Source organism: Pipistrellus kuhlii, unplaced genomic scaffold (genome assembly GCF_014108245.1).
Source record: "Pipistrellus kuhlii isolate mPipKuh1 unplaced genomic scaffold, mPipKuh1.p scaffold_m20_p_6, whole genome shotgun sequence".
NCBI classification, from domain to species: domain Eukaryota; kingdom Metazoa; phylum Chordata; class Mammalia; order Chiroptera; family Vespertilionidae; genus Pipistrellus; species Pipistrellus kuhlii.
The window spans coordinates 15,331,586-15,785,915 of NW_023425562.1; the positions used below are offsets into that span (position 1 = coordinate 15,331,586).

The 454,330-nt window shown below is 46.4% G+C and overlaps 3 protein-coding genes and 1 long non-coding RNA gene across 12 annotated transcripts; 2 read left to right on the forward strand and 2 right to left on the reverse strand.

Moving 5' to 3' along the window:
* Window positions 1–5,694: 5,694 nt before the first annotated feature.
* Window positions 5,695–63,597, reverse strand: SMAD2 (SMAD family member 2). 7 transcript variants are annotated; one of them, XM_036417629.2, is made up of 12 exons: window positions 63,316–63,597; window positions 62,879–62,962; window positions 37,327–37,615; window positions 28,708–28,797; window positions 27,516–27,709; window positions 26,527–26,661; window positions 22,169–22,243; window positions 15,426–15,479; window positions 13,794–14,006; window positions 10,608–10,745; window positions 10,284–10,428; window positions 5,695–6,424 (listed from the first exon to the last, which is right to left on the reverse strand). In XM_036417629.2, the coding sequence occupies exons 3-12, from the start codon at window positions 37,560–37,562 to the stop codon at window positions 6,301–6,303; spliced, it is 1,404 nt and encodes a 467-aa protein (XP_036273522.1). In that variant the 5' UTR covers window positions 37,563–37,615; window positions 62,879–62,962; window positions 63,316–63,597; the 3' UTR covers window positions 5,695–6,300. The 7 variants fall into 7 exon arrangements, with proteins under 7 accessions (XP_036273522.1, XP_036273523.1, XP_036273524.1 ...); XM_036417630.2 differs by lacking the exon at window positions 63,316–63,597 and adding an exon at window positions 63,261–63,279; XM_036417631.2 differs by lacking the exon at window positions 62,879–62,962.
* Window positions 63,598–63,756: 159 nt separating this feature from the next.
* On the forward strand, window positions 63,757–67,241 carry LOC123651557. Its single transcript, XR_006740350.1, has 2 exons — window positions 63,757–64,183; window positions 64,929–67,241. It is a non-coding gene; the product is annotated as an uncharacterized LOC123651557 (long non-coding RNA).
* Window positions 67,242–105,294: 38,053 nt separating this feature from the next.
* On the forward strand, window positions 105,295–105,717 carry LOC118707855 (CCHC-type zinc finger nucleic acid binding protein-like). The gene has a single exon (XM_036418699.1). The coding sequence runs from the start codon at window positions 105,295–105,297 to the stop codon at window positions 105,715–105,717; it is 423 nt and encodes a 140-aa protein (XP_036274592.1).
* Window positions 105,718–122,936: 17,219 nt separating this feature from the next.
* ZBTB7C (zinc finger and BTB domain containing 7C) lies at window positions 122,937–383,144 on the reverse strand. 3 transcript variants are annotated; one of them, XM_036418693.2, is made up of 5 exons: window positions 382,946–383,144; window positions 317,709–317,934; window positions 239,325–239,386; window positions 130,436–131,662; window positions 122,937–124,011 (listed from the first exon to the last, which is right to left on the reverse strand). In XM_036418693.2, exons 4-5 carry the CDS (start codon window positions 131,644–131,646, stop codon window positions 123,360–123,362), a joined length of 1,863 nt encoding a protein of 620 aa, XP_036274586.1. In that variant the 5' UTR covers window positions 131,647–131,662; window positions 239,325–239,386; window positions 317,709–317,934; window positions 382,946–383,144; the 3' UTR covers window positions 122,937–123,359. The 3 variants fall into 3 exon arrangements, with proteins under 3 accessions (XP_036274586.1, XP_036274587.1, XP_036274585.1); XM_036418694.2 differs by having other exon boundaries at window positions 317,664–317,934; XM_036418692.2 differs by lacking the exons at window positions 239,325–239,386; window positions 317,709–317,934; window positions 382,946–383,144 and adding an exon at window positions 202,685–203,094.
* Between the last annotated feature and the right edge of the window lie 71,186 nt (window positions 383,145–454,330).

Sequence of the window (454,330 nt, forward strand, 5' to 3'; positions counted from 1 at the left end):
GGTAAGAAAATCAGGTCTGCAATCTTCCAGGTCCCCTTAAATACCGGAGAACTCAATGTGGTAGTGGTACTTCCCATGGTATCTTAAGCAACTATTTTATACCAAAGGGAAAATAATTAAAGGCAGGAGGTGGGGAGCCACCATCTAATATTTTTTAAAAAGTTAACTCTAAATTAGTACCTCCCAGAGACCAGTGAATGTACAATAATTTAATTATGGGATATATAGCAGAGCTTTATTTGATGTTAATGAATTCGTTATGATTCTTAATTGTCACTATACCTAAAAAACGGTATACTAACTGAACCATCAAATTAGGACTTTGGCAGAATAAAAATAATTACTCTGATGGTCTGTCCATGAAAGGAAAATGTCTGCAAGCAAATTAAGAACTTTTTAGTAAAGCAAGAGAAGCATTCAATATTTTAAAAATATATGCAGATAAATGATCCTTACATTAAGGTTTTTGAGTGTACATGTATGTATACATAAATCCATACACACACATTATATAGTTTATTTCCTACTAAAAAGATTTAAGGCAGTTATTCTATATATAAAGTTAGCTATAATATCCAAGATAAAACAGTTATTACTCAAGGAATTATGTGAACACGTTAGACAAGTTATAAAGGCCATCTAGATCTAGTATAGTTCCCATTTCCTGGCTGAGGCTACAAACACAGGAATTCCACACCCAGAGATCATTTGTCCCACAATCCCCATACATAAAGCAGTCTGAACAGTCAAAATATCCATGAGAAGCTTGAAAAGGAAGATATGAAAGGAACTCAATAATAATATTCTGCCTGCCTTTAGAGACCACACACTATCGTCATTACTCTTGATAGTGCTAAATGTGACAATCCAATGTGCTCCAAGGTGGAAACAGGGCCAATATTGTAGGAAAAACATGGCCTGCGCTGCCAGAAAAGTTCATAAACCTAAACATAAGTTAAAATAGAACCCGATGACATGCCATTTGCTAGTCACAAAGACATTAAACTAGATAATTTCTCGCATCAAGTGATGGGCCAATTTGAACATCAACCTTCACAAAGAAATTAGGACCCTGGGTATGAATAGCACCATCCTTTTTGGTCTTTTGTAAAAGTCAAAGGAGAGAAACATTCTGATGCACGCTGATAAAACATAACTCGCAATAATCAGAGCAATCAGCAAAACCATTAGGGACATATCTCAAGAGAAGGGGAGCAAGAATAAAAGTTAGCTGATAACTATAAAGGATTTAGCAAAGTAAAAGCTCATGGCAGAATGAAAATGGGCAATAATTTGTTATGTCTAGACATCAATGCCTTAGATCAGAGTAAAATTAAAAAAAAAAAAAAGATAGAGTGTTTCTATGTCCACAGACTACTAAGTTATCAAAGAGATACAGGGCGTGGTGTGGGGGTGGTAATGGAGTGGGGCAAACTGTGAAACTGGAATGTTTGGTTATGAAAGCAACTGCACATGAGACAAGTTTTAAGTAAAGATTGTCTTGTTTACTTTATATCCCACCATCAACCAATGAATGTTCAAAGTAATTAGTTATTTTTTAAAAAGAAGGAATATCCTAAAAGGATATTTGGACAGTTTTTGGAAGAGGTAGAGAAACCAACTGGATATATACTCTTGTTTGAGTTCAACTGGCAAGATATTAGACTGATTGTACAGTATTTCATCTTCAAAGTTTTAGTCTTGATGAAACTGACAATAAAGGTTCAAATCAAGTAAAATTACAATAATATTAACAACAAAAGAGAAAATCTGACAATGTTTAAAAGACCAATGAATCAAGCAAAATTGGATATAGTTTAAGGTTAAAAAAAACAAAAACAAAAAAAACACCCAAACACCCCAGGCATTCACAACTTGCAAATATAAACTTAGAATATAGAATAAGAGTAAGAATACAGAATAAGACTATTTAGCTTTCAAGAAAAACTAGGCAGATTTTCTTCTTGCCAAGTGACAGGTCCCAAGAGAGAAAGTAACTCCCACAAGACTAAGCTAAACACAGCTTGACGATCAGGACCAAATCCTAGTTATCTTTTTATTACTCAATTAGAGGCCCAGTGCACAAAATTTGTGCACGGTTTTGGGGAGTGGTCCCTCAGTCCAGTACTGCACCCTCTCCAATCCAGGACCTCGTAAGGGATGTCTGACTTCCAATTTATGCCCGATCCCACAGATACATCCCTCTCGCAATCTGGAACTGCTGGCTTCTAACCTCACCTGCCTGATCGCCCTCCTAACTGCCTCTGCTTACCAGCCTGATCACCCCCTAACTGCTTCTCCTTGCTGGTCTGTTCACCCTCTAACTGGTCCACTGCTGGCCTGGTTGCTCCCTAACTGCTCCCTTGCTTCGGCCCCCGCTACTGTGGCTTTGTCAGAAAGGACATCTGGAAGGATGACTGAAAGATGTCTGGTCTAATTAGCATATTACCCTTTTATTAGATGCCTATCACAGTGTCTAGGTAAAGAATAGGCATCATTAAATGTTTACTGAATAAATGTATACCATAATGTAAAACTAGCATAATTAGTTCAAACCTAATCAGGAAAGTTCCTTAAAGTGGGATGAGAAAAGAACACAGAATTATTCCAAAATGTGGGCTGATATCCAGTTTTCTCTAATTTTAAACAGCACAAGCTTTTCAAACGATTTTTTAAGCAATTAAACTTTTTAACAAATCTCTCTTGAACTCTAATATAAAATTGAAATGAAACTGCCACTGGTTAGACCAAAATCAGCGGGCATATCACCAGCCCTAAGGTCTCTCTATGGACTCAAATCCACTATGAAAACCACCATTCACTTAAATGTGACAGACAGCATGGTCCTTCAATTCTCACTTTGAGTTGAAGAAATTACTAGCACTGTGAAGTTCTAAATAATGTTGCTAATTTAAAAAAAGACAAAATTCAACAAAGAAGAGATTTCACATGAAGAATGAAAGCTGTCTCTATAAAGGGAGGGAAAAAAGAAAGGGTCCTTGTTAAGAGGCCACTGTAGACAATACAGAATGCAAAAACAGCATCCCATTAAAAAGCAAATACGGGCCGAAACCGGTTTGGCTCAAAGGATAGAGCGTTGGCTTGGGGACTGAAGGGACCCGGGTTCGATTCCAGTCAAGGGCATGTACCTTGGTTGCGGGCATATCCCCAGTGGGGGGTGTGCAAGAGGCAGCTGATCGATGACTCTCTCATCAATGTTTCTAGCTCTCTATCTCTCTCCCTTCCTCTCTGTACAAAAACAATAAAATATATTAAAAAAAAAAAAAAAGCAAATACGGGAAAAAGCTGGGGGTTGGTATTATTACTTGGGCATTGCAGATGCTCTTTGGTTAAAATATTCTAAGAAATTTGAATTGTGAATAGCCCAAGAAACTGCTGTATATTTGGGGGCCACATGAAATATGAAGAAGAAAAGCAGATAAACAAATGCTTTTTGGGTTCAATATCTTGAAGAAAAAAAAAACTTTAGGGAGGTACGGTATTGCTTAAAAACATTTGTACAGCTAATGTACATGGGATAATTTTGCCTTTCTGTTAACTATAGTTGTCCCCCCCTTATCTGCTGATTTGCTTTCTGTAGTTTCAGTTACTCCTGACCAATCATGGTCTGGAAAATCCCAGAAATAAATAATTTATAAGTAAAAAACAAACATGACCAAGACCATTAAATATATTCACAAAAATGTAGTCACCACCATAAAGCCAACTGCTCGACAGATATAACTGCTCAATACAACAGGTGCCTCCTAAGAGCTGAGTCCCAGCTTCTGGTGGCACAGAATTCCATTGCAACTGGAGCTGAGCTCCATATTGGCATGCTGTGATTGGCACTGCTTCACTTAACATATCAATGCAAGAGAGACTGCCAAGACCTTCCACCAGTTTTCAAGTTATTCTCTGTCCCCAGAACTGCTCCCAAGTTTCAACAAACACCTGCAAAGGGCAGAGACTCCCCTGTTATCTCCAGCAGATCTGCAGTGGTAATAAGTGGGACATTTACACAAATCAAAAGATGTCCTGTAGAAGTAGTAATTAGTGAGCAGCAAGAAGTCTGGAAACAAGCAGCCAGACACCACAATGGTGAAAACTTACCCAAGGCTTATTTAAAGAAGGGTTGTTAAATGGTATGACAAATGATGAACTTTAGAGTAAGGGCTTGACGAAGAAAAAATATTACTGAGAATGATACAGTCTATCACAAAATAAGGCCACCTTCAACTATGATAAACTGTAGAACCATTCTGATCCTCAAGTTCGGATCTGCTGTAGAGGTGTTCATATAAAGCATTCATAACTAATGAGTTTCCTCTAAAATGAGCCTTTGCATATCATGCCATTTTCTTTGCCAGTAATGCCCATTTGCTCCTTTCTCACACCAAATGTTGGTGCAAGCAACACTTCCTTAGAGAAGCCTTCCCTCTGTAATACTCTATCACCCTATTTATTTCCTTCACATACAAAAAAACTGATAAAGGGCTATAGTGTTCAACTTTACCCAAAAGCTAAGTAAGTTCCTGGCACATTTAACAGGTGAGGAATAAATATTTGTTGATTAAGTAAAAATTTACTACATGTTTACAAGAATACATGCATGTACACACAAATATTTGAAAATGAGGAATACTTAACAGAAAACAACCAAATGCTGAAAGTACTGAAAATGACACCTGTAGAAACAGGTGACTGTGATTTCAAAAAACAAGTACTTAAGATATTTATCCTAAAAATATAAAAATTTACTAGAAGGGGACTAGGAGTGGTTATTTTTCATTTCTACTGAGATGCAAACAAGTAATGTTTAAACAGCAATAACTTCACATTAGACCTAAGAGTTACTTGCTGCAGAATGAACTACCCACAAAGCTTCTGCTCCTCTTACTGCAGAGCATAAAGTGTGGTCAATTCTAGTAATAAACGTATATTCAGTTTTAGTTAGGAACAGCTCAGACTGTAGGTGATTATAAGCTTAAAAAGTTGCTGAACTGCTTCTTCCCAAATTTTTAAAATTCTACATTAATAATTATGTAAAATAAGTGATTTTATAAATTGAATACAACATATTTTAAAAACAGATGGCCCTTACCTGCTAACCACACCTCAGCATCACTTTTCTAGGTATTCTGCAGGTGCAATTACATTTACAAAAGGTCCATTCATAAAATAATCTGGTAACTAAATCAAGTGAAACTCAAATCAAGGAGCACTAGGTCTGCTGTTGAAACATTTAAAATACCTTTTTTTTTTTTTTAAAAAGTGTTTACATCTATAGATTGGCTTTAAAATAAAAAAGGATAAATGGAATAATTGTAGCATATCTCTGAAAATAATTAAACTGCCACCTATGTATATTTTTATGAGGTGTAAGGATAAATTAATAGACTGCTAGGTCACACAAGTCAAGTATTACCTGTTGAAATGTGTAAGACAAAGCAACTTACTCCATATGCATTCTTACTGTACACCAGAAGCAACTGGTGCTGGCACTATCAGTGCAACCATTACTGGCGATGGATGGCATGCTATTCTGTTTTTGTACCAGAACAAAAGTAGGAATGGAGAAGAGGTTTGAAAAGATTTTCTGCAAGGCTTTGTTATAGAAATTTAGCAGTAAACAAACCAACCAACCAACAAGAACAAATGTTTAAGACCCACTGAACGCATTAAGGTCAAGGATTTCAAAAATTAATCCACTTTTCTTCCCCCAAGAGTTTATTTTTGGTAAAAGGCAGAAAATTAGTTTTTCTATAAGGGAAATCTGCTTCTAAATGATACTTTGAAAATCTTGATATATATTATATATTAAAAAAGACACACAAAAATAACGGAAAGGTGGGAATAACAGATTAGGTACTGTAACTTTATAAAAGCTTGCCTAAATCAAAAAGCAGCACACACATACCTAATTTATGCAAACTAAAAATGTATATAAACAGCACAATATTGTGATACTGGATCATGATACATTACCTGTACACATAACTACTACAGTTATTAATAAGCCTTTGGGACACTCAATTTTATGCCCAACAAGACATCAGTAAGTCTTTAAAATCTTCTCTTCCTTCTTTATGGAAAGGTATTTCTAGACACTAATTTTCCCATCTAATATTCGAATATAGGAAACGGATTCCACAAGGTGCTTTAATTGATGAGACCTCAAGTGCTGTTTTCTTTGTTGAATTTTTGGATACAAACAGTCCATGGGGACCACACACAAATACTATGACAGAAGAGTTGTTACAGTAAGTCTTTTGATGGGACTGGATTGGTGATGGAACTTTATGACATGCTTGAGCAACGCACTGAAGGGGATCCCATCTGAGTTAATACTTTGTCCAACCACTGTAGAGGTCCATTCAGATGAAGTTCAATCCAGCAAGGAGTGCTTGTTACCGTCTGCCTTCTGTTTAAGAGAATACAAGCAAATAATTATGAAGTTAAGAGAACATGACTAGTATGTTTAGTTACATGCAATAAGATTTTAGATAAAGTAAAAAGTGGTATATACTGAAACCTAAATTCTTTTGAATAAATTTGGGTATCTAATTATTTAATCCTCAAAGTCTAACAAAATATTCTCAATGACATTTTTCTTTTAAAATGATTTATAAAAAACATTCTTTTCCCCTTAAATTAAAATTAGTAGGGTGACCTTATTATTTACCATCCAAAATGGGACACCTTTAGGAGGGAATTTAGTCACTATTAATAATCATGCCAGGGCAAGAGACGTAAACCAGGACTGTCCCATGCTAACAGGAATATATAGTTACCCTACTTATTTAACAACTACAGGATAGGAGATATTCAAATACCATATGAAGTCTAAATTGAATAAGGTTAAAGTATACCAAAACATAATTCTGACCCAAGCTCATCATAAAATGTTAAGAGTTATACTAGTTCTACTTTCCTGGACAGAGCAATGCTATCCCTTTTAGCAACATCATGCAGACTCTTAATAAGAAACATCCTTACTACTTCAACAAAAAGAGCTATTGTCTGGGAATCATAAATTGTTCAATAACATCCTGTCATTTCTATGTACTGATTTCAGTTGTTTTATTTAATATGTCAGTAAATCTGCTTGCTTCTTTGTGACAGCCCTACAAACATGAGAAAAGGCTATTATCAACATTTCACCTCCAAGCAACACATGCTCAATATATTAAGACTGTATTTAAAGGGATGTGGTTTTTTGTAGCAGAGGGTCTCAGTGCCCTATTATGCCCTTCAGCATTTTCAGTGTTTTCCAGACTAGCGGGTCGCCATCTTTTGGACCTCACAGACCACTACTGGTCCATGGACCACCGGATGGTGACCACTGCTCTAGACATCTTCCAACTGCAAGTGTCTGCACTTATCTGCCTGAGAACTTCTTGGCTCTGTCCACATGTGCAGCAGACTAGAAGTGCCAGAAAATTAATATTCCCAGGAGCAGCCTTCAAGCAATGACAAAGGAATTGGCATTTAAATGTTGTTTCCTTTCCCTCTGGGTGGGATAATTCTGAATGTTCTTTACCATTTTCCAAAGTTTCCCTCAGGGAATAAACTAGTGACCCACCCGCTATAGTAGATGGGTTAATAATGATACTGGCTGCCTTCCCTCCCCTACCTCACTTCCAACTTCCTCCTTCCTTACCAGTGTTTCCTCCATTTCCTGAACAAACACTTTGCACTTGAATCCTTGTCTCAGTGTCTGAGACAAATACTAAGACATTCCTAAAATATGACACACAAAACACAATATTTCAAATCTGATTTGAATAGACTCATTGCCTTGTTTTTTTAAAAATTATTATTATTTTATAGATTTCAGAGAGGAAGGGAAAGGGAGAGATGATAGGAACATCATTGATCGGTTACCTCATGCATGCCCCCTACTGGGGACCCAACCCTTGACTGAAATGGAACCTGGGACCTTTCAGTCTACAGACTTATGCTCTATCCACTGAGACAAACCCTCATTGCCTTGTTCTGATTTAGATACTATGTCTACTAATATAATATCTATAAAGCTTAAAATTGCACAAGCACACTTTACAAACTGCCATGAGATATAGGCAAGACTGACCCTTTCTCATCTTCCCTTTCATTCTTTTTGTTTTGTTTTTCACACAGTTTCTATTGCCTTTCATCTCTCCATTGGATCATACTTTGGCAGCCATATTGCCAAAATCTTTTAATTTTGATTTTGCTATGTGCTGAAGTTTGGATTTTTGCTGAAGTTTGTTTTTTTCCCAGTTTGTTTTCAATCTGATCATTTCATTACTATATTAGTTTAACCTTTAGAGCAAAAAATCCTTAATCTAGGTCACTTAAGGGTAGAAAAAGTTTAAGAATACTGTCACTATATCTATTTGGGCACAAAATTGCACTTGAGGCATTATTCATCCCTCTATCTGTTTAGTTACTCCAGTACTGGTTCACTTATTTCTCAATAAAATATGAATTCCTTACACATCTATATTTCCGTTTTACTGTATTCCTGACTTTATGCTGGAAATTGAGCTGGCATTAAAGAAATGAAAAAACTGTTTTTAGAAGTCCAACTTAGAAGTACAAACTACCTCCTCAGTTCCAAAGTCATTAAAGATAAGATTCCTGGTAACTACCCACAGTTCACAGATACATAGGTATTTTGATTTATAAATTTTAAGAAAGCTTCTTAATTATCCAAGTATCATAGATGTACCTAACTCTACACCCATAAAGCCATACTGTATATTATTGATTCTCATAATTATAGGTTTTAAATGACCTCTAGGTTATAGAATGGCAGTCCACAGTAAATGAAGGGCAGTATCTCTCCCAATTAAAACTGCTTTTAGTGGGAGACCTATAATCTATTTTTCTAATCTATTCATATTTAATTCAACTGATTTCTACCATGTTCTGCAATATTCTAATCACTTGAAAGGGAAAAAAAGATCTGACCTGAAAACATCATATCAAATAGCACTATTAGAATCTAATTTTAATATCAACTCAGATCAATTCAAGTCCAAAGGAAAAAAAGGAATTCGGCATTTCTTAGATGTATCACATGCCAAAAGGGAAATAGTTAAAGCAGAGAACTACAGCAAAGTCACAAAATGAATTATTCTAATATAACTAGGACAAAATAGTGGGAAGTCTTCATTCTAGGATATAAATATACAGCACAGAATATATTTTTGTGGAAGTATACAACCAACAGACCTCAAATCTAACCACCTCACACAACTTAAGATCAGAAATCAAGTCCAAATAAAATGAAATAAATTCTGAAGAAGGGCCCAAACTGCGGAATTCTATTGCTATACTATATGAACATCTTCTTAAGTAGACATTCAAAGAGTAAGCAAATGATGTGGAGAAAGGTCAAGTATTTTATTTATAATTCCATCCTTTAATATGCTGAGAAAGTTTTCCTTTTCTTTGATGTGGAATCCAATCTATTGTAATCTATCTTACCCCTTGATGACAAATGTGCTTTTGTAAAACTCAATTACGTAACTGGTACCACTATGTTTAAAGAAGTTAAGAGTCAAGGAGAACTTCTGTCAAGTACTGTCTCTACCACTTACAATGTGTCCTTGGGCAAATGATCAAATCTCTTGTAAGCCTATTTCCAAATAAATCTGAACCATTTTTTTATTTACAAAGACTGCAACCTCATAAAGAAAAGATAGTAACAGAAATTCTTAGCAATGTTGAAAGACATGAGAAACTACATTTAAAACAAGCACAGTGCCTGACACCTAATAAGTACCTCCTTCTATTACTGAATCAAGTTCCAACTCTTAACTTTATATTTAAGTGGTCTCAACTTATTTGTCCAGACTTCTTCTTCTGTATTTTCTATACACTCCAGGCAAACTGAACTGCTATTTTATTGCCAGAAGCACCATCTGCCACACCCTCATAGCTATGACTACTAAAATACTGTACATCTCTTAGAATGTACATGATCTCCATCATCTCTACCAAAAACCTTCACTGAACTCCAGTGAAAACACACCTCCTTCTATGAACTGACATCATGTATTATGTTACAGTGAATGTCTATACATGTTTCAATCCTATCTTTTATAATGCCAGCAACAGAAATTCACTATATTTTGAATCTAGAAGGCCTCAACTTTCTTTTATTTCACATAAAGATCTACTGACTCCATAACCTCAATGAAAACAGATACATGTGAACTCCGGACTGTGCAAAGAATGCAGGAAAAAAAAGAAGTATGTGGAAACTTAACAACTGAATATGCATTTCATACCTGTATTCTGCTCCCCACCCTTTCACAAAACTCATTCTTATGGTGCACATTCTAGTTAGCTGATACACGGCTTCAAAACCCTGATTCACAGACTGAGCCAGAAGAGCAGCAAATTCTTGGTTGTTGAAGATCTTCAGATTACAGCCTATGATGGAAAAAAAAAAAGTAAAATAATAATAATAATTGTGTAAAAAGAGTACCATTGTAAGAAAATAGTTTTCAAAGGGCTACACATATTAGAATACAAGCATGCAAATCATCTTCTGATTCCTAAAATTAACAGCAGCCAGAAAAGAAGTTTTATTTACGTTGTTGTATCCATACCTGGTGGAATTTTACACACTGTTGCAGGGTGCCAGCCGTATCTCTGATTACAATTGGGGCTCTGCACAAAGATTGCACTATCACTTAGGCACTCAGCAAAAACTTCCCCACCTATGTAATATAAGCGCACTCCTCTTCCTAAAACAAAATACATATGGGATTAGTTTTATAATATTTACTATTTCAGCATGACTTTGCAAGAGTTTTCTGGAGGAATACTAAAATGATATAAGGTACTTAGATGACATTTTCCATAGTTATGCTTAACATGCTACAGGCGTGGCCGGCAAACTGCGGCTCATGAGCCACATGTGGCTCTTTGGCCCCTTGAGTGTGGCTCTTCCATAAAATACCACGGCCTGGGCGAGTCTATTTTGAAGAAGTGGTATTAGAAGAAGTTTAAGTTTAAAAAATTTGGCTCTCAAAAGAAATTTCAATCGTTATACTGTTGATATTTGGCTCTGTTGACTTAATGAGTTTGCCGACCACTGTGCTACAGTATATTTTCCCAAATATTTCTCAACAATTGCTTTATTGATTTGCAAAAATAATACATGCCTATCAAAACTATTTAAACAATGTAGAAAAGTACAGATAGTAGTATAAAAAATTTATACCAATTATGTATTTTAAAATTAAGTAAAAGAAATTGAGTTAATTTTGAAGGAATGAATTAATGTTTGGAGAAATATACCTTCATTATAATACACAGTATTTCTTTAAAGAGCCCACTAAAGTTAAGGGAAAAAAAGGTAATAAAAATGGTCAAGCCCTGGCTGGTGTGGCTTAGTTGGTGGAGCATTGTCCTGTACACACCAAATCACTGGTTCGGTCCCTTGTCGGGGTGCATACGGGAGGACACCAATCAATGTTTCTCTCTCACCTCAATGTTTCTCTCTTCCTCTCTCTAAAATAAAAAAAATAAAAAAATGAAAAATTATCTACAGTTTTTTGGTGGGCCTGACTTAATCAGGCGATACCCTTAAGAGATTGGGCTGTTCCTGGTGAAAATGATTCAAAGTTTGAGAGACGGTCAACCCAAGGGACTTTCCAGTGGGGACTATGAATGCAGGTCAACTGGCAAGGCAGCCACTAACTGTCAGTCTGCAGGAAATGAGGACATTGGTACTGTAAGTTCAAGGAAGTGAACGCTGCAACAATCATGTGGTTGGACAAGGACCTCAAGCTCTAGACTGGAAGGCAGTTTAGATGACACTTTGATTCCTCTTGTGGACCTTGACTAGACTCCTAAGCCAAACCTGGAGTTCTAACCCATGGAAACTGTGAGATGATAAATTTGTGTTATTTCAGGCTGGTCAGTGTATGGTAGTATGTCATACAATTAAAAAAACACACAAAATTCCCTCACAAAGCTAATAAAAGAACCAACAAACCAGACTTAATATATATATAGGTACAAAATCTGGTGCCATGTTCTCTTATAACTAGAGAATATGTGTTTAAAAATAACAATTTACTTGACCATCAGGAAAACATTAAGTCTAAAAAGTATAAAGATATTTTCAGGCTATATTCTCTGGTCAAAGACACCTAATAAACTAGAAATCTAAAGTTAAAAAAAGAAAATTTTAAAGTAGGGTGGATATGCAGAGGTCTTCCTCATCTATAAGATACCTTGGTATCCTAACAAGATATGCAAAATTTTAAAAATCAAGCAAGATTTGAGGAATTCCACATGAAGCCAAATAAGAGACCTCTTAAATCCCTAATACTCTACAGTATCACACTCACTCTTTAGTGATCAGGATCAGTTATCATATGAGGTAACTGGTCATTAAATGGAAACAGAAGAAAACAATTGTTAACCTGTTAAGCGGGGAGTTCCCTTTTTAATTACACAACGTACAACGGGAGCATACTCTTTCACTAGGACGTGTCAGTACGTCACACTCAGTGGACATAATTTCATATTATTATTTTTTATTTATACTTAATTAAAATAAATGAAATATATATTTTTTCATTTATTAATATATAAAGCACAAAGGAAAATACAAAATTACAAACAAATAGAAAATACCAACAAAAAAATGGAAACATCGAATTAAAAAATTATAAATTTTACAAACAATTATAAAGATTACAAAAAATATATACCATCTCTCTCAGGGCGCAACATATACTTCCAGGATGTATTCATACGTCCTACCCGTTCCCGATATTGTTTACGTTTGACGTATTTATACATCCCGCTCGGTTAACAGGTTTTAAAAGAATTTACTTTAAGGTAATAAGAATTATGGTCAGTTATATCAGTGGTGTTCAAACATTATTTTTACATCAGTAAAAAGGAAATATTGAAGAACCCCAAAGAGTTTTACATCTATTGAAACTTACCATACTAGACATTAAAACTAAGATTTAAAAATGTATTCACTTAAAATAAAAGAACCCTCAACATATTAACATAAATAACATGTTTATTAAAAAAAGTAACCTCCCAAAGTAAAATATACATATATTTTATATATGTTCTCAGAGTAGCAATGTATTTTTGCAAATCTCTTTAATGTCTAATTTAACAGAAGAGCCCTGGATTATCTTTAATGTACATTTAATCTCTTGCAAGCTCATATGCCATCTAGCCTCTGAATACTTCACTGTGTGTGAGATATGGCAGTGGAAAAGGCAAAGAGCATCTTAGTACCATTAAGGAAAATAGTTTTGACCTCACAAACTTGCTAAAAGGTTGTTGGGACTACCACATTTTGAAATACTTTGTGGATTATTTTTGAGCTTCAGAAATAATAGTTGTTATTTTACGTATCTTGTTTCAGATTAAAAGTGAGATTTAACACATGAATTCACTGAAGGGAGAAACTAGGAAATGTAAATGAACTGAAAAAAAAATTCATCATTTGTTAAAAAAATATGAACATGATAATTTTATGATTGGTAGAGACTCAGCAAAGTAAAGTTATTTTAACACTTGTTCACTGAAGGACTTCCCAGTATCAAATATGCCAAATAAAGAGAAGTCAAAGAGTTTGCAGATGGCAGGATCACCAGGATCTATTAAAAGCAGTGAAGCTGTGCACTTAAACTGACAGAGACAAGGCAGGCTTTTTTGCACACAATCGTTTGATGTGGTAAACCACATAATGCTCACATTATGAGTATATGATATTGGTTTTTCACATAGGGGGGGGAAAAACAAAAACATACCTATATGTCTTCGTGTCATTTCAACTGTAGCATTTCGATTGACGTTGGAGAGTAGGCCTAAGCAGAATCTCTCTGAATTTGATGGATCTGTGAAGCCGTCTACAGTGAGTGAGGGCTGTGATGCATGGAAGGTTTCTCCAACCCTCTGGTTTAATTCATAATAGGCTATTGAACACCAAAACGCAGGCTCTGAGTATGTAACTGGCTGCAAGTCTAGGGCGGAGGAAACCAAACCCATAAGAGTAAGAAATGTTGTGTGAACAATTCAAGCCAAGAATATATTGAATATTATCACCTTTACATGCTCTATGCCAGCCTATTCTGGCAACAGCTTAGGAAGTAGACCTAACTTCTACGTCACAAACTCCAGACTCTACAGAACAAACCAGATTTTCAATTTCCCCCATCTCATTAAGTCATCCAATCTTCAAACCTCTTTTTTTAGATACTGAGGCATCATCTGTTCTCCTAGTACAGTGGTCAGCAAACTGCAGCTTGCGAGCCACATGCGGTTCGTGAGCAGCAGTTTGCCGCTCTGTTGACTAATGAGTTTGCCAACCATTGCCTTAGGGAAAAACACTTAAAAAACATTTTAATAATGTACTAATGTCTTTAACCTGAAGTCAAAACTTCTGGGTAAGGGTAATGCCTTATACAGTGGTTGGCAAACTCATTAGTCAACAGAGTGGCAAACCACAGTTTGCTGATCACTGTCCTAGTAGTTTTACATTAGTTCCTGTTCAATATAAAACCATCCTAGATAAATAAATAAAACATTTGCATAATAAAGCCAATTTTTGGTAGAATTAAGTGGAATAAAGCTGGAGCAAGAATGAATAATCTATGGCCACAAGAAGGAAAATGTCAAAATAATACAACACAAAATGACATACTTTTGATATTTTGATACCCTAATTACAATATAAAGCACCCTCCTACACATACAAAAAAAAAAACCAAAAAGTTAATAAATACAAAGAATGTGCTAGTAGAAACAGAACATGGAATCAAAAGAATCTATATATTGCATGGGAAAACTAGGATCACATGAATTTAAGTTCTATAATTTTGATTAAAAACCATCACAAGGAGTATCATTTTAAAAATGACCATTTTTGTAGAATAAATTTCAAATGTATCAAATGAAGAGAAATTGTGAAATAGCAAGATAAAATAAAGTCCAAAAATAAACTACAGAATATTTATATGCACACACGTACACACATGTGCGCGCACACACATATACACATTAGCTCTCACATACACATAGCCCCCAAACCACGTATTTGTTTTATGTGTACATATATTTACCTCTTATATTAATAATTGCTATTACAGTACATATCATAAAATAACATTCCCACAAATATCTAATCATGTCATAAAATTTACTGTGACTAAAAATATTGTTTCCATGAATAAACAGATAATTAATTTCTTACATGTGCGAGTAGAAAAGCGATTTAATAATATTGAGGCACATTACCAGTATCATTTTTAAAAAGCATTAATTTGAATAATTACTCGATTATTTATTGGGTTCCCTTTCTCATATATAAAATAATGACCAGAGAAAACATTTAAGTAAGTGATGCAGTATAAAATAGTGGAAGGAAAACATTTTCAACTTACCCAAACTATGATTAACAGGGGAAAGAGTAGTAGGAGATAGTTCTGCTGGGGATCCTGAAATAAAAGAAATTAATTTAAAAACAGATATGAAAGTATTTCCAGAACTTCTGACCAAGTAATAATACAGGTTATAATTAAGCGTCACAAATAATACATAATTTACATCGCAAGCATTATAAATATACAGCCACTTGGTCCTAGTCAGGTAGCTAGGCTGGTTAAAAGTATTGTCCTGATAGGCTAAGCTTATTGGTTTGATCTCTGGTCAGGATACATACAGGAATCAACCTATGAATTCATAAATAAGTGGAACAACAAATCAATGTTTCTTTCTCTGAAAATCAATAAATATAAATTTAAAAAGTATACAGCTGCTTTATATGAGTGTAATTTTGGAGGCTTCAATATATAAAAGGTAAAAAAGGTGTAAAACAGTCCTGGCTTTTAGTCACAGAGTTTCCCTTCCCAAAGGCATCCAGTGTATTTTCCCAGAAATAATCAAATGAACCAAATAAGCAAATATATTGTTCTGTGCTCCCTGTTTTTTATATACAAACTAGATCTGGTGCATGAAATTCATGCACAGGTGGGTCCATCAGCCTGGCCTGCACCCTCTCCAATCCGGGATCCCTCTTGCAATCAGGAACCACTGGCTAACCACTCACCTGTCAGCCTGATGGCCCTAACTGCCTAACCGCTTTCCCCTCCTGGCCTGATCCCCCTAACTGCCTATCTGCTCTCTCCCTTCTTCACCATGCCCTTCGGACCTGTGGCGCAGGAAGGCTGAGAGCTCTCCACCATGGCCCCGCCCCTATCCTGATTGGCCATTACATGATGACATCCCAGACAATTTGCATATATGTATCTCCATTATTAGTATAGATTTCCTTTCTGTGAATGGTCTGTTCTTTTCCTTTGTTCTTTTCTCTATTATGGTTCTAATCACTTTTCTTATAGATCTATAAATGGCTCTTTATGTATTAGGCATCTTAGCCCTATGAGTTACAAATATTTGTTTTATGACTCTTCATCCTAATTCTGATTAAGCAGTACTTAAAAAAAACTTTTACATGATATAATTTATCAGGCACTTTGAGATGTATCACACTTCGGTAAAATAGTGGTGACAATGGATATTCTTGTTTTACTCTTAACTTTAAGAGAATACTTCTAGTATTTTTCCCATTAAGCATAATGCTGGCTTTGATGATGAGAGATAACAATGCATATTTAGGATTTTTGCATAAATACTCCCAAGCAATACTGGTCTGCAGATTTATACTGTGAGTACAATGTTATGCTACTTCATAATTATAATCTAGAAGCTGTATGCCTTTCTTATGCTCTGAACAGTTTAAAGAACATTTTAATAACATTCCTTAATAGTTTCATAGAGATCCACTGTCAAATTGTTTGCAGTTAAACATTATCTAGGGTTTATTCTAAGACATTTCTCTATTTCTTCTATGACGGTTGATAGCTCTATTTTTTGGAGTAAGTTTGGTATTATATTTTCTTAGAAAATTACTCATGTCTTCCAGTTTTAGGTAAGCAAGCTAACTCTAATCAAGCACATATGGGGAGAGGGCACAGATTACAAAATAAAAAAAAGAAGGTAGAACTATAGACACAGAAGAAAAAAAGCAAAATAACAAAACAAAACAAAAAACAAGACCACTCAATACCATGCAACTAATTTAAATAACACTTGTTAAATAGTTACAATAATTATAAATTTTGTCTTTTGATCATTCTTTTCTATATCTTTTGGGAAAGTTGTATTAAAAAAACATGACCTACAGCTCCCAAGCTTCACATATATAGCAATGGCATCTATGTATATAACATAAGACAGGTCAGACCTCCTTGTGTACCTCCCCTCCCCACACTATTATAACCATAACACAAAATTCCAGGCACCACAAGAGAAAGGATAACCCCAATAAAACAGATGAATAAAAAGTAGAGAACAGATGATAATTAATTTTTAGAAGCAAACAGTCTTCCATAACAAAATTAAGTTCTTAGGTTCTTTTTTTGTTCCTCATTTTGAAAAATCTGTTGGCATGTACCAACAGGTACAACTAAGAAAGGTCAAAATATATTTAGAACAATAAAGTAAAACTCACTGCTGTTTCCTGAAGCTGTTATAAAATAAACAAAGCCACTATCAGACATGGAGGAAACTGCCCAATTTTTAACTTTTTAAATACTTATCAGAAATGACCAGTAGTTAGTTTACAGTTCATTAATTTAAACTAATAGTTCAGTCAGATGTGATAAAAGAATTTAGGAATTACAAAAATAAAGGTTCATTATAATCATACACACACACACACACACACACACACACACACACACACACACACACATAAAGCTTTTAAAAGTTAAATTAAAGTAACAATTTATTAGCTAACAAGTTTTTTTAAACATTTTTACAAACACAGGTTAATTAACAATTAACCTACTAGTTATTCATATATACACATTGTTACTAAGGTCTGGAACTTCCTATTATGAGAAATAAAAAATATCCAATTTCACTGGTTTGCATCACCGGACTCTGTTACTTTTATTTTATTTTTTATTTTTTGGAATCCTTTGTTGAGTTATAGTTGATTAACTTGTTAAAGTTTCAGGGGGAGAGGCTAATGGAATCTCTCATGCCGCCATTCCTCTGATGTCACTTATAATAGGTTCTGTTACTTTTAGCTAAAACGTCTACAGAAATGCTTGTGCATGTATCATTGCATGCCAGTTCTATGTTACTCTCTAGTATTACCTTATTCACAATACCCACCATCCAATCAAAAACAACAACATAATAATGCAAAGTAGAAAAAAACTGATCCAGAAGCAGACCTACATATAAACCAGATAATGAAACTATCCGATTAAGAGTTTAAATGAATCCCTCACCAGTGTGGCTTATTGGATAGATCACTGACCTGCACACTGAAGGGTTGAGGGCTCCATCCTGACCCTGGCTGGAGCTTGTGTGGGAGGCAACCAATCAATATTTCTCTCTGTCTCCCCCCCTCCCTTCCACTTTCTAAAAATCAATGGAGTAAATATTCTCAGGTGAAGATTAACAAAAATAAAAGTTTAAATGAAAATTGTAAAACTGGAAAATAAGATGATTGAAAATGAATTCACTATCTTGATTTAACAGCAGACCATAAGTTAGACCCACATATATATTATCACTTGATTTTCACTCAAGAACCCAAGGTAAATCAACAGGAAAAGAATCTCCAATGAATGGTACCAACACAACTAGACAAATGTCTATGCAAAGGAATGAAGAGTAGAAATGCGTGCAGTACATTAAGTTTTAGGCAACCCTGCTAGTGGTTTTCTGATGGTTTTAGGCAACCCACAGGTTGAGAACTGCAATTATAGAGCCTAAGACCATCGGAAAACATAGATACTATTTACATTAGGATTCATTAAAAATTAGTTATGAAGTAGCAACAAAAATAATTTTATGTTTGGGGGGTGACCACAACATGAGGAACTGTATTAAAGTGTTACGGCATTAGGAAGGTTGAGAACCACTGCTATATAATAAAAGGGTAATATGCAAATCGACTGAATGGCGGAATCAAAGATTACTATGACATGCACCACTGACCACCAGGGGGCAGATGATCATTGAAGAAGCTGCCCTCTGGTGGTTAGTGCACTCCCACAGGGGGAGCACCGCTCAGCCAGAAGCCAGGCTCAGCTCAGTGCTCAGAAGCAGTGGCAGTGGCCACAACCGCAGCAGTGCTAAAGATGTTATGGAGCGGGCCTAAGCCAGCAGTCAGACATCCCGAGGGCTTCTGGTCTGCAAGAGGGTGTGGGCCAGGTTGAGGAACCGATTTTTGTGCACTGGGCCGCAAGTATTATATATAGAGCTCTATATCATCCACTATTTCAGGCATGCATTGGGGGTCTTGCAACATATTCCTTGCAGATTTGGAATGACTAGTGTATATTCATCTTATTTTTCATGTAACATTTCTTCTATATTATAAAATACGCATTTCTTACTCCCGTTGGAATCCTTGTGACCTTTTGTGTCTGGCTTCTTTCAATTAATGCTTTCAAGATTCATCCATGTTGTACCATGGATCAGTACTTCATTCCTTTATATGGTTGACCAATATTCCAATGTATGGATTTAATTTATCCATTCATTATTTGATGGATAATTGGGTTGCTTCCACTTTTACATGAATACTTGGTTACAAGTATACCATGGATGTGCACAAAATTATTTTTTAATTTTCTTGGGTATATATCTAGGAGCTTGCTGGTTATATTGTCCTATCTAATAAAAGAGTAATATGCAAATTGACCATCACCCCAACATACAAGATGGCTGCCCCTATATGGTCCAAGGCAAATGCCCTCATGTGGACACAAGATGGCCACCACAAGATGGCTGGCAGGAAAGGGTAGTGGTGGGTGATCAAGCTAGCAGGGAAGGGCAGTTGGGAGGGACTAGGCCTGCAAGGGAGGATATTTGGGGGGGACCAGGCCTGAAGAGAAGGGAAGTTGGGGAGGGACCAACCCAGCAGGGAAGGGAAGTTGGGGGGAACCAGGCCAGCAGGAACGGGCAGTTAGGGGCAACCAGGCCTGCAGGGGAGGGAAGTTGGGGAGAACCAGGCTACAGGGGAGGGCAGTTGGGGGGAACCAGGTCAGCAGGAGCGGGCAGTTAGGGGCAACCAGGCCTGCAGGGGAGGCCAGTTGGGGGCAACCAGACCAGCAGGGGAAGGCAGTTAGGGGCGACCAGGCTGGCAAGAGAGGGCAGTTAGGGGTTACCAGAACAGCAGGGGAGGAGAGTTAGGGACAACCAGGCTTGTAGGCAAGGACAGTTAGGGATGACCAGGCTGGCAGGGGAGCAGTTAGGTGTTGATCAGGCTGGCAGAAGAGTAGTTAGGGGGTGATCAGGTTGGCAGGCAGAAGTGATTAGAGGCAATCAGGCAGTTAGATAGGCGAGTGGATGGGAGCCAGCAGTCCTGGATACTGAGAGGGATGTCTGACTGCCTGTTTAGGCCTGATCGAATAGGGCCTAAACAGGCAGTTAGACATCTCTCAAGGGGTCCCAGATTGGAGAGGGTGCAGGCTGGGCTGAGCGATACACAACCCCATACATGAATTTCATGCACTGGGCCTCTAGTTATTCTATAATTTATTTTTTGAGGAAGAGCGAATTTTTCCAAAGCAACTGAACCATTTTATATTTCCACCAGAACCATATGAAGACTCCAACTTCTTCATATCCCCATCAACACTTGTTGTTATCCTTCTCTTTTTATTATGACCACTAGAGGCCCAGTGCACAGATTCGTGCATAGGTGGGATCCCTCAGCCTGGCCTGCAGGTATTGGGCCAAAAACAGCTCTCCAACATCCCCTGAGTGGTCCTGGATTGCGACAGGGTGGCATACCCCGGAATTGGGCTCTCTCCTCTCTGGTTCCAGATGCATCACCCAAGAACCACAGCTGCCAAGTCACCATAGCTCATAGCTACCGGCCAGTTGGCAGGTTGCTTAGCCTTTGAAGTGGTATGACACTGGATTTGATTTGCATTTCCCTGCTGGCTATCATGGCATTCACTTTTAAATGTAGAGCAGCAGTTGACCATCATGGGGCACAAATAGGAACAAGGTTGATTCAGGAACACAATTTTTCGATATATAGGTGTGTTAGAAAGATACATTTGGAAAGCCAAATATCATTTCCAGAAAGACATTTACATTAAAATATATAACGTTATTTCCAATAATCATTAGATTATCTATCTTTCTTGGCTATCTACTACTATGAACACCTGTAAGTATGATTAACTATAGTAGAAGCTTTCTTACATGAAAGTCTAAATAATGGAAGGATTTAAACAACAGAATTATTGTAAAAGCCTGCCCACCCCAACTTCCCCCCACTGCCAATGTTAATTCATTTAAAAACAACTTAGATTATCATAACTGCATAATGCTTTACTATAAACTGTAGAAATTTGTCAGGTGGTAATTTTAATGTGTCCAATCCTTAAGATACTGACAAGTTGAAATGGATAAAAATGGACAATTACAATGACATCTATTTCACTGGCAACCTATTAGTTCTGGTGGATTATACATTATTACATAACTGTTTTAAAGCTTTGAGGTATGTAATATTTATTACATATTGAAACTTTTTCTCCATTGTGTTTGGAGTTGATAGCTAAGTTAATTAGAAAGTAATTTCATTAAGTGAGGTACAAGAAACTTTTTGTATCTTGTAACAAAAACAGTCTACTATAATTGAGAACTCACTCTTATGTTAAAAGAGCACTGAAAAGAGGAGTCCCATCCCTTCAAATTCTTCTGAAAATCTGTAATTGGGCTAATTATGAGCTTTCATCACAAAGACATATAATCACAGGGTAACTAAAACTTTCAACAGAAACACAGAATATTTACAAAGAGAAATAAATGACTGTTCTCAAATTCTTATTTACTCTAACAAGAAAAAAATTTACCAATTTTTCTGCTGAGCAGCATATGTTAATTTTTCATGGACAACAGGACCCTGTGATAGCTCAAATATAATTAAATCAAGATAAACGTTTTTTTGTTTTGTTCTGTTTTGTTTTTTGTGTCCCAACTTCTCTAACTTTAAGAGTTATGAAAAACTCATGTGAGTTTCAAATGAGGCAAAAATGGTTATCTAACTGCTAAAGAATTTTGAAAGATAAATGTATTTTTTTACCTGTATCCATACTTTGGTTCAACTGTTGATCACTTGTTTCTCCATCTTCACTGATATATCCAGGAGGTGGTGTTTCTACAGAAATTTAGAACAAATCAAGTAGAGTTACAATTTAATCTCACCTTTTTTCCTAGCTACCAAAGATAACCCAACAAATTGCTCTGATTAACAAACATAAATGTTATATAACATCATTATAAAAAGCAATATTGGATACTAAGAGCTTAGGATTCAGGCTCTGGTCCAAACCTTGTAGGCAAACCTTTAAAGCCTACTTGAAATACAATCGAGCTGCTTGGGCATATTTTCTTAACTATTATTTACATATCTGGCTCATTCTCCTATGTATATTTTCTGGGGCAAGAGCCAAAAATATAACTTCAAAGATACCTCAGTTCTGGATCAGTATACTTCAAAGATATTAGTACCTACAATGTGTTTTGCTTTTTTTTTTTTTTTTTAACTAATCGCCACCATGGATGAGTATCTAAATGATTAAAGGAACTCTCCCACCCCCCGCTTCCCTCTTGGCCTCACCACACACACACACACACACACACACACACACACACACACACAATTTAAAATTACAGAGTAATACAGAGTTACATCTTCCACTAAGTTTTATAGGGCAAAATATGGTAATATACTTCAGGACTGGACTAGCTTGAATTCTACCAAAAAGTGTATTTCTCCAAAGATTTCTAAGCAGTAATTCCTAAATATTAAAGCAGAAAATTAAATTCAAATACAGATTACTGCACAAAATGGAGGCAAAATTCCCCCTGAAAATAAGATTCCAGTGTGCTGTTTCCAATATGTTTACTCAGGAGGCGTATGAATACCTGAATGGGCTTCATGTAAAATAAAAACATTTATACCATTTTACCAATTATAATTTCGAATGAAAAGTTTAAATGATTATCAATGGTTTAATATATACATTGCTAGAAATTTTAAGCAATTCAAATAATGCAGATACATACTCAAAAAGAATTCTGTAATTACACAAGGAAGAGAAAGAGGGCTAATGGTTTTCTTCATTAATTTTTTTAAAAATATATATTTGTATTATTTCAGAGAGGGAGAGGGAGAGATAGAATCATCAATGATGAGAGAGAATCATTGATTGGCTGCCTCCTGCACACCCCCTACTGGGGATGTGCCCGCAACCAAGGTATATGCCCTTGAATGGAATCGAACCTGGGACCCTTCAGTTCACAGGCTGACTCTCTATCCACTGAGCCAAACCGGCTAGGGCTCTTCATTAACCTTTTCAATCTCCCTTCAATAAGCTAACTATAAATTTTAACTTCTTAATATCAAACTCTTAAGTTTGATACCCCAAAATATTTAATACTGAAATTCTAAGAATAAAATACCTTCATATGTTCAAACAACAAAGAACATGAGAGAGTAATACATAACCACTAGAGGCCTGGTGTAAGAAATTTGTGCACGGGGTGGGGTGGGGGTGACCCTTAGCCCAGCCTGCACCCTCTCCAATCTGGAACCCCTAGAGCACATGTGTCAAACACAAGGCCCGCGGGCCAAATCCGTCCCGCCAGGCCTTGCAATGTGGCCCGCACCGCGCTGTCATCACTGCACTCCGCTGCGTTTCCATCACAATGACAGTTTATGACTGTTCAGTAAACCATTCGGCCCGCGATTTAGGCTGGATTTTAGATTTTGGCCCCTTCTCTGATTGAGTTCGACACCCCTACCCTAGAGAGATGTTAAACTGCCTAGTTAGGTTTAAATGGGCAGTCGGACATCTCTCTCACAATCCAGGACTGCTAGCTCCCAACTGCTCGCCTGCCTGCCTTCCAGCCTGATCACCCTCTCACTACAACCATGCCAGCCTGACTGATGTCTAACTGCTCCCCTGCCAGCCCATTTGCCCCCAACTTACCTCCTCTGCTGGCCTGGCCACTCCTGAGTGCCCTCCCCTACAGGGTTGATCGCCTTCAACTGCCTTCTCTTGCAGGCTTGGTGCCAAACAACTGCCCTCCCCTGCTGGCCATCCTGTGTCCACATGGAGGCAGGGTCTTTGACCATATGGGAGCAACCATCTTGTGTGTTGGAGTGATGGCCAATCTGCATATTACTCTTTTACTAGATAGGATAGAGGCCTGGTGCACAGGTGGGGGCCAATTGGTTTGCCCTGAAGGGTGACCTGGATCAGGGTGGGGGCTCCCTTGGGCTGTGGGGTGGCCTGGGCAAGGAGCCTGTGGTGATTTGCAGGCTGGCCACGGCCCCTGGCAACCCAAGCAGAGGCCCTGGTATCTGGAATTTATTTACCTTCTACAATTGAAACTTTGCAGCCTGGAGTAGAGCCAAGCCCCCTGCTCACTCACACCATTTGTTTGGTTTTATGTATCTTGTATAAATGAAACTTTGTAGCCTTGAGTGGAGTCCTAGGCCAGCCAGGGCAGGTGGAAAGCTTTGCTTCCTCAGTTGCTGGGAGAAACCCTATCCTGCTCTCTCCAGCTCCATGGCTGTTGCCATTTTTCTTGGGATTTATCTTCTATAATTGAAATTTTATATCCTTGAGTGGGAGGCCTAGACCCGCCAGGGTGTGTGGAAAGCTTGGCTTCCTCTATTGAAACTCAAGCCTCTCAACTGCCCTCTGTGGCTGCAGCCATCTTGGTTGGGGTTAATATGCATACTCGCTCTGATTGGTTGGTGGGTGTGGCTTGAGCAGAGGGATGGTTAATTTGCATATTACTCTTTTATAAGGTAGGATTATGCACGATTTCAAAGATTAAAAGTGACAAAATTAAACAGAGCTAAGCTTTGCCAGTCTAACTGCCTATGTTTCAAATTCTAAGTAGAAATACTTTATCCTAGTTTACTTTTCTCCATTTTTTTTTTTGTAAAATAATAATAGTCATTAGCATTTTGGAGAAAATATTAAAATTTCTTTAGAAGTGGAATAAAAAGTAAACATTAGGTTTTGCTATCAATCAGAGCTGGGTAAACTGCACTGTCTAAAAAAACACCAATAGGTACATTTGATGTACCACTTTGTAAAATACCCATATCTAAACAAATAAAGAAAACACAAGTCCAAACATCTCCACAAAAGTCACTAAACATTTTAAATAACATCCTTCCAAATAATGATTGGGTACATGGTCTTGTATGACTGTATGCTTACTGGTACCTCAGTTTCCTAATTTTGCTAAGTCCCACTTCAAAGACTTAAAATGGCTCCCCCTCTCCTCATGCCACACACTTAACTCTAGTTTCTAAATTCTTTCTAGAAAATGCCATTTTAGCCCTACTTTCCCCCTTATCCTAGGCCTCATACTGCATTCCACTCTATCACACTACTTCCTAACTTAAAAAGTTTGTTTCCTAGCAACCAAAGAGCAGTCTTAAACTCCTCTTTTGGAATAAAATAGTAATCAAAGAAATGCACCTTTAAACAATCAGAAGATACTTTCTAACTTGAAAATTAACTTTTTGGAAAAATACTATATTTTAAAAATTGTCTTCAATGAAAAGGCATTATCTTCATGATGAGACACATTAAAAAAATGTTTTATGGGCTTAAAACTCTAAATTCCTTACATATTTTCAGTTGTATAAAAATAAGAATGGGATAGAGGAATATTGCAAAAAGAGAAAAAGATTAACACCAAAAAATCCAATGTCTAGCTTAATTTTCATCCTAGTATACCTTTAGTTTCTGCTAAAAGGGGGAAGGGCAGAAAGTAAGAAAATGTTAGTTTTTCTCCTAAAAAACAGTGAAAAGTAAAGGGTAGGTAGCTACCGTATCATGGAATATGTTGTTAGATCTCATAATACAATAATTAAAGCAGAAGTTACTGAGGTCCAGATTAAAAAGAACTAAAATAGAAGTGTTCTGATTTTCAGTACAACATAGGTGTGCTGTCTATAGAACTAAAATAATGTATCTCCCACAGAAATGTTGTATCTCTCTTAAACATTATCTATGAAAGTAATTATTTGGTTAATTTTTAATTACATTTGTTTCAGGAATATTTTTTCCTGTATCATTTATTTTGCTTACATTCTATATCTCTCTTAGCTTCAATAACTACTAAGATAAACTTACTAAGATCTTTTCTTTTCTGCTTCTCAGAGTACTTTGATTAAAGCCACTGCAAAAGAAAATGAAATATAAAGTAAAACTTTTCTCCACACAAAAATGTTTAATGTACTAGAGGTTTATACATTTCACAAAAATAATCACCCAACAGACCATATTTTTCTATTTAAAATCCAAAGGAATTTTTTAAAAAGTTAAACCACAGTTTACTAAAACTTGAATGTTTATAAACAAAATTTGTATCTATCCCAATTTTTAGAAGACTCAGAAAGCAAAATACCTGGAATGTAATTACTCTGTGGTTCAATTCCCGCTGGGAAATTAGTGTTTTCTGGAATGGAGTGGGTATAATCATCCAGAGGCGGTAGTTCTGTTAGGATCTCAGTGTGCCGTGGTACTAACACAGGAGGCAAAACTAAAAAGTAAAAACGATCCAAGTTAATGGCAAGGAGCAAGGGGTAGGAAACAGGACCTTTATTAAGTTTTCACACAAAAAAGAAGTAGCCTGCTTAATTTTTAAAATTTAGGGTCTACCCATTTGGTATTATACAAGTTATTAAATTGACAAATCTGATTATGATTTTAACTTACCAAGTGGTTCACAATAATTTCCAAGATCCAATTTATCTTGTACTTTTTGGTACAAGGTGATACTGGTAATATTTATTACCATGAAAGTTCAAAAATCCCCATTAGAAAGGTTGCAAAAAGATTTGTAAAATCAAATTTAGGGTATTTTCTAAAAATGCAGCTATAGTCTTAAAATGTTTCAAGTACACAGCTAAGTAAAGGTAAAGTCTTTCTATGAGTTTTACTAAATTGCTTAGATAGGAATTAAAATACTTAAAAAACAAAACAAAACAAAAAACAAAACAAAAAAACAAAACAAAAAAAAAACTCAGAGAGCAAAATGACTGAAAACAGTTAATGCACCAGACAGGGAAACAGATTCATCAGCTTATTTCTAAGCAGACTGGAATTTCCTATATATGTACTTTGATGTGAACTAATATGCTATTCCAAGAAACTATCTTTACCACTAAGTTATATTTTCGATAAAATATTCTTTTAATTGTATTTTTAATGACCACCAAATAATATATTGAATTTAAAGTAATTTAGAATTTTACACCAAAATTTTCCTGAGTCAACTAGAAATAATGAACACCTAATATACTTAACTTCAAGCATTTAATTAATTAATTTATTTATTTATTTATTGTCATTCTTACACATTTAATTTATTTTAAAAAAATCTACTTTTCCTACCTGGTGTCTCAACTCTCTGGTAGTGGTAAGGGTTTACACATACTTCATCCTTTTTAAGATTAAAAGCATATTCGCAGTTTTCAATTGCTTTGAGTTCATGATGACTATGAAGATCCGGCCAGCGCCATAATCGGCAATATATAACATGTGGCAGTCCTTTCCTATGAGATACCTGAAGACGACCATCAAGAGACCTATTGGGAAGCAAGGGGAAAAGAAAGGTGGGAGCTTAAGAAAACAGAAATACTCAATTGGACCAAATTAGTACAATAAAAGCATAAAGAAAAAAAATGACAGACATTCAGTTAGTTTTAGTGAATACAAGGAAGAAAAATGTACTATTTTATGGATCTGATATAAAAGAAAGCAGCAGCTCTAGCAGATGTTTCTTAAAACATGTTTACACAAATGAGTTAAGTGTAAGTGAATGGATAACCATTTGGGAAAACTAGATTTTTAATAGTATTATATAGTTACATTTGAAAAACTTTGTCAACTTTTATCTTTAATAAATCAAACTTATTTAGAGATTCTTTTAGGGGCATTAATTCTGTAGGTGACTGAATTATCAAAAAAGGAACTACTATGAAGAATGGTAAATACCAACAATGATATAAAACTTACTCAAACTAATGTAACTCATTACCCAATTGTGAGTGTGTTGAGGTATTATTTTTATAGCTCACACATAAATGCAGATGATGATGAGTATGATGAGATGAAATGAACAAATATCAATAAGTTTAAAAAGAGAATGAGGTGATTTAAATAAAGATAACATAAAAAAAACAAGTTAGCCTTGTGTTGTGTTCAGTAATCAAAGTTTATTTATTAGTATACAGATGAGATTAGTATACAAGAAATGTAGCAAACCTGGTTATGTATCTATTTAAAAATTAGGCCAACAACAGATCTCAAACTGAAATGAGAATATAGTTATATCAAAATTCCTATTCTTTAGGGGATTCAATAATTTAAAGATTCAAAATTAGAATTTCATTGATCAAAACTTCAGCTGAAACATTTAATAATACTTTTAATATCGGCAAGCAGGTATTTTAAATGCTATGCCTTATTTTATATTAAGGTAACATCCTAGGCAAAATTATATTAAGCAACCCACTTAATAGGTCTTACAAATACCCCCCCGCCCACAAGATTGCTAGGATTTGACAGAGGGCAGAATATTCACCTGGTTTGTTCAGAGAAGCTGTAAAGGCCTGTTGTATCCCACTGATCTATCGTATTTGGTGTACTCAGTCCCCAAATTTCAGAGCAAGTGCTGTGCATAAATTGAAAAACAAAAAATTGATGTGAACATGGAAGCATGGTTATTCAAAATACCATGATGTAAAACATGAAAAATGTACAGAATACTTCCTTCACTGAGAAAATATACATTGCTTCATGTTTTCACAGGCATTTAATACAGGTTTCTATATTTTCTATATGAAGGAAGCCAATAAAATGGAACATGTGACTCCAGATAAGTTATGATTATGTTTTTAAAATGTGAACACCAATGCTCTCTAGCTTAATGAAATCATATCTATAATGTCTTTTTCAATTTCCTCTACTCACAACAAAAGATCTAATACCTATGTCATTAGCCTTACTAACAGTGCTTCATTTTATAATCCAGTTTTTAAAAAAACTTATCTAAACACAATTGTCAACTCATATTTTAAATATAGAAATTCCAATTAAATCAGAGATATCTACAGTTAAGATTTTCAAGTTATTTGAAATACTTATATATTCACTTTTACAGAAATTATTTATCTTTTATCACACCAAAGGACAAGGAAGTAGATTTAGAAATCATTCTAATGTAGCATACCATCTTAAAAGTTTTAAGAAATTTCTATAAGAACTAAAGATACGTGAAAGCACCAAATTCTTAAAAGATAGTATGAATATGAAAAATTTGCTGTATCTAGTTTTGTTGTTGTTTTTATTAGTATGCCTGAAATCCACAGAGCAAAAAAACTCAAAAATTTTCTCCCACATTCCTTTTCAGAACCTGGGCAGTCTAGAGATAATTTCCCCCGTTTCCCCTATTAGTACTGCATTTCACATTAACTTCTCATCCATGGGAGAAGGGAAGAAGAGGAGCTTAAAAGCTGTCTAGAATGAACTTCTGACCGCAAGGTGTCTCAGATCCTAAGTTTTACTTTAAAAAATTAGAGTTCATAAAGGTAATTAAATTCTAGATGTACACACTACTAATGAACACTTCAAAGGCACTAGTGAGAAGTGCTGTCTTCCTGTGGCAGCACACATCCATCACGTGGGATGCTGGGTCTCTTGCATAACACCACTGGGAGGCAGAAACATCTCATGCCATACTTTGGGGCTACAGTAACTGTAATTCTAGACAGTTTAAGAAAATGCATTTTCGGACATTCTCCATCACCTTGAGATATTTTAAAGATACTCTGGGTTTTTAGGCTGCAGACATCTATCTTTCATTTCCCAAGCTGCAAAAGTCAGAAAAAGCCCAAAACCTGAAAGATAATTTAGACCTCTTCTCCCTCCTCTACCCCCAAATACGTACTGACTAAAAACCCACAAAATCAATGGTTCTTTTAAGATAGCTGTCAAATAGCTACTGGGACAATATAGTACTATGTAGTTTAAATTACAATAAAAGCAACTGAAGTCTATAAAGTCTTATGAATCTGAATTTAAACCTCGAAAGGAACAGGATACAATGTACTCTTCTTTCTTGGACAATAATTCAAGAAAGAAAATTAATAAAAGATCAGACTAAGGGGCTATTCTGCTCATATGAAGATCAGGCTGAACATTTCATTCCAATAAATCTGGGAATGACACAAGAACAAGAATCTAAAAAGGGCATGAAGAGCTAAAGTTGTGCTTTATTCAAGCTTCATTAAAAACATGCAATTAGTTCAGAGTCAGATAAACCCAAATCCCAACTTTAACTCTGATACTTTCCAATTGCCATCATAGGGTATTAAGCCTCAATTCCATCCACCTTTATATTTCTCTCACAAAATTGGAAGGTTTACTTAAAAATAAATTTACTTCTAGTTAGTAAAATTTTTGCTTGGCTATATAGGAAAAATTTTTTTAAATGAATTAATTTATAATAAAATATACAAAGCACCTAGAAATAATATAACTATAAATGTGTCAAAACTACAAGTAACATTTTATTTTTTTAATTTATTTTTAAAATACATTTTATTGATTTTTTACAGAGAGGAAGGAAGAGGGATAGAGAGCTAGAAACGCCAATGAGAGAGAAACATCGACTAGCTGCCTCTTGCACATCCCCTACTGGGGATGTGCCTGCAACCAAGGTACATGCCCTTGACTGGAATCGAACCCGGGACCCTTCAGTCAGCAGGCTAAGGCTCTATCCACTGAGCCAAACCGGTTTCGGCACAAGTAACATTTTAATTATCAAAGAACACAAAAGTAAACTGAACAAAGAAAAATACATCTTCCTACAAAAACAATACCATCAAATATATAAATTCTGCCCACTTTATATATTTGATGGAATCTAAATTAAATTTTAATAAATGTTTAACCCAGACAAAATTACTTGAAAAATAAAATCTATATATATAAAAGCCTAAGTGACCATTAGAACCAGATGATCGGCTAGTAACTATGATACCCAGACAAAATTACTTGAAAAATAAAATCTATATATATAAAAGCCTAAGTGACCATTAGAACCAGATGATCGGCTAGTATATATATATATATCATATATATATAGATACAGAGAGGAAGGAAGAGGGATAGAGAGCTAGAAACGCCAATGAGAGAGAAACAACGACTATGAGGACCAGGGGACAGAAGCTCAATGCAGGAGCTGCCTCCTGGTGGTCAGTGCAGTCCTACAGCCAACCTCATGCAGCCCCCCCCCCACCCCCACCCCTAGCTGGCCGACCCCAATTGCCAACCAGGCCGAGAAATCCCACACATGCACGAATTTGTGCATCAGGCCTCTGGTAACAAAATAAATAAGAATGACCAGGAAAACTCAGACAAAGAAGAGTACCAAATTCTGAAATGCATTAAATTCTCAATAATGAAAACATTATGCAATTAGCAAAAAAAGAATACACAAGTAAAACAGAAAAGAAGTTCTGCCTGTAGAGTAGCCTTGTTCTCCCTGCTGTGTTGAGGTGGGTCACTTGGTGGTTGGAGTATCGGTGCTCAGGAGCCACTCAGGGATGGGTTTGTATCCCAGCACCCTAATTACCAGGCTGACCTCAAGCAAGATATTTTGCCTCTCTAAACCTCAGCTTTGCTGCCTGTAAAGTAGAAATAATTGTCCTACTGAGAAGGGTTGTTTTGAGATGCTAGAACATAATTTCTTAAAGGCAGATTATCCCCTATCAACTCTGCAATTTTCTTGCTTACATAGACTGAATTTAAAAAAAAAAAAATTCTGGGGAAGAAAAGTTGAAAGTTATTAAAATTATCAGAACTCTAATACGCCAAAGAAGTCTGCATGGCCTATAGTGTATTAATTGATAATGGATTAACCAGATGGCTTAGTAAACCTGGTAGTAAACCTGGCAGAAATCTGTACAGAATTTCCCTAATATCACTTTTACAGTATCAGTAAAATTAACATATTAAAGCTTTTTTTAACTAATAAACAGACTTAAAAATTGAAGTTAAAACTTTAAACAGAGTGTACAATTTACCAACTATTGAGATATAACATGCATGGTATTTTACACACACGTCTACATTAACATTTTGCACTTTGTTAATTGACATTCTTTTTGTATTAAGAACATGTACTTGTTATCAGGATATGAAAGAGAAGAACTAAGTTAAAGCGAGTAACACTGGCTTTGAAGGCTCATACCATAGAGTCATATAAACCGTTAAAAAGGTTTCCCTGTTCCTGCCATATCTGCATGATTTAATTCAATCTTATTAATTTACTAGAAGCTCGATGCATGAAGATTCATGCCAGAATGGGCCTTTCTTTCCCTGGCTGCCTGCACTGCCTTCGCTGGGGCCTAAGCTGCCTTTTGGCCTTCCCACTCTGCTCAGAGGCCCAAGAGGCTGGGAGTGGTACAGAACACCTGCATCATCACCATAGTGACGACGAAAGCATCCAGCCCTGCCCCCGACCACTCGGCGACAGTGTATGCAAATTAACCTGTCGTCTTTGTTGCATTCATTTACATACTCACTTCTGACTGGCTGGTGGGTGCCGTGAAGGTAGGGTCAATTAGCATGTTACTCTTTTAATAGGTAGATTACTTTTCATGACCTTCTAGCCTAAAGAATACATTTCTTCTACAAATCAAAAGGAGCAAGAATCTAGGTTGTCAGTGTGGAAGGATTATAAAGCATGCTGAACATGGAGTAAAAATAAAGAGTTAATAAATTAACAGAATGGTATACACAAAAGAAACTTTTCATTTGAGTCTTTAAATCAGCTATTCATTACTGATGTATTCGTGAAATATGGACATCTACAAAGTAATTTGTAATGAATCATTCATAATTATTTCTATTTACAACAAAACAGTACTTTCATTTTAGAGATGACTGAATAATTCAGAACTCAAGAGCTGATCACGATAATAAAAGGAAGTCTCTATAATTACATGTCCTATATCTATGTTTGTACTTCCTCACCATTGTACAGCTGAAGGATAGGGAATGGAAAACAAGAATATGCCTACATTCACGAAACCGGTTTGGCTCAATGGATAAGAGCGTCGATCTGTGGACTGAAAGGTCTCGGGTTCGATTCCGGTCAAGGGCATGTACCTTGGTTGCGGGCACATCCCCAGTAGGGGGTGTGCAAGAGGCAGCTGATCGATGATTCTCTCTCATCGATGTTTCTAACTCTCTATCCCTCTCTCTTCCTCTCTGTAAAAAATCAATAAAATATATATATTTTTTAAAATGTGCCTACATTCAGATGTTTTTTTGTTTGTTTGTTTGTTTGTTTGTTTTTTACCTTCCATCACTAAGAAAGCAGCTTTGGGTACAACCCTGTCCTTAACAAATTAGCAAAAGATACAAGTAAACAATTAAATTTTCATTGGCTATAGGAAACTTACCTCAAACTTTCCAACACTTATTTTAAGCATTTGTTATGTACCTGGAACCAAAGTGCTTTACATGTATTATGTGATTCATATTCACATCAACCCTACAGTGAATTAACATGACTGTTATATTCAAATAAAGAAATAAAATAAACAGTCACAGAACTATTGAGATAAGACCCAGGATTTATATGTGGCTGGCTTAAGAGCCTACATTTTTCAAGGTATACTTCTGCAAAATGATGGCTTAAATTTTAAATTTGTATAGGAGTATGTAATGACTATTATTTTATTATCCTTGATACTCTGACATTTGGGATTAAGAGAGATTGCTCCTTTTAGGAGTAATTTCTAGAGATAGATAACTCTTCTTTGATAAGTTTTGAGATGTTATCTTGAAATATTTTATTAACAACTTACTTGCAATTTTAAGTAAATAAACTTACATTAAATCCATTTGCCATCACATTTTAAATAATTTTGTTTAAACTATGGTTTGGATTTATCCATACAGACCTTTTTTCACACCATTTCCTACCCTTTTCAGTCTACAATTATCTTTAAAGACATTTAATAGTTAAGAAATCGCCGGGACCGGTTTAGCTCAAGCCGGGACCGGTTTAGCTCAATGGATAGAGCGTCGGCTTGGGGACTGAAGGGACCCGGGTTCGATTCCGGTCAAGGGCATGTACCTTGGTTGCTGGCATATCCCCGGTAGGGGGTGTGCAAGAGGCAACTGATCGATGACTCTCTCTCATCGATGTTTCTAACTCTCTGTCTCTCTCCCTTCCTCTCTGTACAAAAATCAATAAAATATATTAAAAAAAAAAAAAAAAAAAAAAAGAAATCACTAATCATCTAACATAATATAACTAACATACCATTTGAAAACAAAGCAAACTTTATAAAATATATGGGATCACACCATAGTGTAAGAAGCTTAAATTTTTTGAAAGACACAAGCAATATTAACAAATCTACATTTCTACAATATAAAAGTAACACAAAGTTAGACAAGCAAGTTTCTAAGCTTCAAGGAACTTTTGATGGTAAAACACAAGATAATGTAAAGGACAACCACTACTTTGCTTTCATAGAGTTAAGGGTAGAAAAAGACCTTAAATGAAGTAACCCTAGAATATGAAGTCTCCAAAAGACTACAAAAAGGAGAATAAAAAGTAAGGAAGAGAGATCTGACTCAGTTAACCTCCAGTTTAAATACCCATGTCTGTAAATTTTAATCAGTAGGTTGCTACCTACTATGCTTTCTTAAAGGATAGGATTGCATACCCTTACTCTTAGGCTCTGCTCTGTCAATTATCTCACAGCAAAGGCAATTTGAGCCTTAGATGAAGCTGGGCAAAAATATGACTACATACCTCTGGATTACATCACTTTGATGAGGGAGACAACATACTCTAACTGCCTCCCTTCTTGACAGTCTCACAACCATTTTCCTCACTGCAGCCAGATGCTATACTTAAAATTAATTTGATTTATGAGTCTTCTTTACCTAAGACTCTTCAACGAATCCACCCCCAATTATATTCAGGTACAGCGTAAACTCCTCAGGCCAGTGTAGTTTCTTGTAAACACATACATAAACTCACTCCTGTCATGTCCCACTCCCACTTCACACTCCCAGGAAACAAGGTAACTTAGAACCCTTCACCAGCCCTTCCCTACCACCACACTCTCAATACCACAGTGCTACTCTGGATGAATTGGGATTTTTCTAACTAAATTCCTCCCTTATATCCATCAAAATTCAATCCAGGTACCAATCTTCCTCCAGAAGGAAACTTTCCACAAGACACAAAGTAGGCAAAGTTCTCCTCCTTTGGACATAGCTCCCTGAGCAAACATCTTTCATAACACCTACTGCACCTTACAAAATTTATCTTTTTTTATATTTTTAAAGTTTGTCTCCCTTAACAGAAAGTGGCTCAAATGTAGAAATTGTATTTTAACTCCAAGAGCCTATCATATATGTAGTGGCTAATTGAAAAATGTTTACTGAATTGAAATGCTGGGGTGCTACACAATGAAAACTTAACAGTCATAGCTTGACTTATTCTTAGCCAATTCATTAGCAAGTCCTATCAGCTGTAATTCCAAAACACATGCCAAATTCATTCACTTCACATATGCTCAGCCACCGCCAGTCCAGCCTGCCGAATCTCATTTAGGTTACCATAATAGCCTCCCGATTTCTCTGCTTCCAGACCCACCATTCATTTTAAAACATACACACACTCACACCACAATCCCCATCACCACCATGACCCCAGCAGTCTGTAAAAGTGAAATGTAAGAAATTCTCTAAAAGCTGGATTTAAATTTTAGAAATCCATTAAAATCCTTATATGCTTTCTACTAAGTTCATACTAAAATTCAAACTATCACAGTGCCTACAATGCTCTATATGATATGACACCTTCTAAGTTTTGTACTCATTCTGTATTACTCCAACTCTACAGAGCTTTATTCCAATAATTTTTCATCTCAGAGTCTTTACACCTAGAAGACTCAATTCTCAGCTAGCTTGGTACTTCTCAAAGTTTAGGTTAAAAAATCACAAGCCAATCCAAAGTGGCTTTTTTTATCCCTCAATCATTATCTTTTTTGCAATCATTACCAAATTATATTTTCCACTTGTTAGTTTTATACATCAATCCTTCGTGAGGGCAGGAACTTGGTGTTTTGTTCCTCACTGTATCCCCATGTGCCTAGGAACAGTACCTTGCACACATCAGGTACTCATAAGCGTTTGTAAAACAAAAGAATAAAACAAGAAAAATGACTCTTAAGATATATATGAAACAGGTAAAATAAATGAATAAATAATCTACCAAACAAGAAGGAAACAGTCTACTATTAGTATTTGCAAGTAGACAGGTGGAGTGCTACTGGATCTATTATCAACAAGCACCCAGAGTGTATTTCCAAAAGCTCTTTGAAAACATGTCAAGTGGAATGGTTTCATGTGCTATACCCATATGCCAGCCCATGTGCATGACACGACAAACAATCCTTTTATGAAGACACTCCCAAAAAGCCCTGTAACGTACATAAAAAGGAATGACTCACTTAAAAAATATCTACTACGTTATTTAAAAAACAAACAGTATTTCTCACAGTGGTACTTAACGATAAATTATTAAATTTACATTAAAACTTGACCTCTTAAGTAAAATACAAGAGGTAGGTCTTTAAGACATGTCTAGCATCTAAGAAGCTGCCTTACATATTGTACTTTTTTGGAAGAAACACTACAACTCAAACAAAATAATACATACAATTCAACACAATAGTAGTAGCCTCTTTCAACTCCTCACTGAGTGAAGTTTTAACCAAGAGGGAGAAATCTGTCTAGCAGTATTGCACTAGAGATAGAAAAGCACTGAATCTTTACCCAAATGTCATTCAATCACAGAAATTAGATAAAACCCATGGAAGCATTTAGGCAACAAAGTCAAAAGAAGACAGTGAAGATAAAACTTAACATATTGGAAGAATTTTATTTTGCTTGATTAAACTTCACTGCTCAAGAAAATTACTTATAAAATAAGTCTAAAGAGTACATCAAAATTAATACAACAAGCTAAAAATAGTTGTCCTATTTTAATAATTACTATTTACAGGTGACTTGAGAGTAACAAAATTTTAATAATTCTTCAGATTCCTTCAAGCAATTTTCAACAGGATGACGACCATCAAATTTCTGATCTGATAACACTTACCTTGGTATGGTGACACATTTAGTATTACAATTTTGAGTGGTGATAGCTTTCTCAAGCTCATCTAATCGTCCTGTTTTCTTTAGCTTCTTCACCAAACTTTTAACTGCTTTCTCACACCACTTTTCTTCCTGTCCATTCTGCTCTCCTCCACCTGCTCCTCCGGATCCACCAGCTGATTTCTTCCATCCCAGCAGTCTTTTCACAACTGGTGGAGTGAATGGCAAGATGGACGACATGTTCTTACTAAAGGCAGCAATCTACACGAAGGAAATATCCTCTTTTATCTAACCTAGAAAAGATATGGAAGTAATTAGTTCAACATGATATCAAATTACAAAATGAAACAGAAATTCAAATTACTACTTTCACAACAGATTTTTCAGAAGTTCTCTTCTTCACCCATTAAAATATCTTAATTAATTTAAACAAATTATGGAAATAAACCCTTTTCAAGAAAAACAATGTTGTAAGTGGGTATATATAATAATTTTAGAAGTAATATATTTATCAATACTAGACCAGTTAATCACTATTAATACTATATTAACTTTTAATAGTGTCAATAATTAAAATACTTTCACCAAAAGAAAAACTTTTTCTCACTTTTTAGAACTTCAATCTAATTCTCAAAACATTCACAAAAATATTTTTTTAAATTTTACAAGCTCACTCTCCCCAAATTCTGAACTTTTGTAACTGATTTGATATCATGAAACAAACTCTAAAGTTATAAGAAGGGGAAAGTGTAAAATATGTAACAAGAATCCTATATAACATGCAAATTGTCCAAATGGCAGAACGACCGGTTGCTATGATGAGCACTGACCACAAGGGGGCAGATGCTCAAAGCAGGAGCTGCCCCCTTGTGGTCAGTATGCTCCCACAGGGGGCATGCCCGCTCAGCCAGAAGCTGGACTCACAGCTAGTGAGCATAGTGGCAGTGGTGGGAGCCTCTCCTGCCTCTGCAGCAGCACTAAGGATCCCTCAAGGGATGTTGGCCTGCTGGCTTAGGCCCACTCCCTGCCAAGGGATCCTGGACTGTGTGAGGGTGCAGGCCAGGCTGAGAGACCCCCCCACCCCATCCCCAGTGCACAAATGTCATGCACTGGGACTCTAGTTAAGAAATAAAGGAAGACACAGTGTGTTGAGAAAAGGTTTGGGACCTGGCTTGTGTGGTCCAGTGGTTGAGCATCAACCTATGAAGTAGGAGGTCATGGTTTCATTCCCAGTCAGGGCACATGCCCTGGGTTGCAGGCTTGATCTCCAGTAGAGGTTGTGCAGGAGGCAGCTGATCAATGATTCTCTATCAGCTGATCATTGATGCTTCTATCTCTCCCTCTTTGGTTCACTTTTACATCCCTTGAGGAGATTTTTAATTAAGCTTCTTTTAAAAAATATATTTTCATTTTTAAGTAATGTGCATAGTGAGTATAATCAAACATAGCTATTCTTCTCACACCAAGATATAATTTTTTAAAATCTTAAAACTTTTATTTAACCTTGCTATTTATAACTCAGTACAGTAGTCTCCGTAACCACCCCTTCCTAACCCCTCAAGACCCCATCTGCAGTTTCACTTTGCAAGATTTCAGTTACCCAGTCAACAGCAATCCAAAATTATTAGATGCATGATTCCAGAAATAATTCATAAGTTTTAGGTTGCATACCATTCTCAGTAGCATGAGGAAATCTAGCACTGTCCCACTCTATCCCACCCAGGATGTAAATCATCCCTATCTCAAGAATATCCATGATGAATACTGTCCCCAGCCCCTGGTCTCTTAACAGCCATCTTGGTTATTAGATCAATTATCAGAAAGAGAGAAAGAGAAAGACAAACTGCATTCATGTAAATTTTATTATAACAGTTATAATTGTTCTATTTAATTACTTATTATTGTTAATCTCTTACTATGTCTAATTTATAAACTTTACCATAAATATGTATTATAGGGGGAAATAGTACACACACACATACACACACACTCTATAGGCCCGATGCACAAAATTTGTGCCAAGGGGCTCAAGCTTTGTCTGGAAGGTCATTCTGCTGTTTGGTCTAATTAGCATATCAGCTCTTTATTATATAGGATGGGGGGGGAGGGAAGAGAGAGAGGGAGAGAGGGGGGAGAGAGAGAGGGAGAGACAGTGGGAGAGAGAGAGAGAGAGAGAGGGGGGGGGAGAGATATCAGTTCTACCTGTCGTATCAGGCATCCACTGGGGGTGGGTGGGTGGGTGGGAATCTTTGAATGTGTTCCCAATGGATTAGGGGTGATTACTGTCTATCTCTTCTCTCTTTCTGATAACTGATCTAATAACTGAGATAGCTGTTAAGTAACCAGGGAGTGGGGACAGTATTCATTACTGTAATAGACTTATATAATGGTTTACTTTGAAATATCAAATTTAGGTAATATCTGTTCATTTTTCAGTGGAAAATGAGGATTTACACTACAACACTCACATTCTTCCAACCTTTAAGATAATTAACGCCCAATTGTAGTTCTGATGAGATTAGTAGTAAACTATTACTTAATTGTTTTTCCCTTTGTGTACAACTCTTTTTCCCTTTGAGTTCATTTCCTCTGTTTTTTATTGCTTGGTTTTCTATGTACCTACAAATTATTCCCATACTCTTCACAAGACCCTCAATTAAATTTTAATGCTGATGACTTTAATCTCAAAATAAGAGATAAGAAAGATCATTGACCGCTTGAGGACAGAACTGAAAAGTTAAGATGAAAATATTGAGAAACCTAGTTCTGAGAACTATTATAGAAAATCAACTAGACTGAAATAACAAATTTACCAGATACTTACCAAACTACACATTAAAAAAATATTCCATGATGCCCTAGCTGGTTTGGCTCAGTGGATAGAACGTCAGCCTGCAGACCAAAGGGTGTCCGGTTTGATCCCAGTCAAGGGCTCGTACCTTGGTTACAGGCTCCTCGGGCCCTGGCCCTGGTCAGAGGCAACCAATTCATGTGCTTTCTCTCACATTGATGTTTCGCTCTGTCTTTCTCTCTCCCTAATAAATCAATGGAAAAATATCCTCAGGTGAGGATTAACAAAACAAAGCAAAACAAAACAAAACAAAAATATCCATGAGAGGAGTTCTATTCCTAATCAGTTTATAGAAAATCACAATAGACCATCACTTTCACCCTAATAATCAAAACAGGTCATGTAAGCTACAAAATCATAGTTTTTCTGAACCCATCAGAGAGATAAGGATGCATAGTAACCTAAGTGGAATTAACTGATAGAAGAGAGGCTCACAGATGGTGTCTTTTCCTGATGGAGGGGCTAAGGAGGAATAATTCCACCATAAGAGAAACCAGCCTACCTTTAATAAATCTTAACATATAGGCTGACAAGACATATCAGAATTCCACAAAGCAAATCACTCATTCCCACAGGTCTTCACCAAAGTGCTTGAAAAAATTACCAAGATTGGGGGACAGAGCTGGAAAGCTGAGAGATAGCCTAAGAAACTTACAGTCTTCCTCAAATGCAATAAATCTGTCCTCTGATGGGGGAAGAAGGGTGGGATGGGCAAAAGTGAAAAAGAAAAAAAATTATTCCAAAACTCTCCAAACATTAAGCTGCCAAGGGTTGAGGTTAGACAGGAGAGTTGAGAGAACTATTTCCACCCAGAAACTCTGTACATTATTACCAAACAGGTAGGTCTGCTGAGAGAAAACCTTGGAAGGTAGAGAGGTTCTCACAATAGACACAAAAAAGCCTGGGGCAGGGCTGAGCACAAAGTACTCCAGAATGACCAAAGAACAGACAGGCTATAAAGCAGAGAAAATGCCCAAAGGTCCCACAGCTGATGGCTCAGATATAATGCACAAAGAAATAACTGAAATTACAATCAGACAACAAATCTTGCAGAAAGTGAAAAGTCCTAATCCTGCTCTCAAAGTACTTAAAAGAAATCGAAGTGAAATTGCAACAAAGCCCAGAATTAACTCCACTATTCATCCTACTGACTTAGCCCCACTATCAGACTATCTTAAGAAACTAGAGGCCCAGTGCATGAAATTCGTGCACTGGTGCAATCCCTAGGCCTGGCCGGTGATTGAAATGCAAGCATCTGGTGTGGAAGGGCAGGTCTCAGCTGACCTCTGGGCCCTTGGCAGCAGCTGGGCCCCTGCGCCCCTGCACCCCCACTGTCTCCTCCACCTGAGCCACAGCGCCCAAGTCCCCATACGAAGATGTGGTGATCACGACCAGTTGCTGCGGGTCAGAGCACAGAGTGGGCCTCTGGGCCACCCAGCAGCACTGCATGGAAGCTGGGCAGGCAATGCGCACTCTCCTGGCCAGCCTCGCAGACCAGCTCCTGGACCAACCCATGGGGAGCCTGACCAGCCCTTGCAATCCTGGCAGCTGTTGGCCTGGCTCATCTGGAAGATGCCGCACGGTGAGGGGTGGGCTCTTTGCAGCTGCCAGGCACCTGAGGGCGGGGGCTTCCCCAGTGTGCAAGCCCTGGCATCCCAGAGGGAGGGTACCAGGAGTGTGAGCAAGCTTGGTGGACACCCACATTCTCACCACACCTCTGTCCTGTCACCCCCACCCCCGGTGAGAGGTCGCAGTGTGTCACCAACACCCGTCACGTTCCATGCCTCCCCCTGGTGGTCAGCACACATCATAGTGAGTGGTCCAACTCCTGATGGAACAACCGCCTAAGGGGACAATTTGCATATTAGGCTTTTATTATATAGAATGATGGCCCATTTCTTGGAAGCAAATAATGCTTACTTCAATCTGTACTATTTTCTTACAAACATTCCACACTCAATCAATTACAAGACAGAATAGCAAACCTCAGCCAAAAGATGAAATTATATGAGAATACAATTATAAAACTCACAAAACTCAACATTTTATCAAATGTAAATTACAATTTTGAAAAAGTTTCAGGACAAATACCTTAAAAAGTACCACTATAAGTTAAATGGATTTCTTTAATAATTTCTCAAACCTTCAAAATGCCAATGCATACTGTAAATTTCAGAAGAGAGGAGGTTGCAGTTGACTAAAGATGGAAGCCTAAAGGAGTCTGCCCACAACTTGCAGGTAGCATCTGCAGACATATTTACACAAATGTTGGGAAACAGGACCTAAGGAGCTATGGGAAATATTTAAAATTATTTGACGTTATCTAATCACAAACTTTATATAGGACACTGGTGGGAAGGCTGCTGTACTAAAACTATACATTTTCTTAAAAAAGAATTTAAGTATAATTCTCAAAAAATGACTTTGAATTCTCAGGGGACCACAATTACAATTTGACAGCAGCACTGTTGTCTAATGGTAGACTAGAATGGACATAAATAAGCACCATAGCATATAAAACTACAACTTGACAAAATAAAGCAAACTACAAAGTTCCATTAAATACATGTAATAATCCACCAAAGTAAACACGACTACCAAGCAGCAAAAGGTATACTTGACAACCTTTGGTATCTGCTAAATTCCTGCTCTGTCACAAATCATACTGTGTAAGGAGCAAGCCAGCTATATAAACCTCAATACCATGTGACACAGTCTTATCCAAGCACAGAGAACAAGCTGATAAATTCAACCTTTGGAAGGGAGAGGTATCGCAAAAGTGACACCAGAGCAAGTCTTAAGAGAGAAAAAAATACACCAGGCAGAAAGTTAATTTTTGGGGGACAAGGAAATGTTTTGAATATCCTATATAATAAAAGGCTAATATGCAAATCAACCAAACAGGGGAATGACTCGATGCAGGAGCTGCCCCCTGGTGGTGAGTGTGCTCCCACTGTGGGAGCACTGCTCAACCAGAAGCTGGGCTCACAGCTGGCGAGTGCAGCGTCAGTGGCAGGAGCCTCTCTCACTTCCACAGCAGTGCTAAGGACCCGTTGGGGGATGTCCGCCTGCCAGGGATATTCTGCTGGGGAGTGGGCCTAAGCTGGCAGGTAGTCATCACCCAAGGGGTCCTGGACTGCAGGAGGGCAAAGACTGGGCTGAGGGACCTCCCCACTTCAGTGCACGAATGTCATGCACCGGGCCTCTAGTGGAATATAAGAAAGTAATGTGTAGGAGATAGGGGAGAGGAAAGCTAGTCAGATGAAAAAGCTGAATACAGAAGTTAGAGCTAATGATAGGACTATTCATTATTTTAGAGAAAATTCACACTGTTACTGAGCAACTGGATATGAGCAGTTTAGGGAAAAGGAGAACACAAAGCTAACTGTTGCTAACTAATGTAACTGAGCATGTAATTGTTCACTAATCACTATTTGGAACACAGAAAGAAAAGCAAACCTGAAGGATACAGTTACAAGGTCAGTATTATACATGCTTTGATATAAGCGTTTATGTTCATCACATGGCCAGAAAGCGTAAGCTCAGAAGAGAGGGTGGTCAGCGCACAAATAAGAGTGTGTGCCCAAGCAAGGCAGAGATAATCAGTCCTGCAGAAAAGCAGAGCATCCAGTCTCTAAGCTGGGTTTAGAACAACTCTCTGGGTCTTGTTGCAGGCCCACCCCAATGTTATCCTTAGAAAACTCTGAAGGATCATCCCTATTCCTTGTGAAAAACTGATTATGACAAGTACAATATAAGGATCATTTTATTTAAAAGTGTCGATATGTTTGACTTAATGTATTCATGAGAATTTAGCCTAAGAAAATGATTAAAAATCAAACTTATGTATAAACAGCAAAAATGAAAGGGATTTCCAGTGTTAGACTCTTGAGTTTACAGGTTCTCTGTTACACTTTTGTTAGGAGAATGTTTCTTAAGAGTTGAGATATATTCTTGGGGATCTAATTTTTCTATAAAACCTTTTAAGTTATTTTTCTTTATGGAAATAAAAACAAGAAAAGTTTAAGGCTATTCAGGATCATTTGAATGGCTTCATGACCTAGTACTGCCACATGATTTCAGTGTCCCAAGCCTTAGAGAACAGCAGTTATAACCACTTTGGAACTATGTGAGCATTTAAGTTAGCAGCCTTAAGTTATGTCTTAGTAACCATGGCTGCTTGACATCTGGCTAATTATCTCAGAAGAATTTTTAAATTATGCAATAAAATAATATTTTTCAGTAATGCTGATAATGCTTTTTTATCAATTGAGCATTTTAAATATCTAGGATATTTAGCCAATAGTTTTGTAATACAAACATATTGAATTAAGCTTTTATAAGGAATCAATGTCAATATGTTCTACGATGAAGACAAAATGAAATAAAAGAAAACTAAATTTATAATCAAGTTGTTGATACGTGAACAAATCATTTACAGACTCTATAGATTTCCTTCACTGGTGTGGCAGCAAGCTCTATACTGAAGTTAGAATTTTTTTTCAACATCTGCAAAAATTGAAAAATAAGTTCAGATGCTAATTCTGTTCCTAATTCCAGCTCTAAGTGATACTTAGGTAATTCAAGTTTCAATAGAATAGGAAGACTATAGCTAAGTAAGAAAGCTTATCAAGTGATACCTTAGTAAAATTGGGATTATAAGATTACTCACTGGAAAGTTTCAGTTAAGTAAGAGGTCTGATTTTCCTGAACTAGCAGATAAAGCATTCAAGTTATTAATAATTGTTTAAGTTTTGCAATTAGCATTCTCTATGTTTTATTAAACTATAGTTCATATTCTTTGCAAAGTCATCAACTATTCTTTCCTTTATTTACTGTTTTTATTCTGATACTAGTGGCCCATTGCCCGTATTCATGCACATTGAAAGGAAATTAATTAGAAGAAATAACATGATACAACAACAAAGACATGATATAAAAACCGGTAAATTGATTAAACTTATTCTAATATTTCTCTGTAGACCACGAAAGAGTAAAAAAACACTTTCAGAGTGCTTGACTGATTTCCCTTGTGATGAAGTATTTACAACTTTAACATTACACGGTCTTCGAACTCGAGAGAAAACATCATATAACTGATCATGTCCAAAAATGGGTTCAGGAAGGAATATTCCTACTCTGTCTAGACTGGCACCAGCGAGAGCTTTATATGTATCACGCATGTGCGAATCAACATTTATTTTTAAATTGCCAGAGTATGTCATATATACAGCCGATAGGTTGGTTGGTCGGATGGTCATACAGTCATATAGCCTTTTATAAATATTTAGCTAAACCTAGCACTGTATATGTATTTCAAAAAAATCTCTAAATCTTTGGAATATTTTACTGTCTTTTAGAACACAATTTTATATTTTAACCACGGTATTTCTCTTACGATATAACTGCTTCTTTTCAAAGAAACCCCTTTCTGCACCCAAATACAGTAGAAAATATATACTGAATGCTAACTACGACACAGTCTGAGAGTCAGGTAAGCATTAACTCATTTAATTCTAATTAGAATCCAATGGAATAGGTACCATATATAATAATGAAAGTGTAGTATGCTAATTAGCCTCAACATCCTTCTGAATGACCTTTTGGACAAAGCCAGGGCTGCGAGGGAAGCCCGGGTCCTGGGTGCCTGCCAGCAACCAGAGGGAAGCCCAGGTCCTGGGTACCAGAGGGAAGCTGATGCCAGCAGCTGGGAGAAGAAAGGCCTACTCTTGCATGAATTTCATGCATCAGGCCTCTAGTTAATTATAAATGAGGAATCTGAGGCATGAAAAAGTACCCTGATGTTATAAAGATATAGAGGCCTGGTGCACAAAATTCGTGCACGGGTAGTCTCTTTAGGCCTGGCCAGTGATCAGGGCCGATCAGGTTCCCCACCTCCCGGCCTCCCTTCCTCTTCCTTCCCTCACTCCCTCAGTACCCAACTGCCCCTGCTGATCACACACCATGTTCCGCACTGCCCCCTGGTGGTCAGTGCACGTCATAGCGAGCGATGGAACTCCTCCTGGTCGAACTCCCAAGGGGACAATTTGCTTATTAGCCTTGTATTATATAGGATTCCCCCCATGTATTCTCAGACATTTTAGTTTTGCTTTTCACATCTAGATTTCCAACATATCAGGAATTTGTTTTTATTTAAGGGGTGAAACAGCAATCTAAACATCTGTAAAGACAGACTAATTTATCAGCACTTAAGTAATTTATCTTTTCTTTAATAATTCATAATACCACTCCTATCACACATCAAATCCCTATAAAATAAATTTATGTTCGGGGGCTTTATAGTCTGTTCATTTCTGTTCTTGTTCATAACTTCAATATCACAGAATTTTATTGCTTCTCAAGAATGTTGATATCTGCAGAGTAGATATCATTACTTCTCAAATTTATGTTGGTTATTTTAAGGTTAACTTTTCAAATCCCACCAAACTTAGAGTTTTTAAAAAATATATTTGTATTGATTTGAGATAGTGACTTTAATGTGCTCAAGTTTATCAATTTAAATTTGAGCACATCAATTTAAAATCTTATATGATGTATACACATGTAGCTTCTTTAAAAATCTTCCATATGCTGTCATCTTTCAAAAGTTATAAAGTCTAAAGTTCTCTTTCACATCTGCAATTTATTTTTGTGTGTGGTGCAAGGCAGGTACCTTCTCCTCCCCAGCAAAAATAATACAACTGAATCTTCTCCCCTACTGATTACAATGCTATTTGTTTTTCTGAGCTCTTCCCCCCTCCCCCCAATTAGTCTATATCTGAGGCAAATACTGTGGCTCACCTACTAAAGCTACAGAATATGTCTTTGTACCGGATAAAGTAAATTCTCTTTTACCTGCTGGGATTTTAATTGGAATGACACCAAATTTACAAATTTACAGTAAAAGAAAACTGATAGATTTATGGTAATGTGCCTTCTAGTCATAAACACAATTATATATTTTATAATTTGAATTATACATGTCTTATTTTCTCCACTCAGGTCCCACATGTTTTTTTTTTATTTCTTCCTAGGGATTTTGTAGTTTGTGCTGTCATTTTAAATGGTGGGATTTTTTTTATTTTATTTAAATTTTGTTTGTCGCTGATATAGACATGCTTTGGTTTTTACATCTTAACTTTTTGAATCAACTTCATTGATGCCTAACTTATCTATGTAATTTAAGCTACCATTACAACAGAACAACCAGAACGACCAGTTGTTATGATGTGCACTGACCACCAGGGGGCAGAAGCTCAACACAGGGAGCGCCACTCAGCCAGAAACTGGGCTCATGGTTGGCAAGTGCAGCGGCGATGGCATGAGCCTTTCTCACTTCTGTGGTACCACTAAGGAGCAGCGAGCCAAGCAGTAAGGAGCGGAGCGGAGCAAGGGGTCCCGGACATCCTCCAATGGGTCCCAGACTGCGAGAGGGCACAGGTCAGGCTGAGGGACACGCACACCCCCAGTGCATAAATTTCGTGGACCAGGCCTCTAGTATATAACGAAATGCACAGATGTTATATACCGGTAATTCAATGAGTACTAAAAAATGTATACCTCCATATATCCATCATCCCAATCAAAGCATAGACTAATTCCATTATCTTATAAAGTTTCCTTGTGTCCCTTATAGTCAATCTGCTTTCCTTACCCCAGGCAATTATTGATCTGACATTTATCAAGGTAATTTTACCTGTTCTAGAAATTCATATAATTGAATATTATATGTACTCTTCTGTGCCCCCCCTTTTTATTTTTAGTTTCTAAGAATTTTTGTCAAAAACGTACTGCATTTTATCATATCTTTTTCCCTTTGCCCAGCTAGGGTTTTCACTTGGGTTTTGCTTTTTGGTTTTTTACTTAACTTTATTTTGGTGGTGCTATGAATTTAAGTTTTTAAATTATAATCTAGTCAAGATTTTTATATGTTTTTTTTTTTTCTTTCCCCTTTGGTGTGTTAATGTGATGAACTTCATTTACAGGTTTTCTAACATTTAATCATCTTTACATTCTTGAGGTAACCCTTATTAGTCATATTTTTTTATAACAAATACTAACATTTTATCTAAAACTTCCACACACACACACACACACACACGATTTTAAAGAATTAGAAGGTTCAGTTAGCAAGCATGCAACAATTACAGAATATGTATTCTTTTCAAGTACTCATGAAATTTTATAAAAATTGTTGATGTACTTAGACCTCAAAGCAATTGTTAACAAATTCCTAAGAATTTATATCTTATAAATCACATCCTTGGATTTTATTGCAATTCAGTTAGAAATATAACAGGAGGATAGCAACAGCTCCCAAATCTGAAGTTGTATATTTCTGAATTTATGAGATGAGGAACAACTCATAAAAATTAAGAAGTGCTTAGAAAAGAATGCTGAAAATACTACCTGTCAAAACTAGATACAGCAAAAATCCCATTTGGGAAACTTTAGATAGAATTTTAAATGTTTATTAGTGAAGAACTAAGTAAAAATTAATGAACTAAGTGTACAATGTAATGAATTAGAAAGAGAAAGGTAATTAAGTTGAGAAACAATGGAAAAAATATAATTGGAGCAACTAAACCAAGGCTGCCAAGTTGAAAAACTTTGCCAAGATTGGTGGAGGAAAAGATTATAGATGTATTAGAAATAAAGAAGGGTATGACTACAGCAAATAGATTTTGAAACTAAGAACAGCAAGTTTTTTTTTAATCTTTAACTTAAAAGAGGAAAAGACAATTTCTAGTAAAATAAGCTATCAGGATTGGCTTAAGAAGAAGAAACTTAACTAGATTGTAATTTAAAATCTTAAATTCATTAGAAATCTACCTATACAAAAAAAAAAGTAAAAATCCAAACCCAGATGAAAACTTCAAATGGCCAAATTCTATAAAACATGAGGAGTAAGTAATTCCAATCATAATACAAAATGTTATAGAAAAAAACCGCAAAAAATCATTTTGCAAGTCAATTGTAATCTTGATACCTCCAATGGGATAGGTATTATGAGAAGGGGAAATGTATAGTCCACATCTCAGATGGCAATAAAAATTTTAGATAATGAAGATAGCGAACCTAAGGTCTCTAAGAAGCAAAGATGGTGATGAAGAATATTAAAAGGGATACACCAACATCAGCAGGATCACATTCCTTCAATAAAGGAAAGCAACTGGTTTTCTGATAATCAGAAGCAATCAGAGCAAAATATAAAAATCTCATCCTGGGAATGTCCATGTCCAAGACGATTAAATGATATGTTCTGAAATTGGTATATGGGGTGGGAGTCAAGTTCAAAGGAACAGTTTCCTTTTTAAAGAATGCTGTAAGACTATCTTTGGAGCCTCCCTTTTCTTTTTTAAAGATTGAGTGGTACACTAATAAATGAGTTTGAAATGTGACATAAATTATGTTTAATATACAGATTTTAAAACATTTGCTAATTTTGTAGCTTCATGTGATTAGTATCCAAAGGTTACAGATAATTAAATCAAAAATAATTAAAAACAAAACAAAACAAAACAAAAAACTTTTGCCGAAACCGGTTTGGCTCAGTGGATAGATCGTCGGTCTGCGGACTGAAAGGTCCCAGGTTTGATTCCAGTCAAGGGCATGTTACATTGGTTGCGGGCACATCCCCTGTAGGGGGTGTGCAAGAGGCAGCTGGTCGATGTTTCTCTCTCATCAACGTTTCTAGCTCTCTATCTCTCTCCCTTCCTCTCTGTAAAATATTAATAAGATATATTTTTAAAAATAAAAATAAAAAATAAAATAAAAAATAAAAAAATTTTAAGTTTTTACTCTCCCTTACCAGCAAGTTCATTTTGAATTTATATATTAGGCTTATGGAGATATTTATTCTCTACCAACTCATTTTGTGTTTTCTAATTCCTATGCATTTTTCTTTATTTTTTTCTCCTTTCCCACCTCTACTAAAATTATCAAATTTTCTTCATTTACACCCCTTCATCCCCACTGACTTGGGAGTTACACATTCTGTTATCCTTAAGACATTTTTCATGAGAAACTTTAATCAGTAGTTACTGATAGTAGCCTATTTTAAAAAGCCATAATAAAGGAATTTAAAAAGACAATCTCACAAGGATGGGGGGAAAGAACAAGGAGGAAACAAGCAAAATTTTGATAACTGGAAAATGGATGGATGAGTACTAACTATGAACTTCTAAGAGAGACTATGAATTCTAGGCTAACTGTAGGTAAATGTCCTGTTTTATAGGACAGAATCCTCAAAAGGTTAAGTAACAGCTCCAGTCATAGCAGGAACTGAGGGGAAGGAGATAAAATAGGCAGGATTGGGTGAGAGATACTTGAGAGGCATTTAGATCCTTAGATGGGTAACTGCCTCTCTCCAGAGAACTAAATATTTATTCTTGGCAGAGGGTGAAACACTCTCCCTAGACTAGAAGATGGCCTGAGTACCATTAGGAGAAGCGAGGAGTAATGAAAATGAGCATACTGCATGCTAAAAGTACACTCTTCAACCCTTCTCCTGGGTTCTGGCTCCCAAAAATACTAGCAGCCAGACCTTTACCTATTTAGTCATACTGAGACTCCTCTCTGGGGTACCTGACCAACCCCAAAAGGGAAAATGTACACATACTAATATTGAGAGTTTACCAACAAACAGCCCACTCAGATCACTCTCCAGTGAAACTGAAAGGAGACAAAGCTTCACCCACATGCTTCATTTCCCATCAGCTTGCTAGAATAGACCCTTACCTTCTTAACCTAGTACAACTTTACCTGAGAGAAAAATGCGAAAACAGAAAAATGCAACTACAAGAAATTTGAGACTATCCAGAGGAAAAAACATAGTGTAAAAATCGTCAATATACAGAGAGAAATAAGAGAAGATATAGCCTCACTGAAGCAAGAGCAGCATCCTGTTGTACAAAGGGAACATTGATTAAAAGAGCTCTTAAATAGCTTGACAGGAGTGGGGATGGGGAAAGGGACCAACATGAGGGTTGGAAGATAAAATAAGAGGAAATCTCTAAGAAAGTAAATAAAAAACAAAGATGAAAATTAATATAGAAAAGTGAAGAAAACTGAAGGACCAACTCAGGAGGTTCAATGTCCAAACAGAACTTTCCAGAAAGACATCAGAGATAATGGAAGGCAGAGGAGAGGAGGGTTTATCAAAGAAATCAAGAAATATCCCTGGAACTGAAAGATAGGAATTTCCAGATTGAAAGGACCCATCAAGACCCCAGGACAATGGATGAAAACACACCAAAATCAAGACCAATGGCTGTGAAACCTCAGAATGCTGAAGACAAAGGGCCTAAAATCTCCAGGGGGGAAAAACCAAGTCATATGGAAAATAATCAGAATACCTTTGGTTTTTCAACAGTAACACTGTAAGTGAAGTCAACAGACCAATGCCTTCATAACTCCAGGAAAAAAAAATTATTTACAACCCAGAATTCTATTTCCTAGGGTAAATTGAAGGTATTATTTCTGAACGTTCAACATAACCAAATATTTACCCCACATACACAAGAAAAGTCCTGAAGAGTATTTCATCAAAAGGAGAGAGCACAAAACAAGAGTATGAGATTTATTAACAAAGGAGAGAAGTGAAGAGGGATCCAGATTGACTGCTGTGTACTAAGAGTAGAGAGGCAACCAATGGAAATTAGAGCAGGTTCAAAAACATGAAGCCAAGAGTAATGCTGGGTTTCTCCCTGAAGTTAACATATAATACATCTTAAAAGACAATGGGGAAAAAAAAAAAAAAAAAAAAGGACAATGGAGTATGACTTTCACTAATGAGTCCAACAATTATCATGGTAAATGGTTTTATTATCCTATATAATAAAAGCCTAATATGCTAAGTCTCTGATCATGTGGTCAGCCGTTCAACCAATCAAAGCACAATATGCTAAGACCACTCAACCACTTACTATGATGTGCACTGACCACTAGGGGACAGATGCTCCAACCAGTAGGTTAGCTGCTGCTGGGGTCTGGCTAATCAGGACTGAGTGAGATGGGCTGGACATGCCCTGGAGCCCTCCTCATGGTCCCTCCCTGGCCAGCCAACCTCCCACATCTCTCCCTGGCTCTGACTGTGCACTGGTGGGGTCCCTTGGCCTGGCCTGTGCCCTCTTGTAATCCAGGACCCCTCAGGGGATGTTGGAGAGCAGGTTTAAGCCAGATCCTGCAGGCCAGGCTGAGGAACCCCACTGGTGCACAAATTAGTGCACCAGGCCTCTAGTAAAATAAAGAATAGCCTGGTACCTCTCTCTCCTATTAAAAAAAAAAAATTTTTTTTTCATTTGTTTCATAGGAAGGGAGAAATAAACATCAACGATGAGAAAGAATCATTGGCAGCCCCCTGCACGCCCCACTGGGGATCAAGCCGGCAACCCGAGCATGTGCCCTGACCAGGAATCGAATAGTGACCTCCTGGTTCACAGGTTGACATTCTATCACCCAGTCATGCCGACACTCTATCACCCAGCCATGCCAGCCAGGCTAGTCCCTCTCCTTTAACAACATCCTAACAAGAGATTTCTGATCCCCAGATTGCAATGCAAAAGGGAATCCTGATTAGAAGAATTCCCAAATATTAATACACATTTATATATGTATGAATGTATTTCTTTAGACCACATGTGTCAAACACAAGGCCCGCGGGCCAAATCCGTCCCGCCAGGCCTTGCAATGTGGCCCGCACCGCGCTGTCATCACTGCACTCCGCTGCGTTTCCATCACAATGACTGTTTATGACAGTTCAGTAAACCATTCGGCCCGCGATTTAGGCTGGATTTTAGATTTTGGCCCCTTCTCTGATTGAGTTCGACACCCCTACTTTAGACCAATGCTGTCCAATGGAAGTAGGATGCAAACCACATATATAATTATAAATTTTCTATTAGCCACATTTTAAAAGTAGAATAAGAAAATAGGTAAAATTGTTTTAATAATGTTATTAATTCATCCCAATATGCCAAAATTATCATTTTAATGTCAAATCAGTATTAAAGATGGAAATAATTTACATTCTATTTTATAGACTAAGTATTATACTTGCAGCCTATCTTGATTTGAACTAGCTACATTTCAAGTGTTCAATAGTCACATTTGTCTAGTGGCCAGATAGCAGTAATAGTGATTACATTCTAGAAAGTATATTAGGTAGAAGGATGCAGACGATCTGAAGGAGACTTTTCATTATTTGTTCCTTTTGAACTTTGTACTATATGCATTTATTACCTATTTTTAAAAATGAATACATTCCCTAAGTAAGTATAAAAGTGTAAATGTCCTACTTCTAGAAATCTATGTATGTGTATAATGACGAATAAATAGTTATTTGCTGCAGCACTATTTTTAATACCACAAGACTGGAAATACTAACCTAAGTGTCCATCAATAGAAGACTGATGAAATAGTAGTATACTATAGACACTCACACAAAAGGATACTGTGCAATCAAAAGAAAAAGTAAAAAGTATGAACATAAAATAATTTACAAGATGCATTATTAAGTAACATACATATATGGCCACTTGTACTAAAAGCTAACATATGGAGAAAGTTTGCTCAGACATGCATAAAATCTCTGGAATAATTCATAAAAACCTAGTAATGCTACTTGTGTTTGAAATGGCAATTGAATGGCAAGCGGCAGGCTGACACACTGACTGACACACACACACACACACACACACACACACAATCTCTTTTGGACCTTTTACAATACTATTGTATGTATGCAAATTGTCCTCTCAACCAGGAGTTCGACCAGGGGACAGGGCCAGCCAGCCAACCGCCTGAGGCACCTCCCCATTTTTGGACCCACCCTCAATTGGCCCCCTCAACCCGATTAAAGGTGGGGCCAGACAGCCAACTGCCCATGGCCCCTCCCCTGGCCAGCCCTGCCCCAATTGGCCCTGATTGAGTGGGCTGGCCGGACCCCACCCATGCACGAATTCATGCACTGGGCCTCTAGTAATACATACTTGTAAAAAACAAAAACAAAATACCCACTCTTTATACTTAGCTGGTATTTTGCTTTTTATTGACCCTGCTTGATGTTTAAAGTTCATCTATTAATATAAAGATTAGCATTTTTCTAGTTTCTCCAAAGAGTTTGAGGCTTTTTTCCCCAGCAGAGGCCATAGATGTTTCAATGACATCAGAACAGTTTTTACATAAACATATAATTTTAGCATACAGTTCTTAGAGTTTTGTCTCCCTTCCCCGAATGGCATTACAACCCCATCCCCTGCTACTGAATTCTTTATCTAGTAATTTCCCTAAGACTACCTTTTCCTGAACACTGACTTTTCTAAGTTTATTATTCTTAGGGACTTTTCTTTCCCTCTCTAGATCAGACATATATAAAAGAAAACAAGTCTAACATTTTATCCAACATTTATAGCTGAAGAGCCTTATCTGTGTCTGTTCTAGTATGCCTATGTGATTTTAAGAAATCTAGAGAATAGTCAATAATGGCATAGACTGAAGAAAGTATTATGATAACTGAGAAAAGGCTGCTAAACTTGGCAGTTCAGAATTCACTGATGACTTCCGAAAGGAAAAAAAAAAAAACTACACAAAGTCCAAGTCTAGAAAAAAAAGGAAGTGATTAAGTATAGAAAGCAAATGTAATTTCAAATATAAAATACCCCCAAAATACCTATATGAATTTTTACTTTAAGAGGAAAATCAAGTTAGATACTGCAACATAAAACACTTGAAATGTGATGGTTCTGCCTTCACAAAGAACACCGCAAGTACCACCAGAAATAGTATAAAATCATTATTAGATTTTTGGCAATCCATAAGCATGTTATCATACAAGGTAGAGAAAAAAGATTACTTATGATCTGAATTTTTACAAGTTTTTTTCATCAAAGAAATCATTACAATAGAAAGGATTAAAAAATAAAAATACATTAAAAGCCATTTTAAAAAAAAAATAGATTTTTCCATTTTCACTATTAACTATACTTTTTCCAAAGTTATAAGTTAGTAAAGAAACACACTGCCAATTGGAAATCTAAGTTGACCCTGTGGAGAACAATGGCTAATGTGTCTTTTAAACAAAAGCAAATAGAAAAATTAATGTGTTCAAGAAACTAGAAACACCCATCAGAAAGGATATATGCACCCCTATGTTCATAATGGCACTATTCACCATAGCTAAGATTTGGAAACAGCCTAAATGCCCATCAGCAGATGAGTGGATTAGAAAACTATGGTACATTTATACAATGGAATATTACGCTGCTATAAAAAAGAATTCTTACTATTTGCAGCAGCAATTCTTACTATTTGGATGGAATTGGAGAGCATTGTACTAAGTGAAATAAGCCAGGCAATGAAAGAAAAATACCACATGATCTCACTCATTTATGGAAAATAAAAAACATTTTAACTTGATGAACAAAAAGATAGATGCAGAGGCAGTAAAGTATCGAACAGACTGTCAAATTACAGCAGGAAGGCTGAGGAGTATTGGGGGAGGGGGAAGGGAGAAGAGATCAACAGAAGGAATTGTATGCATGCAGATAAGCACAGCCAATGGACGCAAGACACTGGTGGGATGGGATGTGAGCATGCGACAGGGAGGTAGGAGAGGTTGGGGAAGGTCAATGGGGGAAAAAGGAGATATATGTACTACTATTTGTAATACTTTAAAATTAAAATTAAATAATAAATAAATAAATAATCATGTGTTCAATTTTGTGAGCTGCTAAATCTAATGTTAGAGCTTGAATTTAATCCTAAAATTGGTCTTGGTTCAGTGAACGCCATATTATATAGGCACTGCCAGGGAAGAAAACTACCGTATTTTTCGGACCATAAGACGCACTGGACCATAAGACGCACCAGTTTTTAGAGAAGGGAAATGAAGAAAAAAAGATTCTGAAACAAATAGTGTCCTAAAATATTTTATGTGCATTAAAACCCAACATCACAGTCATAAACACATGTAATCAACCCTGTAAAGTAAACAGCAGCATTTAGAACCATTTTAGAGCCGGGCAAGCACACAGAGACCACACAGAGCTGGGCAAGTAAAAAAACTTTTTTTTTAAAAGTATATGTGTAGGCTATATTTGGACCATAAGACGCAGGGACTTTTCCCCCCCACTTCTGGGGGGAAAAAAGTGCGTCTTATGGTCCGAAAAATACGGTACCTGTTTTTTAGTTGCGTTATATTCCTTTTACCTTTCATGAATCTAGAGTTCTATAATCATCTTGTAAACATAAATTTACATACTAATTTATCATTCCCAAATTATAAAAAGTCATCCATCAGACTACACAGGCCCAGACTCAAATTGCACGAATATTCAGTACTCCAACTGACCTTCAAATTCCTAAGTCTGTCTTGACCCTCTGCTTAACAACAATTTAGATCCAGGTCAAGTGTATACAGCTCTCAAAGTGTAAAAGTGCAATCAAAACAAAGTCTAAAAGCACTGTCCAAAAGAACCTTCTATTAGATTAAAATTACAGTTAAATTAACATTCATTTCCTCAGTCACAGTTGCCTTATTCCAAGTGCTAAATAGCCACATTTGGCCAATGGCTACCACATTGGACAGTGCAGGTACATAGCAAACATTTTCCCTTAAGATCTATTATTCCTCAGTGGAGTTTCCAACAGGTAAGAATGACAGGAAAACTAAGCAGGCAGGGTTTCAGCACCCATCTATTCCCCTTACATTTTGAAATTCTGCATGTATGTTTGCTGTTTTAATGAGCCTGACAGATGCTGTTGTGTGCATAAGTGTGTGTGTGCTCTAAGTTTGAAAATTAGTGATATAGAGCAGAAATGGTCAATATGCAAACCTCAGACCAAAGCTGGAGCCCCCTCATATTTAAACAATTTATAAAGAAAATTTTAACTAGCTAGTTTACATGAACTATCTAACTACCTGTCTATGAAGTAAACTTGGGGGAATGAGGAGGGGAAACTTGGTCTAAACTTGGAAAATTTGCATTCACTGCCACAGATAAAGCATCTTCAGTAAAAAAAAAAGAAAAAAAAAAGTTTCCACAGTTCATTCAAATCAAAGGAGAAAGAAAGCTCATTGGCCAAGTTTCCACTACACCAGTGGTCAGCAAACCGTGGCTCTCGAGCCACAGTTTGCCGCTCTGTTGACTACTGAGTTTGCCGACTACTCACTACACCATTTATCAAGAGTTCACTCTGTGAACTTTGCAAATCAGATTCCCCATTTCACATTTTGTAATGAAGGATGCAATTAAGGAGCATTTGCTAGTATTTCCTTAATATTTACAATACCTTAACTATTTTCTGTAAAATTTTTGGAAGAAGCTTAAGCAGCATATGAGAATGTAATTTAAACAAAGGCAAATTACAAGATCACAGATTTACTATACTACTACCTCAGGTCAAGTCTTTAATTAAAATCTAGAACTTCTAGTGGCTCCTCCAAAATTATTCATTCCTGAGTACTTTGAACATGAAACTATACCCTCCACCCTAAAAGGGAAGATAGTAGAGGTAGGACACTGCACATTGTTAAAGAAAATATAGCTTTTCAAGTGCAAACTGGACGTGTACTGAACGGATTGCAACTAAAGTCTACACTCACTTTCCATTGCTCTAGTCTTGAGGCCAAAGTATTCCATATTTTGAAAAATTTCAGAACTATCTGGAAAAATTAGTAACAATTTCATAGTAAAATCGCACATTTTAGTAAGAATGAAATCATTAGGATTTCTGTTCTCTTAGAAGTATAAAGCTAAAAATTTAATTTACTGGACATATGTCCTATTAGTGTGGCTCAGTTACATCTGAAAAGAACCTAATGAGCTAAAGGAGAACCACTCATGCTCTAGTATAGGGGTGTCGAACTCAATCAGAGAAGGGTCAAAATCTAAAATCCAGCCTAAATCGCGGGCCGAATGGTTTACTGAACAGTCATAAACTGTCATTGTGATGGAAACGCAGCGGAGTGCAGTGATGACAGCGCGGTGCGGGCCACATTGCAAGGCCTGGCGGGACGGAATTGGCCCGAGGGCCTTGTGTTTGACACATGTGCTCTAGTAAGACAAGTATTGTAGTTAAGTCACAGAATTACCCTAATCATTCTGGCTATCTCACCAAGCCAGGGGCAGTGTCTAAATCCACCTGGCTTGGCAAAATTATATTCTCCATACATGAAATTACTGAAATTTAAGCTGAAAGCTATTCATGAGATATATATATTCAGAATCAGCATTGAAATATATCCTAACTGAATACATCACAATTATACCAATCTACAGGAAGGATCAAATTAATGAAAGGCAAGCAATAAGCCTCAAACTGGGCAGTTTTAAAACAAAAAAGATGGATTACTTTTGTACTACTAGCTAAAAAACAAAACAAAATCCTGTTGTTTATTTTTTTTAAAGAAAGTCAAGGCTATATATTATAAACATTACCAATTAATATTTGGTGGAGTAGATTGTTTACAAAGTAACTCTGAGATAGAAAGGAGGATCAAAAAATATTATCAAAGCTAATACTGAGAAGTCACATGTAAGAGGAAAGAAGCCCTTAACAGACAGACTATCCTAGCTACTGTCCACGTTAGTTTGGTCCTGGAAATCTCTAGCACACTATTTCAAAGCCTGAATGAAAAGTTTTACATGACATCCTTATAGATGACAAAAAGAATGGCTTACTCTGAAGAAAGGTTTGGTATGGGGTGCTAAGCCATTTAAATCACATTTCTTTACTACTAGCTTAGCATGAAAGGCTTTTTATTAGCCTGTAACATGGCATACTGAATGGCAAACCAAATGAAAAACACTACAAGTACTCTGCTTGCAAGTACTGTGGTTTTTCCATGAAATAGTCATTCAATATAGTTCAGTGCTTTACCCCTTTAAGAAGAACTGTTAATCATCCTGAATGACTAGAGTATATTATGTAGATTACTGCACTCTCATAAAGAGTTCCCCAAACATGACTTAAGCTAATTGATGAACATGCATTACTACACTTTCAGGTCTGGTCCTGCACTGAATGGTCCCAGACATGCTAGATAGGCTTTGAATATTTGTTTTTGTGTCTTGTAGATTAAGTCTACCGTCTTTACCAGGTTGTTATCTGTTTGTTTGTTTTTTTTCAGTGGGTAACAGTGGGTAACAGTTCCCCATCCTCCCACCCCCGCTCCCACCACACTTTCCTTAACCTTCCCCATTACTCACAATCTACTTTCTAATCTATTGTGGATTTAGAAGCCAGATAGCTTTCCTTGCTAGAAATATCGGAAATAAATGCCAATAGGTTCTGATTAAGGGTCTCAATGGCTCTCCCGTGACTAAAGCTTTAATATATATGGACTTGGACAATTTGAATACCCCAGGTCTTCTTTGCTTAGTTTCTTACTCTCAAGTGGATTTTATAATAGGTCAAAGATAAGAACATAGGCAAATCATTTGGATTAGAAAGAAAACTGAAAACCATAACTAAAACAGAACAAAAGATGATTTGGGAGGACCCTTATGTCTGAGGCAATGTTCTAGGTACTTTCATCATGATCATTTAACCCTTATAATAATCATAAGAGGTAGCTGTTACCTCCATTTTCAGTTAGAAAACCAAGGCTCCGGAATTAATTTGCCTCAGACAGTAACTGAGAAACCAATTACTAGCTTAGCTATCTCTCTCCAAAACCCATGGCCTTCCCACTACATGATACTGCAGCCCAATTCTTATTTTTGGATTAGCTAATTGTCTCTATACTTTAATTCTGATGCTTTTATTGGAACCAGACTCATTCAAGTTTGCTTTCCCTAACCAGTTCCTATAACTAAAGAACAAACAAATGAATAAACAAAGGCCAAATTAAGCTTAACTCTACAAGTGTTCATCTGCTCAGAAACAAATATGTTTGTAAAAGACGGCCATTATCTTCAATTTGTACGGTGTGTGCAAATATGGTAATGTTTCCACCCCCCCATACACTGACAGTTCTCAGTGACAATGAGTTAACACTTGACATCTTCTTTAATGCTGTCCTCTACATTACACAAAGCACTGCAAGCATATTTAGAAATTGTCTCAGTAATGCGTTACATGTTCCCTCAATTTGCAATAACATGATTTTCTTACTCTAAACACTGGAGGACAGGCAAAGAGATATGAGGAACTTCTTTTCTAATTTTACAAAGGAACAGGGATAATATACTAGTTCCCTGTTAGGTATTTTACAGCCTAGTTCAGGGCCTGGCACACATCAAAGACTATTTGTTTAATAAATGCATAACGGCACTCTTCTGAATGGGGTTTTGAAATCATCTTCTTTCACATTTTCTGACATACCCTTACAATACTTAGTGGAAAACATCTGTCCTCTTACAGAAACTAAGAGCTTAAAAATGGCTCTTCTACTTACATCAAAGACAAGAAATCTAAGATATACATGCTCCCTCTGGACTATAAAAATGACTCTTGTCCCAAGAATATGAATAAACCTCCATCTGCCAAACTGCATACAGTTTTTAGATGCATTATAAATACACCTGTATAGCAAAGCTGCTAAAAACACAGTCTTTGCAGTCCTAAAATATAAAACCAGAAGAATCAAAACCAAACAAAAAAAAGCATTCAGACCTTTATAAAAAGACACAACTGAAAATATTTGCAAAATGTAAAAACTCAACAGGTCTATATGATCAGCAGGTTATGCAGCTAAACTGAGTGGTTTTCATCCCCAATGTAAAGTAGTAAGATTATAGCAATATAATTCTAATATTTACAAAATGAAAATAAAAAGGGGATCTTTTGCCATCTTTCGGTAGAAAAACCTTTGTTTCTATTAAAAAGATTTCTGCTGAAATATAAAACATCCCCAAATTCCTAGTTGAGTGTTAAAACACATACCAAGCCTGACAAACCACGAACAACAGGAAATTACCCTGCACAGTTTCTTACAAGACTATTATTTTATGAATTTACAGACTGTGTAAAGATCTGACCACTTATGAATAGGTACATGTAAGTTACAAGCTTGAAAAAGCAAACTTTTCTGAACATCTACAATGTTAATTCACTTTAGAAGGTATAGTTATAAAGTATAAAAACAGAGCTCTAAGAGCAATTTCTTACTAAAACAAGCTTGGAAATTTGATGTTTCCAATCACATTACATTAATTAAAACTGGCCAATGAACAACTTTAAAGTCAATTAATTGTAATATTAAGGGTGTAAGTGGTACTCACCTTAAAATGTCCACAAGACTCTAACTATTCTTAATTGCCAACAATAACTAATTTTACGGCAAAAACCAAGAAACTTTAAAATCAGTGTTACTTTCTGAATTGAATAAAAATGTTTGCTAAATGATCTTTTGGTGGAGGAAAGTATATAGATATCCTGGATGGTTTTCTTAAAGCAAATAAGAAATTCCTCACACTGTGGTACACTTATGAAATCCATTTCATATTATTTCTCCGATTTCTGTGTTATATTTGCTTATTTATTTATTCACACTAAAACTCCTCAAACTTCATTTAACTAACTGATTAACTCTTCAATGTGAGAGAAACACTTTTTAAGGTGGGTCAAAGCTAGAACAAGTGTATCTGCAGAGTAATAGCCAATTTATTATCTTATTAGGCTCCAATAAAACACCCTTGCAATCCGTGGTACACGTTCAATTCATATGGAATCAGAAGAGAGGAAATGAAAAGGATCTAGGAATATAGAATCATTTAGAATTCTGAAAAGAATTCAAATTTCAAGGACCATTTTTTAAAAAGATGGAATTGGAAGTTTGCGTGATCATTTCCTTATTAACCATTACCTTTCATGTGCCATTTAACACACCAGAATTTAAAATATTCCCAACATAACATGCAAGACATGACAGAAGGAAAATGCTACTTCCAATGTCGTTTACCTGGAGTTGGCTGTTTCAAAGGTTTAGATGACCACAAACCCGTAGTTATTTAGCTAAAAGGGTCAAGAGGAAGGAATAACAAAACCAACCTAGGAGAGCTGTTTTTCCTTTGTTTAGGATCAAAAGGAAACCATTAACCACCTAAGGATTAAGTAAGTAAAAGACACCAAGACCCAACCCAAGGACAGGATCCCCCCCAGGAAGAGAACAAAACAACTCAAGTTGCATATTTTCAAACCAAGTTTGAAATCCGTGAAATCCTTTAGCATGCTTCCTAAAGGCGTGCGAGAAAACCCAACAGGCTCCACACACGGGAACTTTCACAAGTGAGGGGAGAAGGGCCGCCTGCCCGTTCGGGCGAGAGGACCCTGGGCACTTCGGAACCCCAAGACAGAGAATGGCCAACAAAGGTTACGGGACCAGAAAGCAAGTGGGAGCAAAGTGCCGCCCGCTCCGAACGCGGCTCCCCCGCGAGTCCTAACCCAGAGCTGTCTCTCCGGCTTTGAAAATCAGGACCACGAACTAATCAACTGTTCGCCACGGAGGAGAAGGGCCTCCGCGGACCCCGAGCCGTGTAGGGCCGGCCGGCGGGCAGCTCCGGGCGCCGACCCCTTCCTTCCCTTTGGCCGGCCCAGCCCCGCGTCCCCGCACCCCGAGGGCCGGGCGCCCCGCCGCCTCGACCTGGCCACACCTCAGCCCCAGCCCCCGGGGCGGCGAGGCGACGCGGAGCCTCCAGGACCCGAGCCCGACACAAACACAGCCCTAGCCCCAGGGGCCCGCCGGGCTCCGCCGCCTTACCTGGACCGAGGCTCCGGGTCCCGCCCCGTCGGAGCCGGGGGTCCGGGACCTTTTGTTCCTTCCTCTTCCGAACGGGATGAGGGGCTGAGAGGGGAGAGGGGAATGGGAGATTGGAGGCGGAACTGAAAACACTCTTGCAGCAGCCGCCCGGCCTCCCGCCCCGCCTCCCCAGCTAGTGCCCGGCCCGCGGCCCCGGCGCGAGGGGAGGGAGGGAGGGGACGCGGGCCCGGACGCCGCCCGCGAGAGAGAAGGAGGGGGTGGGGACGCGCGTCCCGCCGCCGCCGCCCCTCCTCCCCTCAGGCGCGCGCCCGCATCCTTCCAACCCCGGGGCCGCCCGGGCGACCGAGCCCTCCCCGCCGCGCCCGCCCGCCCGCCAGCCCACCTCCGCTTCCGCCCCGCGCCCTCCGCCGCCGGCCGCAGAGGCGCGGCGCACCCACCTCCGGGAGGCTCGCTCGGAGCTCGCGGGCTGCTGGCTGGGAGCTGTTCCTCCGCCGCCGCGGCCGCGCGGTAGACCCGCCTCCCACCCCAGGCCGCGAGCCCCGCCGATTCGCCGACGCAGCCCCGGGGCTGGCACCCTGCCGCCTGCTGATTGGCGCCCCCGGCCGCCCGTTAGGGCGCGAGGCACGCCGGCCGCTCGCAGCCCTCGGTGCGCACGGAAGACGGGACGAGCTGAGGAGGGAAGGCAGGAGGCCGAGCTCCGGAGCAGCAGGGCCGGGGCGCGAGCGGAGCTTCGAGAGTCCCGGCCACTACCTCCCCGCCTCCTTCTCCCCCCGCCCCCCTGTCCTCCCACCCCGGCCCGCCCTGCCCTCTCGGCCCGACCGGCGGCGCGCGCGACCAATCAGCGCGCGAGGTGGCCGGGGTGTGAGCCGCGCGTCGGGAGCCTCGAATCGGAAGGGAGACGACGCTCCCTGATTGGTCCCGCCTCCCCCGTAGAGCGTGAGGCGAGGCGGGGCCCGGCAGGCGGCGGCAGCGGGCGAGGTGGGGTGGGACGCCCCCGGTTTCGGTTGATTTCGTCTCCCGGGAGCTCCCAGGAGAGGCTGTGGGAAGGGACGGAGGGGAAGGAAGCACGTATCTGCCGCGGTGGGGGAATCAGCCCCGGGATCGCCCGTCCGTCCCTCTGCCTCGGCCTTGGCTCCCCTTCTCGGTCTCTCCACCGCCATTGGGTGGGGCCTGCGAGGGCCGCCGCTGGGCCCACCTTTCCTAATCAAGCTGGGAAGGGGCAAGTGCGCATCCCCTAGGAAGCACCGAGCCCGCCTGGAGGACAGGACGAGCCAGGGGCCGGAGGATGGTTCCGCCGGAGCCGCGGTACTGAATCCACTCCGGGCGCGCCCATAGCGAAGGAGCGGGCGAGTGGGCGGGGCCCCCGTGGAGATGAATGGGGGCGGGGTCCTATATGTAAATAAGCCCCTAAGGAGGGGGTCATCCCTCACAAGGGGTCTTAGGGCCAGGGTGAGGGATGCCAGGTTTAACTGGAATCTTGGTTCTCTCTTCAGTAAAAAAAAAAAAAAAAAAAAAAAAAATGCAGCTAACCAATGCATGCTGTGGACGACCCTTGTGAAGTCTGGAAAAATAAGCCCGATGCCCCTTAATTGCCGGATTCTCTTTCTCTCCATTTCTCCGCTGTGGAGGTGATGTGGGTAAGCCCCCAGCCCTAAGTACTAGAGAGCTGCTTGCTGACCAAAACTGGTGGGGGCATACCTGCATTCCGGTAACTTCGCTTTCACCCTAGGGACACCCAAATCTCTGCTGAAATATTGAACCCAACTAATTTAACCACATCAAGTATTTATTAAGCACTTAGTGCGTTGGGCAGGGAGCACCACAGAACTAAAGTAAAAAAGAAAGTTAGGTCTCACACAGGTAGTTGGTGGCAGAGACAAGGCAGTTTTCTTGGCTCCCAGTAAAGCGCTCCATTTCATGTGCTCCTTCATGAATTTCCTGTGGCGACTTAAGCAGGAGAGAGGCGCTGACCATGTAAATCAGTATACAAGAAGTCCCAAATGACCATTCCAAACAGTAAGAGTACTTGAAGTGTATGCTTTCTTTTCAGCTAGGAAGGCTTCTCCAAGGAAGGTGTCTTGTGGGGTGATAATTTGGCCATTCCCTGAGTCTTACAGGTTTTCTAGATGTCCTTTCAAAATCTTCATGTCCACCATCTCCCTCCTCGAACATAGAAGAACTCTTCTCACCGAAAAGTTGGAGATAGGCAAATTGTAGTTTTTAGTTCTACTCTGTTCCAAATCTGATCTTCGGCAAGTGGAGCTCACCTGCAATGATAGCTATTCAAATGTAGTTGTGTGGTGATGAAAGAAAATAGTAAATATCACAGGGCTTTGGAGTTCAAAGAAAATTAATAATTGTTAACATTTCTTCCCTTCGGTTGCCTTCATGTATTTATGCTAAGATAAACTTAGCAGAAATTCCTCAAAAGTTGACCTCCATTTTTTGGGCGTTTTCTTCCATTGTCAGCTTAGAGGCAGCTCTACTCACCTACTTTTTAAAACAGCTTGTGAAAGAGACCCAGGAAGCCAACTGATGGAACTGATCCATCTCCTAAGCCTCTGCTTCCATATCCCAGAGCCACCAGGGAGGATGGTCTAGGCCAGGGCAAAAACTCTTCAATTTAGAAGTAGGAAGGCTGTTTCTGGTTTTTGGTCCTTCCTGATGATCCAAGCCAACCATTTTAATATGACATGGCCTATTAAAAGCTACCCTGGGCCTGGCAGACATGGCTCAGTGGTTGATTGTCAATTGAGGAGGTCACATTTCAGTTCCGGACAGGACACATGCCAGGTTGCAGGTTTGATCCTCAGTAGGGGGTGTGCAGGAAGCAGCTGATTAATGATTCTCATCGTTGATGTTTTCCTCTTCCTTCCTCTGAAATCAATAAAAACTAAAAAAAAAATAAAGCTACTCTGGGTCACACAAATATTTTCTCCTATGTGACCAGGGTATACATTTATTTGAGTGTTCATTTAGGTGATGGGGGATGCCTGAGCTGGCTGGGATTCCAGAAGAATCTGCTATGGGAGTTAGGGTACAATTAAAGAGTACAGTAATTCAGTAGATGATATGCTTGAAGTTTAAGACCATCTTCCCAAAGTGTCAGACTTTTGAGTCCCTAACTTCCATTCTGGAATCCTTTTAGGATCTGTGAGATTGAAGAAATGGGAGGAGGGCAGTCTGGCTACCAATGCAGTGCCCATAGGTTTTGAAATGGGAACATGCCTACTCTCCCCTCTGCTAGAAATGTGTCTAAACCAAAATGGGTCAAGACAGAAACTGAAGGCAGATGGAGAAGGATTGCCGTGGCAACAATCAACTGGGAATCCCTTAGGGTACTTCAAGACCTATCATCAGTAGATTCCTATTGCATAAATTATATTAAGTGAGTCTTATTTTTATGTGAATGAACACTAAATTAACCCTTCATTACTCATGACACTGCAAAATCAATGAAATTAAAATCAATTCAGAATCAATTTAAATGTAGTTAAATGTACTAGGAAGACATAAGAAAATGGTAATGGTGGTTGCTTCTGGAATGAGAACTTGGAAGTCGTGAGTGGAAAACTTAAATTTCATCATTATTTCTTCTGTAGTTTGAATTTTTAAAAATATCCATGTGTTGATTTTTCAAAAGATACAACTCATAATCCATCTCTCTGACGAGATCTGGAAAGCCTTTCCTGGATGATATACATATGACTTTGCTTTGATTAACCTTGACGTGTTAGTTTAGTCTTGAGAAGGTTTTTAGCTTTCTCATGTATGTATGTTTTGTCTCCCCATTTAGATTGTACATTCCTGAGGGATAAGGAAAGCATCTCATTCCCAGTTGTCTTCCCACACCCTTACCAAAAGACTAAGTATTATAATTGAAGTGAAATACAGCATTTGTATAGCATTCTGTGTGTATCGTAGGTCCATAAGCATTCACAGCTTTGCCCCATCCTTTCAGTTTGTAGTTGATCTCAGTACAGCCATTGAGCATCTCTTCAACATCTGATCTCTGTATTTGCTTATCCTGGTAGAGCTAAGTTGCATTGAGCATTGCTACATCTTGAGGAAACATCCAGTTATTTGCAACTGAAAGGACACTGATTACATGAAATAACCTAAGAAAAATTGTAAAGAACAAAACTTGTGGGGTTACTTTTGTTGTAAATAATGGTAGAAAAGACTCAATACCAGCTGGATTTTTATCTCAATACAATGAAATTTTATGTTTTAAAAGAATTTGTATTAAAGGTGTGTACATCTGCCTACACATATATACACATACACATTCTTTATTCACATGCTAGCTTTTGTTAAAAATGAAAATTAACATCTGATGGAGACAAGAATAAAGCATATACAAGAAAAAAGGATCCAACAAGTATTTATCGGTATCTGTTATCTTTTTAATCATAAAAGCAATGGTTGATTATGATGGAAATTACTATTCTATGCTAAAATGACTCAAGAAAACAAATCATTAATTATGGAGAGGGCACAGGAGATCAGCCGGCCCCCCCGCCCCTGTTTGGGCCAGTTGGCTGGCTGCAGTGCGCATCATAATGACCTGTAGTTCCAGTCACTTGGCTTTTATGTATATACAAGGGGCCAGTGCATGAATTTATGTATCTTGAGAGGAACTGTGGGCCCAGAGGCTGCAGTGGGCACATGGGTGGGTCTTGGCCCATCCTCTGCATCCCATCCTGGCCCCGCCTGTTGTGAGCCCCGGTCCCCTAAAACCTTAACCCAAGAGAAGAGCCCCTCTTCCACTGCCACTGCTCCCATGTGCTGTTGGTGCCAGCCCCGCTCACATCCACTGATGGCACAGAGCAGTTGGGGCCAGCACAGCAGCAGGTATGAGTGGGGACAGTGCCGTCAGTGGGTGCAAGCTGTGGCTGCTGCCCCAATCACCCCTCAGGAGCAGGGGGAGATGGAGAAGTCCTGAGGGGCAATCAGGGCTGGCACCTGCTGGTAGCAACAAGTGATCAGGACTGTTGCAGGTACAAGCAGCAGCTTCAGTGCTGGCTACATGTGTGAGCGGGGCTGGCGCTGGCAGCAGGTGTGAGCGCCGGCACAGGAGCAAAGAATTTTCAGTAACCACCAGAGGCTTGCCTCTATGACAGAGACTGGTGCCCAGCCTTGGTCTGGTGCCTCCACTCACCTGCTCCACCATCCCACTGCAGCCATTGCCTGCCATGTTCCATGCATATCCCCCTGGTGGTCAGTGCACATTATAGCGACCAGTTGTTTGGTTGTTTGCCATTAGGTCTATTTGCATATTAGGCTTTTATTATATAGGATAGATTGTCTGTGTGTGACAATATTGATTGAGCCAGACTGCTGGTAGGCAGGATAAGTGTGTGAAGGTATAATACTCTTGGGAAATTTCAAGCTTATTAGCATAATTGTTCTAATGAATACTGAAGACGTTATTGAACATAACTGACTAGAGTAGACAATAGATGCATAATCAGTGTCCTGATGATTGAGTTAATGAGCCCCAAATGTTTGTACTGTTATGAAAAAGACATTTTGCTGAGGGAGACTAACTATTGTGATACCTGATGATTGACCAAAATATAATTAATGGTGGGAGAAAGCCAATTATTACTGGGTCCTAAAGACTTCGGTGCTGTATTTCAAGGGGTAAATTACATAGCTACATAGAGGTTTCATTTCAGCTCTTCCTTGCCTTCATACAATTACGGACCTTGATCAATACCTTTATTTTGGAGCTAAAACAACCAAAGACTAGGCTTCTCCAAAGTTCTATGGCCAATTAGTGTCAAGGATTATTCACAGAGCGGCCATCTTTTCTGCTCTGGCACTGCTCACTAACTCTTCACCTGTGTCTGCTCTGCACCCTCATCCTTTCTCTATTCTCTTCAATCTCCCTATTCTCATTATTTTCTATGCATATTTCATGACCAACTTCTTTACAGTCAAATTAGGGATACATTTCCTACCTGCACCTAAACCCCAATGCATACAACATGTCTATTTCCAGGTTCATCCTCCCAGTGACATTTTGTGAAAGACCTGATCCTCCTTCCAGAGAAGTCTTTTTCTTCCACCTATTTTTTGTCTCCTTGACTAACCAGTCTAAATTAGCATCCCCACACATATATACTAGTCCCACTATCATATCATATATTGTTCTTTAATATTGTTGTCACTATCTGTAATTATGCTCATTTATTTCTGTGCTGACTTATTTTTTTTCCACTCCCTATGAATGTAGGCTCAACAAGAGCAGGAAACATGTCTATCTTCTTCACCATAGCATCCCTAATTCAAGTATATATGGAGGTGCTCAATAAGTAGTTTTAAATGGATGGATAATTTTTACTTAAGTTCACTCAAACTCATCTTCTATTTGTCTGTGTGGGTGTGTCTTAGCACAGATCCCTAGAAAACAGCCTCATGTAAGGATTAAGGGCCGAGGCTTTACTTAGGAGCTATTATCCCAAAGCAGCAACATTAAGGGAGGAAAAGGTAAGAAAAAATGGGGAGCAATGCATGGTGATGCATTACTGTGATAACCATTGCTAATGATAAGCCTTGTAGATTAACAGCCAGTCTTTTAACAGGTGCAATCTCTTGGCCATACAGAACATCTTCATACAGACAATATGGAATGAATAGTCATGCTTTGGAACAATCCAAGGAAGGGAGGAACTTTATGTCCCCTGTTTCCTGTTAGTCAAAGATTGTCCCACAGGAAGCTAACTTCCCACACTGCCCAGTTGTGTTATCCATATGCTTTGATAGCCACTCAGAAAGCCAAGTGCCCTGCCCTAGAGTCTAGGAGTGATGGGAGGAGTCTGTGAGTATGTGGCTGGGCGGCCTTGGACAACCAAACCACGAGGGACTTAACTAAGTCACGCATGGTGGCAACGGAAACAGAGCAAAATGCCAAAAGTTCCAGAAATGCTAAAGCCCAGTAAATCTGAGAAGACTCATAAACTAAGCCTAATATAGAGTAACTAGAAGACTGATACATGAAATTCATTCACGGATGTGTTTGTGTGTGTGTCCCTCAGCCCAGCCTGCACCCTCTCCAATTTGAGACCCAGTGAGGGATGTCTGACTGCCCGTTTAGGCCTGATCTCACCACCGGGATCGGGCATAAATGGGGAGACGGACATCGCTCTCACAATCCAGGACTGCTGGCTTCCAACCAATTGCTTGCCTGATTGCCCCTAACCTAAGATAACCAGATGTCCCGCTTTTGGCAGGACAGTCCCGATTTTGAACAATTTGTCTTGTGTCCCGCGGAGTTTAAAAAATAAAATAAAATAAAATAAAAAGTCCCGATTTGTGGAAAGTTTCTTTTAAATCTTTTGGACTTTTTTTTAAAACGCCATAGGATGCGGGACAAATTGTTAAAAATAGGGACTATCCCGCCAAAAGTGGGATGTCTGGTCACCTTACACTAACCACCTCTGCCTGCCAGCCTGATCACCCCCTAACCACTCTCCTGCCAGCCTAACTGCTCCCCTGTCAGCCCAATTGCTCCCAACTGCTCTCCCTTGCTGACCTGGTCACCCCTAACTGCCTTTTTCTGCTGGCCTGGTCACCCCTAACGGTCCTCCCTGCCGGCTTGGATATGCACCCCCCTCCAACTGCTCTCCCCTGCAAGTCTGTTCCCCCCAATGCCTTCCTCTACTGGTTTGATTTCCCATAACTATCCTCCCCTGCATGCCTGGTTCCACTCAACTGCCCTCCGTTGCAGGCCTGGTCCCTCCCAACTGCCCTTCCCTGCTGGCCTGATTACCCACAACTGCCCTCCCCTGCCAGCCATCTATGGTCGTCATCTTGTGTCCACATGAGGGTGACCATCTTTGACCACATGGGGGTGGCCATCTTGTGTGTTGGAGTGATGGTCAATTTGCATATAGCCTATTTATTATATAGAATTATTACCACAGCAAAGGTAGGACCAGGTCTGTACTCCTATAATAATTGTTAATTAAATTTTTGTTGAATGAATGATTGCATGCATAAATGGCATAATCATCTACTGACTTAAGCTGAAAATTTGGAGTTATCCATGATCTTTCTTCCTTAATTTCTATATATTAAAATGAGGACAAAATGCTTTTTGTCTCTAACTTCATAATGTATAATACATCTCAGATCCAATGTCTCCTCTCCAAGCTCACTGTCTTCACTCAGACCTTTGTCATCTTTCATTGGGATTATTGTCATAGCTATCGATACTTAACTGGTCTTCATGTTTCCAGCCTTTCTCCCCTCCCATCCATTCTCCTTGCTGCCAGGATTTCTTTAATGCCATATTTTATAATTGCAAATCTGATGTCATTATCTTGATTAAATTGATATTTTCTTCCTTTAGTTTTTTTTTTTCAGGATCTTTAGCATGCCTAAAAGATCCTTCATGAGCTGCCCTAGATAGTCTCTTTAGCTTTATACCTCACCACTCCCTATGTTACTCCTTGGCCCACAGCCATACTGAACTCCTGGCAGTTTGTCCAATACACCATGCTCTCTCATTTCTCAGTGGCTAGGCTGTGCTCTTGGTTCTGCCTGGAATGCATTTGTGCCTGATTAACCTCTATTCATGTAGCCCCATTCATCTATTCATCCATCCATCCACCCAACCACTTACCCACCCATCCAGTATTCTTTGTAATAGCTAGGATTCTTAGTTGCAAGCAACAGAAGAAGTTGACATTGCTGTCTTAAGAAGAAAGGAATTTGTTGAAAAGATATTGAGAGGCTGACACAATTGCTGGGAAGGCTGCAAAATTAGGTTCCGACAATAAGAAAAAACAAGGAAGTCTGGGCAGCAGCTAGGATCACAGCCAACATCACAATATAGCATGCTGAGGGAGGTGGCCATTTCTGTACCTCAATTTATACTTCCAATTCAATGGCACTGGACACTGGCACCACCCATCACTGGCATTACCAGCCTTATTGCTCATGGAAACCAGATGTCACTGCAGTACCTTTTATTGCCACCAGAATGGATTCTCCACCAAACCTCCTTTATATTACCAGAGTTCCCTCTTTGAAGCTGGGCAAATCCCTTAGGTTTACCAAGTTTGGCATGTTAGATTTTTTGTTTGTTTGTTTTTTCAGCAGTTGCATGCAGGGCTGGGAAGATATGGGCTGATATTTTGGGCTTCTATAATGTAATTGGGATCTGCTTCTCACCAGCAATCATTAGATTATCCCAAGCAAGAGGTACTCCATAGCAATACCAGTTATTGGCTTTTTATGACAAGCACTTGCAACTTCCCATCCAACTTTCTGTTGGCCTGTGTTCCAGACAGGCCAGAAGTGCTGGGATGTCAGTACTTTCAGGAATAAACTCCAGCCAATGCAGGAAGGGTTACCCCAGTTTCTTGGCCTCAGAGAAGGGAATAAATCTGAGGTGTTTTACACATCTGCTCAGTAAATGCTCTTTATTCACTTCCTTCCCTCCCCTTCCCTTTCTGACTTTCTTACACTCCTTCCAACACTTCCTGGGATCACCTCTCAAACTACTGGCACTCAAATTCTGGTCTCAGGATCAGCTTCTGAACAGAACAATGATGAACCATAGTTTTTAACCAGATGAAAAGAGAATTAAGAACATTATTGTGGGGAGAGAGGAAAGAAAGTGTTGATAAAATAATAAAAAATGATATGATCAATGGGTTGGAAGACCTAGTAAAGTCTAAGAATGCTGCAGTCAGGTTACCAGAAGTAGTGATTGGAGAGTGGGACACTTAACATTGGGATTATGCAGTTGTTAAAGGTAAAGTTTAGGGTATAATCCTGGGAGTGTAAGTGATTTGGTAGAGTGAAAGGTAAGTTCACTGCAGGTGAGGGATCAAGGATCTGAGAGGCCAAGATCAAGAGAAAATCGCCTATAGAAAAGTGGTTATCTTATCTTCACTTTCTACTGCTCCTATAGGGTTATTCTGAAGATTTAATGTTATAATCCACTCAAAGCTTCTAATACCTTTCTTGATACATAATAAGTGCTTAATAAACATCAATGGAGGTTCATAGTGGTCATAAGAATCCAACAACACCAGTCAGTCCTCCCTTAGGTGTGTTACAGCTTGATCCATGGAAGAAGTACTCTTTCCTCTGGTTATGAGGCTAAAACTGCCTGTGGCCACCTACACTGCCCCACAGAGAGAAAGAAGGAATTAGTGTAACATAAGAGGGAAGAGAAATATGATGGAGAGGATCCTGGCAGTGTCTGATTTCTAGAAGTCAGTTGTTTCTATAGCCAGAGCTACCCTGCCTTCTCTGTAATTATTTAGTTGGTTTCATGAGACAATAAAAATTTTGTAAAAACTTTAATTTTGTTTTGTTGAAGCTAGTTGGAGTTGAGTTCTTATCTTTTGTACAACAATAAGAACAATACGATAAATAATAAGGGAAGTGACCTCTTGCTTTGTGGTGGTCAAAGTGATCTAATGCAAGGTTCTTACATGGGGATCTTTTAGAGCCACAGAGAGGAGGAAGAATTGTGAGCATTATTTGATCAAGCTTCCTTCCTGGCGGGCTCTCTCTGGAGCACCCCTCAGGCCTTTCTTTCCTCTCCGGTGACCATCTTTACTTTTTTCTCCTAATTTCTTTTTTTTTTTAATATATATTTTATTGATTTTTTTTACAGAGAGGAAGGGAGAGGGATAAAGAGTTAGAAACATTGATGAGAGAGAAACTTTGATCAGCTGCCTTCTGCACACCCCCTACTGGGGATGTGCCTGCAACCAAGGTACATGCCCTTGACTGGAATTGAACCTGGGACCCTTCAGTCCGCAGGCTGACACTCTATCCACTGAGCCAAACCAGTTTCAGCTTTTCTCCTAATTTCTAAGGGCTCCAGTGAGACTTGTAATGAAGGGAGCAGTAGGCAGCGGCAGCTCATCCCAGTTTAGCCCCCTGAACCTGTCTCCAAGGCCCCGACTTCTCTGACTTTTCAGTGAGCTGGCAGCAGCCCCACCTTGGCTCGCTTCTTTCCTATAACATTTCTAGGGAGACAAAGCTGAGCACCACCGAGGCTCTCTCCCACTGCTTCTTCTGTCTGAAACCCTTCCTTGTTTCACTGTCCCCAACTTTAATAAACATGCTCTGAAAGAAAAAAGAAAAAAGACTTAGACCTGTGTTTGTCTCAAATCTGCCATATGCTAGCTGAGTGGGCATTATGGCTTAGGTTCCATTGGGAAATTAATGTTGTAACAGAATTGTTGAAGGCATCATTTATCTCACTTCTCAGTGCCCCACTATGATGCACATAGGACCAATTTATCTTATAACTTGTTGTCAGAGAAATACTTCTCAAAAAACTGGCAAGGGTTTTCTTTGTAGAAAGAGAGAACTAGGTAACCTATTGCACTTATTCACTTTGGCTATCCTGGAATCTCAGGGCTGAAGATGCAGCCTAAAATGTGGGCTCTTATCATGTGTGAATATGTGAATTTTATATTTTCCTTCTAATTTTAATATTCTATTCTAATTGATATTCTCTCTTAAAACTAATTTTATTTTACAATTTTAAGTATTATAGAAAAATTCTTGAACTCATTTATGGAATAAAGTATAAATAAACTAGTTGCCTGGTGCATGAAATTTGTGCATGGTGGTGGTGGGGGGAGTAGTAGGGGGAAGAGGGGAGTTCCCTCAGCCCAGCCTGCACCCTCTCCAATTGGTGACCCCTTGAGGGATGTCCAACTGCTGATTTAGCCCCGATCCTGCTCACTTGCCTGCTTGCCTGATCATCCCTAACTGCATTTGCCTGCCTGCCTGATTGACCCTAACCTTTCTGCCTGGCTGTCTGCCTGATTGCCCCTAACTGCCCTCCCCTGCTGGCCTGATCTTGTCCTCAACTGCCCTCTCTTGCTGGCCTGGTAACCCCCAACTGCCCTCCTCTGCCAGACTGATCTCATCCCCAATGGTTCTCCCCTGCCTGCCTGATCACTTCTAACTGCTTTCTCTGCCAGCCTGATCTCTTCTAACTGCCTCTGCCTCCAGAAGAAAGTCAGACGTCCAGAAGATAGCTGGTTGACCCGGTATAATTAGCATATTACCCTTTTATTAGTATAGATAGATTATATAGGATAGGATTGCTTAAATGGTGGGAAGGAGCCTTTTTCAGCAGAAAGAAATGCTCTTGGCAGACAAAAATACATAATCCCTATATTTAGACCAATAGCTAGCCATATGCGCTATACTGCCAAACCGGTCATTAAAAAATTGTACCACTTTTTTACACCTTACACCAAACAGCTGATGCCCTTAAAACCCCTCCTCAGTGCCACCTTAGATTCTGCCTTCACAGTTCACCCATATTAGGTTCTGATTGGTGGGTTTCTTTTTAAAAAGAATATATATATATAATATATATTATATATTTTTATATTTTTATATAAATTATATATATATATATATTTCTTTATTAATTTCAGAGAGGAAGGGAGGAGAGATATAGAAACATCAATGATGAGAGAGAATCATTGATCAGCTGACTCCTGCACACCCCCTATTGGGGATCAAATCCAAAACCCAAGCATGTGCCCTTGGCCTGGGACCCTTCAGTCCAAAGGCTGCTGCTCTATCCACTGAGTCAAGCTGGCTAGGGCTGATTGGTCGGTTTCTATGCTAGTCAGCGCCAAAAGCTCCACCTCCTAGGCAGCCATTGGCTCCTCACAATTCACCCAGATTTGGTTCTGATTGGTCAGTTTCTATGCCAGTCAGCATCTCCAGGCCTATCTCTGGGTCTGATCAGAGGGGCAGGTCTGATCAGCAGCAGCCCCAGGCTGCTGGCGAGTGAGCAGAACTGCTGACCTCTGAGAGAGAGAGAGAGAGAGAGAGAGAGAGAGAGAGAGAGAGAGAGAGAGAAGCTCAGCTTCTTGCCTCTCTCCCTCTCCCCCGGGGTCTTGCCAGCAGCCTGGGGCAGCTGCTGATCAGCCCTGCCTCTCTCTCCAAGAGGTCAGCAGTTCAATCCACTCGCCAGTCCCTGCCCACTCGAGCCTGCTGCGCACACAGCCTGGCGTTCAGTCATCCCTTAGGTCATTTCGACATTACAGATCCTGGCGCGCGCGCGCTCTCTCTCTCTCTCTCTCTCTCTCTCTCTCTCTCTCTCTCTCTCTCTCTCTCTCTCTCTCTATATATATATATATATATATATATATATATATATATATATTCACACTAGTGTTCAATCTGTTGAATACCCCTTCACCTCTTCACCTCTTTACTGTGAAATGATGGAGTTAAAATTTCCAGTGGAGATAGCAAATTCTGAAGCATCTCTTTTACTCCAAAGTATAGCAATAATAGATAACTATAAAAAAAATAAAACTAAAATAACACTACCAGTTCAAAACAAGATAAAAATCTCCATGACCCAGAAAGAACACAGAAACGCCAAGGAGTAAATAGAGCTGAAGCCAGGGCATGCTGGGCCTCTGGTCTAGAGGCAGCAGTGGTGGCTAGGTGTCCAGCTTCCCCAGAGTCATGTGCTGCACATGACAGTATGGAAGCCAAGATTACATTCCTGATCATCTAGGGAAGCTGAAAAAGAAAGCTCTTGTTGACTAATGTGTGTGCTTACAGCTTTTACAAAGGCAGGAGGGAAATCTAGGAAGGTAGGAGACAGAAACACAGTCCCATGACTAGAAACTGAAATAAGCTGCCCAATGACTGAATCTGAAACATCCTCCTATCATTATAGGATCAGAACTCCAATCGCATATATAAGGCATATAAGGCATATATATATATATATATTAGATTTATTATTCAGTTTCTCTGTATTATTATTAGATGTATTATTTCAGTTTCATATATATGTTATAATAATACATCTAATAAGAATTCCAAAATTAAAGAATAGAGAGAAACAACAATTGAAGAGGTGGCAGCTGAAAAAAACATATAAGACCCAGACTGAAATATTGGAATGAGGGTGGGGAAAACTAATAAGAAACAAGAAACAATCATAAATCTAATAAATAAAGAAGAGACAACTCTCCTCCAAGAGAGTTAAAAAACTAAAATTATACAAGGCATATGAAGAAATCTAAGGTTAAGAAAGGTCACAGTGAAAATCAGTAATTAAAATACAAATTTGCTGGTATTGCTAAAACTATGCAAAGTAATTTTGAATGTCAACTATAATTGAAAAATAAAACTTAAAAATTGTCCCTAAAAATATAAAATGAAATACAAATTTTCTCCATTAGAGTTAAATTTTAGATGTAATTCTGAAAAAAAAGAGACCTAAATATATGTATATTACATGCTAAAATCACACTCATAAAATGAAAGACAAATAAAAAAAAGCAAACAGGCAGATATAAGAATTTCTATATATGACAAAATTGATTTTAAAAATTTGAAATAAAAATATAGATTTTGAAATTTAAAAAATGAGGCCACTGGATACTATTAAAGAACAAAGGAGTTGATTAAATGATAGTATCACAATTCGGTTAGAATGCAGCATAAAACACATAAAAAGTTTTCATGAATAGTTATAAAACATAGAGAATAAACTAAGAAACTGAATAATACGTCTAATAAGAATTCCAAAATAAAAGAATAGAGAGAAACAACAATTGAAGAGGTGGCAGCTGAAAAATGGACAGAATTTAGGGATGATAATGTCCTTGGCTTAACATATTAAGTAGCAGGTAATAAAATAAAACTAAATCCATACTAGATAATTTACAGAGAGTTTACCACATGCAAATGCTCACTAAAAAGAATGCTTTAACTGTTTAATTTTGCTTATGCAAGATCAAATAAGGAAGTAAGAAATGAAGAGAAAGATGTTCTATACTCAGAAGAACCATCTAATAAATTAATTGATGTATTCTTTTAAAAATAGGTTTGTATTGATTTTTAGAGTGAGAGGAAGGGGGAGGGAGGGAGAAATAGAAACATTGATGAGAGAGAAAGAAACATCAGTTGATTGGCTGCCTCCTGCCTCCCCCTACTGGGGACTGTGATTAAACCAGTGGCCTCCTGGTACATAGGACAATGCTCAATCCACTGACCCACACCAGCCAGGCTGATGTATTCTTTTAACAAATAGTATTTGTGCTGGCTCTGGGAACATATGGAGCTTCAGTCCTTGCCCTATTAGAGTTTAAATTTAGCAAAGAAGAGTAGAAGCAAGAAATTTTTTTCAAAGAAAATGTGCAGTAGCCTCACAAAACTGCTCTCAATAGTTATATAGTGGACAATTAATATTTTTTCTGCCCATCAGACAAATATCCCTTTCTTTAGGGAACTGTACCTCCCTTTTCTAGAAACTGTTCCTCTTCCACTTATAAGGATCCTATAGGGGCTGCCATGTTCTTAGAAGATCTCAACACTATGGCCATAGTTGACTGGTCCAGGAGTGAGCATGTGACCCAACACATGCTAATCAGAACCCTGCCCAGAATCACTACAAGCCCATATGGCATCTCTGTGGAAATTAGAAAAGGTGCCCCTTCCTAGACACTTCATGCCTATCTGTGCAGATATTGTTGAGATCTATAATATTTGTGGTCTGAATGGTAGCCTTCAAACAGTAGAATTTTTGCACCTCAAACCAAAAATATATGACAGGCAGTGTCTCTCCCGTAGTAGAGTTAACAATTAGGAATTGGGGACAGGCATCCACTCTGACACATGGAGAAGTCTGGTCCCAAGTGAGACGGAATGAACCAATGTGTGGAAAGAAGCCAAAATGCAGAACAGAGGGAGGCGGTTCTGGTCATACTTGGGGCCATGATTCCAATTGTTCTTGGAGGCCATACGGCCTCCCTGGCTCTCTCACTGTTTGGATGTTCAACTCTTTCCTTTTTCCCCACAAGCCCAAACATTCCTCTGTTTTGCTTATGCAAGACCAAATAAGATTTTTTTGTTACTTGCAACTAATGCAGCTGTGAATTTAATTTCACTAATTTCCACATCCCTCAATTTTAAAAGCAAATGGGGGAGAACACATTAGCTTTAATCTCCACTTGATCAAGTGTGATTTTTTTTTTACACAAAGGGAAACGGCTCTATTTCTATCTATTCCAGCCTAGTAAGTAGTTTTTCATTCTATGTCCATGACTAAAAGGAAAATTATATGTTGGCTGCCCGCTCTAATTGTTTGTAATCACTGAAATTTGCAGTCCTATCCTGTGGTGTGTGTTCTGAGACCTCTCCTTATGGGGCATTCTTTCAGTGTGTTTTGTTGGCAATAGCTGTAGCAATTAGAAAATTGGAAAATGTATAAAATTCAGAGGGATATCAATTTTGGCATTTCTTCCCTTTAGTCAATGTTGTAATAAGTGTGTAGGGCCCTAGAAAAAATTAAATGGAACCATGGGCTTTACAACGGACATACGGAGCTTATCTTATTCCAAGAATCACTTGCTATTTCCATTGGTGAATCTGAATCAGGATCAGGATCCAGTGAGTCTCCTCCTGGAGGGAGAGAGAAGGAGCACTGAGTTAGTTTAGAGGCCAGTACCTTCTTCCCAAGAGCATGACTCTTATGCTTCTCTTTGTCAGACTTCCAATTATAGTTCTAGTCAAACATGTAGAGCAGGAAGACAGAAAGTTATTTGTATACATGCATATACACACTTGATCAAATGCAGCTACAAAGTCACAAGATCGACGTTAAAACAAACATAACAGAAAGGAGGCCCAACCTTTTGCTTATCTTCAACATGTTTCTAAGTGCATTTTCTTTTTGGAAATAAAAGGAGTCATTTGGAATCAGATTCTCTGGCAAATAAGGTGGGTAATAGAGCTGCAGCTTGCAATTTGGGGTCCGAAGAGAAGTATTATTAAGTTACCAGACTGGTTTCTATGTGGCTCAAAAGCTTGGTTTCCAAAACCAATTTCCAAAGTAAATCAGAAAGAATTTTCCAGCAATGGAAGCATCCTTAGGATAATTACAGTCTTCTAAAGAGATTACTCAGGAGGAAACCAGTCATTGGATTGTAAGAGGTTGTATATGCTTGTCATTTAAAAAGTTAAGTAATGAAAAGCACAAATTAATACATCCATATCAAACATAGCAATATAAATGTTTTTGTTTCTAGAATATTCACCAAATGACTCTGGAAAAATCAGCAACTTAGAAGTAGTCAAGCTTAGGCTTCACTTTACATTATATCCTAAAATAAGTTAATATGTTAAAGGGGAAAATAAAATATATTAAAAAGGAAAAATAAAATAATAAAAACCTCAGTGATTTAAAAATATGAAATATAAGTAAACATTTTAAATGGTCTTGGGACAGATTTTCTAAACATAATATCATGAAAGAAATAGAAATGCAAGAATTATATATCTGTTTCCATAAAACATTTTATAAGACCAAAAAACATATTATAGGAAAATAATATATTAATTAAAAAGAGTTAGCATTATTATATACAGAACAATTATAAAGCAATAAAAATATTATATATATGACATGTTTTTAAAAATGTTCAATCTTACTAGTCGTCAGAAAAAAAATTGCACAATAAAATTATGTAACTCAAGTAATATTTCTAAGTATATTAATGTGGTGGTTTGCTTAATGGTTCTATGCATTTAACTTTAATCGGCCTATGAAATCCATCTGTGTTGGGTAAAGGAGAATGAGGTGTGTGTGTGGGGTGAGGACAGAGGAAAGGAGAGGCAGTTCTTAATGTGTTTACTTGAAGTTTGTACTGTAAAAAAAAAAAAAAGAGTTAACCATTGGTTTTTGGTATCCAAAATTGGGTTTCATAGCATGAAAAAAGTCCTGAGAGACAGACTTTGTCAAGACAAACAGGATTTTCAAATTCCTGAGGCTCCTGGTTAACCAGATTAGGGGCTAATCCAGGAGGGCTCAGGGCATGTGGCTCCTTCCACTGTGCAAGAAACTTCACTTCCGACAGTGGTGACTGAATGCAGAGGCTGGTTGACTTAGAGACAAGGAGGACATGGCACAGAGATCCTCAGGGGGCAGAACACAGAAGAAAGACTGATTTTTCCTCTCCATTTTGGCCAGGTAGGCATTTAAATATCCAAGTAAGTTTTGGGAAGCCCAAGGGCATTGGGGCCAGCAGCTCACTTCCTGGAAGTAACGTAAGAGAAACCCTACCTGTGGCTTCTTCAAGGGCAGAGCGAGGCTGAGGCTGGTCGGACATGAGTTAAGACAAATGGTGAGCTCCTGGTTCTCCCTGCTTGCAGTCAGGGAAGGATCCCCCTGGAGCCAGATGCCTGTAGGGAATGCAATAGTGCTGAGAGGGTCAGGGTACCAGCAGAAGCAAGTGCAGCTGAGCCAATGGCTGGGCTCAAAGACCTTGGCAATGAGGCACATGATCCAAAGAGGTGCCCTTCAGTAGTAGTAACCAGGTTTAGGTATCAGATTGCTCCAGTCCCCAAGCAGCTCTGATGCCTTATGGGGAATTACTCTCTGAGAAGTCTGAGTTTGTAAATTAAAAGTACATGTATAGCCTAGTCCAGTGGTCGGCAAACCGCAGCTTGTGAGCCACATGTGGCTCTTTGGCCCCTTAAGTGTGGCTCTTCCACAAAATACCAGGGCCTGGGCGAGTCTATTTTGAAGAAGTGGCTTTAGAAGAAGTTTACCTTTAAAAAATTTGGCTCTCAAAAGAAATTTCTATCTTTGTACTATTGATATTTGGCTCTGTTGACTAACAAGTTTGCTGACCACTGGCCTAGTCAATGTGGCTCAGTGGTTGAGCATCCACCCATGAACCAAGAGGTCACCGGTTCGATTCCAGTTAGGGTGAATGTCCGGGTTGAGGGCTCGATCCCCAGTAGGAGGTGTGCAGGAGACAGCCAATCAATGTTTCTATCTCTCTGTCCTCCTTTTCTCTCTCTCTCTAAAATCAATAAAAACATATTTTTAAAAGTAGATGTTTAACCAGAGAACATGGGGATACTATTCATTGGCAAGTCTTAAGATTTCTACTATCTGGGTGAGGTGCTTGTGGGAAATATCAGAGCATTTAAAAGTTTTTAGTGCACAGTGAAACTCCTATTTCTTAACACAGCTAAGTATAACTGGAATAATTTGCAACCCTACTATCATGGTACCTTTCTTTTTTCTTTCTCTGTCTTTCATGAATTTTATATTTTGTATTACATATTTCTGTAGTTTTAAATTTTTTTTATAAAAAGCATGATTGCATTTGAAATAAAATATTTCTATAAAAGCACACATTATCATTGAAATAAAAATACAATACACAATTTTAAAATATGTTTACATATTAAACAAGATCAGAAAAGAATCTAGGGTGGTGTTTCAGTTAAAATTAGTCTCTGTAAAGTTAAGTATACAATAAAAATTCAAAGGTTAACAAAATCCATCTCCTTAATTTAGTCACACCTTACCCATGTGCGTATCTTTCTTTTTATAGTGAAACCGCGCCATCTCCTGCACTGATTTTCAATCATCTGAATGGTGGAAGTCCCACCCAGCCTTGCCTAATTAAGCATATGCTTACTGGGATTAGCGCCGGAGAAGAGATTTACCGCCTAACGAGGCTTGCTGGGCTCCCAGCACCATCTGTGCAGTGAGCTGTGCCTCAAGCCACGCAGGACAGAGAGCTGGTGATTCATTGGAGCCTGGTAAAGGGCCTGCCAAGCTCGGGCAGAACACAGAACATGGCAGTTCTCTCAAAGCTTAGCCCACCTTGGCTGTGCTTTCCTTTTAGTCTCTCTGATCTCCCAGGACCCTAGGTTTCTGTTGCTCTGAAGTAGTTTTCCCACCCACACCCCGATTCCCACAGAATGAATTAGATAATGAATTGTGAGCTTGTTACTCCCCCAGGAGCCCAAGAGGAACGAAGTGTCTTGCCCAAGGTCATACCACCAGCTGGTGGCAAAATGGAAACCCCACCCAGGTGCCAGAATGCCCATCCAGGAATACAGGAATTAGAGTTCCCAAACCAAGCGAATGCCACTTGTTTACTTATTAACAGTCATGAGACCCTTTTTCATTTTTATGATCCATTTGAGGGCAGCTCAAGTTCAAACTAATCTAGTTCTGCGTTGAATTTGCCACAGATGATTTCTAAACTTGGGCAAGGTTGGCATTCATTTAAATATGGGCATTCATCTCCCCAGGACTCCTGGAGGCTGCCCTCCTCACACCCCCTTGTACCTGGGTTTCTCACTAAGGCAGCTAAGGTTTATTTTATTATTGTTGTTGTTGTTGTTGTTGTTGTTGTTGTTTTGATAGGTAACGTAGCACATTGCATAGAAGTAAAATAAATATATAAATAGTAATTTATTCCATACATTCAGTCATTCAGTTTTTCTTAGATATAACTGCTATTATCAGATTTTTTTGTCTCTTTCCAGAGTTATTTGTGAATATATAGAGGCCAGGTGCCATGGCACCTCCAGTCTTATCTTCAGACTGGCCTTCTCCAGGACTTCCTGCTGCTCAGCAGCACCGAGGTGTTCACGCCCCTGCCATCCTTGCTGCCATGTTGTTGAAAGAGGTACACTCAGACCAGGATGGGGCCCCACAGTGTGGAGTTGGGGGAGGCTGGGAGCTCCGGACAATGTGCACGGAGTTATGTCTAGGGATGAAGGATACTACTTGCTCACCTTTTTCACGTATTTCTCTGCTCTCTTTGAAAACACCCAGAACAAGTGTTATCCCACGAGTTTAGTGGCTCTATGTTCTGAGCCAAAAAGTAGGTGCATCAGCCACCAGGCAAATGCTTGCCTGCTCTGCGGAGAAGGCCATCCCTTGTCCACTATGCAGAAAGGAGCAGGCACAAGCACGGGTGGCCACCTCCGGCCGCCGTCAGGGGTTGTGTTGCTTCTGGGACTTGAAGCTACGATATCAATCTGGAAAGGATTGAAGTGATTATTGTCCATGTTTGTCTTTGATTTATAAGAGTATCAGTAATGCAGCCCCGAATTTGAGGATGAGGCTATCACTCCTTGAAAGTGAAAATGGTGCTAATCAACTCAAGGTTAGTCTGTGGGAGTCTCACCACCTAGCTCTCGGTGGCTTCTGAAGGAGCTGCTGAGAAGACAGAAACACAGCTATACTAGGCCTCCCCAGGTGACCCAGGACATCTGCATGCTCAGATCACAGCATGACGGAAGCCCTAGTTCCAGCAGCCCTCACGGGCTCTGCACAACTGAAGAAAGATGTGGGGACCAGAGCAGAGAGAGCTGCACACAGCCCAGGTGCAGAGGATTCACCTGCCCCACCGCTCCCCAGAAAGCACCCTAATCGAAGCATTACCGTCCAGGGCTCATCAAGCAATCTTCTGCCTATAAAGCTGGTTTTCCAGTTACCTGGACACCAGGCCAAGGAGGCCAAGAAAAGCACATAATTCTCAGCGTGTTAATCTGAGGAAAGGCACATTTCCCACCATTAGTCAATAGGCACACGGCTCTCTAGGTCCAACTTTATTAATCACAAGAGTGAGAGACTGTTCCGGAGCATCTGGCCAACCACAGAAAACTGGAAACAAGCAGTTGCTGTGGCATAACCAAGACAAGACCGGCTGGTGAAATGCTGTCTGGGCACTGCTAAGACTCTCTTTACATGAGGACCCGTTCCTAAGCTCCGAGATAACTCTTTGGCACCTGACTCCCATTCTTTCTTCTCACCCTGCCATTACCCCAGTCACTTTGAACATTCATGTCAACAGCCTGACAAATGTGTTGACTTCTGCCTCTTCAATTCCCTGGGCCTGTTCTCCGCTGCGCACAAGCTGCCCTGCCAGCCTCCCATCCACTCACAGCTCTGCTCTGCCACGCTTGTCCTTAGAATGCCCTTTCTACAACTGCTGGCAATGGCCTTCTTTGATTCCCTTGGCCACTAAGACACTATAGTTTTCTGGTTCTCCTTCCAGCTATCTGATCATTTCTTTCCTCTCCATGGCTTTGTAACCCACTGTATCATTTGGGAATTGCATTTAGCTCCACATAATAGTAACCCTACTACAGTGGCTTAACTAAACAAACATCGTTTTTTATTGCCATCACAAGAAGTGCAGAGGTGAACGGGCCAGGGCTGGTGCAGCAGCTCCCAAAAGAAACTATCAGGAACCGTGAACATTTTCTTTAAAAAAAACCCCCAAAAACGGGGGTATATATACACCCTGTTTCCCCAAAAATAAGACAGTGTCTTATATTAATTTTTGCTCCCAAAGATGCGCTAGGTCTTATTTTCAGGAAATGTCTTATTTTTCCATGAAGAAGAATATGGTACACATTTATTGTTAAATAAAAATAAAGGAAATTTATTACCTGTATATGGTACGGTAGTATGGTAGTTGTCAACACAAATCAGACAAACTGTGAATCCTACAGTATTAAGAATTTACTCATTTATTCAATGACAATCTTGTCATCATCTTCTGGAACATCATCATAACAATCCAATTTCTGAATTTCCTGGTGAATTTCTTGTGACTCCATTTCTTTCGGAATCAGTGGACCAAATCTCTCATGTTTAGCAATAGCCCTATCTTTAAATGAGTACTTCTTATCAAGGTAGCCTGCTCTCAGTGCATTTGCAATGCAACTGCCAGTGATTTTCTCCCATGAATTCTTCACCCAAGTCACAACTTCTTGCAGTTAAGGTTTCACAAAGTTTCCATACTGATTTCTCTCCATTCTATTTTCAATGTAGTCATTCATTTCCATGTGCAAATTGTCTTTGAATGGCTTGTTTATTGCAATATCAAGAGTCTGGAGATAGGCCTTATTTTTGGGGGGATGCCTTGTATTTGACTCAGAAGGAAACCTGTAAGTAGGTCTTATTTTTGGAGGATGTTTTATTTTCGGGGAAACATGGTTTCATATATATATATATATATGAAACCATGTTTCCCTGAAAATGTATATATATTGATTTCAGAGAGGAAGGGAGAGGGAGAGAGAGAGATAGTGATGAGAGAATCGTGGATTGGCTGCCTCCTGCACGCCCCTTACTGGGGATCAAGCCCATAACCAGGGCATATGCCCTGATGGAATCAAACTGTGACCTCCTGGTTCATAGGTTGATGCTCAACCACTGAGCCACACTGGCAGGGTACAGACTTTTGACTTTATTAGACTGTCCCCCACCCCCACCCCCCCATAAAAAATGTTCAAGTTTTCTAAGTGGACAAACTTATCAAACATTTTCTTTGTTACTTGTGCTTTTCACATCATGCTTAGAAAGGCCTTTCTTATTGCAAGATTATAAAAATAATTCATTCCCATTTTCCTCTAGTAAGCTTCTTTTTCCTTTCTTTCTCTTTAACATTTTAATCTTTGAATGACTACTAGGGCAGAAAATCAGGTTTATTTTCTCCTAAACCAGGAAGTGGCTATCTGCATAAGTCATATTTTTCCTGCCAAGTTGAACAACGATTGCATGTCCAGGGGTCCCCAATACCACCCTTGAATTCAATAACTCATTAGAAGGATTCGGAACTCACTGAGAGCCGCTACACTGACCGTTACAGTTTGTGAAAGTGGAAGATCACAGTCAGCCATGGGAAGAGGTGCATGGGGCAGAGTCCAGGCACAGACCTTCCAGTTGTCTCTTCCCAGTGACGTGGGGGCAGTGCCCCTTTTCCTAGTAACGATGTGTGATTCTGCACACAGAGTACTGCCCACAGGACAGGGCACCCAAGCCCCAATGTCCAGAGCTCTTACTAGGGCTCTATCGCACAGGCATGGCTGGCTGGCCATGTGCCTGCTCTCCGTCTCCAGCCTCCAAGGTCTCACTGATACCCTGTTACTCCCATCCCACCCCCATCCCCAATCACATTGTTAGACTATCTGGAGTGACTCAAGGGCCTGGACAAACAAAAACATTCCTATGAGGCATGACATTCCAAGGGCTTTAGAGATTACATCCCAGAAGTTGTGGGCAAAGACCAGACCTCTCTTTGGGAAAGATTAAAGTCTTTGCTACAGAATCCTATGAACGTTCTGACGTACATTCCTAAATCTGTACCTGTTCTGAGTTAGAGGAAAAAGGTGTCAGACCTTGGTGCTCTCCTTTTTTTGGGCTTGGCTTTCATCACATGCAGCTGATGGAACTCCTGGCATCCAGAGCTGTGCTTGCATCTCAGAGGTGCTTTGCAAATATTTGTTGAACGAATGAAACAGGAATGAATAAATGAATATTTTTCATCCGTCTTTTGAGATTGTGTTTGTTCCCTAGTCATTTTGTGCTTGAGTTTTTTTCCTTGGTTCTTCCAGGTGGGTTTCAGAGAGAGTGGTGATGTAAATGTGTATGATGCCATCCCTCTGCCAGGGAATCCTCTCATTTTACAAAGGAGGAAGCTGGTCTCCAGAAAGGCTGAGTCCCCTGTCCACTGGGGAGGGACAGCGATGAGGTCAAAACACAGGTTTCACAAACTTTTAAAACTTTTCTTAGCTAAGCGCTTTAGATCCTCTTTACCTTTTCAAGATGACAACAAAACTCTTTCCTTTGAAGAGTGTTACTAAGCAGTGAAAGTTCCTCCTTTGCAATCATCTTCAGCTGCCCAGCCAGCTCCATGATGATGCTGTTATGAGTCAGGAGTTCATCAGGGAGGGACTAGAATACCATTACTAAAGACATGGATAACGGTCCTACCTTTGCACAGCTGGGAATTCACTGTGTTTGCATTTATTTTGAAGACTGATTGTCCAGCTACATCTTTCAGATGTTTTGTAGTATTGTGGTTTAAAAAGACAAGTTCACACACAAGGATGCTTGGGACCTGGGCCAGTAGCCAAGTTCTTAGCAAGGAGTATGTTCCTCAAAAGTACTTTGGAAAGGCAGGGTTTGACCTGATAGTTAAGACTATAATGAAAAGATAGTAACAACAAGGCCAGGAGCCCAGAAGAGAAAGTGTTAAAATCATGTTTCTTTTGTGGGAGCAGCCTGAGGATGCCTGAGGTTTCTGCCATGTTGTTGACCCAGTGTAACTGCAAGGTTAACATGTACTGAGCATTTACCATATGCCAAGAGGATTTCCAGGAGCATTATAGCTATTGAACCCTTTATTTCCCGCAGGAACCTAGGAGGTGCTGTTTTCATCATCTGGGCTGGGGAAACTGAGACACAGAGAGGTTGTGACATGCCCATGTTCACCCAGCTGGTAAGTGGTTCTGGGATCCAATGCCATCAGATTAGCTTGAATGTGCTCGAGTTCCCAGGTGCCATCTTGCCAACTCAGCTCCTGGATGCCTGGCAGCCAGACCTCACCCTTCCTGCAGGAGCTGGATAGCATCTCCTCTGATTACCTGATCAACACCAAAGGAAAGACCCCAAGATACCGGCATGATGGTCCCATGAGGAAAAGGCCAAACACACTAAGATGAAGTTTACAGTTGACAAGTTCATCTATAGCCCAGAGCTTCTGTAAGATTCTTTGTGCCCTGGACCGAAACATGGTTTTTATCCATGGCCATGTCCCCAGCACCTGGGAAGGTGCCTGCCCCATAGTAAGTGCTCAAAAAAAAAAAAAATCCTTTGACTAGGTAAGTGAAGGCACCCAGAAGAAAGGCTGGAATACAAGTTAGTAACTAGAAGTAACGTTTGGGGAGTCCCTGGAGAGGCTATTGTTGCCCCCCAATCAGTGACTCTCATGAGCAGCAGGAAGAGGAATGCAAAGCCCCCACCTTCACTCCAAGGGCCCCAAGTAAAGAGTCAATTCTCTCTGAAGGACAGGTTAGCTAAACACTAAAGCTCAATACCTAAATGTTTCCTGTCTAGGAAAATAAAGTTATATGTGCCTTTGCTTTGTAATAATGTACAAATAGAAAAATGCTGGAAAATACATATGAAATGATTACAATAGGAGAATTAAAGTTTTTTTTTGCCTTTGTACTTGTCTATATTTTTAAAGTTTGCATTGCTTTTGTATTTAGAGAAACATATATTTTATTTTTTTAAAATAGCTTTATATGGCAACATTACTATCCAAGTTAATATACACAACAATATTGGTGAATAACTAATACATGTTATTCAGTACTCTCACAAACTCAAGAAAGTCAAGGAGACTCAAGGCGCTTTGCTCTCCCAACTTGAGAGAAGTGGAGGTTTATTGGGGGCATCCTGAATAGCTAAAGAAGTGTGATTCTGAGAGATGTGCCAATTAAATTTAACAAGTGTAACTCATTCACCAGGGGATGCAGATGTTATAAATGATGGGTTAAGAAGCTGAGCCCAGCCTTGGTCGATGTGGCTCAGTCGGTTGAGCATTGTCCCATGCTCCCAAAGGTTGCTGGTTTGATTACTGGTCAGAGCACATGCCCAGGTTTCAGGCTCCATACCCAATTAGGTCTGCAAGGGCCAGCTAATCAGTGTTTCTCTCTCTCATATGGATGTTTCTCTCTTTCTCTTTCTCTCAAAATCAATAAAAACCTAGTAAAAAATAAAATTAAAACGGAGCCTGTTTTTAATGGTGGGATGGGGGGACTGCACTGGGAGCAGGGCTTAGGCATCGAGGAGAGAACAGAACATCTGAGCCATGTGGCTTGAGACATGTCATTAAATGGCTGCTTTGTGCACCCCACTCTGTAGCAGGTCCTGGGAAAGATTAGGGAAGCAAAAGAACAGCTTATCATCTAATTAGAAATGCAAAGCTTCGAACTTATAAAACCATTAAAGACAAAGGCCAGACTGGATTGTTTCTAATTGGTGCTAAACAGTGAGGTCCAGTTGAGGACTCTAACAGTGAGTGGAAGTCAAATAGGCTAGAAACAAGCAAGGATTGAGGATTGAGGATTGGAATGAGATTAGACACTTTGGTATCTGTATGATTTTATATCTAACCTCCTGGTAAGGAAGTCCCATGAGATAAGTGGAAGGGCTGGAAAGATGCAGGAGATTGTAAGGTGAGCAGACAGTGGTGCTGAGGGCCCTTCTCCCAGGAAAACTTGACAGACAGGAAAGATCTGTAAGGTCTAGGAACTCAGGCGCAAAGGACTGAGAAGGGGAAGGAGGGGAAAACCGGAGTTTTTAGGAGATTGGATGTGACCAAAATGGTCCATGATAAGGATGTAAGACTGGAAGCTGCTGCAAAGTCTGGGAGCCATGGACCCCGTTAGGGTGCTGGCAGGGTGCACATGCTCCTCAGTGCCCTCCTGTCTCCAGACTGGCCATCGCCTAAACCTGACTCAACAGAAAAAGTGTGGGAGTGGGACCAGCATTGTTTTCCCCTGACGCCAAAGTAATACCTGGTCATGAGCTAATGTAGCAAATACAGAAAGAATCAAAGGAGGAAGTAAAAAACACCTGTACTCATCCTCAGATAAAGTTGCCAGGTTTACTTTAGAAAGAAAGGAAGGAAGGAAGGAAGGAATAAAGGAAGGAAGGAGGGAAGAAAGGAAGAGAGGAAAGAAGGAAGGAAGGAAGGAAGGAAGGAAGGAAGGAAGGAAGGAAGGAAGGAAGGAAGGAAATTCAACATTTGTGCTATCTATGCACTAAAAAATTATTTGCAGTTTACCTGTATTTTCATTGGGCACCTGTATGTTACCTGGTAACCTTATCTTCAGAAGTGACCATATGGTTGGCTTCACTTGCCATCTCCCTACCCATTTCTGAAGCCCCTCAGCCTTGGCACTCTTCCTGGACTACATGGGACTCTGTGCTTTGAACCAAATTTACCTGAACCCCCATGAAGTTCTGGGCTTCCCAATGCAACTGTTTCTCCCAGAAGTGCCAGCTCACATGTCCTCCCCAGGGTCAGCGGCAGTGACTCCCACCCTCCAGAAGGGGGTTTTGTCCTGGGCCCACCCCTCTGCAGGCATCGAGAGCAGGTCTCTATTCCCAGGGCACCGGATGCCAGCCAGGTCCACACCAGCACCCTGAAAGAAGCCAGGTGCCGGGCCCAGGGCGCTCCTACGGGGCTACACTGTTATCCAGCGAGTGCTCAGTTTGGCTCTCCATTCGGCCACTTTCAACATGACCAGCCCCACACGGCCAACGTCACAGGGACACAAAAGGGAATCAGACCAATCCTGAGTTTGCCTTCAGCCTATGCCCACTCCCTCCAATCCTCCAGTTGGGTCTGTGGGCCTGGGCACCTGCTGCTCCATCATTAGGAATACCTTCCTTCTCTCCCTTCCCCCTCCAGGCTCTCACAGATCTCCTTTACCTCAGGCCAAAGGTCATCCTTCAGAAGCCCAGGGCCCTCCTTGTCACCCCCACACCCAGCGCCCCCTTCTCCCACCTCAGATATTCAGGGCCCTCAAAACTCTCTCTCTTTTGTTTTTTTCAAAACTATCTTTTTTTCTATCTCAGGAAAGGAGCTGTCAAGGGTAATGAGCAGTTCCAGTGGGGGTTGGGGGCAGGGACTAAAGGAGAGGAGATAAGGTGGGGTTATTTTCTCCCCTCTCTTTCCTTTTAGAGGAAGCCAGGTCTATTTATTTTCCTTTTATCTGAGAGTATTTTGGGCGCCCCAATTCCTAGACACACTTCTGCCTCCAGCCTCTCTGTACTTTGCATATCACCACAGGCTTTTGCATCTCCCAGATATTGAACAAAGTGTTTCGGTCTTCCTTGCTTCTTTTTTTTTTTAAATGAATGGCTGTGCTCCAGGGAAATTTATTTCAGCAGATTATTTCCTGTTTCCAACTTTAGAAAACAGGGCTGTGAAGCCCTGTTGAAAACCAAGTTAATCGATATGGTCAGAAAAGAAAACAAGGCCACCCCGGGCAGTTACGGAAGCGATCCCTGTCAATTGTGCATTCAAGATATTGACACATGCAAGTGCTTAGTAAACCAGAAGCCGCTTTCCCACTGCATTAAGCGGTCCTTGCTGAAGTAATTACCTTATTTCACAGGAACGTACTATTAACCCCAATCCCAAATTCAATTCTGTAGACGCTGGGCATTTGATTAACGGTAATCCTAACTGTAATCCTTTAATCCACCTTAATCTGCACCCCGTTCACCTCATTTGACTACTGAAATGGAAAGGCCATCAGGCTGAGGCTCATTGGCCAATTCTAAGAGGCACCTCAGCCTTCCCCGGGAGAAGGGGTTCATGGCAGAGAAGGGAGCACCAAGCACCCCCAATGTTGAATTCATTTGCTCCGGATGCATTTAAAAGTTAGCACCACCAACAAAAGAAAACTAACAGTAAACCAAAGAGTGAACAGTTTAGTACAAATAAGAATTTTTCTCTACCTCTCCCTTTGTTTTTTTATTTTTTAAATGTTAAAATGACATACCTACTCTTTGTTTTTAAAAGAACCCTCAAGCCCAGCTGGCATGGCTCAGTGATTGAGTGTCAACCCATGAACCAGGAGGTCATGATTCAATTCCTGGTCAGGGCACATGCCTGGGTTGCAGGCTCAATCCCCAGTATGGGGCATGCAGGAGGCAGCTGATCCATAATTCTCTCTCTCCCTTGCTCCCTGAAATAAATAAAAATATACTTAAAAAAAATAAAGAACCCTCAAATCACATAGATACATAAGAAGTAAAAATTAACATATTTTTTCTATTGAAAAAAAAAAAAACACCCACACAAACAAACACAAAAGAAACCACTTTTAAAGCTTACAGGTAACCTGAGACCTCTGGTTTTCAAACCCCAGTGGACACCCTAATGCTCAGAAGTACCAACTGGGAAGTAGGACATAGGGGTTGGAGCCCCTTAGAGGAAGGTTGTGAGATCCTCCCTCCCCCCAACTGGTGGGCAGAGTTATGACATTACTGGCATCTGGCACAGAGACATCCCCAAGACATTGAACCACCAATCAGCGTGTGCTGAAGTGCCCTGAGCCCACTCCTTCCTGTCCCACCCTGGGTCGAACCCTTTCCTGTTCCTCCCCTCAAAAGGCTCCCCCCAACGTGCTGCTCTCTCTGTCTCCGTCTGTGGAGGCAGCCCGACTAGGTCCTTTCTCCTCTCCCCACTCCTTTAATTCTGATTTCTCTACCTCCGTAATGAGTCCTGCTCATTACTGAGGGATAAAACTTACTTTAATATATCTTGGTGGTCAGTTTCCTGCACCTCAAACCTGACAAAGGTGAGCAGTGTCCCCGACATTCCTTAATTGATTTGTTGCTATTTCCAAGTAGAAATAAATCATAGGGTGTTTGAGGACATCTGGAGGAGGCAAAGGTGAGGAGAGCCGCAGCTGCTATTATTCAAGGCCAAAGCCAAAGGAGTTCTTTGATAAATACAAATTGTAGAGCCCTATCAGCTCCAGCACCCTGCTCCCGCCCCACCTGCAGGGCCCTTCCTACAAAATTCTGTGTCCTGAGTGGGAACCCCAGGGCCAGAGACTACATTCTTGTCTTGCCCCCAACTTCCTAAGCCCCCTGCCTCCTGGCCAAGGACTCAGTACAGGTTATTGCACTTTTTGGTCCTCAGCTTTGCTGGATCAAATAGAGAAGATAAATATTTTATATTCCTGAAGGCAGGGGGCTTATGCAAAGAATGCATTCCAGGTGGCCAGCATTACATTTGCCCTTAAACAGAAGAAAGGGAGCAGGCATCAGAATACAGAGGAGATACAGAATGAGCCCCTCTAAGGCCCATTCCTAGAGGGATCTGACGATAGTGGTCCTCGCTGTGAAAAGCCTCACGGCCCCATCATTACAGGAGGGGGTCCCAGGCCCTCACAGTCCATTTCCACAGCCAGACCTCCCCACCACCCTCAGGCTGTGAGTGAGCTTCATTTAGTTTCTCCCACATTACCCGATATCTTACACCTCCATCTGGAGCTGGTCAGCCTGGTGGCATGTGGCTGCCTATCTGGGTGCTAACAACAGGCTGGAGTCTGGCGGCCTGGTGCAGCCAGGGCCAGGATTCCAGAGCCTGCACACCCAGCTCACAACATCTGCTCTGGCTTTTCCATCCAGCCTGGGCTCCTCTCTTCTGTTATCTATCTGGGCCCTGAAGACCTTTGTGTCTGAGGTCCCTGACCATTCTACCCATGCCAGGCACATGGACCAACCTTAACACCCACACCTGCTGAAATGAGAACAGGCCTCTCCCCAAGGGGCACACTAAGCCTCTCACCCCTTGGTCTTCAGCCTCGGAAGCCAGAAGAGCAAGGTGGATGGATGGACAATGACGAAGGTCTTCCTAAAACTCTAGGCCTGGAGCAGGAGCCTGTGCTTGGGCCCCCAGCTCCCCAGTATCTGTCTCCCTCTCTCCCCCACTCCTTTTCCTCCTCCTACCCTCTCCCATCCCCCTCCTGTCCTCCTCTGCCGCCCCCCCACCACCCACCCCTCTCAGCAGAATCCAGACAGCACACCACCATTAACCCCCAGACTGACCTTCCATCACTGCACCAGGGCTGGGTCAGGCTGCACTTCCATTAGTGCCTCCTCTCCATCTTGGTCCTGCATGACAGGAGCCGAGAGCCCGCCGCAGGAGCTGTCACTGGCCAGTTGAAGCCTTGGCCTTTACAGCCTTTGCTCCAGGTTTCCTTTTCTTTCCTCCGGGCCATTGCCTGACTCCTCTTCCTATTTCCCCAATTCCTACAGTTACCTGAGGGCTAGGGAGGGTCACTCAAGTGGCTCTGAGCGTGGTGCCAGCTCAGAGACTACCCACCTCACTCCTCTTGGAAGGCAGCAGCCCGTGGCCATGGCAGAGGGTGGGTTCCGTGCGTGGAGCCCACACAGCTCTGCTGTGAGGAGGGTCAAGCATTACAACCACAGGTGTGTGTTTCTCAGACTCGAACAGGCATCAGAAACACCGAGAGGGCTGTGAAACCCCGAGGCCTGGGCCCCACCTGCAGTCTGAGGCCAGAGAATTAGCTTGTCTAACAAGTTCCCAAGTCAGGCTGATGATGCTGGCCCAGGGAACACTAGCATTGTCCTTCAGAGAAACTCAAGGCTGAGAGTCTTCTTCAGGAAACCCTGCTGCCTCCGCACCCACAAGGAGGAGAGGGCTTCCCTGCAGAGAGGTGAGGGTCCTTGGCACCTGCTGATTAACCTGTGAGAGAGAATCTAGGCTCTCCTGCCTCAATATCCCTTCCCTCTTCCTCTCACTTTTTCTGTCTCGCCTGCCCCATTTCCCATCTCTCTCCTCCCTGGCTTTGTGTCTCTGTCTCTGGGCTTCTACACACACACACACACACACACACACACACACACACACACACACACACTTCCCAGCAAAGAGTTGGCATCAGATCTGTAGAGTGAACGCGTAGCCATCTGGAGACGCTGGGCCGCCTGACTGACATATGCTAAAATACAGGCGGTGGGAAGACTCTGGGCAAAGAGACCAATTTGTTAATTTAATTGAGTCACAAACAACCAGGAAGCCAAGCAGGTTTTATGAAACCTATTAGGTGTTCTCAGAATTAGCCCAGAGAGGGGCCTGGAGGAGGCTGCGCCCTGTGGGCCCGCCCCCGCTGCAGGGGTCAGGCAGGTGGGCCTGGAGCGGGTGCTGCTCCCTGCTGTGTGTGGAGGGGCGGGGGGACGCTGTGGAGGGGCTTGTCAGGGCGAGTGAACGCCATTAGTGACCCCTTAGCCCTTTGCTGGGCTGGTGCACCACTACCGCCCGTTCACTGGAGGCCTGCCTCTGATCTAGGAGCCTCGCTCCTCTTCCTGCTCAGGAGCAACCCACAGCCGATGACTGATGGATCTGGGGTACAAAACCTGACTCTCACAGTGTTTATCTGAAACTGAGGGGTCTCTGGGACAAAGAACTCTCATTGCTAAAATTAAGACAGCTCCAGGCAAATCAGCGCCCCCTCCCACCCCCACCCCTAAACCTTACCCCTATCAGGCTGAGAACAGACTTCAGCAAAAACTATGTCCTTTGCTAAGGTCCTTTGGACAGGTTCTGCTCCTCTCCCTACTGAGAGCACTCCCCCAATCAATCATGTGTGCTAAATCCTTGCCCCAGGCTCTGCTTCCAGTGAACCCAGCCTAAGACATCCATCTCCCAACCTGATTGCCACCGATAACACACTACACTGGTTAAGCAAGCATCGGCGCTTCTAACAGTTCTGATAAGGAATGATAAAGGACAATAATAATAACATATTGACTGATTTTTCAGGGGTCTCTTGGTGTCACTTTGATATCTCCTAATTCTTGCTAGTTATCAAAGAATTTGTGTCTTAGTTGCATAGAAAGCAGAGGGCTTGAGGCCAGGAACAACTCATCTTCTCTGCCTTTATGTGAGGTACTTACTGCACAGTCAACACTGTTCTGAGCTCTGTGAGGGAAAGAGAAACAAGAGAGATACAGCCCTTGCCCTCTGGTGCAGCTGTGCTGATAAGAGTGTCACACACCACCTTTGAGAAGGGCCACATGACCATAAGCAAGTCCTTACTTTCTCCAGGTTGCCTCTCCTTGCCTGAAATGCAGAGAAAACATGTTGTGTGCTGGAGTTTGCTGAGGTGGTGAGTCTAGAGGAGATTTGGGGGTGCCTACCTGGCTTCCCTGCAGAGGGGTGCACCTGGGCCCTGAATGGGAGAAGGGTTAGGGCAGGGGACAAGGAGAGAGCACAGACATCCCAGGAGACCATAGTCTAAGGGAGGGAGAAGCGGATGTATTTGGAAGTCTGGGGGGGGGGGGGTATTATCCTGGGGGGAAGGTTTGCATAGAAAGGAGGGGTTGAGGTCTGGGGACCTTGGCTCAGCCCTGAGGAGAAAGTGCCCTGTTCTAAGGGCAAAAAATGAGAATTGGTTCCAACAAACTGGTCCTTCTGGGGAAACAGACTGGGCCACACCTTCTCTGATGGCTGAGTGTCACCTGCTCCTCTGAAGACTGTGGTTCCTGAGGGAGATCTGGTCTGTCACACAGGGAGTTGGGGCTTAGGCAGGCCTAGTCTCCTAGTCCCCTCCTCCAAGACAACCATAGACAGGATACAAAACACTGGCAAAGACAGGAGATGCTCTGCCCTTCCTCCTCCTTCTGGACAACCCTCTGGTCTCTCATGCCCTCAGACCTGCATTACTGCTGACTCTAGTGTCTCTGCTCCCCCACCCCTCCCGGACTTGCTGCAGATGACTTCCCGAAACACCACTTCCAGCATGTCTCTCTCCATCCAGAGGACATTAGTCTCCCCACTGCCCTTGGGATTCCCTTTCAAAGCCTCAATGCTCCAACCGCCTTTCTCTTCTCCTCTCCTCCCCCCTCCAGTTCAGCTTCTTATCTGCAGGCCCTACCTTAATCAAGCAGCTGCGTCTCAAGCCACTTCATGGAACTTTGCTTTGAATCTTTGTTCAAATTTCTCTTTCTTGCTTTTTTTTTCTAGCCCCACCCATTCTTCTCAGAGCCTCCAGAATGTCTCTTCTTATGAGGTCTAACCACTTTGGCTCACCTGCCCTACATTTCTACAGCCTGAATCCTCCATGAAGATGGCCACCAGGTGCTTTCATTCCCACAGGATCGCTGCTCCTCCCTCCAAAGCGGGAGTCTACTTGTCCTCCTTTAGCAACCCAGCTCGCCTTGTGACTGGCTTTGACCAATGGAACTCAGTCGAAGCAATTCTGACCTTTAGAGACCAGGCACTTCCCTTTCAGAGACGAGTCGTATAGCCTTAGGGACCAGGCAAAGAAGTCTAACTGCCCTGCAAGAGAAAAGAGGCCACATGGAGAGAGAAAGTGGGACCTTGGGGACCCAGCCAATCCAGCTGTAGTCAGTTGGGTAAAGCTGCCCCAACTGATGCCATGCAGAGCAGAGAGCTTCTACCCTGAGCGCCCTGACCAAATCGCAGCCACAAGCAAATGCATGGTTGTTGCTGACCAGTAGAAAGTGCTCATTAGGACCAGGATTCGTCTTATGTACCTTTGCACATATTACCTCATGGAGAGGGTGCCATGACTATCCCCACCCCATGGGAATGAAATGATTTGCCAAGGCCCACAACGTGGACGTGATGCAATTGGGTCATCCCCCAAGCCTGCTGAGCTCACCAGACGCCTGATGATTGCTTACTCGTTATATGAGCTGTGTGACCACAAGCAAGTACTTAACTTCTCCAGGCTTCCCTCTCCTTGACTGTGAAATGCAGAGAAAAATATGAAACCGGTTGGGAATGATGGCTTATGAAGATTAAATGAGGCAGCTCATACATGGGCTGGGCAGTGAGCAATTGCTCATGAAATACTGGTTCCCTTTCCCCTGGTGTGATGTAGAAACAACCTCCCCGTCTCCTCCCAACAAACACTGTTGAAATCCTGAAACCTCAACTCTTAACTTATAAATAATAGTGCCAGGCTAACCCATAAAACTGGCTTAGGCCATGATGCACCTGAAACTCTGTACATATTTATTAGAAAAAAAGATAATAATAGAAAATAAAATCGGCAATTGAATAAACAAAGAGAGTAAGAAGGGGATTTTTCTTTATCTTAATAATAGCATAGGGTTCCAAGGGGTGGGACAATGGGCAAGGGCCATGCTAGCCTTGACCTCAAGCTTGAGGAAACCTCAAACACTGCAGATTTGGGACAAATGTTGCTGGCTGTTCAGAAGCAGGGAGGGGAACTGGTCACAATGTGAACACGTGACTTGAGCCTCTATGCTCTGCTTCCTTCTGCCCGTCACAGAGAGGCTGGCAGGGTTTGTGCTGAAGAGCCTCTACCATTTATTGAGGTCATGAGTGGTTTCCGTATACCTGCTTCTGCTCAAGTGGATGCCACTCTCAGAGAACCCCAAAGGTGTTCCTTACCCAGGCTGAGTACTCACCCAGACTGGGCCTGGTGTATAAAAATTACGGTTTAAAGTCACATGATCTACAGCACAACTGCCCTGGTTGCTAACTGGCCTCTTCACCATAATTTATTAGGGTTTGTGCTTGTTCATTTGCAGCTTACATCACAACAATTTTTAAAGTAAAAACTCCTTTCTCTAATTTTTTATATATATATTTTTTAGATTTAAACCTGGCTCATGTCAGCAGAAGTATTTCACATCCAGTGGACCCATTAGTTAATAGATTAGTGTTTATCTTCTTTTTTGTTGGATTTATACCAGTTTTCAGATGCATTCATAACCTTTCAACCTCACAATTTTAGTGTCTACTGAAAAAGTGATCATGGCCCAGTTACACATCACATTTTCTGAATTTAGATTGTGTTTTTCATGCAGGAAGTTTATTAACAGTAGAACCCTATATCATAAAAGACTAATATGCAAATGACCAAATGGTGGAACCACCGGTCGCTATGATGTGCACTGACCACTAGGGGGCAGACACTCAATGCAGGAACTGTCCCCTGGTGATCAGTGTGCTCCTACAGGGGGAGTGCTGCTCAGCCAGAAGCTGGGCTCAAGGCTGGCAAATGCAGCAGCAGTGGCAGGAACCTCTCCCACCTCTGCAGCAGTGCTAAGGATACCCAAAGAGTCCTGGACTGCAAGAGGGAGCAGGCTGGGCTGAGGGAACACTGTCTCCCCGCTCCCACAGTACATGAATGATGTGCACCGGGCCTCTAGTGACTATATAAAGTGTGATTGATTCACATGACAGAATAGTATGAGACAATAAAAAATGAACAGAGTGAAGCTGCACTCGACAACATAGATGAATCTCACAACATAATGTTGAATCAAAGCACCATGTCTGGTAATGATTTAGTGATGCACTACTGGGTGAGAAAATGGATAGCAACCTGAAAAAGGGATTATTATGAGGGTCACAGGATGGACTTGGGAGCTCTGGGGCAATATACCTTTTCCAGAGAAACAGAACCAATAGGATGTGCATATACATAGAAAGAGATTTTTTATAAGGAACTGGCTCATATGGTTATGGAGGCTGACAAGTCCAAAATCTGCAGGATGGGCTGGAGGCTGAAGACCCTGAGGAGCCCATGTTTCTGTTTGAGTCCGAAGGTATTCTACCGTAGAACCAGGAAGAGCCAACGGTGCAGATGAAGTTCAAAGGCAGCATGCTGGAGCATTTGCTCTTGCTGGGGGAGATCAGTCTTTTTGTTCTAGTCAGGACTTCAGCTCGTTGAGCGAGACCCATCCACATTAAGGAGAGCAATCTGCTTTACTGAAGGCCATATTTTTAAAAACCCCTCACAGAAACACCTAGAACAATGTTTGACAGACATTAGTCAAATCGACACAAAATTAACTATCACAGTGGGTGTCACATGCCACCTAATTAACTCCTCATGCAGCCTCAAGAGTTGCTTATTTCTAACCCCGCTTTGTACAGAGCACTTGAGTACCTTGCCCAAGGCTGCACAGCTGGTAAGCAGCAGAGGCAAGAGTTAGACTGCAGTCAATGTGACACTACCAAATACTAATGGTAAGCAAGTCTTTTTATTTTTTTTTCCCCCCATGAAAACCAAGCTAAGGAAAGTGAAAATATTTATAGGCAACATATTTTCATCCCAAAGGAAAATAACTTGAATCTCATGGGGAAAATGTATTTCAAAGCACAATGATCCAACTTATTGATGGGAAATTGCCTCTGCGTTTTAGCGGATAGAATGTCCCGTCTGGGCATGTGTAGGAGGAAGCAGGGTCCTCGCATCTCACACTGCCGGAAGAAGTGGGCTGTGTGTTGTGCATCCCTGCGCTCTGGCACATACCAGAAAGGAGACCCAGGATAAGCAGGCTTAATTTTAGGTGGAAGAGAATGCCACTGATAGGCTAGGCTAGGGGAAACTTCAGGAGCCCAGGACTCCAGCGCTGATGACTCTGGCTTCCTAATCATGTCTAATCGCACTTCAAAGCTTCAGACGTGCCCTTCCCTGGAGGTAGAGCATTAGGAGCACAGCACTTAACTTTATCAACTTTGACCTGCATGCTTTTTGGAGGTTACGAATGCAATGAACTAAGAAAGAGCAAGAAGAAGTGGGAGGGGAAATGTGGAGGAGGGAGGATGGAGAGAGTGAGTAAAGAAGGGAGAGAGCCCTAACCGGTTTGGCTCAGTGGATAGAGCACTGGCCTGCAGACTCAAGGGTCCCAGGTTTGATTTGGTCAAGGGCATGTACCTTGGTTGTGGGCACATACCCAGTAGGGGTTGTGCAGAAGGCTGTGGGAGTGAGAAGCTGGTTACAAATATCTGATTTTTGAAAAAGAGAGTGTGATGAATTTAATGGGTCCAAAGAGTGATGAAAATGAGAGGGCAGGATGAAGGGATTAAGACTGACAAGGGTATGCATAGTTCTGCTGCAGAAGAAGGAAAGATGGTGCCCATGGAGATGGGGCCTGGCAGTTCGGGGACCAGAGGAGAGTGAAGGTGTGGTCAGTGGGACTGGTGGGGGTGGTCTTGGTGAAGTGACCAGGGCACTGTGCAGCCATCCTGATGTGCATATGGCTTGTTATCTTCTTTACAAGTTGTATGCCAAGAGCACGGCCGTTAGCATGGGCTCCAAAAAAACTTTGCAATTGAACTTAAAATAATGTTACAGTGGGGAAGAGCAGAAACAGAGAGGCCTGGGAATCAGACTGTGGGTGAAATCATGGTGCTCCCCTCACTGACTGTGACCTTGCAGTCATTTACCTCTCAGGTCTCTGTTTTCTGCCACTTGTACCAGGCATGTGTAAGACTAGGGTTGTTGTGAACATTAGGAAAAATGGAGACTCCATATGTGTCCAAACAGGCCCTACCCCAATGATAGTCCCCAGAGCTAAGCCTAGAGCAAATGATCAAGAAATAATATGGCTCTAGCCAGTTTAGCTCAGTGGAGAGAGTGCCGGCCTGCAGATATTATTATATACACGTGCCAGTTCGTTTTCCTCCACACAAGGGACTTTGGCAGGTCTTCCAAGTTAGTAAGTCCCATGGGTCTTCTTATTCTTGCCCATCTGTCCAATTCATGGCCATTAGCCCAGTCCCAGCTGCTGTCCTCTGGGTCCTGGGCCCATGAAGACACAGGTGGTCTCGTCCTCTTGGAACTAGTTTCCTTGCCTTGGTGCGGTGACTCTGGTGTTTCACTAGCAGAAAGGATGCCCGTTGCAAGCATTATTGACACTAAAGTGCTGAGATGTGGAGGTAATTTTCTTTTTCAACATAAGTGGTAGCACACTATCTCAAAAGTAATGCCTCTCTCCCATACCCTGTGCTGAATTTTTCCTTGAGTCATGGTGAGCAGAACCAGTGGGCTGAAACACACAAGTCCCACCCATGTGGCCTGGTCATCCATGCACACCATCTGAGAACACGCTGAGCCTTTGTGAGCTCTGGCCTCTCTGCCATCAGGTGGATGGAAAGCAGGGATCTCTGAGAAACAGCCGTGAGGGGGTGATGCTGTGGTCTTGGGTTGGGTCTGGGTGGCAGTTTGGGGGTGGCTGCCTGCTTCATGTCCTGGGTCTGCCAAGCCAGTCATTCACAGTCACAGGGCACAACTCCAGTTGCTGGCTGCTCTCGGTGTTCTGCTTGTGACAAGTCATTCAAGCCAGGCTCTGTTCCTGCTCCCTGACACCTCGTGTTAATATTAATTGCAGCCAAAGCAAATTAGAAGAGCAAATTTGCTGCTCTTCCTGAAATATGCTGTGCATAATGGAGCCAAATGTAAGCAACTTGATTTGTATAATATGTAATTATTTATGCCACTGCTCTCTTCTGTGAGTGCGGGTAAGGAGATGCCTGCCTTTGCAATGAGAGGTGATGGTCAAACAGCTAGGAGGTGATGCCCGGAGACTTAGGGATCCCAAGACAATCAATGTGCTCTCTTGGGCAGCACATGGCCCAAGACGACCCAGCAGTGCCTAAACTTTGGAGAGGAGGAGGAAAAAAATGTCTCTGTCCTGATTGGCCAGGGGCTGCCCATTCAGAGCACTGGTTGAATCCAGTGACCAATCAAATCTAGAGCCTTGGTACCAACATCCCATCTGCCCTGTGGAGGTCAGATCAAGGCCAGAATTATCTGTCTTGTTCTCACAGACCCTCAATGGCTCCCTACGGCAAGAGACTAGCATTGACAGGGACCCTTTGTCCTCACCGCTACTTGAAATATACAAAAGGCTGTGTCTGGGGAGCTGGGGCTGCCAAAGTTTGCTTGGGAGGCCTCGAATGAAAACGTATGCCACTTCTTGGTGGCAATTTTGTGCAGAGGATGACAAAGCATTTATTTAATAAAACAGCAAAGCACGAAGAAAAAGAAGAGGTGGAGAATGAGTAAACTTCTCTTAGTGTAACGAAATCTGAGCATTGCTAGACTTCTTTCTGTACCACTTTAATTTCGACGTGTGTGTTGGAGTAGGCCGAGGCAGACAATCTTTTCAGGATCTAGGGCTCTAATGGTTGTTGACATCTTCTTCCCCATGGAAAAGTGGAGAATGGGAGGGGGTGGGGTCCTTGTGGTTTGTGTAATAATGTTATTCTCTGGTGGACAGGGGTAAGTTTAGGATTTCTGTGTTTGGCAAAGCCAGATCTAGAGAGGGGTAGCCCTGAGCCTGGCCTTCTCACCTGTGGGTTTGCATAGTCCTTCCTAGGGCCTAGGGATGTCCTGCCCAATGTACACTTTAGCGTGTGCCAGAATCACCTGCAGGACTTGTTAAAACACTGATTGCAGGACCCACCTAGAGTGTCCGGGAAAGCCCTGATGGTGGCTTTTGCCATTTCTGTAGTGTAAATACTCTTGTCATGGTCAGGTCCAGGTTACTGACAGGATGCCACTGGGCACGGGGGAAAGATGTGCACAGACAGCTCTTTCAGCATCTCAGACAGGATGGGTTACTGGTGGGGGGTGGCCTGAGCCTGGGCAGTCTGATGGAATGACTCAGCCCCCACACTCCACCATCACCACCACCACCACCATCAGGCAGGATTCCCCAGGCCTCCCAGGAGAAGAATGAGGAGCAGAAAGTAAGAGGGGAGCGTGGCCAGAAGGAAACCACGGCTTGTTCCTAGAGGAGAGAGGAAACGTACTCCCTGCCTGCCCTTCTCTTGCCTGGTGACCCTCTGGGACACAAAGATGTAGTGAATATGTTTTGTTTTTTAAGTTATGGGTGTATATATAAAGATTTTCTCCTGCTTCATAAAGTTAACATTTTAAAAACGTATAGAACCAGAAACTAGGCATCGTGTATTATTCCACTATTGACATTTTGGCATGCATGCTTACTTTGTTATGTTTTAATATATATATTGTATATATATATATTTTATGGATTTAGCCTGCATGTACTGTTTTGGAACCCAAGTTTTTCACTTAATTCAGGATCATGAGCATTTTCTCATGTCGCTAAATGTTCTATCACATGATTTGTAATGGACGTGCCCTAATTAATTTTGCAATCCCCTGTTCTTGGAAACTGGCTTCTTGCCTAACATTTTTCAATTACATGGATGCTTCAGTGAACAGCCTCATATCTAAATGTTGTCTTTCTTGTGATTATTGCTTGGCCCTCAGCTTCCTCATAGAAAACACTGGCTCATCCAAAGGTATGTGCTCTTTAAATTGTTTGATTCATTTGTCCAGTTGCCTTCCATAGAGGTGATATCTACTTGTACTCCCATCAGGGGCATTGAAAAGTGTCTGTGTCATCAATATTGGGTTTTACAAGATTTTTGAAACTCTGAAATGTGTGTGTGTGGGGGGGGGGGAGAGCACAGTGGAAGAATCACATCATGAGAAATGGACTAGCACCCATGCACAGGACAGGCAATCAAAGCAGGAATCACCCACTTAAGCATTAAAGTCCCATGCCATATTTAAATATTTGGCTGCCCAAGAGATGATAAAAATGGCAGTTGTTACAATCAGCTCTGCCTTCTACAACCCATGTGCCTGGACAGAAGCAAGGAGAGCGTGAGGGGCCTGCGACTCCCCAGGCAGAACCTTCTCTCCCCTTAGAAGAGTGACATTTGGTTCTCCGCCATTCCTGAAAGGAACTAGAACGGACAGTAGCAGGAAGTGAGGGAGAGAGAGGACGCACTATGAACAAGCCAGCGAAGACCAGCCAGGAGACATGAATCAGAAGTGATCCAATAACCAGCCCGGAGTGCAGAGCATCTGGCTCTCCCAGGGATTTCACCGTCATTTGCTTCAAGCCGCTAATCTTTCCTGAGAGGTCCCCTCCCTGCAAGCCGTCTGGAAGGAATGAATACAGGGATGGTTGTGGCCGAGCGGTTGCTCCTGAAGTGTTTTCTGCATGGGTGTGCATACACGCTGCCATGCCTGGTGGATTAAAGATTTATGGTGTGGCTGGTACACAGAAGTGCAGACTTTTCGACAGTATTCAGTCCACCTGTCACTTCACAGCTGAGGAAGCTGAGGCTCAGAGAGGTGATACGATTTCTTCTGAATTTACACATCAAAAGAATGGCTCGGCTGGGACTACAGCTCAAGTCTCCACCTGTTAGTCCGATACCATTCTCACCAACGCGTGACCATTTGGTTACTCTAGTATTTTCTAAATGTGCTTACTGGAGAGTGATAGAAAGAATTAATATGGGGTGTGCAGACCAGCGTGTGGCCCAGGCAAGGACCCTCCTGAAAATAAACAGCCGCTGCCTGGTGAGCCGCTCACCTTGGCCTGTCTCTCGTCCTCCGGCGCCGCGGGCCTGCCCTGATGCGGGAAGATCTAAACTGCAGCCATGAGCAGCAATGAGTGCTTCAAGTGTGGACGATCTGGCCACTGGGCACGCGAATGCCCTACTGGTGGAGGCCGTGGTCGTGGAATGAGGAGCCGTGGCAGAGGTGGTTTTACCTCGGATGGAGGTTTCCAGTTTGTTTCCTCATCTCTCCCAGACATCTGTTATCGCTGTGGTGAGTCTGGTCACCTTGCCAAGGATTGTGATCTTCAGGAGACTGAAGCCTGCTATAACTGCGGTAGAGGTGGCCACATTGCCAAGGACTGCAAGGAGCCCAAGAGAGAGCGAGAGCAATGCTGCTACAACTGTGGCAAACCAGGCCATCTGACTCGTGACTGTGACCATGCAGATGAGCAGAAGTGCTATTCTTGTGGAGAATTTGGACATATTCAAGAATTAATATGGGTAGCAAGACTAAACAAGTAAGGTACACAATTTCACTAATTATTTTCCCCAAAGGAGATATGTGTCCCCCAAAATGTATACGCATGTTAACAGCTGATAGCTGTAGATTCTATTACATTTTGAAAATGAGATGTATTTTAATAAACACTGCTTTCAAAGCGTAGACTACATACATTTTTTTTTTGTATGTTATCTGCCTGGCTGGGTGAATGACAAAGCCTCATTTCCTCATCTGTAGTATGGAGTTAATAATAGTCCTTAGCTCACAGGTTATAGTAAGAGAGCAGAGAGCATGGCACATGGCATGTAACAGATATTAGCTATTGATGATGATGATGAGATGACAGAGCCAGTTGCTTCCTGGTCTAAGTTGAAGCAGAGAGGTATTTTGTAGGGGCCATTCTTTATACACGAAAATCTAAAGTTGCAAAGGCATCAATTATCTTGGGAGAAAGTGTACAGTAAGATCTTTTGCGGCCGGATCAGTGCAGCTATTCTAATATGTCTTAACATGCTAGTTGGTGGCTGGCGAGGAGGTAAATTTACAAGGGAGTCACAGTTATCAGGCAGGAGGACAGAGGAGATTGCTCATCGGCCCATCACCTGGGCCCAGTGGCTGTGGGGAAAGTTGGGGCCTGAAGGCTGTCCTGACCAGCTCCTCTGGCCGAGACGGTGCTGTGGAAGCAGTGGGTGAGCAGGGAGTGAGCAGCAGGAGGGCAGCGTTGGCACAGAGCCCTGGGTGTGGGTTCTGTGGTCCTAACAGAGCTGCTTACTGTTAGTAACACTATTAGCTTGGATACTGTTGTTACAACACTGGCCAAGCATCTGCGGGGCTGTGCCCCACCCTGGGCGGCCCGGAAGTAGCCAGAAACCTCAGTGGAGCACACGTGGCTCTTCTCTCTGCCTGGTATTTGCATCCCGGCTGAGTCCTTGGAACAAGGGAGCCCTGGGCAATTCTGGGTGCAGAGAAAGGTATCTGGAGGAACGTGCTAAGTTTCCTGTGACTATAGGCAATCATTTTTCATTTAATTATTTTAAAACAAAAAAGGAAATGTCCTTACTTGTATCTAAACCTGGTCACACATCCATGAAACATATTTGCAAATTCATGCAGAGCAATCCAACTAAAGTCCTCAATGGTTCTGAATTATATTTACACAATTTTTAAACTTTTGATAACTTATTGAGGTGAAATTCACATAATATAAAATTAACTATTTTATTTTTAAGTATGTTTTTATTGATTTTAGTGAGAGAGGAAAGGGAAGGAGAAGGAGAGAGAAACATCAAGGGCTGCCTCCTGCACGCCCCACTCTGGGAATTGAGTCTGCAACCTGGGTATGTGCCCTGAGTAGGAATCGAACCAGCGACTCCTCAGTGCATGGGACAACGCTCAATCAACTGAGCCACACCGGCCAGGACAAAATGAACTATTTTAGAGTGAGTAGTTCAGTGGCACTGAGTACATTCACAGTATTGTGCCAACACCACCTCCAGATAGTTCCAAAACATTTCCATCACTCCAGAATAAAACCCCATGCCCATTAAGCAGTTTCTCCTTATGTCACACTCCCCCCAGCACCCTGGCCATCAGTCCTGTCTCTGTGGATTTATTTACCCTGGATATTTCATATAAATGGGATTGAGGAGTTTGTTTGCTTTTTTGGTAAAGGAAACCCAGAAATGAGGCAATAGCAGAGAGAGATATGGGACCACATAACTAAAAGCTAAGCCCATGCCCTTTCCATTCTCTGATTTAAAGTTGAAATCTCTGCGCGTTTCAGAATGGTTTGCAGAAACCTCTGCAAAAATGATTGTTTAAAGATCCCCACCTTTAGTGAATAATAACAACAAAACATTTACTGGGCCCTTTGTATACCAGACCCTGTATTAAATGCTTATCTCTGTGAATATTCACCGAAACTTTCCAGGTGGTTACATTTAATAGATGGGAAGACTGAGGGTCAGAGAGGTCACGTGCACAGGGTTGCACAGCTGGCAGCGATCAAGTTAAATATGAAGTAAGTGTGACCGACTCTTAAAATTCTGCCTTTCCAAAGAGTGTTTTTGAATGTTACCTTTTTTATTTCTGTGTTCACTGTACTCCTCCACCAACCGCTGGGATTTTTTTGCCTTTCCCCCAAGGCTTTCCTGCGCTTCCCACCTCACCCACAGAGATGAGCCTCTGTTTTGGGAGATCATGCATCCCTTGCTGAGAGTCTAATACGACCTGACCTCAGGGCCACAGCATCATCGGGAAAAGGCAGATTTGGGAAAGGCCTCAGATATGCACCTCTCCCCCACCCCCACCGGCACCCCCCACCCCAGACCACGTGCTACAAACTGTTCCAGGCCTGGGGGTTCCTGAGAGGTGCCTCAGGGAACCACCTTAGGGAAAGGGTCAGGAAGGGAAAGGCCAGGCCGGTTGGGTCCCGGGCCCCCTGCCTCACTTCACCAAGATACCCTGCTTTTGTCTGCATATGCGATTTCATTGGGAAAAAGGCATTAAATGATCAAAGAAAAAAAGAAACTACTCTATTTCCACCTCCCACTTTTAGAGCTAAGAAAACCCCACGTTATACACCTCAAAATTTTTCCTCCCTTCCTTCCCTACAATAGAGTTTTGTCAAATGGTCCCCAAACTTGAGACCTTGTTCCCACTCTTCTTATAGCTGGCTCTGAGTGCCCATGCCACTAAATTCTCGTCAATTGAATTGGGGAACCCCCGCCTGAGACTGGCAGAGGCCAGACGGCAGAGGCCAGGAGGGGCAGCCCTTGGGTCCCTGAGCCACTCACCTTCAACTTTCCTGGGAGAAGGATAAATGTGTAGCATCGTAATGGTGGACCCTGTCATAGCAGCTCACTCTATAGCCTCACTACTACTTCTAGGCAGAAAATGAATTGTGTGTCTTTTGTAAAATATATTTATCTGCAGCTGATAGCTGTAGATTCTACATACTTACTTGAATAGTTTTGTGTCTGTTGCTCTTCCCAACCATCTCTTCCTCTTTTGAAAGTGGACAATACCTGGGTCAGGGTCACATAGGGTGCTATGCCCTATTCATCTAACTAATGCAAATATGCATAATTGAGTCCAAAAATCTGGAAACACAGAGGTCGGTGAACTACAGGGCTTTCTTTGGGCAGTGAAGTACTGCATTTAAACCTTCCTCCTGTCATCTGCTGGCTGTGCCACTCCGAGTAGCTGTGTATGCTCTCTCAGCCTCAGGAGTGTCATTTGTTAGAACAGGGAGAATAGTTCCTTGAAACCTCAAGTTTAATGGGCCAGACCAGTGGTCTGCAAACTCATTAGTCAACAGAGCCAAATATCAACAGTACGATTGAAATTTCTTTTGAGAGCCGAAAACCGACTTCTGCGCATGGGCCACGAAGTTTCAATCACACTGTACATGCGCACCCGCGTGTGGTATTTTGTGGAAGAGCCACATTCAAGGAGCCAAAGATCCACATGTGGCTTGAGAGCTGCAGTTTGCCGAACACTGGGCTAGACCAATGGTCACACACATGTTGGTGCCCTTTCCTAACAGCCACACTTGGGGACCAATTGCTGCTTCTGCCAGGAATCTCTGCTTACTGGCTTAGGAGACAAAGGTAACAATAATAACCACTCTTTTCCGAACACTTCCTATGTGCCAGGCATGATGCATGACCTTATTTATTGGCTCACCATAGCCCTATGAGGAAGACACTGCTAATGCTATTCCCATTTCCCCCCCAAAGAAACCAAGGCTCAGAGAGGGGAAGCAACTTGTCCAAGGTCATTCCATCCAATCCAGGATTGAACGCAATACTAGTGGTTTGTCACCTGGATGTGTAAGTCTAGTGTGTGTGTGTGTGTGTGTGTGTGTGTGTGTGTGTGTGACAGTGGTGGTGTGAGACCCCTAAACCTAGGAAAGTGACAAAGAGGGAGCAGCAGCTGGAAGGTGCCCATGGGCATCCCAAGGCTGGGGGGCCTGCCGAGCAGCTGGTCATGGCTCCTTTGACCTTCAAGCCCGTTCTCTTGTCCTCTCCAGGGCTGAGCGCCCTCTGACTCCCTGCTCCCATGTCCAGCCTCCCAGCCTCCCAGGTGACATCCCCAGCTCACCTGTGGACTTCCTGTCCGTTTCTAGCCACACCACTCTCTCTGGCCCCTGCTCAGTGCCCCGGCCTGCTCCTGTGGCCTGCGGCCTGTGGGCTGGGAAGGGGCGGCCTGGGAAGGGGCTTGCGGATGGCGGTGGCATTCCAACGGGGCTGAGATCACCGTGCCCGGGAAAATGGGCTGCCAGGGGAGGTCAGCCTGCGTCACTCCAGGGCCTTGTTGGCAGATCATAAAAGCTGGAAATGTCTGATGAAGTCACTGTACCCAGGCTCTGGGGGCTGGACCCCAAGGTCCCTCGGTGGCTGACATCCTGCCACCTCCCTTCAGAGAGCAGAGCAAGCAGGCCCCGCCTGGGAGGCAGCTTTTCTGGATCTGACCTTCCCTTCACTTCCCCCACCTCCTGGCCCCCCAGGAGGGAGGACAGAACCCCACCTTCTTGTTGTGCAGCTGCAGCTCCCCAAGGTTCTGCCAGTGGCCTGAGCCTCTGCCCATGCGGGGGTTCCTCCTCCCTCCCTTAGCCATGGCCCAAGCAGCTGCTCTGCTGAGACGGTGTGTGTGTGTGTGTGTGTGTGTGTGTGTGTGTGTGTGTGGTGGGGGAGGGGGGTAAGGGAGGGCGAAAGCAATAACTAAAGTAGTTAATGCTGGTGGGAGAAGCGCCTGCCATGGAAGATTGGGAGAGACCCAGACTCTAGAACTGTGTGGCTCACTAGAAGGGCCTGCCACCCCTCTCTTTGGGTCTCAGTTTTCCCAACTGAAAAGTGAGTGCATTGGCCTAGAACCGGGATCTTACTCTGCAGAGAGTGTTAGAGGCAGAACCGGGAGAAGGCAAGTCCCAGGGCAGCGGCTGACGCCTTTCCTCAGATGCTATCCTGGTTCCCAGCAAGGTTGGGCCCTCACAGGCTGCCCCACCTAGCAACCTCTGTGTGCCGAAGGTCTCCAGGAAATGACACAGAGGCCCCTGGAGTGGCGCCCAGACGCCCATGCAGCCTGAACCCCAGGGCTCCCGGGCCCAGGCGCTGGGACCGAGATGGCACCAGCGTGCTTCTCAGAAGACTCCCTGGTGCAGACTGAGTGCCTTTGACCTTGGCCCTGGCAAGAGGAGAAATGGGACAGAGTCCACCCACTTCCATCCTCCTCCTGTAGCATTGTGGTGTGGCCAATGGAGTCTGGGAATGTTCCATCCGGGCAAGAGATGGCTGGGCAGAGGCCCAGCACATAGTAGGTGGCCTTCTTCCGCTCACTCTGCTAAGGCTCCGTCTGCAAAGGTGTTCTCTCGGCTGCTGCCCCCAGCTCAGCTGGAGCTAAAAGAGTGGAAACTGAAGTCATAGACGTATGAAAGGCCGGTGCAGTCATCAGCCTGCTCACTGATATTTCAAAGAATGCAAAAGAGAAGAGAGAGGGGGGGGGAGGGAGGGAGGGAGGGAGGGAGAGAGGGAGAGAGAGAGAGAGAGAGAGAGAGAGAGAGAGAGAGAGGAGGAGAGAGGAGGGAGGGAGGGAGGGAGGGAGGGAGAGAGAGAGAGAGAGAGAGAAAGGAAGGAGGAAAGGATATTACCAGGTTTTCAGTGTCTTTGTGAACCGTATGCACATGAGCCCTGGGTGGGGGACACTCCCACGTGCCTCTCTGCGCCTCCACTAACTTCTGTCCAAGCCCAGGCCTGAGAGGGTGGGGGGCGCGGGGGGCTGCGTCTGCGGCCATCTACCCAGCATGGCTCTGCGGGACCTCCTAAGCCACCAGGAGCTCCCATTCCCAGGCAACGCGCCCTTCCCTCTCTCGTCCTCAAACTCTGCCCGCTGACCAGAGCTGGGGTTGGCGCTTCAGGGGGGCAGGGGGGCAGGGGGCAGGAGGGCGGAAGACGGGGGGGATCTCTCCCAGGGGGTGAGGCATCACAGCTCTGTCTCCCCTCCCTATTTGCTCTCCTGAGAGTAATCTTCAGCAGCCATGTCTAGAATCGTGGTTTCTTTTATTTGGGGCGTCAGCCCGCCCAGGGGTACCCGCGCCTGGACCCGGGGCCTGAGAGCCCGAGATCCCTAGCTCGTTCAGCCTGGGATTCCACCCTCAGGAGGGGCCCACGCTCCGGCCCCGCCCTCGCCGCCGTGGGCTTTGTTCCCGAGCCACGCAGATGCGCGCGAAGGCCACACGGGGGCGCAGCAGGGCTGGGGCTGGGCTGGGCTGGCGGGGCTGGGCTCCTTCCCAAGTTCTTTCTCCCTGTCCCCTCCCCTCCTCTGCTGCCCTGGTCCAGCGCCCCGCCTTGGCCGCCTGGGCACTGAGCGCGCGGGGGCTGCTCCTGGAGGCGGGAGAGGAGGTAGGGGTTGGAGGGGATGGCGAGGAGGGGCGTCGCAGAGGGATATCTCCCGTTTAGAGCCTCCGCTTTAGATAGAGCAGACTCCTCCCAGGGATGTGCCTGGAACCCCAGTCCTGGTGCCTGCTCCGCTCCAGGGTCAGGGCGATGTTGATGATGGAGCATTCGCAGACTCCATCAGCCACGGCAGGAGGTTCCAGGCGGAGTGGTGAGCGCGGACCACTGTTCTATTCCCAGTCAGGGCTTATGCCCTGGTTGTGGGCTAGATCCCCCGTGTGGGGCGTGCAGGAGGCAGCCGATCAATGATGTTTCTCTCTCCCCCTCTCCCTCTCTGAAATCAATAAAAATGTATTTTTTTAAAAAATTTCCCCAGATTTTATACATGATGCCAGTGGAAGGCTAGGTCCAAGATATCCTGGTTGGCCGTTGGTGGAAGTGGAAGCTTAGCCCCATTTTCATTTGAGTGATCCCACATAGGTCAGAGGCTGGGATCCTACAGGGGCAGCTTTCCCACGCAACTCACATAAGGAAAGATCCCTGCTGAATTCTTGCTGGAAAGCAAGTCATGCATCTTGCTTTTTGTAGCCACTGAAGGGCACGTACCACGCAGCACATTGATGGGCTGCTTTCTCGTCCCTTCACCTGGGAGTGACTGGGTGACCTCACCACACCTTGCCTCTGTCCCTGGGCCCTGCCACCACAGCATGCTTTTTGCCAGATCCTGCTCTTCTGGACCTAATTCCCAGGGCGGCTGGAGGATCTCCCACCTGCCAGCTGCTATGAGGGCCAGTCGGAGAGCCCAGGGAGAATCTCAGAAAACCAGGGCCTGGGATAGATTTCAAAATACTTGCAATGCAGACGTTTTGGCCACTAATATGATAAGTCTGTGGATTTTCTATAGAATAATATGCATGGTTCGTGGACACACTTTTTAGCACTAAGAATTCTGTACAGGGACTGGTGGAAGAGTGGTCCTGAGAGAAGACACGGGGCCGGGGTCCCCACTGGGGATCCCACATCCCTGCAGGCATTGCCCTGCCATTGCCCTGACACACTTCTCCACAGGGCTGTCTCCACAGCGCCCCCGGGGGCTGCTGGGAACTTGGCCTCCCTGCAGAAATCAAGCTACAGCATTGACTGGGGTCATAAAAATGTGATTTATCTTCAGACAAAACTTGGAACCAGGTGCAGATATCTATTTAGGCTCCTGCAAGTGTTCACCTCAAAAGGAACCTTCCTCAGACTCCACTCCCACCGTCCCTCCTCTCCCCCACCTTCCATAGCAGTCACCCCAGATGTCCACCGTCATGGCTAAGACATAGCCACACAGAGAACAAAGGGAAGACGCAGTGTGAATGGAAAGAAAAGGAGCTTGTTCTGACCCTTTGGGTGAGGCACAACCCACGCAAAGGAGCTTTTTACAGATACAGTTACACACGCAACTCTAAGCCACCATGTTGATGACAAAGGAACATGTGTGTGTGTGCGTCTGTGCCTGCATGTCAGCACAGATGCATGGATATGTGGGAAAATAAGATTTAGCAAATGTCCCTCTTAGGAGCGATGAAAGCAGGAGCCCGTCTGTGTGCTGTTTGGTAATTTGACTTGAACGGCATCTCCAGTGGGTGTTTTTGGCCCCAGAGTGGAGTCATCCTCAGTAATATTTACATCAGACAACCTGAAGTTATGCACATCCTGCGTCACAGGCAGCTTCCGTTCTGGAGAGAGATGAGATGGCCCTTTCTGTGTGAGAGCAGAAAGAAGTCTTGGGGATCGTCTCCTCCTCCCCCTCATTTTCCAGGCGAGAAAAATACAGATTTAGGGTTGAGGTCGCTTTCTCCTGGTTGCACAGAGAGTCAGTGACAGAGCAAGGCTTGAGAACCAGCCTTCTAATTGCTGGTAATGCCACCAGTCTATCCTGGGCAGTGGGAATGAAGGATTAAAAATGACAAATGATTACGGAAACGTACCCAAATCCCCAAATCATAAAGAAGTGGCTTTGAAACACAAATGCTCAAAACCCATGATTGGCCCCTGCTATTGGCACCTGAAGCCACAGGGATGCTTCTTTCTCACATGAACATGTGAGAGTAATGGAGTGTGACCATGGCTCTCAGGCCACATGCCCTGACTGAGCTTGACCTCTGTCACTTTTGGGGGACCCGGCATTCAGTCACTCTCCAGTTCGGAGAGCCTCCTTCAGTGAGCATTAAAGCGAGCGGAAGCCAAGAGGGCCTCTTAGCAGCTAAAGTTGGGGGACCTGTGCTGTCACCTTGGCCACATGGGTGCTCCCGCCTGGGACTTTGCATCTGGAGGCGGTGACGCTCACGTGGGGCCACATTCATGGAGCGGCAGCTTCTCACGCCGGTAGTGTTGGTGGTGACCTTCTGTCCCTTTTGCTTCCTCCCTGTTTTCTGATGCTCCCAACTTCCCGTCAGCCCTTGAGCAGCAATATCCTTCCAATAAATCCGCTTCCTCCTTCCCTGCCAGTCTCCTCTGGCTCGTACACAAGAACCTTGACAGCTACATTCAAAGGAGAATGAATGGCCTGCCCGAGTCCCCAGACACAGTACTCTTGTTAGCTCTCTGTTATGTATGTCTCACTATAAAGATTAAAGAGGCACTCGTCTTTGATGTCCAAATAAAATCAAGTTGGAGGTTATAATTAATTTTCACCGGGGCCTATAGCCCTGCCCCAGGGAAGGGAATTTTAAAGGTCAGAATGTCTCCAATCCAGCTGGTCACCCTGTGGAGCCTGCAGAAACGTGTGTAAGGCACCAACACCCCTTCTGCCATTTGTCTCCATTCACGGAGTGACCAATGCTGGGACACAGGACTGCTCATACAATTGAAAAGACCTGCCTTTGGGCAGGGGAATGTTTAGTGCAGCTCCAAGTGGCATGCAAAAGGGGCTTAAGCCCGTCTCCACTCTGTCATTTCCATCGGGATTCAGGCTGGTCTGTGGGGATACTGTTAGTATTCTAGGAACTCAGCTAGAGGGGCCTCTTTTTCATCAGGGAACAGCGTAAGATTGGAGTTCCCCACAGGGAGAGAACAAAATGCTAAGAAGAGGGCACTGTCCACCTTACCCTTTTCCTGCCTTTCTCCTCTCTGCTGACCCCCAGAGGAGCCAGAAACAATAGCTGGTTGGTGTTTGAGGAGTGAAATGCAACTGTTGTAGACGAAATGCTTGTGTCTCTCCCCCACCCCCCCGCCCCACCCCAAATGTGTATGTTGAAACCCGACCCCCATGTGATGGTATTAGGAGGTAGAGCTCTTGAGAGGTAATTAGGGTTAGGTGAGGTCATGAGGGTGGGGTCCTCCTGAATGGAATTAGTGCCCTTGCAAGAGTCATGAGAGAACTCGCTTCTTCATGCCTTCTGCTATTGAGGACACAGCAGGAAGGTAGTCATCTGCACACCATAAGAGGGCTCTCACCAGAACTGGGCTACGCTGGCGTCATGATCTTGGACTTCCCACCTCCAGAACTGTGAGAAACAAATTTCTGTTGTTAATAAGCCATTCAGTCTGTGGTACTTTGTTATAGCAGCTGAACAGATGAATAGAGTCCCTGTTCCTGTCCCCACTGCTCCAGGGCCTGCATGAAGGACCTTGGGAAGGGAATGCAGTGATGGGTGAGAGGGAAGTTTTAATGTTGGATTGGGCTGGGCTGTTTAGATGACTGGAAATGAGACTTTTCTTTTACTGAACATGCCCAGAAAATGTATGGGTTCTTCTGGAAATGGAGAGTCAGAGAAGGAAGACCCAGCAGAGTTGGGTGAAGGGAAGTGATGGGAGAAAATGACACCTTCTTGCTGGCACTCCGTGTCTGGCTCCTTCAACAAAGAGCAGGCAACTTCAAGTGAAGTCAGTGCAATTGCAGTGTCAACCCCCCAATATTCCCACCACCTGCTGGACTTTTACACCCCCTGCCCTTCTTTTATAGAACTTATGGGACCACCACAGCTTTCCCTATAGCTTTCCCTACATGAGCTAGAATACAGATAGAAGTCTACGTGTCATGTCTAAATATTTAAACCCAGCCTGGCCAGTGTGACTCAGTGGTTGAGCATTGACCTATGAACTAGGAAGTCATGGTTCAATTCCAAGTCAGGGCACATATCAAGGTTGCAAGCTTGATCCCCAGTGTGGGTCATGTAGGAAACATCATTCCATTCCTCTCTGAAATCAGTAAAAATATAATTTAAAAAAATAAATATTTAAATACAGAAATCCAGCTATCAAGCTGTTAAATAAACTCTGTTCTATTCTCTATCTTGACAAGCACAGAGACCTGGAAAGCCAGATCACAGTTAGACCCTCAGATCCTTGGGGTTCTGGTGGGGCAGAGCCCATCTGCTGGCTGGCAGCCCCCCAGCCTCTCCTCTTCCTGCCCCTTGCTCTGTAAGGGAGACTGAGGTTGAGAGGTCTTGCATGTGAACACTGAATCCACATGGCCAAGCACTCTCCATCCTCCCCACGAACAGGCCCCCCCTCGCTCCACCCTACCTCCCTCCTCCTGCGCTGGCTACCCCTCAGTGTAGGCAGAGGAATGCCAGCAATAACCTGCCCTCAGGAAGAAACACCTGGGAGAGGTCCATGGAGGTGCTGGGAACAGGGAATAGAGGGTCCCAAGTACCCTGCCCATGCTCTGTCCATAATGGGCACAGGCTCCTGGCTCCTCGGATTCCATGCCCCACGGGGAGCCCTGTAAGGCATGGGGCCAGAGCAGGAGCCTGGCTGCCAGGCCAAAAAAAAGGCAGTGCTGATGATTCTTCCCATCTTCCCAAGCCTAATCCTTAGGATCCTATTGTGATTCCTTTTCCTCAACATGCAGCGCAGGCACCACTGCCCACGGCTGTCAGCCCAGGGAGGTCCCTGCTGGGGAGCCCAGGGAGGTTGGGCTGTAATTGGGCAGCATCTGGAGAGGAGGCCCCAGCCACCTGTAATCAAAGTTCTGCCGTTGAGTGGGTCTCCCTGGGTGCCTTCAAACAGCTTCACAGGCCAGCAAACTCTGAGAAACCATCAGCTCCACATTCTGATTTAAAAAGAGGATGTCCGTGTCACTTCCTCCTCCAGCTTTCCCACAGGAACTGGCAATTGATTAACCACCATCATCAGATTATCCAAGAGAACAACTCGGATAATCACTGGGATTAGTAAGGAGTGCCTCTCCTCCTCCGCCCCTCCCCTTTTTCCTTTTCCCACTTCTCCTCCTCCTCCTTCCTTTTCTATTTGAAGAATAAAAGGTGAGAGAACATAAATAAGCACCACTGTTCTCAATGTTACTGATGGATCGCAGAAGAAAGAAGACGGACTTTGACTGAGGAGGCACTAGGTGGCAGGCAGGGCTGGTGTTTCCTGTGCCCCCTGTACCCCACCAGAGACCCTTTAAGCAGATGCTATCACCTCTTTCTTTTTACAAACAGAGAAACAGGCTGAGGGAGGATGCTGAGGAACACCAGTACGCACTGGACAGGAGCCCCGGGCCAGTCTGCAGGAGTCCCCAGGGTGAGGGCTGGGTCTGAATGCAGACTGAAGGGAGTCTCTGAGTCCTCCCCAGCCACCTGGAACTCTGTCTGGAGGAGAAAATAAGGTAGAAGCCAGAAGCTTACTTTCTCAGTCAATCTGCAATCAAGATACATGGCTTTCCCAATCAGATGCACCAGCACCAAGCAATGCAAGTCCAGACACGGGGAATCTGTTTTTCTGGAGAGAAGAGTGGAGTCCCAGGGTCCCGGGCAGGCCTCGTGTTAGTGGGGTGAGAGTGGGGTCTGCGCCCGGCAGCAGCAGCAGCAATCACATCTCTGTAGGAGCAGCCTGATGCTGCTGTGTGGGGCTCTCCCTGCTTCCTGGCTTCCAGGCCATGGACTTTGTGCAAAATTAGACCAGGGAACCCCTTCTAGACACATTACTGCCATCTGCTGGCAAGTTGCTATGACATATAAATCTAATGAATATTGTAAAAAAAACGTACAAATCAGTGTAGGGTGTGAAGGGCACTCCTCACCGGTGGCACTGTATGCAACCTGCACAGCTGATCTGGTGGCCCTGCAGGCCTGGCTCTTTGGCCCTGGTGGGAATTCTGTGAGAGACTTAGTTCCCTTTAATAAATGCCTTTGCTACTCTAGCTGCTTAGAGTGTTCTGGCGTTTGATGAAACTCTGACTGATGCAAACAGGGCCATGCATCTATGGTGTGCGCTACCTACGGCTAAGTCCAAATCCTCCGAGAAGGCACTTAGGCTACTCGGAGGGTTTGTGCTTGTTAGTTTTCAGAGGAACACCCGAAAGGGGTCTGATTCACTCCCTCTTCCTTCCTTAATTCCAGAAAATGATTTGTTTATTCACTTGCTTCTGTTGTCAGGGCCAGAGTTTGTGGTTAAATAGAGGAACCACAGGGGTGAAAGTGAGAGTGTGCGTTAAAAATATTCCAGCGGGGAGACCCGTGGGGAAAACGCCTTTGCTGGGTCTTGTCCATGCACTGCCACGTCTCCTATGGTTACGAGGAGGATGACATCAGCCTGGGTATCATTTGTCTGATGATTGTGTGTGTGCACGTGTGTGCATGTGTGTGCGCCTGTCTGATTGCAGGTAAAGTGACCAGTTTTCAGGCTTTCCAGGGTTGTCCGGATTTGCGATGTCTTGTCCTTATTTCTGAGGCCGTTTCTGGACCCATATTTTTTGGCTTAGGCCACGTGGGTGCTACCAACCAAGGTCACACAAACAGAGAAACAGGCTTAGTGAACACTTCTGCCCAGGATGTAGCAAGGAGGAAAAATGCGTGGGGCCTCCCCAGGGAATCCTCTTCCCATCAATCCCTGGGAATGCATATTTGGCTCAGTCCTCGGCACTGCAACCCTGAAAGGAGGGAAGGAGGCTATAGGCCTCCTGCATCCGGGGTGCAGGGTGGGGAGAGGTGAGGGAGCAGGAGGCCCCAGCTGGCTGGTGACTGCCCACTGGTCTGATTTCAAGGCCAGCTGTCCAAACAGCCACCCTACGTGCTGCTTGAGGTCTGACATTGCTTGGCTCAGGGTGTTTCTTTCCAGCCTGAAGGAGGCACAGGGGCTGCTGAGGTCAGGAGGGGGAGCCCGTGAGTCACCCTGGGTGGCTCTTGTCAGGGACAGAGGGGAGGGCAGAGTGGGGAGGGCACCTACATCCGGAAGGGCAGCTGCGGCAGGAAGAGGCACATGGAGGAGAGGGTTCACTGGGGGGTTGGGAGGTGGGGCCGCTGGATAGTAACATGCTTGACTTCAGAATCGGACCCAGGTCCCCGGAGGGCCTCTGTGTGCAGGTAGCTTTTCCCTCCTGCAGGGCCTCCTCCCTGGCTGCTCCTGGAAAGGACGGACTCTGCAGCAGAGGCGCCTGTGGTGGACAAGGCCTCCCTGCCCCACCTCTCTCTTTCTCTTAGAAGCCCACCTCCCCCAGCTTTCAGAAGGGAGGGTGCCCTCGGGGGACAGCCAGTGGTGCTCACAGGACCTCTGGGAGGAAGGGCTGGCAGGGTCCCAGGAGAGCAGGAATGGGTGGGAGAAAATGTTCGTTGGGATGTGGCCCTGCCTGCTCCTCTGGAAGGGCAAGTCCTGGGTCAGAGCCAAAACCTGAGACTTCAGAGGACTCTTCACCACGCAAAGGTTACTTAGGGCTCTTTCAGTCCCCAGGCCTTCCTCCCTCCCACCCCCGTGCCCCCAATGGGCTGGTTCCCTCTGCTGAGGGGTGTTTGGGTAGAGAACTTGGAGAAACACTGATGTACTCAACCTCCTCTTTATTAGAGGAGAGGGAGTGAAGACCAGAGTAGAGAAGTAGTTAACCTGAGGACGCACAGCTCAGAGGAGTCTGAATTTGAAACCCAGGCTCGTCCTTCCCTTTGTACCAAGAAACATTGCACGTGGTGAGCAAACTCATTAGTCAACAGAACCTCAGTGTGCCGACCACGGCACTAGATTTACAGGAGAGTTTACATGGCAAGAAACGGGAGTGGAACCAAAAATGGGCTCTGGGCTGGCTTTGGTTATCTGGAAAATGCAGTTCAAAGAACAGTTTCATTCAGAATCTGTGCTTTGGGTTCTGAGTAGAGCTGATCCCATTCGAAGACAGAGTGCATTTCCTTACCTCTTCCTGAATCCAGCAGTCCCTGTTTGGGGAAAAGGCTCAGGTGAGAAGTCCAACTCCAGTGCTGGGGAACGAGAAAAAGGAAGCCCAGGTAGCAGGGCCACCCGCAGACCCCCCAGACACCACACCAAGGAGCCAGCAGGGCTGGTTGTGTAAAAATGGTCAGCAACACTTGGATGTTCCCTTGCTCACACACCACAGGCTGTATCTGAACATTAGTGTGTGTGCACACACACACACATACACACACACACACACACACACACATGCGCACGTGCGCACGCACCTCACACTCAGGTTCCCAGATGTGCAAAAGCTTATGTTCAAACAGTGGCTCGCACAGCTGAAATGCAGGAGACCATTAAAGAACTGAGTGCTGCCGAAACCGGTTTGGCTCAATGGATAGAGCATCGGCCTGCAGCCTGAAAGGTCCCAGGTTCGATTCCGGTCAAGGGCATGTACCTTAGTTGTGGGCACATCCCCTGTAGGGGGTGTGCAAGAGGCAGCTGATCGATGATTCTCTCTCATCGATGTTTCTAACTCTCTATCCCTCTCTCTTCCTCTCTGTAAAAAATCAATAAAATATATTTTAAAGAACTGAGTGCTGGGCTCCCCATCAGTCAACCACCCGCTGACAATCAGCATGAGAACTGGCAGGGGGCGTCCACATTACCCAGGGCCTTGAGCAGGTGTAGCTCTCTTTCCCTCAAAACACTGTCCTTCAAACAGTTAAGTAAGGGCCAAAAGTTCTGCTGTTCTGTAAAGGCGTCTTTGACATTATTGCAAGCTTATGACAGCCAGTCGTCAAAACCTTAACCCACGAATGTCTACAGATTGGCTGGTTGCTGTCACCTTTCAATAGAAATTAATCAAGTCAATGAATACTGTTTAATAAATAGGCCAGAAAAGTAGCTGAGAATTTTCTCGGCAGGATGCGGCGTGCGACCAAAGTTACTGAGGATTGTCCCTTGAATCACTAAGGCAAACTTTGTTGAGTGTCATTTTACATAAAGCAATCACATAAACAAAAAAAAGTTATAAATAGAAAAAAATCCAAAAGTTCTCCCATAGATAGACAGGGAAATCGGAACATCCCAAAAAAATAAAAATAAAAGGGAAACAAAACAAAATGACCCCCTGCCCCACAACCCATTTGCTTCAAGTCCTCCTTGAATGTACAGTACTCAGCATCTTTGGATATTTTACAATGTACAGCTCCAAACTGCAGCCAAGAGAAAACAAAAAGAACTAACCAGTCATCTGAAAAAAATGGAGTTTATAAGAAGGCATTACCTTTACAAAATAAAAACACAAGCCCGATACCACTGGATTCCAATTGGTTCATTTCCCCTTGTTTTCTTTTAAAGTTTGGGTCAGCCCCAACCCCCTGGCTTGGGGGGACAAGGGCATGTCGGCAAGTGTCTGGAATGGAGACAGGAGTCTCAGAGGCGCTGTCCAGGCAGTGATGTGTGAAGATAAGAGGGTGTCTGGAGCAATCCCCTCTGGGCGGAATGGCATCTGAGAGTGTGAGGCGTCAGGGGTGTCTTCTGGGGCGCTGGGGGCGTGACAGAGTCCGTGGTCTTCTCTGGCCTTTTTGTTTGTTGTGTTTGCAGGAAGAAGCCAAGGCGAGAAGAGTCACGTCTCAGGGTGGGGGTGGGGAGGGGCACGGCTCTGGGCTTGGGAGCAACAGCCTGGGCAATCCGTGCCGGTGAATGCTCCTCCTTTCCTGGCTACTGGGAGACAAAAGCAGACTCAGCAAGGAAAGGGATGGAAGGCAGGAGAGGGGAGAGATCAGGAAGGCACTGGGCCAGCAGAGCTGTCTTCCTTCTCAGGACCTGCTACAAAAACTCGAGAACCAGGGAGCGTGTGTGGACAGCCTAGCTCACAGAGCCCCTCAGACCCATGTCAGAGCCAAGGCTCAGCCTTCCTGCCCTGAGGGGAGCCACATACCCCAGCTCCATCCCAGGAGGGAAGGGTAGAGGGTGTTCAAAAGCAGCCAAGAGAAACCCACAACCTGAAAAGCAGATAAACGAGGGGAACCAGGAGTTTGGTCTATTTCCAGGGGTCAAAGTAAGAGGCAGGCGGTTGACTGGTGTTAAGACAGGGTCCCCATCCCTTCATTGTTGACCTCAGGAGTCCCAAGAGACTCCCTATAGCAAGCATATCAAACACAAAGGCTAACACAGGCCAAATAAATGAGGCATGTGGCCCTTGGGCTGCGAGTTTGACACGCTTGCCCTACGGAGTGCATGGAGGAGAGGTAAATGCAAAAGTCATCGCAGACATGCAGAGCAGTCTGCCCAGAGAACAGGGGAATGTGTGGACTTCCCCAAAGCTGCCTGTGAGCTGTGGACAATCCCCACCCCGCTCTCTCTCTCTGTCACCGGTATCTAGTGTGGCCACATGTCTCACCTGTGCTAATACAGAAGTGGGCATGATACAACTAAATCCCACATTCCAGCCATTTTCATCCGCTGCTACCCTCACAAGAATGGTTTTGGAGGTACAGGCATGTACAAGTGGGTGGTGGTGGGAGAGGAAAAACCAAATCACCAGCCCCCTTTGCTAGTAGTGTGAAACTGGGGTACAGGAAGCTGACCCGTTCAAGGTCACGGACGGTGAGGAAAAATGGGCCTGGACTCCAGGAGCCTCGCTCCTGACTCCAGGAGGCCTCCCTACCAATGGGACATTTGCCATAAGGATCCCAGGGCCTCTGGAGATGGAAAAATGACCCATCGGGTTAGTGTCAGCAGGGACTCTGCTTTAGGCTGTGGGGCTCAACCAGAGGTGTGTGCCCAGGCCCCTCCCCTCATCTCTGCTGCATCCGGCCTGCCTCTGGCCCAGCCTCCTCATTGCAGGCACAGCTGGGAGCACCCAGCATGGGGCCTCCTCCGAAGTGGGGACCCTGTGAGTCCTGTGTGAGAGCCAGACAGTCAGGGAGAGGCTGGCCCTGCTGAGGGGAGATGCCCATCTCAGACACAAGCAAAAGGAAGGCAGCTGCCTCAGGAGGCCTGGAAAATAGCATTGCTGCTGACATAGATGTATATATCTATTTTTTTCTTTGTGATTTTGGAGTAAGTTCCGATCCGTTGGATGGGGCAGGCGGGCCCGCTGGGAGAGAGGACAGGGCAGCTGCACCGGGGCCAACAGGACCAGCCTAGTTGTTGGCTTCAGACATGGAGGCCACGTGGTTGAGGCCAGCGAGCGCAGGGAGGCCGGCCAGGCCCGCGGCCCAGGGGTCGGGCAGCGGGAAGTAGGGCCTGGAGGCGGCCACGTTCTCGGCCAGCGCGAAGGCCAGCAGGCCGCCCGCGTTCCTCTCGGCCTCCAGCTGGGCGCGCCCGAACAGCTTCATCTGCGTCTCCTCGAACTGCCGCTCGAGCTCCTGCAGGCTCAGCGCGCCCTTGGGCGCCGCCAGGAAGTGCTTGGTGGGGCTGGGGCCCGGCAGGCACATGGCGGCCCCGCCCAGGTGGGCACCCACCTCGCCCAGCGCCGGGGGCATCACGAAGGCCGCCTTCTCCGGGGCCGGGCCTCCGGGCCCGAACAGCAGGCTGGCGGCCCTCCAGGCGGCGGGCTTGCGGCCCCGCCGAGGCCGGGCCATGCGGCAGCTCTGGCGCTTGATGTGGCGGTGCAGGTGGTCAGAGCGCGTGAAGCTCTTGTAGCAGAACTCGCACTGGTAGGGCCGCACGCCCGTGTGGATGCGCATGTGATTCTTGAGGTCGTAGTTGTGCACGAACTTGGCGTTGCAGTGGATGCACAGGTAGGGCCGCTCCCCTGTGTGCTTCCGCATGTGGATCTTGAGCTTGTCCTGCCTGCAATGCAGAGCGGGAGTTAGTCCCTGCCGCAGAGAATGCCGGGAGCCACTCCTAACCCACACCCCCCAGACCCCCTCCTCCAGAACCTGCTTATATTGCCCTGGTCTCAAACCCTAGGAATGGCACTACTGCCCCACTCCAAACAGGGGTGGCTGTCACCTGGCTCAGAGGGCTGGAGAAAGAGCAGGGTCCTGAACCACCTCCCCCACTCAGAGCCCCTCCTGCTGCTGAGCTCTGAGCGATGAAGCTCCCAGTCTATCAGGGCCGCTTTACAGACAGGAGAAGAGGCCTGCTGGCGACACACATCCCCACAAGTCAGCAGTCTGTCCTCAGTCCTCCCGTGGGGCAGTGACCTCTGAAACTGGGTTGCACCTTAATCTCATGCCCACTTCCCTCCAGTGTGTCATGTGCTTTGGCCCAGAGCCCTGGGGCCCATCCCAGCCAGCGGCAGAGCTCCATCTGTCCTCAGGGCTGACCTGGGAGGCTATAGAAGCAGGCACACCTCGTTCAAGTCTCCCGCGTGGTGTTTTCTTATCCCAAGCCTGGGCTCTGCTCTTTGTCTGCAGACAATTCCAGGGTTTACAAAAGAGCCAGGTGCAACAAGAATGCAGCCTAATCCACAGCAAAGCTCCTGAGGGTTTAAGTGGGATTATTCGGAGGTACAGAATGGTGTGGGGTGGGGCTCACACTGGGGCTTGGGAGCCCCTGCTCCAGCTGCAGACCTACCACTGACATGCTGGGGGACCTTAGGCACGTTACCTGACCTCTCTGCGCAGGGCTGAACCTCGGCCCAGATGTGAATGTCTACTGGCCCCGGGCTGAGGAAGAGAATGTGGGTTTGTGTTGTCCTACATTCAACACACCTCCTGGTGGTCTTGAGAGGACAGCTGACATCCTAGGTTTTTTTCCTCAAGACTGAACCTACATGAACCAGCTCAAGGAGTGGTTCAGCCTGGCTGTGGTGGAGTCAGCGGGGCTGCAAGGACTCCCTCAGGACCATTCTGAAGCCTTCCCTGGCCAGACCCGAAGGCCAAGCAGCCCTGTGCCCAGTCTCCCACCTCCACACTGCAGGCCTGTCTTGGGTGGAACATCTGCCTGTAATTTTTGGCCCAGTTTTGAAGTTGGAGCAGATGTGGAGCTCAGGTGTCTGCCCTAAAATGGCCAGATTTAAATAAACCACCTTTAACACAACTCCATGACAGCAGGAGCAGAGGGCCTGGTCTCCTGGGGCCCCCTGGCCACTAGAGGTCTCACTGGCTCTCATTTTCCGATTGGTTCCTCAGGGATTGGGCAGGACATTCTTGTGTACACTGGCAGGGACCAGGGAAGGGGACCGGGGGAGGGCAGACCTGCCCCTTCCACCTGTGCTGGCAGGAAGTCTGGAGGGCACCTGGGAAATGGATGTGGGGGTGGGGAGTGGGATGGGCAGAGAGGAGGAAGTGAACTGGCTGGTGTCCTCCTCACAGCAGACCCTCCTCTCTTCCACATCCCCTGTCCCTCCCACAACCACCGGCTGCCCCCAGGCTGCGTAGTACCAAGCTGTGACATCCTCCCCCCAGCATGCTGTAACCCTTGTTTCCTCCAGATGATTGGATGTTTGAGCAGTAAGAAGCCTTAGAGAGCATCTGAGCCAGAGGGTCTCAAACTTGATATTGTATCAGAACCATTACCAGGGCTCTATGAAACGGTGCTGGGCCCCACCCCCAGAAATCTTATTCAGTAGGTCTGGGATGGAGAGGACAGCGAATTTGCATTTCTAACAAGCTGATCAATGCAGCCACTGCTGCTGAAGCTAGTGAGTCCATGGACCACTTTAAGAACCAGGGGCCTAGGCTCATTCTTCACGCTGCAGGCGGGCAAACTGAGGCCCAGGGAGGAGGACAGTCACCGAGGTCATCCAGAGGTTAATGGCAGAGCTGGGACTAGAATCAGGCCTGTTGGCTGCCAGCCCAGGCCTCTTTCCTCACCACTGTAGGAAGTTCAGTGGGGTGCACAGTGCACTTGAACTCTGAGAGCAAAGCTACACAGCCCTGAGGGTTATGTCTTGGGACCCCACCCATTCCCCCAGGCCCTGATGGAAACCCGTGTTAGGCTGTCTGACTCCTGAATTCAGCTTAGAGTCATCAGGGGGCTTTAAATATAGCACCTCATTCAAGCCTCACCACGGAGACAGCATGGTTTCTTTTCAAAAACACTATTGCACATAATTTGTAGTATTGACCCTGGGGGTCACCCTTAAATAATAGACAATGCAAAGGGTAAATCTTCTAATAGCAAGGGCCTACTATACATAACCACAGCTTCTCCCAGGCTTTTCGTTCCGGGCATCTAAAATAAATCACATTTCAATGGCAATTGAAAAGGTGTAAGAAGTACCAAGAAGGTGATTATATCTTCCTTTCATAGAGCACCTGCTATGGGCAGGTGAATATACCATTTCAATGGCCCTGGAGAGCTGTTATTCAGAGGCAGGTTACGGTGTAGGGCTGGGTTCCCTGTTTGGAGCCTTGGAGCCCCTGCTGCAGCCGCAGACCCACCACTAGCTTTAGGCATGCAGAGAGACAGTGCCTCTCATCTTCCCGAGCTCATCTGCTCCCTTTTCTGCAAGGCCCGTGCTAGGGGCCGGGTCTGGCAGAACCCTGTGGTCCTGACCTTCGGTCCTGCTTCCAGACTTTCTGGGAATAGCGGGACTCCTAATGAAGAGGCTCTGGGGGAGCCTTGATCCAGACTTCTCTCTCCTAAGGTGGAGCCAATGGGGTCTATTGTAGTAGAAGCCGTCTCTCTCTTAAAAAAAACAAAAAAAACCCAAAAAAAAACCCTTTTTTTTAAATTGATTTCAGAGAGAGAAACACAGATAGAAAAGAAACATCAGTGGGAGAATCACTGATCAGCTGCCTTCTGCAAACCCCCCACTGGGGATCGAGCCTGAGGCTTGTGCCCTGACCAGGAGTAGAACTGCAACCTCCTGGTTCACGGATCAACGCTCAATCACTGAGCCACACCAGCCTGGTGAAGCCATCTCTTTTTAAGGAAGAAAATGGTGACATTGGACAACTCCTGGAGAGTATAAACACAGACTCAGGCACAGGCGGAGGGACTTATAGTGGGAACCAGAGCTGAGTGGGGTCAGCAAAGAGCCACAGAAACAAACACAGTCTGGTTGAAGTCCCTGCTCAGGGCTCCAGGGGAGTCTCATTTATGGAGCAACCGGTGTTGGGACAACTGGTGGTTCTGGCTGAAATCTGGAGCTGATTCAGAGGTGAGGGCTCCGACTCCAAGGAATAGGCAGCAGTGGTGGGAAGGCCTTTGTCCCTGTTCTTGGAGAAGTGGACAATGGAAGGTGCAGGCAGGCTTTAGGGACAGAAGGGTTCTGTCAGGAGGATCCCCAGACCCCTCCACCCTGTTGTGGCTTCTGAAGTCAGGAGGAATGACTGTTCTCATGGGGTGTGGACATTCTGGGCATTGGCATCTGAGGCCATAGCTTGGAGCCTGTGACACAGGGTCACCTTGCAGAGAGAGGGTGGGCCCCTCCAACATCCCCCAAGACAGATGGATGGGTCAGAATTTAGGAGAAAGGAAGGAGGCCTGGCCAGAGAGAAGCTCAGTTGAGATTCAGAAAGGGAAACTGTCCAAGAGGAGGGTTGAAGGCAGCAGGTCTGGTTCCCTTGGCCTCTGGGGGCCAAGTTCCAGGGAGTAGCTTGGCCTTGCAAGGGAGCCTGGGAACTCTGAGTCAAAGAGGCAACAGCTGTTGCTTTAAATGGCTGCTAAAGAGCCCTCAGCTGGGGAGGAGGGAAGGGGGAGGTGTTACAAATGGTGGCTGCAGGAAGTTAGCCACAAAGAAGGTCCCTAGAGTAGGGCTGCAGGGGGATTTGGCTGTAGACAGTTACAGGAAGCCCTGACCTGGGCAGGCCAGCATTGGCATTCTCCACAGACCAAAAAGAATTTGTGCAGCGCAGCTCTGGGGAGGTGGCAGGAGGGAAACAAGGAAGCAGTGACTGAAGAATGTGCCAAGGAGGGGATTGGGAGGTGCTCCCCAGGGACAGCACAGCCCACAGGGAGAAGTACAGCTCCTTTGCTGGAGCTGGGGAGAACCTCCAGCCTCCCAGGACTGCGGGCCAGAGCTTTCTGATCTTCCTCAGGCCCCTCAGAGCCCAGTGGGAACCCTGAGGGGGGCTTGAGGGGAGGTGCTGATGGAGGCTGGAATGCAGCCTTCTGAGGAGGGGAGGGCAGGGCAGATGGCTGGATGGCCAGGAGGACACAGGCCATCTGACCTGGAGGATGGGGAGGCAGCAGGCCGAGGCCACGCTAAGTGATCACCAGGAATGTGCTGGGAGGAAGGGTCCTGGAATGCAGCCCTCCTGTGCAACCCAGCATCGCTGCCCACTGGGAGGCCTACTCAGAGAACCTTCTGTGTCAGGAGGGAGAGGAGTCTGTCTGCAGCAACTGACCACGTTTAAAACTCTCCCGAGGGAAGGCAAGGGCCACAGAATGGTGGTCTTCACAGACCACAGCTGCATGTGAGAAAGGCCTGGAGGGGAGGAACAGAGAGGGAATAAAGGTGGAGACTTGGGGGGCTGGGCAGGCTCATGGTGCTGTACCCTGACACATGCATCCCCTGGAAGCTGTGGACCTGGGTCCCTCCTGCCGGGAGAGGTGTCTCCGTGGCAGCCATCTGCACAGGGGACAGGCGTGAAAGTTAGGGAGCTGGACCCTGGGCGGCTAGAGGGGAAGCTCCGGGCCACTCCAGGGCTGACTGTCTTTGATCTGGCCTGGGAAGAGTATCAATGCTTTGAAGTCACTCCCTTGGGCTAGGCTGGAGCAGGAGATGAGTGAGCTGTGCTGAACTCAGATGATATTCTGGTTGGTCCCCCTTCTGCTATCCTAGGCCTTTGTCAGCCTCATTCAGGTGTTCTAGCCAGGCCTGTGGGGCTCAGTGAATTCAGGAGGCGGTGGAGTGGGAGAGGGAAGCATCACCTAAGGCAGCATTGGAGTGGCAGGGCCAGCAATGAAAGACACCTGAGGACAGGTGAATCCCAAAAAGGGAATCTGAGGTCCAGGTCCAGATTCTCTCTTCGCTGTTAGCTCAAAGGGTCTGGGAGAAGTTCTGTTTGGGGATTCCCTCACAGAAGCAGCTGTGTGAGGACCCAAGGCCAGAAGTAGTCACCGAATGAGCCCACTGAGCTATTTTGGCAATGCTAGTGTCACCTGAACATGTATTTCTGATGCCCTTCTCTGAAAACCTCTGATAGAGTTCCAAGCCACCCAAAAAAGTAAGTAGGTCTCGTTACTTCATAGAACTTATGTTCCCCGAAAAACATGGCCCTTATTCAATATTTGACATAATTCAAAAAATTTCACTTTATCCTCAAAGGCCAAAGCTTTGGGCCCATCGAAGAAGAAAATCAGAAGAACAAGCCCCCAGCAATTCCCACGGAGACATTTCCCAGACACCAGCTGACGGCAGCACCGTTGGCAGACATGTGGGTCTCTCAGGGTGCGCTCATTGACAGACAGTGGCCGTGTGGGGAAAGGACCTCATCGAGAAGGTCAGGGTCACAGGGCAGACATCCACCAGACGCTGTCTACATCCGACACACTGAAACGACCAAGCCCTGATGCAAGGCCACCACCGGAACTGTACCCACTGAGGACATGGCTGGGAAGATGAGCCTCACAGCACCAACACAACACACCAGGCCTATCAATACCCAGCAGTGGACAAACTGACCCCCACATCCCACCCATCAATTTTGGCTACAAAACTTGAGAGTTCTCTGTAGCCACCCAGCCATAGATTTTGCTGTCATAGGAGTAAGTCCTGGCTCTGCTATTTCCTAGCTGCACTTATGAGTGGCCAACCGGGAGACCGAGTGCTCATCTATAAACAAAGGCCATATGGCACTTCCCCATCTCCCCAGGGCAGGGCTGGGGTGAGAGGGTATAGAATACACTTAGGTCAGTCCTGGCATGTTGAACATGCTCCAAGTCAAATCAAAGGGCTGCATTCTACTCCTCAACTTTTTCAATTGGCTTCTGTGGATCTACACTGGGGAGAGAGGGAGGCTGAGAGAGCAAGGTACTGAGGCTCCTCACTGCTGCCTTACCCAGAACGGCTTTGCTCTGATCTGTTTTATATGTTTGCCTTCCACCTAATACTGTATTTAAGGAAATATCTATTTTTAAAGAAAACAGTTTCCCTTTTAAAAAGAGCTTGAAAATCACAGCACTAAGTAGTGCCTAGCGCGCCTTCTAGCAATGAATTTGATGTGCATCTAGGATCCAGTTGGACTTCCCCTGCACTGGGTGTCTCGCTCCATCCCTGCCCCATCTGCACACACCCATTCATCCCCTCTCTGCTGTCATTACCGCAGCCTCCGGCCCTCTCCCAGCTGGGCCCCCACCCGGGGGACGCCATGCGCACCTGGTGAAGCGGACCTCGCAGATGTTGCACATGTATGGCTTCTCCCCGGTGTGGGTCCGCATGTGCCGCGGCAGCTTCCCGGCCCCCATGATGACTTTGTGGCAGATGGGGCACTGCTGAGAGGCCTTGGGCTTCAGCTTGCGCTCCTCCACCAGGGGCCAGGGCGGGAAGAGCCCTCCGAGGTGGGTGGCACTCAGGAAGTTGAGATAGGCACCATAGTCATTTTCTGCCTTGATGGAGCCCAGCGGCCCCCCGGGAAGGTCCGGGAACATGTCCTTGAAGAAGTCATTCGGGAAGGGCGGGGGCGGGGGTGGGGGCAGCTCCTCCTTCTCCTCTTCTTTGATCTTCCGGTTCTTGATGACCAGGTCCAGGGGCCCACTGTCCATGGGCTGCTCGGGCAGTTGGGCAAAGGCACCAAAGTCCCCTGGCCAGAGGTGCGGGAAGAAGTCTGGGGCAAAGGGAGATAAGGAGGGTCTCCTGTCGGGGATGTTGGCTTTGGGGTACAGGTTCTCCCTCAGCAGAGATTCAATGGAGAAGTCCCGGATAACGCCCAGATGGCCAGGGCTGCTGGCCTGGAAGGAGTCCGGGAAGTCCCTGGGTGTGTCTGCATAGGCCTTCTCTGTGAGATGGTCCGCCTTGGAAGGGCTTTGGTGGCAGTTGATGTCCTGGGGGTCGGGCAAGTTTTCTTGATCAGCGAAATCCTCCGTATCATCATCCTCTTCCTCATCCTCTTCCTCCTCCTCCTCCTCCTCATCCTCCTCATCATCGTCATCCTCGTCGTCGTCGTCATCCTCCTTGTCGTCCTCCTCCCCGCCGTCCCCGCCTGGCTCCATGATCTCCAGGCACACGTTCACGATGCACTGGATCTCCAGCATCCGGGCGGCGTTGAGGATGTGCTTGACGTTGGAGGCGGTGATGGTGAGCGTGGAGGTGTAGGCGAACTCGAGGATGGCGGCCAGAGCCTCTGGCTGGACAAAGTCGATCTCGTAGACATAGGGCTGGCTGGCTAAGGTGCCAGCTGTGAAGAGCTTTTTGAAGTACTTGCTGCAGGCTGCCAGGACGGAGCGATGGGTGCGGTACTCCTGCTCCTGCACCACCAGCAGAACGTCGCAGAGCAGGCCATCGTGCCGCTGCTCGTTCAGGCTACACAGAACCTCGCTGCTGTGGTTGGGGAAGGGAATGCCGATGAGCTCGTCAATGCCATTGGCCATGGTCTCAGCCAGAGCCCTGCAGACGGACACAGAGAGGGAGACAGGGTTAAAGGACTCGGTCCCAGGAGGGGACACCCAGCTCTGGGATGCTGGGCCAGGGAGGCGAGGCTGGTGGCCCTAACCACCTTGCCTTTGCTTAAGTCCAGCCCTCATCCCTCTTGGCTTTTCTAAATCCCACCTCCAGTGCAGAGCCACTCGTAGGTGGGGGCTTTTCATGTCCCATGGGGTCTTTTCCCGTGGAGTTGACCTCTATGGGACAGTATGCTGTTTGGCAAAGGCTTGTAAGCTTCTCATGGGCATGATTTCACTGAAGTCAACTTTGTTCATGTGCAATGGTGAGACACCAGGACGGACAGCCACCTGACACTCAGCTGCTACTGTGAGCTACGTCTACTACTTCCTCACACAGTATCTGCGGGTTGAGGGCCAAGGGGGAATGTTCTCTCATGACTCAGTACTGCTGGAAAATGCTCTGACTCCTGTAATGGACTAACATTTGGCTACTGGCTTCTGTTATGGGCTTAGTTGTGTCCCTCACCAAATCCATAGGCTGAAGTCTTAACCTCCAATATCTCAGAATGTGGCTGTGTCCTGAGGTAGGACCTTCAAAGAGGTGATGAAGGTTAAAAGGAGGTCACCTGAGTTGGCCCTAATCTATTATAGCTGGTGTCCTCATAAAAGGAGATGAGGACACAGACACAGAGGGAGACCCTGTGAAGACACAAAATGAGAAGGTAGCCATCTGCAAGGAAAGAGGCCTCAGAAGAAACCAGCCCTGCTGACACCTTGCCCTTGGATTTCCAGCCTCCAGAACTGTGACACAACTGTGAGAAAGGTATAGCAAGGCTCACCGAAGAGGCGTGAGCTATCACTACACACTTGTCAGAATGGCTAAAATAACGGAATGCTAACACCAAATGCTGGTAAGAGTGTGGAGAAACTGGATCACTCATACATTGCTGGTAAGAGTATGAGTGGTACAGCCATTCTGTGATCAACTCAGCAGTTTCTTTAAAAACTAAATATATGTTGAGGAAATTACACCCTTTCCTCATGAAGCTTCCAAATGGGTAGCAGAGTCCTGACCCTCAGAGGGATCATCCCCTCTGAAGACTGTTTGTGAATAAAATTCCCCTTGTACATGTGAGTGAAAAGCCCAAATCAGTAAAATCTCAGGAAATTAGAGCCATTTTCTTGCTCGCTAAGGGCTTATTCTTTTAGAAATAAAAATGTTCTTAAATGTTATTTTAGGAGGAAATTCCCACAATTCTTTAAGCTCCCCCCACCCCTCCACCTTCTTACATGGAGGACTTGAATCCGTTGGACCATGTATTGGTGGTCGGGGTCTCAGCCAAGCTCCCTGAGGGATGGAGACTGCTGTCCCTTTGCCTAAATGTCCTATCTCTGTGCTTTTGTAGCTATGTTGGTTCGAGCCTGGGAATCAGGGCCCATGGCTCTGAGACTTTGGGAGGCTGCTCAGCTCTCTGGGCTCCTGTGGCCTCATCTTGTCATTGGGTGGTCATGGAAAATCTAATGACCAGCATGCCATGACCATGAGAAGTTAGAAGGGCAAAGTGGCCCTGGATGAGGAAAGAGCAACAGGCCGGGGTGACCTTGGACTCCAGGCTGCTCTGCCCAGCAGCTGCTTCTCTCAGTGACCTGGTTTCAGCCTTTGTCCCATTCCTGGAGGAGGTGATGTAGTTGTGTAGCTGGGCAGTTTTTCCAGGCAGGAGGTGAGGGCTGACGCTTGCTGTTTCATTGTCTCTTTGGGAAGATGTTTTCCCTGCCCTTCACTTTGGGAGCTTCCCTGATGACCCCAAGATTCCCATGCCCTGGAGGACCCAGACAGCAGTGTCCCAAAGGGGTGGCCATATCCCACCCCCTCCTTCCCTCTTTCCCACCCAGGTCCTCCTTCCTTCCCCTCCCACTGCTTAAGCCAGGGCAGTTCTGTCTCCAAGAATAACATGCTCACGAAAGAGAATCCCCCACACACACCAAAACAAAACAAAACAAAACAAAGACTCAACAGCCAGGAGAGGCTTAGAGCAAAAGACGGTCTTTGATACAAAGGGGATAGAAAAAGGTATAAAGACAGATCAGAAACAAAGAAGGAGGAGGGAAAGAGGGGAAGAGATGCTTGGAAATGGAGGAAGGAGATTCTAGGGGAAGAATGAAGGCAGGTGGAACCTTTGCAGGTGTGATTCCGGTGGTCCGGAGGCCTGCCACAGCCTCTCAAGGGCCTCTGCTCACAGTGGAAGGTTCTAGAGCCCAGAATGTCCAAGCAACCCTGTCTGGCAAAGGCAGCACTTCCCATGTCTGACCTTGGCTTATTCAGCTGTAAAATGAGAACTTTGTTGGCTCGGGTGACTTCCCTGCATTCCCTCTCTCCCTGTTAAGAGAAGGGATCTTGCCCTTAGTTTACCACTTACAGACAGACGGGGGTGCTTCTATGAGCAGAACAGAGAAGTGATGGGGGTGGGGAGATTGGCAGGGGCCGGAGGACCTCCCACCACAGAAATGCACCATCAGAATCTGGCTCCAGAAGCCCTCCGCTACCAATTTCTTGAGTGTGATTTGAGTTTTCTTATTTGTGTCCAATTCTAATAACCAGATGAAGTAAGCTAGCCAGCCAGCATTTATAAGACTAATCAATACTAGCTATCATTTATTGAGCACCTGCTCCATGTCAGGCATCGCACCTCTACTCTTTCCTCAACCAACACAATTCTGAAAGGTACACATTTGTATTATCACCTCCAACTCAGGGATAAAGAAAAGGTGTGGAAAGGTAAGTGGCTTGCCCAATGCCACAGGGTCTGAGCCAGGCTTTGAGCCCAGCTGTATTTGGTGCCAAAGTTCACACCCATTTCCTTTTACCACACTGCCCTCTACAGGGCAGGGGCATTTGAACTCTTTCCAATGCCCCAAATTTTGTCTCTTCAGAGATTTGATCAGAGCCAGGTGTGAGGATGAGTTGAGATTCACACATGCCAGGGGCTTGGGGGGCTCAGTGCTGAGTGTAAATGGGAGGTATGAACGGAAAGGCACTGGGCCCCTGTGGGCCGGGCCTGTCAGAGTTGTGAAGGATAGAGCAGATTCTATTGGGTAGAGGGGGTGTGCCTCACCTGGATCCTGAGTGGGATTGCACCAGAAGCTGCTCCCAGCCAGCACGTGCTGAGGTTGGCTGATGGTCATCTGACAACCCACGGCCCACGCTGAGGGGTGGAGGGTGAGGGCCTTGCTCTCAGGCAGCCTGTGTCCACATCTGACACCCACACTGATGGCCTCTGGGGAGTAGTATTTCCATCCTTGAGCTCAGTTTCCTCCTCTGCACAATGGAGATGATAATAGTGTCGACCTCACAGAGTTGCTGTATGGGTCCAACGAGCTAAAGCCTCCTGATCCATAGTAGGTGATCAACCAATGCTAGCACTTCTGAAGTCCAGGACGTACATAGACTCTTGCCAGTTCCCCTGAGCAGGGCAGCCATACCCCTTGGCCCCAGAATGCCCTGAAGCCTCATAATAGGTGTTTTGGCAGAGAGAGGTAGGACCATCCTGGGAAGCAATATGCCTTCCGCATGGTTTTGCAGATCCAAATACTTACCAGTAAGCACCTCACCCAACCAAAGACTCAGAGAACAGCCCTTACACGTCCCAGGCCACTCTGGCATGTGTGAGTCCTATTTGCTAAGGTTCATTCACATCTCCTGTCTCATGCACTTGTATGGGGCAGGTGATGCTAGTATCAACTTTATCCCCACTTTACAGATGAGACAAGGGAGGAACCTGTGCTCAAGGTCACACGGCCAATCAGTGTCAGAGGTAGGACTAGAAGTAGGGTGTTTTGATGCCAAGCCTGGCCCTCAGCCAGGTACAGGCTTGTCTGGTAAATAGGGGCCCCATGTTCTAGGATTGGTTTTACCAGGAATGTGAGGCACAGGGGCATAGGCAAAGTGCCCTCAGTTTGCCTATCTGGAAAATGGGGAATCCATTGCTTGGATCTCACTTGCTCTGGGCAGCGTCTATTTCTTATATGCCTGTGCCATCCCCAGGATGCCATGAAGTATGAATATGGTAGACCCTGAATGAATGAGATCAGTTCAAATGCCGAGAAGAGATAGCCTGGACATCACAAAAGGTGGAGGGGTGGTCCCAATCCTCTTCCTTGGAACAGAGCCCTGTCATTCATAAGGCACTTCTATTCATTTACCTTATCCTTTTTACGATCCCCATTGGGTGGGGATCCGAGAGGCAACTTGATTTCTTGATTTAGTACTTGATTTCTGAGTCCCATCTCTTTCCTGTCCTCTGTGGCTGCCTGGTGGTGTGACTTCTGAGATAATTCTATTGCGCTGATCCACAAGTCCAGCGCCTTCCTAAGTCTTGCTCAGCTCAGCAAATCTGCCAAATCCCAGGGCAGGCTGGCCCCAGCTGGCAGGCTCCCACTGCCCCGGGAGTGGTCCCCCTATCTCCAGCCTCCAACTCCTCCACTGCCCCAGCCTGCCCAGGGCTTAGAGCTGGGTGGTTTCTGTGAAATGAGCTATGAGCGTCCCTTCTCACCAGATGTTCCCTTACAGCTGGAATGCAGGCCCTCCCTGATTCAGAGCCACCTGGCAGAATGGATGGCTGCGGTGACAGTGGGGGTGCCTCACAGGGGCCGAGAAGGATGTGGTTCTCTTCCAGGCATGGAATGAGGTGGGAGCGGCTACCTGCACCCTCTGAGCAGGTCCACACTTCCTGTGGTCTGTGTAGGCGCCGAAACCTGGGAGGCGGGGTGGCAAGAGAGAGGGCGGGGAGGCCTGGTCCAAGCTGCTGGAGCTCTGCGGCTGCCCCACCCTGCCCTTGGCAGCTCCCCTGAGCAGGGCAGCCACACCCCTTACCCCCAGAATGCCCTGGAGCCTCGTGGGCAAGGAGGCTGGGCAGGGCCACTTCCACTTCTAGGCTCTTCCCCATCTGCCAGAGCGCCCTAGGCAGAGCGCCCACAGCTGAGCACAGCCGGCTCCACCTGCTCTGCCACCCTGCCAGGACATGCCCAAGCCCACAGTCCCAGCTTGCCTCGGGCCCAGGCTTTAGAGTTGGTTAGTTTCTGTGAAATGAGCTCTGAGCTTCCCTTCTCCACCAGATGTTCCCTTACAGTTGGAATGCAGGCCCTCTTTGATACTCACAATTGTGTCCCCCCAGTGCCTACTCCCCTGCCCACAGAACAAGACTTGAGGCCCAGTGCAGAGGCCAGGCCTGGCAGGCAGGCACACGTGGGATCTCTCCCTTGTCCCAGAAAGATTTTTTTCTGTTCCCATATCTGGGGGTCTGAGTGTTTTCTCCTGTGACCAGACACGCACGCCCCTGCCTCATTGTCTTCTGCTGAAGCCCCTGAGTTAGCAATGCCACCGCCCTGTTGAGCTTTAGATTCAGAACAACCTGTTCATATCTCCTTTCTCCATACAGGATCCATGTATAAGAAATGTATTTTTTCCCAGGAACCATGAGTACAGAAAGAATTTGTGGGCCCACTTTTCTGAGGAGAAACCTAAACTCACTGGTGAGTTGACTTACCCAAAGTCACAGCACTAGGCCAGTGACAGAGACCAGACTGTACGGATGCCATGCTGCATCCCTTGCGGACCCTCCCTCACCATCTTCCCCACCTCCCCTTCCCTCAGTGCTGCTTTGGTGTGGTTTTATCAGTACAAGGTCTAGGGAGGGGGGACAGAAGCCAGGGTGATCTTCTCTCCCCCTCGATTCTTACTAGGATGAAACACACTTGGGACAGACTGGAGAGATACCTAGAGACGGGCAAGGAAGAGTGAGGGGCAGCTCCTCACTTGGGCTTTGGTGATGGGGGTGGGGGTGTGAGTGTCTGAGCTGCTTAGTTACCCCCTGGAGGAACCCATGACTCTTCACAGCAGCTGCCCACCAGGACCCCTTGCCCAAGCGCTGGCTTGGAGACTTTACTTATCAAAGCACTTCCATCTCCTCGATGGCAGGTGAGGCCAGTGTTGTACCCATGTTACAGGTAAGGAAATACAAGGTAAGTGAGGTTAAGATCACAAAGAAATGTGGTTAAACAACTCCTGGACCACCTGCATGTCCCCTGACACTGTTTATTTCTCTCCGACCCTGAGCGGTGACCTTGCAGAAAAGATAGCGCGAATCACTAAGGGGCCGAGTGGTCTCGTGAGGGAGCTGGAGGGGCTCAGAGCCAGCAGAGCAGGCGAGGGGAGTGGGATGGCCTGGGGGAGTCTGGGCCAGACAAATTGAGTGGTGCCCCTTCCAACAATTGTTCTTTAATTATTTAGTCATCCTTTATCTATTAGAGAGTGAGGCAGGGGTGAGGGGGAAGACTTGCTTCCTCTTAGGAAAAAGTGCACACCTTTTTATGTTCAAAATAAAGGATTTACTACTCATGTTTATTAGAGGCCATTTCCCGAGCCAGAAAACTCCCCGGGAAGCTTATTAAACCTTATTAAGCCACTGAAAATGTAGATAATAAAATAAATCATTCATCCCCCCCATCAGCAGCACCAGGCCCATGTGACTGCCTTTCAGCATCCACTGCCTCTGGCTGCCTTTCCAGAAGGTGTCCCAGCTGCTCTGCTGTCCTCCCCAGTCACACCCTCATGGGGGGTGGGGGGTGGGGGGGTGGGGGAAGGAAGGCCGGGGACACACCGGATCCCCCGGGAGCCCCATTCTCTTTAGCGTTTTGCCCCAAGGCTCCAGCTCCTGTGGATGAGTCAGGAGAGCTTAGATTTTGCTAGTTACTAGGGTATGCTTGGGTTAGGTGGCTTTTGGACTTTCCTGGGGTTATTTTCGTGTCTCACCACAGCTGCACAGCGCCAGCCTCTGAGGCACTCTGCATGCGGGCCACCCTCGCATTCTGGCAAAGGGCACTGTGTGTGGAAAGTAAGGCACAGAAGTGTGAGCTTAGCATGGCGGGAACAATGAACAGCGGAGATGCTGGGCTCCAAGGCAGGGGCTCAGTGAGTTCAGAAAGGCAAGTGAGTCCAAGAGGGAGGGGAGTGGGGAGGTCAGAGAAGGTTCTGGATGGGAGAGGAATTGACAGCTACCAGCAACTGGCGGCCCTGGAGAAGGCAGAGGAGGGTGGCTGGAAACCAGCTAGAAGATCTCGCCTTTAGACCCTGAAGCTGCTGCTTATTACTCTCAGCCGTGCCTCTGCCCTTCCCTGGCCCCAGACCTCTGGGGAGGGAACCGAGTGTAGGGCTCCTGTGGGGGAGGGGCTGTGGGAGGAAGGAGGGCAGAGTCAAACTCCAAGGCCTCTCCAGGTGGAAGATGTCCTGGTCATGCCTCGAAGAACATATCTGCCTCCCTGCCGCTGGCCACTGCAGTGTGGAAACAGGCCCAGTTGGCCCGCCCCGAGCATCTGTGTTTTCCGAAGGAAGTGAAACCTCAGATTTGCCTTCGAACTTGCCCCTTTCTTCTAAGCAGACGCCATCCACCACGAGAGCCGCCTGGCATCCAGCTGGGAAGAACAAACTGGAAGCTTGCAATTTTCAGGCTTAATTGTATATAATATTATAATATAACTTTTATTGCGCCGAGAAAGTCCAAGCATTTCCTTTTCCTATTTATACTCGAGCCCAGTCCCTCCTCCGCTACAATTTCCCACTTTGCCTGCTGCAGAAGCCCAGGGCCAGACACTGCCAGGGCAGTTAGAATGTGAGTGGGAACTCAGTTAACAAATGCTATTGATCACTCACCAAGTGCTTGACTGGGGCTTCCTGCTGTGTGGGGTTTAAACAAGACCCCAAACCTGCTTTGGAGGGGTCTGGCTTCCCTGAGAGGCGAGACTCACCCACAGCATATGCAGTAAGTCTTCACCTACACTCATCGATGTCCGACAAAAACAATCTTGCCACAGGCTAATTGATATAAACACGAGTTAAGTTCCCACAGCATCTCATCGATGTTGTAGTGAAACAACAGTGAGCGAATTGATGTTATTTGAGGACCTGCTGTGTTAGAAAGAAATTGGAACCAAGCCCTAGCCAATATGGCTCAGTGATAGAGCATCAGCCTGTGGATTAAGGGTCCTGGGTTCCATTCCCATCAAGGGCACATACTCTGTTTTCGGACTCAATCCCCAAGAGGGGGCATGCAAGACACAGCCAATCAATGATTCTCTCTCATCACTGATGTTTCTATCTCTCTTTCCCTCTCAGAAATCAATACACACACACACACACACACACACACACACACACACACACACACACACTGAGTGGCCAGATTATTATGCGTTCAGAGATCATAATAATCTGGCCACTCAGTGTGTGTGTGTGTGTGTGTGTGTGTGTGTGTGTGTGTTTGTATTAGAGGCCCAGTGCATGAATTCATGCATGGGTGGGGTCCAGCCAGCCTGGCCAGGGGGAGGGGACATAGGAAGTTGGCCAGCCTGCCTGCTGGTTGAACTCCTGGTCGAGGGGATAATTTGCATATTAGTCTTTTATTATATAGGATATAAACTGAGTGGTCAGATTATTGTGTTCAGTAAGTTACAGGTGGGTGTCTTGGCAGGACCCAACATCAGACCACCGTGATGGAGACTGCATGATGGTATGCAGCAAGGGTCCCCTTCAGAGCATAGCCCAGGAGCCCCGCCCCCCTCATGTTGTTTCCCTGGTCACTGCAGAACCTGCCTTCCCTCTGCCACATTTGCCCCCAGCCCAGAAGCCCAGCAAAAGGACTGGACTCTCTCAGCCTCTGGGAGGGCGCCTTACCTGTCAGCACCTTACAGAGCAACTACCCACTTCTTCCCACTCACGAAGAGTTTTGGTCTCCAGACTATCATAACTTATGGTGGAAATACCCTTAAGACACAAGAACCCACTCTCAGCTCTCAGCCCAAAGAGGCCAGGAAGATCCACTGAAGAGCTGGAATGGGCACCGTGATTTTTGCAAACCTAGGAAAGCTGGTTCCTCTTTGAAATCCTAAGATAAAAGATGTTGAATAAGAAATATAAGGTCAGAAAGTTAGAAAAGAGTTGGCAAAACACAGCATTATTTGCTGAAGATATGATTGGACACTTTCCTATACAAACAACAGCCAAGTTCAGAAATAGGTTAGAGGACCCCATTTACTTGGCACCGAGAACAGATACAACACCTAGGAATAAGCTCCTAAGAAATGTGTAAGGTCCATTCAAAGAAAGTATAAAAATATGAGTGAAGCACCTCTAAAAAGACTTAAATAGAAAGCATGCCCTACTCTTGGAGAGGGAGCCACACAATATTGTAAATAAGTCCATTTTACCTAAATAGTTCAATAAATGCAATAGGATCCCAATAAAAATATCAATGAGAATTTCTATTGAAATTAGATAAGCTGACTCTAAAGTTCACATAGAAAAAAAAATTAGCATTTAAGACTAGTCAAGAGATTTTTGAAACAGATGAGTAATGGGAGTAGGGGGTAGTAGTCTTACTAAATATAAAAATACATTATAAAGCCATAAAAAGAAAATATCTCATACTGGATTATGAACAGAGAAACAGATCAATAGAAAGTCATAGATGGTCTGTAAATAGACTCACATACATTCATATATAGGAGAATTTAGCATAAAATAAAGGTGGAATTCCAATGTTTATTTTAAGACAGATTTAAAACAAACAAACAAACAAACAAAAAAAACACACATGAGATTGGGACAACTGGCCAGTCATGTAGGAAACAAAACAAATAAAACCCTGGATCTCTTCCTCATTCCTTACACCAAAATAAGTGACAACTAGAACAAAGATTTAAAAGTTAAAGAAAGCAGAATCATGAAAAGGAAATATTGAAGAATTATTTCATAATCTCAAAGGTGATATGACTTTTTAAGTAAGACAGAAAATCCAAAAGCCACAAGAGATGAATAAATTTGATTAAATAATGACAAACATTTGTGTAATTTCCTAACAAAATCAAGTCACAAATAACTGGGAAAAATATTTGTATAATGTATGATGAAGGGCTACTTTTCTTTATAGAATTTATATTAAATCAGGAAAAGACCTATAGTTTGCCAAAAAAAAATTGGTGAAAAAAAAAAAACATGAAAAAAATAAACAAGGGAGATCACAGAAAAATAAACACAAATAGCTTTTTAAAAAATGAAAAATGCTCAACATCACTCAGCATGAAAGACATAAAAATTGAATACATAAAATTTTAGTTTTCTTTCATCAGATGGGCAAAATTAAAAAAATCTGAGGATTCAGATTTTTCATTACATTTATCATTACAGTTTTATTACCACATGAACCCAATTTATATAAAAAGATTGTCCCTGCACAATAATTCTAAAGCAAAGACTGGAAGCAAACTGTGTTCACCAATGGGAGGCTCTCTAGATACATCATGGAGTCCTATGTAGCCTTTAAAAAGCACAAGGCAATCTGTATATGGATGTGCAGAGAAGTATCTCTAAGATTCAACTGGAAAGCAAGCAGAAGATTGCAACCTCATGGGAAACTCTGAGCTAAAACTCTCTAGCTAAGCTGCTTCTGAATTGCCGACAATAAAAAACCATGAGTATAATAAATGTTTATTGTTGTTTAAAGCTGCTAAAGTTTTGGGGCCTTTTTGTTACACAGCAACGACGTACTCTTAACTCCTTTAGGAGTAGGTTCTTACCCCTTGGCCCTTGCCCATTTATTGTCTCACCTAACTTTTCCATGTGTGTAATCTTGTCTCTCCCCCCCAAACAAACAAACAAACAAACAAACAACAAGTGTGGTTTCTAATTCCCCTGTATCTCTCATCATGCCTAGTGGAAGGCTGGGAACAGAGGGAGAGATTCCCAGTGATGTTCAAGCTTACTGTTTTATGAAGAGATGCAACTGTACAAGGTTTGCAACTGTACAAGGCTTCCTGATTGACTGGTACCCTCATTAAGTATCAAACACCGCATAGGCAAACTACTTGCAAACCTACTTGCAAACCTACAACTTAACACCACCTAACACCTACAACTCGCCTTCACAGCAGAGCATTCACATGTGAGCATTCCCACTGTCCCACAGTGAGTCAGGCTCGTCGCCCAGCTCCGGGGAAGGAGGGAGAGGAGGGGAGGGCCTGGAAAGGGCTCTCGCTTCCTACTTATTACACTGAAAGCTACTCATGATTTATTTGTTTGCTCCCCACCCTTTCCAAAATTATTTCTTTCAAAGCCAGAGTGACGTCCCCTCTCTTTCGGTATTCCTGACACTCATTTGGAAATAGATGGCATGCTTAAACCCAAAGAACAATGTAGGACTTTAAGAATCATTTTTAAAAAATGCTGTAAAGGGAGCTGCTGCTCCTGCTTTTAAAACAGCCCCTGTCCCAGGCTCTCATGGAGCCTGCCTGCCCGGTCCCCAGAGACATCTCAAATCCGCCCAGGCTATTTTCCTTTAAGGCAGCCGGGTGGGAGGGCATGATCCTTTCTCCACTCTCCTCCTCCTCCCATCTCTTTCCCAGGCCTGCAGTCTGATTTTTCAAGACTAATCAGAAAAAGTGGAAGGGAGGAGGCGGCCTTTTTGTAGATTGGTGTCTAAACAGAGGCAGCCCCACTGTTTTTCTGGCCGGGTGGGTGGAGGTGACCAAGGAGACAATTATGCGCAGCCCATCCTCTCCCACAAGACCCATTTAACCAGGGTGTAATAAAGCCCCGGCGCATCCACCCTCTGATTTGGGTCAGATGAGATGAATTTTTAGCTTTTCTGGGGAGTCTGTGCCAGTGGGGGAAGCAGAGGGGTGAAGGAACAAACACATAGGCTCCAGGTCCCTGGAAGAAAGGAAAAGCAGGGAGCAGACTGAGCGGGCACTTGGAAAGTTAGCCCTTGGCTTCCTTCCACCGTCTCTTTGTTTCCATGTTAGACGTCAGGTCCAACACCTTGGCGGAGATCACGGGTCTCCCTCTCCCTTGCTCCCGACATCAGTCCACTGTTTCTGCATCACTTGGAGCTCTTGGCCTCTTTCATCAGAGGTGCCCTCACCTTCCCATCCTGAGCCCCTATCTCCCTCCAATAGTCCTAAACACTCATTGAGCCCCTTAAGCAGTTGGAGATCAAGGTCAGGGATATTCAGACTCATAAAACCTACATCATTAGGATGCTGAACAAATACTTTTGCACACATACAATATGGCTAGCTTTCACACATGTGCAGGTTAGATGGTGATGGATCCAACATGGATGTACACAACAACATTACTGAATCATACAAGAGGAATACAGCAAAGCAGACATCCATGAAATTTTTCAGATTTAAAAAGGATCCTCATCTTCCAAAGGATGGAGCCCACAGGATCAGAATGTAAGTAGTTCCTTGATGGTAAGAATGGTTTGCTTCTCCATGTTCTCCACGGGATGGAGCACGGAGCATGGAGCTTCACACCAACAGGTATTTGACATGTGTTTGCTGAGTGACTCATTGAGCAAATGTGGGCTTGGTTACTTGAAATGATCAGTGTCACCTTGACTTTCTCAAGGAGGAAGTAACATGGGAGCATAAGTAGTAATGAATGGCAAAGCCCTTGGCAAGTAGCTAATGCTCACCCTTTAGTAATGCAAGGCCTTATAGATAGCCAAGGAGAACAAAATGTGACACCAGAAAACTCTCAGGAGTTAAATCTCCCAACGAAAAATGGGACAATCTTGTTTCTTCTGAGTAAGCAACTTATGAACTGAGAGAAAAAGGATTTCCTCCGACAACCTTTGTCCCAATACTGCTTTGCAACAACCGGAGTAGTTTTTATTTCATGCACCATTTTGTAAGCACCTACTAAGTGCCAGGTATTGAGTGGACTCGTTTACAGATAGTTCCTCATTTAATCCTCACAATCACCCTGTGAGCTGGTTACTTCAACCCCCATTTCCTATGAGGAGATGGAACCAGGAGTGGTCCAGTCCCATGTCCAGGATGAGCAGTGAGTCAATGGTGTGTTTCATTACGGAAGCTCCATTTGAAAGGATCCAAAGGCCAGAAACTGGGATGATGGTACAAAGAGCTGGGAATGCTGTCTGCCAACACCTGTAGAAGGCTTATAGGATATTATGACCAAACAGAACCTTTTGAGGCCCAGGGAGGGAGAAAGACTGTCCACCGAAACATGGCAGCAAATACAGCATGAGCTCTTAGCCATGGCCCTAGTGCTTGATCTAGCACAGGGAACCTCAATGGCAGACTCAGAGCTCTCCACTGTGGGTGAGGTGCAGACCCAGGCAACAGCAGGTGGGGAGAAGTCTGTGATGGCCCACCAGTACCCCAGAGAGGAATATATCACACCATTCTCCCCCAAAGCTACCCTCCCTCCTTCCACCACCCAAAGCCAAGAGGTGGGACCACCACGTCTTGGTTTTCCTAGGACTTTCCTGGTTTGGGCACTGAAAGCAAGGCATTTTCAGAATCCCATTGGCCCCAGGCAGAGTGGGATAGCTGGTTACCTAGACTATCTCCTCCTAAACCCCAGACTCTTCTGTCTAACCTCCCCCCATGCTACCCCCTGCCTCAGCTGCCCTCATGATCACGGGGCCGGGCTCCATTAGACACAGCAGGGCTTTGGACCCCAGCCCACACCCTTGGGGTACTGCCCTGCCCCAGTCAATTCTAGGGAAAGAATGTCTGTTGTCACCAATGATTGCTCAACCCTGGCACCTTTCTGCTTTACCTGTGAGGGGGCAGCCCTCTGCCTCAGGCTCCCAGAGGGATATGGGACAGGGAGGGGCAGAAGTGGGGGAGAAAGATGTGATGACAAAAGAAGGAGCGCAGGGAAGTTGATGAAACAGACAGGGAGCTGAGGTAGGGAAGAGGCGGGTGTGGAGGAAGAGAGAAAGAAGGAGAGATGGTGATATGGTCATCTAAGTAAGGAACCACCAATCGCCATGGCAGCTGTGGTCCAGATCTCAAGGAATACCCACGGGATAGAGACACATTTAGACATGAGGCGATGGAACTACCTGGTTTCATGTCCCCATTTTATAAAATTTGAGAATACTGAGCCTGTGGGACTGGAAGGTAAAACCCTCCGAAGTAGAAGCCATGTCAAAACACATTTTGCACCCAAACCAGCACATTTATAGTATGTTGTATGTGGCAGCCTCTTCAATGTTCATTAGTAAGGATGGAGACAATAGCGATAGTTATCTCTGGCAATCCGGTCTTCTTAAGCAGGTCTTTCCTAGTCACTGTCAACACATGGCTGGATAATTATCTTGGAAATTTGAGCAATATGACCATTATGGATGAGACGGTGGCCCAATACATTAGAAAACAGAGCAGGGCTGGCTGCACATGTGGGCAGCTGCCAGATGGGGTAATGGGAGGGCACCTCACTGAGTCCTACCCACCCCAACGCACATTTCTTCTACCAGCCAGAGAGGATGCCATCCAGCTTGTTGTGCCCACCCTGAGAATTCCTACCAGGAGAGGTTATAACCAGGAACTCTGCTGGTGGGGACCCTCCAAGGCCATTTCCCTCTGCATCCAAATTTTCAAGGATTTTTATTAGCCTGAGAGTAGTAGGCATAAGAGCATCAGGTCAGTTGTTTGCCTCTTTGGAAGAGCCAGGGAGTCTTCCCTGAGGACCTTGGGCCTCCTGTCGACACCACCAGCCATGTGATGTGTGGGAAGGAGAGGACAGTGATAGGAGCCGGGAGAGAAAGGGGCCTGGAACAGGGGGAGGCCTCTCCAGGGGCAGGGAATGAAAGCAGGAGGAGCTAGAGAAAAACAGCAGGGCGCAGCTTGAGAAGCAAAGCCCACAGTGGACCTCTGGTAACACTGACTCCCTGGGGCAGGGGTCATCATTAAGCATTCTCTCTTTGGAGGTCTCCTGGCTGATCCAGGGGAGAGGATCCTATAGTCAAAGATTTCAACTGCCAAGGAGAGGCCCCACTATGAACACCATGGTGGGAAGCAGAATCCTACCTCCCACTAAACATCCCTGGCAGAGAGCTCACGGGCCCAGGCCCAGTCGGTTGGGCATGGCTGCCAGAACTTTGGATCTTAAGCCAGCAGCAGCAGTTCATGTCTCTTATTTGCAACTATGAACTTCAAATGACATGACTATGTTTGAGATATCTGAATACTGGAGCTCTGTTAGAGATTCACATTGGCTATCACACACACACACACACACACACACACACACACACACACACACCCTTTGAGAAAGCCACAGCACCTTTCTAACTTTGTTTAACTCTTAGTTCCCTAACCTTGCTTAATCTTTCTATTTTGCCTACACCTTTCAATATCTGCAGCACTGGTGTGACAAGGACCCTGAATGGAACACTGGTATGGAGCTGTGCTTCCCAAACCTTTCCAGTCATGGAATCCACAGAGCAATGCCAAGGTCATGACACACAGGAGTAGGAGACTGCTGGCTGCTCGACTGATAGGAGGACTCAGAGGGTCACTTTCTGAGATGGAGCAAATCAAAGCAATTGGTTGGAGATCTTTGAGACTGAGGAGACAGAGCCCTCTGGGATGGGAGCCTAGAGGCCTGCCTCTGGGCCTGGCTCTGGCTCCAACCTGCCTCCCCGAGGTCACAGGGAACTGTGGCCTGGCCTGGGTGTCTGTGCTCTCGGCTGAGCCTTTTCCACCGCACTGCTCCCTGTCCAGAGCTCTTGGAGATGTGGTCTTATCTGAGGAAGCCTGTTTTCTGTCACCACATGAAAAGGGCAAGGTGGGCAGCCCATCTTCTGAGCTACTGTCTCAGGGTCAGGGCTTGCCAGCTCTTTCCTCTGCCCTTCCCTCTCCCTGCAACTGTACCTGGATCCAGCCTCACCAGGCAGCCCATGGAAGTTTCTTGTGTCAGGCAGCCATGTCTCCAGCATGCAGTGTCTTCTCCATCTGCCAGCCAGGTATCATCTCCCAGCCAGCTGAACTCGTAGCTTCCTTAGCTTCCTTACATTTTCTGATGTCCCACAATCACTGAAGGGCATTCCTGGGACCTGGCCTAGAGCCCAGCCATGATTTTCGGCCCTGGAGTTCTCTGCCCACAGCCTGCTTCATCCAGACTCTGGACCACATCTGGCCAACATCACATGCTTATTTCATAGGGTCCACTCACCCCATTGATGTGGGTGCTGCCAAGCCCTTTGGGGGCAGAGGTGAGGGCGACATGCTCCCCACAAGAATAACAATTGTAACTTTGATTTAAAGCAAAAGCCATGGTTAATACTAAACAAGAGGTGATCACCTCTGTGAGGCCATCTCTGTGGATGATGGCATTAAGTGTGCAAACTCAAACATAAAGGAAGCAGCCACAAAATGATAGATACCAGTGGGACCTGGATATAAATGCAGGGAGTCAGCAACCACTGTGAGGCCTCCCAACTCTCCCCTCTACTTAGAGGCAGAGTCCATTTACAGCTTCCCCCTTCCCTGTTCCCAAGACCCTGCAGAGTGAGGTTGCTGGCTGGAGAGAGAGGCAGGACTTGATCACGTGATCATGGAAAGGCACTTTTCTTTGAGCCATCACTATGTTGCCATTTGGAACAGAGAAAGGAGGCTTGGGTTTAAGGGCCAGCTCTCTTCCCTGCCAAAATGCATGACTTGGGAATGGTGGTTAGCCTCCCCGAGTCAGAGCTTCCCTCTGTAAACAAAGTACTTGGACTTTACCTACGGTCTCTTCATGGTTTTAGGATGTACAAGCCTATGACAAGAAAATCAGCAGGGGAGGAACTAAGTATGGGGTCCTGGAGAAGTTGTTCTACTTCTCTCGGTCTCAATTCTTACTTATAAAATGAATGATGGTTAATTTTATGTAACAACCTGGGTAGACTATGATATGACTTCTAGGTATTTAGTTTAGCATTAATATAAATGTATCTGTAAAGGTATTTTTTAGATGAGGTTAACATTTACATCTGTAAACTTTGAGTAAAGCAAATTATACTACCTGATATAGGTGGGCTTCATCCAATCAGTTGAAAGTTCTAAGAGAGAAAAGACTGAGATCTCCAGAGGGAGCAGAGAATTTTGACTCATGGCTGCCTTTGGATTCAAACTGCAATATCAGCTTTACCTTGGATCTCCAGCCTGCTAGTCTACCTGCCAATTTTGCTTTTGCACTTGCCAGCCCTCACAATCATTAGGGCCAATTCCTTAAAATAAATCTCTCTCTATGTACACACACACACACACACACACACACACACACACACACACACCCTATTGGTACTCTTCTCTGGAGAACCTTGACTAATGCAAAGTATTTAGATGAAGGAGAGTCCTTGGTATTAATCCATAAGTCCTCGGTATGAAGCCCACCTATATCAGGAAGTATAATTTGCTTTATTACATATCAGAATCACTGAAGGAGCTGTTAAAACCACCTGTGTCTAGACCCTGACCCAGACTTCCATCAGCATTTTAAACTCCCCAGAGCCTCCACTATGCAGCTAAGGCTGAGAACCATTGTTGAGTCACTTTGGAAATTATTTAAAAAAAAGCATATTCCCCAGACTCCACTCAGGACCTACAAATCAGCCCTTCTGGGGTGGCTCCTGTCATCTTCAAATTTAACCACCTCCCCAGCACATGGGTCAGATGCTCTCTAAGCATCTGGACATGTGGTGCCTCTCAGGGCCCTCTTCGCTTTGACAACTGACCATTCTATGGTCCGAGTTCCAGGACTGGAACACCTGGCCCCTCCCAAGTGAAGGCCAAGGACATCATAGAGGAAGAAGCCAACAGGGCACCATGATTTGAAAAGGAGACAAATTCTGTATCTTTCCCTCCCTCACCAACGGCACATGTCACCCACCAGGAAGGTCACCTGCACCCCTGCGGGCACACACAGCATCCTACTCACCTCTGTATCCCCAGCTCCAGTGCAGGCACAGCACAGAAAGGTGCTCAGACATTTGTGTTGCTTCACTGAATAAATGAGCACATTGTCTCACCACCAATGGCTCATCCCTGCCCAGGTGTTTCTGTGGGAGGCATGCCTCTCCCCTTTCCCAATTCCCTGCAGTCATCTGAAAAGGCCTGTCTCTTCCTTGTTGTCTCAGCTCATAACCATTCTCCAGGGTCCAGCTTATACCCCTTCCCTTCAGAAGATCTTCCCTGACTCTTCTCTCTCCCACCACTGTATCTGACGGGATTCACAGGCAGGCCTGAGAGCTGCCACCCAGTACTCTGCCAGTTTTGTCCATTGCCCTTCTCTTGGTTGTCCCCTGATCCTAAGCAGTTTGAGGACAGGCCACCCTCCAGGGTCTGCCCAGGGCTGGCCCACAACAGGCAGCTGTGAGAACTCATGGCACATGCCAAAGAAATCCCTACTTTGTGGTCCACAAGGAAGCGAGTGGGTCACTCTAACCTCTCCCACCATCGCACCCTCTGAGGTACCTCTGTTACCAGGAACAAGGCTGTACACACATTATCTCAGGCCCTGTTCCTTCAAATCCAGGCCTATACTCCACAGCAGTGTTTCCCAAACTTCTCTCATGATGAGAATCACCTGCTGGTGTTGTTAAAAATACAGATTCCCAAATCCCAACTAAGAAGTGCTAAACTAGAATTTTTGGGAACATATAGGTAAAATTGTATACTTAACTAGTGCTCTAAGCACTAAATCTAATATGTAATACTTTAAACAATTTTACCTATATGTTCCCAAAAATTCTAGTTTAGCACTTAGTTGGGATTCGGGAATCTGTATTTTAACAACTCCACCAGGTGATTCTCATCATGAGAAGTTTGGGAAACACTGCCCTACAGCATAGCAGCATTGCTTAAGACCATTGGAAAACATAGATATTTACATTATGATTCATTACGGTAGCAAAATTATAGTTAAGAAGTAGCAACAAAAATAATTTTATGGCTGGGGGTCACTACAACATGAGGAACTGCATTAAAGGGTCGTGGCATTAAAAAGGTTGAGAACCACTGCTCTAGACTATAGGACCTCCCCATTACTCTGTAAGCAAAGCAGAAAAAGGATGCGGATTGTCCCTGAGAAAGGCAGGAATGCAGGGAAGGATTTGAGCCACTGTGGGAGATTAGAAAGAAGATCTGATCAAGGCAAGAGAATCCATGGTTGGGAAATCCTTCAGGGTAGGGAGGAGAGGGAAGTGACATGTCAGGCACTCTTCTAAGCCCTTGATGCTTGTTCCTTGGATGAAGGTCCTGGAATCACTACCCCATTTCATAGGTGAGGCAACTGAGGCTCATGGAGATGAATCAACCTACCCAAGGCATCTGCGTTCCTGTGTTACCCAAACCCAGGGCTGTATGACTTCAAAGGGGCACCCAGTGAATGTCAAGGAGGCAGATGGGAACTCATGCCTTCACCCACTCAACAAATAAGGCTTAATAGGTACGATGTGCCAGCTACCACCAGGCAGAGAGAAGTTAACACAAGTCTACAATGAGTTTCCAGTCTAGTGAATGAGGATGAAATACTTTTAGTCCCTGGAGTTCTGGAAGGTAACAAGTAGGCTTGCGGGCCTGGTTCCAGAATTATTCTCACCAGGACCTTGCACATGAACCTCTGGCTACAGAAAAACACCTGGTCTCTAGCTGTGAAAACCAAGAAGACACTCTCAAGAGATGGTGTCATCTGAGAAAAGAATTAGTGTTATCTTACTGGTTAAAGTCCAGAAGTAGCAGGAGGAAGGAGGGAGAAGGCTGCCCCGCTATCCCAGTGGGTGCCAGTTAAGAGCTCTGGCAGAGCTGGAAAAGGCCTGTCTCATCTCAGTGTGGGGGCCAAACCTCCCACCACACAACATTCTCCTGGAGAAGAGAAACCCCTATCCTGAACCAGCACCCAGAGGTCAGAGATCCCCTCTGAGTTATACTTTGCATTCATACATCCCATTTCTCCATTAAAAGTCTGCACCCAGCTAGAAGCCCAGAACACCCAAAGGGGGACAGGTACCTGTGTATTTTAGGAGGATGGGGTGCAAACATGCCAACATGATAGCTTTGGGACAGGAAGAGTCTAGAGACCCAGAACCCCTCCCACCATCCACCCTACTCTCTTTCCTGATGTTTCTGTGCGATCTTTTCTTTATCTTCCTCTGTGCCTAGGTCCCTCCCTTCCCAGCCTAGTGCACTCCAAATTCCCATCACATTACACATTGAGATTTCTGGTTCAGAAAATGTGCACATATCATTTTGTGTTGTAGCCAATTTCCCCCAGCAGGGTCATGTCATCTTTTATGTTTGCAGCACAGAGGCTGGTGCATAGCAGGTTCTTAATACATGCATGAAAAAAGAATGAAAACTTCACAGGAGTGGTAGATTTTTCAGATATTTCAAATGCAATAAAACACACTTTACACAAAAACATGCCATGAACTATTTAGCAGGTCCAGAGAGCACAGCAGCTTAACTGGGGTCCTCGTTATGAACACAAATGATGACTTTAGATTCTCTGAAAAACTCCTCCTTATGTGTACTTTTGAGTAAAGAATCATGGATGACTCAACAACAACAACAACAACAACAACAATACCCACAAACCACCCAATTCAAAAAATGGGCAAAGGACTTGAATGGACATTTCTCTAGATCAAATGACCAACATGAAAAGATACTCAATATTTTGCTCAGTATCACTAATTATTAGGAAAATACAAATCAAAACCACAATTAGATTTAGATACTACCTTCTACCCATTAGGATGGCTACTATCAATAAAAAAACAAAACTAACAGAAAATAATGAGTGCTGGTGAGGATGTGGAGAAATTGGAACTCTTGTGCGTTGCCAATTGGAATGTAATATGCTACAGCCACTATAGAAAATAGTACAGTGCTCCCTAAAAAATTAAATAGAGAATTGTCATATGATTCAGCAACCCTACTTCTGGGTATGTAGTCAAAAGAATTGAAAGCAAGAACTCAACAGATATTTGTTCATATTCACAACAGCCTAAAGATGAACACAAAAAAAACCCCACCAACAAATAAGTTGAGAAATGAAATGATATATCGATACAATGGAATATTATTCAACCTCAAAGCGAATGAAATTATTTCAAAACATTATGCTAAGCGAAATGAGCCAGTGACAAAAGGGCAGATATTGTATTAGTCCACGTGTATGAGGTACTAGAATAGTCCAGTTCAGAGACAGAAGGTAGGATGATTGCCAGGGTAAGGGGAGAGGAATAGTGGGCAATCTTGTTTAATGGGCATAGAGTTCAGTTTGGGATGATGAAGCAATTCTGGAGATGAACCTCATGATGGTTGCACAACAATTCAACGTACGTAAGCCGTTGAATTACACACCTAAGTGGTGAAATGTATGTTATCCATATTTTACAACGAATGAATGAATGAATGAAGCATGGATCCCCCTTGGAGGGGCCTGAGGAAGGCACTAGATTTCTGGATCAGATAGCCATACTCTCTAGTGCCAGTGGTGTGAGATCGGGTGACACTTCTCTGAATTTCAAGTCACTCATCTGTAAAATGGAGTAAGAAGACTCAAAACAAGAGGGGAATACCCATGTTACAAAACAGATCCCAGGAAGGAGTGAGATGGTAGATATAAGGCTATAACCCAGGGCCAGGAGCAGTGAACTCTCCCCGACCTGCCCCTTCCTCCCTTCTCCCCACACAGGGCCCGGCAACTGTCTCAGGTGACCAGGCTTACAACCCACTCCAGCTCACCTTTCTCAGCAAGTTGCAACCTTCCCATGTCCCAGTCCCCAAGGGCAGCGCCAGCTTCCCAGGACCCGGTGGGCAGAGGCAGGGGCCAGTGGGCAAAGCTACCAGTACCTCCCCAGGGTGCTTGCAACAAGCAAATAAGCCCGAACTGAAATGGGAAAGGTAGAATTGCACTCTGTGGGAAGTGTGTGGCGGATGTATTTTTAGGATGGGAGCAGGAGGGAGGTATTTTTAGGATGGGGTACTCTTACCACGACTCCTCAAATCCCACTTCACCCGTAATCACCTCCTCTGTGGGCCAGGGAGGAGAGGGGGCACCCACGAGCTTCATTGGATGGGTGAGGCAGCTGGCACCTCTGCAGAGGAGGAAGCCACCCTATGCTTTGTCCAGGAGCTGGGGCCCCAGGTGTCTGACCCTTCCCAGTGCCCTTCTGGCCTCCCTTCCCGAGCCGCCTCCCTTTTGAGAGTGGAGCCTGGGGTTCCCTCCCCTCTGCGCGGCCACATCCCCATGCTCCCTTTGGGATGACCCAAAAGGGAAGTTTATAAGAGGAAAAGGAATGAAAAGGATCCTATTTAACAGCACATACTGGGCGAGGGAACTTCCTGACAGGAAACGCTGTGGAAACCGGGCCCCATTTGGCCATGGAAAACTGGTTTGGCTCAGAACTAGCCAGAGTGGACAGGCGACCTCGGGCAGCTGTATGTCTCAATTAAACCGGACTTGTCAGAGTTCACTTTTCTTTCTTGTCCCCTCGAAGCAAACAGACACTATAATAATCTGCACACCACAGGGGGAGAAAGGTACCTTTTTTTTTTAATCCAGGGGAAAAAAACACCCACCCTAATTTAGGTCGCAGAGACATAAAGGCCTACTGGTTCGGAGGCAAATCAACTGCAGATGTAGGCAGCTGAGCAGAGCCAGGCTGAGCAGGGCGGCTGCCACCAGCCACCAGCTTGAGTCACCGGGTGGAGGGTGGAGAAGGAGGGCGGTGGAGGGGAGGGGTGGCTCTCTTTATTCTGGGGCTGGGGAGTGGGGTGCAGGAAACAATGGAACAGAGGCGTCCTTGGGGCAGGGACAGACACACTGCTGCAGGCAGGTACCGACAGGCTCCCAGCAGACAGCTCTTGTGGGCCAAAGAATTCAAACAGGCCATGAATCTGAGCGGAGACAAGACCTCTCCTCCCCTCCCACCAACAAGACCTGGCAATTCCCTTTTGCAGGGCTAAGTCTGACTGTGGCTGGCCAGCCGGTCCCGTCCCGTTCCCCCACCCTCTCCTGTGAAGAGCCAGGCCCTCCTGCTGCTGGTGTGAGTGGTTCAGTCCCTGCCCAGGACGTGTGCTCAGCGCCCCAGTCCTGGGTTGTGTGCTATCCCCTCTCCTCAGTTCTGCCTTTTCTCTCTCCACCCTACTATAAACTCCTGCCCTGCCTCGCAGGCCCCCAGCTGGGCCTACTGTAGAGGCCTGGTGACACTGCAGGCTGGCTAGGACATGTGCTCTCGGGAACAGGGATCTCCCTGTCTTGGTGGCTGTGTAGCCCTCCAGCAGCAGGCCTGGCACAAAGTAGGAGCTCAGCAAGTGTCTGTCAGATGGATGGATGAGTACCACTGAGCACCATGGCCTCCCCTCTCCCCCGCCCCCCCTCTTAGAGCATAGCGGCTTAGAACGTTCCTACATCCCTGTGTGGAGAACCACACACGGAAACTGCCTAGTGGCATGTTTCTTGTATAAGGAGGAGGGTTTCCATGATATCCTCAGGTCAGTCAGAGAGGGAACTCGGTCCGGGACAGAGTGACCCAGTTTCCCCAACCCCCACAAACCTTCCCGTAATAGAAAGAAGAGAAGAGTAAGAGCCTACTCTCCAAGATGCTCTGTGTGACCCAACACAGAATCAAAGCCTGGGAGAGACAGAGGGGAAATAGCAGGGTCAAGGTCAGATATTGTATTAGTCCACGTGTATGAATTGAAACTTACGTCTCCTGCTGTCCAAAGCCTTTCCCATTGAGTGATGTTTTTGTGATGGGTCGCAGATTTATTATCATACTGGCATTTACTTTTTTTTCCTAATCCTCAAATTTTCCTTGACCCTTTGACCCCGTGGAGTTAATTTAATCACATCTTGGCCAGCATCAAAATAGGTCATCTATCAAAGGGCCCACAGCAGAGGGAGGTGGCACAGGGTACAAGAAGAGACGAAAAAGGGGTGTTTTACAATTTCCCAGTGCACAGGCCTCTCCGTTGTGAACTTCCTCAAGCATTGCTTCTCCCAGCCCACAGCATGCGGGCATCATCACTGCAGAACTTGTATGTGAGTGTCATCAGCGTGCGTGCCGCCAGAGATCCCACTGCTAAACAGCCACTCAGTGGACCTTCAGTTTCTACCTCACCTTTCCCTCCCTGCCCACCTGCCCACCTGTTCTATGGGGGACGAGGGGCACAAGAGGGACCCTTTGCTTTTAGTCGTAGCTCCTTGCATTCTTGCCTGGGGTGGGGTGACGATGTGGGACAGCTTCTAACCCCATGCCCTGAGACAGCAGCAGGAAGCAAGATGGAAATGGCCAGAGAGGAGGCACTGCCTGAAGCTCCAGGGGCCTCGCTTGGTCCCTGGAATTCCAGGAAGCCCAGAGCAGCCCTTCTTCCCCTGCTGTGGGCTTGGCTGAGGTCATGGGCTCAATGATGATTGCATAATCTGAGCTGATTTATTTCACCTCCTGCCTCCCCACTCCCAGAATGGGATCTGAGGGCTTCACCTGCAGTTTCCGGGAGAGCAAGAAGCCCAGGCTTGCCAAAACCGGTTTGGCTTAGTGGATAGAGCATCGGCCTGCGGACTGAAAGGTCCCAGGTTTGATTCCGGTCAAGGGCATGTACCTTGGTTTTGAGCACATCCCCAGTAGGGGGTATGCAGGAGGCAGCTGATCGATGATTCTCTCACATCATCGATGTTTCTAACTCTCTCTCCTCTCCCTTCCTCTCTGTAAAAAAAAAAAAAAAAAAAAATCAATAAAAATATTTAAAAAAAGAAGCCTAGGCCTGCTTCCAGTGGGGGCGGGGCAGACTGAACACATAATCCATCTACATGCACCTAAGACAGTGCAGTGCCTGGCACCAGACCTAGGTGCTAAGGGAATGTTTGCTCCGTTGTCCTCCCTCCCTTAACTCCTTCCTCCCCAGGGCAGGTTCAGGCAAATTGGATAAATACCAGCTAAGCCCCGTCTGTGCAGCCAATGGCCCTGGTAGGTGCTGCAACAATGAAAAGCAAACGGCCTCCTCGGGGAGGGTGGGCACTGGTCCTCTCCAAAGAAGCCACAGAGTTTCTCTTCTCAGCTAGGGTGGATTCCTTGAAATGTATTAACTACGAAAGCTGCAATTATGGTTCTTCCTGATGCAAATATTCAAGAAGGGGAATAGAAACCTCACCTGCAAGGAAAATGAGACTTCAGGGGGCCAGCTCTCAAGCCCAAGCCAGCTAACCAGCCACACGTCTGGTGAGGCTTCATATGACCTCTGCCTGCATATTGTGACTGGCCCCACAAACACAGCGCAGCTGTCAAGACCCACACCGAACAAGTCCGAAGCAGCCTGCGAAAAGAGGCAGTTCTGTAGCAGTTGTAAAGGCTGTGACTTTGCTCCTTCTAAGGGATTTTTTCCCAGGCCCTCCTCTCATTCTCTTCTCTCAATCCCCGTCCTCACATTTCAGCAGACTGACTCCAGTTCAACAGGTGTCCAGCATCAAGCTCAGGTCAGACTTTCCCTGAGCCATCCACCACAGAAATCTCAGGCCACATATGGCCACGGAGTACAGGAAATTCAGCTTGACAAAAGAAGGTGAGCTGTGAGGGTCAAGTACACACCGGATTTTGAAGACAGTACAAAAAATTTTGTTAATTTTTTGCTTTACATAATAAAATGACAATTTGAAATATATCGAATTAACTAAAATACATCACTAAGATTAATGTCATCTACTTCTCATTCTCTTTTAAAAATATATTTTAAAATGATATTACTTTTAGAGAGAGAGGAAGGGAGGGGAGAGGAAAACATCTATCGGCTAGCTGCCTCCTGCATGCCCCCTACTGGGGATCGGGCCTGTAACCAGGGCATGTGCCCTGACCTGGAATCCAGTGGGGGACCTCTAGGTCAGTGTTTCCCAACCTTCTCTCATGATGAGAATCACCTGGTGGAGTTGTTAAAACACAGATTCCTGAATCCCAACTAAGAAGTGCTAAACTAGAATTTTTGAGAACATATAGGTAAAATTGCATACCTAACTTAGTGCTCTGTATATAAAATCTGTCTTAGAGCACTAGTTAAGTATACAATTTTACCTATATGTTCTCAAAAATTCTAGTTTAGCACTTCTTAGTTGGGATTCAGGAATCTGTGTTTTAACAACTCCACCAGGTGATTCTCATCATGAGAGAAGGTTGGGAAACACTGCTCTAGGTGCACAAGACGCCAATCAATCAGCTGAGCCACACCGGCCAGGGCTTTCTTTCTTTTTTTTAAAAATGTGATCATGAGGAAAATTTTGAAGTGAATACCAGGTGTACAGGTTAATAATGCAGATTTTTTTCAATAGATTGAGTTACACATACATTGATATATATTCGATTTGATATGTATGCTATTTTGTTGTATTAACAACAAGCTTTAAAACTTCATATGTCAAATTTGCTGAATGTGTTAACATCATAGATATTTTTACGCTTAAAAATGTTGGATTTCATGAAAAAAAAAAGGGGGGGGGGGTGGTTCTCAACACCTCTTGGTTCCTAGCAAGCATGTTCCTTATCTGCAGGGACCCAAGATGGAACAGAGCTGTCACTCAAGCCCTTAGCAGACACCCAGCAATCTCAGAGAAATGGCTGAGAAGGGAGATGGGCAAACAGTCTCAGCTCTTCACCTTCTTCCCAGAATGTTTGCTTGTGTGGAAGTATTGGTATGGGGAGTTGTATTCTGTGACTAGATATATGGAAAGGAAGAAAAGGTAAAAGTAAATTGCATACTCTTGGTCCTTTCCATGTGCTGGGCATGGGTTTTATTTTATTTTTATCAACTATAATTTTATTGATTTCAGAGAACACGGGAGAGGGAGAGAGAGAGAAAAACATCAATGATGAGAGAGAATCATTGATGGACTGCCTCCTGCATGTCCCACACTAGGGATTGAGCCCATAACCTGGACATGTACCCTGACTGGGAATGGAACTATGACACTCAACCAATGAACTGGGCTGGGCTGGGCATGGGCTTTATATAATCTCAGTCCTCACCATAACCCTGTTGGGTGAGTGTGGGCCCATTTTATAGATGGGAAAACTGAAGCTCAGAGGATTCAATGACTCCCAGGGCCCTAGTGCAGGCTGCTTCTGACTTTCTCCTACAGAAATTGCTTGGGCGTTGGGGGCAAATGAAGCCTGGCCTAGAAATCAGGCCACATGTCCCAGAGTCAAATTTCAGATGTTGGGTGACCTTGGACAAAGGGCTTTCCCTCCCTGTACCTCATTTTTCTTAAAATGAAAATGTAGGCACTGGTATATAAGACCAATCTTTACTATAACCCACTATACCATTTTCATGACTAGGATGTTAAACAAAAGAAAAGCTTGCACATATATCACTTTAACTACATATGATTCATGCTGGTATTTTCTATTCTATTATACTAGAGGCCCAGTGCACAAAATTCATGCATGGGTAGGATCCCTAGACCTGGCCAGCAATCAGGGCCAATTGGGGCCTTCTGGCTGCCAGCAGGGGCCTTCCTTTGCTCCACGCCACCCCCTGGTGGTCAGCGTACATCATGGTGAGCAAGTGAACTCCTGGTCTCCTAGTCGAACTCTCCAGGGGACAATTTGCATATTAGGCTTTTATATCTATAGATGTATATACATTTGCATATTAGGCTTTTATATCTAGATAAAACCCACTAGATTGATCAAATGACCCATAATAAATTGCCACCTCCAGTTTGAAAAACACTGCTCTAAAGAGTCTCTCCAGAACTAACATCCCGACGAGCTATGACTGATGCCAAACAAAATCTGTAAGCACCTTGGTCTTAGACCAGCGTTTGGCCCTTCTTAACATTTCTCTGCCCTGCCCATTGAGCACCCACCCCCCACCCCCGCCCACCCCTTCTGGCACAGACAGCCAAGGGCTCACTGAAATTCTGCACAAAATACTGCCTCGAACCCATCAGCAGATCCCCGTTTTTTTAGGCCGTTTGCAGGGACACGGAAATCTCTCTATTATAAAGAAATGTGTCTCTGTAATAAGAGTTTGTTGTTATGGGGCTTTACGGCCCCATCTGGCAGCAAAGTACATTTCAGAGCCCCCAAAAAGATGAAATTGAAGAAGTTCTCCTGACTGGAAATGGTGCCAGTCTAAGGAAACCCCTTTGTGCTTCCTGATTATCAGGTAATAAAGAGCCTTATTTTAGCAACCCCTGTCAGGATCTTACATTTCCTCCTAGTTTATCCCTGGAGAAGGAAACTCCTCCAAACACGCCTTCATCCACATGGTGAATGGGGAATCGTGTTGGCCAGGACAGACCCACAGACATGGCTGAGATGTCTCTCTGAGTTATTGCAGGGACAGCCTCAACCCCTCCCTGCCAAGCGTCTAAGGAAGGTCTCCACTCCCTAGTGTTCTGGAAGCTTCTTTGGGCATGACACCTCCTGAACACTCACGTTCTTTGTCCATTACTCCCAGGTGAACAAACCACTGTGCTAAAATGCAGCTTTGGGGGCAAGAAATGGGCACATGCCCAGCCTCAGAGCAGTTGAGAAGGGTAGAGAAGGGTGTAGGGGCAGGCAAGAGCTTTCTGAGGCTCAGCTTTAAGAATGCAGAGACCAGGGCTGGCAGCCTGGAGCAGAGGTCACGGGGTAAACAGGGAATGAGGTGTCCTCCCCACGCTGGCGTTTTAGTGACCCTCCACCTATTGCCCTGTGCTTTACCTCACACCTTTATTTCCCTTGTTGCATTGGGAGTGGTTCTGTCTTTGGCCTTGGGTTAACTCCTAGGAGTGGTTGCATTGCAGATGGCTCCTGGCTGGCCTGCCTCCCTCACTGCTCCTGTGCCCCTCAGGCTGACTCCGGTGGGAACACCACTGCAGCACTTCACTACGGTGCCCCTCATATGCCTGGACACAAAGGATGGGAGCCATGATGGTCTGCTTAACACAATCCCCACCCCAGGTGTCCCAGACTCAGACCCAGCATGGTTAAATTAGGCTTCCCGAATACTCTCAGCTGTGCTGAGCCCTCCCACATGCTTCTTGGGCTGCTTATGTGCATCAGGACCTGAAAAGTATGTATTGGCAGCACCTGGCAGGGCACAGGCAGAAATGGTGGCTGCTGCAGTGGTTGGCAAACTGCAGCTCATGAGCCACATGTGGCTCTTTGGCCCCTTGAGTGTGGCTCTTCCACAAAATACCACAGGCAGGCACGCACGTACAATGCAATCGAAACTTTGTGGCCCATGCACAGAAGTCGTTTTCGGCTCTCAAAAGGAATTTCAATCATTGTACTGTTGATATTTGGCTCCATTGACTAATGAGTTTGCTGACCACTGGTGTGAAGTATTATATCTGGGGGCCAGAAAGTGCCTCTATCACCCTAACCCCTTTCCTACTGGCCTCCAACCTCCCTGGCAGGCTGATGCCAGATTCAACAATCACACCTTCCTTCCTTTGGGGCAAGCCCAACCTAGACTTTAGCCCATATTAAAATGCCCATCCCTGGGAGTGCTGTCTTTAAAACCTTATCAGTCATTCACATCTTAGAATGAATGAGTTCATTCAAATCAACTCAGCTGAACTCCAGAGTGTACCTTGTGGCTGAGTCTCAAAGGGGGTCACAAAAGCTGGTTTCAGGGGTGCTACCTCCTGACCCTCACCCCCTGCTCCTAGGAGCAATACAGGACCCAGGACCAATGATTGACAGAACCCAAAGGATACATTTTCCCAGATTTTTCTTATTTCTTAATGAGTTTTTTGCCTTCTTTTCCTGATTTTTAAATTATTGAAAGCTACCATTCACTTTTCAAAAAGCCCCAAAGCAGCAGATTTACATAAATATGTCAATAAATGAATGTGTAATCAGCACCAGCCCTAACACCCTCCTCAACAAGGTTTTACTTTGAACATCTATCTACCTTTCATCAAATGAAACTTTGGTAATGCACAGGCCACGGTCTAACAGGGTGAGAAAACCCATGCCCAGGAAAATAACCAAGGTCTCCATAGCCTGCCGTTACCGTACCTTGGGCTCCATCAAGTGACGACAGTCTTAAATTGGCCCTACAGGAGCTCAAAGGAGGGACTCATTGCTCTGAGGCTGGGCTGTCAGAGAAATAGGGCCTTGAAGGATGAACAACATTTAGAGATAGGTAAGTTTTAGGCAGAGAGGGGCCTGGGCAGATGACCTAACAAAAACCTCAAAGGATCCAAAGCAAAATCTGTATAAACAAAGGAACAAATAAATGAATACACATGTGTATAGTGTATTAAGTGGTTCCATCTTGGTTGGTGGGATGGATTGATAGAAACTGCGGATGTGAACTTGGCAATGGATAGGAGGTCAAGTTATGGAGTTTCTTCAATGCCAGTCTAAGGAATATGACCTTAATTTTATCGGCAATGGGGAACCACTGAAGCTATTGGGGTGCAAGAGTAACGGTTTGAAAACACAATTCACCTGGTGGTACTGTGACTTAAACCTCCTGGTTTACTAATCAGAGAGGGAAGAAAAGTGCTCAAAAAGACTTAAGTCCTAAACCCATCATTTCCATTAATTAGAAACATCTGGGTTGCTGGTAGTCAACTTTTGTCCTAAAGCTAAATACTTGTTTTCCACCCTTGGAAGCTTTTAAAAAAAATGCTTCCATCCAACTACTCCAGCCTAATGAATCAGACTCTCTGGGGTAGAGCCAGGCCTGGGTAGAGTTCAGAAGCTCACCAGGTACATGGAGTGGGCAGAGATCTGCCATCTCAAAAGGGCTGAGATAGGCCACCCCTAACTCTGGAAGGTAAGCGCTCCTCTCGTCCCAGGACTGTCAGGATGGTCTGATGATTGAGAACTGGGTGCAGGCAGAAGGAGCTCGGCCAGTAGCCCATCCGTGAGGTGGGAAACCCCAGCCCTTCCCCACCTTGGCCAAGACTGGCACTCGGGAAGGTTTACATGGGTGGGACGCAGGCATGGGAAGTGACAGGAAAACACCCACGTCCAGAGACAGCATGCGCTTTTTCCTATGAGCCCCCGGATTTTCTCAGGTCATAAAAGGGGAAGGCCAGGCGGCATATACACGTGTGTCTGTGTGCTGACGTAGGGAGCACAAGTGCCCAGGACAGAGGCGAGGAAATGTGCTCCACAGCCTGAACTCTACCAGCTGGCTGTCTGGCGACCGGGAACCGCTTTCTTTGTTCTGTTTGGCTATCCAGCCTAGTCCTGCGGCTTGAATTGCTATCAAAGGGAGTTCTTGCCATGGAACCAAAAAGTCATTTGCAATGACACCTACGGAGTTCTAGGTGCCGTTTTGCACTTTTCTGAACAATTATCATCCACTGAACTGGTCTTATAGACAAACAAGGCGAAAGAATGAACCAAGTTCTCTCTCAGTTACTGCCCCCAGGTGAACTGAGCATGCTCAGTGCAGAACACCAAAAAAGAAAGAGCCCTGGTCGGTGTGGCTCTGTTTGTTGAATGTCATCTTACGGAAGAGTCTCAGGTTTGATTCGCTGTCAGGGCAGATGCACCCCAATTGGTTGATCCCCAATTGGGGTGTATGGAAGAAGCAACTGATCGATGTTTCTCTCTCTCTCCTCCCTTCATCTCTCTAAGACATATTTAAAGAAGAAGAAGAAGAAGAAGAAGAAGAAGAAGAAGAAGAAGAAGAAGAAGAAGAAGAAGAAGAAGAAGAAGAAGAAGAAGAAGAAGAAGAAGAAGAAGGGAGCAGAGGATGGAAGATGAGCACTAGGGGAAGTGAGGGGAGTGGAGAGAGGCTGGGATTATGAATGCTCAGCATGATGAGGCTTGTCTTTCGAGTCTTTGCTCTCTTTGGTCCCCTCCCAAAGCCATTGCTTCCAGAAAGGTTGGCCAACCAGGCCACTTGCAAGCAGGCTGAATCTTCCTGCTCCCCAACCCAGGCCAGACAGATATGCCCTCACCGCTCTGCTATCTGAATCAGGCCCACCCACCTTCTCAGCCCATCAGCTTCCCTGTAGGTGCCATGGTGGGGTACCTGGAGGGAGCAGGAGCCAGAGGGGACACGGGTATAACAGCAGTGCCACCGTATTTAGAGAGGAGTTGGGGAGAGGAAAAGATTCCCATCGAGAAGCCAGGGAGAAGGGAGAACCTTCCTTCTGCCCCGAGCTGGGGTCTCTCATTGACCAAATCTAGCCAGAAACTCACTGGCAAGGGACCCCTGGCCATGCAGCCAGTGGGCCAGCACCAGAATGCAGAGCAGAGCAGAGAAGAAATAATTGCATGTGAGGGCAAACAGGCTCAGGCCTGGCCCAGAGCTCCTGAAACTCATTCTCCAGTGAATGGCTCAGGGAGTGGAAGCTAAGATGCTTATAAAGGCTGATCATGGACAAGTGAATATTTGGAGCCAGAGCAGAAAAAGGTTTGTCCTCCTGGTGCCCTGTGATGATGCTACCTACGTAACTGGCTAGTCTGAGGCTGTCCTTAAGGGCAGCTGCGAGGAAAAAACAGGGGCAGAGATGTAAACATAGGTGCTCACAGGCAGGAGGTGACAAAGAGCCCAGGGGAAATCAGAATCTTCACTAGGAGACAATGCCCAATGCATCACAGCCTTTTCATATTTAAGGCTTTTAAAGCTTTTTAAAAGGGACTTTTGCCCTAGCTGGTTTGGCTCAGAGCATCGGCCTGTGGACTAAAGGGTCCCAGGTTCAATTCCAGTCAAGGGCACATACCTTGGTTTCAGGCTCTTCTCTAGCCCGGGCCCTGGTCAGGGCGCATGCAGGAGGCAACCAATCAATGTGCTTCTCTCACATCGATGTTTCTCTCTGTCTTTCCCTTTCTTGTCCACTCTCTCTAAAAATCAATGGGAAAATATCCTTGGGCGAGGATTAACAACCCAAAAAAATAAAATAAAAGGGGCTTTTAAAGGTTTTTTAAAAAGGCTTGTAAAGTTTAATAGACTTCTTGTTGATTATAACCAAAATCCAAAGGATGACTAACTTAAAAGGCCATGCACTCTGTTTTGTCCATCTGCTGTACCGCAGTCAGATGCTCTGGACCCAGTGTGAGCACGGGTGCCTGGATAATGATGCTCTCATCGCTGGGCCCTCTCATTTCCTCCCACCTTTTCAGTTCATAGGCAGCCAGTTTGGTGACTACCAAGACTACGCAACTAAGGTCTGGGGCAGAGGCAGGTCACAGCTGTAGTATTTATCTAGCATTTCAGAGACTTTGCTGCTGGCAGCCCTCAGTTATGTGTCTTTGGGCAAGTCACCCCACCTCTCTGGGCCTCAGGGTCCTTGTCTATAAAATGATGGAACTGTACTGACATAACACATCCCAGGGTCACCCTTCTGACATTAGTTTTAATCACATAGCATTTAAATGGAGGTGAAGAAGAAAGGGATATTAGGAAAAAGGGAGCGTGAGATCAGACAGACCTTGGAAAAAGTTTTTTTTTTAAAAATCCCTTAGATAAGATTCCTCCCCTTCTCCCATCAAATGCTTTTCCCCCTAAAAGCAGAATTCTACAAAATAAATCCTAGTTAATTGAGAGTTCTGGTTACTTGGGGTGCAGTTAATCATGGTGTTACTGCATTTTCAATTGCAGTGAGTTACACAGTGGTTTGCATATGCAGTTACTTCTTAAGTGACTCCTGTTCCCTGACCTCATATCTGTTTTATTAAAATTGAACACTTAGAAACGAAGGCGAGAGCGTGGAGCAGAATGGTTCCACCTGGACACAGCTCTGGGGAGGCGCCGCCAAGGTGATGGAAAGCGGCGTCCGGCAATGCCCACACATTAGCTGCCCCGCCCGAGAGGCAGTCATTGCATGACAACTGCACTTCACCGTATTTTTCAACTTGGTGAGGCATTTCTAGGTTATATTCTTCTCACTCTGGGGCAGGTAAATTTGGTCCAAAAAATCTCCCTCATTCCCCTCATTTCCCTTTGTTTGGCTAGGCAGTGTAACAGATGATGTCAATATTCTCAAATTCTGTGCATTCTTGGGTCTGGAGAAAAATAAATCCTAAATTCCCATGGCCATTCTTAGACAGTTCCGTGGCAAGCAGTGGTGTTGTCATTTTACCTAAAGGCAAACAGAGGTCTGCAAAAGCAAAGCCATGTATAGACCTGCACTCTCATTCAGGCCAGAGGTCTACTGGTAAATGAAGAGGGCAGAGTAAGCTGGGAGGATCCCAGGGCAGAGTCATCCAGTGGGGATCTCAGGAACTGATGACTGGGTGAAGGAATGAATGAATGAATGACTCAGTCTCACCAAGGTGTCCTCCTCAGCCCACAGCTGAGGGACAGATGTCTGTCATCTACCCATGCTTCCCTCTGAGTAGCCAGATGAGGAAAAGCCCATGGCCTGCAAGCTGACAAACAGCTGGATACCTCTTCTGCAGAACCCAGCAGCACATCGAAAGCCATATTTCAATCAAGGCGATCACCCAATCTCTTCTGAAAGTGGCACTTCCTATGGAAACTCGGTCACTGTCCCACACCACCTGCAGCTCTGCCTTTACTGGGGGCTCAGGCCCCTCGTCCCATGAATGCACTCCTACTCCTCCGATAGAAGATCCTTTTCATTCAGGCAGGTACACAGTTACATTCTTCTAGTAGGAAAGATGAAAAGGAGGTGGCAAATGTGAACATCTGATTGGAAAACCAAAAAAAAAAAAAAAAAAAAAAAAAAAAACAGAAAAGAAAAAGAAAGAAAAGAAAGGAACCATTTTGGTTTTTAAAGAGAATGTGTGAGAGCAAGCAAGAGAGAAAGAGAGGGAGAAAACTGAATCACAACCTGATCCCTTAAGAGCAGGCCACATGCTGAGCTGTTACTTTATGGAAGCTCCAAAATGCTAAGTTCTCAGAAAATAGAGCTTCTGGTGACACCACGGGGCCACAGATTGCTTTCTGGGTTCTGGCATGACTTCAACCTTATTTTTTTTTTTCCCCTTAAAAAAAAATAATTATCAGGCCCTGGCAAGTGTGGCTCAGTTTGTTGGGTGTCTTCCCATGAACAGAAAGGTAGCTGATTCCATTCCCAGTCAGGGCACATGCCCAGGTTGTGGCCTCACTATCTGGGGAGGGTTGGTGGGGGGAGAGGGAGCATGCAGGAGGCAGCTGATAGATGTTTTGCTCCCACATTGATGTTTCTCTCTCTCTCTCTCTTTCTCTTTAACTAAAAATTAATAATAATTGAAATATCTAAAAATAAATTAATAAAATAATTATCAGGTTGTGACAATGTTTGACAAGGAGATGGCAGAAAGGGAGGTCAGGGGGCTGGCTGGGTATCAAGTTGGTTGTGGTGCTGAGGGTACCCCTTCAACTGTCAGGGGTAGGGGTGAGTGGGGAAGGGAGAATTGATAAGATGCTTTCATCTGAGGTCAAAAGTCTGAATCTCAACATGATTAAAAAGCTTATAAATAGACGTTGTCCCATCTTGTGTGAGTTTTAGAAGAATGGGTGAAGAGGGAGTAAGGAGGTAGGGAGAACCGATTCAACTCAATGATCCTGCCCTTCCAGGATCTGCCTTTTGGAAATTATCAGAGTTTGTGAGGTATCTAAGTCACTTTCTCCTATTGGACTGCAAGTTCCTAAAGGAAAGTCTAAGTTTTACTTATTTCTGTATCCCTGTCACCATCATCGCCATTATTGCTACAACCATTATCATTGTGACCATTACGAAGGTGTGGTCAGCAAATACACAGAATAAATAGAAAGGAGCCTCCTTCTTAAGTGTCTGCCCAGATGACCCCCTTCTTCCTGAAAACTGGCTCTTCTCTCACCTCACAGGGTTCCCCAGGTTATTAAGGACCCAACTCACTCACCATAGTTGATTGGATCAAAAGTAGATAAATGACTTAAGATAGACTATTCAAGACTTTCTCTACATGTTGTCATATAAATATAGATAATGTATGACCATCTTCTGTCATATGCAAGAAAATATAGCATATGGCCCCAGAAAGATAGATAAATATTGAAAAAACTAGAGATCTGGTCCATGAAAATTCATGACCTGGAGTGGGGGTATCCCTCAGCCAGGCCTGCCCCCTCTCACAATCCAGGAACCCTCAGAAGATGTCCTACTGACCTCCCTCTGAGGGAGGTGACCAGGCTGATCAGGGGAAGGCACCGCCCCCATCGCCCCATCCCTGCTGCCGCTGCTGGCCGCCATAGCTGCCTGCCCTTGGCTCTGGTAGTCTCTGTGGTTTTGTCTGGAAGGACATCCAGCTGTCTGGTCTAATTAGCAATATTATGCTTTTATTATTATTATTATTATTTTTTTTTTCCAAATCTCCCACTTTTTTTTTTTTTTTTTTTTTTTTTTTAGTTTTTATTGTTCATATTATTACAAATGTTCCTCCCCCCCCACCACCATTGCTCTCCTCCACCAGGTTCCCACCCCACCCTCTGCCCTTTTCCCTCTCCCCATTGTCCTCATCCATAGGTGCACAGTTTATGTTCAGTCTCTTCCCACGCCCCCCTCTCCCCTTTTCCCCAAGAACAAACAGTTCACTCCCCTTCCATACCTCTGATTCTATTATATTCAACAGTTAATATTGTTCATCAGATTTTTTAAATTTCCTTGGTTTTTAGATTCACTTGTTGATAGTTACATATTTGTTGTTCATAATTTTTATCTTTGTTTACTTTCTCTTCTGAAAGAACCCCCTTCAGCAATTCATATAATTCTGGTTTGGCGGTGATGAACTCCTTTAGCTTTTTTTTATTAGTGAAGCTCTTTATCTGGCCTTCGATCCTGAGTGATAGCTTTGCTGGGTAGATTATTTTTGGCTGTAGGTTTTTGCTATTCATCACCCCGACTATTTCTTGCCATTCCCTTCTGGCCTGCATGGTTTCTGTTGAGAAGTCAGCTGACAATCGTATAGGTGCTCCTTTGTAGGTTACTACCTTCTTTGCTCTTGCTTCTTTTAATATTCTCTCTTTGTCTTTTGCTCTTGGAATTTTAATAATGATGTGTCTCGGTGTGGTCCTCTTTGGATTCCTTTTGTTTGGAGTTCTGTGTGCTTCCTGGACTTGCAAGTCTAATTCTTTCACCAGGTGGGGGAAGTTTTCTGTCACTATTTCTTTCAGTATGTTTTCGATATCTTGCTCTCTCTCATCTTCTGGGACCCCCATAATTCTGATGTTGGTTCGCTTGAAGTTGTCCCAGAGGTTTCTTACATTATCTTCAATTTTCTGGATTCTCTTGCCTTCTAGCTTCTGTGGAGGAGTGTCTTCTGGCTCTATATGTTCCAAATCTTTGACTTGATTCTTGCGATCTTCCCTTCTGTTTTTAGGACTCTGTAAAATATTTTTTATTTCAGACAATGTATTCTTTATTTCTTGTTGATCCCTTATCATTTCTTGTTGACTCCTTATTAATTCTAGTTGATCTCTTTTCATATCCTCATAGGCCTTGTCCATCTTTTCTAGGAAATTCTTGAAAAACCTTATAAGCGTAGATTTGAACTCTATATCCAGACGCTTTTTGTCCTCCATTTCTTTTGTTTGTGATCTATTTTGTTGTTGCATTTCGCAGTTACAGATGGGACGGGATTTCAGGGTGGAGCCTGCAGCTTTGGCTTCCGTCAGCCCCGCCCTATGCGGGTCCTTCAGTGCTCGCTGCCGGCGCCTCTGAGAGAAAGGTGCCCTTGATTTTCGCCTGCTGCCAAACAGTCTATGCTCTCCCCCAATGAGCCCGGTATTGGGGTTCAGTTCAATTGGAAGTGGAGTTGGAGGTGGCGTTCAGAGCAGTCTGGAGCCCCAGTCTCCTTCCCGTCAGGGCAATCCCGCGGCACAGCCGACTGTCCCTTCTCTGCGCGCAGTGTGCGCGCCTCCGGGACTTCCTTTCGCCACTTCCCCGGGGTTCCGCCTTACAGCCCGGCTCCCTATGGCTGAGCCTGAGTCCCCGGGGTCTGGCCTGGAACTGGGGTTCAGAGCAGTCAGGGGCCCAGCACAGTCGGAGTTTTATCTCCTTTCCGCTAGGGAATGCCCGCCAGGCACTCGGCCTCCCTCCTCTCCGGCTCTGTCCTCTCTGCGCGCCGCGTCTCCGTACCTTGGGCTTTTCCAGCTCCTCCACGCCTCCTTCTGGTTTTCTCCTTGCTTCTCGCTGTAGAATTTCCAGTCAGTCAACCTTCCTGTAGTTCTGGGCAATGTCCGTTTTATATTTTAGTTGTAATTTATTGAAATTGTTGTGTGCGGCTGCGGCTAGGTGTTCACCTGGGCGCAGCCATCTTGGATCTCTATGCTTTTATTATTATAGGTAATTGTTTTCCAATGGCTGTCCTGGTTTCAGTCTTTCATGAAATCTGGCTGTAGTGTTTTTTCTGCTTTTAAGACCCATGACATATCCTTGTAATCTTATAATAAACAGCATTTTCAGCTTATATTCATTTTAGTTAATTTTCTTTACTTGCAATAAAAAATGTCCTAATTAATAAAGGGTTATCACCCTGCTCCTTTCAGCAGGCATCACTAATCAATCACAGCAGTCTTCCTGGTAAACCTCAGAATCCTTCATCTGACAATCATCACCAGGTAAGCCAAGTTCATAGATAAGATAAAAATCTACTGGTAAAAACAAACCCTACAAACTATTGGCTAGCCCGAAGTCTATGAGAGGAAGTGATTCATTCTACAGGGACTTCTGAGCATGAACTTGAACACTGGTTTTACCAGGCAGAGGTGAACAGGATACACTTCAGGTGCGAGGGATGATAAGGGCTTCACTGTGGGTGAGCCACTGTGTGGTGGGTAAATCCAATGCACAGTGTCATGTCTTCCTAATCACATATCAGTATGCTGTCTCTGGGTCTCAGAATACTGTTTTGTCACTGTTGTTTAGGATGCTCTAGAAAGAGCTGCTTAGAAAAGAGATACTAACCAAAGCCAAAGCTGGCCTCAGCCAGGGCCAGGATACTGTTCTCCCACTGCTTCCCCGATGCTTGTGAGACCTGAAGAAGCTCGGCTTTGTCCCCAGTGAACTCTCTGGTGAATCTTGAACTACCCCTCCATGTGGATTCTGATTCCTACTCTCTGTTGTCCATGTGTTGGAAGAAAAGATTCCATACCTACTTCCAGGGTGGACTTTATGACCCGGCATGAGCCAATCAATGGTTCCATACTCTGGCTACAGGGAATGGTTCAGGAATGAGCCCAGCCAAACAGGCTAATCCTAAGTCTTGGTCTTTAACAATCTGCAAGAGATCTTCTCTTTTTCTACTGGACTGGGACAGGGAAGGCTATCCCTATCTTGCCACTTGAGGATAAGGTCAATCTATGGGGAAGAAGCCAGGAGACAAAGGTACCCGCACCCTGTGTGGTTGGGCCTGGGTGCAGGGGTGTGGGAATCTACACCTAGCCCAGATCAAATTCTGGCTCACTTTAGCCAGCTTGAATTGGGTCTTCTCTCATTTGCATAAAAGTTCTATTACCCTCTGCCTCAGTTACCTCATCAATAAAATGGGATTAACAATAGCTATCCTTCACATTCCTGCTGTCAGGAATGACTGAGTGCCTAGAAATGCTTTATTAATTACCAAGCAGGTCCTAGCGGCAAATGATAACACCACTCTGATAAGTGGTTTTAGGAAGGTTTTGAAGTATATCGTCTCATCTTTCACACAAGTGATCCCAGCACGCTTGGCACAGAATCAATACTTAAATAATAATGATCAAGTGTTGAAAGCTGTTGAAAGAACACACCTCAATGTCTTGCCTCTAAGCCTATGGGCTTCCCAATCTCTGTACAAGGTGAAGCCAGCCCAAGGAGGTCCCATCCTGTGGATGGCATGTAAGTGGACTTCCACTCTCACTCTCACTTTAAACTTTGTGACCACCCAGCACGCCCTGTGCCCCATACACACCTTTCAAAAACACCCAGGCCTACCTGACTACCAGGAGACTGACAGATCCAGCTAAGGGACTAGGCAAGTTTGAGAATTAAGTGCGATTCCTGAAAATGAGCTGGCAGGGTGCAGCCCCCACCAATCGCACTGCTGGCGGGGGTTGGGGAGGTTGTCAGGTAGTTCCAGCTGGTTCTGAGTGGGTCCCTCTATAAGAAGCCTGGTCATCACCCCCGCCTGGTGGCTCAGTTGGTTGGAGCATCATCCCATACACCAAAAGGTGGCAGATTCCATTCTTGGTCAGGGCACGTACCTAGGTTTCAGGTTCAATCCCTAGTGGAATGCATATGGGAGGCAACCAATCCAGGATTCACATCAATGTTTGTTTCTCCCCCCCACCTCTCGCCCCCCAATTCCCGTTGCTCTCTAAGATCAATAAATGTATCCTCGAGTGAGGATTTTAAAAAGCAGCAGCAGCAGCAGCAGCTTGGCTATCACCCTCCAATCTCTGGCAGCCGGTCCCTCCCACCAGGACAAGCACAAGGGCTCTGTTAATGGCCTCAGTTGTCCAAATATCATTCATCACTTCAGACAGGCCTAATAAAAGGCTAAAGGTGCCCCCTTCCCTACTTTCCTCTGAACACAATTATGCGTCTCCTCTCAGCCACTGCGGGTCGCCTTCTCGAGTTCCTCCTCCGAAGCCCACGCCCAGAGCCACTGGTGGGATGGGGCACTCGCCCCCTCCCCCCCCCCTCCCCCAATTCTCTGGAGACAGCCAGCTATTAGCTGTGCTTCCCCTCGCTCCCATCAGCAACCCCTCATTCTAGACATTCCGTTTGGGGGAGTTGGGCGCCCTCTCCTAGGCTTTTCCCATCAAACGCTCCCTTTTACTTTTCCTCTGTCGTCAGCACATTAGGATGGCAAATAATTTTCTTGGAGGCAGTGCGATTCTACAGTTCAGCCTGCATGCTTGACAATTAACTAAATAAACTGCTTGGGGTCACTTGGAGTAACAATTCACAGACTTCCCTGCGACAGGCAAAAGTTGAACCCCTCTGAGTGTGGGGCCTCCCCAGGGGGCTGGGAGGAGGCTGGTTCTGTGGGAGGGAAATTCTAGGCATCTTATTATTCACCCTCTCCCTTCCCTCTCTCTTTCTGACCTTAAGAGTACTCTTAACCTTCCTCCTCCAGCTTGCTAATGGGGAAATAAATCTTGGGAGAGTATCTTAAATTCTTTTTTATCACAGACTGTATCACCGAGATAATAAGACCAGCCTTCAGAGTAACCATTAAGCCACAGAAGGTGTGGTCATCATTTATGATTTTTTAGCCTTAATTGCTAGACAGACACTTTAAGTGGGAAGTCTGTCTAATGAGCCCAGTCATTAAAACATCAAAAACTGTTATCTGGGGTTTCTATTTTAGTTAGACATTACATTATTTTAATAAGGGGGCCGCATTTCTTGTCACAGGGTTTGGTAATGGAGGCTGAAGCAACCCCCTGGGGGCTGGGGGAGGGAAAGGGGAGGCAGGCCCGCCTTTGGAAAACAAGGTTGCAAATCAAGCCCGAGACCTGGAAGGGGGATGCAGAGGAGCAAGTGTGGGAACCTGAGTGGGAGCAGGGCCCTATCCATGGGACAGTGGGGGACTGGAAGGGCCATCCTAGTCTGGGGCAGGTCGTGGGGTGGTCTGGCCTTATTATTCATCACTCAGGAGCTTGCTGACCTGTTGCCACCCCTCTGTGCCCAGGTCCCTGGATTCTTTCATGCTGCCCGGGAAGGAGGCAGCCTGCAGGCCCAGCCCAGCTCCTGCCTCCCCAGACTCTGTCCATCAGCAGAGCCCCATTCCCCCTCCCCCATCTCAGGCCTCCATGGGTTGCACATTGGCCCTTCTCACACTGAATGCTCAAGATTCTGACAATCACTGCCGGCTCCATGTTACTGCTCTGGACCAGTAGGGTTCAGTAGAAACATAATGTGAGCCACATGCATAATTTTAAATTTTCTAGTAGCAACATTTAAAAAAAATAAAAATAAACAGGTAGATTTAATTGTAATAACAACATATTTTTTATTTAAACCAGTCTATCCAAAATATTATCATTTCAATGTGTAATCAGTATTTGTAAAATGGTTAGTGAGCTACTTCACATTCTTTTTTCATAGCGATCTTACACAGAAGGCGCAGCTCAACTTGGACTAGCCACAGTGCAAGTGCTCCATGGCCACATGTGGATAGAGGCGACTGATCTGGACAGAACAGGTATATGCTTTGGTTTTCCAAGTAGCTAACTGTTACTGAGCACTTATGCTATGCCTGGCACTCTTCTAATCAATTTGCATGTATTAATCCACTTTTCACAACAACTTCACCCAGCAGATACTATTATTATACCCATTTTACAGGTGAGGAAACTGAGGCAGAGAGGTTATGTATCTTGTTCTAAGTCTCAGAGCTTGTGAGTGCTACCCCCAAATGGGGCACATTTGTAGCTATGGGCTCAACACATGGCAGCTATGGGCTCAGCATAATTCATCTGAGCCCTAGAAGACTTGGTAAAGGTGCTAACCATCCCAAGGCATCAGGGCACAGCTGGTTCGCTGATCTGGGACTAATATCCTGATCATGAAGGTCCCAGGTGACACCAGCTGCCTGCCCGGAGGCCTGTGTCTAAACCAGGAGCTCCTCCTCAGATAGGGAATTTGCCAACAGGTAGTCTTTACTTACTTTGGAGGGGAAAAAGCAAGAGGGGAACTAGGAAAAGATAGCCTTTAAAAAACAACTTCTTGCGAAACTGGTGTGGCTCAGTGGATAGAGCCTCTGCCTGCAGACTGAAAGGTCACAGGTTCAATTCCAGTTAAGGGCATGTACCTTGGTTGCAGGCACATTCCCAGTAGGGGCTGTGCAAGAGCCAGCTGATCGATGTCTCTCATCGATGTTTCTCTTTATCCCTCTCTTGCTTCCTCTCTGTGAAAAATCAATAAAATATATTTTAAAAAAACTTCTTAAAAACACTTCTGACACTGAAGCATCGAAAAACATCCTAAAACTCACTGCCAAGCAGTAAGAGAGCAAAAGATAGCAGTAAACTATTTCCCCAGCTACTATTTTTTTTAAAATATATATTTTATTGACTTTTTACAGAGAGGAAGGGAGATGGAGAGGGATAGTTAGAAACATCGATGAAAGAGAAATATCGATCAGCTGCCTCCTGCACAACCCCTATGGGGGATGTGCCCACAACCAAGGTACGTGCCCTTGACCGGAATTGAACCTGGGACCCTTTAGTCGGTGGGCCGAGGCTCTATCCACTGAGCCAAACCAGTTAGGGCTCCCTGGCTACTATTACCTCAACATCAAAACGATACACATTCACTGTAGAGGCACCACATACTCCAGTCCAGTAGATCCCAGTAAACGCTGGCTGAAAGAATTACTAACCTAATCTGCTCAGAGGAAGTAGACAGTGCTTGATAGAAGCAGTAACCCATGGTAACGACTTTACCCCAACACAACGAAGAATGGTTACCAAAACCAGGAAAATAGGCTAGAGCAACCCAAGCAGACAGGCTTGCATGCAAGGAGAGCAAGGTCTCTGGTGGAGGAGGAAGGCAGGAGGGAAGAAAATGGGACTCATGGCTACACTGTGTATCTCACATGGTCAATCATCCTCACTAGATTGGCCCAAAGACAGATAAAAAGGGGGTAAGTGGGGGAGGAACACCAGCCTTTCAAATAGGTGGGCATAATTCTGAGCCATGCTATTTGGCTTTAAATTTTATCACAATCAATCCAACTGATTCAAGTTATAAAGAAGGGAGGCAGGAAAGGCAAATGTAAGACAGGAAAACCCTGGTGGTAGGTATATACAGTAGAAGAAAATGCTGAGGGTCTATGGCTCACGGACCAGCCTAAGACTTCCAAAGGTCAGACAAGCACATTCCTAGAAAGAGATGAGAGGTCAGGTCCAATCCCACCAGGAAACAACAAAGATATCACAGCAAATAGGATTACGGAGCTGAGAGAAGAGAAGGCTGGCTTTAGTGACGGCCTGCTGGGATGCAAAGGATTCTGACCTAGAGCAACAGGCAGGGCCCAGGGGAGAGAGCCCCCACAAACCAGTTTGAATCCAGCTCAAGCAACTCTCTTGCTTGGTGGTCTTGGGCGATGTCTTTACCTTCCAGAGCCTTGCTTACTTTTTTGTAAAACAGGGATAATGACAGCCGCCTTGGCAAGTTGTAGAAATTGGTAAAAACAAACAAACAAACAAACAAACAAACAAACAAACAAAAAAACCTTAAAGTAGAGCTATCCTATGGCCAAGCAATTCAATTCCTGGGTATTTACACAAAAGAAATGAAAACATTTGTCCACCTAAAATCCTGTACATGAATATTCATAGCAGCCTTTTATTATTCATAAAAGCCCAAAAGTGGAAGCACCCAAATGCCCATCAACTGCTGACTGGGTAACGAGATGTGGTAGGTCCATACAGTGGAATATTATTTGGCAAAACAAAGGAACCAAGTCCTGACAGCTGCTACCACATGCACAGGCCCTGAAAACACCATGCTAAGTGAGCAGAGCCAGTCACAGAGGAACATGTATTGTAGGGTCCCATTTTTGTAAAAAAAAAAATTGGCAAATGTGTAGAGACAGAAAGTAGTGGTTGCAAAAGGCTGAAGGGGAATGAGCATTGAGTGCTAATAGATACGGGGTTTCTTCTTAAGGTGATGAATATATTCTAAAAAATAACGGTGGTGATAGTGATGACTACACAACTATGTGACTAAATTGAAACTTTTGAATTGTACAATTTTAAGGGGTGAATTGCATAGGATATGAATTATAATTTTAAAAAGACATAACTATGTATAAAATCCAGCCAGTGGCTGCCATATAAAAAGCATATAGAAGGTACCTGGCCGCTGTTGGTTGTAACAGACGATCCTTTCTCCTTATTTGTTGGGAGGATGTGAGAGAAGAAGCGACCTGGGGACCTAAATGCCCTCCTAAGCCGGTCTCCCAACAGGTAGCAGCTTCCGGTTTCCCTGGGTGGCCCGTTCCCAAGTGGGACGTGAAGGAGCCCAGAGAACAAAGAGTCAGCCCAGCAGGGCGTGGTACCTTGTGCAATGCCAGGGCACACCTGCAGTGCCTCCCAGACCCTGGGCAGGCCAGCCCTGCAGCCACAGGCGGCTGCTGGGTGTGGGGCTTATATAAGAGGAGCCCACGCCCAGCCGTCTCAGGAGAATTTGGCCTTGACAGCTGCTAAAGCCACACTCCCCTTGTGCTTGCCTTGGCTGGTGACACATTCATAAATGTCTTGGCAGCTCTGCAGGAGATGTGTTTCAACAGGGTGGCTCACAGGCAAAGGGCTAAACCAGGTCCAAAGTGTTTGCAAAGGCTGTAGGCACCCATCCTTTTCATTTCTGTCCCCTCCTCAGAAGAGAAGTCCTCCCTTCCGGCCCCAATTCTGCTGACCTGGGAAGAGTCTGGAATGGAACTTAGGATATGGGCAAGTGTGGCTCCCATGCCCATGGCAGACCTTCCATAGCAAAGTGACCGCAGGCCATGGGGGGTGGGGCTGAGTGCCCCTCTCTGTCACCCTGCCCGCGGAGCCTGATACACTGATTGAACTGAAGCAGACTCCCGCCTTCTCTGCAAAGCCAGGAGCTTGGCGAAGAACCTTAATGCTTCTCAGCAGGGGCACCGCTGCCCTCAGGTCAACAATGTTGGGGCCTTGCAGGAGGACACTTGGTATCTGTGGTCCTGGCTCTCTTATTACCAGTAGTGCCCCCAGTGGTTCAGCCCCAAATAAGCCTCCTACCTCCTTTCCAAATGCCCTGAGGAGCTACTGTTCCAGGCCTGGTGGTAGGAACTAGTGTTTTGGTCAGTTCCAATGGGTCCTCCAGCCCTGACCAGTGGTGTGATGATTGAAAAACAACCAGTTTTCCAGAAAAAAGGCTCCCATGATGCCGATTTTAAGGATGGCTGCACTGAACAACTAGCTGGGTTGTGGGCTCAGTTCCCAGTAGGGGGGTGCAGGTGGCCTGCCAATCCATAATTCTCTCCTCTCTCATCATTGTTGTTTCTATCTCTCTCTCCCTGCCTCTCTGAAACCAATAAAGAATATATTTTTAAAAAGGAAAACGAAGAGTATTTCACTGAACAGCAATGCTGCTGAGTTAATGCCAGGTGAGCACAATACCAGAAGCTGCTCACACTCCACCCAGGCTTGGTAGCCGGCTCTGCCCCCAGACTGTAAGGAGCTAAAGGATCTGACTCCTCCCTCCTAGCCTTTCCCTGGCCACAGCAGCTTCTTCATTTCTGAAAGTGGCTACAAAAGGAAGGAGGCAATACTTAAACCAAAGAATCCCAGACCTGGGCATGAGCTGACCAGGCGGCCCTGTAAGACCAACACAGCAGACAGGGCAGCAGGCACAAGAAACAAGAGGTGTGAACCCTGTTGCAATGTGGAGGGCTAGGGAAGGAGGAGAAGATGGTGCAAGCAAGAAACTCAGAGGGGAGAAAGGGAGGATGGTTGCGTGGGAAGAGATCATCCAAAGCACTTGTATGCATATATACACAACTCTTGGACACGGAATATAGGATGGTAAAGACCTGGGGCAGGGTAGAAAGGGAGGAATAAGGGAAAGGAGGCTGTACTACTTTCAACAACAAAGAAAAAAGAACCCTTAAGGAAAAATGTATTGAGACTTGTCCCAGGATGGGGCAGGGGAGTTTACAGAGGGGCAGGAAGTCCCTGGGGGTGGTGTGTGTGTGGGGAGGAGATGGAGAGGGCCATGGGTTTGTTCGCTATCCTGACAGTAGTGTTGCTTTCACCTGCAAACCTACCAAACTGTGTATTCTTTAAACACAGGCAATCGATTATGTGTCGATTATACCTCCCTAAAGCTGCAAAGCATCCTCCAGGCACGCTGGGAAACTGGACTTGAGTATTTGGCTGGATCCAGGGCCCCAGGAGCTTGGAGCAAACTGGTCCTGGCCTTAGGAAGAAGCAGGAAAAGGGGATCTGGGGGAGGGAGGGAGATGAGGTGGGATGGTGAGTCTTGTCTTGCTGCCCATCTCCAAACTGCCTGGATTGCAGGGGCCTCTGAGGGGTGAAGGGAGGAGGAGAGGAAATGGTTATATAAGCAGGCTCAGCAAGCTTCAGGCTGCCCAGAATTGTGGAGTGAGGATGAAGGTGATATAATTGGAATCAGAACCTTTGCTGAACCAGGAAACAAGAGAAGATTTAAATACCAGGATGCAAAGTTTACCAAAGGGATAGGATAGAGGGAGGGAAGAGGGAGGGGAGGAGAGAATGGGGGGAGGGAGCTATGCAGAGAAGGGTGGAGACAGGGTCAGGACTGAGGAGGAAGGGGGAGGGAAGGCTGAGGTGGAGGGGTGGTTGAAGGCTGGGGAGGAGGGGAGGAGGGTTTGGATCAGGGAAAGGGGTGGGGAAGGGCAGAGCAGGAGGGAAGCAGGAAGAGGAGGAGGAAGAGGGAGGGAGGAGGCAGGAAAGGCGCTGACACAGCAGGGCCAGGAGAAGTTCACACAGTGGGCTCCTGAGGAGATGCCTGCAGGTCACCAACACCTTCCAGGCAGCCAGGACGGAGCGGGGAGGTGTTTCTGGAAATAAGCCCAGCTTGGGTGGAGGCTGGAGAGAACCCTGGGCCTTGGCCTGGCCTGCAGTGTTTGAGGAGGCTGTCCCAGAACTGCACTGACAGGGACCCTGCCTGGACAGCCCTCCCTGACACTCAGGGGGATGCTTTTCAGATGAGGACTGAGTCTAGGGCAGACCCCCCACCCCACCTCCAGGGGAGCTTGGCTCTGGTGTCCCATGCAGTGAAGGGCACGCTGCCAGGAGCCCTGTGCTACCCCGAGAGGCCTGCAGAACTGGGTGGTAAAGCGGATTTCCTTGGCCCCCATCGTCTTGTGCTCTCAACAGGAGTCTGGAGGCTCCCGGGGTTTGATTTTATACCTAGACAAATGTCACTCTTCCTCCTCCCCTCAGGAAATAAAACCTCCCCTCCCCCCAAATATTTGTCAGAATTCAATATTGACAAATAATGACATTCCACCATCAGAAACTCACCCCTTGGAGTGCATCTGAGGCTAGGAGACTGAATGAAGTAAGTTACTTGCTCATGGTCACAGGTGTCTGACTCCACAGCCCGGGGCCCTTTACAGCTGAGGGGAGCAGAGGGGTGTCCTTAGGGTGAAGCACCCAGAAACCACAGCAGCAGGCTGATGGGGAGGGAGTGTGAGGCCCAGGGGCTGGGATTTCTCATGCAGGGGAAGCCTAGAGCAGGGAAGTGGGAAATAAGAAGTGAACAGAGGAACCTTGCAGGAGAGAGATTTCTGGACAAGGAGGCTCGCCTGGCAGAGCAGGTCTCAGGGGGCAAGGCACACATAAGGAGGTGCCGCACAGACCTCCCGGCTCAGTTAGTCTACGGATCCCCTCTTATAGTCCAGGAAACTGAAGCTCCGAGGGAAGGCCTTGGCCTTTGTGGGTCTGGGGCAAAGGGGCCAGGCCACAGGTTCCCGACGGGCTGCCCCAGCACTGTCTTCTGTGTCAGGGCTCAGCACTCCCAAGTCAGAGGACCTGGGACGAGGGCAGGAATGTGAGCGGGAAGGTCAGCAGCACCAAAACGAGGGAGTGCCCTGGAGAGATGCCAGCATGACCCCCAGGCTGATGCTGGTAAGCCGAGGCCCTGAGTTTTGCTCGTGCCCTCAGGGGGTTTATGAGGGCAAAGCTGCCTGGTTCAGAGATCATCAGGCAGGGCCTTCCTGGGCTTGGCCAGGGCCGCCCTCCCCTTTGTCCTGCTCCGTGTCCTGTTCCACCTTTTCTGTTCTCACTGAGGCTGAACTTGCTCCCTGCCACGGGTCAGGAAATGACTAGAGTTGTTAAATGTCCCTGAAATGCTGTGTAAAAAATGGGGTGAGGGGAGTCGTGGGTGGAGGTGGGAGGGACAGTGAGCTATAGCTAAACAAAATCCTGGCAGGAGATATTCCTCAGAAGGTTCTGGAATGGGAAAAGCTTGGAGGGAAAGACCACACTGTTCCCAGTATGGGTGGGGGGAGGAAGAGTGGTCCCAGCAGGACCCAGGCTGGAGGTGGCAGTCAGAATGGACGGCCAGGGGAGAAAGTAAGAGACCAAGGACATGCCAAAGCCTGCAGCCCCTGAGCAGAGGGGCCCCAGCCAGCCAGCCCTGCCCACCCCTAGTTTCCCAATCCTGACCACCTGCAGAGCTCCTTCCCTCCCTAGAATCAGAGACATCCACAAGTTACTTCCGCCATTAACAATGATGCTTATGCCCGAATGGTGTTGCTCAGTGGCTGAGCATCAACCCATGCATAAGGGTCTCTGGTTTAATTCCCAGTTGGGACACATTCCCAGGTTGTGGGTTCATCCCTAATAGGGGATGTGCAGGAAGCAGCTAATTAATGTTTCTCTCTCATTGATGTTTCTATTTCTCTCCCTCTCCCTTCCTCTCTCTAAAATCAATACAAATATATATTTTTAAAAAGTATGCTTGTGAACAGTTTATAACTAGAAAATGCTCACGAAGATGAGTGAAAAAGCAGGATGCAAAATTATAAACCGTATAATCACTGTGTTGCAATACACCCACCCACACATACACACACACACACACACACACACACACACACACACCATGCATGGAAAGGGAGGAAGAGGGATCCAGCCAAATGATGAATGAGGCACGGCCTGGGATGAGAGATGTGCTACTGCTATGTCGAGGAGTAGGAGAAGGAATGTAGCTGTATATTTTCTAGATGCTCTGTACTGAGCATGCATTACTGCTATAATGGACACAAATGCATGTTATTTATGGGAAGGAGGAAATATACTAATTTTTTTTTTTAAAAAAGAGGCACCTTTGTGCAGATAGTAACTCACCTGCAAGCAACTACCCTGTCCACACTTGTCTACCTTACCCCCAGATTCAGGGAATCTGGTTGCGTCCTATTCCCCAGATGCAGTGCTGAAGGGGCATAGTCCACTCAGCCCAAAGGGAACTAAAGGCTGGAGGGATGGCCCCATTTCCCAGAGTAGAAGATTGAGGCACAGAGAGGTAAAGCTACTTAACCACAGGCCCATGGGATATGGTTAATAGGAGAGACCATGGATCCTTAATATAAACTTCATTTACTGCAATAAAGCACCACCACCACCACTACCATCATCATCATCATCATCCATGGGCACAATACTATTGTCCCACTTTTTGAGCCTCTTACAGTCCTTGGGGCCCCTCACAGTCCCCTACCACACTGATGGGAGGGTCTTCGCCTTGTGACCTCCTCGATCACATAGTATCTGCTGTCCACACCCTGTCTGCCCTGTCCACTCACCTGGTTTGAAGAGCGGAGCTTGAAAAGCCCTTGGTTGCTGGCACCTCCCTGCAGCCTGCAGTGTGTTTCTAAGAGGCATGCTCTTTAGGGAGCTAATTACCCAATTAGTGCATCTAGAGGAAGGCTTAAGTTATGAGGCTGATAATAATGCAAAAACCCATGAAACCATTGTGCTAGGCAGCTCCTTGCTGTCAGGCTTGTTGTCTACGTCAAATCATTAATTACGGTTTTTAATCACTCCTTTTCCTGTCAGAACCCCTGAGGTTTCATTCTCCTCACCGTTTGGCCTTCCTAGACTACAGGGCTCTGAATGTCTTTCTTCTCCAGGGCAACGGGGAGAATGGCTCCATCTAGCCAAGCAGCCTTCCCTTCTGCTCAGACCCCAGAGCCTCTGCAGCGATCAGCCAGGCTGCAGAGGCCTGGCCACTGTGCCAGCGGCCGCTGTCCTGTGGAGGGCGTGCTTGGACAGGAGGACCCAAGGAGGGGGTCCAGGTTGGGGGTGTGGGAGAGTGCCTAGGTGGGAGAAGGGGGCGCTGTGCGGCACAGCTGTTAGCAATCTGACGGGCTGTCAGGTAGAAGATAAAGAGTCTTATTCTGTTGCTCCATGGACAGAAGGATCCATGAATACATTGTGTGGGGGTTTGATTGGGTTTCCTAGAATGACTTTCTGACAATCAGAGCTATGCCAAGGATGGCGTAAGCTGCCTGGGGGTACACCAGCCTCTGATTGCTGGTTCCCCAACCTTTGAGGTACAAAAAGACTCCCCCTGTTTTGTGCCGCTTTCCCCCCCTAACCTGATGGTAGGTATCTTGGTCTGTCTGCTACCCTCACTCCCACCTGAGGCTAAGACTGTGCCTAACTCATACCTGTGTCCCCAGCCCCGCTCCCAGCTCCCAGGACAGGTGTTCAATGAACATGGGTGGCTTTGAGTCAGAACAGAAAACAAGCCCAGATTCAACAAATCATAAATCTCTTTGTATCTCAACACAGATACAAAATGGAATATTCAGATTGGGGAAATATCAGTGGGGATTTATTTCTCATGCTTTAATTTTTCCCCCCTAAGGAGTAAGACTTCACATAATATTTGTGAATTTAACAACGAATTTAAAAATTAAAAACATGGGGGGCCATAGGGGGAGAAAAGAGGAACTTCTGTAATAATATCAACAATAGAGATTTAAAAATTAAAAATGCAACATGAAACTTTAAAAGAGTCATTAGATGGCTCCTTCCCCCTCCCTGCCCACCCCTATTTCCTAAATACTTGGTAATCCAAGGTGAGCCACTACCCAGGTCTGTTCTGGTCCTGTCGCAGTTGTCCATGAGAGGAGGGGGAGAGGCCTGGGGATGATGGGCCAGCAGGAAAGGGACACAGGGAGGCCTGTCCCATTGAACCTTAGAAGTGACAGATGATAAAGTGGCTTCGGAGGCAGCTTAGCCACAGCCGTGGCCCTCAACCTTCTTATGAATGGGTCCTATGCCCAGCCATTTTTAAAGACAAACTTTGTCAACACAGAAAAAAATACAGAGAGAGAGGAAGAGAGAGAAAGGATAAAAGCCAGTCATAAAAAAAAAAAAAAAAAAAAAAAAAAAAGAGGGGAAACACAAATGCACAATTTTTTTGGTAGGCAAGTTAGCAATTTGGGACCCTGAAAAGATTATGTCCACTTCTTGTTTATACTAATAGTTAAATGGGTATGATGGTTTTATTACCTACTATTAATCTCAGTATTGTTGTTGCCATGGAAGAAATTTTAAAATGTCCAAAGAAAATATTAAATGAAAAAGGTTGAATAAAGTATAAGCATTTCTATAATAATAAAAGCTTAATATGCTAATTAGACCAAACAGCCAAACAACTTCCAGACGTCCTTCCAGATGACCTTCCGGACGAAGCCAGGGCTGAGAGGGCCGAGCCCCTGGCAAGAATTTTGTGCACCGAGCCTCTAGTACATTTATATAATGATATGATTTGTAACCATTAAAATAATACAAATAAATATTTCACTGGCATGGAAATAAGCTCTGCTGTGCTGTACAGAAAGATCCCAATTTGCTTAATAAAATATATGTTTATAGAAAAATATCTGAAGTATAGCAGTCATACTCAGTAGGAGGATTATAATAGTTTAATTTTCATTTTCTTATTTCCTTCCTTCCTTTTAAAAACTGGACATGTGTTACTTTTATACTTAAAAAAAGATTTAAAATTATTTATGGTGTTTCCAGGAAAAGAAGATTGTTGTACCTGGTTGAGAAAATGAGTCTGCTAAGTGTGTGTGTGCGCAGAAATCCCTTATTTATGTGTGTTGGAAACACTAAGAGAAAAAGTGAGGAAAATACGATATTTAATACTGTTTTAAGAATTACATTCCAAAGTAATGGGACTAGGGCTGTTTTGCCCTTCTACTTGTTTCAATTTTTCTTTATAAAATGAGTATTCCAGAGAAAAAAGCTTTGCACTTAATCATTGTGTGGCCTCATAAATGCCGACATGGGTTCACTGCTTCAGGGAGAGGGAAGCTGGGGTATCCATGCAGGCACACTTGCCTGTGCGTGGGGAGCATCTGACTGAGTGTGCATCATGGGAAAATCTGCCAGCACAAAACCTGCCTGCAATGAACCGATAGGGTAATACTTTTTGAGGATTCCTTGAAGGTGTCCTTCCTCAGGACTTAAGCATGACAGTGATATAAGGGAAAAGGCCCTACACCTGCTGCCCAGTAGAGTTATCTGTGACACTAGTTAGCTGCCCTACTGCCCTACACACACACACACACACACACACACACACACACACACACACAATACTCAAAATACATATATATGTGAGTACACACACACAAACACACACACACACAAACACACACACACACACTTGTTTATTAGTTGATCTATTACTATTGGACACCTGGGTTATTTCTACCTTTGGCTACTAGAAATAGTGTGCTATCAACTTTTGTATACAAGTATCTGTTTGAGTCCCTGTTTTCAATTCTTTTGGGTATAACCCTAGGAGCAGAATTGCTAGGTCAGATGGTAATTCTACATTTAACTTTTTTAGGAGCCAGAAAATTTGTAGAGTCCTATAGAAGTGACAAGAGCATCAGAAAAGCAAGGGAATTACCGGCCCACAATCCAGGATAATAATTATTATTTCTGGGAGAAAGGGAGGGGATGCCATGGAAGAAAGAGACCAAGGAGCTTTAATAGTCTTGGCCATGTTCTATTTCTTAAGCAGAGAGGTGGGTTCACGGGAGTTTATTTTATTATTCATATACGATAGGTACTCTGTCCCTTGACTTTCCCTACCACAGGACCTACCTACATTTCCGGCTGCATCCTGCCTCTCCCCTACACATACCACCTAATCTGAGGATATTTGAGCCTGCCAGTACCATGTGTTTCCTTCTGTTATTCCTCATCTGTTGCTGTGAAATCCTTTAAGGCCTGTCCAAGTGACACCTCCTCCAGTAAGCCTTCCTGGGGAATCCCGCCAGAAGCTGATATCTGAATAGAGAAGGCGCAGGGCCGACATCACCGAGTCCCTCTCATTCTCTTCCAGTCATGTTGTGAAGTAGGTCTGAACTGCCCACAAGGGTGGTATATTCCTCAAAGGAGGGGCCTCTACTCTCTGAATCTTCTGTGCCTCCCATGGCATAAGCATACCCTTGGGCACCTGAGGAAAAGCCGTGGCCTGAGAAAGAACTTTCTGAAGGTCCACATTGATGCAACTGGTCTGGGAACATGTCAGAGCCATGAATCTAGCCAGCTGCCTCCCTTTGCTCCAACGACCCTACAGCCATAAAATATGTAGGTATATTTTCAAGAAAAACAGGCTACTCCAGAACAAACCGGTCCCTCCATGGACAAAGCAAGTTTTCAGCTCTTTATAGACCATGAATTGTTCCTTAGACTATCTGAAATGTGGATGCTTCAAAAGCAGAGAAAGCATCTTGGAGGCAGGGCTGACCAGAACCCACAGCAGAGGTCAGTAGATGGAGGGTAATGGCAGGGATGGGTGAATGATGAGCTAATAGGCGAGAGAAAGAGAAAGGCCTCCCAGTCTCAGATGGCTCAGAGGGTCACTGAACCTTCCTGTTTCTCAGTGTCTACTACATTGAGAGGCAGTCTGCCGGGGAGGTGAAGAGCACAGGTGTTAGAGGGAGATTTATGGGTTCAAATCCTAGCCCAGCCTCTCTCCTGCTGTGTGACTATATGCAAGTGACTCGACCCTTCTGGCCTCATTTTCTCATCTATACAACAGAAATAATAAATAGCCCCTCACAGGGTGGTTGTGAAGGTTCAACAAGTTGCCACAAGTGAAGCACTTAACACAGTGCCTGAGCCATGATATGCCTGGAGTTGGAGGTTGCTCAACAAAATAACTCACTCATTTCACCTTATGAAACATTGATCTGTGGACGGAGCCCTTATGATGTCTAATGCACTATCGCAGAGGAACAGATTTTTAGTAAAATGTAACTAACTGCTCTCCAAGAAGGCACTACCGATTTTTGTCTCTTCCAGAAGACATGGGTGGAAATATCTATTTCACTGCATCTTTGTTGGTTAGCCTAAGTTTTTTAAAAATAAAGTTTTGTGAACTTGATGAGTTAAAAAAGAAAAAGGCGGTATCTTGGAGCTATAAATTGAGCTTTCACTAGTAATGAGGCTCAACATTTCCTCCTTTGCAAATTGTCGACTTGTCATATATAATCTACATTTGTAAACTTTTTGGCCATATGTGCTAAAAATACATACACATGTGTTCAAAAGTTTAATAATAAAGAGCTCATTGGGACATATGAATCATTAATATGAATAATGAAATATTTGGCCTTTGCCTAGTCATTCCTTTTCTAGCATTTTAGCCTAAGAAAATAACCAGATTTTTTGAGCCAGGATGTTCATTGTAGTGCTACGTTTGTTAGAGGAAAATTGGGAACTACCCAAATATATAGCTATTATGATACATTAATATGATTTAATAGTACAAAGCCATTCAAATGAGATGTTCCATGAATGATTAGGAAATGTTCACAGCTAAAATGCTAAGTGAAAAAGGCAGCATAATGTCCAGCATCATCTCAATTTAGGTAAAGTAAAAAATAGATATATACATATGCTTTTTACAAAGTTGCAAGAAAATATACTGAGATATTAATAGTATTAATTGGAGTTACTTATGAGTGGTGGAATTACTGATATTTTAATCTCCTTTGTAACTTGTCTGATTTTCCAAAACTTCTCTAACAAATGTATTATTTTATAACTAAAAAGAGAGATTTACTTTTATCAAGTCAGTCTCTCAAAATCCAGTGCCCATCAAGCTTCCCTTGGAAACTTGTCAAAACACAGATGTCCAGGTCCCACCACAGAGTTTCTGACAGTAGGTCTGAGGTGGGGCCTGACATTCTGCATTTCTGATGAGCTCCTAGATGCTGTTGCTGATCTAAGGAACACACTTTGAGAACCATGCGCAATAGCAAAGGGTATCTTTCTCCCATTGCTTTTTTCCATCTCAGTTAAGGAATTGAAGAGCACTGATGCCCGGTCTCCTCAATCTTTGAAGGCTGATTAATTGTTTCTACCAGGGGAGCAAGGAGCCAGGCATCACCACAAGCCCAACATGTAGAACATCCTATTCTCACTGCCAGCCACACACATCGGAAGACCTACATTCCAAGCATTCCTTCCCTGAAATCACTGGGCACCTCCCATTTAAAAAAATATGTTTTTATTGATTTTTTTTTAGATAGAAGGAAGGGAGAGTGAGAGTGATAGAAACATTAATGAGAGAGAAACAACCATTGGCTACCCCCTGCATGCCCCCTACTGGGGATTGAGCCCTCAACCTGAGCATATACCCTGACTTGGAATCAAATGGGCAACCTCTAAGTGTACAGGTTGATGCTGAATACACTGAGCCACACTGGCTGGTCTGGGCATCTTCCTTTCCTTCTCATTTTCAACCAAATGAACTCTGGAGAATGTCGTCATCTCTCATTAATCTTTAGTGCCTGTATTTTATATTAACTTTCACTGTGACAGGCGGTTCAGTAGATCCTGAGATGCAACATTTCCACCAGGTCATTCCAGCCCAACCATAAAATCCTGGTGGGCCCAGGCACTGGGTATAGGCCCATCACAGGTGCCCAGTAAATGTGTATTGGTTGATTGAGGTGCTCCTGTGCTCTGGAGACTGCCATAGGCTGGGAGGACAGGGTGGAGAGGATTGGCTGGGCCCTACCCTTATGAGGCTCACATTCTAGTGGGGAGACATTCAATGTCACAAAAACAGAAATAATGATTTCATTGATGGGGATGAGCACTCTGAAGAATGTAAAACAGAGGAATAGACTGTGGCTGGGGAGATACTCCTTTAGATGGGGTCTGCAGTGTGATGGTCCTAGGTGAGGACACAGAGACAGCATCTCACTGTCCCTCAGGCTAGTGTCCCATGTACATGGCCAGGGATTTCGGTTCAGTAGATCCTGAGGTGCAACATTTCCACCAGGTTCCCAGGCAGGGTCTGTGCTGACCCAGGACCACCCTCTGAGCAAGACCTCAGGCCACAGTCAGGAGTGAAGAATTCAACCTGATTACAATAGGGAGCCGCTGAGAGGCTAAGATTGGAGAGTGACAGTTCCTATTTATGTTTTAAAAATGCAATTCTTGGGGGGAAGAATGTGTGGGAGGCTCAAGAGCAGAAGCAGAGAGGCAGGAGTTGGGTGGGAGCCCAGGGCGCTAGACCACTGGAGGCGGAGGGAGAGGGGTGCATACATGGTCAGGTCCAGTAGAGGGGTATATATGTAGTCAGGTCCAGGAGAAGGGTGCATGGAACCAAGGCTGGGGGACAAGCTGAGGGACTAAACACTGGGAAGGTGAGGGGGAGGAGGAAGAGTGGAAGCAAAGGAGATTGAAGCTGCCACCCAGTATAATCCCAAGCAAAGGGCAGGTCGGGGCTGAGCCCCACGCTCCCATCAACCGTCCCCTGGGGACTGAGGTAAGGCTCTCTTGGCAGCACACACACAGTCTGAGTCCCAGGCCTTCTGACTGGCCGGCAGGGGCGGCTAGGGAAGCGCATCCTCAGTGTTCGCACCAGCTCAGAAAGGAGGGAGCACGGCTGCAGGTGGCAGATGGCTTTGGGAGTCCAGGAGAGCAAGTGGGCACCTCTGGGTTCTGCCAGGATTCTGGGCTGGCTTGGCTGTGCTAGAGTCCCAAGGCTCTGCTTCCCATGCCGCTCCTACACACCCCACAGAGCCATGCCCAGGACAGCCCTCCCTGGGAGCCCAGATCCAGGGGAATGCAATCCATTCCCCTGGATCTGGCAGATGGGTGGGGCAGGGAGAGACATGAGCCGATGATAAATCATTGCACAAGCTCCCAGGCCTCCATGTGTCTGTAGCTTCACAATCAGCCTATACCCTTCGCTGTCACCAGAGCCTTCCCCTTTTCAGCCACACCAGCTGCTCCTGCTGTGTACCCTGAACCTTCTAGGACCCTCTACTAATGCTCTGTCCCTCCCCTTTCCTTTATAAGATAGGCTTCATGCTCACTTAATTTATATAGAATCACAGTATTAAAGGGCAACTTGAAAATGCACACTAGAATCCTCTGCCTCCCTCACCCCCACTCACACTCAATGTACCTGTTTCCGTTTCTTAGTTCCCTTTGAGCTGTCATTTCATGCATTCCCATTTATACAAATGGGATTCTGGGCTTAGCTGTGTGCAGAACTAATGGGCAGTAATTCCCATGGAAGCTTGGGATTGTATGAAAGAGCTGTACTTGCAGGGTTGGGATAGGCAGGAAAGACAGGGAGACTGATGTGTGAGCCCCCACCTGGAGAGTCAGGGCATACAGGAGAGGCTCAGGACCGGGGCCAAAAGGGGTGCAGAAAGAGGAAGAGGGCTGTTCTGGGTACACCGTGGCTCGGGGTCCTGAGGGATGCGGGTGACCCCCGGAAGGTGGTGTTCTCACCATGCAGTGGCAGAGGTTGGAGGATTGAAGCTGAGCTGACCTGTGCCTTGCGCCCAGGGAGATGCTGAGGTCCCTGGTGACTTCCAGCAGGAGCGGGAGGTTTGTTGCACATACGGGGGGAGGTGCCAGGGTCCTGTAGCCAGGAGAGCTGAGCTTGGAAACTGGGATCTGTGTGACTGACAGCGATGCCAGCGCAGCCCAGGGGAGGCACAGTGTGTGGGCAGCGTGATTTTTGTTCTGTTTCTTCTGATGGTGCTTCATAAATCCACTTCCACGCTGATGTGCAATGCCTGCATTTGTCCTCTCTATGGTCTACACTATGACAATGGATATTAACATCATCCTATTTTTGGCTACACTGATTGTTACTAATTGTTCTCTCTTGTGAAGATGTGGTGGTTGTCTCCTCTTTATTTTATAGGCACATAGCTGCTGGAGCAGGGTGTGTGTGTAGTGGGGGAGCACATGTGGTTACAGACAATTTCACTGAGAGGGCCCAGAGCAGCAGAGGGGAGGCCGGTGGAGGCTGTGGAGGCTGGGAGCACGGCAATTGGGCTGACTTCATATGTTACAACAAACTCTGGTCAAGTTTCTGAAAGGGCAGCAAAGTGCAAGGGTGGATCCCAAGTGAGAACAGAGAACCAGCCCCTTTGGGCTGTGGGGACGAGATGTTTCCCTGGGGTGTGTGTGTTGGGGGGGAGATTCCATGGTGGGGAGTTCTCACAGCCCAAGATTCCCATTCAGCTGTACATACAGTCCACCCCATGAAGATGGAAAACTGCCCACACCTTGTGCCCCCATGGCACTGTGCTAGCATCATTGAAGGTGCTCAGTGAATGAATGAGTGAATAAATGAGTGAATGAATGAGCAGATGAGGTGAGAGCAGCTTATGTAACTCAGTCTTATCGCAGCTCCCAAGAAAGTTGTAACAGTCCCTCCTGGGCCCTGACTCCCTGCAGAAGGAAGGGGTGTGGCTCCATGGCTGGGGGAGCCTGTCCCTGGGAACCTGTCTAGAGGGGCTAACACCCTGAGTTGTAACATCTCTCTGCTAGCAGCTGTGGCCTTGGTGATTGGTCCCCATGCTCAGAGACCCCCAGCAAGCCTGCTGCCTGTGGCTGTGCCTGAGCATAGATCACTGACCGCTGTATGATTACCTATTATGTGCTCAGCTCCATTCTAGGGACAGGGGGACAGAGAGAGCAGTGTAGGCTATACTTCCTATCTATAGGGAGTTTACAAACTAATGAGAAAGGTGAGCCATATACAGGCCACGGAGGACGCATTACACCACCACCACATCCCAAAGGAACAAATGACAATTAAAGGGGCCCCGTCTGCCTAGAGAGTTGGGGAGACAGTACCCAGCCTGCGATACCCAGCTTGTGGGGTTAATGTGACAACTGAAATGCTGCCTCACTGATGGCTTTGCCTTAATTGGCATTTTTCCTGGCCGGCTGAGCCCTGCAGGAAAGAAACCACCTCAGCGTCCCCGGGCTACATCACCATGTCCATCAGGGACCCCGGAGCTGAGCATCACACAGAAAACACGGCAGAAACAACTCTTCATGCTCATCAACAAGCAATATAAATGTTCGTGTTTTACAAATTAATAAAACCTTACGTAGTGATGCCTAGGTGGACTGCATTTCAAGGATGCATCTTGCAGCATTTATTTCTATAGTCATCATTCTTCTGGCACTTAGAATCTAAACTACAGAATTAACCCTGAATATTACTGTAGAGATTATATTCTAGCTCCTTCTTTTGCCAAGCCTGAGGGCTCTGGGCAGTGATTAGCTGGCGGTGTAGTGTAAGGATGCTAGTTAGGAGTGCCCTGGGGATTCAACTTCTGCAGGAGGTGGAGGGAGGGAGCGGGAAGGGCAGAGGAGCATCGGATGAGGCAGCCCCAGACAGTGTCAGCCAACCCCTTCCTTCTACCCCCCTCCCCACTCCCGGGACCTCCGGAGCTGACATGGCCCCCTCAGGTTTGCCCTATGCCTTTATACAGCCCCTGATGCCTCAGGCAGTCTTAGAATGTGAGCACCTCTACATGGGCATGAGTTTGGACCAGGTAAGTCTGCAGATCAGGGTATCCTTAAAGGGACTGCTGACCACACTCCCAGGACTGGGGCCACCAGACCTTATTGAAGGGAGACCAGTAAGAATAGCAGTGGCCAGTGCTGGGACAAACAGGAGGAAATCTAGAGCCACAGTGCATTCTAAGAATGCGTGGCACAGAGAATCCTTTCCCAGTGCACATTGGGCAAGTGATCGGAGAGGGCTGTGCCAAGAGCAGAGCAGTTGGGGGTGCCAATGCCGGCCAAGAGAGCACCTCGAGTGGCAGTGTGTGCTCCAGAGAGCTTTGCAAACTTGGCCAGGGCCACTGTTGGGTGGTACATCATTTTTATACCGTTTGATCTCCTAAAGGATATCCATTAAAAGTTTACATACTGATGCTTTCTATTTCCTTTTTTACCTCTCATGCTGATTTCCCCTCTTCCCCCATTAGTACCTGCTCCGATTTGATACTTACTGTGAATATGATAATTCTACCTACACTAGCACCGATAAATGGACTTAATCTAAGAGCAGGCCAGGATTTTGCCAAAGACGGGTCATTGGCAATGAATACCTGGATCTTTAATCTACCCTGCACACCCTGGTGCGCCACCCCCCTCTGTCCCAATCAGAGCAGGGCTCAGCACCCAGCCTGCTCCATGTGACCACAGCGGCTCTTGAATCTGGTCATCTGAACCAGTTATGGATTTATGCCTCCATTGCTTTCCACAAGACACTGAGCTTATTTCTCAAATTCAGTTGCCCGCAGGGGAAATCCTGGCCATATAGATGCCCCCTCCAGCTCCGTGTCCCAGGGGACACCTGTCTGGAATGGGCTGTTGTGATGCATCACAGTCTGTGCTGTCCAAATGGTGGAGGCCAACACTTACAGGCTGGACAGAGAGAGGGGTTCTCTAATTCAGTCTTCACAACAACCCTGTGAAGTCTCATCCACATTTTATAAAAGCAGCACAGAGAGGTTAAATATCTGCTGAAGGCCACAGAGCCTGGGACATGCACCGGCCCTGATTCCGGAGCCTTTGTGTTAAGAGGCTGTGCCATGCAGTCCCAGCTCAGAGCATATCCGAGCCCTCCTCTGCCCCTCGTCCTCTGCCCTGACTCTGAGTATAATAGCAACACCTTCCAGACCACATATGTGAGTGTATCACTCAAGGCTATAGAATCTTGCTTCATTCTCCAAGTCTGGTCTTAACCGGATAAATGGTGTGGACTTTTGGACGGTAGGGACCGGAGAGCTGGGTCTGAGGGGCTGAACACAGGAGGGTCTGCCTTGTACTTGCTGATGAGGCATCACCTGCAGGGAGGGCCCTTGGGCCGATGTTTCTGGTCCCAGGGTCCCAGCCATCCTCTCCTGGCTCCCCCAAGGAGGCTCACTGAGCCTGGCCTTTCATCCCAGCATGGGCCCCGGTTGGCTGAGGTTCAGCCCTCTCTTTGGCCTGGCTCTGCTGAGGGTTCACACCATGTTATTGAAAAGGCTTCCAAGAACTGGAGGCCAGGTTCACTCAGAGGGTGCACCGCGGGAGAGGGAAGAGGGGGAGGAATGGGGGGAGAGAGTGCCCCTCAGCAGGGTTCCCTGATAAGGTGAGGCTGGAGGAGGCAGTGGAACTGAGGACCCACATGGGGTGTGCATGAAGGCTGGCCAGGGGTGGTGCCCAGCCCAGGGGCCCACAGCCCCAAGACCCAAGTCTTCTGAAGCACCCTGAAGCTCCAAGTCTGCATTAGTTTCCCAATCCCCAACATCTACTTCCAGTCTGTTATTCAGCCCAGCATGTGCTTTCAAAGCCCCTGGTTCTTCTCCAGTGTACCCCAACTGACTCCTCACCCTGGCACCCGCATTCTGCTCATTGGCCTTCCACTCAATTCACTCCCGCAGCACCTTGGCCAATTCAGTACCCAGGCCTCACAAGAAGGTAACATTATGCTCCATCAAAGAGTCTCTAGGGGGTTCCCATCCCCCCACGAACTGCCCAGGTTGATTTACTTTGCTTGTTCCTCACCCTGAAGTCCCACCGTTAGAAATGTGTGCCACAGGCCTCCTCTTTCAAAGACAGGCACCCCACGAAGGGGGCAACACGGCCGTCAATGTCTTACACACCCCAATGTGAACTACTGTAAAGAGTTGGCTTTCTCTTTATAACTAGGTCGGATCATCAGAAAGAGAGGATAAAGCAAGAGCTCTGAAGGGATGCTAAGAACTGGGGGGGTGAGTGGGTGATTTGGGAACACAGAAGGATTTCTAGATGGGCATGTGGATTTGAGCAGTAAAAGAACAGCATGAAAATGCCAGGGGGGAAAGTTTATTGTAAATGTCTGTTCTGCTGCCCTCTGAAAAAAAAAAAAAAAAAAAAAAAAAAGAGAGAGAGGGATGAAAAACCGAGGTTAAAGACACACTCAGGGTCGCTCATAACTCCCCAGTGTCTCCTGTTAGAACCCCGAAGCTTACACATTGAACATTCTTAGAGTGGAGCCTTCACTGAGGGGACACACACACACACACACACACTCCAAGAGAAAATACAGCAATGCCCAGAAATCTCCAGCAAGTCTGTTCCCTTCCCAACTGCCAACCAAGGAGGCCTCACTGATCAGTGGGAGGCGGCAGATCAAGTCTGTTTCCTTTCATCGCAACTCCTGCCTTCTAGAATTTCTCCTCCTCTGCAGGTCCAGACCACAGAGGCATTAATCCCTATTCAAATGCATCTTCAAGGTTCTTCCTTCATTAAAAAAAATTTTTTTTTCCTCAAAACATCCCAAAGCAGCGTCACTCATGTGATCGGTGTGCATTCACCAGAGCTCCGGGCCTCACCTGGCCCCTCTTGTTGGAAGGCAGAAATGCAACCCTTCCTTCCCTCCTCCACCTGCCCCCTCCCACCAACAGCTTTAATAAACAGTGATCATTTCAGCCCTCAGAGCACAGCTGTCCTGTGAGTTGTCCAGTCAGGTTATGGGGTGGGAGCCAAGGGCTGGAGCACAGAGCTCAGATCTCTGAATAAACCGGCCCTCCCTCCTGCCAGCCTGTTCCCTAGCAGGTGGGAGTTGAGGAGAAGGGTACAGCTCTGAGACTAGGGATGACAGAAGCATTTTTTGAGCAGCCTGCTGAGGGTCGAGCCCCAGTGGGAGAGGGCGGGGGAGCAGAGCTTGCAGACGTGGGTGGAGGTGGAGTGGCTCTCCCCATCTGCCATGAATTTGGGCCTCACCCAAACCCCCTTCATTCAAATCAACAAGCCCTGAAATTGCACCTCCAGGCATTAGCCTCGGGCTGGCTGCCTCTCTGGTTAAGATGTTCTGGCACATTATTCCAGGATAGAAATGGAATGTGAGTCAATTTGTCATTTATAGGATGTATTTGGGAAATATTGGTAAAATGGATAAATAAAAGAATAAATAAATAAAAGAAAGGAAGGAAGGAAGAAAGGAAGGAAGGAAGACTCTGGGCTACTATTAGAAATAGATGAAAAGGCCCTAACCAGTTTGGCTCAATGGATAGAGCATCGGCCTGTGAACTCAAGAGTCCTAGGTTCAGTTCTGATCAAGGGCATGTACCTTGATTGCGGGCACATATGCAGTAGGGAGTGTGCAGGAGGCAGCTGATTGATGTTTCCCTCTCATCGATGTTTCTAACTCTCTATCCCTCCCCCTTCCTCTCTATAACAAATCAATAAAATATACATATATTTTTAAAAAGAAATAGGAGAAAAGGAGGAAAGCTCTGAGAGTTCTGAGGGCAATGGGTTGCATGCCACAAGGGGGTTGGGAGAAGAAAGGGGTGCAAGTCCAATTCCAACACAACACATCACCAGTGCACCTGGCCAGCCAGGGCACCTAGGCCCTGCCCTCAAAGAGCAGGACTCCATTATCAGTAACTGCCATGTGTGTGGTTCCTGCTAAGTCCGCCTCCAAAAAGTCAGGACAATTGTCCTTGGAGAATGTGACACTCAGTTCACATTGGAGTTCATAGATGAACTCCAGACACCGTCTACTCAAGGGTGCTCTGATTTCTTCCCCCAGCAGCAAGAGCCCCCTTATGCAAATAAAATTTTGTAAGAAAACAGACCCACACAGACCTGCTCTGCTCGAATCAGCTCGGGGATCCCTTTGGAGAAAATCAACCTGACCCAACGCCTCATCTTGAGTAAGGAAAATGGAGGCCCAGAGAGGTCAACCTGTGCTCTCAGACTTCCTCATAACCTCCACTGGTGCCCGCTCCCCTCCTCCGCTGACAGTCTACTTCAGTACTTCTGGAGTGGGGCCTGAACACCTGTTAGCTTATTAAAGGGTTTCATAGGTGGTTATGACCTATAGCCAGGTTTGGGAATTACTGGATGAAGTACTAGGTGAAGAGTACATGAGTAGCTTAGCCTGATGTCAGCTGCTCATGGAGTCCTACAGGCCAAATTCTATGACAAAGGTTTCCAAGAAGTTGTTGGGACTGTTTTCTGGTACTGAGGTTTGCTGATATTGAACATGAGGCCACAGAATGGCCACAGGACTCCAGCATGATCTGGTGAAAGGGTAGTTCTTTTTAATCTGTCACAGTCTCTCGAGCGAGGTGAGTCTCCCTGTACCGCTTGGCTCATATGTACCTCTGCTAAGAGTGTTACCCGAGTCAGTCCACAGCTATAACAATGGGATAAAATTATTTCACTCTGAAGCTGAAGTATCAGTGTAACGTGGAACCCCCAGCTGCACCAAGCAATTCAGGGTAAATGAATGGATCTTGCCTGCAGCTCAAGGCCCCAACAAGAAAGGGACCAGATGGCCTTGCATGGACCGGCTGCTACCTGGCTACGATGTCAGGGCTCCCCAACAGCTTTCTTTGTGCTTCCAAAGGAGTGATTTAAGGGAATAATAAGGTTAGAATTGCGTTCAAGTCTCCACTTAAAGTCCCAAACATTGAACAGCATGTCTAAGAATATCACCTTCATTCCCCTTTAGGTCAATCTCTTTCCTTCCTGGGCCCTGGCTTTTCAGCAGCAGCTGCATCTGGATAGAGTGGGGCTGAGGGAGAGGCCCCACAGCCAGACCTCTGGAGCATTTGCACATTCCTCAGGAAAACAGAACGAAAGCCGCAAGGCCGCTCTACACGGTGTAATCGGCCTTGTCCCATAGAAACCGGGGAAAACTTGGTGAGAGCTCTGGGACCTGCAGGGGAAACACCAAAGGCAAGGCAAGCTGTGATGCTTGTGATGGAGCTGATCCCAGAAAATGTCTTGGTGTTGCTTCTGTGAGCATCTAAACCCTTTGAAAATGGGATGGTGATAATGAAAAGGTGATTATTATCAACAAATGTTGGAGAAGATGTGGAGGAGCTAGAATCCCCACACCCTGCTGATGGGAATGTGCAATGGTGCAGCCTCGGTGAAAACCAGTCTGACCGTTCCCCAAAGGCTAGAACAGAATCACCGTACTGACCCAGCAAGTCCACTTTTAGGAACACATCCAAGAGAAATGCTAACCTACGCCCACACAAACACTTGCACACCAATGGTCCTATCAGTATTTTCTACAAAAGCCAAACATGGAAACAACCCAAACACCTCTCCACTGAAATATAAAAGGTGGCATAGCCATACAGGAATACTGTTCAGATATCGAAAGAACTGAAGCACTGACATATGCTACAAAGTGGATGAACTTTGAAAACATGCGAAGTGAAAGAAGTCAGTCATTATGGACCACACACTATATGACTCTATTGATGTGAAATATCCAGAATAGGGAGATCTGCATAGAAACAGAAAGTGGATTATTGATGACCTAGGACTGGCGATTTGGGGTGCAATGAGGAGTGACTGCATATGGGTATGGGGTTCTTTCTGGTGTGATAGAAATAGTCCAAAATTGATTGTCATAATGGTTGCACAACTTGTATATGAACTAAATACCATTGAATTATACACTTTAAATGGGTGAATTGTATGATATGTAAATTACGTCTCAATAAAACTTCTCTTGAAAAAAAAAAAAAAAACTTAGAAAAGGTCCTGTTATTTAGGTTCTGCTTAACAGAAGCAACCATAGGGCTCAAGGAAGGTAGTTGTCAACAGGAACTGGAGTCAAGATCACATCTTCAGTGGCCTTTTCCAGTGACTTCACAAAGACCCATGGGCCAACCTGTTATCTCCAGAAATGATTTAACAGAACTGTCAGCCAGAATCCACAGCTCAAAAAACAAGAGCCTGGGTGTGTGTGTGCATCTATGCGCGCACAGGCAAGGCAGAATTTTCCATAAGGTCAAGTTCATTTCTGTGCTGTCATTTGGGAGGGTCATGTGTACATTTGTTTCTGGTTTGTATCCAATTTGAAAAAGCCGACTCAGATCGGTGTTCTATTATTAGGCATTTCCCGAGTTCGGCGTCTCAGTGTTGTCCCACTCAGTCTGCTCAGGAGACGGACTGACTTCTTGACTCATGCAGAACAACCTGCCCCAGTTCCTGCCCAAGGAGGGGCCGGCTTCAGTGTGCCAGCTTCCCTATTCTGCATCCCATGCGCCCGAGCCAGGCCACTGCTGGGGAAGATCTCCTGTCCCAAGGAGAAGCTTCCTTCTCACTGGATGGCCTCCTACAAGGTGGAGGGGCTCAGGGGGGACAGAGAGAGAAGGAGGCCCACTCTGGCTGGTTCTCTTCCAAGAAAAGCCCAGATGGAGGGACCTTCCAGATGGAAAGAAAGGAAGACTGAGAGAAGAGAGCATGCATTCCTCTTTTTTTCTAAACAGAGGGAAAGTTAAATTATGCTGCAGTTTTGCTCCACTGGAGATAAACTCTCCCTTCAAAGGAATGACCCAGCTCACCTCATCATGGTACCTCGGGGTCTATCAGGATTCAAATTTATTAAGCAATGACATAAAGAATGCATTGTATAAAGGGCCTGTTTCATCACCCCATCCCCCAAGCTTTTTTTTTTTTGCTAAGTCATGAGAAGTCCAGGTAGTTAAAAACCAAAAATAAAAACTAACAAGTGTGCATACTCAGTCACAGATGGGAAAAAAAAAATATTCGTGGAAGTTGCTATGAGGCGGGCGGCTCCAGAAAGGAAAAACACAATCTCTGACTAATATGAAGGAGACTCCAAATTGCTCTTGGCAATGATCTCTCATCCCCAGATTCTCCTCCCTCTATGCATCTCCGCAGTTCCCAGCCACAAAAAAACAAACCCAACAGCCCTCTCTCCCTGGCTCAGCCTGGAGGCTGCATGGCTGAGCAAGGCCTGAGCGCACAATATCCCCACACAACGCGCGCAACACCTGTGTCCCTGCTGTGACCACCTGGCCACTGGGGTGAGTTAGGGGGAGGGCGGGTTGCGCCGCTCCTATCAGGCTGCTCATCATCTCAATATCTCAATAGTGGGAGAAAAGTGCCTTTATTTGGGCACCATAACATCAACATGACATGCAATGTGATCTTGTGATTTTTGTTTTGTGTGTGTGTGTGTGTGTGTGTGTGTGTGTGTGTGTGTATTTTTTTTTTTATTTTATTTATTTATTTATTTATTTTAGAAAGAAGGAGGAAAACTGTTCTTCCCGAAGGAGCTGGTATCAATTCTGAAGAAGGAAGGCCCTAGAGCATCACTCAGCTGGGTTTCACTTGAAGGCAAGTTTTATCAGTGCGCCTTCCACCAAAGTGAGAGCTAATTTTGGAGGTAGTTATCTTACACCTATTATACCACTCGAGATGGAAGGAAAGTTAGCAGGCCAAATGTCCTGGAATATTTATGGCTGTTCAGTCTCAGAAATCCCTCCGAGACCACTTTATTAGGACAGATATGCCGGGTCAGCTGAAAGGGAGATGGACAGGAGCTTTGGGAAATGGCAATGTAAGTGGGGGATACTGTATAAGCCAATGGAGCATAGTTTTTTCAGATGAGTCCTATAATGTGCTGGCTGGCTGGCATGAGCTGCTTTGAGAACTGTGGATGGTCAAGAGACCTGGGTTCTAGAACTGACTTCACTACTAGGTCTTGTGGACATGGACAAGCTTCGCCTATGCTAGGATGAGGGTCCCAGAGCTGCAGCCCCAGGCCTGTAAGTGCGTCAAGTCTCATGGCTGCTGAGGAACGCAGCTGGTGCATTAGCAGGGTGATGGTGGGGGTGTGGATGGGGGTGGAGAGGAGAGTCTCCACCCAGTTGGCATTGGAGGCTGCATAGGGATGCACCCAAACTAAAGGCCCATCTTGGACCCCACAATCATAAACCAATCATCTGAAGAACAGGGGCTCTCACAGCTTCATGGACACCATGTGTACCTCACAGTGTCCCCTGGAACTGGGGATGAGTCCTCCCGACTATAGCATGGGGATAGTTCATCCTTCCAACTGCCCACCCTCCTCTTCACCTAGGCCCTGCTGCTTCTCCTTCCTACCATTGAAGGAAATGCTATTACTATTACTATCCTCATTCACAGGGGCCAGGGACCAGGTCAGTCTTTTTACCGATGTATGCTCAGCCGTTAGCATGGTGTTTGGAACCACACATTAGACAATGCAACCACTGCCTAATATATGATTGATTAATTGAATGGAAAGAGATGGAGGTTCAAAAGGTTAATATTCTGGTAACAATTACATACTATTTTTAAAGGAGATTTTTACTGAATTTTAGAGAGAGAAGAAGGAAGAGGGAGAGAAACATCAATGTGAGAGTGAAAGATTGATTAGTTGTCTCCTGCACAACCCCCACCAGGGATAAAGCTTGAAGCCCAGGCATGTGGCCTGACTGGGAATTTAACCAGCAACCCGCTGGTACCTGGGACAATGCCTAACCAACTGAGCCACATCAGCCAGGGCCATACATACTATTTTGTATTGTGCTATAATTACACCAGATTCTTGTCTCCCCAACTAAAGTGTAAGATTCTAAAAGATTGTGGTACAATGGGTAGCTTTGATTCCCGGCTCTATCACTAGCTGGGCAGCTTACTTAACTTACCCTTTGGGCCTCAATTTCCCATCTGCAAAGTGGGTCTAATGATTTATATCTTAAAGGTTATGCGGGTTAGAGGTGATAATGTGTGCCAAGCCCAGGGTCTGTCTGGCACAGGGTAGGTGGCACCTGCACGTCCCACTCCCATCCTCCCTGCCTGTCTCCTCTGGCTTATGTCAGCCCTGACACAGCAGGCTAAGCCTTGAGTTCCGTGACACAAGCTGGTGGCCTCAGGGCCCGTGAGGCACAGGTGTCCCATGGTTCTGTGTAAGGAGCACTGATCTTGCCTGGCGCCTCCTCATTTCCTCGTCTATAAATTGGGGTGATGAGGACACTGGGGAATGCCCTTGCACGGTCCTCAGTGTGGTAGCTGGGGGGAGCTTGGGAAAGTACCAGACACCACACTCTGAGAAACGGAGCACAGGCTGGCTGACCCCAGCCTGACTCCGGGGAGAGTAGGTTTCTTTCCCCTTTCAGTCCAGGCTGGGCCTTAAGGGGACAGGTTGGCACCCTGGTTACTTTGCTTTCCTGATGATCTAGCCAAAGGAGGTTCCTGAACCCTTTTAATCCCCAGGACTTAACTGGGTGAAGGAGTAGAGCTGAAACTTGAACCTGGCAGGGCTTGGCCCTCCCTCCCCTCCCTTATACAAAATCTTCTTTTGAATCTGGGAAAGACTGCCTGATTGTTTCAACCACCTCCTTTACATTTTCAAACTTTTACATTTGGAAGGATTGGAAAGGGTAGGACACTGGTGGGCCAATGAATCTCGGGAATGAGGCTGCCTCTGGTGCAGAGTCCAGGACCAGGGGTTAAAGAAAGAGGCAGCGTCCCATCAGCCCCTGCCTCCTGCCTGCCTACGGCCAGGACAACATCCTCTTCTCACCTCCCCACCTCCTCACTGATTTAAGACTACTGCCCCAGGACCTGATGCCCTAAGCCGGGATGCCAGGGGGTTCCAGCTCTTTCCAGAGCCCTTCCCAGGCCAGCCCCGCGGCCGCTGCGCCCAGTGGCAGGGAACCAGGTGCTCCCGATCGCGACGCGGGAATGGGGGAGCACGGAACTGGAACCGGTCCCTGTCCCCCACCCATCACTTCTCCCTCAGGCGGCCCTGGAGTCCAGAGACCCCAACTTCACTGGATTGCCTAGAGGGTGTTGGCACCGCCCACCCGAAGCCGGTTGGAGCGCAATGAGGGGTCCCCCATCCACCTAGCTCAGCCTGAGATTCAAACCCATGGCGCCGCGGGACTCCCTCAGGCTCCCTAGAGAGACTTCTGCCAATCCTCCTCCTCCTCCTCTTCCTCCTCCTCCTCCTCCTCCTCCTCCTCCTCCTCCTCCTCCTCCTCCTCCTCCTCCTCCTCAGTTTCTGCCCCTATCCGGATCTCCACTGGAGCCAGAAGTCCCCATGGCTTCTGCACACCCCGCTCCCTGGCCCCTCTAACCCCCAAGTTTTGCATCTGACTCTGGGGAGCGGGGGCTAAGCTTTTTCTGAGGGGAGAGGATTTAAACTAACAATGTATTCGCACCATTACCTTCCGGGGTGCCACTCGCACTCGCACCCACAAAGCCTGCCCGAGAGGCCACGGGCAACCAGAAAGCAGCAGAGTTGCTTCGCGCCGCGCCGAGTTCAGACTCTTTCTCGCTTTGCATTTCGCTGGGAGGTCCGCCCCGCACGCCCCCCATCAGCTCCAGGGCTCAGCCCCAGATCCCCAGCACTCCCGGCTCCAGCTCGGGCGGGCGCGGATTTGAATTTCTCGCAGACCCTGCCCAGCGAGCGCCAGAGGCGGCCACCACCCCGCCCGAGGGTCCCCGCTGTGGGGAGCTGAGTGCCCGCAGCTGCGCCGGCCTGAGGTGGGGGCGCAGCCGCGGGGCGCCCGCGGTCTCTCCGGGACTCACACAGGGCTTTCTCCCCACCCCCATTCCCCGGCTTGGCCGCCTGGGTCCCCGGAGCCCCATCACAGCCCTCTCCCCGCCGAAGCCGCCCGAGACCCACCTGGCTGCCCCCGGGGGACGCGGCGCTAGCGGCCGGGCCGAGTGCAGAGCGCGCCCTGGTCCCTGGCTGGGATCCGCGGCGCTGCTGGGGCGCCTGCTGCAGCCGGCAGAGGCTGTCATTGATTCGCGCTGGGCGAGTTAAGCCATCCCAGGAGTGGTTTTGAGAAAGCACTCCCACCCCTCCCTCCAACCAGAAGTATTTGGCAAGCAGCCCCTTTCGTCCACCTGTACTGTGAGCGCAGGAGAAGGACCGATTCGCCAGCCGCGCTTAAGCCTCACTTTACAACACGCAGATTAAGCTCCTTCCAAAAGGTAAAGCCGAGAAGAAAGCTCGGATGGTGGCAGATCTCCCCTCCCCAAGCCACCCCTTTTCTTCTCCGTTTATTTCTTTATTTTTCTCTGCTATTTCACAAAGTGCCTCACCACTTATCTCAAATCAGGGGCGGCTTTGTATTATTATTGTTTTATTCAATTCTGCGTGCCTTTTATTTTTAGAGGCAATTTTATTTCCATTTGCCTGAAATCTGAGCCCAATAAAATTACTAGAATTATGTTTTCTCCTTAAAGGGTCGTGAGTATAACTTAACCAATTCAAACACCATACAGAAAGCATCAAGTGGCAACTTAGAAAGAGACACGCAGGAGGGAAGCACAGACCTGCAGCCTCTCCACCAGGGCTGCCCAGCGGGGCTTGGCCCAGGGGAAGAACTGGGGCCCGAGGTGCTGGGGGGGGGGGGGGGGGGGGATTGGATGTGCTTCTCCCAGCAAACACACAAATCATACAGGTTCTCCTCTGCTTTGTCTTGGGTCTAAGACTGACTCAGAAATGCCAACCAGAGACCCAACAGTTGGTTTTGGAGGTGGGCTGACTGCCAATCACAGAGAGGTGTGGCTGGAGCACCCTCTCCCTGGCTGTTCCTTAAAACCCCTACTGCCAGAGGGAGGCTCCAGCGGCTGTCAGTTCCCTTTCCAGGAGCTGACCTTATCTGGGGGGATCCACCGTGAACACCTTGGTACCTAGGCGGAGTTCCTTCTTGGTGCCCAGCTGCCTTGTGTGCCAGAGAATCAGCACAAAGGAAAGCGAGGCCTGGCCCTCTGTGGCCTCTGCCACTCTTCGAAGCACAGACCATGAACTTAAAGCACTCTAAACGCCAAAGGTAAAGCCCAAAGGTCCATGGAAGCCAAGAACTGGGCTCTAATTTGCAGAACCCCAAGACTAAAATATCTCCTCTAACAGGTGCCCCTGACTTCCCTTCCCTTCACCCCCCCCCCCCCCCCCCCCCGCCTAAAATCTCAGTGTTAGTGATTCATTCTATTGTAGGGCACACCCTGCTCAGAGCCTGTGCCAGGCTGGCAAAGTTACTTCAGTAAGGCAGGAAGGGTCTCTCTGTGATTCTCAAACTGTCTATACCCATGGGCCAGATGCAATGGGGGCAGGGGGGGAGACATCCACAAGAGGCCAGACCCTCCTTGCTATGGTGGGAGACCTATGAATGGCATCATGAGGGGACAGAGGCTTGGAGTCAGAGAGGGTGGGAAAGGGCTGCTAAATCAGGGAACTGGGCACTGAAGGTCAGAAGGGGAGGCACTTAATCAGAACAGGTGGACAGTTTCCAAAATCGGATGACTCCATAGCTTTTTATCAAAACCCACGTACTCCCGGAACACCCAAGACAAAGAATGAAAAGTCAAGTCCCTTTGTTCAGAGTCACTTATTAAATGTCCAATCAAGGGTAACTCCACACTCCGCTCCCAGACCAGGTAGATAAAGGCGCCAACACATGACCGGATGGAATCAGTACCAACCCAGAAGAGTTTGTTGTGTTTGCCTCAATGGCCTGGGTGGAGTGGGTGGGGCGGGTACAGTGGGGTGCCACTCTCGGAGCCTCCTGTTTTGTGGGGAGATAAAGCACAGTGGGCTGGTCAGTGTAGGGCTGCCCTGTGAGGGATCCATTAAGGACCAGGGCACTCATTCTGCAGAGCAGACAAGGAGCCCAGAGCAGTCCTGAAAACAGGGTTCACCCGGAGAGGGCTCCATGGGGTGGAGTGAGCAGGCCAGGAAGCTTGTGCTGCTGGAATTAGAAGGGCATGTCAGGAGGGGGAGGAAAAGCTGGAGGAGGGGGCAGTTGGCTTGGTTTAGACAGCTCTCCCAGTGGATAAAGTATCAGGCTGGGTCTGCAGGGTGAAACCAGTTTATGGAAACAGCTTTGGGCTGAAAGGACAGAGTGCAGGGCAAGGCTTGCTGAAGAGGGAGGGTTGGAGCACCTCTTTCAAACCCAGTTGGAGCTGGCTGTGTGCAGAGGGGATGGTGGGGGAGGGAGGCTGCAGGGAGGGGCTGGGGGAGAGTTGCAGGGCCCAGCCCAGCCTGCCCCAGGCGGCCCCTCCTAGTGGGGCTCCAGCCTCTGGACCTGAAGGAGTTTCTGAGTAGGCCAGTGGGTGGTGCCAAGGCTGAGGATTCTGCTGCCAAGAGCCTGGGGAGAGCTGGCCCCTGTCCAGCCCACTGGCTGGGTCCTACAGTGGACAGTGAATGTCATTCCTCCCTCCCCTTTAATCACCGAGTGTGTATGCCCTGTTGGGACACACCCTTCCGAATGGCTCTGGGCAAAAAAGTGGGGAGCCCTGCCCACCACCCCTTCAGCCTCACCTCCCTGCTCTCAGCCCCAAGCCAGCTGCATCCTGGGAATAGGACCATAAAGGAGACACTCTCAAAGCCACCCACAGAAGGGGCTCTGGGCAGGCCAGACTCTAGATCTGCTATTGTGCATTTCCTTTTGGGACGTGGTCCCTTCCGAGGCCCTCTTTGGCCTCCTCCCTCTTACTCACTCTCCCCTGCTCACCCCTCCTTCCCGCCCCACCCCCCTCCCGGGTCAGGTCAGCCTGAGCACTGGGAAACAGGCTGGCTTCAAGTGCCTGGCTTTTCACATCTGTCTCCAAACCCACAACTCACTCTTGTTCCAGGGAGGATGAAAGCTCCCACTGCAACCGCCAAACCTGGCTCAGAAGCTGAACAGAAGCTCAGTGAGCAAATCTGCTCCGGTCTTCACCTGGAATCTTAGGGCACCTGGGCGTCCGCTGCGAGCCAGGCACACAGATGACTTCTGGAGGAGCCCACGCACACACCCAGAGGTCTAGATGTGTCTGTATCAGGGGTGGGTGCAGAGATGATCCTTGCAACCTAGAAATAGTCGTAACTAATATCTACTAAGGATCTACCCCTCACCTACTCTTGGCAACTACCCTGTGAGGTAGATTCTCTTCTCTCCCCTTTTTGTCTGTTGAGGAAACAGACTCAGAGAGGTCTTATCACTTGTTCAAGGTCGCACAGCTCGATGAATCAGAAACATGAAGATGACACCTGGGTCTTTACTTTGCTGATGTGTGCCTCAGTTTCTCCACCTGCTAAACAGGCAGGGTGCTGACCCTTACTGACCCGAGAGGCTATTATTAGCCGGGAGGAGGCTGAGATGGGGGTTGGACTTTGGTAAAGGGCTCCAGCAAGTGTTCCCTAGAGAATGCACACAGGACTGGGCTTGAGTGTTTCTCAAGCCAGAAACTCAAAGTCACCCTTGCTACCTCCCTCTCCTTCCCACCCAACACCCCGCCCCGCCAATCCATCCATCTGTAAGACTATCTCCAAAATAGATCTCCCAGCTGCCCTCTTCCTGCCACCTCCTCCACCATGTCCTAGGCCCAGCTGGCACCCCCTTTCGCCTCAGCTTCTGCAGGGGCCTCATAACTGCTCCCCCTGTCCCATTCCTGTCCTGCTCCTCAGCCCAGAGCCACATGGCTGCCCAAAGAATCGCCTTACGATGTTCATTTGGTTGTGTCACAGGCACTTCAAATGCAACCTAAACTGTCCTGCTTCCCTCTGCACACTCACCCCTAATCCCACTTCAACCTCCAGTCACTGGCAGCCATTCCTGAGCTCCTTTTCCTTCCTGTTGTGAGACTTCACATGTGTGAATTCATCGACCTGACATGCTTTCCCCCTACATCAAGTCCTGCAGAAATGCTACTTCCTCCAAGAGGCCTTCCTTGCCCACCACAGATAAATTAGGGAGCGTCTCCCTATGCCATTATCTGGTTCAGACCCCCATGCAACTTGCACCCCTTTATTTAGCTACATGCTTAATTTGAATTATTTCTGACATCCCTCCCCCCTAGAATGGAGGCTGCTTGTGAGCAGGGACCTTGTATATCTTTTGCACAGTGTGTACATGGTATATAGTAGGCCCCTGACAAATATGTGCAGGACAAAGGTTTGCTGAGAGAACCCCAGGTCCAGGAGATAGGACAAATGGAGCTAGTCTTGACTCTGTGTCCTTGGGGATGTCCCATGCCCTCGAGATCCTCAGCTTTACCCTCTGTAAACAGGGTCAAGGGGTGAGATGACCAAGAGCCCCATCATGTCTGATGCTCTGCAGTCAGGTAGGCCTTCGCTCTCTGAGAACTTGCAGGGCCACTCCACAAGCAGGAAGAGAATCCTGGCTGTAATGCACTTGAGATGGCTTTGGGAAGGCTTCACTGTTGTTGCCCTGGTGACTTGTTAGAAAAATCAGCTTGTGAGAACTGAGGCTTTCTCGGGGCTATAACCAGCCCACAGCACCTGCTGCCACACCAGTGTGGGGACCGAGCCTTGTCCAGAGAAAGTTTCCAGCTTGAATAACACTCCAGCCCTTGTCTGAGCACAAGACCAAGTCAGGGCTGATTCCACTTGGGGATGTCCACCCAATAGCCAGGTTCCCCCAACCCACCAGGTCTGAGCGTTCAACCTTTAATGATGTCAACTTCTGTTCACACAGTGCCTTTGTGGCATTCTAAACCTGTTATCCTAGTTGACCTGCATGGCAACCTGAGAAGGACCAAGGACCAAGAAAGGATTTCCCAGCCGCACTCTCTGTCCCCCCCCCCCCCAACTCCCCACTTTACAGATGAGGAAACTAAGACCCAGATTAAATAGTGAGTGAGTGGCAGAATGGAGACCTTCGAAATTAAGGATGAAAAACTCTAGTGAGATTAATTCTTTCAAAAATTTTAATATATGTATATATAATTTTAAGATAATATTAATATATATAAAATATATATGAAAAAATATATGAAACTCTTCCATATTAAAGGAAATTTGTGAGACAGGCTAATAGTTGTAGCATCATAACAATTCAGGGCAGTTGGTTTCAGCCTCTCTCTCTCTCTCTCTCTCTCTCTCTCTCTCTCTCTCTCTCTCTCTCTCTCTCTCTTTTTGGAGTGAACAGTCCACACTGCATTGAGCATGGTTTTTGTCTGACAACCAAACTTTGAGAGAAAATTCAGCCACTGGAACAAGAGGAAGAGGTGGCACTTGGGCACACCAGCCTCTTCCTTTCTCCCCACCCGATTCCCCGCTTCCAAGCCCTCGCCACTCTGAAGTCTTCTGTGTGTACTATTGTCACGGGGTCTTGACTGCAATCCTGAGGCTATTACGTTGGTCCACAGATCAGACTTCACGGAAATGCATTAAAATGCAGATCTGGAATAACAACTCATTGCTGTTCAGCATGGACAGCAGAGGAGCTACAAATGGAGTCTGAGCAAGGTGCTAACAGACCTTCATACAGTGGCAAAGGTTACCCAGTCCTGTTACCCAGTGCTCCACACATGGCTGCCACTGTGCTTTAGGGGCAGGCCCAGTCATCCAGAACCCAACCCACTGGCAGTTTGCCAAATGCCTTGACCAAACTCCTCCATTCCTTCAGGAGGAGATCCAGAGAAGCCGAGTGCTGGGACTGGCTGGCCTCTGACTACCGTCCTGTGGGAGCTGGAGGGTGAGGCCCAGAGGGGAGGCCCTGAGACTGGAGCCGCCTCCCCCTCTCAGGAGCAGGGAGACCAGCCAGAGCTTGTCCTGACCTCGGAGGGTGGTGCTGGCGGAGCAGAGGTGCATGGATTGTTCTCTGTGGGGGAAGTGAGGGGAAAGTACCCGCCTGATTGGGGTGCGGGAAGGACTCCGAGCAGGGCTGGCTGCACAATAGACAGGGTGAGAGAACAGGGTCCCAGCCTCTGCTCACAGTCCCAGGGCCCTGCGGCTGCCAGGGCCTCACCCTCCTCCCAGATTATATTGGGTGGCGCAGTCAGGCTCCCACAGTGGGAGGAGGAAGGGTGCTAAGAGCTTCAGCTAGACCTAGCTGGGGCTCTGGGTGACTGGGCCCGTCACCACCAGAGCAGGCTGGGAGCCTGAGAGAAGGAGCCAGCTCAGCCAGGACCTGGCCCAGGGGTGGGGCACCGGCTGGGAAGGAGGTGTGACTACAAGCCAGAGGAAGCACTTCTATCCTCCCTTTCTTCCCTCTGTACTGCTCTTCCCTCCATAGGTCTGTACTGATTGCCTTTCTGTGTCCCCAGCCCTCCACTGCTCTAGGCTTTAGCTATAATGTGGTAAACACAAAAGCATCTCCTGGCCCCCAAGGAAGTGAGCTCTTGCAGGGGAAAGATAATAAACAGATGAAATCAGCTGCATGAGGCCGAGTTACTGACCCACACAGAGTAAGCACATGGGGTTGAGGGTGGCACATGACTTGCCCAAGGTCACACTGCCACAGGATGCTGTCTACCCGACTCCTTGGCCAGTGTGCACAGAGCTGTCCCTCTTCCTTAGCATAATCACCGGATTTACCTGGAAAGCAAGGGGAGAACTTAAATCTGTGCTTCTACAGAAACTTTTTAAGGGGACATTTATGCACAGCCAACAAATAAGCAAAAACAAAACAAGCCCCCCAAACAATAACTAAGAACCTCAATCTACACAAACAACGAGCTCACCTAATATTAAATGGCACTCGCATGACGAACCTTGTGTGTCTAGGTCACCCAGAGAGCTGAGGTCCAGTCTCTCCTCGCTGCATATTCTGGCCTTGACCCAAGTTCCTTCTGGTAAATATTTAAATATTGAGAAAGTTGGCCTGTCCCTCCAGAGTCCCTGCAAATGTGTGAGGGCCCCATTACCCAATCAAGTTATTGGGATCTTTGGGGCATAACAAATACTTCCTGAGTGCCCAGTCATCCCCTCACTGGCATGTGACACCCCTCCCCAGCTCGGTGATGGTGATGGGGAAGACAAGGAATGGGCTGTGTGTGTGTGTAGGCGTGCTCACGTGGGTGTCCTGGTGAGGAGGACTGGCGAGGGGAAGGCTTGCAGATGGGTGGGGGGCTGTCTGCCAGCTGGGGAGGGCTGTGCACAGTGGATTCTCTGTTGGAGAAAGCAGCATGTAGGGCCCTGCCACCCTCTAGAAAAGTGTCTGCTCGAACTGACCCTTTGTGTTCCATCAGAAGTTGGCCTCTGGCCTCATCGATGGCGCTGGTCCTCATACCATTGCCAGGGGCACTAATGTGGCTGGGCCAGCCCACAGCCCTTCCCCAGGGCCAGACAAACCAGCCAGACTGGAGAGTCAGCACAGTGACCTTGACCATATTGTGAGGGTGGCAGGGATTTTTCTCATTGAAGTTCAAAGCCAGGCGTGTAGGGTGGACGGGGAAACAGGGCAGAATGGAACAATCATAATGGAGATTAAAACAAGGGACTTGGCCTCCTTTAAGGACCACATCAAAGAAAAGACTCACAGTCAACCCCCCGGACAGGAAAATAATTGTAATTATCAGAGCCGCAAGTGTAGTGCTAAGAGCCTCACATGCATGATTTTCTATAATCCTCAACGTCCCACAAAGTCAGTACGTATTCTTCCCCTTTTACAGAGGGCAGCTCAGAGCCAGGACTTGAACTCAGGTCGCACTGACCACCTCAAACAGTCTGTTTTAATCCTCCAACAGCACAAGGTGACCTCCAACAAAGTAGGAGAGACCAGAGTGAGACAGAAGGCTGCACATTTGGGCTGACCCCCTGCAATGCTCAGGAGTCCATGTTACTATAGCGCTGCCAGGATTCCCACCCCTCATCTTAAACATAAGGACCGTCAGCTGGACTGCTGGTTGACCTGTGACCTGTCCAAGGTTACATGCTTAGTCAATGCCAGAGAAGAGCCATGAACCGGGGATTTTGATTCCGCTGGCCAGGGGGTTTTGCTGCTGCTGGCTTCCCAACCTCCACCAGGCAGGAGGGAAGAACTACGCCCAGTGCATCATTCTCTCTCTGTCCTGTCCTCCCTGCCAGCTCTGACTTCAGCCATGCTTTCATTGTTTTTCTGCTCTAAAACCCGACCTCTCCTCTTTCTGCTCAAATTCACATTCTCTATGGACCCGATTCTGACCACTCAGAAGGTGTCATTACTACTTGAACTGTGGGTTAACTGTAGGTAAATGTGTGGAGAAGCCGTGGGGCAAAGACATGACAGCCAATGGTAGGGGCCAAGGCCAGTCAGACTGGCCAGAGTAGGGGGTGCCCCAAGAGTAAAGATACACTGAAGGTGGCTGGGGCCCGGCATGCCAGATGAGGGAGTTCATATATATAAGGGCCGGTCAACGCATGCCTAACCAGCCATCTGCAGCTGACTTCGCATTGTTTCCATAGAGAAGCTTGGCTCTGGCTTCAACAGGGTCCCTAACAGTGTCTCAGAGGACCCTTAAACCGCAGCTAAATCAGATGTAAAGTTGAATGAATGCAGGAGCGTGTTTCAGTTTATTTGGAGAGGCAGCCATGTGTTCATCAGATTTTCAAAAATGTTTCTGACCGACCTCCTCATCACCCCCCACCAGGAGTTCAAAAAATAAAATTCAGATGAAAGGTAGAAGTCAACTAGAAATATAAATTGTTTATCATGTCAGAAATATATATATTACCCATAGTAAAGACAGAATAAATAATTATATGTGGTCCTTCTCAGACAGAGGATGGATGGATAGATAGATAAATAGATAGATAGATCAAATCTAACTTTAGCAAACATAGAGAATCATTATTTGTGTCACCTAAGTTTTGTTCTTTTCCGCTGCGTGACAAGGAGCCAACGGAGCTGGGAGGAGATGGCAAGCCTTGTGCCGAGCTGCTCAGAGTCTCTGCCCTCCAAGGACGATTGGAGGCAAAGATAAAGCCTCGGTGGAGAAGTGACAAGTCAGTTAGTGGGAAGAAAGGATTTGGTTTCACAACTTTCCTACAGCCACTTCTTCAGTAAAATGGGATGCACTTGAAAGTAATCCCAGGGAGCTCTTCCCAAGCACCTAGTGGGTGTCATGCTAAGCACTTTACAAGTATTGGCTTGTTCACTCCTCAGCAGCCCTGGTGCGCTGGGCAGTACTATTCCTCCCGTTTATAGAAGAGGAAATGGGGGCCCAGGGACGAAGTCACTGAACTGGTGACTTCACATGTAAGTGGAATAGCAGGCACTGAAGCCAGGTGGACTGGATCCTGCAGCCTTTGAGGGCAGTCACATTGTGTGGTCAGCAATCAACTTCATCCTGGTCTCCCACAAAAGGGCTAGATCCTGCATATCGTAACCTTACTGTTCTCTTTGCTTTAAAAGGGATTGTTTAGTGAATATACTTAAAATTATTCCAACTTATTATCTATATTTGTAAAAAAAAATAGTAATAGTAGTAGTTATGGTAATAACCTCCCATTTATTAAGCATCTGAGTCAGACAATATACAAAAGGCTTTGCAGACATTTAAAAAATGCCATCCAGCCCAAACCGGTTTGGCTCAGTGGATAGAGCGTCAATTTGCAGACTGAAAGGTCCCAGGTTAGATTCCGGTCAAGGGCATGTACATTGGTTGCTGGCACATCCCCGGTGGGGGGTGTGCAGGAGGCAGGTGGTCGATGTTTCTCTCTCATTGATGTTTCTAACTTTCTATCCCTCTCACTTCCTCTCTGTAAAAAATCAATAAAATATATTTTTAAAAAATGCCATCCATACAAGCTTTCCAGGTGCCAGTGTGTCCATTTTACAGACAGAGGTACTGAGATCCAAAGAGGTTTGGATAGCCTGCCTGAGGTCAGGTAGTGAGTGGAGGGGGCTGGACTATAACCACACCCTTTCTGCTTCTCTGCCTGGCCGGATGATGCAGGGCACAGAGGTGCAAGGGGCTGAATTCCCGATGTTTGGGGCATGGAAAAGGCCCCGGGAGCTCACTGCCATGGTCAACAGGAGAGAAAGGAAGGAAAGAGGGAAAGAGAGGAAAAAGGTCAGTGGGAAGGGGAGAGAGAGAGGGCGAAAGGAGACAGAGAGGGAGGGAGGAAGTATGAGCATAGCATGTACGTACTGTGTGTCAGGCAGCACAAGATGTTAAAAATGACCCAAGTCTAGAGCAGTAGAAAGTGGGCACTGGCACTGGCCACAGCGCTGTGACTCAGTGCACCCGAGTCACTTGCTCCAGATCTAGCAGAGGCATGACCCCTGTCTCTTTGGAATTTATAATTGTTGAGGCCAAAGCCTCAAATGTTCTTATGAGGTTCAGGTGCAAGTGGAACAGGAGCTTTGAATAAAAATTGGTGGCCCTTTGAACTCCTCTTCTGTATCAGGTTTTAACCTTGACTTTGGAAGTTGTAGGGCCTGGGAGGCATGCAAGGCAAGAGGCAGGAGGGCCAGCAGCCCCTGATGGGGCAAGGAAGATGGGATGGACAGATAGCATCTGTGGCTCAATGTCATGGCTGGGAAAACAGAAGGGAGGCACTACGCAAGTTTTGTCAAGCCCAGAGGCCAAAGCTGCATGCAGAGCCCCAGAGGCCTTTGGAGCAGAGAAGGCAGTCCATGTTTCAAGTAAGCAAACAGGGCTCAGGCTGTGTCCATGCAGATGTGTGACCCTCTCACCCGGGCTCCCAACAAGCAGCATGACCAGGGGTCAGAGGCCCATCTGAGCAGCCAGGAGGTCAGTTGAGGCAGCACACAGTTGGGTGGATCCCAGGCCCTGGTGGGGTGAGGGGAGCCCCTCAGGAATGACCAGTGAGCCCATAGGGACACAAGGCAAGGGAGATGCTCCCTACAGGATGGGCAGAGCTTCACACTCAGAGTCTTGGTCTGTCCTCCAGGGCAGGATGAGGAGCCTGGCCGGGGAGAGCGGCACCTCCTGAGACTGGGTCTAATGACTGTCCCGGGAGCCAGCAACCCCACAGCTGCTCTCTTCCCAGGTGTCTCCACATCCACCCTATTTGGTTCTTAGAGGGCTCCCTCCCTGACTCTACAGTCCTCTTGGATCTAGTTATCCCTTTCATTTCCGAAAATAAAACTTTTGTGTTTCTTGATCTCGAAAGTAATAGACAGGCATTAAAGAAAACATTACGTGTTGTTGGTTCTATGATGAAGGCAGCTCTTTTGTCCTGCTTTCCTCACTGGCCACTGTGCTCAGCATTTTTCCATAATGAACTCCTCCTCCTCCCTGCCACTGTCCATCCCTCAACTGGGCACTTTTCCCACCACCTCATTGCAAGTCTGACCTGTCAGTGCCTCTGGCTGGCATCTGTGTACTCACTCAGATTAAGCAAGATACCCTCTGAGCCATATTGTCACTTCTAAATGCTCAAATTCTGGCCTCTTTATGTAAATTGCTTAAATAGTTTTAAAAAGTTTGCATAACAGAAACCCAGAGAAACCTCACCAGACAGTGCCAACCATCAGCCATGGCTGCCTCTCAGAGCCAGCAAGACAGGAGAGAGAACAGATACAAAGCTGCGTCTTCATTGGCTGTTCTCTACCCTGTGTTCTCACTGGTTCCATAGGGGGTCATGCAGGTGTGAAACTAGAAAACCTAGAATGTTAAAATTGTGTGGAAAACAAGAGTAAATAGACCCCCTAAGTGACACCAGCCGCAGGGAATGTGCGTGAGAGCCTGTGTCCTGTGACTTCTTTTTGTGGTTCAAGAGTGTCTTTTTCTCTCAGGTTCTTAGCTATGTCCCAGAGAGGGAGCAGGCAAACAGAGGGGGCTCCCCTATACCTCTACTATTCTCTTACTATGTTACATGGGCTTTATTTCTTTGAAATGTTAAATGACTCCCTTCCCGATGCCTTGACATGTGTGTAGTGTGATCATCTTGGATGCTCTGGATCCAGGGTTGGCTCCTCTGCCCAGGCAGAACCACTGGTTCGGAGCAGGCAGTGCTGTCCTGGGAAAACCAGACCTTTGGAACTCGCTTTATCTCAATAAGCTGTAGGACTCTAACAGGGATGGAAACAGAAGGATATCCAGACGTCACAGCCCCTACAGACCTACACCCTCACTTTCCCCTGAGGAAACAGGGTGTGTGCGAGGTTACAAAGGAAGCTATTGGCCAACCTGCAAGTCTCTCCTCCATAGGAGACCTTCTGAAATGATTAACAGCAACATCCTGTGGTGGAATGTGTGCATTGATAGCCCATCTTGTTCCAGAAGGATCTGAACAACCTTATGAAGCTGCCTACAATGCAAGACAGACATTCATAAATAAATAAATAAATAAATAAGAAAGAAAAAGGAGGCAAGGGAAAAGTAAGAGGGAAGACAGAGTCAGGCTCAAGGTCAGCACCCAAAATGGACACTGGCAAGAGCTCTGTGCTTAATCCCGAATGGCTACAGATTTGTAGCAAGGTGCCCAGCAGTCAAGCATATGGGGAAATACACTAGCCCCCTGGGGCTCTGCTTTCTTATTCTCTAGGACTTGCTACTTCCCTCTCCAGACATCAGTTTTCCAATCTGTCAAATGGAGAAATCTTGCCTTGCAGAATCTTTGTGATCAAGTTAAATACTGTATGTAAAAGAACGCACTCCAAAAGTACAGGGCACAAAAAGGTTTATCATTTGATCACCTCACTGTCTATTTGTCATGAATGAGACACTTCATTTCCCATTGGCTGCGGTGGCCACCAGGTTTACATCGGTCAGAGTGAATTCGCTATGCATTCTTAAGAACATCAAACGCTGTCCAAACACTGGGTGAGAAGAAGCCTGGCAACATTTTATGAGCCCCAATCATGCCCATTTCCATCACCCCTTTCCCTGTTTCCTTGCTTCAATGGGGAAAGTTAAGGGACTTAGGAGCAGCAGGAAGTAAAAGATTCTAGTGTAAAGTATAAGAAATTTCTATCCTCTACTGTGAAATGATGTTGGATAATGGAGAAGAGAGAGCAGGGCTGGGGAAGGGGAGAGGGGACCCTTTGGGGTTCTTGCTAGCTTTGGGGGCCTCGGCTGGCTTCCCCTCTGTGGCTTTTGTTGTACTCACCAAGAAGGGCTTTCCAATAAACAAGGGTATTCACAGAAAAAAGGAATAATAACCACAATAATAGAAATATCATTTGAATAACATCTAGACAATATGTTTGGTTTGGGGTCGAACATGGAAAGGTCTCTATGGGCAAAGGGTGTCCAGCATTCTCCTCCCTGGTCCCACTCTCCAAAGAGATGTGGGGGTGATGAGTAAGCAGTGGGATGGATCAATCCCAGCTGGGAAATGGGTAGATAGGAACCAGCCCTTCTGTCTGTAGAACCCTTCCCATTTCTCAGAGTTACTCTATGAGGGGTTAATGTAGGGTCATATTATCATCCCCATTTTATAGATGAGGAAACTGACACTGGCTTGGTTCAAGTAGTTGTCAAAATGACAAGAATCTGGTTGTCCCAGCAGAAAGGCAGCCAGAATCAGGGCTGTGAGCATGGCCAGATCCTGCATCCAGCTCTGCCCTCACTCGCTGCGTGACCTTAGACAAGTCTTTAGCTTGGTCTACACATATACCTATTTTATAAAGTGCTCAGAAAAGTCCCCAACACATAATAAAGCGCCACACAAACATGATAAAAACATAACTCCCCAGCTCAAAGCCCTCCTCTGTGGCTCCAAACCAAACCCGAACAACGGCAGGACCCGAGCCCGTATGCTCCATCTTGTGAGTGAAAGTCTAATCCCACTCAGTGTCTGCCAAGGCGTCACTGGGGGTGGAGAGAGGGTCTAGAGCCTCACTGAGGTGGGGAGAGGGCAGCTGGCAACCTCTCCCAGTGCCCTGGGGACAGTGCCACTTCCTGTCCCTTCTAGGACTTTGCCAAAGAAGAACACACAGGCTGGACAGACCAGTGCCAAGCAGGAACAAGATGGTATCTGAGCCGGATGAGCTGACGAATTCGGTATGTTCAGGTTCCCACCAAATACCAGCTCCCAGCTCTGGCCTCCTCCTCCTGCCCCTCCTCTTTGCTTTGGTGAATCTGTTTCAGTTGCTGCCAAGGGCACTCATCAGAAATGACATTGGGGAAGGCTGCAAAAGTGTCGGGCAAACAAGTCCTGGCTGGCTTTCTCATAACGCTGGCCCTAACAGGCTACGGGATGACCTTGGGACAGAACCATGTTTCCCCAAACCCAGGGGCCCATGCACTTCAGAGCAGGGTCCGAAGTGGGAGGCAGGCGTCCTGCTCCTAGCCCGGCTCTGCAGCGAAGGGGCTGCGTGTCTTTGGGCAAGTGCTCCTGGCACTCCAGATCCTCACTGCTCGCATCAGCTTCACGAAGGTCTTGGGAGGTGAAGAGAAGGTAATGAACTTGAAAGGCCCCTTTCAACTCTCTCATCTGTGAGTCTGGAGGACATGTTCTGGAGCCAGAGCTGCAGAATTCCGAATGGCTGTTGGTGGACCTGCCTTCTCCTGGCTCCAGGGCCCTCTTATGCAAGACTCTCCTGGTTTACAGTATGGACTTGGCAGTGAGGAGAGGTGTTTGTTCATTCAACAAACACATGGACTAAGTGTCTCCATGTCCCTTGTGCTTCCTGCTGGGAAGAGAAGAGGGAGGACTCTAAAGGCAGAGGACGGCAAGGAGAGGCCAAGGGGAAGATGTCCACCTTACCTCCTGGGTATCAGAATGCTGGATGGAGGAAGCAGCAGACCAGGAACCCCTGTAGACTTGGGCACAACCCTTCTCTCTCCTGGACCAGTCTCCTCTTCTGAAAAATGCCCAGATTAGACTTGCTGACCTCTCCCACCCTCAGTTCCTGTATTTCATTCGTTATCTGATGTTTCTTATGCACCAAGCATTGGGTCATGCAGAGAGATTCAAACCCACTTCTTCCTTCAAGGAGTTTAACCTATGCCTTTACCATCCCTTAACTAATTAATTCACTTATTGAGCACTGACTATATTCTAAGCACAACCATATCAGAAGCATCTGGAGGGATAGGGGCCATGGCCATGGTCTGTCCTTTTTTTTTTTTTTTTTTTTAATGTCCTATCTCTCTTGTCCTAACACATACAATAGCTGCACATGTGGTGTTTAAGGGCATGAACTTAGTGCCAGATTGTGCTGGTGTGAATCCTGGCAGTCTTCCAACTAGCAGCCTCACTTGTTTTGTCTGTGAAATGGGAAGAAGAATAATTCCAACCTAAGGGGGGGGGGTTCTCATGAGGATTCAAAAAAATGATGCTTATAGAATACTTGGCACAGAGCCTGGCACACAGAAAATGAAGATGAATGGAGCTGACCTGCTTCTGGTCAAAATGTGTCATCACAAGAAAGTCTCATGCACACGCCTTCCTTCCTGCTCTAAATCATGTGTGCACTGTTAACTTACTCATCAGGCTCTGTGTTCACAGACAGTGCGAAGGTGGCCTTACTACAGCCAAGCTCCACTATCCCAAATTCCAAATCCGTAAGAGCCACGTTCATGAGCTTCTACTATAACCGGAAACGCTATTTTAATCATTCACTGCAGCCTATTTCCTCTCCTAATACTTTAATAGAACTGATAATAGGAGCCTGATTGACTTGAATCTCTCCCAGTTTTGCTCTTCCAGCCCCAGGAGCCATAGCAGTGCTCGTGAACACCCCAGGTCCAGCAGGCAGGACCCAGAGCCCTGGGCAGCCTGGAGCCAGCAATAGGGACCTCCGTCCGGGAGGTTCTGGTCTCCTAACATAATGGCTGGCAGGGCCCAAGGATGACAAGACCTGCAGGAACAGACATGCCTCCACCTTTTGCAACCTGCTCTGATACTGGCTGAGGACAATGAATGGAAGAATCCCAGCATTAATCACTCTGACCTGAAGTTGCCAATTTGGCTCAGACCTACCTCCAGACCCACAGTCTCCTTGGGTACAATGTAAGGCTTGAAGTGACCAAAGCTGATTCCAGGCTCCAAATGATGGTTTCTGCTGGCCAGAGGAACATTCCACTCGTACACTCAGTGGGAAGGGACTAGATTCCCAAGCCTGTGTGGGTCAGGTGGAGGGGGGAAGGTCTTTCACTTCTCCCAAATGGTATATTTCTCCAGTTTTCCCACTGAGGACTGTTCATCTGATCAATATTTATTGAGCATCTCCTCTGTGCCATTCAGGTGCTAAGCGAGGTCCTAACACAGAGCTACCCTAAAAAGTATAGCTTCCTGGAAAGGGAACGAGGAGGTGGGCACTCTCACAAGTTGTGTGGCCTGGGCAGGCCACTTCCCTCTCGGGTCTCCAAGCCCTCAGTCCATGGACTGATGAAACCCATGGTCCAGTTCTGTTAAAGATCCCTGTTTGACATCAGCCCTGATGGCTAGAGAGTGGCCATCTTGATCCAAGAGCTCCAAGCAACCATGAAGTTCCCCATTCCACAGGGAGGGCTTCTGATTCACAACCTGGAAGTGTAGGAAGTCTAGGGGATGAAGTGGAAGTTGAATTGGCCACAGGAAGAGAGACACACACAGGGCAGGGCACCCGAGGGCCTAAGGGCACTGTGTGGCCTTCTTGAGGTGATCTGAGGGCCCTGAAAGGTCTCCCCTGCCCCAAATACCTCCTCCCCGCCAATCTCAGGTCCTGTCTTTGGAATTCCACATTTGAGAGCAACTCCCTGGGAGGTGAGGAGTGTGTGGGTGGGTAGTTGTGGGGGTGGGGTGGGGGCTGATTCCATTTCAGGAATCTCTGTGCAAAATGCAGACCCAGGAGAAGGATGAGGTTCTTACCCAGCTAAGGTTGCCTGGGTCTTCCATCCCGGCCAGTAGGGGCCTGACGGCCTGTGGATTGGCCCCAAAGACTAGAGGAGGGAGGTAGGTACCCTGAAAGGCCCCTGAAGGACTTTTTTGGGGGTGGGAGGGCCCCTGGAGCTCATTCACTAAGCTCCTTCACTAAGCCCCAGATGGCTGGGAAAGGGAGGGGGGCGGAGGGTGGGAGCAGGGACAGAGAAAGGGAGGGCAGCACTGGATTTAAATTCCCCAGGAGGGGCGGGAGTGGGAGAGGAGAGGGCAAGGCCTTGGTGCCTCCCTTTGGCTAACCTAAGCTTTGGAGGAGCCAACACAAAGAGGGGAGGGAAGAGGAGGGGAGGCAAGTCAGGAGAGAGGGTGGGGCCGGAATGGGGAGGGGGGACTGTAAAACCAACGGGGCGGATTCACACAAATTCCCAAGGGTGGTGAGGGTAGAGGGTGCTGGGCAGCACCCCAGTTTGCTGGGCTACGCCCCTGGAGTTGCCTGGCCGGTTCAGACTGGTTCACCCACCTCTCTCTCCTGCCAGCCCCCTGGCCTGATTCCTGAGAAAGCAGCCTGGGGAACGTGATGTAACCACAGCCTCTCCACCAGGGCTACAGCGCGGCCCCCTACCCCCGTGCCCCCTCCCGAGCCTCCCTGAGGGAGCCAGGGTCCAGGTTCCCTCCCTCTTTCTCTTTCCCACTCCCTGTCCTTCTCAGCCCCTCTGGGCCCCAGCCTGTTTCTCTGGCCGCTCCTTCGTGCTTTCTCACTGCCCCAGCCTGACCTCCTCACTCGCTGCCTCCCCTGCAGGAGGGCGGTGAAGCCCAGGGAACTGCATTGGCCCAGAGAGGGGATGGCAGTGGGGAGGGGCCTGAGGGCCAAGAGGGGAGAATGCAGAACTGGACCCCCACCCTTGTTGTCCCATCCCCCTCACCAGCAGGCAAGGCTCCACGCCAGGGCGCAGGGTGGGCCAGGCAGGCAGCCAGCCAAGCTGCAGCTATCAGCTGGGTGGAGGGCAGTGCCAGCTACAGGCATCCCTGAAGCGCAAACACCACCCCCACCACCCCCAGGCCTCCTTCCCTGATAGCAGCACCTTCTACCTTGGACCCAGAGCCAGGAAGAGCCAAAGGCAGGGACCCCAATTCACTTTGAGATCTTGTTCCAACAGGAGGCTAGGGGCTGGGCCTCACTATCGGGGCAGGAGGGATATTTTCTGGGTGACCCCAGGCAGGCCACTTCTCTATGCCTCAGTAGTTGCATCTGTAAAATGGAGGTAATAAAGAACCCACCTCATGGCGTGTTGTAAATTTTGTTACCTGGCACATTGCTTAATATTAATTATGTTGCTTATTATTTGTATTAATTACATAATATACCATTACTTACACAATTAATTATATATAATCTAAATAATAAATAATAACATGTTATCTAAATTAACATCTTAATAATTTATGTAATATTAATATATCCATTACAATTAATTCATATACATTACATCGATTATTTTCTCTGGGGTTCATGTGCTGTTTGGCAAGTACAGTATAATCTGCCATTGAAGATCTGTGAAGCACCTGCTGTGGACAAGGGAGGCCACTTAGTGTGGAGCAAGAACCTTGTGAGTTTGAATCCCAGCCCCGTCCCTTAGTAGCTGTGCAACCCTGAGAAAATGACCTCTCCTTTCTGAGTCAGAGTCCCCCCAACAGTAAGACAGTGGCAGTAGCACCCACTTTGCAGAGCCAGTGCAGGCCTAAGCGAGACAGCAGCAGGAGAGTGGCCAGGGCAGTTCTCGGCACATCACAGGGGCCTCTCTGCGAATGGGAGGCCTGGACAAAGCGAAGAGTGTGGGGATGGAGAGGGCAGACCCCCTTTCTGCTCAGGGGACTCTGGGGAGATAAGCCGTCTGTGAAAAAAACCCTCACTACCTCAGGGGGATCGAAGCGCAGTTCCCAATGCCAGCCGGGGGAGGGACCTGCCCTTGGCACCCACAGGAATGAATAAACTGGAAGGGCGGTTCTCAGGCATCAGTGGGGTTGTTTCTGAATTGGCACCCCGCCCTAACCCTCTCCCATCAGGATCAAGGGGGCAGCCACCGAGCTTGAGAGGAGATGTGGGTGCTTCTGAATGAGTGAAGGAGGCCCCAACGTTGGTTCAGCCATCGCTCTCCCATCCTGACAGGAGGAAAAGGAGTGAAAGGGCAGTTGGGAAATGAGGCCTGAGTAAAATCACCGCCCTCTAAGGGCTAAATGTAGCCACTGTCCAAGGCTCTGACTCTGGACGGGGTTCTCTCACCTGTAAAATATCAGGGTGGGTGGGATGCTTTCTAGGTCCCCTGAGCTGCACGCCTCCATCTAGTTGAAAGCAGCACTTGCTCTGATCTGTAGGAATGTGGGGGAGAAGCCACTCCTCCTAGGAAGTGCAGGGCTCACTCCCACCAACCATCCCATGAACTGGCCGGAGCCCTCTTTAGGGAAGGAGGCGGGGCTGCACCCTGGATGGGCTTTTCCAGGCAGACCAGCTGTCCCCAGACTTACGGCTCTTTGCACTGGAAGGAGCCTTGCAAGCAGGCGTCCAAGCCCCTCACTTATAGACGAGGAACAACAGTCCAGCGAAGTGAAGGGACTCATCCAAGTTCATGTCTCTTCAGGGGCCTACCTCAGGCTTGCTTAATCCACTGTAACATGTTGCCTCCAAGTAATTTCCTTAGCAACAACCCCAACCAAAGACCCCAGTAAGCTGTTTGAACCTCTCTGAGTTCCTTTCATGAAAGCAAAATGGAAAGCACGCTTCCCTACCAGGTGAGAAAGAGCTTCCGGGAAGTGAGAGAGCCGTACAAATAGCCCTGGCAGCCTCCAAAAACACTGCAGGGGTGGCCAGTGGGATGGCAGGCAGCAGCGGCCCCTGCCAGGCCAGGGGGATTTGCTGTTGTGATCAGCCGGAAGGCTCCCTGCAGCGAGTCCAAGGACACGGAGCTTGAGGACTAATATGCATTTTTATTCTGCAGTAATTTTCATACCGAGTTCAAGAGGCACCAGCTCCAAGTACATAAAACCAAATCAAATTAAATTAATTGATTTTATTGAAACCTGCTGCCGTTGTGTTCCAGCCCACAGCCAGGGGCACGACCCTCGTGAAAGAGCGAAGGGGCTTTTGAAATAATTAAATTAATCACATCCTGGGTTATGCACAGGGGTTTGCTCCTGTGCTCCCTACAGGCGTGTTCCCGCTCATAGCTGCAGGCAACACAACCGTTCTGGGGCAACCACCGTCCACGCTCTTTTGGCAAACACACTCATGTACACACATACACACGTGTACGTGCACATACTCAGCAGCTAGAACTTTCCTCTCTTGTTCTCCCTGCCCGCCTCCTCCCCCTCTTCTGACTCCTCCAATGAGGGTACTCATGCCCTTGGATGATGCATTTCCTTGTTGGCTCTTCTTTCCTGAGAGACCAGCTTGAATCCCTAAGCAAAGGACAGGCCCCTTGACTACAGAGAATGGGCCTTGACCTTCTCTGGATCTCTCAGGAAGCTCAGCACAGAGCTCTGCGCACGGAAGGATCTCCAGACACTTATTAGGCACCTGCTATGTGTTGGGCATTATTCAAATGACTTTACATGTATTAACGCATTAGGGCCTCACCCCGAACTGGAATTGTTGTTGCCCTTATGTTACAGGTGAGTAAACAGCACCCAGCAGGTAAAGGGAGCAGAGCCATATTGCTTCTCAGTGAATGCGAAACCCAGACCTTGCTGCTGATCAAGTGATGGCGTCAACCTATTTGAACATGTTCCTGCAAACAAGTAAGGTCACAAAGTCCCAGCGTCCCCGCTGGATACTCGCCACCCTTCAATGCATAGAGGAGGACATTTTAGACCAGCCAGGGGAAGGTTCCTGTACAAGGTCACACAGCAATTCAGAGGAGAGAGCACCCTGTCTCCTGACGGCTTGCAGCTCCGAAGCTCTTCCCAGAGCAAAGAGTTACAATCATTCCAGTTACTCACATATCGGGAGCTAACACACCAGTTAGGCTGCTTTTTAGAGAAGGCGAGGAGTGTCCAGAGGTGGGCATGTCGCCCTGTGGAGTTGCCCGCTTTCCGTGGCCTTGTGTATATTCAGGGAGCAAACTAGGGCAGAGTTAGGGGGCACCTCCAGACGATAGCCTCATCAGGGTGCCCGTCCTTGCTTTAACCTGCCAGGACACCTTAGGAGACGTAACTGCCCCTCTATCCCCATGGCACAGTGAGCTGTCCACGCCCTGCCTCCAGCCCTCTCCCTGCACTTATACCCCTGCTACTGCTCTCCAGATTAACCTCAAACCAGAGCCCTGGGCCCCAGCCAACACGAATCCCCTCCCTAACTCTGTGAACCTGAGCTGCTAAATAATAGTTAGGAATCTGAGTATCCTGACCAGGTAGGCTATTTTTCACAGTTTATTGCTCTGTGCCAGGTCCACATGTGGCACTCCATCTTACCTTCACAATACCTCGTTTTCCAGGTGAGGAAACTGAGGGAAAGGGAAGTGAGACACTTGCCCAAGGACACAACGCTGATACCTGATGGTACCTGGATTCAAAGCCAGGTCAATGGCATACCGGTCAGGCACACTTGCAAAACACATTTCCCCATGTTTTTGGACTGTTTGCCTCTTTATCTGAAAATATATATACATATATATATATATATTTAAAATACATATTTTATTGATTTTTTACAGAGAGGAAGGGAGAAAGATAGAGAGTTAGAAACATCAATGAGAGGGAAACATCAATCAGCTGCCTCCTGCACACTCCATACTGGGTATATGCCTGCAACTAAGGTACATGCCCTTGACCAGGATCCAATCTGGGACTCTTGAGTATGCAGGCTGATGCTCTATCCACTGAGCCAAACCAATTAGGGCTGAGAATATATTTTTTAATTGTGGTAAAATACCACATAAAAGTTTCTATTTGAACATCTGAGTGTGCAATTCAGTGGCATTAATCACATTCACAATGTTGTACAACCATCGTTACTATTTCAAAAATGTGTTCATCAATCCAAATAAAAACTCTGTAACCATTAAGTAATAATTTCCCAAATCCCTGCCTCCAGGCCCTGGTAACCTCCATAAATGTGTCTACCCTAGCTATCTACACTAATAAAAGAGAAACATGCAAATTCACCGTACTTCTGCTATGCCCACAAGCCAGGTCCACCACCCAATCAGGACCAAGTATGCAAATTAACCCAACCCAGCAGCAGCCACGGAGCTGGAGCAAGCGGGAAGCTTGGGTTGTCCTAGCCCTGGCCTCTGCTCAAGGCTACAAAGTTTCAATTATAGAAGACAAATAAATCCCAGATACTTGCTTCCAGCTGGCCCTGGCCTCCACTCAAGAAGGTGCTGAAAAAAAGAAAAGAAAAAAGGAAGGGCTGGGAGCTTGGGTTGCTGAGGGGTGATCAGGCCAGGATTGGACAGCAGTTGTGGGTGATCAGGCTGGTGGGGGATGGAGCTGTTGGGGGTAAGCAGACCAGCAAGGGGGTGGCATATGGGGGTGATCAGGACAGCAGGGAGAAAGTTTGGAGTGAGCAGGCCAGCAGTGGGTACTTGGGGGCAAGCAGGCCAGTGGGGAGAGAAGGTGGAGGCAAGCATGCCAGCAGCAGGGGCAAGCAGGCCAGCAGGCAGAGTGGTTAGGGGCAATCAGGCAGGTAGACAGGCAGGTGAGCCACTGGAGCCAGCAATCCCAGATTGGGAGAGGGATGTCCGACTGCCAGTTTAGGCCTGATCCCTGTAAGCCCACAGTAGGATATCCTTTGAGGGGTCCCAGATTGGAGAGGGTGCAGGCCGGGCTGAGGAACACCCCCCCATCCCCTGTGCATGAATTTCATGCACTGGGCCACTAGTCTATATATATAAAGGTGTAGTATGCAAATTGACCGAATAGTGGAATGACCAGTCAGCTATGATGTGCATTGACAACCAGCAGGGGGACACTCAACACAGGAGCTGCCCCAGCTCGCAGGCCTCAATTGCCCTCTCAGGGCCTACCAGCCAACCTTTTGGTTCCACTCCAGCCGGCAGGCTCTGCTTGCCTGATCGGGAACTGAGTAGTTGCAGAGGCATGTGGTGCCAGGCCCCAATCACCCCACTGGTCGCTCTACACACAGTGGGAGAAGATCAGCCCTGATCACAGGCCAGGCCTAGGGTCCCCATCTGTGTACGAATTTTGTGCACTAGGCCTCTAGGTTCAGATAAGTGGAATCTTACATTTGTCCTTTGTCTGCAGAGCCAATTCTCTTTAATAAGCCAGACTCTTCTACTTTCCAGGCCCACAGTTTCTTACCTGTCAAAGGACACAGCATCCCTGACCAGCCTCCTTCACAGAGGTATGGAGACGTCAGCTCCAGCATGGGGGCCCAGGGCTGTCATCAGAGAGGGCCAGGTGCTGGAGGCTCAGCATCCCTGGCTACTCAAGGCAGAAGGGCCTTGCTCAGCCCTTAGCATTTCCAAGGGGATCAATGACACAGCATATTAGGGGGAAGAAACGCAAAGTCCCTAACAGAGAGAGGTGGCAAGAAGGGACTTCAATGTCTCTGGGGCATGGACACTGCATTGTCAGGGGGGTCCAGGGCAGGCCTTGGATGAGCCATATGGAGTAGTACTGCACCCAGGAGGAGAAACAGGGTGGCCCCTAGCCTCACTGGTTCTGTCTTCCTGATTCTGGACCTATAGACTCTTCAGTCTCTCCCCACTATCTGCCCCTCCCTGATTCCCAACCGGAAACCTGCTTTCTACCCTGAGGCACCTGCCCTTTTGTGTTTTGCCCCAGCTCCTCCAGGGAGCCTTCCCTCCTCTGAAGGTTCTTCTCCAGCCCCACTGGGTCCTTTTCAATCCAGTTCGCAGTTCGTGGAGTGGGCCCTGAGTTTCAGGAGCATGCACAACAGAAGGGTTCTTCCGTATCTGGGTCCCGGTGCTGCCATCTGCTAGCTGACCTGGAACACGCGGAGCCTCAGAGGCTTCATCTGTAACTCAACCCTGAGAACCGTGTAGTATGGGATGCCACGAGGACCAGAAGGCAGGCGCGTCTGTGACTCGCACACTGCGGTGTGTGGCGGATACTACTCAAAGACACAGGATGCTACATGGCAGATCTTTCTGGTGCTCAATTTTATTCAACTTTTTTTGGGGAAATGCATTCTGTTTATATTTAAAAAATGAGATGATTATGGAAAGGGATGAAAAACAGACCATGATTTTAAAAGACAAAACAGGCAACTTCTGGGGCATTTCTGCTTCCTGGGAGCCACGTTAGCGATTCTCCTGGAGCCGTGCATCTTCAGCTTTGTCCAGAGGGGAATTCTGACGCAAGCTGCCGAGGACATGGGAGGTCAAGTGCCTGGCACTCTCTACCAGAGTGTGGTGTCTCCCTGAGTTGTCTCAGGGGAGAGAGTTGAAAGCCACGGCACTGCCTGGCCCTTTGCAGTTGACACAGCCTCTGTTGGTGCTGTCTCTGGATCTCCCCTGGGAGAGGCAGAGCATTGGGCTGGGAAGCAGGGAAGGGGGAAGACTCCTGTCTCTTCTCCACCAGCCCAAGTGGGATGTGTGTCCTTGAACTCAGCACTTAACCTCTCCCAACCTGGTTCCTTCCCTACGAAAGGACATGTCCTACCAACGGCTTTCTGGCAGGGCTCTGTGCAGAGGACAGAGCATGTGGGTGGAAACAGCAGGTTAAGGAAGCCTCCGCATGCCCCTCACTGCTGCCCACCGCAGCTCGGGAGGCAGGTGGGGCAGGTCAGGCATTGCATGAACAGCAATCGAAGTCCCAAGTATAAGGCATTGTTCCCACAGCTCTGTGAGGCACATGGGGCAGGGGCCATGCTATATGCTCTAGACATGAGGACCAGGAGGCCAAGGCACTGAGCTGAGCCAGGACTCCTTCTCTGACTCCCAGTGACGCTCCACCCATTTCACCATGTTCCTTTTGGTAGTCAGCGCTGCCCAAGAGTAAGTGAGGGGCCAAGATTCTAGGATGCTCGCTGGCTCTCAGATAGGGAGGGGCTGCTCAGCGCTCTGGTTTCATATTTGCTCTTTTTAAAAAACATATATTTTTATTGATTTCAGAGAGGAAGGGAGAAGGAGAGATCAATGATGAGAGAAAATCATTGATCGGCCGCCTCCTGCACGCCCCCTACTGGGGATCGAAACTGCAACCCGGGCATGTGCCTTTGACCGGAATCAAACCTGGGACCCTTCAGTCCACAGGCCAACGCTCTATCCCCTGAGCCAAGCCAGCCAGGACCACATTTGCTCTTTTTGCTTACTGCACCTCACCTGTTGTTTCTTTTATGCACAGTCTTATCTAGAACACAGTACCCAGTAGATGCTCGATAAATGCTAGTACTTGGTGATGGTTTTGCTGAAGTGGCCCTGGAAGCTGCTGTCCACATGCAAACAAACCGCTTAGGACTCAGCCAATGAAGCTACGGATACTTATTGGGCACCTGCATACTGAGCAAGGAGGTGGCTTCTTCCTGAATGGGGAGGGGGAAGCTTTTGATGTGGTATCCTGCTCCCCAAACCCCAGCCCTGGTCTCTTCAGGGGGTTCCTCAGCAGTAAGCCCAGGGCCTATCCCACCCCACCCTGTTCAGCCCAGCCTGTCTCTGCCAGCTGAACCCCATCCCACCTTCCACCTAAGCTGCCTGTGCCCGCTTTCTGCACAGTGGCCATCCGAGGGCAGCCCTGTTTCCGGTCCCTCCTTGGCCAAAGGCAAAGTCCAGACCCTTCCTCCACCCTCACAGGCCTCCCGCCCACTCCTGAATCTCCACTTTGAAAACTTTCCATGGACGAGCCATTTCCAAGCCACAGCCGCACACCCACCCTCGCTTCCCCTCCCAGTCGGCTGCTCCTCCCACGGCCTCAGCCTACCCATTTCCTCTGCCCTTTTCACCCTTGGCACCAGAACCAGCTATTCTGAGCCTTCAGTCCAGCTCCTTCCCCTTGCCAGCTGCTCCCTTACTAGAGTCTCAATTTCTTTCCTCTTTTCTTTGGAATTGACCACTACTTAGTCCTGTTCCACCCACCCTCCATCCCCAAAAAAAATGCACCTTGAAAGTATGTGGCTCTGTGATTTGTGGACTTTAAAGGTTTGCATTACTTATTGGGTGTGAAGTACAGCCAGGGCACTACTAGGGTCCATCCAAGAAGCATTGCAAAGTAATCCTTCTCCCCCTCACCAGAAGCAATGAATCAGTGAGGATGAGCCCCCACAGGATTAATAGTGCTTTCCTGGTTACCCATGCTTCCCACTTCTTTTCTCACACAGCAGTCACTGGATTTCAAGGTTCCTTTGAGAAGATGCTGGGGCAATTACTGCAGATCTTATAAAATGACACTGTATGGTATGTTTGAAAAGATAATTTTCTGCATTCGGCTCTGTGTAAAGTTTCCCATAAAAGCAGCAACAGTCAGATAGAGGTGCCGCCCACATAACACAGTCCTAGTGGATTTTCAGATTCCTTTTAGAATGTGGGAAGGAGAGCAGGGAGGGGGCAGGGCTACTAACAGGGAAAAAAATGTCCCCTGGCCTTGATTTGGCCTCGGTGACCAAGTAAACACACTGAGAATTCAATGGTCAGTGTTCCCTTCACCGAGCTTTCCAGCTGGGCCTTCCCTGTGGGGGCAAAGGGCAGAGTCTGGCACAGAAGCTGGGGTGCTCTGTGAGGCATCCAGGGTGATGGCAGGGCTATTCAACAGCCGTCCTGGGCCCCCTGGTCAGAGATTCTCTGCAAAGAAACCCTCGGAAATATTTGCTCGCTGCCGGTCAATCTCCTGGGATCTCTGCTTTCAGATCCTGCAACTCTGGCAACATTTGGGGTTTTTTTTGGTTTTTTTACAAATATGTCGTCAATTTGCAGGTTTTCCTAAACATGACACAAACCCCATGAGATAAAATAAAAATAGCGATGGATTTGATTAAAAGATAAAAAAAGTTTTATATGCCCAAGTTACCATGTTAATCCACCTTAAAAGTCAACAGACTGGGAGAAAATAGCTGTGTTTTATGTAATAGACATAGGCTAAATCTATCATATACAAAGAGCTCCTGTAAATCAATAAGGAAAAACACGAAGGATAAAAGTCCACTAAAATTATGTAAACTGCTCATTCTCACTAATTAAGTTTCATGTTGCCAGGAAAGTCCCACTTGACACCTGCTTTCCCTTGTAATTATAATAACGTCCTGCCTGTGCCTGTGGGCCTCTGGCTTGCAGCACTCCGTCTGGGCTGGCTCTGAAGGCAGGACCAAGCAGATGTCCTGGCTTCTTCCCCAGCCTGGCCGACACCTCGGTTTCCCCAGAGGAGGAAAGGGGCCTGTTCTGGCCATCTCCCACCCTGGAGAGCGATGGGTGTGGCACACCAGGCGCAATAGGAGATCAGGAACCAGCCCTCTGTGAGTCCCCTCTCCCTCCCAGCTCGCACTTCCCCCACCCAGGCCAGACCCTCTACTCTGTGAGGAATTTCCCACAAATTCTCCACCACCAAACGCTGGGAGCTGATCTCGGCAGCTGTACGGTGGGAAGGACCTGGAAACCCCACTGTTCCTATGATGGGAATGAGGGTAACGCCTTGAGGGAGGGATGCTGTTTCCATCACCCCAGTCCCAGCCTCAGCACGACCCGGGCAGAGTGGGCTCTCCACATCGGTGTGCAGAACTGACTGGAGTCTTAGCTTGTTGTTCTCTGGCTGCCACGCAGCTGGACACTCTTAGGCACACAGTGTCCATGAATGAATGGACTTGTGCCACCTGAGTATTAGGCTCTGTGCTGGACATGCTGCCTACTTATCTGATGCCACAGCCCTGCAAGGCAAATATGACCATCCCATTTAATGGATGAGGAAATAGAGGTCAGACAGGTTAAGTGTCCAGCCAGAGCTCAAGCTTGGTCCTTCCTGTCTCTAAAGACTGTGGTCCCTCTATTTGCATTGCAGCAGCTCGGTCATCACACATGGGCTGTGCTCAGCATTTGGGGGATTCAAAGCTGAATGAAAAGTAGCCCCAGCTCTCAGGTCGTTCAGACTGAAAGGGCAGACAGTTTCATTCACAACTACCCCTTAAATTACACGATGCAGGTCATGGGGTGGCCACTTACACCAAGCCGGCAGAGCAGGGGGTCAGGAGGGGAGGTAGGGCTGGTGCCCTCTGAGACTCTGCTCCAGGATCATTCAGTTCTCACAGTGAGTGCTTCAGGCTGCAGGGGATGGGCGGGCGGGGAGGCCCTGCTGGTGCGAGAGGCAGGAGTGGGGAGCCACATAGGCATTCTCAGGCCACCCTCCTCAAATGTGGTCTGGGAGAGTCAGCCGATTCCTGGCCTCAATCAGCTAAGCTGGGAACAGAGGCAGATACATGGGATCTGAAGGACGAGCTTGGCCACATGGCTGCAGATTTATTATTTTCCCCACAAACTTGATTGACTTGGCACACAGGCCACAAGGAATGCCTTCACCTGCCCTCTGCTGAGAACAGGAGGGAAATGACAGGTCTGGGGTCCTTCAGTGGTCCCTCCCTCAGGGGTGTGGCCTGGGGTGGAGATGGTCAAGTGGGGCTGCTGCTCTCTCTCCATCCTGTCTCCTGCCACATTCTAGGCATTTGCTTCTTCTCCTTCCCAGTGAGCATGTTTAGGGAGGAGACATTGGCAAGGCTGTTGGAAGGTCTGGGGAGAGGCACACAATCACGTGTGCTTTCCAGGGCTGGGGTGGGGGGTGAGAGAACCAGCATCCATATCGCTCCTAAAAGGACTCAGGGGAGCACAAACATTAACCCACTGTGAATCACTAACACCCTGGGAACACTTCCTGGGCCTCAGTTTCCATTTCTGTAAAATGGACACCTCAATGCTGCCTTCCAGCCCCAACTTTCTTATGGTCTTGCACAATGCCTCCTTCTCACTGCAGGGCAGGGAAACGGATACTCTACCTCAAATCTTGTTTGTTACAATTTTCTACTCCTGCATCATGACTCCACCTGATTACGGAAATCAGCAAATCCCTTCAAAATTCAGGAAACTAATGCTCATTGAGCTTCCACTCCATGCCAGGGGGTAATTTCCGTGTTGTGTGAACACTTAAACAAAACGTGTATATGAATAATTAAAAGAGAACACAAATGATAAGGGGAATAAGGTAAAACTTGAACCACAGATGAGTCTAGGATATGAGGGTATTTGTATTGTTTTTATTTTTGCAGCTTTTCTGCAATTTGAAGATTTTTTCCAAATAAAACAGTTTGAAATGTATATGGCAACCTATGAGTGAACGATGCTCCCCTCTCTGCAGGGCAAGCTCTCATCGGCCAGGGGACAGATCCACAATCAATCGGGGATTCAATGTGGCCTTGAACAAGTGACATTCATCTCTGTACCCACCATAGGGGCTGTGGGACAATTAAAACTGATTATGCTAGAAAGTGCTTAGCTCAGGCCAGGCCATGGAAAGGGCTGGATCACCACGCGTTGTAACTTCACTGGCCTTGCTACTCATCAGCATAAGCCCTGAAGGAGGAGGGTGCAGAGCTGAGAGCTGCCCACAGTGCCAAGAGCCACAGGGGTATTGCAGCTGGAGGGTGCAAGCGAAGGGAAAGGACGTAGAAGGTGAGGAAAAGTGTAGGTCAAGGCCAAGAGCCTGGGGCTAGCCTCTGGTGGATGAACTCAGGGCCCTGTACTCTTGGCCCTGACCTACATTTTTCTTCAGCTACCAAGTCCTTTCCCCACAGCTCGCACCCTCCTGCAAGGCCCCCTCCTGCACTCCCTTGGCACCTTGCTGGAGCTACTCCAGTCCCTGCCTTCACCTCCTCCTGGTGAGGGATTGGATGTGGCATTTCAGTATGGATTCACTGTGGCCCCGTCTCCCCTCCCCCAGGGGAACCTGCCGGGACAGCATTGTTTTAGTAAAAACTGTGATCCCTGGAAAGTAGATTGAAGAGGGGGCACTTGGAGACGCTGAAATAGGCCCTAATGTCAAGTCCGCCCAGATGAGACTACTAGGCCTTCCCTTCACCTCTGGTCTGTCATTTGGGCAAGAGGCATGTGCCATTGTTTCCAATTGTCCCTCCAGCCCTCTCTCCACCCTGTGTCCTGGAGGCTGACCCCTTGGGCTCTTGGGCTCCTTGCCCTCTACCCTCCCTTCGGTCAGCTCAGCAGTGGGGCCCCAGGAGAGGGAGGGAGAGAGGGGAGGTTGAGTGACTATGCCTGGGCTTCTTGTCTTCAGGGATGCCTCAGGTCACAACCCAGGTAGGCTGGCCCCCTCCACAGCACCCTCACTATTTCTGCTTTCAGCTCCCTGTCTCAGTGTCCCTTCAGCCCCAGGGGTGTCACCACACTCAGTGCTAGGGATCCTGCCCTGGATCCGGTGGCTGCCTTATACCCTGCACTGGCCTTTGGATCCAATTCTGTTCAAATCATCCACTTTGCATGGGTACGTGTTTTCTGCCAGGGCCCGGCCTGGAGCAGACACCTGTGGAGGAAGGCTGTGCCTGGCCACCTGGCCCGGTGAGGCCGGTGTTACCAGGCTCAGGGAGGAGACCCACCGCGAAGCCATTCACGCTCAAAACAAAAGCTAGGGCTGAAGGGCCGCTGCTCCTGAGCCTCCTCCTGGGCTCACTGCTTCCTGTCCCAACTTCCTTTCATCTTTTCCTACTTTTCCTATTACTGTGTTTTTCTGAAGCCGCTGTTAACCGAGAAGCATTACAGGAAGGGAATTAAAAGGGAGAAAAGTGGATGCAGGAAGGCCTTTCTCTTTTTGGTTTAAACCTTTTGTTATCCACTCTTTAGGAATCAATTCAGCTCGAGGGACACGTGGCAGGATACATTCTTCAATATTAGTGCCCAGAGACTCGGGCTCTTTATTATTCATCCAACTGAAAGCAGAGTAGTCTGGCAACCTCTCGGAGGCATTGTCCTGCTTCAAAGTGAAGAGGAAGCCTGTCAGGGACAGAGAAACCCTGACTTGCTGTGTCTGAAATACATATGGCCCATGTGTCAGGGCCCAGCAGGCAAGGCTGCCTCTTCCTTGGCCCCAACCTGCAGTAGACCCCCTACCCCACGGAGCCCAGAGTGGCCTCGGCTGGGTGGGAAGGCCTCTCCTGGTCCCAGGAGTGCGGTCTCCCATCTGCAGAGCCAGAACTGATTCAGAAGGGGGCCCGGGGCCTGATGGCTCAGGGACCCTGAGGCTTAAGCATCAAGAGCACTCTGCATGCCTTTCTGGACCCCCATGCCGCCTTCACCTCTGGAAGGAACCGCACAGTCTGGCTCTCAGCACTCTCTAGCCACCCAGAGGTGTCACTGCAGTGTTTCTAATGGGACCCCAAGGAAGGCTTCTGAGCTCAGTGGAGGCTCGCTGTCCTGGAGGACCATGGGGAGGTTGGAGGAGGGTGGTGAGGACCTGGAGCACCCAGCTGGTAAGAGCAGATAAGCAGGTCTGGCTCTGCTGGCCCAGGTTGTTAAGTCAATGAATGCATGTCCTTCAGGGGGCCTTCCTGCTCAGCAGGAAACCAGGGACACAAGGCCCAGTGTGGGGCTGCAGAAGGCCAGGGAAGGCAGATGCCTGGGGGCTGAGTGGACCAAAGAGGGCTTCCAGGAGAAGCTGGAATTTAACTGAGGATTAGGAAGTAGAAAGGAGAGAGGGGAGGGATGGGCAAGGAGGACTGTGAGTGAAAAGCTCCAAGGCCCAGGTGGGAGGGAGGTGTGGGTGTGGGTGTGGGTGTGGCAGGAAGTGGTCAGAGGTAAGGCTGGAAGGACCCTGACTGTAAGCAAAGGTATTTCTTCTTTCTTTTTCCTTTTGCTTCCTTGAGTAATCCTAAATCCATTGTTAATCTCCCACACCTATCTTGTTGATACATGTCTATTTCCCTGCACACCTGTCCACATTTCTGATGGAAATGTATTAGAAAATCCCTCCCTTTGGCTGGTGATTACCATGGTAATGAGGCATGCTCACTGACGGACCAGGTCTTTGCTTGAGAACAAGGTTCTGAAGCACAGGCTTTCGTCTCACGTATGTGGTGCCTGGGAGAGAGGAGAGTGTGAGGGACGGTTTCCTTCTCTGGGGAAGGCTTGACAGACAGCAGAGCCCAAGGACCCAGAAGGATTCTACGGGAAGCTGGGGTGGGCCAGGTAAATGGGACAAGTTCTGCACACCTTGCTGCTCTCCAGTGCTCATCCAGCTGGGCAGAGCTCTGCAGGATGCCGTGGGAAGGAGGATCTGAGCCTCCAGGTGCCCAAGGTCAGGAACCTTGGCTAAAATATTATTCTACCCTCCTCCTCTACCGAAGAGACCACCTCTATGCCTCCTGAAACATTACAAAGATGCTATTAGAATTGTTTCTGCCTCTCACAGGATTATAGCTGAAGCTCAAGGAAAAGCCCAATGTGCTGTAATATTTCATTTAGCCTGGATGCAGTCTATTTTGTTTTCAAATGCTCCAACCAGACCGTCTGGCTTCCAATCCCAGCTCCACCACTTACTTGCTGTGTGACCTAGGGCAACTTACTTAGCCCCTCTGTTCCTTCACACTTATAAAAGGCGGACTATATGTGTTTGTAATGTGTAGTATTGTTGTGAGGATTACGTGATTTAATACATGCAAAATGGTTAGAACACGCCCGTCACAGAGTAGGCACTTAAACATTTCCAGAATGAAGGAGAGCCTCCTCCCACGGTGGACAGGGGGGACCGAGGGTACAGCCAGCATCCTAGACTTTGCATAAACAACACCTCACCTCTTTCTCCTAACACCCCCATTTACCCTCTCTGAACAATGAGGAGACTGAGCCCTGAAAACCAAAGCTGCATGGTGGAAATGGAAGGCCTGGGCTGGAATCCAGACCCCCCGCCTCCCTGTCCTCCACTCTTTCTGTTTCCTTCCCAAAGATATTGGTTTGTTGGCCTCTGGATGTCCTGTTCTCCACCCCAAACCAGCATCTTGTCTGCCTTCTCAAGCCCAGTCATGCCCTTACTCTGACGGAGTCCTGGGAAGCTCAGGCCGAGAGGCCCAGGGGCCCAGGTTCCAGGGCATTCACAGCCTGAAAGGACATGAACATCTACTGCTCTCATCACTCCTGCAATTGCCCATCTGTGGGAAGCTAATTAAAAACAATCACCGTAATAATGGCTGCTTTTATTGCTTGCACTGTTCTAGGCTCTCCACTAACTTCCCCTTTGAATATAATATTTGTCATGAATGAAATCGTGCTCTGTGGCACCAAACAGCGTGTAATCCAAATCGGGCCGCGAGCTGTGGGCTCTGCCATAGAAGTCCCACCCCACCAGAGGCAGCTGACAGGCCATTACTCTGTGTCCTGCACACTCTGGGCGGCGATAAGAAAATGCCACCAATTTGATGCTTTATCTGGTTGCAGGTTGAGGCAAGATATTATTTCAATCAAGATAATGATTCTATTTCTCGGGCGGAAATGAGATTTTTTTTTTTTTCCTCATTGCCTCGTGGGGGTGCCAGCAACATCTGTCTTGGGTTTGAACAGGTCAAACCAAAGTTAGAGGATTTTCTTGCAACCTGAGAGAGAGCATCAACATGAAGAAGAACTGGAAGCAAGGGGCTCGCTTGCAAGAGAAAAACATACATGCCAGGCCTATGTGGTTCTACAGTCAGTTCTATGTGGACATGTCTAGGCATTAGACAAAACCTGTGGAAGCAAAACTTGGAAGATAAGCACACAGGCTGAGCCCTGTCCAGATTTCAAGGGAGGCGAATGGCCATCAAGGCAATAACAACAAGGAGCTGCACAGACCAGACTCTCAGAGCCTCCTAAGCCTGCCTGTCACGTGGGGTAAATTTCCTGCGTGACTCAGCTGACAGATGACCCAGCCACTCTCTCAACTCCTGACACCTCCGACTCTCCTCTGGACACCTCCTAGGACAGGGAGCTGGCCAACCAAGGAGCCTGTCTATCACGGCCCCGCCCCTGTGAGGAGAAAGCACCTCCCAGTTACAGTCCAGTCGCTCCATTAAAGGGAACCACAGTGAACAGTCACGCGGTCTGACACTGCGGATCTAAACACGCTTTGGGAACAGCATGCATTTCGGTAAGTCCCGGACAATATGCAGATGGCAGGACTGCAGTGATTTGGATGAAGAGTGAATTCAGGGAGGTTTTAAATTATTTTAAATGTTTGGAAATTTCAAGGGCTGCACCACAGCATCTCAAACTCTTCGTATGTGATTTGTGGTAATGAGGAAATAATAATTGGCCATTCTGATATCAATTATTTACATAGGGATTCTAAGGAGTTTGGAAATGCTTGCCAAGTTTTCGTGGGTTTTGAACATTCCAAGGAGAGCTGACTCAGGGTGTTGCTCTCTCTCCAAACAAAAGACCCATTTCAGCTCCATCCCTTTGGAATAGCCCCGCTGCTCTGACTCTTGGGGACCTATTCTGCACCAGAATCACCAAGCCACACCTTTTTGTTGGGGTGCATAAACCATCACTGGAAAGTAACACGAAATCCCAGAAACATTGGGAAGAAGGCTTTGTACAGTATACTTTCTGTATTTTTTAATGTAGAGCCATGGGGCTTTATTAAGAATAAAATTAGTTAAAAGGCACACAGTGTTTCAGTGAAAACAGACTCTGACACCACTGATTTCTATTTGAACACCCACACTCTTTAAGATACAAACGTATTAGAAGGAAGATTACTGCCAGGTCAGGTAAAAACTCACAGCAGGGGCGCTCCGCAGGGGCAAATGCAACAGATGCCCTACTCAGATCCCCTCTACTTGCTGGGCGCCCGCTCCCCAGCGACTTTCACCTGGGATGTACTCGGACCCCTTCTCATGGTCAAGAGGATGCCTCGAGGTTGCGTCAGCAGCACCACTCTGGGTCTCGATGGTTAATGAGGGCCTAGGTGAGGCCTGTCCCTTGCCTCCAGTACAGACATCTGCAGTGCAAGTCACCTGGATCAAGCCAAGGAGACGCCTGTGCTGTCCCATCATTGTTCAGCCATTCCTTCCATTTCCTGCTTTCCTCTCTCTGACAAGAGTTCCCTAGACCTCACCTAGATGCATCCAGTGCACCTGAACCTTTGTCTCAGGCTCTGTTTCCAGAGAACCTAACCTAACTCAGTCACCAATGGCTCCAAATGGAGCCCCCTTGTGTCTTCCCAGAGGGTTGTCCCTGGTGACAGGAGCACACACGATACTCCTTCTTCATGGGCAGAGCCATAATCACTTTCCTGCCCAGCCAAAGACCACCAGGCCGACACCATGTATCCATGAAAGCCAGTGCAGCAAAACGGGGACCATCAGAACAGAGAGTTCCCCAACCAGACCCCTGTACTCTTCCTCCCCAGAAGGAGGAGCAGGAGGCGGGGCAGACCCAGAAGGTACCTAGTACCTGCCGAAGCAAGTCAGCTCCACCACTCACTAGCTGAACGAACTTGAACCAAACGTTTAACCATGCGGAGCCTCAGTTTCCTCATCTGCACAATGGCATGCCTGATGGAGCCTCTGAGGCCCGTGAGGTGATGTCGAGCGTGCTGCCATTGGCGACTCAGCGTAAATACTGGTGGTTGTTCTTGACATTTGGAAGCTCCCTTGGTTGCTTGGAACAAATAATTAATTAACCTCTGCTAAACGAATACAGCCCAGCGGCCCCTCATTCTGGGCATAGTCTCACAGAGCTCCCTGTGGGAGGAGCAGCTCTGGGGATAAGCAAGTGGACGCTGGGAGACCTGTCCTGGTGACTGTCCATCTGGCACTCAGGGTGTGTCTCCATCATTGATGTCATGGTGTCTGGAGGCCCTAGGCTGCAGCTGTAAGGGGAGGGCTGTGTGTGTGTGTATGTGAAAGAGAGAGAGAAATATAGGGAGGATCCCCAATGTGAATTTCCTATAATCTAGTGTATATAGAGATATCAAATACAACCTTGAATTTGGGGGAGGTGAAAAACCCATTTGTGGCACAAGTCACAAACTGGCAGAAACTTAATTTTATTTGCAGAAACGAGGGAGATTTGATTCCAGCCTGACTCTTTGCACACGGACCATTTCTGAAGCCATTCAAAGCCCTTTACCACCTGGCCCTGCCCAACCTCGCCAGCTCCCCATCAGACCCATGTCTGTGAAAGCCTCGTTCAAGGCCATTGGTCTCCCCACCCGGTGCCTCTGCCCTGCTCCTCCTTCCTCCACCAGCCCGCTCGAGTCCCTCTTTCCCCAGGAAGTCTTCCCAACTTCTCTTTGTCACCAGCATTTCTGCCTGAGCCACGGGAGCCACAGCGGGACGGACTGCCCATTCATACAGTTTTCGATGGTCTCATTAAAGCTGTCTTCTCTCCCTACACTGGACGGACAGCAGCTCCATCCCAGGGCCCCGGCTGCTGCCTCTCTTATATTTCAGAGGCTCCAGCCAGTGCCAGATATTCTCAGCTTAAGGAAAGGTTTGGGTCATAGTTTACCACACTGTTAAAGGGTATATCTGAGAATTTACTATTCTGAATGGGGTCCGCCTAGCACCAAACTTAGAATTGTGCAAACTGTTTGTGGCACATCTTCCTCATCCCGGAGGAGCCCTCCTCTCCCTGTGCGAGCGACCACAAGGGAGGACACTCTTTTAGGAGCCATGGGAGCGCTCTCAACTTAGAGGGCAGAGCTGGGTTCAAACCATGTGCCTTCCACTCAAAGCCTATAGTCCCGGTCCAGCCCCACCCAGCCAGAGGCACCTTCCAGAAGAAGAGCCGAAAGCCAATTCCGTCAGGCCACGCTCCCTTCCCCAAACAGGGAAACCCGCCCACTCTGCAGGAATACTGTCAAACCACAGACCTAAAAAAGCAAAATTTATACTCACAAGCAACGATGCCTTTGTCTTAAATTTCAGGCCAGTAGTTTCTCTGCAAACCTGCTCATTTCCTGCAAAGAGAAGAAATGGATGGAGAAGTATATTAGCATCTGCTCTGAGCATCCTTCGGCAGTTTCCTGGCTGACCTCCGGCTCTGCGCCTTCCCTGCATTCTCACTCCCAGCAGCACACTCCCCTCCCAGGAACACCCTGTGCTAGTTGGGTGGGTGCCCTTGGCTCCCCGCAGAATCCCACCCCTGCCAGGCCGTGGGCTCCATCCATGCCGCCTCCCTCCCCCTCCCCGGCGCCATGCCAGTCTCAGATTGACCACTGCCTCCAATTCCCTGAAGGCACTGGGCTTCTTCCCACTCTGGAGTGAGGCCTCCTCTGCTGTAGCATGGGGTTGCCTAGCAACCCTGCTGCCAGCACAGAAGGCCCTCCTAAATTGGACCTCACAGCACAGGGCATCTCCTTGTACAGCTGCCTGAATCTTAACAATCTGGTTCTGAATAATAACACAATGGTAATTGCATGCATGGGCCCCAAACTACATTTAAATAATGTTCAAGAGCTGACACAAACCAACAAAGGCCAGAGAACGCATTGCGAGGGTCGGCTCTCAGGCCAGGCAGGACGTTCCGTGCGGGCGGAGCTGACACCACAGACTTGAGTTAATGACAATGCCAACCTCCACCGTGAATCCTCCTGCCTTCTGCCTGAGTGTGTCACCACTTTAATGTGTTTTAAGTGACTTGGGGGTCTGCAGAGGCAATTAATGCCCAGAGGTAGTGATGCTTCAAGAAAGGATGTCCTTTAGTCCTTCTTTTGCAGGGAGTGGGCCGGGAGGGCGGAAGGATACAGAACAAGGAGGGAGAACAGTGCATGAGCGATTTCCCTTGGCTTTTATAACTACAACCAAATACATTTCAGAAGGTGGGAGAAAGAACTTACCAAGAGAGAGAACCTAACACTTGCTACCGTAGTGGGGGACAAAATCAACATGATGGATGTGTTTCAGGACAAGACGTGAAGGCGAGGAGGCCTTGACACTGGCCAAGGCACAGACTGAGCAGCTTAGCGGGGCGTGGGAAGGCCATGCGGGCCGGAGTCCGGCCTTCACACTGCGTCCCTGGCGGAGGGTAATGACTCCGCTCAAGGCAGACAAGACTGCGCACGTGGGCAGCGGCCAGCTGGCAGCCTGTGTCTCGGGGAGCGATAGCAGCGAGGGCAAGCGATCGGCCCTGACCATTTGAAAGCCTAAAGCACATTTTTTGGAAAAGCTCAAAATGCTCCTGTAAGGGACTTAAACAGATACTTGCACACCCACGTTCATAGCAGCATCATTCACAGTCAGCAGGAGATGGATGTAACACAAGTGCCCATCAACGGATGGATGCGTAAACAAAATGTGCCTTATACCGACAATGGAATGCTATTCAGCCTTAAAAAGGAAGGAAATTCTGACAAATGCGACAGCATTGATGAATCTGGAGAGCATTATGAGAAGTGAAATAACTCAGATACAAACAGACAAATACTATATGATTTCACTCATATGAGGTCCCTAAGCAGTCAAATTCATAGAGACAGAAAGTAGAATAGAGGCTACCAGATGCTGGGGGAGGAGTGAGGAATGGGAAGTTAGGGCTTGATCGGTACAGAGCTTCAGTCTGGGAAGATGACAACGTTCTAGAGAGGATCGTGGCGAGGACTGTGCAACAATATGACTGTACTCAATCCCACTAAATTGTACACTTAAATATAGCTAATGACCTAAATTGTTTGCTCTGTGCATATTTTACAATTTTAAAATCCCCCTTCAATAGCAGCACAACCTACAAAGCATTTCTCTACAAGACTTCCTTCCATGTCCATCAAACTGGCCTGTTCTCAAGTTGGCCTGTACCGTCCACAGCTCTGACAGGGAGACGGACACCAGGCCTCAAGGACACACTGGAGAGGAGGGCGCTGGGCCAGAGAGAGAGACCGTGGCTGGCAAGCACAGCGCTGGTGTAGCACAGTCGCAGGCAGAGGTGCGAAGGCTGAGAAACAGAATTCTCTTCTGCTCATCTCTACCATCGCCCTCAGAATGTGGCCTCCTAACACCCCAACAGTCCCATTCACTATGTCCTCTGCCTGCCTCCTTCCCCAGGCACGTGGGCTGCAATGGCACCCCCATTGTTACCCATGGCTCACTCTGTGCTCCCTGCCTAACAAGCCCTTTCCGGTGTCCCCCACCTGATCTAATACTACTCTTTTTCTTTTTTAAAAGAAAATATTTTTATTGATTTCAGAGAGGAAGAGAGAGGGAGAGAAACAGCAATGATGAGAAATAATCACTGATCAACTGCGTCCTGCACGCCCCACACTGAACACTGAGCCCACAACCCCGGCAGGTGCCTTGACTGGGAATCGAACATCGACTTCCCGGTTCATAGATCGATGCTCAACCACTTAGCCATACCGGCCGGGTAACCCTACTCTTTCTTGTGGACCTCCATCAAGTTCCCTCTTCTATCAAGCCTTCTAGAGACCTCCCTCTTCTGCTTTCTCTGAGAGCCCTCAACAAAAAGCCGGGACCCTTGCTTAGGTCCTCATGTCTGGAAGTGACCCCTCTCCCAAGAAACCTTTAGCAGGACCCTGGTCAGGGATTGTCACTAAATTTTTCATCTACCACAATCCCTCTCTCAAGGCTGAGCTCTCCGTATGCTGCTCAAGGCTGCTGGAGGTGGCCCTTTCTCAGGGAACCTGACCACAGCTCTCCTGCTGCGGGGGTGGAAGGGAGCACAGCCGTGCTGGCCGCAGAGCCCTGCAGCTAAGCTCTCCAGATGGGCACACATTCCTGCCAGTTCTTTAGAGGTGTAACGCAATGTGTGCAATAAACAATCAAGCATTTACAGATTTTATTAATTTGGAAAGGTCATTAGAGCTAACAGCTTCTCCGAGTGAGAGCGAATGAATAGCATAGATTATTTTTTTCAGGGTCCTTATTCTTTTCTTGGAATGTTTTTTTAAGCCTTAAAAAATAGTGTAACAAGTAAAAAAAAAAAAAAAAGAATAAAAATGGGGGGTGGGGGTGGGATTCAGGCTTTCGAGACAGGAAAAGCTGGACGGGAGCTCTGGGTGAGCCTCTTCCCCTCTCTGAGCCTTAGACTTCTCTGCAAATGGAGGGTGTGGACGCCAGGGACTCTTCCAACTTAAACAAAAATAAAATCATGATTCGAGGTGAGAATGTCAAGTTAGCAACCTTCCAGGCTAACAGTTACTCTCCTATCCTCCTCCATCCTCCCAGGTGTTGGGCCCACTTCCCCTCCAGAGAAGTAAGGTGTGAGTTCTTAACCCCTTCAGCCCAGCAAAGAGCCCTAGTGATTGTAGGTGCCTCTCCAGACCCCGACAGGGGCTCTCAAACCCAACAATCAGGCTGCCTTGCTCTCATTAGATCATTAAGGAACAGTCTGGACTAATAACTTGTTTTCTCGAATCTCCAGGAAAGACTAGGAATGAGCCAAAGGGCATCATCTAAGACCCTGTTTCCCCAGCCCCTGGCTCTGGGACTAGTCCATGCTGTCTGTCAAGGCCTGGACTTCTGTGGGCAGACAGCTACCCATGCCCCACCCCTACCCCCACAGGAGAGAAGGAAGCAACCTCTATGGACTGCAGTGCTCCGGCCACAGCCGCTGTGGTGGGGAGAGACAGTCCTGGCCCAGACTGTGCAGGCCAACTCTCCTTCTGTCTATCCTCACCCTCCTTCTCTCTGCCCTGAGGGTACACAGGCACTGGGAATCTGTCTGCAAATGTGTGCCCAGCAAATGTGTGCCCAGCTCCCACCTCTGGAATCAAAGCTGTATGACTCACAACACTAATATTAACATTAGCAGTAATATTAGTTAATATTAACTGGTATTAGTGTGATGTTCTATGACTTTAAAAAAGCACAGCTGCTCCTGGACTTACAGTTACATCTGATAAATGTACAGTAAGTTGAAAATATCATTAGTTGAAAATGCATTTAAAGCTACACTTCCCCTGCCTGCCCTCATAGCTTGCTGCCCTGCCCCCTCCTGTAGCTCTCCACCACCCACTTGTAGTTTGCTGCCCCACCCTCCTGCAGATCCATGATCTGGTCATTATGCTGTTGCTCTTTACACCTCAGGCATAAAGGAATATTTAGCATATTCCTCTCTTATTATGACATTATGACATTCAGGAGAAGACAAAACTAGTGGTTCCCAGGAGGAAGAGAGGATGGATGAATAGGTGTGCAGAGAGAAACAGTAGGGTCATAAAAGCACTCTTTATGATGCTGTGATGGTGGATACATGTCACTATACACTTGTCAAAACCCATAGACTGTACAACAACAAGAGCAAACCCTACTGTAAACGAGTGGCGATGGCGTTATCAATATTAGTTCTTCCACGGTAACAAATGTACCACACTAATGCAAGATATTAATAAGCAGGGGAAACTGTGGAGGGGGGAGAAGAGACGAATTGGGGTAAGAATTCTTTGTACTTAATGCTCATTTTCCCCCTATAAATCTAAAACTGCTCTGTAAAATAAAGTCTATTAATTAAACACACACACACACACACACACACACACAAAAAAAAAAACAACAAAAAAAAAAACAAAAAAAACAAAAAAAAAACAACCACCCTAATCTGGGCTCCACTGGATGTGGGGGCCCATGGAGGAGAGGCTGGAGACAAGCCTGAGCCTCCCAAGTGGAAGTATTATACAACCCTGTCAGGCCAACATGTTAGAGACATGGGAAAGCAAGTGGGCAGGCCAGCAGGGCCTCCATCGGTGACACAGAAAGGACCTGCATCCCACCAACCAGGAGAGCCCTGGCTGCTGGGCAATGGCTCAGCCTTCACTTCTCCTCCCCGAGCACAGGCCTGGGCCAGGCTCACCCAGAGAGGGTGTCAAAAAGAGGCTCAACTCGCTGCCTGCAAGCCAGACTACACCAGCCTCTTCCTGTCCATGCCCCACCTCCAATCCACATAGAGTAGGTGCCCACAACCACTTACTGAATCAAACAGAGACTGTGCCTGCCTGCCACTCTCCCCAGTAAGGGAAAGAGCCGATTGTAAGCCTCCCTGAACCCTCAGCAGAGGATTTGCTAAACAGAACGAACAGCAGAATTCAGGTGAGAGTGGCATGGTGGGAGAGACCTGAATTTGGTCACAGGATCACTGTCCAGAGCCCTGAGAGTGTGTCTCTGAGGGGGCACATCTGACACACACTGGCCTGCTCGGCCCTGAGCCCCACTCAATAGGATGAATTTATCCCTGTTCTGGCCGGGATGGACTGCGAAGCCAGGGTGCCCTGAAATGGGGGGACAAGTGTGTGAAGTCATTGCCAAGCAACCCACGGGGACAGCAAGGAGGCCAGTGTTGAATGAAGGCTGTGGGCCCCAAAGCCCCACGTGGAGGTGCTTGGGGGAAACCCAGGAAGTGTTTATAGAGGTGACCTGGGGTCCAGCCCATCCCACGGAGCCCAGCAGGGTACTGGCCAGAGAGACAGACAGATGACAGCGAAAGACAGAGAGAAGGGAAGTGTGTTTTGTGTGTTGCTGTGGAAGAGCGTCTTTTAGGCAACCGAGTCCTCTCTCCTTCAGCCCTTGCTCTGGGGGTAACGGCCCTTAGAAGTCCCAATCTCTGAGACCTTGGCCTGGAATCTTAAAAGAGCTCTGAGAAGGAGGGAGGCTGAGCCAGGAGCCAAAGCCAACAGTTAGAGCCTGGGCCTGAGAGGGGGATGGGGTGGGGGGAGAAGAGCCTCCAAGGAACAAAAGCCTAATCTCCCCGTGGGGCCCAGGCCTGCTGCTCAGTCACGCACTCTTATTTTTTCTGGCCTCAGTGAATGTCCCAGGGGCTGGGCAAATTGGAGGGAGAGTTGTCAGCGGGAATGGCCTGGAGCAGCTGGGAGAGAGCATAGCTGGTCAGACCTCTGCCCCCGTGGCCCCTGCTCTGACTTCTGCGGGGGACACGGAGAAGTTGGCGGTAGGAGGAGAGGGAGCAGGAAAGGGCAGGCTGCCCGCTGAGGGTCCTCCCTCTGCACCTGACTGGTGAAGCTGGGATGGATGGTTAACTCTGAGTCAGAGTATGGGTGGGCGCAGGGGAATGACACAGAATATTCACTAACATAATACTGACTAATTCCTTCTGGGGAAAATGAAGATGCCTAGGTCTGTAATGCAAAGAACAGAAAGAAGCGTGAGGACACCTCCTGTCTGCTGGTCATGGGGAAGGTGTCTCAGCAGCAGCAGGCTGAGGGCAGGTGGGTGTCTCCTGGGTTTAAGGAGATGGTTCTCTGTCCCCCATCCCCGTGGCTGATGGTGTAGAGGAGGCCTGTGCCATGGAACTACCTCGGTGGTACTCCCAGTCGGCCGGCCTGGTTCTGTGGCGGAGTGGGGCTAGGATGCCAAGGCCGCCCGTGGGCAAGTGCTGGGAGAGTAAACCAGAGGGCAGTCTGTCCTTGTAGGGACCATCAGGCAGGTGATGGCCTCTGGGACTCCACGCAGCAAACAGGGAGGCAGGCCTGGTCTGTCTTCCGTGACCACAGGAGCCTGGCTCTGTGGGTTTTGCCCCTTACCTATTTCCTGGTGCCTGAGTCCTATGACTCACACTTGCTACCTAAACCTGCTTCCCAGAATGTTCTATCTCCACCTGGTGTCCAATGTGACAGGAGTACGTAACGCCAGGTCTTCTTCCAGAGAAAAGGCCTTTCCACCTCCTTCTCAGGTTTTAAAAGGAAATGGTGATCTGGGAAAGAGATGAACTTACTTGTGATTTTTGAACTTCCCTGTTTACTCTAAATCACAACAATGACTAATCGGACAGTGACATCCCATGACAAGTAAGGAACAGGCAGAGTGGACAGTGCAATGGATCGAGGGAAAGGGGACACAGGGGATGGCCACCCTTACACCCAAAGGGGAGCCCCTGGGAGAGGGCTGCCCCCACAGTTGTCCCCTCCAGCTCCCACCCCCACCTTCCTGGACTACTCCCTCCCAACACGGAGCCCTGGCAAGGAAGCCATACATTTTGTTGTCTCAACTGGGACACTTCTGAGAGGGAATGGGGACACTACTAATAGTTACCTGGGACACAGGCAGAAAGTGGCTATTCCAGGCCAAGCAGGTACGTCACCTCAGCAGTGTCCCTCAACCTTTGGGGCTTGGGAAAACCCAGATTGAGCTCTTTTCTGGGAATTCCATGGCATGACACCCAGCTTCCTCTCAGGAAGAGCCATCACGCCTCTCTAAGTCCCATGGAAGCACTACATGCATCCGTGTGACATACAAGAACTTTCTTCTCTGGCCTGCCCGCCTCCAAGATTCCCCACCTCAGATACCACCTCCTGCAAGAAGTCTGCTCAGATACCCCCTATCTCTCAGCATATTGTGTCTCAGTGTCTTATTTCCTCTTACTTGTGGCCACCTTCTCCACCGGTTTATCATCTCTGGAGGGCAGGTACCATCATGTGTCCTTCTTCTCTGGACCTCACTGTCCCTCCTCTCCTCCCACCTCCCACCCCAGTACCTAGCTTATAGGAAGCCTCTGATTTAGAGTTGCTGGACAGAACCGAGTTGAACGGACTCCTGTGATTTCTCCTGTAGGGACCCAGGGCTCTAGAAGGTGTCCTTAGCCTTCTGGGAGTTCATTGGTTCTCTCACATGAGCTTGTAAATCACCTTTAGGGCAAATACTCCCGAATTTCTATGTCCATTGCAGGGAAAATGGAGGGATTTATGCAATCACACTGCATGGTGATTATTGGGTGGAGGTGTCTGAGATAAACCCAGGAAGGGCTCAACAAGAACTCTATTTTCATAGTTGGGAGAGGCATGACTTGGTCAGTGTATCTGGGTGAGAACCTCCACTCACTACCTAAAATCTCCCTCTATCTTAAGATAACAAGGTCATCAAAATGAAGTATAGGAAGGTGGTACACGCAGTAGGCTCAGGATACAATCAGGGAGGGTTCCTGGAGGCAGCAGACAGCAAGCAGAGTTGTGAAGGTTGGGGAGAGTATAGAGAATAGGGGCAAAGGGAAGTCTAAAAAGAGACTTGGAGCAAAGACACAGAGGCAGGAGTGAGTTCAGCATAATGAGGGCGGTGAACTACCAGGTCTGGCTGGAACAGAGGGTGTGTGCAAAGAAAAGCACAACATGCCACTACGAGGGCAGATAAAGAACTCCAAGTGGCCTCCACCTCTGAGCTTAAGTCTGAGGCAGCAGTGGAATCACCACTGGAATGGCCTGTCGGGAGAATTGAGAGAGCGGAGGCTGGATAGCAGCTTCTTGCTCAGGCTCCCAGGGAAACATCTGTGAGGGAGCAGAGGGACTGGCCAGGCTGGAGGCATTCCCAAGTTTCTTCCTGCTTCCCCTTCGCTGCTCCCGATTCTGCCACCTCTGGGGAACCCAGTCAACTGAGCACCTGTGGTCCAAAAAGGCACTCTCACCCATTACAATGTCTAAATTGTTCTCGTACATTCATTCGCCAAACCTTGGATGCAAAGCCAACGTCTTCAACTTTGTATCCCCTGGTTGGAACTGTTGCTGTGGTCTTTATTGCATCATACTCCTATGGCACTAACCTACCATTTCCAATGACAGGTTATTTAAAAAGTGGGATAATAAATATACATATAAAATAATCGAGTGCAAAGTCTCCTTTGCTTTTTTTTGGGCCTTTCCCTTACTTTTTATAGCTGTTTCACCCACGCAGAACCTAACAGCATTCTTAAAACAATGCCCGGTCTTTTCTGAGCTTTTCCTAGGCTTCAACTTAGTTTTTATTGAAACAACTCCCTCTCCCTCCTTCTTTATTTATTTATTTTTTGCAGTGGTATTTAATTGATTTGTATAATACTTAATTAAATTGCATAATTACAATAGCAACTTCCACTGGCATAAACAGGGTTGGGAACTAAGCCAGCTGCCTCTAGGAAAGCATTCAGCTCAGCTGCTGGGAGCAGACGCGGCCTGGCTGTTTTGGACAGCTACCTTCCTGCCCCAAGTGTTCCCCCAGCTGCGGGCATCCATCAGAGGGACTGAGAGAGCTGGTGGGTTTGGCAGGATAGTGAACTGCAGTGTAGAAAGGGCTCTAGTGCTTCCCTTTTCGGGAGCCAGGGTGAGGTTATTCTCCAGGGATAAAGGCCCTGACGCTGCCCTGCCCCCACCAGGTCCTCACCTGGTTCTGCTTCCTCCCACCTCCAACCCATGGTGAGTGGGGCCCTAGGCCTCCAGATGCCTTCCGCCTCTTCCCCTCCTACTTCCAAGGCTCCCACCCACTGCAGCTGTCTAGGAAGGATTTGGCAAACCAACCCCACAGCTTTAGTGACAAGCAGTAGCCAAATGTACCACCCTCCCAGAGATGATGGGAAATTCTCCCAGAAAGAAGTTTCTAATGATGTCATGTCAGGCATCTGTAATCAGTTGGCTGGGGAGAGATTTGGAGTCAGGGGAGCATCCAGGAGTTGTCCCTCAATCACACTGTCTTCCGGAGGCAGAAATTTTTGACCATATCCAACTCCAGAGTCCCAGTGGTGCCCAGCTCCCCTGAGAAGATGGGGCTATGGACTCACCTCTGCTTTCTTCTTTGTTTCCCAAACCCCTTATATGGTAGCATGGGATGTCTCCCCTCTTTTAACGTCCCTTATCAAAGTCGTTTTCTCTATATGCAGTCTTCCCTATGTCATGGGCCACACAGAGCATGTTCCCATTTAACTCAAATGCCATCAAACCAACCGACCAACCGATCAATCGTCAGTATGAGCAGCACCGACAATTCACAGGAAAGCCCTCCCCAGAGGAACACATTTGCTGTGGACATGGCTGTGTTGAACCACCTGTCATTCTTTCCCTCTTTCTTTTGGGAAGAGCACCCTAATTTCCTCCCTGGTCACGACCTGCCCCAACAGCCAATGTGTTTCAGGGGTGGGTCACAACGGGCTTAAGTTGGTCAGCTCAGCTCAGCCCCCTGGCCATGGTGATTGGAACAAATTTCACCTCAACAGATGCAAGGAGATGTTTGCTGGGACCTCTGGGGGAGAAGCTCCGTCAGTGGAGTGGTTGATGGCACACACTAAGCCTGGAGCTATGCAACCGTGTTGTTACTATTGCCGAGTTCAGAGGGCAGCACTGAGCTGCAGCACAATGAGCTGGAGACTCATCAAGCTACTGAACATCATCGGGCTTCTAAACTCTTCATTTACCTCGGCCAATAAATTCCCTTTAGTGGTTTTTAATTGATTAACTTCAAGGAAATTAAACTAATACAAAGACATGGCCTGAAAAATCAAAAGGAATAAAAGCCAAACCATGAAAAATACCAGTCCTCGCTCCAGCCCTTCCCACACGGAGTTCCACTTATTGTAGTTACTCCTTAAGTTCTTTACCTCTATGTTTCTAACACACTGTATTAGTTAGCTAGGGCTGCCGTAAGCTAGGAGGCTTAGACAACATGAATTTACTTCTCACAGCCCTAGAGGCTGAGAAGTCCAAGGTCGAGGTTCCATTTGGTCTCTGGTGATTGCCTGCTTCCCGGCTTGCAGACAACCACCTTCTCACGTTTGTTCACATGGTGAAGAGACAGTGAGCTTGCTGGTGTCTCTTCTCATAAGGACAACAATCCTACTGAATCAGGGTTGTACCCATAGGCCCCATTTAGCCTTAATTGCTTCCTTATACAGACACACTGGAGGTCAGGGATCCAACCTATAAATTTGGGGGGGGGGGGTGAGAAACACAATTCAGTTCATAGCACAAGCTACTATTTCTAGACTCCCACTTTTGGGTATTATCTGTTAGAGCCCTGTAATGGAAAACAAGTTTCTATCTCTTATGCCCCAAACTCCACCTTCTCTAAACCCACACTTCTGCTTCCTGTGTCTTCCCAATGCAATGATCCCACCATTTTTGGTTAAATCAATTGTCTGTGTTCCCAGCATTGTGACTGTGCAGCTGTTGGTCATCGATGAACCACATTATATTTCCTTTCTTGCATAATTTATTTTCTCCAGTGTTAAAAATGGCTTCATAGGCACCTAACACTTATTTACACGCAAATGCACTCCCACACATTTCAGTGCAGTAGCAATCTGCACTGAAATGTGTTAGTTCCTTTTTCAGTAGTCATTCCATCCAGAGTCCCCTGTCCTCTGGCTCATCTGGATCTGAGCCTGCAGCACAGCTGTCACCTGGGACTTCATACATGAGGTCCCTTGTGTCCCAGAACCCAAGCTGCATTGGTTCCATTGATGCTGTAACAAACCACACATACGAAGTGGTTTAAAAGAACACGTTTATTATCTTCTGATTCTGGAGGTCAGACGTCTGAAATAGGTCTCACTGGGCTGAAGTCAAGGTGTGGGCAGGTGGCATTCATTCTGAAGACCCCAGGAGAGAAGAGGGTCTGTTTCCTTGCCTTGTCCAGCATCTCGAGGTGCCCACAATCTTTGGCTCCTGGCTCCTTCTCTCCATCTCCAAGCAAGTGACCTCAGCTCTCTTCCACTAGATGGGTCATCATCCATCCACAGCCTTCCTGGACTCCACAGATTTGTGATCAGCTTTCTTATGTTCTCCTCATCCTTGCAGAGTTAGGCTTTGTCATTTTCTCAATGCCATGAGTGAGGGGTGACTAGGAAGGGGGCAGAGATAAATGGATGTGGCCAACTCACCATGTGTAATGAGAAAACCTCTCTTTGATTTTTGGACTGTTCTAGGTGGGGTTCCAGTCCCAAGAGGCAGATGGTATCCTGCTTCACACACAGCTGCATCATAGGCACCCTCCACAGCTCAGAGCACATGCGTCACACTGCCCCTGCTGGGCAGCCCGTGCCCATCCCAGGCCACACAGGGCCCAACACAGAGGCAGAACCTGCCAACAGCAGCACGGGTCAGCGCACCTGTGCGGGTGAATTCTACTCTCCTCACAAGTAAACTGCCCGGCACCTCAGATCTCACTGAAGTCGCTGAAGGCATTGTTACTTACTCAATTTTGGAAAATGAATCCTTGCCCCTGCTCTTTAGAGATTCAGACTCTGAACACCAGGCATGCTGAAAAGGAAATTCACTTACTTTTAAATGTGTTGTTTTTGTCTTTTAAACAATAACAATGACAATAAAGGAACTTTCCACCCTATCAACAGCCATGCCCAAGTTCCCGGGAAGCGTGGTCACAGCCTGGGATCAAAACCCAGGGCACAGGCGACCACCGAAGGGGTTCTGTTGTTCCCTAACACACTGGATCGAACCTCATCTGTTGTCCATTCCTATGATGACATCACCTCTGGCTCTGTGCAGGCCATGGTCCTCACTCGGGCAACTTTGTGATGGAGCCCCAGTGACTCACGCCTTTGGTTTCCTGCTGCTTCCTCCTTCCCCTGGACCCTGCCCCTCCTTCCACCTGCACTCCAGGTGTCCAGCCTTCCTCCTGCCTCTTCCCTCCATCTTTTCCAGAGCCACTCCTTTGTCTTGGCCTCAGGCACCTCTTTGTTTTTAAAATGTGTTTTGAAATATTCCCGGCATACAAAAAGGCTCAGACCTCATATAATAAACACCTGTGTTCTCACCACCTGGCTGCGTAAATAAAAGGCAGCTTTTCTAATCCCGGGCCCACATCCCTCTCTGACACCACAACTCCTAGCAGCCTTTGTTCCATTTCTTCCCTGGAAAGAGCCCAGGTCACAGCATAAACCCAAGGCCCAGCTAGCTGTCACCTGGACTTCCTGCATTAATTTTGTCTCTGCCATTCATGGCTGCGCATAGCTCCCAGCTTCCAGCCTGCCATCTCCCTCTGTGATTCCCGGTCCCAAATGGGAGAGACTTGCTTGGGGTCCTGCCTAGAAGTCACACCTGGGTGATACCGCCAGGGCTGGACCACATGGCCCCTATATGCATCAGGGCAGGAGCTGGAGAGGAGGTGACAGAAGGGTACTCTGCTTCCCAAGGCCTCACAGTCTTTGGGGACCATGGGCACTTGCACAGAAGCAGCCAAAGCAGAGCTAGGAGGACCTGGAGGATGCACCTGTGCAGTGAGAATGGAGGCTGATGAGAAGGGTTGGAGCCTGAGCTCAAGGGGTGGGTGGGATTGAGGGAAACCCAGAAGGACAAACTGAGATCTCCCAGGTGAAAGACGGTGTATCAACAGAGGCAGGATGGGGAGAGGAAGCAGGGTAGGAGAGCCCAGCCAGGCTGGAGAGGACAGAGGTGAGGGAGGCAAGAAGAGCAGGCTGGGCAGGGTCTTGGGTGGCAGTGGCCAATGGAGTGGGCGTTGATGCTAGGAAAGCGAGGGCCCCCGCCTCTGCCAGGTCTGCTCTTGTTCTCAGACACTGGCTGTGTGTGTGTGAAGAAGACCTTTGTCATTGCTTTCCCACCCGCCCACCACACCTGGCCCCTCTGCCCACTGCCTGTGGGAGGACATGGAAGGGCAGCTCAGACACTGACCACACTGTTGATGCTGGCACGGCCTGGGCAGAGGCGGAAGATGTCTGCGGGATAGGTGCTCACCTGCAGTCCACTCCTGGAGACAAAGGGTCAGCCAGGAGTCTCTCACAGTACTGGGTACCTATAGCCCTGGGGGCACCTCTGCAGGTATTTCCAGACCGGAGTTCACCACCGCCTCCCACCTGTACTCCTGGCCCTGTTTCCCACACAGCCCTGCCACTGGTCCATAGCCACCGCCCCTCCCCTCGCTCCACCATCGGGGCTGAGAATTCCTGTGGTCCAGCACTGAGCTCCACCACCTCCCCCATTGCACCATCTTGTAAGTCATTCCCCCAAATGAGCTGTGTCTTTCTCATTTTTATAGCCCCAGCATCCAGCCGCAGGAGAGGCTCCATGAAGGTCAATGCAGGAAGAGCCACCCCCAAGTGACCTGTGCTTTGCAGGGCTTAAAGGAGGGGAGTCTCTGAGGAGGCATGTCTCCTCCCTCCACAATTTGTCTGGCGATTCTTCAGTGACAGCTGTAGACCCTCCCCAACCATTCTCTTGGGTCTCTGAGCCTGTACCAGGTGTCCCAACCTGGGAACCCTAGTATAATGCCCCCCTCAGACTCTGGACAGAGGGGAGCCCTCACCTTGTGGCCTCACCCATTCTCTCTGAGGTGCTCACCCTCTTCTGCATCCTTCTCATCCCTGACTTACATCTAGGCTCCCTAATAGGCCAGAGTCTCCAGGGGGGGAGGGTGTCTTTGAAAAGACAGTAGTCACACTGGAACACTGGCCCCTCCTCTCCACCCACGCAACTCCAGGCCCAAGCTCTTGCTCAGGGCCCACCTTCAGGAACCTTCCAGATGCCCCAGCCACATTGATGTTTCCAGCTAGGTATGCATTGTTCTCACTGTCTGCCCGTCTGGCCTCTTATTAGGAATGTTCCCTCTGGACTATTTCTAAGGGACAACCTCAGAGCTGAATGGCACTGTAAAGAACAATGAACTCTTCCAGACACCCCACACCCCTGCCACCATAACTTCACTGGGAGCAGGGCCATGCAGAGTGGGAGGGCACATATTGGTGGCTCTGATCCGTTGGTCCTGTCTTTGGTTCTGGGAGCCCTCCTATTCATGTAGGTTAGTCCTTGCCTCCTTATCCACCACATGATCCTGGAAGATGGGGACCGTGCTGCACACACACCCTGCTGGAGCCCTACTGAGGACCAAGCAAAGGGCTGCCCCCGAGCAGGGCCTTGGCGAATATTTGGTGAGTGGTTGTGTCATGTGTTCCAAGGTCTCAGTCTCACACACCCACTCCTCGGTGTCTGTGCCACCTTCCCTTGACAACACAGCTCAGCCCCCACCGTAGGCCCCCAGAAACCCAGCCGAGATCCCTCGAGGGGAAGGAAAGGGTATGTAATAAATTCTATCTCCTTTGGGCCCATGGGTGATTTTCATTTGGTGTCTGCCTGACTTCTCTGAGCCATTACAGAGGTAAATAGTCATTTTACTGTGACAAGGGAAGAGGGGGTTGGGGGGAGGGGAGAAAGAAGAGATATCTTAGCTGGCATTGAGCACATGGAGCCTCCCCACCCAGATAAGAGAGAGGTGGCTTTGCATCCCATTTCTCTCCTGCCAGCTCCTCCCCACCCACTAAATGTAGAACCTGTGGCCAACCCCAGGAGGGCTTTGTCAGCACTTCCTTTCATCCTAGCCTGGTCTGGCAGCCCCTGGCAACGAGGGCTCATCCACCCCCTTCCCAAACTCCTGGAGGCAGAATGGCTTAGGTGTGGCACTTCCTTATTTGCTGCCCCTTTCCCCGCTTAGACTGTGATTTATTGATATTTGTTTGCTTTGAGCAAGCTCACAATCTGGTTTTATTCCCCCACCCAGCCCAGTCGCTTATATTAGGGTGGCTCTGGAAGTCTGTTATTTGGATTTGCTCTCCATCTGTCCCACGTTCAGTGTTGCTGTACTCCATGCTCTACTGTTTAAAAATAAAGTCAAAAAAGTAACAACCAAATAGATGACAGCCTGGCAAAAACAGCAGCTGTTGCCCATAAGGCAAAATAGAACATATTCCCCTGGATATATTTATATGGAGATGGGTATTACAGAACGAGAGGGAGAAGAACGGGTTCCCATTGGATGCGGCATCATTTAACTCTCTGATGCCAACAAGGTGATGGATGATCCGTGCTGGCACCTGGGACTCAGCCCTCAGGCTCAGACTGTGACTATGCAGAGGCTAATGTGTTGGAAGAGGCAGCTGGTGTCTGGGAACCTGGGTGAGATGAGTATTTGCATTCTGACTCCAGGTATAAGGTGGATCCAAATCAAGTCCAGTCCAGAGGCTGGAGCGGACATAACAATGAATTTCACAGGAATTTTCTGCCCTTGACAAACTTAGAATTTAGTTGAGTTACTATGATGCAGAGTTACCATAAGCTAACAATAAAACTCATTTAAAAATTCAAGTCAGGAGAATCCAAGATGGCTGCCAAGGTAAACACCTAGCCGCAGCTGCACACAATAATTTCAATAAAATACAACTAAAATATAAAACGGACCTTACCCAGAACTACAGGAAAGTCGACTGACTGGAAATTCTACAACGAGAAGCAAGGAGAAAACCAGAAGGAAACGTGGAGGAGCTGTAAAAGCCTAAGGTACGTGGTGCGCGGAGAGAAGGGAGGCTGAGTGCCTGGCTGGCATTCCCTAGCGGGAAGGAGATAAAAGCTCCGACTGTGCTGGGCCCCAGTTCCGACTGCTCTGAACCCCAGTTCTAGGCCAGACCCCGGGGACCCAGGCTCATCCACAGGGAGCTGGGCTGTAAGGCGGAACCCTGGGGGAGCCACAAAAGGAGGTCCCGGAGGCTCGCACATTGCGTGCAGAGAAGGGATGGTTGGCTGTGCTGCGGAATTGCCCTGGCGGGAAGGAGACAGGGGCTGACTGCTCTGAATGCCACCTCCAACTCCACTTCCAACTGAACTGAACCCCAGTTCCGGGCTCATTGGGGGAGAGCTTAGACTGTTTGGTAGCGGGTGAAAATCGAGGGCACCTTTCCCTCAGAGGCACTTGCAGCGAGTACTGAAGGACCCTGAGACGCAGGAGCCACATAGGGCGGGGCTGACGGAAGCCAAGGCTGTAGGCTCCACCCTGAAACCCTGCCCCATCTGTAGCTGCGAAATGCGACAACAAAACAGATCACAAATGAAAGAAATGGAGGACAAAAAGCGACTGGATATAGAGTTCAAATCTACGCTTATAAGGTTTTTCAAGAATTTCCTAGAAAATATCGATAAGACCTATGAAAATATGAAAAGGGATCAACTAGAATTAATAAGGAATAAATAAGAAATGATAAGGGATCAACAAGAAATAAAGAATACATTGTCTGAAATAAAAAATATTATACGGAGTCCTAAAAACAGAATGGAAGATCGCAAGAATCAAGTCAAAGATTTGGAACATAAAGAGCCAGAAGACACTCCTCCACAGAAGCTAGAAGGCAAGAAATCCAGAAAATTGAAGACAATGTAAGAAACCTCTGGGACAACTTCAAGCGAACCAACATCAGAATTATGGGGGTCCCAGAAGATGAGAGAGAGCAAGATATCGAAAACATACTGAAAGAAATAGTGACAGAAAACTTCCCCCAGCTGGTGAAAGAATTAGACTTACAAGTCCAGGAAGCGCACAGAACTCCAAACAAAAGGAATCCAAAGAGGACCACACCAAGACAAATCATAATTAAAATTCCAAGAGCAAAAGACAAAGAGAGAATATTAAAAACAGCAAGAGCAAAGCAGGTAATTACCTATAAAGGAGCACCTATACGATTGCCAGCTGATTTCTCAACAGAAACCATGCAGGCCAGATGGGAATGGCAAGGAATATTCAAGGTGATAAATAGTAAGAACCTACAGCCAAAGATAATCTATCCAGCAAAGCTATCACTCAGAATTGAAGGTCAGATAAAGAGCTTCACTAATAAAAAAAAAAGCTAAAGGAGTTCATCACCACCAAACCAGAATTATATGAATTGCTGAAGGGGGTTCTTTCAAAAGAGAAAGTAAATAAAGATAAAAATTATGAACAACAAATACGTAACTATCAACAAGTGAATCTAAAAACCAAGGAAATTAAAAAAAAAATCTGATGAACAATATTAACTGTTGAATATAATAGAATCAGAGGTATGGAAGGGGAGTGAAATGATGATTCTTGGGGGAAAAAATGACGATGTGGGAAGAGACTGAACATAAACTGTGCACCTATGGATGAGGACAATGGGGAGTGGGGAAAGGGCAGAGGGTGAGGTGGGAACCTGGTGGAGGAGAGCAATGGTGTGTGTGTGGGGGGGAAGGAACATTTGTAATAATATGAACAATAAAAATTTATTTAAAAAAAATTCAAGTCATATGACACCAAAAGCACAAGAGACAAAAGACGAAATAGATTAGACTTCATGAGAATTAATTTTTTTATTTAATGGACATCATCAAGAAAGTGAAAAGATGTCTACAGAATGGGAGAACAACTTGCAAATCATATATCTTACACCTAATAGAATGTATAAAAGCCTCTCAGAACTCAAAAACAAAAGACAATCCAATTTTAAAGACATGGTCAAGGGATCTGAACAGACATTTCTCCAAAGACGGTCTACAAATGGCCAATAGGCACATGAAAAGATGCTCAATATCATTACCTACTAGAAGTGTGCACATCATACCCACACCGAGTTACCACTTCACAGCTGTTAGGACGGCTAGAATCAAGAAGTCAGCCAATAGCAAATGTTGGCAAGGGTGTGGAAGCACTGGAACCCTCATATACTGCTAGTAGAAATGTAAAATAGTGCAGCCCCTTTGGAAAAGTCAGGCAGTTCCTTAAAAGGGTAAATGCAGTTATCATTGGATGCAGCAATTCTACTCCTAGGTGTGCATCCAAAAGAAATGAAAACATATGTCCACACATAAATTTATACATGAAAATTCATAGCAGCATTATTCAAAATAGCCAAATGTGGAAACAAATGTCCATCGACAGATGAATGGATAAATAAATTGTGGCATATTCCTACAGTGAAATATTATCCAGCCATAAAAAGGAATGACATTCTGATACATGTTATAACACGAATGGACCTTAAAAACCTACCAAGTGAAAGCAGCCATCACACAAGACTACATATTATTTCATTTATATGAAATGCCCAGAATAGAAAAATCTATAGAGACATTAATTGGTTGCCAGGGACTGAAGAAGGGGAAGATGGGGAATGACTGCTAATGGGTAAGGAATTCTTTTTTGGGGTGATGGAAACATTATGGAACTGGTGGTGCTGGCTTCATGACTATTATTAAAAACCATTGAATTGTATGCTTTAAGTGGATAAATTGCATGACATATATTTTATTTCAATTAAGCTGTTTTTTAAAAAAAATCCATAAAATGTATATGGAAAGGCAAAAGACTCAGGATAGCCAACTGGGTGCACTGAGGTGGAGAGAGGCTCGGCAAAGGACGGTGATGACGCAGAGAGGCTGCTGTCCCACAGTGGAAGGGATTCAGGTGCTGCAGCTGTCCCAGGCCTGCCTCCGGCCCTGACCCTGTCATCCATGGGCCTGGTTTAAAATCAGCATCTGAACAGCAGGGTTCCAGGGTGGTCCACTGGCGCTGGCAGCATCCGTTTCAGCTGGCCCTGTGGAAGTATGTTCTCAACACTCACTCCAGGCCTGGGAGGTCAGGGTTACAGCCCATCCCCTGAAGCATCCCAAATGTTTTGCAGAAAATCAGTGCTCCCAAAGCGGAACCTCAAAAGCAATGCAAGACACAGCCCAGAGCATGCCAGAGGCCCTGGCTGACCACTCCCTGTCTTCCCGTGGACGCTGTCTCTGTCCCTCCCACCCCCACTTCCCCACACACCATTTCTCCATACCTCTCCTGTAATAAGAGCTGCCCAGGGCAGAGGACCCAGCACAGGAGCAGGTCCAGGGAAAGTCTTCAGAGAAGGCTTTCAGAGAAGGAACTGTGTGAATAATAGGTGGAAGCTAGGGGGTCACCTGGCCCAGCCTCTCACCACACAGGATAGACAGGTGCCTGGAAAATTGCCTCTGCTGGTAGCAAACCTGTATTGTTTATTGCTGTCGTTGTTGCTTGAACTAAAAGCACATTTTCCCTTTATTCCCTTAAAGCAGTTGTGTCTCTGAGTCCCACACCTGCTCCCCTCTGTCTGAGACCTTCCCTTTCAGCTCAAGGGAAAGGTCACGTGGCTCTAGCCAACAGGCCCCACCTAACAGCCTTCTGTGCTCATTCTTGCCATGGCAGCTCCCGTACCCCAGCCCAGTGCACACCTGATCCATTGCCCTTAGCCCTCTAGCTGCGGGGGCTGCCTGGCAGGGACTCAGGCTATGCATTCAAGGGTGCTGCTGGGTGCTGAGAGGGAAGGCCTCTGTCATAGCAGCTCTCAGCAAAGGCATGCAGGGGCCCTCCTTGCTCTCCCCCCCCCACTGTATGCAGGGCCTTACCCCCTTCCTACGGTTAACAGAAACTGGCCTGCTAATTCCACCTTTATAATAATAGTCTCTGCCATGAGGCCCTTCCTATCTGTAGTCTCACTGGACCCTCAAGTTTGGGATGTGGCTGGGAGCTGGGTTCATTCCTATCATCTCCATTTTATAGATGCAGCAGCAAGAGCTGGAGGTGAGCCATCTGCCGCTGGCAGGTGTCCTTATTCTGAGACCAAATCTCTCCTCCTGCAATGGACACACTGCTGGCTCCTGACCTCACTGCCCTGACCTCAGCCTCCGAGCCAAGCCGGGCCTCAGCTGGCTGGAGAAGTGGTAATAATAACGATGACAACAGCAACACCAGCATCTAATGAGCACTGTCATGGGTAGAGCCCTGGTCCCAGCACTGGCTTGTAGTAACTCACTGATTCTTGCCACTCCCCATCACTATCTCCACGTTCCAGAATGCACCATGTAAGTGCCTTCCCAGGTCACACAGCCTGTACATGGTGGGGAGAGGATTCAGGCCCAGGCGGCAGATTCAGAGCTCCGTGCACCAGCCCACACTAAGGAACCGATACCTGTGGGCTTGCACAGTCTATTCCCATGCTACTCTGTACATACTCTGTACATACTCTGTGACTGATACGGGGTCATTACCAGAATTTATAAGCAGCCCCCTGCTCCTGGGCATGAGAACCTTCTCCTTCAGTGTTATCACCCCACAAAGCCTTGCAAGCGACCAGCTCTGATGCCCTTGTGCCCTGTGCTCTGCACCCAAAGGTACCTCAGAGGAGTAGCTAGAAACCTGAGGAGGGCAGTTGGAGGAGGCAGGGGAGCTGGAACTCCGAGGTCCGGGGGGCCCTGCCCCTGGGCTGCATGCGTTGCACTACGAGATAGCAGGCCCAAGCCAGGCACTGTGCCAGCAGCACTAATAAAAGCCAAGCCAACCAACCCCGAAGAGTAGACTAATCGTCAACACCCCCCTCCCCCAGCCCAATAACTAATCTGGGCCGGGAAGAGCTGCACGGCTTCCTTAGGGAAGCCCTGGAAGGTGGTTTGACTCTGGGGTTTGCAGAAGAGATAGGTGAGCTGCAGGGCCTGGTCAGCCTGAGACCCAGTAGTGTGAGGGATCAGCAAAGGCAGGGGTGTTAGAACAGAGGTGAAGGAGCCAACCCACACACCCCTTCTTCTAATCACCATCATTGACATTTCCTATAACCTCGAGGGCTCCAGCCCAGACTCCCTGGCTCTCACACAGCCAGGAGCAGGCAGTGCCTGCTTCACAGAGATAAACAATTAACAAGCCTTTGCAGGGAAGGGTTCCATAGTCTCTATTAATCAGGCAGCTACTTCTATTCTATACATATTTGAAATGTTTCCAACAGAATATAGGTTGGCCGTGTGACTTACTTTGACCAACAGCATGCAACAAAAGTAACTTGTGTAACTTCTGAAACTTGGGCTCAAGAGGTCTTACAGCTTCTTTTCTCTTCCTCTCAGGATGTTGTCACTGTCACATGAAGACACGTAAGCTAGCCCCCTCCCCACAAGGGTGAGAGATACACTAAAAGAGAATCCCAGCCATCTCGGACCATTCTACCTGAGCCCAGACATGTGAATGGGCTCAACCAACACCACATAGAACCCAGTCCAAACTGTGAACAACAGAATGGTAAACACATAAACGATTATGTTTTAAGCCACAGGGACTGTTTGTTACACAGCAGTAGATCACTGATATAGGTCAATCCTGGAAACATCTCCAATGTATCTTCTAGGTTCCTCCATCCCAGGCTACTATGCAATGACAGCTCCAAATAGCTGCCCTCTCCTTCCATCGTGGTCAGCACTTTCTCTCAATGTTGTAGGCCTTCACACAGACACACCAACCAAATGGTGTGTTGTTAGAGAGCTGGGGATTCCCATCTCAGTCAGAGGTTTTCAAACAAGGGTAGGGCTGGAAGGGAGGAACTGTGGAGGCATCACTGAGGGCCAGGGAATTTAAATTGTATGCTCATGGTTATTCTCCCCACCTGGACTGGAAGCACCTATGGGTAAGGTATGCCTGGCACATACCTTAGCATCCTCCAGGTGCCACCTGGAGCCTCACCCACAGTGGGTGGACAGTTTACGTTCCCCCACAGAGTGACTATCCTCATCCAGGTAGTTAACACCCCACGCTGCACCCCTAAAATACAGCAACTGCCTACCTCCTTCTGCCTTCAGCTACAGAAGAGCCACCCTCAGAGGAGTCCTGGCAAGGCTGTCTGGGCCAGGAGGGGCCGGATGAGAATTTGGGAACTGAAGGGTCACGGTATTCTGTGTAGATCAGAGAAGAGAGCGATGCAGGTGTGTCTGACAGGGTGGGCTCCCACTGCTGGCTGACATGTTGCAGAGCTCAGCAGTTCAGAGAGCACTTTCGCCAACGTCCTCCCATTGCATTTTGGTTCTACCTTCTAGCAAGACACCCATACATGTCTGAGAGTTTGAGAGTGAGCCAGGTTGGTCCTTCCCTTCCTTTTGGCTGGCTCTCGAGCCATGAAGGGGAGGAAAAGAGGCATGGTGTTCCTTGTTTGTGATGGCCTCCACCTAACACTGGGAATTATCATCAGAGCTGATGGGTCTGTCTGCTCCTGGCGCTCCTGGCCACAGGTGCTTCCAATGAGCTTAATGGTACCAACAATTGTTTACATGGTTGTTTGGTATTGGTATGAAGACCATTATTATGGCCTGCAGCCAATAACGAATAGGGACTATGCAGAGTCGTGCTGCTTCTTTCAGACCCTAAGTAGGAGTTGTTTTACTAAACCCTGCTTTACCATAGGAATTTTTATTGGACTAGTCTTTGCTTTCTAGTAACTAAAGAAAAAAAATACAAAAATTAGGAAAAGAAAAAAAATTTTTTTAAATTACAAAGCTGCCTGGAAGATATTACAGTATTTGCGGGCATGGCAGGGAGAAGGGTCCCCTTCCCTCTGCTTCTCCTTTGTCTCAGATTGAGGAGTCAGAATAAAATATCTGGATGAGGGGGGGCACTTAAGGACACAACTCCTTAGTCCATACAAAAGCCTGATTCAGGCAGCTTGCTCTTGACAAGGGAGGGTGGGCTCTGTGAGATGCTGCAATGAGGCACTAGGAGAAAGAGCCTGGGTACCACAGAGAGAGCTCAGGGCTAAGCGAATGCTGGGGTGATGCTCCAAGGACCCAGCAAGTGCTCCCAGTACCTCAGGAAGGAAGAGGTTGCAAGGAAACAACATTAGATTGTAGGGAAGTGCTCTCCACAGTGTGGCTCCTCAGCCAGGGAAACAGCACTGGCAGAAAGTAGGGCTTTGGGCCTGGCTGGCGTGCCTCAGTGGTTGAGCATCGACCCATGAAAAAAGCAGTCACTGATCCGATCCCCTGCCAGGGCACATGCCAGGATGCAGGCTCAATCCCTAGTAGGGGGCTTGCAGGCAGCCTATCAGTGATGTTTCTCTCCCATCGATGTTTCTTCCTCTCTCTCTAAAGACCCAGAAAAACAGCTTTATAGGAAAGAAAAGAAAAGAAAAGAAAAGAAAGGGAAAGGGAAAGGGAAAGGGAAAGGGAAAGGGAAAGGGAAAGGGAAAGGGAAAGGGAAAGGGAAAGGAAAGGAAAGGAAAGGAAAGGAAAGGAAAGGAAAGGAAAGGAAAGAAAAGAAAGTGGGGCCTTGGTCAATAATGAGCAACGACAATCATAGTAACCAACAGGCACTTCACTTACCTCCTTGCACTTCACTTGTGTGGGCTTCAGTCTTCTCATTGTACCTGGGATGAATGGGCTATCTTTCCATGGCCAATTGCTGGTTCTGATCATGAGTAACTGTGTTAGGGGTCAGCCCTTGGGGTCAATCCCTTCCCTAGCCTAGCCATCTTCCTGGCACCCTTTCTTGCCCTGGGAGAGGGTCATGGGACTGCTGGGCTGGCTGCTAAAGGGTGGGGTGGAGTCTCTTCCCTTCCTTCACCCCACTTCCTCCTCCCTGGGGAATCTCTATCCTGTCCCACCCCACCCACTGGCCTCACGGTCCTGCCAAGGGTGGAGGTTGCAGCAGGAAGAGCAGAAGCAGCCCTGGGACATCATGGTGGCTGCCCCCTCCCCACCACACCACTGCCTTGGTGGCCAGGAGTCAGGAAGCTCTGAGCAGAAGTAAAAGCAAAGATGGAGGTGGTCGTCCAGCTTAGAGGGCATTCATACACACTCACACAGACAGGCACCCCCCACACATATATGCACACACTCTGAACCACACATGCCTACATTCACACACACATACACACCCACATATACACATGCACACACACATAAATATCCACAGTCATACATACGCACACCCACTCACACACCCACAGTCATACATATGTATACACACCCACTCACTCACACATGCATACATTTACACACATAGACATATATACCCACATATATATTAGTACACGCACACACACATACACACACACACACCAGCATACTTTCACACAGATATACATAACCACACATGCATATGCACACACTCACAAACATGTCTTTCCCTTTCCTTTATGCCCCACCCCCACAAAAGGAATACATCTGGCTCTCTGGTGGCAACTGCAGCACTTCGAACCATCTGGAAAGACAGGCAGGGAAGGGCTGTGCCAGGGGGAGGGTGAAGACAGCCAGGTCAGAGGCGGGGCGGAGAGAAAGCAAGGCAGCTGTCAGATTCCAATCCAAAAAGTCCGTTCAGCCTCCTCAAACCTGCCCCCCAAAGGCCACACACAGCACCCCCATGTCCACCTGGGAAGCTCACCCCAACTCCAGCCTGCTTCCTGTGTCTGCTCATGCACCCTCCTGCCTGCTTCTGCCACCAGCACCCACTCTGGTGACATCTAAAACAGCCACGCAGAGTCCAATTTTAGCTCCAATCTTCCCTGGTTATGGTTGTGTGATTTCTAATTATTTTATTCCTAAGATTTACCTTGATGGATAGTCATACATTTTCCAATTTATTGTACAGAATCTTGTAAAGTGTCCTTAAAAAAAAAAAAAAAAAAACCCGCATGGATTAGACCCTGTTGTTAATTTTCCAGCTGTAAGGAGAAATCTGCAGATAATCACCCGCCCTAGAAGCTCTGATTCAACCCCCATTTCCTTTAATACCAATAAAATGGACAGTTCATTTATAAGAAGTTCCCTAAAAGAGGGTATTGAAAAACATTATATTTCTTTTAAAGTTGTTAAAAGGCATAAATCCATTACTCAGATAGAGATCGCTTAATAATTTAATGCCTTTGGCTTGGCATTGTTCCCGGAATATTTTCACTTTATCTGTCTTTATTTTCAGGTTGGAACAAATTGAGGAATAATCAGTGCGGGTGGCGGGAACTGCCTCCCAGTCCACGGGAAGGAGCGAAGAAGACGCCCTGGGTCAGCAGCCTCCAGAGACCAGCGGTCCAGGGGACAGCACTGCGCAGGCGCTCAGGGCATGTCCAGAGGACCCAGCTTCCTTCCCTTTGGACCTTCTTGTCATAGGGAATGTGTCCTACACATGGCCAGGGAGGCGACCACCCCATCCTCCCCGCTCCCTCCCATGGCCCAGCCAAGCAAGTAGCGGGAGAGCCCACAGACAGAGTCTTTTTGCAAAGGGGATTTTCTGCATTTTCTAAATAGAATCACTTACATGATGTATTAACCCGACCTCATAATTAAAATCATTAATGTTTCTTTGTGCAGATTAGCAATAAAGAGGAACGAAGTGCAGGAATCAAGATTCCTTACAGGCTCATCAAACACCTCTGCCCTGAATAAGGCTTGGAAGCCCCACTCTGCACAGCCCCAGCCCCCAAGAGGCGCTGTGGATAACCCCCTAACTCCCCTCCTCCCCCGCCCCCCTCATGAGCCTCCCCTTCCTTCAGACCCTCAGTGCCTGGGCTCAGCAGTGTGTGGGAATGTTTGCCAGGGAAGCAGGACCAAGGGAGCAGGGTCCAAGTGGTTTGGGAAACAGCCCTGGAATGAACAGAAGGGTGGTTGAGCTTAAACCTCTGCTCTCCTGCTGAATCCCCACGTATTCCTTCCTTTCTCTGATCCTCAGTTTCCCTTTTAAAGTAAAGTCAGTGAACAAAAATTATGTTTCTGGTCTTTTTCCAGTTCCCAGTGCCGTGACCAGTGTGCTGCCCCTGTGAGGAGAACAGATATTTGGCCACGATTGGTATTCAGGACAAGTTTGTTGAAGAGACTTGAAGGTAACATGCCAGACCAGTGAAAGGATGGGCGAGAGGGCAGATGGGACATCATCACATCCAATGCAGGGACATGAACGTCAATGGGTGGAGCTTAGCAGCTAGTGATGCTCTAAGAGGAAGGGGTAGTCCCAGGCCAGCAGCATGGAGCCCTCACCCTGGCCACTAGAAGTTGCCCATTTCTACAGGCCCTGCCCATGGAGTGACCTCATCTGGACTAGGGGCTTGGAGGCTGCTTCAGGAAGGATGAGCAGGGAGACCTGACATGCAGGAGGACCAATAAAAGGAGGCTCATGGTCCAGCCTGATAATGTAGGAATTTGATGATCTTTGTTGACTAAATAGATGTATGAACCTCAGGGAAATAAACTGACAGCTCAGGAAGTCAACAAAGACACAACATAAAACCCACTCCAGCCTCAGGATACAGAGATTTTCTGGCTCCTCCATGTCAACTTCAGTCATCAGGGACATGAAATATAAACCATACCATATATATATATATATATATATATATATATATATATATATATCAAAATGGCAAAAATTAAAAGATCTGACAATACACAGTGTTGGCAAAAAAGTGGAGCAATAGAGAATGTAATTTGGTATATAGTCTTTGCCTGCTTATGGAAATATAATTTGATATAAAGGTTTTATGGGGGGAAAAACACAATTTGGCATTATCTAGTAAAAAGGAAGCTAGGTATACTCTAAGTTAGACAATTCCACTCCTGGCTATATACACTATAGCAATGGGCATCACGTGGTTATGTGCCAAGAAGACTTACAGCAGTTTGTATTTGCCCCAAACTGGAAATAATAAATAATCCAATCAAGAATAGAAGCCATATAAAAAAGTTACTGTGCGTCCTTATATATTCATAAATGATATACAATAATGAAAATGAGCTAAAATTATACACAACCAAATGGATTGTCCAAGAAAGCTAATGTTGACTAAAAACCAAGACTTAAAAGAAAGCATACATAATGATTCCATTTTCCCCAGGCAAATCTAACTGATAAAGATGAAAGCACAGCTGGCAAAAGAAAAGCAAGGAAATTATTACTAGAAAAATTAAGGCTAATAGTTACCTTTCAGGGGACAGAAGGAGTTTCTATGGGTATTTAATTCAGTAGTTACTGAGATGTTTGCATTATAGATATATGCTAACCTGTATGTACAAATCTTATGCACTTTTCTATGTTTAAGAATAAAAAATTAAAATAAAATAAAAAGATGGAGGAATGGAGGCAGGGAGTGTCTCCAGCACCCCTTTTCATGAAGCTCCTGGAGGATGTTTGTCATCAAAACAAGAGAGCAACCCAAGATAGCAGATACTAAGTCCAGAAAACAGGCATTCGGAACAGGAGAGAGAGAGAGGAAGGGAGTCCTTAAAATGATGATGGAAGATGATTCCATGCTGACAGCTATGCAGCAGAGAGCCGCTAGACAAGAATGGAGCAGGTCAGAAGTCTGCAAAGAGATTTCCACAGGAGATGAACTTGACAGATTGCTTGATGTATTTGAAAGGATTGGGAAGGTGTTTACCTAATTAAGGGAACAATCTGGGGCTGAATTAATGGTAAACTCACAGAAAACTAACCAAATCCAAAGATAATTATCAATTCCAGGGAAAACTAAAAGTTGTGTCAGAAAGGAACCATAATTATCTTACATTGCCCAGGTAGTATGGTTACCACTGTATGAACAGCCATGATGCTGGGCATTACAACCAGAGTACATGACTACAATAATGTAAACAGTACATATTGATCTAGCTGCAGTTATGCTATAAGGTTGGGGACACAGGAAATCTGTGCTATGGTGTGGTCTAGGGCAGCAGTCAGCAAACCAAGGCTCACGAGCCACATGTGGCTCTTTGGCCCCTTGAGTGTGGCTCTTCCACAAAATACCAAGTGCGGGCATGCATGTACAGTGTGATTGAAACTTCATGGCCCATGCACAGAAGTCAGTTTTGGGCTCTCAAAAGAAATTTCAATCGTTGTACTGTTGATATTTGTCTCTGTTGACTAATGAGCTTACCAACCACTGGTCTAGGGTAAAGGGAGCTAAATTGTCATCTTCCATAGTCATAGATGGAGGGCACCAGGCTTCCCTGACTATCAGCACAGATAGTACAGTCATAAAAGAATAGAAATATATTCAATACATCAAAATTATACCATGACGAGTAGCGTTACCCCAGGGCAACAAGCAAGAATTGCTTCATACAAGAGTTCTATTCATATGCTACATCATATCAAGATGTTAAATAGGAAAAGTATATTACAATTATAATGTATACTTATAAGATATTTTATAGAATTCAACAATCATTTATAATAAAACTTTAAGACCTAGAATAAAAAGAATTTCTGTTGGTAACACAGAGCGTCCATATTTATACTATAGTAGTAATAATTCCTCAGATTTCAGAACATATAAAAATGCCTGCTGATATCATTGTTATTGAAATAATTAATAAATATGTAATTATTTAGCATTATCTTGAAAGTTTTTGTCAAAAAAGAAATAAGGACAGTGTAAGAGAAATAAATATTTTAAAAGGAGAAAAATATTGCTTGTGTATGATGTGATTATACACCTAGAAAATTAAATCAGCCAAAATGATTCAGATGTAAAAATATCTAGTGATTCTGCTAAGATGTAACAGGTTTCATCACTCTCCTATTCTCTCAACTTCAATAGTGTCCCATCTCATTGAGATTAAATCCAGTGTTTTTACCAGGAGCCCATATTACCTGGTGACAACCTAATTTCCCCCCATTTTCTACCTTGTCTGCTCCTCTCAAACCCATGGCTTCCTTACTTCCTCAATATGCTGGGTATGTCCCCATCTCAGGACCTTCGCACTTGCTGTTTCTTCTGCCATCGCATTCAGGCCTCTGCTCAAATGATGCCCATTGACGGTCACTATCTCAGATGTCATTCTGTGAATGGTCTTCCCCAAGCGCTAAATGAGACTAATTATTCTTTATTCTTTCTTTGTAAGATTTATTGCCACCTGGCATGTTAGTTACATATTTGCTTATTGTTGCTCTTCTCACTAGAATGTAAGCTCCAAGAAAACAGGAATTTTATATCCTTGGAGCCTAGAAGGATATCTGGCCCATAAAAGGCATTAGATAGCTCTGTGTCGAATAAATGATTAAATGGAAGGCATATAAAATACTCCAAAGATCTGTAGAGGAATCACGTTCTCTCCTTTGTCAAAATGAGATCAACCATTCCTATATATAACAATATAGAGCTTCTCTATAATGAAAATTAAAATAAGAGGACAACAAACTAGGATAAATATTTGAACCAACAGGACAAAATGATTAATACTTATAACCTATAGAGAACCCATTTAAATTTATACAGAAAGCACCAAGACCATAATAGATAAAAACAACAGATAATTCACAGATAATTCAATACACTATAAATGAACACATAAAGAAATACAATAGTAATCTTCAGTAGTAAACAAAGAAATGTAAATTAAAGCAAATTGGGGTAGCATTTTATCTCTCAAATTTGCATATATGTATATATTTTTTGCTAACTGCTTCTGAAGTTGAGATGAAATTAGTAGATACATCCCAGAGTGGTGACACTGTATTAAACAATATTTTTGTAAAACAATTCAGCCATATAGAGAAAAGGCCACATGGATGCCTGTGTCCTTTGCCAGTAATTCCTCTATTAGGAATTATTCCCATGAAAATTCAACAGCAGCAAAAAGCTATTTACAAGAAGATGCTCAGTGTTATCTATAAAAGCTCCAACAGAAACATAAATGGCCAACATTAAGGGGAATGGTTTAATAAATTATAGTACCTCCGCACAATGGAATATTATGTGGCCATTAAAATGATAATTATGCAGAAACATGAAAAATGTTTATGATCCACTGGTCATTGAAAACAAGCAGAATACAAAACAGTCGGTATGTACCATGACCAAAACACCCAGCATGTATATGCATTTATAAGATAATATGAACCAATAATATACTGGTTGGATTGAGGTTAGTGGAATTTTACAGTGAGTTATAAAAAATATTATTTTTCAAATGTTCTCTTTAAATTTCTACCCAGAAGCTCCTGAGATTTCTAACAAGTTAGATTCTGTGCCTGACATAAATGGCACCAACTACCAATTTGTCCGCATTCCTATAAACCTTTACTGCCTTTACTGTATTTACACTACAATAGTAGGACCCCTGTTACCACCACGTTCAGCACTCCCTCTGCTATGGCACTTGTAGCAAAGATGCAGAAAGATGTCAAACAAACCAATAAACAAAACAACACTCGGGCTATATCAAAAGTGACCCTCATAACCGCTCAAGCAGCCTGTTCATGGCCAGCTGGGCTAACATGGCTTTGCCTTGGCCGGAAACTTTGCTTGTATCTCTGAAGCTTCTAGGTGGAAGGAGCTCTCCATTCTGCCCAAGCCAGAAAACATGGTCTGAAAACACAGCTGGGGGTTAAGTCAATCACCTCTACAGCCAAAGGTACAAACCCAAGAGGATTTCCCAGGCCATCATGCATTGGAGGCAGAGTAGCCCAGACCCTCTGCACCCCTACTGACCAACCTGTTTTGATGGCATAAGAAGGGGTGCCGATCTGTCTGCCCAGAATGCTTTCCTCCCTATCATCCACCTGGAGAATGGATTCCCCAGCCTTCGTTATAGCAACTCCCTGACCTTTCCACCAGTTCCTTAAACTCTGGGCCTCCTACGTAAAATGGGGATAGCGAAAGCTACCTCATAGTGCTATGGAAGAATTAAATGAGTTAACATCTTCCAAGCCATATACTAAACACCCACTCACACAATGCTAGTTACCACTGTAACCATGGTCCCTGGGGGGAATTCACCTTCCCTCCACTTTATTCCATACACATTCCTAATAAAGAAACAGCGCCCCAAACTTGGTAAGGGACAAAACTTTTTGCATGATGTAATCCCCAACCTCCTTCTGGGAAGAAATTAGCATTGATAAAATGCTTAAGCAATTTTCTGATAAACTTTAATGAGATTAAGACCTCTTCTGGGAAGCCAGTTACCCACCCACTCAGTGGACTGTCAGTCAGAATCTAATGATCTGGAAACAATCCTTTTTCTTGTACCCAGTCTAACAGTGATAACCTAATCATTCTGTTTCCCTATAAAATTTTTCTTTGGGACAATCTTGACGGCTTAAGCCTCATTACTTGTGACCTGTTTGAACTAAAACCTTGATACATATTTAAAAGTAGAATGTCTGAAAAAAATGTTTAAGAAGCCTATTTATAGTACATAAAAACAGTTAATAGCATTTATTTGTATTCTTTTCTAATTTTCATACTAGAGTAAGGACTGTGGGAGGCAGGAACCATACTTGTTTTTACCCATATGTTTATTGAGAACTCAATACTGTAACTAATACATTAAAAAAATAGTCAATAACTGTTTGTTAAGATAATAAATTATTAGAAAACAAATAAAGTCTTTAAAAACAAATGAAAAAAGCACTTACCTAGGAGAATGGAGGCACAATTATAAGACACTACTGACTATGGAGTCAACCATAGGTTCAAAATTCGTTTTTAGCTGCGAGGCTTGGGAAAAGTGTCTCCACCTTCCTGAGCATCCATTTCTTCATCACACTACAGGATAACCACACATTGTAGAGGTGTCATGAGTTGGGACAACTTGTGTAGACAGTGTAATACCATGTCAGATACATTTGAACCTCAAAACATTTTATTTTCCTCTCTAGCCACTGGGACTCCCTACATGACACTGGGAAAGTCACTCCCTCTCTCTAGGCCTCAGTTTCCTTATCCATAAGTGAGAATTAAAAAGTCCCCCACAGGTCAGGGATATAGTGAGGAAAAAATAAGAGAATGGATATAAAAATGCTTTCCAAAGTAAGTAAAGCTCATGGTAGACATTTGTTTCCAGCCAAGATGGAGACACAGAAAGCAGACTTACTTACCCTCCTGCCTGAAAAAGCCAAATTACTGGGGAAAATGCATAAAAGAATAGTTTTAAGACACTGGGCATCCAGCACTGAAGGACAGTGATACCTGAAAGATGAGAAAAAGTTGATGTGAGCCTACAATTGCCCCAATTACAGCCGTGAGAGTGACCAGACCACAGAACAGGAAGGTGGAATTGAGGCAGGGCTTGGTGTTCTCCCCAAGCTGAGGAGACAGAGCTGAGAGTCCAGGGAGACAAAAGCAGTTGAAGTTCATAGGACAGAGTGCCAGGTAGAAGAGTTGCAAAGAGAGAGAACCCAGAGAGCTGCAAGTATTCATCAGAGTTCTGGCCAATGCACACATGTGACAAAACACATCCAAAGCCAGGGAAAGAACCACCAGAAGGACTCCAGCGAACAGTATCTGGCACTCACATGGGACAGAAATAGTGCTGCTCCCACAGACCAGGCTGGGAAACCTCACAACTCACAGGGCATTGGTTAGAGCTGTGGTCAGCAGACTGCAGCTCGGGAGCCACATGCGGCCCTTTGGCCTCTTGAGTGTGGCTCTTCCACAAAATACCATGGCCTGCATGAGTCTATTTTGAAGAAGTGGCGATAGAAGAAGGTTAAGTTTAAAAAATTTGGCTCTCAAAAGAAATTTCAATCGTTGTACTATTGATATTTGGCTCTGTTGACTAATGAGTTTGCTGACCACTAGGTTAGAGTACTCAGAAAGGTCTTAACACTGGACTATACACAAATCCGGTCCCAAATCTGAAATGTAAGATACAATAGCATCAAACTATTCCCAACAATTTAATTGAGTCCCAAATATAATTTAAGAATATTAAAAGGAATACAAAAATATCCAGCACATAACAAGATAAGATTCATAAGTTTTATATCCAATCAAAAATTACCAGGTATAAAAAGAAGCAGGAAAATATGACCCATAATAAGGAGGAAAAAGGCAATCAACCCAAACAGACACAGAACTAATACGGAAGTTAGAATTAGCAAAGTATAAGTAGTAAAAGTATACAGTTTTTAACTGTATTTCATATGCTCACAAAGGATGTCTGACTGTCAGCTTAGGCCTGATTTCCTAATAATTTGTTCATTATTTTCATTACTTATCAAATTGGAGTGGGCCTAAGCCAGCAGGTGGACATTCCCCGAAGGATCCTGGACTATGAGAGGATACAGGCCGGGCTGAGGGATCCCCATCTCCCTGAGTGCATGAATTTTCATGCACTGGGCCTTTAGTGGAGTTTATAATTATGTAAAAGTAAAATGTCTGCTAACACTAGCATAAAGACCAGGAGGCCTTTTGGGAAGAAATGGAGGGAGAGAAATGAAGAAGAAATGGAAATGTACTATTGTAAGGTTCCTATACTATACATGAAGTGACACAATATCATTTGAAGATAGATGTGAGGTTAAATATTTATATTATGAGCCTGAGGGCAACCATTAAAATGACAAAGCAAAGAGTTATAGATAAATAAGTTAACAAAGGAGATTAAAAAAAAGAATCATGAAAAGTAGTCCAAAGAAAAGCAGGAAGAATAAAATAAGAGATGGGCTAAATAGAAAACAAATAGAAAGATGATAGATTTTAATTTAACCATCAATAATTACATTGAACATAAGTGCTCTATGTACTATAATTAAAAGGCAGAGATTGGATTAAAAAGACAGTTATATGCTACCTACACAAACTTTAAATATAAAGAAATAAATAGATAAAAACAAAAAGATAAAGAAAGGTATACTATGCTAATACTAATTAAAGGAAAGCATAGTAGCTATAGATATGTGAACATCAAATAAGCACATGAAAAGATAACCAATATCATTCATTAAAAAGGAAATAGAAATTTAAAAAAATATTGATTGATTTTAGAGAGAAAGAGGAAGAGGGAGAGAAAGACTAAGATACATACATACATACATACATAGAAAAATCAATTTGTTGTTCCACTTATTTATGCATTAATTATATGATTCTTGTATGTGTCCTGGCCAGGGATTGAACCCACAATCTTGGTGTGTTTCGACAACGCTCTAACCAACTAAACTACCCAGCCAAGAGAAATACAAATTAAAACCACAATCAAATAGCACTACACAACAATTAGAATGATTAGAATTAAGAAAACAGAGCATACCAAGTATTGGGGAGTATGTGGGATGACTAGAGTGCTCAGAGTTCTGCTGGAGGGAGTGGTCAATGGTACAACCTTTTTGGAAAACAGCTTGGCAGTTACCTAACGAGTTAAAGTTACCCATCAGGTAATTCAGTCACTCTACTCTCTGCCTCCAGGAGAAATGAAAACCTCTGCACACGAAGATTCATACCTGGATGTTTGCAGCAATGTCATTTGTATTAGCCAAGTGTCCATCAGGTGAGTGGATAAACACCCATAATCTGTCCATTCCATGGAATACTACTCAGCAATAAAAACGAAGGAATTATTAATACTCGCCACAACATGGATTAAGCTAAAGTAATTGTGTTGAGTGAAAGAAGCCAGATAAAAAAGAGTAAGTACACACTGTGTGATTCTATTTATCTAATATTCTAGAACACATGTGTCAAACACAAGGCCCGCGGGCCAAATCCGTCCCGCCAGGCCTTGCAATGTGGCCCGCACCGCGCTGTCATCACTGCACTCCGCTGCGTTTCCATCACAATGACAGTTTATGACTGTTCAGTAAATCATTCGGCCCGTGATTTAGGCTGGATTTTAGATTTTGGCCCCTTCTCTGATTGAGTTCGACACCCCTATTCTAGAAGATGCAAATAACATGCAGTGACAGAAAGCAAATCTGTCATACAGCATCCCCTGCTCCCCAGGGACAGGAAGGAGTGAGAGCGGATGATTACAAAGGGGCGGGAGGTGAAGGACTTGTTCATTATTTTCATTACGAAGATGATGTCACAGTTGTATATATGTCAAAACTTATCAAATTGTACACTTGAACAAGTACAACTTATTACATTTCAATTATACAGCAGTGAAGCTGCTATAAACAATGTGCACTCGGTGGGGAGTGGCTATTATCTGCTGCTACTGGGTATCCAGCAGAAAGGGGTCAAGCCAGACCCCAGCGGCCACCATGCAGGAGCCAGTCGGAGCCTCCTGCTGGTCATGGAGACAGCCCACGCCTCCCACTGACTGTCTCTGTGACTCATGTCTGCGTGGGAGAACTGCAGTCAAGTTTTCAAGCCGGTAAAACCAAAGCGAGAAACACAGTGAAGGCCAAAGGAGCTGAAGGACCTTATCGGGAAGGTGTTTTGATGGACTCACCCCTCCCCTGTCACCCACTTCCTCCTCGCTGATAGCACAGACGCCTATTGTAGGCCTGGACGTCTGGCCTCCCTGCCCACTCAGAGAATCTCTGCCTTCTTCCCAGCTGAGAACTGTCCTCCACAAAAACAGAACTGTGATAAAGGAGCTAGCATGGCCTCGTACCAGCTTTTAATGGGCAAATTTGTATGAACAGGGGCAAAATGAAGGACAGCAAGTAAAACACTGAATTAAAAGCCACTTAAATTAAGAATTCAATAGCATCCACTTAACTAATAAATAGTACTCCTCTTTGCCATTGATCGGGCCAGAATTGTAATGAAGAGTTCCAGGGGCAACAGCGGAATGTCTTAATTCATGGTATAAACGTCACCAACTCTTGGGTTCCTGAGATTGAATGCGTCGGAGAAGAGCGGAATAGAGAGCCCGCAGGAATTAATTCTTGAAACATCCCTGTGGGGTCAGCATTATTACACCCTGCTTCTAGGTGGATTTAATATCTGGAGTGCTGGGCAGGGCGCCGTGTGCCCAGGGGAGCCTCTGTAATCATTATTAAGTGATGATGGGGGAGAGAGACTGGAGTTGGAACTCACCCTGGATCGGCTGTCTTATTTATTTCCAAGTTAAGAGACTGAACAAATGCAGTGTTGTTATTATCATGGTGATGATTATTGCTGTAGTGTGTAATAACAGCCCGGAGCTGCCAGAACTATGTGGGGAAGACGGCACTAAGTCACAGGCTTCTGAGAGCTGTTTTCTCTGAGGGCCGTGTTTTGTAAAATAAGAGCTCACTGGAAAGATGCCTCCCACCCTAGACTGCCCCCCCCTCCCCCAAGGCTCCTCTCCTTGGAGTCAGGCCCTTCATCACAGTGTGTCTTCTCATCATGGGCTCCAGGCAGACAGAGACCCCGAGCTCTGCCGGTCACTTTTTCTTGGAAAGTAGGTGTCAGGGAGCTTCAGCTTGGACTCTGAAGGCCTCCCAACTCCCCCCCCTCTAGGTAGGGATGAGGTCATCATGAAAAGACATCTATTTCCTGCACCAAATGGGAGAGGGCGTTCTGGACAAAATGCCTTGGACAGGTGCCATCTCGGCTTCAGTGAATGGGGACAGAGCAGAAGGGCCAGCAGGAGTGAAGGTGACTTTGATGGCATATCTGGGCACAGGGCTGGGATTCCTAACCCTGGGAAGTCCCATGAGCATGTGAAAGAACAGGAAGATGGAAAAGAACCTGAGATATCCTTGTCCCCATTTTACAACAATGCTCTCCGTTTAGAGCTGAGGAAATCAAGCTCAGGAGGATAACATGACCAGCTCAAGGCTGTACCACTCGATGTGGGCCCTGGTTCCTGTCTCATGGTCCATTCTGTAGCAGCATTCAGATGACCATTTGGGTTGTTCAGCAGGTTAGAGAAGCTGAAGGATGAGACACCTGAGAGGTGGCCCATAAATCAAGCAACAGGTATGTCTTGGACACTAACTGAATCTCTACCTTATGGACAGGCCCTGTGGGAACTTCGGGGAAAAGACTTATTGACCTGCCCTCGGAGAACTTACTCTCTCCCAAGGAGGCGAGGCCGACCCATAAGAAACCCTCTGTGAGAAATGTCAGTCAGTATATAAAATCAAGCATCATTTGAATGGCAGGGCATGTGAAAACGCCAAGAAAATGGAACCAGTAGAGTGGTCTTATGGGCCCACTTCATAAATAAATATCCCTCCAAATAACCACCACACACAAAAACATTTCTCAGCCTCCCTTTTTTCTTGGACATACCCTACGGATGGTACCTATTAACACGCAACCACCAGCATAGCATAAGCACGCACTAGAAGATGCAAGGTCGCGCTCACTCATGCCACTATCTTTTATTTCTAGTGATGTGGGGCCAGACGGGGGGAGTTTCAGGCTGCACCAAGCCCAAGCCCACAGAGCACATCCTGGACCACTCACAAAGCCTAAGAGCAGCCAATATCTGCTGGCGTAGAACCTACTAGCCCACAGCTTCCACGGGTCCCACTGGAGAGCCATCTACCTTGGCAGTCTCTATCTTCCCAGGCCTCCTGCAACACTGCTGTCACTTCATGCTCCACCACTGGAGAGCCTTCTGAGCTGCCTCACGAATCACCTCCACCTGGCCTGGCCCCCTGGAAGAAGTGGCCCCAGCATCCATGGGAGGCCTGTGCCTGGGGCCTGACTTGATTCCTTACAGTACCACAAACACCAGAGCTTGGAGGGTGATTTCCCCTCGCCCAGAACGCCCTTCTTGCCTCTCCATCTGGCTAACACTGACACATTCTTCGGGACTGTCCTCCACACCTGGACTGCTATAGCTCACACGGCCCTCTCTGTCCTCTGGGTCTCCAGTACCCTTGCAAGTGGCATCATGGGAGTGGCCAGGCAGTGACATGCTCACGCATCCTCTCCCTTATGATCCCTGCACCCCAAGGGGAGCCTCACGCTGTGGTCATCTCGTACCTGCCCAGCCAGTCTCCAGAATGAAGGCTTAGGGGACTGGAACAGACTCAGAGGCGACCTAGCTATCCCTTTCTTTTTTTCAGCTGAAGGAACCAAGGAGCTTCAAAAACAAATGTAATGTGTGCATGCAGCTGAGCTCTAAGGCAGCTTTAAAACGACTACCCACCCTCCTGTGGCCCCATCCACCTACTGCAGCAGAGCGCTGAGGGGTGAGTAGTGTTAGGGTGGTGGTTGGCTGGCTGCACTCTAGGCTCTAGGGTACCTTATGTGGTCAGTCCATGGGGCCCTTGGGTGACAATTAAGCTGCTATAGGAGCAAAGGACATAGACAATACACAGGAAGACATACAAATAATAAACCAACATGTGGAATAAATCAGCAATCAACGATATTCAAATTAACCACTCAAGCCCCCTCAAATGCAAAGTAAGGCCATCATGTACCATTTTATACTTATAAATTAGCACAAAAAATGGAACCAACATCTCAAATGTTGGTAGGATGGTGGGGAAATGAGAACATTCATAAACGACTAAGGACGTTAAGACCTGATGCAACATTTGGGAGAGAATATTTAGCAAAACATATCAAGACCCATCTCGATATTCGTGCCCTGTGACCTAGTAATCCCACTGCTGGGATTCATCCTGGAGGTCTGCACAGCCTCTCTGCCGCTGCTGCTGAATCAGCACAGCTCCAGGCCGCCGATTGTTAATGTCTCCAGTGTGTGGGTGACATCTCTCTAGTCAATTAATGAGCCCATCTTTGTAAGATATAACATTAGCCAGCCTGGCTCACATCAATTACAGTCAAAGGCTGGGCCGGTAATCATGGGTGGATCCGACTGAGCTGCTCATTGTTTAAAAAGACCACAGAATCAAATCACCTTTATAAATAAAACTGGGATAAATCAGAGAGAAACAAAGGAAGGAGCACTCGCCGCATGGTGCTTCACACAGCTGGCTGTGTCACAGCACATCCTCACACTCCCAGCCAGGCTCGCCTCTCTCCCCAGGCACAGCTGGATGAAGGACCTTCTGGGCTCTTCCGAGTGGCTGGGCTCCGCTGTCAGGCACCATCCTGGTTTCGCAGAGGTGGGGAAATAGCTTTTCCATGTGCTGGAAAGTGGTGGTGCTTCGGAAAAGCTGGCTGCAGGGGTTGGGATTAGGGAAGCTGGGGAGGGCTACCACAAGTCACCATGGCAACAGTCTCCCTGGCATCACCCTCCCTAACCCGGCCAGCCCCCACCAACTGGTCTGCTCTCACAGGGACTGTGACTAACTGCTTCTCCATGTGGCAGACACTCCCCACAGGCTTGTGCCTGTGAGCCAGAGAGAGGACGGCCTGTACTCCTGTACCTTCACAGGGGCCTTCGCAGGCACGTTGCCACCTTTGTCTCAATCCAGCCCCACAGGTGGGAGGGTGGTGGAAGGACAGGGGCTGCAGGGGAGAAAGGGGAAGACAGAAAGCAGGAGCTGTCTGGGGAGTTCACAGGTGAGTGAGACCCACCTATCTGGGCAGACAGTGGGAGGAGATGGGTCAGAGGAGGGATGTGTTCTACTCCTGGTGGTGCCACACCCTGGGCATCTCACTTCACCTCTCTGGTTATGGGGAAAATGGAGGGCTGGACAAAAGCCAGAGATCCTGTTTTCAGATTAAGCTGTGTAGTGCAAAAATAAAAATGGGAGTTCCAACATAAGGTAGCCAGGATTGCGGTAGTTACATTACAAACCATGCCTTATCTACTCTCTGTCCACTATAAACCATCCAGTATCACTATTATTTTCTAAAAGAGAAGATGCTTTAATTCACTCCAAATAGAAAGGGCATAATCTCAAAATAAAGAATAAACCTTTATTTGGATATAGATAGCATCGCAGGTGTATCTCAGAGATACTGTGGGTTCCTTGGAATGAAGTGAGAATCGCGGTAAATCAACTGAGCAGCATTATGGTGAGAATATTAACCTAATCTTTTGCTGGTGGAGGGTCTTGCCTTCAATTTGTAAAAGCATGCAACATCTGTGAAGCGTAATAAGGAGGGTGCAATAAAACGAGGTATGACTGGATAGCATTATTTTTCTCACTTCACTTCAGCCTGGTGAAGACTTAAGTGACAACTCGTAGAAACCCGAGGGCATGTGTTTGGGAACCTCTAAAGGGTCAGCGATCCTGCAGAAAGTAGCAGAGTGGACATTGCCATCCCAGGAATGAAGCTGAATTCAGGGTGAGCTCTCCATTGACACCGAGACCTGGATCTCCCTGGGGCGGTGCAGGACCCAGCAGTGTAAAATGGTATCCTTTTGCCTTATTTTGTTTTTCTAAAGTAGGAGCAACTTTCCCCGTGAACAGACAAAAACCTCAGTTTCTCCTTTTCCTCTGCAGCTTTTCCCAGCTAGCCTCTCTCCTAAGCAGAGGAATGTTTGCTGGCCAGCATACATGTTTTAAAAGGTTCTTGGTCCCAAGTGCAGCCCCGCCTGCAACTCATCTTTGTTGTTGGAGCGTACCGAGTTCATTCTTTCCCAGCTTCATTGCCCAACCAGCTGAGTTATGGCCTTAACAAGGGCACTAACACAGCCTGGATGTTGGGAAGTGTGGTTACAGTCCATCCATGATCCCACACAGTCAAGACTTGCCCTGCATCTTATTATAGAAATCAGACTGATAGCCCTTTGAAGACCTCCAACCCTTTGCTCATCACTAAACCTTTGAAGACCCCCAGCTCTCACATATCACTAGCCCTTTGAAGACTCCCCTGCCCCCCCCCCAGCCTTTGCATGCCCGCAGGCCTTTGCAAATACCCTGTATTACCTGTAAACTGCCTATTTTGCATACCCTTTTGCCTACTTCCCCATGTAATCTTTGTCCTTCTACCCTATATAAGCAGCTGTTTATGGGGAGGGGAAGAGCAGATTTTTGTGGATGAGCTGCTGCTCTCCCATATTGCTGGCAGCATTGAAATATACACTCATATGATTCAACCCTGTCTCTGCTTAATTGGCTCAAGTAGTGACAGGTAGCACGAGCGCATTGATTGTCTGGTTACACTAGCACAGTAGCAAAATTGTACTTTGCTTTATTCACCATTTTAAAGAAACTTCATCATAATAGCAATGCTGCACTGACTTAGTTTACATGATTTTAGTATGAGTTACTTTCCTTTTGAAAAATAAGGCACCTACAAATTAGATCAATGCACCTATAAAATATTCCTTTCAGAATATCGGTTATTTTAAGCTGTTTTTTTTTTGTTTGTTTTTTTTTAATGAAAGACTCAGGGAAACCTTTCACGTTCCTCCTAATTGCCTAAAAGAATTTAGATGGAGGACCTGCTCTGGGAAGGGAGATATCATTATAGATAGCTATAGTTTTACATGAACAAGTGCGCTTGATCTACGGTAAGTCTTCCCTGTGCCCTATTGTTAAAGATGGCCCAGGGAGCATTCATTTACCAAACATTTGCTCTTCCATCTCCACAAGAAATGCTTTCCCGCTCAGGCATATAAGCTCTAAGTGCCTGATTTGTTCTCTGGGTCTCATAGTCTTATGGACCCTTCATATGTACATCCTATCTAATACAAAAGAAATATGCAAATTTACTGTGCTTCCATTAGGACCACAAGCCACACCCACCAGCCAATCAGGAGCAAGTATGCAAATTAACCCAACAAATATGGCAGCAGCCACAGAGCTGAGAGAGCAGGAGGCTTGGGTTTCCCCTGGTGTTGGAAGAAGCCAAGCTTTCTGCCCATCCTGTCCTGCCTGGGCTTCTGCTCAAGGCTACAAAGTTTCAATTATAGAAGATAAATAAATCCCAGATACTAGGGTACTAGGGCCTCTGCTTGGGTCACGGGGGGGGGGGGGGGGGATACACGGATGAAGACCCTCGCTCAGGCTACACCATGCCCCAAGGGAACCCCACCCTGATCTGGGACACCTTCAGGGCAAACCAGCTGGCCCCCACCCATGCACCAGGCCTCTATCTTATCTAATAAAAGAGTAATATGCAAATTGACCATCACTCCAAAACACAAGATGGCTTCCCCCATGTGGTCATAAATGGCTGCCTCCATGTGGACACAAAATGGCCACCACAAGATGATGGGAGGGACTAGGCCTGCAAGGGAGAGCAGTTGTGGGCAATCAAGCCTGCAGGGGAGGGCAGTTAGGGGTAACCAGGCCAGCAGAAGAGAGAAGTTGAGGGTGAACAGGCCTGTAGGGAAGGACAGTTGAGGGGGACCCAGGCATGCAGGGGAGAACAATTGGTGGGACCAGACCTTTGGGGGAAGGAAGTTGTGGGGACCAGGCCTGCAGGGGAGGGCAGTTAGAGGTGATCATACCTTGAGGTGTCCCAGATTGAAGAGGGTACAGGCTGGACTAAGGGACACCCCCTACCTCATGCACAAATTTCATGCACTGGGCCTCTAGTATGTTATAAATCTGGTCATTTTCTCCTGTTAACCTGTCTCATGTCAATTTGATTATTAGTCCAGTCAGAAGAACTTAAAAGGATAGGAGGAAATTTCATTTTCCTTGCCCCTACACCCAGTTTCATTTTTCCCTTGTGTTATAATTAGCTTTATAGAATAGATAGTTTTTAGTTTTACATGTAGATGTATAGATATAAAAAGATATAGATGAGATATAGATAGATATAGATATAGATATACATAGTGCTAGAGATAGATATAATTAGATATAGAGATAAAGATATAAACATCAATACATATATGAATATATACAAATAAATAAATCAGGCCCATGATGAAGGAAAGAGTAAAGGAGGGGTTTCAATGATAACCATGATATTTTATTTCTAAAAAAAAGAAAACAAAGGATCCAAGTTAAATATGGCAGAAATGTTAATGCATATTAATTATGGCTCATGAAATATGAATAATAGTTATGCAATTTCCCTGTACATTAATACATGTTTAAAATCTTTCCTAACTTTTAAATTTCCATGAAAATATTACCTGCTAGAAATATGTCAAAATGTTAAGAATGATTTTCTCAGAGTAGTGAAAATGTGAGTGATTTTCTTCTTCTTTCTATTTTTCTGTATTTTCCTCCTTATGATAAGCAGGTGTTGTTTTGCTAAGAAGGGAGAACATTTGACGTATCAAAAAAGGGAACACTCCACTCTGTGGCTGCCATCTAAGAAACTCACTGTAACCTGAATACAATGATCATTTCTGTGAACTTCATGGCGTGTTGTTCTTCACATGCCACTTCCACCCATATGTTTCATAAGTGTGTGAAGCAGATAGGCGAAGTGTGCTGATAAATTGTCTGTTCTGGTTACACATGGTTATTAGGGATGGAGCTAGGTTCAAGGACAAGTATTTTAGGATTCTTAACCTCATGCTTTTTCAGCTGCACCAAACTACCTCTCAACAAACCAAACAGCCCTTAATATAAATGTATACAGCTGCTCCCATGTATTGGCTTTATGGTGTATCTGTTAAATCAGGTACTTTGAACTTGAACCCTAGTTTCTCACATAAACAGCATTATGATAGCAAGTTAGTTCAAAGGTTCCCGGAAGTCACCATTTCCACCCTGACCTCTCTTGGAAGAGTTGCAACCAGCTGTTGGTTTGGGTCATCTCCATCAGTATGACTCATCAGGCATTGCAAACTCCACACTGGCAAAACCAAGCTGTATACATTTCACCCAAACCCTTCCCTGTTTTTCTTACTTTCATAAGTGCCACCTTGGCCCACGGTAGCTCAATCCAGAAACTTTTCGGAGCTATCCATGACTTGCCCCTCTTCCTTTCCAGCTCCCATCCATCCATCTCATCACTATTGACATCCAACCCATCACCAAATTCTGCTGAGTGTGTCTCTAGAGTATATCTTAGTTTCACCCACTTGTACCCATGCTCCTGGCACTGATCAAATCCAGGCCACCATCCCCTCTCCCCAGAACTCTAGCTTACAACCTTTGGACCCTTGGCCAGAAAGAAAAGTCTAGTCCCTAGACAAGGGTCGGTCCTGGCTCTCATGTTAGGAATGTTTATTAAATCAATGAGCATCTAATCTTGTGCTGGCTGAGGAGCTATTTGCAAAAAGTGTCCTCACTACCTGCTGTCCTCTCACCTCCCCCCTCCCTCACCACACACATGCTCCACCCCACATGGTCCCTGGTTCTTGTCACAGAGACATACTCTCGGGGCTTACTCTTGTCATCTTCAACTTGAAGCCAAATTTATTTTTCCTAATTACAAGACATACTTACTGCCAGAAAAGAGTCACGAGTGAGCAAAAAAACAATGACAATTAATGGAAAGGCCCAATCTTTAGCTATGAAAATATAATTGGTTAATTAATTAACAGATCATCAAAACAGCCCCAGCTGAACTGGTAAAGTGCTTACATAAACAAACCCTGCAAAAATAGATATGAAGGCTAATGGCTGATGCCAAGATAGTTTTCTTAAACCTATGGTCCCCTAGAAGGTGTCAGACTACTTCCTAATCAATGTGGTTTCCCTCCGTAGAGGCTGGGGTTGGTGCACTGTTCTGCATAGTCATGCGTGCAGTAGGAAACTTCGAGCACTGAGGGACCTCAGAGATCATCCATTCCCCTGAGTTCCCTGCACGCAGGACACAGCCCAGCTCTCCAAGCCCAGTGCCCAGCACAATGTCTGACCCAGGAAGCGATGCAAGGAGTCAAATCCAAATCTCTGATTAAAGAGAAAAGTTGAAGCCCTTGCCTAAGATTTCCGGGTTCACTTCAGAGAGAGCTGAGGTCACCCCACGCAGATCTCCTGACCCTCAGTCCACACTATGCTGTGCATTCAAAGGAGGAAAAAGGTTTCAAACTTCCTCTGCCTGCATGCGATGTGCTTTTCCAGCGTTAGGTGTCCCAGAAAGCACTGCTCAGCCCTGTCTTTCAACGCACGGATAAACGGCGGGAGCAGTGCAGAAGTGCACTCTGGGAGAGCCTGCGCTTGTTTTCCTTGGCACATAAAGATGCCACATTTAAAATCAATGAAAAAACAGAAGCCTTTGACATTCCAATCATCTGCTGAGCAGCATTATGGTGAGAACATTAAGCAACGGGGACCAACAAACCATAGGCTTGTCTCCTCTCCTAGAAGGCTAATCTGATTCTGGAAAATTGCTTTTTGAACATCTTATGCATGGAATCCTGGAAATGGGTTCAGGATATGGACCCAGAAGGAGAGAAGGGTGGGCTTTGAGGTGCTGGAAGAGGACAAGGCAGATGACAAAAACAGTGGCGACCACGATGATGTGCAGGATCACCAGGACAATAACAAACCTCAGGTTTTATGATCCAAAGTCACTCCCAGAATTCTCCTATTGTAAAAATCCTCCCCTTACCTTGTGAAAAACAACGCCTCCCATTCCCACTCTCACTTGTTTTCCAGCTGCGAAAATGGCCCTAGCCGGACTGCAGGTGTGTTCCTAAGTTTACTCCAACATGTTCTGTCCCAAATAAGAGTGCAAAATAAATGGCTGTTCTGCATAGATTTTGAGAATTCGCAGCTATCCCAAGGAAGGCTAGACCTCCTCCTAAGCTGTGTAACAGTTCGAGGTACAAGTTAGCGGCTGCATAATTAAGGACAACACGGGCTGGTGGGGACACACCTGAACGTGGGAGAGGGGCATGTAGGTTCGGCCCTGCTTCACAGCAGCTTTGGAGCTTCCTGCAACAGAAGGCAGAAGGCATTCCAACCTTAGAGACAGACACATTAGGGTGATAACGAACAATGCAGTTCTAGCACTCGCAATTTGGAACCCCCAAAATAGCACAGCAGCTTTTTTAAAAAAACCAACCTCCTTTCTGCCAGGGAGCAGTGTCCTCTCTTTCTGGACATGGGGGCAGAGGAACAGGATTGGATGGGTAAGGAATACCATAGGCCAGTGGTCGGCAAACTCATTGTCAACAGAGCCAAGTGTCAACAGTACAACGATTGACATTTCTTTTGAGAGCCAAATTTTTTAAACTTAAACTTATTCTAACACCACTTTTTCAAAATAGACTCGCACATTCACATAATGAAATGTAATATGAGAAGCGTCAACGATACGACTACACAAAACAATATGGATGAATCCTCACACATGTAGTGAGTGAAATCAGGCTGACACGGAGTAACCAAACAGGATTCCATTATTTATTTATTTATTTATTTATTTATTTATTTATTTATACATGATTCCATTTAGATAAAGTTCAAACGTGGTCAAGACTGAGCTATGATGTTAAAAGGACAGTGGTTACCCTTAGGGACATGACCATGACTGGAAAGTGCCTTCTTGGACACTGATCACACTCCATGTCATGATCTAGATGCTGATTCATGAGTATATTCACTCTGTGAGCCAAACACTAACAATGTCTGCATTTTTCTATGGCTGTAACACTGCAATAAAAAATTTTATATTAAAGCACGAAAAAAGGAAAAAGGACTACTGATGAAGGGTGCACAGAAATGGATATTTTCTCACATTAGGGATGTAATTAGTATAGCTTTAAGATAGGGAATCCGGCAATATTTATCAAAACCTTTGAAAATTTCATATCCTTTGACCTAGTAATTCCAGCTCTAAAAATTTGTCTTCAGGAAATAATGAGAGTATGGTACTTGCCATTGGATCATTTGTTAGAGGGAAATTTTGGAAATAACCTAAATAAATGTAGGGCATGTGTATACTTATTGTGTGGCCACTAAAATACATTTTGTTAAAATATTTAAAACAATGTATCACATGAGAAAAGAGTGATTTATAAATGAATAAATGCAAATAGCCATGCAGAAATTAATAAATGAATTCATCAGCCATTAAACATGTTGTACTGAAATAAATACATGTTCAGGCAATGGGGAGAGTAACAAACATGGCTTAGGGCATGCTCTAAGTACTTCAGTGTAGTCGGACTTGAAATTGAATGTGAACTATTCTCAGCTGATGAAATCGGAAGAACAACTAATCTGAAGTCATATTACATGATCCTGGTCTCAGCTCTACCATTTACTGTTTGTTTTTGTTTTGTTTTTTTTTCAGCACCTTGGGAGGTGAGCAGCTTCTCTTTATCATTTTTTTACCTGTAAAATGAATAAAATAAGGGCTTTCCTGATTACTTCACCCTGATGTCATTGGCTGCACAGAGAACTCTACTGAGTGTGCCCTGAAGATGCTGGCCAAATATCATGATCAGGTGACCCTTCCTGTCTTGATTGAAAGGGCACACACGCATCCAGTTCTATTAAGAAACATCACTAGATCCCCCAAGCCTTCCTCCTGCCTCAAGGTTACTCCACGCTCCCTGAACTTGCTCTCAGTGCCAACATCCATAGTAGAGTGACTAGTAATTAAAGGCAGAGGGAAGTTCTGTTATTGAATTCTACGTGCATTGCATGGTGATAGAGAAGGTGGTCTGAGTGATGTTGGTTCTTTGACATTTTTTGAGATCTCCTTAGTGGCCTTGTCCAAGCTCAGTTTCTATAACACGTGCCTGAAAAGTAGGCATAGTTTCCATTTATAGAGTGTAGGGTTATAAATATATCCATTGGCTGATGCTTGCTGCTTGTCTTATTTGAACCTTTTATAGCTTTACAACTTTGTATCTCCTTGATGCACCTGTTTCTGCAAGGCGTGCTAAAAATCTCATAAAAATTGTGGATTTTTCCCTTTCTTCTTTCCATTTTTCAATCTCTGCTTCTCTTATTTTGAGGCTATGTTATTAGGCACATAAAGATTCATGATTATTATATGTCCTAGTGGACTGTCCCTTTCATCATTAAGCAATAATCTACTTTCTCAATTTATACTTTTCTCCTTATTTTCTACATTGCAATTAACATTGCACTACCAGATTACACTTTTGGTATCTGCATGTTATACATATTCTCTTCCAATCTTTGGTTTTCAATATTCTTGTGTCATTAAATTGTATCTGTATCTTATAAATATTAATAGTATACACCTGGATTTTGTCCTTTTTAAAAAATTCTCTTTTTTTTAATGCAAGAGGTTTTTGTTTTTGTTTTTTTAAATAATTTATCTGTTTGTGGTATGATAAGCTTGAGGTTCCATTTCTCAAACTTTTTTCTTTTTTTTCTTTTTTTTAGTTTCTGTTTGCTTTTCAGTCCTACTCCTTGAAAGATGGCAAATTTTTTTGTGGATTCCTTGGACTGATGAGTGGGTGTTCATGGTTCTCATTTTACAGATGAAACTACCCTTCATGACTCCTGGAATTAGGCCATTAGTTTCCTAATTACTAGGACCTGAGCTCCCCTCTCCTTGATGGATTTAGAACCTCAGTTTGTATTCATTTTACTCTCTATTAGGTGTCTATACCTATGAGTCTTGACTTTAGCTCCCTCTAAAAAAACACACACAAAAAAAACAACAAAAATTACACTTGTAAATTTTAAAACACTGATCAAAGTAAAAATTGTATTAGAAAAATTGAAATACTTAGAACTGAATGATAATGAAAATACTATCTATCAAGCTTGAAGGATGAAGATAAAGCAATATGTAGAGGAAAATTTATAGCCTTAAATTCTGATACTATAAAGAGAACTTATTTAATAATGAACTAAATTAGAAAAAATAAACAAAATAAAACCAAAATAAAAAGAAACATAAAAAGAAGGAATTAACAAAATATAAAATAAAGGTACAATAGAGAAAATTAGCAAAACAAATAGATGTCTCTTTAAAAAAAAAACTAGCCTCTGGTGAAAATGATTAAGAGAGAGGGCGGAGAAGAAAATCAAGTAATATTAAGAAAGAAAGAGGAGACTAATTTTAGAATCTATAATTATTTTAAAAGAAAATAAGAAAATAATGTAAAGAACTTTAGGCCAATATATTTGAAAATTTAAGTAAAATATAGGGCTATTTCCTAGAAGATTATAATGGATTTACAAAAATGGTTTTTAAAACAGTAGAAAACCTGATGAATCTTATAACCAGTAAATATATTGAGTAATTTTAAAAATCTTCCCACAAAAAGAACAAGAGGCACAGATGGTTTTATAGGCTAGTTCCCTCTGACATACACTGAGTAAACAATTTCATCTATATAGTCCTCTTAGAGCATAAAAAAAGCAGGCCTATGTTGTAAGACTAATAAAACCTTTAGACCAGGAAAGTGTGAAAAAGAAAAAAATTACCAGGCCAATCTCATTCATGAGTAAAACGGAAAAATAACTGATAAACTAAATACAGAAATATATTTTTTAAATATATTATGTATCATTATCAATGTGAATTTTTTTCAAGGAATTGAAAATAATAGCCTAACATTAGAAAATCTGCTAGTGTAATTCACCATAGTAATGGATTAAAGGAAACTAATCATATAATCATCTCAGAAAGGGGAAGAGAGCATGTTGAGAAAATACAGTGGTTAAGATAGATTAACCTAACAATGAAACCTAGCAATAGAATGGAGCTTGCTTAACATGATAAAGGTCATCTAACATACTGCAACCATGACATATGGAGAGCGTTCTCTTTAATATGGGAAACTACACAAGACTGCCCATCATCTCCGCTTCTGTTCAATGCACACCTGGGCATCCCTAGCCAGCCCATTTAGGCAAGAAAAAGAAATGAAGAGTATCCAAATTGGAAAAGAAGTAAAGAAACTATCATTATTTAAATATGACATAACCTTCCATAGAGATGTAAAAAGAAATATATATATATATATAGCAATGTATTGTAATAAATAAGAATAGGAAGGTTGCTAGTTTTATGATCAATATATACATCTATTATATTATTATAAACCTAAAACAATTTTAAAATAGATACAATTTGGTCTTAGAAAGAATTAACATCTATTGAAATAAGAAAAGGGGAAACTGCTGACGGAACTTCAAGGACCAATCAGGGCTATTTGATACCACCTGCCATCCAACACAGTACCCGACATTGACGAGGATAGCTGGGAATATCCACACACTATTACTGGGGGTGTAAATAGGTTTTAAAAAACACAGGGGAGCAACTAGGTGACATAAAAATAAATAAATAAAGACCCGTGTCTCCAATTACTCAGCAAACTCACTTCTAGATATGTTCTTCATTTCTAGTCTCACACTTATGCACCTGGAGACAAAGTCCAGGATATTCATCACAGTGTTGCAACAGTGAAAGAAATAGATGCAACCTAAATGCCTATCAGAAAGAGAATGGTTTGATCATCTGAGAAATATTATGCAACAATGGAAAGGAATGAGGCAGGCCTATATGTATTGACATGGAAAGGCATTCTGTTAAACCAAAAATACCAAGCACATCTGGAAGGCAGGCCATATTGCCCCATTCGGAGGAAAATGAGGAATAGAGAGGTTAAGTCACTTGTCCAAGGTAATCTATATTCTAAAAGGTCTGTGGCCCTAATGAGTGCAGTGGGGCGGAGGGCGGGTGGGTTGGTGGGGCAGTGTGATTTTGCACGCTGGGCTTCTAGTACTACTAATAAGGATAGAGGAAAGTTTGGGACTGGGCCTGTCTGACTCCTAGCTTTTCACTATGAGCCCCTGCCTCTCTAGCCTCCAAGTTGCCCGGATCTACTAAAGCACCCCGAAAGAGAAATACCTGTATGTAGGCACCTGCCTCCCAGAGGGGCCCAGGTTCACCCCAGAATTGGCCACAGAGGACTCTGCTTTGTTCTTCTGCCCCTTCTCCTGCACCTGACCTTGGAGAGGCCAGAAACAGCAGCAGAGAGAAAAGGTGCCACTGTGCCCCGTGCTCCTCTGCAGATTCCAAACCTGGGGGTGAGGTGGGTAGAGAAAGAGCTGGAGCTGGAAATGGGGAGAGAGACTGAGATTTGGGTTTTAAACTGGACTGGACTTACAATTCCTAAAAATGAAGCCATTCCTTAATACCTGGGTGTGAACAGGAAAGCTAGGGGATCCACCCAAGATCTGATACAGGGACTGGATACAGCCCAGGAAGTGGTATGAAATACACAGGGAGGTGAGAAAAAGAAAGCTCTCGTGATTCTGCCCATAGCACAATGCACCAAAACCATCGGCGACTACAATGACTCTTAACTATTTTTGGGTTCCTCACCCAGGGGCAGGCACTGTGCCGGCACATCACCCAGCTGTAACTGGCCTTGCTGTGTCCACCCTCAATAGAGGGCCATTTCTCTGAGGGCAAGACCCGTGTCTTGCTCAGTATTAAAGCTTTGCTGTTAGTGTGTTACCTATAGACCCTCAATAAAGGTCTGATTCTGGAATGCTCCAACCCATGAATCACCATTTGGCATTTATTATTATTCACCTCATCTCCCACCTCACCTCTCTCTCTTTCTGAGACCACTTCAATCTGGTGGAAATACGAACAAACTTCAGAGCAGCCCCCAAATAACAAGGAGGGGAATCAGAATCAGGAGGAGAAAAAAATTAGTCTAAATATTCAATATATATTAATTGTCACCAAAACCTGTTTGGCTCAGTGGATAGAGTGTCAGCCTGCAGACTGAAAGGTTCCAGGTTCAATTCCGGTCAAAGGTTCCAGGTTCAATACCTTGGTTGTGGGCACATCCCCAGAAGGAAGTGCGCAGGAGGCAGCTGATCGATGTTTCTCTCTCTATCCCTCTCCCTTCCTCTCTGTAAAAAAAAATCAATAAAATATATATTTTTAAAAAAGAAAATGTGTGAATTGTCAAAGGAGGAGAGGGTAGAATCAGAACAAAAAATTGTAGCAAAGGAGCTGCCACCTTCTCCCTAGGAGGTGCAGGCCCCAAGGCTTCGCACCATCAGTCATCTGGTGCAGAACGCTGCGAAGATATACCAACGTTAAGTCCCCTGAGGACAATGAAATGAAACAAACTGGGGATCCAGGCCCATGGGGGTGGCGCTTTCTCGGCCAAGTGCTGGGGCCTGGGCTGGGCCTGCTGCGGGCAGCCGCTGCAAAAGTCATTAGGAAGGACGAGGAGCTTACATCCCCAGAGGAGAACGAGCAGTTGGCTCCAGTGTTCCCATGTGCTGCCCCCTGGGACCCAGGGAGAAGACAGCAGAGACTAAGACACCAGAAGGTGAGTCTGCACATTCCAGCCCAGAATCCTGAATTAATCACCTGCAGGAGGCAGAGTGGGCAGATGGGAGGGAGTTACAGGGAAGGAGTCAAGGCAGCTGCTAAATTTAACCTGGTCTCCAAAGCAGGACTTAATTAAATTAATCCTGCACACCCCCTTCCACCCTCCAGGCCCCGTTCCCAGGTGGGATTTTTCTGTTTCTAGCTTGGCTCACATTATAACACGGGCCTCCAAACGCTGATCCCCTTGACAGGTGCCCCAGGCCAGCTCTTCTGGTGCTGGGGCTTGAAGGAAGCACAATTCCCAGCTGTCCTGGCTGCTTCCGCAGAGCAGAGTGCCGGAAGCAAGGCCATTTGCAAGGCCAGGCCAACCCCGCACCAGGGCCCCCTCCACCTCTCCAGCAAGGCAGGACCCTCACATCGGGGCGAGCATTCTGTGGCCTGCCTGGGCTGGCCCTTCCCTGGTCATTGTCTGTCCCTGCACAGTGGCCTCAGCCCCTCCAGCACCTGCTGACCTGTGAGCAGCCCCTTGGGTATGGCCGGGAAGGTGACTACTGTTCCTGGAGTCTGCTGAGTGAGCTATTTCAGTTTCCAATTTTTCAACTCAGACCCTTCCCTTCAGAATCTGTACTTTCCCCTGCACGCACCACTCTGCCATTCACCATTGTCCTTTTCATTCATAAAACTTATGCAGCTGAATAGGAATGAGGAGACCCAGGGTGGAGCATGAAAGTCTGCATCACTCTAACCTTCATTTGTTCCGCCCGCTTCCTCCTGTACCACGCAGAAGCCCAGGTCTCAAATTCCACTCTCCTTCTGATCACCTGCAAGCTTGGTTAACACAGAGCGCTGGCCTGGCTCCAGCATCTCCACCTCAGCAGGTCCAGGGTGGGGTGGAGAATTTGCATCCTCATAGGCTCCCAGGTGATGCAGACGATGCAGGCACAGGGACCACACTTGGGAAGCAGCTGCTCTGGATGATGGCTGTCACCCGGGTTTATCCTTGGCAATTGTGTTGGACTTGCTGAGCAGCATTTTGTGGGGACAGAAGTAGGACCAGATTCCTGGTGGCCCATGAGCTCCAGCTCAGGGTTCCTTCCAGGAGGCTTCCTCCATGCAAGTGAGCAGGGTGAGGTCTATGGGGGCAGGGAGCTGGGTGCTTCTCTGTTCTCTGGCAGCCCATAGGGCTGTGGCTTCCTGGGACCTCAACCCAAGAAGACTTGCCTGAGTCAGCTGCTCTCAGAGGTCAAATTCAACTCAACAAACCATCAAGAGCTCCTTCTAGGCACCTGGCCCAATTTGGGACTCATGTGGTTTAGAGACCTAAAGCAGCCCTGAATCCCAGAGAGCTTAAAGGCTAGATGGCAGGCCTGAGACAGATCCAGAGCAAAAGCGCTGGCCCCTCTGACCACTCCTCTTCCAACTGTCAGCAGCTGAGTGGGTGGGTGGGGCGAGGCGGTGGGAAGGGGTTCTTTTCTGAGTGCCTGAGAAATCCCAGGAAGGAGTATTGTGTTGGGCCAATAGGGACACAGCCTGGGATCAGGTGTTAAACCTGCCCTCCCACCACCACCACATATGCCCTTCTCCATGGGCACCCAACAGTCAGAGCCCAGAAAGGAAGCATGTCTGGGCCCGTGGGTCCCCTTGAAGGAGAGAACCTGTCACCTGGACCGTACCCACACTCTCCATTCCTGCCTTCCTTGTCCCCCTTCCCACTCAGGCTGGAAGGCATCCAGAAAGCCCAGCAGGTGGAGCAGACCCAGGCTGCTGGGGGCAGGAGGGATGAGGGTCCCCTGCTCCCTGTCCAGCGGGCAGCCTCCACCTCTGGCAGCCTTTCTGTGCCCTCAGAAAGCTGCTCCCCGAGGGGCTCCTCACGGGGGGAGCCTTGATGGCCGCTGCTAAACTTTTACTACCGAGTGTCCAGGATGAGCTTCGACATTTCATTAATCTCTTCCCTCTTTTTTTTTCTTTTAAACTTTCTCCATTTGGGTTCCAGAGAGAAACTCCCTGATCCACTCGCTCTGTGTAGCCTCCTTCCTTTCCTACCTGCCCCTCCTCCCGGAGGAATTCCTTCCTGGGCTACGACGACATGCTCAGTGGTTTTGGATGCTGTCCGTTTGGAATCCGGCAGCATTCACAGCGATTTCCCTGTTCCCATAACAAATGGGATGCTATTAGAGGGGGGCTTGGCATAGTACAGCACCAGGCAATGGCAAGATGCTTTAAACCTCACAGACTCCCAAATAGCACTGTCCCCTTCCCTCAGAAGTCACTGCCAGTGGCATACATTATGGCGAAAAATCAATGCTTGCAAATACCTCTGCAGGAAGGCAGAACCATTAACTTTATGAATTCTCCTTCTGGTTACACACTCGTTAGGAGGATAAAATATTGCTCCGATTGGGCCAGGCTCCTGGATGCTTCGGATGAACTCCTTTATGGAAACATGTGCCTCAATTCTGGTATGATCTGTGTCACACAATAAATGCCTAGGTAGCTGCAAAATGCAAGCTCCATCTCTTTTCTTTAGTCACTAAGTGTTGTAAGATCAAAGAAAGAGCTCTGAGTTGACTGCCTTGTTAGTCTTGTTTTCTTAAATATGTTTCTTATTGATTTCAGAGAGAGGAGGGGAGAGAGAGAGAGAGAGAAACATCAATGATGAGAATCATCCATCAGCTGCCTCCTGCACACCCCCTACTGGGGATCGAGCCTACAATCAAGGAATGTGCCCTGATTGGGAATTGAACCGCAACCTCCTGGCTCATGGGTCCACACTCAAATACTAAGCACACTAGCCAGGCATGCCTTATTTGTCTTGCTCTAGCCTGGGGCTGGGACTGCCCTGCCCATCCTTCTCCCCACAGAGGGCCCTCATGGGTGGACATGGCTATGGTGCTAATGTGGCAGGCTGGGCTCAGAAGGCAGCCCAGGGCTCTCCACCTGGCTGCTTAAGGACCTCTTATCTTTCCAGTCACCTCCCACTGGAAATCCAACCCACTGGGGCTCTGCCGAGTGTGCCTGAGTATCCACACTTCCCCTCCTGCCGATGGCCCAAACTCATTAGTCAACAGAGCCAAATATCAACAGTACAATGGGTGAGCATGTACAGTGCTATTAAAACTTCAAGGCCCATGCGCGGAAGTTGGTTTTAGGCTCTAAAAAGAAATTTCAATCATTGATATTTGGCTCTGTTGACTAAGGAGTTTGCTGACCACTGCCCTATGGGAACACTAAGCAGGAAGGCCCCCAGAAGGATGCGGGGCAGATGGAGTGGACGAGATGAGGAGGGTTGGAAGTGACAAGTAACATCCAGAAAGGAATGGGTGAAGGAAAAATGTTAGGTAGAGGTGGTCACCCCAGTTCCTTTCAAACCTCAGGATTAGGTTGTAGTTGCTCTGTCCATGAGACAGGCTGTTAAGAAGTAGGGATGGGCAGAGCTAGGCGAGGCTGAACACCGAGGGGACAAGGCAGGACTGCCAGGCAAGAACGAGTGGGTCAGGAGCCCACAGGACAGCTCTGCCTCAAAGCCAGGGCTCTCCGGGGCTGAGGACATATCTCAGAGAGGGCACGAGGGAAGCATAGCCTGGACCTGGCTTTTATAAAATTTTCAGAAAATAAGCATCTCATTATTTGACCATCCGCGCCAAATGTTCTCAGAGGATGCAGTAACGCTACCTACTTGTCATGTGAGAGGACTGCCAATTATTAATCTGTCATCAGGTACCCGGGCTCCTATGACAGTGAGGAAGGGGGAGGGACAGGGATGTTGAGACAGAAAAGAACTCAAAGGACAAGACAGCTGACCCAAGACCCCAAAGAGGGCTATTTGTGCAGAAAGGGGGCCAGCATGGAAAGCAGTGAAAATGGAGGCTTGGGAGGTGGGGGTTGAGGAGTGGGTACAGACTGTGCTCAATCTCACAAAGAACTCTGGAGCGATGAGCTCGGGGGAACGGAACTGTCCACCTGCACTCAGTGAGCCGGGTCCCGGGAATATGTGAGCAGAAGCTGGGAGGCCAGCTCTCTCGGAAACCGGGAAAGTGACTGCCCGGTGGAAGGGGGATGAGGAGAAGCCTTGGATGTGTTCTCCTGGGTCTGAGATTACACTGACTTCTCATGGCGAGGCTCCATTCCTGACTTCGGTCTCTGCTGGCTCAGAAGAGCCGCAGCTGGGTGGTAAGGGCAGGTGCTTGTGCACCCCACTTAGAGGAAGGCACAGCAACCTGCCTGGAGACCAGCCGGCACCTGATGGCTAGGCCTCAAGGGAGGAAAGGCTGCATTCTTCAGCAGACACGTGCAAACCAGCTCTTACCCATCTGGGGAAGATGGCTCCCCTGCCATGACCTGTGGGGAAGCCGGCCTCCAGCCCAGATTTCTGAGAATCCTCAGGTGCATGCATTTCTCTGTGCTGCCTCCACCCTGGCATCTGGCTTTGGCAGAAATGCCCTCCCATCCCCCTGAAGGGAGGATGCTCCTTTAGCTCTGTCCTGTGGGCTCCCATACACAAGGCCCCGCCCGCTCCTTGGTCTTCTTTGCGCCCCCAGCCTTGGGCACACAGGCTGGCTGAGGAGGAGGGACCCTGGGAAATCAGGATTCGGGAGGAAAAGGGGCCCTCTGGAGTTTTAAGCTGAAAAGCAGACATCTCCTGTTCTTTGACATCCCCTTGGCCATTTCCACTAACTCAATCCCAGTCTCCAAACACGATCCTACCTCTCTCCCCCACACCTGATTTTTACCCCAATTCCCACTCGGATTTACACAGAGTTCTTCCCTACATACACATTGTGGGGTGTTTTTTCTTTTAATCTTTCTACACATGCCCTCAAGGCCTCATCTCTCACCCCAATGACCTATCAAGGTAGTTCTTCAATGAAAGCAGTTCTTTCCCTGGGAGAGCACTAGCGCCAGCAGATGAAATAATAGCGTTTCTCCTCGTTGCATGTTCGATAACAGAACTGGCCAAGTCCGGCCAGATCGATGTCTGCTCTCTATCTGGTGAGCGAGCATGGATTGGCAGGATGTGAACTGTGAATGTCTGAATCTGAACTCGAATGTCTCAAGTGGATTCACACAACATTCCTCTGCAACACCCGTTCCCCTCAAAACCACACTCCACAGCTGACCCCCCATTAACTGCCGGCGAAGTCCCAGGAGAGCTCTGGACCTGGCAGGTGTCTGCGAGCCGTTTATTTGCAGTTCTGTTCTTGGGATGTGATCTGCTGCTCCATCCTCTGACCTGGGTCGGCAGGGTGACCTCCTTTTGCAAGCTCAGAGCTCACAATCCAAGCATAGCATCTGGGTTTGGGAAGGTTCTAGTCCCATTAGTGCTCATGGGCGTGAGGAATGACACAAGCAGGGGAGAATGAAAGCAGCACTGGGATTGTGGTTCAGCAAGTGTAGGTCAGGCCAAAGCTTCCAGCTTCCTTCCCTCTTTCCCCCTCTCCCCCCTCCCATGCCTTTTCTATCACAGGGAGCGCTTTCACGTGTACCTGGGCAACAGGACCGATTTGCTACACCGTGGAGCACGTATCTGTGAATTTCTTGGCTTCTGTGTATTTTACTCCTCAGTGATATCACTGTTCCTGTCCTGCCTCCTGGCCTGCTCGTCCATCAGACTGGAGGAGCAGGGGAAGATAGGTCAGCCCTATCTCTTTCTCAGGGTTGACCCTGTGAAAATACAAAGCACGCAGCAACAGGTGACGCTTTGAGTTCATCTCAGCATGAAAAACGAGGCGGTGGAAGATCCCAGAGCAAGGTTCTGAAGAAGACTGGGGACAGAGCCCAGGGTGCCCAGCAGGAGGGGGTGACTCCTGGGCCGTGGGTCCAGGCTCAGCTCCACATCCACTCTGCTCTGTGAACTTGGGCTAACTCGCCCCTCAAGGCCTCCGTATCCTTTTCTCAAGGTGACATCAACAATAAACCCATCTTACTCCTTGCAGAGTGGAGGTTCTCTTGAAGGAGAAACGGTTCTGTGAAAATACGAGTAGCAAGACGGCTGGCTCTATGGCAGGTACTGTTCTCAGCCTTCAAGTGCTCGAACTCATGCCATCCTTCCCAGAGGCAGAAGGCGGGAGCTATGACCACTCCTGTTTTGCTGATGAAGATCGTGGGGCAACCAGCTGGAGGCAGCTGGTAGGTGAGTGGCAGAGGCAGGAATGAGCCAGGGCAGGTTGGCTCTAGAACTTGCTTCTTGGCCATCATACTCCGCGGGCACACAGCATGCTGGGCCTGCGAGCACCCCCGCACGGGCTGGGCTGCCTGCTCCCGATGTTCTCATCTGTGCACGAGGGGTGCAGTGTGGCTCGGCCTCATCCTTATTCTCTGAGAGCAAGGTAACTGTCCAGATCCACTTTAAGACGGCAGGTGGGAAGGGATCCTCCACTCCGGTGTGGGACAGGCCATTGTTGTTAAAAAGCAGCCTTGGTAGATTTGACCCTGGCTCAGGGACTTCATTTAATCCGGTCTGAGACAAGGCTGGGTTTCCTTCTGGCGCTCTCTGGGCCTGACACTGCGGGGAAGGGGGGCGAGGATGAGGTGCCCAGAGCCTTTGTTACCTTTAATTAGGTGTGCGCGCTCATTGATTGATTGATTGATTTTCTTCCCTGAGCTGCTGCAGAGGACAGCGCCCCTGCTCCCCGGGCGTGCGGGGCCTGCCACGAGAATTATAACGAGCGCTAAACAGGCGCAGCATGCCACCCCGGGCCCGAGAGACCGCCACCAGCTCCCTGTCAAACCTCAAATTGATTCTGAAATTGCTTTGAGGACGGAAAGTGGTGAACAATTTGAAACCCGTGTAATTATCTGAGTGGCTGTTGCTGGGTGACCCGCCATCATCGCCTGAGCCCGTGGAAGGGGCCAGAGGTAAAGTTCCCAAATGAAACTGTCAGAGCTGGCAGGGCCCAGCCAGCGGCCCTGCAGGACTGATGGCCCAGAACACCCGACCTTGAGGCCCGGAGTGGGGCTGCTCTGCCAACGAAGTAACAGGGGTAGCCTTGCAAACACCACCCCGGCTGTGGCTTCAGAAACAGACTATTCAATCAGCTGGTGCCATCGGTAGGGCACTTGCCATGTGCCCACCACTGAGAGACACGGTGGGCACATGAAGAGGTGGTACCCCTTCTGTGTGCTCGGTAACCCGAGTGGAAAAAACATTAACAAGGGGAAAACATTAAATAATAATACGTTGGCCCTAACAGGGTTGGTGCAGTGGATAGAGCGTCAGCCTGCGAACTGAAGGGTCCCAGATTTGATTCCGGTCAAGGGCATGTACCTTGGTTGCAGGCACATCCCCAGTGGGGAGTGTGCAGGAGGCAGCTGATTGATGTTTCCCTCCCATCGATGTTTCTAACTCTCTCTCCCTCTCCCTTCCTCTCTGTAAAAAATCAATAAAAGATATTTTAAAAAATAATACGTTGTAATAATAATAAAAGTAATAATACGTTGTTCATTGTAAAACAGGATATGGCAATGCCCACTGAGTGGTAACACTCTATGCTAACTGTAGCAAGACTGATGTGGCATGTAGGCCAGTGGCTACCTGCCCTCCATTCGTGTGCTCAGAGCCTCTGAAGGGTTTGGTGCTGACACAGGATCTGAGGCTCAGAAAGCTGAGGTCCCTGGCCCAGGCCCCCTCAGCCCCACCGGTGGCATGCGCATGAGTGACGAATGCCCAGGAATCACGAGGAAGGCCAAGCCTCATGACTCACAGCTTCCGCTCACCAGCCTTTGTGGAAGAGACACTCAGAAACACATCCTGGAAAGAAGAAATCAGAGCCCAGCTCTCGGTGTCACCATGGTTGCAACCCAAGGTTTTTATCACTTGAAATGCCTGTTAGTTCCACACAGAAATTCAAAAGGGAACACTGTCCCTATGCTGGCAACATTTCAAAATCACATTTGAGCAAGAAATTTGTCTCAAGACAGTCGCTCAGACGTCTCCTTTAATGGGGATGCAGACAGGCAGCCCCTGCCAGGAATCCCCTTCCTCAGCCTGTCCTGGGTCCAAACCCTCCATAGTCTCCTCCCCAAAACCCTACCATGGGGGCCAGTCATGCTATTGCTCAGCCCAGGCCACAGTTAGGGAGGACAAGCAAAGACCCTATTCACCCTCTCTCTCAGTAAAATCCAAGGTGGGGCAAAAGCAGGTTTACAGTTGTGAGTACACAAAACACAGTTTATTCTTATATTATTGTTTATTAATTACTGTATTATTTTCCATACAAACAACTGCACTCCTACTTTTGCCCTACCCTGTGTACACAACATAAAATGTAGCATGTAACTGTAGTTACGTATTCAGTTGAGTGGCATTAAGTACAGTCATGCTCTTGTGCAATCACCACTCCATCCATGTCCAGTTAGCACAATGACTGGGAAGGAGTGAATACTTGCTGAATGACCCAGGGTTCAGGTGCCTGGCAGTGGTCTGGCTCTGACACAGAATCCCAGTCAGCTGCCAAACCTCGGTGTGGCGATCTTGCCATCACATACCGGCTCTGTCTCCTCTCCCCATTAGCAGCTATTCAGCTCTAGCTCAGCCACTGTCCCCAAGCCGAGAGGAGTGGGCACAGCCCTCCCTAGAATGATGCCAACTTTTATGATGTTCACTGAAAAAGAGAACAAAAAAGCAGGCTCTTTAGATCACCGCATTCAAAACCAACAAAAACTAGCCCCAGAGGAAACCTAGGTGGGGCACCTTAGACAGACACGCACGGCTGCACCGGGATTTGGGGCGTACAGGATCACATGTACGCCAGCAGGCCGGGAACAGGCCTGGCCAGAGATGATTCGCCAGCTCTCTGCCACCTTCTTACCACCTCCGCTCCGCCCTTCCACTCCACCCTCCGGAGGAATCTCATGCCTGGCCCAAGAAACAAATGAGGGGCTTTACTGTCCCTGTAATTGCTCCAAATCCCATTAATTACACGATAAGCCTCCCACAATAGGCCCGAGGCCTGCCTCGGCACAGCTGGACTTGGGGCCAGTTTGCAGCCTCCAGGGCCTCAGTGTCCACCCTGTCCAGTGAGGGGCTGATCAAGGCTAAGCCCCCTCCAGGCACCGAATTCTCTGGTTCTGAGCTTGAAAGGCCAGGGGCCTCCCCATAGGCCCCAAAGCACAAGACAGCTAATTACTTCTCACTCACACTGTCTCCATAAAATGTCAAAACACTGGCAGGTCAGAATCACGGTCCTTTCTTTCCCAGCTGAAAAGGATCTGCCCAGGCGGGGGGCGAGTGAGGGCAGGGGACAAAATAGACTGCCAAGTCCCAGGCTCAGGCTGGGTCCCATCCACCTAGAACCACCTATTATCATGGTATCGGCTGCCATTAGGCCTGCTAACCAATTCACAATGCCGGCCAAAAACACACCACCGTTAAGTACTGGCCCCTTCCTCACTAAGAACGGGTGTCCCTATGTGTGCAAATAGCTGTCCTGGAGGCCATGCAGGCACTGCTTCTTGGTACATTGTTTTTATGTAGCAGGGATACCTACAATTACTCCTTTTAAAAAGGAATTATGCCCATCACCCCTGCCAATCTCTCCCTTTCCTACGCAGGAGTTTTTGTTTACTGGTTTTGCATAACGTAGGAGGTACCCATTGGATACCAACAATGTATGCACATCACAATGCAAAGGCATACACACACCAGGTTACTATGTACAAACAAGGGCTCTCTGGTTGAGCTGGTTCTGACCAGTGCACCGCCCCCCCTCTCCTCCAGTCCCTCCACTCCAAGAGAAGGCAGGAGGTCTGGAGTTAGGCCAGCTTCTTAGCACCAACCTTCCCCAGTTATTGTTCCTCAAGAGAGGTTCTACTGGCCTTTAGGGCAGGACAATTCCCTGTGGTGCCTGTGCCCAGCACTCAGCCATTAATTGCCAGTTTTCTCGCCAACTCCAGCAGTCTTGTGACCACCAACCCCTTCCTCCCGGTCCCCTCCCCCATGTTTCCACACACCTTCTAGGGCCAGCCCACCCCATGCCTGCGCAGAGCCCCTCTGCCTCAGTTTCTTGATGGGCACTCCAATTCTCTCCCAGCCTGGGGCTGCCTGCACCCTGGCCATGAGGCTGGGCCCTCTGGGTCAGAGTCACCAAGTTGCTGTCTGTGACAAGATTTGGTGTGTGTTTTTTAAACTACTGAACCATTATAGGCCAACACTTTTGTGAAAGGCCCCACAAATGAATTAACAGAAAGCCAATCAAGTGCTTGAATGCCGTGGCAATGTCAAACTTCAATAAAAGTTTCTAAATGTTTATTCTTAATATCTGTACTTCATTTCTATCACTGACTGGTAAGAGTAACCAGCGGACCACACTGAGTATTGCTATTCATTCTAGGCCAGTGGTTCCCCAGTTATGGCCTCCATACCAGCAGCTTGGGGCATCACTTGGAACCTTAAGGGAAATGCCAATTCACGAGTCAGCCTCGGACCTTGAGGATCTGTCATTCAGGTGAGGCCCAGAAATCTGTGTTTGAAACAAGCCCCTCACATGATCCTGATGCCTGCTCCAGTGTGTGAACCAAAGCCGTAAGCAGCCCCTTCTCTCAGAGTCAGCTGGGCTGGGACCCCAGAAGCCCCGAGGGGGTCAAGTCTGTCAGTCACTTTCCTCTCCCCATTTGCCATGGAAGGAGAAGTGCCCTCTCAGTCTGGGCCATGGGCCTGTTCAGATGAGAAAGGGAGAAAAAAGTTATAAAATAAAGATCATTGGAGCCACACACTGCCAGGAAAATATTCTTTAATTAGGGCCAGACTCTTGGAGATCACCAAGGGAGGCTTGCGGGAGACCACTAGTCTCCATTAGCATTTTCCCAAGGGCTACATCCAGGTTATGAAATAGGAGGGCTATGCATAATTTGCATATAATTTACATATGCCTACTTGGACTGCACTCTCTTCTCTAGCAATTTTCAACAGAATTACAATCTTTTCTTAGAAAACCACTGCTGCCCTAAGGGTTGTCACTAATCATTTTTCCCACTTTCTGCCCCTCACCCTCCCTCTCTGACAACTCCACAACCCTAACTAAAAAGTGTAAAAAAAGGGAGAGAAGCAGAGACATGGGGCAGTGGCTACTGATGGAATGTGGCAGCCAGGGCTGTTCTTGGTGATCTGAGCGTCCCACTCAGGAAGAGATGCTGGATTTAGGAAACTCACAGACCTGTAGACTCAATGCCTTAAGAGGGAGGGCATCACATTTTCATGTTGCCAACATCTACAGTATCACAACAGGTAGCATATATGATTATCAGAATTATTGAAAGATTGTGAATTTCAGGATACAGGGCAACCCTTTTAAGGGAGATAATGTTAGCCTTATGAAAAACTCTCTGCATTATGTTTATTTTTCTTATTTCTTCCTAGACCAGGATGCAGCCTGGGTTGAGGAAACTCACCCTGAGCTTAATTGGTCCTTTTCCTTTTCTGGAGGATTCTGTCTCCTCCCCACCCCGCCCCCCACTTAAGTGCATTCACACTAGCAATAGGCTCTGCCCACTTCCACAATGCCACACATGTACCCAGATGGAAGGCTTCTAGGCTCACAGGTGCTTAGGGTACACTGAGGCTGGGTAAAAACACCAGTAGAGTCCCAGCTGTTTGTCTTCTGCTCTCTGTAGCTCCCTATTGATACCAGCCAGCGGAACATGTCACAGCTCGCACTTGCCTCCAGATTGGTCTAGGTCAGTGGTCGGCAAACCATGGCTCTCAAGCCACATGTGGCTCTTTGGCCCCTTGAGTGTGGCTTGGCGTTAGAACCACTTCTTCAAAATAGACTCGCCCAAGCCGAAAACCGATTTCTGCACATGGGCCACGAAGTTTCAATCTCACTGTACATGCGCACCCACATGTGGAATTTTGTGGAAGAGCCACACTCAAGAGGCCAAAGAGACGCAGGTGGCTCGTGAGCCGTGATTTACCCACCACTGGTCTAGGTCCACCTGCTTCATACCTGGCCTTGCCCTCATCCCGCCAAGTGAAGCTTCTGGCCTCCTCCACCCCCTCTGTTTTCTGGTGTCTGGCTTCCTATAGGGGCTCCTCTTCCTTCCCCAGTGCTTAGTAAGGCAACTCCCAACCAGCCCCTCCCAGACCAGCTCTGCACCAGGTCTGGGCAAATGCTGGCATGGTGGACAGGCCATTCTGCACATGGAATGGTAAAATCCATGGCCCTATCCTCCCCATGGCCGAACCTGACTCACTCAAACCCAGTACTGGGTTTGGGACCACAGCTACCAAAATGTTTATTTATTTGCTTGACCTTGGCCCCTCTGGGTATGCCCCCTGGAACAGGGGCAACTGTTCTTGGAACATATCTGTTGTTTGCTCAGTCCCGTGCTCAGCCCTCTGGTTCCCCATCACTTCTATTTATTCCTAATGTAAATAGAGTTTCACCCCTAAACAGATGCTCCTAGTGGCCAAGGGTCCCTGCCAGGGTCAGCCCTTGCTGTAAGCTCAGCTTAGCTGCATGAGCCCCTGCAGTCAGCTTGGCCCTGTAGTAGAGGGAAGTAAGCTCTGCCCTGAGCAGGCCTCTTCCTTCCACAGGCCAAGGGCATAGGCCCCAGCCGGCTCCCCTCCCGGGAGCCACGCCCACGGCACAGACTGTAAATATAGGTTCTGAGCCTCCAGCCCTGTGAGTACCACGCCAGGCTGACCTTTTATTTTAATAGAGAAAAGATGGACAGAGAAAGACAGGGTCAGACAGACAGATCTTGGCAAGCATCAGGAAGTAAGGCCTATTTCTCCTATTGTAAACTTTCTGTCAATTAACTAGTATTTGTGAGCAATTCCCAAGTGTGTGTGTGTGTGTGTGTGTGTGTGTGTGTGTTGAATCTCATTTGTAACCAAAAGTCATTCAGTGGGATTCCTAAGGGGCTGTGGTGATGTCTGTGAATGAGCCCATTCATTCAGTCATTCATTCAGAGAGACAGGGGCAGGGGCAAGGACTCCAGAGGCACACAATGCAAGTTCAGTTCCTGCCTCTGTTTCCTGAGTCATTCAGGTGAGTGACCTTAGGCCAGTTGCTCCCCTCTTGAGTGTCAGTTTTCCCATGTGCTCAGTGGGGCTAATAAGGCACTCTGCCCAGAGGAAGTGGTTAATAGATGTTGGCTGTTTTTAGGAGCCTGGCACTGTGGGGGCATTAATAATGTTAAATATTCAGTCCACCAATATGTTTTGTCACCAAAAGCAATGAGCCCCAGTCCATGCAACAATGTAGGTGGATCTTAACAAAACAACATCAAGCAAAAAGGACTCCAAAGATTATACACAGCACAAGGCTGTATATGAGACTAAAAATAGCTACAGGAAAATATGCTTTTTAGGAATACATATGGATCCAATAAAACTAGATAAAGGAAACGAAGAGAGAATAGGAGAGGCAGCATGGTGGTCTGAGGCAGGATCTTATGTTTGGATGTAGGATTGGTCGAATCTTTGCTTTGTTATGGGTGATGAGCTCTTGGGTGCTTATTACATTAATAAAAATAACTACATAATTAAATAAAAGCAGACTGTGCCTGGACCCATGGAGAGAATGCTGGGAGCCAAAGACTGTTATTAAACCAGTCCTAAGCACCAATAGTCACTGGGAAACAGAAACAAATGCACTGGGCAGCCATTGCAGGCTAGACACTGTCCCAGGCTCTGCATCTACATCAGGGAAGGTAATAGAATAAAAACCCCACCTTCTTGGAGCTCGCAGGCTAGTATGGAGACAGACAGAAAACAAACACACAGAGTCAGCATGTGAGGGCCGTGGGGAGAAGGAAGATCCGGGGGACAGGAAGCAGGCGGTCTGGGAAGGCCTCACTGGAAAAGTGACATTTGAGCAAAGGGCCAAAGAAGAGGAAGGAGGGCGCTTGCAGAGTGCTGGGGCCGAGCTGCGGGGCAAACACCCTGAAGCGAGAGCCCCTGGAGATCAAGAGGCGGCCAGTGCAGCTGCAGGGGAGTGAGTCGGGAAAGGTGGGTCAGGAGGGACAGTGGGGCCTTGCAGGCCACTCTGAGGACTTTGGCTTTTACTCAGGAGCCACTGGAAGGTTCTGAGCAAAGGAGGAAACTATCTGACATGTTTGAAAGGCTGCTACCCTGAGAATAGATGGTAGGGCAGAGGTGGAGACTGGGACAACAGTCAGGAGGCTGTTGTAATAGCCCAGGTGAGAGAAGGGGCCGCTGGCACCAGAGAGATAATGGCGAGAAGAAGACAAGTGCCCAAACCCAGATAGAATTATGACCCATGACCCTGCTGCTGCTCTCTTGGGACTCCCCGGCCGGCAGCAAAGTCCAGACACATGTGCAAATAACCACAAAACAAAACCTACCATAAACTCTACAGCAGTTCTGAGCCCCAACAGGAGAGCACCCAGCCAGGCGCAGGGAGTGCTGGCCACCTCGGCCTGCTCCTCAGACCCTGGCTGGGCAGCGTCCACCTCGGGGTCCTCCAGCTCTTCCCTAAACCCTCCTGCAGCCAGCCTGGCCAGAAATGCTGGTCACCTGTGCGGTCAGACAGGCTGCATTCCTTCCCCACCCAGAGTTTACCTGTCCCCTGACTGCCCCCCCTCAAACCTCAGCAAGGTTCCCCAGTGTCCTCATTAGAGGCCTCAACGGTGGCTCAACTGTTGGAGAGCCCAGGGAAGCTTTAAACCAGTGGTTCTCAATCTCCGCTGGAAATCCCCTGAAGAAATTGAAAGATGACTGGTGCCGGAGTGCCACCCCAGAGACTGCCTACTGGCCTGGGCACTGGGATCTTCTTATAGCTTGCAGTTAGGGCTGAAAGCCAGTGCTCCAGTGGCCTGGTCTCTTATAGCTTCCCCGCCCCCATCCCTTGCAGGAGCTCCATGCCCACAAGGCTTTCCCTTGCCACTTGCCCTCCCAGGCAACATCCTGGCTGCTGTATCTCCCCTGAGGCGAGGGGCCTTGGCAGAACCTGGCCAGCCCTGAGAGGAGCTGAGAGTGCCCACGCAGGCGGGGGCTGGGCAGGGCAGAGTGGGCGCCCACCTAACGCCCACCGTGGGCTGGGACTCGGGGGCTTTCTGCAGGGCTGCCCCACAGGCCTGGAGAGCGGATCGGTCCCAGGACCACCCGCTTCCAGGGGCCCTGAGGCTGCTTCTGAGGCCAGAAAAGCCCTGCGGCTCAGATGCATTTAATCAAGGTCAGGCTGGCTCTGCTCCCCAGCTCCTCCCATCTTCCTCCTCCAGGACTAAGACCGGAGTGCATTTTTATTAGGCTTTTCCTAGGTGAAAATGGTGCGGGCTGGGGGTGGGGAAACTGGATGAAGTGTGATTTACACTCACCCTGAGTCCTCACACCTCCCAAGGGCAGCCTGGACCGGAACCGGCAGCCTTTGCACACAGCCGCTGGCAGGTGGGTAGGATGCACAGACTGCACCCCACCAGCCAGAAGTCACATCTCTGCGTGAGTGCCCCACATCCCAAGTGAGCCCAAGGCCCTTTGGAAGAACGACTAGGGGAAGATGGATGCTGGTGTCGGTAAGGTTCCGGCAAAGACACCACTCAGGAAATGACCCACATTCTCCAAGCCCATGTATACTGGTCAGGCTGCCCCAATCCTCGTTCTCTTTGCTCCAAACGGCTACTTTGACTCTCAACCACTCCTAAGTTCCATCCCCAGGCTCCCATCCCTGCTCAGCCCCAAATGAGAAAGGCCATTCCCCCTGGACAAAGGCTGATAGTCCCCTCCTCCTGCCTTTCAGAGAGGGTACCCTTCACCAGGTCAGCTGCTGGTGGCCTTAGCGGGATTTCTCAACAGAGACACTGCTGACATTTGGGGCCTTTTCATTGTGGGGGGCTGGCCTGTGCATTATAGGATGTTTTGCAGCATCCCTAGCTTCTACCCACTAAATGCTAGTAGTGGCAGCTTCCCCAACCTGTCTCCAGACATGTCCTTCACAGGAGGGTCAGGTGTGGGGTCAAGGGTAGGAGTTCCTCGCTGGCACTTTGCATTTTAGACAATGTTGCATTGAATAACTTGTTGATCTAGTAACTGATTCATTGATAAACAATGCACAGACCTCTTTCCTAGGGGGACGCTCACCATGAGGCCTCCATCCCTGACTCAGGACACACCCTGGACAGGGAGAGACAGACAGACCACAGAGAAGGCCCATGTGCAGGCGGCCAAGCCCAGGCACCGAGTCCACCTAATGAAAATTTAAATTATTATTACTATTACCTTATCAGCTCTGACAAGATCACAGTCAAAGGTGGGGCCGCCGCAGCCTGTAATACAATATAAATGGGCTCTCGGGTGGCAGTTGGCTGTTGCATTGATTCTTATTCACTCAGAAGCTAAATCACGGTGCTAATGTAAAACATGTGTGAAATATCCCTTTTTCATGCACTAGCAATGAAAGGACTTCACAAATCTCCAGCCAAATGTAAGTACTTATGAGTAATGGGAGTCTGCACATGGGCATCGTTTTATCACCACCTACCAGCCAGCTCAGCGAAGCTTTGGGTTCAGGTTAAGAAAGCACCCCAGCCACCGGGAGGTGCAGAAACACCAGCACAAGGTCCCTCCTTGAGAAAGTGACACCTGATTGCAACCCAGGACCTGAGGATTTAAAAGTGTGTTTAACACCGTGCGTTTGCACCTGGAACCACTGAATGTCGGGATGAAGCCGGAGGCCTGGTGGACAGAGTGGATGGTGGTGCTATTCACAGGGCGAGGGGTCCAGGTGTGGGGCCACTCAGCTTGCCTGTGTGAGGGATGAGGGGAGCGACCTGAGCAGGGTGGCCAGCTCCTCAGGGCAGATCTCACTAGTCCAGGGCACATGGCTTCTCTCCCTGTGTCAGGCCCACAGCCAGCCTCGCTAGACATTCCACATCTCCAGGTTCAGGGTTCCTAAGTCTTCGGTGAAACCAGAGGAGGAAATGGGAATGGAGACTATTTCTAACAGTCCAGGAAGGCAAAGGATAGCACATCCTGGCAGGCATTTTGGTGACTATGGGATGCTAAGGGGTTAGCCCCAAATCACTGTTACCCCAACTCCTGACAGTATGTGATTCCAGGAGCAACCAAACTGCCAGTGCCATGTTCACCTTCTCAGACTCCGGCCCATCCAGCACACTCTGACTCACAGATCCAGATCCAGCCACCCACCCCACTGCAGCCTTCCTCACTCAGCCCCAGCTTGGCCCAGGCGCCTTCAGGTTTTTTTTTTTGGGGGGGGGGGGGCGGCGGCGGGCGGGAGGGACACACACACACACACACACACACACACACACACACGCAGTGTTGCTCAGCTACAGTACTTGCAAGAGAAGAATCTGGAGAGGCAAAGGCAGCACCCTCAGCGAAGGATAGCAGCTTTGTATGTAAACGAAACACGCTCCCCTCCAGGCCTCTCTGCGACCTGCTCCTGGAGTAGGAGGGGCAGCCAACCATCAGATCAATGGGAATGAACTGCTAGCACCCAGACATTTGTCGAGGAGGTGAAATTAATTCTAGCCTATTAATAAGGTATACCCATGTTATAAAAACTTACAGCAGGGTGTATGAGCAATTTAAAAAAAAAACAAAACTATTAAGTAAAAGCGAGCTGCAGAACATAATATGTAGCTTAATCCCACTTCTGTGAAATAGAGATATCCCTTCCACCTCCAAGGCCGCAATACAGATACAAACGGTGATAGGGATGTTGATAGGGGTGAGCTCCGAAGAGGGAGGAGGAATATCACAATGTCCAACACTTTCTCCATTAAATAGTTCCATGTTGTTCGAATGGTTTCTTATACAAAACAATTATCACTTTTGTAATCTGCACACAGATCTCTCTCATCACTGCATACCAGGCTTGGCCTGTATGACGAGTCAGAGACTCAGAGAGAGAAGTCGACTCCCAACTCCGTGCCATCAGCAGAGGGGACCTAAAGCCCAAGGGCAGGCGGCCTTCCCGCAGGGCGCCACAGCATGCCCGTGGCAAAGCGGGGCTGGCCATGCCTACCTCCAGCTCAGCCCTGGGCTCTCTCCCCTGTGCTCTGTGGCCTGGAGATTAAATATGTGTATATGTGTGGAGGGTTCTCTAGGTAGCTGGGAGGGGAAATGTTGGCCATAACGCAAAAATAGATTTGGCCCTCCAGAACCTGGCAGCGAGGTCCATGCCACCACCATTGACTGATGGAAGATTCCAGACAAGTGTTGGAGCCAGAACTTAACACCAGGGCTCCCGGAGCCCAAAGCTGAGGTCTGAGGTAGTTGTGAAAGTTCACTGTGGGGCCAACTTTGTGCCAGGCACTGGATGAGTCCTTTGTCAAAATAACAATCCTAACAATCTAGGATGAAGTCTAGCTTTCTGAGCCTTCACATGTGCCAGGAGAGGGCTGAGATCTGCCCGTGCAGGACTTTTGTGGACAGGCATGTGTCCGGCTTGTCTCTGAGTCCTCACGTGGCACAGAGCTGGGTCTCCTGTTGACGTGAAGCACCCACCCCAGTCCTGTCCTTTCGTAGGCCCCTCCTTTCATTCCTGCGGTGTCAACTAAAAGTCAGGGTGAGCTCTTGGATAACAAGTGGCCTGGACTGCTGCTCACATCCTGAATGACCATGCACACCTTGCAGGGGCAGTCAGAGCCCCCCACCCAGCTCTCTACATCCAAGAACCCACATCGGCTCCCAGCAGCGCCTCAAACTCTTTCACCTTGACCTAAGCAGCTGCTGCCCACCTTTTCCAAGATTTCCACTCAGGTTGTCCTCTCTCACTGCCTTCAGGCACGATTTGATGATGATAAACATTTTCACATAAAGGCTTGGGTGTCTCTGAGTCATAATTCATTGCTTTGTTTCTGTGGTTTATATATTAAAAAAAAAAAAAAAAAAAAAAAAAAAAGCTTAAAAGAGGGGGCAGGAGTGAGTGAGTGGATGGGGTGAGTAATCCCAGCCTCTCTCAGCTCTGGTGGGAAGATGAAAACGAGGGGTGGAGACAGAGAGGGGGAGAGGCGGGGAGGGCTGGGCAAGGAGAGCCTCGATCCCAGTTCCGGATAGGGAGGACTTGGGCTCCCACATCAGATAAGACTGTAATCCAAACAAGGTTTATGTGCTCAGCTGCAGACTGTGGGAGCATGGAGGTGGGAGAAGGGAAGCGTTCCAGCTGAGTGATCCATAATCAACAAAGGCATGGTCTGTCCAAATCCTCCCCAGGCCTCAAGGACCAGGGCAAGCACACCTCCTCCAGGTGGCCTGCCAGGACCACCACCCCAGCTAAGAGCTACCCTCTTTCCTCTGAACCTGATCTTGTCCTTTATCCCTAGGGCTGATGGATGGCTTTGCTAGTCCCTGTCACTGCTTATTCTTCTCACTTCCCAGTTCCCAAGGGCTGAGAACTTGTTTTTACCATCTCTGTATCTTCTGCACATGTGACCACCCACAACCATCTGCACTTTGGACAATGTTAGACTACACCTGTGTGCTGACCCATGGCTCCCAAGTCAGCATCATGGACAGAGTTTCAGAAAATGGCACCACGAAATAATCACACCACGTAACCTGAGCCTTCATACTGTATGAAGCCCTTTCATAATCGTGTCATGTAGGTGGCAGGTCATATGAAGCTCATTTTACAGTTGAGAAAACTGAGGCTCAAAAGCTGCAGTGATTGCCCACTGACCATTGAGTACACAGAAACAGCTCTAAGTGCCAGGTGTCTGCCTAGGTCCACATTTTCTGGGGAGAGGCTGGAGGTGTTTCTCTCCTTCAAAGCACATGACACATGATTCAGGGGACACTGCATTGCTGCAGCTCACCGCCATCCAATATGTGCAGTGGGTCATAGCATAACCGAAGCTCTGAAGGAACCTTTGGCGTTTTGTTCAACACAACCTCCTCCAAACTTCCCTTTCCTGGACCTTTTGCATGAGACCTTTTGCATGGGGAATTTCTCCTGCCCCAGAATGACTTGCTTGCCCAAGGGGTGAACCGCGCTCCCAGGAGAACTGTATGTCACAGACGGAGAAAGGCTTCGGCTAGGAAACAAAGCTCTAATGGTGAAATGTCAGGGCTCGGCCAGCTCGTACGAACATTTCTTATTACTATTCTTTTTTACTTGTTATTATTGAACGTTGGAAATATACAAAAATAGTAGAGCACCATAAATCCCTGCAGAGCCATCACCAATCAACAAATTAACTTCAACAATATCCAACAGTCTGTATTTTGCTTCTCCTGCCCTCTTTTTTCTGAAATACTTTAAAGAAAATCCGAGATAGTGTATCATGTCCTCTGCAAATACTTCAGGAGTAACACGGCAACAATATTACATATTCTAAAAACATTAACAATAATTCCTCAATGAGGAACGCCCAGCCTCCTTGATCCTCTCACGTATGCCCTTCTACAGCAGCGAGGCTTGAATCAGGACTCACACCAGCCCCACAGAGTACTCTTAAAAGGCTCTTAAAAGTCTGTTAATCTAGCTCCCTCCTCCCTTCCCTCTGTACTTCCCCCTCACCATCCTGTCAGAGAAGTTTGGAGCTGCTCTTGGTCTGGATTTGGGGATGACCCCCGGGGTGGTGTTTCACATGTTCCTGCAGTCCCTGCACAAAGTGGTAGTTACAGTAGATCTACAGGCTTGGACACGTGTAGGCTCAGCTTTATGGCAAGAAAACATCATGAGTGTTTGTGTGTCTTTCCTAGTATGTTCCCCCTAGCTGTCCAACTGTAGCAAAGCTAATATTGACTTTGGATGGAGGGGCACATCCTTTTCGAGCAACCAGGTTCTATCACATTCTATAATAGAATCTGGTCCTAGATTCATCTCTAACCCAGGGTTTTCCCATTTTCCATGATTTTATGGAAGGGTCCCCTCTTACCATTGAGCTCCAAAATTCCACCACCTGTCCTTTCTTAGGCTGTCTCTAGGTGACCCTTTACCTTTCCTCTTTTTTTCCTTTGAGGAAAGAACATTTTTCAATGGACAGACAAGCTAGGGAGCCTGCGTTCCCTTCAGGTCAGAGCCCACCAGTGAGTGACGCCAGGGGCTTGGAGGTCCCAGGGTGCCAGCCTGTGGATTTCCCCACCTACCCCTCAGAAGAGTCAGAATCTCAAGGAGAACAAGAACACATAGTTCAACACCATAAATATGCATCCAAAAGTTTTAAAAACCAAATTACACAAATCAAGCTTATTCTGAGAGGTTCATCTGCCAGGGGTCTCTAGTGCTCCAATCAGCATAATTAAATAGTACGATCGCTCTGGCATTGATTGTGGTTTTCACGTGTTGTTGTTGTTGTTTTTTTACCATCCAAGGACCATGTCAGCGGTATAATTTTAAGCTAATAAGAACCCCCAAATTAGAAACGAATTAAAGAGATGGAAAATACAAATGTATTTGTTTTTAGTTGGGCACTATTTTTATCAGGGGAATCATGAAAAATTAAAATGGTTAACTAGTCATATGAAGGTTGTCAGTCAAGGGCAATGTGGCTTTCTGTCTTTCCCTGCTGCAGGATTTTAAGTTTTGATAGATCAGAGGCCGTGCTCCGAGGGCCCCCAGGAAGCAATAAAGAGACTCAGAGCAGAATTACGCTGTGTAGGCTTGGCACAGAAAGGGCGTTGCCATGTAATACTCTCAAATCTTTGGAGATTAAGATTCATAACACCTCTTTCTTTTCAAATAAATGCACTAAATGCACGCAGACCCAGCAGCAGGATGAAATCATCGCAATACTTCTCATGCCCATTTCATAGACGGGCACCTGAAGGCCTGGGCAGGGTGAGAGTTCTGCCTGGGGGCACAGTGCAAGCTTAGAAGGAGCCAGAATCACATCTCTATCTAAATGCGCTTGGCCTTTTAAATTCTGCACACACACACACACACACACACACACCCCACACACACACACACACACACCCCCCGCCGCTGTTTTCCAAACAACACTTCATAAATTGATTTTTTTAAATAGATGCTCTCCTAATGACACTGGTTGATAGGACTCTTTTAGGATTTGTAACCGCCTTGAGTGCTCCGGCCCCAGGAATCAGGAGCCAGCTGCTCCAGCATGAGGACCCCCAGCCTAGAGAACAGCAGCACAGGGACCCACAGGCCAGGACGGTGAGCATCCAAGGACCCCTGACCCAGCCACACTCCATGTCATATTGGCCCAACCTTAAAGACACCATGTCGGCCCCGGAGCTTGCAGAACTCCCATTCATTCTATAGATTCTGTACTGGTTCCAATGCAGCTGACATTCACATCAGCATCACCTCACCGACCTGTACCTCCTTCCCCCGCTCCCTCCACACCAGGCCCCAAGGACGGGGTATGTGCCTGCACACACTCGCTTCAAACCTCCTTCCCTATGGCGGAACCGTCACCAAGCCCAGGCCGGGACAGAGAGGAAGACTCATGGAACTCCCGCAGGTGGCTGCCACACTCCCCTCGGGCACAGAAGCATGAACTAGGAATCTTCCCGATAATCTGGGTGGATTCCAAACTCAGATGTCAAGAAAACATTCTGCTGCCATGACACAGGTCCTCCCCGTCTCCCAGAGGAGAACAGGAGACCGGCTAATTCCGAGGTGGCCCCCCAGGGGTGGGGTGGGGGCAACCAGAGAGAGCACCAGCCCAGTCTGCAGTGAGGACAGGGCTGGTGGGCCAGCCCGCCCGCCATGTGACACTGAGTGCAAAGGCGTCTGGAGAATCAGCCCAGCTCCCGGCCCAGAAAACAGCCTCAGGTAGGGAATTAAGAGTCTCAATAACATTTCATAACTTTACAAAGGACTTTCACATACCCCATCTCACTTGAGTCTCAGAAAGACCCCAGAAGGCAGAAATTACGTAATTCATTCTTCAGAGTGGACTAGGCATAGGAGAACTTCATTTTGTGGGTGCCGACCCTGAGCCCGTGTGAATAAACACACATAGCAATTACTTTCTGCTGCTGTTGGGGGCCAGTGGCTGGAGCAGCTGTCATTCACAGAATAATACAAAAATGTACTCCTGCGCCTCCAAAAAGAGCAGCCATATTCTGTGACAAAGGGCTCCCTGACCCTAAGGGGGGATTACCTGCATTATTATGACGAGGCAAAGAAAGGGGGCAGCCAAGGGAAGGAGGGGACTTCACTACAGAAGAAAGAAGATCCGAGGATATGCAGTTTTCAGGGTAGGAACCCTGAGCTGGGTCCCAAGATACAATAGGTAATAAGCCTGGAGTGGCTGACAACCCCCACTCCACCTTAAGGTGCGAGCTTGGGGGGTGGGGGGACAGCATTCCCTCTGGCAGATCTGACACAGGGACACAAGCTGCCTGCAGGGCTTGGCTCCTCCAGAGGACCAGGTCTGGATAAGGAGGGGTCGCAGGCAGTTGCCACTAGCATGGGCCAAGGTCCAAGTCTCACCCCTCCCCATCTGTCCCAACCCAAACAGCCCCACGTCCTCAAACAGCAAAAGGATGGAGACAGAGCAACAGACATACCTGCAAGGAAGTTTACCAAATTTAGCCTGTGGTGGAACTCAAATGGGTTTTCATTGGATTTAGAAAAATAAAAAGGCACAGAGCATTTAGTCATTATTTGATTTAGTTCCAGATTGTTACCCAACAAGACAGAAACAACTAGTCCCACTTTGAATGGAGCTCCTGAGGCCCAGAGAGTTTCAGAAACCACCTGCGGTCAGCGCCAGGACCAGAACAGGTGGCCTCTCTCTGAGCCCGGCAGGTGAGACGCAGCCAGGGCTGGTTCCAGAGAACACTTCACCATCTAGAACAAGTAAGTCAATGCCTCTGTCATCATTCAAGCCCGTTTCCCCAGGGATTCACTCCAGCGGTGTCAGAAGAAGAGGACATAATAGTAAATCCTGTTGCTTAGCTCAGGGTTCACCCAGCTTCTGGATCCCCCCTGGCAAGATATTCCAGATTCTCCTCTAGATCGGAGCTATCCAGGACAGCAGCCACGAGAACAAGGAACTACTGAGCCCTTGGTACTTGGCTGGTCTAAACTGAGATGGACACTCAGCGTCCAATACCCTCTGGACCTCAGAGAAGAATGTACACGATCGCTCACGATTTGTGTATTAATTACAGGTTGCAAGGGTAGTCCTTGGACCAGGTTGCGTTAAATGAATCACATTATTATAAGGCATTTCACTTGCTGTGTTTACATTTTTAAGGTGTCTTCTAGAAAATTAAAAATTACATGTGGCTCCTGCTCAGCCCCTCCTGAGCAGCCCTGTTCCAAGTGCCAGGTCCCTGCTGGGTCTTACTCACTCCCCCTGCCCCACTCCTAAGAACAGCGCTGCAAGCCGGGGAGGCAAGCCTCCCAAACATTCCGACAATTCGTCTCTTCTGGACTCTTCTGGTAATTCCTGGACTCAGCCCTCTCACCCACACTCAGTGCCCATGAAGAGCCTCTGGCCCAGCAACTGCCAGGGGACTCGTGTGTGAAGTGCAGGCACCAGTTCTGAGTGTTCAGAACCACCTGAAACCACCCTGTCCACGGCCGGGGGGAGACTCATAAGCTGATGTCCATGCCCAGATCTCATACCCTGTTAGCCACCGATGGCAGGGAACTAGGATGCGTTTCTCCCAGCCTTCTTTGCTCCCACCTCCTCCAAAGCAGGTAAACTAAATGTATCAATCGCTTGTGAGGGCACCGCTGCTGTGCCAAGTGTTTTTGCATGTTTTATTTTATTTTATTCTCTCACCCAGCCTGGGAGTAAGAATAGTCTTGTAAAGATAGAAGCTCGAGGCTCTCAGAGTCTTGGATCTGTCTCCATTCCTATGCTTTTTTCTCTGCCCCATAGATACCCCTCCCCATGGGCAGACATGTGCAGACATGGGGATCCTTGCTTTTCTGGTACCTAGCCCAGTTCCCAGTGCATAACAGGTACTTGGTAAATATTGGTAAACTAGGTTAAGACCCTTCTGATAGACCAAATCCTATGCTCTTGTATGTTGCCCCTTACCTTCCTGGCCTCGTGCATGATGAAGTGCTCACTCTCCCACCTGCAGGGCTGGGCCTTTCCTGCCTCCCCGTAACCTCCATCACCTCCCACCATGCAGCCCCACAGGGTCAGCCCTGCTCAGATCCCCAGTCAAGTCTGAGATGCAAAGACCACCTGCCCCACTGAGAGGAGGGGGTCTTGGAATGGCTCAGGGTCAGTACACATGGTCTGGGGTACCCAGGGACACAGTTATCCCAGGCTCCTGTGGAGCTGCCAGCTCCGTCGCTAAGCCCCTTGAGGCATAACAAGCCCCTGACTATCCTTGCTGGGTCCCTGGAACTCGATTCCCTGTCCATTTCCTCATGTGAATGGGAGCCAAGTCCTGAGCCTGCCTGGTGCCTGTAGCTGATCTGTTTCCTAGAGCTGGGCTCAGATTTCTGGATTCCTTCTTCCTCTAATCTTTCTGTCTGATTTAGAACAAGGCCACCCAGAAGTCTTAATACTCTGCCCCTCCCCACTCCTTGCCTCGACCCTGTGGACCCTGACACTGGCCTGTGCTAGAATGGAATTTGCTGCACCCCCTTGGGCCTCGTGCCCCAGGTCATTGGCTCTCTCCCCCTGCCCTGGTCAATTTCCCAAGGCCCCAAGCTATTTTTACTCCCACCCCAGCCTGCCATTTTCCTGGTGGAAGTTGCCAGAGTAGTGCACTGTAAAACACACAGTGAGGACCAGAGAACCAATGGGACAGAGGTAATCTTTGGGATATTCAATCCCAGTGTCCCCTCTCCTTCCACCCTCAGGCCCTGCCTTCTAGGCTCTGGGGACCTGCTCAATGCTTCCTGTCTGAGCCACCTCCTCACTGTGTCTGTCAGCTCCTCCCAGGCTCTCCAGACCCCTACTCATGACCTCCCCCAGGCACCCCGAACATTGGCTCCTTGCCCTGGCATCCTTGGAGGAATGTAGGGAGCCATAAAGTCCTCCTATCTTTTTTTTTTTTTTTTTTTTTTAAACAAGAAATACCTACCCATCGCTTCACCCTGTCATTTGAAAAATCTGAACCAATCGGCGGGCTTCCCACCCAGGGAGTCCCCCGGTCCACCCCTCAGTTATCACCAAGGCATGAAAGAACTGTGCCTATAGCCGCCTCTGCTCCCTGATTCTTTGCCACCAATTCCCTGGTTCCCAGGGAAGCTGACGGGGAGTAATGACTTCTTGATTTGTTATCCCGAGTTCTCCAAACAAGAGGTGTTACATACATCACGGCATCAGGCCTTCCCATTAGGCACAGGAAGCGAACCCACCTGATGCTAAATCTTCCGGGGCCTGGCTTCAGCAAGCTCACGGGGCAGAAACTAATAACTGGGAAGCATCCATCTATCATCTTATCAGGCCTTACTAGGTTTGTTTGCATAGTTATCTTCCCCAGGGTTGACGTTTTATGTCTCCTGCAGGCTGATGTATTCTCCTACCTGTCATATCATTCAGAAGGAATAGATGAGCCGCAGGTTCATTACCTGTCATTACACCGTGTGCATGTCGCCAGGGGCCGAAGCATCCATTCTTCTTGTCTCCCAGCTGGTGCAGCCTCCCGACTTAGAGGCTCCGGGTCCAACGGGCTGTGGGCTCCACGCTCTCCTCAGGCCCTGGGAGGGATCCACGCCATCCCTTACTGCTTTGCTGGTGGGCCTACTCCTCAGGGATGATGAGGCCTCCTGAGCACTCAGCTGCCTCAGAGGGGACCTGAGGAAGAACAGAGGTCTCTGTTACCAGGGCCAAAAACCCAAGTCCAAGTTTTAACTGTCTAGAACTTTCCAGCAATCTTCTCGTTGCTCTTTATTATTAGGTCTTGTAATTCCTGGTGACTATTGTGAATTCTACATCAGCCAGGGTCTTTCTTCACTGCCAATGTCCCACCCACCAACACTATCCCCAAACCTCAGCCTGCATGCGTACACACACACACACACACACGCACACACACACACACACACACCTGTATTTCTGTCTTCTTACCTTGCATATTTCTTATCTTCCTAAAAGACCCACCGTTAGTTACTCATCCTAACCACCAGTCAGAGTTTGGCTCATAACCACCAACAGAACCTCACTGCCCAGGAAAGCGGGAGGACTGGGGTGCTCCCCTCCACCAATGAGACCACAAAGAACAAGAACATGTTTACCAGGGACCATCCTCAACTCTCGTAGCCCCGATCCCTGGGACAAGGCTTCCGGTGTGCTGTGGTTTGGGGGCTCCAGAAGGCCACTGACTTGAGGCTGATGGAAACCCTCATTCCATAGACCTTCATGTAGAGTGAGAGACAAGAGGCAGGTGCAGACCTCCCTGGGTGAGGGACACAGACACTGGACACTGAGTGACCACAGTTCACAACCAGGACTGTGGCTCACACTATGGGGTGGTGGGGGTGGGTGGTAAGGGGCTCCAGCTAGAAGTAGCCCTGCCCTGGTGTCGAAGTCTGCTCAGCCCTATACCTCTGACCAGGCAGCTAGGGAGTGAGGAGGGCTCCTGTTGCCCGGATGGCTGTGACCCTGAGCTCCACCCAAATCTCAGGCTCTTAACCTTAACCCTAACCCTGCTGAGAAGGGGCTATAGCAGGTGGACAGCTCTGCCTGGGCACCCAGCACTGCAGGTGAAAGGAAGTGCCATGAGCAGGGGTGGGGTGGGGTGGGGTAGGAAGGAAGGAAGGCACATGAAGTCCCATGGATTTTGTACACATGAAGATGGCAATGTCTTCCAACAGCTGTAATGGTTTATACCCTTCAAGCTGTGTTTGCATTCATTGGAATGTAAAGGGGTGTTTTAAAGATGAGAAAACAGAAGCACAGAGAGGTTAAGAATCTCGCTGAAGGTCACACAGTAAGTTAGCGAAAGAGTCAAGATTTGAATTCTTGATTCCCAATTACCCTTCTTTCCAGCAAGCTCCACGTTCCTAGGGTGATTTTATGTCACCTCTGGGGTGTGGCTGGCCAACAGGAGTGGAAAGGGGTGAGCAGAAACAGGCCTGGCCTGCTATGGGGGGATGGGGAGAAGAGCACAGGCATGCCTTTGGTTTCTCCCCTGACAGGAGCATCTAGGAGAAGAAAGCACAGAGAGAGCAAGTGATAAATAGGGAAGACAGGGCTGTGGAGGCTCCAGGCCTCCAGGAGCAGCCCAGGCAGAGGAAGCTGGTAGTGACAAATAGTCAAGCTTCGGGCCTGTGCTGACCTTGAGCCCCTGGGTGGCCTGGCTCCCAGTGGCTCTGGTTCCTGAGGCATTTCTGGGCAAGGCAGCACTGAGGGTTAGAAGGCCCTTTGAAAGAACAAAGAAATTATTACTATTACCTTCAAAAAGCACTTTTATGTACCAATGCTCTTTTGTATATATGATTTATATCTAAATAATAAAGATGGAGGGCGGGGAAAGGACCATGCAGTCCCACCGTATGAAGAAAGATCTCGGCTGCTCCCCACAGTGGGATTCTCTGCTGGATTCCAAAGCAGCTCTGCTCCTACTGACACAGAGGAAGTCACAACCTAGGAAATTCCTACCAGCAATGGAAGGCAGTGTCTCCCCACTGCCCACCTCCAGCCAGCAGAGGACCAGACCTCAGCACATCAGGCCACAGGAAGATGGGAAAGGCCGCTCCTGGTGTCAGCGCTCTGTGTCCGGGAGGGGGTGGGGAGGCTTGTACAGCCTTGCAGCTCTTAGTGGGCCCTACTATGTGCACTGGGTGCTTTGCGGGAGGGAGACCATGCTGCACCTTTCCACAGACCCTGCTAGCTACAGGCTCAGCTCCTGAAGCAGCTCCAGAGCACCTCGGTTTTTGCTGGGGGTGGGGGGGGTGAGTACCGGAGCCCTGGAGCCCTCCTGCAAGGTGGGGCTGAAACATATTCACAGCAGATGGTGCTGTCGCCCTCACTCCAGGATTCTCATTCCTAATTATCTGTGCTGTCAGCAAAACAATTAACCCTCGAAGAAAAATTGCACCGTCCACTCCCAACCACATGAAAAGGCAATTTTTTTTTTCAAGGACGAGGGACCCTGAGGGCAGCGGCAGAGGGAAAGTAGGGCAGCCTTGGGTTGGGTTCTGGATCTCACTCTCCCTGGGTGATTTAGCCATCCTCTAACCTCCAAGGTCTGCCACAGGCATCGCACCGCAGCCCCTCCCGCCTCCGAGCCTGCATTTCCTTCTCCATTAAAGGAGGGTGTGACTCTGATCACTGGGTCCCTTCAGTCCCACAAGCCCAGTCCTTTTCCTTCAAATTCAAGTTCCTTTGGAGCAGAGACTGAATTCCCATTTGTTCCTTCCTTCATTCACTCGCTTATTCATCTATTCATTCACCCATTCAGTCAGTCAGTCAATCAATCACTTCTCCATCCATCCATCCATCCATCCATCCATCCATCCACCCATCCTGTTATTGTGTATTAATCATGTTTCTCTCAGGAGGTACAAAGAAAGTATTTATGCACCCCTTCCTGAACCACTACTTGAGCTTTCTTCCTCTGAGATGTGGGGAGAGGAGGGAAGGAGGGGGCAGAGAGGTGGGGGCTGCCGGGGCTTGAGGACTTGATGCTGGCTCTGCGTAAGGCTTAAGAGGGCTGCATTTGGATTCTCTCTGAAGATTCGGCTGCAGAAGGCAGCCTCCATACAGAGAGCTGAATTTGATAAACAAGCCCCTCCGGTCCCCGGAGCAGGCCAGCAGAGGGGTGGAGAAGTGCGATATAAGGAGAGCTGAAAGCTCCTATCAGCCCCCGTGGGCGAGTGACAGCACAGGGCTGCACCTCGAAGGTCCTCACTAACTACGGAGGCCTGAGTGAATGTAAGGGCTCAGGCGTGACTATTACCCAGGAGTCTTCTGCTTACGGCTGGGAACATTTGGTCTCATCCATCTGTCGTCATGCACTGCCATGGAAAAGAAGGCAGGGTGAGCAAGGAATGGTAGAACCTTCTTGGTCAGAGCCTTCACGATGATGTCACCATGGGCAACATTTCGCAGGTGCCACTGGGAGAAGTTAAAGGGCTGGTGGCTCACAGACAGGGAGAGGTGGACAAAGACCCTGACACAGGAGGCCCCACATCCAGGTCGCACCCTGTCCCACTTCACACCACCTCCCAGATGGCCCCTGAAAGGACAGGAAAGTCCAGAACAGGGCACTGTTGTCCCTCTCCCCCCACCAGCCTCCTACTCAGTCAGGGACTGCACTTTAGACACCGAGGGAAGCAACATATAGGGACTGGGGTGGGCAGGCAGTTGGGAGCACTCTCCACCACCATTCTGACCAGTTCAAGCCATGGGGCATCTTTCTTGCCTCCCCCTGCCACCTGTCTGGCTACCAGCACTGGCCACAGCCAGTATCCGGAGCACAGGCTCAGATGCCAGTGCCTTGGTATAAAAGGAGTGTGTTTATATTCAAAGTGGGCTGCTGCCCACTCAGAATCTGCCCACTCGAAGGCAGCACATGTGACCGCACCCCCTGCCCAGAGCCCAAGCAGGACAGATACCAACCTCTGGCTGGAGACATTTCTAAATATGAGTCTGGCCTAGAGAGTCAGGTTCCCAGGCCTCCTCTGCCTGGGATACCCAGCCAGGATTTCTGAGGCTGCAGGAGAGTGAGAGTGAGGGCTGGGGGCAGGCGGGATCAGAAGGCAGCCAGCTGAGACAGCCATCAGACCAGGATACAATGCCTGAACCCCTCCCTGGCCTCCCAGCCTCATTAGGGAAGAGAAAGGATTACCCTGTACCCAGAAAGTCTAATAAATTTCCCCAAACCCTTGGCAGGGTGGACAGGAAAGCCACTGCCTTCTCAAATGTGCATGGATTAAAAATATACAAATGGAATATTTTTTCTTCCCCTCTCCTCAACCCCCTGAAGCCTGGGATGCTTGTTAAAAATAGCCTTGCTGTGGCATGGATCCTGCAAGACCCAACGCTGGCAGGAAAATTAAGGAGACATTGAAGACAGCGCTAAGTGGTTGCCCCCGGGGTGTGGGCTGGGGAGGGCCCGGAGGAGGGCAGGGTTTTCAAGTGTTTCCGGACATACTTGCACACTGCTTGGAGCTTTAACAAGCAGACATGATTTTTACTTGTTTTTTTTTTTTTTTTAGTATGAAACAAAGGTTCATCTATTGCATCCTCCAGCCTAAACTTAAGCCTGAACTTGCACTGACCTAGCAACCCAGCATTGCCCGATGCTGGCTGGCCTGGCCGGGCAACAGATAAAAAATATGGCCCAGAGTTAGGAAAGGAGCACTGAGTCAGGAAAGGAGCACTGAGTCCAGAGTCTCAGATCTGTAACTAGCTGGCTGTGTGGCTTCAGACAAGTCACTTGAGTTCTCTGGGCTTCCATCTCGTTGCCTTCTTTTAAATGCAGGAGTTGGATTAAATGCTAAACCAAAAAACTTCTGACATCCTAGCATTATACAGATGTAAGGGTTGAGAGAAAACATCTGAGACTTGCCCCGTGTTTATCCTTAATGGGCAAGGGGAACGTGTCCAGAAAGACGGAGAGAAATATTGATGTGAGAGAAACAGGGCCTGGGGCAAGGAGGAGCCTGCCACCAAGGAACCCTTTACCAGAATTGAACTCGGGACCCTTTGGTCCACAAGCCAACACTCTATCCACTGAGCCAAATCGGCTAGGGCCAGAGGTAGGGTTTTAAAGCAGGAGGTACGTAGGAAGAAGAGAAGCTGTTTTGAGGGCAGAGGCCAACTCCATACCTTGCTGATGGAGTTTGCAAGGTAGAAAGCACCTCACTCGGTACCCAAAATGCCCTGAGTTCAAATCCTGACTCCAGCTGTTAGTAACAACGTGAACTTAAGAGTTTATCCCTGGTAAAATTGACTTCCTCATTTATAACTGGAGTAAGAATGCTCACATTCAAAGGCTACTATAAATATTCTATGTAATAAAATTTAAAAAGTACCCGGCTTATTGTAGGAGCTTAACATCATTTTATTCTTTTCTTCCTGCTGTCGGTTCCCTACACTGGACTACAGGGTGGTTAAGAGTGTGGGCTCTGGGCTCAGGTTTGTATGCCAGCTCCACCCTATTCCCTGTGACATTGGGCAAGCAACTGAATGTCTATGCCTCAGTTTCTTCATCTACACAGTGGACATGCTTCCCCAGCCCACATTCCTGCCCCTGCTAGCCTGCTGGGCCCTCAGTTTTCAATCCTGCATCTTCCATGGATTTGACTTGCAGACCTGGCTTCACAAGCCTCTCCCTTTCCACGACCTCTCTGAGGATCCTGACCCTATTCGCCCTGCCCCCTCCCCATTTGGTCTTCACTCAGCAGTTGTTCACCTGGCCAGGAGTGTCCATTCTATCCTGGGGCCATGGGGAAGGTGTTTTTCAGGTCAGTGCTTTTCAAGCTTTAATGTGCTTATGGTACAGCCGGCATGGCTCAGTGGTTGAGTGTTGACCTATGAACCAGGAGGTCACAATTCGATTCTCAGTCGGGACACATGCCCAGGCTGTGGGCTCGATCCCCAGTGTGGAAGAAGTAGCTGATTTATGATTCTCTTTCATCATTGATGTTTTTATCTCTCTCTCCCTCTCCTTTCTTCTCTGAAATCAACTAAATTATATATATATATTAAAACTTACTTATGAATCACCTGGGAATCTTGTCCAAATACAGATGTAGATTCTGATTGAGTAGGTCCCACATGGGGTCTAAGATTCTGCACCCCTAACAAGCTCCCAGGGGTTGCCTATGCCATTGGTCTGGGACCACCCTTTGATTAGCAAGGCTATAGAGCAGAGGAAATCCTGGCGTGTGTGTGTGTGTGTGTGTGTGTGTGTGTGTGTGTGTGTGTGTGTTTTGGGGAAGGGGGGTAGGACAGGGACAGGGACAAAGCTGACCAAATCATAAGGAGTAGAATTTTTACATCGATGGCATGATGGAGACCAAGCGTGGGTTCAAGAGACACTGAAGAGGCGAAGAGGGGGAATGTCTTTGAAAAGATGTGATATTACCCAACCAATACAAATAAACGCACCTTTAAGAAAGCTGGTGGAGGGCTACGTCTCAGGGCCACCAAGGCCGTGTTACAGTAAGGTAACCCCCCGTATAATTACTTATTTGTCATTTCCTAGATGTCCTTAAAGACGTTTTGTCATTTTTGTAATTTAAAATGTGTCTTCTGTACATTCTCAGATGCCCACTTCCCCCAACGTGTCCGTTATTCTCTGATGCGGAGGTTTGGTACATTTCGAGCGCAAACTGCCGTAGTGACAAGGCCTGGAAAATGGTGCCTTAAGCCTTCTCAGTCAAACCCAAAAATAAAGCAACCCAGATTCTGTTTTCGCTCGAAGCCAAGGGTCCAGTGCTTTGGAAGTCTGGCGCTATCACCTGTCACTATAGCAACAAGGAGACCCTGGTAACCCTGAGCTTGCGGTTATTAAGAGTGGAAATGGGAAGTCTGTGGTAGATGTTCAGTAAGAAGCTGCTGCAGGTTTGCTCGGGCCGGGCTGGGGTTAGAGCCTTCTGCCTCTCTTGCAGGAAATAGAAAGCAAGAAGCCGATCCAGGAGCTGGCTCCCACAAGAGTACAAGGGGTGCTGGTCATTTTCTTCTTTATTTCCCATTTCCGGGCTGCAAGCTGCCTTTCAAACCAGTTCCTGGCATGCCTGAAGGTGGGCTGTTCTAGAATAGGTGTCAAAGCTTCTGTCCAGGGGGTGGATGCCTGGGGTTCACTTCTGTATCATAGGCTCACACCCTGTCCAACTCCCTGCCCCAGACCGCCCTGTGCACCTCAGGACAGCTCTCTTGGCTCACCAGCACCACCCACCCATTCACTGGACCCCGTCCCATTCTGCATAGTAGGGGTGTCGAACTCAATCAGAGAAGGGGCCAAAATCTAAAATCCAGCCTAAATCGCGGGCCGAATGGTTTACTGAACAGTCATAAACTGTCATTGTGATGGAAACGCAGTGGAGTGCAGTGATGACAGCGCGGTGCGGGCCACATTGCAAGGCCTGGCGGGATTTGGCCCGCGGGCCTTGTGTTTGACACATGTGCTGCATAGTGTCCCTGCAGCTTGTCCTTGGGCAGATGTCTCAGGCCCCCAATCTCCCATCCATCCCTTGGCTCTGACCTTTAGGAGGCCAGAGGGGGTCCCAGCCCCAGGCTAGCTGCTCATGCCCGAGATACCAGGTCTGAACCCACCCCCGAGTCCATTTTGCACGCTAGTGAATCAAGTTCAAAGCCCCAATCTGCCACCATCTGGCTCTAGAACTTTGGGCAAAGCATGTCAGACCTCTGAGCCTCGATTGCATCATCTATAGAGAGCTTTCAGTGGGTCCACAGAATCTCATGGTCTCTTCCAAACTCTATGATGCTGTCAGGAACAAGCCTTTATCTAGCCGTACACGTGAGTTATTTCACTAATGAAGATTTTCTAGGTGACTGAAATGGTCCTCCCAGCAACAAAATGTGTTTTGTTTCAACCCTTCTGCACAACATATTTGTTTAATGTTCATATACTTCTCTTCTTCTTGGGGCAAAGAATATAAAACCTAAAATGTATTTGTGTGTATCTCTCCCTAGGTTTTTTGTTCTTTTTTCTTTCTTTCTTTCTTTTTTTTTTGTCATTTCTTTTTCATTTTTTTTTGTCATTTCTTTTTCATTTTTATGTGTACATATCTCTCCCTAGCTTTGTTATACACACACGCACACACACACCAGTTCAAAAACACCGTCCCAGCCTTGCTCCTAGCAAGGCTGAGGTGCTAAGCATCACGCAACTTGTCTTGGCAGTCCTCTGGCATCTCTGCCAGGCTCTGCTGTGTGGGCGATTGGTCCTGCCACTCAGGTCTCTCTTCTCTTCCATCTGCCCCTTTCCACAGCAAGGCGCCCGGAGTGTGCCTAGTGGGGTGTGCCTGCCCATAGAAGCTCCCCTGCTTGTGCGACTCAGAATACTCCCAGGCCAGGTGATCCTGGGACTCTGAGCAGGGTCAGCGGAAGGAGTGTCTGTCCCTAGGAATGAGGAGCACGGTTTTGTCCATGCTCAGAGGTTCGTCTCCCTCCCTTGGACAGCTCTGTGCTGGGTGAGAGAGGCCACAGCAGGCAGACCTCCAGATGAGCAGAGTCTCTGCCTTGAGTCCTCAGAGAAACGGGAACTTATTTCTGCCTCACTGGCTGTGCAGTTAAGAGACCGTGAGAGCTGCTGGCATTACCACATGGGGCGGACTGGAGGTGAGCTCAGATGTAGAATTTAACCCCCACTCCATATACTCCTGCTGTCAAAAAGGAGTGCTCTGCAACCTGATCCCAAGTTTCACTATGCCCTTGCTTGCTCCTTCCCCTAAGACTGTGGTCGGCAAACTGTCGCTCACAAGCCACATGCGGCTCTTTGGCCCCATTGAGCGTGGCTCTTCCACAAAATACCACGGCCTGGGCAAGTCTATTTTGAAGAAGTGGTGTTAGAAGAAGTTTAAGTTTAAAAAACTTGGCTCTCAAAAGAAATTTCAATCGTTGTGCTGTTGATATTTGGCCCTTTTGACTAATGAGTTTGCCAACCACTGTCCTAAGAGGTGCTCCAATTCCCAAATCCAGTGCTCTTCCCCCTGTTCTCCCAAGGAAGCCCCCAGAGGCACCAGGCCTGGTGCAGGCACCCGGCAGAGCAATGCATGTCCCCACACGGCAGCTCAGAGCCTCCACCCGCTGCCTCTGCCCCTCCACCCCAGGTGGGAGCCAGCAGCCACCAACAAGCTCCTCCTGTCCCCTCTGCACACTGAGCTTCTGGGGGCCTCTTCTCCCACCTGACCCAATCACTTCTGCTTTATCGCCAACCCCCACGTCCTTGGAAACACGTGAACTCCCTGTTCCATGCGTGGTGGGGCCCACGGCTTCGCCAGTTCTCTGCAGGGCGCCAGCAGGAGCCTGGAGGCTGTGGTCAGTAAGGAGAACCTTAGGGTTTGCACGTGCGGAGGGGGCCGTTCTGAAAGGAGGGCTTTCTGACAAGGCCAGGCTGCCAACTCCAGGAGGGGGAGCTTCCAAGGATGAAACAGGAAAGGCACTTTGAGACCAAGGTGGGAGATGGTTTGCAAAATGCTGAAGTCGGCAAGAAAAAGGGCAGGAAATGGGGCAGAGGAGGCCTGGCAGACACGTGGGAGGCTGCTGAGGAGAGAGGTGAGTGATGGATCCATAGCCAGGGGCTGTGGAGGCCGGGAGGGCACGCGATGTGACCGTGGGTTTAGCAATCGTGCTTGACAAACCGACTGGACCCAAGATCCCACCCAGAGGGCATCCAGAAAGGGGCTCTGCAAACCCACATCCCTGCTGTGTCTGGCAGCAAAGAAATGCGCCAAGAGAGTAGCATGAACCTTGCAAAAGCATAACAGCCAAGAGCCAGGCCTTTCCCACAGATCAGTCCATCGGTCATCACAGCCACCCCTGCCCTGAGCTGGTGCCTGTTTCTGCTTTGGGTCCATTTTACCAGAAGCAGGGTTTTTAACCATCAGAGCTGATGTCACCACCAGGGCCAGACCAGAATGCAAGCTCGGGTTCAGAATTCAACCCCATCTCTGCACATCCCTGCCATCATCCCAGCTCTGGGTCCAGTTCCCACTTTCACAGATGAGCAAACTGAGGCTCAGGAAGGGTAAGCACCGAGATCATCCAGCTCATAAATGAGGAACGTGGACTCAAACCCGGCCACCTGACTCCCAGGAATGCCCCTGGACCACCACGCTTCCCTGCAGCCCTATGCTCCTTTTCTGGGGCAAGAACAGTGGCTGCGGCTGCTTTGTTCCAGGGGGCCCTGCTGGCTCCACGGCTCCTGCCGAGGCAGAGCTGATGCCGGCAGATTACTCCCTCAGGTAGGGCCAGTGTCCAAGAGTTACACAGCACATACACATGTCACCTGGCTGTGCACGCTGCCACCGCTGCTGACACACACAGTGCATTTGGCTCAGAGGACACGGGAAGCTGAGGGTGGGAGGGCAGCGCAGAGCTGACAGGAAGCAGGAAGGGGCAGCTGAGGCCGATGAGCAGACAGTAGGACTTGAGAAGCACCTCTTAGCAGCTTGGTGGCTCCTTCTAACCAAAGAGTGGCAGCATCCCGGCCATACTTGACAGGGGAGAGAGGACTAACAGAGGAATTCATTTCCCCTTCATCTCCTATATAGAATGGCCACGGAGAAAGAAGATGGCAGATGAGACAAGGATATGCTTTCTCTTCACCTCGGGCTCAAAGACCAAGTCTCCATCTTTTGTTTGTTTCTTCCTAATGCCCACCTGGCACCGCCCAGTGCAAACTACAGGAGCTGCATAGGTGCTTGCACGCAGCAGGGTTCAGCCGAGTCTCTATTACATTAGTTCTGTCGAGATGATGGCTGGACAACAAATAATACAAAAGACCATTCGGGAAGGAGGGAGTGTGTGGTCTTATGAGGAGAGCAAGGGGCAAGCACACCTCCCAAAGCAGAAACCGGAGTCACACGCCCTGGAGTGGTGCTGAAATGAAAGGTGCCCATGTGGAGTGCTTCAGGAGGAAAGCTTAGGGCAGAACCCTGCTTCTCAACAGGCGGGGGGTTCCTCAGCCGTGAGGGCATCCAAGGCTGACTGAACACAAGCCGAGAATGAGGGAAAGTCCAGTTCGTTGGGGCCCAAGATGGCAAAGGACCTAAACAGGCCACACCCAACAGGCGATGGGGTAAGGGGCAGAGGATCACAGTGCATGCACCCTGGAAACCAGGCGAGGAGAGATACTGCACAGCTTGCTATGAAGCCAGCCTAGGACAGGGGCCATGGGATTGGGGAGGGGGGTGGTCTCTGCACATCACACAGTGCCTGGCCATACTGGCTTCCCAAAAGTCCTTCAGGAAAGTAAGCGGGTTTCACAGCATTTACTCTGCGCTGCACAGCCCTGCAGTGACACTCGGGGTGTTTCCTCTGTGCCTGTGCTGTGAGCTCCCCTCTAACTGAACCGTGAGCTTCTTCCAAAAACCGTTTTCTCTATTGTTCGGCATGTTAGTTTCTATGACCGCTGTAACGAATCACCTCAAACTTGGTGCCTTAAACCAAACACCAGTTTATTATCTCAGTGTTCTTTTGGTTCTAAGTCCAATATAGGTGCCGGCCAGGACACTGCCAGGGAGAATCCATCCCTCACCTTTTCAAGCGTTGAGGTCGCCTGCATTCCTTGGCTTGTGGATCCTTCCCTCCCACTTCGAAGCCAACAACACAGCATCTCTCTGGCTGTTCTCTCCCCCTCTCAAAGCCTTAATCACATCTGCAAAGCCCCTTGTAAAGAAACATATTTACAGGTTCTGGGGATTAGGGCATAGGCGTCTTCAGGGGGACATTACTCTGCTACCACAAATAGGAAATCTAGTCACACTGTTCAAAATTCAAATGACACAAAAGGGTATAGAATCAAGACTTTCCCTCCCATCTCTGTCTCTGTCTCTCTCACCCACCCTCCAGTTCCCCTCCCTGTACATATGTCTTTGTGTTTCTCTCCTAGAAGACTTTATATTTATATAAATAAAGAGCAACATGTGTTTTTTCCCTCGTTTTACACAAGTGGTACCATGCCATAACACGGTGATGTACTTGCTTTTATCAGGATACCTTAAGATCATCCCAGATCAGTATTATAAAAGCATCCTTGGTTTTTTATATGACTGTGTACTATTCTACTATATGACTACACTATATTTGGTTAATCTAGTCTCCCACTAATAAACATTTGTTGTTTCAAATATTTACTCTTTCAAACATCACTGCAATGAACAACTTTATTCATATGTCCTTTCCTATGAGTACCAGAATCTGTAAGATAAATTCATAGAAGCACACTCCCAAGTCAAAGAATTTGTGCATTAAAATTTCACAGCCACTGTTGAATCCCCCCCCCTTCCCCCCCAGAGTTAAATGAACTCACATACACCCTTTCTCCTCCAACCCTGGACAGGAGTGACACGGACGCTCGCATTGGCAGGGAAGCCGTGGATCACATTTCCCCTGTGTCCCCTATGGTAATCAATCCAGGGACAGATTCAAGAAGCTCTTGAGAGTCACCACTGCTCACAATCCCCTGGACTCCTGTTGCTGATGGAGGCAGGGACTGGAAAGGAGGATGAAGGCAGCAGCCAGCAAAGGAGGTGCCCAAGTTCAAAAACTTGTGCATCTCAACCAGCAAAACCACTCCTCCCACATGGTCATCCCTCAGGGTTGGGAACCAACGGGTTTCCCCAGCGGGGAGAGCATATTACCACTGACCAAAGGGGGCCCCTCAGCGCTGACCTGCTCCGAAAGGAGATTACAAGTGATTTTGTGTTTCCAAAGACCCAGCTGCACCTGTGCTAAGAAAGAACCGTGTTCTTACTCTTAATCCTTTCCTGGTGGAAATGTTGCCTCAAACTGAATGAACCTTTTATGTGTGGAAGTCAATCGCGATCTAAAGAGTAAGTTGGTTCACTTATTCTGAAAGACATGAAACCTTGATCAGCAGTTGTGGGGCCTGGGGAGCCCAAAAAGTGCCCATTCCCCCCCCCCCCCCCCAGTGTGGCCTGGACCGCCTCAGCAACAGAGCAAACTCAGGCTGGGCCCAGGACCCAGAATACTAGCCACTGGGAGATTTTGTTCTTGCAAACATGGAGGAGGCTGGGAGAACCGACCAGCCTGCTTAAGGCTCCGAGAGTGAGCCTGCCCAGCCCCCATTCTCATTCTATTTGACCTTCTATGTTCAGCTCCAAGGTCCCCTCTTCCAGGAAGCCATAAGCCAGGATTCGGTAGGTGCCTCTCATGTTTCTAGAGCATCTTTGACCCTGAAATGTGACCTGTCCAATCCACCTGACTTGGCATCTCCTGAACTGTGAGCCTTCTGAGGGCACAATACTTGATGCCCACTAAGTGTTCAATAAATGCTTTATAAGGGAATGAACTGAGTCCCAGAAGCAGTCAGAATGGCCACCTGCCCTAACGGTGCCATCCCCCAATCTAGGCAAATGTTCGTAGCCTTACTGGGCACCAACCACTGTGTTAGGCCCTGGGGGCATCAAAGAAATTCCAATGGAGTTTCTTGTCCTAAAATTCTGCCATGATCCTCAAGACCCATTGGTTGAGCCATTGGTGGCAGCATTACCTCCATTGTTCCCAAGAGAAGTCACACTGTCATGCTGTGGTCCTCTTTAGCAGTTCAGCCCGTGAGGGTTAGATCTAGGCCCAGAGTACTGCCAGGGAGAGGAGCAGACATCAGTGAGCATCCCATGGACAGTCTGGGAGCATCAGGAACCAAGAGATGAACAGGTGCATCGGAGGCTATCAGAGTACGAGCTGGATTTTATTATTATTATTATTATTATTATTATTTTAATATATTTTATTGATTTTGTACAGAGAGGAAGGGAGAGATAGAGAGTTAGAAACATCGATGAGAGAGAGTCATCGATCAGCTGCCTCTTGCACACCCCCTACTAGGGATGTGCCCGCAACCAAGGTACATGCTCTTGACTGGAATCGAACCCAGGACTCTTCAGTCCCCAAGCCGACACTCTATCCGTTGAGCCAAACCGGTTTCGGCATGAGCTGAATTTTAGAGGAGAACAGTAGCGACCAAAGTTAAAACAGATGTGATATATAAACAGGTGAGCAAAGTAATGCTGGGCTCAGAGGTGAGCCAAAAAGCTGTTCTCACTGTGTCGGAGGGCCAGGCCCAGGCTTACCTCACCCCTGGCTCTCAGGGGAGCCTGGACAAGCCATCAGCCTTAGACAGCTTATACCACAGTCATATTATCAACTGCTATACATCAAGTAAAAGATTAGATGAGAAAGTTCTCTGGAACCCTGGAAGCAATATAGAAACAGAAGCTGTTATAATAACAATTTGTTTTTTTTTTTCCATGTGTTGCAGTCTGCCTAAAGCTTCCGATCCAGTACCTCCTGGTCCTCAAAGCAACACTAGGAGACAGATAAGAATAGTCAGACCCAATTTACAGATGTAAATACTGAGGTGCAGCTAGTTCCAGTGCAAAATCGCACCAATATCAAGGGGCTGAGCTGAGAGCAGTATCCAGTCTTCTAAACTCCAAATAAAGTGTTCTGTGTACCACCACAAGATGCCCCAGCGTTGCTTAATACCACAGCCTCTGTCTTTGCCAGAAGCCCTCCTCCCCTTCATTCCTGCCACTTTCCCCAAATCTATTGTCTGTTGAATGAGCTTTCCCAGGCTCTTTGTCACCAGCAGTGTTGGGGGCGATGGGGGGGGCGGAGGAGTATGTGGGAAGAACATCTTTATCCAGCTGCAGGCTGGGGATCAGCCTCTGATCCACTGTGGGACTGTGAGACAGTCCCTGCCCCCCGTTTCCTCTAATTTAGGTATCTTGGATGATAAAAACCACGTAATGACCCTAATCTAGGTGGCTTTAGGAAAATGCACTCAGGGCATGTCTCAAAGGACCTTGGTCACTACACAGAGAGCAGAGCAGAGCTACCTTCACTGGGAGGTGCCTACCAGGGGCCATCACATCACTGTGGCATGTTTTCTCATCTCTCTCATAGCGGCATCAGAGCAGTGTTAGTCTAGATGAGGAGCAGATGCTTGCATGGCCTGCCCACAGCCGTCATACAGCCTGGAAGTGGTGGGGCCCCGAGGGCCATGCCTGCATTTTCCATGGCAGCATGGGGCAGAGACCTGAGACAGGGGCAGTGTCAGGCCTCTAATCACCACCACCCCCCCCCCCCCCCCCAAAAAAAAGCTTTGTCTCCACTCCAAGCCACCTCCTGGGCCTTCCATCTTTTCCCCTTTCAGTAAATTATGTGAAACAAAAGACATTGAAGTGGGAGCAGAAGTCAGCCTCCAGTTTCTCATTCTATACGAGTAAAAGCATCATCTCGAGGTGAGATTGCCTGGGAATACACCTATGAAATTCACACCTGTGGGCAAAACTCCCTCCATCTACAGGACCTATGTAAACAGGTGTGGTAGGCTGACATGACCATTCTCAACATGAACACAATTAATGGCTTAGCTCATTAGAGTTTTCCTGTTGGAACTTTATGTTCTCACGTACAGACCATCTGATATGGAAAACCTTGACTTGGAAACAGGAAAATAAGGAGGTGATTAATCACCTGGCAAAAGAACTCATCTGGTATCTCCTTGTCAACGCATCATCCCCAAATAAAATTAGAACAGAGTTTCCCTTCCTCCTCCGTTTGCGCAGCATATGTATCCAATGGGCTCGCAACATGACTGGAGAGATGTGGTTATTTCCTGCTTCCTGATGGCAAATCTAGCACCAATTCCAGCCTTTGGAGCCTGTTAAGCAGGAGAGGAGAAGGCTGGGATGTCAGGGTCTGAAACATAGCAATATACTCCCCTCAATGTTCTAAAGAAAGGAAGGAAGAGAAGGAATGGGGACAAAGAAACAGGGCTGAGCTATTATGAGCCAGCCAAGCACACTGATGCCTTCCTATGCCAAAGGCACCCAGGCTCCCTGGCCTAACCCACCCCAAGAACAACCTTGCTGGGCAGGTCTCAGAGGGCTTTTCCTACCGACACCCACTCTGTCTTTTACTCCACTGACAGGGAGCTATGGTATTCCACCTCTGCCACACCTGGTCTTTCCTCCTCTGCCTCCAGGTTCATCAAAGTTTCCTGGCCTTGGTGCCCTGCCCATTGGTCCTTGGAGAGGACTGGCATGTAAAGCTCCTCTGAAGTGGCCTATCATGGCATGCCAAGGTTAGTGACTTTCTTCTTGGGCATTTCCGGTTCATAACACAAGCTCCTTGGAGAGGGTAATGTTTAGAACAAAAGGATGTAATCTCTAGTAGTGACATTTCAAGGGCTGTGGGAGAGAATCAGGGTGGTGAGAGGGGAAGGGAACAACAGAGAAGTCTCATGGAGCCTTGAAATCGTGTCACAAACAGGCTGTGAGCTACTACTGAAAATCTGTTTTTCAAACCTTAAAAGAGTTGATTTCCAGATGTCTGCTTTGGGCAGCCAAACTGTTGTTGATTTGTTCCCAGTTCACTATGTAATAAAGTCTGAACTCCTCACCCAAGCATGTCAGGCCTTGGATGGGCCACCCCCTATAAAGCCTTCTCTCCCTCCTGTCCCTGCTAGGAGCGCCACAGGGCGCTGGCTTCCACACTATGCCCCTGCCTACCCTGGGCTTTCTGCTCTGACCCCTGCACACGGCCCAGCCCAGGGTCCTCTCACTCTCCAGAGCTACTGCACTGCACAACTCCAGGGGGCGCCTCGCTCATCGCAGGCCAGGTGCATGCAGTGCATGGTGCGGTAACCCTAGGAGACAGGTAAAGAATAAGAATGAATTTCCCGGGACAGCCTCCCAGCAACTTGACGTCATCACGTCAAGGCGGAACATGAAGCTCGGAGAGGGCAGCTGCCAGCCGTTCTCCAAAGGAAGCAAAACTTGTTCCATAACCTCTCCCAGGTCCTGCAAACTCGGTAGGTCAGTCATCCTGCAACCAACAGCATTAACAACGTCCCTGTCTCCCTTTCCAGTGACCTGCCCCAGCACGGTAGGTGCTGTTCTGACAGAGCTGGGCCCCTCCAAACCCCCCCACCTTTAACAGCCTGTCCAGGCCAAACCCCCAACATCCCAGCTCCTGGGGCAAAACTGGGGTGGGGAGAGGAGGCCAGACAAGACATAAAGGACCATGTGACCTGCCCTGCCCCAGACAAACTGAATCAGACTCTCTATGAGGGACCTGGTGGTCGAGTCTCCCTGGTCATTCTCATCATCAGGCCACTAAAAGACACCCAACCAGCCCACTCTCCTTATCTAAACTGAGGCCTCAGGGCAGCAACTTGGCATTCCCAGACCAGCCCAGCCACAACCAACCGCTCCACCCTCTCAGTCCCCACAGTACCTAAATTTTTAACACACAGCACCCTACATCATATCTCTCAACACTGCCTGCTCAGTTCTTCCTCCTGTATTGACCTGCAAGGGTCTAGTGGCAGGGCCAGGCCTCAGTCATGAGCCCCCACTCCTCTGCCATGGTACTGTGCTCAGTTCTGGGCACAGGGGAGCTTCAATAATCCCACCCCCACCCCATAGCCCACATTCTTCATTAGCATATGTGTTGAGATGAACCTACAAATTATCAATTTGAAATGCACAGGAAAATGTATGAGTGGGGCGGGGAGGGGACATACATTCTGATGGAAGCAAACAGCCACTGCAGGACAAGTAAAGAAGGTGGAGAGGGAGGCCAGCGATGGGGGAGAAGCTGGATGGAGGGTGGGAGGGGCCAAAGGACAAACTACCTTCTCCTTAATCCTGCTCAGAGCAAAGCCTGGAAGAACACAGCTGGGAAATGAGACACAGAGCTCACACTCTCTTACCTCTGGTTCTCAAGAGCCCTAACACGGACTCATAAGAAAAGGTGACAATAAAACAGAGACAATGAAAAGCTCCAAGGAGAACACAAGCCTGCTCAGTCTCTGTCTCACAGGGCCCAGGGAATCCTCACAGGGCACACGTGGTGCACAGACAGGGGGCACGAATGGTGCAGGGCACAGGACTGGCTTCGCCATGGGACAGGTGACTGCGGAGATGAGGAGCCTGTAGTGGGCTCTAGGACATTCTCGCTGGCATTCAAATCTTGCCACAGAAGTGTATTTCAAGCTCATGGTACATTCCCACTGACACTCCAACCTTTTCATTTTCATGTTTGTCTTACACAAATAGCACATCATCGGCATTTTTTACACAGCACAATTTCCATGCCAGTCAGAATAGGCTAGGTAGGATACAGCAACAACAACCAACCACTGTGGACTGTGCCTATTGCAGTCTCTCAGGGCTTCAGGCCTAGGCAGTAGCCACCCTCTCCAATATTGCAGACTATCCTACCAGCTCGAGAGGCCCTCCCACTGGTGATTAAATTCTCCAACTAGAAGTGAATGACACTCACAACCTACTAACCAGACTCATCTTACAGCCCTACCCCACAAGGACTACAGGGAGGACAGGCCTGCCAAGAGCCAGCAGACAGAGAGATGATGACCATAGGACCCACAAATGCACACACACAGCTACCAGAGCTGGTACAGATATTCTCCCCATAGAGCTTCATCTCCTCTTCCCTGGCGAGGAACCAACGTTCTCTCCTATTTGTCTTTTTCATCCAAGATGAAGGAGAGCTTTCAGAGCAGGTTTAGAAAGAGAAAACCATGATATGGTTTTCAAAGATGATGTCAGGGGACATTACTACAATATATAACTGTACAGTCTTACAATATACAACAACATTCAATATGAATTGAAACTGCACGGGTCCAATTACACACAATTTTTCCTGATCTGAGGATATTTTTTTCCATTGATTTCTAGAGAGACAGGAAGTGGAAGAGTGGTGACACTTTGTAACTCCAACAAGCTATTCCTTCCCTTCTGCCGACAGAGAGAAGATAGAAGAGGACTTGGAAAGGAATCCATGGGTTGTTCAAATAGGAACACGAAACCATCTGTGTTGAAGTCGAAGACAGACAATGTAGTCACAGAGGAGGGAAAAGGAGAGGCCAAAGACCAGAGACCACTGCCCTCCTATGGGGACTTACCATGAGAGACATTAGATCTAGGAAAAAGAATCCAGAAAAGCAGACAGGACATTGGAGCATCTCCCTGGCTCAGGGCTGCAGTATTCTGGCTTCTTCCACGGGCCCAGCCACAGCATCCTAGGATGTGCATATCTCCAGAATTTTTAATGAATGGGACCTTCATGGAGGAAGTTCCTAGCTGTTTGCCAAGATCAGAACATGGCAGAGTCTGGAAAAATCAATACTCTTGCCAGCTGTGAGTTAGCAAAAGATCCCATGGGAAAGTAACTGCTTTCCATGGATTGTAATACATGAACAATATGGAGGTAAATGGACCTTTTCTTGAACATCCAGAAGTCACTATGCCTTGGTAGGACAGTGTGTCATGAAGGGTATGGTCCATAGGACACATACTGAAGAGACCCAGATAAATAAGGAGAGAGCAGCTGGCAGCCATGGGTCACTGGTGGCATCTGTGAGGGGTTAGGTGGAAAGAAAAGGGAGGTCTCCACCTGAGTTATATGTCTAAGAGACCTGATTACAAGGCAAAAGGGGAAGGATGGAGATAGAGGGGGTCCCAATGGTCACAGGTGTGTTTCAATTTTACTGAGGGAGAGAGACACATGTGTCTATCCTGAGGAAAGGAATTAGTGGAGGACATTGGAATTTAAAGATTGAGGTGAGGGAAGGGGGACTGGTCAGTGCTGCCAGGAGTGGATGAGGTCTGGAATGCACATGGTGGTATAAACCTGGGCAAGAGCCCAGGAATTTGGGACATCTGGTCTCCCTGTGTCAGCCACATATCCTAAGGGATGGTGTCCAGAGAGTCACAGTTGATGAATACAGAACACGCTGTTTTTATGCAATATTTTCATCTGTGTAGATGTCTTGGTTTCTCAAAAGGTTTTCATGAATGATCTCACTTGTTCTTCACAATGATTCTGTGAAATAGGCACTAACACTCCCATGAGATAGATGAGGAAGCTTCCCCCGGCTCACCATGCAAGTAGGTGATGGAGACAACCTTCTTTGCATCCAGGCTGCCAGGCTCCAAGTCCCTCCCTCAGTCTCAACTCTCAGATTCTAGAGGGGATTCATGTTAACTCACTCATTCAGTCTTCCAATAAACATGAAAATCTGAAGTACTCCTTTAGTTTTATTTAACCTTGCAATATACACCCAGCATCAGGTTTAAAACATAACATGGCATCTAATACACATGCTTAAATTTTTTTTCTAGGTTCATATGCTGCCCATGAGCTTCAATGAACTTTCTCTCAGTAGGTCTCAACCTAAGGCACACTGGAATCCCATGGGGACCCTTTAAAAAAAACGCCAAGCCCAGCCCAGCTGGTGTGGTTCAGTGGTTCTGCATCAACCTATGAACCAAGAGGTTCTATCCCCGGTCAGGGCTCATTCCTAGGTTATGGGATCAATCCCCAGTAGGGGCATGCAGGAAGCAACCAATCAAGGATTCTCTCATCGGTGTTTCTATCTCTCTATCCCTCTCCCTTCCTCTCTCCCTTAATAAAAACAATGTTTTGAAAAAAAATAAATACCAAGCCCAGGCTGCACCCAGGACCATGAAATCAGAATGTCTGGGGTGGGGGCATCAGAGGCATCCAAGGAAGCCACACAGATAGGGCTCAGAGCCCTAATGTGGAGGAAAAGACAACCCAGGAGGGCTCCTGGGACAGGGAGGACCCACACTGCCTAGATTCAGTAAGTGTGGCCAAACACACAAGCCCACTACCCGTACGTCAGGAGGAACCAGGGGGGAATTGCCTCCTAGCATGTAGTCCCAACACCTTCCCAATGCTCTGCCACAGCAAAGGCAGGTTTGGGTATTTCTCCCCTTTTGCAGATGTGGTCACTGATGCTTGAAGACATGAAACCCCTGCCCCAACGTTGGTCATCTTTATGGGACAAAGACAACCCAACTGCTGAGGAACCCCAGGAACACAACTGACCCTGACCCCACCCTGCTGCCCAGGCCTTCCCATACGTGGGCTTCTCTCCTCTTCAAGGTGGGACCCTGTTTCGGGAGCTCACCTCTGCCAACAATCACAAGGTACTCCTTGAGGGCCACCCGGCTCTCCCAACACTCTCACAACCCACACATTTCACACCTCACAGGGGAAGCCTTGTCACCTGCATCACCGTGTCACCTTGACACCCTCTACCCAAAGCAAGAAACATGGGTAAGTTATCAGGCAACTCCACCCCCTCCTCCCAACTCCCTCCTGTAAAATCAGCCTTCTGGCTCTAAGAATGATGCAGACTCCATGCCTCCTGCTCTATACCAGGGCCCCTCTCTCCTCTCTCAAGAGACAAGGCGCCCCACAGTCCATGGGCACTGACAATGACACCACTGCACTACCCAGCATCTACTCAGAGGGCCACTGCCAGTTCGGAAGCTCTAATATACACTGAAGTGGGAAAATCAAGAGGGAAACTGGTTGAAACTAACTGGAGTGCATTCCAGCTGATGGACAAATGATTTCATCTATCTTTACCTCAGTCTCCTCGTCAACATAATGGGGACACACTAATACAAATACTGCCTTAGAGGGGAGTGTGAGACTGAACAAGTAAATCCATGCAAAGCACTCAGAACGAGCCTGAAAGGCGTTTGAGCTCCGAAAGGCTGGCTGTTACTGATGCTGTGCTTTCTATGCATCCTTGATGCTCAGGGAAGGGGACCCTGTGGCCTAGAGCTGTTGCGAGACATTTCCATGGCAGGCTGGGCTTGGAAGAAGTAATAAAATTGTGAAGAGAGGGTATCATTCAAGAGGAAGACAGAACATGAGGCTCCCCAAAGTCAGAAATTGTACTTTTATTTATTGTTGTGAGGTATGAGGCCCACCACCTCCTGATCCCCTCCCCTCTTCTCACCCCTCCCTCCCCCTGGAAGTCCTGTCGCTGCTGCAAGAAGATGGGCTTCCTCATTAAAGAAAACACCCCACAGGAACCCAAACCAAACAACTGCAGGCACAGGGGTTCAGGGGACCTTTGGCTCCATCTCCAAGGCAATAGAAAAGAGCTCAAAACAGATTAAAATGGGAGATGAAGTTTGAAGCCAGGAACGAGAGAAAATGAATCCTGTGACTGAGCAGCCAATATCATTATTTCATTATTTGGTTAGAAAATTAAAATGTGCAGGAAATGTCAGATGCTTCCTCAAGATGGAAGGAGCTTGGGACAGCATGGCCATGAGGGGCATATTCTTTTGAACATGAAAAAAAATAGCTTCACTCCTGACTGGGTTTTCATCAGGAAAACACCCCTGGTAGGGCAGCTTGCCCTTCCATCTGTGTGAGGTTTTTTTAAGACACACATTCTACCTGGGCAATTACCCACCTCCCCCAAAGCATATCCGCCTTTTTAAAGAACTCCTCCCTCACTGCCCTCACAAAACAAAAGCCTCTCAGGTGAAGGTGTTCTCTCCACCTCTCCCTCAAGCATAGCTCAGCCCCAAGCCAAAGCCTCTATAAAGCCCCCCAGCTGCTCCCTGCAGCCTCTCCCATTTCCCCTGCCCAGGTTCATCCTTCTCCTCTGGGCAATTACCACTCACTGCCCATGCCTTTGTGGGTCCCATGGCCCCATCTCCATCATTCCCTCATTTGCTGTTATTTAGTAAAACGTCTTAGCTATCAAAGTGCAGTCTCTGCAGGATGCTGGGGTCACAAAGATGTACAGGGCCCAGGCGCTGCCTGCAGAGAGCGGACAGTCTAAAATAAAGAAGACAAGTACGCAGCGAGCATTGGAGAGGCACAGGATGGGGCAGCCGAAATGGCTGTTAACCCTTACGGAAGGGAGAGAGCAGCCAAATCTTCCCAAAGGAAGCAGCATCTGGGCCTGAGCTCCAGGGGCAAATTGGCTTTGATTTTGCAGAGAAGAGTGAGGGAATTTCAGATGGAGCACAGAATTAAGCAGAGGCCGTGGCTAGAAACTGTAACCCCGATCGACCCAAGGGAAGTGAAGAGACAAGTTTGACTGGCATGAGAAGGCCACGTCAGAGTGAGAGAGAACACTAATGAAGAAGGCTGAGGTCAGAGGGATGGGGCTCTGTATTTTAATATTTTAAATAAAACATTAAGTGGTTCAAATTCCAAAGGTACAAAAGGTTATATAGTAAAAGCCACCTTCTCATCCCTCCCCCAGCTACGCTGTTTCCCATCTCAAAGGCAACCAAAGTTAGCTGTGTCCTTTATATATCCTTACAGAGGTATTTTATGCATATACAAGTAAAGATATACCTCTCTTACCTTTCATGTACAAGTGCTACCATACAGTATACATCGTTCTACCTTTTTCCGTTTTATTATATACACTGTAGTAAACCAGCAGTTCTCAAAATGGAGTATACATTAGAACCACCAGACCAGCTTGCTAAAATACAGCCTGCTGGGCCCCACTCCAGCCTCTGATTCAGTAAGTGGGGCCTGAAAACATACATTTCCAACAAGTTCCCAGGTGATACTGATGCTGCTGGCCCAGGAACCACACTTTGAGAACCACGTGTGTAGACTATGACGGTATAAAAAGCTGCCTCATTCACTTTCGTGTCTGTGTAGTACTCCATCATTTGGATATATGGCCATGTTGTTAATCGACCCCTCCTTTTAAGTTGTTTTCAGTCGTTTGCTCTGTCAACCAGTTGTGCAGTGACTACACTTGTGCATTCATTATTACACCGAGGTGAAGATAGAGTTCGACACAGAGTCTGGGTCAAAGGTTTTGTGCACGGACAATTTTGACGGACACCGCCAGGCAGCTCTCGGAGGGAGCCTTTAATGCTACTATAAGGAATTTTTAATTTTAATGAATGCAGGCTTTGGGGCAGAAGAAGACTAGTGAGGTCAGAGATATGCTTTAGGAAAATTAATCTGGCTCCATGGCAAAGCATGAACTACAGTGGAGAGACCTGAGGGAAAGCACCCACTGTAGTAGACAGATTCTAAGGGCACCCATGAGCCCTGCCTCCGGGTGAGCTCATCTTTGAGTAGGTCCCTTGCTTGGAGTGTGGGTGGGACCTGTGACTGCTAACCAGTACAGTGTGACAAAGAATATCAGCCCTGTGATCACGTTGCTTTATGTAAGACTGTCTTGCTAGTAAACTAGCACTCAAGGCTCTTTCTCCCTCTCTGGATCCGAAGAAGGGAGCTGCCATGAATCCCACTGAATGCTGCCAACAATCACATGGAAAGGGAAGTAGATCCTTCCACAGATGGGCCTCTAATGAAGAGCTCACCCCTGGGTGACACCTTGACTGCAACCTCATGAGAGGTCCCTAAGGCAAGGACCTGGTTACCGTGTTGGGACTCCTGGCCGTCAGAAACAACTCTGTGAGACAACAAATGTGAGTTGGGTTAAACAACTATGGTGATGGAAATAATTTGGGCAGAAAGAGCTAAAAGGAACATTTAGGAGGATGTTCAAAACATAGGCCATAATTCTGAAGTGAACAGTTGTCAAGGTATAGTCTCAATCCTTCTTCATGAGATCAAACCACAGAGTGGTCCAAGGTAAGAAGGAGCAAGACCCTATTCCTTATCCCAGTCTACAAGTGGTCCTCCCCTTACAGATGGCTCTGAGATGACCTCAACACAGCCTCCCCAAGCCACCAATAGCCATCTGCAATTTGCTTCCAAGGCAAATAAGCACTCACACAGAGAAGATCCACAATTGCCATTTCAAACCACTAGGGACAAGACAGACTTTTCAACTAATTGTGTTGTGACAACTCAGGAATCTGAAAAAAATAAATTGGGGTCACATGTACCAAGGACCTAAACAAAAATTGAAACTAAAAAGAGCTAGAAGAAAAATGTGGGAGAATGTTTGCAATAATCTTAAACCAGGAAGGACTTGTCCAAGCATGACCCAAATCCAAATGTCACTTTTATAAAAGGCTACATCTGAGTTCAAAAAAATTTAAATATCTAACACTAAAAAATAAAGCCAAATGTTAAACGTAAAAAAGGAAAAATATTTTCAACATGTATGGTAGACAAAGGGCTAATTTCCTCATTACTTATTAGAAATAATGTGCATGTGCAAGTCTGTAAGAAATGCCAACAATCCAATAGAGAAATGTACAATAAAGATAAAATTAAATTGTCAGTTCACAAAGCAGGAAACACAAATGCATTTTACACATTTGAAATGATGCTCAGTCTCACACAATGCAGGAAATGCAAATTAAAACTAATGAGACCCAGTTTTCATATATCAGGTTGGTGGATATTTTTAATACATACAGAGTTGCTGAACCAGTGTATAACCATTCTCATCCATGGCTGGTAGAAATATAAATTGGTTCCACTATAATGTGTGGGAAGAGAATAGAGAGTCTGTCTATCTGTCTGTCTATCTATCATCTGTCTATCTAAGCACTTGTAAAAGTGCCTCCTCTGGTTAAGAAACCACGTGACAGTTGCCAGGGCACAGGAGTGGAAATATTTTTTTTACTGTATCCCTTTTGCACTGTTTAAATTTTCCCCCAGTACATGGACTCATTCTCAACAATTCTAAATAGTAATAAAGAAAAATTTAGGGAAAAAAAAGTAGAGAGAAGTTCTACTTCTGAGAAGATAGATGTACTCTTCCCTATGCCTTCCTCTAATACAACTAAAACCCCTGGACATTATACATAAAACATACATAAGAAGAATCTGAAAGATAAAAGGAAAGCAATTGGCTAGGGATCTTGAGGCCTGAGGAATAACAGGATGGTCACGATTCCTAGGTTTTCTTTTGGCTTCATATATCCCAGATTAGGGACTGAAGAAGCTGGCAACTTGGAAATATCAACAGGCGCGCGCGCACGCACACACACACACACACACACACACACACAAAAGCTCCAACAAAGCCTACTTCTTCTAGTCAAAAGATTAAGAAAGGGGCAGCCTAGCCAAACTGGTTTGGCTCAGTGGATAGAGCATCGGCCTGTGGACTAAAAGGTTGCGGGCACATCCCCAGTAGCGGGTGTGCTAGAGGCAGTTGATCGATGATTCTCTCTTATCAATGTTTCTAACTTTCTATCCCTCTCTCTTCCTTTCTGTAAAAAATCAATAAAATATATATTTTTTAAAAAAAAGAAAAGAAAAGAAAAGAAAAGAAAAGAAAAGAAAAGAAAGGGGCAGCCTAGAAAGACAAAACGTCTAAACAATAACTGCTCTAATCCTTCCAGGTACCACAGAAAAAAATGTGGCCCCACCCTAATCCATGCCAGCAAAAGCCAAGTGTGGAGCCTTGACTCCCACTCCCACCCAGCAGTAAGGAGGAAGCCTTGCCCTCCCTGCTGGAGTGTATCAGTGGAAGCCTGAGGGACAGTTGGGATTATTACCATGGCTCAGTAGTAATGAGACCACATAATGTCAGTGGGAGTCGCATGGGGAATAGGAACTGGCATTCCAACCCCTCCTAGCCAGAGGGTATGTATAGAGGCCCAGTAGGAAACCTGGACTTCAACCCCCACTTGGCAGTAATGAGGCAGACCAATCTTCCCATTGGAACATTTTTTTTTTTAAGCCAACTAAACCAGAACATTTAAGTAAAATCCAGAGTCTCCAAAAATGTCCAGGTTTCAATAAAAAATCATTTATCATACCAAGAACCAGAAAGATTTGAACTTTCAAATTTGGACCTAAATCATCAGTACAACATCCCCGAGGGCTCCCAGACTACAAGTGGGCACATGCCAGGCTGAGGGACACACACACCCCAATGCACGAATTTCATGCACTAGGCCTCTAGTATAATACTAAAGCGTCAAGCCACAAAGAAATAACACTCCTGCCGAAACCAGTTTGGCTCAGTGGATAGAGCGTCAGCCTGTGGACTGAAAGGTCCCAGGTTGATTCCGGTCAAGGGCATGTACCTTGGTTGCAGGCACATCCCCGGTGGGGGGGGTGCAGGAGGCAGCTGGTTGATGTTTCTCTCTCATCGACGTTTCTAGCTCTCTATCTCTCTCCCTTCCTCTCTGTAAAAAATCAATAAAATATTTTTTTTAAAGAAAAAAAGAAATAGCACTCCTAAGTGTGCGTGCACCAATAATAGAGATACAATAATGTGGAGCAGAAATGATAGAACTAGAGAGAAATAGAGAATCCCACCATTACATCTGCACACGTCAACACTCCTCTCTCAACAATTCATGAGACAACTAGACAATCAGTAAGGATATTGAAAAACACAAGAACATCGTCTATCAACAGAATCTAATAAACATTTATAGAATACTCCATCCATCAGCACAATGTACAATCTTCTTAAGTGCCTACAGAACATATACCAAGATAGACTATATTCTGGGCCATAAAACAAACCTCAATTAATTGAAAAGAAATTATACAGAGTGTGTTCCCTGACCTCAATGGAATCAAACTAGAAATCAGTAACAGCAAGATAACAGGAAAACCTCTAAATACTCAGAAACTTCTAAAGAATCCATGAGTCAAAGAGGAATCCAGATGTCCTCCAATGGGTGAATGGTTAAACAGGCTGTGGTTCATCCACACTATGGAATACTATGACTCAGAAATAAAAAGGAACCAACTATTGATACATGTATCAACCTGGATGAATCTTCAGAGAAGTATGCGGAGTGAAAAAATCCAGTCCCCAAAGGTTATGTACATACTGTATGGTTCGATTTACATAACATTCTTGAAATGATGAAATGAGAGCAATGAAGAACAGATGAGTGGTTTCAGGGGTTAGGCAGGGAATGAGGGCAGAAGAGAAGTGGGGTGGGCATAAAAGGGCAGCAGGAGGGATCCTGTGGTGATGGAAATGTTCTGCATCGTGACTGTATGAACATCAGCATCCTGCTGGTGATATGGTGATGTACTATAATTTTGCAGGATATTGCCATTGGGGAAAACTAGGTTAAGAGCACAAGGAATTCCTCTGTATTATTATTTTTTCAACTGCATGAGAATCTCCAATTATCTCAAAATAAAAAATTTAAGTTTTTAAAAAGTAGAGAATCCCTCCCAGAAGATGTTATCAAGGTAACAATGCAAATCACCACCAATGCCCAAACACACACACACACACACACACACACACACCATCTATCAAGTGCCTTCAGCTATCACCATATATTTGCACCGATTATTTAATCTGCTGTGACTTTCTCCCGCTCTTTGGAAAAACCCGATGCAGTCTCACATGAGGTCAGAAAAAAAAATCTCTGAGGCCTTTCCTTTGCCCTCCTGAGGCAGTTCCATGGTTCGGCACAGGAGCAAGCATCAAATCCATGAAAGAAAATCAGAACCTACTAGGGAGGGAAAAGCAGCAAGTAGCAAAATGATGCAAGTTGCATTTTAGAGAGGCATGGGCCCCCTGAAAATAAATGTTAAAGGGGAGGAGGGGTTTATGGTACATGGTTCCTTGCATGTCACCCGCTTTTCTGAACAGTCCATAGCCCCCACCTATTTCTCATAGAGGTGCATTTCACAAAGAGGTGAGAGAAGGAAGAGGCCCATACTGGATACCATAACCCCCAGTTTCTACAGCCCCGGGAACAATCAGTGAATCCTGTAGATCCCCAATACACCTTCTGAAAACTGGACCCTTAGGATATTCAGTTCCCACCCTGTGGGCTGCAAATATCAGAGCTTAGAGGTCATCTCATTTAAAACCCCCAGGCTCACCCAACAGAAGAGGAAGCTGAGGCCCAGAGCAACAGGATGGATTTCCAAGATCACGCAGACAGATAGGAGCCAAGTTTACACCCCAAGTCGGGTTTCCCCCGCCCCGCTGCCAGCTTTGCGACTCTTGTCCCTTATATTGGCGCTGGGCAGGGCGCCATTATTACCAGTGGAAGATGGCAATGGGAGCAGAGCCAGTCGCGGAATTAAATGAGTACAGAGATGCAGAAGTTAATGAGCAAAGCTTCCTCTAAAAATACCTGGCAGTCCTGATCTGGCAGCTTTCATTATCCCTGGGAAATACAAACAGGTGGCAATGAGGGTTAGGAGCACCAGAGAGATGTTACTACTTTGGAAGGTAGGCGATGGAATGCCACTGCTTTCCAGGTTGCTGCCCTCCTATCCCCCTTCTTCCTCCAAGCCACTTCATTCACAACTATAGCTCACTTCCCAAGGGCTCTTCACTCCACACCTGAGATGTGCCCTCTATCTGGAACACCCTCACCTCTCCCCACTCCCACGCCTCTCTCTCTCTGCTTAGCAAACTCACACTCAATTTTTAAGCCTCAGCTCACACATCCCCAACCGTAACTTTCCCTTGATGCGCTTGGGGGCAACTTCTTCCTGATTGTCTACACTCCAAGAGAGCCCTTGCTCACACTGCATCTCAGCTTTGTGTTTCACGTTCTTATGTTGCCCACTGGACTGTGTAAACCCTACAAGAATAAGGGGAGTGTTTTCCTCATCTTCATCTTCCGCACCCCCCAGATCTTCCCTCGGTATCCAGTTCCCTGGAGACCTTCAGATGATGTCCAATGACCACACACATAGAGCCCACTTGAAAGTCTTTCTGGGGAAGGTCCCCTCTTCTTGAAGGAAAAATTCAACCAAACTTCAGGAATGCTTCACAAAAAGCGGAGGCTTGAAGTAAGGAACAAAGCAACCCATAATTACACTGGGCTCTGGAAAGGGCTCTATCCTAAAAACCAACAAACTAGTTCAGGCTGGCGCAGTCCCCTGTTGGCTCAAGATCTCGGAACAGGGCAGTCCCTTGGGAAGCATCTTAGTCTCTCCCAGCACTAAGTCACATGACCCTGAGCATGACAAGGCTGTCATCCTACCTGCTCATCTGTGACCGGTCCCTTTCTTTTCCAGTAGCCTCCACTCAGAGTTTGTGGTCCATTTCCACTGAACCCCTGACCTTTTAACTAAAACCTGACCAGGTGTTCACCAACAAGGTATTATCCTTCCTCGGACATTCCACTTTAATAGGAGACCACTGAAGACTCATTGGGCTGGTGCTCACGAGTGAATTTCTAGGCATGAGGCGGGTAGTGGGACAGACATCTGGCCAGTGGTGAGGGTTCTTTAGAGACAAGCCTTTCCTGCAGCGCCCTCCCAACCCACCCATCACATGGCAGAGGCAAGAGCTGTGAGAATGGTTAGACCAGTGTTTGGCAAACTCATTAGTCAACAGAGCCAAATATCAACAGTACGATTGAAATTTCTTTTGAGAGCCAGATTCTTTAAACTTAAACTTCTTCTAATGCCACTTCTTCAAAATAGACTCGCCCAGGCCATTGTGTTTTGTGGAAGAGCCACACTCAAGGAGCTAAAGAGCCGCATGTGGCTCAAGAGCTGCCGTTTGCCGACCACTGGGCTAGACCCTGGCAGATGGCAGGGAGGCTCCTGGCCTGGAAGAGAGTTAATGTCGGTGGAATATACTGAGGGTGGGGCGCAAGCTCCTTACTCCTCATTCCATGGTTTCTTTTATCTGGTATTTCTGGGCAAGACAATGAGCAAACAGACTGGAAAGTTACAGGCCAGCTTTGCCGATCCCTGCCAAAAATGCAGCAAAGGAAGCTGGAGGGAGACTCAAGCCTCTCTTTAATTTCCTCTTCTGTTTGGCTTCGCATGCGCGCCATCTGCCCTTGGGCTCTAACTCCAAACAAGTGCTGCTTCCCATCCCAGATGTGTGGGAAACCCCTCACCCACCCGAGTCCGTCCTGATTGATGTGCTGGCCACATTTGGTAAGGCTCTGGCCCTTCCTTGAACAGCAAGAACTCTTAGGAGCATGAGATCAAGCAGGAAGTCTAGTTCCCAGGCCAACCTGGAAGGCAGTGTGTGGGTCTCTCCCTCCAGGCCAGAGTCAGGACCCAACCAGAAGCAAAACTGGGACAGTGGTAGATGGAAGAGGGCCTCCAAGTTCCCTGCTTCCCCAAGAGAGGAGTGCCCGCAGAATGCCAGCATGACCTCTCCAGCACCCCATCCCTGCCAAGCATGAGCTACATGCGTGTACGTGCACATGTACAACAAATGCAGGCAAGTGCAGAAGAGGGAAAAAGGGAGATCAAGATGGAAATCCTATCTCCGGGTATGTTATTTAACCACACTGAACCTCAATTTCCTTTACAGACTGGGGAAGATTTGCAGGGTTGTGGTGAAGACTAAATAAGACGGGGCTTTTCTGCTATGGGACTTGCCCTCCATAAGTGTTAATTCCTCCCCAGATCCCGGTAACTAGGTGTCATTAAAATGACAGCTCTGCCATCAACTAGCCCTGTGACCTGAGGCAAGTCCCTTACTCTCTTGGGCTTTCTCGAAGCTTCCTAACCTTGAAGAGTGCTGTGGTGTACATCCGAGCCACCAGGAGGGTTTGTAAAACACAGGTGACTGGGCCACTCCCCAGAGTGTTCTATGGAGCTGAACCGGAGACTTTGCATTTCTGATAATTCCCAGGTTATGTGGATGCTGCTGGTCCCTAGACCACTCTTGAGAAGCTCTGAAGTAGAGGCAGTTCCAGCGGTTTAATAAGTACGTGAAACTAATCCACATCAGGTTGTTAGTGACTGGTACTTGTTTAATGTGTTCTTCTTAGGGCTACTTGCATTTTAAATGGAATAATGTCTTGACCCAAAGAAACCTTCTGCTTCTAAATTGGGTGTCAAAGAGCCCTAGCATCGATAGCTAAGCAGATCGGGAGGGAAAGGCTTTTGGGTCCCTCCATTCACAGTATGCAGGGGTGACCTCAAAGGCAGATGGTTTGCAAAATGCTAGCCTCCCAAGTGACTCCATTGCACGTGGTTACTCGGTTAATTACCATTTGAGGGCATGACATCTGAGGCTGAGGACTGGCCCTTGGTTGCCTAAAATCAGCCCAAGGCCAGGCCCCATTGCTGAAGCAGGGCTGTCAGTCAACTGACATTCTGGGTCCCCCCACCTATGCCTGGGGAGACTGGCAGAGCCAAGGGCCTGTAGCCCCAGAGGCTGTCACTCTACATATCTACAGTTTGGGGTGTAAAATCCCTCTCAGCTTCACTCCCTGCCTTTAAGACACTATAAGACCTGTCCAGCCAGGTGGCTGAGCTCTGTAAAGGCTGCTGTCATTCCGCCAATGCTCTGGGCCTGCCTCAGGGAAGAGAGCTGCCCAGTGCATCAATTACAGAATAATGACTCCCTCCTCCCTGACTTCCCACCCCACCCCCACCCAGCATGGCCCGGCCTTTGGTGCCCAGGAACATGAAGAGGAGAGAGACTCTTATGTAGCAACACCTCCCAACCCCACAGAGTTCTCAATATTTCCAACTGCAAACTCAGGCACGTGAACGTGGATGAAGTCTTAAGGAAAAGGTTAATGGCTCATAGAAACAATGAAGGGAATGAAAGCTAGACTGAGATCAAGTCCTTAGGGACCAAGCCTGCAACACCGCCCCCTCTCCTTCCACACACACTCCAACCCAGCAAGTAGGTCACAGTGGGTGGGGGAAGGATGCTTCCAGGCAAGCCCCCCTCCCACCAAAGCCTCATCCCACAAAATGCCTGGCTTTGCTCTTGTTCACACTACCAGCGTTTAGTAAGTCTATTGAAGGCTGAGCATTGGTGCAGGTGAGCATCTAAAGAGCACAAGAGGTGCCCCCCAAAGCTCCTGCTCTAAGAGGTCAAGATAGCTGTACATATTACCATCAATAAATGCAGTGCAAAAAATAAGTGAAAAGACTGTCCATGAGCTCAGGAGAAGATGGCTGATGCTTCTTGGGGAGGAGGGATGGAAGAGAGGATGAGAGGACAAAATAAAGCAGCACAGAGGCTGATATCTGAATTAGTCCTAAGGAATGAATAGGAGAAAGCATGTTGGGAGTAACACTCAAAATCTTTAGTAACCGCTAAGGCCCAAGCCCAGCCTAGTCAGAACAGATGCTCGACTGGCTGTCAGCCTTACCAGGTAACTATGGCCAGTAAGACATACGCATCTGATGGGGGAAGAAATAGAATATTGAGACCAGCTATAATTGTAAGAAATATTAATCATATTCTGTTAACTGTGATTGTTTTGTTCTGATTTAAAAAGGCACAGTCTAACCTGGCTGGGAGTTGCATGTGGGACCTGGGAGCTCACCTGGAAATGCTGATTATCCTGAAAAGATTAACAACCTTGTTGCAGAAATCAGAATCACCAACCTTTTGAAGACCTCTCCTGGTCCCCAGCCCTTTGCATATCACTAGGCCTTTGAATACCCCCAGCCTTTGCATGCCTAGAGGCCTTTGCAAATTTCCAACCTATATTACCTGTAAACTGCCCGTTTGACATTCCCTTTTGCCTACTTCCCATGTAATTTTTTAAAATTTATTTTAAATTTTTTTTTTTATTAATTTCAGAGAGGAAGGGAGAGAGAAAGAAAGAGAAACATAAATGATGAGAGAGATTCATTCATTAGCTGCCTCCTGCATGCCCCCTACTGGGGATCAACCCAGGCTTGTGCCCTTGACCTGAGTCGACCTGGGACTCTTCAGTCTGCAGGCTGATACTCTATCCACTGAGCCAAACCAGTTAGGGCCCCATGTAATCTTTGTCCTTCTACCCAATATAAGCAGCTGCTTATGGGAGGGGCAGAACAGATTTTTGTGGATGAGCTGCTGCTCTCCCATACTGCTGGCAGCATTGGGATAAATGTTCATATATGATTCACCCCATCTCTGCTTAATTGGCTCAAGTAGTGACAGGCAGCACAGCCCCACTGATTGTCCAGTTACACATCTACTTCTCCCTTCCCAAGCCCTACCAGATGACAGTTTTAAAAAATTAAGTATAAGTATACAAGGATGAGAAAAATTGGAGGGGAGACAAATGTAACAGAATTTTAGAAGCTGGAAATCAGAAGGACAATTGGTAAATGGTTTGGGCATCCTCCCCCACTGCACCTCCCCCACCCCCAAAAAAAAAAAAAAAAAAAAAAAAAAAAGAATTATAAGTTAGCAATGGAGGAAGTGAAAACCAAAGCCAACCCAATTTATCGATATATGGCAAAACACTCTTTAACAGTTTAGAAATTGGTGGTACCAATCCTCTTGAAAGCAAGAGAAAAGGGAAGAGAGATAAAATAAGGAAGGATGGCTGGCAATCTGTTTAGGAAGCAGGTTCTTTCCCTCACTAGTATCTGCCCCTTGCCCAAGAAGATGGAGGTTTATTCTCTGAAATAGAGGCTTTCTGGTCTGGGAGATACTAGGCAGAACGGAGAACAGACCTACCATGCTGAAGTCAGGGGAATGAAAGCATTCATTTGCATTCTGGCTAGTGGGCACTCAGAGCATCAATCCTCAGGACCCCTCCAGCAAGAGCCAGGATGAGCCTTCTCTGTGGACCCCAACCTAACTAAGGAGAAAGACTTCACAACACTTAAGACTCACAAGGAAGAGGCCCAGCCAGCTGATCCTCCAGGGAAGCTCATGGTCATCAAATCCCATCTGCACTGAGATTCTTAAATGTGTAAACAAGAATAACCAGACAACTGAAGAAAGCATCAAAATTGAACAACAAACACCAAAACAAACGAATTGGAAGAAACAGAGACTGTGTGAAAAACAAGAAAAGTTGAAAACCTTACATGATTAATTTCTTCAGACACAACATTACAATCATAAAAGAGGATGTTATCAAAAGGGACATTAGAGAACAAAAAAGAGAATTCTTATAAATTAGAAAATAACAAATAAAATATCATCAGAGGATTGGAAGGTAAAGTTGAGAAAACCTCCCAGAGAATAAAGCAGAAAGAAAAGAGATGGAAAACTAGAGATTCAGTCCAGAAGGTCTAATAGTCAAATAAGAGTCTTAGAAAGAGGGAACAGAGTGGGGAAACATAAATAAGAAAAGTAAATTATCTATAAAACCAAGAAAGTGTCATGAAAACCCAGAGTTTACAGATTGAAAAGGCCTGCCAAGTGGGCCCTTAGATAAAAATATGAGCACCACTGATAAAAATAGATCCACTCAAGGTAAAGCACATCATTATGACATCTCAGAAGAACAAAACATGTTCATGGATTGGAAGACTCAATATTAAGATGTCAGTTCTTACCAACTTTATGTACAGATTCAACACAATGTCACTCAAAATTCTGGAAAACTATTTTATAAATATTGACAAACTGATCCTAAAGTTTATATTAAAAAAAAAAAAAAATAAGCAAAAGACCCAGAATAACCCCAAAGCAATTCAGAAGAATAAAAGTGAAGGAATCACACTATCCAATTTCCAAACTTACCCAAAGGCTACAGTAATCAAGACAGGCTGGCATTAGTGTAAACACAGACACATAGATCGATATAACAAAACAGAAAGCTCAGAAATAGACCCACACACATGTAGTCTATTGATCTTTGGCACAGGAACAAAGACAACTTAATGAAGAATGGATAATCTTATAAACAAACGATGCTGCAACTATTAGATAGACATAGACATAGACATAGACAGAGATAGAGATAGAGATAGAGATAGAGATAGAGATAGAGATAGAGATACATCTTTATATAGTATATAGTATATAGTATATAGTATATAGTATATAGTATATTACATATATAATATATAATATATAATTCAGCTAGACACAGACTTTGCATCTTAAAATTCAAAATGGACTATAGACTTAAATGCAAAATGTGACTCCATAAAACTTCTTGATGAAAACATAGTAAATAATCTTCATGAACTTGAATTTGCTAATGAGTTTTCAAATACAACCCCAGCCAGGCTGGTGTAGCTCAGAGACATTAGGGAAAAACTAAGGAAATATGAATAGAGGATGGAATTTAATAAATGATAATATATCCATATTGGTTAATTTATTGTGACAAATGTATCATACTAATATAAAAATTTCAAAATAGGGACAACTAATTGTTGGGTATATCAGAACTCTCTGTACAGATAGAAAAGAAGATGGCAGTATAGGTAAATGCCTGTATGCATCACCTCCCACAAACACATCAAAATTACAACTAAAATACTAAATAACCATAATCCAGAACCACTGGAAAGCTGGTTGAATGGAAGTCTTACAGCTAGAAAAGTAAAGAAGAATGCACACTGAGACTGGTAGGAGGTACAGAGGTGCAGAATGGGCTGGTCCAGCACTCACGTGGGCAGCTTTTTTAATCAGGAAGGAGATCATCTCTGTGGAGACTGCCCAGAGGAGTAAGGAGTCCCAGTCCCACACCAGACTCCCATCCCAGGGTCCAAGAGCTGGGGGAAAAAGTCCCTATGGGTAGTGAGAACTATGGGCTGTAAATACCAGTACAGATTGGGGCTCAGAGACACAGAGGCTGCTGGAGACCCACCTGTTCCTCTTAAAAGGCTGACACTACAAACTGAACTTACAAAGTCCCACTTCATCTGAGCTCCAGCAACAGGGAAAGGCTCCATGGAACACAGACACATGAGGAACTGGACTGTCTGGCATCTGGGCAGGAACTCGGGAGTGGCTTTCTCCCAGACAGAAGTGCTCACAGGGATCATGCTGGGACCTACCAGGTCATAGGGCTAACTGGCAGCTATTTCTGTTTGCTCCGCCCTGGTGATTCCCTAAGACCCCACCTCATCAAATTTATAACCCCACTAAAGCTGTGTGCAGCAGCTTTTGCAAATGAATGGTGTGTCCTTGCTCAGGCTAAAATATCTCAAACAAGCTGCAGCTGCGTTAGGGTGTCCCAAACCTATCAATAAAAGGTCCAAGACCTGGCACCAGCACCAGCCTGCCTTGCTTCATATCTTGGCCTTGTCTGTGCACTTCCAAACCCAATAAACAGAGGAGAAATCTGCGATCTCTGTAGCTCCTGCTGTGTGGCCCTAGCAGTAGCTGACCTTGCACCTCCCTGGAGACCCAACAGCCAGTGTACAGTGGTCAGTGTCAGACCATACAACTCTACACATCTATAAGCAATACACTCCAGGTGCAGACTCAGTGATCACCAAAGCCCTGTTGAAGCAAGTCCTGCTCCACAGGGCTGTCCCTTGCATAGCAGCTCTCCCACTATAGTTGCTGTTGGTCTTCACAGCCAATTGGCCTGGAGGTCAATTCTTCCCAGTGACACCAACAGCAATCAAATCTCAACTACAACAACACTGTGTTCACAGTCCACAAAGGGGTGCATCTAGAGTACCCAGCTCAGGTGACTGGTGAAGCTTAGCCACTGGGCCTTATAGAACACCTACTACACAAGGAGACATAACAGCTCTACCCAATACATAGAAACAAACACAGGGAAGCCTCCAAAATGCAGAGACAAAGAAACATGTCACAAGTGAAAGAAATGAAAGAAATCGAACTATTGGATATAGAGTTCAAAACCACGGTTATAAGGTTACTCAAGAATCTTCTAGAAACCTCTAAAAAGTAGAAAAGGATCAGTCAGAAATTAAGAAGTCTTTATACTATCTTAATGATAATTCTGTCATCTAAACCTGTTCTAAAATTTAAAGTTTATTTTTAAACACTCATACAAGCATCCAGTGTGGAGGAGAGGAGGAGGAAATAGGCCATGTAGAGAATCAGGTATCAGAATAGTTTCAGACTTCTCAATAATAACAGTGAAATCTAAAAGATAATGAGAGTACCTTCAAAATTCCAAAGAAAAATGATTTTCAAACTAGAATTCTATACCCAGTAAAACTGCCAATCAAGTGTGATAGAATAAATATGCTTGCAACCATACAGTTTCAAATAATTTCTGTTTCATGCACCTCCTTCTTAGAAAGCTACTAGAGGATGTGATCCACCAGAACAGGGGTGTAAACCAAGAAATAGGAAGCAATAGAAAATGTGAAATAAAAGGTCCAACACAGTAGAGAATCAAAGGCAATTTCAAGACACTGGTGAAAGGTGACTCCAAAATTATAGCTATGCACCAAGCATGGAGGTCAATCAGTCCAGAGAGGAAGCATGTTGCAGATACAAAGAGATATTTCTGAGTGAACGAAAATCTGAACATTTTGAGAAGAGATACAGACAATGGTAGGAATTTGGGTATTAAATTAGAAATAAGAAACTGGAATCATAAGCAAGTGAAAAATAACAAAATGACCAACTCTAGGGAAAACAAAGAGTGATTCAAAAAAGGAAAAACATTGTAGAGATACTAGATGGTTCACCTGGAAAGAGCATGTACATAGTCATAGCAAGGTAAATACTAAATATTTATCTCACAAAAATGATGCCATAAATATATTGGGAGGATAAAGGGGATGATGTGTCAGTCAGATTTTGCTAAATTGTATTGCAGTAACAAAAGAAATCTCAATGGCTTACAAGAATAAGAGTTCTCATGTAATATTGCAGCACAATTGTGGTCCACTCTGGCTACACCACATGTCTCCTTTATTCTAGGATCTATGCTAAAGGATCCTACCCTCTTTGGGACATGTCCAGTTTCTTGGCAGAGGAAAAAGAGTAACCACCCAGGCATGCAGACTCTAAAGCTTCTGATCAAAGAAGGCATACATTACTCCCACACACATTCCATTGACCAAGGTAATCACATGGCTAAGCTCAATGTCAATTATATTATTCCTCCCAAAGGGTAGCTTATCACATGATCAATTAAATCAGCATATTATCCATTTACAGGAAAGGTATGATTCCACTGAAAACATAATGCAACTGATGAATATATATATTATAGTGCAGAGTAGAGGGTAGGTGCAGCAACAGAGAGCTAGATTTTCATCTTCCACTGGTAGAAAGCCAATAGAAGTGGCCTAGAACTGAAAAATCAAGAAGTAGCCATTTCTGCATGCTATTTAGAAACTTGAACATAACTATATAATTCAGGAGGAAGAACTAAAAATAGTTGCCTCTAGAGAGGAGAAAATGGGGTGGGAGAGTAGGAAACTATTATTTTTTAAAAAAATATATTTGTATAACCATTTAGTAAAAATAAAAAGATGATAAATAACAATGAGGCAAGCAGCTCTTAACTGCTAAACTTCACTGTGCTGCAGTTACTTTTCAGCCTGTTTGTGATGGTAAAAGAGTATATAAATCTCTTTACTTTCAAACAAAGAAACTGAAATTGTTGACAGCTACTATTATATTAACGCCCCTTCAAAACCCACCACCTAGTGTCAGACATCCTTAGGAATGACACTTCTTCCTACATAAGTGAGACCTAAATATCCTTTACTTTCTTTCAGTCAACTCTGTATTATCTAAGCCACAAAGAAGGGTAATAATAAAGAAACCCATACCGGAATATAACTCAGAAGTCACATGCATGACTTGAGAATGCATCCTTGTTATTGCTGTGCAGAACATTTGCCCTACTAAGTATGCATAGCTTCAGCTAACCTTTTTTTTTTTTTTTTTTTTTTTTTTTTTTTTTTTTTTTTTTTTTTTTTTGCCTAAACATGGATTAGGTTATAGGAGAAACCATACTAAAAGCCTTCAGAATAACAGAGCTTGGAAATAAAAATTTGCCTAAAATGATAAAACATGAGCAACTACCCAGAATTAGCCTTCTTCCCCTCTCCCCCTATACTCTCGTTATATCCTGCATCTTGAAAGATATGAGTAGGAGGCAAATTAAACACTGTGATCACTGTTTTATAGGAACTCAAATTTGGCCCAATATTTTTTTAGCTAGGCAAGATATGAACTTTCATTTACAGACATTACATCACAATTGGTTTCTATAACATAATCAAGATTGGATATAAGAGCATTTTGGTCTCAAAAGACCATGAGTCAATTGTTAGCTTGTCAGGCCTCATACTCACCCAGCTATGGACTGAAGTCAATATAGAATTTACCTTCATTAATAACTCCAAAACAAAAACTTGTATAGAAAACTAATTCAATTATAATCTTTTTAAAACCTAGATGGCTCTGGCCGACATGACTCAGTTGATTGGGCATCACCCTCCCATGCACTGAGAGGTTGTTGGTTTGATTCCTGGTGGGGCACATGCCCATTTTGTGGGTTCAATGCCAGGTGAGGGGTTGTGGGGGGCATTGGGGGACTTGCAGGAGGCAGCCCATCGATGTTGCACTCTCACATTGATGTTTCTCTCTTCTCCCTTTCTCTTTAAAAGTCAATCAACTATTTTTAAAAATTAAAACCAACAAGAAGAGAACACTATATTGCATTTCTTTTATACTTTTTAATGTTTGAATTGTATAAAAATTTTAAATATGTATATTAGTTTTTAAGCACCAAAAAGGGGTAGGGGATAAGAAAGGCATACAAGAGTTTAGCGTGTTGTAAAAACAGCAAAAAGGTGAGTATCTACAGAGTTGCGAGGTCTGGGTGAGGCTGGGCATTCTGGGAGCCAGGCTTGCAAAGGTCTCATGCTGGGATGCAGGGGCTGGACATTAGGAAGATAATCCTGGGGGCTGAATAATCTTAGACGTCAGAACTAGCAGGAAGGGGGAATCTGTTAGTGTCTTCAGTCCTTTTGCACTCTCTCTTTTTAAATCACAAGAGCCTGAACTAGAGCAGTAAAAATGGAAGTAAAGCCAATGGGGTGACACCAAAAGATACTGGGATAATAAAAGCAACAAGATTTGGGGACTGCTTTAAAGAGAGAGGATGAGGAAAGAAGAATAGAAATAGAAAACAAGGCTTGATACGGGTTAGCTTGGGGTTTAGCCCCACCCCAGGGTAAGTTCACCCAGAGCCTCAGACCTAGTGGGAGGCACCTTCTCATTGTCTCAGTCTGAAGAGGTGGCTTGGCCAGCTCAGGCTTAAGACAAATTGCCTGCACTGGGAGCAGTTAGACTGCCCCCAAGTTCCCTCCATGCTGGAACTGGGTTAAAAACATCATGGGTGAGGCTTGCTCCTGCTCCCTGTCCCCACACCCCTCGGAAGAGAAGCATGGAGAATGGAGGGTGTGGTCAGGAAGCTGGGAAAATCATGATGCTCACATCCTAGCTGCCATATCAAATGCACCCACACCCTACACCCAATGGGACTGCTACAAGATCGCAAAGTTGAGGTGAGCTGCAGTGAACCTAACATTATATTTTGTAGACATTTTATTTGCTGTTTGCTATCTTTCAAGTTGTAGTCAATATTTTTCTTTTCAGGTCTCAAGTATTTTGGTAAGCCTTTGAGACATCCATAGTCCCTACTCATACCCACAATGCCCTGCAGTGTATGGCAGATAGGAAGCCACTGACAACCTCTGCTGAGGCTGATGGGAGTTGCTGAATTAGAGCACCCTCACTGAGCAGCTAAGCCTGGCCCCTGGTTTGGCAGAGTCCAGTAATTACAGATCCCATCTTGGGGAATGGCCAGAAAGCATGGATGGTCCCGTACAAAGTCACCCCAATTCCAAAAGCTTGCACTATTATAAAGGGGGTAACATGACCTACATAGACAGACCTGCCCAGAAAGCACTCACCACTTGGAGTGGAAGGTAAAAGGGCAGAGATGGATGGCCTTACAGAAGCAACTGAAGCATACAAAAAGTCCCCATAACATCTTCCAGCTAGCAGTTCAGAGACACACAGGAAACCCTCGATATTTGCAGTCGTGATTTGTGGTTTGAAACGTGCACAGCACTGCCTACTCCTCGCTCCTCACCAGCCCACACAGTTACTCTGCAGGCAGCCCATGTGGCAGACACACGGCCCATGTGTCTCTCAGCGGCCTTTCAGCTGCCCTGATTCCATGACCAAGAGATTCTCTCCCTGCCCCCTGAAAATGTATTCTTTTTTAACCCCTTATAGTTGAATCACAGTATCATACAGTGCTTGAACCAGAAGGCAATGATCTTAGAGACCTAACCGCCACTTGCTTTTGACTCTCCACACGTTATTTCTCTTATTGCAGTCCCCAACTCGTGTGATTAAAAAGGTGGGGAGTGTCTCCTGGTCAACACACTATAGACTCAACTCTGATTAAGCAGGCTTCCTCATCTGCCCCCAGGGCAATCGGGGCTGGTATGCTAGGTCAAGAAACCCTGCCCTCCCGTCCCCCCCAACCCCACCCGCACCAATAGCAAGAATCTTCTAGGCTAGATGTTGCAAGGTGGGAAGAAGAGATGGAAGGAAGAGCAAAGCTGAGAGTCCACTGGGGTAGAACATGCATGAACCCAACATCCAGGTGAACCTGGATTCTGAGCCCGTTTCTCCCACCCCTTTGACAACTCCTGACCCTTACCAGTGGGTGTGAACAGAGAGCATTGGTGCATCCCCACTTTGGTGCATCCCCAGTCTAAGCTACAGAGGCTGGTTGTATCCATAGTCCTATATTTCCAAAACCACAAATCAAAGCTTTTCTGGAAAATTAAGGTCACAGACTAGCAGAAAATATACAAAAGAACCTTGAACGCAAGGTGATGGGATGCAGCCTGTGTACAGATACGCTGGAAGAATGAAAGTTGTACCCTGAATAAATCCACATCGCCCAGGCTCTGCAAGGACTCTTGTTGAAGATGTAGAGTCCAGCCACCAAAAATAATTGAAGAAAGATTCCACCCTGTCTTGCCTCATCTCAAAGTCTGTCATCAGAACCCACAGAAACACTCCTCAAGGTGCCCTCTCTCTCCTCCCCAGACCACCACACCTCTCTGGAGCCTCTCCTTTGCCAAATCTTCTAAGCCTTCCCGATGCCCAATGTGCAGCTTCTCCATTCTCTCTCTCCTTTCTCAGCCCACAGTGCTGTGGGAGCAATTTGTTCCAGTGGGGTGATTCAGGAAGTCTTCTTAGAGTGGGCGGCATGTATGGTAAATTTTTAAAGACGAATTGGATTTTAATAGAGAAGTAAAGGACATCCTGTGTGGATGAAATATAATGAGCCAACCCAGGACAGGGCATAAAATGTCCTATCATTTTTAGGACAGCAAAGGAGGTAGGGTCAGCATATGCAAAAACACAAAGATGAGAGACTGAAGAGCCTGTTCAAGAGTGCTTTTGGAATCCTAACCACTGAGCAGTAGTTGGAGCATCGACCCATCTATCAGAGGTTTGTGGGTTCTATTCCCAGTTAAGGGCACATACCTGGGTTGCAGGTTCGATCTCCAGCCCTGGTTGAGGCACATGTGGGAGGCAACCAATCAATGAGTCTCTCTTACGTTCATATTTCTCTCTCTCTCTCTCCCTCACTCACTCTCTCTCTCTCTCTCTCTCTCTCTCTCTCTCTCTCTCTCTCTCTCTCTCCCCCCCCTCTTTCTCCCCCGTCCCTTCCACTCTCTCTGAAAATCAATGAAAAAAAATTTCCTCTGGTGAGGATTAACAAAAAATAAAAGAGAGAGAGAGTGAGTGGATTTGGAGATCAAAACTCTGGACTCCTAGGAGATTTTTGGTAGAAAAGTAAGGTGTACCAAACAGCATTCCAGGAAGACCCACTGGGAGAATTAGAGAGGAAGGAACCAGTAAAGAATATATTGCATCCACCATCAGCCAGCCTCCATTTTAACAGATGCTCAAAATGAACGGGGTTTTCTTTCTAATGGGCAGGTGTAGTGGAGATGAATGAAATCTTGGTCACCTGAAATCCATAGGGAACTGTCAGGTCTGAAGGCAGCATCACTTATGGCCAGCTGCCTCCTCCAACAAATCTCTTCCCTGTTTTGTAAGTTGCAAAAACAGATGAGTCTGACCTCCGTGTCTCTGCCTCTATCTCCCCTCAAGCCAGAGAAGGAAGCAGTGAGATGGGCTGGAAAAGAGAGGGCCTACTGCCCTATTTCCAGGACACAAATAAGTAGGGAACTTGGTCAGAAGTGGCAAACCCGCAGATACAGGAATAAATAGGACCATTTGGAAGGGAGAAAGAAAGCATGGTTTTCATCCTGAATACTGGTCGAATTAGCCATGCGCCCCTGTTTTATAAAACTGCTGCTTCCTTCCCATTGAAATCCCAAACACACTTCAAAACCCACCTCCACCACAAAGTCGCCCTCATTATCCCGCTCTTCCTGCTGTCCCTCCCTGAACACTACAATACCCAACAGTGTGCCACCGAATTCTGAGGCCATCCTGTATCTTTTTCGTTTTGTTTTCATGGACATGCATGTCTTCTCCACAATGAGGGAATATATTCTTTAAGGTCAGGTATTGTGTTGTGTACTGTCACATAGACTTTCCCACGCACCTAATAGTATGCTGGGCATAGAGAGAGAATGGAATACACTGTTGCTGAGTAACTGACTTTTTAAAGCGTTTGTAAAACATAGCAGTGCTCGTATCACTTTCTTTTCTATAATGGGAGATCCATGAGAGAAGCTGGCTTTAGCAAACTGGTTTAAAAATATCTTATTTCCTTTAGACAGGCAAGTACTAATATGTTAGAAGCTGGAGCTGTAAAAGAAACATTTGGGCAACTTAGCTCCTCTCCCATGGAAGTGATTGGTGTAACTGACCTACAACAAGTGGAGCTAAAAGGATTGGTTAGAAGGGCACATCGGTACCTAAAAACTATGTCCTCCTAGAGTTCAGACATTGTGCTCTCTCATCTTATTTACAAGATTGATTTGGCTTCCCCCTGCCTCTGGTCTTTATTTGGACCAACTAACACTTCATCCCAACCCTGTCTGAGTCATCACACTTTCTAAATCATTGCCCTGCAGTCTGGATTGATGTGGAGGCTTTAGGCTGGGAATAGCAGGTAACTTTGTATGCTACAAAATCCAATTTGTCATTTATTCCTGGAATGATGCTCTGTGCCCTTTCACTGTGTGTGTGTGTGTGTGTGTGTGTGTGTGTGTGTGGTGGGCCTGCCTGTGGGTCCTGTGAGCACTTGAGGGCCTGTACCACCTCTATAGACTGGTGGTAGAAGAGCAGTAGGCCTCGGAGACAAATAGAAAGATGTGGATCCAGCTCCTAATTCTACAACTTCTCAGCGATGTGATCCTGAGCCAGGCTTGGTTTTCTTGCCTCTAAAGCTATAGTGTCGAACTCAATCAGAGAAGGGGCCAAAATCTAAAATCCAGCCTAAATCGCGGGCCGAATGGTTTACTGAACAGTCATAAACTGTCATTGTGATGGAAACGCAGCGGAGTGCAGTGATGACAGCGCGGTGCGGGTCACATTGCAAGGCCTGGCGGGACGGATTTGGCCCGCGGGCCTTGTGTTTGACACATGTGCTCTAAAGGGTTTTTTCCTGGCTCAGGGAAAACATCAGTAAATAGTAGTGAGTGTCAGTAGTGCCCCTGGGTATTCTCGTGAGCTGACTCCAAGTCTTACCTCCATCGAGGCCACCCCAGGTCCAAACCAGAGCCTTGAGAGGCCTGCATGCATTCACATGCAATGAGGTTCTCTCCTGATAAAAATCAAAGAACTGAGTCCATACTGAAAAGGAGAGAGCCCAGAGGAAAAGCAAGCAACCATGCTTCTTATACATGATTAAATTTGCAGAGCCCAGCACAGTGCCTGACACACAGAGGGCACTTGATATACCTTTGTGACTGGATGATTAAATGAATGAATTCTCTATTCATCTATTGCAAGTTTCTCTAGACCCCTTTCTCCACATCAGGAAATGCTCTATGCTTAATGAGCTGAAGTTAGACAATTTCCAACCAAAAAACATTTCTAATTTATTTAAAGATCCCATCACTGATATTAGATGAAACTATGGACCTCCACAGGAAGAGACAAGGGCTGGACTGGAACCTCCTTAAAGGAGAGTCTACTGGATTGTCCAAAGACATTAGTGCTCTTTTCTATATTAATTAAAATCCATAATTTTTCTAACTACAAAAGTAATATAAATTCAAACTAGAGAAATGGGTAAACACATAGAGACTAAAACAAACAAAAAAAGTTTCTCTAAAATATTTTAATGTTCATAATTTCAGATTTTTTCCCCACACAGATACATTTTTTTTATCAAAATAGAACCATATCAAAAAATTGGGTTCCTTTTAGCAATTTATGTTGATCATTTTTCCAAAGTATTACCTATTCTCCACAAAATTTGTTTTTTCTTAATCTGGAAAAACAGATTAGTGTTTGTTTTTTTTGTTGTTGTTTTGTTTTAACACACATATAATAAAAGTAACGATGTGCTAAAAAAAAATTCAAACAGTAACAAAGAGTAATAAATAAAATGCAAAGTAAAAGCTCCTTTCACTATCATGCCCAGTCTCAGTCCCAAGAGGCAACATTTAGAGACCACTTTTTAATAACTGCTGATGATTGTTTAACAATTGTAGTCACACACTAATTTGAAAAGACATATACATCTCTGTATTCATTGTACCGTCATTTACAATAGTAAATATATGATATGATACACACACACACACACAATGGAATATTATATAGCAACAAAAAAAGAATGAAGTCTTGCCATTTGCAACAACACGAATGGACCTGGAGGGTATTATTTTAAATGAAATAAATCATTACACAGAGAGACAAATAACTTACAATAGAATTTTAAGGGGAAAAAAAACAAACAGATTCATAAATACAAAGAACAAACTGATGATTGCCAGAGGGGAATGGGGTGGGAATGGATGAAAAAGTGAGAAGGAATAAGAGGTAAACTTCCAGTTATAAAATAAATAAGTCATGGCAATGTAATGTACAGCCCAGGGGATATAGTCAGTAATATCACAATAACCTTGTATGATGACAGGTGGTTACTAGACTTACCTTGGTGACCCCATTGTAAGGTGTATAAATGTCGAATCACTATGTTGTGCACCTAAAACTAATATAATACTGTATGTCAACTATATTGTAATTTTAAAAAGTTATAATCCGAGCATATCACCCACCTGCTTAAAACCTCCTACAGCTTCATCTTCATAGTTGATGCCAGCCTCATCCAGCACTGCCCTTTCTGAGCCTCCACTTCTCCACTGACAGAATGAGATCCATACCCTACCATAGCCAGTTGGGGCCAGTCCTCCCAGGCCCTGAATCTGCCATCCACCCACCTATCTCCCAAAGAGACTGCCTCTTTTTGTCTATATTCTCATTGATTTCAGAGAGTAAGGGAGAGTACAGAAAAGATAGAAACATCAATGATGAGAGAGAACCATTGATCTGCTGCCTCCTGCAACCCACACTGGGGATCGAGCCTGCAACCCAGATATATGCCCTCACCTGGAATCGAACAGTGACCTCTTGGTTCATAGGTCGATGTTCAACCACTGAGCCATGCCAGTTGGGGGAGACTGCCTCTTAATCTCTCTGGATTTTGTTGTTCTGTTTTGTTTTTTGAAGCACTTGTAATTAAGTTTTATTAGAAATGCATGGAAATATTTTCGGCTTAAAATGTTATAATGCAGAGGATGTCAAATTTATTAGATTTTTAATATGCAATTCAGTCAACTGTATATTTGACAAAATCTTAAAATTCTTTGTTAAATTATGTTTGGTATAAACCAGATATGATTTAACAAATTATTGGGTCGGCAAGTAAGTAATTGCGGATTTTTAAAAGAAAATCAAAGACAATTTTTTCATGGAACTAAATAACTTTATTCTGTAATGTATTGCCCATTTTGATCAATGACCTTTTGCCATCTTTCAGGCAGCATCATAATCCCACGTTCAAAAAACTTCTGGTTTTTATTAGCAAAAAACTGAATCAGGTACGATTTGACATCATCATCATTATTGAAATTTTTACCATTCAAGGAGTTTTGTAAAGATCGAAACAAAAAGTAATCAGATGGTGCAAGGTCAGGACTATATGGTGGATGTGGCAAAACATCCCAACCAAGCTCCATTAATTTTTGCCGAGTGACCAAAGATGTGTGTGGCCTTGCATTGTCATGATGGAATACAACACCTTTTCGATTTGTCAATTCGGGCCGCTTTTCTTCAACTGCATTGTTTAATTTCATTAGTTGTTCAATGTAGACATCAGAATTGATCGTTCGGTTGGGTGGTAAGAGTTCAAAGTAGACAATTCCTTTGTAATCCCACCAAACTTATAACAAAACCTTCTTTTGATGAATATCAGCTTTTGATGTTGTTTGAGTTGGTTCACCTGGCCTGCTCCACGATCTTTTCCGCTTGATATTGTTGTAAACAACCCATTTTTCATCGCCAGTTATCAGTCGTTTTAAAAATGGATCATTTTCATTACGTTTCTTTAGCAAATCGCAGCTGCTAATGCGTTGCGTTAACTGTGATTCTTTCAGTTCGTGAGGAACCCATGTATCGAGTTTTTGAACATAGCCAAGTTGTTTTAAGTGATTTTCAATGCATGTATGTGATACATGAAGCTTCTCTGCAATCTCACGTGTTGTACTGTGACAGTCCGAATTGATTATTGCTTTGATTAGGGCGTCATCAACTTCAACTGGACAACCAGAGCGTTTTTCATCTTTGAGTGAAAAATCACCAGAACGAAATTTGGCAAACCAATTTTGACACTGCCGTTCTTTTAAGGCTTCGTCACCATAAACAGCACATAACTTTTTATGAGCTTGCGATGCGTTTTTCCCTTTGTGGAAATAAAAAATCAAAATATGACGAAAATGTTCCTTTTGATTTTCCATTTTTCAACGAACGCCAAACGAAAACTACAAAACAGATCAAAAAACTTTTTTTACTGATTAACAGCTGAATAGCCAACTATCAAATAACAAAATGTGTTTTACATTTTTACTACGTCTGCAAACCTAAAAATTCAACTGAAGCCATATATGTGTGAAACCCGCAATTACTTACTTGCCGACCCAATACCATCTTCCCCAAAACAACGCATAATCAGTGATCTGACCTTCAACTGCTATGGATCGGCCATGGCTTAGCACAGCCCTCACTCCTTCTACAGCTGTAATCCTCCTACTTGAGAGTTCATCGGACTCTCCAGATAGGTTCCTAAAACTACAGATTTTCTGGTGCAGGTGGTCTCCATGGGGCAGGGCCCAATAATTTGCATTTCTCACAAGTTCCCAGTTACGGTAGGTGCTGATGTCGTCCAGGACCCCATTCAGAGACTCACTGCTCTAACACACGCCAGTCTTCTTGGCTCATTTTGTTCCTACAGGCTCAAGCATTCAACTGTCCCAGCTGTAACTGCCACTGTTTTACTGTCACGACACGGCTCCTCTGTCCAGGGTCTCTGTCTCCCTACCTCTCTCCGTCTGGCTCTCAGCACAAGAAGCGCTTGGCTTTCTGCCCCATTAGTTGGCTTTCTGCTCCACACCAGCTGGCAAAGGCTGAAAGGAAAGGCCAAGTCAGCCTCCCAGCAGGGTGCAGCCCTGTGATGGGCCCTCAGATCAGAGGGAAGGACTGTTCCCCTCTCAAAGCATAAGATCTTCCCTTTTCACCACACATGGGGTGTCTAAGAAGGACTTCCATCTTCATACAATTGGTTTCTTCACTGACTTTTTTCTAAAGCTTTGACTTCTTCAAGATGAAATACTCTTTTTTATCCCAATATAGATTTTTTTGTGAACTTTCTTTTAATAGACATAACACACACACACACACACACACACACACACACACACACACACGTCAACAGAATGCAACCAGGATTTAAAATAGTGGTTTGTGCACAGAGCCCAAGTGTGTTTCTCTGTGTGGTCTAACTTCTTGGTTGGAGTTTAGATCATGAGAATTGCTTAAAAATCAGACCTGGACAGTTCAATGTCCTCACTGAGGATACTTTAAAATAGCAAGGTAGCTCTGGAACTGGCACACAGAACCCTATGAAGAGACAATTGGTCTTTGGTGAGCTCCACATAGCCATTTTGCCCACTCCTCCCACACTCACTTAGGCCATTCCGACAGGGCAGAGCCACCCACTGGACTGTCCCAGCTGATGACCAGGAGTGTCCCTGGATCACTTACTTGAGCCCCAGGGACGGTATTCAGTGTTCTGTATCTAGGGGAAGTGGCCCGGATGATCTCAGAAATCCGCTTCAGCACAGCCTGTTAGTGAGAAGCGGAAATGGTTTGGACCAAACGTGCTAATGAATATGCTTTTGATGTGACAGTACCTTGGCATTTATGAACTGTTAGTGACCAGGGAGGAACTGTTATTGTCCAAGCGCTAAAGAGCCCCACCTGCCCAGGGGGAACCCAAGTGAATCAGGAGGGCCCTGACCTGGGTACTCCTTCCTCACCTCACAGGCCTGCTCCGACCACCACTCCTCCTGCCCACACAGCTCCCTTCTGCAGGGAAAGTGAAATGAGAGAATATACCTGCAAAGGCCTGGGACCAAAGGGTTCCTTTCCCTTTGCCCCACCTCCTTCTGCCTCACATCCTCCTCCTTTTCCCTTGCTACATATAGATATTGATTCATTTACTATTTGTTGTTTAAAACTTAGTCATTGAATTATAACCCTACAGGGTGACTTCTAGTGCATGTAAATTATGCCTCAATAAAGTTGTTTAATTTTTTTTAAAGCCCTAGCTGGTTTGGCTCAGTGGATAGAGCATGCGGACTAAAGGGTCCCAGATTTCATTCCAGTCAAAGGCACATGCCCTGGCTATGGGCTCCAGTCCCAGTAGGGGGCGTGCAAGAGGTAGCCAATCAATGATTCTCTCTCATCATTGATGTTTTTATCTCTCTCTCCCTCTCCCTTCTTCTCTGAATTCAATAAAAATATTTTAATATTTTTATGAAAGAATTTTTTTAATATAAAGATTGCATCCAATTCTCCTGCAGTTAAGCTCTAAATCAAAATTAAAGGAAGTTTTTGCCAAGATACCTTTGAGATCACACACACACACACATACACACACACACAAAGTACAACTAAATCTAATACCCCCTTAATGAAAACAAGCTTAGAGACAAGAGACAATTCTAAGTGTCCTGGGGTCAGAGGTCACCTCAAGCACCTGAGTCATGCAGTTGCCCCTCCAGCAGCTGCAAATGCTGTTCCTTTGCCTTCAAGGAGCCAGGACCCTCCCAGACACCCTGAAGGGCATGTGCTTCCCAATCTTCAGGGAGCCCTTTGCATTTACTTTCTGATTGAATATCAAAAGAGCAACGCACAGGATGAAGAAGCCACTCAAACCCCTTCCTAGCCCTGGCCGGTTCCATGGCCCAGGGACCCCCAAGGTAGCCATCAACTGCAGTTGATTCCTAGAGGATTTCCCTACATTCATGGCATTCGAAGACTTCTATGCTTCAGCCATTCCATTCTCCCTACACTGAAAGGGGTAGAAGAGACTTCAACTGGGCATCCTATTTTTCTGAACTTAAAAAACAACAACAAAACTCCAGATGACTGTTTTTAAAATTCAGATGCCTTATACCTGCAAGATCTTAAAAAAATCTAAGTTTCTTTTCTCCTGCTGCTCCATCTTGTGTGGTCAAATCAAGCACAGCCAATGGCAAGTTCTCTAATGATTGATGAGAGGTGGGGTGTGGGTGGCTGAATTTTCTGGTGATGTTACCAGAAATTGCAAGAGCAATTTCTGAAGAGCTCTCTGCCTTGTGGGAGCTGAGGTAACCCAGAGGCAGATGACTAACGCTGGAGGTGGGGACAAGGGGTGGGAAGTGAGGGACCCAAACCCGGGGAAGAGTAGATGCAGTGGGTCCATTTACTTTGACAAATCTTTTCTTTTTAATCATCTGTAATGAGACCATCTACATTGTGCCATATGCATGATTTATTTTCAAAGGAATGACGTTTGGAGAATAGGCAGCACAAATCAGCTCCCAGCTATTAACTCTGCTTACGAATAGGGTAAAGCCAGAAGTAGGGGTGTGTGTGTGTGTGTGTGTGTGTGTGTGTGTGTAAATTATAGGGCTGGTACATTAGCAGGGGCAAAAATTAGCCCCAGATTCTACTACTTGGAGATTTAGAACCTCCAAGTACAGTGACTACATTTTTCTGCAGAAATCTTTACAGCTATTTGAAATTATGAACCCATAATATGCAAATGCACGGGGCTAAGAAATACACATTCTTGGCAGAGACTGAAGATGTTATAATGTGTGCTGTAAATGGCGCTGCGTGTATGTATAAGATCAGCACGCACATACTAACTGGTCGATTATCCCCTCTAAAACCACACATAAATTCTCCTGAAAGGAATTGGAATTTCACACGCATCCAAAGAATGAACAGACTCTTAATGCGCTGTGTGTGTGTGAAGGATGCAGTGTTAAAAACAACAACAGAATGGGTCACTAGGCTAAGAGTGCTTTCTGATGCTCAAGCGTGACCACAGAGGAACTGGGCCGATAGTTTCCTTTCGAACAGGATCATTATAATATCAGTAATAGTCGATCATATGGAATTCTGGTCTCTGCGACAGTCACTATGCTGAGCGCTTTGCACCCAGATCCTACTTTCCTACTTACAGAAGGAAGAAAGGGGGGAGGGAAAATGGGAGGGAGGGAGGAAGGGAGGGAGGGAGAGAGAGAGAGAGAGAGAGAGAGAGAGAGAGAGAGAGAGAGAGAGAGAGAGAGAGAGAGAGAGAGAGAGAGAGAGAGAGAGAGAGATTGAAATTCAAATGGCTACTTTCCCAGGGAATGCAAGGTTGACTGCAGTGAAAAAGTTAGTTTGTCCGAGAGGCAGGCAGCGAGGGGAACTAGGTCACTCAGGTATCCAGTGGCTGGGCAGAGTCCTGGTACAATGATGTACCCTTTGTGGTCAGGCTACTTTAGACCTGCAGCCCAAATCTGAGGAATAGACATTCCTGAGTAAAGAGCACAGAATTAAGGAGCCACAGTCCAGAATCTGAGAAGAGGTAATGAAATTCTGAAAATAGAATGTTGCTGAGTCAGGTCTCCACAAATGCAGGGTCTTGGAAATTGTAAGGAAGGAAAAGAAAAGCCTTTAGTTAAACAATGGCTTTTAATGACTTCTGCAAATAGGTGAGGCTCCGCAAGGTGGCTCAATCTGGAGCATCAGAATCTGTCACGAGGAATATCTGGCAAAGCAATGAAGAAAGAACAGAGTGTGGTTTTGTTTTCTATAATGTGAGCAGAAATATCATTTAGCAAATAATTCACTTTTTAGTGGTTTGTCTCTCTCCACCCCCACCTCCCTCACAAAGCAGTTTAGGCAAAAACATCCAGGGCTCCAGGTAGACAAAAGCAAGCACACACACACCTTTCATCTTTCCCAAAGGCCGGCAGGGACAGCCACTGGAATTTCACCCTCTGCTTTCTCATCTGTACCACCAGGCTGGTGAGCTCAATTTCTGAGTCGCTGGAAGCTGGCTGAAAACTGAGTTAGGAGATGATTTGCAAAATGGGCACAGACATACTTCACATCAGAACTAAACCAAAAGTAGGAGGCACTTTCTTTCCCCCCAGGGTTCATTCTATATTCTGCAAGGGTCAAGGCAAGAGGCCTGAGAGGGACATAAACTCAAGTGAGATTCTGATCTACTAGTATTCACGAAGGCCCAGATTCCCAAGGGCTACAAACAGACAAATAACAGGTGGGCTTTTCTGTTCAAGTGGCTTGTATTTATTTGTAAGTTTGTAAGAGGACAGAGAAACCCTGAGATTACAAAGATGGATATGAATTCCCTTATGCAAACTCAGGCCTTGGAGTGGCGTCCTTGGGCCTGTTGGGCACATCTCCCAGCCTAACCATGGTACAGGGTTTACTGAGCTCTCCAACCCTTTTCTCTGTTCCTGTCCACGCACCACCCCGGACAACACATATGACTTGGCCCACACCATACAGAGGGTGGTATAATGAAGGAAGAATTCTCACTCTTGACCATGAACCATGAGATCATGAGCAAGTCAGGTGGCTCTCATAGAAGTTGAAATATAGAACCATCCAGAAGGAGGATTAGGAGGGCCGGAGGGGGGGGGGGGGGGGTGGAAAGAAGAGGAGGAAGGGGGAGGATGAAGAGGGCAAAGAGGGTCAAATACATGGTGATGGAAGGACTAGATACAATAGAGTATACTGATGTTGTATTACAAAGTTGAACACCTGAAATGTATATAGTAATGTTATTAACCAATGTTACTCCAATAAATTTAATTTTTAAAGGAACAAAGATGAATGCACACCTCTGAGACATCTTAATATCTGATTTTAGTGCCGTGATAATCCTTTGTGCTGGTAGTTGCATTTTTACGACAATGCTTTAAGTGGCTCCAAAAGCAATTTCCTAAAATGCCACAGGAAAGAGATATGGGGCAATGAATAAAAATCACCCCAGTTTGCTTGTGACTAAAATACATAGTTTTAATCATTGGTATCAAGTGGTTTAGCTCTTTCTAAATTCTTACTGTTTAAGGCTAACATCGACAAGATGACATCCTCTGAAACACACCAGAACTGAGCTAACCCAGACACACCAGAAGGGAACTGGATAGAGGGGATGAATATTTGCTGCAATTGATTCTCCAGTCCATTCCCCCTTAACCCAATGTGTTTCCTCTTGCTCCCACATGAGCCTTTATGCTCAGGGGATACTGCTTCCTGAACATGACAAGTGGGTCCCCTCTCCCCAAATGATCTCCAGGAACCTCGCTGTCCAATCAGATGAGGTGGAGACTATGGGCCCTGGAATCTAGGCCCTGCCTCCTCATGACAACCGTGTCTCCTTAAGCAAATTAACCTAAACATTCCAAGCCTCAGTTCTTCATCAGTTCACTTTCCTGTGGCCCTCTGTGGAAGGGAAAGCATGGGGTGGGGGTGGGGGACAGAGGCAGCAGGGAAAGTGCAGAGAGGGGGTGGTGGTAAGAGGTGGATGTGGCGGGAGGGAAGCCCACCGGAAGCCCTGTTCTTGCAGGAATCTTCCTGCAATGGCCCTAGTATATATAGAAAAGGCTAATATGCTAAGTGTCCTCCCAACCATTTGACCAGTTGCTATGATGCACATTGACACTAGGGGGCAGACATTCAATGCAAGAGCTTTCGTGACACACTGGTCATTTACAATGCTGTGAGCATTAGTGGGTACATCACACCGAGAAGGGCCTGCCATGTAGCAGTTGCTGAACTGCTGTCAGTATTCCTCCCATGAGCTCTTCCTGAGGTTCGCCTGCAGTCCCCCATCATGCTAACTTTGGGCACACAACCTCTCTTTTCTTCTTACAGCCCTATATTACATCCCCCAGAACTTTGGTATAAGGCTGGTGTATGTGTTATAAGCATCATCTTCTTCCCAACCAGACTTGCAGATCCCTGAGGTCAAGACCATGACTCGGGCTTCCTCTGATCACCTGCAGAACTTGGCTCAGCACTGCAATCACGGTGGGAGCTCTACACATCTTGTGCCCTCTGTGGGATGCCCTCCCTGCACACACACAAAAGCAGCAACGATTCTTTGTGACTGTTGTTTCTAGGGTCCATCTGCAACTCTTCAGCAGCTGTGGCTTGTTGCCTACAAACACGCTGATGATGGTCCACACTCAGCCTGTGACTGCTGTAGGACAGCATTCTGAGCTCCAATAGGGCAGGCTGCCAGGGCAGGGGCCAGTAATTCTAAGAAGGTCTCTCCTCCCTCCCCCGCCGCCCCGATTCAGGAGTGGAACACGGATGTGCATACACAGGGAAGCTCAGGAATATCTAGTTCAGGCAGCTCAAGGGGGCCTCTTCAACACCCGTAGGGTTGATTTCTCCCCACCAACTACAACCCCTTTGTCCACAGGGCTGCTCACCCATCACTGCCAATTTGCTGAGAAGCGATTGGCCCAAGGGAGAGCTTTGTTCTCCAGAGGAAAGTCAGCCCATTTCTCTGGTATAAAGAGAAGCTTTAAGGCCCTCAAGGTCAGCAGGACACACCGAGGACCTGCAGAGTCTGCCTGACTGAGCCTGGGTCCCAGACCCTGCCCTTTGGAGGACCTTGCAGATAGGCAGTGACTGAGAGGGGGAGCTGAGAGGGCTCAAGGCCATGGTGTTGCAAGCTATGGTCAACCTTGATACTCACACATGCCAGTCAACCTAGAGCGCCCTCCCGACAACCTACACCCCACCCCCAAGTCAAAGGACCAACACTTCCTCTGCGATGTTTATGTTCTTTCATCAAAGCTGCCCCTACTGCTATTGTAACTGTTCTCTTCTCCTACAAAAGTCACCCTCCCGCCCCCACTCCGTGCCCAGAATGTGAGCACCATCCTGCATGTCCTTTCTTCTTGTTCTCCCCATCTCCCACCACCTAGCCCAATGCCCAGGGCCCAGCACAAAGTAGCAACTCAAGAAACACTGGTTTAATAAATGAATGTCAACTATATGATTCATTTTCCAGAGAGTTCAATGCAAAAATTGTTTCTCCTACTATTAATCCTTAAACAATTAAGTAATTTTATTCTTTGAAGCATCTTGCAAGCAAAAAAAAAAAAAAAAAAAAAATCAGCAAGCTTAGTAGAATGCTATCAATTTGCCTGTATTAAAAAAAAAACCTCAAGGACTGCTTTCATCATTAAATAAATAAATAAATAAATAAATAAATAACTGAATAAAAACCAAGGGTGTTGTTTAAACAAATGACTGGAAACAATCAAAATATCCCTCTATAAGGGGCTGCTTAGATACGTCAAGGTATAGCCATACGATAGAATCGATGCAGCCAACACAAATAAGCAAAAAGGAATGATATTCCTTATTGTCAGATAGTCAAGTAAATCCAAGGTATATATTTGTGGCAGAAAATGTAATATGTACTATATGCTTCCATGTGGATAAAAAAATTAACAATATACATGCACATGTATGTTTGCATACATACATTCCTGCACATGGATCCAATATCTTTAAACTGAAGGGACCAGGCACAGTGGTCACCTGGGGGGGGGGGGGGGGGACTAAGAGATGGGGTGACAGAAAGTTGTTTCACTGTGAATACCCTTTTGTACCTTTTGAATTTTAAACCATGTAAGTATTGACCTATTCAGGAAAAATTAAATTAAAAATTCAAAGCAAACAATGTGTGGCAAAGTAATAAAAATCTAGTTTCAGAAAACAGAAAAAGAAATCCTCCTTCAAAAAATGGTTCAAGGCAGCAGGCTGAGTCATCTGTTAACTGTGTAGGAGACGAACAGCAAGGAGGTCCCCTACACAGCCGAGAGGACAGTGCAGCAGCACTGTGGGCCCTGGTTTCAGCTCCTGGCTCCTCGCTGCTGTCCTGGGGGATGTTAGCGAGTGGTGGGGCCTCTCTGACCCTCAGTCTCTTCATTCATGAATAGAAGTGTTTGGACCAGCTTTGGAGCTCGCAGGCTCTTTCCTGTATGAAGATGACAGTCCTCGGCCCGTGGTTGAGTGCCAACCTATGAACCAGGGGTCATGGTTCGAATCCCCGTTGCAGGCTTGAACCCCAAGGTGGGTCATGCAGGAGTCATCCGATCAATGGTTCTCTCTCATCATTGATGCTTCTATCTCTCTCTCCCTCTCCCTTCCTCTCTGAAATCAATAATATGTATATATATTTTAAAGTGACAGTCTTTAGGTAGACACAGCTAGTTCCTTTGTGACAATCTAATTTAAAAAGAAGACACTCCTTGAAAAGGAGTGTTTCCTTCCTTCCCCCTTCCCCAGAAGTCTGTGGCAAGAAGATAAAAAGCCTCAAATCCCTCCTCACCAGAGCGCAATAAAACCAGAGCCTCTGACTTCAGAGCTTAAAATACATTGGCGGACACACCCTTCCCTCCAAACACACCTGCTGCTTCTCCCTCCCTCTCCCCACATCCTCTCTGGACAGGCCAAGTGCCCATTGATGACAGGGCTGAAATATTTCCTTTTTGGTTCTAATATTTCCTGAGAGCTCCTCCCCTCTCTTGTGGCTTCCACTAAGAGCCATCTGGGATGACCCAGGAACAAGCGGAAGTTCCAGGATTTAAAAACAATGAAATATGTCACTTTTTAAAAATAATAGTTAATATCTGCCTCCCTCACTCCCCAAATGTACTCTTCAGTAAAGGCAACTCCACAGGGTGACGGGTACCGTCCGTTCTTAGAGAAGCATGCACGTCTCTCGAAATTGTACTGACAGAACTTTCTAAAGAGCAGCTTCCACACATGGGGCCCAGCAGTCCCCTCTGCTGCCCTAACTTTCTCTCCAGCCCCACCTCCACTCACTCCAAACTTAGGAAGTGGCTGGATTCGGTTTCCACGTCTTTAACTCGGGAATTGGCGAATATCAGAGCCAGAATAGCTCTCAGAGATGATCCAGCCTCATCTTGCAGACAGGAAACTGAGGCCCATAAAAGTGGGAATCACCTCTCATTGGGCAAGGACAAATCCGGTTTCTACAGCCCTTTTCTTCTTCCCGTCTTATCCTTGGTGATCTCTCCCCTTTCTCTCCCCAGACCAGGAATAGAAATTCACAAAACACAGGAATGGCAGTGGCTTGCCGGGAGGGACCCCTCATTGCCAGTATCTGTGCTGGGTGCTTTGTGTATAATAATATCCATGCATCTCATTTTCCCAACCACCCTGTGAAGTTGGCGTTCACCATTTTCTAGATGACGAAACTGGAGCTTAAAGAGGTTGAGTAACATGCCCAAAGTGACCCCAAAAAAGTGGCCATGCCATAGGAATCAAGTCTGATCAGCTCCCAAACACGTGTTCTTCCACATCCCTTAATTGTTTGATGCCTCAGTTTCCTAATCTGCAGAATTGGGATATTATCTGCCTGGAAGCAGAGTGGGGCCCTGTGATCCCGAAGAGCCCATCTTCCCCAGGACTGGGTTCTGGAATCCTAGAAGCTATTGTTTGAAGGGTCTTGGTCTCTTGCCATTTCCTGGCTGGGCTGCACCCATTCCTGCTAAGCTGGCAACCTGTTTTTTCTCTTTAACCCCAAGGCTTCCCATGGCCCACTCCTCCTGCCTGCGTAGCCTCTAATGCCTATATCAAGACCCCACCAAAATTTCACCTCCACCAAAAACCATTAAACTGTTCAGTCAGAGAACTGCTTTCCATGCTGCCCCCTTCCAGCTCTGCTTCCCAGAATGTGATGATCTGTCCCTTCACCCCCAGAACCCCATGCCCCCTCCCCAGCCAAATGCAATCCCAAAAGAGGCCTTCACATCAGAGGGGTCAATCAGGGTCTCACCTCCCATGGGAAGGAGTCTGTATTTCATTCATCAGCATCAGGCATTCTTTTAAACCCTGGACACGGAAGTGACAGCCACTGAGTCCCTGGTCTCCTGAAGGAGCCAAGGCTGTCCCCAAACAGTGACGCGCTAAACATGAATCCATATCTCTGGGGAATCTCCTGCTGCTCTTGTGTGTGGGTCAAGAAATAATTAATTAATGGGCCGTAGGGTTTTGTTTTTTAGTAACGGTCAAAGTATGATACATTGTTTGAAGGAACACTACACATCCATTAAAATATGCTTCTAAAGAACGTTATTATGTCACTGGTAAGTGTGACAGAATGCTCAGGGAGGGGACCGCTTGCGGTACCATATACCCATGATGGAGAGGTGAGAAGTGAGAAGTACAATGCTGAGCACATCCTGATGTGCTGGGGGTGAGGAGGGCTGTTTTCTTAATTCAAACTACAGAAGGTAAGGCTGGCTGAAATCTCGGCTGGTGAGATGTGGAAAACACATTCTCTTCCAAATATCAATGATTCATGGTAAGAATGTCTCAGACTCCCAAGAGAAAAAAAAACAAAAAAAAACCCTTTTTGTTTATTATTAAAAGATGGTACAGGTTTTTAAAGTTTTAGAAAATGATGTGTAGTCCTAATTATAGTTACATGTGTGTATATGCACGTGTATACATGTGTTGGTGGATAAGGAAGGGGAAAAAAGACTGAAAGGAAGTACACCAAAATTAGGATGTTGCAGCTATTTTGTTTTGTTTTGTTTTTTTTTTTTTTTGTTTTAATTTTACACCTTTCCATATTTTCCAAATTTTCTATCATGACTCTGATTGCTTTTACAATAATAAAAAAAAAAGCAGTAAACTGAATGCTAATAGTTTTTTAATTTCCTCATGAATCTGTTTTTACAGGCACCATTTCAGTGGGGTTTGGAAATCAGCAGGGTGTGAAACACAAATGAAATTCCCCATTCCTGCAGGGCTGAGTGTGCCCCTTGGCCCCGGAGAGAAACCCTCCCTGCATCCATGCTGGCAGCCAGCTGTCCACAGCTGTGCTGAGGAGGCTGCGAATGAATGGAGCTGGTGGAAAAACACAACATTCCTGACTCTCCAAGGATGGCATTCTGCTTGGAACTCTTGCCCACCAAAGAAGTAAATAAACAGAGAGAGAGAGAGACTGAGCAAACACACTAGGGAAACTAGTCCTAGAGGTGGGTCAGCTGCCAGAGCTCCCAGCTCCTAATATCACACCTGAAAGAAGCCCCCTCTGCCCAAGCCGCCAGTCTTGTTGAATCTGGTCCAAGGCAGCTTGCCCGGCTCTCCTGGGCTATACCTCTTGAATGCCACCTTCCCTCCCTGCCACATATCGGAGTATGTATGAACAGGCTTTGTTCCTGCCTCTAGCCTGAAGAAATCTGAGAATAGGGTCCCTGGCTGACTCATTTTCATCCCCCCCCCTCCCAGCACTCATTGGCATATTCACTCGCCAACTATTTCCTTGGGCAGTGCTGCATGCCAGGCACTGTTCTAGATATACTCATGGAGTGTACATTCTAGTGGAAGACACAGTCATAAACACAAACAGCATCAAGGCTTTCCCCCAGATGGAGTTGGGTGCCACAAAGAGTATACTGCAGGTTCCAGTGGAGACTCAGAAGACAAGGAGGAGCCAGCAGGGAAGAGCTGAGGGAAGGGAAGTCCACACACGGACAAACAAAGGGACATACATGAGCTTGGTGTGTTTAAAGAACAAAAGGATCTGGGTGGGTGGGAGCACAGGAGTGTAAGGGGGTCAGAGAGGCAGGCAGGGGCCAGTCCCAGAGTGTCCACAGGAGGGCACACAAAGGAGTGGCCTACCTGCCTTCCTACAGGAAACTCGCTCTGCCTGCTCTGTGAGGCTGGACTGTACAGTGGCAGACAGCCCACAGAGAAGAATGCCATCCCTGCCCGCTGGATCGATGGCCGAGTGTTCCCTGCATCTCTAGTGGTGTGGAGTGGCCAATCAGCTTGTCCCAGGGCTCTCAAAACACCTATGGAATCCCACCTCTTCTCATCCACAATCCGCTTCTATGTCCTTGCCCTCCAGACACCCTCTTCCCAGTGCCAAGGAGTGCAGCTGATGGCAACGATGAAACAAACCTGACTGCTATCCACCCACCCACCTGTTCTCTGCCCTGGGCACTTATTCAACAAACATTTTCCATGTCCCCGCCTTGTGCTGGGTGCTGAGGGTGTGGCCATGAGCAACACACAAGCCCTGCCCTTAAAAGCGCCTGCAGGCAAAGCCTGTGCCAGGCTCAGCAGGAGCTGCCCAGCGCCCACCTCTCCATGAAGGACTGTCTGCTGAAATCTTCTCTCCCTGGTAGGACCTGCTGTGAGCTTCTGAAATGGTTCTGACCAGTGGATGAATTCACTCCAAGGAGCTAAGAGAGAGACAAGCTCAGTGCCTTGCCTGCTTCCTCTGCCCATTCCCTCCACTGACCCAGGGAGAAACTATGCCCAGTCTCAACTGGAGGGGTGGGAGGTGCTATTTATTCAAAGACAAAGGAGGACTTTGGTGTTGGTCTGAAATGTGGGGGGAGAGGGGAGGGGCCCACAGGGACTAGTCTGGGGCAGGTGTGGGGAAGGAGGGAAAGAGCTCTGGGTGCAGGCCTCAAACCTCAACCAGCACCCACAGAAGTGCCATCCCGCATCAGAGAAACTTCCCAACATGTCGCTTTCCTCCTGCCTAAAAATCATTGTTGGCATTATTCAGAGCAGCGATAAGCCCCCCTTTGCAGGTTCTTAAGTTCTGCTCTGTGAGATTTCTGGGGTGTCCCTCGCTATGTGCAAATGGGGGGCGGGAGGGGTCAGTGCCTGAGAAAAGTGCACACACTAGCACTAGGAAATCCTCGAATCCTAAGTCCACCAGAGCAGCGGAGGTTCCAGGAGCCCTGCAGGCCCCTCCCCACCGGTCACCCCAGTACCCTCCATGCATTTGGATGGCAGGTTTTTCTCAGTGAGGCACAGCACCCTGGGGAGAAATCAGCACCAAGGATGGACCCAGACCCTTGAGTGGCTTCTTCCCCAGAGGGGAGGAGGGGTTATAAATAGCCTGCACTCCTTCAGCCCTACACAGGCACAGATCCCACACCCCCGCCCCAGCCTCAGCCAGCTGGTCCCTCCTCGCCCAAGTTCCCACAGCCTGCAGTGAGAGGGAGGAGAACTACTCACCCTCAGCAGGGGGGGAGGGGCGAGGAACAAAGTTCTTCAGGCCCCCATGGGAGTGACTGGCCTCCCATGGAGTGTAACTGCAAGCCCCCCACCCATCTATATCCTCTTGTACTGCAGCGCTGAAAGGGGCGATATTTTCAGGAGGAAGCCCTCTTACGCCCTGGTCTATCCGGACACCCCAAGCTGCATTGAACTGAATGACATTATAGAAATCATACACTCTTCCTCTCCCTGCCTCAGTTTCCCCATCTGTAAGATGGGCAAATAGCTGAACTGTGAACCACGGAGGAAAGTGGCATGCATCGGAAGTGAAAGGCACTGTCGAAAGGTCACATGGGCTATCTGTATGACACCAGGTCATGGTTTCTCTTATGGGAACTACAGGGACACTGATTCTTAGCTGCTCATGAAAGCAGAATTACACTCAAGCGACACTGCATGCCTTGGATTCTTGATACTACATGTCCTTGAAAGCAGGAAAACATACAAAATATCCTCTCTCACAAGTCATTTCTGACTAACACAGACTGACACACATCGCTCCCCAACTTTTTTTTTAAATTTAATATGACATTATAGACTGAAGAATACGCATTGCCCTCGAATCAACAATCCCTCTGCTTATTATTCAAATCTTTCCCACCTCTACATCCTAGTAGAAACGTATGGTTAAGATTCAAGTGGCCAACTCCCAGGTCTTTTTCATTAAGACACTTTGTTTGGCTCAATAAAATACAGCATGAAAAAAAAAAACATTTGCTGAAAACCCACTCATTGATGTCTTAATAGCTGTGTCAAATACTCATAACAACATGTATTCCAAAACTCTCAGATAATTGCTCATCTTTCTCATTTGGTATCCACAACAGCACGGCATTTGTGTCCAAGTATAATTGATGCAGAATTTGGGCTCTCTTTCAAAAATATCTGTAAAACCTAATTACCAGGAAAACAGAGTTCTGGCATGCTACGGAAAGTGGGTGCTTCAGAATGAGACGAGCTGCAAAGCCATCTTGGCCAATCAAGCTGCATTCTGTTACAAAAGGAGTGTGAGGACGTTGGGGTGAGGAAGGAGCAGGAAAAGTTGGGATAGTGTCTAACTGGAATCTGCAGTGACAGTCAGTCCTGATTTTTTTTTTTAAGTCAAGGGCAGAAAACTAGAAATACACCCCATTTGCTGGCACCCATGGTCATAGAAAGTACCAGATAACAGGCCCTTGATGAGTCTGGGAGAGGGGGTGGCATTTCTGACCTCAGGCCCTTGGGCCTTGGTGAGGGGGCTCTTCCCACCCTGACTGGGAGGCTGGTGTCAATTCCAGCCTCCTGGGCCTCCTGGGCCTCTAACACTGTGACGGGTTGCTTTCCTTCTTTGGGCCTGGAGTTTGCTCACCTGTAAAATGAGCTCTCCTGATTCCTAGGCTCTCTTTTAGCTTCAAAACTCTGTGGCCCTGCCAAAACTGGTGTGGCTCAGTGGATAGAGCATCGGCCTGTAGACTGAAGGGTCCTAGGTTCGATTCCGGTCAAGGGCATATACCTTGGTTGCGGGCACATCCCCAGTGGGGGGTGTGCAGGAGACAGCTGATCGATGATTCTCTCTCATCGATAATTCTAGCTCTCTTTCCCTCTCCCTTCCTCTCTGTAAAAAAAAAAAAAAAAAAAAAAAATCAATAAAATATATATTTTTTAAAAAAAACCTGTGGCTTAAAGAAAGGACACTTCTGCTCAGGTACTTGTAGGGCTGGGTGGGGGGAACAGGGAGAGGGAGCAGGACCAGCCAGAATGAGAGGCTGTTTCCAGCTCTCAGGAGTTCCGTGCCAACTTGCAACAACTGGGTATCAGACCCACTTCGGAGAAAATGATTTCTTTCAGCCTAGGACGGACCTACCGGGGTGGCTGTAACCTCCCTACCCTGGATTCGTCAGCGCGGCCACAGAGGAACGGGGCCAAACCACGGGACTTCTCTGAACCTCTCTCTCGGGGCTGACCACAGCATATCTTCCTCTTCTAGGGGTCTTCCCTTCCTTCCCCCCTCCCTCTTCTTTCCGTCCCCGGTGCCCCCAGAAAACCCAGCCCCAGCCTTGTGAATTGTCTGGCGAAGCTCCGCGGGCAGGCAGCACACACCACCTCTCACAGGCTCCCCTCCGCCCTGGCCCCTCGCCGCCCAGGCTTGGGTACCATCCTATGAGGCTGTGAGAGATGCCGCCGCTCAGCTTTCCTTGGGCTCCTCCCGGCCCCTTCCGAATGAAATCAGACAGCCAACCCCAATAACAAAGCAGCACAGCGGCCAGAGACGATTCGCTTTCAAAAGAGCAGGAGGATGCGCACGCCCCGAGATAGGACGCTGGCGCGGTCCCTAGGAAGAGACCCCGTGCCATCCTGAACTGAGCGGACCACGGTCTGGCCTCGGCTCCTCTTTCCCCGACATGCAGGAGCCATGTGCGTGCGCCCATTTCCCGCAACTTCCCAACTGGACAGCGGCCTGGGTCTTAGGGCCCCACTAAGGCGTCACCTCTGGGCCAGACCTCCAGGAAGCCCCTGAGCCACCACATCCTGGGATGCGGGATCCCAGACTGCCTGCTCCTTTCCTCATCTTGAAGATAAGACAACATGAGGTGCGGGTGCCCGAGTCTCAGGAAACCGTCCCTCTCCAAAAACGCTCCCGCGCCTTCCGGACAGATGTGCGATAAAACTTTCAGCAGAAACCACCTGTGGCTGCCTTCGGGCCCGCCCGGCCCGGCCCAGGAGGCGCCGCCCCGCCGGGGCCGCCCGCGCTGCAGAAGTTCCCTTCCAGCCCCGCGCGCCACTTCGCTCCGGGCCGCGGTGCCAGCCAGGAGGCGCGCCGGCTAGCTCTCCGCTGGCTCTCCCCCTCCTCCCGCTCTCCTTCCTCCCGCCTCCTCCCGTGGCATGGCTGCCACACGGAGTTCCCCCTGAATAGCCACCGCAGCCCCCCGCCTCCGGCCCGGCGCGCCGGGGCGCCCCTGCCCCCGCCGGTGCCCCGGGCGCGCCATCAGCCGGCCTCCTAGCAACAGCTCCAGGCATCGCTCTCCGGCCTCGGCGGCGCACAGCTACCTCTCTGGAGCCCCGCGACCCCCGACCCGCCTCGGCAGCCAAGGTGCGAGGGAGACGGCAGCCCTCACAGCCGGTGCCCGAGCCCTGCGCGCGGAGCCAACTCACCTCTGCGCGCCGCCAGGGCCACCGCGCGCCGCCCGCACTGGGCGCCGGGCCGCGGTCCTCGCGTCCTCCCTCGCCGCCGCCGCGGTCCGTCCGGGTGCGCGGGGGAGCAGCGCGGCCGCGGCTGTCAGAGTCTCGTGGCGGGGCCGCGCCGGCGGGTGTGGGACCGAGCGGCTCCCGGCAGCTCCTCCCTCCCCGCGCCGCGCCCCTGCCCTCCCGGGCCCCGCCCCCGCCGCCGCTGTCAGCCCCGCGCCCCGCGCCCGGCGTCCCCGCGGCCCGCGCCACCCGCTCGGGGGGCGCACGGGGCTCAAGGGCCCGGATGTCTGTGGTCGCCGCTCCCTCGCGCCCGCCCCTTCCCCTGCGCTCCCTCCTCGCCCGCCACACATGCACTTGCTGCGGCTCCACCTCGCGGGCTCCGTTTAATTTCTGTTTTGACAGTGGCCGGCGGTGGGCGGCGCTGCGGGGGGCTCCCCAGGCTCGCGGGGGCGGCGGGCGGCCGGCTGGACGCGGCGCGGGGGCGGGCGGAGTAGGGGCCAGGCAGAGCCACCCACCGCTCAGGGCTCCGCGTCTTTTTTCTTTCTTTCTTTTTTTCTCTTTGCCTCCTCCAGGATTTAAAGGGACAGCCCTGGCCCAAGCGAGGGCCCAGGCGAGGGGCCAGGCGGCCTCCGTTTCTCTGGTCTCCAGACGCCCTCTGCGGCCCGGCCGGACCCGCCGGCACCCGGAGCGCCGGCTCCAAACCGCCGGGTATTTTTAGGTTCACACCCGGCCCGGGGCAGCCAGCGGAGAAGCCGAGGGCGCACGGCTATTTTTACAGGGTCTGATTGGGAGAGGACCTAAAACAACCCAGCAACTGCTCTTCCACGCGAAAGTAGGAAGCAAGAAGTAGGGGGGAGAAGTTTCCCAAATGCCATCGCAATTCCAGCGAGCCCAGAGAGATCCCTTTCCGCCGCAAGAAACCGCTGGCTTGCGGCACTCTAGGGCGCCCAGATTCCTGCGGGCAACCCCGCCTTAGAGGTCACTCGGACGCAGGGTCCCCCCCCCCCAACTTCGCGGGTGGGAGTCCCCCGCACCCCGCACCTGCGCCCGGACCTCGGGTGCACCCCTGGGCAGCCCCGAAGGCGGCCTTCCGAAGCATCCAATCCCTCAGCCACGCAGCCAAGGGGCGGGCCCTGCGAGGGTTTGGCTCCGCCCCTCATCGTCAAGCCAGATCCCCGGACCCTTTAGGCTGGAAAGTCTGGGTGGGAGGACAGTGTAAAAGGCGCTTCCAAGGGAAGAGGAGGATTCTTTAGGCTTTGAGGGTGGGGGGGAGAGAGGGGGAGTTATCAAGGGCGAGACAATGCTAGGGAGACGTTCTGGCCACCAGCGGGTGAGGGCACTCAGGAGCTGGTTTATCCTTCCACCTGTGCGCTCCCAGACACAAACACAGGGGAACTTTTGCCCTTCTTAGCAGGACAACTGTACCTGGCTGTCAGCGAAGCTCTCCGGGCCCCTCCCTCAGACACAGGAAATGTGCAGTCCTCAAACTCCTACAGGGCCTGCCCCCACCTGAGCAGAGAGATGCCCAGGATAGTGAAGAAATCGAATCCCTCCTTCCTGGTCCCATACTGGCTACAGACTAATAAAAACGCAGTGGGGCTGCTGATGTCCGAGGCGTGTCTTTTAATTTGAGATAGTCGATGGCCTCCTTTACAACATTCATTAAAAGAAATACGTTGACATTTTGCTTGGCACTTCTTCCCAAGGTTGCTCAGAGGGGATGTATGCATTTTTTAATCATCTCATTCATTCGTGTAATAATTGCACCCTTACAAGGCACCCTCTACCGGGAGTGGTGAAGACCAGGAAAATCACTCGGAATGGGATGTGCAACACAAAGCCAGACAGGGGCATCTGAAGCAAAGGGCTGAGTGAGTAGTGTTTTATTTGCCAGAGAGGCCTGGCTTTTCCTAGTAAATAAATGTCAGCCCTTCAACTGAACAGCTACCTATCCAACCCATTCAAAAGAGCGTGAAAGTCTAGAGAAATCTGTCCTGGAAACTCAGAGGTCTTCAGATTCAGGATGTCATGTCTTCCAAGTTGCTAGGGCTTCCCATGGCAAAATCATATCCTTGCTCTTAGCAGCCCTGGAAGCCGTTGCCCTCCAAATTAGGTTGTCTGTCTCCCTGCTAAATTAGGTTGTCTGTCTCATTTCCTTTCATTCACGGGTCTTCGGTCATTTGGAGTACTGCTGACCCTGTCCATGTGGTCACGCTCCTAAGCCAGAGCACGGGGTGTGCTTAAGGAGTTCTTGGAGGACCCCAGCCCTGGAATAACAAGACACTGCAGACAACGAGGAATGCAGCTCTGGGGTGAGAAAAGAGGGATGTGGCTTCTAAATTATTGTAAAAATGCCTTTAGGGCAGAAAGGTTCTCCTTCCTTCTCTAGGTACAGTTGGCTCAGAGCAGATGTCTCATAGCTGTATGTCACTGAATGCCTTTTCATGTTGTGAGCTGGAAGGGGAGTGTCCCATGTTCCAGACAGCGAGCTTTAGGGCTTTAGATCCTAATTGCCACAGGCATCACTTTTATACATTTAAGAGCAATTAGAAGGAGAACGGTCTGCATCGTTAATATTTTAATGACAGTAGCTGATATACTGCATGTATCATGTTTGCTCAGTTCTTCTCCCCTCTCCCCCCACAGGACTTCAAACTTCTTGCCTATCCTTTAGTGTTCTAAGTGCCTGACATATGCTTAGCACCTAGTAGGTGCTCATTAAAAGATTAATCAACGAAATGAACAAAACGTCACTTTAGGATGGAGGAGTCAGTGGTAACACATGAGGACAAAGGCCTCGTGAATTTTGTTAAGACGTGTTTGCAGTTGGCTTGTTTGTATGGAGGTGCCACTACACGGAACCCGACTTACAGTGGTTAAACCTCATTTTTTTAGTTTAAAATCGTGTGAAAGTGATAAGCATTCAGTAGAAATCTTACTTTGAATTTGTATCTTTTCCTAGGCTAGTGACATGTGGTGCGATACTTCCCTGTGATGCTGAACAGAAGCAGAGAGGTTATTTTGCCCAACTGTAGCCTAATGTATTCCTGAGCATGTTCTAGGTAGGTTAGGTTAAGCTATGATGTTCGGTAGGTGTCTTAAATGCATTTTCAACTGATAATGATAATTCCATTGTAAGTCAAGGAACATCTATAAAAACTTTTTTTGCCACAAATAATGAGATTTTTCTGGCTCCTGCCAGAGTCTACTCCTTACTAGTATCAGCCACATAAATTAGAAAAGTATATCATTCATCTCTTCGGTGCCTCGGTTTCCAAATAGATATAAAAGAGGCAACAATGGGACCTTTACTACTCCATAGGCTTCTAGGGTCACCAGATAAGAAAAGGTGTGGGCAAGTGTTACATTCATGAAGGGGTTAATGTGTAAAACTGTAAATTGCTAATTGTTGACAGAAATTATCACACAATTGGATTCAAACATTTACCTATGACCCAAGGGTGGTGAGAGGCTGACCCAAGAAAAGGGAAGAGAAAGGAATTAACATTTACAGAGTTCCTTCTGGAATTGGAACTTATGGCAGGCGTTGTTCTGAGTTCCATGTGGCAACTGTGTGCAATATGTTTTGTAAAGGTCATTTTGTGGATGCGATATCCAGGATGTAGCAGTGGCAGTGACCAAGGTCCCGCACCTGGGAAGTACAGAGGCTGCCTGGGGACCCATCCTGTGGTGCTGCCTCTAGAGGAGAAAGAATGAAGAGGCTCTGAGAAAATCAAGGCTGAGAAGCTTGTCAAGAAAACGGTCTACGTCCACGTTACCACAGGGCAGGTTGGGTGAGGTGCTGATTCAGCTGAAAGCAACTGGCTGGGAAAGGTGGCATTTGTCACGGTCCTTGAAGCTTAGATAAGGTTTTCTCTCTTTTTAAAAAAGTTCTTCTTTGAAATGATTTCAGATTGTTATAGAAGTTACAAAGATCGTATAAAGAACTCCCATATACCTTCCCACAGATTCCCCAAATGCAGCAGTTCCCCTGGGCGCTTTGTCCTGCTGTCTCTCTTCGTAGACATTGTTTGTTCCTAAATGTTTGATAGTAAACTGAAGGCGTGGTGCACCTTTACTGAAGAAATTATTCAGTGTTTGTAACAAGGACATTCTCTTCCATAGTCATTAAAATCGGGAAATTGCCATCAATGCTGTTATCCAATCTAACCCATATTTAGATTTTTCCAATTGTCTCACTAATGGAAAAACTAAAAAAATAAATTCTGCTCAAGATCCAATCCCAAGATTGCACATTGCATTTATGTGCCATACCTTTTGCGAAGGTATTTTTATTATTAAAAAGAAATTTCTATCAATTTCCATTTCTTATTTTAAATGGCTATACTGATACGGTCCTTATGGGATAACGAAGATTCTCTTCTTGACCAAACTTCAGACCAGCTCCTCGGAGCCCTCTTTTTTGGTTAGCCTGGCCCTTGGACCCTGCCTGTCCAATTGTAGCAAGAATCCTGCTATTATATGTCCGTTTATTGAGAAACTCCCCACTCCCTGATATCTGATCAAATTCCTCATCTCCCACCCTTGTTATCCTTGTTAGCTTGCCTTTAGCAAGAATCCTTTTAGGTCAATTTAGCAAAAATCCACGTACCCCTGGTGTCTCCTCTTAGTAATTTCTATCCACATACCCCCCCCATACTTCATCGACTATAAATCCTCACTTCTCCTTGTTGATCTCTCTCCTCCATCGCAATCCCACTTTTGCAATAGGCTTCAAGTCTTCCTTGACATTTTTTAAAATGTCACAGTAATTTTTTCTTTAGCAGGGCCAAAGAAAACAGAAAAAAAAAAAATTAAACTGTCTGTAATAACCCACCAAACATAACCAGTGTTGAGTCTTGATTTTTAAACGTGCATGTGTAATTCAAGTACACAACCACCAGGCTTCCCAGGGGCCAGCTTCCCCCAGAAAATATGGAGGATATGAAAGTTCTACTTTTAGTTTTGCCGGAAGTTCTTCCTCAGTGTCTAGTGTGCCTCCCGCTGCTCCCAGCTGGACCACAGTCAACCTCACCCTTCAGGTCTTGACCCCAAACTCCAGTTACCATCTCCCTTGAGAGGGTGCTGCATCTTCCCATTAGCTCCAGGGAAAAGCTGGTGGGGGCAGGCCAGGCTCCTCAGACCTACTTGTTGTTTCGTTTGCCACATCAGGGCCTGCAAAGGCTCTCCTGGATAATAAAGGATGGCAATAACTCAAGGGAATTAAAAGGTAAGTCTGGACAACTTGAAGCTGTGCACAAAATAGGACTTCCCCATATTCCAGCAGAGAGCAACCGGGTGTCAACCCTACATAATGGGTCTCTTGAGGGTGTATCCCATTGCTAACCTGGTCCCCCAGCCTTCAGGAGTCCTTGCCCCATACTTTGTCCATCTACCCTTTGATGTGATTCTCCACAGGAGAACCAATCCCTAACCCCTTTCTGCCTCGAAGCATACATCTCCCAAGCCTCTGTCAGTGAAGTCATCTAAAGTAATATTCTGGATTCATCAAGTGGTCACCAACAGGGCTGTTCAATGATGGCCATTGGCACCTCAAGTATGGCTGAACAGCTGAGCAAGTCAGGGCAGGCGAGGTCCCCAGATAAGCCCCGCCTCCTTGGAGATCCCCAGCAGTCTGTGCTGTTGCAGAGCCTATGCATTCTTCCTGCTGCTCAGGGTGTAATTGTTGAATTAAGTGTACACACATGCACACTTCTCCCACACACCTTCCAGAGATAATTCTCGATGATTCAGTCTACATCTATGAGGATTAAAAAATCAGCTTGCTAGTTACTTCAGAATTTGCAAAATGCCATAGTATTGCTTGCTTTCCTTCATTCCCCCTCTCCCTGAATTTATATTATCTCCTTGCCCTCCCCAACCCACCATCCCTATGCCCACCCACCTCCTACCCCCAACACACACACATACTGCACTGCCACTATGCCCTTAGCTAGCCAAGCACCAGGTCAGAGCAGTGCATTTACCTAGGGTGTAATTAAATCGAGAGCCCTTCCCTCCTCAGAGTCTGTGTGGAAGGAGAGGACTGCTTTTATTCAGAATGTGCAGGGCACATTCTGAGAGCTTGTCTACATAAACAATTGAATTTCAAATGCATTACAAAATCCATGGCCATGTGAAGAATAGTGACTTAAAGGTGAAGATATAGAATAGCAGGTAGAGAAGAGGTTTTTACACATTTATTTATTGTTTCATCAGTGCACATAAAGATCCTTCAGAATGTCCAGGCACCATCTCTTCCTATCCAAGTCCCAAAACCATCTTTCATTTTCTTGGTTGTTAACTACTGTCAAATGCACCCTTCTTAGTTGAATTTCCCATCTTGAGAAAAGGTAGCAACACCATTATTACTCACAAAGCCAGTGGGAAAGGGTTCTTGAACCCAATTCTAACATGTGTATGGAGGGAACTACACCAACAAGAAATTTGTGGACTCCAGGTGCATGTGCAAGAATTCAACTCAATTCTGACACTGTCTACCCAAAGACAGCATCAGATTCCACAGGCTAAGGGTTCAGCCCTATAAGACCACACTACAGTTGCCAATCACAAGCCCAGAGAACTACTTGGGCTTTCAAAGGACTGGCTATAAATCAGAGGTTCCCACAACTGCCTCCTCCGATTCCATTAAATTGCAGAATGACTCACTGGGTTACCGATGTAATTCAAAGGACAGGAATCCACAGCCAGATAAACGGGTACACATGGAGAAGTCTGGAAAGAAGGGCTTTTGTCCTTCTGGAGCCTGGGGCCCCACATGGCACACCTGGGAGTGATCTGGTTCCCCAATGGGAAAGATCTTGGAAAAATGACCAGCCAAGAGTTCTCTTGGGTTTCTATGGAGGCTTCAGTATGTAGTCATGATTGATCAAGTCATTGGCCATTGGTGATTGAATTCAGACTTCGCAAAATGCCATAGTATTGCTTCATTTCCTTGGAAGTGGGTACTTGAAACCAAAAGTTGTAAACCTCTAATCTTAAGGTGGGTTCTTCTGGCAACCAGCCCTTATCCTTGGGTGGTGTCCAAAGTTCCCTTTATTAATATAACAAAAGACACTTTTATCTTTGTCAACACTTAAGAAATTTCAAGGGTTTGGGGAGCCATGAGCCCAGAACTGTGGATGAAGAACTATTATCGTATGAGTCACAATATCATGGCTCTTCAGAACCTATTTGTATTTGAAACAATAAGCTCTTGTTATCTCTGCAGTGCCTTACTACCATTGGTTCACGATGTTGCATCATGCATCCCACAGTTGACGAACAGTGCCTCTCAAAAGTTGTAACTGTGCTTCGCAGATGGGGAGCACAAATCTTAAGTCTTACCCAGAAAATGCAGGAAAACATGAACAAGCCTTCATTTCCAGATCATGTTCAATTTACCGCATGGAATGATAGAGTGTAAACATAAAACAGCGCCACCCATGTCTTCTCTGACATTCTGTGGGTGGTCATCGCTGCATTCCTAGGGTGTGATCTCTTTCAGTGCTGACCAAATCCCTGTATACTGGTTTGCATAGTGTCCCCTTAAATTCATGTCCTACTGAAACCTGTGAATGTGGCCTTATTTGAAAATAGGAATTTTACAAATGTAATCAAGGTAAGATAAGGTCTTATTAGATTAAGGTGGGTCCTAAATTCAATCAGTGGTGTCCTTATAAAAGATGGAAATTTGGGGACACAGAGGATAACAACATGAGAAGATGGAAACAGATTGTAATGATTAATCTATAAGCCAAGGAACACCACAGATTGCTGGTAACGCAGAAGCATTATATAGATGGAGCTATTCTGTTCTTCACAGCTCTTCTCCATCTATTTTCTTAAGTAGTTGGTTGAAGAAGTTTTCCTTCCTTCATTGTACAGATGGAGAAACTGAGGTTCGGCAAGTTATAGTTTGCCCAAGAAAGACAGGAGAGCTGGGTCCCTCGCAGCCAAAGCTAAGTAGAAATATAGGTGGCAGGCTCTGGGGCTCTGCTTTTTTCTCTTTGAACATGGCAATCTCACCTCATCTGCGTGCATGGAGTGGATGTGAGGGACATGCATGCATGTGTTTGTGTGTGTGTGTGTGTGTGTGTGTGTGTGTCCGTTCCACCAGCACGTGGATGAGGAGGGTAGCACATGGATTTCCCTCTCAGAAAGTGGTGATGGGGCACCAATGCTCCCTGCATGGCTTCCTCTTTCCAGATAAACAATCATATGACACAACGTCTGAAAGCCCAGATTTCCTGTCTCCATTGGTCCAGTGCCTTGCCGGCTGCAAGCCTAAAGCCAATAGAGCTATCTCCAGCCCTCCACTCCCCTCCACCCTCAGTCTTCAGCTCCAGGACTCAGAGAACACCATGAGCTCACCGCGCCTGGCCTGCTTGGCACCAGCTACATAAAGAGGTTGGACATTCTTCTGCCAAAGAAAACCCAGGGCTGGGCCAATGACCTGGACTTCCTCCAACAGGTTGGCTCAGCCTCACTATCCACCTCAAGGCTCCATCCCTTCCAGGACTCTGCTACTCCCATCTGAGTCCTGATCTGAGGGACCCTAAATAGGGTCCACTCTTATTAAAAAAAAAAAAAAAAAAGTCATGTTTCGCAGGCACTGTTATCTTTTCACCAAGTTACTAATAAGCAACAGTACAGGAAGTGAATAGGAAGCTGGCAAATTCTAACCTACTTAATCCTCTGAGGTCCATTTCTTTTGTATCCACTCCATGATTTCTTACCAAATTCCATCAAAAAGTGCCAGACAACTGCTTCTCTGTGCTCCCATGGCAAACGGGTGCCTAGGAAGCAAATAGGTTCCGTCTTTTGTACCAGGTCTGATTGATGGGTAGCAATTGTCTGGTCTGGTTGCTCTGTCTAGAAGGATGCTGAGACCATATTAGAACACAATGAGAAGATTACCATCACCAGTTAGGAAAGGCAGCTGCAGTGAGTCCTTGCTAGGCACCATGTGGCTATGCCTGTTCACCCGGACTGCCACACTGCACTACCCTCCAGTATTGTGACTGCCCCCATCACCATATGAGTAATTTGGTGACAGGGCTCCAGTCATCAAGTCTCATCTTTGGCTCATCTTTGTATCTCCAGTACCTTGTATAGTGCCTGGCACTTAGTAGGTGCTCAAGAAATATTTTGCTGAATGAATGATTGGTTAAAAGACTCTATCAGTCTTCCCATAGAGTAGAAAAGCAGATGTACCCACCCTGGCTTTAGACAAATGGGAATTATGCAACGTCAACACTTGCTTTGGCCTTCAGAGGGACCACTTCTTCTCTGGGCACTCATAGTCTCTCCGGTAATCTTATTCTTGATGACATGGGGTCTGGTAATGTATTTTAATCATTTCATTTATGTGTCTCCAACTTGTCTCCACATTCTCAACTTGAAGTTAGGGATAGGAACTCCTACTTTAACCCACACTGTGCCCAGCATGTTGGCACACGGACGCACTTAGTAATTCTTAGTTAAATGAAAGAATGTGTCTTCTGTCTCCTCACCTGCCATCTACTCTTCTATTTTGTCAACACTGTTGGCTTAATACCTGGTCGTAAATGTATTGCCATATAACATAAATGCACTTAATTTCCTCTTACCAAGCAGCAATGATTTTAATTGAATTTAAAAATATTATCTGAAACATAGAATGTTAACTTGGAATACACCATATAGTTTAAAACATGTGTGTTAAAGGTGAAGAAACTGAAACCCTAATAGTAGAGTTGCTATCTCTTCTCTCCACCTTTTTCATCCATTCATTCAACAATGATTTTTGAGTTAACATTTAATAAAAAATTTATTATAGATAATTTTTGGAAAAACGCAAACTATACTTCTTAATGTTTTGATATCTAGTTAGCATTTCTGTTAGATTTTAGAGAAAACCAATTCTAAATATAGGTCGGATGAGCGAGGCCACCCACAAGTTCACTGTACTTCAAATTCCTCCCCAAGCTATACACAGCCCTCCAACAAGAATTTACCAAGACCTCACCGATATCTTAACCAAGTTGTGCAAAAGAAATAGGAGACACAGTCCATGCTTGCCAAAACCTTATCTCCGCAATTATCTAGAGCTTAACCATTTTCTTTAGGCCATCAAAGCTTCAATAGAATCTTACTTATGTGGCATGCCACTGAGCAGGTTTTCTAGAAATTTAAAGCTTAACCCTCTAGCCATCCGAACTTAAAATACATGCATATTATTATACACATCAGAAAAAAAAACTTTCTAAGACTTATTACATACACTTTTTTAAAACAGAAAATGTTCACTATAACTGCACCTGCTCTTAAGGATGCCTTGGCCCATTCCTGGACATTCCTGGGCTCAGATATGAAGCCCTGATCAACTCAGGGGCCACATAGGTTTGGGGGGCTCATTCACAGTGAATGGGCCTGAAAGCCATGGATTTTTAGTTCTTCTGTATAATTGTGGAAGTCTTCTGCTCTATGCTGACCACACGGATGGGCAGGAGAGAGGAGCTATGCTTGAACACCCATGTCCTGTGCTCTTTGCTGCCCCATTCCCATATGGTGGGGGCTACGTGACTTCCTTGCCTTGTCTTCCCTTTGAGGTTGTCCTCCCTTCGCATCGTGGCCTGCAGGGATCCTGTGCTCACATTCCATGTCCACACAGCTGTGACTGAGGGAGCAGATACTGACAGCCCGAGATGCTACTCTTCCCATTCAAACCAGAGAACTTGCTTTAAATGCAGAAAGATGGCAATGGCACTTCAATGACCAAGGAATCTATCATACCTTTTTTAAAAACTCATTTTATTTCCCTGTATTAACCAACCACTTACACTAAAAATGATGATATAAGGAGAAAGGAAAAGAATGGGCAATCCAACTTCCTTTTCCTTTAAGCCCTTCCTCACTTACCTGTCGGTGAACTGAAGGTAGAAGTTGGAGTGTATGTCAAGTGAAATGAAGATAGTTGACTTCATTTCACCCAGGGTGTCCTCTGTTGTGGAAAAAATAAAATACTTGTAAATATATGAGCTAGGAAATACAAACTACGTAATTCTGGCTATTCTTCATATGAGTTCATGGCTTTTACATTTGCTAACTTGGCTTATCCACAATAGCCAAAAGGTAGAAATAACTTAGGTGCCCATTGGTGGATGAATGAGGCACCCAGAGTTGGGAAATTCTGGAAAGTGGAGTGGTGGCTGCTACTCTCATGGGTACATAATCTTATTTCTACAAGATGGATAGAGTTCAAGGGGATGAGGGGGTGGGGGGTGGTTATAGAACAATTGCATATACTTAATGCCCCTAAACTGTACTCTTCAAAATAGCTAAAATGGTAAGTGTTATGTACTAGTATATTTTATCACAATAAAAAACACTAAATACATAACTGGCACAATAGAAAGATGAATGTCAAAATGCATGCTAATAATTTAATGTTTAAATTTTTACTTATATGAATTTAAATAGCAATTAAAAAATACATTGAGAGAGACTGCAGAGGGAAGAAAAAGGCTCTGCATTTCAGTACCTCAACTGCATTTTCCCTGCATTTTCATTTTCCACTGGGTCCTGCGAATTCTGTAACTGGTCCCTTCCTCACCTCCATGCATATCTTCTCAGTTCCTGTGCTCTGGTTCCTTCCACAGCATCCACATTCACCACTCATAATGCACATTCACTCCTTTGGCTTCATTCTCTTCCTTCCTTGTTCTCCCTCCCTCCTGCCCTTCCCTTTCATAACCAAGAGCAAGAGAGTCACTTTCTCATCTCTCCACTTATTTTCCTTGACAAATTTCACCTCCTTTCTCAACCTTCTTCCTTCAGCTGAGATTTAGGCCCACAGCATTCTTCCTTATTCTGTACTCATTCCACCCCATCTAAATCCACCCACTGCCATCTGGGGCCCTAGATTTTGCACTGGACCCCACTCTGTATGTGTAATGGGGTCAGCAGTGGAGATAGAAGGAGATGCTTTAGAGAAATGATTTGGCATGGACTCAACAGGTTTTAGTGATTACAGAAGGACGAAGAGGAAGATTTTAAGAAAGACCCCTCCCCATTCTTAATACACAAATAGAGAAGGGTTAGTTTGTTTAAAGGAAGCATGGAAAAGTGGGGAAGAAATGAGTTTATTTTGGGACTTATTTTGATTTATTGTGGAAACATCCAGAAAGCATTGGGAAATTAGGTCAGGAACCAGGAAAGAAGTCTTAGAGAAAGAAATAGATTTGTGAGCCGTAAGCATATGGAAGGAATTTGAAGTCATGGGAGCAAAAGAGAACAGCCAGGACAGGATATGGTGGTTGGAAGAGGGACCCGGATGCTCCAGGGACAGAAAGTGAGATTCAGAGGGAAGCGTGAGCCTTGAATTTGGTCACTAGAAAGTCACCAAGTCCCTCAGCGCTGCACTGTCCAATCCAATAGCCTCTAACCCGCCTCAATAAATGTTTGTTGACAGTGAGGTGTGGACACAGAACAGTGTGACCCAGTCTAGGGTGACACTTCCTACCACACTCACATTGTGGCATCTTGAAAGCTGTGCCAGTTTTGTGACTGTTTTTATTTTCATTTATTTAATCATTTTAAAGGTAAATGCTCAAGATCAGCCAACCAGGCACTCGTTCCCCTGGGATTTGGGTAATAAAGAGGTTGTCTTTCCGAGTCCTCTTATTCTAAAATCCACACAGATCCCTAATTTACTTGAGACACATCAATGTTAGATTCTTGGAGCAGAAGCTGTCTGCAACCCACCTGCATGCCCCAGACACAGCATTCCACTCCCCATCATGAAGTCCCCCTGCAAGCACCTCCCACTTTCCACCGGAGGGCTTGCTCTTAGTCCCAGTGCCAAGGAGGCAACACCCCAGGAGTGGTGCTGGAGGCCAGGAGTTGGCAGGTCAGTGTCCTGTTTAATACAGCCTCCAGGGAGAAGGGAGGGGAACCTGTACAGCTGATGCTATCTGTCACTGTTGCCTGGTGGCCTGAGCCTCGCATGCCATCAGGGGCAGCCTGCCCATGGCACAGCGTTGGTTGGCCGCCTTCTCTGCCCTTCTCTCTGCCTCTCCCCTCACAGCGCTTCCTGAGAACACCGCACAGTCAGAGGCAGGGAAAGCTTTGTCTTGGAATCAGCTTCAGACAGAACCCAGACCAAGACAACGACATTATTCCTTTCTTTGAAACATCCTTTCTGAAATTGCTACAAGTGGGGTTTTTAAAAACCATTTGTATTATGGATGACAGTGCATCTACAATGCACAGATTATGCATTTACAGGTCAGTAATGATCACAAAGTGAGCGTCCACATATCCACCACCCAAGTCAAGCTGTAAAGCACTGCCAGTGCCCAGAAAGCCCTCTCCTGCTCCCCCTCCCTACACCTTCCCTTCCCTACACCTCCCCCCTCCCTGCACATCCCCCTCTCTGAACATCCCCCTCCCTGCACATCCCCCTTCCTACACATCCCCCTCCCTGCACATCCCTTCCCTGCATATCCCCCTTCCTACACACCCCCCTCCCTGCACATCCCCCTCCCTACACACCCCCCTCCCTACACATCCCCCTCCCTGCACATCCCCCTCCCTACACACACCCCTCCCTACACACACTCCTCCCTGCACATCCCCCTCCCTACACACCCTCCTCCCTACACATCCCCCTCCCTGCACATCCCCCTTCCTGCACATCCCCCTCCCTACACATCCCCCTCCCTACACATCCCCCTCCCTGTACTTCCCCCTCCCTACACATCCTCCTCCCTGCACATCCCCCTCCCTACACATCCCCCTCCCTACACATCCCCCTTCCTACACATCCCCCTCCCTGTACTTCCCCCTCCCTGTACTTCCCCCTCCCTACACATCCCCCTCCCTGCACATCCCCTTCTCTACACATCCCCCTCCCTGCACATCCCCTTCTCTATACATCCCCCTCCCTGCACATCCCCTCTCTATACCTACCTCCTCTCTGAACATCCTCTTCCCTGCATACCCCCTTTCCTGCACACCCCCCTCCCTGCACATCCCCCTCCCTACACATTTCCCCTCCCTACACATCCCTCTTCCTGCACAACCCCTCCCCTGCACATCCCCCTCCCTACAAATCCCCTCCCTGCACATCCCCCTTCCCTAGCCCTATCCTGACTTCTAACACCTCAGAGAACTTTACTGGCCTTGAACTTTACATAAATGCACTCATTCAATATCTATTCCTTAGGTCTGACTTCTACCACTCCACATCCTGTGTGTGAGACTCCTCCATGATGCGCAGAGGCCACAGTTCACAGTGCTGCATCACTCTTGCTGCATGGCTGGACCCCAGTGCACGTACCTGCCCTGTGGTGGATGGTCGCCACTACAAAGATGCCACCACGAGCATCCTTGCTTGGGCACATGCACACAGTCCAGCTGGCGATCTTCACTGGAGTGGACGCATTGTGAGTGCAGGGGCACTGTGACAGCAAGTAGGAGAAAGGCTTTTCTTAAACCAGGGAAGCCTCTCTGGGGGCTCATCATATGCTCCCTGCAGCCCCTGCCCCGCTGTGTGAAGCTGGGACCTGTCTCCTTAGACAAATTCCACGCCTTCCTCCTGGGCCCGCTGTGGTGGGAGGAACAGGGAAGAAGCAAGGCCCACAGAGTCCAGGGAAACTCCAGTTCTAGTGCCTGCATGGGGCGTCGTGGAAGTCCCTTCACCTCTGCACACTCACATGCTCTCTCATTGCCAACCATGCCATGGCATGGACACATGGGCCCTGTGGGCAGACCACCTGAGTATAGGATCCTGACTCCCTCACTTACCAGCTGTGGGACCTTGGGCAAATGGCTCAGCATCTCTATTTCCTCAACTGCAACATGGGGGAAATGAAGAGCCTACCTCACAGCGTTGTTGAGGATGTAACATGGGTGAAGGTGAGCAGACCAATGCCTCCCATAGATGAACAGCTCAGTAAGTGTGGGCTATCACAGGTTGTAGGACTCGCACGCAATACCGGGTGTGGAAAAACTTTGAGAGGTACAAAGGCAGAGAGAGGCAGGCACATGGCTACCTTCCTAGGGCTCCCAACCCCTTATTGTGTCTCATTTCTTGGCCTGTTTAATGCCTTTCTTTAAGAGATACCCAAAGCCAAGTGTGAGATGAAGGAAGTACTCAACGTTTTCTTAAAGGTTGGCATGGTGGCCATGCAGCAGCATTCAGACTGGGCTCTGAACGTTTCCTCTCTCTGAGACATCATCACCCTCCATTTGAACGAGAAGATCTCGGGTTCCTTTCTGAGCCCCCTGCTTACTAGCGCCATGATCTTGGCCTCGTGGCTTGGTTTTCTCACATGTGAAATGGGATCAGGTGACATTGTCAGATTCAAAAGGGAAGTGCTTTATAAACTGGCAACTGCCCTATACGCATGAACACACATGACTTTTGGAGGATAAGAAAGGTCTGGGAAGCTGTGAGGATGGGGATCGGATCCTGGCTTTAAGACAACCTGCTCTCCCCCGGCGTTCCCTCCCAGCACCAGGCTCATACCTGGAGCACACTGGACGCTCAGCCAAATGCTTGCGTAGATGAATGGGGCTGGGGGGGTGAGGGGAGAGAAGAAAGGGTATTTATAACCTTTGTGGGTTTCCAGCCCTAAGGGCCCCTCTGCCTCTCAGCAGTGTGTGGGCTCCCAGGAGTCTGCCAAACACATCACCGTGAAATCACAGGGCCACCGGGAAGGCAGCATGGGGTGGGGTCAGCGAGAATGTACTAATTTCCTAAATTGCACTGTGCTATCATGCACACGCCCATGGGTGGCAGTGCGGGAGCAGAGGGAAGGGAAGGGGAAGCAGACAATTTCATGCGAGTGAAATTGCAGGTCCTGCCAGATGGCTCACAGGCCTGGGGCTAGCCCTGGGCAAAACTGTGCAGTTGGAAAGTTTGCTTTCACTCCCTCCATTTCATCATTTTCTCCAACACACTCCCTCAAGACACACACACACACACACACACACACACACACACACACACACTATCCAGCCCTGCACCCTGTTCTCTGACATGTTCCACTCTTCCTTCTGGTAGCCCATCCGCCTGCCCCAGCGGGAAGCCAGGACATGAACCTTGTCCTACTCCCTGCCCCATGGACCCTCATGTCCCACCAACATCCCCTGATCCATGTCCAACAGCTCCATTGCTGATCTGTCCTCCCTTATCATGTCAACACTAATTAGCTCCTTCCCAGTAACAGTTTTATCTCCTCCTGGTACCCTCGCCAGCGGTGCCCAGATCTGCCTCCGAGGGAGAGGGCATGTTCTGAGAAGGTGGGGCTCTGTCTGGTCCTCTTTGCAGCCCACTCAGAGCCCAGCAGTGTCAGGGCCAAGAAACCCGAGTTCTAGACCAACAGTGGGGAAGAGCAAGAAGCGACAGTGCGATTAAATGCTACAACTCTCCAAAGGATCAGGAAAGGGTGGGCCCAGTCAGTTATCTTTGGAGATTAAAGGGGGAAATGGAGCCAAAATAAATAGTTGAAACTCTGCATAAGACACAAGTTTTCAGACTCCCTCCCCACTCTGCGCAGCCAGCTGACTGCCTGCCCTTTGGAAGAAGCCTGCAAGTGTATCCTCTGGAGAGGATCAGGCAGGAGGTTTCCCCAGGTGGTTGAGGGTGGGAGTCTCCTACTAAAGCCGGAGCATTAGCAGGTGTGTGTGCACCCGAGTCGGAAACTCAGAGCTCTCTCCAGGATCCCTGGGGGCCAGGCATTCACCCTCAAGGCAGAGAACAATCTGACCAACCCAAGAAACAACACATAAAGATACTGATATTGATCATCTCCGGACAATTTCTGCTCACATACAAAGAGCTCCAAATCAGTTGTTTTGTTTTGGGTTTTGTCCCCTGGAGGACACCAAGATCTCCTGATGCATGAGGAAACCACAACATGAAACATAGAGGCCTGGATGAACAAATGGAAAAAAGCAACTTAGAAAAAGCAAAGTTGACTTGAGAAAAAAACTTTTTAAAAATGTTGCAAATAATGTCCTCAGAGATACAAGAGAAGAAAGATATTGCAAACACAGGACAAGGAGAGGTGATTAGATAAAGGCTATTCAGAGAGAAAAAAAAGTGCTTTCAATAATTAAAAGCATCACAGTAGAAATGAAAATTTCAGTAAGAGAACAGAAGGCAGAGTTGAAGAAAGAAAGCAAAGAAAAAGATATGAAAAATAGAAAAGAGAAGAAAATTAGAGGACTAGTCCAGGAGTCACAATATATAAACAGAAGCAGCCCCAGTAAAAAATATCAGAGAAAAAGAGGAACAGAGTTCCAGAAAGAAAGGGAAAAAAGAAAGGGAGGGAGAAAGGAAAGAAGTGAAAGAAGAAAAAAGAGAGAGAGAGAGATGGATGCAAAACTCTGGGGAGGGAGGGCATGTATAGGAGTGGGGGGAGAATTGGTAAGATATGTACATATATAATACCTTAATAAAAAATGGGAGAGAGGCAGGCACATGGGAGAGAGAGAGAGAGAGAGAGAGAGAGAGAGAGAGAGAGAGAGAGAGAGAGAGAGAGAGAGAGATGGGAGAACAGGAGAATGGGAGGGGAGAGGAGGGAGGGAGGGGAGGAAAGAGAAGGAAACCTCTCAGAAATGATGAACTTGAGTTTACAAATTTAAAGGACTACCAAGTGCCCAGAACAGAAGATGAAATTAAGAAATATTAGAATTGTCTAACAAATATTATCCACCAAGGAAAAAAGTCCTGAGTATACAAAGATCAGAAGAGCTCTGGATTCTTTAATACGGGAAACTTGGAGATAATGATGAACACCTTCCAACTTCTGCCTGTAAACTATGCAAACATACAGTCTACAAAACCACCAAAGTACTAATCGCTTAGGAAGGGGGAATAAAGATGTTGCAGACCTGGGGGGTCTCCCAATGTTTACCTCCCACCCATCCCTTCCTAGGAAGCTTCAAAGGGCACGGGACCTGGGAACCAGGAACTAAACCATCAATAAGAGAGAAATGGGACACAGGAGAGCCCACAGGAAAGAGATTTGCGGTGAAGGGCAGGCCGAGGATGGAAGTGCTCACCCCGCACAGAGACCACCAGGCCCCCTCGGAGCACAGCAGCGATCTCCAGGAAAGACTTCTCAGAGGCTAAGATTGATTGAATAGCTGATGTCAGTGAAGGGAGGGTTAGACAACTGGTGAAGCCCTTGGAACTGAATTGTAAGTAGAAAGACAAGCAAACAAGGAAACAAGATAATGTTTACCTCCAGAAAAAGCAAAAACCTGAGTGGAAAAGAAAAGTCCTTGTAGCTTGTGACATAGGTTTACATGGTTAACCCCAAATATTGCTCTAACCAAAATTATGACACAAGCGCACCGAGGGGAGGGGGGAAGGAAGGGTGCACAGGAGTGAACAGAGCAAAGAAATTCTCAGTAGAGTGTTTATAACTTAATGATTAAAATGGAGTGGGGGGGGGGGATTACGAGGTAGAAATACAGGTTTAGACATAGTATTTGGAAACATGGAAATAAATACCAAAATAATCGGGGCTAAGAAGGGTTGCCCTGGAGAAGGAGGTGTGAGGGGAGAATCAGGGGCTGCTATTTCTCACAGCACAACTTGTAAAAGAAATTGACTATGCAACACTTGGACTAAAACATAAACTTTTAAAATAAAATAAAAAATAAATAAAATGGTGGGGATAAGGCAGCCTCTTGCCATTCCGTCAGGTTTGAAAAAACTGTAAAGTGCCATCCATGGAAAAGGTACTTCATAGCTAATGAGGCACGGGAACCAGGGTTTAGGTCAGTATTTATAATCTGGTTGATATTTTGAAATGTCACAGCTCTGTCATATATGCTCAATCTTCCAAATTGTTTGTGCTTATTTAGCATAACTTGTTCCAAAACTGAAGAAACATTCATCACACACACACACACACACACACACACACACACAGATCTAAGAATAGCCTAGACAATTGAATAACAAATTGCCAGAAGACTTGCCTTACCAGATATTAAGATTTTGCAAAACACTGTATAAATTAAGTGTGGTATTGGCACAGAGGAAATAAGTACACCAATAGAACCCAACGGAGGGCCCAGAAGATTCACAAATGGGGCCCTAAAATGTGACAAACACTGAAGAAAGCACACACTCTAAACAAATGGGGTTCCTAAAGCCCACATGAGAAACCTATATGTTCATGTTAACTAATGTCACCCAATCAATTTAATAAATAAATATTTTTTAAAAATGAACAGGGTTGAGATGACTGGTTATCCACAGGGGAAAATTAGCATTATGTGTCATTTGGGGGGGTGGAGGGAACGCACGCTGAAACTAATAACAAAATCATGGGATTCCAGGTTTTATAAGCTAAGAGCTAGGTAAAAACAGAAAAGCAAACAAAACTCCCTCGGCTGGGCAATCCCCTGTGTCCCTCTGGTCCCCTGTTGTGCACTGGTGGGGTCCTTCAGCCTGGCTTGTGCCCTCTCTCAATCCAGGCCCCCTCAGAGGATGTTGGAGAGCCAGTTTGTAGCCCCATCCTGCTCCTTGCAGGAGCTGTCCCCTCATGGTCAGTGCACTCCCACAGGGGGAGCACCACATAGCCAAATGCCTGGCAAGAGGGCACAGGTGGGCTGAGTCCTCCCCCCTCCCCCCCTCCCCCCCTCCTCCCCTCCCTCAGTGCATGAACTTTGTGCACCAGTGAGTGCATGAATTTTGTGCATCATTTTTAAATAAAAAATGATGGCAGTAGGGATGAAGACATTGTTCCATGTCACATGGCTTAGCTCATCTCTAAGGAAGACTTGATAAAGACCTAGTGGCTGACTTGATTTTGGTGATCAGAGAAAAGAAGAGTCAATTGTCTCCAGGTATCTAGCCTGGGAGACTAGGAGCATAAACAAATATTAATAGTTAGTGAGTCTTACTGGATTAACAACAGCTCCAGGTAGGATACAACCATTTCCACTGTGGATGTGCTTGACTCTGAGGCTGATTGTAGATGGAGATGTCTAGGGGCAGTGATGAATACAGGCCTGCAGTTCAAGAGAGAATTGGAGCTGAAAACGGATATGGAGAGTCCTGGGTGGATGAAATTCAGTCCTCTGTATGTGCTACTGTTCCCTCTCCTCCTGTCCCATCACAGACTTGTCATAGTCAGTGGTCACTACTTCTTGTTTCCTCACTAGGCTGTAAATCCTGTGAAGATGGAGACCATGGCTTGTTCTCTGGTATAAGCATTGAGACTGGCACAAATCAGGTCTTTTATTGAGGACCTAGCAAAGGGAAGATGATAAAGGACAGAACCTTAAGGAATACCAAAACCTATGCAATGCCAGCAAGTGAAGACCATCAAAGGAGCTGCCCAAGTAACCATCAGAGAAAGAGAACCACATTGGGGCACTCCAGGAGCCAAATGGTAAGATGATGTCTAGAGAGAAGTTGTGTTAGGGGCCAAGATGTTCCTGACCTGGATAGGTTTTCCACCGGCCCCATCCCGGCTTTTTCTAGAGAAAGTCCCTTGTTCACAGCCCAGACATTACATTAGTTTCCTTCCCTACAGAGGCTGATAGACCAAAGCTGGACACCTGACCTTCGGCTGTGTCTGTCCATCAGTGGTGAGGTTTCTAGGGAAAATAGAGGGAGGGGAAGTCAGTAGCACATGACTAGCCAGACATGTGATAAAGCCCTGAGCCAGCACCATGTGACACTTAAGGGGGAGAGGGGTCTCTGGGTAAGGAGAGGAAGCTTGTAGAGAGAGAGAGGGCTACAGGACCATGGAGGCAGTCTCCATTCCTGGTAACTTTCCAGTTCCAAACTCCAGCCCCTGCAAGACTTGCCCTGACCTCAGGTGACATGGGCTCCAATAACCCCCCCTTTTTCTTGAACAAATTTGAGTAGATTTCTGTCCTTCTGCCTACCAACCTCCAATTAAAACCATATCTATTATATAAACCACATCTATTATATAAATAACAATTTTAAGGGCAACAAAATGTCTGTGGACTCAAGCAAAGCTTTCCAGCCCTGGCTTGTGTGCTCAGTGGTTGTAGCGTCAGCCCATGCAGCAAAGGGTCTCTGGTTCAATTCCTGATCAAGGGCATGTACCTGTGTTGCAGGTTCCAACCCTGCCCCCAGTCTGTGCATGTGCAGATTGCAATCAGTCAATTGTCTCCTCACATTGATGTTTCTCTCTCTCTCTTCCTTCCTCCCTTATACTTTCTTTCCCTTCCTCTTTCCCTCATACTTTCTCTAAAGATCAAAAGGGAAAATATCTTTGGGTAAGGATGAACAAAAAAGAAAAAGAAAAGCTTCTCCTTGACTGGAAATTGTCAACAACCTCTGCTCATATTAAAAATATAATCTAGCCCATGTGTTATGGCTCAGTGATTGAGCATTAACTCATGAACCAAGTGTTCACAAGTTCAATGCCTGTCAGGGCACATGCCTGGGTTGCAGGCTAGATCCCAGTAGGGAGTGTACAGAAAACATCGATGCTTCTAGCTCTCTATACTTCTCCCTTCCTATCTCTCTGAAATCAATTAAGAATATTAAAAATAGCCGAAACCGGTTTGGCTCAGTGGATAGAGCGTCGGCCTGCATACTGAAGGGTCCCAGGTTCCACTACTACGGAGAAGGGCATGTACATTGGTTGCAGGTACATCCCCAACAGAGGGCGTGCAAGAGGCAACTGATCAATGACTCTCTCGTTGATGTTTCTAACTCTCTCTCTCCCTTCCTCTCTGTAAAAAAATCAATAAAATATATTTTAAAAAAAAAAAAAAAATATATATATATATATATATATATATATATATATATATATATATAAACACCTTTGTTTAGAATTTTGAAGTTAAAGGAGGCTGAGATCTGCCTGCAGCCTGTTAGTGACCTGGAAAGACTTCCATTCCGGAACCCCTCACTCCCAGGCATCTTGCCACCACCTGTTCCCACATCTCCACGCTCAGGGCAATAAGTGCCAATCGCTGCACAATGGCTCTGCATACTCAGCCCCCCAAACCCAGCTGTCGCAGGGAACACTCAGACCCAGTGGCTGAGTTCTCTGCAATAGGACCCTCTCCCAGGAAGGCTTAATTCATTACAGCCTGTGTTGGTGGCCCGTGATGACCACTCCACCAAAGCCAAATGCCCGCAGGACGCTGCTTGATAAAACGCTGGGTTCCTTTTGCACATTTTTAAAGTCACATCTGGCGCTGTATACATTCACTTTCGTGCTGAATGAAAGCGATGGGATTGTGTTCTCAGAGTCCGGGGCTCCTCTGAAAGACACGCCCAGCCCTCCCAAACTGGCACAGGATGTCCGGCCCTGGTAGGCTTCCTCCTCCACTGAGGACAGTGCCAATCGAAACAGGGCCTCCTGCCAAGACTCTGGGACCATGCTCAGATCCAGGCCCATCGGAGGGAGGGGGGAAGAGGGAGAGGCGGGGGGGGGGGGGGGGGGAGGAGGAGGCAGCAGGCAGACCTCTTGCCAAGTTCGAGCCTGGCTCCTCCCGGCTCTCCTCCTAGAAGTGTCCTGGCCTCCTCTTCGGAAAGGGGAGGTTAGTCTTCAGAGGCGCCCTGACACCAGTCCGAGCCCTGGAAACTACAGGCTCTTCTCCAGCTCGCCTGGCCCTTTCCAGCCTAGAGAGGCTGGTTTGCAGCGTCTGGAAAAGCGCTTACTGGTTTGGTTGTGGTCGCCCTAGCAGCTGAGCCAGCTCCAAGTGCCACATCCCCAAGTGCCACGTCCTCCACCGGCTGCTCCAGCCCAAAGACACTCAGGAAAGGCGACAGGAGCCCACTGGCATGCATTCTCGCCTGGTGCTGTCCTTCCTTCATTCTTTAGAACTAAAAAAAAATGTGTGTTTTCATGAAGTGAGTGAAAAAAAATAAAGTCTGTCCCCATTGTCTGAAATTCAGTCTTTGTGAGTGAGAACAGTTTGAATGGACTTTTCCTGCACTGTATTTCACCTGCTGTGGGCCAAACTGGTCAGGTTTATGACACCACTTACCTTCCCAACCTTCTTAGAAAGAACCAGGGGACTAAAATAAGTCTATTCTAGACATGTGGAGAAACTGAGGCTAAGGGAAGCTACAGAGACTGACAACTATAAGGAAAGAGCCAGGAAAGGCAGCAGAGCAGGGCCAGTCTGAGAAAATGCTCATTGGTGGGTAGAGAGAGTCTCTATGGGAGTTCTATGGCCCATAGGCGCTGAGGACACCATGGGTGAGGAACAAGGAGGTAGAGGAACTGGAGGTGGGTCCCTTTGAAAAATTAACCTGAATGACCCCAAATTTTAAAATGCACCCCAATCTCCAAATCTGTACTCTTGTACTGGTGCCTCAGGACCCAGCACGAGCGACCCTACTCTAGACCTGTTCCCTGCTCAGTCATCCTTTACGTCAAAGAAGTGTTCTCCCAACACAGTCTGAGTCACACCGTCCTGCTTAAGGGTTCTCAAGTTTATGTTAGTCTTCTCTCAACTACATTACTAGCTGCTTGTCAAGGACAGGGACTAGGCCTTAGATTCTGGAAACCCAACCCCACTGGGTTTCCTCATTGTTTGCCAAATGACAGGGTCCTGAGCAGAGCGCAGGGGCAGGATCAAAGAGAACAGTCTTTAGGGACTTGGGGCAAAGCTGTCTTGTTTTCCATAAGAACAGATGAGGGTGTGTCAATGTCTTAAATGACTGCTGACAAAGAAGTATGGCTTCTTCTTCTGGTCACAAAGGTGGCTCTGCCATTAGCTTCACACACAGGAACAGATCTGGGATGAGCCTTGGTCAGCTGACCGAGGCTGAGGTCACCCAGCACAGCAAACATAAGGATTTCCCAGCAGCTTCCCTTCTGGAAACTTCCACCTGTGTCCATTGCCCAGGGATCACCTGGAATAGAACCAGAAAGCTCCTCCCCTCTCTCACAGTCCAGCCTCAGAAATTCATGTAAAATTGGCATTCTTTTCTATATTACTACAGAGTTGATAATAGTAGAATATTTCACCTCAAATCTTAGAATTAAGTGATCCACCATGCGGGGGCTTCATGCTGAAGTCATTTGAGCTGAAGCACCTATCTACCCACCGTGTTTTCAGATCACCACAGGTTCCAGGGCTGAACTTTTTGTTTTTTTAATCCTCAACCAAGGGCATGATTTTAGAGGGAGAAGGTGGGCGACAAGGAGAGAGAGAGAAAGAGAAAAAGAGAGAGAGAGAAAGAGAGAACGAGAGAGAGAGAGAGAGAGAGAGAGAGAGAGAGAGAGAGACATATATGTGAGAGAGAAACAGCGATTGGTTGCCTCCCAGACCATCCACCCCGATTGGGAATTAAACCACAACCTAGGTTTGTGCCCTGACCAGGTATTGAACCCACCACCTTTTGGTGTATGAGGCAATGCTCCGACCAACTGAGCCACAGTGGCGAGAGCCAAACATTCATTTTCAATCCAACTAGAAATCCCTCATTCAATATTCATCCTTTCCTGTTAAAATGAAAATTCCCTTGGGAAGCTCTAAGAGTTGGACCAAACTGAGACAAGAATAAGACTCTACATTTGGGTCTGAGAAGCTGTCACAGCAGGATGGTATGGGGCTGCTTGGATTAGCAGTAGCTGGTGAGGACAGCTGAAGATTTTGGGGGACTTCCATTGATAGATTAGAGATAGAGATAGAGATAAACAGAGAGAGGGAGAGAGAGAGAGAGAGAGAGAGAGAGAGAGAGAGAGAGAGAGAGAGAGAGAGAGAGATACAGTTAGATCAGGCATTGTAGGCAACATGATCTCTTTTATATATATTTGATAGAGAGGGAGAGACAATGAATTAAATTGTACACTTTAAATAGGTGAATTGTGTTATGTGAATTCAAGAAAACTGCTTACAATTTTTTTTTTTAGAGAAAAGAGACAATAGAGTTGCTCTGAAAATGCCCCTTTATCCCCCGCCCCTGGCCAGGCTGTGCTGAGAGACTCCAGTGCTGCAGCCCAATGCCAGACACTGAAAGGCCCATGTAAGATCCTTGGCTCCCCAGCAAAACTATCTGTCCCAAAGAGCAGCTCTGCCAGGCCCAAGGCATGTGAGCAGTTCTGGGGGCTCCCGTGGCACTTTCTTCCTCACATGGCAAGGATAAAGAGGGAGGAGTCCTGCTACCAGCCAGATCCTGATGTGCCTGGAGTCCAGGTAGGCAGACTTCTCTGTAAGGGGAAGAATGGAACTATTTCAGGCTTTGTGGGCAACATGATCTCATCTATAGCTACTTAAACCGCTAAGCAACGCAAAATTAGCTACAGACAATACCTAAATAAATAGGCATGGCTGTGTTCCAATAAAACTTTATTTACAAAAACAGGCAGTGGCAGGTTTGGCCTGGGGACTGTAGTTTGCTGGCTTCTGTCCTAGTCATGGACCAGCCTCCTTGGAAATAATTCCAGGCCATGGGACACAAAGGTTTGCTTTATTGGGGATCCAACAGGCAGCATGTTGCTCAGTCTTCCAGGTCTCCCCAGAGAAATGGGACCAAATGTCTATATACAGGGTGTCCCACAAAAAATGTATACACACTTTGAATAAATTACAAAGGCAATGTTTATTAAAACATATTTCATTTTCAAAATGTAATAGAAATCAGCTGCTAAACTGTGTTTACATTTTTTTGGGACACACCAAAATGTATGTTTGATAAAGATTTCAGTTCAGCCGGAAAAGAGACTCAGAATATGGCTCCTGCTCTCACGGAGCCCAGCTGAGTACTGGAGACATGTAAATGTGGAGAGAACTTGAGTTCTGTGTGATAACTTCGGGAGAGATGTATGTCATGTGTGGAGGTTTGGCATAAAACCATCCTTGATCATTGTCACCGAGATTCAGATAATTAATTTGGGCAACTTGGCCCTTAGGGTGGGCTAATGATGTGGTGATTGTAGTCCCTTCCAGCCACGGTCTTTGCACATCCAGGAAGGCCTTGGTTTTTGCAAATTAATCTTGGAAACAAGGACACATGTAACCTGAGTTTGTCACTGAGTCAGGCCCTGCAGATTTTGTTTTGGTGTATCAGTCACAGGGGTCTCCACCAGGAAGGGAGGGTGGTCACAGCCATTGTAGGGCAAAGGCCAGGGGCTGGGTGTGGCTAAGACACCACATCCTGGTCTTGGACTGCTCAGCATATTTCAGTCTGTGTGTATGCTTTTTCCTCTCCGGTGCCATGATATAGACTTCAGTCTCCTGGGTGCCCTCCCAGGCCCTGTCTATGGGTGCCCTCTGGTGGCCTGTTGGAAAGCCTGAGGCCTGAAAACAGGCAGGGAGAAGGGAAGGTATGAGACTTGATGGTAGAGATTCCTACTGGGCTCCACTTTTTCAGACACAAGCTCGGGCCTCCTCTAGGGATTCTGAATACATTCAGAACTGGTCATTCCTAATCCAATACTTTTGTCCTTTCAGTTTTGGTGATTCATACCATCAACCTGCCCAAGAGACTTGGCATTCTCAACTCTTTATGGCCGAGAGGAAATGGTGGTGATCTGCTAAATTCACTGGGCCCAATGGGTCAAAAGGCAGCTGCAAATTTTCCTTCTGGGAAGCTATTTCTCCTTTGCACCTACCCTGAAACACCGAGTCACTGCCCCCTTACTCCTGTTCCTTCAATGTCCCCACAGCTGGGGTCCCCATGGAAGAGGGCAATCTTCTATGTGTGCCATGCACCAAAGAGAGCCACTTCTGGGAAATGTGCTCGCTTTGGGGAAACAGTTGTTCTAGCTGAAGGTTGCATGCTCCTCGCCGTCCATGGAGACCATCCACATTTTCTTTCTTTAAAAAAAAAAAAAAGGTCAGGCATTGTGGTCTATTCCTTTAAGCTACACTGATGACGTCTGCACCTCTGGCAGGGCCCATCCTTGGCTGCCAGATATAATGTTGGTGATACTCCCCTTGGTTCCAGGCTTCCAGCCTTTTTCCAAGGCCTGTTCCTTGATGTCCCTCCCCAGGGACCCACTCTTCGCTCTCATAATGCACACTCCACCATCCCCAAATCTGCATGCACTGACATTCAAGTGCCTCTCAACTTGGCTGCTCATTAGAATCACCAGAAAGCTTTTTAAAGTAACCTTTGTTGCCTGGGGCCAAGCTCAGAGTCTCAGATTAATGTGGTGACAGGCAGCACTCAGCCATCAGGACTTTTCATAAACTCTAGACAAGTCTCACAGAGAGTCCATTTGAGCCGTGCAAGGAACCATCATCCAGCAGAAGGTCAGTGGGTTGGGTGGGTGGGGGAGGGAAAGTATCTGAAGACAGTCCCCAGCACTGTCCACTCCTTTTTGCCTGCACATGGAGCCAGCCCTGGGTTCAAAAAAATGCATGTAGAAAGCTGTCTGAAATAAAGAGTAAGGGTTGAAGTCTTTTCATAGAAACTCTATGCAGAGCCCTAACTGGTTTGGCTCAGTGGATAGAGTGTTGGCCTGTGGATTAAAGGATCCCAGGTTCGATTCCAGTCAAGGGCATGTACCTTGATTGCAGGCACATTCCCAATAGGGGGTGTGCAGGAAGCAGCTGATGGATGTTTCTCTCTCATTGATGTTTCTCTATTCCTCTCCCTTCCTCTCTGTAAAAGAATCAATAAAATATTAAAAAAAAAAAAAAAAAAAAAGAAAGAAAGAAAGCAACTACACAGAGCCTTTTCTGGCCTCCGGAATGGTGGTGTGGCCTCCTTCAGCTCTGGGATGACTGAGCAGCAGCCAACATCACGTCCAGCAGTTGGTCCATCCCATAACGAAAGATGGGTTTACAGGAAAGTACAGGGGCCCAAGTCCAGACAAGTCCAAGCTGGCTTGGCGCTGGAAACAGTGTGACAACTGGTCCTCTCCATCTGACCTCTCCACGTGTCCAGGAAACTTAGCAAGAACCTGCAGCACACTTTTTACCTACATGGGCTCCTGATCTAGGCTACCTGGGTTCAAATCCCAGCTCTGCCCCTTACTAGTCATATAAACTCAGAGGGGTTGCTTAACCCTTCTGTGCCGTTTTCTTGTTTGTAAGGTGAAAATAATACTAGGATCTTATCTTAGGATTCTTTTGAAAATTAAATAGGCTGGTACTTGAGCAGTGGTGGCCCTTGGAATGTGCTCAGTACATGTCTCATCTCCTTATTCGGGAGAAAGCTCACATAGCACTGGAATGAATGGGAGTCTGAAGACCTGGCTTTTCATCCCAGCACCATCTTTATCCAGCTGTGTCTTCTGGGAGAGGTGACCTCACTTAGTGGTGCCTAGGACACTCCATTCCAAGATGAGGGGTGGGACTACCTCCCTGACTCCAAAATCCTCCATGGACCCCCATTGTCCTCATGATTAAGTCCCAGTTCCCTCGCTTGGCCTGTAATGCCATTGGTGTCCCCAGCCCCTGCCCATTTCTTGGCTGGTCAAGAGGTCTAATGAAGCATGTGTTTTAAACATATGAGTCTCCTGTCCCTCCCTGCTCAGAGGTTTCCCATGGCTTCTCCTGACACTAACAGTAAAACCCAAGGCCCTTTGCACAGCTCGGGGGCAGGGGGGGGGGGAGGGGGGGAGGGTGCCCGCAGCCTGCCGCTCTCCCTCTCCACCCCTGCACACAGCTCTCTGGCCGCTTGGTTATTCCCAAGATGCCACCCTTTCCTGCCTGTGGCCCTTTACACCTGCTATTCCCTCTGCTTGGAATCCTCCCTCAGTAAACTGCTTGGCTCAGGCTCGCTTTTTTCTGGTCTCTGCTCAAGAGTCCAGAGACACAGTCATAAATAATAAATAACAAATAATCAAGGGGTTTATGGTATGAGGGGTGGGCAAGGGACACATATGAAACAAAACAGAAAAAAAAAAGATGGAGAATAATTATGAAACCACAATTGCATTAACTTCCTGAGACAGCCTGGCGAGCTTCTACAGCTGCGGCGAGAGAGAGCTTGGGGGGATTGGGGAGGACTGGAATCGCCCTGGAAGCTTGGAACTAAAAAGAAGGTCTTTCCTGACCACCTTGCCGGTGCGCCACACTGCCCAGTGCCCTGCCTTACATTTATGAACAGCCATCTGTCCCTGATTGGTCACGTACTTGCTTCTGTCTGCCTCCCCTCCCGCAGTGTGACCCAAGAGAGCAGGACCTTCGTTGGGCTCCGCCGGGGCCCAGCTCTCACAGCCGTGTTGTGCACATCCACATCTGAGGCGCTCGGAAACTGAGTGGGGAAAGATATGGCTTGTCTCCCGGAGAAAGTTGTGTTTTTGTAAAGAACTCGCAATGAAAACATATCTGCATCTAAAGGAGTGCACCTCCCTTACCTTGGGAAACTATGTAGCTCAGCCCCTGTTTCCCAGAAGACTAAGCCCTGAGCTTAGTCCTAATGGTTGGTCCTAACAGGCCTCAGCCATGGAGACAGCATCCAGGCTCAGCACGCTCACCCCGCCCACCGTGAGACCGCCTGGCACTGGAAGGCCACGAGAGGCTGGTGGCCGCCTGGGCTCTCCCGCTGTGGGCAGGACTCCTCTTGTCACTTCTTACATCTGCTTGGCACGACTTGAACACTGGACGGCTTCCAAAATGAAGCCAAGTGGTTTGATGGCAAATCTCTGGTGGGAAATGCGGTCCTTTAAGTGTCCTCGCGACTGTTCCGAAAATAGAGTCCCTTTTATTCAAAGCTTAATTCAGTTAATGTTCCCAATAAAAATGAATAATCGGATGCGTAAGCGGATTTTCGCAGGCAGTGCTGACAGTGTTCCTCTGTGCTATTTAAAGGCCCTCCGTGGGCAGAGCAGTCCCTGACCCTCCTTTACATCCACCCTGAGGCCCTGCGCTGATTTCCCCTGGGCACCGTGAGGCCCCAGGGACAGCGAGGGGCACCGCCCACCCATCCAGGCTCCCAGACTTGTGTCCTTTGTCCAGACGGGGAGCGGTCAGAAGCCAGGGCCCCCCGAGGCTTCCAAGGAAGTAGAAGGGTGGGCAGGGGACACACATGAAACAGAACAAAGCAGGAGAGTAAAGAGTTACCAGTCACTGCAGAAACAATTGAGTTAACTTTACAACAGAGCCTGAGCCTGCTTCCGGAGGGCAAGACGGCAGGGTGGGCTGGCGTCTTTCTGGAAGCCTAAGGCCCAACTCGAAGCCCAGTTCTCGGACGCCTTCTGCACCCTGGAAGAGCTCTCCTCTGGCGCCTATGCACTGATCTCAGTCTGCACCCTGGGGAGGCACTGAGCCACCACCACCTTTTCTTATGATTATTTTGGTACCAGATGAATCCCTCCCAGGAAACCTGCTCTGGCCCGAAGTGGGAGGGTGTGAGAGGGGGCCTATCTGCTCCATGGCTCCCCAACTTTCCTTTACTCTGTCCCTGAGCACAATGTAGCAGGATTTGCTGGTTATTCATCTGTGTCCCTCGCCAGGCCTATGGTACATCATTTAGTTCATCACCAGATGCCCCCAGCACAGTGTGGTGCCTAAACCAGTGGCCAGCAAACTCATTAGTCAATAGAGCCAAATATCAACAGTACAACAATTGAAAACTGACTTCTGTGCATGGGCCACGGGTATTTTGTGGAAGAGCCACATTCAAGGGGACCAAAGAGCCGCATGAGACTCGCAAGCTGTAGTTTGCCAACCACATGCCCTCAATCAATGTTGATTGAATAAAGTAATCTCCCCTACTAGACTGCAGTGTCCTAGATACACAAGGCCACGTTTTATACTCTTTGTATTCTTATCTGTATCTATCATAATATTAGCACTCTGTTAACTAATTGCTGGCTGAATGAATGAGTGAATGAATTAATTATCAACTAACTAATTAATGGAACTTCATAACAGACATGGGACTTGAACTGGGCCTTCAGGATGAGGCAAGCCAGAGAATTTCAGGAGGAATGACTGTGGTTAAGATTTTATTAATCAGTTATTGTGGTCCAACTCCACTGATAGGACCTCTCATATTAGACCTGATGAACAATGGGAAAATCCACCCAGAGACACAATAGAGAAAGCAGGCCTGTCACCTCAATCCCAGGTCTGCACCAGCTATGTACACATGCAAGGCTCATCTTTCTACCCTCAGAGCCCAGCACAATGCCTAACACACAGTAGGTTCCTCATAAATATGTGTTGAATAGGATCTAGTGTCTCCAACCCATTCTTAAGTATATTGCAACCCACAAAAGTGGGACCAAGACTGTAGGTTTAGGGAAAAGGTGTGCAGAAACAGAAACCCAAGCAAAAATGCCCCTGACTCCTGGGCTAGATTCACAGCTAAAGATTCTGCAGAAGTAAAAGGAGTCTAGTAAGTCTCAAATCGGCACCGATCTTATCAAGCACAAGCTGTATAATGTTTGTTCTGAAGACCTGTCATACACCAGCCCTGTCCCCTTGCAGCTGAGTGGTCAGGAGCCAGCCCAGCCCCTCATGGCTGACAGACAACCCAAGTGAGGATGATTGGGCAGAACGGCGTCTGGGTAGGAGACAGGCCCTAACAAAGGGACACACAATTCAAAGCCTGGAGGAGGTTTCCGGAGGCCTCACAAGGCTCATCCATCTTGGTGAGCAGTGGGTCACCTTGGTTCCCAGAATTATGAAATCTCATTTATCCCAGAGAATCTGATCCCTAGGCAGTTTTAGCTAAAATATTCCAAATGCAGGGCAATGACTGCAAAGGGAGACATGTTACCCTTTTTTCCTGTTCACACTCTTTCCCTAGTAAAATGAGAGAGAGAGAGAGAGAGAGAGAGAGAGAGAGAAGTTAGGTTTTTGTCTCCCCATCCTCCAGTCTGCATGGCAGGAAAGTTCCTTTCCATTTACCAGATGATGTAGGTGCTTCTGGCAAGAGACCTCTCCCAGAAACTGGCTGCCAAGTTCATCCAGCCTGGCCAGAAGCTGTGAGCCAGCCAGCCACCTCCTATGCTCCTGTGATTGCGGAGACGCTGGGCAGGATCTCAGGAAGGCATTCAGGTGGGCCCACCCTCATCCCAATCCTATGACCTGTCCCTGCCAGGAGTGCTCCAGTGGCTTCCAAGATGTGCTGTGAAGTTTCACCCCTTCCGGCTGAGGGACAGAACCCAGCCAGGTCTCAGCCCAGGCTCCCAGCCCACACGGCCCCTCTTTCTAATGGGTGGCCCAGGCTGCATCCCTGCTTCTTTCTTTAAGGTCTTGAGCTTCCATCCCTTTCAGTGAACAATGGGAACAGTTATAATGACCTCTTCCCACTACCTGGGACAACAGACAGAATCCAGGGAGACACTGGGTGTGAGATCCAGGCTGAACCACCAAGGGCTCCAGGTTTATTATTATTATTATTATTATTATTATTATTATTATTATTACTAGAGGCACATAGAATGAAATTTGTGAAGGGGAAGGGGGATGCACCCTTTCCAATTTGGGACCCCTCTAGGATTGTCCAACTGCCCTCTCACAATCCGGGACTGCTGACTCCCAACCGCTCACCTGCCTGCCTGCCTGATTGCTCCTAACCACTTCTGCCTGCCAGCCTGATCAAACCCTAACCACTCCCCTGACAGCCTGATCAATGACTAACTGCTCCCCTGCCAGCCCAATTGCCCCTAACTGCTCTCCCTTTCAGGCCTGGTTGCCCCTAACTGCCCTCCCCTGCAGGCCTGGTCCCTCCCAACTTCCCTCTCCTGAAGGCCATCTTGTGGTGGCCATCTTGTGTCCCCATGGGGGCAGCCATCTTATGTGTTGAAGTGATGGCCAATTTGAATATTACCTCTTTATTATATAGGATTACCTCTGCTTCACTGATGAAAAAAGTGGGGAAGGACATCATGTGCTCAGACAAAGGTGAGGCCTGGCTGGGATGGTTTGTCCTCTTTCAGCAGGTCTGCAAGCAGGGCCTCTGGAAGTAGGGCCAAGGGAAGCAGTACTGAGCATTGGTTCAGCCCTCAGGCTGGGTTCTGGTCTTTACTGGGCCCTCTGGCAAGCAACTGAACTGCCTCAGCATGCATTTCCTCATCTGTAAAATGGGGGAAAGGATGCACTTGGCCATGAAGTGGCTATGACGATGGAATGTGGTCATGCACACAGCATAAAGCAGTGTGTCTGTGCAGAGTCCGAGTTGCCATTCGCTACCATTAAGGATGGGTGGGGTGTGAACTTACAGAGATGTGGGGAAAGAGAAGGTGCAGGAGGATGATACAGATCCATACAATTCATCAGTTTAGGTTTGTGCTACTCAAATTAGAATCTCATTTTAAATAACCAAGAATGTTTCTATTATTAAAGAACTCTAGTGAAAGAATGTTTTGCAAAATAAAAATTTGTGTTTAAAAAGTGAAGAATCTGCTTTCCTGTTTTCAAGTCTGAGTTTCATGTAGTCGATTCAGCATGCATTAAGAATGCTGTACTAAGAGCTGTGGCAATCCAGAGAGACCTGGTAATTTCCACCCTCAAGGAGTTTTCTAGTAACAAGTTCAAGTGCATAGGTCTTGTGGGGGAGGAAGGGCGATGGATGTCAGGAAGCCTAGCAAGGGCCCCCTCTCAGATATCTCCCAGGCACTGCTAAGAGTGGATCTTTCAAGCCTCCCCCCTGTCCCCCCTACCTCAAACCCAGAGTGTTGAGCAGACCAGCTTCTTCTGATGAGATCAAGGGCAAATGGGTCACTGCTTACTAATGTGGCCTCTACTAACCAGCAGCTGACGGTGAGCATGAGAGGTCTGGTGAGAAATTCCAAGACCCCAGGGCAAAACTGTCCCAACCAGCCTTCTTTCACTGAATTTAAACTTAACAGCCCAGCTGCAAAGAGAGTATTTGTTCTGTGTTCACAGGGAAATGTCCTGTGCAGATCTGACCTTGGCTCTGACTCTCACCCCTCTCCCACAGAGAGAACCACAGAAAACATTAACCCTCAGTCTACCAAACTATTGCTCTTCAGCAAAAGGCATTCAGCTCATTGCATGGGCTTAGCGGAAGGGGCTGCAGTGTGTCTCAGCAGTTACTGAGCTTCCCACACTCCATGAGAGGCTCATCATACCATGAGATCGATTTTTTTTATGACTCCCATTTACAGATGAGGAAACTGAGACTTTGCAAGGTTCGTCACCTAACAGTCATACAGCTCAAGGGAAGCAAGTGAGGGATGTTCATCAGAGCTGGACATCAAAGCCTGTCATTTTAAATATGGCTCTACCAATGCCCAACCCAGTGCTGTGCGTTAATCCCCCAAGAGACTCTGATATTTTTCCTTACAACCCCTTCTAAGTCAGAATAACAGGACTGTGTGTGCAGAAGAGGGTTGGAAACTCAAAGCCTTGGAGGTATATCTGGTCAGGAAATATATTGGCTAGAATAATTTTTTAATAAAAAACATTAAATTAGGTGTCTGGCCTGCCATGTATCCTCTGCCTTCTATCTGGCTTTTTCCATGTTAATGACTTGGGGGGGTCCCAGGAAGCATTTCAATCTGTGACCTCAGGGGGTACTTTGGGCCTCGCCTGCAAGAGAATTCAGATGAAGGAGTCAGCCAAACTGATGTGACTCCCACCCTTCCCCTCATCCACTCACTTTGTCTCTCCCTCCGTACCCTGCAAAGGACTAGGCATCCCAGCCAGGCTCACGCCTGTTACCAAGGCAGAAGTGCACGGAGTGTGGGCAGCTCCAAGGGGAGCCAGGCTGTCAGCTGTCAGCACTAACCCCACAGTCTTCACCAAACAGTCATCCACAAGGCCTGGCATTGACCAAGACCCTGGGCTCAAGGCTGGGTCACTGCCACTTGGCCCAAGAAACTGCAAACCCCATGCAGCTTCCTCCCATCCCCATGCTTTAAGTCCATGCCAACAGCAGCCGCGGTGAGGCCTCCAGGTCCAAGAGAGGGGCTAGCTGATACCTGGGCTGTGGGCACCTCCTTTGTTTACCACATGTCCCTGGACCAAATCTGAGGCAGCCTTGTTTCATGAAAGAACTTCCTGTTGGGATACTGATCTGGAGGAAAAGGGTGTCTGAGTGCGAGTGTGTGTGTGTGTGTGTGTGTGTTGAGGTGGGGAAACAAGGAAGGAAACAAACAAACAAAACAGCCCAATTCAAAAGACATGTGGTGTTCTTCTTATGGTTTAATGCAAGGGCTTGGTGGTTTCAGTAAAACCCTGAGCCCAGATTGTGGGACAGTTAAAGACTAGGTAGGGCTGGGGAGAGCCCTAAGAACAAAGAGTCGATTGAGGGTGCCCTGCCCAGGGATACAGGCAGCAAGCGGGTGGGGCATCTCCCCCCACCCTGTGGAATTCCACCCCTGAGTGCAGGCTGCTGGTCTACCCCCAAAGTTGGCACCGGCATGACTCGCAGGGGAGCTCTCCCTCCTCGGAGAAGGCACTGCCAGGGACGGTGCTGTACAGGGAAGTTTCAGAGGGAGTGTGATGTCACATGGGGTCCAGACTTGGGAGTCAGAAAAGAAAATCTCCCTTGAGAAAGGACAGAGATGAGGATACAGCTTCTGCTTCAGGTAGCCACCACTCCTGACTCAGAGCTTGGACCAGGTCTCTCACAGCCCCAATTTTGCAAGACTCTAGACCCCTTGTTAGGGAGATCACCTTTCTTCCTGCTTTCGGGTTCAGCAACATCACATTTATTTACCTGATACTTATTTGATGGGCACCAGTCTAAATGCCATTGAGTCATTCATATAGATAAGGAAACTGAAGCAAGAGAGGATGACTGACTTACTGGATTGTGAATCCAGGCAATGAGCTCCGGTATCTGTGCTACAGGTGATATTCTGGTTCATTTGGGGAGGATGAAAAGGCCCAGGATGAGGCCAAATTTGAGACTCCAAGGCACAGACCCTGCAGCCATTCCCTTTCTTCAGGCCTCACCCCTTCCTCAGCTCCCCCCTCCCCAATTCCCTACTCACCCACCCACCCCCCCACACACACACACACAAAGACACGCACATAAGAAGATACCCACAGCCAAGAGAGGTCTATGCCCTGGTTTCCTGCCCTAGAGGAAGGCAGGAAGGCCCACCTGACCCCTTCTGAAAGGTAAGGACTAGGCTCTGGCAAAGGTGTGAGCTGGACATGTCAGACCCCTCTGTGCAAAGCAGCCTTTGAACCAAACCTCTACTATAATTACAATGCCCAGGGGTTGGAATTTTCCAAGAAACTGTAATTTTATGCATATTGGAAACCACCTTGGCTTTTGCTGTTGTTGCTGGAAACCTCTTAAAACGGCCATAGAAGAATCATCTCAGAGCTACCATCAATCCAACTAGGGTGGCTCTCGCCACTTCCAGAATAAAAGTAGTGGAACTGGACACCAAAACACACCTACTGGGTTTCCTTTCAGCCACTCCAGGTGCTCTGGGAACTAACTGCACCCCTGAACCCGGCCCCTCACTCCCACCCACCCCAGTAGCCTCCAGAGATCACAGAGCCTGTTAAAGCCAACAGGGGCCTTGGGGGCCACGTGAGATCCCATGAAGCAATGCAACTGGTGGAAAGAGAACGTTAGAGTCCCGAAGACCAGTGGTTTGGAGCCCATCACATACACTCTCTGAAACGTCAATTAAAAAACCACCTGAAGGTTCCTGTTGGAATTCAAAGGGGCTCTGCTCACAGAGCATGGAGCGGGGTGCCTGGTACAGGATAGGTGCTCAGTAAAGTACCCTCCATGACCATCCAGACCCACACCCGAGTTTACTGATAAACTGAGCCTGAGAAGTGATGTTAAATAATGTAACGTGTGCCTAGCATTTTGATGAGCACTTTGCATATATCTCCTTATTTGTTCGATGAAATAAGATGAAGGAACTTTCTCACAGTCACCAAGGTCATCCAGGCCAGTAAGTGGCCAAGCTCAGAGCCATAGACTGGAAAAGACTGGAAGAAGGAGGGGTCTAGAGATGGTTTCTGCATGTCTGGCACCTAACAGACTGAAAAATGGGATGAGTCAATGAAAGGATGAAACTTAAAAATGAGCTGTATTCAGAAATACGCTTGTTGAAACAGTGTCATTGCTATATCACCCACAGCCACCACCAAGGAGACACATACTGTGCATTTCCTGGGACTGGCATGTGTCACAGGAGCTTCACTGGCAAAGGATCTGCTTGTTTGTGGGAGGTTTGAGGCGGGGAGGAGGAAGCAAATATGTTTGCATAATAGAGATAAATCCATAAAGCAATGTATGTTCAAATCTGATATTTTGTGCCCAGATACTATCACTATACTAAACACCCTCCAGTCTGCTGGCCACTAGGGACACAGGGTAAGACTGCCAGGTCCTGTTCTGAATGAGAGCTTTACAGACTAGGGCAGATGGGAGTGTCCCTATCTGACTTGTCTAAAATCTGGGCCTCCCAGCATAGGACCATTTTCGGCTGTCTGGTGCAATGCACCAATGGTAATTATGACTTCAGGGAGAAGAAGATGGTTTTGAGAGGTAAATTTTAACAAAATAAGGTTCTATACCATGCCTGATGTCTTATGCTGCAGCTGATGAAATTTGATTTTGTTGTTTCTTTTATTAAGAGGGGTAGGTTCAAGAAATAAAGAGCAGTACGAAAATTGAAAGAGAATGAGAGAAGCTTTACATTTTGATGCCTCAGGGCCAGAACTTTCAGAGAACATCCAGAAATGACATGTACTCTAAAGGTTTTAAATGTATACAAATCAAAGTGATAAAATGTCAATTACCATGTCATGAAGGCACCACTCAATTGGCTCACAAAGATCTGGCACTTAGGAGGTGAAGCAGGAAGCATGAGCCCTGCCCCCCCCCCCTTTTTTTTTTCACAGTAGCTGAGGCATGAGTAGAAATGCTGAGGCTTTCTGTGGAAATTCCAGATCTTTTTCTTCTCCTTTAAATACCTTCTGTTTGGAGAAATTTTAGCTACACAGCAAAACTAGTCAGGAAGTAGAGAGTTCCCATATACACCCTGCTCCCATACATGAATAGCTCTGCCCTATATCAACATCCCCCACCAGAGTAGTCCATTTGTTACAATTGATGAACCTGCATGGACACGTCAATGTCACCGAAAATGATAGTTTAGATTGGGGTTCACTCTTAGTCTTGTACATTCTGTGAGTTTTGACAAATGTATGATGACATGTGTCTACCTTTATAGCATCATATACAATGGTTTTACTGCTCTAAAAATGCCCTGTGCTCTGCCCTTTTATCCCTTTCTCCCCCTTAACCTTTGGCAGCCACTCATCATATTACTGTTTCCATAGTTTTAGGTTTTCCAAAATGTCATGTAATTGAATTTATACTGTATGTAGCCATTTCAGTTTCACTTCTTTCACTAGCGTAGCATGCATTTAAAGGTCCTTCATGTCTTTTCATAGCTTGACAGTTCATTTCCTTTTAGCACTAAATAATATTTCACTGTCTGGATTTATCACAGTTTATCCATTCACCTGCTGAAGGACATCTTGTTTGCTTCCAAGTTTTGGCAACTATGAATAAAGCTGCTATAAACATTTATATGTGGGTTTTATGTGGACATAAATTTTCAACTCCTTTAGGTAAACACAGAGAGCTAGTGCTGGATCAGATGGTAAGATGTGTTTAGTTTTGTGAGAGACTACCAAATTGTCTCTCTAAGTGGCTGTGCCATTTTGCATTCCCACCAGCTAAGAATGAGCATTCCTGTTGCTCCACATCCTGCTTTTGGTGGTGTCAGTGTTCTGGATTTTTTCCATTCTAATAGATGTGTACTGGTATCTCACTGTTTTTTTTAAATTTTCATTTTCCTGATGACGTGTTATAGAGCATCTTTTCATATGGCTTTTTGCCAACTGTATATCATCTTTGGTGAGGTGTCTGTTCAGGTCTTTTGTCTGTTTTTTAATTGGGTTCAGGTTAATTAATTTGGGTTTCTTATTGTTGAGCTTTAAGTTTTTTGATAAATTTTGCATAGAAGTCCTTTATCAGATATGTTTTAGCAATTTTTTTCTCCCAATCTATGGTGTCTTCTTATTCTCTTGACAGTATCTTTCAAAGAGTAGAAGTTTATAATATCAATAAAGTCCAGCTTATCAATTGTTTCTTTCATGGATTGTGAAACATACCTGGGATAAATACCATTTGGTCATGTTTATAATTGTTTTATAAATTGTTGGATTTGTTGTGCTATTATTTGTTGAGAATTGCTGCATCTGTGTTCATGAGAGATATTCTGCAACAATATTCCCTATCTAATAAAGAGGAAATATCCTAATTGACCTTCATGTAGTCGCAAAGATGGTGGCACCCACAGCCAATAAGGAGGGAATATGCTAATTTACTACCATGCCCTCAAATATGGCAGCACCCACAGCCACAAGATGGCAGCGCCAGTCCCATCAACCCTTCACACCTGCCTCCAAAATCCCCAGTCCCCTCAGCTTCCCAGGGCTGGCCCAAGGCACAGGCAACCATGGTCAGCCGAGGCTTGCACTGCCGGCAGTGGCAGCAGCAGAGGTATGATGGGGGCATCACCTTCTCCTGATTGCCAGGTTGCCTCTCACCCCTGAGGGCTCCTGTATTGTGAGAGTGAGCAGGGTGGACTGAGGACCCCACCCCCCACCTCCAATGCATGAATTTTCATGTACCAGGCCTCTAGTGCCATTATAAAAAGGGAAAAGGCTATTTTTCTAGAATAAAATATATCCTAATCTACCTCATAAGGTGTTCACCCCCAAGTGTTCCTTCTGTACACATCTACAATTCTAGTGCCTCCCAAGAACCCCTTGTGACCTGCCCTGCCTTTCGGACTTATTAAACACCCATGCCCGTAAGCAATGGATATTTGGAAAACCCTCCAACACTGTGTCAGCTGTATTCTGGAACAGGTCAAAAACAGGGGTTTGTAACTCTACTTTTATTCTATTTAAATTATAAAAATGCTTAGCATTCCCCATAATTCTGACACTAAATAGTCATTAAAGACACAACCATGTAGAGAGACTTGGTATCTACCTCCAAGAAAATCAGCAACCAGCAGACACCCAGGAACTGATACAGAGTCCAACATAGTGAAGGTTCAAGTAATCCTATGGGTTTCTATTGGCAGTTATCTGAGTAGTTGGCATTGAAAAATAAGTACTTGTTCACCAGCTGCTCAGTTTTTCTGTACATACGTACACACATACTACATACATAGTTGAATGTATGGATAAATGGTCCTTTCTCTATTAGACCCAGGAGGATCCCTCATTTACCCAGGAGGCATCCAGAGGGGGCCTCAAAATTGAAGTAGCCCAAAGGGATCAGCACAAGTGAAAATAGGTTATTACTAGCCATTGCCTAATGATGCTACTGCAGCATGAAAATTTCATCAGAATTATAGATGACCCTCAGGCTCCATCTCTAGAGATTTTGACTCAGTGAAGGTGGTACAAGTCCTCGGTATCTATGTTTCTAAAGCTTCTGGGATTATTCTGCTGCACAATTGAGTTTGAGAACCATTGGGACATATTTCCAAGTCTAAGGGTCATTCCAGCAGGCGAAGGTCAGGAAACCACATAGGTCCAGGCAAAAAAAATGAATATAAGGAAGACAGAAACCTTGCTTAGAAGACCCAGCAAGGACAGAAAACGGGGTTCCTGGTGTCCCATTAGTGTAGAAACAGATCGGACTTCATGTTTGAAAATGACCCTGATTTGCTGGTGAGAGCTAAGGGAGTCATACATGACTAATAGTTTATTAAAGTAGCATGGCTCTCAGACTATTTAATGCTAATATCCTACTTTTCACCTTTGGTTCCCAATCATGGTACAACTCCTCTGTGAAGAAATGAGTCTCTGGGTGGAAGAGAAGGCATCTCAATATTCACACAGTGAAAGGGACTATGGGAATGTGAAGCTGTCACTGCAATGATTATCTCCTCCATTAAACCCTGAAAGGTCAACTTTGTTGAGCTCAATCATCTTAACTCTTCCTTATCTTGTCATTGGCATGTCCTGAGGCCATCAGAAGTTGGTGACGGTGTCACTCTGTTTTTTTTTCACTGGCATTTGTCACTGTTCTGGCACCACAACATCCATCCCAGAACTGCAAGACAAGCACCATCTCATAGGGAAAATGCATGCCCTTCAACTCCTCTTAATGTACACACACACACACACACACACACACACACAAATAATTCAATCAGCATTATAGAACTGTACACTTGAAATCTATATAATTGTATTAACCAATGTCATCCCCAATAAATGCAATAAAAATTTTAAAGAATTTTTTTAAAAGAATGTACACTATGCAGAAGCCATTGGCTTTAACCCTAATGAGTAAAAATTCAATCTGACTGGGAAAAGAATAAAGTATATTTTTGAGGTCAAGAAACAGCACTGGTCAGTAGTCCTTTAAGAAAACCTATTCTGCTAAAGTTGAACTCTTCCCACTGCTTAACAGCATGATCATACATAGTAGCAAAATTAAAAATCTACACTTAAAAGTTATCTACCAGGCTCCATGAAACATGGGGCTATCCCTTGCTTTTCAGGAGCAGAGCTACAGCATAAAACAGGGCACACCTGGATGTTTTTATGGACAACGTGAGCCCACTTATCTCTTAATTTATAATGTGTAGAGCTCTTGAAAGCAGCAAAACTGCATCTGGCTAAATAGTCTCAATTACTCAGTAACACCAGCCTGATTTGTCCCTGTTATCCTGAAGCGCAATGCATCTGATGCAGACCTGGTGCTTCCTTGGGTTACTGTCCTGGCTCTCTTCCCTAGGCTCTGCCTGTCTCCTGAACCATGGTGCTGCCACTGCTTGAAACCACCTCCACAAGCGACAGGAATCCAAGCTAAGCCCAGGCCACAGAGGCAACATGTGCCATGCTGAGGTGTCCTCCATTCCTGGACTTGGCTGAGATGCCACCCTCAGAGCATGGCATCTGCCTTTCTGAGCAGCTAGAGTGGAACCAGATAATGTGACATAGGGAACTCAGCATCCACTAGGAAGTGGAAGGTGCATTAACAATTTCTCCTCATCTCTCCCTTTAGTGGACCACTCAGAGGACTAGTTCTTCATTGAAATTCTTTTGGAGAAAATCTGATGTGAAGCATGAACCTGCAGACCAACTGAGTTGTGCATCTTTTCATGGCTTGTTATGGAACAATGGCCAGTACAGTAACACACTGTATAGTTTCACATGCTTCATGGACTCATTTCCCATTTTTCTTCACCCTCTCCTCTCCCTGGTCTTGCACTTCGCCATATAACAGTAGCATTGTAACTCTTGCTTACTGCTCTGCTTTCTAGAAAGCACGGGCTCAAGACAGGTTCTAGAAACCAATGTGTGAAATGGAATTAGGGAGCTGGATGGTCCACTTGTCTGAAAGAAATAAGTCTTGCATTGCTAGTGATAGGTGGAAAGGTAATGATCATCTCTTGGAATGTGGTAGACTCATGATTTCTTCAACTTCCACTGTAGTTAATTGGGATAAAGTGCAGGTGCGGGGAGGTTAAGACCTTGGGAGATCACGTGGCCACGGCACTGAACCAATACAGAAACAATGTTAATTGCAAGGTCTGTGGATTAGGATGGATAGTTGTGACAGCATTAAAGACGTTTAAATAAATAACAAGCTCAGGAAAGTCAGTTTAAGGCACACTCTACAGTACAGATAACCTCGACGGAAGTATTACAGGAATTCTTCATTTTCTGCAACCTAAGGGAAGACTTTGCTGAGAATCCAGGCCAGGGTCTGGTTCTAAGGGTCGCAGAGCTGCCATGGAGATGAAATGCAGAGCCTTGCAAGTATTCTGTCAGGTAAGAGTGCTGATAGGGGAAGCATGGGACTCTGAGTCCTGGGGTGGAGACATGTAGATGAATGAACCTGAGTAGTTTGAAATTCTGAGTTCCCTCAGGCCCTCCTTCCCAGAGAGGCAGCACCTTCATCTTTGCTGGAGGGGAGTAGGCTCTGCCTGCCTGGGTGATGTGCAGTGGCCTCACCTGAAGCAGGACAAGCTAGCCTGCACCAACCCTCATTGTCTCCCAACTGATAGTTCAGTAAGCTCAGCAAGAGAAGCAAAATCACTTCCAGGAAGGAATAGTCTAGATAAAAAAAGATATTACAGCATCTAGCAGGAACTTGGGAACACAGATGGAAGTGAATATTGAAAGTGCTGGGCCAAGAAGGGGCAGATTATATGGCTGCTCAGAGGGGAATTCATTGATATGAGCAATTCATTTATGACATACATTAATTTATGTTAAGAACACCTGGCCTGGCCTGCATGGCTCAGGGGTTGAGCATCAACCTATAAACCAGGAGGAGGTCACGGTTCGATTTCTGGTCAAGGCACATGCCTGGGTTTCAGGCTCTGTCCCCAGTGTGGGGCATGCAGGAGGCAGCTAATCAGTGATTCTCATCATTGATGTTTCTATCTCTCTCCCTCCCCCATCCTCTCTAAAATCATATATTTAAAAAGAACACCTGAATAGTTTGCTGGAATGGCTCCTTGATGTCTGGATCTACAAGGAACTACAGTAAACAAAGTGGAGATACCAGAATCACCTTTTCATAAAGTTAAAGAGGTCAGAAGATTTAGGGAAGTGGGAATGTTAAACATCAATTTACCATGTATAGTCCAAGGACCACTCAGAGGTCATACTATTCACCAAGGCAATAAAAATGCTTTGGTGGGGAAGATGTCAGCATCTTCAAGAAGTTTGGTAGTGGCTTTCACAGGCACAAGGAACCAACACAGTTATTTATTAGGCAGCCAGTTGAGTGGCGGTCGGGGTTCCTTGATCCACAGTTGTGCCTCGCCAGCATGGCCAAGGGCCAAGGGTGAACCTGAGTGGTGGCGGTGAAGGATTGAGAAAAGACAGACAAGGGAATGAAAGCTGGGTCTCTTCCTCTCTGATGGAGAGCCTCTCTGACTGAGAACTAGCAACAGCACCACGGACTAGCAGCCGTGTCTTTATTTTATAGCCAGAGTCCACGAGGCAAAGTAAGGGCGTGGTCAAAATGTTTACAATATTCTCTTGGGTTTCGATCCTACCTCAATTGCATGCACCTGAACTCTATCTGGTCCACATCACTCAGGCATATGGGGCCAAGTGTTCAGACCATAGGTTCAAGCTTACAACTACAGCTGTTGGCTATCATTGTGCTGGGACATCTCTGCCCTCCAAGCTGGGACTTGCACGTGGCCATGAGAGGACGGTGCCCTCTCATTAGTCCGAGGCTTGCACCTGTCCAAACACTGTAGCCGCTCTCCACACACAGGGATCTCTGGCGATAATTAATTGATTAATAGAATAGATGGACAACCAGTCTGGGTGCCATAGTATTTATATAAACAGCAGTATACCCAGATTGGCCAATAGATCAGAGCCAGGGGCGGCACCCAATTTCTGAAGACTAGCCCAGCACAGCCTTACTGCACACTCTGTTTTCCCAGCCCTGCGTGTGCTGCAGACAAATGGTCAGTCACCTTTTTATTATAAGTAAAGCTCCATTAGAATTCACATTTCTGAAAACAACACGGAAACTTCTTCCCAACACTCTTTGCCTTACAGCACTGGGACTGGGCACCAGCATAACTGAAGGGGTGTGGCCATGAGATTTTTATAACAGAATTCTGCTGCATTTGGAATAAAGGGATGAAGAGGTCATAAATGATGGCCAGAGCTACAGTATTCCACTCTGTGCTCCTCAAAGCCAAACTTTGCAGAGTTTGTGTGAGCAATCTATGAACACAGAAAAAAGCGTTTCAATAGGGTTTTTGCAGTCTCCTCTCAAGGTCCTTAATTGCTGCGCCCTCTCGTGGTAATGAATTGAATCTGGTCAGTCTATTCACAGACTGGAGAAATAACAGAAATGCTCCTTAGAGCATGGGAACCTCACCTTGTGGAAGACCAGGGAATCACATTCACACACAAGCTCTGTAAGGAAGACCAGGCTGGTCCAGGTGCAGCTCTGCCTGCAGGCAGACAGAGAGGTGACAAGGACCTGCCTGCAGAGAGGAGGAGTTGGTGGGAATGGAGAGGAATGGGAAGTTCAATAAAAAAAAAATCACAGGATTTGGAAGTGAACTCGAAAACTGGTTTGGCTCAATGGATAGAATGGGTTGGGGCGAGGTCAACAGCTGGCAGTGGTCAAGTGGATAAGGCCATGGGGCCCTGGGAATGAGAATGAGGGTCTCAAGTGGACTCAACAGCCCCACCTTCCTATGGCTCAGACTGGATGCCAGCAAGAAGGTCTCTGTCCTCCAGGAAGAGCGTTCCCTAGCAATGAGGCAGAAAGCTGGCCCTCTGGGGCCCGGCGACCAGTAAGTACCTCTGGAGGGTCCGGGATCGTGCTCCCAGAGTGGAAAGTGTTTTTCGGGGGCTTGACTCAGCCCTCTCCCCGATGTGAAAGCCCACAGACAGGGCTGTGAGGGTTGCAGGACACTCCATTGAGAGAGCCCCCATGGTGGAGATGATGGGTATTCCCTAGGCTCATGGAGGCCCATGGCCGTCTTAAAGGGGGGCTGGTCTCCCCATGCTTGTGCACCTGGCCCCTGGGTGGGAGGCAACCTGTAAGCCGAAGGTGGTCTGGGGCTGGGGGGCTTTAGGCACCTGACACCACTTGCAGAGATGGGACAGTACATCCCTGTGGGACCAAGGATTTCTGAATTACATCAGCCAACACAGTTTGGTAAAGGATGACTGTCAGGGGTCACAGGCACTCGGACTTGCCTGAGCATTTGCTTCCAGACCCCACTAGGTGTCTCTGTTATTTTATTTTTCTGGTGCCTGCAGGGAACCAACCCACGAAAAAATATTTGAATCTAGGTAGCTGGGCTAGCCGCCTGGAATTCTGTGGTCCTCAGAGAAATTAGACTTTTGCGATCAGAGCTGTGGGCATGAGAGGGGTGCGAGAAGAGAACTGACATTTTTTGGAGGCCCTCTGCATGTCAGCCAGTTTGTGTACCTTAATATTAATAATAGCCAATCCTGAAATACAACTTGGCATGTGCAAAGCGCTGTTGTAGGCTCTTTACAGACATTAAACTCAGGCCTCACTACAACCCAGGAGATAGGTAGAGAAGTGGAGAGGGGTTAAGTAACTTGCCCGAGGACACTCAGCTAGTGAGTGGTGTGGTCATCTGGATCTTTTCATGTTCATGACAGCCCTGGGAGGGGGTGCTCCCACCTGTGTTTTGTAGATGAGGAAACCAGGCTGAGCTGGGCAGTGACAGAAGCAGAATGCAAATCTAGGTCTATTTGACTCAGGAAAAAAGAGGGAGAAAACACTAGTTCACAGGGAGGTCCTGTGTCCTCTGCCCAGGTTGTGGGCCCCAGAAAGGAGTGTGAAGACCCCTTCACTGTGGTCAAGGTTAAGCTGTTCTGGGCTGCTTCAGGAATTGCTTTGAAGGAATAGAGGAGCAACAAGGTCTGTCATCTTACTTACACCACCACCACCACTATCACCCCCAACCTGCCACCTCCACCCCCACTCCACCAGCCCTGTCTACAGGCAGGAGCATATCCCACCCCAACTGGCCTGGCCTTAGACAAGGGGGTGGGGGTTGCAGGTCGGCACCAGCAGAGGTTGCTGCAAGGTGGGATCCGAAAGGATCTACGGAAAGCATCCGAATTGCTTCCTTTACCCAGCTTATAACTGCCCCCTAGAATCCCCCCTGTGGAAATATATTTATTTGGCTTAAGGCATCGGCCTCTGTTGAAATACAAATACCACCTGCGGTTGTGTTGGTGCCGAATATTCCTTGTTGCCCGTCCAGGAGGATGGTACACTGCGTGGGTTGGGTGTGGCTACATGACTCGCTGTGGATGATAAAACGTGAGTGGGCATAACGAGAGTCCCTTCTACCTGGGAGCCCCGCCAGGCAGGGCACGGCTCTGCACCCTGCCTCCCTCCCTCCTTCCCTCTGTCGCTGTGACCAGCAATCTCTAGTCAGTGTCGGCTCTAGCTGTCTGGGACCCAGGGTGGAGATATTAACCTCGGTGGACACGTGGTGTGCGTGAAAAATACCTCTGCAGGATGGTATACTCTGGTCCATCTGACGGATACCCAGCAGAGCACACTAATCCAGTGGCCAGCCATTAACAACTTCGTGTGAGTTTTCACGGAGCCAGGACTCTGGGGAAACTGGAGGTTTACTGGAAGGAAAACAAAAAAGAAACGATCTACACTAGTTAATCTCCATAGACAGTCCCAAACAATACAGCTTCTGGGTGCATAAGAGCTTCTCACATCGAAAGGAGAAATCTAATTTTCCTGACCTTGATCCTGTGCTGACTGCAGGCACTTGCTCGGTCAGTGTTGAGGTGGATGCAATATTCTGGGACAGCCAAGGCTAGGTCCTGAGAACTCTGAGTCTCTTGGAACCTTTCCCACCCTAACGTGCTCCCTTCTTCCTTCCGCAGTCGCTGTCTGTGAAGACAGAAGCCACGTACTTAGATTCAGAGTCTGTTTCTCCATCTGCGAAGAGGGAACCATGGCCCCACATCACAAGGTTATTGTGAGAAGGGAGGGCAGAGCCTGGGCCCATTAGACACTCAATGCACATGATCATTTAATTCCTCCCACCACCGTGGGAGGCAAGGTTGGCATATTCCCTCCTACAGAACTGACTCTACACTTACTCTCCAAGCCTAGTCGAGGAGTACCACACAAAGCAGTCTCCCAAATAGTGCGAGACAGGGTTCTCCCTTACATCCTAAGGCGGCATTAGCAAAGGAAACTACCATAGGGTTTCACTCTCTCGGTCCCTCTTGCCCTTCTCTCTTCTCCTTTAGGAAAACCGTGCCCCAGCTGAGTCAAAGGCCACACGGGGACTCCCTGCCTGAGCCTGAACATCTCCCTCTGCTCCTTCTGTGCTCCAAGCCTCTTTTTCCAGGAAAGTAGAAAGATGGCTTTCACTCTTAGCCCTGGGGGTTCCTCAGAAGAAGTGAGCAGCAACTGGGAGAATGATTGGGGCATTGGAAAGAGATCCAGGATGTGATGGTTAGTTGTTGTTTGTTTGTTTGTTTGTTTGTTTTCTTTCCTTGAGCTTTATTGTTCAAACAAGGAGGCTACACAAGTAGTAGTTCCTCAAGGGAGCACTTGTCATTGTGATGGTTAGTTTTACCTGTCAACTTGACTGGGCCAAGGGAGGCTCAGAGGGCTGCGGAAATGTTACTTCTGGGTGTGTCAGTGAGGGTGTTTCTGGAAGAGATTTCGAGTTTGGATTGGTGAGTAAGGTAGATGGCCCTCACCAATGTGAGTGGGCGTCAGCTAGTCCATGGAGGCCCCAAATAGAACAAAAAGGTGGAGAAAGGGTGAATTCTTTCTCTCTATTTGAGTTGGGACGTCCGTCTTCTCCTGCCCTCAGAGACATTGTTGCTCCTGGTTCTCAGGCCTTTGAACTCAGACTGAATTTCATCCCTGGATTTCCTGGTTCTTTAGCTCACAGATGACAAACTGTGGTACCTCTTGGCCTCCATAATTGCATGAACCAGTTCCTATAATAATTTTTTTTTTGACAGACACTAAAATCCTTGGAATGCTCTTAGAATCCTGGAGCTAAGATCACAAAAATTACTTTGGTCTTTTATATGTCAATATTCAGGAAAGAGGTTCTCTCTCTTACTTCTAGTGGTAGAGACCCCACTCTAAGAAGATAATAGATAGATAGATAGATAGATAGATAGATAGAAAGAAATCTTCTATCAGTTCTGTTTCTCTGGAGAACCCTGATAATGCAAGAGTTCTAGTATCCAGTCCTGGTTCTTTCATCCACTTTTTGATAACTGGAGTTGCCTAAATATAATACATGATGAGTTCATAGTAAACTCCTTGTTACTAGAAGTATTTAAGCACAGCTCAGAAAACAGCCTAGGCAGGCCTTCCGTTCAGTGGATAAATTGCTAACATACAATAGTAAACTATTTGTCTTGAGGGCACTAGAGAGCCATGAAGGAATGTTGAAGCATTTTACACTTGTTACAAGTCTTGTTTCAGACTCTGACACAAGCAAATGCTCATTTCTAAAGATTACAGTGGCAGTAGGCGGAGAATGGATTAGGGTGGAGGGGCCTGGAGGTTGGGAGACCATTGGGAAAGTATTGTGGTGATCCAGGGAAACACTAAAAAGGCCTCTGGCATCTAGCATGTTCATTCACTCAACAAATATGTATCAAGCCCCTAACATGGTTCAGGCATCCTATATAATAAAACCCTAATATGCAAATCAACTGAATGGCAGAACATTTGGCGGAATGACCCGTAGGTATGATGCACACTGACCACCAGACGCTTAGTGCAGGAGCTGCTTCCCATCAGGGGAAGCTCCTGTGTTGAGTGTCTGTCTCCCCCCTTTCCCCGAGAGGGAGGCAACCAGCCACAGTGATGGGGGGGGCGGAGAGCCAGCTAGTGGGTGGCACCAGTCTGCCAGCCAAGGCGGTGCCAGCAGGTGGCCCCCCTGATTGCCCCACCCTTCGGTTGCCCCACAGATCAACCCTGATCACCAGCCAGGCCTAAGGACCCTACCCTATATATTGGGAACAGTCTCTTGGATTTAAAAATTAAAATCTGGCAAGGCTACTCTGACACTGACAAAACAAGATGATGCAGCAATGACCTGCATGGACTTGGCTTGTATATTTTGTGATCAGCTCTGATTCTGACTCTTATAACTGTGTGACAAAACCAATTACTTAAGTTCTCTCTGCTTCAGTTTTTCCACCCATAAGATGGGGTAAATGGTACTACTGCCTCAGAAGGATCATGTTATGTATTTTTTATAATCAGAGCAAAAAAATGTAGCTGCCCATACAACAGCAAGATGCCTTTCGCCTGTATGAAAAGTATGATCTCTGGTGCATGCAGCATCCCACATTGTGAGAGGGATGTCCAACTGCTGGTTTAGGTCAAGTCCCCAGGATTGGGCTAAACCGGCAGTCAGACATCCCCTGAGGGTGCAGGCTGGGCTGAGGGACACCCCCACCCACACAAATTTCATGTACTGGGCCTCTAGTATATTAATATCAGGAATTATTATGGAGGACAAGAAGGATATACATCATATTGTTTTGTTATTTAACTGTTCTCATTAACTTACTCCCTGGCCAAGTTAGAGTTTTCTTTTACGTTTTGCTCAATAAACAGGAACTGAATTGAATTGAGTTGGAATCATATTATAATCGGAACAAATCCCACAGTTCTCCAGGTAGATGAGTAAACCTTGGATCAAAGAGATAGTCATGATATGTCACCTAGGGTCACAGGAAACACTCCCATGTCCCAGTTCCTAAATTACCCACAAGTGCCCGCATAAGGTGGGCTGAAGGAGACACAGTAACTTCATCTGTGTGCTCGTTCTTGCAAGTTCTCAGGCTAAGTCCTGGGTGCAGAGGCCGAGGCTGCTGGGGGCTCTGGTGCCGCCTCTGCAGAGCACCGCTCCCCACCGCCAGCTGGAGTTCCCATAAATATAATATGTGGAAGGAGACAGAAACGAACACTTTCCAAGAAGGTAGGGGAGAGAGGAAGGAGAAGGGAGAAGACGAGTTTAACAACAAAGGGGGGAAAGGGGGGAGAGCACTCTTCTTGGTGTTTCTAAAAATAGCTCCTGTCAAGCAACCTCATTCCAAGTTGCTCAAATAGGAAATGAACTAGAAACCCCTTGCTGTCATTATTGGGAGAGTGTTTGAAGGGGAACCTGTCACCTCTTGTGTGTGACAGCGCAGACCCAGAGGATCTTTTCCTAAACTCGCTCAAAACAGCTGTTCAGGGCCGTGTGGCCACCCTTGGTGTGTGGACAGGTTAGTGTAGAGGTTAGTGTTTGCCGGAGAGAGAAGAGGGATTAGGACCAAAATGATGAACAAAATTAAAATGGCGGCACACTTGTCAACTGTTCTTGTGTTCAACTTCACTTTCCAACCATGTGTTCATATTGTTCATTTCCACTTCAGGACTACATGGGATCTGGCCTCAGCTTTCCACTAGCAGGTCTGGAGCCTTGACACACAACTTGTCTGGGTCTCTGTGTCTTTACCGAATTGCAGGCCCCCTTCCTGAGTGGCTGTGAGCATCCCGTGTGTGTACTGTCCATAGAGGGGTTGGGAAAGGTGAAGGTGCTTTAAAAACACATGATATTGTTGATTGTCTACTCATCATCCATTCCTCCTCCAAACTGTGACTCCCACTTTCTCTCTCCCTCACATACACATACACCATTCATTCAATCCATTCATTCACACATTCAACAGAATTTTTTTTAGAATACACTATGTGCTAGGCAATGTTCTAGGCACTGGGCTATATCAGGAACAAAATATCACTCTTTTTAAAATATATTTTATTTATTTTTTACTGAGAGAAAGAGAGAGGGATAGAGAGTAACATCGATGAGAGAGAAACATTGCCTCCTGCATACCCCCTACTGTGGATGTGCCTGCAACCAAGGTACATGCCCTTGACCGGAATCAAACCTGGATCCTTTCAGTCCACAGGCCAACGCTCTATCCACTGAGCTAAACTGGTTTTGGCCAAAATGTCACTCCTGCAGCTTATATTTTAGTGGGACAGGATAGATAAGAAGCAAATAAACAGGAAATATGTCAGGTGGTGACAAATTAATATAAAGAAAATAATAAAATATACTATGAAAACCTTAAGTATAAATATTACTCTGGTAAAAGATAGCACCTTGCATGCATGCGTGTGCGTGCGTGTGTGTGTGTGTGTGTGTGTGTGTATGTGTGTACATGCACACATTCTGAGAAGGACTGGTAGGGAAGGGGAGTGGGGACTGAAAATGGAAGCACCATATAAGTACACAGGCACACGTGTATAAGTATAATTTGGCAGTAAGAATTGGGATGGAATTATTCTGATTCTTGGAAGAACGTAGTGTCCAAGTCCTGTTTATCCTGTGATTCATTGTCCTGGCTTTGTCAGGACTTGGGCAGGGAGAGAATCTAGACAGGGTGCCCCAGGGGCTCAGTGGCAGATGACCAACTATGGGAAACCGAATGAGAGAGTAGCTGAGAAGTGCACCGGTCAGGACCCCTTCCTCTCAGCAGAGGTAAAAGCAGAAATGAGGAAGAAGTAGCACCTCCCTGGAATCTTAGAGGCCTTCCTCTCTCTCCTGCTCTCAGGCTCAGTGCCTCATCAGCCTGGAACATCAGCCTGGAGACTGCAGGTCCATCGCCCTGCTCTCTCCAAGAGGCAAGAGGGCAGACTTTTCTCCCTCCTCACCCCGCCCTGGCTCTAGCCAGGCCTCTCTCATCTGAGCTCACCTGAGTTGTGCCTCCAATTCAAGAAGGTGTAGCTTAGGAAAATTTCAGAATATAGTGGACCCCCCATATTTGGTAGCTATTACCATCAAATTAGTCCTAAGCTTTAGTCCTCATGTGTAAATGGGTGTAGCAGCTGCTACCTCCCAAGATAGATCCTAAGTGTAAGGATCCTAAGTGTATTATGTACCATAGGCACTGTCCTAAGTCCTTCACACTCACCATCCAATTTACCTTAACAAAACTATAAGGACTATGATTGTACCCATTTCACACATGAGAGATCTGAATAGAGACAGTTCAACAAAACTTGCTGAGTATCACTTGGCTAGTTAAGTTATAGAGTCAGGACTCAAAGCCAGATTTACCTCTCTCCAATGCAAGTATGCTTGACTAATGTTTATAAAGTACTTCCGTCATAATAAGAGTTACCAGTTTTCTCACTGTTGGGAAATAGGTCACCCCAAAACCAAGTGCTTAAGACAACGACCATTTATTCAGCCCACACATCTGCAGGCAAGTAACCTACCATATTTTCCAGCATATAAGATGAACCCCTAATTTTACAGTTAAAACATAGGTTTAGGCCTATATTCGCTGTATAAGACTACCCCCCACTTCCGAGGCAACACCAGTTCTTTTTTTAATAGACCGCCTCTCTGACTCTGGCCAACCTGAGCAGGCTTTTTACTAGAACACAGTGTACATGTTCTATACCCGACCCTACACTGTGTTCTAGTAAAAAGCCTGCTCAGGTTGGCCAGAGTCAGAGAGGCGGTCTATTAAAAAAAGAACTGGTGTTGCCTCGGAAGTGGGGGGTAGTCTTATACAGCGAATATAGGCCTAAACCTATGTTTTAACTGTAAAATTAGGGGGTCGTCTTATACCCCGGAAAATACGGTAAGCTAGGCTCACTTGGGTGGCTCTGCTTTTTGCTGGGCTGCCTCGTGCATCTATGGTCGGTGGCAGGGCTGCTTATGTGATGGGCTTGGCTCTCCTCCACAGGGTCTCTCATCCTCCACCAGGCCATCCTGGGCTTTTCCCCATGACAGTGACCTAGGCTTGGAACTGGTACACTATCTCTTCTACCCCATTCTTCTGTTCTTAAAGCAGCCCAGAGTCAAGAAGTAGGAAATATAATAGGATGCATTTCTGTTAGGAGGTGCTGCAAAAGACACATTGAGAGAGTGAGATGTAGGGAGGTTATTAATGGAGCAACCAATCCATCCCCACGGGCATTTAGTGATCGGCAGGCAGCGTTACTATTAGATATTTTTAGACAAGGTTCACCAGACAAACCCAGGTGATTACTACATTCCCTAGGGAATTCTTATAGTCGTGTGGATTCCTCCAGCTAACTGCAAGGGGGCAGATACATAACTCATCACGAACCTCTCTCCACCATTAGCTCTCATTTCTCTGATATGCCTAGAGGTGGAAGAAATGACCACATGCAGCTCCAGGCTCCCACTCTCCCCCGTTCAACCCCCAGATTCAAAGACAAAGGCTCTAGCCCCAGCCAGTATGGATCAGTAGGTGAAGTGTTGGCCCACAGACTGAAGGGTCCCAGATTCAATTCTGGTCAAGGATGGAAACATATCCTCAGGTAAGGAGAGAGAGAGAGAGAGAGAGAGAGAGAGAGAGTGAGAGAGTGTGTTTCTATACTAACACCCTAAAGAAAGTGCTGGGATGACTCCCACTGGCTCGGGTGGTATCTCCAAACTCATCTCACAGGTCCTTGAGGTCACTGCTTGACCAGGTCTGAGTCACAGCTCCATTCCTAACAGAGGTGGGAGGGATGCGCCCATCAAAAGGAAACTCCCCTTTGTTACCAAGAAAGGGTGAGAGGACACTGAGAAAGCCACTCAATAGATGCCAACTGTCTGCCTTTTCTCACTCCCCCAGAGCAACCCCTCCCTACGTCCCTGGAGCCCCTTCATTGATCTAAAGTTTCCAGATGAAAATGCACTAGCCAGACCTTAGGTGTTTTTTTTTATGTTAAAAACTTCAAGGGAACTTCTTTGAGGTGAAGTGAAATTGCCTTTAAATGTTAATTGTGAAATCCTAAATGAGAATTTTGTGAAGGGATCAAAATGAGAACCATTCAGACTAGAAAGTGCAAGGAAAACAAGAAGAAGAAAAAAAAAAACAGGACAGGAAGCCGATAAGAAGAGAGGGAGACCTTCTGCATACAGAATATACTGGATGCTTTATTCCTGGTCTGGGAACATCCTGGAATAAAGCCTGTGCCGAAGGCTGGAGAGAAAAGAGAATTCCTGGCTCCTGCCCTAGGGAGTCTCCTTACTTTTAACCTTGTGATTCCCACAGTTCTGACTCAGAGTGGCCAGGGTTCAAATCCTTGCTGCCCCAACTTATTAGCTGGAGTGATATATAATTTACTGTCCAAACCAACACACTTCTGAAAGTGAAAGGGGATGTTATCAATGATTTCACAATAATATGGTCAATCATCCCTCTTAAACAAAATGACAAAAATGTATTTTTTGTGGCCCATAATAATAAATCATAAGAAATCAAGAGAAGGCTGATACTTGGGAGGGCAGCAATGGAAGAATTAGAAAGATCATCAGGAGCAAAGATACGTCTTTATAGAACAAGACCAAGATCATCCGCATCTTTGTATTCCCAATTACTATGCACGGATGCGAAAGTTGGACATTGAAGAAGGCTGACAGGAGACAAATGGATTTGTTTGAGATATGGTTGGAAGAGAGCTCTATGGATACTCTGGATCCTCAGAAAGAAACAAGTGGGTCCCAAGGCAAATTAAGCCTGAAACATTGCTGGAGGCAAAAATGACAAAACTGAAGCTGTCCTACTTCTGGTATATCATGAGAAGGCAGGGTTCTTTGGAAAAGACAATAGTACTGGGGAAAATAGAAGGCAGCAGGGAAAGGAGGTGGATTGACTGCATAAAAGAAGCTGAATGAGTCCACAAAGCTGAGCAGGGCTGTTGAGCTCAGGGCATTGTGGACATCACTCAACCATAGGGTCGCCAGGAATCAGGGCCAGCTCAATAGCATGTTACACAAACATATAACATTTGTTCAGCACTTATTATTAAACTAGAAGCCAGGCGCACAAAATTCATGAGTGGGTAGGGTCCCTAAGCCTGGTCTGCGATCAGAGCCATCTTCCCCAGCTGCTGGCAGCCTGCCCTGCCCCCTACCACCACACATACCCAGGTTCCCCATTCACCATCGGGTGATTGGAGCCTGCCGGCCAGGGGGAGGGACCAAGAGGTTGGCTGTTCCTGCTCAGTTGCTGGCCCCACCCCTGCTGCAGGTTGCCCTCTGTGTGGGGGGCAACCTGCAAGGCAGGGGCCTTGGCCTGGCTCCATCCACATCCACCACCATGTACCTCTGGTTCCCCATTCATCATCAGGTGATCGGAGCCTGCCAGCAGGAAAGAAGTACCAAGAGGTGGTCACTGCACCTCATAGTGACTGGTCGAACAGTGGGTCTGGTCATTCTGCCCTTAGGGTCAATTTGCATATTACCCTTTTATTATATAGGATTGTGCTCAGTTCTTTATGTACTCACTATAATCCTATAGTGGCAATTATTGTTATCTCCATTTGACAGATGAGAAAACAGAGGCTTTAAAATGTTCATTAATTTTACTAAGATCTAGGATTTTCCTATAATCACACCATAATGAGATGGTAAAGAACCACTGGAACTGAACATTCAAATGAATAGTATCCTTGCCAGGGGTGCTCATTGTGAGGAACTATACAGTTATCCAGTGCTGTCGTTACTAACCATGTGGAATTGTGTTTTTGGAATGTCCCACCGATCGTGAGGCACATATTCCTGAGAATCACTTTTATGGTACTAAGTTTTCATCCACAGAGGGTAAATATGATTTTTGAATAGAACCCAAAGTGGTTCAGGATAAAAATGAATCATCTAAAAAGATCCTTTTACTTCTGGCTTCCACCTAGAATGTAGAAAGCTGGAAAGATTTAATTAAAAGAGAAGCTGGTGAATCTACCTAAGCATAACCTCTCCTGAGCCCAGCACTCAGAGCAACACAATCAGCATGAAGTTTAAGAAAAGATGGCTCCTCCGAAGGTAGACAGGACATAAGCACTGGCTCACCTGTGAGCAAAGGAGGATGACAGGGCCACCACGCAAATCAGTACGAAGCTCCCAGATAAAATGTTAGAAGAATCACAGAGGCCGAGTGTGGGCTGGTGTGAGACCACAGAGCTCCTGGGAGTGAGCTGCAGACACGAGGCATCTCCCACCACTCAGCACCTCTTCTCTATGGACCTTCACCGGCATGCATGGAAGCTCTGGGGCAGCTGGGAGACCAGGGGAAACCAGCCTCTATGGTTGGAAGAGGGGCGTGGGCATAACTCTGTGAAAGGCATTCAGTCACTGGGGTAGGTGGGGGAGGTCAGCACCCTGTGGCCCCTAGGACACAGGGGAAGGAAGACACACTGAAAGGAGGAAAAGAAGAGGAAAAAGTCCTTATTCCAAAAGGAGGGGAGGGTCCTGGGCCCACACCATTAGGTCTAACAGATTGGAAAAAGGTGAGATAAACTGAAACAACCCCTCTCCCAAGACAGAGAGACCAGTGCCTGCCTCAGGCTGAGCTGAAACAGACAGCAGAGAACCCACTGCCACCCCTCCATACCCACCATCAGGATGGCAAGCACTAGGCTGCAGGCACCAGGCAACAAGCACCAGGCTACAGGCACCAGGCAACAAGCACCAGATAACAAGCACCAGGCAGTAAGTACCAGGCAATAAGCACCAGGCAACAAACAACAACGCTGGCCCTGAGGGAGGGGGAGAGAATGAGCAGAGAACTCCTTCCGTGGTGCAGGCACACAAGGAAGCTGAGGATAGAGAGGGATCATAGAAAAAATTCCTCTGGCATCCCAGGCCCCTCCCTTAGCACATGGTGATGCTAATCAATGGAACAAGTAGAAAGAAAGTGAGTCAAGACTTAGCCAACCCAGACAACACTGTCGACCATCTTGAACTAATTGGATTTACACAACATTCCAAACAATGACATCAGAATGCACATTCCTTACAAGTGCACATGGAATAGTTGCCAAGATCACCCGGTTTAAACTAATTGAAATCACAGAAAGTATGGTCTCAGACCACATTGGAATTATACTAGAAAAAGATAATAGGAAGATATCTAGAGAATCCCCAAATATCTGAACATTGTGGGGCACGCTTCCAAGTAAGCCATGAGTCCAAGAAGTCAGGTGGGAATTAGAAAATATTTTGAACAGAATTAAAATGAAAACAAAACATATCCAATGTGTGGAATGCACCAAAACAGCACTAACAAAACATTATAGCATAAAGTGATCATATTAGAAAATGAAAAAAGGTCTCAATTGAAAGGAAATGGATATCTTAACAATCTTGAACATTCCAATACATTTCCTTGTCTTTCATATTTTTTAACTTTTAGAATAGAGATATTTCATGTCTTCCACCAAAATGTTTGAGTTTTCAAAGAAAGAAATGACATCTGAGCATAAAGTAGAGCTTTTAGTTTTTTTAGGGGTATATTCCAAATCAAATAAAGAAATAATTTTACTTATTCATTTTATCAATAAATCCTATATACTACAAAGCTAATATGCAAATTGACCAAACAGCAGAACGACCAGTTGCTATGATGCACACTGACCACCAGGGGGCAGACAGTCAATGCAGGAGCTGCTCCCTGGTGATCAGTGCGCTCCCACAGGAAGAGCGCCACTCAGCCAGAAACCCATAGCCAGGCTCATGGCTGGCGAGCACAGCAGTGGTGGCTGGAGCCTCTCCTGTCTTTGCAGCAGTTGGATATCCCCCAAGGGCTTCTGGACTGTGAGAGGGCACAGGCTGGGCTGAGGGACGGACCACCCCCTCCCCCAGTGCACGAATATCATGCACCAGGCCTCTAGTATTTAAATAACCACTAAAAGGTAGGGGGAGGAGAAGGGGGAATACTGTGAGTTGCTACTTACCCAAGAGGCAGATCTGATTAGTAGCTCCTCAAAGGTAAACAAGTGTCTCTTTGGCTGGATTTGAACAACCCTTCACAGATTTTCCTACCCCAATGGGGCGCCCATAAAAGCATTTTAAGACTCATTATATCTCTTAGCCCCATTCTAAGTGTCCTTCAAGACTCAGCTCAAGTGGCACCTGGTCTAAGAATCGTCTCCGATGACAACCTGCCACCACGCTGAGCTAGAACCTTACTATGTCTCCCATGGCAACTCGTGTTTGCTGTCACCTGAACTTGTGCTTCGCGTTGCTGGGCTGTGCGTAATAGAGGCCTAAAACAGGGTGCTCCATGCACACGCATTCCCTCACTCACAGAAAGAACCCTCTGAAGGAAGGCAGGTGAGGCTGGCATGGCCTCTCCACACAGCCACTGATTCCCTCCTTTCTGCTCTGACAGCCTCCACTGCATGGCTTCACCCTCAAGGTCACCGCATGATCCCACACGGCAGCAGGCAAGGCTGCCTCTGTCCACACTGCAGACACCAGCAGGGGCCTCGGTCCCACAGGTGGCCCTCTCTTTACGCAGTTTTTCCCAACGTCCCATCAGAACTTCCACGTCCATCCCATTGGCCAGAAGCTAATGCAGGGACCACACCCTGGTAAAGGGGCCTGGGCGCTATAGTCTTTTTCCTGGTAACAATGTTCCCAGCTAAGACTCGGGCTTCTATTACCCCTGATGGAGAAAATGGATATGAACAGGTAACTGGTAGTTCCTGACAACCAGACTGAAGACACCATAACTGCCTGCTTGTCTGCTCCTGTTGAAAGAATGTATATCTCACCGGGACCGGTTTGGCTCAATGGATAGAGCGTTGGCTTGGGGACTGAAGGGTCCCGGGTTCGATTCTGGTCAAGGGCATGTACCTTGGTTGTGGGCATATCTCCAGTAGGGGATGTGCAAGAGGCAGCTGATCGATGACTCTCTCTCATCGATGTTTCTAACTCTCTATCACTCTCCCTTCCTCTCTGTATAAAATCAATAAAATATATTTTTTTAAAAGAAAAGAAGAAAAGAAAAGAAAAAGTAAGAAAATAAAAAAAAGTAAGAAAAGAAAAGAAAAGAAAAGAAAAGAAAAGAGAAGAAAAGAAAAGAGAAAAGAAAAGAAAAGGAAGAATGTGTATCTCAAGCACCTGGTGCAGTATCTGGCTTAAAGTAGGCACATAAAGGGATTTTTAATCTGTAACCGGTTTGGCTCAGTGTGCAGACTGAAAGGTCCCAGGTTTGATTCCAGTCAAGGGGCACATACCTTGGTTGCGGGCACATCCCCAGTAGGAGGTGTGCAGAAGCAGCTGATCAATGTTTCTAAATCTCTATCCCTCTCCCTTCCACTCTGTAAAAAATCAATGAGATATATTTTTTTAAAAAGGATTTTTAATTTTCATATTGAAGTGTATCACATACACCTGAGTGCACTAATCCATCGTAAGTGTACATTGATATACATTTCAATGAATTTTTGCTTATGAATACACCTATGTAACCATCACCCAGGTCATAATGTACATTGCCCCTCCTTACTCCAGAAGGTGCCTTCTTGCCCCTTACCAGTCCACTCCTCCATAGGTAACCACTATTCTAACTTTTCTCACCTCAATTCGTTCCGCCTATTCTTGAACCTCATATAAAGGAAGCACGTGGCACTCAACATTGTAACCAACTGAGGATGTCTAAGGAGCTGCGACCATCCAACCCAGGTTTCCTGGGTCGGTCTTCATTTCAAATAAGCTGTTGTACTAAAAACATTCTTACTTCCTAGAATATGGTGCTCCTAATTGACATCCCCGGATGCCGTCCCCAGATGTCCTATAGTCCCATTCCCTGTGGCCAGCTTTCCATCCAGCTCTCTCTCTCAGCTGTCTCCCTTGGAAGCCATCTCCATCGATGCCTCCTGCTGCCGTTCCAGGTGTGCCGAGCACACACCGTCCCCAGCTGTGAGGGGACAGGGATGGCAACGGCACATGAACAGAAGTTGGCGACAGAGACGAGCAAACTCAAGGTCTGCCATCTGGAGCACCTGCCACTGGCCCGGTGCACTGCTGCGCGCGGTCCAAACCGCCCAGCTGGAGGACTCTCTGCCTCTGCCACCCCCACCATTGGCAAGGAAGCATCCCCTCCAAGCTGGCAGTCAGCTGGCTCTCCATTGGTCAGAAACAGAAACACGGGGCCAGATTTGCTCACCAGGCCCAGCAGGATACGGCAGAAGCTTGGCAGAAACCTGAGCAGCAGACAAAAGGCTGTCGGAGCTGGGTTTGATGGGAAGACAGCGCTGTTCCCTCGCGTTGGAAAATGACCCCATTCTTCCTGGAAGCCACCGCAGAAAGTTTGTCCCACCATGCGTCAGCCTCTGGCTAAAACGGGAAGTTGACTGAGATGGGGGGGAAGGAGGGAAAAGCAGGAGGGGCAGGGGACAGAGGGAATGTGTCACAGTGAGGAGGTAATCATTCCTGTTAAGGTGGGGAATGGGACATGTGGGAATGATGGCATTGCAACCAGGGTGTCATCTTCCCTTCAGCTCTGGGTTATCTGCATGGCCCCACACGCCTCCAGAGGACAAATCTCACCCCCTAGCCCCCAGGTCTGGAGGTCCTGGGTGATTACTGAGAGGCAGCTCGAGCCATGACCCAGGGTGGAATGGGAATGCCAGTCTAGACTCCAGCTGCTTCTCCTGGTCTGATCCTAGGCCCCCTCCCCTTCCTCTTCCCTCCTGAAGGATACTCTAGGATAGGGGTGTCGAACTCAATCAGAGAAGGGGCCAAAATCTAAAATCCAGCCTAAATCGCGAGCCGAATGGTTTACTGAACAGTCATAAAGTGTCATTGTGATGGAAACGCAGCGGAGTGCAGTGATGACAGCGCGGTGCGGGCCACATTGCAAGGCCTGGCGGGACGGATTTGGCCCGCGGGCCTTGTGTTTGACACATGTGCTCTAGGACAATGGTTGGTAAACTGCAGCTCTTTGGCCCCTTGAGTGTGGCACTTCCAAAAAATACCACATGCAGGCATGCACGTACGGTGCGATTGAAACTTCGTCGACTGGGCGAGTCTATTTTGAAGAAGTGGCATTAGAACACTCAAGGAGCCAAAGAGCCGAATGCGGCTCAAGAGCCACGGTTTGCCATCACTGCTCAAAGACAACTCAATTCAGTTTGTAGGGTCAGGCCCCAACATAGATGAGCTATGCCATCTTCAGGGGCTGAACTAATCAACCACTAGCTTCTCCTTTGTATTCTCAGCATAAAACTGTGGCTATCCCACCTAGAAGTGCAGCATGTGAATGCTGAAAAGGGAGCCAGACCAGCATAACACAAAGATCTTCCTGGAAAATGGGGCAATTCACCCTCCTGAAGCCCACCAGGAGGTGACTCTCTGCACATCTAAGATAATCACAGTCTTAGAAGTCCCAGAGCAGAGCTTCTCCAGCCTGGCCCCACGTTAGAACCCCTGAGAGCTTTTCAAACACACTGAGCCCTGGCTGCTGTTGCTTGTTGGTTGGGCATCATCCGGTGCACCACAAGGTCACCAGTTAGATCCCCGGTCGGGATACATGCCTGGGATAGAAGGCTGGATTCCCACAGTAGAGGGCCCACAGGAGGCAGCTGATCGATGTTTCACTCTCACATGGATGTTTCTCTCTCCATCTCCCTTCTTCTCTCTCTAAAAATCGATAAAAATATCTTAAAAAAATAAAAACATTGACGCCTCAGCTCTGCCCCCAAATATTCTGATTGAACTGAAGTGCCATGGATCCCGGACATGAATATCGTTACAAAGCAGCCCCAGTGGTTCTGGTGCATAACCAGGCTGGAGCCCACGGATCTAGTCCCCCCTGTCCCCGCTCCATGACCTTATTCACGAGGAGACAGAACCAGAGACGGTGGATGGGACTTGCCCAAGGTCACAGACTTGTCCAGTGGTAATCAACCTGCACGAGAGCCTCAGCGCCTCGGTTCCTGTTCAGAACTCCCCCTTCTGCTCTACGGCTGTAAATACTGTAAATGCTGGCTGACCACATCCTTCCCAAGCGTAGCCTCTGAGAAAGGAGGAATGGGAGAGGGACCAAGGGTGCTGGACGTCTGGAGCGAGGAGGACTGAGGTGGCCAGAGGGGACCAGCCACGGTCAAGTTAGCCTCACTTCACAATAGGAGAAGGCAGTGAGGATGGACAACCGTGTTAGCTCTTCGCACAGCCTCCCCCAGAGGAAGAAGAGAGTCGTTTAGTCCTAAGGTTACACTCCACGGTCCCTGTCACCGCCTCCACTGTGACCAGCTTTGTATCACCATGAGCTTTCCGCAGTCCCCAAACCTAGCTAGGATTCCCGGCTCTGACCGGCTCCTTTCCCCTGCCCAGGGAAAATCGCAGCCGGCACAAATCCGGCCACCCCCAGGGACAGCCGGCTGAAAGGGCCCTGTGTCTTAGAGGCTGCACATAATACCCAATTATCCCCTGGCCTCCCCGGGGAGAGAATGGAGAGGTGAGGGCTTTCAAAAGCCAGAGGCCCTCAAGGCTCCATTATGGGAACACTCACACAGCTGCCTTTCTCCACACACCACAGAAGGTCATGGGGACGTGGGGCAACAGAAGCAGCTCTCTGGGGCTTGGAGAGCGGCCTCTCTCCCTGTCCTGGCCCAGCCGGAGAGCCCCAACTTCCATTCTCAGCAATGGAAACCAAGATGGAGGACATGGAGGATGTTGTTGCAGAAATTCAGCATCCCACAGGAGGCACCTCCTGAATAGCCGGTTCTGATAGTTTATTATTAGTGGGTGTGGCAGAACATGCCGGTAATCTACCAAGTACCAACCTATTTATCCCTCCCTCTATTCCAGGAATCCTTAGCAACCACTGATCTTCTTAGTGTTTTGCCACAGTATTGCCTTTTCCAAAATGTCATATGGTTGGAATCATACATACTTTTCAGATTGGCTTCTTTCGCTCAGCAATACGTATTCACGGTTCTGCCATATCCATTCGTGACTGACAGCTCATTTCTTTTGAGCGCTGGATAATGTCCGCCTGTCTGGATGTACCACAATGTTTTTACCTATTCACTGACCAAAGGACATATTGGTGACTTCCACGTTTTGACAACTATGAATAAAGCTGTTATAAAGATCCACGTGTAGGTTTTTGTGTGGAGACGAGTTTTCAATTCCTTTGGGTAAATAACAGAATATGTTTGCTGGGTCATGTGGTAAGAATATGTTTAGTTTTGTAAGAAATTGCCAAACTGAATTCCAAAGTATCTGTATCAACTTTTCTTTTTTTAAATATATTTTATTGATTTTTTTTTTCCAAAGAGGAAGGGAAAGGGATAGAGAGTTAGAAGCATCCATCGATGAGAAACATTGATCAGCTGCCTCCTGTACACCCCCTCCTGGTGATGTGCCTGCAACCAAGGTACATGCTATTGACAGGAATTGAGCCTGGGACCCTTGAGTCCGCAGGCCGATGCTCTACCAACTGAGCAAAACCAGTTAGGCTCAACTTTTTCATCTTAACCAAAAAGCCAGAAGTGACTGCTCATCTATGTATCTGTCCTCTTCCATAGTGTTCCTTCTTTTCCAGGAAGTCAGAAGAGCCTGCCGAATGCATAACAAACCCATGCTCTCTCCTGTTCTAGCTATTTGCATTAGCAATACAAGAAAATATTTCTCTTCAACTCAGTTTCTTGTTTTTGTGTTATTAAAGAATGTTCAAGCAATTCCTTCTTCTGGTTGGTGTTCACAAACCATTCGTTTAATAATCTGTTCTTTTGGCATTTGGCCCTCATAATTTTCACCAAGATTAAGAATAGTTGTGTCTGGCCAGTGTGACTCAGTGGTTGAGCATCAACCTATGAACCAGGAAGTCATGGTTAGTTTCCCATTCAGGGCGCATGCCTGGGCTCTAGGCTCAATAGGGAATGTACAGGAGGCAGCCGATCAATGATTCTCTCTCATTGTTGATATTTCGATCTCTCTCTCCCTTCCTCTCTCTGAAACCAATAAAAAGACTATATATATATATATATACATATATATATGTATATATATATATACATATACACACACACACACACACACACACACACACACACACATATATATATATATATATATATATATATATATATATATATATATATTTTTTTTTTTTTTTTTTTTTAAGAATAGTTGTAATCTATGGAAACAGACAATAATGTGGTGAAGGTCTAGGGGCCAGGTATGGGAAACATAAAGGGACATCTGTAATACTTTTAAAATAAAAATAAATTTTTAAAAAAGAATAGTCATTTGACAGTTGGGTCTACAGATCCCTTTGTAGTTGGAATTCTCAAATGCTGAAGTGAGCAAATATTCTATCATTATCCAGTAATCAAAATCATTTTAGCAACTTGATTTGGCATCATGCTGTGCAATAGATGTTTTCTGGGGGAGCTATATATACATCACATTGTTATAAATTAATTCCCATCTTAAATGAATGGAAAAAGTTCATCACAGAGGAGAATAATTCAGTGAATACTTCTACAAAGCAGCAATTCCATTATGTGAATAATCACTACCAAATTTAGTTCTCTATGGATATAAAATGTTCAAATATTGGGGTGCTTTTTTTACGTATGGAGATTGAACGCGAACATTTGGTTACATTCAATTCCTCTTTTCTTCTTTAACCTCATCATTATTGTCTTCATTGTTGTCTGTGGTCATTGCCAGAAAAGGCACTATATTTTAGAAACATAAAAACTGCGGTAATAGAAGTTGTCCTGTCCATTCATAAGCAGGTCTCATTCCGTGTTGAAGAATCCTGTAGACTTCTTCAGTGGTATATAATGATTAGTTAATGATATGACTTTGGGTAAATCTTCAATTATCTAAACTCTCTGGACCTCAGTTTCTTCATCTGTAAAATGGGAATGATAGAGTTAGTGTGAGAAATGAGATAACTAACAGAGTATTGTGATGGTTAATTTTATGTTTCAACTGGCCTAAGCTTGCTCAGGTAGCAGCACTGAAATTGCTAGGCCCAGTAAATCAGATGCCTCAACAATGTGTGTGTGTGTGTGTTGGGGGGTCATCCAATCTGCTGAAGGCTCACCTAGAACAAAGAGGCAGAGAAAGGGTGAATTTCATCTCTCAGCTGAAACATTCACACCCAATAAGGATGATAACTATAAATAAATAAAAAACAGAAAATAACAAATGTTGGCAAGAATGTGGGAAAATTGTGCACTATTGGTGGTAAAGTAAAATGGGGGAGCCATTGTGGAACAGTATGGTAGTTCCTCAAAAACTAAAAATAGAATATTATATGACCCAGCAAGTCCACTTCTGGGTATAGAACTAAAATAATTGAAAGCAGGAGCTCAAAAAGGTGTTTGTACACTCATGTTCATAGCAGCATTATTCACAACTAGAGGCCTGGTGCACAGATTCGGAACCAGTGGGGTCCCTCAGCCTGGCTTATGCCCTCTCACAATCCTGGACCCCTAGGGGATGTCCGACTGTTGGTTTCAGCCCAATCACCACAGGCTCTGCGGGAATAGGGCTAAATCCCAGAGGAATGTAGTAGTACACGAAGCAGCAGGTTGGGCCAGGCAGGCAGCTGTGATAGCACCTTGATTACCAGAGGGAAGCTCCTACATTTAGCGTCTGCCCTCTGGTGGTCAGTGCATGTCTTAGTGACCGGTCAAATGTTTGACCAGTTGAAGGGTTGACCAGTGGCTTAAGGTTTTATATATATATATATAGATAGCCAAAAGATGGATGCAACTGTGTTCATCGATAAATGAATAGATAAACAAAATATAGTAGATATATTTCATGGAATATTATTCAGCCTTTAAAAAGAAGGAAATTCTTACAACAAGCTATCTCATAAGTGAACCCTGAGGACACGATGCTAGGTGAAATAAGCTAGTCACATTCAAGACAAATACTGGCCCCTAAAGTAGTTAAGTTCATGAGACAAAAAAATTAGGATGGTGATTGCCAAGGGCTGCGGGGAGAAGGAAATAGCGAGTTGTTGTTTAACGGATATAGTTTCAGTTTTGCAGAACGAAGAGTTCTGTGAGTGGATGGGGGTGATGGTAGCAAAACAATGTGAATGAATTCTGTGCTGCTGAATTGTACACTTAAACATAGTTAAGATGGTACAATTTATGTTATATGCATTTTACCACAATTTTATTAAAATTTTTGGGGGAAACAACCTATAACTCTGTTATCTGCAAGAGGACGAGATCTCGGTTCTTCTTGAAGGAAAGATTTCAGTCAAGAGACAAAATGCAGCAAAGCAAGCAAGAATTTATTGTCCACAACAAACACACACTCAGGACATGAAAGGAGAAAGGGCCTAGAAGCAGCCGCAGGAGCCTGGGCTGGGCTGCTTTCACTCACTGGGAAGTCAGAGAAAAGGGGGCCTTGTGGAGGTTCAGGGCATTACCTGGAACGAGCTGCTGCTGCCCATTGCTCCTCTGGTTGCAAGTTTCAGGGGTAGGACATGCATGCCTGTGGAGGAAGAACAGGGGGAGGGAATGGCATGAGCATGCTCCCCAGAGCTCACACTGGGTCCTTCACCCGGAAGGGTTTTGTTTTGTTTTTTAGTATGTTTTTATTGATATTTTTTCTAGAGAGAGAGGAAGGAAGAGAGAGATAGAAATATTGATGAGAGAGAAACATCAACATTGCTTGGCTTCCTCTTGCATACCCCGGGTTGGGGATCGAGCCTGCAACCCAGGCCTGTTGCAGAGAATCAAACCATGACCTCCTAGTTCATAGGTCGTCGCTCAACCATTGAACCACACCGCCAGGCCGGAAGGTTTTTATCTGTCTCTTGCAGGAAGGGAATCTTAAAGGAGGTCTCAGGGGAAGGTCTCAATCAGCTTTCCAGGTGTGCTCTTTCAGGATCGTATTTTTCGCTGATGGTTCTCATCCAAGGCAGGGTCATTAGTCATTGCAGCTGGTCCTGAGGCACCCATGGTGTCCCATGGCTGGTTGTGCTGCTTTTCTGGGCCTGGAGCTGAAATACAACTGAGGCCTAGATGTTATCTTTAGGGAGAAGCCAGGGGGTCCAAACCACATGACCAGCCATATGCTAGGGGAGGAAAGGTTACCCTGGGGGCGAGGTCCTTGCTTTCCCAGTTTTGCCCCTTGCTTCCCGCCCTGGTGACCTGTACCTGGCATATCGGCCTAGCGTGCTCATGTCTGTCTAACTGCTTATTACTATTCTATGCCTAAAGGTTTTTGATACCTAGGAAATGGGGACATACCAGGCGGCAGGAAATCGCAGGGAACAGAGGAGGGACAACCTAGGATGTGCTTTGGTGGAAATGCGTATCTGCCAGAGCTCACAGGTGGGCCACTCAGAGCGTGCTCACATTCCACCATAACCCTGGAGCTAACCCCGCAGCCCAGTGGCTCCACAGAGCACAGCATAGGCTAAGACAGTGGTCAGCAAACTCATTAGTCAACAGAGCCAAATATCAACAGGACAACGATTGAAATTTCTTTTGAGAGCCAAATTTTTTAAACTTAAACTTCTAACGCCACTTCAAATTAGACATATTTTGTGGAAGAGCCACATTCAAGGGGCCAAAGAGCCACATGTGGCTCTTGAGCGGCAGTTTGCTGACCACGGGGCTAAGACCTGTGTCTAGATAACTACTGCTTCCAGAGTGAGGCCCTGCCCAAGAAGCTGGTATTCAAAAATTACAGCTCAATTGAGAGCAGAAGAGGAGTTCACTGGTGTTCGCTTAGTAATTAAATTACAAGGTGATTATTAGTCTGCTCAGGCAAAAATATTACATCTGAGAACTAAGTAGTCTAGGACTAGAACTCCTCCTGAGGGGGGGTGAGGGGGGGAGTCTGGAAGGGACCCACACCTGTAACTAAATTAATACCATTTTTTACAGATGCCCTCTAATGACCATAAGGTTGTCGTGGCAACATGCCCTCTGAAAGGGTTTTTGATAAGGCCTGAAATAAAGTATGTATAGCAGAGAGTATTGTACAGTTTATTTCATCTCTGTAACAGAGCAATTTGTTTGTTTTTAATCCTCACCCAAGGATATGCTTAGAGAGAGAAACATCAAACGGCTGCCCTCCATACATTCCCTGACCCGGGATCAAACCTGAACCCCAGGCTTGTGCCTTGACCAGAAATGGAGCCGGCAATCTTTCTGTGCAGACTAACTGAGCCACTCTAGCCAGGCCAAATTTGTTTCCCAAGGTGGGGGATAGGTGAACTGTCACGGGTCTGCTTCACTCTCTTCTGTGGCCCTTCTGAGGTTCTAGGTTAGCCAGCCACCTCTGCTGCTGCCCTGCATGGACAACAGCAGCCCCACATCTCTCCACACGCTCCTCTCCCCTGGGATGGTCTCCCATTCAAGTCCAGCCAAATCATATCTTACCTTATTTTCTAAAAAGAAAACCACAAAACTCCTCTGCCACCTCCTCCAAGCAGGCTTCCCTGACTAACTGGCAGCTAAATGGTCTCCAAATCAGAGTCAATTTAATCACTTAAAGCTGCACAATGCAGAATTTACAGAAGTTCATAAACAAACAAACAAACAAACAAAAAACACACAAAACAAACAAAAAACAGCAGAACCTTTATTTTGGTTTAAGACAGCACAAAAGGAATTCAAAAGCTTCTTATATACTTTATTCAAGTACCAAATTTGATCAAAGTACCAAACTTGATCAAAGCAAGTCAGTGCTGTGAACATACTAACACCATCGATGCGTTCCAGAGAAGCTGCTAGCGATGCAAGATTCTGTCAGACCTGATGCTGAATGCACCAGAGGAGCTGCTATTTAAAGAAACCGTGCTTACTCCTTTTGTAAAGAGATGCTCATCTCGTAAAATGTCTTTTGTGTAAACTCCTATTTTCAGATACTGAGTATATTTTAGAATTTAAAAAGCTGTCTCAAATTCTTCCTGGGAAGAGTGGAGTGTAAACAAAGCTGCTATCAATGTCGTCAAAACAGACACAAAGGTGGGGTGAGTGGATCTGTCTGAACGTGGGTGAGAGAGGGACGGAGGTCAGCCCTAGGGCACTGGATGCCTGACTGCTCCTTATTCCCCAGGTTCTGCTGACCCCCCAGAGGCCATGCTGAAGCTGCCCATGACGATTACCAGGATCTTGGCTCAGGCCGGAGTAGAGCCATGCTCCAGTGTCTGAATTATCACTCAGAAATAGTATCTAGCCCTAGCCAGGTAGCTCAGTTGGTTAGAACCGTGGTCTGCAAACTCATTAGTCAACAGAACCAAATATCAACAGTACAATGATTGAAATTTCTTTTGAGAGCCACATTTTTAACACTTAAACTTCTTCTAACGCCACTTCTTCAAAATAGACTCGCCCACACCGTGGTATCTTGTGGAAGAGCCACACTCAAAGGGCCAAAGAGCCGCATGTGGCTTGAGAGCTGCAGTTTGCCAACCACAGGGTTAGAGCATCATCCTGATATGCCAAAATTGCAGGTTCGGCCTCTGGTCAGGGCACATAATAGAATCAACCAATAAATCTGTAAACTAGGGGAACAACAAGTTAATCTCTTTTCTCCCTCAAATCAATCAGTCAATAATTTGAAAACAAATAAATAAAATCGAAATGTACCCCTTTGAGCCACAAAGTATAAATGGGTCAGATTTTCATCTGGGGTCCCGCATAGGCTATCCCCAGTGTAACAACTAAAACAGCAACAATAATAACCAACAATAAAAGCTAAGCTTCACTAAGTCCTTACAGTGTGCTAAGTGCACCACACATGGTCTCATTTAACTCTGATTGGCTCAGTTTATCTGCTGAAACCAGGGCCACTTAAGTCCAAGCCTAGCCGATGGCCTGGTGTCCCTGGATCAGATGTCTACCCCTGGTCCAAAAAGCCTAGCTACCCCTTCCAGGGTGAGGTCTTCCTAGCGTGCAGCTGGGCATTGAAACGTGTCTCTTGCAGAGATGTGGGGGGGTGTCTTAGCCCAGGTCCTCATCGTGAACAAGGCCATCTGTGAATGAGATGCTCATACCACGGAATGGTAAGGTCTGACCTTGAACTCTCAGGGACTTAACAAATGCCTAACTACTCATGGTTTTCACTTACTGTCCTTGAACCTTGCAAGACAAGATCTGTTTATCTTCTGTTCCTTTATGGACTTCAGGGCATTATTTAATGAATATTACAAACTCTTCCTGTTCTGCTGGAATTAAAAAGCTTTAAAGGCATACTTCTGGCTATTAACTTTAGATCTTCTTTTGCTAGCCAGATTGTAAACTTCTTGAAAGGAGAACTTCAGGTTGGGAAATAATTTTAGAGATTATAGAGTCTAACCCTCCCATTTTACAGGTGAGAACATTGAGGCCCAAAGAAAAGAAATGTCACAGAGCAGGATAGGGTCAGGTGGAACCTGGAAACCAGTTTCACACACTTAGTTCCCATGGTGCATTGCAATACCCTTATGCATAGCATGCACCCCGTAAAATATGTCTTGGTTTATTCTTACTTAGCTTTTGCTTTTCTCAAGCTCACTGTTCTCTGTGGATGTCCCTTCCTCCATTGCCAACTTCAACCCTAGAGGATCACTTTCCATCTGCCTTTCAGGCATTGGTTTTTGGAGTTGTGTAGTGGAAGCTGAGATGAGGCCTGGGTGAAATTGAACCTGGTTCTATCAAGCCATTATCTCTCCAGGCCAACACCCCAGTAACAGAGCGTAGACACTAGACCAGCAACTTCCTTCCTTCTATGGGTCAGTGGCTACCAAACTGATATCCGATGAGCCCACTCTGTAGTGTCCCACCTGAAGACACAACTTCTGCAATGCTTCCCAGGCCATTGCTGGGCCACTGTTGACCTCTTCACTGTGGGAAGTCATAAATGGATCTAGTTCTACTTTCTTCCCAGAAGGCTTCTCTGATCAAAGGGTTCCAGGATCCCTTCGTTCATATAAAATCACCCTTGCAGAGTGTAGGACTTCATTAGTTTTCCTCAGATCTCACAGGTACCAGCCTCAGACCGGTCTATTCAGCTGCTGAAGGCAGGTAACTTCTCCCCCAGTGCTGGGGTAGACTCCCACCAGGCCTGCAATAATTGTGTTGACTAATGGAGGAAAGGCCGGTAGAAGGAAGAAGAAATGGGGGAAAAGTAGAAATATTTCTTTTTGCTAATATCTTAG

Coding starts and splice junctions, on each gene's coding strand:
- LOC118707855 (XM_036418699.1), top strand. CDS start 105,295: ATGAGCAGCAATGAGTGCTTCAAGTGTGGACGATCTGGCCACTGGGCA.
- ZBTB7C (XM_036418692.2), bottom strand. CDS start 202,803: ATGACAGCCTCTGCCGGCTGCAGCAGGCGCCCCAGCAGCGCCGCGGAT. Junction 131,663..202,684: donor CGTCCCCCGGGGGCAGCCAG/GTGGGTCTCGGG, acceptor GTCCGTCTGCAG/GGCTCTGGCTGAGACCATGG. Junction 124,012..130,435: donor TGCGAGGTCCGCTTCACCAG/GTGCGCATGGCG, acceptor TCTGCATTGCAG/GCAGGACAAGCTCAAGATCC.
- SMAD2 (XM_036417631.2), bottom strand. CDS start 37,562: ATGTCGTCCATCTTGCCATTCACTCCACCAGTTGTGAAAAGACTGCTG. Junction 28,798..37,326: donor AAATGTGTCACCATACCAAG/GTAAGTGTTATC, acceptor ATTTATGCACAG/CACTTGCTCTGAAATTTGGG. Junction 22,244..26,526: donor ACAGAGTAATTACATTCCAG/GTATTTTGCTTT, acceptor AAATTTCTGTAG/AAACACCACCTCCTGGATAT.